The following is a 544,719-nucleotide window of genomic DNA, read 5'->3' on the forward strand; positions in this document are numbered from 1 at the left end:
CCACTTTTTTCCCGTAACATCTTTCCGACAGTGGCTTGGGCTTTAAAATTAACTTTACACCATGATTTGTCATAGTCTACAACGTCAGAATATTGTATTGTTTCGACACTAGACTTCTTGCTCGTAGGTAGATACTGCTTAATATTAAATCTACATATTGTCGATGAGTGAACAACCGATCTTCTCTTTTAATTTTAAGAAAACAGATTTGGGCCCTATTCGCTCATAAAATATCGGTCTATATGTGTTTGATCAAAACTCGAGGTGGGCCCTATTTTCAATTGAATTTCAGAACAAGATAATAATAATAATAAATGTATCATAATATGTTCATTAAATATTATTATTATTCAATATATTATGTATATTTGTATATATATATATTTTATGTATATTATATAATTTATATATACTATATTATTATTATTATCCCAATACCCAAATTATATTTGCAGATTTACAAGACATTTACAAAAGTAATAATAATAATAAACAATATTTTTTTTATACACATTGGTAAATTTTAAAATGGTAAATAAAAAAAAAAAAAAATGAAAATAATAATATTATAATATTAATAAATTAAAAAAAACCTATTTTATAATATGTTTTCGTAACGACGATGATAATAATTAAAAAATAATGCGTTTTCTTTGGTATTTACAAAAATTATTATTTTTATTATTATAATATATTATGTCATTTTGCCCGTAAGGCAAAATAGAAAAGAAAAAGATCTTGTTAGTCAACGTTTGGAAATGGGATTTAAATTTTTCTTGTAATACAATATTGTTTTCTTCTTTACATAATAATATTATGATATATTATAATAAAAAATTTAATGTATTTTTTTTTGTACACTACAATCTCAATCTCGTACGTATTTCGATAAGACTATATATTTTCTTTTTTTTTTTAAAAAGCGTCAAACAATATTTTATCGGACATAAAACTTATGGTTTAATGTAGTTAACGTGATACCGTTAACGCGCTTTGTTCGTCGATCGAGTGTATAGTGTACAAGATAGATAAAAAAAAATAAAACAATCAACTAAAATTAGTAAAATTACATTTAATAATATTACTTATATTATAATTATATAAGAATAATATATTATAATATATGTATATTTTTATTTTGTCTTTTAAAGTTAAAAAAAAAAAATAATAATAATAATGAATAACAAGAAACATGTTTTGGGTAACAAAAACATTAAGAAGAGAGAAAAATTATGCAATAAGTAAATCTAATAATGTGGTTAAGGCGATTAATATGAAAATACGCACTCGCTGTCGATCATGTCAAACATCGTAACAGCGATAATTCCATATATATCTACATAATAATATAATATATTATACATAATATTAAGTACTGCAGTATTAAATACAAAATATTTATATAAATATATTTGATGTGATTAATATAATGTATATATATATAAATATATATGTATATAATACTAATAATATTAAACATATTTAAAAAAATAATATAATATAATAACAAAAAAAATTGTGCGCCCATTAAAATCGTTTGGCGTTTTAAATATTTCGAACAATATATATATTATATAATATAATATAAAAAAAAAAAAAAAAAAATGATCAAGCGTTTATGATGATGATGATAACAAATAAAATGTGTTTTTTTATGAAAAATATACTTGGGACTAGTCGTTTAAATAACTGGTTCACCGGTGAAAATTGTTTTTTTTTTTTTTTTTTTTTTAACAGTTAATAACAATTATTGCCATTTTGTTTGTGTGTGTGTACATTATTTTCTTCTTTTTCAAAAATCCTGGTCGGTGTCCATTACTTCATGCGGTTCACTATGAGGTCCGGAACGACCAACAGGGACTTTTGATACGGCGACTCGGCTATCTTGCCGGCCAACCGCGTTGCTTCCAGGCAATGTTTTTTGGCAAGGAACCGCGTCTGCTCCAGACCCTGTGACTTGTGCACCAGCTCGAAAGCGCGTTCGGCGTCGCCCGGCTCTTGGAACCGCCTCATGATCATGGCGTTCAGCTCTGGATACTGTCAAGTGTCATGAAAAACACACAAAAAACACACAATAATTATTAGGACGGCTAAAAAAGCGACATATGCATGGTACAAGTGTTGATAAACAACAAGTGCGATTTATTGATTTAGCCAACCCTAACACTAACCTAACATATCTCCTACCCCCAGTTATGGAATCATCAGACTGTTCTCCCTTCAGACAAGCCCGATTGGACTTGCTACTCGACGACCTCCTCCTAACTGATTTTACCTACGCGGTAAGAATTAATAATATTTGCTGTGATCTTCACTTTAAGGATGTTGTTCTAATCAAAGGCCAAAAGCAACAAAATTCTGAAACATGTTGCATGTTATTTCATGAAAAGCGATCAAATGAAATTAAAAGTGGCCGAAATACATTTGGAGGGACACATTGTCTCGCGAGACGAGAAGATTTGTATGTTTCGGCGTTCTATAAAATATCGTTGGGTTAATCGAAACCTAGTTTATGACTCGAGTGATTTTTTTGAACTTTTTTAATTATTATTTTTATTTTTGTGAGAAATTTTGAGAAAAAAAATCTAACTTGGCATGCTTAACCCGACTTGTATGAATAAAAAAACAAATATATAATAAAAAATATTTATATATTTTTTTATTTATTTACGATACAAGAGTGTTTGCCATTTCGAAATGTTGATACCTTCAGTTGGGCTTTATCTAGAAGTAAATATGTGATTTATGGAATGTATTCTTATCACTTCTTCCTGATCATATCAGCAGTATCAACTGATTTCTCCTTATCGATAAACAGCATGTTATCAGTCGACTTCTATCATTTTTATCACTGTCATATCTGTTATCATCAGATTTCATCAATATTTTCGTGGCGCAACAACGTTTGGGCACATTTTTTTGTGTTACTCCCAGCCCCCCCAAAAAAAAAGAATAATCGTTTCATTAAATCTTAAGAAATCCTCAGTACGACTGAAACCTGCGATCATCAATAATGCACTTGCACGGGGAACAAAACGGTGTTTACCTTTTCGCATGCGAACAATACAGGAGCGGTGGCCAGGCCTAACTTCAGATCGGCGGCCGTCGGTTTGCCCATTGCGTCTTTGCTGGAAACAAAGTCCAACAGATCGTCGACCAGCTGGAACGCAAGTCCTATGTTGCGACCGTACTCGAATGACACATCCACTAATTTGTCGTCGGCACCGGCTAACATTGCTTCCTGCAAACAACATTTATGTTGATTAGTTTAAAGATTAGATTAGGTGGGTTGACAAAGTCCTACACCCGTCCACTTCCACGAGATGCTAGCAGGAAACGGCCCTTAAACGGGTCGCGAACGACTGGGAAGGTGACTTAGAGCCGGTTAGTGGGGGGGGGGGGGGGGGTAGGTACAAAACGTGGTTAGAATTAGACTCACGAGTAGGTGGAGAAGCAAAAGAAAATAATAAAAATAAGGAAGACAAACCATCCAAGTAAGTGTGGAGGAAGTAATGCAAAGACAGTTCCCTCCACGGGTGGGACGATTAAAAACTTAGGTTAAGTTTGTGCAAAAACATAAGGATCACATGCAACAGATACTTGACGAATTAAATTCCATATTTTACTACTACGCTGCACACGCAGTGTTGTGATAGTGAAAAAAAGTAGGTATAGTGTAATTTGTTTGTTTGTCCCATTTTAAGCGGCTCTTCGAGGTGCAACCAGACGTGAAACAAAAATAGAAATCACGTTCACAAAAGAGAAGCAAAAATCAGCACACAATTAACGTAACGATGCCAAAACCAAATAACAACACGAAATAGCCACGTTATTAAAAAAAAAAAAAAAGCGAACAGACTCAAATGACTCGCGCTATGATCTACGTTTAATCCGAGCCGAGTCGGCGTTTAATATAGAAATTACATTAATTAAGGCCAAGTGCCACTGCACCTGCGGCGGGTATCCGTAATCGGTCGTCAAGCCTAGGTGGATCCTCCATGCGATACTAATTAAATGTTTTTTTACTAATTAATTTCATTTAATCCGCCACACACGAAAACGATGCACCTAAATTAATGGTCGTTTTTTAGACGGCACGAACAATATGTCGATAATATTATTACATGTAGTAATATATACTTTCTCTCGCGTGAAAACGTTTATATATATATATATGTACGCCGTTTAAAATAAAATTGTACGATTCGATTGGGACTCGATGACGAAATAATCATAAAAAAAATTCGTACAAAAAAATATGGTCGAGTATATACAGGGAAAAAAATGATTTATGAGTTACCAAAATACATGTCTTATGGTGGAGGGGGAGGGGAGATTTTAGGCGCTGAAACCGAAAATTTGCCTTCAACATTTTTCTAGCACTTCTTGTTAACTGTAACGTGAGCCACACACTGGACGAGGAAGAGTTAACAGGGTGAAGTCAGTGATTTAACACAATATTTTTTTGATAAATCCTCCAAAATTACAAAAAATTAAGTACCTTACAGGTACCATTGCTGATCTATAAAGAGTTGCTACTCGAAGAAACCGGTCCAGTGGACTTAGAAGATATTAGAAGTGACAAAAAAAAAAAAATTGAAAATGCATCATTGTAAAAACAACACCTTCTCAGCTATGCATCGAAGCTAAAACATTGATATTTTGAATAACTGTTTAAAATGTACTTAAAATAGACCTAGTTTTTTTTTTCTATTTATTTTTGCTGCATATAGAACAAATTAAATGTAAAATCGTACACACATATATATATATATATATATTATATTTAGTGGAAAAAATTCTACTTACGGCTTTTACAGAGTTGGCTATGAGACTGGCTGTCTTACGGTACGTTTTCGTTAGGTAATGGGCAAACCTTTCGTTCTCGGTTTCTTTGGAACCGAGCTGCATAAACTCGCCTTGCACCAAATCCGTGATGATCTGTCGACGACGACGATTATTATATTTTTAGTACGCTCTATTGATTTCGACAAAATGCAACAACTTACTTGGCTAAGGGTGATGGTCACGTCGTTGTGGCTGAGTCTGGCGATCATCATGGACGTGACGGCTAATATGTAATCGCCGGCCATGGCTACCTGAATAATAGAAGAAAAAAAACCCACACAATTAATAATATTGTATTCGAATCGACGTTTAAATAGTCAACGGTAAACAAATACAATTCTTGGCGTTTCTTCCTCGTTGTCACAGGTTATAATTATTATGTGTTTTGTTTGATTTAGCAATTGTCGCTGTACATTACAAGCACCAAACGGTAACCTTAGAAAAATAATTATGTGTTAATAATGTTATTAATTTCAGACGACGGCCATTGGAACGTTTTTGGCGCTGTTTGTCCGGACGGGCGGTCGTTCGGGGGTTTGTCAAAGTCACACAAATCAAATATGTACACAAGAAGGTTATACATCTTGTTATTGTAAAGGAATTTTCGTTTAGAAACGCACCGTTTCTTCAAAGTAATTATTGCCGCCTGAGTAATTTGCGGATGTCCGATAGTTCTCTATCTTATGACACACGTGTTATTGCACACCGTTTTGTTATTTACTTATAATGTGGTTTTTTTGCACCACGTTTAATTGCTAAGGAAACATCAACAGCGGTAAAATAAAAAAGAAACTCAATTGCAAAAAATTCAAGAATAGCCACAAACGCTTTGTCTAGTTCTTCAGCGATGGCATTTACAAGACTCTAATGGGTTACTTTATTTACGGACTCGAGGGTTTCGACAAAAGTAATAGACTTCTTAGGAGAGTTTTTATTTGCAAGCGAGAACGAAGCTTGGAATAGCTTAATGGACTAAATGACCGACAAACGAGAACAAATTCCCGTTTTTTGTATTTTTCCATAAAAATCTTGTAGATTGAGTAATCGAAAATGTATAAACGCTTGAGTACAGATTGAGGGGGTTTCTCCGGTTACTGTGAACATTTGGACTGTGAATAATAAACAAAAAAGAATTCTCATTGCTGTGTAATAAGTATACACTATTGTTTAATCTCTAAATTAAAATTGTTTGTTTTCTGAAGGAAGAAACGACAACACTGACGATGGTCGTTGAGTTTTAATTGTACTAAATTTGACGGTTAAAGTTTTTGCTTTTCAAATGAACTTTTTCAGCAATTATCGTTGACTGCTATCGAATTATTTCTCTGTTGATATTGTTCGCACAACTCATGTGCGTTCTCCAAAAGAGAAGCAGCAGACTTAAGACACACACAGCATATGTCATTCGGCGTTTGGTACATAATATCATAATGTTAGTAGCAATAACGGCAGTAATACCAGTTTACCGAAATGTAATAGCTACATAGAAATTGATATATAATTAGAACAATTTAAAAAAACTAAAATTTGGAACTAGTTCCACGTTTAACAATGGAATTAGCGACTGAAACGAGTTTTCTTTTTTTTTTTTTCGAGGAACTTTCCCAACATTGGACAATTATAATTTTGTAATTGTCCTATACGATCAATAATAATAATAATCGTAAATGCATTCTGGTAAGTTATTTACCTTAGACCATCTTCTAGACCAGCTAGGTTAGCTAGCTTGTGTTTACTAGTCGACGGATTAGTCTTTGAAACGTCACCGGGCCGTTTCACAACCGGCGGCTTTGACGGGGCCAAGAACAGGCAGGAGAGAAGAGTTAACATAGCATTATTATAATGAGAAGGCGTGCGCGTCAAAACGGGATAGAATTTCGTCAATGGCCGAGGAATTGGCCGTACTGGCACACAACAACAGATCGATTATTATATTATATTATTATTAACGACCTTATGGTATGCGAAGACGTTACGAACGGTCGGATTTCGATAATAGACTTTCACTGGTCATTATAATATGTCCGAATATAATTACTATGTATTACAGTATCGTATAACATGCGTTTTTATCAATATTATACAGTTATTTATTTATTTATTTTTTTTTTTTAAGGAGTGGACCAAAAAAACAAAAAAACTAAAACCGAGATGATCGTCGGGGCAATACGAGTTGCCTAACCGATGCGCCCGGTTACGCTTGCCGGTGTCCCTTGACCGAATAAAAAAATATCCGACGGAAATAATATAATAATTAGCAACCGTCGGCGATTTTGCATACAGTTTATGCAAACGTGTATAGCAGTCGAAAGATTCGAACACACTTAAACGTCACACGAGGTCTAATAGGCACGCGAGAAATTTGGGGAAAAGAAACATTTATTGTGCTGAGGCCGCATACCTCTTAGTGGTAAGGTCACAATGAGAGTTCACTAGTATGCGCCACCCTCGACAAAACTGGAATTACCAGGCGGTGAAAAGATAAAGAAACACAAACAGAATTACATAGAAGCGGCGAGCGGCTGTCCGGAGACTTTAACGAACCTACGCGGCGGGTCTATTAATAATACGTTATCCGAATCCATAGTAAAAATAACATTAAAAATCAGGCGATAATTTATTCAAACGAGTTTCAAACAAAACATATACCTTTACATTAACATCCTCGTTCGTCGACGATTAGGTAACGCCGCGACGATTTCATTATCTCGGTCGTTTTTCATGTAGTTGTATAATAAATTCGGTTGTCTTAATATTTTTTTTTTACCCAACACCCGGCACACGGTTCGAAGGTAGCAATTATAGATTTTATTTTCTAAACGATCGTCCGGTCGAATCGAATAGTTTACGGATTGAGCTGATTTGAAATTGAGAAATAAAAAGTATTTTTTGTACATATTTTTGGGCCCAGGAAGAAATACCGGGTACATTTTGTCCGACTTTGAAAAGAAGATTAACCCCCTTTGGATATGGCTTGTGATGTTGACGGATCAAAGAAAAATATCTTATTATTTCATAGGTATTGTCGACCGTGCTCTGCGTACTTGACTCGTCCCTTATACACACGTTTGGTGAATCGGTTCTCGTCTAATATATTTTTAAAATACATATATCTAATAATAATGGATCTGTGAACTTTGTTACTGGACGGCCTCCAAACTGACATGAACAGCGGCATCGGTGTACAGTGTAACACTACTAGCTCGGCCACAAAGTAATAACACTATGATGTGTACTGTATTTGGTTTTACACTTTCACGGTGCAAACGAATATATAAACAGTGGTACGGGCATCGTTTGAGGAGTTGTGTGTTTCTTATAAGGTCATAAGAAGTCACACACGACCGGCGGTATAGCGTACACTGCGCCGACCTCTACCTAGAATTCGCAAATCGGGACGTTTTCTTTTTCAAAAGATCATTACCGCGGTAGTAGCGTTATTTTTTTTTTTTTTTGCGAAGGTTGTACTTAGCTGTAAAACATAATATACCTATACTTTATGGACTCGGCGCGCCGAAAACGGGTCGGCGGCAAACGTGAACGGATAAATATATATATAAATAATATTCTTAACAACAATATGTCTTCAGGGTAAATCGGCCCTCGGCTCACGGCGAACATCCGTCATCCGGCTGACCCGATTATGATGATGATGATGATGATGATGATGATGATGCTGATAGATATATATAAATTAACACTTATATTCTATTAAACGTGTCTCGATCGCGGTTTCCGACGGGTTTTCGATATGTGCGGGGCGTTTGCCAACGCAGATAATCGATTTGTCCACCGGAGGAGCTTTGTGTCTGACACAGTTTCGTATAAAAAAAAAAATTAAATAAAAAAACCTTGGATATCCTCAGTCGCCACACACACACGCCAATGATAGACGGCGGCGTTTGGTTCACTTTCGCCGCGTGCTACGACCAAGTCGTCGTCGCCATATACATTATAATATGTATATACAACATAAGTATAATGTGTACAAGACCTCTGCGTAGAGCCGTCATGACTGTAATATAGTTTCGCAAACGGACATCGGCATCATCCGTGAATATTGTGTGGTGCAGAGACTTGGGTACAAATCATATACAGACGGACAGACGGACCGGAGAAGAGACTGTTTGTGCGTTGCGCAACGGCTTAAAACGTTTTGTAAACACGAACTTCACTTTACACGACAAAGTGTACGCTTACGTGTGCTTATAAATAAATGTATAATAATATATAGGTATGCACACACATGGGTGGTACACGGGAATAATAATTAATGGGCGGCATAATATTATTACGTCGTCGGCCCCGGTCCAAGGTCGGACGGATTTTCGAAGATAGAAGAAAGAAGAATCCTTAAAATAATAACTCGCCGGGCCCGAGGGGGAGGTGCGTTGGCCGGGATAATAATATTTTATTGATAATAATAATAATGCCGATTACATCACACGCCAGCGCGGACCGCATTCCGCGGTAGGTGGTATATATGATCACTTTTACATAGAATTACCTATAGTGGTGGTACGCGCTCGTTCGGAGAGAGAGAGATTCGAGAATGGTCGAAACTAGAAAGGTGTGTCCGGGGCAGCAAAAGGATGACCGGCTCAAGTAGTCGAAGACCTCAGTAGCAGCAGCCTCGTGCCCGGTCAAGGACACGGCGGCGGTAGTCGAGGGAGTCGCACCAGCGCGTGGTCGAACGTTCACCCGGGCGCGGGGTCGGCCGGAGGCGAACGACCGGCGAAGAGCGCACACGATCGTGAACCCCCCCAAAACAAATATTCTTTCTAAAATCAAACATTACCAGAGAGAGAGAGAGAGAGAGGTATAAACACATAGAACCATCTCGGCCGAGGTCGAGGGAGGGTCTTCCTCCGTCCTGATCTGACGCTGAAGGATTTTTTAGTCTCAGGGGTATAAATCATGGGGAATCAGAGTTAACCAATCTAAATCCACTCAAACCACAATCTCTTTCCGTCTAAACCCTTACCCTGCAATATCATTAAACGGAATCAATAAAATCCACCACGGACAACGCTGTGTAGTACTTAAGAATGACACTTAACCTCAGATACCGGCAACCGTTTCATCTCCACGATAACCAACCGAGACAGTCACAAAAATCCACTCATTCCGAATCTCCACAACAAATACATCCCTCCACATCATGTACCTACTTTTTGTTAAAATTGCAACAGATCGTATAAATATTTATACATATATATATTTAAATAATGTTTTTGTCTTTCGGTCAGAGTTCATCCGAGACGTTTGCGTAGGCAAAGCAACAACTCGTTTTAAAAATCGTTTAACAACAAAACAAACCCATCGACGCCCATAATATTTTGTTATTACGAAACAGATACGACCGACTTTACTTGGCTGGCTATACACACGTTTTCACTTTTTGAAGTCGTCTAAACGTTTCCGTCAACCGACGGTAATTACATTATAATATTATCTGATCACAAATCAAACAAAACCGCACAGGTACGGCACACGGTAAGGTTTATGAAAAAAAAAAACAATCAATTATCTTAGGAAAGTATAGGTTTCTACATATTTATTATTATACTCGACAATATTTCCATAGTGATATAATCAATACCCGGTATTGGTTCAGCCCACACGCGCCTGTCGTCTTCTTCTGCGTTGCCACTCTAGTCTAAAGATATCTCAAATTGTTATTTAATAAGAAACTGAAAGGAAAACCATAAATAGTGACCGAGCAGCAGACCTAATGGATCCAATGGACGACTCGAGCCGTGGAGGTCTATGGACTATGGGCATACAATATGGATAATATTATTGTAAATTTCATTATACATTAGAGAATTTCTACATCTCGTTGTTGGATTGTTAGGGATGCAGGGGGACGTTGCAAGGCTGCTTCGTGGTAAGTTTCATATTTTTTGCAATCGGTGAAATTTGTTCCCGTTCAGGATTTTGCTCGAATTTCACATAGAAAATACGAATAATTTTTTTTTTTTTTAATTTTCAGATGATTGGGTTTCGATTGCGGGCCCGGTGTGATTTTTGACCGTAAAACTAGAATATAAATAAAATAATATGTAACCCGCGCCGGCCGTACACGGTCGGAGATTGTATCGCTATCCTTGAACTTATCCGAGCCACTATGTCGTTGCCCACGGTTGGAGATTTGGGAAACTGACCGCTTGTAGTGAAACCCGAGCTCGTTGAAAATTACCCCGTGGAAGGTGGGCGCATACACCGCGGTTGTCGCAACAGTAAAACTAATAATCATGTTTGACACGCGATCGAACACAAGACCTTGGGACGTCTTCGGTATTTGTTTTGAAATTAAAAAGAATCTACAATCGAACGTACGACAAGCGAGCGAGTATAGCTTATAGAAACGATGAAAAACGACAGCGACCAAGTGGACAACTTCAGAAGTTCTCTTATGTTGTATAAATAGTGTGGTTTCACATGGGAATTTCTTCTAAAAAACCGCTACGGTTGTGAAACGAACGACTTGATCCATATTATCCAAATTAGATTATTATAATGTAAATTTTACATTTTTCAATGTATTTCTTAGGCATATTTTATTCTATAGGGCCGAGGAATAACTAGGTATAACGTGACGGTTTTACATTACACATACAAACACTCACACGACCAGTGTGTTTATTAAAAAATAAATACCATTATTGTTATTGTGACGACGGCGGCGGCGGCGGCGGCGATAGAGTTTCGTCACCGAATAATAATTTCATAACGTCGAAAATTGCATTATCCCAATTTTTTTTATTCGGTTAGTCGTGACCGTATATATTGTAAGCATGAGGAGTGAAGCGTAAAAAAAAAAAAAAAGCTCCAAAGAGACCGTGCAATGATTTATGAAGTTCTTTTATGACCGTTGACAGCGTACAGCAGCGGTCGGTAGGCGCGAACGGTTCGACACTATATAAAGTAAAATACAACAACAGTGTAATAATATAATAATAATGGTAATATTTCGCAATAGTAAACGAGAAAAAAAAAACCTTCGCCATTTCGAAATTCGCAAAATACAAAACGCTTTGGTCGAAAACAATAACTCGTCGCGATCAGGTTTAAAAAGTCAAAAGTAAAACCACAGATTTGACAAAACCAGACGGTGCACTCCTTATTAAAAGCAATATAATTGCGGTAAATGTCAACAAACCAAACGCCTAGAAACTATTGTTTCAAAACCGAGCATAGTTGATTTTATTGATTGTTATCACTTATCACGATTATACAAATCGTTTGATAACATAATATAGTAAAATTGTTTGTACAATAATTTAATTACTAGAAGTCTAGTCATACCAAATTGAGGAAGGTTTCAGTTATTAGTAAACACCGTCTGATTTTATCTAATCTGTGGGGTAGAGAACACAAGTAGAAGGGGGAGGGGTGCGAATCTAACATTTTTACATAATTTTTTTTTTTAGAATGTCCTTTTTCAATTTTAGCCCCCCGGCCTCGAGACGGGTCCCCGCAACCTATCATTAAACATTTTTGACGACTTTCTATTCGACCATCGGTATAATATTATATACCTATTAATTATAGCAGATCCTCGGTACAGGTGTAGGTTCTCGGATCCGCTTGCTTTCCGACCCAAGTATTACATACAGTACACAAACTGTATCCTATAGGTAACGCTAAAAAGGTATATTATATTTTATGCTGTAGACATAAGGTTTATATTAGGACAGACAGTTTATTGTTAACTTTAAGTTTTAAGAATTCTAAAATGCCAGCGATGGAGCAAAAAGATAAATGGAAATTAAGACTAGGAAATTTATGATATATTACTGATTACTATGATTTTAAGGTACATTTCTAGTTGAGTTTATTTTAAAGATAATAGAAATCTTAAATGCATCAATATGCAGTTGATGTATCAATCGCGCTATAAATATATATATATTTTTTTAATTCTATTTCAGTACTTCAACAATTAGTACATTTTTAAGGGTTTAAATCTCCAACTAAAAATTGTATACGATTTGTATAGATTAATTAATAATTTGAATTTCAAAATTCTGTTAGTACATTTTCCAGACACTTGACCTAACATAGCCCTGCTATTCTTTGTTTTCCCACTTGGGTGATTTTTTTATGTTTTCGAGTAGTTTCAAACAATAGGGATTGTATTATTATTGTTTTATAGACTTTGAGATTAATGAATACCATAACCTTTTGCAAATCACTTATAAAAAAATTTCTAGGACCCAAGTTCAGACAAGTAATGAGTAATAGTATACACACATTATATTATAATAAAAAAAATCTCGAGTTCTTATTACATTACACAGATTATGGCGTTAGTGGAAGTTGTTTCGCTAACGAAATGATAGTTTTTTTTTTTTTTTTTTATATCGTTTATCGTTTAAAATTCGACCGTCGTCCTTGAACTATTCCCTCGGGACTTAATTACACGGATTTTGGCTGTACATAGGTGTGTGTGTGTGTGTATTATATCAGACAGGTATGAGACATTCGTGCATCAAAGCTGTATGAGACATGGGTGAAAAATGTGTGTTTATCGGCGATAATAAAAAAAAAGACAGACGAATTTTTTTTTATTCAATACCCATAAGCGACATTGTGTGCTAAAATCTACCGAGGCCAATGTTCTCCTCGAGGGGGTCCAAGTCTGGGTATAACTACAGACCGCAGACACACCGTCGCCGCCAGCCGAAATAAACGGTATTTTATATAATATTGTATTATACGGTCCATATAAACGCAGCAAAAGTAACGGCGAGGGCTGAAACGGTATTTCAGCCAAATCGTATAATGGTAAAAAAAATTTCACTAAAAATTCCATGTAACCATTCTAACCTTACCCCGTGTACGAAATGATCAACGTTTACCAGAGAACTTTTGTCTGTGGTTTCTTTTTTTTTAACTTTGGGTACACACACGATATATGGACAGAATAACGTATCGACTAGACTAGAAAGTCGATTCATCTTGCGCTAATATAATAATTATATTGCCGGTGAAAGCAATGTGCGTTTGTTATTTCGAGGTAGGAACATTTTTTTTAAAAAATTGTATTTATTATACTTTGCAGGTGTGCCTTGGGTTGAAACTCAGGCGTGTCGTTTCGGAGGGTTTCTTCGATCGTGTTTCCGCCGAAGATCAAACGCGAACCACATGTTTGCATACGTTAGTAATACTAACTTAGTATAGTATAAATTTATGTTATATTTTATATTATGGCGATAGTAATTATTACAATAATATTAACAAAAATTACGTTTAAAAAGAAAAATAAACCAAAAATTACTTTAAATGGCCAATTGTGTTTAACAAGTATTTTTTTCTTTTATACTAATAAAAAAGAAAAACACAGAAACGAACGGAAAAAAAAAACGGTCAAGTTTCATTTAAATTTCAACAAAATTATAGTTATGTTTTTTCACACAAAAAAATGAATTTTGTTCTAAAAGTTAAAATGATGGTTTTTATGAAAAGTTTAAAAAAATAAGATCCACAAACAGCCGACTCGAACCTGATTTTTTCAAAAATACGGGGAATGAAGAAAGGAGCTAGTTTATTTCTTCAAGCCTGGAACGAAAAGCAAACTCCTTTTTTTTTTATAAAATGATCATAAACATGGATCAGCTTCTTTTTAAATGAGATTTCTAAACTCTTAACTTCGGTTTTTGTAACTGTGTTTTTACTTACTGTCCAATAACTTACAAAACTCATTGTTAACAATTTAAGACATATCGTTCAACCCCTATGCATTATTACACTAGTGGACAAACATTTTTGTATATATTATACACCTTTTAATGGAACTTTTAAAGCACTTTCTTGGGGCAACTGGCCAATACGTTAGGTTAGGTATTATTTTTGCGCAATTCCAGTAGTGCTGATGTTATTGTCATTCATAATAAATTCCCTCATACGTGACATCCAATTACCGCGATTCCGTTCATCTATCTGGTGGCGTAGGTACTTCATAATATAATAATAATATGCATAATGCATATTTTAAACGACACGCCGATGGTGGTAGTAATGACTCCACGAATACAAGCAAAAAAAAGTGCGTTCTCAAAAAACAGCTATACGAGTTTTTTTTTTAAATTTAAACAATGTCCGGTGAGTTCTATGAGGACGAACCACGGTCGGTTTGCCTAAGGTAAATTTTGTCGTTTCCATTGTGTTCGAAGACCATGTCAAACATTGTTCTTGTACACGACCGGCTAATGGAATCTAATTGTCAGAGAAATCGGGACACGGAAAAAACCAACCGAAACAAGATATTACTATTATTATTATTATTATTATTATTATTAAGCACTACTGCAATGGATGTACACTTAGCTTTAAGTTCATGTGTTTACACGCGACGCTGATATAACAGGTAAACAACATGCGGCAATGAAATTTTACAGTACGTGTTGTCGGTAAAAAAAAAAAAAATCCCCCCAAAAATGATGTAATAAAAAGTTGTTACAAAATAATAAAATATTCGATTATATTTGGAAATATAATCGAATGTTGTATTACGTTTAATAACACTAGTAATAAATTATTATTAGGTATATTGTCGCGATACAGTGGAACCACAGATTTAATATTAGCATGTCAAACAGAAGTGGATTTCGAATCACGGTCAAATCAAGATTCCAGATGATGTTCATTACTTTCGATTAGGTGTCAAGCTGGTTAACAACCGGTGAAGTGTGCGCGTTGTATAAATAAATAATTATATATTCATAATAACACCAACCGGAGAAGGTGTCGCCGAGTTGTTTGATTTACTTGCAGACCGTTTATCGATGTTAAACGATTTTTTATTGCGCGCAAGTGACTATTATTTAACACCCGCTTATTATAATATGATTTTTATTCAGCGACCTATTAAGTATGTAATGTGGATTATTTTTTTTTTTAAGGGAACTCTAATAAATCAGGTGGCTGGTTGTTTTATAATGACATCTATACCCCGTTTCTTCTAGATACCGAGAAAATATATAGGTAGTGTTCAATCGGAACGTTTTATGTGGTTTTTATAACATAATTATTTCAGTAGTTTTCACAAACACAAACTTAATATATGAAGAAGACATAATATATTTTATTACCGTTATTATTATGTTTAACTTATTGATTTACTATCATTGTTGGCTTGTGCCTCGCGGATTAACGATTAATATATTTTTATAGCTTCACGCTTATAATAACAAACGTCATTTTGTGTTGTTTACACTTTATGTGTCTTTGCCGCCGCGATTCGCGTGAAAGGCCTTCCGGAACAAACGTCTAACTGTGAAACATACGCGCTTCATATATTATACTTTGACTGTCTAAACGTATGTACAATACATATATTATATATATATGTATATACATATATTTATATATATATATGTATATACACAAATATAAGTCCATTTACCACACGTAGCCGTCGAACTTTCTCTATCGCCACACACTTGGCGCACGCCATACATAGGATCAATAAAAATAATAATAAATAATGACAATAATAATCGCATGATTGCACTTTGATGGACGAAGAGGAATTCAGTTAGTTCTAGATTAAGTCATAATGTACAGTTCAGTGTCGAGAAGAAACGGATTTCCAGAATTTTTAACGGGTACCAAGTCTGGACCGGGTTCCTTTTGAAACTTACATACCAAGAAATTTGAAATAATTCCTTTTTTTTGTCAAAGGACCTGAACGAAAACTATAGTTATCGTAACAAGTAATACACACACGTTTTAGCTTCGATGCAAAGGTGAATACAGATATTGATATTACAATGTTTTTCTGACCCAACGTTAAATACCTGAATATCCATTTGAGTAACGGTAGAATTCATATTCAGTTGACAATAGTTTTATGAAACAAATCACAAAATACTGATATGAGTCATCGTCGACCGATATGATATGTTTTTGTTATAGTTAAGAGATGTTTCTAATTCGAACAATGAAAATACCTAGATTTAAGTTTTGGAAAAACATATTTGAATTCTTCAAGACATTTAAAAAGTGTCGATTGTGATTTTTGGGACAATTTTAAAATTATTTTATACTTATGAATAATTTCTAAGTGAAAAATTGCAGTTTTTAAAGTTTTCAATTATTTTTACAATAATAATAAAAACAAAAACTAAAAATTTACTTAAACGAAATGAAGAGGCTAAATTCCTAATTTAGTTATGAGAAATCAAAAGAGGACTAGTTTTTTTTTTTAAAGAAACTGGGGTATCTGGAAATCTTTTTCCATCTTTTGTTTTTAAACTTAGAATTAGAATTTGTAACTTTTTTAGAAGAACTGGGATCTGGAACCAGTATATATTTATAAAAAAAACTAACTAGGATCTGGAACTAATTCCTATTTTAAATGAGGGGCGAGGATCTGGAATTAGTTCCCATGTCAAATAAAAAACGAGGATATGGAATAATAAGTATACCAATTTTTGTAGATGAACTTTTAAACAGCAATAGTCAATATAGAGGTCAGCGATATGGGTGCGGTGGGCAACCATTAGGGTGGGGAACGTTGATAATTTTTTTTCTCTTTAGCGGAGGGTTGTAACGAAATTCGAGAGATGACGAACGTCCAAAGATGACGCAATGACAGCGACGATTAGATACAAACTGCATGCACGTATTGCTCTACACGCCATCGGTATAACAACAAGTGCGGTACCCCATTTACCTACATTCTAGAAAGAGGCTGGTCGACCTTGCCCTTTATCATAGACTTCTACCGCCACCGCCACTGTCGCCTTCGCGCTCGCCACACGAGCACGCCTAATAGCACACTCGACGGTTCGAGACCCGACCGGTTGACATTTGGATAGGTAAATGTAAGTAGGTATGTATTATTTTTTACCACATAGACCGCGCGGTCGGCCGCGGTCGTCGTCGTTTATTTTTTTTTAAAGACGAAGAGAATACCATACGGGCACGCGTTTGTGTGGTGTGTGTGTGTGTGTGTGTAATAAGTGTGTTTGTATGTGTGTGTATACACAACTTTCTTATAATACAGAGACCGCTTTCGAACCGTTTGAGTTCCCGAGTGAAATTGATCGATACCCGCGTGGTATGCCAACAAGGCATCTGCCACCGCGCCGTAATAAGTGGGTCTCCGCCCGTTGTGAAAGTAAACCCACGGTGCCAAACCTTCTTCATTCATCGTCGCCGTCAACGTCTTCTTCTTCGACGGTTAGAAGCCACCACTTTAATAATAACACCGGCGTACATTTTTTTCGTTTTGTTTATCTATACATCCGATTCCGAATAATTCGATTCCGGAAAAATACGGAACGAACAATCCCGCCGCAGAGGGGGGGGGGAGGACCGGTTGTTAAATTGACACAGGAATTCGTCCGGAAAAAAATTTTGGAAAAAAAAAATATAACCAAACACTCGACATCGTTTTAAACGCAAAATAAAACCACCATAGAACCGGTTGTTCGACTCGATGCACAATAGGCAGCTAATTAGGAACCGATACAACGATCACTTCTACTCAATGTTGTTCTTTTACCGGGAACATTCCTGGAAACGGGAACGTTGTAGTAGTTGTTATCCCGTATAGATCTTGTTCATCTCGAGTGATGTCCAATTCTACCTTATTGGAACTTGCCATACTTAGGCAATTAATATTAATTGCTATACCATAGCGTTTAATATTTTGTGTTTTTCAATGGTTTTGATTTCAAATACATTAATCCGGCAGGTTTTTAAGCAGGCTTGACAGATTTTATTTTGTTTTTAATCCATCAAATGTTTGATCGTTAATCAAAAATATGTGTTTTCGCAGATACTCGAAAAATTTAAAACTGGGTCCGTTTTTTTGCGGGAAAGTACAAACTATCCGACAATAATAAATCAGACAACATAAACCAATTTTTTTCTGATGATAGTTATAGTATTCAGGGCTAAACGTTTGTTGACCTTTTTTTAAGAACTCTAGAATAGGAGATTTAAAATTAAATTTGATTTTGAAGCATTTTGATTTTTTTTTTAATAATTTTTTTAAATGGTCAACTCTGAATTTGTTTGCTAGCAACTGTATTGCATGCGTACGTTCAGTACAGATTTTGAATACAAATTTTTCGGTCAAGCGTCTCGAATTGTTGATTTTAACATATTGGGAGAGTCGTTGTGTGCGTCTTAATGATCGAAATTAGCATATTTGACTTATTCTGGTAGCAAGCAATCATCACCGTTTTGGCTAAGCGACATATATTGATTTATAATAGTTGAAATCGGCTACCAAGACTTTTAGGATTTTTTTGTTTTGTTGTTTTTTTAAAAGAAATCGGTTTGTCGGCGCCAATTAAATTAACATAATATTATACGGATAATGCGGCTGCGCTAGAATTTATTTTGTACAAGTTTGAAAACGTTGTAATTACCAGTTTTTGTCAATGTTAGGTAATAAAACAATGACGACTTTAGGTCATAATTTGATTCGTACCAATAATAGGGCTCGTTCACCGTCTTACATTTTCAACACACTCAATTCTGATTGACCTTAATCACTGGCAGTCTTGCCGTGTTCTGTGCGACATTTAAAGCAGACCTAAATCCTAGTGATATCCCTAGAGTCTCGTTTGTAGATATCCTGCAAGACTTGTTATTAGGACAGTCTTAATTGATTTCCTTCAGCATTTGATATGAATGTCAACGCCCTCGAAAGTAACCGATTAATCAAATAATCGCTGATAATGATCACCTAATAGAGATAATATAATAATCGACAAACGATTACTAGACGTGTAAACACGAAATAGAAAGGTTTTTTGCCTTCAATTTTTGAATTACACATACTTGAAAAAAGGGGAATAATTGGAAATCATTATTTAATTTACTGTCAAACAATATAACACTAATTTGTAGTTGGGTATCTATATATATATATATCTCCTATAATATTATCGGACATAAAACTCGAAGGCTGAACAAACGAAAACGATTGTATCTACCATTCTAGAAGAGCACACAATGACATAGTGGTGGTGCCAAAAAACCATTTCGAGTGCATGGCAGAGGTTAATAATGATAATAATTTTACGCGTCGAAAAAGTGTAGGCATATTGTTTTTTATTGCCATGCTATTTGGCCTGTTAATGAGATGGCTATATTATTATTATTATTATATTGCGCTTTTAAACGTCGACATTAAGTATTTTGACGGTGCAGTTTTAATGAATAACAACAACAGCGGGTTTCACAACAATCCTATATTGCCACCTGTCTTGTGTGTCCCTTGTCCGGTCCGGTCCGGTTAATTACTAATAAATCTCGCTGTTAAGTCGTCGGTCGAAAACAAGAACGGTTCAGGAAGTATGTAGAGCGCGTGGCTACCGGTAATTGGCCGGCGTTTATAATGTATAATAGAATGTGTGTGTGTTTTTTATGGGTAGCATGTTCGACCCAAGTCCGATTAAACGACGTATTAAAGTCGTCTGACATACTTATGTAATAGAACGTACCTTTTTGTGGCTCCAGAGCGCGTTCACACTTGGCTTGCCCCGCCGAAAGTCTGACTGATCAATGACGTCATCGTGTATCAGTGACGCTGAATGAATCATTTCCGCAATCATGGCGACTTCTCTTTGTTTTTTAGTCAAATTACTGCAAAACACACGCGAGAGTTCCATTATTAGTAGGCACGACCTTTGATTTATAAGTATAACAATATTTTAAAATCAACGGTACGGCCAAAGGCGCATCGCAACCCAACTCCGGCGTGAAGTGGTTGAAAAACGATTGGGATATTATATCCATATTTAAAAACCTGTTATGTTGAATGAAAAATAATCTAAAGCCCAATTTTCTATCTAGAGCTATTTTTGTTTTATAAATAACATGATACAAATAGTAAGAAAAATAGGAAAGTAAGCTTAATCACATCAATTTTAAAGATTAAAGGATGTCCCATCCCCTCTTATTAAATTTAATCCCATTGAACAATAGTTCTTATTACGTCGTAATGATGTCGTTTGATAGTTCGAATCGATATTCGATTGCGTTGGACGATTAAGAATACATACTATACCTGATTATAAAAATATAATTTGTTTACGTTTTTTGTATCATAATTTTTTATTTGATTAAATTAAAACGACTGCTATACAACGGACATGTCGACGGAGTTGTAACCGTAAGTGGATTTTAACTTACATGCGTGCTAAGAAAGTATTGATTATTTTGTTTAACGATTTTTTTGAATTGCCGTATTTAAATTATTGATATGTACACTAATCGTGTAATTGCATAAAAATTAATTTTTAATTTGTAAACTAGTATATATATATATATATACTTTTTTTTTAACGAAAATATGAGCAATTTTTTTTGAAAACCATTGAAACCTACGAAATTGAACTTAGATTGTAGATGCACTCAGTACGACCGTGTCAAGGACAACGAGTACCTTATTTACCCTGAATGTTTCTCAATATTTCAACGGTATAGTACAATATAATAGATATTTTATGAAAAAAAAATATAAATAATTACTATCCATTGGCCATTAGGTTTATTGGCATAATATAATGATCTTGTTTTTAGTTTAATTTGATCAGACGTTCAATTGCACAATGTATAATCATTCGAATGAATACAATTATTTTTTCCCGATAAATTTGACTTTACACGAGAGCAAAGCAGATTTTGCTATTAATTTAATAATTAACCAGGTGATAACAGATTAAACTGGTAACTTTTCCGTGTAAGGAGTTACCAGACTAGGTTATACGATCTTGATTATACCTGAGGAAAGTGGCCTGATCACATGATAAACTTTTAAAAAAAATTTAAACTAGCTCAATACTTTTGTTTAAATATTTTTCCAAAAATCTGTTAATTCTATACTAACCGAAAAAATTATGTTTAAAAATGTCGAAATACGCCGTTGTCATGTTACGTTACCCAGCAGCTGTTTTAAAAGTTGAAAACAGTTAAATAAAAATAATGAAAAGATAGTAAAACCTAGACCTAAATGCAGTTAAGACGCATGTAGGTTACATGAACTGCAACCTGTTTGGGTATCCTTGATCTCTTCCTGCGTAGGTACAACATGTCAACCAGTTTTGTTACCATCCGTATAAACACAAAACGACTTGCTCTACTTTTTCGATCAAATTTCACTATCACGGTTAACCAGTATTGTGTATAGATATAGTGATGTGATATTCGAAAAGAAAATGCCAGTTCTATATACATAACGTTTAACCTTGAAATGCAATAGTTGTTATGATTTTCTGGGAGGATGACCAGTTTTTAAATAGTGAAGTAATTTTTTTCTTTAACTAACTTACTTATTGTTTGTATGGTAGTTTATGGCATGTGCCATCAGAATGGCCACCATCGGCCTCAGGGCTTTGCCTTGCCCATCGAAGTAATACGTGGCTATCGTCCGTAGCTCATCTTGATTGGTGTTCAGTTCGAGTTCCTGAAAATGAGAAAAAATGCATAAGTATTTTTCTACTATCGCTTTTACCGAAAATAGGATAGCTTTGATAACTATATAGTGTGGTCGATAGAAAATGTGCATATGACCACAAACCTAAAATGTACTATTACTAATGCGCTAGTATTATTTAATATATGTTTTTGTGTATAAATAGATACAATCGAGCTGTGGCATTTATTGATAAGAATATTTTATCAAAATACACCTATTATTACTTCTCAGAATAATTATAATTATAGTTTTATAAATTGTTTAGCTATGTAATTTCAGTATGTTATTAGTTATTACATAACCCAGAATAAATTTAATTGACTTGAATTAAAAGTGCCTTTAAACATATTTTCAAATAATAACTGATAACACAGTTCATTCACACAACCGCGGTTAATACCAAAGTTCGACCGCCGCTGCTATCACATTGAACAAATAAAACAATATTGTTTTTTTAAATCGTCATAAATTAAGATACTATTTAAATCGAATGATAAATTATGCTAAGCCTACAATGGTGTACCATTTAAATAACTTTATTAGATAAATTAATTGCTGGTTAATTGAAGGTATAGATTTGTATGAAATTTTACAGGACATCAAAATGATAATTAAATTGAATTACGGTTTGAATGACGTGTTCTTATGGGCGATATTGATTATTATTACAACATAGTGTAAACCCTTCATTGCGTCCAGGCTAGAAATATTAGCCGCTGTCATTAACAAGTCTAATGAGACATATCCACTTAAATATGGTCGTCGTTGTTTTTTCTTTGACGCAATTGTATTTGCACATTAGACAATCATTTAGTAACGTTTAATGAGTATTTGCCGTAATGGCGTACGCGTGTGCATACTATACTAAAACCCCGCAGAATAATAGTAAATAAATAATAATTATTGTAAAACGATATGAACAACGTACGCGCGGAATGTATGAAAATCAATAATCACGGATAGTAACCGAATTGTTGTACATTAACAGCCACGACCGGTAAATAAGTGGTGAAAGTAATTGTACACAAAATCGAATTACCGAGCTGTGCCTTGCCCATAAAAATTCTTAGGCTTTTAATAACTCTGCCCGTACGCAATTATTCGAACAATGATTATTAAAAAAACATTAAACCGAAATATTATTGTTGTGAAACGTTTGCGACGAACAAATGAAAAAAGATCAATTACACTGAACCAAACATAAATCATTTGAACAACAATTATTAAATAATACTTTGACCAAAAGTAAACAAACTAAAGCTTATTACGTCAATTTCTTATTGAAAACACAGTGTTTGTAAGTTTATAATTTTATACGCTTAAATCTAACCAACGCTAACCCAACTTAAGTGTTATAAACACTTTACATTTGTCGCAATATTAATAATTAATACATTTATAGTTTATACGTCACTAAATGTACTAAGAAGTAAGAATAATTACTGACAATTCAAATAAACATCAACCAGTTTGTGGGTTATAATTGAGCCTAGTAAAATATACATCGTGTACTAAAACGGAGCAAAAGCTAATAAAATAGTTATCAAACGTTTCTATAAATAATAATTTATTTGAATACATTTATATTTAAATTAAAACGTTATATCATTTATTATGGTTTTAATTCGCTATTTAGTTAATTTTTTCCCAATTCTAAGTATATATTATGTAACTAACAGAATCGTTAATCTATCCGCTATTTAAACAATGATTGTTTTTTAGGTAAAGCTCTATAGGGGATTCAGTTAAGTATATTGGGTAACGGATGAGTGGGTGTTTTTTTCAAGGGGATTAAGAAGCAAACGTTTTTTTAGAAGTTCTATATAGGCAAGATTTAAGAAAAAACTGTTTTTAAAAACGTCGACCGTGACAATTTATTTACAGATTAATTTGCGTAAGCTTCAAGGTATTATTTTTAACTACAATTTGTTCAATGAATAAACATCATTTAGTGGTATTTAAGACCTAAAAGCCTGACATAGGACATATTCATGTCGGTAAATACTTTAGTCAAGGGACCGCAGTGCATGAACCTCACCTTTTTCAAGGCGTTCGTTTAACGAGCCATAAGGTCCATCCCGAAAAATATGGGCAAATCACTGACCTGTCTGATGTCTGTGTACACATCTCTGAGGTCATCTTCCAACAATCTGTATGGATCGATAGCGGACAGTGAATCTGTGTTTGCGTCTTGCATCGTAGAAAACCGCCGACAGTGATTCCTCTGGTGATCCGATCTGATTCGGTTCCATTGTTTCTAAAAAAAAAAAAATGACTTATTAATGTCAAGTTCGTAATGTAGAATTTACTTTTTATGTTTACTAGTCAAACAATTAATTATGACCAATTGAATACAATTATAGGCAGAGTCACAGATCACTAGGAGCTATTACAGCTAATTGATACAAAATATCTAAAAAAAAACCGCTTAAATGCCAAGAAGTATTACACGGTAAAACAATATCACATTAGACAATAAATGGCAATATATAATTATGTTTAAAATTAGATTTTTAACAGTAAATAACACGATTAAAATATTTTTAAGTTTTAAATTCCACAAAAACTTAGAATAAAATGATTTTAGTGTTAAGTTTTACTTAGTAAAATTTCACAAGTTTTTAATTTAATTTAATTTATTTATTTAAAGTTGGTCATTTTACTATATATATACCTTTTTTTGGTGTAACTAATACACATTAATAAAACGTATCATCAGACCGCGACAGTAGTACAACCATTCATTTTTTTTTTCATTTAAAATATTTCATAAAATAATAATTTCATAAAAAGTAAAAACCCTACTCAAAAAAATATTTTTTTGGAATGGGGTTAGAAGTGTTTGGGATCTCGACTGGTATTGGTGTTTCACAATTTATAATAATATACTTTTTATAGTCTAAAAGTACCACATACCATAATGACATTGATCAATTTACATCGAAAAAAAAGATGACAAACAAAATTTCATGTAGTTGACTTTGTTGAATTTTCAGTTAAACATTTAATTTAGTCGACATAACATGATTTTTGGTAGGCCTTTCTTATACAATCATTTTTTTCACCTGTCAACTATTGTTTGAATATAATTTTTTTTTTTTTACTAATAAGTCCAAAGATGACAGACAAGTCAAACTATTCAAGTGGGAGTAACCGCAAGTTGTGTAAATAGTGTAAATATAATATCCAACTCAAGTTTTAATAATTTTTTAAGTACAAAGATTTGAATATATTTATAGTAAAATGAAAACAAAGTATAAACTACGGTTGGATTGTAATTTTTTTTTTATTTTCGATGGCCATATGACCGGTTTTCTATAAAACGCACAACCATACACTCTGTGCTGTGTGTGTGTGTGTGTGTGTATACCTACACTTTCCATCCTGCAGGCATTTGGCCCCCTCGTCACTGGCCCAGGTATGTGGGACACGACCGAGATACATATTATTAATCGCATCAAATTTTCGTTGCACCCAGGGGGCTTAGAGGGTCCTACGAACCGACCGTACATTTACTATTGTTGTCATCAGCTGAGACTGTATACATTAAAAAAATAATAACAATATTCTCTCTTTTTATTAATAATACACACACACAAACTTTTTTTATAGAGCTCTTTGCAAAATTATACACACAACAATATTATTGTAGAACTGCTTATTATCGTTTACTATCATCGTAGTTCCCCGTGCCGTTTATTATTTTTTTTTCAATTTTTCAAAAGAGAGTAAGTATTTATATTATTTAAAGGAACGGAGGCCTCCTCTACACGAAGGGGGCCTCGTGAAGTATATTTGAATACTTCCCAGAAGTGTTTTAAGTACCTGATAACTAAGAACATAATATTTAATAGCATAACTTATAAATTAACATTGAACACATTATTAAATAATCAAGACCATAATAAATGTTTTTTAATGATTAAATCTAGTTCATAGATTTGTTCATACTATTTTCAAATAATATACCAAAATATGTCTTCTGGTACAGAAAATTGATATTAAGTAGAATGATGGTACCATTCAATTTTATGTCTTGTTTAACGCGTTAAAAAAAGCGATTAAGTTTTCCACAATTATTTATCCCAGTTAATGTTGGTGATATCAGGCCAAATTTAATTTAGATTTTAGTATATTTAAAAAAACATTTCTAATTTATTATACTACATACATATTAGAGTTATACTTGACACATTACACGATATTATTGTCAGGGTCGGCAGTGTTTTTTTTTTATTGCACAATACTTTCATTCTAGATCGTTATTATTTCAGTTGAGCTTAACTTTTAACAACCGTAAAACCCGTTGAAATTCCATACTTACATTTTAAAATCAAAGAAATGTTGTCCTTTAATGGACACCTTCTACAATGACTGTAGAAATTGTCTGGGTACTCGTTATCAAAAAAATGACATAAATCCACCAAAGAAATATACTATGGTAGTACGAAAAATTCAATAATAATCTAGGTCGATAAAAAAAAACAATTTAATTAGGTACCAGACGTACAAGGTGTACATATATACCTATATATATATATAATATATATGTACTACAAGACTCATTGCACATCAAGTTAAACATGAATGCGTGTACATATATATACATGAAATGGGTACGGTTTTACGACCAATTTTTTTTTTTGTCGACTGTAAATATTAATTGACATCCATATACGTTTTCAATAACACACGATGGAAATTAATAGTTCTCCAATCTCAATTACATTTTGTACACTTTGGGTAATTTTTTTTTTTTTACGATATTTTGCTGCGACCTGTTTTTGCGCTAGTGTTAATTCCAAGCTAGATAAACGTTTGAGCGTCGGTCGAGAGCAGAAGGTAAAACTCCTTTCCCCCCAAACTGTCTTTAATGTATACGCACAAGATGAGCGTTTTGACTTTGAGAATTTTATTCGCCACAAAAATCAAAAAATTAAGGACGCGTGCGATTAAAATATAGTATAAGTGTTAAAAATTACACGGCATTTATATGGTCATATACCTAATCAATAACAGAAACAGTTTGTGCAGTATTTAACTGTGCTATAAATTTTAAGTTTACTATAATTTAAGTCGAGGAGTTATATTAGCTAAAAACAAGGTCAATGTAGAAAGTTATTTGCAAATAAATTGCGCGCAAGAAAACTATCGAACTCGAACACTTATTGTTTAACAATACAAAAGTCGCAATGTAGATAATATATATAACTAATTTTTGCCTATTTTTTGCATTTCTGGAAAACAGGGTCATCGCGGTAAAAAATCTCTTTTGTTGAAGCTTATAATGTCTGTTCTGATGTGTGTAATAATACGTATTATACATGTAATTATGTAAGTAGTAATAGCAATCGACAAATGCAATATTGAGGCCAAGATATATAATATTGGCAACGTACCGAAGACGATCCCGCTTTGGACGGTTCTAGAGGAGAGAGAGAAAGATAGTATGAGATACTTAGATCGAATTGGACTTTTGTAGAATATAATATTGTTGTGTGGCGGCCTTCGTTGTGATTGAACGGAAAATAATCATCTTGTCGTCTGTTCCTTATTAGGTAAAAAACGCCGTTTGTCTGATAAAAAATATATTCTATGTAATATTACGTTATACGTTACAACAAAGCCGTTGTAACGTATTGAAGTACTTGGTGCTCTTTATTTTTCATCTGTGGCAAGTCGAAGTACTTCTGAACAGTATTTAAAGGTCGGTAAATATTTAAATCATGCATTTGAACAATTTCAAAAAGTATTTTTTTTTTTAACAGTTGTTTTCGCTAAAAATTGACGTTAATTGTTGACAGCACAGATTGCATTATTTGCAGTCATGTGAGGATTTTTTCCCGAAAGCCCCGAACTATGTGCACGGAACGAAATGCAATTAAATGAGAGAGAGAGAGAGAGACTGGAAACATTTTCCGAATGGAATTTTCTTCTCCGCGTTTGTTTGTTTCGCGCTTTCTAACGCCAACAAGAGCAGTGCACACGCCAATCGGTGCATGTCCTACACGAAAACCGGTATACTATAAAATAGTCTATAATGACGCTTGCCACAAGGCCACGAGCAACGAAGTTCAACCGCTCCGATACGTTGCGCAACGTGCACTTTTCACGGATTTCCAGTTATTTCTTTCCAGCATCTTATTATTTTAATTTTTTTTTTTTTTTTTTACGAGACAACCGACAGCGCATTGTCCACACAACAATCTTGACGGGCCAGTGAAATTGTTTTTTTCTTTTACATACAAACGTTTAAAAATTACTACAACACAAGTCGCACATCAGTGTTTGGCAAAAACAATAGTGCGACCAAAGTTATTTCGACGAAAACACTATAAGCGACACTCCGAATGTGCCTCGATTCGCCTTGAGATATTCAACGACAGGCTAACGACCTGTCTCGATCAAGATAACTATGAACATTTAATGACAGCCCCGAACAGGCTCCGTAAGGCCAGAGAGATGGTTTTCACAAACTTTATAATAACTCGAATGTTTAATCTACAGTCAAGTTGTGTAATACGTGAAGACAAAAATGACCCTGTAATAATATCGATTTTGTTTACATATTATATACTTAAGCGTTAGTAACTCAAACACCAAGGATCTACAAAGTAACGGGATATTTACAAAGTTACTGAAATTTTGTAACTTTGTAGCCAGTTAATTCTCAAGTATACCCAGGAATCCGAGGTGATCGATTGCTACAGAGTTTATTATAAAATGTATACAATTACAACAAAAACCAAAATTTCTCGCTGATTTTTAATTACAAGAAAAATAAATATAAACTTATTAAAAATTAATCAGTCAAGTTATAAATAGGAACAAAGTAATGTTTCTGATTTTTGTGTACCTTTATGATTAGTTTCTGTACAGCTTAGTCGGGGATTAAGTCGTCCGTTCAACAAGAAATATACACAAAACTTTATTTATTTGATGACAAAGTAGCGCAACTAAAAAAATGTTTTACAGCTTTAGAACTTGTTGGCAACAGGCCTAATTTTTAAAAAGGTTGTTCTACAAACTCTTAACGAATATAGCATAAACGTACACCTTGGATAATAATGCAGTTTGACATCAATAGCAGTTTAACGTCCAGAGACAACTTTTGAACGTGCACAGAGGTGTACTCTGCTAGTAATGTGTATTGTACAACGTTAAAATAGTTTTAATTTTAAAATAGTTTACTTTTTTTTTTTGCTCTTTACACTATCGCTTAACTACCAACGACGGCTGTAAGAAGTGTGTCGCACATCGGTTTCGCGGTAAAATGTAACGGTTTAAATGTGTTTGCTATGTTCAATAAAAAAAAAAATCTTCATTTTTTTTTTACTATTCACCGACGAATTTGGTCATCGCCGGTAGTCGTTAAAAGTAAAATAAATCATATTTATACTAAATACAGAATACAGGTATAAAATATTATGATTAATTAATTTTATCGCGCGAAAATCGTTAATTATAAACCTACATCTCGCCTAAACCATAATATTATGAGAACAACCTTCGCCCAAGTGATATGTATATGAACAATAAAAATGAAATTAAAACGACATTGGGTATAACATTATTATTTATTATGCAAGCTCAGACGTATATATTTTACATGGGCCCGTTAATCGTGCATACTGCACCTCGGAATTTCTAAGTAGAGTAAACACAAATTAGCAAGAGAAATTCCCAGCGCGTGTATATACGTTATTATCGCATTAGTCATTTTAGATCCGGAATGATTTTTATTTAAATGACAATTTTTGGTTTTTTTTTAGGCGTTATACCGCCAGTAGGAATAATCGTTATTATGTATTGTGTATTAGTAGCAGTGTTGTAATAATCCACTGTAGTACTATGTACATACAACAAATGATAATATATTTTTTTTAATGCTTTCAAACGATCAAGTGAAAATATTCGAGCCATAACATGTTTTGTAAACGTTTTTTCATTGAAATAGAATATAAATTGTGTTACGATATTCACATAAAAAAATAATTATTCAAACATTGTAATGTAGTTAAAAATAGTTTCGTAATATTTAAATAACATAATTTTTTTAAATTCGAGTTTAAATAAGTAGTCAGCAAGGTCTTTGTATAGAAGTAAACCGATACTCCGGTCGGATACCGATATCCTAGCAAATGTTTGTCATCATTCCAATGTGAAAGCTGTTAACCGATTATGGATGTACATTGTACATATAATATGATTTAACGTGCATGCTTCGGGTAATAAAATTGATGTTGCCCATTGTGACAATTCAATCGACTGACCGTAAAATGCGCTTATCCATTTATAAATATTAACAATAGTAATTAGGTACACACTTTAAACATTTAACAAAGTCATACAGTTCTCAGCTGGACGTAGGTATTACAGCGAACTTTCAAAATCTTGGCAAATAATTATTTCTAAGGCCTAGGTCAGTGTTTTTATTTTTAGTTTTTACACATGTGTAAATCCCATTAAACGAAACCTGTTGACGAGTCAAAAGTGAAACTGTTACATGGTTTTTGAAACAAGCAAAAATCAATTATTGACGTTATGTCAAGTTATAGGTAATAAAATTATCCACCCGTAATAGTATATATATTGAACAAAAAATGTTTTTCTAATTATAGCATTATATGTATATTGGACAAAATATGTATGCATATTGCATACTAGAAAATCAGCATTCCGAACCGCGTTTAGAAAGACCAAATGAAATGCATAATAAGATCGAATTGCAATATTTCACATAAAAATCATTAATAGACTAAAAACAATTTCAAAATTGTGCCACGATCGATTCCTTTATAAATGTAAGTAATGAAGTACCTATCCAAATGTTTTTTTCGAAGTAGAAACCTATGTTTTTGTACAAAAATAAAGCCTGTATGCGTTGTAGAAGTTGAAAACAAAATTAAATATCCAAATAGATCTCTCTTTCTTATGTTTATATACATATATTTAATTAAACATTTAAGCTTACTGTAAAGTTTTTGTGAAAATTGTCTGTACAATGCGCCTTAATAAACGCCCTTTAATAATAATATAGTTTATTGAATTATTTTTTTTAATTTTGAAAATAAAAACGGTCGTTGCTCCTGGACTTTTATTTTTTTACACGTAGGTACAAGTATAATTTTTATTGAAATACAATACATATATACATATATATATATATATAATATATATATTAGTAAAAACGATGCGCAGAAGAACGTAAAGGGGGCAATACCGATGAAAAGAAACGCAACCGGTATTTTTTTTTCCGTTTGGCCTCGATTCGCACTTACGGTCGCTGGACGATACGACACATTCCTAAGCGTTCTTCCGACGATGTCCACTGGGTTACAAGACTCCAAGACAACGGATGTCTTGGGGGGGACGTATCCTAGGCGAAAGGAATGATAGAGAAAGAGAGAGAGATGGAGAAGGACGTGTCGAAGATAAATAATAATAATAATAGTAATAATAGTAGTAGTAGAAATCTTTGCCAGCCGTATCGGTTTAGGAAACGGTTTGTCGGGGAACCTTATCGGTTTTGGAAGACCCAAAACGGCTACGAGATACCGATCGGACATTCGGTAGAAAGTTATCAAAAAACACACGCAGTAAAGTCTTAAACCCCCAAGGAAATGGCCCGGTCGATTGACCGCTATTTCGTAGACATGTGCTCAATTAACTGAGCGATTAAAATATTATATTATATTATTATTATTACCTCTTACGGTAATAACGCTCATTAAAGTGTGTGGTAGATGTTATTAAATTTTTATCGCCGACGATCCGTCGGTAATTTCTTTTACGGCGATACGCCATATCCGCATCTCGGATAACTGTGCGATTTTCAATATTATTATTATTATTATAATTATTATGATGAACATTCGAATATATTATTATGGCGAAAATAATAGCACTCGCAAAAAAATCTTTGGGTAGGCAAAAAAATCGTCAGTGCTCGATCATGAATTATTCAACGTAGCTGCAGTCGATGTGCGATGATATATTACACAGCTACCGTAAGGGCTACCGGTGTACATACATACTAATTGTATTATGTTGTGTCACTTGGTACGGAATGGCCGGACACACTGTCTCTCGATTGTCATTCACAAAGCGTTATGAAATACGGCAATTTACCCTTCCCCTTCCTTCAGACCGCATGCCGAGATCGTGCACTTAGATACGTTGGAAAATATCCCACGGACCACGGAGACTTTAACGCCGTTGCTATACCTATACTCACAAGGCAATTTGAAAATATGTTTTGTTGTTAAGGCTTAGCGAATAATTGACGTCACCGGTGAATGAACGCTTAAAAAAAAATACACCATTTATTACTAGTTAGTCAGAAACCAGAACTACAATCTGAACAATCAAAATCCATAACTTGATAAACGTTAGGGCGATTATTTTTGGACGTTTTTAACTTTTTTTAATTACCGGGAGAATTCGATAACGCAGATTGGATACACTGGCGTGGCAATAAGTAAACCGTTATTATTCTTTAGTATTCAAATATTAAGTGTTCATTCGCCGGTGGACTTGCTTATAATAATATATTATTTTGTTTGTTGCTTTGAATATAATATACAGTAAAATATACTGTTTGCTTAATGGTGTTTTTTTTTTTTTTTGCAAACTGATAAAATCAGAGTATTGGGGACGCAACATTAATTGTTAATTAGCATACATATTGGTTTTACAATATCAAATAAAAACTGAACGCGTGTAAGCATATCATATATTATTATGCGAAATTGAGTTACAATAAAGCTAACACCCTTTTTTTTCACCGATAATAAAATTGTTATTGTTTTGCGTTACATAATATATATTATAATATACACCGGTGAAATAATCATTGCACACATCATTAGGCGATTTATTATTAGACTCAAAACATATGGCAATGAACACGGCGTAAACGCATCGCGGGATTGCAATTAATTTCACTTCACATACCTCTTGCCAGCGAAAGATTATATGGTTTTTATATTTAAAATGTCAGTGGTTGCATAGCTGCTGTATATAATATGAGTATGCGATCAAACCAAAACAATGAAGACCTTACCCGCACACATTCTTTAACGAGGAATCCGGTGGCAGACTGGCCAGGTATTAATGAAAAAAAAAAATACATTTGTTCACAAATACAATTAACAGCTAGAGAATGGCGCTTTCTTAAATAACACTTTTATTTAACAACATACATCCATTGTCAACATCAAAGCAACAACGTTTTGGATTAAAAATAGATTTTCGTGATTTAACAGCCATACAAAAAATGTAGAGTTGCCAATTCCGGAAATTTACGAGAACGTTGGCAATTTTCAAATTAAAAAAAAATATTTTTTCTAGTAAATTTGATGATTTTATGTTTATTTTATAGCAGACTTGATTCTTACGACGTTTGTTTTATTCTTCCTACTCTGAAGTGGTGAAAATAATATGCAATCATCTTTAGTGCATCGAAAATAAAACAAGGTACGGAAATTAGTAAGGTCAAATAAGTAGTAAGTAGTAAGTAATAAAAACAAAATATTGCTGAATTAAAATGAGTTATAATAGTAATAATAATAATACTTTAACTATGGTTTAAATAATGTATACTAAGGTTATAAAAGAGACTAATCAGAGATTTATTTTTAAATTTTAACTTCAATGGAATACTGAGATGGTATTGGTTGTTATACAATGGTAATTAAAAGGCCTAAGCACGATTTAATTACGATGGTACACATTAGATTTACCTTCAATCCGATTTTTGAACCCAAGTCAAACTTGTGAAACTTGGTTAGGTTAGGGCCGTTTTTTAATCTGTAGACTGAATGCGCGCAGAATCAGCGTTTTGAGTAAATCAAAGGTAGTACATTTGATTTCCGGACAATGGCGATAATAATAATAACAACAACAACAACCGTAAAGAGCGATCACAATAATAATAATATGAAACGTTAGGCCCGAATAGTGAATAGGGTGTTGAACCTTGCTTTCCCGCTGGGCTTCGATACTATATTATGTAGACCGCCTCTGGACAAATCCGGAACAAAACTACGGTCGAGACAAACGAAATTAAAACAATCAATGGTTTTATGTCGACTCGTTATTCGCTTTTAACAGGATTTTAACACCTGCGCTATTAAAAAATACTAATAATAATCGCACCGTATTGATATTGAAAATGAATTCTCGTCACGGCGGCTGTTGCTGCTGCTGCTGTTTAGCAACAATTATCGGACGTTACGATATTAAACGTTTGAAAATAGAAAAAAAATTGCGTGTGAAGTCACCGATTACGGGCAAACGAATTTGGATGACCTCCAGGTAAAAAAAAAAAAAACAAATAAATAAAACTTTCATTGTACGTCCTACGACGGTGTAATAATTTAATATTAATCAAGAGATATGTGTGTGTGATAGAACTCATCGACACGGTTGCGACTTGCGGTCAACACTCGAGGCGCGTCTAAGCGGTCATATTAATGTGTTGTGTGTATATAATTTTGTATTATAAAAGTAAATATCTTGGGAGATCGGACACTGTTATCCGGAACGGACGACGGCACGAATTTTCAACAGGCCGTGAACAGTCTGCCAGGGTTATGGCTTTCACCGGGCAACAGGCGTATATTATAGAAATTACTAAAATTAATACAGCAAAACAAAATTAGCCGGCAAACCCTGTCGGTCTGGTAGCAAAAATCAGAATAATTAACATACCGAAATCATATTTCACGAATCGCAAGCGGAACTGTGGGCCCGTTTACATTTCATTATTGTCGAAAAACATTGTTACTGTAGCACACATCTTGTACCTATTGTAAGAGATAATAATTTTTAAAAAAAACTGGTTTATTAAATACAAACGCATGAGCCAGTAAGAAGTTAGGAAAGCGGGGTCAAGGCAGAGTTCATCAATCACTGCTGAACGACGCTTCGGGATAGTGTAGTAATCCAAGACAACGTAGGTTGGCTGGGCAGTGGAGTTAGGACAACATTTTTGTTAAAGGCTGGTGCAAAACAAGGGCATGCATACTTAGAGGGTACATTTTTTGGGGAAGGGAAGAAGTACCAATCACTGTAATTAAATACACAAAAAAAATAGCTTCACAGCTGATTTAGTTTTGGCAACTATAATAATATACAGTGAGTTATATTAGTATTGTTTTACGCATCATCTAAAATAATATATCACCTAACCGTATTATTTAAACAACTTACTCGGAAAACCATGTCCGTTATGATCTTAAGGAAAATAAAAACTAACAAAATTCCTTAAATGTTGGATCCATAGTACAGAGTATCTACATTGTACAACTAAATTTTTAACTCTAGTTTGGTGTAGGAACCAAAATGTACATACATTTTAATGGACCAACAAATATATTGATCGATTTGTGTATGATCTTTCACAGCTAAAATCCGAATTTACATAATATCCTTCAGTTTAAATTAAAATTATTAGTCTTTAAAACCTAAGTTTTAAATTCAGATGATATATTTTTTTTAAATCAAGAGTTGTCAAGAAAAACCCAGCTGATTTTTTGTTTTGTTTAAGCTCTGTAAATATTTTGTATTTACCAAAAACATAGGTTTATGCAAACTCGAAAAGAGTAACTAGATTGGACAAAAAATCTGGAGTTGTTACCAACTATCTTAAAAACCAAGTTTAGAAGTTTTGTTGAAGTACAAAACAACTTGTACAAAAAACTTAGGCTTCTTGAACATTAAAAGCAAATTACAAAAACACAAAAATATAATGTAAGAACAGGTTTGATTCTTGTTCCAAAATCGTGTTACACAGTATGCATTGTACGGGCCTAGTTAAATACACATAATTTATGTAACAACAACAGTTGCCTCCGAGTTTAAGTAGTAAGTATATAGTCTCTATATTATGATACTTAATAAAAACGGCGCGGCCGAATACAACGATAGCGGACATCCTGGACCGGTTTTCCCCCGACGTCGTACTTCACTTGCGCTTTCACCCAATCTCGCATGTAGAAAAAAGCACTATTTATGTACAGATTTTAATAATAATATGGAAGCACCACTAAACTCAAGGTCAGTTACTATGATATTCGTCGTTCTTCCTGTGCGGTCCATCGTTTGAAAACGAAGTCGACAGTCATTAAGAACCTGTTGGAACGCCGTTAAAAAAAAAAAAGGCCAAAACGTTTTTATATTATTTGAACTTAAATTATCGAGTAAATACCAAACGTTTGCTAAGCTCAGAGAAAAAGAATCCCGCTGTGTTTTTTGCCAGCTCTAATGACAAGTCCATCAATCATCTCTACATCTGTACAACAGACATTGCACACAGGAACATCCGGTCCCAGCAACGTTTTGCCGTACTTTAAACCGTCGCAGTCCCTTTCAAGGTATGTAATATAAACAATTGTGTATACATACACTAAATGTATATCGATTCGTGTTAAATAATATCGTTTAATTACCGTGAAAGTCGATAATGGTTACCCCGAGGACATGCCCGAAACAACAAAAATCAATTGCCCGATGATTCAGTCCATATAGTGTATAATTAAGGAAGAAATAAACGGGCAACACTTTCTAAATACTTAATAAATCCGAAAAACCTCTCTCGTCTATCGCGCGTTACGACTCGGTAGACGATATTAGGCACCTAATAGTATAATATATTATATATATACATAAAAGTAGTACTTAATATTTACATGACCATTATGTAGCCATACCTTAGTGTGGGCAATTTGTGTTTAATTTATTCAATTGATTTCGTGTTGAAAACACAATGTTTATAAGTTTATAATTTTAAAAACTTAAACCTTAACTTGGCGAGGGCAAATTTCTAAATATTAAAAATAACAAAATTAATCATACTTTTTAGGTTGGTCGTGAAAAGTTAGCCTTTAAAATATGCATTGTCGAGTTAAGAGATATGCCTAACCAAACCAACCCTGTTCTAACCTAAGTCAGCGTAATTGTTTTAAAGACTATAAATCTGTCACACAATTTTCTTAAAAAAAAAATAATGACATTTCATTCTTCTCCGAATATTGTCTATTTCTGCTAAATAAAGCTTAAAACATTTAATAATTTGAAGTAAGCCTTTCCATTTTTTTTTTCATTTTTCACAAAGCTACTTTTTCAACAAAATTATTTTTTATTATCAAATACTGCTATGTTGTAAAATTGTATATTTTGATTATATTAATTGTACAAAATAGTTTCTTTTAAAACTCTAAAAAAATAAACGATAATATATGTATACCTAATGTTCAATATATTATTAAACAACTATAATCATTTCTATTGTTTAATACTTATGGCTAGTTAATCATGAATTTAGTAGATTTTCTTGAGAAAAAAAGTTTGAAATGGCTTTTTTTATTAATCATCATGTCAGTAAGAACATCGGTCATATTATATAACTTAGGGAAAATATACTTATGTAGTAATTTACATAGAAAGTGTAAGATGCAACTAAAGTTTTTCAACGCAAACAAATTAAATGTACATTTTGTATGAACCCCTCAGGAGCATATTCTAGCTGTTTTCGTTAACCAAGATCAGAGAATTTGCTTTCTACAACAGAGCGATTATTATTGTATTAACTGTCTAAATTTGAAAATAATAATTAGGTTAAGTATATTATTGAAAAGTGGGATGAATTATTCAAAAAGTATTCACACCTCAAAATATGCACGAAAACATGAATATATTTCAATACAACCATTATCATTATAATTAATACACAATTAGCGATTGTGAAACGATTATGTTGTGCTTTAACAATAATAATATATATATATATATACATCCTCCAGCGACTGGACATTAAGTGCTATAATAATACAATAATAGCCTCGAGTGATTACATTTTATTTTATCGATATTAATGAAACTTATAAGACCTTCATCATTATAGCAACACCGATGACCGAGGAACCGGCAAATCTATCGCAATTCTTATACGTTTATTATAATTATCTAATGGTAATTAACACAAATTATTCGGTAAACTTTATTGGGTAATAAGATAGCAGAATTAGGTAGACCTAACCTAACCCAAGAATCGTTTAACACGGTCATGAACTCGTATATCCATTCAAAGTGAGGGCAATTCGTACCAAGACTATCCTTCTAATCGAGTTAAGATGATTTTATTTCGGTTGGCCGAAAACAATACCTAAGCGTTGTACTTATTTTAGTACTACCAATTAGATACAATTGGTTGGTAAAAAGAAAGTAAAAACTATCTAAACAAAATACACGACAGAGAGCCGAGTAAAAAGTAAAAACACTAGTAGTGATATAAATCTAAATTACGCGTAGGTTTAGATTTGAGCTGTACGATACTCTACTTACTTATCTTAGTGTTATTCTTTGAAATTAGCCCATGGGATTATTATAATTTATCAACCGGCAACTCGTTAACAAGTCTAATTACAAGAGTAAATTAATTGTAACAGAAAGTGCATATGAGTCAAGGACAGCGCACGGCGAAACGTAATTGAAAAAAAAAACACATAATCTTGACTCATGACGAAGTGAACGAACCGATTAAATCAATACACATAAATTATTATTTATAGACATACAAATTTAAATATTGTATACATAATGTTATATTAGACGATTGCTAATTTTCACGGTTTTGCCACTCTTTTGTTTTTTTTATCGAATGAATGCTTCTTAATATAAGAACAACAGACTTTAAAAAACTAACTAAAACTAATCTGTTTCAGAGATGACCAAAAATAAATCCAAATAGACCAAGGGGTTCTTGTTTAAACTCAGGCGAAGTTGGCCAGGTGGGCTTTTTTTGTCAACTCTGAACAGCTAAAGTATCGAGCCGAGTCAGTAAGAATTTCCACCGAAATTGTCTTGTCAAACGAGGATTTTTTTTAGTTTTTGACGATTTTATTTGTTTATTGTTATTTTTTTTTTTTATTACTCTAATGGAATTTTCAACCGTCGTCTCGGACCGTTCGGACACAGTTCGGTTTCTTCAATGTGTGAGAAGCGCTGCGGTGAGAAGGCGGAGAAGTAATGGGGAGGAGCAGGTAGGGGAGGGCGAGAGATCAGGTTGCCGACCTTGATTAACGGTCTAGGCGGCGACGACGACCGACAGTGTTTTTTTTTCTCTCTCTATACATATATACATATATATATAAACTTACATACAGGTAAATATATATATTTTTTTATTATTTAATTTAGTAGGCCAGTAACGCCATGCGTACATTATAACTGGTTCGGACGGACGATGCCTCTTTTCGACCGCCGTCATCAGCCGGCACCGCCGCCGTCGATAGATAATACCTGATGCACGTATAGTCGGCTTCATGTTCGTCTAGAAACTATAGAAAGTTGTACCGCCAAAAACAACGTAAACGTCACAAGGACACGACCGACCCGCGAAACGACTTGTTGACACCAGAAATGGTCTACAACCCCCCCCCCCTCCATGGGTTATATTATATTAAAACTTAGGCTATTGTGTTGAAAAATAAAATAAAAGTGCTTCGATTTGGCAATAATCCGGAACTTTTCTTTCTATCAACAAAAAAAAGGCCCCACCTGATTCTTTTTTTTTAGTATATACATTGACCCGATAAACCCGATATTTTTTTTTTTTTTTGGTACTTACCAAACTCATACTTGGTAATGACTGTTTTTTTTTCACTGACGTTGCTGTTGCTTTTAGACCGACAGACTTTTACTACTAACATTAAGAATCATTGGATTAATATTTACCGTACAAAGTGTATTTGTATTTTATATAACGACTCGGGTTCGTTAAGTGCATTTTTGTACGTGTAATGAGTAAATTAAAAATACTTGTCGTAATCAACAAATGACGCAGTAAAACTGTCTTAGAGTTTTGATATAATAACTCTGGCACGGTTTGAGACCATTTTTTTTTTACTTAAATATAAACCTTAAGATATGATGCAACAGCCGACATGACACTACCAAGTTTTCATAGTAGAAAATCTCTATTTTAAACTCACTAATCACAATTTTCCTCAATTACCCTCAGATATGAGAGAAAAAAGCCATCAACATATTTTTTTGTATACAATTTAACCAGGTTAGCAATAACCTGAATATTTTTTTCGAAAAACCTCGACTAAGTTTTTTTTGGGTTCATCAAATGGGCATAAACTTTACACTTACATTTCGGTACGAAAAATAAATATCTTATATAAATAAAAAACAAATTTTTTTTTTCAATAACATTTTTCCGCATTTCAATTATGTAATAAAAATGTATTTATTTATTATTAAAATATCTGCTAACCTGAATTTTCGTACTTAAAGAAATATTTTCATATTTTTAAAGATGACTTATAGGTTTTTTAAATAAGGAAACATCTCAAGGTTTATATTTTGGTAAAAAAAATGTTTCTCAAATCGTTCTTAAAGAGTTTTACAGTTATTCGCCCATTAAAAGTATTAAATTATGCATCATACACAGAATTGTACATGTACGTTCATGTATGTATTGTAAGCAAATTAGTTGTTAACATTTTTTTTAAATAAAACATTTTTTTCTATTTCATTGTTTTAATTGAAAAATATTAACGTATTTCACAACATTAAACAAAGCACATACAAATTGCTGGTTAGTTTTATGGACTTTGTTTTAAGTTGCATTTACATATTTACTCAGTTTGTATGCAATTAACTCACCTTACCATAAACTATTATAATATAGTTGTTTAATCAGAGATAAAGAAACTAATGTATTTAAGCTGAATTGAACTGAAAAACGATCAATGAACGAGTACCAAACCACCGTCTAAATGTTTTTTAATCGATCGTCAAATTAATGTCTTTGGCAAAAATGTTTAAGGTCATTAATATTATATTATATCGAAACAATTAAACAAATATTTTATCGCGAATTAAAAAAAAACAAATTAGATAAACGCCAGTATATTAGGTTGCGTAACTATATATCAGTTAAATAATTTAGATTTTCTTATTATAATGTACAATAATTATAACAATATTTGATTATTGGCAAGGAAATAATGCATAAAAACAATAAACGATCGTGTTAGTTAAAATTTAACCCGACTATTATGGTAAATAATTAATTTTCTTTTTTAATTTTAATTACACAATTATTATAAACTACAAAGTACAATAATTATGTTGAACTTTTTAATCGAGTTACATAAACAATAATATAGGTACTACCGTTGGTTTTTATTTATCTGGTTAAATTCACACAAATATTAATGTTAATAATATATTTATTTAAAAAAATAATATAACAAAATATTAACTTTTGTATCGTTATGTCTAATCAAGTTAAATTATCCAACATGTTGTAAATTTATTTTTCTATGAATTTGTCTAGTGCCTGTTGTATAGACACAAGCGAGTACCGATGATTTATGAATTATACGTAAACTATGTACTAGTGCACCTTATGTGGGTTTATAAGTAAATTGAGATGTTGGTATAATGTCAAGTGTTAATAAAAATTAATATTTTATTTATTAAACAAAAAAGAAAAAAAAACTTTTATTCAAACAAAACAAGAAAAATCTATCAAAGGTCAGAGCCGTAAGCCATCGGATAAAATTCCGGTGAATAAAGTTTATGTTTTTCAAAAAACCTATACTTTAGCATATTAATAATTAGTTGATTTTACAACAATTTTACTTGAACAGCATGTAACTGTAAAAAATTAAGTTTGAGAAATTTTAATCATATCGACTTGAACAAAGTCATCTAGTTTACTGAATTTAATCAATTCTACGTTACAGATTCGTCGCGTATAAACTTAGTTTGTTGTTATTCGTAGAATGAGTCCGTTAGGCCCTAGACTTTTATATGGCCTTAACTTGGAGCATTGTATCTTTAGATACTATAAATATGTAAGATAAAACAATTTTTTTAAGGTAATTTTAGATTATTTTTCTAGTTTCAATATTTGCCCTTGCCAAGTTCAGGGTTAAACAATAATAATATTTTATTATTTTAAAGTGGATTTCTTTGTAGACTGTTAAGTGTGGTAAAAAAATGTTTAGGTATGTCGTATCGGTCAAACGGTACAACGACTTTTGGTTAATTTTGCCCGTAGAATGCCACCAGTCGGGCAAGCGTACCGCGTCGGACTTTGGGAAACTTGCCAAATTATATTTAAACACACCTGACGGGCTTGGCAAAGTTATTGAAAGGACCTTGAGGGAACCTTGCCGTCCCATTGTGGCGGGTACGTACCACCAGCTCCGATGAAGCCCGCCTAACCCTAAATGGTACTGACCTGGTAACATTGTAGTGTCCTGTCCAACCGCTGTCCAACGGACGTGGACGGCGACGAGGATGCGGCGTCGTGATGTCTGCTCCTGGACAACTTGCACACGAGCTTGTCGATACTGGCGCGAACGCACAACCGGGCACCGGACGTTATACGCGAAGCCATAGCACTGGACTGGACGTGTTCAACAACATCGGCGACCGCACCGTTTGCAACCTGCTGGTCAGCCCCACACACGGACACTGTTCGACCGGCAACTGTTGTCGCCACTCATAACGGCACAATCGACGGCGGGCTAAGACGACGGCCCAATCTCTCGGATCGCTTTTTTCACTTTTCCCTACCGTTTTCTTATCGGCGACCCGCTCAGCTGCTGCAGCTGCTGGCCGGCAACCGAGATAACGGGTCCAGTGCCGGCAACCCGCCGGCGCTTGTTGGTCACACTGGCCGACACATCACGTCGTCAAGGCTAGTGTGGGCGCGCGCGCGACGTTATCAGCTGCTGCCGCTGCTGCGGCGGCGGCGGCGGCGTAACAGCTGATACGCGGCTTTATCATAATAATAGTAATCGGTGATAACAAAAGAAAAACAATAATAACTACTGTAGTCATACTGCATACACACAAGACAAAAAGTTAATGCGATTAAACGCAACGTCAAAAATAAATTTGTGCCGTTATCGTCTGTTGTGCGTCCGAAGGCTTTTGTTCGACTTTTAGAAAAATTGCATAATACCATGTTCTGATCGGTATGGAACGACAGAGGCCTAGGAATCGCGCACCGTCCAAAGTTAAACGGTCGACCAAGGTAAGTTCGACCAATCGGTTGTTTTTGCGTTTTAGTTTATTGATATTGTTGAATTCGACCGCGTAGTGCACACTGATATAATTTACCTTGTAGAAGACTTAAAACAAAAGCAAATTATTCCAACTAATAAAACGGCGATTCTTAATTTATTTTTTTTACCGAATTATTTTGTAGGACAAAAAAGTTGATCATAGAATTTTTTTTTTATAGTCTATCCGTTGTTCAAAACTATTGTTTTGAATGACTTCTACTCTTTAATTGGGACTTACATTATTAAAACAAGTCGAAAGGTCACTAAGTAAATTCATTATGCATTTTTTCATTTTTTTCCCCTTAATCTCTTTATTTTGTTTTGTATAAATTACTTAAAATATTTTAAATTGATAATCTATTAGGCTCATTTGATACCTATTGAGAATCCACATTAGTACTTTTATTCAGATGTATTGTTTATGTAATTTCTTTCGATAATAGTTTGATACTAATTTGGTTTTTTTGTTTCAAACGTATTGAAATTAATTCTGTTAATAATATGTTTGTGAAATTGTGTTAACATTGTATTGTGTTGAATAATAAAATCAAGACTATTATCGTTATGGTACTTACTATTGTAGTATTTACTTGCTAATATATTAATGATCTCTGAATATTAATTTTCTATTATAGTCATCATAACTATAATTAAATATTATTACCACTTACCATTGTCTAACGTTAATATACATTTATAAAATTGAATATAAAACATCACCCAATCTTTCAAAGGAAACTAAAAAAAAAACGCTGTAGCTATATTTTAAATTTGTAGTGTATCGTTAACTATATAATTAAAATTGACTGGAACAGTACAATTAAAAATGACCCACAAAAATAAAATATTTTATTTTATTCATCACGGACACTATCCAAATTATAATGAAAAATTAATTTTAACTCATTAGTTGTATGTATTTGGTGTATGTTTTTAAAGGATTTTGCTCCACATATTAATCTACCTTCAGTTTTAAAAAACTATTAATTTTAAGTATTTTTTTTCAATTTATTTATTTTTAAATTATTTAATTTATAGAAATTTAAGTTAATTAATTATGATAAATTATAGTTTATTTATTAGAAATAAACGCCCAAAAAGGACGCAGTATAAGTTTGTTAATTTTATAACATATCAAACCGACCAATTTTTTTCTAAAAAAAAGATTTTTTTTTTAATAATTTATATATTTTGTTAAAATATTAAAAATTAGTTTTAGTGTGAGAATCTAGATTCTATTTTTGGTTTTCATTTCATCCTCTAAGTCTTAGAATTACATTTAATAAAATAGAAACATTTTTTGCAATATTTTTTTACAGGCAGTTGCTAGACAATAGAATAGGACTTCTAGCTTATTTGTTTTTGTATGATTTCCACGCTACTAATCCTTTGTAATACCTTGTACATGTGTTCGAGGATAAGCCAATTAATTTACTAAGTAATACATGAAATCGAAATAAGCCTGCACTAAAATATTTACTATACAAGGCAAGCCAGATTTTTCTGGTTACACATTAAATCATTCACTTTAGATGAATTTTAAAAACTACAAACTAGACAATTTTCAAAGAACGACATTTCAAGTAGATTTTTGAGTTATACTAAAAAATAAGCATGGCCAGTAAAATCCAAAATCCTATGGTAAATACAATGAAAATTAATCATTCAATAGAAAAGTAAAATCACACTATACAATAAGTCTAAATAGAAAGTTTGAACATTTCCAAACAAAACATTGCATTTATTCCAAAAAAATATAACAAGGAATTATCGATCACTTGATCCAATATTACAGCTGTTGTCTTTTATGTTCTGGTGTAAGATTTAGCATTGGGAGTACAAAGTTGATGAGAATCAGGAATGGGATGGGAAAGTGATAAGGTAGAAACAAAATTCTCTGTACGGCTAATAAGGAATTAATGATAACGTATGATTGATAAGAAACATAAAGTCAGCTGTTCATTAGACATGTTCGTAATCCAATGTCTGCTCCGAGGAAAAGATTTAAGAAACGCTCTTAGATTTTATTTTCTTAGTGAAAGCAGTTTGTGGAATATTATGACCAATTTAAAGCTTACAGTGTTTTCAGTAATCCCAGTCCCCTCAATCTCAATTTCTACTCATAACCCCCCCCCTCCACCCACATTAATATATGTATATCATTCAGAACAATAAAATTCCTATAAACCATATTATAAAAACAATAGGTACCTGCTATAAATTGCCCATTAACCGTTTAATCGTGTTTAGTGTGAACATTTTTTCCCTCTTATAGCGTTTACAAATTAATCCGTTGTTATAAACATTACCCAACTGTAATGGAGCTGTTAATTTTTTTTTTCTATTGAATTATTTGTCGCTTTGGAGTGGTGTTATCAATTCTTTGCAGGTGTGTGTGTGTGTTCGGTCGTTGCGCAACAACTAGAAAATAATAAATATTATTATTGAACCCACCGAACCCCGTACACTATAATAAATTACATTGATCTAGGTCGTGGGTTGCAATATTAGGATATTGCACACATTATGAAGACGTGTCCATCGCGCTTGTATATAATTCTCTATTCTGTAGGTAATATTTATTAGCAATAAAAAAAAAAACATTATTAATAAACTCCTAGTCGACGGACGAAGACGCGATAATAATAATATAATGTATTCATCTAACAAGCGCGACCAACAAAAAAACCTAATCAATTTTTTTTTTATGTACTCGAAAAAACCGTTTATTGTAATTTCAACACTGGCAGTCATGTAATTTAATCATTTTTATAATTTTATTACTGTTTAATAGTAATTTTGAACATAAGACCGGGGGGGAATTAAAAATGTTGTTTAGTCAAATGCCAACTATACTATACAGATTTCAGTGCAAATATTAAACTAGGCAAACCGGTATAATATGCGCACTATTATCAATAATGAACTTGCGCCAAAAGATTGTGAAAACATGTTATATTATGTCTCATACACAAACCTGTCCTTCAATTCACAATAAATGTGAATTGAAGGACATTTTTAACGGATAGAAACCCCTTTTTTTCATTTATTCTAAACGTGGAGCTGGAAAATATTAATACTGTAAGCACCAGTATGACTTAATGTTCGAATATTATTGAAATGACGATTTTTACAAGAGAGCAGCCTTTTAACATTTGATCACAGTACTTGACGCATTATCCTAATATGATATACATTTTACTAACCGCGTTAATGCAAGACTACCCTAATATTCATACTCTCTCAGATTATGTAGTAACCTCATTTGAGCCAAAAATTACTGGCACTTTTTAGTTTTTTTAAATTAAGCCATTGCTGTGTTTTAAATTAATTTTAGTTTTAACCGAAGCTGAGAAGCTTTTTAAAATTTAATTTATCTTTACCCACGATAACTTCTTACTTGCTCGACAGATTTATTTTTGTAGCAAGTTTTGTGGATATTTGATTTTTGTCATCTCATCTAACCTAACAGTTACACATAAAAATTATGTTGCATATTTAAAAAAAAAAAATCTGTAGTCAATCGTTTTTACCTGGAACACGTTTTTTGAGAGAAATTAAACTGGTAACAAACATCACGGCTGCCTTAATACCAAACCTCACCTAACCAAAATAGGTTTGCAGGCTACAGTCTAGATCACAGGCTTAAAGTTCACGATCCGATGTTATTTCCATCGAGGGAAAGAATGCACCTATTTTACGGACTTTTTGGTTTGTTGTCTTTGTCCGATACAGGTAAAAGTCGAACAACCCGAACCGGTCGACGACGACTTGCTGACGACATCGGTGGACGACGTGGCCAACGCTTTGTACGAGGCCTTCAACGACATCTGCGAGAGCAATGATCGCGTTGCCGAAGAAACGGACGGCGTCGTCGTGGATAGATCCTGCCAGGGCGGCGATGATCAGATCTCTGTGGATCGACAACCGCCCGTTGCTCTTGGCTCCTCGGCCGACCGCGGGTCCATCGTGTTGCCTTCGTCCATACCCTGTTCGGTGGGCTCGCTGCCCACGCCCTGTGCGCCGGCCCTCGACGATTTCCGGTCAAGGTCTGCCGGACCCAGTGGGGAGGTTCCGAATTTCGAACCGCTGGACCCGTTAACCGACGAACAGCTGGCCGCCTACTACCGGAACTCGCTGTTGTCCGACCTGCACGGCTACACCGAAGACTTTAACCGCGCCGAATTAAACAACTTACACGCTTGCGTGCACCCGTTGTACGCGCTGCTCGAAGACTACGGGCGGGCCAGGCTCAAGTTGGAAACCGCCAAAACGGAAATCGACGAGTCCAGGACCTCCTACGAGACGCACGTCAATCACATATGGACGCTGGAACCGGCCAGGTACACCGAGTACGGAAAGTGCAAGGTAACACTATTTATCATGTCCTAGTCGAGGGCGGATCGACAGGTTTTCTTGGACCTGGAACGGCGGTTATTTGGGAGGGAGTAAACTGGTAAAAAGCAGAAGAGGCGGGGAAGGGATGCGGATAGGAAGAGAAGGGACGGAGAGGGTAAGGGGTTTAGACGTGATCCGACGCCGGAAAATCGCACATTTTGCACACAAACGATGACGCGATACTCATTGGCTTTGTTATGGTATTTTTTTTTTTAGGACGGCTATCCCGTGTCGGCCACCAAAGAGTATCAAATATCTAGGTTTAATCAAAAGGCTCTCGACAACCTACTGGAGTCGCTGCAAAGGTTAAGAACGCTAGTCAACGGCTACTACGGAGTGCTTTACGACTGTCAAATGATCAAAGAGGAGGTAAATGGCCGTCTGGACAACACTATCGAGGGGCGCGTAGTAATTTTTATGCACGATCGTTTTCAGATTGACTATTACTTGCATTTGTTGTGTCGACCGTTTTCCACTATATCGGCAGACACTCCAGTTGGGCTGTTTTTCAACTCTGATGTACGCAGTCCGGACGGTAAGAACCTTCAGCCGTGCATCGAAAACCTCAAAGCCGCCGTATCCGTCTTGTTCGTATACCAAAGAAAACCGATCAGAGACCAAGTGTTCGTGCAAGACACTAGACAACTGTTGCGAAAAGTCATTGGCGTCTTGCTCAGAGTGGCCTCGTGGAAAGACCACGTGTTTATTTTAAATCACATTTTGAGGTAAGCGCCTCAAGTTCAGTGCACGGGTGAACCAAATCCATCACAGCCGATTTCTAGTAATTAGCTCCTAAATTGTTTTTCGCATAATCTACTCTGTGGCACAGCGCAGTGTACCCGTTGTCGTTTTCCGGCATTGAGAAGGACTTGGTCCGCTGTGGCACTGAAAGATATTACTTTTATGCCTGTTTTGCTGGGGAAATCTCACAACGTGAAAACAAATGCACTCCAAATGTCACGAATTTAACGTGTTCATAATATATACATTGTAGTATTATGTTAACGTTAAAACAAGACTAATCGAATTGCTACTTTTGCCCGGCTAGGTGTCCGTCCGGTGTCGGCAAATGGGCCAGCGATTTCGTTCAAATACCGTTGACCGATGCAAACTACTTGGACGGCAATTTTCATTTAGACTGCATGATAACGTCGTTGGCTGTCGTCTTGTTGCCCGTCCGGTGTCGAGAAAATTTCCTCGAACAAGTCAGTGTGTATTTTCGATGTTGTTTTTCAAAGCAAGCACGTTAAAATTTTGGTTTTTTTTTTAATTGGTTTAGGTTTACAAGAGCGAAGAAGTCAACGAAGCCATCTGGGTGGTAGTGGACAGCGAAGGCGAAGACGAGTGTTCGGAAGACGGCCGGCATTGTCTTCGCGAAAGTGATATCGTCGCCCTACTCAGTCAAATACCGTTTTCGGCTCTTTTCAAGAAGGTAAGTGGTGTGTGTGTGTGCGTGTGTGCGTGTGTGAGTGTTTTTGCATTTTATTTTTGTTGTTTACAGATGATTTCCACACACGTTGCCGGCGACCAAGGGTTTCGCATAAACCAATGGGATGAACCCGACCTGTTGAGACTGATAGCCGTCGGCAGTGTTCTGATTAAACTGTTCCAAACCGGGCTGAAAACGTATTGCTCGAAGTCGGTAGAGTACAAGCAGTTTTCCAAAAGACTCGGACACCTGTTGCAGGACGTCGTTAACTACGTTACCGACACATTGGAAGAGTATACGTAAGTAGTAGTTGGCAACATTTTCAACCCAAAATTGTTTTTACCCAAAACATTTATACCTGAAAAATGTCCACTAACCTAACCCAACTGGCCTCACCAGAAATCAAAATACTCAGTGTGTTCCACTTAAAATAATTAGATCATGTCTGGTAAAAATACTGCTATAAGAATGTTTAATTTTCAATTTAGATGTCATAAATACGTGTCGGCGAGGGTGCAAACGGAATATGACGCCTTTTTGGACCGTGCCGTCAAATGTTTGTACGGAAACGTCGACAGGACTACGTGGCAATACTTGGTGATGTTACCTTTCAGTCACATGTCTTCGCAAACTTCTAAAGATTTATTTCAATACCTTCTACACATCAAATCAGGTATAACTATTATAATATAGTATTTATAATTTTTTTTTCGTTTAACGGCTTAGCGTTTTTCTCAGATCCCAGCGAGTGTTCGCTAGAAGAACTCACCGATTGCGTCGCTAACTCATCCGATGACGAGTGCTATTATCTTCTGACAACGCTCAACAACATGGCTTTGAGCAGAGACATGAAAGACATTGAATTCATTAGCTCGGTCACTACTAGTCTATTCAAAGTAAACGACGTTCGATATATTTGCGACACATTTTTACGATAAAATTTATTAATTGTAATTGTTCTTAGATCGGATTTGTAAACAACTCGACCAAAGAGAAATGTCAAAAGACTTGTCGGGCTCTGCTCTCGAATCTTACCGATAAGCATCCGTTTCTAATTTCTGATATCTTGAGCGTACTTAAAAAACATATTGATGAAGTCGGTTCAGTACGTAGACGCTTAATGATATTGATATAATAGTCGGAGTGAAAATATGATTTTTTTAATTTTCTAGGGATCGATGTATCTTTTTAAAGAACTACCGTTGACGAGATGGAGGCTAACTGCCGACGATTTATTGTATGTTGAAAATTTGATATTAAACAATCCTATTGCGTCGACACAAAATACATTAAGTCGTCATATACTCACAAAGTTGTTCTCAGAATGTAACGAGACTGATATAAAGTAACTTATTTGACTAAAAGTGTTAAAACATTTATCTTTTTAAAAGTCAAACTTTTTGTAATATTATATTCTAGTGATTTGATGTTGACTAAAGACATGCACGGACGTATCGCTATCATTGTTGTCAAAGCCGTTTTGAAACATGCACCCATCACAGTCGACGAAACTTCTGCACAGTATTTAGTTCACAGTATAAAACAAGTAAATTGCAACTTGCGTAAAAAAATGTATCGAAGTTCGTTTTAAATGTTTTTAAACACTATTTCAGCTGGTTCAAATCAAATCCAACGAACAAGCGTTTCGAATTTGGGCATGGAAATTGTTGTATTCTTTAAAGCTACACTTGATGGACTTACCGAGCTTGATCGTTCGAGGATCACTGCAAGACATAAGTCATTACTTACTATCGGTCGTCGATATTGAAACAATTGACAGTGTAAGTAAAAAGAAAAAGGTACTTTATTTGTGTCAAATGTAACTTAAGTACTGTTGTCGTCGTAGGACTTAAAGTGTCTGCAGGCGGACGATCCAATTGCGCTGTATACAGCCGTACACGTAACTACAGCTGGTCATTGTGTACCAGTGATATTACACAAAGGGTTAGATTATTGTTATAAGTTGCTGCAGTACAAACACTATACGGCGTCGATAGCGTGCTTGAATGCAATGGTTCCGTTCTTCTTTGAGCAAAACGAATGTCTGCTGGAATCGAAAAAGTAACTCGACGAAACAATGATGATGTTTCAATAGGGTACAGTTATAATTTTTTATTAGGTTTTTGGTAATAGTCGCCGGTATACTGGCCGATAATCAGAGTAACGCCAAACGAGCTATGAATATTTTGACCGTCCAAGGACCTTCCGAAGTGATCGTACAGTTCAACAACATGATCCAGTATCAGATATCCAACTATATGCGATACGGCCTGATGAGTTCACATCCCGTGTTGGAATTATGGACCAAAGTCGTGTGTTCTATTTGGAAGACAGCCGAATCCGATACGTGCGTTTACGTATTGGACACTATTTTTAAGAACGTTGTACATTCTCAATCGTTGCAATGGGCTCGTGAACTTCTGGCCGATCTCATAAACGTAAGCCTTTTGAATTTTCACTGGTAACAAATAAACAAAATTAACACGTCTTTTGTTTATTTTTCCACGATTAGCAATTCAGCGACTTCAAGGATAACGCCACAGCTATTGGTTCGATATTCAATTTCATGTTTCATAGTCCAGAAAAAAGACCTCTGTTGCTGCCAAAGTATCCGACAGTGTTGTCGAACTGTCCTTACTACGCCGTGTTGGCGTTGGAAGCTGAAGAATGGTGTGTTCAAAGCAGGAATGATGTGTGGAAACGTTTGTTGACCAAACTACAGTCACAACAAGGAAAAGCGAACATCGACGACGCGCTCAAGGTAGGTAATTGACAGTCGGTTAAAATTATGCAGTTTCAAATCTTCTCCTCGATTGTTGCAGAGAGTTTGTGCCGAATTAAAGTTACCGTATTTTTCGTCGGGCCATCTGTCGTTGTACCGATGGATGCAGTATGGCCTAGAGGTACCTTGCAGCCATCCTACGGCGTTTATTTACTGGCAGAATTTCTTTCGGTTGTACTTACAACGCATTCCCGGGTAAGCCGCCATATATTTCCTTTGTGATAATTGTTAAAATAAAATGTTTGTCATTTAGCTCTCAACATCACGGCAGCGTCGGCCGTAAGTTTTTCGAAGGGATCGTCAATTCGTCGTACTTAAGCAAAATCAACAACAAACTGAAAGAATGCGCTGCGTTGCATCGGCAAAAACTGCTGAGCGAACCCAATTCCGATATAGATTCGCGCTCGGCCAGGTTTGCTTGTTTTAATTAAGTGTATAATTTTGTTGTTACTCAAATTTTTTTGTTTATTGTGTTTTTAGATTTTTCGAAGCGTGCATTCTCTGGCTGACCGACGTCCGTCTGCTCGAACCCACCTTGTTCATACCGTCTTTGGACTCGATATACGAACCCAGTGAATTAACACATATCATAAACGGCTCAAATGTAATAACTTAACTGTTATAATATTATTTTTTTATGTTATCTTAACTCCTCAGAATACATTGTGTGTATATATTTTATTGTCTCGAAGGAATGGCTGCCACAGTTGATTAATAAAACGGCGATCGAAGAATCCAAAATAGAGTGTTCGAAAAATTGGATCGAGCTGATGGGCAAACACGTCCAAAGTGCTCCGAGGATACAACGGAGAAACACGATTGAGAAAGATCCTATAACAAGAATCGTCAATCGATTGAAAACCTATGATCCCCCGTCGCCTAGTCCGGAGTTTACTCTGCGGCTGTCCGACGTCCATTTGATAACCAGCGACATACTCTACCACAATGATCGTTTACTCAACGTTTTACGAAATAATATCAAACAAATAGTGGAGTTCATCGAGTAAGATTTGTCGAAAACAAATAAATCTGTTATATAGCTTGTGTCAACTAACATATTTTGCACGGTTATTCTAGCAACGTGTACAGAGTGCATACGGTCCGGCACGACACGTTGGACAATTGTTACGCAGACGGTATCAAAGTGTTGTACAACCAAGTAGACTCCGTTATACGGGTGCAAGCGGTTTGCGATTCCAAATTTAAAAGGGCCAATAAAATGACTGGCGTAAAATGTGCTGGAGCGGCTGAAATTTCGTTTCAAGTATGCGAACGTCAATCGCTATGATTTTACCCACTAACTGTTATATATTGTTTTTTCCAACAGATTCGTGAAACCAAATTGAATACGGACGTGCAAGATGTTATTGCCGAAAACAGATCGGAACTGGATCAGCTGATTAGTAAGACTCTAGAACTTTCGTTGCCGTCGTCTTTGACCTGTGCGTGTACCAACCTAAACCTAACTACTCAGTAAGTGTTGTTCGGACCCATTTAGATTTCTATGAATACTAGTAATTTTCTATGTCGTCTACAGGTTGTTAATCAGCGAGATCAGTACCCTATTGAAAGTAGGAGACGTCGCTTTGGTCGCTGAACTTCGGTCTTCGGGAGTCAAATTTTTTTACATGCTCTTGTCGGAATATACGATTTTAAAAACTTGCCCGACGATTGAGAAGTTTGCGTTTGTCATTTTACAAACTGTTGGCAAAGTACGCTTACAAACTTTTAATGTATTTTTTAATATTATTTTAATATTATTATTTTTTTTTTCAGGTTTTTATTATGAACAACGAAAACGAATGTCTTCACATCATGAACAAAGCTTTGAGCTGTCCTGAAATGTCGAACATAGTAGTGCCGCTTTTTTGCCCGTCGTCCACGTCAACAAAAACATTTATATCGGCTTATACAAATATTGTACAACACTGCAACGCCCAGTACGAACCAATCGCCAAAGAATTGCTCACAAAGGTGAGTTCATAGATTGATTAATAGTGCTACTGGCTTTGTAGTTATTGTATTGATATTTTTACTAAACGGTTTAAGTTGGTTAAATTAATTTTAAAAATACACTATTTATTTAATGTTTCAAGTTTGACGTCGCCGCCTGTCTGTCCACCAAGCAACCGCTTCTCCAAGAACGTTCCGTTTTAATCGATCATTGTCTGAGCGCTTTGATAATGGTTAAGCAACAAACACGGACAGATTATACGATGGCTGTTCATGAAGTTAGTCTAATAATATTATTTAATTAGCCTAATTATTACATTCAGAGTTGAGCAACTTTAATTCAAGTTATTTTTTTCATAATTTGTTTCAAATAATTTTTTTATTAATATAAGAATAAACATAATTTAGTTGAAAAAATTTTTTGTTGTTATAAGGATGACTTAATTTTTTTTTCCTAATAAAATACTATCTAATCAATTATTTAAAAAATTGTTGATAAATAAATATTTATATAATTGTTCAATTTTTTTTTTTTCAATTCACCCAAAAACATATTTTTGTATACATATATATATAAAAAAAAAATGGGAACTCGACTCAACTAATTTCTAATAGAATATTTTCTTAGCTCTTTAGCGAACACTTGTGCCGAATAATGGATCACGACTTTCCAGAGCATTACGGCGAAATATTGCTCAAGCTCTTGGAACATTCCAAAGAAGGTCGTATTTACACTCAAGTGTGGTTTTATATTCTCAATACGGTGTTGGCCCAGGCCGTGCCTACAACGCAAACCAACTCGAAGAGAACGATTTTACTGCCGAACATGTCCGTCGTGCAATTGAGAGACGTCGCCAGACGTTACGCCACCGACCAACGATCATTGAGCTCGCAACAAGTAAGTTGGTGGTGAAATTAAAAAGAAATTTTAATATTTACGCTATAAAATAATTTCTAGCTACAAGAGACTCTGCATTTGTTGACTACTCATTTTTCCAATGAAAGACTCAAAGCGGCTACCGGCGAACTCTACTCCCAGTACAACACATACATCGAGCCGTTGGTGTGCCTGTACGCAATGGTCGGTCACGCTTTGATCGTGGGCACGTTGCAAACCTACCGCGGAATGTTGGCCAACCAGAGTATGTGTAAAATACAAATATTATGTTAATGTGTTGTCGACTGAAATATAACTGTGTGTTTTTGTCTGTCCATTAGTTTGCGAATTCTTGGTGCCGGCCCTCGTTAGCATGTTTGGTCCTTGGCTGGAACCATGGTACGAGGGATGGAATGCCGACAACAGATTGTTAAAATTGCCGTGGTTAGCGACCGATACGTCTGCAGCGGCATTGATGACCGACGTTCTCGTTGAGTGCATTATGTTCGTTCTGGACACTATGCCGGGTAAATAGCTATCGAGAGTCAATCGTAATTTGACTATTAAATAAAAATAAAAATAAATTTTTTCTTTTGTAATATGTAGCTTGCGAAAATGTTTTGAGTTTCGTCTGTCAGTGGTACGTGAAAATGTACGCTCACATGCAAACCACGGATTATGTCTTCGATACAATACATTCCGGTCTTGCGAAACTGTCGTGGCAACGTTTCATACCCACTCCCGTCGACATGGATTTAATCATGAAGGTACTGACGATTTGATTTTCACACTTGTGTTAAATATTTATTAGTTTTTACTTTTGATAAAGGTAATGGACCAGTTTTTACCACAGTCGCAGAGTTTTTTGGCCAATGTTATTTTAGAAGTCCCGTGGCCGTACGTACCCAACATTGATTTACGGGTTTTGTTATCGATGTTCATCAAACTTTCGAATCAACCCAACATGAGAAAGGTAATTCAATAGTGTTAATAGCATATTTTGTGATAACAATTTGTACGACTGGAGGAAGTGTGGTCATTAAAAAAAAAAAGTTAGTAGGAAGAAACTTGATGGTTTGTTATTATTTCAGGACAGTAAAATCAGACCGCTCTTGTTGGAAGCTCAAAAATTATCTTGGCACCAAATCGATGGAGAGACTTATGAAAATATTCTCAGCTGGTTCACGTCAAAATACGATCCGTTGACCGTTCTCCAACTGACCAATGAGGAATGGTGCGGAACCGATTCAGCGGTACTCGAGTAAGTCGTGGGAAAATCACACAATACTTTTGTAAAAATTAACGCGAAATTTTTCATCTATTAGCTTGCTCAAGTCGGCGGCCGGTTACCACAACGCTGATCACAACTTGCCGTACACCGAACCTATGTCGTACAAGAGACGCATATTTATTCGTGCTATGGTAAGAATGTTTGTGTCAATGTCTTCTCGATACCGATCCATGCTGGGCAGCCATTACAAACACATCAAGTGCTCGTTCAACCGTTTGTTGGACGAAACTGAAATGGCGACCAAACACTGCGAAGAAGCCAAGTTGCTGGTCGCAGAGTTGTTGGCTTTGGTCAATCAACCAACTGGCTCGGTGCTTTCGTCGTTGATGCTGCAAACGATTCAAGAATGGATCGCTCCAAGAAAAGCCGACAGTGCTGTGATGAAAGGTATGTTGATGGCCACGTGGTCGAACGTCGCCGACCAGCAACACAAAGGCGACATACTGGAAGCCTGTTTGACGGCGTGGTTTAGGAATTCTGGTAAGTCCGCTTTTGTATGAGCCATTTGTCTTGACAAACTCTAATGTTTTCCGAATACAAACACAGGAAACGAAGACCAGTTCAAATGGGACAGTGCGATGGCATTAGTGCAACCGGCAGTCCGATTGCACTATCAGGGTTTGGCCGAATCGTTAATGTCTTCTGGCAATATACTCACTCTTTACGTGCTGGCTTCGAAAGAATCACAAAACCGATCACTGTACCCGGACTTACTAAGCACTTTGGTACAGTGTTTGGAGTCGGTCAAACCCAGGTAAGTGTGTTAGAGCTGTTCCTGAAACAATATTATAACTAAGAACATTAACATCAGTACATTTGTCTTCTTTCAACTTACGTTTCCTATAAATATGGAATCTTTTTATTTTTTTCTCCAGTAACTTGTGTGAAAACAAACTGCCTCTGTTGTGGTCGTTGGCCTTGCAGTTGAGCACCATCGAGGACGACTACACTGCCGACCATTTGATCAGAATCGCTAATGCCGCGACTCAGTTGGCGCTGCACAAACAGAGTTGGAGTTTATTCGACGCCATTCGATTGCAAAAACAAACAAACATCACTCCCAAGTGAGCAGAGTCACAGTTTTCAATTGTACATTTTAGTATGGATTACAAAAATTTGGCCCTATCACAGGTGCAGAGTGTTGTGTCGTGCTTTGGCGGCTTTCATTCACGCTCAGTTGCCGGAAAACAAAACCAGTCGCAGACAGTTCATACGGCACCACGAAAACGCTCCCGGCGGATTCTCCAGCAACGACAAGTAAGGATAATATTATCGATATGACTCAAAGACAGTTTAAGTGAAAGTTTAACCTAACCTATTGTCATGTTGTTTACAGCGATTTCGTGTCGTCAATGGAATGTCTGAAGGCGACGGCTGCGTTGGAAGCTCTGAAACAAGACCGACAGTTTGCCGACTGCAATGTCGCTATCGACGTGGCGATCAAAGACATCAAAGGGCCGCACAGCTGCATGAAGAACGGCCAACAGTTTGTAATCAAATTGGCCAAGTGCTTGTACACCGATAATTTTATTCATCGTCTGGCCCCTGTGTGATATCTCTTGACTCAGGTCCTATAATTCGGCTGTGATAAAATATTATATACTGTAATTGATATTGGATTTGTTTTTTTTTTTTTTTGTACTATTAATTTACTTTTCACATTAACTTTTTATTTGCCGCTTTCATATAATATTATGGTTATTTGTTATTCGTTTATATTTGTAATATTATTTTACACACACACACACACTATTTTGTTATAACGTTACGATATTTCGGTAAACCGATATTTTTTTAATATTACATAACTAATTATATTGTGATCGATAATGTACCTACTGACTTTTTTTTTCCACCTTTTTAAAAAATATAAAAGGCGCTTAGGTTTAGCTTTTTTTTTTAGGTTTTACTTCTTTAAGTTACAATAAAAAACCGGTTGGATAAAAATATAACAAAAAAAAAAAAACAATTATTATTCATAAGGATAAAACGGACACTATACATAAGCAATAAGGCCGAGTTAAATGGCTTATTTACGGTTACCACGACCCTGGAATTACTCCACACTATTATAAACGAGTTAATTGTGACAGGCCTAGACTAGAAAAGAATAAAAGTAATAAACGTGTTTCAAACAAATAATTGACGTTATTATGGTCTTATTAAAAAAAAAAAAAAATTTTCTGCAGCCCACTAACAATAATCTTATTTAATGAATACAAAATAAATTAGTTATTCTTATCGCTTTCTGAAATTCGATTAAAACTATATAGTAAACGGACAGGAATATATTGTGTCTTCACCTAATAAAAAAAACCTAATATTATTATGTTATATACTTAATGCAGCCGAGCAAATACAAGGCAAGGTCGTGAAAACCAATAACGCGCAGTAACTTAAATTTAATATTTTTTTATTATATAAGCAGCAATGTTAGGCAGTTTGTTTAAGAACATACGTCAAGCTGATACATATGTAATGTACCAATTTGTTTATACTGTAAATTCAATTTGAACTTTTTTTCACATATTTTTAATTTAGATATATGTCTACAAATTTGATCTCAAACATATTATATATAATACACACACACACTCAACACATAATAATATATATATATGTATAACTTTATGATTAGAAAAACATTTTTTTTATTATAATTTTCCCAGTCTTATTATTTACTTAAGCACACAACAAAACTGTATTGCTGATTGTAAATAACTAGGTAATTAAAATGTATATTATAGTATCCATTAGTAGGTATGAATGATAATGGATATTTTATGGAAACGGCAGATATTAATAATGATCCTTATAACATTATCAGCTATATTATTAATGAATTGGTTTTAAACTTTAACAGTACATTTAGTGCGTTGTGAGTCTTATATTAATTAATCATCAGAAAATAATTACTCATTTTGAAGTTATTCGCCGGCAATAGAAAATAAATTAGATTTTTCAAATAAATATACTAAAAGATATTATACGTTAAATGGACTCTTTAATTGGCTAAAGTTAAATTGTCATCTTTCAATAATTTATATACGAACATAAAATAGAACCTGAAACACAATTTGTTTTTAAATCAAAAAAATTACTTTGTGTATAGAAATGAATTTATTATTATATTATTAGTTTACGCGTTAGTAAGTCTCGACACCATTTACATTATTAGCATAATGTAAGCAATATTTTTTTATAAATACTAAACAAAAAACAAATTAAGTTATCTATGAAATATATATATATATATATTGTTTTTAATTTAATATTCATATCATAGTTAAATTAGATAAATTAGATAAATAATAATATAAGTATAAAACAGTAAAATTGAAAACATTGAAGACAAAATTACAAAATGTACCACAAAATTACACTAACGGGTATTAAAAAACAAGTCCTAACGGATAGAACTCCAACAATTTACTCTAAGATACGCTAACTTACTAAAATGTACTCTAAGATTACTTATAAATTACAATAATAACACTAACGGGTATTGAAAAATAAGTCCTAACGGATAGAACTCCAACAATTTACTCTAAGATACGCTAATTTACTATAATTTATTCTAATTTAGACCATCCATGGACGTTTACGTTTCTTCGAAGAAGACTTTACTTCTTCGCTTGTCTGAAATAATAGAATAAAAATGAATTTTGGCTTTTATAGTTTGTAACGCGATTGCGACGGGGATGATACGTACCAAAGCCGAAGACGGTGACGGTTTTCTGCCAACAGACTTGTCGTCGTCGGACGACTTCATGGCACCGGGACGACCTCGTTTAACGTCTCCCGCGACGAAATCGGTCAGCTTTCTTTTGACTGTCGTCTTAACTTTTTCGATTGATCCGGCGAAGGCGACAAAGTGCTGTTCCGGTGCACTAACCGTCGTGTCGCAGTTGTCCAACGAGACTGACAAGTTCTTCTCGGTGTCATCGCCCGAAACGGTGCTCTTCTTCTCGGCGACGGACGGTCGGACCAGTTTCGTCTGGACGGTCTGGAGGTCGCATATCTGCAGGGCTCACGAGCGAAGGGCGGGTTGGTTCCCTGTGCCGGGGCCTCAACCGCTTAAGGCGAAGACCGGCTGGGGGTTGCCCCGTCGGCTATTGGGCCCCCCCCCCTACCCACGGTTTGTTATCGGTGTTTGCCCTCACCTAGACGATTGTCTTACCGGACTGACGGGCTCGTCTACCCGGGGTGACTCTTAGTCTCACCTCTCGCCCTCGGCCTACTAGCGTTGGGTAACCCGTTGCCGGTAGCCCATGGGTTCATCGAGATGACAAAGCCCTTCCACCGACGTCAAGGTGGTCACCCGAGGAAGGGGTAGGTTTGACGCGTATTAAATGGAATTAGACAATTGTATGTATTTACGTTTGAATATTTTCATACTTTGTACTCATCAGATACTATGTAAATAATAATAATTGTATAAACGAACATTAAAACATATTAACGGCCGCGGTTTTCAAAAATCTGTCGTATCAGTAAGCATACTACTCTTGTGTTAAAGGGGGATGGAGTGTCTTAAGTTTGACCACAAGGAGGTTGACACTAACAACTGTTTGTTATATTACTTGTCTATATAAAATATACTTTTAACCATTTTTTTTTTTTGAACATGCAAAAGTATAATAGGGAGGTGGGGGGGGGGTCCTACGTTGTACTTGACGAATACTGTACGAACAATAATACTATAAACGTACTTACCCATTGCTCGACAAACGCTATTTCGACTTCTGGAAAACCAAAAAAAAAAATGCTTATAGAAAACTCTATACTTTCTTACGACAAAAATTGTTTTGGTTAAATCTAAAATAAAATAAACGATCATTGTTTATTAATTGACCGGGCAATTTTGTTTTTATCCGTAGCTAAGTGACTTATCAATCGTGTATGCCGAACAACAAATATTGTTATAACGGCCGGTACATTATAATTTTTTTTTAGACAAGCATAATAGCATAATATATAATAATCAAACGACTACACAAAACTATAAGACTTTTTTACAAAAAAAAAAAAATATATATATATAATAAATTCAAACGAAATAAATATTGTTGTTATAATTTAAAAATCAAACGAATAGGTGATAAATGTTACCTAGAAGGTTCAAATTGTTAAATATTATTTCATAGCTAAACAGCTAATCGTTTATTTATCCTGTATACAAATTAAATAGATAGCACTTTTTTTTAAAAATGATAATTCATGTTAATGTGGGATCACATTTCCAAAATTTTCTACTGTCGGTTAAATTTTGGATAAAAGATTCTTGCCCGGTTGCACCAAACTTTTCGTTATCTATTGGTAAATTATTTACCACCGCAATAAACTAACTTTTGTTAAACTTTATCTTTTGTTAAACTTTATCTTTTGTTAAATTAACGTGTGATAAATTTACGAGTGTTGCTCAATCGTCGTTTTATATTCAGGTTATTACCAGTTTATCGATTATCGAATAAATGGTATCAGCAGTAGGAGTTAATATACTATCATCATACAGGGATCAATGATAAACTGATGGTAAACCATCATTAATTTCTGTTGTTTTAAAAAAACAACATTTTATTGATAACAAAATTTAACTATACATATATTTTTACACAACGATAAATGACCCTGTAATTTAATGTAATTTTAGTATATGTTTTATTTGTATAAATTTATAAAAAAAAACATTTAAATAATAATAATAATTGAAATATATTTGATTGTTATTAGGTAATTAATAATAAAGCAATCAGTTTTAACGGACTAATAACAGAAAACTGTTTCACTAATAAGTAATAACTAATAACTATTACCTAGCAAAGCGGTTTTAATTTCAATAAATCTAGTATTTCGGTATCCATTGAAAAACAGATAGTTGGACGGAAATGACCTCATAAAATTTTCGACAAACTTTTTACTGCCGTTAGTGTCGGAGGAAAATACATTTTAAAGAATAATCATTAACTAAAAACAAAATGAAACCCTTTTCGCTTACATACAGGGTGACACACAGCTGAGGATTCAAATAAAAAAGCCAAAAAAAATGTACACAATTACTACTGTACATACAGTTGATAATATTTTACCATCGGGTAAAACTATTTGTATTTGATGTGTTTTAAATTCGTACCGACTCATTAACTTTTATATTGATTTCACACCAAACCTCAAAAAAAAACGTCGGAATATCATGACATATACGACGTAACATAAAATAGTTTAACAGTAAAAATTGGTTTTAATTTTTGTAGGATTACGGTTAAAACTGTGAAGTATGAATTAATATTAAACGAATACACAAGATAGTTGTATGTTGTCTGAATAATTTCCTAATGTATACTAAATAATAATATACTATTGGAATAACATACCTGTATTGGAATTGGTCGACAACTGATTTTCAAACAATCTGACAGCAACCCTTTCGACTTCTGGAAATTTCTGTCATCCTAATCTTTGTGATCACTGTTCCAATTAGATGGTCACAGCAAAAAAAAAAAAAATGTAAGAAAACTTTAAACTTTGTTACGAAAAAAAATCTTTCAGTTGACATAAAATTAAAATGGTTATTGTTTACAATTTATTTATATCGACTAGGCAATTTTGTTTATTCCGTCACTAAGAGTCACTTACTTGACAACGTTATAAAACAATAATTATCTCGTTAAATTATCAACAAACATTGGCCACTGTCGGAGAAGAATGTAAGACAAATCAATAATTTAAGATACGTTTTTACAATAGTATTGAAAAATGTATTTCATACTTGAGTGAATTATATCATTAACACTGCACTGCGTATAAGTGCGTTTTGCTTACAATGATGTGCTTAAAATAGTATTTTTAGAATTAGGCCGGTTAAGATTAGGGTCGGTCGGTCGGTCGTCTGTCTATTGCAAAAATTTGTTGCCGTGTTGGGTTTATCTTAGTCAAAAATTGTCATTTAGCCGATCGTTCTTGATTTAATGTAGTTTTAAAAAAATATAAAAACACGTTCTAAATGTGTATCGACTTTGTAGCTTTTGTATTGATTAAATTATTGAATAAAAGTGTTTTTATTTGTTGTAAGCTTACTGTTAAACATGGTATGAATTAATATGAAAAGTGTATAAGAAATCTGTATGTTGTTTTATACTAAATAATAAATACCTAATTAATTGGATAACATTAATATAAACATACCTGTAATGGAATTGGTCGACAAATGCTTTTACAACAGCGCCGCGCCGTTCAAAAATTCTCCGTCCAGTAAACACAATCGGCACAATCCTTTTGAGTTTCCATCACTGTTGTCTGTTATCCATTAAAAAAAAAACACAAATAAGAAACAATAAAAAAAAAATTGCTAAAGAAATAATTGAGTTTCGTCAGGAAGAGAATTTTTCGAGTTGATGCAAACGTCAAAAATGTAGTTAGGTAATGATTATTGTTTATTTATCGACTTGGCGACTTAGCTTTTGTCCGTCGCCAAGCACACTATTAGTCGCATATAACGACCAAATATTAGTATGTTATTGGTAAGTTATAATTTATCTTTAGCCAGTGCAAATAATCAAACGTTTACAACCATATTGAATAGAAATTTTAATTTTAATTAAAAACAAAAAACCAACTGGAAAAAAAACGCTAAAACTAAAAAAATGTTGCTCGTTACACTTGAATTTCTTTAAAATATTATGTAAGAACGTTGCAGTCATCGGTATCTTCATTATTAAATAAAATAATAATAAAAACCCTTAAGGGTCTTTATTATTATTTTATTACATATAACCCATAAGTGCTTAAGTTTTTTCTAGGTCTTCATTATTGCTTGTTTTTTGTGAAAAACTTGTATACTTTAAAAAATGTTTAACAGAAGATACGCAAATTAGAGCAGCCGACGACTGCAATGTTTGATTTCGATAATATTCTAACAATAGTGTTGGGAATCCAAAAATTCGTATTTTCACAAAATAAAAACCCCTATTTAAGCCACTTAAATATCGTACAAGTATTAATTTATTACGATAGATAGCTGTGTACTTTAGTTAAATAACTATAAATTATTATAAAATAATATTGTAAAAGTTGTATGTATTTCCGTTTTAATATTTGCCTACTTTATGCTAAGTAATAAATAATATTTAAATACTAATAATATAAACATACCTGTGTATTGAAATTGGTCGAGAAATGCTTTTCCAAATGTCGCCACTCAGTTTTCCAAAATGCTGTCGTCTCAATGAAAGCAATCCTGTTTGATCACTGTTATCCATTTAAAAAGTCACAAAAAATAAACAAGTAAAATTAATTTCTAAAGATATCATTGTGTTTAACCGGGAAAAGTAAAATACTTAATATTGTTTATTTATTTATCGACTTGGCGATAATGCTTCTAACCGTTGTTATTACAACTACACATTATGTGTAACGACCAAGAATTAATATATCATTAGTACGTTATAATTATTTTTAGCCAATACAAATAATTCAACGTAATAACTATATTAAATACAATTTCAATGAAAATTTAAAAAAAAAATGTCAACTGTAAAAAAACACTCAAATTTCTTTAAAAAAAAAAAAATGAAAAAATAATACCAAAATTGAATGTTGCAATTGTCAACGGCTTCATTATTGCCTATTCTTTTTAAAAATGTCTCTTCTTTCTCTAATTTCTCTTATGTTTACTTTTAAAAATGTTAAACAGCAGTCACGAATTAGAGAAGCCCACAACTGCAACATTCAATGTAATATAAGTGTATTTACCAAGATTCGTGTTTCTCGAGTTCTTTTTTATACCTGGCATATTTTAAATTTTATTTTAATTTTTACTCTACGCTTTTTCAAAAACAACCGAAAAATACAACCTGATATAGTTTTTAATTGAAATGAATTATAAGTGTTTTCCACAGTCCTATATAATAGACGAACTTGGACAAAGCAAAAATATTCCTATAAGAATTTAGTTTTTATTTAAACAAAATTGGTCGAATGGTCTAGATAAAACTTGATGATAAACGGTCGAAAAAAAGTTTAGTAGTTACACATTTGCTATTGTTGGTGAAACACAACAATCACAAATAGTGTAATACTAAAAAGAGAATATTAGATAGTCGTGTAAACTTATGTTTGAATTTTTCTTTTCGGTACTAAATAAATACTGCACAGATAATAATCATTAAAAATATATACTGGAATTATTCGACTGCAGCCCTTTACGAAAATTCTGTCGTCTTAGTTAAACATAATACTTTTATTTATTTGAGAAGCCACAGTAAACACGAAATAAAAATACATTTCTAAAGAAATCACTGAACTTTAAAAAAAAAAAAAATTGTTTGAGTTGACAAAAAAGTAGGTAATGATTATAGTTTATATTTTGTTGTCCCAGGTGATTCACAATCTTCAACTTATTAACCGTGTACGACGAACAAAATATATTGTTATAACTAAGGCCGTTACATTATAATTATGTTTAGCCAATACAATTTTGTCGATGAGTTGAAGCCAATTTGGTGGTACAAGAAACCAATTTAGACCTGAAAACCGGATAACATAACGCCTACATAGAATGATCGCATTTGAATTCTATAAACTTATTTGATCTCGTAGATCTTTTTTCCGGGTAATTTGTGAAAGTCTATTTTTGAATCATTATAAATCCAATTCCTCCTCAACTATCGCACAGAAGCTAAAATGTTGCAGTAGATGTGTTGAACTATGTCTGTGCACAATTAAACACATCAATGTAAAACTAACGAAGCCAAAAAACGCGTCGATTAAAATAAATGTAAAAAATTATATTAAAAAGAATAATCTGTAAAAGTTTTAAAAACGAATACATATACAATTTGTTATGAACTAAATATATACAATTTATTCATTTTGAACAATATACTGTTTCGTGTTCTCTAAAAAACTACAACTAGTCTCGACGTCCAAATCACTCTTAAGGTGTACGACCATTTTTCGCCCATTTAACGGCTAATTAGAATTTGGACCCCAAAATTTGTACATATTATCTAAAAATATTACATCTAATAACCTTGGGAAAGTTATGCACATAGTTTTCATTTTAATATCTCGATATTGAAACATGTCTTATCGGTCATAAAAATCATTTTTTTTTAATAACATGTTGCGAATATAACAATTTCGATGTAATTTTATGGATATTAAGAATATACATGAACATTTTTAAGTTGTTTTTTAATTACAATTTGAAAAACATGTCCACAACGATTTATGCTGCTCACGATCATTTCCAGTTTTGATGGAAAATAACAATAAGTGTACGCTAACGACTTGTCGTCCACTGAGACTGGCTGACCACCTCGACGGTATTGATTAATGATGATTGTCGTGACAGTACACGTGCAAACGTTTAGAGGAATGAAAAATGCATTTTATTAAAACGGCAAAGAAATCCTAATATTGCGTTTTTTTGTAAATGCCTGGTCGAGGTCGGCTGTGCTTGTTAACATTTTTTTTACAAAGACACGCTGTTATATTTTGACAATATAATTAAATAATACGATTAAATTGAAAAAAACTATAGACAATCTAATCAAATACTTAGGATTAAAACCCTTTAGTGTATTTTAATGACACCGCCAAGTGACCCCGGTGTGTCAATTTTTTTATAATTTAGTAAAGAAACAAACAACATTTTTTAACATTGAAAAAACATCAACGTTTTTCATCTCATTTTATTTGTTCAAACGAATATGCGTGAAGTCATAGTAGAACTTTAAAACCATACTGTTAGAATTTATTTAGCAGCAACAAATAAAATTGGTCGCATTTCTTATATTTTCTTAGATGTTTATGTTAATATAATAATTCATGCCTACATTTTAGCTATTCGCCTTACGGTATTATATTATTATTGAACACATTTTTTTAAGTAGTGACGTTTAGCAGTACCGAGCTATCTGTTTTATGACGACCAAGTGTAAGAAAAGTATTCCATAAGTATTTCATTTAAATTTTACTTTAATGTACTCATAAAAATAAAGCGTTTTGGAGCCAAACTGTACACTATTTCACATGGTTTTCCTAAGCACTTTTAACCATCAGCATTCAGGGTTTTTCAACCATATAGCAACTGATTTTTTTTTTTTTTTACATTTGTGTTTGTACAGCACCATTGACGCAGGCGCAAGTCAAATAAGATTGTTTGCAGAAGCGTATAACAATGAACTAATGCCGTTGAACTTTTATTGTGTTAACGTTTAAGATATACCCTCAAATGGAAAAGATGCTTCTCAAGATTTCCTTAGTGTTGGCGATAACAGTTTGTTCTCGGACCGTCGCTTTGGGCAATTTTTTCAATTTTAAGAACGACGACACGGACTTGCATACCGCGTTGGAGAAAGCGTTCACTTGGCTGAGCTCGTTGGACCTCGGGTACGTAGCTAAGCGGCCTACGGCAGACTTCAATTACACCACGTCAACGGTGGACTTGGCAAAGGTGGTGAAAACCATCTTCGTGGATTTAACTTGCAGCTACGTGTTCAGTGCTCAGCTGCACATGCATCTTACCGAGGTGTTCGTAGCGAGTCCGAGCAGACTAGATGAACTGACGGAAGCCCAAGTCAACGATCTTGTATTCACCGAAGAAGCAGCGACCATGATGGCGGTGGTTTACGATTATGGCGACCGGGAAGATGACGAGATAACTAGTTTGATGCACATATTCCACATGTATACCGAACGGATGGCCGATGTTCTGGTCAAAGCACGCACACGAGACCGGTCCGGAAAGCAAAGCCACCAAGGTGCGATGATTGACATTCACAAAGCCGTCGAAGAGGTGCTCAGCGATTTCATCGCGATCAACAATTGTCAGACGTACTCCGTGCAAACCGGTAGAACCATATGTGTTCGGTCTGCGAAAAAGGTCAAGGAAACCTTGGCAAAGGGACCGTCGGCCGCAAGAGAGGCGTTGGTCAAAAATAAGACCCGGTTCTGGCGGCAAACCGATCACAACGCGGCCCAGAATTTGATCGCCGAAAACCCAGATCGCTTTGGCAGAGACCGTCTGCTCATCGACCGTCTGCTGGACAACAGACAGGCGATTAAAAGTCTGAAAACGGCGTTCGGCGTACAGCTAGACTGGGATTCCGTAGTGATGCACTTAGAGTCTTCTTACAATGTTGCCAAGATAGACAACAACATGTTGCACGAGAGCATCGATGCGCTCACAACGTTTCAACAGGAATTCGTGGATTTGTTGAAAGCGATTGCCATTCGGCTTGTTATCGAACACTTGCTGCACGTCAAAGACACGTGGACGACGATGCCATTCTATTCTAGGATCGTGTTTTTGATGTACCATTGCGGATATTGTAACAGGAAAATAGCGGATCATCTGACGGAGTTGGCCGTTCACTTGGATCTTATGGACGATCGACAATTGCGTCCTGCAATAGATTTGATGAGGAGATTTTCGGGTAGTTTCATTACGGTCACTCAAATCGACGGCCACGTTGACGACTTATTTAAGTCGTTGAAAAACATCCCGTCGGCTAAGAGTGGAGATTTCGAATTGGACGGGACATTGACGGTGGACGAGACTAGCAACAATCGATTGATAAAACCGGTAGACGAAGTCGTTGAAAAGTACAATTTGAAAGTGTCCTCCGAAGTTATTTTGTATTCAGTACGAAAAAGCGTATTCAGCGCTGAAGCGTTTGCAAAATTTGTCAAGGAAATCACAAAAAACGTTGATTTTAAGATGATCAAACTGTTTGGTATGATAAACGAGTCTATGGAGTATATGCGGTTAAAAGAATTGGAAACTGATCACTCAGATGACACCCAAAAAGTCGAAAGTGTACTAAATTAATAATTCCCACGTTTAAATTATAACCATTATTAATTTTTTTAACAATAAATGATATAGTGTTAATAACTATTTGTGATGGATTTATTTTAAACAGAGGTTTGGGTAAAATGACATACGCTATTTGTATAAGTAATCATTATACCTATATTTTGTTAAAGAAATTAATTACATAAGTAACTTCTAGTATGTAATACTTAAACGGTTTTTAATAATATCCACTCTTATGGTTATAAGTTTTTGTTTAAAAAATCTTAACTAATTATAATAATAAAACGAAGTATAAAAAAATAATATGTAAGTAACATTGACTTACCTACTCTTAATTTGAGTAATCATAATGTTTAGAGAAAACTTTTAATACTATTTTCGTTAACCCAACGTGTTGTTTTTTTTTTAGATAATTTTAATGCAAAAATAATACTCGCAAGTAGATAAAATAATAATATTTTTTATTAGCACATACATAATAATAATAGCTTTTTAAAATTATTACACAACAAAAGAACTAACATTTATGAAATAAATGTATTAAAATTTAAGTCTAAGATTTCATTGTACAACACACAGTATAAAGTAAAATTTGAATTTCTTAAAATAAAAACACAATTAGACACAATAATATTATAAAACATTGATACAGGAAACAGAAAATGAATATCGGTTAAACTAGGGATCTATTAATTTATTGTACTTTGATTTTTTTGGATGTCGTTTAAGTGGAAAGTTTCCAATTCTTTTAAACGCACATACTCGGTGGATTCGTTTATCTTAACGAACAGTTTGACCAGCTTAAAATCCACGTACTTGGTGATTTCTTCGACAAAATTTGCAAACGCTTCTGCGCTCAATACGGTTTCTCGTGCTGAATGGACAAAAACTTCTGTAAATCGATTGTTGCTGGTCTCGTCTGCCGTCATTGTGCCGTCGAATTCGATATCTTTACTCCTAGCCGACGGTATGTCTTTCAACGACTCAACTAAGTCGTTTACGTGGCCATCGATTTGAGTGACCGTTATGAAATTTCCAAAAAAACTCCTCATCAAATCGATGGCAGGACGCAATTGTCGATCGTCGATAAGATCCAAATGAACGGCCAACTCTGTCAGACAATCCGCTATTTTCCTGTTGCAATATCCGCAATCGTACACCAAAAAAACGATTTTCGAATAGACCGGCATCGACATCAACGTTTCTTTGACGTGCAGCAAGTGTTCGATAACAAGCCGAATGGCAATCGCTTTCATCAAATCTACAAATTCATGTTGAAACGTTGTGAGCGCATCGATGCTCTCGTGCAACATGTTGTTGTCTATCTTGGCAACATTGTAAGAAGACTCTAAGTGCATCACTACGGAATCCCAGTCTAGCTGTACGCCGAACGCCGTTTTCAGACTTTTAATTTCCTGTCTATTGTCCAGCAGACGGTCGATGAGCAGACGGTCTCTGACAAACCTATCTCGGTTTTCGGCGATCAAATTCTGGGCCGCGTTGTGATCGGTCTGCTGCCAGAACCTGGTCTTATTTTTGACCACCGCCTCTCTTGCGGCCGACGGTCCCTTTAACCAGGTTTCCTTGACCTTTTTAGCAGACCAAATGCTTAAACCGCTCAGAGTCTGACAATTGTTGATCGCGATGAAATCACCGAGCATCTCTTCGACGGCTTTGTGAATGTTAATCATCGTACCTTGGTAGCTTTGCTTGCTGTGTCTGTCTCGGCGTGCTTTGTGCAAAAACTTGGCCGCCCGTTCGGTATACATGTGGAATATTTGCATCAACCTTGTTCTGCTATCGTCCATGCGCTTCCCATAATCGTAAACCACCGCCAACATAGTCGCTGCTTCTTCGGTGAACACGAGATCGTTGACTTCGGCTTCTGTGAATTCATCAAGTCTGCTCGGACGCGCTACGAACGTCGTGGTCAGATGCATGTGCAGTTGAGCGCTTAACACATAGCTACAAGTTAAATCCTCGAAGAGTCTTGTTATTGCCTTTACCAAATCGACATTTGACTTCGTGTCCACGTCCGTCGTATCTCGTTTCACTGTGTACCCGAAATCCATTGAGCTCAGCCAAGTACACACTTTCCCCAATGCAGTATGCGACTCCGTGTCAAAACCTAAAAAATTGCTAAAAGCGGCTGCCCGAAAGCAAACGGTCATGGCCAGCGCAAAGGAAACCCCGAGAAGCATATCTTGAATATTTTGGAATATCTTGGGCTTATAGCTAAAACGTTAACGCAATGAAAGTTCGAACATTTACTAGTTTAGGAATATCGCTGACTCGTATTACCACAAAAACGACTATCTGTTTTCCGCATGTTTTTGTGAACAATTGTGACCTTATGTAAATAGTACTATTTAAACACATAGTCATAATAACGATCAAACACACGTGTCAATACTGCACAAACATTTTCCGAAGAAATCTATGTCAAAAGCAAATCGTTTGTGTTGTTAAAAATTATAGTTTTTAGTAGCAATAGAGTTGAAAAACCTGAAATGCTGATGGCTTGGAATACCGTGTTAAATTGTATAGCTTACCTTTGGAACACTTTATTTTATATAACGTTAAGTCTTTTATGCGTGCGATTAGCTTAAGTCGAATAGCTAAAATGTATATGGAAAACTTGAATTATTATTAATATAATAATCTAGGAAAACAAAAGGAATGCAAGATGCTGTATTTATTGCCGCTAAATAAATTCTAACAGTTTGGTTTCAAGGCGGTTTCTACTTGGACGTCACACATGTTCGATTGAACTAATATAAACAACATTTTAAACGTCGATGGTTTCTTCTTGCTGTAAGTATCTTACACAAAGTCGTGGTAATCTTAAGAGATACATGTTTCCATTGGTAGTGATTACAATATTATTTGCGCTTACTTTAAAATACAAATTCTGGTCTTATTTTGGTGTCATCGCCTAGTTTTTTTTTTTTTTTTTCAATAATCGTTGCTCGATAGCAAGTAAAATAATATCATGTCATGTTCCCACAGAAAGACGGCTTCTAAGCAACAAAAACAAATTTGATTCAAATCCGGTTGCACATTGTCGTTTACCAGAATGTATCTGTTCAACGTTTCCACATTTCCGTTGCTGTTAATCGCTTGCTTTCGGGTCACGGCCATTGGCGAAGAAGACTCGCCGGCCAAAGAAAACGACACGACCGCTTCGGGTGGATCTCGGTTGGTCTACTCTTACGATTGGGTGCAATCGTTGGACCGAGGGTACTTTTCCAAACCGATCAAGGTGGACCAACGGAAATCGCATTCCAGCGTGGCCGAGCTCGTGCGAAAATCCTACAAAGAGCTGACTTGTAGCTACGCGTTCAGCGTCCTCTTGCACATGTACCTGACAAGAGTATTCATCGTGAACCCGAGCCAACTGCTAAGACTGACCAAATTCGAAGTGGACGGTGTTCTGTTCAAAGACGAAGCGGCAGCCATACTGACCATCGTTCACAATCACTACGACGACGACGTTGGCAAAAAAGACATGATGGAGCTCATGTGGATGTTCCAGTTGTACGCCGAAAAGACGGCGGCGTTCGTTTGGTTGCACGTCATCAAAGGTAAGACTGTCGGCGGAGACTCGTTGCTAAGCACTTGCGAGATCTTGGTAGAATTTTTCGAGGTGTTTTTGGAGACCAACTCGTGCGTGGCATACGACCCCAAGACCCATCATCCGACCGACGTCAGACAATATTCCAATATAGAAATCGCCATGGCCCAAGGTGAGACCAGCTCGCGTCTGGCGGCGGTGGACAACAAGATTCGGTTCAAAGATCAAACGGCTCATAACTTGAAACTCGGGCTGAACCTCGAGGGGAGCAACCGATTTTTCGGGATCGGTACACTCGTGACTGAACTGCTGGGCAACGGGGTGATTTTGAACACCCTCAAAGTGGCGTTTGGCTCGCAGCTGAACTGGAATCTCATAGTGGGAGAAATAAAACTCAACTACCTGCTCGGTCAGGACGTCGAGGTCCACTTGCACGTGCGCATCAAAGCCCTGGTGGCGGTCCTGAAAGACTTCATCGACTTGCTGAAAGCTATCGTCATACGAACGGTCATCGGGTACATGTTGTACGTCAAAGACATAATTAACCAGCAGTCTTACCTGTCGATAGGCGTGTTCATGCTGCGAAATTGCAGTCATTACAACGCGAAAATGGCCGAACACTTGACAGAGTTTGCGCGGCGTTTCCATCTCACCGACGACCGGTACTTGCGTCCCGTGATCGAATCGATGACCAAACCGACGAGGAATTTTTACAGTAACAGTCATATCGACGGCTGTATAAACGACATGTTCGAGTCGCTGAGAAGAATGTCCTCTGGCGTTAAACAATTCGGCAAACCGATGGAAGTCAACGAAGACAGAAAAAGTCTAACCATAAACGAGGTTATTAAAATGGCCAAAGCCCACGGTTTAAATTATTCATCCGACGAAGACAACCGTTACGCTATACGAGAAAGCCTTTTGAGCGCCGAAGTGTTTGTCGGATTCGTGAAAACGATTACAAATAAAACAGATTTCAAGGTGATCAAATCTTTCGTTCAGCTAGAAGCGTCTGAGAGCTATAAACGTTTAAAAGAGTTAGAAAATATCGAGTTGAACGACCTGGATCAGCTGGTTAATCTGAAGTTTTAATCTACTTATTTACAACATGAACGAGTGAGCGGCATTTATGTTGTCCAAAAGCTATCAGGGCCACGTAGTTAGTTATTCGTAATTAGATTAGGTTAAGTCAGTTTTAATTTATACAAATTCTACCATGTATTTTCACATGATTAATCTTACACATTCCTTCTTGTAGCTGTTGTATATATAGACCATAAGCCATACCCGAGTTACTTCATTTGGCCAAATTATAAATAGTTTACACCTTTTTCGTTATTCCGCTTTTTTTTTTATTGTAGTTTTAACGTTTAAATTATGCAAATTCAAGATATATCCAGCGTGGGACTAAAAGTTGACCAATTATTTTAAAAATCTGTAGTCGAGATATGGTTAATTATGATTAAACGAGAACAGTAGAATAGTATATATCAGATTACCAGTATAAAATCCAAAAGTTTTAAAAAAATATGATTTAGCTCGAATCAATACCGTGTAACGCGTGTGACGGAACAGTTTGACATAATTTTTGTATGTTTAAAAAGCCGAGCAAACAGACCCCTTTTGTGCACATTGTAAAATATAATACAAACGACTTTCTGTAAATATTAAGCACTAAAAACTAAACACGTAGCGGTTATAGACTAGCTGTTGTTGCTTTCGAAAGTACTTCTTAAGTAAAAAATCGCATACCTTTGTTGTCGATTACCGTTTGTAAAAAATTCGGTGCCGTTACGGGAATTGATGATTATTTGATGGAAGACAACGACGCCGTGAAAAAAAGGACCGACACGTTGGTTTGGTTGCAGAGCTTCGACCGGGGATATGTTGCCAAGCCGAAGATCAACGTGGACACCATAAGATCTATGTCGCTGGACGATCTGGATCGCCATGTGCAAGAAGCCTACGTCAAACTGCAATGTAGTTACGTGTATTTCGCTTTACTATACTTGCACATCATCGATGTGTACATCTTTAATCCAAAGAATCTGCTGGACCCCGACGAGAAAGAATTGAACAGCATACTATTCGCAGAGGAATCGGCGACCATGTTGGCCTGGTGCACGTCATCCCAGACGACCAGCGGAATACTGTTAGGTCCGTGATGTGGTTGTTCCACGTGTTCGCCGAGAAGACAGCGCACTTCCTGGAGTCAGACCACGGGTGCTATCAAGACGTGAATACCGCCAACAAGTCGGTGATATGGCCGTACAAAGTCATCAAGGGTGTTCTCGAAGAGTCTACCGGTACCATGCGGTGCCAAGGGTACGACCAGACGACCGGTGAACCGGACAACTTTGACTACGTGTACCGGATCAGAAACCTATTGATCAGTAACAGGAGAAGTGCGAGGTCGGAGATGACCAGCAACAGAACAAGATTCTGGATCCAGACCCGGAGGAACATGCAAGTGGGTTTCGTGCCAAGCGGTGGCCATCACTTCGACGTTGACAATCTGCTCGTGAGCATCGCGCCGGAGAGGTTAGAAGAGTTGACGATTACTCTGAGAAACAAGTTCGGAGTCCAACTCGAATGGCAGTCCGTGACGGCCATGTTGGAGTATTACTACAGTCGAGCCAAGACCGCAATCGTAAGGGCGTCCATGCAAGGATACATCCGGGCAGTTAGAACGTTCCAGTGGCAATTCATAAGCGTGCTGAAAGCCATAGCCATGAGAATCGTCATCGTGCATCTGTTACAAGTCAAGCACTCCATGACGGCCATGTCAGGCGACGTTCTGCCCCCATACATACCGGTCTATATGAAACAACACAAACGAGTAGCAGACGGCTTACAGGCGTTCGTAGATTGTGTCTATCTCTTCAATGATCAACACTTGGAGACGGCAATCGATTGGATGAACAATCTCTCGGTGCATTTCGAAAATTACCGGCAAACCGTCATGCTCGTAAAAGATAATATACTGAAATATTTAAAGGTTATGTCGCCACCGCCGGACGATGGCTTTGGCGTACAATTCGACGTGCCCCATAACGGACGGCTTAGACATCTACAATCTGCAATCTCATATGCATCTGTTAGCCATATCAAATCACAAAGAAAAAATTGCGGTCATGGAATTCTACGTCGAGTTTGTAAGAACAATCGCCGATTTCGAAGTAATCCATTGGTTTGGGCAGCTATTAACGACCGGCCAGTTTAGACGATTCGAAGAGTTGGAAAAATCCGAAGGAACGGAAATGGTCACATTGTGGTAGCCGACATTTTTTTATTTTTAAAATATATTTATTTTATGTGTATACAACAGTTAAATATGCTTATGAAATTGTTATAATATATATTATTTAGTTCTATATTAATGGATTTGGTACATTTGTGTTAGATTAATAGGTTAGGCAAGACGGCACAAGTAGTATGGTGGACTGAAAGAGCAACGACAATTAATCAAAGCGGTATGACCAGATGGAATACCAGTGGAAGTATGAAACTTTATAGGGGATCTAAACATAAGCTGATTGAAAGTACTTTTAAAGGGTAAAATGGCAGACCAGTGAAGGAACAGTTTAGAGTTGAAGTGCCTATATTTAAAGGCAAATCAGGTATACAAGAACTGTATAAAATTGTACAGGAATTAAATTGATGAATCATACTATTGTATCCTTGTAAAATGTACCGTCCAATAGTTGGTGATTGTTGTGTTTGAATAGGTTTTTATGGTTTATTTGTTAAAACAAAAAATACAGTGTTTCATTAAACGTGCGAAAAACAAATTGACGTCATTGTTGACAATATTATGAAACGGTTATATTTTATTTGAAAAACAACCTACACAAAACTAGTGAACTAATACAGGGCGCAAAAAAAATGTCTTGCTCCTGGACGCTTTAGTCTCTAGTTACACCATTGGTATACATTTTAATTTACTTGATTGTACTTAATGTATTGTGAATTTTGAACACTAGCAAGTCATTGCTACACCTTTAGTATATCAAAGAGCAGTTTGTTTTCCAATTTATTTTTACATGGACAATTTTGAGATATTGTGTTCTACTATATTATGACACTGTGCAGTTGTTTTTGTTTTGTGTGTTTGAATAACTGAGCAAACGATACTGCGGTTTATCCACTCGTAGACCAATACACGATAGAAGTACTCCCGTTGAATTTAGGCACGACTGCCAAATTATTAATAAAACTATAAGATTAGGTTAGGCTGTCGTACGACATTGTGCAACATACACAACCAGTTGAATACTGATTTCTTATGCGAAATGTCGCTTTTCGCTGTGTATTGTAGTGTTTTACTTTTGATTGCCGTTAGCATAGGGTTTATGGCCGTGTCGGGTGACGACGACACCACCGCAAAGAATGACAGAATCAACACCGTGGTCGGGTTGCAAAGCCTGGACTGGGGTGATTTCACTAGTAAACCGCAAATAGATACAAAAGCGTTGAGGTCTATGCAGTTGTGCGCTCTGGACGATCTAGTGGAGAAAGCCTACGCCGGACTGCAATGCAGCTACTTGTACTTCGCCATGTCGCATATGCATATCGTTGAAACTTACATGTCCGACCCAATGAATCTGACCAAACTTTTTGACGAAGAAACGGCCAGCATTGTATGCACCGACGAGTCCGCGGCCATATTGGCTCTGGTGCACGGTCAAGACGGCCAAGACGTCCGGTGGAAAGACATCCGGTCGGTAATGTGGATATTCCACGCGTTCGCCGAGAGGACTGCCAGCTATTTGCGGTCGTTTCGGATCAAGTCCCACGTGTTCAACGAGCGGTCCGTAGTGTACGCTTACAACTCGGTCAGGGTTCTGCTGGCAGAATTTTCCTCGGCCAGCGGATGCAAAGCGTACGACCCGGTGAACGGCACACTCGAAGACTACGCGGACAGGTTGAGAAGCATTGTGATCGGCGGCAGAAGAAGCGCCAGACAAGAGGCGCTGGACAACAAGAAAAGATTCTGGAAACAAACCGACCGCAACGCTGCGTCGGGCTGGGTGCCACGGGATACCGGCCGTTTTACATTGGACCGTTTACTCGTGGACAATCTGCTGTACAACGCCGGGGCAATGGACGATCTGCTTGCGTTCGGACTCGAACAGCTCAATTGGCAACCTATAGTGACGTGGGTGAGAAGTTTGCACGACCGGGCCGTTAACGGCACAATCTACCTGACCGAACACGTCCGAGCGCTCGGACGATTCCAACGCGAGTGCGTCCGTATGCTGGCAAGTGTAGCCATACAAGTGGTGGTCAAAGAAATGTTGCACCTGGAGTTGACAATGTCGGAGATGTGGATAGCGACGTGGACCGTGTACGCCTATAACGATTGCAACGGTGTCGGCAAAGAAATAGCCAATCAGTTGGCCCTGTTCGCCGAACACCTGCTGCTACTGGTCGACGATCCGGTGTTTAGCCGGGTAATAGGTTCCACCGACAGGCGGGCGTTGTGTCTGTCTTGCGTGATCCACAACCGCGTGTATAACTTGCTGATGTACCTACACGAGATGTACCCGCTCGTTGACTTGGGCGTGGATTTTCGCAAGCCAACGGAACGCATTACAAGAGAATACATTACACAGTCGACAAACGCTATTTTGGAAATAGCCAGGCGAAACCAATTAAAATGTGATATAACCGGAAATAACGACAGCCCCGTGCTCGTACAAGTGTTCGTGGAGTACATAATAAAAATCACCGGTGCCGTCGATTTCGACATACTCTACTCGTTTGGGCAACTACCGGCTTCTAGTGTTTTCGGAAGATTTGCAGAAATAGAAAAAGAAGAAATAAACAAACAGCTGCTACGTTTGGGCGCTTCGCTTAGTCCAATGTTCGACCGAGGAGCTGATTTTCTTTAATGCAATGTATACCCAACGAGAATTAAAAATAATAAAATCATTTTATCACTTAATAATGGTTTAATTAACTCTGTCATCAACTTATACCATTCGAAATTGAGAACTTCTTATCTTACTTCCTAATACACTATTCCCTAGGCTGATGCGCACTTAGGTGACGTTTTTTAGATTTTACAGAATTGAATACATTAGCACTGATCAATGTATGTTTAAACTCAATCGTGCCTGACGAAAATTATGTTTACCACCGTGTTTTTGGGATGGCCTAAGGCACTCTATAGGATTCTTACTATGGAAGTTCAACCCATATTGTATTAATTTTGCACTGTTATTGAGTAAAGCATATTAAGACAATTACAGTGGTGGAACAAAACACGTCATTTGATTGGTGGTAAAATAGTAGTGCAGACATAATATTTATAAAACATGCTGTAAGGAATTTAATTCTCAACAATTTATCGACAAACAAAGATGATTAATTATACAAATAAGAAACAAAGGTTTTCGTCTGAACGTGTGTAGCCGGCGAGTAGAATACAGTTGTTTTTCTGCTACGAAAAGGTGCATTGCTTTATGATTGTACTCGATTTGTGCCATTATACTATGGACACACTGATGTGTCACGCGGCAGCTTTCATTCTGTTGATATCTATTGGCTCCAAAACGGTAGCAGCTGTCGATCGAGCCGAACACGTGGACAAGTTGGTCGAAACCTTTGAACTGGCACAATCGTTCAACAAGGAATATGTTTACAGGCAGCTGCTTTTGCGGCCGGTGACTTCGGACGCGACCCAGGAAGTCCTGGAACAACTCGTGGGCGAGTCTTACAAAGATTTGTGTTGCAGCTATGCGTTTAGCATCGTTTTGCATTTGCGTTATACCAAGGCTTATTTGGACCGACCGGACAACTTGAAAATGATGACAACGGCGCAAGTGAAGAACATTTTGTTCACCAAAGAATCAGCAATCGTGTTGGCCATCATGCACGACCACGGCGAAAGGAACCGTTGGAGAGGCCTCGTGGATATCGTGTGGATATTCAGAGTGTACACAGACAAGATGGCCGAATTCGTAAGACGGTACCGAGACGGGGACGTGGCCGTTAACAAATCGCCAGTGCTGCGGTCACACGAGGCCGTGGAAAATCTGTTCATGAGGTTTGTCAATTCCAACGGATGCAAGGCTCACGATCCGGCCACCAACCAACCCGTCGACATAGGTCAAGTGTACAACGCCGGTGTAGTCGAGCCGTTCGGGATGGCAAACGCCGTTCTGGCCAAAAAGAACAAGTATAAATTCCGGTTGCAGACGTTTCAGAACGGGAAAAAAGGATTGACGGCCAGGCAACGGCATCGATTCACCGAGCTGGCTTTGCGTCTCGATGACATGGTTGCCGGCAACCGAGCTGCGGTGGCGGATACCTTGCAAACGGCCTTTGGACTGCAAATGCCTTTGGTCAAATGTCTTCAAGATTCGCACCGCAAAAGCTCGGCATCTTATGGCCGTCTGGCCGAACACATTGAAGATCTAGCCACGTTCCATAACGCCGTACTGAGCGCGTTGAAAGTAGTCTTCACGCGGATCGTCGCCAAACACCTGATGCACATCAGGCCGGTGGTCGACGCTGGTGGTTTTGTGCACAAGTACTTGGCGGTCTATTGTGAGTGTTACAACGCCAAAATGCTCCAACACCTTAAGGAGTTTGCCCGTTGCACGGGTTTGTCCGCGGATCGGCATCTCCGAGACTTGGCCGATATGCTCGACAAAGATGTCTCGCGTTTCAGCCAAACACAACAGATCGACGATCATTTGGCGCGCATCTTGGAATTTCAAAAAGAAACGGCGGCCGGTTGCTGCAAGGGGAGTGTAGTACAAGTGCAATCCACGCCCATCGTGGTCAACGACCAGCTCATCAAGCAGTCCATAGCAGCCGTCGAAAAGGTCGCCAGGGATTTCGAACTGAACGCTTCCAACCACCGTACGATTTTGCATTCGTTCAGAGAGAGTCTACTCGCTGCAGAAGTATTCGTCAAGTTTGTCAAAAAAGTCACGGACAAGGTCGATTTCGGAGTGATCGGTTCGTTCGGTTTGGTCAACAAAACCAAAGCCTTCCAACTGCTCACCGTGTTAGAACTATGATTAGGCACCCAACATAGTCTTGTAGTGCTTGCAAAAATATCTACATAATAAATCACATTATAACGTTATGATATTAGTTTAAACGCGTTCAATAGTTCAATCTTATATTCGTTTTGATTTATCCGTCTACCTGCCAACGCATGTTATTGCCAAATAAATAAAAATTTAATATATTTAAATAAAAAATAGTATCCATAATTCTTGTATTGTTGAACTTACGTTTGTTAACCCCCGATCTAATTCCGGGGCGGATCTAAATAAATAAAAAACGAGGAGGGGATTAGAAAAAAACGCACTTAAAATGCATAATATTATAAGCTATAGTCATAGAGTCAACGTTTACTTAGTATAAACAATACATACATTTATAATTTCGCTTAAACAGCTATTATAAGACCATATGGGTTGAACTTTTCCGACAACTATTTTTCTTTTTTTAAAACTATGTATCCGAACTAAGAAATAGATAATCTATACGCGTGTACATTGAATTGTGGGCCATCTACATTTTTTTTTTTTATTCATTCGCTTATTGTCTTTTTCCATATTTTTAAATGTTAGTATATGATAGCACACACGCGACACTTATGTGTAAACAACACGAATGCAGAGTTCTGTTTGTTTGTGGCGAACGCCTAGTCTAAGTGTCGGTTGTCTGTTTCCTTTTGGACAGTTTTCGCTGTTTAAAAAAAAAAAACACAACAAAACTGTGTTCGACGTCGACTAGGCGGCAATAACAAAATAAATAAAACGGATTTTGTAGACTTCTATTGTTTGCCTTAAACAACAATACATTGCAGTATAAAGAAAATAGACAAAACGCGTTTATAATAGTAGTTTGTGCGCGGTTTGCACTGTGACGATGGTTGGGCGGCAAATATATGTTCTGTTGTTGTTGTTGTTGTCCGCTGTCAGTTTTCGAGTGACGGCGGTCGTGTGGCGTACCGACGACGACGACAAAGCTGGGCTTTTGGAAACTGTAAGCTGGCTGCAGATATTCGACCGCGGGTACGCTTACCACGAGCGTTCGAACAAAGAAGACACGAGATCCGCGCGAAGCCTGACCGAGCTCGTGCGGCGGTCGTACAAAGAGCTCCACTGCGGCTACGCGTTTTTCGCCCTGTTGCACATGCGCTACACCGAGTACTATCTGACGAACCCCGAAAAACTGTCCACGCTGAGCGACCGGCAAGTGGAAGCCGGCGTGGTGTTCACCAAAGAATCGGCCACCATGTTGGCCGTCATGCACCGGGACAACGACGACGGCGAATGGGACGGCATCGCGGAAATCGTGTGGCTGTTCCACGTGTACGCCGAGATGGTGGCCGAGTTCGTGCGCAAATATCGGGTCGACGCGAACAAGCCGGACGAATGCGCGGTGGTCGACGCTCACGGTGCCGTCGACATGCTTCTGGCCGATTTCGTCAGGTCCAACGATTGCAGAGCGTTGGACCCGGCCACCGGGCTGCCCACGAACATCAGCAGCAGCAGCTTGTATAAAACGGCCAAGAGGAAAGACATCAAGACCGCAAACGCGGAACCTGACCTGCGCGGACCGCGGCGGGCTTTGGAAAACCGCCAGAGGTTCTGGCAGCAGTACCAACACAACGCCGCAAACGATCTTACCGGCGACGACCCGGAACGGTTCTCCGTCGAAAAACTGCGCTTGAACCACGTGATGGACGACCAACCGTTGTTGGACGGTTTGCGGACGGCTTTCGGCGCGCAGCTGGACTGGGACCCGATCTTGGACAGCCTGGAACGCTCGTACCGGGACAGCCGGAGTCCGCGCGGCCGTCTGACCGGCGTCGTCGGCGCGCTGACAAAGTTCCAAAACGATTTCGTCGACTTGCTCAAGGCGATCGCGTTGCGGATGGCCGCCCAGCACTTGTTGTACATGGAGCGCGCGGCCTCCAAACACAAGCCGTTGACGATTTCCGCGTACAACCGGCGGATGGCCAGTCTGTTGGCCGTCCTGGCCGAACACATTGACCTAAACGACGACGGCCATTTGAAACGGGTCGTCGACATGATGACGGACACGCCCGGCCGGGCGGAAGAGCGCGTGCAAGAAATACTCAGCTTTTTGCAACAAGTGTCGACGCGTATGGGCAACGGCGTGCGGCTCGCCGTCGACGTTGCGGTCGACGAACCACTCGACCAGAAGTCGACGAACGCGATCGAACGTGTGGTCAGAGATTGCAGACTCGTCAAGTACTACCCGATGAAGTGGATTTCCGTGCCGAACAGCTTGTTGTGCGCCGAAGTGTTCGTCAGCTTTGTCCAGAAAATTACCTACGAGGTCGATTTCCAAGTGATCAACTGGTTCGGTCTGCTCAAGGAGTCCAAAGTTTTCGACCATTTTACACGAATAGAATATTGGTTTATTTCTTTTCCGAAATACTTACTTTTCGAATAAGATTAAAAAAAAAAGGTTTTTTAATTGCATTTATATCGTGTGTCTGAGAAAACACAGATACAGTTTTTAGAGTAATTTTAAGAAAAATGTCTATTCTAGTTTAAATTCTTTTGCTTAGCACCCTTCATAAGTAACGGTTCTAATATAGATTTTCCGATTATATAAATCACTATACAGGCGGGCGACTGTCCGTTGAAAAAAACATTTGACTTTAATTATTTTATTCGTTATTCGTTAAATAAATTTAAAAGACATTATCGAATAATATACTTGTGTTAACTTTTCAATAAATACAAAACACTATTTCCAATTTAAAATGCTATTGAGATGTTAAAACAAAACAATAAATGTGTAATTATCCAATCATACGTTGTACTTTTAATGAATTGTAAAAACCAAAAAATAATATGCTAAGAAAATTAATAAATATTTGAGTTTTCAACAATAAATAAACCCTACTAAAAAATTAATCTTCAATTCGACGTTTAAAAAACCGAATAAAACTTGCAATTTAAACCCAAACACGATATTTGTACTTGTTTTCAAGTGTCGATTTAATTTTCAAGGGTGATCCTTTTATCATAATATATTTAATTAAAATCGAGAAATTTAATCAAAAGAGTTGTTTTTAATGATTAACTTTCATAATAAAAAAAACCAACCATCTTCTATTTTATTTTATTGTGTAGGTAACACTTAATTATTTAATACCACATAAAAAAGTCTCAATTATTTATTTTACAAACAAGCATACCTTTGTCAACCTTATTTTTTACTGTCAATAATTTTAAGAATAAAATATAGTCGTAAACAAGTGTACAATTTCAAATAATTTATTCACACGAAGAAGTCTAAGAAAAATATTTGTTATCAAAACAAAAACAAAAATCACCTCTTAAAACAGAAGTGCCAACTCAAAATACAAACGCCTGAAACAATATTAAATTTTGTTTTAGTTTCGGTGATTTAAAGCAAAAATCATCATTAACCAGACACTGTTGTTTTATTAAATACATATTATTTTTAAGTTGCATTAATGTTATTTTCATATTTAACCTAACCAAATCTAACATATTATTTTAATTCGAAGCTATCAACTGAAACTCATCTAATTTATAACAAAACCTTTCTCAGATGTTCATCTATGCGCAATATTCGTATTCATAAAATCAAAATAAATGTAATTTTATTTCGCACCTCGTTTAGACGCCCACTCGAGATTAAACAAATAATTATTCAACAGCAGCTGTTGGCCGCGTTTATACAACACAACTAGAACACAGCACGCTTTGAAGACATGCAAATTTGGCATACATAATGACAATTATTGTAGAACTTTTACCGTTTAAGTTCAATCGGTGTGACGCACACAACATTGGCTTTGGTTTGAAAAATAATATATTCCAAATAAGTCGGCGCAAATAACGCTATATTATTCGTAATCGCGTTTGACTGAAATTGTCGACTGTGTTTTAGCTTCCATCCATAACAGTCCACATCTAAATCCACATTCAAACAAGGTTTGAGTCACTTTTTGGGATTTTCCGTTATTCGCGGCCAGCAACAATTTGTCGACAAACGAAGGTGATTAATAAATTAACGTTTTCTTCTCTAACGCGTGTAAAGACAGCGTGTACAACAATTATATACTCTAAAACAGTTGTTTTGAAAACGCGCGTTGCTTTATGATTATGGTAATACTCATGTACAGCACACAGGTTTTCATTGTGTTGTTATCTGTTGGCGAACGCCGTTCTGGCCAGAGAGAACAAGTGGAAATTCCACGATTTGACACGGATTCGAGAGTTCGCCGAGAATTGGTCTGGAGAAAATGAAAAATCCCAAAAAGTCAACTCGAACATTTCGAATGTGTATTTTAAAGACTACTATTGTGGACTTTCAAACTTGAAATTTGTTTACGTTATTTTGTCATAGGTTTTTTAAATAAAAAAAAAATGTGTACATTAAAAAATATATATATTGGTTTAAATCGTGCTTGGTTTGATGTGTGAAGGGTTAAACTGTGCTGATTTTCTATTGCTGTTTTTTTTTTTTTTTTGCTGTGTCTGGACATATCATAAAATTATTAACAACAGTCGTCTGCTCATTACAGACTAGTCGTATGATAATTACAATGTTGACGTTTCAAACTGAAATCAAATCTTTTTTTTACAGAATTCGCCATCAAAATATTATATGTATTTGTATAAAGGGTAAATAAAAAAAACTGGAGATAATTTATAATGCCATTATATTTTGATACAGGTACAATTAATCATACGTTTCAATACTTTTCAAAATGCTTCACCTGGCTATTGCGCCACTTTGGTATTTTTTTTTAATTGATATTACATTGCAACAACTATGTATTAATTACGATTAACATAATATTGTAATAATTATATGGTATTTATAAATAAACTATTTATGTGGCCTCTTTTTTTTCAATAGTTTAATTTAATGACAAATGAAATATTAATATAATATTGATATATTTTTCGATCGATATAAAATAATATATATATGTATATATATATAACTGGTAAGCGTACATAATATATCGCGGTTAATATTATAATATTTGGATTTTTCTTCTTCTTTTTTTTTTTTTTATACAGAATAAAAATTTAAAAAATAATCATACCAAGTTAAAAGCAGTCTTATTTTGTTTAATTAAAACAAACAAAAAATAACAAAAAATAAAATCTTAGTAGAAATTATAAAATACAATATTATTTAAAAACTATAAAACCAAACGAATGAAAAACATTTATATACAATACGATAAAATATTATACTATCCTAAGAATTATATAATAAAACAAAGCAAAATATTAGTCGAGCGTATTCTTTACTTAAAATTTACTAAGTGCATACTAAATTAACGACTTTCAAGGGTACGACGTAAGTGAACTATCGGCGAATAATAATAATACACACGACGACCGTTCGGTAGCAGCACGAACGATCGACGTAAAAAAACACTGAGGCCTTATATATTCCCATCGGTTACTTTTGTTTACGATTTGAACATACAAGGCCTCAGCGGCTAATAATAAATCCGGTAACAAAAAAAAAAAAGCCTTACAAAATAACGGTACAAGATATTTTGTGGAAAAAAAAAAACCTTCCTTTTTTAGAAATTACTAGCTATATTATTATTATCACTATTATTATTATTATTATCATTGTTATTATTATTATCATTATTATTATTATTATTATTATTATTGTTATAACTGTTCTTTTTCAAACAAGTTTAAAGTAAAAATCGTTGCGTTGGCCTATTTGGAAATGACCCGACTTCGAATAGCGAGCACGAGCAGACGCTAATTTAAAAAAAAAAGTAACACATTACACATTATGATATGAACGATTAGTAGTTAACTGTAAAATAAAAATGACTTTTTTTATTATTATTATTATTATTTAACAAACAAACAACAAAACACACGGCAAAATTATAATTTTTTTTTTAAAAGAAAAAAAGCACCCAATTCCATTTAAACAACAAGTTCCTATCTTCTTTTTTTAAGCGCAATTTTGAATTCTTATAATAAAAAAAAAATGAAACAAAAATTGGCCAAACAAAATCGTTAAAAAAAAATAATAAATGAAATCAAGCCAAAACTCAACGATTGCACTTAAACCCTTTTTTTTTTTTTAATGTACAAACGGCGACGCGTCACATCGTCAGTCGAACATAACAGTCCGTACGTGTATAAAATGTACATAAATAAACATAAATTACGAAAGAAAAAAAAATGAGACCATTACATACAATACACATAAAGAAAAAAAGAGAACAGAGAGAATGAAAAATGTTAAAATTTCCAGATTTCGGTCAAGTTTCACTTAGAAACGGCCAGCACGGACGATCTGGGCACTAATCCCTTACGCGCGCCGCGACAACACAGTATCCACTTGTCGTCGACGTCGAGCACCAGCTGCAGCTTCTCGCCCTCATTGAACGACAGATGGCCGTTGTCGGCCGAAAGACGATGCGACAGAGTTCGCACGTATCGTACGGGCTCCTTGGGTTTTCGCTGCGGTAAACTGCTGGGCCGCACGGCTTTGGTCGCAGACGTCGTCGGCGGTTTTTTGGATCTGAAATAGGTCATAGCAAATATAATATAGTGCCAAAAGATCAAAATTTCAGTTTTAACGGTATTATTTTCAAAAGAATCATCTTACTTGGTGTTGGAAGTGGCAGATTCTATTCTACTTGTCAACGGCGAAGTCGGCGACTCGACTCTATGAGTGGCCGTCGTCGGGCGTCTACTACTACCGAAGAGATCCTGGATCGGTTGAACAGGTGAAAGGACTAGCCGAGGTATGCGAGATTTTGAAATTCTCCTACAAGGTAAAACGACAAATATAACAATATAATTATAATAGGTAACGATTAGATTTAAAGGTCCGGTTGTAGGGCGTACGATGTTACGATTGAGTTGTACCTTGATGACTTGGACGAGTCGCTCTGGGGAGAATCAAAATCGGGAGTGTCCACGGTTAGGTCTTTGGTGCTCAACAACTCCCACTTCATCTGCAGTCTTCTAAAACGATTTCCTTGCACCGGCTTCTCCGTATCTGCGTTGTTCTCGACCTCCACCCTATCGCGTTCCGACAACAAGTAAATACATTATAACATTTCAATGCAAACCGATTCAAGAAACTAATAATATTTTTTCAGTAACCAACCGTGTTCTTTCGTCTATGTTTTCAAGACGTTCAAACGCCGTAGCCAGTTTCGATCCCATCGGTACGCCGCTCCAACGTTTGCTAGCCGTGCTGGCAACATCGACAGTTTTGGACGAGTCCACGTACGACCGAGGCCTCGACGCTTCGTTTTCCAAAGTTCTGGCAGTCTTCTTCAACAACCAAGAGGTTCGGTTCTATGGTAAACATGAAAAATATTTTATCCTCCGGCCTACTATATGGAATGTGAATCGAAAAATAATTACATTTATGTTTGATAGGCTCTCGTGAAGTTTACGGCACTCGTAGAGCGGATCAAAGTCGGGCTTGTGTTTGGCCAAAGGTTTGGAGGCCGCGACGAGACGGTCGACTAGATCTCTGTGCAAAGTGCAGCCGAAATTGGCACGGACAAACAGAGCGTTACGGGTGTAGTATTTTTGCCAGACAGACTCCCTAGTTCTCATGTAGCTTAGCCATGCGTCCAATCCGCCAACGCTATAACGATAAAAAAAAATTCATTATTATCGCTGTTATTCGGGTATATTTGTAAAAGTGGCTTTACTTACTTCATTAAGCCGAAGATAAACGCGTTGAACTTCATTACACCTTCGTTGAGCGCAAGTTCATTGTTGATCTTCATGGTAAGTTCGTTGAGGGCTGTAGACAGTACACCTGCAAAGAAAAATCAGTTGATTGATTAACATGTTCGACAAGTCTAAATATAATTAATATTGTAGTATAATATTGTTTTTTAACAAAAATCTAATTTAATGTGTTCTTTTTAACTTTACTAAATTGGACAATATTTGACGTTAAATTAATGTGTGTGTAAGTTGTTGAATATGTTTGCCGTGAAATATGTATCATCAAAATTATAATTTATATAATATTATAAGTACATTTACGTGTATTAAGTATATTAGTATTTTGTATACTATAGTTATAATTTGTATTCGAAGTCCATGTCTTTGCCCGTTAGTTAATTTTGTACCAAAAATATAACATTGTTTTTAAATTTATACGTTGTTGGGTATTATATTGAAGAGGTGAGAAACGTAGAAAAAAAAAAGGGATTTTTTCAAAAACAACTTATTCATCATGTAAGTAGTATGAAAGCGTTTTAACAAGGGCGCGCCATGTTATTATTATTTTAAATTTAAGGACAACCCGACGGGTTGGTCATAATAATAGCTGCTGCTGTCGCGAGTGGATATTTCGTGGCGAATTTCGTGCAATTATCGAATGTTCACTTCACAAAACTTTATCTGCCAAGTATAATAATTGTGGTGTCAAACAAGCCGATATATTAAGTACAATGTGGTGCCACGGGCAATAAATCAAAGCGACAGAACGCCCTGGACAGTCGGTAATAAATCAACAGATAAAGGAATTCAATCAGACGGAAATAGACACAAATCACAAATCCCAACCGGAAAATAATACTCACACACACACACACGATTAGTACCGTTGCCATTATCGTTAATGAGAGTATAATAATATACAATTGAAAATATTATATATTTTTATTCAAAACGCTTTCGTAGAGAGAGGGGAGTGGGCAAAAATACTATGACACTCGTTCGTTGGAGAGCTGCACCACAGCGGACAAGGACTTAGGACCGGACTCAAGTCGCAGGGGTGCGTAAACGTGGTGGCGTCAACCACCTGAAACGGGTGTTGTACTTAACCTGGCAGATGACCGATAACCGCCCGTAAGTTTATGACCACTTAATTATAACTACTGTGTTTATAACTACTACTCGGTTGTGCATCGTTTATTACTTTTCATAATGTTTGGCCGCCCGCAACCAAACGCGGCCACATGGCCATTATTGTAATAGATTCGGTTACCCAAGAACAGGCGCCGCCGCCGCCATCGGTCAGGGAATTTTGGAATTTTTGAGAGCGAAAATTATTTGATTATTTTTTTTTTTTTTGTCAAACAACCTAACTTAATATAATCAGACCTAACCCAACCCAACCTAGCCTAACCCAAACCAAACCTAAACTAACCTTTGCAAACCTAACTAAAACACTCGAATTATTGATTTAAAAATAAAACGCTAACGTTTGGTCAAAGAAAATTGTTATGACAAAAATTCATATACCTACTACTAAGTTTTTTTCAAGACACCTGTTATGGATTAACTAACTTCAAAGGTATGTACACAATTTTAATCGTTCGTTTTGCCCATGTAAAGGTTTTAAGTAATGTGTTGTTGGCCAAATTCGTCGCCAATCGCTTTAGAAAATAGTTACAATTTTTCGTATTTATACATTTCTTTTTCATAAAATAGCTTTTGTCCTTTTACGATTAAATAAAAAAATCGTTCTTCATTATAATACTCTGACTTGAGTAACAGACATTATCAAAAAAGATACATATTATATCTAACTTTTCAATAAATAGAAAATATTGTTTCCAGTTTTAAATGTCAGTATCACGTTATACTTTTTAAGTACAGCAAAAACAAAAACAATTAAAAAATATATATATATTCCAATTTTTTAAAATAAATGAATCTTACTAGGAATACAATATGACTAATAAACTTAATAAAACTTCTCGATTGATATCCACACGATTTGTTTTTAATATTTTCAAGTTAATTAAGTTTTTAAATATGATCTTTTAATCATATAGGTATTAAATTAAAATCGAGGCATTAATTTGAAAGAGGGGTTTTAATGATTAATTAAAAAATACATATATATATATATTGAAGTAGAAAAAATATTTTAACAGTCACCACTTTTCTAAGCAATATATTAGTAACATTTTTTTTTGTTTTATTTAATCGTTTAAAACCTTATCAAAAACGTAAAATTAAATAAAACGTAAAATTCCTCAATTTATTTATTTTAAAAAACAAGTATACATTTGCCAACAATAATCTTATTTTTCACAGGCAATATTTTGAATAAAAAAAATATAGCTGTAAAGCACGTGTAAACTTTCAAACTATTCACACAAAGAACACCCCTTAAAATAGTGCCAACTCAAACTAAAGTATGAAAAAATGGTTGAAATCTAAAAAATTACAAATTATGTTCAAAATCAAACTTTACCTTTTTCATGTCATATACAAAACAAAATTATATTTTTTGTCACCTAAATTTGTTTTAGTTTTGGCTATTTAAAACAAAAATTAGTAGTCAGTTTTTTTTTAATTTTATTTTTAAGTTTCATTAATATTATTTTATAAATTGATCATCTATCATGACTTGTAATTTTAATCTTGTACCCTCACATAACACCTGACAAATTTTTTGAAATATTGTATTAAGTTTAAATAAAAATAAGCAAATATAATTTTATTTAGGCACCGTTTCAAATAGTTTATTTTATTTGATATTTTTGTCAGTTTTTATTTGATTTTAAAAATTTTAAATGTACTGAAATACAAAATTATTCGTTATTTAAATCAGTAAAAACTATAAATATTTTGATTTGCAATTTCATTCGATTATTGTATTTTATTTAATTCTTGAAAAAGAATAAATTTTTATTTGTATTATTTTTTTGAATTTAGATATTTAAAAAAATTATTAGATCTGTCACCTTAGATGCATAAAACTACATACACAGTAATAACTTATCTATTTAATGATTTTTTTTCATATTTATTTCGCCTTGCACATCACAAAATGGACAGGTATGTCGGCGACTTGTGATCAATGTTTATTTAAAATAATATTAGAAAAATAAAACATAACTGTTTCGAATATATTTCGTTTGCTTCAATGCAGAGCTGAAATGGTGTTGGCTTTACAACATTAGGAAATTAAATTTTGTTCCAGAGACACCGATCAGCCGCTGACAAACGAGAGCAACGGCAGCCGTGGCCGCCGAGACGAGGAGGCGATAGCCGGTAGCTCGACCGGCGGTAGCGGTGGCGAAGGAGGAACAGGAGGAACAGGCGGCAGTTGTGGCCGCCGAGACGAGGAGGCAACAGCCGGTAGCTCGACCGGCGGTGGCGGTGGCGAAGGAGGAGGAGGCGGCGTCGTCGTTCGGGAGTTCGAGTGTAGCAAGTGTGCGCGAAAGTTCCCGACCAAAGCGTTCCTGATCGAGCACATGGAACCCCACAGGAAGAAATGTCAGCTGTGCTGCAAGCGGTTCGTCCACGTCAGCAACCTGGTCAACCACGTGCGCGTGCACACGGGCGAAAAGCCGTACAGATGCGACGTGTGCCACAAAGCGTTCGCCCAACGGGGCAACCTGCGGACGCACGCCCGCGTCCACTCGGGCGACGCGCCTTACGCTTGCGACGTGTGCGGCCGCCGGTTCACGCAAGCCGGCAACCTAAACGCACACCGCAGCACGCACAGCCCTAACAAACCGTACGTTTGCGACACGTGTCCCGAGTCCTTTTGTCAGCTCTACCAACTGGTCAGACACCAAAAGAAACATCGATAGGAAGTTTATTTTTTTTATTTTTACACTTAAGACAATTATTTTTCTTTTTTTTTTTGTTTCAACGAAAAGTAACGTTTGTTTGATTTATATAAAACGATTTTTTTTTGTACGGAATTTTCGAATGATTTGTACACTATATTTTGTGTTCAAGGCGAATTTTGAAAAAAAAAAATGCAAACTTAAAAAAATAGCCAAAGAGCACAGTGTGTCAAAGATAGAAGTTAAATAACAAAGATAAGTTATTATAACAAATAAAAAGACTGTCGATATTATGTTTTAATAAAAAAAAAATAAAAAGAATGTATTTTTTTTTTTTTTTTAAGTAGAACAGTTTTTCTAGACCGGTTCAATTTAGTGATTTTTCATGAACAAAACCAAACAAATTGAATTAAAAATGTGATTATGAAATTTTCATTACGTATAGCCAGCACGTTTACTTGAACAACTGGGAAACTGTATTTGTGTCTCAAATATTTTAATTATTTTATGGTATAAAACTATTGATCAATTTCCAACACAGAAAATATTTATTGCCAAGATGACTCAAAACCTATCCATCACCTGAGCAAATAGATAAACTTGACTCAAGCAGCAAGCTGCTAGTCGAGGTACTTATCGACCTAGGAATGATTTTATCTAAATTTAGTAGAAATATACGTGGTAAACTTTATTACAACGAATACAATATCAAATGACCTTATCTTCGACTCTATTATACTAATAATTGACGGCAAACACTGCCAAACGCGATATGACAAATCAAATAATTTGACACTTTATAAGTGTAGTATTTTATATTACCTATAAATCGGAGGAGAAAAATTAAAAACAAACGTGGTAAATAAAAATAAATTCCCCAAAATTCAAAACAAATTTAGCGGTTACTGTTACTTCATAAATGACTTTTCAACAGACCCAGCATTGTTTTTTTAAAAACAAAAATATAAGTAGATAATAGTTTTAATTATTTAAATAATTACTACAAATTATTATTTGTGTAATAATTAGAAAATTATTAACTCAAAATTAATTCATTCAAATTAAAAATATTTGTAAATACAAATTTAAATAAAAACTCAAACCGATATGTTTAGATAATTTTTTAGATTTTTTTTTTTTTTTTGTTATAATCAAAATTATAATATCGAAAAAATGATTGTACGAAATTTGACAAACATTAAAAAATGAAATAACAACTAATTTAACGGGCTAAATAAAATTCATTATTAGCAAACTTCTCTGTTCAACTAAATGTTGCCATTTATTTTGAACCTAACTAATGAAAATGTTATTAATTAATTTTCGTACAACATTTTACGTTTCTGTAAAAAGTTGTAGGCAACAAATTTTGGCTTAATGTTAAAGTTTAATGAAAAATTGCCTATACAATGCGCCTTAATATAAATGCTAGTGTAGCTGTAAAGGCCCCGTGATCTGTTTTTAGCAATGACCTAAATAAATGTTATTGCCAAGAAAAAAATCTAGTTTTGTGTTAAACAAATAAAACAGCAATAATCATTTCATTTTTAGATTGCAGTAAATAATAACAGCATTTACAAGTTTACCATTTAGCGCTTTTGTGTATCTTGTAACTTAAAAAAAACGAAAAAAATACTTTGAAGCTCTAAATTACTTTAAAAAAAAAGTTTTTTAAGACAAGAAATTATAAATAAAAATAAGTTCTAAGAAGGTCAACGTTTTTGTAATAGCATGTACTTAAAAACTATTTGTAGGCAAACTATTCAATTTTTTTTTTTAAACAAAAGCAGTTTAAAACAATAAAAAACATCTTCTTTTTAAAATTAGAAATCACGAAAAAAATATTTTGAATTGTTTGCTTAACAATTGAACTGGTCTCAATTTTTTTTTAAATAGACAACAGTTTACCAATGCATAGTTGACGTTGTAAAAATGTGATTTAATTGTTTAAAAATTCGAATGAAATATTTATAATAACTAAACTATATGAATAATGAAAAATATTACAAAACTGTCGACCTGATTATTAATATCTTTCAAATTTAACCTAACCCGATAAGTTTCTTTTTAATAACTGATTCTGGCCTACCTCAATTATTAATTAGAGCTTGAAAAACTTACCTTGTTGAGAAGAAGATTCGATGACGTGCCAAACAGAATTGTGCACTGCTCCAAATGATGTTTCCAACATGGGCTTTAGGTTCTCGCTGAACAAGGCATAGAGCGCTGGACAAAGAACGTCCAGGACAACCGAATGCAAGTCCTCTGTATAATCGTTGTCGAGGCAAAACGCAATTTTTTCGGCTGCGAAACAACAGTTCCTGACCAAGTCTAAACAAAAGTACAATATAATGATTAAAATTTGCTTTGAAATTTATTTCTCGGCATATTGTCCAAAAACCAACCTTTTTTGTGTGAAATAGAATCGGTGAGTTTATTTACTTCACACTCTTCAAATTTTTCAACATCCATTCCTCGTTTGGCCTACAAACATAAATTGTAAAAATTATATTTAACAAATAGAACACTGTTTAAATAAGGTCTAGTAAAAGTGGAAATAATAACACGACGACTACAAAAAATATATTTTACCTGAATCGTAGTTTGGTTAGGCGAATTCGGTGGCGTGTGGTGTCCGGCACGGTTCAAGTACTTGTTGACTTGTGCTTTAAGGCTGGCGCGAGATTGCTTGGTCTGTCGCAGTAACGAATCCAGTCTCTTGGCTTCATCGCTACACGGGTTTGGACTATCGCAATTACTACCGGAACATTCAACGCCTTCGTCTTCTGAAGTGCCGACATCAGAACCCGCCTATCAGAAAAAAAATCCATTACTTAACCTGTATGTCGTAAACAAACAAACCAAATATTATTTCTTACGATAGGAGGCATATTAGGAATGATTGTCAACTGTGAAGGCAGCGAACGCCTTTTGTTTTGTCGTTCTTGCAAGGTTTCCGATTTCATGTCGTACATGCTAAACCTAAATGGAAAAAAAACGTGGTTACATTTGGACGTTCATTGTAAACAATATATAAAATATCTTTCTTTGCTGAAATAACCTTTTTGGTACTTCGCTAATGGGTCTTCTTAATTCATTTTTAATAGGAATTTTCGAATTCACTCGACCCGCCGGCGGCGGTTTCTGATGTTGACTAGAATCGTCATACTGATAAATATACATATTGTCTTTGTTGCCACAAACTTTTGGTTCTATTTGACAAAAAGATGGTTCTTCGTGATGCAAATTTATGCGTTTGAATCTTTCTTTTAGTTCCGGAGTCTTTGACAGGGCCATTGTCACATTACGCGGTAATAACATGGCTAACGAGTCCCAATCGTTAACGTGCTCGAATCCTTTGGCACAAAGCGATTTTAAATCAAACGAATTCTCCGCCGACGACAATTCTTCTTGTAAAGGCGTGGACAATAATTTCTTCGACTCGACTTCGGGAGATGGCAATGGCGAAAACTTTTGAGGCATAAGAAACACGTTGTTAATATCCAGTGCAGCTTTTGGATTTTGTAAGAATGAAAGATCCGGCAATGTGTAACTCGGGAACATCACGTACACGGGACTGTTAGCGCACTAAAATTGAGATAAAAAAAATTATGTATTTAGTAAACATTAAACAATAATATCATTTCAAATAAAAAAAAAAAAAATTAAGATTTGTTCATCGCAACATAAGTGTTTAAGGAGTAGATATAGTTTATTAAAAATCCTTTCATGTGTACCAAAAAGGACAACTAGCATTTTCGACACTTAAGAGCGTAGCTGCAAAAATATAGGTAAGAGTATTTAACTGTAAAATAAACAGCTCTATTTTATTTTTTTTTTAAATTACTTAAAACAAACAATATTATATTACAATATATCATATAATTTTACACTAACGTAATTCAACATTGAAAGTTCTATGAAAAACATTATCTCCAAATTTTTTTCTAAAAAAAAAAATTAAAAGCGTTGCCCCTATTATTTTTTAAAAAACCTTCTGCAAACCACTTCTCAAAAACCCTTTTTTTTTACTATACTACTTTACCTTAGTGTCTGAATTTGTATTCGTCCCACTATCCATGGATGAAGTCTGCATGCTCCTGTTCATACTGGAACCTTTCCACAGCCGTTTGTTTGGCATTATCGACGAGTTGTTATTGCTTATTTGTTTGGCACTCTCTGACTTTTCGTTGTCAGGCATAAGACTATCGTCGAGAATGTTTTTCGTCAGTTCACTCGATTCTGTAGCTTCATTTTCACTTATCACTAGGCTGCCGTCTGACTGACGATTCTTCTTTTGACTAATGAACATCTTTACCAAACTGAACTTGGCACTAGTGCTTTGATCTTTAGCGCCGGATGCGTCAAACAGCTTTGCCGCTCTGCAGTCTATAAATAATTTTATTAGAATGTTTAATAACTTGCTAAAGACATAATAGTAAGTATTGTTATTAGCGACTCAACAAATTATGGTTCAAACCGAAATAAATTCAAATAATTTAGATTGGAAATCAAACTGAGAAAAATATACAAATTATGTTATTAAATTTGATAATTTGTTGCTCGCTCAGTTTTTACATCTCAATAAAGAAGTATATTATTAAATGTAATGTACAATCGTTGCCAGTTGATAGTATTTACACAATTAGAATGGACACTGATAACAAATTACACGGGCAGCATATGTGAATCATTTCGGCCATTTTGTTTATAGGCAATCAGTGTATTTATATATATGCATGTGAATTTTTTATATATTCATTTATAAACATTGATAATAACGTCTTCAAACCGAAATGATTCTCTGTTATCGGTCCGCTGCCCAGAAGTGTCCAGGGCCTGGTATTTAGCAGTATGTGTATCATGCTCTTTTTTTTTTTTTTTAATAATAAAATCTGTACAAAAAAATTTAATTAATACAGTTTTAAGTAAAAATGTGTTATGTGCAAACCAAATTACAAACAATTGGGCATTTTTTGAAAAATATTTTATTTAAATAAAAGTTAGTAAATTAATTATTATAAACAACAAATGATTGAAACAAAAAGAGTTCAAATAATTAAATCCAGTGAATATATTAAAAAATTATTTAAAACACAGTCGAATAAAAATATATTTTTATAAAACAAGAAATTAATTTTTTTTTTGAAGATAAAAATGATAATTATGTAAAAATAATTTATCAATTGATGGGCTAAAGAATAACACATTTTAAATAAGTTATTTTTTTTTGTTATTTAAATTAAAGAAAATTCCCAGATTTGATTAAAAAATATTTATTTTTCGCCGAGATCTTAATTCATACAATTAAGTTCTCGTTTGAATAAGTCATATTGCCGCCTTTAAAATTCTCAGATACTTGTTGCGGCAATATTTGCAACACAGCCTTATTAAAGTAAATGGCAAAAAACTTAAGTTACATAAAAGTTTTTCGGATTTTTGAAGTAGTTTCAATTCAAAAATATAACAAGGTCTGTCCGAGATCGGTTTGTTGTAACGCTAATAATTATAAAATATAATTTTTTTAATTACCGTTTCCTCCCTCGGATTGTGTAGACTTGACAAGATAGTTATAGTGACTATTCTTTTGCTTTAGCCACAATAACTTTAGTGGTATGAGATCGGGTAAACTTTGGGTTTTTTCATTAACACTCGAAGACAAACTGGACTGCGGCTGACAAAAAAAAAAAGAAAGAAATTAATAACTGTTTTAAATAAGACTATTTCAATGACAATTGAAAATTAGTACTTCTTTAGGTCGTTGGGAACTGTTGTTGGTTTCGGAAGTAGTACATTTCTTCAACTTATTCCATGTGGTGAACGTAGTGTCTGAAAACATTGGAACGTTAGCCGGTACGCTACCATCACTCGACCACGCTTCTCCTGAACCAGTATTACGACTCTCGCCCGTGCTCATGGCTTCGCTGTTTTGAAAATCTTCCGAATTACCCAAAGCCGGCTCTTCAAACGCAATCGTATAGTTATGCTTGTTGTTGGCTTTGCACGTAATCAGCATGTCGTCGCTACAGTCCAAAGAATCGGTACTGAACGTTATGAAAGGATTTGATGACTGTTCTTTGACGGGCGAGAACAATTGTTTAGTTTTACAAAAAGAATCGGTAGATATGTTCTGCAAACACACCACATAAGTAAATACGCCATCCTAAATATTAATAAATAATTAACATACTTGTAAATCTTGTCCACACATAGACGGCAAAGTACTGAGTATGTTGTGGATATCTTCGGTTTTGAGGTTTTCCATATCGATATGAGCCAAATTAACATCTAAATCTCTTGCCACGTCTTCATAGCAAGGGACGTTATAACTTTCCGATATAGATGACAATATACTATGGTGGTGATTAAAGTTATCCGAATCACGATACCTATACCACAAACGAGAATATAATATCGATAATTGCAATTGATATTAAAGCCACCAGTCGACTTACCTGTAATCAGCAAACCATTGGTAATCCGAGTAGTCCTGGAAGAAATCTACATTATCCTGAGACGAAGTGTTACTTCTATACGAACTCAATGTGGCGTCCAACACTTCTAAATTATTAGAATTGCAGTCGCCTTGATTGGCTGCAAACACCTCAACCATTGCAGATTTTTGGAGGACACAGCCGTAAGTGGCAGAAGACAAGTTCAAAATTGAATCTGGAAAAAAATCACAGATGCATAAATTTTAGTGTTATAAAGTGTTTATTATGTTACTTATATTAAATTTTAGGGATCGGTATCTGCGCGGACGTATATACCTACATACAACTAACGGCTGGCAATAGTATATGTGTTTAATTTTAGTTTAAAAAACAGACGTTTGCCAGTTGCCAAGCATCCAACTAAGTGACAGAATTATATAGGACTAGTGTCTGATACACTTGATACTATCGATTTGATAATAATACTACATTTCGATGAAAAGCAGGTATGCACTAGATACAACTTTTTTATACATACTAACTATATACTTTTTTATACAATTAGCAATTCATCTTTTTTTTTTTTTTCAAGAGCCCTCACCTGTCTTAATTTGTAGTTTTATCGACGCAACAATAAGCCAACAATCAATAAATTAAATGAATGTTATATAAACAACTAATAAAGTAGATTAGATAACACGGAATGCAACTAATTAATTTACGATTAAATTAATAATCGCACTATTTACACAGCAAAATATAACATGTATTTTTTTTATTATTATTATTCTGACAGAAATAAGACATTGAAGTACAACAAAATTATGTTACATTTAATCTATAACAACTGTTACACTTACAATCTATGCAAGATTTAAATATAATAATTAGTAAATAATGTATTATTTATCGACGAAAAATAGACAATATTTTATTTACAAACATTTTTGTTTCAGTCAACATATTATATATATATTTTTTTTTTAATGTCTTTATTAACGAAAAATTCAAAGCGATATCCATGCACATAAAATAGTAGTTAATTTTTTTTTATTATTTATTTATTCAAACTAACACAGTAAATATAACCCTAGAGAATCACAAAGTAGTTTTAGATGTTAAATTTTAGAAATTTATGAAGTATCATGTGTGACACTAAGAGAAGTACGCCAAATGTTTGTATTGTCGTATTTATCGCATATTATATATAATTTTCAAAAGCGCCTCCCCGTTATCGCCATTCGACCTCGCCGTTTGTTATTGATTGTAATTTTTTCTATAATAACGTAATACTATTACAACGGGTGTACTAAGAGAATTGAAACTGTGCGGACATTAGTCACGGTGTTATTGTCGACGTTGAATGCAACAGCAGCCTTGAGCCATATAAAAATACTAACGCCAGTGACCTCCCTACCGGCCAAAAGCCGTGGCTGGAAAGCCGAATGTCGCAAAAGTCAGACCTACGGCATAGGCTTTTTGCAGGGTTACGGGAATTGTCGGAGCTAAAGTACGCTAACACTATACGAACCATTCGGATTGCGGACCCAAACTCGTCGGTCGGTCTGACGGGTGCCGTACGATGGGCGTTCGGTTAACGACGCGTATAAGCTCACTGGACTTATACAGCGCCGACCAAAGCTCCGTGGCGGCGGCGTTCGGCGGGTTCGACAGGCGCTGGCCGGTATGTCGTTTTGGGCGGGTTCGACACCGACAGCACGGTACGACGGCGGCAAACAATACACGATAAATTTATGTAGATAAATAAACGATATTAAATGCGAACGCGTGTACCCGTGTGTGTGTGTGCAAGTTTTTCTAACGCGTTAATTTGATAGGAAAAAAACTAACGGTTCACAATTGGGGAAAAAACAATACACCGACGTCGTGATATTATATAATAATAATTAATATCGTATCGTGCGTTGGAAAAAAAAAAACCAAGAGAAAGATAAGAATAATATCCGTTTTCTCCAGGTTTTTATCAGCGACGTCCGGACGGGCACACGCGAAAATAGAAACTAAACCGTAGCCGCTGGTAGCAAACATATGGTTATACGAGCAAAACAATCCCCGCACGACGTCCACGCCGGTCGCCCGACAATATGGCGACACGCGTCTTGTATCCCACCGCGAAATCCGTGTCGCCACTCTTTTCGGGGGTTTTTTTTTTACCTATACACACGATATTGTATTTTTTCAATTTTTTTTTTATTTCCCCATTATCTAACGGTGATTATTGTCATTTACGGTAGGTGCTCGAACGAGCAAGTTCATTAATTAAAAAATCGTGTTTTTTATTTTTCATTACACATAATATATCAGCTACATACATATTTTATCGTCATCATCGTAGGTACCACACGGTGGCAATCGATAATGCATTATTTTTATGTATACGCACCGAACGTAGAACAATAACAATACCTACCCACATTTTACATATTTTATTATTATTATTATACCTGTGCGCGCGTATACAGGGCGGTGCGTGGGTGATTATTGTCAATAAAAAAAGTATGCGCTCTGAGACTTTACATTTTAAAATAAGAACAGCGGTCCGAAAAATAATACTGTATAAATGGGACAAAATACAGGCAACATTAGACCTAAACTATTAGGCAATTTAATCGTGCCGACTGATTAATTAAACCGATTAATTTATATGTGTTTCTGGTCTCATAACTTTTAAAGTTAATTGATTTATGCGGCGAAAGTTTGATAAAATAATTACTGTTGTAAATGTCACTTTTCAGTGTGTCTATTGGACGGATTTGAACGTTTAATCGGAGGCTAAAGGCGGCTTTAGATTAAATTATAAGAAAATTAGTCAGATTTAGAAGAAAAAATGAAAATATAAACTCTTATGATATAAGGTAACATAAACAAAAATACAATTTTTCATAGAAATTGAACGGAAACAAGTAAAAAATATTGGAGTTTTAATTATCGTTTATGTATGTAATTATATAGTATTGTTTGAGTAGAACATTTTGTTAGAGTTGGTCAATATTCTACCAGACTTAACCGACGTGTAAGTCCTTGAAATAACAAAAGAATCCGCAATTCCAATAGTTTAAATTTCTCATTTGGTTGAAACCATATCTAATCATTATTAGACCTTATTACACAAATTTTAATATTTTGTTCACAATGTCAATACTCGATTGATTAGCGTAACGTTTTAGTTTGCAAATTCATGACTGAATATTAACCATTTGTTGATATTACCTATGATAATTTTTAGTCCGAATTTCTAGGTTATAAAAAACCCATTCAAATATTCTTAAAAATAAGGAAAATAAGTTGTTTATGCAAAAATAAAAATAAGCACCATAAAATATGTGAAGATAGAACCTAAAAAAAAAATTTGACCCCACGGTTATCACTCTGTATACGAATAAAAACTCTAAATGGGTACAATGGTACACCTTTATGACACTAATTCTTTGTGGTATTACCTACTTTATTTTTCATTTACTCCTATTGTTTCTTTTGAATAATGAACACATGGCGTGCAAAAGGCAAGACATAATATGAATCCACAGAAAACACTTTTGAGATTAAACGACAAAGCTAGATTGACGATGTGAGATGGGACGCTCAGTGTCCTCTCTGTATGACATTAAGTAGTAAATAGTCTTCTCTTCTTTTGTTATTATTTTTTTTTAATACCTATTTTTTTTAGTATTACCATAAGTTACTTTAGTGTTATATGACGTCACACTTAATCTATATCTTCAGCTCACAAAATCCCTCATCCTCGGGGATGGACAGTGTTTCAATTGAAGTATATAAAAATACATTTGCAAATAAAGTAGCTGTCATTCCAAAATTGTGTTACTAGTGTTTAAAAATTAACTATTAATTTTGTTGATAGGAAAATAGTAAATTGTATAATTTTTTGGTCGTATTGTATAATGATTTTAATTTAATTTTTTATTGTACTTATTATTTTATTTCAATAAAAAAATTAATGCTGTTGAGTTATAACTGAAAATATGAAGTTATTTTTACAGTAGTTTATCATTATCAAAAAAACAAAAAAATTAATTATGGGTAATACGTGAAAAAGTGCACGAAAAGAGTCATATTAGTTCTAATATAATATTATTTTGAAAATAAATACTGAACATTTAAGACACAATAGAAAAATTAGTAAAATTATTTGTGTTAATTTTACATGGATTAACTGTAAGTCTAACTCGTAGATAAATAATTTGTTTATTATATTTAAATACTTGGTTAGTTGTATGTACATACATACATGTTATTTTCTAGATCAAATGTGTATTATCATATTTTAACAATAATATCAAACACCCAAAGATCCATGAAAATATTCACAATAAATTTAGGATTAATAGAAATGATTTACACATTTTTAGGATTCATGAATCATAAGTAGGACTAACGAATGTTTTGGAAATATTTTATAGGCTGTATACAAAAATGAAAAAAATATAACAAAAGCAAACTTCTATAAATATGATAAACAAACAACATAGCAAACAGACGTGTAACATGGTATTAAGATAAAAAAAACACAATACACCTATACAATTAGTGCTGGCGTGTACACTGTACAGTAACTGGGTTAACCGTTGATTTTGGACAGGTCACTGTTATGATAGTTAAACACAATACGTTTTTATTGTATTTTCATTGCCGTTAACTCGTTACTAGGCCGACGACGGTAAAACGTTCAACATAATTTTATGAATAATTTGAATAACATTTTTTTTCTCAAATTTTCTATCTTCATAGAAAATTTACATCAAACAGTTACTTTTTATTGTAAAAAACATATTCCCTACTTTCAGAAATATATGGTACCAGCCTCACTATCTGGTAATCGGATCAAGGCAAACATTTTAAAAAGTCTGTCTTTGTGATACAAATCCGATACACAAAAGTTGTATAAAAAAAAGGATGTAAATCTTTCAGTCTTCATATCATTACGATATACTCTATATAATATATAGCTTTTAACTATAAAATGTTAATGCACAATATTAATAAAACGCATAAAATGTTGATATATTATCCTACGAATAAAATATATATTATTATGTTTTGCATAAGTAATGACTACAAACAAGAGCTGTTTTTTTTCCATTATTCATTGTAATATTATGGTAACGATCGATTTAAAAGACAAGTGTGTTTGACTTATAAAGTATGTTTAAAAATAAGATAATCATAAAAAGCCAGAGTGTAATCTAACGGATGACAGTAGAGTCAATCTTTATGAGCCATCTTGCATCTCGATCGCTTGCATATGTTTCACACTTGCTTGTTTTTTATTTTAATACCTACGTCGCGCTTATAGTACTTTGGATTTGAGTTGACTTTGGGCCAAAACAATAATTTAAACGAACATAATAGAAAAGTGCCATCATTTTTTAAATGGTTTTGACACGCATGTGTGCGTCTCTTTTGTAGCATCCGAGATTAATGTTATGGATATTTCACAATTGAAACTATGAGTGTGAATTAGTTTTGTTAAATAAAATTCAAAAAATATTACCCTAGCGTTGTTAGAAATAACTGGTTTAAGTAAATTTTAAATATTACATCTCACTATCATTTATATATATATTTTTTCTTTGAACTGTCACCGAGAATAAACTTCTCCCAGTTGACCATAAATACTGTGTAATGTAATCATAGTTAGGGAAGGATTATCGAAAGAGTTTTTATTTAAATGATTATTAATTTGAAATAAATAATAAAATCGAATAAAAATAATAAGTTCAACTGAAAAATAGATTATTAGAAGAACTCACTACTAATATTATTTCAATAATTTTATTGTTGTTGACTTCAAATAAAACATTTATTATTTAAATTAATGTGGTACCTATTCGATTTGTTTCAGTTACTATCCGTTCTTTAATTCAATTTTGCTGAACTCTGATTGTTTTATAACTAAAAAATAAAACATTTCACAATATTATTTCTATTGTACTTAACTTAATATTTATACAAATAAAAAAGTTTCTTTAATAGTTTAACTCAATGCAGATTAGCTCATTTTAACATATTAACAGAAATAACTAAATTAAAAAATACAGCAGCTGTTATTCTTGTTTTATTGAACTTATTTTATTTCCCTCCTCTGCACTCAACTACACATTTTTTAAATGCACTCTTCTGAATAGCTGTGTGGGATATGAATACAGAGTGCAATCATATCTAAAGGTCACCAATGAGTGTTTGTATTATGACTAATTACTGCATATGAGCAAACCGTCTCGTTTATTCTTTATTTTTTTAACGGTTAAAAAAACGCCCAGACATAATATCGTATGTATGTTGTAACTAGTGCATAGCTATTTTATGTGCGGTTGATAGAACTTGTTCATGGTTGACGACTAATACAAGATCACCCGAACGACGTGCCAAATAATAGTATAAGTATTTAAAAAGAATGCGAAATTGTATTTACTGGGAAAAGAACAATTAGGTCTTATATTTTATCCCCCTTGTTATTTAATTGTTAAAACATGCAATAACATATTATGAGCTGTGCACTATGACTCACCATCAGTTCATTCCCTCTGTCAAAAAATAGTATGGTATAAGACCATGGTGCCACTTGACACTACCATTTCGAATGGTACCCAAACGTTGATGGGGTGAAATAATAATATATATATATATATATATACACATATAGAGAACTAAAAATGTGTTTGTAGACAATATGATTTTATTTATATGTTTTTCCGAAATCCGGTTTAGACGTAGTCTGTGATATTTATATCACAGCTGTTGTCTTAAGATTTTAATAATAAATAAACCGTCGACACGACAATCCGGAAGTCAAATTTGTATTCTCGATACAATGTAAATAGGAATGCTATAATTGTATTTATTGTTTAAAAAAAACAGGAGCGTTACTTACTACTTGCAACTGAATATTTTTTAAAATTATTTTTAGAACCAATTAAAATTAAATTATTGTATGATGAATCCGAGTTGTGATTTTCACTAAAGAAAGACAAAGAAGGACAGAAAGGTGATGCTGGACATTTTGGCACCCCGCGTTAATAAATTATACTACGCTATTTTGATTTATACGACCGGGAAATAATAAACATTAAACAAGCACAAAGAAATAGTTTTTTGTCCTTCTTAAGAGTTTGAATCCCTTGGGAAAAGTTACTGTGAACTAATTTTGCCGGTGGTTATTTTTACAATTCTAAACATATTTATATTCCGAGTAGATACAAACTTTGTACCTGAAACTTGTAGAAAAGTACTTATATCGAAATTTTCAGATACATTATATGTAATGTATTATTCATGAAGATTCTAGAGTAGTATTTCGAAAAATATATTTATTTATACCTACAGGTTTATCAATGTTGACACGTTTACACTTCATCAGGCGGCCTAATGTGTATTTATGTTTTTAAATTTCCTATCGTCAAAATTTGTAATTTATTTTAATTTATTTTTCGTAAAATAAAAATTAAACAACCTCAAATATTATTATATGATATTCCTTAAACATTACTATAATGGAAATTTCAATCAAAAGTATAATGAGTTTAAGGCCTATGCAAGTTTCATTAAATTGTTATAAAACCCAGAAACGACCTAAACACCATATAAAAATTCAGAACTTTAATGGTTTGACTTTATTAACAAAAATGTCTGCATCGACGCGCTTTTTCCGTTTCAGTCATTTATTTCTGTGAGAAAAATAAAATAGAAAATTTCAAAAATGTTCAATAATAAATAACTAGTAATTACAAAACACATCTCCGATGGAGTATAGCCCCATCTAATGTCAATATAAAGTGTATTAATAACTGCACGTTATTACGATTTATGGGTAGGTATCTAATTATTAACTTAAGCACCAACATACGATAATAATATGTTGTTTGGGTTCATTCTATTATATTGTAAATTGTATGATTGTAGTCAAGAGGAGTGTATATTAGATAATAACCGCAATTACTAACCAGTAACCTGTCAAGCCGTTAATTTAGAACCTACCTACATATTATTATATGATATATTATATTTCTTCGTATCGTTCATCTGTAATGTGTGAAAACACCACAGATGCACTTAACGAAAATAAAATAAAAATAATTCAATTTAATACTTTTTTATTACACAAAGTCTTGTATGGAACAGTGTTTTCTTTGTTATTATTTTTAACTTTTCTCAGAGTGTACAGTACTAATGTAATAATAATAACGTTCACAGTAGGGGACGAACACCAAGCCGTTTATAAAAGGAGGGTTATAATATTAACTATAAAATAAAGCCATAATATTATGCTTATTATACAATTTAACAGTAACTTCGTTTATATAAATGAGCACTTGCCAATAATTGTAGAATTAGTTAAATAGGAAAGTATTAAATAAGCTTAATGATTTTACACATTATATTTTATGTTTTAATTTTCCTTTCCTTATATTAAGTAGGAATTCTCTAGAAATGCTATTGTCGTACATTAGTTATGTTTTTTTTTTCAATTAAAGTGTAAGTATAGGAAGAAAATAATAAGAAACGCATCTCTTGTCTTACCTAGTACCTCAATTTGTAAATACTAGCATTAAAAAATAATATCGACTATCGTTTATTATTATTAGTTTCCTTTTAAATAACTAATAAAAGTGACATGTACAAACACAGAAAAACTTTAAGTGGATGAACTGAGTTTGTATAAGCTCGGCGTCCGTTTTACAACACACTTAGGGTTATTGCGTTTCTAACGTCACACCATATTTTATTTTGTGAACAAACATATCTTATAGCGTATGAAGGTCTCGTGAGATTTCCTCTAAACTTATATTAAATTCACAGGTACATGTTCTACTTGATGTATTTATTTGTGTTCTATTGTGTTACAGTTTAATCTCTTAAATTCATCTATAATTTAAAGTAAAAAATGTGACTTCGTGCAACATCATTATCTAATAGTTAATATTTTTAAAGACGGTATGTGTAACATGTTTTGTTTAAAATTTGCTTAAATGCTGTTTTTATGTATGTTCAACAGTATATTAAAATGTATAATAAAGTAGTCAAGTAAAGACTACATCTAGCAATACTGTTAACATACAAAAATAATTGTAGAATACGATCCTTGTTCATTGTTTTTTTTTTATAACCGGAAGTTCTTCGCCCATTCATACAGTCGACCAATCCTTCGAATTAATACAACCTTGTCGTTTCATATCCCCTTCAACTCTTATTCCCTTATGAACTAATAAAAAATATTTTATTTTTTCAATTGACAATGCAGAATGCTGCCATTCAATATTAAAACTAGAATAATTTAATACTTCATACAATTTGTAGGTTTCTTTGTTGGTTTAGACACTATTATCTAGATTAAGCAGTGTTTTAATTGAATTACTTATTCAAATATATAAATTAGGTAAATTATTTTATTATAATTTATAATAAGTTACTTTATGGAATGTATATGTATATATTTCATGACTATTAAATTAATAATTACAAAATAACTAAATTATATTACAATTAATAAACCATCAAAATATTATATCATAAAATAGAAGCCAGCATACCGTGGAACAGTAAGTAAATAGATGAGAAAATAGGAATTCAATTTTTATAAATAAAGCTTAAATACAGAATAAAAAAAAACAATATTTATATATTATATAAATCCAAGAACGGCATTCTTAAAAGGCAAACAAAGAAAAAGTTTGAACCTCGTTTTATTAAATTGAGGTAAAATTAGCATTAAGAGGAACGGAAATCGTTATTTATTAAGGGGCAAATGATAGGCCATGTTGACAAAAATAATTGATATAGTAACAGTTTAAAGTATGCCGACTAATTTTAATGGATAAAGATATTAAGTTTTTCTAGTTATAACATTTTTAAAATTATTTTTCTCCGAGTTTGATAAAAAAAATGGCTTTCGTAGAAGTAATTTTCTGCCGTTTATATAGGAGGGATTTCAATTTTTATTTTCTTTATAAAAAGCTATTTTCTACTATTTTCTCAATGGTGGCTAAAAGGCTGATTATTTATTTTTTAGAAAAAACTATAAAACAGTAAAAATATAAACTTTTAAAATACAAATTAAAAAACAGAAATAAAAAAATCGGCCATTTAGCCCCCATAGAGTAGATGTTAAACTTTATACCTAACAAAGCAACATTTAAGTAATATCAATGAATACTTAAAATGTTTAACAATGAATGCAGTGAAAGTACCAACATTTTTAAATACTTTTATACCTAATTAAACCACGTATACCTTGGAACCTAATTAATGACTACGGTAAATCTTTGTAACTACACTTAGTTTGTCCGTTTCTGATTATACTATTGTCTGTTGTACAATAAAATAGCCATTCAGTGGCCAATATAGTTAAGGCTACCAGTTGGAAAGGTTATCGATATTATATAGTGCATTGACATTGTTTTACTTTAGGACGCCGCCATATTAGTACCGCGTTGTGAATAATAATATGTAAACACCGTTTGTGTTAACCATCGACTGCCGTCGTCATCGTTTCTTATCAAAAGGGTCACGCCCGTCATTCGATTTAATAACAACAACGATGTACCGCAATTTCATGTTGCACGGCAATTTCCCCCTACCGACAATATAATTTAAATATAATATATTATTATATTTTAATTCCCACATCCTCGTCCGCCCGGTCGTGCATTCGAACCGGGCCCCATCAGGGTACGTTTAACAGGATTACAATATAATATGCGTCTTTTCCTTTGCGATAAAAATATATAAAACATAATATTTCAATCCTAACCGTACCTTTGGCGATTCGCTTGTTTTTCCTTTTGGACTTTTTGGACGGTTTGACGTCGCCTCCAAGGCCGACCGGCGACACACCGTCGCCGTTGCCGTTGAATATCTTTTTCGACGACAAGTAAATCGCTCGTTTCACCAGATAGTACAGTCCGAAAAATATCATAATCCAAAAAGGGTCGGTAACCAAAATTAAAAAAAAAAAAAACTAAAAATCATAAAAAAAAAGCACTACTCGGGCCGGATCGCCACAGACTTGGGCTGTTCGTTCATAGTATAACACTGACGGCCAATGGACCGCTATCGCGGATTCTGTGTGTGTGTGTGTATTTTGATTTTAGATAACAAAGCGATAACGGACACCGAAATTAATAGTAATAATAATAATTATTATTATTGTGATAATCGGCTAGTCGACGCGCGCACTATACTGTAGTTCGAATCGTGTGTCGGTGCGAAAATCATGTTTTTATTATATTCTGCAATATGTGAATATTAGAAAAAGGAGCGAGTACGATTTTTAATGTTTTTTTTTTTTTAAAAAAAACCGCGGTCTTCGTTCGTGGCTGGAGAAAAAACACTATACGTCAGAGCACGGGTACGGCGTAGATGTGTTGTGCGAGAGATGCTGGTCGGATGCCAAACGGGCAGATGTGACAGAGCGCAGAGGGCTTAGGCCCTGCCGCCATTGGTCGTCTTATTAATAGCTGCTATATACTAGCGTTGTTGTCCCGTCCACGAAACCAACGGGATTGTGTATAATTATATGATTTTTGATTTTTTTTTCTTTCACCGTTCTTTGTTTGATTATTTTTATAATAGCCCGGCTGTGCGGACGGCCGAGACGAGGAACCGAACACATATGTGTGTGGATTTTGGACCTCCCAAAAACTCCTAGGGTCCGCCGTGTCGAAAGACGTCGTTTTAATGGAGAAAAGTAAAAAAACAAGAAGCCTGGATAAAATCCGACTCGAATTTTTAATTTTCCGTATGTTTTTCTTGGCTTCGCTTCCATGCAGTTAACTATTACCTATGCTATACCGATATTGGCGGCGACATAGAACAACAGCAAAAGAAAAAAAAATTAAATAAACAGGAAACTCCGATATCCGACGGGATTAGGAGAACCAACTCAATTTCCTCCCTTTCAAGAGACATATGAATCATTCATATGTTTTACGGAACCCACCCGACCACACCTACAAACGTATCGTCCCTCCTTATCTCTTACTATAGGTCAACAATGAGACGGATTTTGATCTTGGTGAAAAAAGTCACACAAATTTTGAACCACGCCCTAGCCTTAAAGACATATTATTCATGTTCATTAAAAACCTTTTAAATTAAGAATAATTTAATTTACTAACAAATTCAAACTGGTCGATAACAAGTTTCAAAATCGTCTTTTAATCTAAAATAACATAAACAATTAACAAAAATGTTTTCATTAAGAAATCTTAAAAATTGTCATTATTGTAAAAGATATTTTTTAGTATTTCGCGTTAAATTGAGTATTGACCAAGTATTATAAGGTGCTAAAAAAATTACAAATGGAATAGTATATAAATATAATGCGACATAATTTCAATACACTTTTAATTTGATGCACTTCAAGTACTTACAAACTTGAGCAATATTCATAAAGACAGATAAAATTGGACATGAACTCATCCAAGAGCCACTTTTAATAATCCAACTAATTTTAGTCTAAATTAATATTAAGTTTTTCTCGCTACATAATTTTTAAAGCTCCTGCTTTCCGAGTGATGGCGACATTTTGATAATAAAATAACTATTGTAGTATTGAATGGATATAATTTCATAGAAACCTTACTCTGTGGAAGCTAATAATGACTATTTTTTTATATTATAGTTTAAAATTAGTGAATAAATAATAACCATCATACAGTTCTATTTAAGCGTAAATGTATTTTCAACAGTATATTGTATTTGACTTTCTAGCGCTCGTTAATAATTAAACATCTCAAATTCATACTCTGAAAATAAGGACAATACGAAAAGCGCGATAAACTGTCAGTTGTACATGTGTTAACAACATACTGTGATTATAAAAATAATAATAAAATGAGCTGCCAAGTGTTGGATATTTTTAACCATCTTTCCGTACTTTGGCGCGAAATAAGAGCGGGAAATTGAAGAAGTAAAAAAAAATAGAACCCTTCAAGAAAACATAAACAAAATTTGAATTAATAATAAACACCGTCAACGGATATGATTTGAAGATATTTGGACAGAGAAAAACATTATGAGCACTGACGATTCCAACTATCATTTTACAAAAAAAACCAATACAAATATGATGAACTTTTCACAAAATACTAAATTATTTATTTAATACAACTTTTTTTGGTAACTATTAAACAATATGTGTTTAGTGTACTTTACAAGAGTTGAGCAAAATCGTATAGAAATGATCTTGTATTAAAATACATTTTTATTCGTTAATCAAGTAGAAGTTATCCAAGTACAATTATTTACTCGGAATCACTTATTTGATATTTATTTAAAATAATTGTGGTGTTTGAAAAATATTTTTTTTAAAAATGCAATGGGGATTATGAGAGTAGATGATAAAATATTAATAATTTTTAATGGTCACAACGTTTATTTTTGTTTAATACAAGTTATGAATAGATATCGATATCGATCATACTTATTCAACTATAAAAATATAAAATTGAAAACAAAATATTAAACATTCACAATTGCTGAATTTATAACCCGTCAAGTTCATTTGAGCCAGATCTCACGTTACAAGTGATTACTAGTCAGGGATGAAAACGAATCGGACGGGTTATAAATACTTATAATATTATGCAAAATAATACTAAACTTATAATTTATATCTGTACCAAATAGAGAGCAAAAATTGTCTTAACCAAAAACTAAAACAAATACCACTTTATTTGAATGATTTTAATAATTAATAACAAATAAATAATTAATTATTTTCTCTTAAAATTGGGTAAATGAATAAAATCGTATTTACTAAGTTATTTATATACAATTTTATTGACATAAAGTATGTCTTATTGCTAGAGAATTTTTTTGTTTCACTTCAAGGAAATGGTGATGGGTAGGGAAGAGCACGGAAGGGAGGAGTCTGGAGAGAAGGTAATGAGAAGAGGATGGGGTTCTTATGGTGATAAGAAGATATTGATAATAATTGGATAACTTATAATGGGGATATTAATAAGCGAATCAGCTGCTAAGATACAAGCGGTTAGAATTATCTGGATTTGATAAGAAACAATCAGTTGGATAATGCCAAAAGCCATATAATTCATGATTTAATGTTTTTCCAAAAAGGGAAATATTTTTATTTTAGAATGATGATGATGATGATGATGGAAAATTCAATGATCAAAATTGAGATAAACCGTTATATCTATAATCTACGTCTCAAAGCACGAAATCAATTAAATAATTTACGATTAGTTCTTTGACCAATTCTATTCGGCGGACGTTAATGTCAAGCAGTCAGATTGGTGCATATTAACCCTTGGCAAATGCAGTTTGACAATAGCAGTACAGAAATGTTGGCACTGATTTTGCTTTCGTCGTTGAACCTTAAAAAAAAACGTATACTTGGCAACAGATGGTGGAAAAAAACAAACATGGCCGTTTGCATATTGCTCGTACTATGTTAAGACTACTCGGAAATCGTCCAGAACTTAACTCGTATCACTTTTGTATCGCACAATTTGCAAACTTTAACAACACTGCATGTATGTATGTAATATTATATAGTTTAAACGGAGAAAGTCGTTGTGAAAAAATCATGTTTATTATATGTGATTCCTTATGTGTACTTACTACTTTTTAAACAGGAAGTTTTTTTTTTTACACTAACCATAATAAAGAAATCATTGTCAGAGTTTGTTGGACTGCATTACTCGCTAGATTGCAATTTTTAATGGACAGGTAACAGGTTGCACGCCAGATGATAGTATATAATATTTTAGAAAACTACAATAGCTATATTGCTTGTGATTAATTTCCAGGAAATCGTCTCATTAGTTAAGTCTTAATTTTCAGGCAAAAAAAGTAGTATTTATCAAGACGTCAAAGAGCTTTATTATTTTAATATAGAAATATTTGTTTTAAAAAACCAAAAACAAACTAAAAAAAAAATATATATAATTACAAATTACTTTTCAACAAAAAAAATTGTCTTAGATAATTTAAAATTTATTTAATCCTACTTTGATCCTAATTATTTTTATAATTTATGTATAACTGTTGTTATTATTTAATATTGTCACGATCATTTCTATACTATTATGTTTTCATTAAAATGAATACAATTATTTTTAAGATAATTGATTGCAAACATACACTTGAATATATTTCTGATCTTGAATACTTTGGTAACCCCTAATTATTATATATAATGATATCTACCTTAAAGATGACTTAAAAAGTATTTTTTACTAAGCCAAAATTCAAGTTGATTGAGTACATCGATAGAATAACAAGACACAATTGCAAATATTATAATATTATGTGTTGCTCACATACAATTACATACAGTGTAATAAATAATAATAATATTAACAAAAACTACATTATAATATAAGTATAATTTTTTTTTAAATAAAAACTTGTACATACATTAACACCGCCACATATGTTTATCACAAAATAAAATGAATAATACACCTATCTGGACTGTTGTATTAATGTGCAAAAGTAATAATATTTTTTATTTTGTAATAATTTCACGTCATATGTTATGTTTACAACTTTTCGTTTTAAATTCTAATGTCTGAGTACACACTATAGTACTAGACTATATTCTATGGCCGAAAGTTTTCTTTAAATATTTTTAGAGCGTTTTTCTCGGTTTTGAAGGGAAAGGGTGAACTTTTATATTTTTTTGGCCCGATAAAGTCTCTTTAGAATCCATACACGTCTTACTACCTGAAGCACACCATTGTATAGACATTAACATTTAAATTTTACCGCTATTCCGGGTGAACACTGTATGTTGTAGACTTGGTTGTTATTGTTGACAATCGCCCAGCATAATTTATTGGTTTTTTTTTTCACCTCTTAATAACTGTTAATGTTTATAGTCGGCCAACAACAAGCGAGGAGACAAACACAAAATCGATAGGCGTTATTTGAAATCCATTAGTCGATTTCGAAAAGGAAGAAAACGCTCATATGCACGTGATAATGCACACCGTGTAAAGTGAGTGTATTAAGTCACAATTCAATTATTGCTTCTCGACGTTCACAAAGCCTACACGCGGCGAGAACGGCTTGTGTATAATATAATTTATACATTAAACACACACACATAATATAAGTACCATAGTGTTTTCGAGTGCATCGCGTTGTGTTAACGGGCCAGTTTGATGAAAACCATACAAGTTTTTTACCATTTTTGGTCGAGAAGAGGTCCCAGAGGGGGGACCACTCGCTTAATGCATCGATCCAAGTACATTTATAATCTTCGTTTTTAATGTTATTGTAAAAACGATTGAAAAACATTTTAAAAATTGCAATTTTTTGTCCAAAAATAATTGGTTAACTAAAAATAATTTTGAAATTGTGCCACGATCAATGTTTTTTTAAGCGTTATGAACAACTCGAATGTTTAGTGGAACTTAAAATCGGAGAACGTATTCTTGGGAACGCCATGTTTAAAGTAGAAACATAATATATTACTTTGTAATTGACAATTGTACACAAATAGAGTGTGTAGGTGTTAAAAAAAGTTTTAAAAAAAATATTCCTATCAAAATAGATACGTTTTTTGTTGTGTTACTATACGAGTTTACAATATATTTTTGCTTAACGTTATGATGTTTTATAGAAAAATTGCTTGTACAATGTGCCTTAATATTTAATAAATGCTAGTCTAGAGGCCCCTTAAATATGGGTTCAATAGTTAAAACTTAAAAGTATAATACTATGTACAAAGCAGCGTTCAAACTTCAAACGTGCATTGAAAACGTTAGAAAGTATTGGGTTTTTTTTAACATGATAATGATTTTAAGGAGGGGGGTGTCATCTGAGGCAAATTTTTGAGACATTTTTCGAGTCATGCTATATTTATTTATTTGTTTATTCGATTTGTGTACTCAATTGATTTACTCGATCTGTTACTTTACTCACTTATTTACTCATTTACTCAGTTTTTTATTTAACTAAACCTAAACGCGCTTCTGCTTTTCTGGGTTTAACACAGTCAATTGTCACAAATTTATGTGGCTTTAGTTTGAATTTGAAGTGAAAAAAACACGAAATTTCAACAACCCTCGTCGACGGCGGGTTAAAACGAAACTTAGCATAAAAAAAAAAAATTAAAATTAAAATTTCCCACTCACTAGGGTTGTCCGTGATGTCGTTATCGTGGCCTTCCATCGGTAGGTACCTCTATTGGGCGAATCGCACTAGACCGACGAGGGTGTTTCCAAAGGGTCGTCCGGCGTGACTCATTTTTTTCGATTGCGAACCCACGGCGGCACCACCACCGCCCTCGTCTTTCGAACAACAACACCGACAATCATTACGATTAGCACTCATACTTTACCTAGTGCAATGTGTACAAGAAACAAAAAACGACACTTAATGCTCGCCCGGTACACGGCGGTCGTTAATTACGGTACGGTTCGATATTTACTATTGAAAAATGTAACATAATCGTATTATAATAACAATAATAATATAAGACGGCGCTTACCGTGTAACCACTGCGTTGGGTTATGTCGTCTTCGGTCGGCGCGAGGTTGTTAGTCATAGGCACACGCGCCCCCCGATCGATAGCGGCCCACTCGGTGCGATGTGCGCGCTGACTTTTTCGGCTGGTGCAACTGGTATGTACATACTATTGTTGTACTATTATTTTACTATAAAAATAACAGTATGAATGGTGCTGTGCAGCACAGCAACAATCCCGAAAAAAGGAGAAAAATTAAATTTCAATACCAATCGATGAAAAATATTGTCTTATTGCACAAACACAAAATCAAAACGTTTTGGTTGTGGCGGTATTTATCATCAATGTTTCAAAATCTAACTGAAATCAGAATCATATGCATTTACACCCGACTACCATAATCTACGAGAAGAAATTGAACTTATTCGGAACACGGCCAGTAGAATTTTGGCTTTTAAAGAAAAGCTAACTTAAAACGTACGTTGAAGAAATGTCTAATACCTAATGTTAATTTTTTAAAAGTTCGATACGACAAGAAGAGAAAAAAAAATAGTATATTTTCTAACGATACTGCCATACTGGTATAATAGAAACTAATAAATCACAATTCCTGAATCAATTAAAATATGTTACAAACATGAGATAAACCATCGTTTCAGTAATTTCAGAGTTTTTTAAAAATCCGTAGGCAGTTTCTCTTAAAAATTGATTAGAAATTAATAGAATACCCGATTGACTTACAGCGAAATATTACATTAAAAGATATTTTTAATGGAAAAAAAAATGTAATCGACTTAAGGCAAACGTTTAAACAGTTTTTGAAAAAATCAAAGAGTTAACATAAAAAAAAATTATCTTTAGAAATATTAGGCTGGTTAGGTTAATAAGTGTCAATATTTATTGGGTACTTTTTTAGGGGCATAATTTATGATATAAAAACATTATTCTAACCTATGAATTCAACTGGAAATGACTGAAAAGAGTCGTGAGTATGGCGAGGAAACTATTTGAATTCAAATTTGTTTTTTTTCTAACCCAAATAATACGAGTTGTACCATTGCGTTTGAGTTAGACTTGTGTACATATTAGGTATAGTGTTTTGTAAATACCCACGTAAAGAAAAAACCTGTTTATTAGATAACTGGAAATAAAATTAAGGTAAACACAACAGCTCCACGCACAAGTCGCAAGTCAAAGGAAATAATGCAAACAAGTAAAATATGTTTATACTCGTTTTGGATCTTTTTGAACAGATGTTGTGTTTGATGTTTTCATTTTTGGACTGAAATATAAACGCGCATAATATAATTTTATTATCTCGGCATGCCACTTAGAAATTTTAAGTGGTTACTTCCCTTTTGGAAATACCGTGCCAACATTCAATTACCGACTGCGAAATGGGTATAAAATATAATTACTGTAAAGACACTTATTGAACTTCATTCGATTAATAATCGTTTATTAGACCACCTCATCTCGCCCAAAGCTAATATACTTATTTACATATAATGGCATTTGGTACAGTTACTTAAAGTACTTATTTTTAATGTTTATTGTTTTTACTCATGAAAAGCTCACAGACAACAAGTGTGTGCCAGTCATGTTACAAGAATTACAAGTAGTACAAAAATTGTTTGCGTAATTTGTATATGAATCAGAGCTAGCAAAAACCTGACCCAAAATCACAACCTAAAAAAACTTCCCCGAAAATATTCAAGTAGGTAAAACATAGCCTGTTTTTTTCTCTCAAAATTTGATATCATTAAATTATTATTTTTTAAACATATTTGTATACTGCAATATAATTATTAACGTCATCGATTATGGATAGTAAATCTTTAAAACAACACAGTAGGCAAAGATATGGTCTGTAGAAATTATAATTCATTATAATATATGAATAAAAGTGATCAAAACAAATAAAAATTTAAAAAAACGCTTTGGATCAAATTGTAATAAAATATTTTACACAGTTTAGTCTAATTTTCAGAAGTTCAACTCAAGAACTGTCGAAATTGATTGTTGAAGATCATATTATGTTTTGTACAACGCAAAACATTTATAGAGCATACTGCACAGCCAGTAAACAGTAGACACTATATTATGGTGTATTATTTTTAATTTTGATTTAAGTATTTGTATGCTTTTTAGTTATTAATATTATTATTGATTGTATATTAATTATACAGTTTCACCAGTTTCAAACCCATTATAAAACATGATTCTTATAAATATTTTTGTAATAAAAGTTTATTTTTCTTCTTAAAGAATATTCAAGACACAGAAGGGTGTTATGTGTTTAAAAAAAAAATATCTTAAACAAGTATGTAAGTAATAAAACTCCGTACCGTCTTGGTCTTTCGTATTAAACTACAATCCTTCCAGACCCTTCTTTTGGAAATTTTGGAAGAAGTCGACGGTCTAGTACCATTTCATTCCTTTATACTCTTGGAATATATCACTATTATCATCATCACCGATATCTAACCCGTTTGTCGGTTTGTCTGAATTTAAATTGTAAATTATTATTCGTTTACACATTATTCTCTTGGTGGTCGACCAAGAGAGGGGAGGATTTTATTTTTATTGCCGTCGTTTGGGCCGGATGGAATTTGCCATTACTGATCGACCGCTGGATATTATGCATAAATATGCGCTGTTTATATACGGTATGTATAGGGTGTATCAGTTATCACCGCAAATATCTGACAGACCAGCAATTCAAACTGATGTCAATCGTTTATACCATCGCTTGATGCACACTGTATATAGGGCCTAACCTATACGTGCATACGACTTGGATGGTTATTATCACATTATTATTTTATAGAAATGGGTTCCATATCGATTATAGGCGATTGCAATAGTACACATTTGTTTCGACTATTAAGTACATTTTTTTTTTTACTATTACAAATATTTTTTGGCTGTACCCAATGTAACTTGTTTAACATGAATACGTATTTCGACTGGGGTTTAACTTATTATCGACCAGTCAAAATGTTTAACAAATTATAAAAAAAAAAAAATGTTATCAAATATGTACATTATTATCTAAAAAACTTAAATCCATTAGGCTTTAACATATAAGGGATGGGGTTATATTTTTTTAAATATATTACATTTGTCCCAACTAATATCTATAAAAGTATAAAAAAAGTCTAACATATTTTAAGTTATTAACAAGGCCACAATTAACCCGGTACAAACGACCCTACCATTTTGTATCAAAATACAAATCAATTTTTGTTTTAAATACATTTTTATTTGACTGTTAAAAATATTCTGTTATTTTAATTTATTATTAAAATAAACAACTAACTATTTAGAATTGAAATTGAAAATGTATTTTAACCATTGTTTGATATTTTGTTATTTAAATACAAATGTACCTGTTTGAAAATATTTTTTGGATATTTGTTCAAAATAAAAATATTTAATTATTTAAATAAAAGATCATTTTGTATTTTTATTTAAATAAAATATTATTTAATTAATGGCCAGGTCGGATACAATCGAATTTGGTTTGTAGTAGGACAACAATATGAGATTTTCTGCTAACATTACATGTAACATTACCTATCAAAAATTTTCCTATAGAAGATTTTTTTTTTTTACTTTTCGGTACAAATGTTTTAATTTGTATTCCTGTGAGAATATCAAGCACAAGCACAAACAGGCGTTTAGGCGGAATGACTATTTATAAGCCTAATAAGTTTAAATCTACATAACTATACAAGTGATGCAGTAGCAAAGATTAGCCAATTTGTTGGGTTAACTAAGATTTAACCGGTTCAGAATTAAATATTAGGATTAGAGTAATAATGTTATTCGATAATATAATACTCACTATTCGTTGTACAGTCACGAACGGCATTCAAAAGCCCCATTCAAAAACGTACCAACAAAAGTTCTTGAATGGATAATACAAAGACCACAAAAGTAATGTGTTATTATGGTTTTACATCATTTTTTATTTTATGCACTATAAAAATTTGCGTTATGACTTCTGTAAAATCCAATATTATCATTTTTTTTTTTTACACAAAATAATTTATAATATTGCTAAGATAGGACAAATCGCACAGCGAATTTAAAAGCAAACTAAAACAATCCATTCCGCAGCATATTATAATGCGTTAACTTGTGAATCTAAAAATAACCGTCAAAGTGATATTTTTACAAATGATGCAATTTTTTGCAAGTGGGCGACTTAAACGATTACCACGAAATATTTGCCGGGCCATTGCAATAATAATACATTTTTGATCAACTATAATACAATGTAATGTTTTCTTAAACAATACCTACACATTGTGCGTTGCCAACAATCTGGCAGTTTATTGTATTTTATAAGTAAGTACCCGAGTAAAAAAATCTTATAACGTTATTTCATCATGTGAATAACAATAACATTGTCGCATTATATTATTATTAATATTTTTGATGATCAACCAAATGGTTTCTTATAATCTATGTAGATTTTTATGGGTTTACGCTTGACTGCATGGCAACAAATTAAAACAGCTTTTATTACCGACTAATAAAATAAATTGCACGTTACACCTAATAACTGCAATACACTCATACAAAATGAGCACAATATACATATGAAGTAAAATAGTAAGTAACTTGTTTGTTTTTCTCTTAAAGTACTGTGTGTGTACAGTGTATACGTTTTTTTTAACAAATATATTACCGAAAAAGATGTGCGAAAATCGTCGAATAACAATATTATTGTTTACAATGGAGACCCGAATGATTTAACTGATCGTCGAGGATTTTGCTATGATATCGAAGCATTATGGTTTACACAGAACATTGATTTGTTCGGCTTTCGCCAAAACAAAAAAAAAAAATCCGTCACGTCATTTTCAAACGACCGTATAAAAGCGTATTATGGTTTATATTTTGTCGGCAGCGTTCAATGTTAAATAATAGGAAAACGAGTGTAATAGCGGCTTCTGGCGGTCATTATTCGAACTATCCCTTGTACAAATATATAAACCCCTAAAAACTTAAATACAACGCCTTACCTGACCAGTCAAAACTAAGAGTTATCTAGTCAAAACAAATTTTTTTTTAACTTAACTTAACTTAATTATGTTTTAACACGATAATGTATTTTGGCTTAGTTTCGTCACATAAACCGTGCAATGAACATTTTGATTCACAAAAAAATTGGTACTTTCTTATCTTTGATAACAGATATTCAAAGGAGATTAATGATAAGGAATAACTCATAAGAGAATATTGATAACCGTTTAATTGTTGAAAAACAATTATTGTAAATTTTACTAAATACAGTGTTCAATTTTCAAGTATAAAAAATTGTACTATAACATACCATTTATTGTTATAAATAGGTGATATACGGTATTGATTAAATTTATACTTTTCTACACACATTACTTATTTGTCATGCATATATGTTTCGGTATTATAACAATAGAATATACTACTTTGAGTAATTTGTATTGTTTGACTTAATAAATTATTCAAAAGAAGACTTTTGATTTAACCTATACAAATATTGAAATTTTAAATTTATGACCATGCCTAAATTATGGTTCTTATTGCTTATTATTAGTTCTATATTAGGTACTGTATAATAGTGTTATTTTATTGAAGTATGGAATTACATTATATTATGGGTTGTTTTGTAAAGGGTTTATTGATTTAAAAGTATGATTTATAGGTAAAATATGTATGGACGAAAAAAGAGTTTCATTTAAAATAATATTATTGCGTGTACTTTTAAAATGTTAATGTGCTCGTTAGTTGCATATTTTAAGGTTTTTTAGTGTACACAAATCCGGACTTTGCTTATGGCTAATCGACGATCGCCAAAGTCTGTCTAATTGTTATTAAATGTAAAATCTTGACAAATTGATTCTCTGTCCTTGATAACCATTTGCATTTATCACAGTAAAAATCCCAATTTTTTTTTTTTAGAAATGACCCTATGATATTATATTAGAATGATGTGGTTATACAGTTACCGAAAAACAATATTTTTTTCATAAATTCCTCAAGTTTCACACAGTGACACAGAAACCAAATTAAATGCATAAATAGTAAATGGCTAAAAAAAGTTATAATACCTCATTTTTTATCCATTATTATAATCTGGTGTTAGAAAAAAAAGTGCTGCACCCATTACAATATAAAAGAGTATAATATATTATTCATCTATTCTCCTAATCGAAGTAGGCAGTAATGACCTTAATGTTTAATGTCGTTTAATTAAAAAAAAAAAATTATTTATTATAAGTAATAACTAATAAGACTTTTACAATAATATTATTTGTAACATTCTACAGTTCACAATGTGTATAAAAAAAGTTACGACGGTGCTATTCAAAATTTATTTTGTCAAGATATTTTATTAATATCTCAATTAATTGTCATCGGTGGACGATAGACTAGTATCTCGAACTCGTCAATGGCCACCTCTTCGCCGTTGTACGGTATATACAGTGCACTGTGGCTGGGTTGAATCTAAAAAAATAAAATAAGACAATAGGTTACATAATGAAATTATCGTTTACTCGTTGGCTGTGACTTGTGACAGTATAACTATGAAACTACACATCTATGCTTTTTCAAGAAACCATAAAAAAATCTTCAATCAGGCCTTGAAGGAAAGAACATTATTACGCACATGTTTTATACGATTTTCTGTCTCATCATCTGTTATCAGCTTTATTATCTTTTCAATAATTTATTATCAGCTATTCATGAAATATATATCTTCTCCCCACCTCTTCCACGCTTATCACTATGCCATTCTCACCGCCCAAAATCCTCCTCTCAAAAATTGGATGTATTATGGTTATTGTTTCAAAAAAAAAAAAAAGTGAAATTTTAATGTACAATCAATTATTACAATAAATGATGGACTTCTCTTTGGTCCATCATTTAACCTACAAACGAAATGATCGAAACCTCAATTATGACTATTTAGAAATATGTGCATTCCTTTTTTATTTTTGGGCGGCCCGACAGCACTCGGTAATGGAAATTTTACTTTTTTTCTACACCGCTTTTACAAAATATCTTCACAAACACAAATCACAATGTTCAATGTAACTATTTTTTATAAAAAAAACTATTACTTTTCCCGGAGTCAAAGTGCCATCGTGAAGTGCTCGTCCCATGTAAAGTTTTTCGCCTTCTAACGTGGAGCCGATAACGATAGCATTTGGAGGGATGTTGTTACCCTGTGTTGTCTGCCATGCAACGCTCGCATTGCATAAAACCTACAAAATTAAACCACAACAATGTAATGTTATACAATTATCGTTTATTATAAAAAAAAAAATTATAGCCTATAGAATCTACTACCCACATACTACTACCACTTGTTTAATCGTAGTTTTGGGAATTCAATTCTGAAAACTATTATACTAAAAGATCCAGAGTGTCATTGATTTTATCAATTTCAGTTTTAATTATTTCCTAAAAACTGTCTCCCTCCCCTCTCCTTAATTCAGCCCCCTTGTATACTGGATTCCTTTTAATCAATAGAGCTTTAGGCGTCTGCCCTTGCGATGGAAATTATGATTATTGCATGGAACGTTTGCAGACTGCTGTCAATAAATGTATCATAAACTAGAACAGTACAGGACGTATAGACAGTATGGTTACTCTAGTTTCGGGATACGTTTTAGACACACAAGACCTTAACGGAGTGTAATTTATCCGACCTCGTAGTGACTCATGGCGTGCTCGGTGCCTCCCCAGCAAACGTAGGCCGTTTCGTGGTTTGGATTTATTTTGGCGGGCAACAAGTCGCCCTCGTGGAAAGCGCGGCCGGCGTACAAGCGGCCACCGTCTTTGTCCATGCCCACGTGAACGGCTCCTCTGGGCAGTGGATCGCCGGCGTTGCAAGGTACCCACGTTATGGAGAGGTTGTGGTCCACTGGCGACCAACCATATCCACCTGAAAAAGTCAATCATTTCCAATAAAAATCCATCTATAGACCTATAAAAAAGACCTATATTGATGGTAGAGAGAGAGATCAACATTGTGTTTTTCTAAACATAAAATCCATAGTGTTGACAATTATTTTTATAACACATTTTTTTATTTATAGTACAAATAGGTATAGGTCATCTTAAAACATTGACATTACCATCAATTAGGCTGTATTATATTGATCAGATTTTATGCGTGTGACTCGGTTGTGGTTAGAATGAAGTTTTATAGATTTAAAACCAAGAAATATAAAAAATAAAAATGTAATGTGACATATTGAATTTTAAATTAAACGTACAACTCGAGGTGTACAAATTAATTGAAAACAATTCGGATTTTAGGCCGAGGTTTTGTTAATTAGGGACATTCCTAATCAGAGTACATCCTATTAAAAATTTAAAATAATATCACCAATTTTTTTACTTAAACTTACTATGGTCTCTCTAAAATTGTTTTTTTTTCTTTTTTTTACAGATTTGATATCTATTGCCATATTTGCCACAAGCTTAGCCGCACTGTTTATCTGTATTAATTCCTATAACTTATTATTTATTATCTCTACTTTTTGAATTATTATTGTTTTTGTTACAATTTTTAATATCATTAAAATGTATTTTGCAATAATATTTTTATATAAAATTTTATATTTATCTATATATCTACAATAATGTGTGTACCTGTTTATAAATGAAATAATTCTTTGTATCCTTTGTAATACCTTTATTTACTTACTGTATGATATTTTAATTATACCGTAAGTATTTTTTTTTTTTTGGCCCATAAAATGCATATATTTTGTTGTAAATTGTTTATTACTTGAGTACTACTGGTTGAATGTAAATGTGTATGTATATATGAAATATCATATGTACCTATATGTTAAAATGTATTTATCCATGTATAATGTATGTAACCATTAGTAATTAAATTTGTACATGAAGTGTAATATTTATCTAGGGTTTATACATGTATAATGTGTGCAATGTGTAATCTATTTGTCACGAAAAATGACAAGTGACATTAAGTAAGTGCATGTTAAAAATCAAAAATTCAAAGCTCGAGACATTTTAACTTTGTAATTATATGGTACGTTGAACTTTAATTAAATACATTCATCTGCAGTTGAAATGCAACTTGAGTCTAAAACATTAAATGCAGAAAGCAAATATGTCTACCAACTCAAAAAGCACGTCATAATAATTTTTTCCCACCCTGTATGTATAAGTTAGAATCAGTCTAGTTAATATACTTGACGACGGTTTTGTAAAGTTTAAACGTAGATTGTTTTTTATTGACAAAGGAAGTAACAGAAGACGTTGGAAGGAATACGAGAACGCCATCTACGTTTAAAAAAAAGCGATACATACAAAAATGTTAAGTACATTAAATTTAATTTAATACCAAAATAATTCTTCGTTTTGCCTCAGGAGAGACTCTTGACGAATATAGATGTATATATAGGTATTTAAAAAAAAAATTATCGATAAAATATGTTATAAGTATAATTTAAAAAAAATATTTTATAATATATACCGTTATTCAAGCAACAAAAATATATAAACGCTAAACATGAGTGCAATATTATACCGGTAATAAATATTGCCTATTGGTAAATACCTACCTTAATCCGTGACTTTTTAATTTTTTTGTTTTTTTTTTTTTTAAGAAAACAATTTAATGTATTGTTTATATTAATTATTGTACACGTTTCAGGTTTGAGTTACAAATGTCAGTTTCATTATAATATTTTAGCACAATAACAACGCCGTAAGACCGTCGAAGAAAACAATATTGTAATTTTCAATTTAAACATACATAATATTATGTACTATCATATTTATAGTTATTATTATGATATTACAGAACGTTTCATTAACAGAATTGACTAACGGTTATGTATATAATAGACAAATAATAGGTACACTAATTTTATTTTCCAATAACAATTTCCTTTTAAAACGTACATACAAATATAACATATTTTGATTTAAAAAAAATTCTTCTGTTAGTTATCGGCGCAATTTTTACGAATTTAAATTAGTATTATTAAATTGGTCATGGCCAATAGAATTGAAATATTAAAACCCAGGCCTTTCACTGACTGTTTTTATACTTAAATTGTTTGTCGTTCGTATATTATATCTAGCGACCACCGAATTGCGCCAAGATACTCTTAGTCGTTATAATATTTTTAGTTTTTAGATAGAAACAAAACATTAAAAAAAAAACGATCCGTATTTACTTACCGATCATACTGTTGAAGATAATTACACTTCACTGTATTCGATGTGCGACCGAACTTTGAGAGTTAAAATCGACAATTGGCCTATATTAACGAAAACTTTCTGTGTAGGTACATACACTGCGGCCTTTTGTTCTCGAGTGTCTAATGTGTTTAAACCTGTATGAATAACACATTTTTAACGCACTAGCAAATAATATTGCACACGAAACGGAGATTTCAATTGTTTTACAAAGATAAATTCGTAATCTTGAGTGCATGCTATATAATATAATAATATAATGCTAATTAGATTAGATACGTTCTCTTTTTTCATACACACTGCACACACACACAGTCTCAAGAAACGTCATACATATTGTCATTACCTACTTATGAGTACAATTATTCGAGCACTAACCCAATGTGTCATTTTAAGGTGCAGCAGGACAAGACTAGTGTCCTGAGAATTTGTGATTATGAATTTTTAAAAGCTATTAAAATATTACTTGTATTATTTTAAACGAAAACGTGGGGCACCTGCAGTGTAGAGAGTAGCTGTCGTTGAGAAACCTCACACAGCAGTTCATTTCATTTGCAGTGCAATACAATAATTGATAGTGACATAGATGAACTATTCATGCATCAATTATCTATTACTTCATAGTTACAGTTCATACAATGCCAGCAGTCATTGTCCAGAGGTCATAGGAAAAACTTAAAAAAATTCAACGATAGTAGAATAATTTCTTACTACTTCTATAAAGGATGGACAACTTAAAGCGATTTGCTAGTTTTCTCACAAATAATTTCCAACTCTTTTGGTTAGATATTTACAGAGATCTATTCTAATTTCAAAAATTTGAACTGAAACTTAAATATATATTTTACTAACTTTTAAAATTTATCGAGTTATAGCTAAAACAAATTTCTTGAAATGTTGTTTTCCGAAATGTCCAAAACTGTATTATCTGTTTTTAAAATCGAACATAATTTAGTTTGTCTTTCAAATTTAAATATATATTTTTTAAATTATGTATACTTATGCTAGTAAAAGCAGAAATTACTAATGCTTGACACGACAAAATAAAAATACAAATTTTTCTTAAATGTGTTTTTATGATTTACATATCTATTGAAAATATTAGAAAAAATTAGGTGATGTTTTGACCAGTGTCTTAAGTTTAAAAATCGCACATGCGAAGTGAACAAAAATCATGTAGACGAATTTTGAAAAACATGTCATTTTATGTGAGATTTATTGGAGCTCTGAGTAGTTAAGCCTAGAGCTACGGTGACTAATTAGTAATTTTACATCATTAGTTTTGAAAATGAAAACAAATAGTATGGACAATAAAATACATTTTGGTCAAAAACTATAATATAGTTCGTGTTAATTATTATAATTTTAGTTTATTTTTTGTAAGAATCTGGTTAGGATCGAGTTAGTTTTATATTGGAAAACAACTCCATCCTTAAATTCTGTTCTCTAATAGACATGGCATTCGGTGCAGTCACAGTTTTATTTTAACTACCCGTAATTACATAGCCTAAAATGCCCATTTCCACGTTAATCAAATTTGAATATCAGCTTAATATACTTTTTTAAGAACTCTGATAGGTACCTTATTACGAATTATTAATAAACATTTAACATGATAAATAACGTATCATAACAAATAATTTAACAGGGAAATTTCGAAAGCAAATTGTACGATAAACAAATTAATGAACGTGTATACTTTATTTTAGCTAAAACTTACAGCAATTTTAAATTATGTCTATACTATTTGTTTTAAATCTAAATAGTTATTATTCATATTTATAGTTAATGCCACATTGATGTCGCAGTGCACTGATTTCATAAATGCACTTTGCTTCTATCGATATTCATATTGTGCTATACATGTGCTCTTTCGGGCAACGCCCGTGGCTTCTTGGACATATTAATACCTGAGGGGTACGGTCGACCAAACGACCCGAAATCAGGCCAAAAACCGTAATAGGCATGCACGTATTATATATATACATATATACATGGAATTACTAAACTTTCAAGACGTTTAGGTATAATTGAATTTAAAGTCGCCGTAACGAATTTACATAACGCCGGAGTCGTGCGAGTAAAACCCTACAACACACCTGAACCTTGGCACCGGAATTAAGAATAATCTCTTTAAGTCGCTACCGGTGTACACGATATACCTACCCTCCAAGACATATTATGTATTATTACTAGAAGACGGTCGCCGCATCCGTGGGGTTTCGTTTCTAGGCTGCTAAATAATTTAAATACGGCCAATGGGGCGGGCGCCACTCACACGCAGTGGCCTCTTGCTCGGACGAGCCGCAGTCTTCGGATATCCTTCCGTCTTCCGGCAGTTACATTGGTCTCGAATGGTCGCATTTGCCACCGGAACACTTGCGGACGCCGTACGCGGTCAACATTCCATGGACTCTGCCGTTTAACTCGTACCCCGACAACGTCCCTTCCCGTCACCTCCCCTCCTGAAAACAAACCCCGAAAATCGACATTTTTATGTACTACACACGCAGCGTGTAGATTTATTTCGAATTAAAAAAATCTACTAGAGAAAATAAAAAATGTTAAAAACCATTGGACCGCATTTCGAACGACAAGAAAGCGTTTGGGGAGGTGTGCCCGACGGCGGATACGGAAACGAGACCGTGGTCGACAGGGTACCGGCGGACATGTTCCATTTGGTCGACCCATCGTGGTAAGTCCAAAAAAAAAAAGCATTTCAATAATACCTACTCGGTTATGTCTCCTTGGCATAGACATATAATATAAGTCGCACCATCCCTGCTGTCTTGACGTACCCAGGCGTCTCATTGTTGCCTGACCGTCTTCGAATCGGTCATAATCTCATCCTGCCTTTTTCTTTCTCGATTCCTCCCGCGACACAGGACATTTGACTTTTCCAATATTCTATTTTCATTGTCCCGCTATTTTTTTTAAACAGAAATACTCCTTTTTACTTTCTCTCCAGTCTCCATTATGGGTATGAACACAGAACAACTGAAATCCATCAGATATCCTCAACTGTCGTTCTATTCCCATCGCTTATCCTCCATCGTTGGATTTATTTTGGTCTTATCTATTTAACTAAGAATATATATTTTAAAAGTGATATTTTTTTTTAAGTTGATTTTACCTTTGAGCTAATGTTATTGTTGTGTTATAATAGTGTTCAATAAAGGCTAATTAAAATGTAAAAAAAAATAACATTAAATATCTAATATTTAGCTCCGATGCGTAACCGAAAAGGTATGTTTTTTTTTATCTATATACAGGGTGGTCCATCTATTTATGTATTTATCTATCTATGTAAGACGCTCATTTTCTTAAAAAAAATGAATATTTTGAAAATTATTTTTTTCGTTTACATTTAGTGTACATATATTATTTTTCAAAACTATAACAATAACATTTTTACCTTCATCCTCTATACGTAAAAGTATGGACTTTGTTTTTTAAATAGGGACATATGTTTTTAATTCTATAAACATGTAGACAACAAATTTAGGGTTTGGATTTTTAATTTTCATTAATCTCTTCGTTTGCTATGACATTGTAAAGATTTGAATTTAAGATCAATATTCGTTCGGTTTTTACAACAGTAGCACAACAGTTTCCCATTAAATAACAATACTGACCCCCGTCAATAACACTGCGTCACCGTCACTGTGTTTTAAAAGCTAGATAATTGTCTATCATTATCTCAAAACATTTCATTGTGTCTGGTTATTGGTGTTCTCGTCGCCTATAGGAGAACAACATAAATACGAATTTATGGGCTACTGGAATTTGGCAAACCGAAGACATGTGATAATTACAAAAGGACATGTAATATCTTTAAGTAAAGGGAATACATTATTTTCAAAATATTCATATTTTCTGAGAAAACGAATGTCTTCATCTTACATCAAATACGTCACTCTGTATTCTGAACCGCTTAACCGATTTCTTCGTTTATAGCGCTCTTATAGATCAAAAATCGTACCAAAAACGCACTTAATTGGGCCAAAAATTTAAAAAATTCACTTCTTCCATTCCGAAATTATAAAAGACACTCGAGAAAATGTACATACTATCACATTTTAAAATTAGGGCGCGCTATAAACGTTTTAAAAACAGTCGAATTAGTTCCAATTATGTATGGAATATTCTTTATATAAATTACTATCAATATACTTTGACAAACCAAAAAAAAATATATATATATAACCCTTTCCCCTGAAGAGGTGTAAACTATTTCTTTATTTTTTTAAAAATATACACCAATGCATTTAAGGTTAAGGACTTGAGGTTTGAAAATTAGACTTAATAGGTCTGTATTTTTTTTCATTGAGGAAAAACCAACAAAAAAAGGGAAAATCTCACTTTTACCGTATTTAAGTCGCTCGAACGAATCAATTATTTAAATTATATATTTGGTTACGATACACCAATGTGTAAAAATGGTAATAAATTATTATTATAGAAACACAATCGTAGGGCACGTTTTTTTATCCGTTTTTCATAATTGTGTGTAGTTTTTTTTTTTTACAATTTTTTGAAGTCGCCAATCGATCAGTCAGAACGTCCAACTCATCGTACAATAAATTGTTTGTACACATTAATAGTTACTACCATCTACAGTTGCACATCGAAGCGTTTATTTTGAGACTTCTGACCCAACTGTGCTGGCTGGTATTATTTATTCGACCTATTTTTTTTTTTTTTTTAAGGTACCAGTTTCCTCCTATGGAATCGATATGGTATACATGGCTAGGCCTAACGGTGTTTTTTTTGGGAATTTTATCGATGGTCGGCAACGGTCTCGTAGTATACATATTCACGTGTACAAAAAGCCTAAGAACACCGTCCAACCTGCTCATCGTCAACTTGGCGTTCTCCGACTTTTGCATGATGTTTACGATGAGTCCGACCATGGCTTGGAATTGTTTCAACGAAAAATGGATGTTTGGTAAGACAACAATAGTAATAACAACAAGTAAAGCCCGGATTTTTGTGTGTGCTTATAAAATGTAAAAATATGATGTTTTTTTATACAGTTCGAGTTTAGAAAAATAGGTATTGGGCACGCATTTGAATTTGTTTACCTTAAAAATTTACGGTTTTATAAAAACAATTGATGAATTTGTTTTTTTTGTAGAAATTATTAATTTTCTCTTCGTCTAATAACCGTTTACAAATTATTAAATTGTGTTGACTAGTTTTTGTTCGATCATCGATGACTATGGACAATTGTCCTGGAAGAAATATATATATATATATATATATATATAAATACAAAAATATAGTATATACGTTTAAATTTGTTTTTATAGTTTTTTTTTTTAATAGCTTTCTTATTGGCAGAATAAAATAAATGTTTCCAAAACATATTGTATAAAATATTCTACGTAATTGTCCATGTATATATTTGTTGGTCAAGAAATAAAAACAAAAGAATCCGGTCAAACGCGCAATTCACCTCGGCTACCTCCTGTTTAAGTTTAATACAGCTTATGGTTAAAAAATGTAATATCATAATTTTTAAAGGCCTATTCGCTTGTGAACTATACGGGATGTTAGGGTCGCTGTTTGGATGCACTTCCATTTGGACGATGGTGTTTATAGCTTTGGACCGTTACAATGTTATAGTAAAGGTAAAAAAAAAAAAAAAAAATAGATTTTATTTCAATGTAATTAGATATTTAACAATAATAATTCAATAAACTTTTAATAAAAAAAAATATATATATGTATATATACATTTTAAGGGATTGTCCGCAAAACCGATGACAATCAAACTGGCTCTTTTGAAAATATTGTTCATATACTTACACGCGCTCGTCTGGACTTTGGCGCCGATGTTCGGATGGAGCCGGTGAGGACAAACGGGTGCGGTTGAATTGTTAAAACAATATAAATATTAAAAAAAATTATATTTTTCCAATACAGGTATATACCGGAAGCGAATATGACGGCGTGCGGTACAGATTATTATACGTTGGCGTGGCACAGCCGCAGCTATATTGTTGTGTACGGAGGGTTTGTCTATCTGCTGCCGTTGCTCGTTATCATATACGCTTATTATTTTATCGTCAAGGCGAGTGTAGAGAAATCTGGAATTGACAAAAAAACATATTACAAAATATCAGGGTGGTCTCTATTTCGGGCTTAAGACAAATTTCGAACGGGCACACCCCTTGAATCGGTTCGAAACGGATATAAAAAAATAAAACAAATATTGGCCACCGAAAATCGCAGGTCTTCATTTTGTTATTGACGCCTATCAGCAAATCGCATTTTAGTCTATACTTGTATCATTCCGTTTAAAATTAAAACAGAACACACGTACACTATGAATTTTAAATGACAGCCTTTATAGATTGAAAATGTCCATACACGGCCATTCAAAAACATTAGTAAAAAAAAATATGTTTAATTAATGCGCGGTATGTACCTAATGTTATTTGCAGGATTTATAAAAAACTCGTACCAATTTTTATTCGGTTTATACTAGTTACTACTATATTAGTATAGGCGAAGAAACAATTACAACTATGACAATATATCTTGTATGCGAAGAGAAAAAATTGTGGGTGAAAAAAATAGTTTAAGAAAAGAAATATTTTTCCCCATCATAATCTTCTTGAAGAACTGCGATTATCATCGTATTGTCTTGAACATCAATCATCTCGACTGATAAAGAACATTTAAACAAACAAGTTTGGAGTGCATCATTCATGGCCCGCTTAAGACCTGAAATTTTTGGTAGCCCTTTTTTCTATCCGTTTCGAGAACACCAGTGATATTGGTTTGTACCCATTGAAATCCATTTAAACGCAACACAAGGACCTAATGTACCTAATGTACAACGGGTGTCTCAAAAGAACCGAGGGCAGCGCTCGTATTCCGAACTGCACTTTCTGGCGCATAAAGAAAAGTATGGTTGTAGTTGTAATTCTTTAGCAAACAATAGAGAGCTCTGCGAACTCGTTTGGTAGATAATTCACAGAGTAATGTATTTTTCTTGACAACCTCCTAATCTACAAAAAGTTGTTCGAATATCGAGTACGGATTTCAAACTCTCGGCAAGTTTACCAGTGCATCGAAACGCCTAATGCGACACTCGTCGCTGGTGACGCAGTACCGTTCTCCCGCGAGACACACTGCCCGTTTTCCATGCGCTAGACAGTGCGGTTCGATAACAAGAGCAGGACAGTGTTCTGGGACACCCTTAAATATTACAACGGACAAATGGCATTTTCACAGGCGGTAGCGTCGCACGAGAAAGCGATGAGAGAACAAGCGAAAAAAATGAACGTGACATCGTTGAGATCGGGCGATCAAAGCTCTACCAGCGCAGAGTTCAAGTTGGCCAAAGTCGCCCTGATGACGATATCGCTGTGGTTCATGGCGTGGACCCCGTACATGGTGATTAATTTTGCCGGCATATTCCAGTTGGCCACAATCAACCCGTTGTTTTCGATTTGGGGATCGGTTTTCGCCAAAGCCAATGCCGTATACAACCCGATAGTTTACGCAATAAGGTACGTGTGTATAGGCGAAATTTGGAGGGGGGGGGGGGAGGCAGGGGCTCGGGTGTGAGTTCGGTAGTTTACATGAAATTTGTATTATTATTTAAAAAAAATCCCCAAAGTTCTCCAAAAGCATTGCGTACGCCGTAGAAGGGGTGAAAAACGTTATTATTATTTCGCTTTTTTGGCCGCAGTTTTTAGACTTAAGGTCTGAAAATTACACCGTATGCTGCAGGTCTATCTAGTGTTGCCTTGTAACGTATGCAATTTTTTTATTATTTTTTTTTATATAAAAATCTGTAATAAATTGTTACAAACACAATCGTTTCTATGAAAATGTATATTGTTAATATTTTTTACATGGGTTCGAATTAAGTTCCGGGCAAACATCACATTTTACTCGATAACTGAAAAATACAATTTTTAAAAACAAATTAAATATGTCTTTCAGAATAACACAATCATTTAAACAATATAAATATTAAAATAGATCTTTTTAACAGTTAATCTCTCTGGAACTTTTCCGAAACAAATAGATATTTTCATTTGTTCCAGATTTTTTATTTTTTAGTATTCGAGTAAAATGTGATTTTTTTTAATGGTACTTAATCTGGACCGTTATGTGAATTTAAAATGGAAATTTCCAATCCTTTTGTATATTTTTGATGGTATTTCATTGTTATTTAATTAAATTGTTGTTTTTTAGAAATAGGTAATAGTAATTTTGAAGTCTTATTTTTAATTATTATTTTTTTTTAAATTAAATAACGTTAAGTAGCAGTTTTTTTACAGAGTTTTAATCGTTTATTTAAAATCTCCAGTAGATTGGGTTATTATTTTTTTTCATTTTTTAGTTTAGAAAATACGTTAGATTTGACCAAAAGAAATAAATTACATTTATATTTGTTTTGTTAACCATCTACAATTGAAAAAAAAGCGACAAACAAAATTTAAAATTTAGTTAACTTAACTAAATACATATTATTTTAGATTTAAAATTCAGTTTAACCACCTTAAATTTAGTTAGCTCGACTTAAATTGTTAGGTAGTGACAGTTATTATTTATTAAGGCGCATTGTTTAGGCAATTTTTTAATAAAATATAATGCTAAATGCTAACCTAAAATTTGTAAACTTATGTATTGACACAGCAATGAGATTTCAGGCCTGTTAAGTTTTTGTTGTAATTGATACAACCTTTTTTTTTGTAGGTACAAACAAATTTTTTTCATAAATAGTTAAAGTAAAAAATTATAGTCACACTTTTTGTTATTTAAAAAAAACCCAAACATTTATACTTAAAAGATTTTACCATCTAAATTTTTGCATAAGGTGATTTTATCCATTTGAGCAATAATAATTCATGAAGGCCTGTGAACTACTTGACCTCATTTTTCTTGTTTTTTTTTTAAACTAGAAACCGCGCTAGTTTTTATAAGGGGCAATGTATATTTATATTATTTTCTAAATAAGATTTTATTTTTTTTCCCCAGTCATCCCAAATACAGACAAGCCTTGAACAAGAAATTCCCGTGTCTCGTTTGCGGCAAAGTAGAAGACGACAAAAGCGATTCTAAATCGATCGCTTCAGCTCAGACATCAGTTTCGGAAGACAAAGTTTGAAACAAAAACCGACCAAATGAAAAAAAAAAAACTGAGATCTATGAAAATTAAATTATATAAAATATACATACATATATATAAATATATATTTAACTGTATAATGTATACCTTTATTTCAATTTTCTACGTATTTTCCTAATCCATTGCGTCTGGTTTTGTTTCAAGGCGGCCTCTAGCGTTTCTTTGATTCTAACTAAATTCGATGGATTTGTTTGTAAAAACAACGATTCGTAATTTGAATTTGTTTTCATTAAATCCAGTTGCAACGTAATGACGGGAACTGTTTGTTGCAAAAACGATCTAGACGCCACCTGAATGTAATAACAATATATTTATTATTGTTAATGAGTCACTAATATAACATAGTATATTATTATAATAAACATTATGTTTTTATTATTATTTTTTTTATGTGGACCCACAATATCTTTCAAACTGTTAAACTGAATACCTCATGTGGCAATTCTAAAGATCAGAAATCGTACCAGAAAAATACTTTATTGGGCCAAAATTTTAAAAAGTTCACCCCTTCCTCTTTAAAACGAAGATTAATTCCCCAAAAAATGTATATAGTTTTCAACTCAAAATTATGGTGCTCCAACCAATGACAAACCAAAAAAAATGTCTTAAACCCTTTTTCTCCTCTGCACCACTATGCTCTAATTTTACTGTACTGGCTAAGACTTTAAAAATTGCCTAATAAATTTTTTGAATAGCTTTTAAATTATTAAAATGATAAGATATAATAGTTGAACAAATAATAATAATTATTGGAATAGGTAGAGCCTAATACACCGTTCTGTCCGTTAGTACAGTTTGGGACACAATTAACGTGTTGGTAATTCTAGCATAACGTTTTTGATGACCTGGAATGTAATTTAGTTTAAACATACAATTATATTTCATTCCCGAGAAATGGTTGTTACTTAGTATTAGCGTTTTGTAACTTAAATGCGTACTAAAGAAATAGAATTTAATAACAATTCCGATAACATTGTTTTGAGTAAATAAAACAAATTACGAACTTACATCAGTTTCGAACCTCCATTCAAGTTCTTTGAAATGTGGAAAATCAAATGCGCTCGAAGTGAGAATATCTAATACGTGAGGTTTTACACTTTCGATAAATAATATTATCATTTCTAATTTGGCTGCATCGAATCCGTACTCCATCAACGATTCTTTTATCTCCTCGTCGCTCAGCTAAAAAACAATTTAGCAGCGTAAGTAAATAATAAGATTCATATTAAAATATATGCAAAGACCACTTACTTTGCGTTTACAACTTTGTACACACATAAGACATATGCTTTTAACTATCGAAACTACTTGTTCTTCTTGAATGTCTAACTTTTCTATAAAACAATAATTAATACATCTTAAACAATAGATTTCATTTGTTAATTTATCTGTGCTTTTTTTTAATGTACAGATAAATCTCTTTCGCCTTCTTTAATATTTTACCCCGAGTAAATTTCTAAAATCCTAATACGTTTTCTCACCTTCCATCCTATTCATTATTCCTTTATAGTCAGTTTAAAATAATAAAATGCCTATTCGAAACGATATAATTATTCAAATAAATTTTTATTTGAATAGTTTATTGTTTTTTTTTAATCGAATAATATTTTATTGGAAAAATATGTTTTTACTTAAGTTATAAAAATCATAAAAAAATATTCCAAACTTTGTTGTACCAAGTACAACTGATTAATTTGGCCTGTCTCGTAATATATGTAAACCTAAAGAAAATTCCAAATAGAGAAATTTGCAGTCTTATTCAGTAAAATATACGTCATGCAAAGCAGTTTGACGGGACCACTTGTTCCGTCTTAAGAAGTTTTACGGTTTGTTCCGTATCCATCTTGAACACGCTTAGTTGTGTAAATAAATAAATAAAAAAATTGACCACAATATCATCGATTTAGGCACACACAATAATTTCAATGTAGGTTGATTATATTACCAGTGGCTTTGTGGTATATTGTTGGATTTGGGCCTTTGTCCATAAATTCTTTGGCGAGTCTTAAAAAGTCCTTAACAACTGAAAATATAAAAATACTATTTCAAAAAAAGATTTTATACTTATGAATAAGAAGATCTAATGTAGAAGATAGAAATATAAGTAAAAGACATTATAATCAATTTATTTAAGAGGTTCAACATAATATTTAACTACCAATCTCGTATTATGACTTATTAGTAATATACATGTACTTTAAAATAATAATACTGTACTTAAAATTGCTATAAAAATAAAATTTATAGTAAGAACAATAACATGTTCACAAAAAAAAAATTGTATTAATCGGATAACACTATTGCCTAACACTTCGGTCATGAGGTACAACAACTCACCGTTTTCCGGTTGTCTAGCCAACAGTTGAAAACTACTTCTGAACACTTCTTTCGCTGAAGTCATTATATTGAATGACGAATTTGTAAAAATTACAAATTAAACTTTACAAAGATAATTCAAAATTTAATAATAATTTAAAAAAAAAAAACACTTATCGTGTTTTATTAATTTCAACAGTACTTTAATTAAACGATATAGGCAAAATACTTATAGAGTAATGTTACAACTTATTTCTTATTATAACTTAAAAGTTATTCTCTATATCCATGAATCGTAGGTATGATATAAAAACGTAGCCTGTGGGAATTGGCCATTGGGATTTAATTATTCAAAATACGAATCATTGCATAACCGATAACGATAACAAGACGGGACAACATATTATTATCATTACGGCTAACGGTGATAACGTCATGTTATCGTGAGCTGCCAAAGTGGTTTACTGCGCTAGGGACCGGTCCGGTTTGCAAGACCGAACCGAATTCAAGGCCGCGGCCGCGGCCATAAGACATATGTTTACATTGGTATTACATAAGATCAGCTGTAAAAGCGCATGCGCCTTATCACGGCATTGGTGTTATCATGTTACATTATGTGCACTGCAGTTGTTTATTGCTATATGGTGTGTACACCGTAGAATGATATAGCGAACTGCAAAGCTATTGTGCTTTAGTAATTAGTACTTTGGCTACTACGTCGGTCGCCATACTACGTCTAGTAATGTAAAAACTAGTGAAGTCTATGGTGTCCATTAAAAGTTGATTGCAAATAAACGTATTGCACCGATGCGTAATAATAATACAAACTAATTACAATACCTATTAAACGATTATCGGCTATAACTTCTTGGAAAATCGTCGTTTATTCTCATTTTATGTTTACAAGACAAAAACATCACTTACGTTTCGAGTACGACAATACTTATTGTAGAGAGTATACGGAGAAAACATTTTAAAAGTGATTTTGTTTAAAACGTTTAAATCGAAATATGGCGTGTTTATTGTTTTCGAACAATATGAATAAAGAATAGAAGTAAGAAAAACGGATATAGTACCTACCTGCGTTGAAGATGGCCGAATGCGAATTGAGACAGAGAATAAAAGCAGAAGATGGGGAGGAAACGAAAAAAGCCAACGATGAAGTTAAGGTATCGGAACAGGAACTAGATAAAAATAATCAGGAAATGGTAAATATTGAAAGAACATTGCTAATTTCGTTAAGTTATTGTTTTTAAATAAAAAAAATAATCTACAGACTAAGTATGTCCTGCTTAATATAAATTACTAGTTTTTAGTTGTATACATTTTAGATATACTTCTTTGGATTCCGAGTCATCATGGTTTTTTAATGAGACAAACCATAAATGAGCGTATGAAACAAGTTTTTTTTGTCAATGTTCAAGTTTAAAACTTAGAGCTTAACATATATACTATATGTATTCAAAATGAAGTGAGTCATTTTTAAAGTGACTTGTCTCTTCATTCATTGTTTTGGTTTCTCGCACAGCATGTCCGAACCTTTGGTCTTTGGTCTCTAATATAACTAGTTCTAGCTTCTACGCCATAAGATAAATCCATTGTCAAAACTAGAACACATAACCTTTTTAATACTTAGTTGTCATAGGCATAGCTCTAATCGTACAGTCGCTTCGTGGCCATATGTTATCATGGATCATATTAGAGCTGTTTTTTTAGAGAATAATTTTTATTTTAAAAATTCAAGTAATGCGGAAATATGCCCTGTCTACGTTTTATATGTTAACTTGTTCAAATAGTTTGTTTATTAAATTTATTTATGGTTATATTACATTCTGTGCTTCTAAAAAATTATTAATTACCCAAAAAAAAAAAATCAATCAATTTTCATGGTACATTTTATGAGTTTTTTAGATTGTAATTGGAAAAATAAAATTCTGTATGCCTATTTTATAAGTACGTTTTTCAGGTCGATGATAGCACTCAGTCATATGTTTTAACAAATAACATGCCACCCATGGTTAGACGTTACAGGCCTGTACGTAAAATTTATAGTGCATATGTAAACTTACGGAAACTAAAAGGTCCTAAACATTGGTACGCAGGTTCAAATTATTTTGGTAATCAAGCTCTAACCAATAGTCGATCACATAGTAATCGTAGGTCTAAAGTAAGTCATCCAGTAGAACTTCATTCGCAAGGTCTTGGACGTAGCATGAATAAATGTAAAATGAGCTAAAATACATGGTGATGGGAATCTATTATAAATATAACAATATATTTCTTTTCTTATATTATTTTACAAAATAACGGCATGTGCATACGTTTTTATAAGTTAATTGGGTATATTATACCGGACTTGCTTTTAAAGAAAATTACTTAATTTTTTTTTAATTTAATCATAGCCTAAATTTCATTGCAGAACAATGTCAATATTAACTTGCTAGCAAATTAACAGTGTAATATATTATATTTATATATTTTGAATCGCTTAACTAAATTAAAAGAATTGAATGAATAGCTTATAAAATATATTTTAATAATAACGTTGAACTGAAAAATGAACAGGAGGGCAAGATAGAAAATACATTAAAGAATACCAATGAAAAAAAGAAGAACACCTAACCTAACCTATCAATTCCATTTAAATTCAAATTAATTACTTGCAAATTTATCACTACCCCAAAACCATATTTTAAGATAAATATTGCTCCAAACGAGTAATCCTTTGAGGGGATAAAGTCGAGGACTACGAGGAACTTCGATATTGGAAAACATTGGCAACTTTGGGTAACAGAAAATGAGTTTGGCAACTTTGGGTAACACAAATTTGAGTTAACCGATTGTTAGTTTTAGCAAGTTTTTTTTTTTTTTTAAATTAGGAAAAACAATGCTTAAAAGTGTTATCAACAGAAATATAAAAATATTAATATTCCACATTATATTATTAACCATAAAAAAAAAATCCTAACAATAAAAAAACCATTATTTAAAAAAAAAAAAGTTAACAATAAGAGAACTAAGTTGTTAAATATTTGTTTTTATTCAAATTTTAGTCAACAAGTTCAAAAAAAAAAAATATATGTTTGTTGGCTTTTAAACAATAGAAATAAACAATGTTTTAAAACTTAAAAATGTTCAACAGATGTTTTATACAAAACATAATGTTTAAACACGTAGTTATGTTGAACACAATTTTTTTCCAAATTTGTCTTGTAAAAAAAAATTAACAAAATATTGTATTAAAAAATATTGTTATAGTTTTCTAAGAGAATTACGTACCAACTATAATTAGTAGGAATTATTTATATGTATGTTTATTTTTGTGTATAGTCATCATTACATATTTATTTATAAATTTATAAAAAGCTTTCTAATTAACGTACAATACATTTGCTTATTAATAACCTTCAGACTTTGTTACCGTTTTTTATGCAACTCGACAAATATATAAATAACCTATTATAATGGTTTTGATATTTATATGTTGTAATTTATGTATTATTCATTTTTTTTTTTTTTCTAGAAAGAGGATATAGATTCTGAAGATGATAAAAACATAGATCTCTCGGCAAAGATACCGTCGGGTACCAATAAAATGCCACATATTCTAGAGACGCTACTCAGCGGAATTTCGGACAGGCAAGAATTTTATCCGGTCTAAATTTTTGTTGTATAAATTAATTTTTATACATTAATAAACAGGTGGAGAAATTGGATAATTCGTGGCATTTTCGGTTGGTTGATGATTGGCCTGTTTTGCCTTTTATGTTATGGCGGACCATTAGCCCTAATGATAGCCGTAAGTATTGCCGTAACGTCTTACCTAACATATTGTGTGTGATATGTTTTTTTATTCTATTACATAACAACCTTCTAAATCAGTTCTACGTCCTTTCAGGGCTTCCATCCGACCCATTAAAATAAAAATCTATCAAGGTTAAAAAACAGTTGAAAATAAATTTAAAAGTTTTATTTAGAATCGTATATTTTATTTTAAAAAAAAATGGTAATAATAATAGAAATGAATTTAATGCTAATTGTAAAATTGTTTTACATTTATAATTTTTCCTGCCATGGGAATATTTCAACATTAATCCATCAGAGACCTTGAGAGATTTATTTTATATTACATTTTTGCTTATGTCTAGGACGCATTCTTGTTCCCAATCATGGCTATTTTCTTTATTTTATTGTTATGAAGTTCCCCTACTTTTATTTCCAAGAATTGTTATGTAATAACTGAAAAATTGTAGGTTTTAACTATTCATTATGAAGTCATTAACGTCAACCGCTAAACAAATTAATAACAAGCAAGGCATTAAATGGTGTATTTCAATGATAGTTCAATTATCATTATCAATACAATTAAATTCAGTAACTTTTTGCTGAAATATTCTAAAACACTGAACATGAGGTAAAACTATAATAAAAATCAAAAGGTTAATGGCCTTTCTTACCAATTTAGCTTGAAAATTAAGTACATTTTTTGTACTTATCAAAATCATAAAAGAAACTTGCCAATGTCCATTTATGTAACAGACAATTGTTTACGTGATGTTTTGGTATAATCTTAAAAACTAAGCAATCATAATAACACAATTAAAAAATTTGAAACTTGCAAACCTCCTCCTGATTTAATATTGTTCTAATAAAAAAATTCCAGTAAAAAAAAAACCTTTTATGACCAACACACCAAATTCAAAAATAATATGAACTTAAATGATTTTTTCCCCAGGTTTTAGTTGTCCAAGTAAAATGTTTCGAAGAAATCATAAATATCGGATACTCCGTCTATCGTATTCATGGCCTTCCATGGTTTCGTTCGTTGTCGTGGTACTTCCTAATAGCTTCAAATTATTTTTTTTACGGGGAAAGTCTAGTCGACATATTTTCTGTAGTCGTAAACAGGACTGTAAGTACTACAAAAAAAAAAAATTAAAACTTGGTGCAAAACAATAACAATCGACTAATAACATGTTTCGTTTAGGAAAATATGAAAATGCTAATTAACTATCATCGTTTCGTCTCGTTCAGCCTGTACATCGCTGGTCTCGTGTGGTTTGTGTTGTCGTTAGTCCGAAAATATTACATGAAACAGTTTTCTCTGTTTGCTTGGACTCACGTCGCACTTATGATAGTCGTGTCGCAAAGCTACTTTATCATTCGGAATATTTTCGAAGGCCTCATTTGGTACGTACACGGTCAATATTTCACTTGTATAATTTTGATTAATGTTTTAATGTTAAACAAATTCCAGGTTTATCGTGCCGGTGTCGATGATTATACTCAACGATATTTGGGCTTACGTGTTTGGATTCTTCTTTGGACGCACTCCGCTCATACAAGTTTCGCCAAAAAAGACGTGGGAAGGATTTGTCGGGGGTGGTGTGGCAACTGTCATTTGCGGTATTGTAGTAAGTGTAATTTTTTCTTTCTCTTGCTAGTTGTACCGTAACATTCTATGATTTTTAAATATATGCATTATATGTTTCACTTTTCTAAACATGTTTTGTACCTTCACAGATGTCGTATTTCCTTTGCCAATACCCGTACTTTGTTTGTCCAGTCGAGTACAGCGATAAATTGGGCAGAATGGTTATCGATTGTGCGCCGTCACCATTGTTTACCCTTCATGAATATATTTTACCGGATATATTCACACGAACTTTGAGTATTGTGAGTTATATATTTCTCTTTATATAAATACTTGTATTTAAACTAAACACAATTACGTATGCATATAAAATGTCAAATTAAAAAAAAATTTCAATTCATATTTCTTCTTCAATTTTAAAAATATTAAACTTTTTTTTTTACCCACTGAAAACTTTAAAAACAAAACCAAAATTCCATAGTTTTATATGATACATATACTGCATTGTTTATTGAAATTCACCCAAAACAAAATTATTAATTGGAAAATGTATTTTAAACACGTCATTTGAAATAAAAAAAATTACAAAAAAAAAATTCTAACACCAAATTTCTTGCCACGGTACTAATAAATGTTAACATTAACTAATGTTTATTTTTTAATCAACAACAATACTTTTACAGTTTGGGTTGGCCAACAAAGTCACCATCTATCCGTTTATGTTCCACGCGTTTTGGATGTCGCTGTTCAGTTCCATCATCGGACCATTTGGCGGATTTTTCGCCAGCGGTTTTAAACGTGCATTTAAAATCAAGGTAATTTTCGAAAATAATTTTTTCCTTCTATCTTTTCTTGTTATTTATTACTTTTGCACGTTTAGGACTTTGGCGACGTTATTCCGGGACATGGCGGCATAATGGATCGTTTCGACTGTCAATACTTGATGGCCACATTTGTCAACGTCTATATCTACAGTTTTGTGAGCACGCCGACCTTGCAAAAAACAATTCAACAGGTATTTGTTTGCAGGCGTCTTTTTCATCGTTATCGTTGTTTTTTTTTTGATGGTGTAAAATAAAAAATATTATCGATCCAGGTGATCGCGTTAAGACCCGAAGAGCAGATGCAGTTGTTCAACTTTCTGAGAGGGTCGTTGGAAAATCGAGGTTTATTGAACGTGCAGTAAACGTACTACAAGCGGACATCACATTGCGGTAGTCAATCTTCACATTCCTTTTATTTATTTATTTTTTTTAACACTAAACAAAGTCATTGAACGCGATAATTTTCAAATGAAATATTTATTTATTTGTGTCTTGACCTATAGTATTCGGTGTTACAAAATATTTTACCAATTTTTGTTTTTTTTTATATATATATATATATACATACATATATGTATATTTATTTATATTTTCTCACAATTTATTAAATCTTTTGTTTTGGACATGTACAACGTTATGTGTCGAATTCACGATACATATTGTTAACTTCTCGTAAGACTTTATGTCCCGTTTTCTGTATTATTAACTATGTAAGATCCCCGATCTTTTGTCGCGTCTGCAATTAGTACAGATTCAATTATAATTATTAAGTTAACTGCAAAATCATCCTAAATTTATTTTCGCTTAACGTGTTGTTTGCTCTTAACAATTCTATTTTGTGTAAGTCATATTTAATCAAATAATATGTTTTTTTGACGTTAAAACATCAAACAAAAATATTAAAACATAAATTTATTTTGAATTTATAAAAAAAAAAAAAAATGTATTTATTAAAAACTGTGTAATAGTTGTTTGTCTTAAAAAAATTACATATTCAGGTTTGTCGTAGGTATTGTTTGGCTAACGTTAATTTAATAATTATTTATATAAGTAATTTTAGTAAATTATTATTGTTTTTTTTTTCTTGCGAGACTTACTTAAGACACTATTTAATACTGTTGATTTAATTAATATTACAATATCATATTACTGACTTATTAAATAGTTGACGAGTTTTGATCAATTTGTATTACGATCCGTTTTGTGTGGTGAAATTATGACGTTTGTATAGACTTACAGAATAAAGGTGTTGTTTATTCCTATTTTATGTTTATTTATTTTTTCAATTATAATTTATTTTCATTCTCTCCTTGTTTTTGTATTTGTTTTGTTATTTTAGTTACCGTGGCGACACTAATAATTTTATCAGTCGCTTCCAAGTGTTGTGTTATGTTATGTCTTTCTGTTGGTTAACGTTGACATACGGCTGCGAGATATGGACAACGATATTATCGTACAGGATCTGGAATTGCGTTCCCTCATCGGTTTCGACGGCAACCCGTCCAACGGTCTTATCCTGCATCCGGACGGCGTTCACTTGATCTACCCGCTCGGCACCAACATAACGGCGTACGACTGGTCGACGAAAAAGCAGAGGTTCTTCGAGGGCCACACCAACGTGATATCGGCCGTGGCCGTATCCAAGTCGGGCAGACTGATCGGCTCGGGCCAAGTCAACTACATGGGTTTCAGGTCGCCCATAATCGTGTGGGACTTCCAAAGCGGCCAAGTGGTCACCAAGTACGAATCGCACAAAGTGCGCGTTGAAGCCGTGGCGTTCTCTTGTTGCGAACAGTATTTGATATCGTTGGGCGGCCTCGACGACGGATCCGTCATTGTGTACGACGTCGACAAGAAGGAAGTGCTGTGCGGCTCGTCGTCGGTCAAGTCGACGGCGGGCTACACGACGGTGCTTCGTTCCGTTCATTTGCGCGGCGAATGCTTCATAGTGGCCGGCGACAACATGCTGCGCCTTTGGACGTTGAACAAAGAACAAAGGAACGTACAAGGGCTCGACGCGTCGTTTGCCAAAATCAAACGGAAAATACTTTGCGCCGAAATCGACTACATGGACGAATACGCTTACTGCGGCACCAGCACAGGTGATTTATTTATTGTTTTGGAAAGTGTTTACCGTTTTGGGTAAACTCGTTTTTATATTACCTATGTTAAATATTTGAAAACTATTGTTATTTACAACCGACATTTTGGCACAGGTGACATAATGAAGATCAAGTTGAACTTATCGCCGGACACCAACGTGACCGCACCGGCCGGTTCGCCGGCTCTGGTCGGCTGTTTCGCCAAGTATCCGACCAACGTGGGCAAAAAAAAGGCCGGCCGCGCCCCCGCCGTCGAGTTGTACAGCAACGGCGTGACGGCCCTTTATCTGATCATGGACGGCACCGTGGTCGTGGGAGCTGGTGACGGCACCGTGGAGTTGGTCAAACAAAAGCCCAGAGCCGGTGTGAAAAACGACAAATCGGAAAACCGCCTGGCCACGCCCACGCACCCGCTGTTGGTCGCGTTGAAATCCACAAACGTCGACTCCACCGTGACCAGCATACAGCTGATGAAAAACCTCATCCTCGTCGGCACCATTGGCTGCGAGCTGTTCACCGTCAGAACGGACGACTTCCAAGTGACCTGTTTGTTCACGTGCCACACATCTGTCGTGTACGACTTGGCGTTCCCGCACCGGTACAGCAAAGTGTTCGCCACGGCCAGCAAAAACGACGTGCGCGTGTGGTCGGTGGACACGCTCCAAGAACTGTTGCGCATCACCGTGCAGAATTTCACGTGTTCCGGCGTGCTGTTCTCGTACGACGGGTCGCAGATCGTCACCTCGTGGAACGACGGCAACATCCGGGTGTTCACGCCGGAAACCGGACGTCTGTTGTACGCCATCAACAACTGTCACAACAAAGGCGTCTCGGCCATAGCCATGGCCAAGGACGGCAAGAAGCTGTTGAGCGGCGGCGGCGAGGGCCAGGTCCGCGTGTGGTCGATCGACAACACCAGCGGCACGCTGCTGGCCGTCCTCAAAGAACACAAAGGACCGGTCAGCTCGATCGACGTACACGAGCTGGGCCACGAAGCCGTCACGGCCAGCGCGGACGGCACTTGCGTGGTCTGGGATATCGTGCGTTTCACCCGGCTGTCCATCATGTTCTCGTCGACCATTTTCACCAGCGCCAAGTACCATCCCAACGGCGCCCAACTGCTGACGTGCGGCACCAACAGGTACATCGGATTTTGGGAAGCGCTGGACGGGTCGCTGATTCGCGAAATCGAAGGCTCGTCGGCGTCCGCTCTCAATTCGCTGGACGTCACCCCGAATGGTCAGTGCTGTGTCGTTTACCCGTTTAGGTTATTATTCTTCTTATCATCTCCCTGTCCTGACCTAACCTAACCGTTTCCTCCAACCGTTGCGCTATGATTTATAACTCCCGACGCTCCTCATTCACATACCTACGGTGCTTTGCTATTTATGTGTCCTTTGTAAGTTCATCCGTTACTTACTCGATGATAAACTTTATCGACATTTCAGTTTTTTTTTTTTTTAATATTACGGTTTGTTTGCTTGTAGGCAGATACATCGTCACCGGCAGTTCCGACCAAATGGTCAAGGTGTGGTTGTACAACGAAGGCGTGCCGACCCACGTCGGCGTCGGTCACGCCGGCGTGGTCACCAACGTAAAGGTCAGTCCCGACGGTAAGTCCATAGTGAGCACGAGCGCCGACGGCGGCATATTCCTGTGGCGTTTTCCGCACGCCGATACGACGGACGCGTCGTCCCCGAGCCGGAACAGCGTAAGCGGCAGCACGTGCAGCAGCCTACGGGAACAGCAAGCCGACCGTTCCAGGCAATTGTCGCTGAAGAAAACGATGCCGGCCAAAAAGGAGAACATCAACACAATATCGAAAACGCAAAAAGTCAAAACGGACAGCAGGCTAGGTGCAGAGTGCGGAGACAACGTTATGTCCACAGCACAACAATTGGCCAACACGGCGGTCAAGTGTCTGTGCACCGGAACCTGTTCTTGCGACAACACCGGAAAGAAATGTAAATAATTTCCGGTCAAATGACAAAAGCGGCATATAATTTTTTACATTTAACATTTCTTACAATTTAAATAATCAAAAATAAATGCAAAAAGTTTTCTTTAAAAAGTCTCTCGGGCTCCACGGCCAAGAATATCAGGATATAATAATAATAATAAATTACATTTTATTTGAACAATTACAATTTTAGGCCAGTCAATAAGTATAACATTTTGGCAAATGGCCGAACTAATGTCCATCTAAATTTGTTTTTCAAAAGCCTTATTGACATGAGCATTTTGGAACGAAGTTCCTTATCGCGGGTTGGCGAGGGGACCTAGCCGAGAAAAAATGTTACGAAAACGCGTTATGAAAACTATATGTGGTGCGGTCGAGCGTGATCGGTTCCCAGGAGTGAGTGGTACCGGGTTCAAATCCGGCTACCCTCTCAACACTTTTTACATTTTTTTACAACTTTATTTTCAACTTTTATGGTAATTTATATTGCAATAAGTCTAAAAACGTATAAAATATTTATATTTTATTACTACAAAATACGTTTTTACCCTTAAAAGTACTTGATAACTGGCTGATAACTTGCACTGGCTCTTTATCTCTCTTCCTTTTTCTCACTATCTACTGTGATGCTTGAAACGGTGACTCTCTGACAAATACATTTATGAATATAGTTATTTATTGCATCAGTAATCAAAATTAAAGAGAGGGGTGGGTAGAGAGAATGAGAGCTTGGCACGTTAATGATTTTTTCTTATTCCTCACTTCAAATTCATTCTCACGTGTTACTGCTTACAAATTTCTTATTCCTAATTAAAATTCTTTCACCCGTTTTACTACAAGACGTTCGGAACTTGATAAAGAACATTATAATATATTTATATTTTTATTAAAGAATACAATTTTCTTTTCGAAACGTTTAATTTGTCTCTGAACAGTGATCCTACACAATCTACGACAAAATATAGTACAATCATTGATGCTGTTTTTCCAGATATTTGAACAAAATTGAGTCAAAAATATACGTATCATATTTTAGTCATCATAAATCAATAATTTCTATGATAGAATGCGAGATTTAGTAATATATAATAATATACATATGATAAAAAGATTTTATATCAATCACTTTTTACAAATTAATCGAATGCAACCATATGATATCTGAACTTTGTTCCTACCGAGGATCCCGTGACCCACTCAGTTTTTTTTTTAAAGCTCCGGAAAGCGCAATTTTTTTAACTTTGTTATTAACTTATAGTTTCAGTAAGAAATCAATTGTAACTTTGGCATATTTAAAAAAAAATTATATTTTTTAATCTTTTTTTTTTTCCTGATAATTTTGTTTATAACTGATAAAACAAACTTATTATTCTTAACGTTTTAAAAAACAAGGCGTTGGTGAGTAGGCAAACTCTCTTACGCTTGTGTATATTTGAGCGTATATGGCATCTTTTAGAATGGTAGTGTATATTTAACAAATAATCGTACAATTCCAATTAGTTTTTTTTTTTAATTTTCATATAGTATACTTATTTTGTGTTCACGTAACAGGTTGTGTACTAAATTTAAAGTTTGTAAACACATATTAGTCTTCAAAATCCACATTTATAGGGTTTTGAGTAATTTTTTTTATAATATAAAAAATGTTAACAGATTTATTTTTCACAGGTCGTGTTGTAAGTATATCTTAGACCTATCTTTAGACTAATTTTCAGCCATTAAATCCTAAAATTGTGCCAAAAAAATTCCAACTTCTCCGAGAGGAATGCATTTAAATATATGTGTAATTTTAATTTAATCGGATTTAATTAAAAATGTATTTAAAATTAATAATTGGATAATCGTTCAAAAAAAAAAAAAATCGTACTAATTATTTAAGTTTTTTTTTTAAATTACATTATTGTTTTAATATTTATTCAAAAAAGAAATCATTTAAATAATGCCCAGGTTCGGCCCATAATATAAATTAAGATATGAAACTGCTAATCAGGAATTTTTCTAAAGAAGGCTACCTATAAGTAACATACTTGGTTCGCTATCAAAAAAATTCAGGCAATTGTTAGTCGGCATATTATAATAACGGTTAAGTTGAAAAATTCCGTCCAAGATAATTTAGTATTTATTAATTGTAATAAGTATAATACAATTTTTTTGAATAAGACTGTTTATTATGTTTTTAAAAAATTTCATATAAAAAATACATTTTTATTATCAATAGTAATAAATTATAAATTTTATCATTTACGAATTTAGACTCTGCGAAATTGTAATAATATTAATATAACATGTACCTATTATAATAGTTTAATAATAAATACTATTTTAATTTAAGAAGAAAAAATCAATCAATAGTGTATATTTTACACGCTACCCACACAAAAAAAAATATATATATATATAAAAAAATAGTATAAATAAGTATTTTTGAAAAGTTTTCAAACTTTAAAGATTAGCCTTTATGTACTTGGCTCGTTTCAACAAATCTTTGACATTGTCTCCCAATTCCTGGTCTATCTGAGTGAAATGGAAAACGGCTTTTTCCTAAACGATGGAAATAAAATAATCGATCAGAAGTCTATATTTAACTAGTAAATTTAGGAAAATATTGAAATACTTGTATAAAGTCTGCGGCGTTTTTTACATTGTCGGCTAAATTTTCTGCTAATCTCTTTTGTTCAGCTTTGGACATGACTTTTCTGTAAAGTTGGCCGGCTTGACTGTAATTATCGTCATTACTCAAATCGTACCTGTTGAAACAATATAATTTGTTTAAATATTTGTATAATAAAAAAAAAATGGTACAAATTGGGACAAAAATAATATTTTCCATCGTTTGAAAAGCAAACATTGAGTTTTTAGTCAAACGTCAACGACTTATGTATTACTTTTAACATTTCAAAAATATTTAAATACAAATTGAACAAACGTTTAAAAAATGTAATTAAAATTGCCATTGTGTAATTAGAAATGTTTTATAATATTTTGACATTTTTAAAACGACAATCAGCAAATAGCAATCGGTTCATACTTATCGACATCGCCAGAGACGGGATAAGGTGACAAATAAGCATGAGGCTGTTGTTCTGGACCGGAAAAACTATTCGGGTAATAATTTGGAGCCGATCCTTGGTTGTCGAAAGCTTGTGGCCCGTCGCGTTGATAATTAGTAACTTTCGATTGATATGGACAATTTATGGGCAATTGTAGATAATTTGCGCCCAAACGATGACGGTGCGTGTCACTGTACGAGAACAGACGACCCTATAACAAAATATATTTTTCCTTGATAAAAAAAAAAGTGAATTATAAGATTAATTCAATTTTAACCTGGAGAAGTTTGTCTGGACTCGGTTCAATGCCGGGCACCAAATGTGCCGGGCTGAAAGCAATTTGTTCGACTTCAGCGAAATAGTTGGTGGGGTTACGATTCAACACGAGTTTGCCGACTTGTATCAACGGATAGTCGGTGTGCGACCAGACTTTGGTTATGTCGAAAGGATTGAACGAACAAGTGGCTGCTTGTTCAAAAGTCATAACTTGAATGTAAAGAGTCCACGAGGGGAAATCACCGTTGGCTATGTGATTATACAAATCGCGGTTCGAGTAGTCAGGATCGTCGGCGGCTAGATCCCGAGCTACCTTCACGTCTAGATTTTTGATTCCTTGGTCAGTCTACAGTAAATATTGGCAATTAATATAATTGTAATGATGCAAGTTGACAAAAAAACAACTATGTTGGTATTATTTTTAACAATTTACTTTGAAATGAAATTTGACGTAAACGGCCGTGTTGTTTGCATTGACCATTTTAAATGTGTGTGACCCGTAACCGTTCATGTGACGATACCCATCCGGAATGCCTCGGTCCGAAAACAAAATCATGACTTGATGCATCGACTCGGGACGCAGGGTCAAAAAATCCCAAAACATATTAGGATCCTAGAAATTAATATATATATATATAAATTATTACAATTCATATGCCAGCCATAGCTTAATACAATAATATAATATGTTTGTGTTCAAATTAAACCTTTAAATGTGTGGTTGGATTTCTCTTTTGAGTGTGAATAAAACTCGGGAATAGTACTGGATCTCTTATGAAGAATACCGGAGTGTTGTTGCCGACTAAATCCCATATTCCATCATCGGTGTAAAATTTACAAGCAAAACCTCTCGGATCTCTGAAAAATATTAAATATTAGTTTTACACTAAATTAAATTAAATGAGCACATGATTATAAAAGTTTCCATATTTTAGGTATTAATCTTATTTATGATAATCAATTTTACAAATAAATACAATTTTATTTTTTTAACATTTAAATTACAATAAAATGTATAATAATATTTTTAAGTCATTATCCAACACAATTATATATTGATTTAATGAAAATTGAAATAAAACTAAAAAGAAAAAAACACTTAAATAAAGTAAATTAATAAAAAAATATTTGTATATTTATTTACTAACTTTATCAAATGTGGTTACATAGTTTTTTTAGCTTTTTTCATTGTAGTAAAACCCATGTGGTTTTATAAATGCGATTTGTATAACGTAAACATTTTTTAAACAATATTTAAGTAACTCATTGTTTGTTACAGTTAAATAATAATAATGAGACCAGACAAAGCTGTATTAGATCAGAAAAAAAATAATTTGACAGCTCAAATAAAAATATATTTTATATTAGTAAATTATTATTAGCTACGATGCAAAACCGAGAAAAGGTAATAATTTTCCAATGTTTTTTTTTTTTTTTTGTAATCTCACTGAAAGAGAATGGTCAGGTCTGTTTTTCATGTTGCCAAAACCTAAACCCTCATTAAATAGTTGTATACATACCTTACTGTGTCAGCCGACCCCGACTCGCCGCCGACAGTTGAAAATCGTACAGCTACAGAAGTTTGTTTGCCGATACTGGAAAAAACTGAAGCTTTGCAATACTGGCTGATATCGTGTGTCACTTCGAAGTAACCTTGTGCACCTAAAAAGAAAATTTTATGTAATTTAATAATAATACTAGTCTGTTTTGTTTAAGTAGCACAAATACAAAATCCAAAATCATACTATACAAGTATCTAGTTAGAAAATTTAAAAAATGCAACATTTGCCACACTTACTTCCTCCTTTGGCGTGGACAACACGTTCAGGAATGCGTTCCCGGTCGAAATGAGCGATTGAATCCAAATAAGTAAAATCTTGCAATAAGAGTGGACCACCTGGACCGGCCTGAAGCGTGTTGGTAATATCGTCGACTGGTGCGCCGTTTCCGGTTCTCAAAACTCCTACCGACTGGAAAAAAAAATAATTTAAATATTTTTATTAGAACAGTTATATTATATTAATTATTAACACTGGTTATAGCTTGCTATAAGTTGTAACTAAAACAAAAATTATAGGTGATTTCTATTTTTAAATTGTGGTAGCGGTATTACATATTTAGTTGGGAAACAATACCAACGCAAAGTAAAATTTGGGTATAAATTAAGCGTGCTATTATTATTTAATAAGCATATCTTTATATATAAATAGTTTATTTATAGGAAAGAAAAATGTTCACTTATCAAAAATAATTGGTTGTAATGAAAGTATAAATGAACTTATAAATATTGTTGAAAAATTAATTAAATACATTTTTTTAAATAATAATTACTTGAATTGGTCTTTAAGTAACATTCAGGTGTGATGAAAACTTTAATGTATATTTTAGAATGGGAAAATATCATAATATTTTGTCTAAATTATTGTAATTATAATTTATAGTTTTCATAATATATGGGTAACCTTTAATGGTATAAACGTATTATAATTAATTCATTTTTTTCAGAATGAATTCAATAATAATAATTTTTTAATTAAGTAAGTCATTTTTTTTTTAATTTAAGTTCATTAAGTATAATATACTGTGGTATTTACTTTTAAAAACATTAGCTTTGACTATTGGCTTAAATCTAATAGTAAATTTAGTTAAATATTTGTGATTATAAAAAATGTCCTATAAAACAAATTTGTGAAATATAGACATTAGATATCCAATTATAAAATATCGCATCGTTGCAAAAAAAACTTTTAAACTTTTAACAGTTATACATATATTGATGATTTATGCTTAAGCTGTACGTATTGCGTCAAGTTTTAACCATATGATAATTATAATAAATGGTTCATATTATTTTTAAAAAAAATTAACAATATCTGGTCCAAAATTATAACAGTATCCAGTTTTTAAAAAATTGTAGTTTTTAATTATTGTGATAACTGTAATAAACTTAATATTTATTTGGCGATTCTTGCATGTAACCTTCAGAAACAAAATAATGCCAAAATCAACCAAGAGTCAAGATCCTAAAGTGTATTTATATTATTAGGTACTTGGTACTAAATTAGATAAAGAAGGTTAAGAAAACCCCAAAACTGATCTATACAAAAATATTTTATCTACAAATAATAAAATAATTTCCTATTACGATAAAAAAAAAATAGTTTTATTTAAATAAAATAATAGAACAAATATTTGGAACGATAAAAAATTATTTTTAAAAATCACAAAATTATAAAAGAGAAGGTGTAAATTGTAATTAATGGCTTGACCTTTAACCACATGTTTTACTTGTGTACTTGTGTTGACCGAAAACAAATTTAATATTCATTAACTACGTTAAAACTCAATAAGGACGAATAATAATGGCCTTGGTACAAATAAGTTAATGGTACCTATATAGCTGATATAGGAGAGTGGGGGGGGGACAAACGTTTTCAAAGTTTCATTAATATTCCTTACGGTGAAAGGTGTCTACAATACAAATCGAACGAACAATAAGCAAGCCTGGTTGAGAAAATTACCAAACACTACTATACAATATTACAATTATTAAAAAAAAAACTTCTACTGCATTTCTAAAATAACTTGCTTTGGTCTCTATTCCGTTTTGCATTAGGAGCACCACTTAGAGCTATGAATAATTTTGATTTTTGACCATGAATACCAAAAACCGTTTAACAATGGTTCAATCAATAAGTGGGTAACATAATATTACAAAGGACGTCACACGGCTGTAGTCTGTAAATACAGTTAACCATTGACTGTCATAGGTTACAACACATCATGTTACCTACAACCTAACCGCTGCGCTGCTACAGCCAACCAACAGAGTCTTCACTTTTGTGGTGCCTACAGCTTTCTACTTAATATATAATTAAAAAACAAAAACTTACTAAATATTTCCATGTTTTTATTTTGCATAAGTATAAGGTTCATTTTTTTATTAATTATAATTTTGGATAATTTTTTTAAATGATATTGTGTTCGAATTTTTAATACTACATCATTTACTAAGTATTGTACAAATTTTCATTATTGTTAATTTGATTAGAATATAGTATATGTATTATTTATGTATAGTATCATACTTGAGCATTATAGTATTGTAAAAATAATATACTTTATAATATACCAATTTCGCGAACAAATACTTAACATTTTTCGATAATTCATAAAAATGTTTACAGTCTCGAAGAAAACAAATAGGTACATAATGTTATTTCTAAAAATTCAACACAAGAAAATTATATTAATGGAATTCACCAACCTTCCTTAGGAAATAGCAAGTTGATATTAAACTTGTAAGATTTTGAAGATGTCTTGAGTCATAAATTCAAATTGGACCATTTAATAATTATTTCAAAATAATATTTGATATTATATCAACATGCACGTTTTAAATTTTCTACTGCATAATTATTATGTCTTAATACACCTTTATTCTCAAAAATAAAGCTTGCTGCCTGCTGTTACTGTAGTTTAAGTTTTCCACTTTCTTCTTAGTAGAGTTGCTTAAAATTACCCATCGTTAGGTACTTAAACGTGATTTAAACAACAAAAACAAGCGTTCTCAATACAAAACTATGATAATTTTCATAATTATGCATGCAACGTCCAATGGGTTGATAACTAAATATATAAATTAAATTTGTAATAAATACAAAAATTGTTGTATTAATATCATCTATGATATCACTATGTTGTGGACTTTAAGTGTGTTAATTTCGACGATCAAAGATGTGGAGAGTATTTACAATTGATATTGTTTATTTGTCTATTGTTTAATTGATTACATTTGTAATCAACGATATAATTATTACATATTGTGATTTTGCAATTGTGTGTGACCAATAATTATTATGTGCAATTATGAACGAGACATTAAAGGTACACCATATATAGATATACCATATATAATATAATACCTGACGACTCTTGTTATTTTTATAAAACTCGGGCATTTGTAAACAAGGCAAAAACAACAGTGTTATTTTACGTCCATAATTCCAATTACGAGGTGGCTTCAAAATAAAACAACATAATAATATAACTGTTATTGAAATTATGAAATTATCATATTTTTTAAATAAATATTCTTCACGTTGACTTGTGTGGTGGACTTGTGTAATTAATTATGAATTCCCACGACCGTGAACATATAAATAATAGGACGGTTAATATAATTAATAAGAAAAAAAAAGATTAAAAACGTTTCACAATGTTGTGTCATTAATAAAACCAACAATTATATTGTTAACGGTGTCAATAATTGTTTAATAACTAATAAAATATTATCTTGATTATTATATAACGCTCGGAACTGTCGTTTGCTATTATCAAATTGTTGTTCACCAAAAGTATATTATATGTACAACTAGAATAATTAAAGTAAATACTAAATACATCGCGTAACTATAGTTTGGTAACAACAACATGAGTCATGACGATAATTAAGACAAGAAATTGTATTAAAAAAAAAAATGATATTTTTATTTATAATATAATATAATATGTAAGTGAAATTAAATAGTTAATAATTACACCATATAACGCGATTTTGAATGAACCAAAATACATCCGAATTGTTAAACCACAGATTTTTTAGCTCAATCCGAAATCTATAGCCCCTGAATTGTTCTAGCACTGATAAGTTGTAAAAAACACAGTTATTTTTTTGACGTGTTTTGTATGTTTGTATGATGTTTTAATATTTATAACATATAACATATTGTATTATATTTTCTTTGTTGAATTTAGAACTGGTTTCAGAATTAAAGAAGAATTTTCAATAAACATAAAGGGAATTAGAAATTATTTTGGTTTTGTAGGTTGTATAAAACTCTTAAGGCGATTTCAAAAAGATATTGACGTGCTGGAGAAATTCTGAGGTCAGATTCGGTTTTAGCGAAATAAATTCAAAGCCAAATAAAACAAATATATTTGGTTCATGTTCCAAAAAAGAGGTCAAATTCTGTTGTACAGTGTTATTATTAAGACCTATATCTTTTCGTTGTATACTATACATACCGAATACACGCATATGGTTTGCAACGTTTTTAAAAAACGTGTCTAGCCAGCCATTCTAAGATTTACTTAAGTAGTATAATGATGGTTTTTTTTTGTTCAATCCTAAGGTCAAAAAATATCGTAGGCGCACTATCTTAGAAGTTTGATCTGCACATATCAAGGTTTGTCCCTGATCCTAAACGCTTTCTAAACAACTGATACTACTTAATACTTTGACGTAAAGGTTCATCCCACGCACAGAAAAATAATATCTACACAAATACATAAAATACGACTGCAAAAAAGGGATTAGTCCAATTAAGTTTGGTAATCAACCAAAGAATTTTAGTCATTTTAGTCTTCAGAACTTAATGTATTCACATTGGGGAACTTTTAAAAAATATTATAAGCAAACATAAGTCCAAGAAATAATCATGATTTACTTATGGCAATTATTGTTCGATTTGAATGTATCAAGAGAGGAGTTATCTTGATTTTAACAGGTTAACCGCTATAGAGAACTTAAAAATGTTTGGCCATACATGCCCATATTGAACAATTATGTTAAACATTATCTTGAGTCCAGCAAGAAAAACAACCTTGAACCTATCACTGTTAAACATGTATCTTATCAGATTCGTATTATACCAATATAATATATTTGAAAAAGACAATTTTTTATTGGTTCTCAGTTTAAAAAACACACAAAATCCTATGACTAATGTTAAACTTTAAAAAAACCATTCATGTTTAACTGCGGATCGTAAAAACATACATACCTTGCAATTTATTTTTTTAACGTGTGATAACGGCTTTTACAAGATTTTAAAAGTAAGTAGGTATGCATTTATTATTTACTAAGTGATGTATATATATATATATATATATATATATATAACTACTACATATATTGCCTTGACTTGTTCAGTCATAGTCATTTTAGTAACAAATATTTACTGCCGATTGTTGTCAGTTTCCTTTAGTCATAAAAATTGATTTTTGGTTATACTTTAACCATAGACTATGTCAAAAAGACTTGAGTGTGATCACAGAATCGGCTTAATTATTATTATTATTAACAGCAATAAAATAATACAAGTATAATAGAAACTTGAAATTATATAGTTTACAACAAATTGGGAAACTCAGGGATTTATTATACTCAGGGAAAAGGACAATTAATGTAAATGTAAATTTAAACTTAACTTATTTTTTATCACTTTTGACATTTTTTATCAGCTTTCAAAAAAAAAAAAAAATCTTTAGTATTGCCAATTGTTTTTCTGAAACATTCCTTTTGTTTTGATCGAAAATGATTGTTTTTAAATTTTTAGTTAAATCATAAACATAAATCAGATTAACGGGCCTTTTCCATAGCTATTATAATCAATATTCAAGGACAAAGCATGTATTAATTTCGACAGTCGAACATCGTAATATTTGTAATAAAACAATAATAAATATCATGTTTCGTTTCATTGATTGATAGTGTTTTTGGTTTCAACTACGTGCCTAACGTTGTCTTTTAATAATACAAAATAACCTAATTCACAAGACACAAAAGTTACTAGACAAAAATAGGTACTAGGCACGTGTTAGTACGAGATTCAAATATAAATAATGATACAATATAATAGCATAATAGTAAATTGTAAATAACATTTAAAAAAAATCCTCTAGCCGCACTTAACAAAATAATATATCATAAAAACAAACATAAGTTAGGTCGAGTTTATTTATCATTTTTAAGAACATTAAAAAATAGTACCAGCTATCGTAAAAGGCGTAAAAATGTACACTTATAAAATATAATTAAAAATTATTATACTTCAGCGAATAATTAAAACTTACCAGTTTTCAAAATAAATGAAGCCCGTACAATGTTACGCAGTTCAAAAACTTTTATTATTATTATATTTTTTTTATAAAAATAATTTAATCAGAGTTGTTCATTATTTGAATATTTTTTTACCTAAATAAAGTGATCAATAAAAAATTATCTTTTATTTAATAATTTATTATTTGATTACCTAACACACATTTATAAAAAATAAAAATCTTATTTTAATTTATTATTTAGGAAATGTATTTAAATAAATTTACATTTGTAAACATCTAAGATAATATTTTATCTATAGAGATACGAATAAAGTTAAGGTATAAATAACTTATTAATAAATACTTTATTCATCGCATCAAATGATCGATAATTTATCAGGTATCTTATTAAAAATTTGCCTAAATTCGAACACAATTATATTTGTAAATTTCTACTATCTAAAATACTACTACACTTTTGTCTGACTTGAATCATTCTTACGGTTTGGTAAGCAGTTCAAAAGAATGGCGTAACCACAACTTTTTCAATTGTAAAAAAAAAGGTTTATTGATTATTTCTATAATATTGTAGACAAAATCGATTTAATTAATAGAACGAAACAATGCGAAAATTATGTGTACTCTTAAATTCAAATGATGAATCAATAACGAGACTACCTAACATACTGTAGTAGGTATTATTTTCCCCTGGAGCTATAGGTCAACATAACCGGATTAGCTGGAAATAAACTTGAACGTTATTTATGAATCCAGACTCAAGGATTCAGTAATTACTTTGAATCGCTTTATATAGTAAGTACTAAGTACATTTGGTTAATAAAACATTTTAATAATCAATGATTGCGCAACAATTTAGGTACTTACCTTAAGTATTTATTTTAATAATAAAAAAAATTGGAGATGATAAAAAAAAATTATTAAAGAATTTACGTAATCGACAATAAATAGTCTCAAATAATTTCTAACAAATAATACAAACAAAATATTAGAAAACTAATAACGCTGTTATGATATTATGTTTTCTTCGTTTTAAAAACTAAGATGATAATAATAATTATTGATATTATTCAATAGATAATTCTATCAATAGAATACTATCAATGTTTTATTAAACAGCTATTTTTTTTTTGTACAGTAAAAATACGTCATTGTATGTGATTATCATTTAACAATTAAAAATACTAATCAAAAGCGGCTTTCACGTTCCTTACATATTAAATACAATGACTTATCAACAAAGAAAGTGCATCATATCGAAATTATAAATAAATCATTAAACACGTTAAACGTGTAATCGTTATTGTATTAAAATACAATAATTTATATTTTTAATATCCAAACTGACTTGATGCGAAAAAAATTATTTATACCAACAATAATACACACCACCAATCTCCTGTCGCTTATAGCGTTTAATAATATTATGTTTCTAGCTTATAAACTATACTCAATATTTATTTTTTAATTCTTTCTTTTTGGGTTTCAATTTGATTTTTACATGTCACTTTAACCCGATAATGGTCCATGACCAAAAAATGTAGTTAATAATTATTATGAGATGAATATAATATTTTATATATTAATTTTAAACTATATACTCTCAGCGTTTTTATACACGAGCGTATAAATTATATTTATAAGATCTTTTATTTTGTTCTATAGTGTCCGTTATAATTTGTATTAAAAATTGTGTTAACCTTAACATTAAATAATTATTATAGTTAATTTTTTTTTTTTTTTGTAGGTATGTAAACGCAATATTTAATTGAAATTAACGACTAATAATCAAAATGCAATTATAATCTTCTTACCTGAACGGTCTTTTTGTAATCTTCTAGCTGCCTGTCAGCAGGATCTTTGTCGTTGTTTGCCATTTCGACTACCTATAAATTAATTCGTTAATGTAAGTATAATATTATAAACAATTAATCGTGAAGCGTTGCCACAAATTGCGTACGTTATGTATGTATATTGTATACGTTGATCGGTATTATTGTTTTCTATCAGACACGAGTATCGACCAACGACATTAGTGATTGAATGTTAACAAGTAACTACTCTTAACTCAGTAAATACCGGATTGACGAGCTCAAAGAACTCGTTCGTGCCGCTGCTACTCGGTAAACCAAAGTGCTGTGATAACATATTATCAGCACAACGCAATGAAAGCGACGGCCGACTACTGATAACAATAAAATTACCACAGCCGGCGCCGGGCGCTGTAGTCAAACAAGGTTTGCCCGCGTTTTAACCTACCATACAAAATGTTGTCAAGTCATACCTTGTTAATGAAATATAATATTATGATTATTATAACGCTCTATGAGTAAAAATAAAACAAACCTATTTTACATTCTCTTATTCTCATCCGACATGAAACAACCAAATATTATAAAAAATATAGCTTTATGAAATAATACAATTTTTTTTTTAATAATTATTGTTTTTTAACCATTTGAACTGTCGATAAAACTTTCTAAAAGTAAAAGAGTTATCTTTTTTATACGCTTTTCTTTAACTCGCTAACACGTACGTACGTTGTACGGATATTTCTCAAATCTTGCAAAATAAATTTAACCCACTTCCCAATATCACAGAAGGCTGAAATTTAACACATCTCTTTTTGGATGACAATGCAATGTTCCGACCCGGACATTCAGGTCGCAAATGCTAAGGGGTCAAATATGAGGGTCATTTCACAAAAATTTCAAGTTTTTTCAAATCTTCCAAAATTAATTTAGTAATCTATTCATCAATTATTAAATACCTTTAATAGGACTAAAGAGTAAAAAATAAAAAATAATTTTTTTTTTTTAAAACATGCTTCTCTAAAAAATAGTAAAAAAGTGAACTGAAAAGTAAAAAATAATTTTACTACAAGAACAATTTACCAATCAATTGTGGCACATTTTATTTAAAATATCAATTACTTTCAAAACAACCGAAAATTAACTACAACTTTCAATAATGTTAAACATCTTTAATTTTTTACTAAAAGAAAAGCGTGGGCCCTATTCAACAAAGTCCAAATTCATTGAGTTAAGTATTATAAAATGTATGTGTCACACACTAATATTGGACCAAATTTAAATTACAAAAAAACTTACAATATAAAATATTATCTGTAATGTTATCTGATAAATTTATTAGGGACTTTGTTGAATAGGGTCCACGCTTCTTTTTTTTAGTCAAAAATTAAAGGTGATTAACGTAATTAAAATTATAAATGAGTTGGCAATAAGTAATTTTTTAGTTTAAGCTTAGAAAGTATTTTGTGCTATCCAAAAAATATTTGTTTGTTGGGTTTGTTTATAGATTTGCAATGAAATTACGCCCATGTTGGATTGAACTCAATTGTTTAGTATGCATGCATTTTTTCGGGATTAATTATTTATTATTGTATTATATGAAAATGACATATCATGTTAAAAAAAATCATAATATTTTAAGGGGCCTCTACACTAGCATTTATTAAAGCGCATTGTATAGGCAATTTTTCACTTAAATTTTACATTAAGCTAAAATTGTTCAACATAATATATATTACCTACCATACGAAAAAATAATTTATTTTTATTATATAATAATCTCATAACTATACTTACCATCTAGGGATTGGGTCGTGACTATACTTATTAAGGGGCAAAATACAGGTAACTTTTGTCAAGTTATTGTCAATTTGTTTTATTCTTGGGTTTAATATTTACGTGTACTACTTTTTCTATGAATTATAGCCATAATTGGTGAACAGACTCGTATGACATGAGTAGGATAACTTCCTATAACTTGTTTTTTTTAATTGACTACAGTTTTATATCAAATTCCTGATTTTTTAAAAACATTTGTACAGTTTTATCAACTAAACTTTTTCGTTGGCAACTAAATTTAAATCCGAGATCTATAAGCAAATTGTAGGAAGTCTTTCTCATTAAAACTAAAATTATAAAAATCCGCTTAATTATCGAGTCATGCGTTAAAACAGCGCATACAATCCCCTTAAAACAAAATATCGTAATGTAATGATAACAGCAGTAAATAACCATCAACCAAGTCTAATGCAAATGTATAACATATTATATTATTATATTGTTTTCTAGACATTTCGGTAGATTATAAAGGAAAGAAACCCGAGAAGATAGAAAAAAACAATAGTAATAAAAAATTAAATCGTGACTACCGGATTGCCTATACAAAACTCCTTAAAAACAGACTGCATGCATTCCCCTTAATAAAATATGTAACTCCAATATTATAGGGCAATATTAAAAAAAAGTGGTTTTAATCAATTTCGACCATGCCAATTTATTTCCAGGACAATTCGTAAAAGCTTCTGATTATACCTAATTTTAAACTTAAACAATTTTTTCTATGAGTAAAATACATTTTGGTCTTACGTTTTTTGTGGCTGTATAAGCCGTTAGTGTTTCATACTAGGATGAGAAAATATTTTTGAGGTTTATAGATTGCTAATCATTATTTTCTAATGAAAGGTGGTTTAGTACTGTAGTAAGGACGGAGAAGAGTGGATAGATTAAATATTCAAGCTAACCTACCCTTAAAAATTCACCTCTTATAAAAATTATAGTAGGCATATGCTACAATTTCTGAAAAAATAGTTGGACTTGGGTAGTCAGCCCCCCTTCCCTATTCGAGCACTGGCTATAGATAGCCCTTTGCCTGAAAGAGACATAGATATTTCTATGAAAAAATTACTGCTTTTCTCTCTTCCCCATTTCGGAACGTCACCCCTTATTTTTCTAATGCAGACATGGCTATTTTTTCATTATCTATGGCTTGAACAGAGTAGAACCCAGGTGGAACCGTTCTGTCCGTTTTATTAGTAATTTTACGATTATAGCTGTAGTCCAAAGTGTTGTGATTATGTTAGGCAATTAGGTTACGTAAAATCAACGTCGACTGTTTGCGACAACGACGTAGCGAAAATTAGACACAAAATTATATGAATGTGTAAAAGAAACACTTTAAACGTACCTAAAATTGAAAACACGTGTTGTGTGTGAAATCAAAACCTGTTTTAGATCATTTTTAATTTCAGAAAGTGGATAATAACTTTATAAGTGGGCAAATTATAAAGATACCTACGGCCGGTAAGTGCAGCATGTGACATGAACAGCTAACTGCTTTAGATTTTTTAACAATGGTAATAACAGTACTTAAAAATGTTTAGGCTGTAGTTTATAATAGTTACATGCAAACGTCAACTTTTATTCTGGCCTAAATTCGGTTGTATAGACTATAGCGTGACAAAGTTATGACTTGAAAAATAAGCAATTTTTTTTTCTTAAATTGAAGTAATGTAAAAACTAAAATTACAAATAAAATTAAAACAGCATTTGTATTTTGGATAGGAGAAGGTTCGATTATGGACTATGATAAGAAGAGTGGATATTTTCAATATTCAATTTTCAACCCATTTAAGTGAGTATATTCCTCATGGTTAGAATAAATCGGGCCAAAGAAGTATATGTTAAAAGATACCATTAAAAAAACACTCATTATTATTGTTAAACCAATAACTTTTCCAACCTCTATGTGACTTTATGCTGTGTCGGTTTAAATCATGAAGTTAAGATTTTTTTAATAGCAATTATTGTTTATTGAAGCAATGTTTGTACCGTTAGAAATTAAACATAATAATAGTAAATCAACATTTATCGACCGACCACCACTTATTAATTAACCATATGTAATTTGGGTATCTAAATAAATAAGACAATAATTTATAAAACTTACCGAAGCTAAAATGCCAGTGACGAAAAACAGGAAAATTTTACGGGCCATCATTTTGGTGGTAAAATTATAAATAAACTCTTACAAAAATGTTGTTTCTCGTCCTTTGAGTGTTAACAGGAAATGTCACACGTAATGATTATTTGCCTATTTCGATACAGATGTTATGATTTGTAAACTTGTCAAAAATAAAATAGGACAGTTACACATGTGTGAAAATACATTGTTAGTACCTGGTAAATGTTGTTTTTTTAATTAACAATATACAATATCGATGTTATTAAATATCGATTATTATAATAGTCAATTGAAATGTGGGTGTTTATGTTATAGTAATTAGAGTTAATAATGAAATATTATATTCTACGCGAAGAATAACTAGTAAAAGTCAGCAAATATCATTTCGTCGCATGAACCTCCAGAAATGGAACTACATTCCGCATTCGATAATTCTTGTCCGTTAACAAACCCCACCATAAAAAAATTTGGCTTACTTGAGGAGGGGAAGCATATCCTTTTTTAAAAATGTGAACATAATGTGTAAACCTAGGAATTGGCGTGTCTCCGCAATTTACTTAATTTTATAAGCCGAGATATAATTATTACAACAAAATCACAAGTCTTATAATTCGTCGTACCTGGTATGTTGTAACAGACCTTAGAAATTAAAAATTATTGATCTGAAAAATACATGTACTCACGTATGTATCCGTGGTATTGAAGCCAAAGTGTGTTTATCAATATAGGTATAATGTAAATATTTTTGTATGAAAAAAAATATGTATATAATATATAAAAATATTTAAAATCGCAACAAGCAAATGACAACTGGTTAAGGAATTTCAATTTTTTTTTTTTTTTGGTATACTTTTTTGTGATTATAAAGGGTGGCACAATGGAAAGAGCGATTTTCCAATGTATTTAAATGAGGAAATAGCTCATTTCTTTGACCTATAACAGGTCATATACTACATTTCTAGTTTTTAAACCAATAATTGTCTTCAAAATCCACATCCCTTTTTGGGTTTTTTATAATAAAAAAGTTTTGATTACAGATTTTTTTTTTACACAGGTTATAACTTAAAGGTTCGTGTTAGACCTATTTTCAGGGAGCAGGGGGTTGTCGAAATTTGGGTTTGGGGCCATATGTGGACAGAGGCATGCCTAATCAATGTTTTTTTACAAACTTCGAAATGATTCGATGATTTTAGCGAAGATATAGCAAATCAAAGTTGACGGTAGAAAAACTCGTCATTTTTTTTTTGCCGGTTTTGAGGATGAAGGAGCTCACTTTTTTATTTTTGACCTACCATAGTACCATCTGCATACGATTTAGAATCTATAGAGGTCCTACACAAGTAATTCGGTCCGAGGAAAAAAATGATTATAGTTTAAAAATACTGTGCATGCGCATGGCTTGCATTAAAAATAAAGCTATCATGATAGCTTCCTCGCCATCATACATTTCTATTTAAGGACCACAAACAACCTTAATATTGTTAAGAAACAAATATAAACCAGTAAGGTATGGTAATTTTTTTTAAACAAAAACACTTGTGTTTATTTAATTTTTGGTTATAAGATTTTAAGGTTTAGATTAGTAGAGTAATCATATGTAGTTACTTGAACGTTTAGCGAGAACCATCCTTTGCGATTTTTAAAAACTTCTTTGTTGGGACCACCTGGGTTTTGTATCTTTACACGGGTACAGTCAATACAAGCACCAACTCCAAGCATTCCAACAACATTATAGAATTTTTGTTTAATTATATCCCACTCGTTTTCTGTTCGAGGAAATTTAACATATTCTCTCATTTTAATGGCTATCTGATGAGATATTCTTTTTATTGTTCTGGACACCGTACTTTGATGAATCTCTCTTTGGTCACCGCCAACAGACTGTCATAAAGAAGATCAAAAATACATGATACCTAAAAACTAAACAATAAAAGCCAGTACAGTGGGGTCGGGGCATAGTGGGAAAGGGGAGGTCACAGGGTTACAGGAATTATTATACATAAAAGTGTTAAAACTTAAAATTAAAAAAAAAAAAAATTAATTAAAATCTAAAACCGGTAAAATAATATGAAAGTGAACTGCTCACCAAGTGAGTTGCCAATTAGACACAGCTTACTATTCAGTACATTGTTTATAGTTGTTTTTTAAAATACATATTAATTAATTTTAAGCGGGTAAAAGTAAACGAAAATTCATACCTTACCACGATCACTCTAAATAGATGCCCATAAAAATATTGGAATAATTTGATAATATTTTTTTAAGATTTAACGTGTTTATGTTAAAATATACAAAATTTGCGAAAAAAACTGGTTTCCGACAATAAAAAAAATGTAGTCCCAATGTTTTCCTTCGTTCAACATGTTAGGAACAAATAAGTTCTAACAGACAATTTTTCAACTAAAAAGTCCTAAAATTACGGCTAAAAAACAAAAAAAACCTGCAACCCCCGTGGGGCGAGGGGCATATCAAATGAAAATATCTGATAAAATACTCTTTTAATTATTTTGGACACCGTACGGCGTACTTTGTTAAATTTTTAAATTGTTAATAATACAATAATTGACAAATATATAAGTACTATGGGCCCCATAAATTGACTGTGAATACGGCTATAAATAAATAAGACAATAATTTATAAAACTTACCAAAGCTAAAATGCCAATGACAAAAAACAGGAAAATTTTACCGGCCATCATTTTGTTGGTAAAATTTTAAATAAACTTGTACAAAAATGTTTTATTTTACTCGACCTTTGAATGTCAACAAGAAATAGTTACACCTAATGAGTATTTGCCTACTTCGATACAGATGTTGAGATACGTACATTTGTCAAAGTAAAATTGGACAGTTACACATGTGTGAAAATATATTATTAGTACAACGAAAATGTTGTTTTTTAATTTACAATATACAGTTGTTTTTTTTAAATATTGATTATTATAATAGTCAGCTGAATTGTGGGTGTATATGTTATAATTAGAGTTTTAATAATAGTAAAATATTTTTGTCCAATCACAAATCCCACCATAAATGAATAGGAAACATTTACGTATGTTTTGGTAAATTATTTTACTTTTATTACTTTACCGATAAATTAAATTTAAAACGATACGGTCCTTGTAGCATACACTGTGCCGAATTTGGATTTTATGCAAGAACAAAATAAATAACAATACGCCAAACTATTAATAGACCACATAAATCAAGCATACAAATTATAACAGAAATGTATACTTAAGGTGCAGTAAAATTTGTTCCAAATATACCGATTACCTTAAGCCGTACCTATAGATGTTATCAGTAATTCCTTACCATTGTATACCTAATCAGAAATCTGTACAAGTCCTTTAAACGTTTAAGATTAGTGATAAATGAATTTCCAAGGAAAATATTATAAAAATTTTAGAACTAAACAAACCGGATTGCCTGTATACTTACACAAGGGAAAAATGACAAATTATGCGTATTTTTTTGAAAAATGTATGCATTTTATGTTCATAATGTATATTTTTAAAATAGTTTAGCTAACAATAATTAATATACTTAATAAAAACAATTTTTTTTTTATTCTTAAGAGGACATCATACATTCATACCCCCATTTATTAAGGATTTGGTTATAGGCAATTTTATTGTAAAATCTTATTTTAATGGTTAAGCTGTGATGTGTAACCATTATTTATTAGTTCAATAATTAGGACTAGACAGCGATATAAAAAAACGTTTTCATCTAAACATAGCTACGCTACGAGTATTCTTTATTGACTAAATAATATTCGAAGGAAATAAATGTTTACATATTTCGAATAAGGAGAACTTTACTAGGTTCTTTAGTCGGCTTTTTTTATATTATTAACCAAACATTCACAACTTACATTTTAATTCTGACATTTTTTGCATGTGGTCGTGACGTATTCAAGACCAAACAGCTAGACAAAATGTCGATTACTTAGGCTGGTCCAAATTCAATTCTGTAAGCATATGCTAGTTCTTTAATAATTAGTCTAGGTAAAGTAAGAAACAGATGTTTGATTTTATGCTTTTTTTATGTAAAAAAATTGAGGATTGATATTCAAAAAATTTCAAATATAATTTTTTTAATTACAAGAAGTTGACATTTTTTAATGAAAATCGGCAAGTAAACTAACTAAAATGCTTGAATCTATTTACAGAATTAAAATTGGAACATCTTATGTACTTGAAATTTTGTCTAGCTTTTTGGTCTAAAATAAACCAAAATGGCTTTTACTCTTAGAAACAATTATTTAAATTAAAAATAATATCTTGAAACTAATAAAAATTAACCGGTAAATTAATTGACACGGTAGTAATTTATTAAAACCTCTTTTTCTTAAATATTGCCTATACAATAACACTCCCTAAAAACAGTGCAAACAATCCCTTAAAACAAAATATATAATAACATCAGTAAACAGTCACCAACTAAGTCTAATGGAAATGTATAACATATTATTATACTGTTTTCTACACATATCGGTAGATTATATAGTAAATAACCCCGAGAAGTTAGAAAAAAAACAATAATAATAAATATTAAATAATTAAATCCTGACTACCTGATTCGGTTAGAGTTTGGACATTTATGAATTTACTTGAGTTATGGCAGTTGATAAAAAAGTAGCTGTGATTACGGCGTAACGCTAATGGTGCCCCAAAATGCCCGCTTGTCCTGCGCGGGTGTTTCATTGCCGATCGTTATGAACTTTTTATAATAAATAATTAAAAATTTAAAAAAACATGTAAATTTAGAGAATATTCGGTGTCGGTTTACACTAGCGTCGTCGTCGATCGGTTAAATTTAAAATTGTCAAAAATAAATAAAACTTTCTACCATAAAATATACCAACCCGCCGACTGTACACTTTGGGAACCCTGTAAATGTTCGGCCGACACGAGTGTATGCTGTGTAATGTATTATGGATTATTCTGAATTGAGGAGTATTCACGATTCAGTACTTCGTAGTTCGTATATTGTACCTTTAATGAAACGTTGTTCGATAGTCACGTCCTAAACTCTATTCTGGTGTATAAATATTTTCAATTCGGTGCAGTTTACAATTATTAGTATTATCGAATATCGCTTGTAATTTATTATACAAAATCATCGGTACCCGTCGAGAATTTTATCTGTATTCATAGGTATGTAGGTTTGTATATAAATAATATACCTTTGTATTATTATAATAAATATTTTGTAAGTATTTGTGATAAACCCATTACTAAGCGTTCTGCATTTGCAATGGGCAAATATTGTTGTTCCGAACGAGCAGTTTTCGATTCAGAAGTTTATTTTTTCTAGGAGTTTATACAAGTGGGTTTTTTTTGCACACAAACAATTAGGTATATCCGTTTTATTTTGTTGTTTTTCTAAATAATATTTTTATATAATTGATTTTGTTTGGAGAAAACTTTAATTTTTGTTTTGAAATACTTCTATTAGATGTAAAAAAAAATTGGCATGGATATGATGTTTAACAGCCCTCGCTGAAATGTCGAAACGAAACAAAATTAATTATATCAAACCTCAAGAACCATCTTTCATAAGAAAATTAAAGGAAGAAATTAATTTTAAGGAAGGACCAACAGTCGATACCAAAGTAAGATTTAAAAAAAAAAAAAAAAAACCTACCTATTTACTTGTGTATATTTTGGCAAACTAAATAATATGTATTTAATAAGTTAGGCAGTGAGTTAAGTGATACAATAATTAAATATGGTTCGCCTACTCATCGTTTTCTGCTCCAATCAAAATATTTGATCATGAACTTATTCTTTTTAACCGCTGTAACGGTCATATTTAGCCGCCTGTTACCATTTGCTTCAAAATATGCATTAATTATTATTAAATATTAATATAGGGCGAGTGGTAACAGGATGCTGATGTACCCGTTACACTAGTAATTGATCAGTTGTTATTTTTTTTTAGTTTAAATGGCATTATTTTTACAAAAAATATTATAAAATAATCAACTATGGTTTGAGAATCAATTATAGCAAATACACTGTCACATTATTGAGATTTACAAATTTTAGGATGGGGATGGTAAAAGGGTTAACATGGCGGCTTTCCTACTTACTAAATCGACGCCCTGTTTAAAAAATCACATGTTTTGATTTGTCTTTTAGTTTGGCAACTGAAACGTGGTATTTTTTGTAAGGAGCGTCGAGGTGTAATTTACAACATGGTTACGGCCAGTTTCTTTTTCTAGAGTTATCTGCTAGAAAAAAAAACAGTCCTCCATCTAATTTTTGTCCTAATCTTGCACAGTAAGTATTAAAATATAAGTTGTTGCGTGAGTATGTTGTTTGAGACGTTGCCCAAACATTGATAACAAATTGAGAGCTTTTGTTATAAATAATTTTGCCTTTTATTAATGATGTATTCGGAATAGCGATGCTATAACTCGTATATTTAAAAAAAAATTGTAAGCGCTATAGACATGATGTAATAATTAATAATTACTCTTTATGCACACGTGTCTATAGTTTACATTGTTTGTAGTAATAAAATATAGTTGATGTAAATAATAAAAAATGTTCGATGGTATGTAATAATTATAATTTTACAGAAAAGAGCATTTCCAAATTCTGAAGAAGACGAGTCTTACGAAGATGATAATCCTACAGTAGTAGTACTAGGAGATGGAGATTTAACCGCTGAACAAGCATTAAAAGAAAAAGTAGAAAAAGAAAAAGGCAAGTTTATTATAGGTGTATTAAATTATTATCAGCTATGGCTCCGAAATTTTCACCTTTTCACCTTAAAATAATATTAAACAACTATGCATTCAATTTCAGAAGAAAATACCAAACCAGCTGATTTGACAAAGCGTGTAATTTTTAAACGACCAGCCAAAAGCACTCCGCAGTCTGAAGAAAAACATAGAGTGAATAAAAAAACTAAACGATCTGAAAAACTTGTCTTGTCATTTGATGACGAAGAAGAAGATTCTTAATATATGGTAATACATTCAGATAAATATTGTATATACATTTTTTTTATTGAATTTAGCTGCCGTTTAAGGGCTATTTGCTACCATTGGACTGATTGTTAGTCTGACCTGAGGAAGGTTAGGTGGTGACTCCTAAAATTATATTTATTATAAAAAATAATTTGCTTCTCTTAAACCGTACAATACCAAGGTGATATTAGCTTTGAGATAATATTCATAAATAAGGTACTAACGCCGTTTCAGTTTTCTAACAGGCAGCCTGATATACCTAAACTTAAAATGTTTTATTGTCTTCACCAACACAATATTTGTTTTTTATCATATTTATCTATTTTTTTTTTTAATTTCACCTCATTTACAAGAAAAAAAAATGGTACTTTTCTGGCATCGCGGATTTCTTTACCTCCCAAATGCAGTCCTTAATAAAAAGTGAAATGCAACTTAATATTTTTTTGAATTGATAAAAATCAAATCCTGAAGTTTGCTGTTTTACATAAATGTTTTATGTTTAGAAAAATAATAAAAGTCAAGAAAATGTAATTGTGCCAAAATACTTATCAAATTTCCACAAAAATTTAAGTTAACTTTATGCACTTTTAGTTTTTCTTGACTTTGAAGGGGACAAAGGTAACTTATTTTTAACTTGCAGCCTTTTGAAATTTCTTTTGTTGCTAATAAAAAGTTTATATAAGTCCTGACATGTTTTTTTTTTAAATAATCTTTTTTAATAACACAAGATGAGGCAGTTTGAGGCATAATATTGTTTTTATGGTGAGATTTTTATTTACCAATATTCAAAATTTGTTTTAGCAGATTAAAAGTTTTTTTACCCCTAGACAAATACTATTTCCCGACCTATCACCATAAATAACTTTTGTAAAAACTGTGAAAAAATCTTTTAAAAAAAGAGACCCCTTCCAATGATTATTACTGAGCCCTCCGTTTGAGACAAATGCGTAAACCCGTAAACAACTATTTGTACATTTTTTCTTTCGTCAAAAATCAAACTTGATATTGATGACTTGACAAACTCTTTTTTTATCTATCGCAACCAATTATTGTACCTTCTACCTCATTGTTTCTTTTGTATGTGAAAATTTGCCCACATATTTGCCCCCCCCCCCTCAGCTCAGTCTTTTTTGTTATAGACAGTACCTCCATGAACGTAATTTTTTTCCAAAGTTCTCATTTCAAAATTTTCTTTACGTGTATTATTATTAAAATACAACTATATTTGTTGTTGCTATTTGTTTTTTGAACTCTCATTAAACATTTCAAAACATCAATGTTATTTGTTAAGTACTTTTTTTTTGTTGTGTACTGAACGTTAATTTGTTTTTTTTGGCAACTACCATTTTTTGGCAGAGTTCCTTTTTTTTCATAGTAAATTTCTGCAATAAAATCTTTTTATTTATTTACTTTAATGTACAATTTGTTTACTAAATGACAATTCAGTAGAATCATTGTTTTGATCAGTGTAATGCAAACAATTGTTTTGGGGTGCTTAAGAGAAATTTATTTGATAATTTTATTACGTTGTAATAAAATGTTCTCAGATTCGACTTGAAGTTAATATAAAATAGATTAAACCAAAATGGTTATAAGTCATTGATAGAAGAGGAAAATAATAAGTGAATAAAGACATTTAACTACTGCTGTAAATGGAAGTAAAGAAAAAAATATGTTCCTAAAACAAATTTTAACGAGACAGAAGTTTTTTAAAACAGAGAAGGAATATAATGGTACACAATAGCTTGAGGACTTCAACATAATAATACCCAAAATGACCCAGGAGACTCTACTACTGATTAAGTCAAATTTTAATCCACAAAACCAAATAATAAAAGTCTCATTTCGATTATATAACAGACTATAAGATAAAATAGCATTTATTTATTAACATCTTTTAAAATCAGCATAGACTCTACAACATGCATATATGCTAAAATTGTATGTAATATTGTAGCAGTCATGGCTTGTGTGCGTACCTACTTTAAATTTACCACCACTAAATGAGAAACAGTTTAAAATTATATCATTATAACATATAATCATATATTTTTTGTACTGGACTTTATGAAGTAAAAGTATTTTACGTAAGGTGGTGTATAATAAAGTTATGAGACCAGTTTTTAATTCTTGTCAAATACTAATTTATTGAAATTAATTATTTCCAAACTAATTTACCTAACCTAATCTAAACCCATAAATAAATAAATGTTTTTTTTAATTTATATATACCTTAAAATATTTGTCTCTTGACTTGCGATATTATTTTTGATACTTAATTTTCTATCACGGTCAGTCAAAGGAATTGACTAATTTTGTGTTATTATAGTTATAACTAATATTAAACTCATACATTAACCGCTCACCTTATAAGGAGGTATAAACAAATTAACAACAAATACTATTCTATTTATTTAGAAATATTTGTAAAATAAAAATATTATTACATCATATAACATCGATAACACTATAAATACATTTATTATTACTAAATTTATATATATACTAGAAAAACTAAAAAGTACAAAAGTTACATTAAACATATTTTGGGAATAAAATAGTTTAATTAGAGAAAAAAATCAATGTATAGTTAATATTATACATTTTTTTAAATTTTAATTGAATTTCATTTAAAGTATTTCATATGGTACAATTATTTCCTAGTAATTTTTATTGACTAAATTTGGTTTTAGCATTATGCCTAGAAATAATCTTTAAGAACGTTTTATTTGTATTAAAATGTGCTTCTTTCATATACTTTTATTTCAAATAGAGTATATTCTCAACTTGAAATAATATTGGTATAAACGTTTTTGTTTGTAGTGAAATTCTATTTGTATTTTGTGTGTATTCTAATGATGAATATACATAGACAATTTTCTGGCATAAAATGAATTCAAAAAAATTGTTTAAATTTGTATTGGAAAATATATATTTTAAATATAGTGCATATTGTAAACAACACAATTAAATATTAGTAAGTTGATGCCTAATTATAATTGGTCAGTTAATTATGAAAAAGCTCCAATTTTCCATTGCTAATGCGGTACATTTAATAATTAAATTGTTAAGTTTTAATAGTTTTTTTAGACATTTTTTTTATAGGTAGTTGATTTATTTTAAGGACATTATTCGATGTTGAAAGGAGATTTCTGTCAATAGTAATAATGTTGTACTAAAAATGGTAAAATTTTGGTTTAATGTCAGAAGAAGTCTACTTAAAGTGTACCAAAACTAGATTTTTTTTTCTTCGCCTGTAAAATGTATACATTGCCTAAACTCCCATTTTAAAATGTAGGGATTCATTTTTGAACTACGGAAATTATACATTATAATATTATACAGTGCATATGTTATTATTATTAATATTATTATTTCGGCATACAAAACGTTCATAGATAGCTGGGATTTAAGTTAATATACATTGGTGGTTAGGTAGGTACCTAATTATAAAAATCGATTAAATTATAATTCCGTTCCTGTTCTCCCTTAGTAAATAATTAATTTTTCCGAGACCCTAAGCGTCGTTTAAGTAGAATTGGTTTTTCGGAGTAGAGGAAAAAATTCGTCCCCCCGCGCCCTCTTGTCCCACACAGCCTTCCCTGCCTGTTTATTCCAGAGAGTAGCACAAAAATATATTCACCCCCCACCTAACAATTTCTGGGCGCGCCATCGCTTTTCTACGCATACATAAAATACATCGGCCAAGCACCATACATAAACCAGGTTGGCCAACCTAAGCGCGCAACTTGAGAGAGAACATAGACTTCTCCCTTCTCCCCTCCTCTTCATCGTCTGCCGCCGCCGTTTACTATATAGTTATATACATACAACATTTTCTATACGGTTTATAGACGCACGCTCGACATTAATAATTATTATGCGACGCCGTTTAATAATAACAATAAAATAATTATTATTTAACAATGTTTATTATCGTTGTTGACGGTTGGGAACATTTGTCCCGAAATGCGGTCTCTTGGATATCAGCATTCTTTTCTCCGACAATGGGGGTCGATTGATTTTTACTTAATTTTTTTCAAATTATTCTCGTCCACCTCCATCCCTATTTTTTCATTTTCGTCGACCACCGAAAAAGCCCCCAACCTTTCCTGTCCTTCTCTGTCTGTTCTCATTAGGCGGGCTTTTTTTTTCGGATCTAAATTTTTCGAACATCTCATCTCTCCTCAGGCCGCCGATTCGGGAGGAGGCTTTCCTCGACGGGAGTTTGGCCACCGCCGCCGCCACTTCCTTTTTCCTGCACACTGCCGGCGGCTACGTCATAGAAATTTTTGATCACGTGACCGGCAGCGCCATCTTGCTTGATTTTGGTATTTTTGTTGGCTCCCTGTTGGTGTGTTGTGCTCAGCCCGGCGCTCAACTCGGCGGCGGCGGACAGCACACATATAAGCCATAGCCGCCGATCTAAAAAGGCTTTCCCCCGTTTGCGTGACGTGTGGCTTTGTATGCGTGTAGTGCGTTTAACGTCTTGCCCGTTTGGAGGAGAGTGGACGAATCGCCGCATATCATTGTTTTTTTTTTTCTTAAATTTTTCTCACCGTTTGTTTTGTGAGATAACGTGTTAACTCGTAGAAAATTTGTTTTCAATTGAAAAAGGAAAAATGTAAATTATTCGAGTGTGAAACTTAAATATTTTTCGTTCGTCGTTTCGTGAGAAATCGGTGTCCGCGCGCGTTTTTTTTTTTTTTTTTATCTGATCCTCTACTCGCGTTTGTGTTGTCGGGAAAGAAAATCGTCGTTTGTTTGTTTGCTTGTTTACGGGTCCGTCGCCGTCGGTTGTCGTGTGGCGTAAACAACTCTTGAACGCGGCACAGCTACCCCTACATATTTTTTTTACCTCTCCTCCATCATCATCGTCGATCGATCGACAATCGGCCGCTAAAACGTGAGTTTTGTGCATCGACGATCATTTTTTGTATTTTCTTAGTTTCTTTACCTTTTGTCTCGTCCGACGCGTTTTAGAGCTGTCACTGTACAATATCAAATAATATAATAATAACAAATAATTGGGCTGATAGTGATAATACGACGTCGGCCGTTGTGTGCGGTGTCGAGCCGCGGTCGACCGTTTCTGCGGCCGTTCCGTTGATATAATACACTATTGGTGGATATATTACACACTTGTAGGTTAGGTTTACGCTGACATTAAAATGATTACAGTTTTCATTTTGTCGAATAATATACCTATATATTATTAATATTTATTATTATATGTGTGTACTCTGGATGTAATAATTGCAATAATGTATTGGTATTTTGTCGGAACGGCGGCAGCAATCCAATCGTGTAATAAAACTAATAATATTCTTCTTATTCTTATCATCGGCCCAACGTTTTTATTCTGGCGGAATTTTATTAACGATATTATATACATTTTATTTTATTATTATTATTATTATCATTATCATTATTATTACTATTAAACGATAGTCGAATGTCACCGCCGATGTTGTGACTTGTGTGTTATATGATGTTTACCTATATTTTATTTATTAATAATTTAACGTTTTATTATTGTCGCCGTGTACGAAGTCAAACGATTTACTTTTTTTTCTCTTAGTATTTGTTTTCGTTCAATTTCATATAGTATTGTAATATGTACATAATATAAATTTAGGTCACTGATAATATCAGTTTGGTCAAGATAGTTTTTTTTGTAAGTAGGACGTTATCGCATAATCTTGAAGCATTTTTTTATTATTCTCAATTATACTTCCTATTTTTTGAAATCTTATTCATTGCGAGTTCCTACTTTCACAAATTTAAATAATCGGATATTAGTGTGTATGACTTGTTTATGATTCAATACTAATATGTACTTACTTCTTATATTATATCATCCGGAATGAGTTCTGACTGAGGCAGAGTGTAGGTCTAATACGCTCACAGTTAACCCGTTCTTTATAATATTGTAACTATAACCCACAAATTAATAGAAGTACTATAGAAACTAATTACTATAAGTGTAGGAATTTCTTCCTTAAAACTATTATCGTCAAAATCTACGAAAATTAAAACAATGATATATGGGTACGATTATTATAAAGAAAATTGTTGCAATTTCAATGAAAACATAAAAAAATATTATATATTTACAAGGAACTAATTTTCATTTAAGTTCTTCGAAAAAAGGAATTCTTTTTAGCTTCATAAACTATAAATTCTAAAAGAAACCGTCTCGATATTTTTATAACGCTGTTTTTTTTTGACACTGGTACATTATATAATTAACAATGTCTCGTATAGCTAATTAGTTGTCATAATGTTGGTTGTTGTATGTGTATTATTTGTCACAACTGTTGAATTTATATTAGGTTTTTAAGTTTATTGATGTACAATCAATTACGTAAAGTTAAACAGTAAAAAAATCAAAGAGTAACTTAAGTGTTAAGTCCCAATTTAATTTTAACATACCCAATTACATGATTCAAATATATTACCATAGAGGTAGCAATATTAGAAACTTTCTAGTTTTTGTTATTTAATATTTTTAAAATTATTTTTTGTTTCAGCTATATTCAAAGTCATCTACTAAATATTACTTTATATAAATATATATAATTATGGCCGATGCTGAAGTCGAAAAGATAAAAGAAACGGATATAAGTAAGAATTTCATTTTAATAGGTTTTACATTATTTTATTTTCATTATTTTTGAGGTGTAGCTGAGAATATATTGTTTTTATAATGATTTGTTTTTATTTTTGTGTTTGGATACACAATGTCTTCTAAACCACTAAACCGATTTCTTCATGTAGCAGCTTCTATTCAATAAAAGCTTAGATTTACGTAAAAGGCACTTTATTGGACCAATGTAATTTTCCCTTCCTTTTTTATTCTTTCCTAATGAAAAAAAAAATTGACTACAGTTTTTAAAAAGTTTTGTGTGTTATAGCAGCGTTCTAGATCTATTTTCAATCTAATATTCACACCATAACTGCTCAAAAAATAAAGAAAAAGTTTCCACCCCTTCTAAGAGACGATATTTATTCTCATGATATTTTTCTATATGATTCTATGATATTTATTTGTTTTGTTAGTATTTATTGATAGTACTATGTCTAAAGAATATTCTGTACACATTTGAAATAATTTAACTATTTTTAATAAAGTTATAGAGCGCCTTAATTAAGTTGAAAAATAAGTACATTTTTTAAGTGTTTTTTACAATTTTAAAGGAGAAAACAACACCAAAAGGTAAACATTTTACAGTTTTTGCCCAATAAAGTACCTCGCAAGTACTAACTCTGATATATTGACCTGCTACATACAGAAATCGGTTCAGCAATTTAAAAGATATCATGTGTCCAGACAAAAATAATAAAAACATCATTGTATACCTTTTCAGCGCCGCGTTGAAGCTAAATAAATTTAACTGTAAAAGAATATACTTTATAATATTATAAATAATATAATACATACCTATTTATTATTTATTTTGTTTTAGGTGTTAAGATAAATGGAGATATATGTGAAAATTTAATACCTAATAAAATAGAAACTAATGAAAACAAACATGTAACTAATAAAAATTCATCAAATCACAGTAATAATGGTGATGATGATCACGACAACCAAGAAAATCATAAAGGTAACAGTGATGATGATGGTGATGAAGAAGACGAAGATGATGATAAAAATAATAGCAAAGACTGTAGATCAGACAGTAGCAATTTAGAATTTGAAAATGGCAATAATGCTAGTTCAAGTGAGACTGCAACACAAGCTCTTAATGGTATTAAAGAAACGGCTGAAATCCACAATCGCAAAGAACAAAAAGAAACTAATAGATGTACAGAACAAACCAATAATAAAGATGAAGAACAAATAGAAGATGACAATGATGAAGATGAAGAAGAAGAAGAGGATGATGATGATAATAATATTAATGATCAAAACAATACTGAAAACCGATCGGACGAAATCAAAAAATCACTGGAAGACTCTAAAATAAATCTAGATAAATCCGTCACCATCGTTAAGGTAGCGGATCCCAACCGATCTCCCGATGGTAAGAAGAAAGTAAAAAGCTTGCCAGATATTACATTAACACCTCGCAGGAGTTCTCGAAATTTAAACCGATCGAAAAATTATTCCGAAAAAGAAGAAGAGAAGAAAGACATAGTAACAATAGACGATAGTGTCAAAGTATCGTCATTGAAATTGCCGGTGGCTACCACTAAACCGATTGTCGTTAACGATACCAAGAAACTTGTGGAAATTGCTGCTGGTACTAAGCAAAAGAATAATAAAAAAGAACCGACGTTAGTGATAATTGATACTAATATGCTGTCGGGAAGAAGTAATTTACCCATATCAGTGTCAGTGCAATCTAGTACTCCACACAATTCTATTAACGTCTCTCAAACGAGTAGGGCGATACAAAATTCTTTTAATCGTGTTCAACAACAACCCCAAACCACAATCAAACCTTTCATTCTTGCTACTACCCAAGCAGCGCCCGTTATTACGCCGCCACCAGCTCTTCCCAAAGCAGCCCCTGTAATATTACCAACACTTACAGACGATATGTATGTCGTCGAAGCTCCGTCATTTATAGTGCCTTATGTTTATGAAAAACCTCCTAAAAACCCTCTTAAAGAGTTTGTCGAAAAGATAGAAGATAATCTTAAGGATAAGGAAGTAGACCTAGACCAAGTAAAAGATAAGAAAGAAGACGGTAAAGTAATCAATGAAGAGCAATCCGATGACATTGATGGGAAAAGAAAAAATGAAAAAAATGAGTCTTCAGAAAATAAAAAGATGAAAAAGATAATAAGGACGATAAAATTGTGGAAGATGAAAAAATGGAAGTTGATGAACCCGAAAGTAATGACGACATTGTAAATACTGAAAAGAATAAAAATGATAAAGCCGATGATTCAAAGGAAAAAAACATTGAAGACGAAATAATGGACGTAGACGAGTTAGACTCCAATAAAAAAGAAGAAGCCGCCAATAAGAGTTCATCGTTAGAAACTACAGATTTAAAAAAAAGTGATAGTATTACTGATCTGACTATTGACGTAGATGAGAAAAAACCAACTGATGTTAAAGAAAAACCAAAGACTCTTCAGCAAAGTGCCAACTATTTTGAAAATCCTTTGGGAAAGTTCTTTATGCAAATTGGCGTTAACCTCGTTCAAGAACACGTACAGCTTGATTTGTTGCGAACTCAGAGACGAAAAAGAGATAGGGAAGGTGATAACTGCTCTGAAGATGTACACATGGCTATTAGTTCGCTGATCAAGACGTTAGAATTCAGCAAAGAGAACAATGATCCATTTCAGTTTGGCATGAAGAAATGTGAACTTTGTAATTTTAAATCGGAATCAAGTCTTGTCATGGCTCATCATTTAGAAACTCCACACATGACAGCCAATTATTGTTATAGATGTAATTTTTGTACCTTCCAAGTACGAAATCCACACGAGATATTGCAGCACATGGACACGCATAACATAAGGGGACGTCTAGAAAGAGGTCCTGCTCTACATCAATGCCCAAGTTGCCCATTCGAAGACAGTTACAAGGGCAAACTTACCAGGCATTTGATTTCGTGTTCTAAAAAGTATCGCCCAGAAATCAACCAGGTAATTTTTTTTGTAACCGATTATGTTAGTTCGGCATTTTTATTTCTTAATAAAATTGTTAATGTATTATTTGTTTAAAGGCGCCACCATTGGATTGGGAACCTCCTGCGAAAATACCGAGAGTGTTGCGAAACAAACCTTCCATGAGTCCTGGAAACGCTGTTTATCAAGCAGCGATGTCTGGGTTTAAACAATTTCCTAACCCTAATATGTTACAACTGCAACAACAACAGTACAACAAAATGGTTCTTGCATCTGGCGTACGTGCTCGTGGCCGTACTGTCTTACCTGGCCAAAGATTCCCAGGAATGGTATCTTCGTTCCCATCTACATTACCCAATCAAACTGCTGGAGGTAAATATTGCTTAGATATGTAGTTAATTAAGACGAGTAGCATACTAGTGGGTAAGGGAACGGCAGTGTGTTAGTTTTAGTTTTCTAAAAACAAGAAAAACTAAGAGACCAACACTTAAATATTTTTTAGTTTGAAATTTTTTGATTTAATATATTAAGAAGAAAAAATAACCGCTTTAAGATATAACTTCTAAAATATTATAATTAAATAAAGTTTTAAAAATTAACAACCTTTAACCACCTAACCAACTATAACTTTTAATAAATGACAAAGTAATGTTGAACACTATTTTTTTTCCCCAAATATAAACCTTCATTATTATGTTATAAACCAGTGGTTTTCAACCGGTGTGCCGCGGTACATTGGTGCGCCATGAGCGTCTTCGAGGTGTGTCGCGTTAAATCTTAAAAGTTGTATAAGTGTGTAGTATTTCCTCGTATTATGGAGCTTATTGGCAGTCAACGACAAAAAAAATAATGGAAAAACTGAAAATAAAATGTACAATTTTTTATATTATTTTAAAATGGTAATTTTTCTTCAATCCTATTTTTCTGAAGTATACCAGACGTCTGGACCGGTTGGTTTTATATTGTTTTGATTAGTTCTTTTTTATCTCAACCGCAGTGGTTCTAATGTTTATACTTAGTTTTTTTTTTTTTTTTTGTCTTCGTTTGTGTGCGAATATATAGTGCACGGGACACAACTATAGTTATATTATATTATTATATTCATCGCGTAATATTTAGTTTATTTTATATAACAGTATATGCGTTTTTTTTAAAATTAATTACTTATTTTTATTCAATAATAATTATTATTATGGATAAATGTATACCTCGTTCTGCTAACAACACTTAAGTGAGTCATGAGTGAACCAACAAAATATATTATCAGACGTCAGTATCATGAAAATTATTTAAACATAGGATTTTCTTGGTCTGGTGATGAACATGATCCTCGTTTAAAACTATTCATCATTGCATTCATTTATTTTACAATCATTAACTCTTAAGTCTAATATTCTAGATTCTAGAATCAGTATGGTATTAGAAACAAATAATCAAATCTATGGTTTGATGTGCCACAAGAATTTTGTAGAAGATTAAGTGTGCCATGTTGTTGAAAAGGTTGAAAACCATTGTTGTAAACCAAAATATGATTTGTAGCAACTGTTTAATATATTTATTATTAAATTTATGTAAACCTATAGTGCAACCCAGGATTAATGTTTTTTTCTTTTATTATGTAGGTATTTAAAAAGTGTAAGACCTTTTTTTTTGTGTTTCAGGTATTTTGTTAAGAAATACAAGTATTAAACCGATTAACCAATCGATGATTGTCCCTACGCCGTATTCAATTAGTAACCACACATATCAGGTGATACACAAAAATATGTTATTTAGTTTTTCTTCAACTTATGGTTTTTATTTCATTATTTAGCAAACTTTGAGTAGTTCCAAGTCTGTTCAACAACCAAGCATATCGATAACGCCTTTGCCAAGATCGTTCCCATTAAACAATATGCAATCGACGCCTGTGTCTACCATATCGAAAATTAGGTCTCAACAATCAAGTCAGTCGTCTTCAACAAACAGTGGAAATAAACCAACGTTTGTTATATGTGAAATTTGCGACGGTTACATAAAAGATCTAGAACAACTACGCAATCATATGCAGTGGATACACAAAGTGAAAATACATCCAAAAATGATTTACAATCGACCACCACTGAATTGTCAAAAGTGTCAGTTCCGATTCTTTACTGACCAAGGGCTAGAAAGACATCTGCTCGGATCACACGGTTTGGTTACGTCCAGTATGCAAGAGGCGGCTAACAAGGGAAAAGACAGTGGGAGGTAAATGACCAGTTTGTTAAATTGCGCCAATTTTCATGGCTAATAATTGTTTTTAATATATATTTTTAGATGTCCAGTTTGTGGTAGAGTGTATCAATGGAAATTATTGAACCACGTCAGCCGCGATCACGCTATGTCTTTAAAGCCTGCGCATTTATCTTACAAGTGTACAGTTTGTACGGCCACGTTTGGCATGTACAAACAATTCGAAAATCATGTTTACTCCGCGCACAGCAATGTCGCTAAAAACTCTAATAAAAAACCACACGGTAATCAATCTGCGTCGTCTGCATCCATGTCATCGCCCGTGGCTTCGACGTCATCATCTGCATCTGCGTCTTCTACATCGGCTTCTACACCAAAGGTATTTTTTAATATTTAAAATAACGTAATTCACAAAAAATAAAATAACTACAGTGGTAAAGTATACTAAAGTGTATTGAAATTTTTCAGCCATTAAAAATAAATGATGAGATCACTATTATACCTCAGCCACCCAAGCCACAAAATCTGTCTGTTAAAAATAATAATAGTAAACCAACTACATCAAGTGGAAAACCAAATACTAGTGTTACAACAAAAACCAAAGTAAGTAATCGATTGTTAAAATGGACCATTAAAAAAAAAAAAAAGACTTCTTTCCAACCATCTTAACTACTCTCATTTACTTTCGAAAATACATATTTTTATCCATTTTGGGCCTATATATGTATATATAAATATATTTTTTATAGTCACAATAAAAAAATTTTTTTTTTTTTGTTATCACTGTTGTTTTTGTTAACTAATAATAATTTTTTTTTATATTTGATTTATTTCAGGTGTAAACAAAGATGTATACACACGGTATATTGTACAAAGATTTTTTTATTTCGAAGAACTCTGGAGACATAATCAGGGTTACTGTTCTCCCCGGTTTTTAATTCGCTTGGGAAATTTTTTATTATGTTATTATTCTGTCGGGCAATAAAAAAACAAAAAAATGTGTACAAACATTTAATTCTACGCGAATTAAAATTCAAAACAATTTGCCCTGTACACATTTTTTTTTTCGGTATAATAAACATTATTATTATTGACTTGAAAACTGTATTATCTGTTTAACCCACGATGAAAGCGTGTACTATAAGTTTTAATATATTTTACTTGAACATAGATAAAAATATTTACAATTTGTTATAAATATTATTACTAACTAGAGATATAATTTTATTGGTAATGTTATTCTCCCAGAATATTATGTATGTCCATGACTGTAAATAAGTTGTTTATTTAGTGGAGGCGTATCTATAATAATTTTTGTATTCCCAACTATTGATTACACACACGTTTATTATAAGTTGTCCCTTCCCTTTTTATTTATTTAATTATATATCATTATTATTATTATTATATATATTTTTTTTTACTTTGCCCAAAGCACATGTACTGTTTATGTAAATTACAACACGTATTAAATATACCTACACTTAATTATAATGTTTAAATTAAGTATTAGTATAAATCATTGTATATAACTTGCCTGTTTGGCTTATCTGTACAATATTACACAATGTACATTCGAATATAGAATAAAATATCTATATTTCTTAACTGATACTATTACGAGTTAGTTAAGTGTTCTTATTTTCAACTCTGTAGTGTTCATCATCGACATCAATGACTTGTATCGTAGCTAAAGAGAGAGAGAGAATCCAAAACATCCAGTGTATACATAAAAAATAGAATAATAATAACTGCATTGAGGGGAGCGTCTGTTTTTTTTTCTTTCATTAAAAAAATGTATGCATAATGCGTCTGATTTGGACCACTCGGTACATCATTTTATACACATTTTCTCTACAATTATTGGTTAATTAGTGTAAACTTGATTGGAAATAAAACAATTTTTGTAATGCATAATTACTTACAGGAAAGGTATTTTTAATAATAATGTGAAACGTTACAAACCAAATTTTTACATTCATTTGTTGTTTATCTGTTTTCAAGACTTATAGGAGCGTTCATTTCTTGTCGGAACGATAATACCTGTAAATATAGTTGGATACACATTTAGAAATTATAAGTAGGTAATTTACATGAACAAATTAATAAACTTTATTATTAAAACGTGATGTGATGAGTTTGAACATTATACTAGACCATACAAAGTTAATAATGCATTTAATTATTTATTTATTATTACAAAACGGGCTGCGGCCCAAAGGACACATATATAATACAGAAATTTAACATATTTTCATATTATTGTCTGAATCTGACAATCATTTTACACATAAAAACCAAAAAATAGTAAAAAAGACAAACAGTAAGTAATTCTCACTGGATTTTTATCGGATAGGTTAGGAATTTGGTCCGCACAGTATAACTGTCAAAAATATTATTTTAAAACATTTTTTTTTTGTTTTTAACTGATGTTAGATTCAAGAAACAACCAATTTTGTTTTAAACTAGAGAATTGTTCAAATGTATTTATAAGTGTTAAATTATGATAATTAGGTCTACTATTTTTTTTTTTTTTTGAGCTATTTATAATGGTTGTTACAGAATGCTCATTAAGAGTAATTTTCACAAATTATACATTTATGGCACAATTAAAAAATTATAACACTTAAGTTCTCACATATATAGCTGTTAAAAACAGGATTTGGACTGTTACCATTGATATTAAAATATTATACGACTTTGAACGACGAACATATTGTTGATCATAAAAATTCCTAGTCCTGATTTAAAATATCTAAATTTATACTACGACTTTAAAATTAAAATTGTTTATAAAATGAACATGTTAATAATTATTCATAATAAATATATTAAATAAAATAAAAGAATAACAACAACAATATAAACGGCGATGTACATATATATTTAGCGATTTTCAAAAAGTAGCTTGAAATATTAATGTAAACATTTAAAACAAATATATCGAAACTTGTGAAATACTTGAAAATTTCAATTCGAATTTATCCAATTTCAAAGATATTAAACAAAAGTTGTTAGTATCGTGAATCGCTTATCATAATTTTATTTAGGCGATATTATCATGTTATCACATAAAAGGTTTGGATTTTTGTTTATACTCGATCAGTTTCTTGTTATATTAATAATAGTTTGTGGTTTTTTATTAATTTGTCTTTTTTTTTCAAATAATAATGAAGAAAATGCACCAGTGATAGATTTATCGCAATAGATTTTTTTAATTTGAGTTTTTTGACTACCTAGCAAAGTTTGAAAACATGGCTTTGAGTACAAGTCAACCGACTCAGAACAACGTTCAAGCGTCGCCGGGTACCGGTTGGCCTAAAAGCACTGCAACTATTAAACCATCTATTTGTCCATCGCTAAATAGACATATTAATTTGTAAGTACTTCCAACTCGAATCCCCCAAATTTTTAGGTTGCATAGCTAACTGCTTATTTTTGAGTATAGCAGCAGAGTTAGCAACGAGACCCGAGATTTTTTGTCTCGAAAATTATGATGATTTTTTTTTACAGAATAATGCAAAATATTCGTGTTTGATTGTTTATATTTATCGGAAAAATAATTTTCATATAATTTCGGGAATTGACTTTTTAATACACATTTTTGATTTTTACCTGTAAAAATTAAATTGATTTTTTTTTATGGCGATTATAAATCTAACCTCGGAAATTCTCTGCGGATTCTTGCTAAAGCCACTTAGACATTTACAGAATTTTACATTTAATTTGAATAATCACTTTAAATATTTAGTATATTGCTTGTATTTTGATAATAATATTCATCGCAATATTTACAATTTCTCTACATTTTTTTTTTTACAATTTGACGAGTATTGGCACATTTATGATATGTAATAGATTTGTATATAAATTACACTTAAAACATTTACAAAAATCTGTTGACAATAAGTTAAACCTTCTTCTTATAATGCTTAAAAATAGACACTATGTAGGAGAATTGTTGTTTTTTTTAAGTTGTAGAATGTCTAAGGTAATATTACGAATTTTGTTTTTCAGATATCCCTTGTCAAATTATAAGTTTGGCACAAAAGAACCTCTGTTTGAAAAAGATCCGTCTGTACCGGCTCGATTCCAGCGAATGCGTGATGAATTTGAAAAAATCGGCATGCGTCGCAGTGTTGAAGGAGTTCTTATTGTACACAAACACGGCTTGCCTCATGTTTTACTATTGCAATTGGGGACTACATTTTTCAAATTGTAAGAATATTTTCTAATAAAAAGTACCGTAACTTTTGTGCAAAAAGAGTAATAATTAAGATATTACACGTGGGTTTGATAATTTCAAATGAAATAAATTGAAAAGAAAATCGAGTAAATAAAAATAAACATGACTTAACCACTAAAAGAGAAGGCCATTGTTGTATAGACGTTTAAATGTAAACTAAAAATGTATTCCGAGGATCGGTAGGCCGTTAATTAAAAAAAAGAAATAGAAGAATTGAACTACATACACCAAAATAAATCAAAGACATACGATCCTCGAGGAAAAAATCCACTAGACGTTATCATGTCAAATGTGCTTTTTATATTTTGTATTTAAGGGTGCACACTAATTTTTTGAACATTTTCTTTGTATCCTTTTCAACTCTTTGTTTAATACAGGATGATAATTTCATTGTGAACCACTCAGTATCTCATTGGGTGTAATAAGAAATTACATTTTTTCTTATAGTGTTTCTATACAATGTGCTCTCAATATTTTTTGGTTTTACCCCCCTTCCAAAACTAATTATTTTTGTATACATTTTTGAAACTTGAATGGTAACATATATATTTTATTAACTTATTAAATTGGGAATATTTTACTAAAAATGTCTTCTTGTAGATAACCAATTTTGAACAACTATTTATAAAGTTATAAGAGTTTAAAAGTTAGGACGGGAGGAGAAGTGCGATTGGAAAGTGCACAAATAAAATATCTATCTTAATTCTTACCATTTAAGTTTCAAAAGATGATATTAAAATAGTTAGGGAAAGGGGTAGGAACATAAAAATTTATGGTAAATAGAGATCATATTATATAGAAAAGAAACAATTATTAATTAAACCCAATGAGAATATTGAGTGGTTCACAATAAAACGATCACTTTGTATACGAATCAATTTCCAATCGAGTGTACTTGTAGACGTTATCATTTATTTAGTATAATTTTTACAGTAAAAATATACCCCATTCTACTCGAGTATAACTAAATTAAAAAAAATATGTAAACATTTTTCATGTGATCCATGGCTAAAATAAGGTGAATTTTTTCACCTAAAAAAAAAATTATCAACGGAGAAAAAAAAAAATCATTTGACATTATAACTACATTTAAACCAAACTTCTTAATGTAATGTAAAGAAAAATAGGATAGAGGTTTGTGATGGACTTGTGTGGAGAAAGATATTGTAAAAAAAAACTTAATAATATCATCATTATTTTCCTATTGTCGTAAATTTGTACATAATTTTTACTAACATTGTATTAATAGACCTGGCGGAGAATTAAATCCCAGCGAGGACGAAGTTGAAGGGCTTAAACGACTATTAACTGAAGTAATGGTTTTTTTTTTTAATTTTTCTAAAGATGTTGTTATTATTAATAAACTGGTATATTTGTAGACTTTAGGAAGACAAGATGGCATACAGCCTGAATGGACAGTCGAAGACACCATAGGGAATTGGTGGCGGCCTAATTTTGAGCCTCCCACATATCCGTACATACCACCCCACATAACTAAGCCTAAAGAGCACAAAAGACTTTTTCTAGTTCAATTACCCGACAAAGGTAAGAGTATAATCCGATTCAAAATTAAAATTATAAAACTAGGTGTACTTAGGTATAACACTCTGAACAGGTGTCTGTGTTAGGAGTAATGACAATTATTTTATTTTTTACTCGTGTGGAATATATTATTTTTTGCAATATGACGGGGTTTTTTTGCCATGATCCTATGAAACGGAATTTAACTAACTTGTCGTGTATTCTGTCAAATTTGAGTGATAATATGTTAAATTACATTATATTATTTTATATTCACAGTTCACAGTTTACGATGGCAACATGGTTTGCTGGTTCAAAATGGATCATCCTGGTTGATCATAAAATATCCGCTTACAAGACTTGTATATTTAATTTTTTTTAATACAACATATTTATAGGTTCCATTTAATTTGATCGATAGACGATTTTCATGATAAGGTTTCCTCTATGACTTGTTTTTTATCGACGCAGTTCAGTATAATATTTGCTACTGTAAATTTCTGTCATGGATAAACTGTTATTTTTTAACATATCAAGAATGTTTTGCTATACAATCACTTAACCTAGTATTTTTTTGTGTTCAAAATGTATCAATATTTTTATTGTTATGTTATAATTTATTCTCACTGCTGCTCATTTACTGGATGATTTAGATCAATTCAAATGTGATTTTTAACAAAATAGGTAGTTTAAAAAAAATCAATAGCAATATTGTTAAACAATTATTGTTTGATTTAAGTTTGTTTTTTTTTTTACTTCTATTTCATTCGTTTTGTTGCACATACGGTTTAAAACATTATTTCAATACATTTGCTTCGTGCTGAAATAATTTTTATTCAATTACAAATAGAAAAAATAATGTATTTAATTAATTAATCAAATACATTTTCATGTAGAATATTTAAAAAATAACAATATTATTTGTAATCAATAAAAATAAATATATTTTAATGAAATATAGTTTTAAATAATAAACTATTTCAAATAATTCCTTGTTTAAAACAGTATTTAGAAAGTTATTTTAATTGAAAAATTATTTGATGCATTAAAAAATATGTAGTATAAAATTATATCGACGGTGGAAAGTAAAAAAAGGCATAAATGCTAATTTCTACAATTTTTTAAGTCGTTTTAGTTTTTTTTATTGATCACCAGTTACTTAAAGTTCAAAATTGAATTTATTTTGTACCCCTCAACTATTTTGAAAAATACACTAGCGTAACATGATTTGGATGGCTACTGTCTATGTTGTAGCTTTCGCCCATTTTTCCTTTGCGCCGTCGAAATGTACAGTAGCTCTTACGGCAGTTAATTATCTTATTGTATGCTTGTCAAAAGTTTATGTTCAATATCTAATTTTTTTTTTAAACTTGTACCTTGCAGTTATGTATATATTAAAATACCAATACCATTAAGTGTACCAGTATTCTTATTATTTCGCTTCAAGCAATTCCTTGTAAATAAATAATGTATTATAAATTATGTGTCGTTAAAAATATAAAAATAATAACAATTATAAATTAATTTTTTATACCTAATGAAACAATAAAAAAATAAAATTAAAATAGTGGCTATTGTCTTAAAAAATTGTCTTACAGTAATTGGAACATTTATTATTGTATTAAACAATTTTTAAATTTTAGTATAACAATATTAGGTTGTTTTACGATAATTTATATTGTTTGTATTATGTTTTTGTATGAAATTAAAGTGTTTGTATATTATTAGGTTTTTTTTCTATAATCATAAGTAACACGTTGAATTTTTCTTTAGCATTGTTTGCTGTGCCGAAAAATTACAAATTGGTAGCGGCCCCTTTGTTCGAGCTGTTCGACAACTCTCAAGGATATGGTTCTATTATTTCTTCATTGCCTCAAGCTCTCGGAAGGTAATGGTTTTTGTATAATGTTAAAATAATGTACCTACTTGTAATTTTCATTGACTGTTTTTTGTTTTTAGGTTTAATTTCATCTATATGTAATAAAGAAATTAGTTATAAGATAATTTTATAAAGTTTGCTGCCCATTAAACGAAAAAGAAGAAATAATTTTAAAAACTATTTTTCCGTTCATTCTTAAATGTAACATACAATGTGTTACATTTGATTTAATATTAGTATGTTTTGAAATTTGTTCAATCGTAATATTAATAATAGTTAATACAGCGTGTTGAGTTTTTTTTGTTAAATTAAAAGAATCTTCAATGTCGTGGATTTTAATTAATTATCTAGTTTATACATTAAGTAACTTTCAGTGTGTCTAATTGAAATTCCCATATTTTATATTTATATTGTATTATCGTTGGTCAATATATTTCTCAAACTGAGTACACTTTTTTTTACTCGAAGCCGCCAGTATGTGTAGTATAGTTAGTAGATAATAGGTATAAAATTATGTTTTTAATAATCACTTGTCAATGAAGCTGTTTATAATATTGAATAAAATGTATTTAAATTACCCATAGTAATTTTGTAACGTACGTTTCTATTTTATGGTCGCCAATATTGTAATAGTTTTTTTTTTATTTAGAAATTTTAATTCTTTTTTTTTTGTTGTCCGAAGAATAGACAAAAAACCGCCTCTCTACGACGTCAACTTTACAATACATGATTATTAACGGTGTTTGTTGTGCATCCAGCACCACATATTATTAAGGAGTAAATAGTAATGATCCCATCTCATTTGGGAAGACCACATTGATTTATATAAATATGCATTTTGACAAATGTAGAAATTATTAAGTTATTAATGTAATGTTGTAATGTTCCAACATTATATATTATAATTTTATTTATTCAATATAATGTTATATCTTAGAATTATCTATCTAAATTAGTAAAGACATTAACCAAACTTAATGAAATGTAGTGTCGGCCGGGGCGCTATGTTTTAAGCAATATGCAAAAATAGCCATACTAACCAATTTACTACTTGATATTTATTCAGTCACAACTCCAGTATATATTTATTTACAAGTATGGAAAATTATAGCTGCTCTACAAAAAAAAAGGAGAAATGATAATGATGTTTCGATCTTGTATGAAAAATGTCAACATTTTTGTTAAAAAAAAAATCCTAAAAGATTACATGTAAACGTTTATAGTAAACCGTACAGAAACGCCCTCAATTAAAGTGTGCCCTGGGGCAGCTACTTAGATCTATTATTTTATCAAATGTTTGAGAGCAACCCACACTAAAACAAGTATACACTAAAACAATATTAACAGCTAAATCGTAAAAACTTGCTTGATATTTATTTTTGTACAAAAAAAAAAACAAATAATAAACTATACATAGTCAATTTACATTCATTATACATTTATTGTATAGAAAACGACAAATAGTAATAAATAAGGAGCGTAATGTGTATTTATATAAAATACTATTATAAAAAGATTATTAAAAACTATTATTTATCAACTAATTAACGTTCTAATATTCTCAACAATCTATTTGTTATCACTTTTCTTTTTTTCTAATATAGATCTTAAAGACTTTAAGGTTTCAGCTTCAGACGAGTCATCACCAAAAGTTGTACTACCTGTAAACAATTTTTACATTATTATATATATTCTGGGGTGAAAAATATAAATAAATTCTTATACGAGTTAAATTATTAATTGGTTAGCAAACAAGCAGTTAAGCCTACAGTAAATTAGTACACCAGTCTTCATCATAATAATAAGCACACCAATTACAAATCATTAATTAATATTTTAACTCGTATAAAAATGTATTTATATTTTTTACCCCAAAATAGCTTTCTTTATTTTTGATAACAATCCTTCATCAGCGTTTGGGGTCGATTGAGTTTGTTCAGCAGAAGGCCCTAAAAACAAAAAGTTCAATTTTAAATTCTGAGCGGAACATGGAATGTGTTATTTCGCTATGACTGCAATGAGGGGTAACTAACAGCCCGATTAGCACATTATTCGTACACTGTAAATTGACCAATCTCGGGTAATTTTTGTTAGGCTAACGTCCACTGACACACCTATTCTTATTGTACATCAAAGCCATCACACCACTGTATAGTTGGCAATTTCAATATTTATTTCTATTATTACCCTTATTATATTGTTCTTAGCTAATTAACCAATAGTTTTGCATTCCCTATTTTAATTACATTATTTGTAATTTACTCAATTCGTAAGCTATGCAATACGGGTGGGTGGGATAGGTAAATTAGTGATACGTGCTTTTGTCGCACGTGAATGCCGTCGTTGTGTGTGGCTTTTAGGCTGTGTTTCATTAGTCTGATTATTTTTTTGAATACTATAACAAAACACTATGTTCCGCTCAGAACACTTTTTTGAACTTAACTGGTTACCTATTGCTTTCAAGTGTGATTAATAGAGGGATTCGAACATCCCATTTAACCTGACTGTCAAATTTTTTTCATAAAAGATTTTATTTAATACGATTAAGAATTTTTAATTGAATACAATGTTTATGAAATAGCAAGAACCATTAATATTAGAAACGTGTCTTAATTGAATTTAGGATTAATTATAATTCCAAGTTGTATTAATGAGTTGTTCAAAAACATGCATTGCGGAAAAAAGAAACACCTAAAATCATATGATCAAAAATTAAATTTCCATAAACTGGAAAATGGTTTGAATACTACAAATATTGTTGGTGTTGATTGTCGTTTTTTGCAAACTAAAGTAAAACCAAATTTTGAGGTCGAAATTTCTTATACAATTTAATTATCGTCTATATTCTGCTGTTTAACAAAGAGCATTGAGCGGGTCTTCAATTGTAAGGGATTTCAAATGGTTATTTCTGTCCCTGTCCCACTCACACGCAATAAAGACATATATATTCTGATCTGTATTCCAACATATGTGCCTATCGATCTAGTGATGTCATAAGGGACCTGAAAATACATTTGAGTTCCTCAGCGTCTCTTCTAGAAAATAACTCCATCTGTTTTCACTTTGTCCAAAATAAGTCAATGCCCAGAAGAGATCTTGAGGAATTAAATCCGTTTTTAGACTACTTAACACAACACTAAATTGATCGGTTTGTTGAGAAAAACATTAAACATACGTTATACATAAGTCAGTCGAAACACATACCGTCTTTTTTGTAATTTATGCCTCGTATCGTTCCCGGTGTGTTTTGTTCTAGTTCCGCATAAGCTTTAACCAAGGCTTTTTGTTTAGCTGTTAAAGATTTGGGTATGTCTATTTGAATATTTATGTAATGGTCTCCACGCAGGTTAGTGGTCACTTTTTTCAATCCTTGCTCTTTTAACCTTATTTTAGTGTGCGAACTAGTACCAGGTGATATCTTAAAAGGGAAAAAGAAACAATGAACAAATGAAAGCATAAATTGCATATTTTTTTAATATTATATAATTTTACCTGTACAGTATGATCGTCGTAGATGCCTCTAATCCTTATAGAGCCGCCTAACAATGCTTGCGATATGGATATTTTAGCGTCTGTATGAATATCAGAACCATCTCTTCTAAAATAATCGGATTTATCAACTTTGAAAGTTATAAATACTTCACTCTTATTCACTAAGACTCTAATCGTTTGCCCATCTTCAATTCCTAAACATACAAAGTACTTTATTGAATAAATAAATTAAAAAAAATGTAGAATGTGACTAGCCAAGTTTGTTAGCTAACCCGCCATATTTCCTCCACTCGGTCAAACCTCATTGACGATATATTACTTAGTAACGACCTCATAGATTTTACTTTTAATCTAATGTGGTTTGATACTTTTGATTTGACTAATAAACAATAACGATAAAAAATTTGTTTAATTCGAAATGACTCACCTGCAGGTACAGGGACCGTTACGTTTTTATGCTGTACAGTACTTCCTTTACCATGACATTCAATACATGGATTTTTATTTATTACACGAGTTCCCTGACATGCTCTGCACGTCGATTTCATTATAAATGGACCTACATGGTTAATCGTTAAATATTAGGACTTAATAACAATACATTTATTCTATAAACTATAATATAATCAAAAGTGTCTTGTATACTATACCTCTAGATACAGTTTCCATTCCTGTTCCATTACAAACTGAACATGTTATCGTCTTATAGCCAAGTTCAGAACGTGATCCTCGACATTTTGGACAAATATCAACCACATTTAAGTTAATATCTTTATTTAACCCTCTAGCAGCTTGTTCGAATGATAATTTTACAATAACCTTAAAATAGTATCATTAAGTTTTAAAATTAATTTTAATTCTTATAGAGAAGAAACTAATTGACTGTTCTTACTTCTTCTGCAGCTCCAAATCCATAAGCCGAGTCAGAAAAATCATCTTGAAAAAATTGAGAGTTTCCAAAACCAGTCTGATTGAAAATCTTACGGAAAAGTTCTTCAGCATCAACATTAGATTTATAACTCCATGAATTTTGGTAATTTTCATTTCCCATTCCTCCAGTTCCTCCCATATTCATATTACTAGTCGATCCCCACGTATCATACTCTTTTCTTCGACTTTCATCTCCCAAAACCTATAAATATCATTTAACATATTGTATTTAAAAATATTATTATTATTATGAAAAAAAACCATTATTGTCAAATCTATGACTAACCTCATACGCTTCAGAGACTTCTTGAAACTTTTTGCTTGCACTAGGGTCACCCTTGTTGGTATCTGGATGAAATTTTTTCGCTAACTGATAATAGGCCTTTTTAATGTCTTTTTGAGATGCATTTTTCGCAATTCCCAAAATGTTATAAAAGTCTTTCTTGTTATTTAATTTATTAGTCGTATGTATAAATTTAGTGTCCGATGAAAAAATTGGATGTATGACTGTGAAACATAAAAAAAATGTATTACCAATATTAAAAAAATTCTACCTGCAAAAATTGAATTACAAATTCCAATGGTTCGTGATATATTTACGTGGTGTTTTTTATTATTATATATAATATATGCTTTGACATTTTTTCACATGTCACGTCCTAATATAATTTATAGTATTATTAATATTTTATTGTATTTAAACTTTTGATTTTTTTTTTTTAGTGAAATACACTGGAATGATGCTTTAAGTACGCAAGATGGCTGCTGTGGGTTATAATTTGTTTATTTTAAACAACACATTTTATTATTATTTTCTCTCATATGAGAATTAATTTATTTTGTTTTTCCTAGTTCCACCAATTTACTCTTCACCAGAACAACATACCGAGCCAATGATGTTTACACACCAAAAACGATGACCGGTAAAGTAAAATTAACTGTTCTAACATTTTAACGATAAGATCGAGAGAAGGCAATGTACAATTTTTGTTTAATAACAATATTAGTAATTACCACGCTTTGTTGTCGACTCCTTTGTTGTTAACACCGAATATTTTAAGAATGTGCCCACATTGTTGGGCATGTGAGAGCTACTCAGTTTTATTAAGTTAATTAATCTCATACTACCGTTGTACGCACATGAAGACATATTTACAAAGTGTCGGCACTCGGCTATCGCCTATCACCTGGTCACCGCGAGTGCGAGGCACGACAACCGCTTTTCGTATGAGTAGGGGAAACGTAACCAGTGCCACCACGCAAAAAAAAAACATGAATAATTTGGTGGCAATAGAAATTATTGAAAAGTCACTTAAAGGTGCGAGAATTAAAGTAAATTACTAATAATTAAACAAATGACAATTAAATGAAATTAATAATACTTAAAAAATGTTTTTTTCACCTACCTGTATATCTTGTTTTTTAGTTAACATATTTTTTATTATGTTCATAATGTAATAATACATGTAGCGTTAGCTTTTGTGTTAAGAGGGCGTCGCATCGCCCATTTTTAAGGAGTAAAGTATAGGCAATTTTTTACAAAATCATAATTTTAAGGTTAAACTGTGATGTGTAATTATTAGTTCAATAACTAGGACTCTATTTTGGTAGTTAATTTATTTTTCGGACTATCGCAGCATCCTTGAAAGCGATTTAAAAATGTTTTTTCATCTCAACTTGTTTATGCAGACTGAAAATAACTCGCTTAATTTTGGATTTAGAGTAAAAGCACCCGTTATAAAATTAAAAGAGAACAATATTTCGGAGGGTTTTTTTCACTATTCTAAGTATAACGCTCAATACATAGTTTAGAAATAACGACTATTTTAACATTTTTAAATGACTGTAACTTTCCGAAAAATTAATTTTTTTTAAAAAAACGCACCGTCTTGCCCTCCGGAATATTGTTTTCTTTTAATTTTATAATGGGTGCTTTTACTCTAAAACCAAAATTAAGCGAGTTATTTTCAGTCTGCTTAAACATGTTTTTACCACTGAAAATCACCGGTGCGACGCCCTCTTGACAGAAAATTTAACTAGAATAGCCAAACGTCTATTTGAAAAATAAAATAATTAGTCATTGCAAATGTTTTCTCTTTACGGATCTTTGAAATCTATTAGATAATATATATAAATTTATATACATGAAATGTTCACAAAACACCAACATAAAATAATACCCAGAGGTTTTAATAACGTTGTTTGATAAGTTTAAACTAAGCACATTATATTTTTAACTTAATTTTTGCTCGAAAGAAACAGAAAATGATTAAAAATTATACATATTTATCCATCTGATATAAGACTTATACATTTTTCCTATACTTGTAAGTACACGTTTTACTATATTTTTCAATACTTTGAAAATGTTCACCTTCATTCCTTATACGAACATAAAAGTTTTAATTCAATAAAATGTATGTAGACGAACAATTTTAATACAATGTAGCGATTGAATTTTCAACAATCTATTCGTTTACTATGACTTTGTAATGATGTTGTTGATCGGTTATGTGTGGTTTGGTGGAATTATCGAATTTACGGCGTTTCGTACAGGCAAACCGCAACGCCGGAATGTTTAAAGGTCGATATAAGGCACGGCGCGGCGTTGTTTCTATACACCAGTACGGAAAACGACCGTGCTATGACTTATAAAATGAACGAATAAACTGACAAGGGAAAAAAAGAGTGTATACAACGGAGTTTTGCTAATTCTTATTCGAATAAAACGTTTTTCGAATAAATTTTTACAATTTATTTAAATAGAAAAATCATTAGAATTATTATTTTGAAAATTATTCGAATAATTGTTTTACAATTTATTCGAATAAAAAATTGCCTTTTACAAATAATGGTTTTTTGTATTTTCTAAATGTAATATAATATATTAAATTTATACGAAATAAAGTCTGAAAGTATAATTACATGAAAAGAAAACCCTTGGGCTTTTTCTGATGAATGATGCTTCGAAGAATTCAAATGTTTTTTCAAAACTTTAACCTGAGCATTTGCGTTTCTTAAAGTTTTTTAACTATCCGAGCTTTGTGTCGGAAAGTTTAAATAATAGTAGATTATTAAAAATGGTAGTAAATAACTGTTTGAGAAATATGTACACACGACTAATCTCTAAAACTCCTTAAAAACCGACCGCATAGAATTCCCTTGATATACATTTTTTTTTTTAAATCTCTTCTGCACAGCTGTAAACCTATAAAAAATTAAAAGCGGCCAAATTCTTCATATAATACCGTGTTTTATAATAACTCATGGTATTATTTTATAATACTGGAGCAAAACAACGCCTCTAACCTTATTTTTTTATTAACTATAGTTTATCAAGACACCGCCACCTTCTTCAATACCGTTAGTAGAGGGAATCTACAGTGAATACCAGTTTTCTTCAAGTAACATTAAAAAGGTGAGGAAGCTGACAGGATACGAGTATGTTACGATTTGACTAACGGGAAATTGTATGGGACTACGGAAAATGAAAGTCTCTAACAGACACCAAAAATCCAACAGGTACCTAAAAAATAATTAAAGATGATAGCAGATTACTGTCTAGATACATTTTAAAGTATGCATGTGTTTTAAATAAACTCGAACCTTTACCTGCCCCCCCCCCCCCAAACTTATCACGATCTACGCCATGTAATAAGAGTATATTTTTGTTTTTAGCGGGCTTAAATCGCTCAAAATTCTAACAAAAATGTGTTTTTCAAAATAAATGTTCCCTAGAAAAAATTAATTTTACTTCCACGTAGTTTCAAAAAAATGCATTATGAAAAAGTATAAAATGGCTTTAATCAACTTGAAACATTAAAGTGGGGATTAAAAAAGCTAATACATAGATAAATTTAAAGCGTTTTTATTTCTGAAATGTATTATTTATCCGTTTTTAATATTATAAAATAAACAGTTTTATTGTGAGCTTTGAAAAATTAAATTATCATAATCTTAGAATTTGGTTCATCATACAACATTCATATTTTTTTTCTTATCTTTTGTATATTCATGTATATACCGTATAAGGTGTCTGTCTGCGATAAACAACAATATATTATACAATTTCAAGGTATAATAAAATTAAAAATAGGAATAATATAATGTAATTAAAAACTACTATTGATCTCTTAAACCAGTCACTTTTCACATAGTAAACAAATACATGGTGTTAGATGGTCGGTAATAAAATACAAAAAATCCTAATAAAACATATTAAGACTTCTATGACGTCAGGTCGTATTGATTAGAGATGTAAAACTTTATAAATAGATTTGATGATTAATCTATTTCATAGTATTAGCTTCAGGCAATTAAGTTAGTTTTAATAGTAAAATACAAAACACCGAGTATACACTTCGCAAACATACTAGTTTAGAATATTCTATAAACTAATAACTATTATATTATATAATATTTATGTATACAAAAATGTTGTATGTTATTCTAACATTAAAAAACTTAAATAATTAATTATATTATAGTGGAAAACACAATTTTAAACCTAAATATTAAGGTTTACATTCATAATGATACGTGTCTAACGATCTCAGATCTCTCCAAGTAGGCGGATAAGCGTTAAGTAGTCGATTGCCGCACGCTTTGCAAACTGAATTGAATAAAGTCATATAGCTATTCAGCCATGTCTGGAAAAAAAAAAATATTATTATTATCTCAGCCATCATACTTTGTTACTTAATAATTAATTACCATGAATGACCTAACAGACAGATCAGGCAATGTAGGGGAGGAAAAATGCAACATCGCAGCATTGGCATGATCTGTTATCTTACGAAAAACATGATATCTTGATTCTTTCCAAAGTTCTTGTTGAAGGTTGTTTGGATTTATTGGCTCGTTGAAACCTTTAACGATAACCCACTCGATCATGACTCCTTTGAAAGCTATAATCGCTTGTAAAACTCTACTTAAGCCAACCTAAAATAATAAAACAATTAAATACTTTATTTAATTAATTTTATAAGCTACATGTACATCAATAAAAATAAAAATTTGATTAATTTAAAAGTGAAAACCTAGAAAAAACTTTAAGCAACGCTTGTAGCTATATATTATACAATTATATATAATAAAAAATTAAATAAACCCTTGACCAGACTGAGCAGTCTGTTGTATGCACTAATAATGATGATGATAACATTGCTGCCAAAATACATTTATGCTATGGAGTATTATTTTTGTGGTTGAGGGTTTATTTAAATATTGTATTGCTTTAAAAGTGAAAACTGTAATCCATAATAGTATTATAGTGGAAGATAAATAATATTATTATTTGTTTTACCAATAATACAACATTGGATGCACATGGTCGAGTAATCGTAATATTCATGTCTGGAAACATCCGATCAATATTGGTCAATAATCCATCTACGGCTCTATAAATGAATAAACACATTTTTAATAATACATTGTATAAGCCTTTGAAATTAAAAACTTACCCACAAAAATTACACTTAAATGATATTTTTAGTATGAAGATTTTATTTTCAGAGCTTATAGGAAAAGTTTTATAGTGACATATTTTTGTAAAACTCATGAAATTAACCAAAATATGTAAAAAAATGTTTTCTTTATCAAAAAATTATTCTTTTAAATTAATTTAGAATTTGTCCATGGTTATGAAAAATAGCCAATTCAAAAAGGCAGCGATGTTTTTACTACAACTGCTAGTTTGTTAACTAAATAACTGGCAGTTTTAGCCTCCGAGAAGTATAGATACGAACCCCTATTTTGAATTGTGAACTTGTTTGATTGCTGTTGGAGTGACTACAAGTTATAAAGTTTGTTTTATATGTAATAAAAGTCCCTTTCAGCCCTAATTCACGTCTGATAGGAAAATAGTAAATACAGACTATAAAAGAGAAGAAAATTATAGCAATATTTACTGTGGTGATATATTGTGTACGCTGGACTGTTGTCTCTTTTTTTTATTAGTGCTCGAGTTGTAGTACGATTTTTTCAATGAATTTTGACTTAAAATTTGGACCGCATTTGAACTAAACTTATGAACCTAAAAAAAAGTACATATTTTATCAGAATTGTTATTTACAAACATTTATACAGGGTGATCTTTTTAGTGATTTTACTTAATCTTATAAGATTTAATCAGTTATTCATTTTTTTTTTTTTTTTTAGTTTTTATAAACAACGCAGTATACTTAATAGTTTATACTATAATAATATTTTATACATAAAACACACTATATAAATATAATAAATAAGTTGGTCACTCAACAACAAACACTGATTTTCCATTCTCAAAAAAAAACATTCACACTTTTGTGGCCCTCCATTTCTTATTTTACCTTCTATATACACTTTTTTAATTACATTCTCAGAACCAATACTTTAAAACACAAGGTATAACATAATATACTGCACATTAATTAAAAATAATATGTTACTTTGTCCAGCCATTTATGGGAAGAAACCAATGGAGTATATAAAGCTTGACGATCTGAAGTGCTTTCTTGTGTTAAAAAAGCTGTATTGTAAAGAAGCATCGCACCAGGAGGACTGGAAAGGGAGCCAACAACTTGTTCTAGATCTCTGCAAAAATTGAACAACACTTACTTAAAAAAAAAAGTCAGTTTAACCATTTAACTGTCTTAAAATGTCATTGTATTTGAACTAGTCAATAAAACATACAAATCCTGTGAAAATTACTGTTTTACAACCTAAAGCATTGCTCTCACTAGTGAGTCGGATCCCAAACTGCAAAATGAATATGTTATAGCTAAATGGTGCAGAAACATACACGGCATTAGATGGATTTGCCATGCAGCATTCATTATTTGTTTTGCAGTTTAGGGTTTGGTTTGCTAATGTGGACAAGGTTTAATAAACAGTTCATATCACAACACTCACCTCATATGACTTCCGAGCTTTCCCACCATGTCGTTCATAGAACATATATAACGGTTGTCTTTGGGTTCGGTTTGGACTCCATCTTCTTTTACTCCTTCGCCAATCTCAATGATGAGTTGCATTAGTTCTAATCTTAACATTCTAACCGTGTTTAACGCTACTTGCATTGGATTTAAATCCATTTTAAAACTGTTAAAAAAAAAAAAACAGTTCTATACAAACAATTATCACTCGCAAATAAATTTCACCAAGTCCAAAACTAGTATGGCTATAAAATTTGAAATTAAATAAAAATATAACAAATACGAAACGGTTTATTGTTTAAATTTTGTACGACATAAGATTAATCATCTAAATTGTGTTTTGTTTTTTTTAGTATGAAAACATAGAAATTACAATTACAATTACATTGTAATTACAGAAAATAAATAGAAGTCATATAAATTTTGAGATTTGAGAGCCTTATCACTTAAATAAACAATAAACAACCACACTGATAAGAGATAACTATAGACTGATAAGAATTATCGCTTATTTTTTTTTCGTATGGCACTTGCCACTTACCTATTCTGATTTCTAGCTTCTGTGCATCATTGCATATTAGTTATTCCACAATTTTACATATTTTATATATTATGTTATTTAGTATTAGACACTGTTTCTGTCTAGTCCTTAAAGTTAGAAGATGATCATCTATAAACCCATTCTACCAACTGGTTTCAGTAAAACACTAATCTGGGCCGGTCTGAAATCAACTTTTGAGTTGTCAATTACAAATAATATATGTCTATATGGTTTTTGAAACACTTAAAATTGTCTTCTAGTTTAAAAATTCTTTATAATTCATAATATACATCAAAATGGATTTTTTTTATCTTTTCAAACTTTAATATAAAAACAGACAACTAAATTGAATTATATTGTTAATTTTAAAATAATTGTACAAAAAAAACAACGTAACTCATGACAATAATGAAAAATATAGTTAGGTACATTTGATCAAATGTAATAATAACAATTACATTTTTGAAATGCTAAAAATTGTAATGAAATGTTTTAAATAAAAATGTATTATAATATTTTAATTATTAGTTTATAATTTAGTGATAGTATAGTAAATAAGTCACTGTTTTATTTTTTATTTTCAAGCTAATTGTTTTCGTCTTAGTCCTTGCCTTATCCACTTAGAAATGGGTCCAGCTTAGGCTCACACGCTAGCCAATTGTTCTCCTCATTTCTCTATCTAGTACACACGCTTATCTCAATTAATTCTGTTACTGCCTTAGGTACTAAATACCAAACTAACTTGCTCTCCTAACTGCCAACATTTTATAATATCCTCATTCCTATAACTATATAACCTCCAAACTGTACACATCCATCACGATGATATTCAATTTTTAAGCCAACTGTAATTTTAAAAACTTATTTAAAGTAATCACAATGGATTTCCTTAAAACTATAAGAAATACATAATATAATTGTACATAATACACTTTATTAGAAGAAAAAAAAATATTTTAATTTCCAACTAAGTTATAAACCAGCAAAGAATTGATGCATTACTACATAATGTTATAAACACAAAAAAGATTACATATTATACGCAACACACAATATATTAAACAATAGATTCTAAAAGTGAAATTTCACTTTTGATTTAAGGCCAAGACGGACGTTCACCAGGTTTCACCATACCGCCATACAAAGCGCTTCTATCTCTAAACAGTGTCATACGTTCGTTTTCTTGGTCATCTAAAAATTTCCCAAACCAAATGCCAAATGATATTGGAACAGCGGCGGCAAAATAATGCCAGGTCAATCCAAATAATGCGTGTTTAGGTGCCATATTAATCTAAACGATCGTACAAAAGAATTATAACACACGAAACTCTTGTCAAACTTCGTTATACCTACATATTATTTTGTATACTAAGAAGTGTTCGTTTGGTTCTGAAGTTTTTTCCACTTCAATGTACGCGTGTAGTCTGCGTAAATAGCCCAAGATGCACCCACAGGCAATATCACTGAGATGAAGTTACGTTTGATGTGATACCACGCACGGTAAAATGCCATTTACCTGTAATTGTCGATTAATACTATTGAGATTAAATAATTATAAAAATATTATTATAATTTATTGGTATCTCTCACTCACCGAATTTCGATAATATCGTAAGAAAATTACATTACATGTCGTAATCGTAGGTAAATGTCCACTACTCGGATATCATATTGTTAATATTTTGTGTGCTCCCTGTTGACCTTGCGAATTTTGATAAGCCGCCGGTAACAGAACAGCGGTCGTGGTCACCAATGGTATCTCTACCGGTAAATAAAGTATATTAAGCAAGCAACAAAAGCACAACACTGAAAACTGTATTTAGATTTTAGCATCAGCCAATAGCCATTAATGATTAACACAACTCACAAGCAAAATATACTTTAAATTTATAGTATTTGATTTGAAAAGTGACCAACTAGATTAAATTTGCTTTTAGTATGTTCAGTGATATTAATGTGGACAACTGCTGGTCGGATCACAGCAAGGTTTACAAATTATAATAATAATTATTATTATAATCTATAATTTATTTATTTATTTTCTCTTTTATTTATAATCTATTTTCCTTGAGACCACGGAAAAATTTTAATTTACAACTAACAAAATTAATGTAATAAAAGTGATATTATAAACATTGTAATTTGTTTTAATTTCACAGGTTATTGGTTACAATACTTATGGCGGGTTGCATATAGGTTCATGAAAAGGTTCAATGAATCAATCGATATTTGTGATGCTAACAAAGATATTTCAGCGGCCATTCAAATGGTCCATTTATTTAATTATTTTTTGTGGCTATTTGTCATGCCTTAACCATAAGGCATACAAAGATATGAAAATTGAAAACAATAACAAAAGTTTACCTAGTTAATAAAATAAAGTAATAATAATTGTTAATAGATAATGGCAATTTACTTAACCTAACCAATGTTATTATAAAACATGGTATTATTTGAAGAACTTGGCAACTTTTTTATTTTTCACAGGGTTGCAGCTGTGCAGAAGAGATTTAAAAAAAAATATTTTAAGAAAAAAAGAGGTTTTAATAAATTTCGACCATGACAATTAATTTACCGGTTAACTTGTATAAGCTTCGAGTTATTATTTTTAATTATAATAATTGTTTCTATGAGTAAAAGCCGTTTTGGTTTATTTCAGACCAAAAAGCTAGACAAAATGTCGACTACATAGGATGGTCCAATTTCAATTCTGTAAATAGATTCAAGCTTTTTAGCTAATTTACTGTATTGTAGGAAGCCGATTTTCATTTAAAAATTTCAGTTTCTTGTAATTAAATAAATTAAATTTGCAATTTTTTCAGTATCAATTAAAAACACAATTTTTTTACATAAAAAAAAAAAACAAAAATCTTTAAAGAATATTTAAATAAGAGTCCTTTTTTTTTGACATAAAATGATGACAATAAATCCAGATAGCCACGGGACAAGTCATTTGTTTACCTTTTGCAGACACTAATTTTTCAAACTACAACAGTTTAGCGTTTCTCCTTTGTAATCATAAATGGATCTTAAAATATTAAATAATGATCTTTTCTAAAAAAATCCGTTACTCAAGTCTCAACTAAATACTAATGTCATTCTAATTTCTATGACTCAAGTCCGGGTTGTCGCTCCACTCGGTACTTGATAGGAGGTTATGATATGGACCTTCACCGAGGTTAGACATAGTCCATATATAATCTATTGTTATCTATAAACCCCGGACCTTGAAAGCCTGTTAGTGATAACAATATTACTTTATTTGATGTACCTACCTATCATAAAATTATTAGTTTTGTATTACTTTTGAATTCAACATAAAAATAGTGTAAGATTGAATTTAGGTTTTAATAAGTGTAGTAAAATATAGTAAAAACACTTTGGCCCTACTATTTGTGCCACTTGTAAGATAGTGTGTTTGTTTGGGTTGTGCGTGTTAAGGACAATTGGATTTTTTAGTTTCATACAAGTAAGTTCCTTTGTTTTATATCTCAACGTACTTCTTTACCCTAAAACGTAAATGTTTAGTTTACAGCCTCAAAATATGTGCTTTTTTATTGGAAACCGAGAAAGCACAGCCTACATACATAAAAAATTATAAAATGTAAAAATTCAGTAATCAAAACTTAGCTTTGCCAGGCAGGGAGTAAATTATTTCAGTTGTACAATGTATAAGTATAATTGATAATTAAAATTTAGGTTCAAGTTTTCATATTAATCTTAACTCTACAGCTTCTCTACTTTTCAGCCTTAACAAAATACCTGATGACCTCAAACCCTAATTTTTTTTTAGTTAGGTCTCAATAATTACTAAATAATGCAATAATATTAAATGAAAAACTAGGAAATACATAAGTTAAGTGTTAAATTTGTCTCGGAGGACAAATCGAAGGAGGTTCTTAAAACACCAGTTTATATTGTGGAACACACTGCGTACAATCAAGATGTTTAACAGCCAAAATGATTTGTTAGTTTAAACAATTAATAAATCAGAAATAATTTACTATACAAATTTTTAGGGCCAAAAATGAATAAAATCGTCTTCTTCTCTATCAAAATCGATATAAGCACAGTTAAATTTGACCTGTATTTCAACATTCAAATTCAATATGTTTCTTCAACCATTGACCTACCACCTAAGAAAATACTACTATGTTTATTTGTGTGTGTATAAATCGTGACTCAGGCGACATACTTTTCTGAGAAATTGAATAAAACAATAAAACATCTGTTACAAATTTAAGATCAAGACTTTATTTAATTAGCAACATGGCAAATTTTGATAAAGATATTAGAGACAAGTTGTAGTGAGATGAGTTTTCCAGCAAATTTTCAGAGGCTTTTGACTTTAATACTGAGATAAAAGATCTGAAAACTAGATGAAATGTAAAATTTATTAGAGTGAACCTGTTATAAATGAAATTAAGAACCCAGTTTGACTGAAGTTATTATTGAGAAAACATTGTCATTAGATTATTACTCTTATTTTTTATTTGAAAGCTTATGCAAAATAGTCACTTTCAAGAAGTTAATTAATAAAGAAGTATTTCCGTTTTAAAATTTACCTGATTATTGTTTTCATATATGTATTTTAATTTTTCAGATAAACTATACAATTCAAAATGATACGTGTCGAAGAGAGCCGCATAAAGTCTTACTTGACTATGGTAGGATGAGTAATTATTTTTAAGCATACATTAACTATTGTTATTGTTAATGATGTGCAATAACTGATAAATAAAATACTACTACGTACTAACTACTGTTGTTAATTTGATTTCAGTATAAATTCCCAGAACAAACAAAAAAGGAAATTATAAAAACACTTAACTATTACCACGGCCTTGTTTGTAATTATGAAACATTTTGTAAGTATAATTTTTTTTCCATGATATTAGCCAGCATTGTTTTATATTCAGCTTAAATGTACAAAAAATAATATTTCAGTATGATGTCTCAACGATTGTTATTATATTTGTTTTTGTTTTTCAGTGTTTTCCAACAGAATTGAGAAAAAATTAGTTAATTTGAGTGGCACTATACCAGTAACGTTTAAAGGTAAGTTGCAATTGATTTTATAAACTAGTTTATAATATTTTATATATTTTTTTTTCATTAAAAGGCACTACTTACCACATTCCTATTTGTATTTGGCTTATGGATACGCATCCGAATAATGCTCCAATTTGTTATGTTAAACCTACGGTGGATATGCGAATAAAAATGTCAATGAATGTGGATCACAATGGAAAAATTTACTTACCATATTTGCACAACTGGACTCCGGTAAATATACAACTTTGCACAATACATTTCTTACCTGACATAAAACGCCATACTTTTACTATTAGTTGTCAATACAAAATTTACGTTAATGTGATACATTGTTTTTGTCAGGCTACGTCCAATCTTCTCGAGTTGATCGGCAAAATGGCGGTTACGTTTTCAGAAACACCGCCTGTATATTCACTGCCACGAACCGATCAACCTGTCAACCCGGTTGCTTATCCGACTCAAATGCGTAAGTAAAAAAAAAGCGTAATTATTTAATTTGGTTTACAGATTTTTGATACATTAGATTTATACTTGTTTATTATGTCGGGTTTTAATCGTACAAAATTGAATAGGATTCTTATAAATTGTGTTGTATGTATTTTCAAAAATATAAATGGCAATTTTTTTTATTTAAAAAAGTTTGACTTCTAAATTTTGATGCTATTTACTATTGTAAAAGTAATGGTGTAGCAATGTAACTAAACTTGAGGTACTTTTAAGTAATTTTATTACTTTCTTTAGTAATTTAAATATATTTTTTATAACTAATGTTACTAATTACTTTTAGCTAATTGACAATACTTGTATGTGTATGTGTGATTTTTTCGAATCGAAAAATGTTCACTAGTTATACATAATTTTTAATTTTAACGAGTGAAAACGACGGGGAATGTCATATAAATGAACCTCTTGTACTATTTTTGAGAAAAAGAAATATTAGGTATGATTGTAAAATAGTTCTTTTTTTTCAAATCAAAAATTACTTAAAACTAAAAATCAAAATTAATTTACAAAATACAATTTTTGCAATATAATTGTAGTGAAATTTTGTTACAAAAGAAAAAAGATTATTTCCCTCGACACTGGTAAGTAATTCAAAAGAAGTATAGCTTATTTTAGTCTTATTTGTACTAAAAAAATGTGTCAAAAATTAGTTAATTATAAAAAAAACACAAATAATAGTAATTTAATATTTTAAGTGTCCTTTATAAACAAAAAACATTTGAAAATTTAAATATTAAAACTAAAAGTTAAGTGTTTTTTTAGCTTAGAAAACCGAGATCAACAGTAAGTTTAAGCACTCGTTTTTTATTTATAAATAGAAATATCGTTAACGGTTTACGAAGTTTGATTTGGAGAGTATGAAAACACGGTAATAGGCAATTTGTTTTTTATTTCTAGTATGTTTGGGTTTTCAGATATCGGTTAATTTGGGATTAAACCCTCCTATCACTTATGTTATATAAATAACACAATAATATTAAGAACTATGTAAACAGTACATAATGTTGTCCTATCGGATTAGTTTATATTTAGTAAAAAAAATGTTATATATATATATATATTTTTTTTTTTTCTTCTAGCATACGGTGGAGGTAATTCGAATATGATGTTACCCTATCCAACGCAGCCCAGTTCAGCCTCATCGAATATTCCCACAACGTACCATAGCAGTTCCACGACACCTTACCCATTATATAACAATCAATTTCCCACACCTTCGTATCCATCAAGTTCAGCTGGAGGAAGCACTAATTTTACACCTTACTCGCCTCCATATCCTACGCAAAATGTTCCGTATTCACAGCAAGCAGCGTCCATCAAACCAGAATATCCTCCATATCCGACGGCTACAGGCGGATCTACACCAAACACTTCATCAGGGGTATGTTAACGACGCAACATACAGTTGAATTTTCTTTCTATTAATAAAAAAAAAGTGCTATATTATCAAGTGATGGGCACATATGAATAATTCCGAATTAGTTGTTAGTCTGGGTGACTAATTTAGTTACCATCTTTTACCTATTAGTTGATTTATGTATATCAAATAAATTATTCAACTGAATATGACTAATATAACTATTATATTAAAAAAAAAACTACATTTTAAAATGATTTAACTAAAAAAGTTATTAAGAGTAAAATATAATTTTGTGTACGTTTTCACAAAAATGTTTTTAAAAAATGTTCATAAATTACTATAACAACAATATTATATTATAGGCAATATATATTGCCTTGTTTTTTTTTTTAATGTGGTAAAAAAAATTGTTTGATTACATTATTAAATAACTAATAAGTAGGTAGTATCAATTTTCGTAAACAAATATTTTTAAGAACTTATAAAATTAATCGTTTATCAACGATCAACTTTTTTTTAACAAATTTGGACACTTAATAAAATTAGACGGCTAATACATATTTTCCATATCAGTCAATCGAGCCGAAAAAATATTCTAATAATTAGTATGTTCTGCCCAACGTTAATGTCAACTGTATGTAATGTTTTTTTTGTTTTATTTTTAATAGTTGAATAGTAAAAAATAATAACTTTTATGTACAGTTAAGTGATGGCGGTACAATAACAGAAGAACATATTAAAGCGTCATTGATATCTGCCATTGAAGATAAAGTGCGAAGACGTTACAATGAACAAATGGGTCAGAACAAAGCTGAGTTAGATATATTGTTGCAGTCTCAGCGAGAACTGACGTTAGGAAAAAATAAATTGGATTCAATATTGACAAGCCTCAACAAAGAGAAAGTAAATAATGTTCATGACAATAATTATAATAAACTGTAGATAACTTTTATTCATGACATTTTGTTAATTTTTTAGGCCGAGCTAGAACAAAACATTCAGGTGCTGCGCGACAAAGAGACTGAACTGGAAATGGCCATTTCTAAACTATCCAAAGAAGATAACATTGATATAGACGACGCTGTTGCGACAACAGCACCATTATATAAACAGTAATTATTTTGTAAACACTTCTTTTGTATCTTAAGTTTGTTCTAAGAATCGTTGTATTGTCGTTTCAGAATATTGAACGCATTTGCTGAAGAAGCGGCTACCGAAGATGCTATTTATTATATGGGAGAAGCTTTAAGAAGAGGAGTAATAGACTTGGAAGTATTTTTAAAACAAGTACGAGCGCTTTCGCGTAAACAATTTATGTTACGAGCATTGATGCAGCGATGCAGACATAAGGCTGGTCTAGTTGCTTGACTCCCATCATAATATTACGTACACCCATAAAAAAACATGTATTCGATAAAATAAAAATAGATTACTCATATTATCTATGTTTTCAATTTAAAATTTATTTTATATTCCTTTAAATATATTATATTATAATAACATGTAAAATATAAAAAAAATATAAATATTTCTAAGTATATTTAGACATATGAGATATGCTTGTTAATATTTGTTGATAATAAATATTTTTTTTATATTTAGCAATAAATAACTTAAAAAATGTCCAATTGATGAATATAGAAAAAAATATGAATTTCATACCTTGCGTCCTTAAGAGGACGTTCCAACACCTATTTATTACGGAGTTCTGTATAGGCAATTTTTGCAAAATCCTTATTAAAGCTTAAACTGTAATTAAACATCTAGATATTATAATCTATAAAAAATATTTCTTATTTTAATTGAATTATTTATAAAAATGCATAATCATTTATTAGGAATGTGTGCTTATGAGCTTATATTATATAAATATGTTATAATAACATGTTTTATCTGAAAAAATATAGATATATCTAAGTATAAATAGACAAATTAAATATGTTGACTAATATTTTTAAAAATACACCTTTTTTTAAACCTTATAACAACATAAATTATAATTTATAGCATGTATTGTTAATTTTTATTAGATATTTTTTTTAAAATAATTAAGTAAGTCTTTTAGAAATAAACTCCAGGACTTTACCGAATTAGGTGATTTTTGTTTAGTTATGTTAAAGACAATACATGGTTCTTTTAGACTTTTTGAATTGACCTAATATTTATCTAAAACTACTATTATTATTATCGTTGTACATACATTTTCTTAAATTGAAAAAAACAATTGTAACAAAAGTAATGATTATTTATTTAGCATTTTATTACAACAATATTGTTCGTGTATAATATTGAAAACTTTGTAGTTTTCATTTTAAATGTTGCATACAATTTTTTGTAGAAGGTAATTATTTATAATTCAAAAAAACTTAGCCGGTAAACAAAAACTTGTTTTCAAACATAAATCCCAACCCATAGTAGAAGGAACAATAAACCACAGCCAGTAAATATGGCGGCAACAAACGATATGGAAAGTTCTTTCTTTAAGCTTCTCGTGAATTTTGTACTGGTCACTTCGTAGACAAAAAACCATGCCGTCAGAAATACACCGATGCTTAATAACAGTATTGTAAGGTGCGGGTATGAAGTTGGACTTATTGGTGCCATGTATTGTTTATATAGCAGAGATGAAGACATTGTTGTGCTAAAACAAAAAAAAACAAATAGTAATTATAGCTAAGCCCATTTTTGCGTAAATACCAATAATATATGCTTGACTTAAAAAAAAAAAGAAACCTGCTCGGTTTTTATAACCAATTGTCCAAAATGTGATTTTAGGATATTTTGTTAATAAATTAACCTTATTAACCTAAATCATTTAAAACTATATTCTAGCGCACCAATCTGTCGAATATTTATCCATGAAAAGAATTGTTTATTTATGAAAGGTGTTCAGTAACAGTTTTGTGTAAATGTGTTTTGTAATAAAAATGTGTTTAAATAGATTCAACGCTAATCGCTTAAAAATACTTTAATTTTCTTATCAATATGATACATTTTTGTTCTTTTAACGGTTAAATAAAAAAATATTGTTTAGCATAATGTAATATAAAAAGTAATGAAAAATATAGCAATTCAAAATTACTATTAATTTAATTATTTCAAATTTCTTTTGTAGAGAGAAGGTAGATCATTTTTATACTAAATAATTAAATTTAAGATAGAAAGTTAATTTTTTGTACTTGGAAATTTTTTTAAAAATTAACTATTAAAATTGACAATAAAATAATGAAAAATGTATGATTAATATTTTTTTTTAATGAAAAAAACAAAATTACAAAATAAATAAAGAGTTAAACATCATGTTTTTACTATAAAAAATAAATATACATCACTATAAACATATATCGTAAAATAAAAATTAATAAAAATTGGTGAATATTTAATTTATAATAATATAAAATAGTCAAAATTAAAAAAATAGTACAGTGCATTCAAATAATAATAATAAAAAAATACACTTATCATTACAATAAATTCTTATCATTTAAAATATCGACTAAAATTTGTTTATCATGAAGAACGTCGTCCACTTCATTTTTATCCCAAAGCATGATTACTTTAGAAAGTCTATTAACGTTTTGTCCTTGAATTTTTATAATCCCTCTAGTTTCTATTAACGAACACATGGTTATAAAATCGCTCAAGTCCCTGGCTTGAATGTTTCTTCGGGTACAGATTTTCTTGAAAACGTCAAATACCCTTCCAACAGTAATTGGTTGACTTTTTTTACTCGAAGATAATATCAACAGTAAAGCGCAAACTACTAATTCTTGTTGTAACGGAAGTTTCTCAGTATTCTCGTCATTATTGTCCAGCGCACTAGACGTTGAATATACATTGTTCAATACTGCCATGACATCTCCTAGCACTATTTTTTTCTCTATTTTTTCATCTGCTAATTCAATAACTCGTCTTGTGACGTCTAATGCGTAACGTACGTCACCTCGAAAAGATGCAATTTTGGCGGCCAACAGTTGAATGGCATTGGCTGGAAACATGTCGGAAATTCCAGACTTTTCTAGTCTGTGTGAAATGATATTGGCCAACTCGGATTTTGTATAAGGTGGAAAATTGAGCAATTCTGGTTGTAGAGAAATTTTAGACTTGAGCATGGGCAATAGTCGATCGGTAAGATCTAAAGAATTTGCAATACCAATAACGACAATATTGGAGTTGGTAATGGTCGGCCATTCAAATATTTGATACAATATGGTTTGATTTTTTGTTGACAGTTGGTCGATTTCGTCTAGGACTAGTAAGACGGACTTATGTTTGCTCTTCAAGTATTTCTCAATAGCTACTTTGCATTCTCTTTGTGCCGTACTACCGGCAAGTTTCAGTAGTTCAGCAATTTTAATATATACTCGATTTGCTGATTTGATCATACCGCAATTCACGTAGACGATATTGAAATTTTTGGTGACCACGTCGCTGTTGAACAGCGAATGCAACGATACCGTCTTGCCAGTACCAGGCGGTCCAGACACATACATGGAGGCAGGAACGTGGTCGTCGATGTGTTTGGTCAGAAAAGATCGCAAACGTTCGATTTGTTCCTCTCGGCCGGGCAACGAGTCCGTATAACCGTTGTGCAAGTTCGACAAAGCCGTGCCGAAATGTGATTTTTGATTATCGCGTGCCATTTTGGATGAAGCAAGAAAAATTTATGGTCTCTCGAGCAACACCATATACAGTAAAACCGACGCCACTGTTAATAAAATATATTATATAATGAATTTTATGAATAATAACGAATTATCGAATATACAAACTGGTCGTTCTTTACAATATTATAGAAAATAGATAATATATATATTTGGAAATACCGGTTTACAAACGATTATGGTCGATAGGTACGGTGTTTGTGTGAGTGTGGACTGGTCCTATTTACTCAATTTATCTCATTAAAAAAAATTAAGAAAACCGACGGTCGGTGTGAAAAAGCGATAACGAATTGTTATAATGGTAAAAAAGAACCGGCCGAAACAAAATTAACGGTGATTTTTGGGAACTCGAGTAAACTAAAAAGTACATATAATAATGCAAAATTGAATTATCGCTGTTTGCGGTTTACCTCGTTTGTTTTGGTTCCTTTGAGTTCAGTCCCGGCTTTTTCTTTGCGGCTGTTGTCGACGTCGAGTTCGGCGGCAATTTTTTTTTGTATTGTGTAAATTCATTTGTGATAGGTATACTTTTTTCTGTAAACGTCAAGTGATCTGAAGTTAGCGACGGTACGGAACAGTTGTAAACGCAACTTACGTACGATTGCATGAACCTAGTGCCGGTTGTCGTATTCATAACACGAAAACAATAATTAATATTGAAAAACTGAACTGAACTGAAATTCATACACACACAACACATTATCGCTAGACGGGTCACAGCGCTGGTGAGTGGCGAGGGAAACGGTTAACTGTATATTATAATATATTAATATATTATATTTAATATATTTTAATATCAAATCAATTGCTATAAAAAATTAAAAAACCACCGCGACGTTACGGTTAAGTGTGAGTTTGTGTGTGTGACGTTTCGGTTTTTTGTTGGATTCAAATTTGGATCGTGAAACGTCAATTTGAAACCACTCGTTTGACGGACGTTGGCTTGGCCTACATAACGGAAATATTATGGTGACATCCACTTTGGCTTTGTGAAAAATCAGCATATACGTGCAATTGTTGTCAACAAGAGATGAATACGATAGGTTAACCGAGTAACGGTTGGTCAACCGGTTTGCACGACGGCCATGAGCAACGGTTTCCGGTGTGATGAATGAGGACGAGATAGCCGACAAAGTGTACGAGGAGAGAGAGCGCATAGTGGACTTGTACAAAAACGGACCGAGTGACGGTACAATTGTAGACCCCGTTGACGATCCGGCCATCAACGATTACCATAAACTCGACAGATTTGGCTTCATATGGTAAGTGGTTTTGGTCTTGCCAGCTATTATAACATGTACCTATAGTTTGATTTTTTTTTTTTACAGTGATGAATCCAAACTCAAAAAGGAGGATCCACAGGAGATCAAAATTGAACGGTTAAGAGAAGTCAAATGGTTAAAAATGATAAATAATTGGGACAGCGTCCCTCAGGAAAAGCTCAAACGACGTGTTTACAAAGGCATTCCAAATGCGCTGCGCGGTAAAGTCTGGGCAAAATTACTTCAGGTCGATCAACTCACCGACGACCAAAAAAATAAGTATAAAGTGGGTACATATTATTATAGATAAATAATTGTATTTATCTATGTGACTGTCAACATGTATTTAAAGTTTTTATTGTTATTATTAATAGCATATGTGTGAATTGGCGTGGGAGCATTCGCCAGACGTGAGACAAATAGATCTGGACGTCAACCGGACGTACCGCGAACACATCAATTTCCGTAAACGATACAATCTCAAACAACAAGAACTGTTTAATATACTCTCTGCATATAGTATTTATAATTTGGATATTGGGTATACTCAGGGCATGTCGCAAATAGCGGCTTTGCTGTTGATGTATTTAAGCGAAGACGAAGCTTTCTGGGCATTGTCTCATCTTATTTCAAATTCTAAGTACAATATGCATGGTACGTAGAAGAATTGTTATCTTATCAAATAATCATTTAATAATTAAAATAAAAAAATAATGCATCAACATGAATAAGTAACTATGTTAACGATATTCAAGTTTTTTATATTTAATATTCAGGGTTTTTTATTCCTGGTTTTCCAAAATTGATACGATTTCAAGAGCATCATGACAAGATAATGAATAAGCTACTGCCAAAATTAAAAAAACACTTAGACAGAAATGGAGTTGAAACTGGTTTATACACATTGAAATGGTTCTTCCAGTGCTTTTTAGATAGAGTAAGTACGTTAAAAGTGGCTAGTGACTTTTAAATCTATGAAATAAGCACTTAATTATAAAATATGCTCCAAAACCAAAGCTGGATGAAATTTAAAAAAGCCAATAAAACATTAGTCAACAGATAATTTGACGAAAAGTAGATAATTTTTTATGGGCGGATAATATTATTGTTAACTAAACAAATAAAAGATGGTTTGTTTATTATTTATAAATAAAAAATTATCTTAAATCGTTTTTCATTAATCTTAAATAATTAAAAAATTGCACCTAATAATTAATATTATTTAAAAATTCAAACAAAAACTAAATAAAACATTGTAAATAATAAATAACTTATTTATTTATTTGGGTTGAAGAATAATGTACATAAATCAAATAAAAACAAATTTAAACAAATAATTTATCATGAATAATCAAATAATAAATGATAACTTTTTTTTCTTTAATATGTGCACAAATAATGCCCAGCATTGCTAGAGAAACATAAGAATATGTACAAAAAAATTATACTTTCTGTAAAATAATCTTTCTAAAAGAACATACTTAGTACTGTAAGCTGTCATAGTCAAGAGTGATTTTCGAACTGGCAAAGAAATAATAACTTGTAGCTTTTTATTATTTTGAAAAAAAAAAAATATTCATGATCAATAAAAATATGAACTAAACATTTTATACTAACACTAGTAAAAAATTCAAAAAAAATTTGTCATGCCAACAATAAACAAATTGTCAATATAAAAAAAATGTATGATATAAATACTTTTCAAGTTGACAATTTGTAAGTTATTTTTTTAGAGTTGTTTTGTCTTAACCAAAAAAAAAACCCGACTTAAAAATAATAAGTGAAATATAATCTCATAATTAGTTTATCTGTAATCTTTATAAGAAAATTAAGAAATGTAGGCAAATGGGATAAGTCTTAAATAGCAAAGGTGAAATTAATATGTTCAAATTAAGTTTCAACATTATTGTGTTTTATTAATTTTTAGATACCGTTCAAATTAACATTAAGAGTGTGGGATGTATTTTTGTTAGAAGGAGATAAAATATTGTCGGCTATGGCGTTTTGTCTATTGAAATTACATCGAAGTCAATTGTATACCTTAGGAATGGATGACATACTTCATTTTTTACAAGTAGGTTTAAAAAAATAGCGAAATAGGAATGTACATGATGAGGAAAACCTAACTTACGACAATTGGCGAGAAAACCATTTAAAAATGTTTTGTGCTTTCAAGGTAAAATTGGAACAAAATTATCAATACTCTCCTGATTTTACCATGGAAAAACTACAGGAATGTTTGGTTGAACTAAAAAAAAGTAAGCTCGACACCGCTGGTCAGCCTTCTCAAAATGAACAGCTGAAACGTGAGCTTGGAGTATTCAACCCTAAAGATATTCCTGTCAGAAAAGTAAGTTGAGGCTGTTTACAGTATAAATAATAAAATAGTATGTGTATAAGAATTAATAAATTATCCTACGTTTATTTTTCGCAAACGTAATATATATATATATATATATATATATATATATATATATATAGTGATGTTAATAATTAGATTATATAGTGTTGTTAATAATTAAATTATATTTGTTCTTATTATTATTACGTTAAATACAAACAATATCGGTAAATAAAAAAAATATATATTCATTTTTTAATTAATTTGTGTGATCTATTTTAGCCCCAAACTAATGGTGTGGACAAAACGAGACAGACTACCCATGCCGATCGAGTTCCTAGTTCACCCGAACAGGATTTGCAATATCAAGGTGAGTGGACTAGATTGTGAACACTTGCCTCATGATTAATTTAATTTGATGTCTATGAAAACTAGTCTTGAAAACTTGATTTTTGAAACGCTTATCTTTAGTAAACACTACTAGGACTACTATAGTTGAATTTAAACAACTGCCATAAGCCAATTTTTTAATTGAATATTAATTTCTTTATACAACTTTACATAGCGTCATAATGTGATTTATTATTTATTTGTTATGTATTTATATAAATTATAATTACTATACTAATATACATTTTTTTTTTTAAAAAAAAAGTGTGATTGCTTTTTTGTTACAATATTTATATATATTTTTTGTTATTATACTTGAACATTTTATACATTATAAAAAATAAAAATTGAATGCTGGTGCTGTTCTGTTAACATAGAATTGAAAAACACTTGATATTTTTTTTATAAAACCTCACTACACTATTTTAATAAAAAATAAATTTAAGTTGTTACCTGTTAAGATTTTTATCTGAATTAAAAACTTTTTATAAGTTTTTTTTTATGAAATTAGGCTTAACTGGACACAATTGCACGCCGTAGAATTGCTTTCTAACTTATTAATCGTGTTGTTGGTAAATCAATAACGGAATGAAAATTACCAGATTTATTCCATTATTCTTAAAGAACTAACTATTAATGATTATATTAATTTAAAATATTAAGCATGAAGTAAGAACATTTTAGGGGAAAAAATGTGTTTTTGTTATCTACAACTTTAAAGCTCTTTAGATTTAAAAAAATAGTTTCTATATGTCAAAGTGATTTTAATAAGACCATAAATAACAATGTCAAGAATAACAATATAAAGACAAGTTCAGCTAAATAAAACTGACAATTTGTTTAATTGTAAAAAACTCAAATTACTTATTTTCAAATTTTTTAATTCATATTTTGTATCTTTTTGATATGCTTTATCTAATGAGCCTAGAATCAATTTTCTATACTTTTTAGTTTAAGAGAAAATTAAATATTAAATTATAACAATTTCTTTAAAGTCTAATAAAAAAAATTGTATGTTTTGTATACATATTTATAATCCATCCAGTTCGTCTTGTGTTCGTCCACACTTAAGACTAAATATATCCCAACAAATCATTTGCAGACCTTCGTTTGCTTTCACTTCTCAAGTGATGAGTATGACCGTTCAATTGCATCCGCTGGCTCACACTTCTAATGTTAGGGGTTTGCCGATATCTAACTCTTTACGTGAAATCTAATGGACTAGCTCATATTATATTATTATACCTATAAACCGATCAAAGCAACAAAACGTTTAAACATTTGCCTTATCGTTCAGTTGGTACAAGTATAATTGAACTTTGGAATTACGATTATTTGGTTTTACCGATCGGTTAAGGGTTATGGTTTATTGCCGTTGACTTGAGAATAAAAAGATTGCATGTAAAAAAAAACTAAAAATTTGTTCTCTGAGTATAATAACTTTGGCTTTTCTATTTTTTTAAGGTGAGTTGAAAAAGTAAACAAATTATTTATATATAATTATTGCACTTTTTGCTTTAAATTGTGTTTTAAAAACATCGAGTAGTTGTTTTATTGTGTAAAATTTAAATATATACATCGATTTTGTAGGTTCGATTATTAATGAAAAAATCAGTTTGGACGACGAGAGTTCCATTATCGGAGACAGTTCTAGACGCTCGTTGTTGGACACCAGTGTCGCTTCGGCCGCTACCACGACCGTTTCTCCGCAAAGCATTCAAAACGAAGACGAGGGATCAGACGTGACGTGCACGAGTCCACAACCCGATGTGCTTCGTATTTACGTACCGTACGATACTCCGACGAAAAAATCACCGACTTCGCCCATTACAAATAAAATAACCATTCAAGTAATGGACGAGATGTCTACACCCAGCATTTAGACAAAACTGTATGTGCTTGAGGCAGCGTCTACTAGTGGTTTCTTTTTTTTTCTATTAGTAGCACATTATTTTATGGCTGTGATAAATGTGGTTGGTGCCTATCTCACTTTTTAGTTTTTTTTATGGTACTTCCCACACATTTTATTATAAGAGTAACATATTTTTTGTACATAACCTTTACCCGCATTCGTTCAACATTCCTTTTTAAATTTGTATTTATTTATCTTTTTTTTTTTTTTTTTTGTGGGTATTATTTCTGTTTATTTTTATTTCTTAAATTGAGCTAAATGACAAGTAGAATTTACAAACATCCAAACATGTTTTGTCTCGGAGTTAACAATATTAGTATTATCCTTAAACATCTCCAATACATTTCCAAAATATCTCGTCAATTATCAGGGCAATAATTTTAGCCTTTTTTTTCTCCATTAAAAATGCTAGTTGTAAATGTAAATAAGATTTTCAGACTTTTAAATTTTTTTTTTTTTTTTTATTTAGTCTGCATACAATATTATTTTGGCCTGTTGGTTTAAATTATGACATTTGATCGCAAAAAAAAAAAACATTTTCATATAAAAAAAAATATATATAATGACTGTTAAACACCTTATGTAGAATGAATCAATAAAAGTTATTTTTAAAAACATTACACTTATACTCCATTTTACTAAATATTTTTAATTATTTAAATTTCGAATTTTAAGTCCTAATCATCAATAAACATATTTATACTCACTTCTTTTATTGACTGTAACTATAATTTATGTGCATTCCAGTAACATTCATCTTGGGGTGTTTTTTTTTTTTGTAGCAAACTATTAACGATATTTAATTTACGCTTTGCAAATATTGATTATATGTATGTGATAATAAATTATTCAGTAAAAGGTTTTATTAAACATAAGTCCTTTTTTTTTTTTTAAGAAGTACAGTAAAATTACAATAGTAGAAGCTTATTTTTTTAACCATGAAATGTAGAATAAGTAACATTTTTTTTAATTTATCAAATACCTCAGTTACTCAGACCAAGTAACAATTTAATTGATATAAAACGTAATTTACGTTTACTTGTACTCTAATAATTACACGTCATTTACACTTAGAGAAATTATACTCCTGTTACATTAGTTTACGATAAGTTCCTATTATTGTTAAAATATCCAGTTAATAAGTAGCGATGAAGTGAAGAACTTCTGAGCCAAATAGAGAAAAAGGTATACTTTAGTCAAGCTAAACTTGTTTGATATATATTTTTTTATTTGCATAAGCGTATTTAAATATATTAATTTTTTAGTAAGCCATTAGCTAGCGAACAAACTTCTATTAAGTCGTTGTCACTTTTTTTTTATGTTACTGCCATTATTATTTGTAACAAACGCTCTCTAAAAATATTTAAAATTTATGAATTTCTTTTTTATATTAGTGTTTTAGTTATTGATTTTTTACACAAGAACAATTAACCATAAAAAACAATTGAAATGTATTTTTTATTTTACCGATTGTAATTATATAGTTTATAAAAAAAGCTTAGTAATATTGTTTTAAAAATATATACATGTTCGTTAAAGTATTGAATTGAATTGTTTTTTTGTTTTTTAATTTAGTAAATGGAACAATTACGAAAATAATGTTTAAAATATATGAATTTTTTGTTCATTTATGTTTAAAAATTTTCTTGTTTGACAATATTCTCCTTACGCCGTAAACGTATTTTTTTTTTTTATAAAAGAAAAATTAATTTTACCATACTAGTGTACGTTTACAATTATTTAGTTTTTCTTTTATAAAAATATTGATTTTATTAGCTGACACGATAAGATACTTTGTAGACTAAACATAATTCTTGGCGGTAAAATAATTTTACCAAGTTGTAAATTGTAATTTATCGGGAAATCTATTAAACATGTATACATAATTATGTGGTTTGTTAGTTATTAATTGGAGTTTTAGCTCTGTATTATTTATTACGATTATGTTTTGAATAGTAATTAAATGTATTAAAATGAAATTTGATGTTGTGTGTAATATGTTATATTATATTATTGATGACGTCTCGTGTCAGTGTCGAATAAATTGATATTCAGATTCGTCACAAAGCTACTCGAAAAGGATCAACGATATTGTTGCAAAGATAAATTATTGTCTTATCTAGATGGATCTTCGTCTCGATACTTATCAGGTTTACCTTATCTGTCTTATATTGTAATATAGTATAATATTATATACGAGTAGATATCAATATTCTTCTGTTGTATAGACACTTAAACTACTGTAATTCGCATCCAAACGAAATCCCAGAAAAACCCAATAACTTCATTACAAGGTGTTAAAATATAATATGTAATACCTAATTGTAATCATAGGCAAACTTTAATTACTACAGTTATTTTAATACAACTTTTGTATTAAATAATTTTACCTTTATTCTAATAACTATTTAAGTTCTGCGTTCAAAACAAAAAAATGTTTTTAAATTTTGTAATTATTTTATTTATATTTAACCTCAGTAAACATATTAATTGAGGACACTAAGAACCAATAAGGTATAAGACATTTGTTTTATAATCTTTAGAAAAAATGATTTTTAAATTTACACTAGGTATTTAAATTTAAATTTTCTTAATTATTATTTTTAAACTATATTTACCGTTCATATTAACGGTTGCTATGATATATTTTAAGCTACATAAAAATTTGTTGAAAACATTTTTCAGAGGAATATGTAATAGCTAAAACGGTATTGTACTATAGTATAATGTATAATATATTATACTACTTATACAATTAGCACTCAAATAACATTTAAAACAACTTGTTCTGTTTTACTACATCTTACCAAAGCTGTTGAATGAGCTGTACCAAACATTGTTTTAGGATTTATCATTAGTGCTAAAATAATTAAATTAACTGTCAAATTAGCAAATAGATAAATTAAAATAGAGCAGTGGATATTATAGTGTACTTATATACAATATAGCAAAGCTTGTGGGCGATGTTCATTGGTTGTGTTCGAAATATTTTAAAACAATGCATAAATAATTATTTATTAGATAAAAAAGGTCCCATTGGCAAATATTACACGGTAAAAAACTCATTTTTAAAAAAATGTCACTTGTGTCTTTTTGGTTTTCATCACTTCGTTTATGTATAATTATTTTATGTGACGAGGACCAAAAGGATAATTTTTTTAGCAGTGCAAAAAAAACTGGAGCTTTTTTGCACACTACGACGAAGCATTATCTGTAAAGGAAAAAAAAAAGCGAGTAGAAATTACAAAAGTCCAAAGTTCGTCCATTTTCTCCCCTCCCGCCGCCATTAACCTTTAGCCATAATCGATACCCTAACGCTTCGAGGCTTAATATTGATACACCAAGAAAGTCATTTGGAAAAATGGAAAACACCGTTAGTGACCACCATACGACAGTTGAGTAGGCGAACGACAAGCATTTCCTGTTGCCAAACAACTAGGAAGTGTAGTACACAAAGTTTAGATTCTCCAAATATGACAGCGACAATGACACGATGATGACATTGTGACCATTGGCGCAGTTAGAGGGCAAGTTAGGTTCAGACTTCAGGCTATTTAAATACTCTTATAGTGCCCTCGGAATTTCGGTAAAAAAACGTTACTTGGAAGCTATGCTTTATAATGGGTTGCTTTCGGGTTTTTGAGAGCCTGAAAGAATTTTGGAAGGATTCGAACTTTCCTACCCACTCCTCTTTTAATTGAGCCAATGATTAACAAAGAAAATAGGTATTAAAAAAAAATATTTCTACTAAATCCCAATTTCTATACAAATATCGTATTATCTTGAAGACGATATAATTTTAAAAATTCGTCTAAACACTGACATTGTCTAATTGATGGGGACGTGAAAAGGTATTGAGTTACAGTGTTGTGTATTTTGTTTTTGGGGCCTTGTACACGTTTCCAAGTATTACACACATAACATAATTTCACAATTCTTCAAATTATAGGTTTTATACTGTCTTAAATCTCAAGTAAGTATCTTTTATAATATAACAATAGTATCTTTCTGCTTTCATTGCGTTTTTTTATAATATTTAAAAGTGAAGTTTTGATGAAAAATTGCCTATACAACGCGCCTTAATAGTTGCTAGTGTACCTCAATGTATTTATTAAAACGTTTTTTATTTTTATTTTGAACTAGCCGAGGTAGACCATCTTTGCTTTGTTATTTTCTTAATATACCGGTACACACCATCTACACCCACCCCGGCCAAACTCTTTTACTATCAATGGGGTACGTACAATCTATACATACACACAACCACCGGGGGGGGGGGGGTAGCAGTGGAAAAAAATCGAGTGTGTAGGTTTCTTTTTATTAATATATATTAGTTATACATGAAATATGATTTATAACATTTCGACTTGGGTACACACAGTACACTAAAATGACCGCATGGTTGTTTTATGTTCAAATTTGAGGTCATGATATTCCTTTTGTAAGATTGCTGACGTACGGTTTTCAGGTTCTTTGTGTTTACTCGTATTTTCAAATTCGAAAACGATCAACGCAGCCATTAAAAAAAAAAAAAAAAAAAATGTACATTAGTTTTACCATAAAACCATAATGTGTACCTGTGCGGGATGCAACTATGAGTGGCAAAAAAATATTATTAAAAAGATAATCGATCTTCGTTTGAGTACGCTTTTTGCTGAATCACTGCGTATTCGGTCATGTTAATATTTTATAATTTACACTTACATTGCTCAACATAAAAACTCGGATAATAATAATAATAACACTAATACATTGAATTTGAAAATAAATAACAAATGTTTCCATTTTTAATGGGCTGTCTGTCGAATTGCATCCTGTCGACTTCAACCAGGAAAACCCAAGTAATAACCATTGTGAATAACGTGCCGGTGCAACATCAGTGGTGTGATCAGCCATCATTAATTATATTGTTTCCAATTGGGGGGGGGGGGGGGGAAAGGGGGAAATTTAAAAATCTACAACTTAAACTAAACCACAACACGATTTAATTAAACACATATTTTATTGTCCGTTTAAATAATTTATAGTAATATTTGAAAGTTTATGGTTTCGCAGACGGAGGTGTTTATTATTGAAAGTGATTAAATTATATGCAGTCATCGTGTAACCTTTTGAGTATAGAATTTTGAAGTCGATCGATTGGTCGACGTTTGGGTTCAAATCAAGCCAATTTTTGGCACTACATTTACAAATTGCAATATAGTATAACTATAGTATGTGTTGCGTGTATAAGCCTCAATGCATAGAATAGATAATTATTTGGTATACACACTATATAATATACACTCGCGACCACAATATGAAGTATGAAGTAATAGAATTACCCATTACAATATAATACACAGTAAGTACTGCAGGGTAAGTATGTAATATGTTTCCTTTGCCTGGTGTTATAGTTTAGACATAGGTATATTGTTTTCCATGTCGTCCATATAGTACCTATAATATCGCCTATTATATACTGGGCCACTTAGTGAGCTAATTTTTTTTTTCGTTATTGCAATGCACAAAAAGTACAATGTGTATTATTATGTACAGGTGTATACTGGTAAAGATATGATTAAGCGTAACGAATCTATTAAAGAGTAAAAATATTACATTGTATAATATACCTATACCCGCTAGGCATTCATAATATGTTAGGTAATTTCATATTGTCCTATATATAAACCAATCGTCGCATTGTCAAGTATACCTACTCGGTTTCCTTTACGGGATTTAGCCCTATGCAAAGGAAATAAAAAAATAATGCACTTTACGGTAACTTATTTTGAAACAATTGCAACATACTCGACAAGGGCGTCCACCTTAAAAAAAACCAGGGGAGGCCGGATGGTAGGATAGAAAATATACAAACACACACACAATTATACATGCATATGTATACTACTATCAAACTATGATAATTTTGACTAATGGACACATTTCATTTTTCAAATATTATGTCTATCTATCCTCCCTCCTCCTCTATACATATCTATAATCATTATTAAACATAATTCTACAAAAGAGTCATTACCTTAGAGACTCCAGGGAAGGGTTGCCTCTCTCTCTCTCTATCTCCCCCAAAGACACTCGTCGCTGATATACCCTTCTAAGTTAACAAAATTATAAGTCAAATGATCCTGAGAAAGCCACACACCTGTTACCACAAATCGGATTATTTACTTATTTTATAAAACGACGTACTTTTTTTTTAAGAGCAAATGCAAATAATATGTATAACAATATAAACAAATAATAAGGATAAGATAAATCATTAATTAAAATATAACATATTTAAGAAATGTCATTCGTTTAGTAACTTTTCACTGTTCACAGTTCATGTTATTAAAGTATTATTTTTATTTTTAAAAGTTATCACATGTAAGTTTCACTAGAACTTGTTTCTGTGAATTTCAAATAGGTAACATGATTTTTTAACTCTTTCATAAAAGTTCTTCTTGTAGCTTATGAAGAACATTTGCAGAGCTGTTAAAATACAACTCTTATTGTTCAGGTTCTTTTATAACTACCTATTTAAAAATGGAATTATCTGAAAAAAGTTCCAGAACTCTTGTTGTTACATCACCCTGTGGTGATAATCTAGTTGGTATTACTATTAAAATCGTCCTATTAATCGAAAAATAGGCGTTTCAAAAATGTCTATACAAAGATATGATATAATTATAAACAAAGATATATTCGATGTCAGAAAAAGTTCTGACAATAAATGTATTCAATCATTGTTTTGGTCATATTTAAATGTCGATAGTAACGATTAATGGTTCATTTGACATTTCTAAGCCAAACTGTCGAGAACGGTCATCAGATGTTTGTCCACAAACCTAACCTGAATGAATATGGACTTGAACAGTTTTTTTTTTTTTTTTTAAGAATACTTTAATACTTTGCTTCGCAAAGCTATGATAGTGCGATCCTAATTGCGTGCAATGGAAATATAGATGGATAATTTGATTTCGTTCAATTGTTATGTTACGACGTTATTGCATTACCATACATATTACTATGGCTAATTATGGCTTCTGTATTTGTAATCGTTAACTATCGATATTTTATTAAAAAATGCGAGTAATTATGTGCCTACTGTATTGTAGGCACATAGGTGACTAGAGTACATGCTCCATTGATTAAGAATATAAATTATTATTTCTTATAGCACCTGTACCTACTAAACTTACACAACCGTTTGGTGTTATAGTTTTGTGTATTGTCATTTTAACACCATTATTTACCACAGGTACAGGGCATTATGATTTTCCGTTTGAGTAGGAGACGTATATCGACACAAAGTAATATCTAATATCATATATAACTATCACTGTTGGGCAGTCATCAGTTCAGTCGGTCGTCGATGCGGAAGCCGTCGGTAAAAAAAAAATCACAAAAAATACCATTTTTGCTTCTCTGGTAAATAATACGAACATACTTTACGCTTAATCGCACCAACAACAATAATAATAATAGTTTGTCATGGATTCCGAGACACTTCAGATTGCAAAAGAAGAGCTCCGAGAGGACGAGGTTACCCGCGAAAATGCTTTAACCCAAATAAGATTGTGGTTGAGACAAAACAAAAAAATTATCAACTCGCGTACGGGTAAGTGATCTTAAAATATATATATATATCATTTATATTATGGACCGGGCACGGTAACAAGATTTTTACTTATTATAGTTATTATAAGAAGTTAAACAACTGAGCTCTAAAAGGCCTAGCGACTGCGACGATAAAAGTGCATGTATCGAGGCGCATTCAAATGTTCACTAAAACTTAATATTGAGCTAAAATGTCTATACTCATACATACATATATACTAACACAGGAAAGAGGGATCTATTTTTGTATTTAATGTTTGTTCAACTTCCATAACGCACACAGGCTAGGTATCTATTTTTGTGCAAGAACATACCGAATTTCTATTGCCAATAATCCAAGTTCTCATATTTTTATGCGATTTAAAATTTCAATTCTGATAAAAGTTTTGAATTCCTCGTCATCTCTTCTGTGGTTTGACGTATCGACTATGTCTTCTTACCTATCGTTTGTTTTTATTAAAAATAGTTTTTTAAACTATTCTAAAATTTTGGAAATCTTATATGTTACTATCTATACAATCTTTTGGTGTGAAAAAAAAAAACCAATTATATTCTATAAAAAAACCGAACGATATTATAGCACCGACGAACTATTACATCTTCGTGTAAGATAACCAGAGCATTCTAAATAAAATTATGCTACGTTTAAAAACAGTGCATCGAAAATATCACAAAATAGGTGTTAACATTCTAAAGCAACAAATAAAAAAATTAATAAATAGTCGCCCTGTAGTCTGTGTGTTTTAATTCTAGACGAAAACTTCTTGTTGAGGTTTCTCAGAGCTAAGAAGTTTAGTCTACCCTTGGCCCAGGAAGCACTTGAACGGTACTTGTTACTGCGACAAACTTTCGGTCAGCGACTGTTCTACAAACTGGACGTCAAATGTCCCAGACTGGAAAAACTGTTGTCGTTGGGGTGAATATAATAATAATTGTAATATATTATGTATTGTATTTAAAAATAACAAAAAAAAAATATATATTTTATGAATTTCAGGTACATATTTGTAGTGCCCAAGCGGGATAAAAACGGCCGCCGTATAATCATAACAAGACCCGGTAAGTGAAAACCAGCCGACCTGGGTTTAGTTAGGTACGTTTTCATACTATAATTCTTTCATAACGATTTCGAGCCCATTAAAAGTGCAGCTCTATTGACCCTATTAATTAAAAAAAAAAAAAAATCACATAGTACATTCGTTTTTAGACTAAAATCGCCGCCGGTTTATAATATTCCCCCAAAAGGAGCAGGCTTTGTTGTGTGTGAAAAGATAGTTTGCATAATTATTGTTATATACATTTTGGTTATGATTCGAGCAAAAAACTGTTTTGATGGAGTAAAAAACAAAATTTATGCAATAGTCATTAATGATGTTTTCTCGTCATACCCTTATTTCTTAAGCAGTTAGGTATAGGCAATTGTTTTGCAAAGTCATAATTTAAAGGTTGAACCTTAGGTGTTGTTTAATTATTAGTTCAGTAATTAGGACCGTAGACATTATATGTTTTTTAACATATAATTAGACAAAGTAAAGAGATCTAAAAAAACTTCATCTGGGTTCACCGTCAGCTTTTATTTTTGCTATTATTAATCCAACATTTACAATTTATACTTTAATTCCGGCCTTTTTTTTTTTACTTTTTCAATAGGTACCTAACCGATTTCACCAACTATGTTAAAAATGTAAGGGTAGTTTAACGATTCTGTTACTATAGCCTACCTAAAAGTGTATGTACAACAGATGCAAACGGCCATAAGTATTTGTGTTTAAGATTTAACTTGAGTTTTCCAAAAATACCGACGAAAGAACTCATTTAAAGTTCCTCCTCTTCTCTAAAAACCGGTGTCAAAATTGTTTTTCTTTGACCATTTCGCTTTGTGCCGTTTTAACGATATTTTTTTTTTAAAGGCTATGACGTCCTCTTAACCGTCCTATATATTGTCGTATTATTGTTTTCTCCGTAAATTTGTAAACTTTTTTTTTTTGACACTTTGATCTAAGTACTTGTAATTAATAAACCGTGAGCCGTATTACCTCTTAACTTGTCCGTTGTGTTTTTACAAGGCGTTTTCGACCCTTCCAAATGGACCAACGAAGACATGTGCCGAATGCACGGAATGACATATGAAACGCTGATGGAAGACCAAATAAATCAAGTCCGTGGCTTTGTACATTACACTGATGCCGCGGGCATGAGTTTGCAACAGATGACACTGTTCACGCCACGAGAAGCGATCAGAATCGTTAAAAACGGAGAGGTAACCATATTATTATTACATTTGTTGGCCAAAAAATAAAAACAATATATAATTTTTTTTTTGATAAATTTTTTATTTACTCGAGAACGTTAAACATTTTATTTTATAACCAAAGCAACCACTTCTTAGAACGTTAAGCGAATATAATATACAAAATATATAGGTAATACAATATATACACATACATCAATATATTTATCTTTATGAGTATTTTTTTTCAGAGCGCTGTCAAATTTTGGAACTTTCGACTGGTTTTGGATAGTTACTTACTTTTATAGTTTAATATTAGAGTTGTACATGGGGGGAGGAAGGGTAGAGTACTAAATTTTAAACTTTAAAAAGTAACTATCAAAAACCGGTTATTGTCCAGTCAACATTATCAGCAAATTATTCTCAATTTAAAAAGTCAGTTAACTATAAAATACATTACCGTTTAAATTTCAAAAGTTGATAGAGCTCTGAAAAATAATAAAATAGATAAATAATAATTTTATAAAAATGAGTGGTTTACGTTAAATTAATCACCCTCTATATCACGGCGTTGTTTACCAGTATGTTTTTTTTTTGGAACTTTTTTTAGTATCAGTCTCGCAAACAGGTTTTGAATAAGTAAAAAAAAAGCGGCTAATTAATTTTGAGATTTTTATTTGTTGAAGCAAAACGATTTTAACGTTTTTTTTTTCATGTTGTCAAAAACGAATTTCAAGTCAGAGTTTGAAATTGTTTACAAACTCTTCGTTAACTTGATTTTCAAAAAAAATATATAACGATAGCGGCTAATATCTCAAATGAATTTTATAACAATGAGAAGAACTTTAATTTGTATTTAAATGTATATTTATTTTATTTAAAAATATATATATCGACTTCATTTAGAATTTTTGGAAAATAAATTCGAAATCAATTAAAAAAAAAAAAAAATACATTTTTTAAGATTTTTATTTCAATATCTTCATTTGATAGGAAATTGTTAAAAATGTCCTATTATATACACATATACATATATACATTTTTTTTCACTAATTTAAAACTGATTAACATACACCTCATAATATATAATAAACCACCCTTAGATACACCAATAATTATACAAAAGTGGTTTATTATATATTATGAGGTGTATGTAAGATGTGGTAAGATATACCAATTATATATATATATATATATATATATATATATATATATATATATCACGCCTATATATTTGAATACAATTAAAATATAACTATTTGCTTTCTAGAGAACTCTCCCAATGCGACATAAAGAAATTTATGGCGTTAACGTGCCCACAACGCTAAAGTATGCATTGGATTTCGGTATGTCGTTGGTATCTGAAAAAATTCGGAGTCGAGTAAAAGTAATTAAAAAACGTTACAATATAATATTTATCACGCTTAATTTTAGAGGATGTTATGAGCACAATCTTTCAGCTTTTAATTAGATGTATTAATATTCATTAATGTTGTATTACAAACAAGAAAATGTATCTATTTTTAAGTAACGTTTCTTCGTTGCTGTTTTTAATCGACTCTAAAGAACCATTCTTAAAAAACAAAAAAAACGTACAGTAATTTGTTTTATTTTTTGTCGAAATTTCACCTTGAGAAAATATTTTGGAGGCTTGTTGTAATACGATAAGCCAACGATGGTGTATAACATCCTCATTAAAAAAAAAACAACCAATAAGTTTTACACGGCGCTTAACAAGTCTGTTACCCTATGACAGATATTCAGTACAATTGAAGAGAGTCATTCGTACGTGGACAAGACATTGCTTCCAAAGGAATACGGTGGAGAAACGGAAATGTCAACGATGATAGGTAATTACGATATTTTTGGTTATAAAAATTTTGCTCTAATAATATATTACATCCACACGAGTGTAGATTTGTGGAGAGAAGAATTGCTGGAAAAACGGGAACAGATTCTGAAAAATGAAAAAATGTCTGTCGAGGAGGATCTGTTCAGCGAGGGTGCACGACAAGGTCGAGTGTCCGCATTGAACAACAACAGTCCCCAGTTTATGGTCGGTAGTTTTCGCAAACTTGCAGTGGATTAGTTTTTATTAAAACTTTTAAACTACCTAAATAAATATATACATAATAAGATCTGAATTCGCAACGTTAAAAATGTTACCTTAACGAAAAATAAGTATCTGAAAATAAAAATATTTATATCAGTAAAAACACTAGTTATAGGTCTGTGAAATTATATAATAATATATATGATGGCTAATTTGAAAACGCAAAATAAATAAATAATAATAATAAAAAAATGTTCAACATTTTTTTATTGTTATGTCTTCAATTATATGAATATTATTATTTTATATACAACTACTATTGTTATCGAGTTTAAATTAAATTTGTATAACTTCAAAAATAATTTGAATTAACGACAATTTTTTTTTTAGTATGAACATTTTTCTTTGTTATTAATAAACAAACGAGTTTTTATTAAATTTCAATTCAATGATAATGTAACTATTTCTTATTTTTGTAATAGTCAATAACAATTACGTCCAAATTGCAAAACAAACTAATGTGTTTGTTGTATTTTTAAACAAATAAGTAAAAGTGTAAATTAATAAAAGTTACATACCCGACATCCAGGTATGACAGTTTTGAGCAAATTAATTTTACCTGTGAAAAAAAAAATGTATACACAATATATATTATGTTATTATGTATAAATAGTAATCCTCAGCAGTTACATTTATGATTTGTTTAATGAAAAGAAAATGTTATTCTGTTGTTAAATTTACTGACACAAATATAACTGTTTAATAAATGTCCTTATACAAAAATAAAATGTATAGTTTATTAGTGACGAAAACTGTTTTTCAATATAAGACAACGACTAACACGTTAAATTTGTTGTTAATGAAAACTAACAATTTTTATTTTATATAATATATTATATACTTTTTAATAATATTAAAAATATTTCTAATAATTTAGTTATTATTAATAATTTTATATTTTGTTCTACCAAAAACTGAAACCTATCAATTATAAATGTATTTTTTAAGTAAAAAAATATGTTATATGCTAAATGAAAATGTATTTTCAATGATTATTTGTTATTAAAATAAATGTTAATGAATTTTATTAATATAATAAATACAATTTAATTTATTTTTGAATTAATTGAAATAACAAATATAAAATTATTGCACCGTTGAAATCGTCAAAACGTTTTAGTTTAAGTCTGTAAATACCAAAGGTGTTAAATTACATCAGTGGTGTTCACAAATTCTACTCAAATAGTTTTACACGTTTTTACTAAATCAATACTAACCTTTTAACTTAATGGTATAAACGACGGCAATTCCAGCAGAGGAGCATGTCGTCTTGGCACTATATGATATCTTTCTGCTACGTTTAATTCAGTTACTTTTGGAATTGTCGTTTCAAAATATCTAGGTTCGTTTAACTCGGCTGTGTCTTTACTCGTTGTGGTGTTTAGAACATGAGGGTACAGACATTTCTGACCGTGCGGACACTTGTTCTTTGTCGCAAACGACGGACATAGATTCAAGTGCTTTTTAGGACACTTAAAAAAGAAAAAAAGTATGATGAAAACATTTGATTTTTTTTTATCGAAAATTGATAACAAATACGTATGCTATGTTATTGTTAGAAGTAAATATTTGTTTAAACGTTTTCCGAGACGTACTTTTATGCCGAGAGCGCAATAACCGTGTAAAAACTTCTTGCAAATAGGCGTGTCTGGATTTCTATATTCGTGTATGTACTGACAGTTGAGTTGAACACACACTCCGCTTAAATAATAGTTGCAAAACGGAATTTTTTCTTTCACTATGTTATGCGATAGGGTACAGTTTTTGTCTACACATTCAGCCGACAAATATCTAAAACGATAAAAACATTTTTGTCTCATTCTCTTTTTTTAATTACTTAAAACGTTTTATGAACGATAGTCTAACTTTGAGCATAACATTATGAATTTTTTGTAGTGTCTCTTGTCGCATTTTCCTTCATTTAACAATGGACATGTACCAAAACGATTGAAAACCAAACATAATTGTTTTGTCAACGTTCTTTTAATCGATCTGTAATCATATAAAAATAAAATGTACATACATACAATATAATAAAACATAACAATTAAACAATTTTTTTATCAGAAATATTTTAGCTTACCTGTGTTGATCTAGAGTTTTATTATTGTTAATAAGTTTAAATTTATTCTTATCTTTATTTTCTGTATTGAAACTTAGTCGAGGTTTACAACTGGCGTTGGTAGGCGTCAATTGGCACTTCAAACTCGAGCTTTTAATTTTACTCGCATTACTGTTAGGAGTATTGATTTTAGATCTATAAAAATCAAAAGATGAATGTATGATAAATATAAGCAATACTAGCTTTGAAAGATACACTGAAGTGTACAAACCTTAATTTTGGATTGACATACGAATACATGGAATGCGAGTTCTTCTTATTTTTGATTGTTTCAAAGTTTGTATTTTTTAAAGGTAAAGTATTTTTAACGGTTTGTTCGTAATTTAATATAGTTTTATTTTTTGTATTACTTTTTAATTGTAACTTTCTCATCAAAGCGAATCTGTGAGATAAGTGTTTTAGCTTGTATTTATTTGTTTTTGACTGAACCGAACCAATTATCGATTGTCTGATTATTTTATTTTTTCCAAACAAAATTAGTTTGTCCGTCTTCGGGGATTCAACTCTATTAAAATCGTTGACTAGCGATTTGTTAGGCTTGGTCCATTTTAATTTATTACTACTCATACATATTGATTTGGTCGCCGCTGTTGAATTTATTATTTTATTCCACTTGGTTTTGTTGTACGATTTCAACAGTGTATTGCCAAGTTGCTTACGAATACATTTTCTGTTGTCCAAAGAAAATTGGTTGTTCAGCTTGTATTTGCTTTTGATTAATGATTGCCGTATTAACTTTGTTTTACCAATCTTAACAAGTGCTGGCGAGCTAAACAATTTGCCAGGCAACTTTTTCGGTACAGTTTTTTTAACAGACTTTTTAACTGATTGTAATAAGTTTAAAGAATTTTCAGGTACAGTCGAACTGTTATCACAATATTTATTTTGAAATTTTCTATTAACATGAACATTTTTTGATTGGCAATTGGTTTTTTCACTAGTTTTCACATTAGTGGGAGTGTTTTTGTCGAGTGTATAGTTAAAGGAATCCAAATGTTCATTTGCATTTTTTATATAATTATCAACATTGAACAATGTCTGGGAAATATTTGAAAACAAGTGACAATTGTCTAATAATGTTGATTTGTTGCTATTTAAATTGCTTGCCTTTATAACCTTGTTAATTTCAATTGAATAATCCTTTAAACTTTTCCAAACATCATCGCTTAAACAAAACTGGTTTTTATCGGCAACTGTTTTTGTGGATGTCATATTTCCTAAGTTTGGTTTCACATATATGTTGGACATGTGTTTTTTTTGAGCAAATAATTCATTTGTTGATTTATTTTGTTGAGTAGATAACTCTTTAGTTTTCATAGCATGTTGGTTATTCGACAAATTAGTACCATTTATTTTTGTCGGGACAAATGCGTTAATTTTAAAATTATTTACTTTACGATACTTGAATTTGGACGTAATCACATTTGTATTCATTATGTTTTCTTTTGAGTGACATTTATTCTTCTGCAAAGCCACTTCATCCTCATCGAGTTGTTCTAAATCAAACGAATAAAATATAACATAATAATATCAATATTAGTATATTGTTTTAATAAAGTAAAAACTTTTTTTTCACATTGAAACAACCTTATAATATTCTATAATTTAAAAAGCCTTGCCCACAATAGTCAGCCAAATCTCGAACTGCAACACGAACACGATTAAGTTAAACGTTGCGAGGTAATCTATGTAATGTCAGAATTATGACAAATTTTTGGGCTCGCTAATGTGGGCGATGCTTAATATTTAAACAATACTTCTCCAAGATCTAATTAAATATCGATTCTACATTGTACGTACTCTGTAATGCGATCAGACGTTCAAGCAAAAGAGTTTCTTCTTTTTCCATATTATCTCTATTGTAATGATTATTTGCCGCCATCGCTAAGTTAAATTAAATAAAAATATTATAAGACGACAACATCATTAGGTGCAAGAAACAGATTATTGTAAAAATAATTACATACTATCATCGATTAACTTTCATATACCATAATATTATGCACAGGACAACTCGGAGAATAAAATAAAAGTATGTCAATATGTTAAATAGTGACCATTATAAATCTATGGTAATGACGTAAAACGTGAATCAGTGAATGTAGTTTTTGTAAATAAATAAAAATATCATGGGACTTTGTGCGTTGTTATCATGTCAAGGTCCTGGTAGTGTCTACTGATAAGTTATAAGTGATAACGTTGCATAACCTAAATAAAAATAAAGAGACAACAGCTGAACGTGTTACCATTAACCAGGCCCCGTACACTGATAACAATTAACACGAGGAAGATACTTATCACACAAAATCGCGGCGGCCATCTTCTTAAGGTAGTAGGTACACCACATAGACCTATAAAGATTCTTTATAGGTCTATGGTACACCAGTATAATGCTACATCTAAACATTATTATTTATTGTGTATAGATATATCATACCTATAATACTAACTAAATAGTACGTTGTAAAATAGCATAGTAGACCTAGAAAGAAATGTTCTTTGTGGTCTATGTAAAAATAGCTGTCACATATTTGTTTACAATAAAAGTGACCCTTCTGCTTTCATCTATTCCGTGGCAGTGTTTTGGACACAACATGGCGACGTTATTAGTTTTCACTTCGTCATTATGTTTTATACAAGCTGATGATGATAGTAAAATAAATGAATAGTATAATCTGAAATTACCACAAGTCGACTATGTAAAATACTAAAAACAAATAATTTTGTTGCATTTGCAACACATTACATAGTACACGTATTATATTATTTATATCAAAATAATAAGTCCTAAGGGGCTGTGACACTTATGCCATCGGCCATCGTCGAGGGAATCGCCTTATCAACCCCTTATCACCGTGTTTTCTGTGATATACAATTTTTTTAATGGACAAAATACCTATATAGCTTCATTTGCTTGTCTGATTAGTATTTACTAATTATTGTATTAAAATTTTTAATATTTATGGTAACTATAAATAAAATTTAAATTCTATATGTACATATTACTCATTTAATTCGTACTTTTGTTTCTCGATTTATGAAATCAAAATTTTACTGTAAAAAAAAGAAAATGTAATTATATTATTTTTTTAACAATTTTTTCAGATTGATGAACAAAACGTTTAAATTTTTGTTTTCTTCATAATTCGAGTGGAAATGGTAGCTAAAATCAAAAGTGACACAACAGATAGAATTTCTATAAAGCGGTAAGTAATATATTTCAATATGTGTTCACTAAGATTCCATATGGAGTACGATTATTTATAAAATACATATATTATATAAGTTGTATTATAAATTCAACCAAATGGGACCATATAACATTAATTTATGATTCGGTGATTTTCTGGGGTATTCTTATTTGACACAAATATGAACATTTTTGAAAATGTATAACATTATCTAATATGTTAAGTTATAGAACTTTAAACAGTATGTATTGATTGTAAGTCTTGAAATTGTATATAATAAATATAATTAGGACATTTTGTAATTTCTGAACTGCTTGAATTGTTTGACTTTGACAAAGTTTATTTTAATTTTTATAATTGCGCTTAATTGAAACAAGTTATATCTTCACACGTTTTGTAATTTTGGGGCGATAGTTTAAAACTAATGTAATTGTTTGTCAAACATGATTGGAATTTGACAAAATATGATCATTTAACATTAATTGTTATTACATTAAAGGTATTTTATTAATCATTATCTATATAAGCTTCGTCTTATTTCTTTAAATAATAGCTTCTCACAATTATTTTGTTATACATCATACAATAAAAAAAAAATATAATGACAATATCTTATTTAACGCTTCATTATGATAAAAAATGTATTAAAATAATGCCCAACTCTTTTTCTGTTTGAATAAAAGAGAAATTGTAATTTAAATAGTATAATATATCGACTTAACTGCAAAGTTTGGCTTTTTATTTAAATAATTCAGATTTTCTGTGTAGAATACCATTTTTTTTCTTTAAAATAATTGATTGACTGTTATTTCACTCTAGTTTTTCTACTAATTTGATTTTATTATTTATAAAATAATTACTAAGTTTAATACTGAAAGAAAAAAACAAGCATTATGATTAGTCACTTAAGCTTATCCTCGTGTCTGTTCTAGTAGAGATACTTGTGAAGTTCATTGGTTAATGACTCGTATTGGTATTATACTATTTGTTGTGTAATACAATCTTAGTGGTTTATCTAAGGTTTCACGTCAAGGGGAACAGTAATTGATAAGTATTTGATTTGGTCTTTATTTTGTGTACATTGCAACATGATAAATTATGTTATTTCATTATGTGTAGGTGACAAGAACAATGGTTAGGTAAATATGTTGAATTATAAAGTTTTGAGTGATGTACAGTAAACAGGCTTTACGTAAATGTAAAATAATTCGGAATAAAAATTAAGCACGGTTTATATGTGTAGTCTATAAAAAAAAAAAACATAGAATTGTTATATCTCGATTTTTGAAAATGAAGGATTTTGCAAAAATCGCATTTGGTATGTGTCGTAATTATTGTATAAGCGTTATAATTGATGACATTTTAATACATGACTGAATCATATTCGACTACACAAAATCATTGAAACTATTTCATGTATAATTTATACTCATCTTTTTTTTTTTTTTTGTTTCATTTCATATTTAGAAGTATGGTTCTCGAAAAACATGGAAAACTTACCATTAACGAGTAATGATTTTCCTATAAAAGCTACATCGTCTTATCAAGCTGTAACACGGGTAAAATAATAACAAACTTTATCGCTTTCGCTTTATTACTGTTGCCTTTGTGTGAATTGTAAAAAGAAAAATGTTTATTCAATTAATTAAAATTGGAGTTAAAAAATATGTTTAGTAAATGCCACTGTATTTGACATAATTATTTAATGTGATGTATTTTTTTTAAAAATTTAAGAAAAAAAAAAATTACAATAAGTTTTGTGTGACAATTAGGTTGCCGTATTGCATGAATAAGTATAATTATGAGGATATGATAATACTTTTTAATTTTTTCATGTAAATATGTATGTATATATCTTCGGTGGGCAACATTTATAAGAAGCGATTCAAACGTTTTGAAACAAAACCATTTTTAAATAATTCAAAATAATTTGAAATTTTTAAAGATTAAAATTTTCGAAGTCCACAAATTTATTGAATTTTTTTTATTCTTGTACATTTTACGATGCTCATTTAATTTGCTTTTAGTTTTAGAATTTTGCTTATCAATACCTACCTACTTTGGGATAGTTTGGGTGATAGTTTGGTTTTTTTATAAGTAGTTAGCCAAGTGCCTATTCGAAACCAAATTGAAAATTCTATTTTACAATGACAGTAAGTGCTACCACAGTAGCTTAATCTCACTTAGTTAAAATTAAATGTTTATATTATGTTTGCAATTATGTTCACTGTACGTTTTATAATTTTACAGGTAAAAAGGTCAGGCGAAAGAAATGTGGGTGTAAGCTCTGATGACGACATGATAGATATCACAACCTCAGGAACAATGACTGAACGTTCATTAAATCGACAATCCCCATCACATTCACCGGGTAATAAATTATGTTTTCTATTGGTTTTTAATAAATAACTATTGTAATGTTTTCGTTCAGAGTATTTCTTACCGGAAGAAAAAGCTTTAAGGCATAATTTTTAATTCCATTTATTTAATGAATAACTAATTGATGCAAACCTGAGCAAATTTTGTTCAAATGAAAATGTAAAAAAAAAAATGTATTTAATGTTTGGGTTTTTTATTTCAAACACATTTTTATTCTTAATAAATATTTTAATTTATCAACATTGCACAAGATTGCTTTTCAAAACAACAGATGACACTGTGTAGAATATGTAAATTTTGATAACTATTGTATTGAAAAAAAAAAAATAACGATCAATATCATATTACTCTACAAGGTGTCTTCCTTTTACCAAAAGTGCCATAAATGTGTTGATAATGTATGACAAAATTATGAGTTTTCTCAAATTTTAAGGTATTGATGTCATTTTTGGCGGAACAGTAAATTATGGTGAGTGAGACGATATTGTGTTAGAATTGCGATTCAATTTGTTTTTCCCCAGTAGTTAGTAAGCATAGTAGAACTAACGTCTAACTAAAACTAATAAAGTTCTGAAATTTTTTTTTAGCTAGTTGAGTAGATAATTAAGTTTTTGATGTATCATTATTCAATTTTATTTTTTAATATTACTTTTATGTTTTGATATACTATAATATTAGAATTTCAAATAATACATCAATTATTTTTTTTTTCTAAGCCTTAGTGAGGCTTACTTTAAGTGTACATCTTTTTTTGTGTGTATGTGTTGTTTTTTTTCTATAACACATGTCTTTAGCTTAAAACTGCTTTATCGTTTTGTATAGCGCAATCAAACTGATAGTTTTGTTTCAAATGATCAGAAGCTGTCGCAAAATTAGCTATTGAAAATATTATTTAAAATCAAAATAAAATATTAAATAGTTGCGTGTTTTTTTCTTTGAAATGTTTGCAATATTTGGGCTTGAGTATTTTTTTTTTTTTAAATAAAAAATACTAGATTTTAAAATTTTTTAATTTTATTTCTAGGTTCAGGTGACAATGAAGATATACCCGGCATCGGCCAATATGAGGACTTCCACACAATAGATTGGCAACGTGATGTAGCTCGAGATAGATTGCGTCATCGATACATATTAAAACACAAAAACAACTCTATTATAGATGTGGTAAGCCCAAAGCCGACATCTTTTTAAACTCTTTACGATAAGTTATTAGTAATAAGTATAATAAGTAATCATAATCATTTTAGATAAAAGCGGCCCACGATGCGTGGTCTGGTTGGCTTTGCGTGCTATTAGTCGGCCTCGCGACTGGTACCGTCGCCGCAATTATCGATATTGGTACGTCGTGGATGTCAGACTTGAAATTCGGCGTATGTCCTCAAGCCTTTTGGTTGAACATGGAACAGTGTTGTTGGTCGTCAAACGAAACATCGTTTGAGTTTGATAAAGGAAACTGTTCTCAAGTATGGTTCAAGTATTTAAATATAATGATTAGACCTGTTATTAAAAAAGCTTTGGACTAATTTCAAAGATCACAGCATTTAACCAAAAAAAACGTATAACATTATATTAAAAAAGTCAATTAGTTAATTTCACAACTTTGTATGAAAATTATCTCTTTTTTTAATTATAAAAAAAAATTATTATTACATATCTACTTTGAAGTACGCTGTTTAATTTTGAAGTACCCAAGAATTTTTTTTAAATTTCTTATCTTTTTTATTAGTGAACATCAGTTTGACAGAATAAATATAAAATATATAACACTTGTTTTTGAATTATAACAAGGTTAAAAAGATTTATAAATAATTTAAAAAAAATTATTTGAAATTTTCAGTAACAAATTTTTGGTTCTTTAATTGTGTTGAGTTTATCATAAAATTATTATTTTTATTATCTTTTTTATTTTTTCCACAAATCTGTAGATTTATATTTAGGTGAATTTTATAATGGTTATTTTTTTTAGTCCGAGAAGTTATTGAACATTATTATTATTACTCAGTTTTTTTTTAACTGGCATAAACTTTTTATAGTTTCAAAATGTATTCTTAAAGTATACCAATTTTTTAACTTTTCAAACCAGTCCTTTGAGATTTTTTGAGTTCTTAGTTTTAAACAGGTTAACTACTAATTGAAAAGTTTTGTTTCGAGGTCTAACAAATATTATTTTTACTATTGGATACACCTTTCTCAACACTAACTACACTTTACTTGAACAGAATAAAAACTGGCCAAAAATGTACTGTTGACTGTGTTAATTAAATCTGAGAAAGTAGGTGTAGTAACATTTATTTTCAGTTGGTTGAAATGTTGAGACCTTTAAAATTTGCCCAACCCCCAAATATAGTTGAAAAACAACAGGTTTATAATATGTTTTAGTATAAACAATTTAAATCATTTCTTATTTATAATGTTTTTTTTTAACTGAGTAATTTTGTATTGATTTTTTTAATTTTATTTTTCAGTGGTTTTACTGGTCCGAATTGATGACCTCATCGAAGTACGGAACTTTCGCCTACATAGTATCATATTTTTTCTATGTAATTTGGGCTCTTTTATTTGCTGCCCTCGCCGCTGGACTAGTTAGAATGTTTGCACCGTACGCATGCGGTTCTGGTATACCAGAGGTATGGTTCAAATTTTTAGAACAAAATTATTTTTTTAACTGGAACGTTATTACTGAAATTTCGATCAAATTGTTTTAGTCTTAGTTTTTGGAATTAAGAACATTGAAACGTCATTTTAGTACAAACGAAGAAATACAAAAAAACTATTTGTCATATTAAAATAAAATTCTTTAATTTATAAACATATTTTTTTAAATTATTTAATTATTCACTAAACAAAATTCAAAATGAATATTGAAAGTAATTAAGTAAATGAAAATTGTTTATTTTAATTATTCTTATTTAAAAATAAAAACTTGAATTTGATCGACTAATTTCAGTTAATAAATAAAGAACAAAGAGTAAAGTGTTCTCTCTAATAAAAATCGAATAAATTGAACCATAAATAGAAGAACATAATTTGTTCCTTAGTAGTAACGTCAAAAAATGAACTAGATTAAAATAATTCAAATGAAAACAGAACAAAGTTCCTTTTTAAATAGAACCTTTCCAACATCCAAGTCGGTATAATGTGTAAATTAATTTAGCACTGTGATTTTATAGATAAAAACTATTTTGAGTGGTTTCATCATAAGAGGATATCTTGGAAAATGGACGTTGCTGATAAAATCTGTCGGAATCATGATGTGCGTTTCTGCCGGACTGAGTTTAGGGAAAGAAGGGCCTATGGTGCATATAGCGTCGTGTATTGGTATGCTCGTAAAAAAAAAATACTAATGTAATAATTTGTAATCAATACATATTTTAACCGTCGCTTATGTTATTTGTTTAGGTAACATTCTTTCTTATTTGTTTCCGAAATACGGACGCAATGAAGCAAAAAAGAGAGAAATATTATCTGCAGCGGCTGCGGCCGGCGTTTCAGTTGCTTTTGGAGCTCCAATTGGAGGAGTTCTTTTTAGTTTAGAAGAGGTAAAATTGCCACACCGACAACTTGAATTTAAATTGATAATATTTTTTGTTTTTGTTAATATTTAGGTCAGTTATTATTTCCCTCTAAAAACGTTATGGCGATCGTTCTTTTGTGCTCTCGTCGCCGCATTCGTTCTCAGTTCAATTAATCCGTTCGGCAACGCACATTCCGTTATGTTTTATGTCGAATACCACAGGCCGTGGATGTTTTTCGAACTCGTTCCATTTATCGGTCTGGGAATTGTCGGGGTGAGTATTTAAAAAGTTTTATGTTCACTAAATAAGCTTGTACAAACATAATTTTTAATACAGGGAGTTATTGCTACTATATTTATCAAATGCAACATCAGATGGTGTCGTTATCGTAAAACGTCAATTCTCGGACAGTATCCAGTCATTGAAGTACTAGTGCTCACAGCTATAACGGCTGTACTGTCTTACCCCAATCCGTACACGCGTATGAGTATGAGCCAACTGATTTATCTCCTATTTAGCCAATGCGATGTATCTAATAATGATCAACTGTGGTAAGTTTTATCCCTTCGTGTAGATCGCAAGCAGCAGACGTGGGCGTTATTTAAATGAAAAAATCCAAATAACTTTTAATAATTAATAATAATAGTTTGTTGCGCACCTAATGAAAATGTATTGTTTGTCATTTGTTATTCAAATAAATACTGCCCAGGTGTGCTTGATAAAGCGATAATATTAAATTTTTTTAATAAAAAATTAACTCCCATTTAGCGATTACACTAACGACAAGGCGAATGTCGCAGGCCCAGGCGTTTATACAGCCATGATACTCCTTTCTATGGCGTTTTTCTTGAAACTAGCCCTTACGATATTCACTTTTGGCATAAAGGTAGTGTATATTTTCTATTTGCACATTATTCGTTATCGTATTATAATATTGTAGTCGATTTGCAGGTGCCTTGCGGATTGTTCATTCCGAGTTTATTTTTGGGAGGAATCGCCGGACGAATTGTTGGTATCCTGATGCAACAATTGGCTGCTAAGCATCCTCATTTGTGGTTTTTCGACAACAGCTGTGGATTGCCAGGCCAAGAGGATTGTATCACGCCGGGATTGTACGCCATGGTGGGCGCTGCGGCAGTATTGGGAGGCGTCACCAGAATGACAGGTATTTTTGTTTTGAGAAAATTATGATATTTTGTGACTTTAGAAGTGATTTGAATATCCAGTATCCACCATTTGTCTCATTTTCAGGCTTCAAGCCCTTAAAGTACACCTACAAAGTAAATTAAAGGAAAAGTTCCCCCCCCCCCTAATTTGTTTGGTTTGTCAATGTTGACCTTATATTTCCTTAAATGCATTGTTTATTGTAATTTAAATTAATATATAATATGTGGTATTTTTTTACTTTCAGTATCGTTGGTAGTTATAATGTTTGAGCTGACAGGCGGCGTGCGGTATATAGTTCCGATGATGGCGGCTGTAATGGCTAGCAAGTGGGTTGGTGACGCGTTGGGAAAAGAAGGCATGTACGATGCGCATATTCAACTGAACGGCTACCCGTTTTTGGACAGCAAAGAAGAAATTGTTCACACGGCCATCGCTGCAGACGTCATGCAGCCACGGTTAGTTAAACTGTTTTGACATTAAATTAGTTAAATAAAAATATCGGTCATGATTTTACATTTTTTTTTGTTATAATCGTTAATAAAGGCGTGCCGAACATCTTAACGTCCTCACTCAATCTTCGATGTCATTAGAAGATACGGAAACGTTACTGAAAGAAACCGAGCACAATGGATTTCCTGTGGTCGTGTCGAGAGAATCTCAATATCTCGTCGGCTATGTATTACGTAGAGACTTACAATTGGCAATTGGTAAAAAAAAACAATTGATTTATAAATTGCTATTTTTTTTTTGGAATGTTTTAAATAATTGTAATAAAAAAAAAATGCACACAATTTTTGTAGAAAACGCAAAAAGAACAACAGACGGGTGCCTGCCGGAATCGTTGGTCATATTCACCGACGTTACGCAACAAATTTTACCGCCACCTCTCAAGCTGAAGAAAATATTGGATATGGCTCCGATCACGATCACCGACCAAACGCCAATGGAGACCGTAATCGACATGTTTAGGAAACTGGGTCTTCGACAAACGCTGGTCACGCATAACGGGTTAGCTAGCAGCAGCTGAACATATTTTATTATAGTCTCAATTAAAAAAAATTAACAAATAAAAACGCATTAATTATTTCTTTCACAGGCGACTTTTAGGCGTAATAACCAAAAAAGACATTTTGCGCTACATCAAACACATGGACAACGAAGATCCCAGTTCTGTTCTGTTCAATTGAGGAATCGCTCTATCATAAGAGAATGTTTTTTTCGATTCATTATTTAGCTCAATTTTACTATAGTTTTGTTGTTATTTCGGTTCGACGGTTGGTTGTTTTTTTTTTTAGTAACTGCAGCTGTACTAATCGTCGAGCTCTTTCTACTTGTACGAAATCAAACAACGAGTATAATTTAAATAGCTAGTCAAGTAATTTATGTATATATATATATATTTTTTATTTATATATATATATGTATTTTTTTCTGGTGGCGTTTTTTTTTTCGATAGCAAAAAGTGCAGTCGTCGCATTTTTAGTGTTACGTCTTATATTCTCCAAAACAAATTCTTATAAATTGTCGATTAGATTGAACTTAAATGCTTCAGTTATAATTAAAAATGAAAAAAGACGAAGTGATGGAACCAGTTTGTATTTATACGATGTTTTATAACTTATCGATCAATGCCATTTTGTCGTAGCGATGCAAAAATAATTATGCTACTGTAATAACAAAATGTATGTAAATTTGTTCTAGAACATTTTATTTTTATCCGTAGTTATTATACTTTTTTGTTAAAACAAAAAAATAATCTTATGTTCTCCTTTTCATTTTTGTGAATTGATGGAAATATTTTAGTAATTTGTTTTTCTTTTTTTTTAACCATAAATATATTATTTAAACTTTTGTTTGTAAATAATTATTCCATAGTTATATAATATTATAGCTCGAGTATGTATAATTGATTACCGAAAAAACATAAATCTGTCTATTATTATTACTATTACGTGTCTTCAATCTTCATTAACTGATGTGTTTGTATTTTAATTTTATATTTATTTTTTGTTATCGGTATTTTTTTTTTCCATAATTTTATTATCGTTTTGAATACATATTTAAAAATAACGCGTGAACAAAAAAAATAAAAATAAACTATAGCTATGTTTGTTTTTGAACAAGATGTTAGTCGAAATAATAATGCAAAATTAAAAAAAAAAAATTATGTTATATATTTTAAGTTTTTGAATGATTTTTCAAAAAACCATTATGTTTATATCGTAATTAACTATCAAACTATATATTATCTTACCAATACAAACTATATGCGTATTATTTAATGTTTTTTTTTTTTTTTAATTTTGTTTTTTAATTGTTTTACCTATTTGTTATGTTTACAAAGGCACGTAAACCAAATGACCAGGAGGATTCGGCGGCCTCTGCGTGGGATGTTGTTCGTACAGCGTAATGCCGTTGGCCCGATAAAATGTGGTGTTGATCACTTGTTTCCTGCCGTGCTCGGGGCCCATGAGTTTGTTTTGTTTTTTCGTTTCCCATCCGTACTTGTAGTTGCCGGTCGGACACAGCCTGTACTTTTCTTCTGGCAAAAGCTGATCTCTGATCTTCAAATAACGGTACCGCCCTTCGCCGTTGCTGCTTATGCCTAGAGTTCATAGGTATACTTGGACTATTCTACGGTTTCGTTATTCGAGTTATCGCGTAATAATAATAATACGATTTTCAAGTACAACGTGTAAAACATGTTACCGTTGTACAGTTCCGCTCTGACTTCCGGCGGAACCGGATACATGACTGGCAGGTTTGCTACTTGGGCCACGTTCAGGTTGTTCTTGGCCGTTTTCAATTTTCCCTCCATTTCCTTTTGGCACGAGGCCAGTTTTCGGTATATTTCTTTGCTGGTCCGTCGCATTTCCAACACTTCTTCGTACAAGTCCGCCGTCTTGGTCGGTACCGCCGACGTGGGTTTTTCCGGATTTTTGAACACCTTTTCATAGTTGTTTACGAACCAATTCATTCGCATCAGTTTGATCTTGTTCTCCACTTCTTGCATGTGCATCTTGTGTCTCATCTCGGCCACCGACATTCTTTTGTTAAATTTCTGTTAATTTTGTGTTTAATTAAAAAAATTAATAAAGTTTGTATCGTTGTAATTTTTTAGAAATCGCTCTTCGAGTAGATTGTTTTTTCGAAAGAAACGGTTGTCACAGCGACAATCGTACATTTAGCAGCCGATAATTACTACTATATTGTCAATGACGGCGTTCGAGGTAGGCAATATCGTTGCATCAATGAATGTTGGGTATTATTATTTTCAGGGGCAGGCGGGCTCCATCAGACCGGACCGTGGCCATGCGTTATTCAATGGGTCTAGGCCCAAGCCAGAGATGATTATACAACATATATATATATATATATATTCTGTTTATCTGTGGCAGAATATATAGTTATAGGTTGTTATGCTTAAATAGCAGATGACAAGTTTGTGCATTCGGTTGGTTTGATTTTTTTATTTCAACAAAAATTTCCAGGTTAACAAATACAATAGCTGTGTATTTGTTTGTGCGATAATTAGGGGTTGGTTTTATGTGAATAAAACAAATATACAATACCTATCTTTATTTCAAAAAAAAAAATATTGTAACAATCCACACCTTCCATCTCGCCGAGTCATTGTACCCGTTCTATTCCACTTGAGAAAATATTACCTACCGTTGCCTATTTGTTTCTGGCTTTGAACATATAATAACATTCTCGGTACGGTACGCATGTGTTTAATTGTACAATTGTGAATTCAATTATAGAAAATCAGATTAAAACGTGTACCCATGTATATATTATAACATGCATTTCCATCATTTATCACTCCCCGTCGATTTTTTAAGTGAAATAAAACCACGGGTGGGTTAAACGCTTCTCTTTTTTTTTTTTTAAAACATTTAATCTTAAAAATGTTTCGATTCGATGTGATGATATCATTTTGTTGTTTTCACCAACAGAGTGCAAAATAATTAAGTGCTAATCGACTATTAATTTTTATTTTCACACGAGTTGCGGTCGGTGAAAAATTACTTTCGGATAAGTCTATAAAATAACTATAAAAACTTATTAGTCTGTAATAAAACTTAGTGTTAAAATATGTCAAACTAAAAACATTAAAATTTTTTTTTAAAAAAATACCCACTATTTCCACCCTCTGGTTGCTCCTGACTGAATTACTCATTAAAATGTTTGGCTATTAATGTGATTATTATTTATATAATATCAACAATCACCAACTATTGTGATCTAACCGCCGAGTAATTTGTAATTTATTCCTTGGCAATTTTCAATCAACAATTAAACACAGTAAATAAATTACTGTTTCACAGTTAATTACAATTTGCTGTTGAATAATATATTTCTAATTTGTTCATCCCATCAAACCACTCAGAAAAGCTTTCTAATCAAATTAAACGTCGAAACTTATCGGCGATTTAATTGAATTTTTCATAGCTCCAACCTTTTAATCTGAATCGTTTCCCATCATAAGCCATACATTAGTCACCCATTCGTTAATCATTACAAACATTTAAATAACTACATGTTGAAATATTAAGTCGTTTAGTAATTTTTGCAAAAGCAGTCTGCACCACACAATGTATTGAATTGTATTTTTTTGTTCACTTATTTAAATATTGTCAATTATATTTTATCCAGTTTGGTATAAACAGGGTGGTTTTTTTTTACCACGGGGTCCATCAATATCTCATGGGGTTTAATAAACAATTTTTTTTTCACGACTTTGATAATCCATTAGCGCTTAAATCACTTTACTGCGCCTTTGTTCGGTCAGTTTTAGATTGTAATTCAACAACTTGTGGTCTCCTTATGCTTCCGGTCTAATTCAGTCTCTCTCGAGGCCATTGAAAATGGCTTCTTGAGACTTGTAAGCTTTAAATGTAATATTCAACGTCTGCCTCACTCATCGTACGAACCTTTGTTTTTCATGTTTGAAACTTGACACCTTACGAGTCACGTGGGTAGTAAATCAGGATATCTGTTTTATGTGTACAAATCGGCGAATGGCCATATTTACTGTCCAGATTTATTATCTAAATTATCTTTTTCAGTTGCTTGTCATTTGACAAGGCAGGCCGACACTTTTTTTTTATGTGTCGTTCCGGCGGACGTCATACGGTAAAAATTCTCCTCTAATTAGAACCATGTGAACAACTTTAACATTGATATTGTTCTTCTTGTGTGTGTGTGTGTGTGTCGCAAAGGAAGAAAGCGGTCGAGGACCTTAGCTATACTATATGATGTCCTATAGCTATATATATATAGGTACTGTTATGGAGACGGTCAGAGATACGTCAACGTGGAAAATCGACGGTTTTCCTTTCAACGATTTGCCAGCGTGCATAAATCAAGCGCACGTTATACGAGGTTATTACAATGGGGAAAAAATAAAAAAAAATAATAATTCATATCGGTTGGGTAAATTTATGTAACCGCGTATAGCGCAATGTATATTATATTATTCGAAAAATGTTCAATCGCATAACGTTTGTCAAAAAATTAACTACCTACCAAAAAAAAAAAAAAAAACAACAAACTATTTGACACCTCACGAGGCGGACGTTTTGTAGGTATTTTTTATAATCATTTTTTTTTTTTTATTATCATATTATTATATTATACGTACAAACGCGATGAAAGTATCAAATGTTATTATAATTACATATTATTATTATCATCATCGTATAGTTATGAACGCTGCCACCGCATATTTTATAATCACCTCGGTTAAACTACTTAGAGAAATTATGATTTTTTTTTTCTTTGATATAGGAAAAGAAAAAAAAAACGAAATTCTCTATTTTACTTATGCCATTTCACTTAATACTATCGACGTGACTATCGATTATTGACGATGGTAAAATATAAAATACAACCGGAGGGTCAAGTCGGTTCTTGACCACTTTCTTTCAAGCCAATGACTTTTTTTTTTAACGGCCACCCAAGCACTTATTATTACAACAATAACAGAATCCATAAGGTTCTGCGTTACATTTTAATGATATAATATCTCAATGGATCTTGTCGTTGTCGGAAAAGTCACAGGTCTAAGTAATAAAACTTCCATTTCAGGCGAATAGGATGTTTTTTTGAGTATACATTTGAAATGTTAAATTAAAAGGTAAAGGTAATTATTTACCCCCGAAAATGCATGCAAAAAATAATATTTTATTTTATTCGTTTCGGGGTAGTGTTTCTTTATCACGTACAATTGTGTAAAAAAAAAAAAACAATATGGAGCCAAAATACATTATGAATTATAGTATTTTAAAAAAAGGACAATGCGAAGAAAAATCGTTTAAATTGCATACTTTATTGCATTTAAATACACATAATTTTGTATATATTATTTTTAAAAAAAATGTTAAGCGCATATTTTTAGGTTTTTTTCAGCGCATAAAGGCTCTTTCTTCTCGAGTTTCTTAGCGCATACAAATGACAGTGAATTCGGTTGGCTTTCTCCCTGCACTAGAGAATCTGGTCGATGGAAACTGTTGATGTTCATCCTATTTTATTTTCATTACAAGTATGGCATAAAAATGTGTGGTGTCTTGACTGTGAGACCCTGTCCGTACTCAACTGGGGAGGAATTCGTATATGCCTTGCACTGTTCGAACACATAGCTATAGGTATAAATAAATCGGTCTGACAACTAGAAAGCCGAAAATAACAGTGGGTATAATTTTTCATTCCGACCAACTGTGTGTAATGAATCAATATCAAGTCTGAGCGCATTAACGTCTGAGAAAAAAAAGAAGATTGTGATTAAGATCGTGCGGTAGGCACGGCGAACATTAATTTTTTTTTTTTATCAAGTATACTTGGACAGATTTACTAGATTATTGTTTTTAATATTATAAGCTCATTTCACAACAAAACCTCCGATTGAGTAAATTATCCGTTAAGGCAATATCGCGATGACGAAATAATACAATTTGGAGAATTTTAATACAGTCAGTTTTTTAGTTTACGTTACCAAATTGTAGTACACAAAAACTGATGACCCCGTTGCGAAGAAAAAAAAAACCATAGAATTGTGTATTTTCAATACCATAATAAACATAATATTATTATTGTAATCTGTTTAATGAAATTCTCCACTTACAACACACATCCAATTATAACAAGCGGTTAGTTTAATTATTATATTTCATAAACTACATTTAAGTATATTTTTTAAAAATAAAAATATAAAATCCCATAGTTTATCATTTATTGATAAACGCTACACAAAACTCAATACTACAGAAGTGTGTAAATATGGTGGAAAAGTATTTAAAAATATAGTGTACAAGTAAACTACTGAACGACCGCTTGATGTGAACATACTGTTATTAATGAAATGTTATTCTATGTTTACACTAAATTTATGAAATTATCTAAATGAATTATTATTTAGATTTTTGATGAAAAATACAGTCGAGTAGGTACAAAACATACACTGTAATGGATGTGATTATATCTGTTTCGTTATTAATAACATTACAATATGAGTTTTTTTATTCGATGAAAAACTGTGGCACGTCCTAGGTATATGAAATCATTTCTACTGCAATGTTGAGTTAAGTTATTCGCATTTTTTTTTTATCGTTATCAAAGTAATTTATAACGACGGTCGTTAACTCGGTGTATTTTAATCTATCATAGGTTAGGTAGCGTTTACCATTATTTTTCTGGTCTATTATTATTGTATGGATTCAAACATTCTTTTCTGCAACGACTTCTCTGGTTGTTTTTTGGCTACTAAAAAAAAAAAAAACAAGGAATTAATTGTTTTCTGGTAATTTCTCAATGTAACTTTTCATTCGGGCAACACAGATTTTGTATTGATATTATGGAAAACGATATTTTTATTTCAGCGTGTTCATTCAAAACTTGTTAGCTATCTAAAGTTACAAAAATGGTCTGATCAAAAGTATTGAGTCAGTGTGTATACATTTATCCTTTATGGTTGTTATTGTTGTAACGTTTCATTATAATAAACAATGGTCGGTATCGTTTTATTTTTATCATTAGCTTTTTTTTTTATTACTACTTCACAATGTTTACATCGTTGTTAGTATTATGACTCAAAGTGATAAAATCATTTTCGATAAAAATGATTTTATTATGACGAAAATGTGTTGTAATATGCGATATTGAGTTATTAATTATTTTACTTGGTTTCTTAAAAAAAAATAAAAAACAATAGAGTTAAAATCTAAAAAAAAAAAACTGTATAAGTTATTATTTTATTGATGCACGTTTGGTCTAATTTTTAGACTTAAAGTTAGTTAATTAATAAATAACAGACACGTAAAAGTACAACTAAAATAATGTATCACCAAATGAAAATATATTTTAAACCACTCGCTATTATAATTTATTTGTTGTTTACATAAAAAAATTTGTTCAGATTTGCTTATAAATCATTTTTTTTTTGTGTGTTATATTATATTATGCATAAGGGATGAACTTATTTGACTTTTGGCCTTTAGTCAACCCTTTAACTGGTTACCATCATCTGTCCAACACCACCCAGAAGTTAAAAAATAAAAATATTCCATTTAATTAGTATTGGAAAGTATTAGGTTAGAGTTAGTATTAGATTTCACAATCGTTTCGTTATATAGTATTCGAAATCGTACAATCTGTTCAAATACAATTATTGATCATTTAATTATTATGTGTTGAACATCTATAATTTTATTTATTAATTAATGACCATCGCTATAGTGTACCTACAGACAAGAAAGTAAAAATGTAATAGATTTCTATCATCTCATACACGATAGATAGCATGTCGATTAATACTTTCGCGAATTTTGTTTTTTTTTTTATAATTAATTACCACTTAACTCAATCAATTATACTAACATGCATACGAAAAATGTTTCACACGGATTGTCAGATGACTGATTAATCCATTACGTATTAAGTTAAGCGATATAATGCAATCTAGACCTAAGGCGCTAGTATTTATCAACTTAACGTCTTATATTCAACTTCTGTGATTCGAATAAGCAAATTAATAATATATTATACAGCCGTTTGATTTTTAAAAGTTACTCTATAAAACTATCCTATAAAATTTATATTTTTATATGTATTAAATATCGGTAGTTGCCATTGTAAAGGCTAAAGTGTGTTTGAATTGTATTGCACTTCACTTTCTATTAGGTTAGGTTAGTTGCCACTGTTACCAATAGGCAGATCAACAACATTGTAATGGACGAATATTTTTCGGATACCTGTTTTACTATTTTATTCATTCATGTATGTTGTAGCCTCTATCAATATCAACCTTCAGTTTGGTTTATAAGATTTGTACACCTAAAACTACAAGTATTAAGGTAAAGTGTCCACTCCTTCTAGGGCGAAAGGGCTTATGACTTTTTTCTTCTTCATTTTGTCAACGTTTGTCTGAAGAGTATTAAGTTATTTTTTTTTTGCAGGTGTTCGCCTGGATTTTTTTATTCGACGGCGAAGGGTTGGGACTTTTTTTTTTAAATTGTCTCGTCTAATAATAAGTAGCCTTAGGGCAGAAATCGGTTCGACGGTTTGAAAAAAATCGTTGGCTTGAACACAAAACAAAAAAAAAAAAATAAAAAAAACTCATCATCTCAAAAACAATACCTCGCCAGCTACTACTTACTCGCCGCGTCGAAACCAAAACGGAAAAAAACGAAATTTCTTTGGTTCGCTCTGACATGTATACGTATATTATAATCTATAGTTTTGGTTGTTGTTGTTGTTATTATGTAAGTATACCCAAGATGAGACGTGAGTAGCTGCGTATAGGTGCACTGCCATTATCGAGGTATATCATATTATATACGGCGGCTGCGCGCATTCCGAACACCGCGCGATCGATGCCTAAACCGAAGGCCGAAGGACGTTGCTCTTGCCGTCATCCGACCACCGCCGTCTTGGCCCGCGCATCTCTGCCGAAGAAGCCCGTTGGGTGCGCATCGCACCAGACGATCCGAGGCAGACGACGTGTGTGTTGTGTGCATGATGGTATAATAATTGTCATATACTGTATACTATTATAATAGCCTGTACGTGTCTTTGGAAACCGATTTTTTTTGTTACGATTAACGTTTTTTTTTTTTAAATAACAAACCGTGTCCAAGACGTAGTGGGTACAACGCTGGCCGTGGTCAACGGTCTTCACGGATTTTATATTATGATAAAAACGTCTTGGAAAAAAATTGAAAAACCTTCGTCGATTCACTTTTCGCGCCAAAAAGCGGGGGAAAAATTCCCATTTTTTGGGTGGCTGTCCCCGCTGCGGTATACAGGGTGCGCATGTAATGGACACTGATTTTGCTTAGAACATTTTTACCTTCGTCGCTTGTACGTAAAAGAACAAGTATGGATCAGGTTTTTTTTTTTCAAACAAGAATCTAAACATCCAGAATCGATGATCAATATTCGTTCGGTATTTACAACGGTAGCACTTTTATTTGCCATTAAATTAAAATATGTTGATCCCCATCGATAATATACTGTCACCGCGTTGGAATAGGTAGATAGCGGACCTTGTCTGTCATTATCTCAAAACATTTCATTGTGTCTGGACAATGCGAACATAAGTATACATTTTATGGGCTACTGGAAATTGGAAAACCGAAGACATAGGATAATCATAAGGGGAAATGCTATATATTTGTGCAAAGGCATACCGAAACGAATAGGTTGATGAAAACTAAAACCAGCCAAAAAACTCTCAGTATTTCTTTACATAATTGAAATCCGACTACAATACAATCAACATTTTGTTCGGATTTTTGGTTTAAAATGTAAAAAAAAAAACGGGCTGCTTTCCATCCCCTCGAGTTGAAATGTATGTTGGTATTTTTTTTTAGATTTTGAAGGTTAGGTAAAAATTTAAGAAAATTACTAATGATAATAATCCACTTTTTTAGTTTTTCCCGATAGATAAATTGAAATTCCATCCAAGTATGTATGTTTAAGGACTTTAAATATCCCACGTTTTTTTTCAATCTGTGTTTTTTAATCTCGTTCCATTGCAATAATTTGTACGTCATATTAAAGTGACTATTTTTCTAATCGACATTTTGGAAAACACACACAAAGTTCTCTCGGAAATCTTGTCTTCTATCATTTTTATTAGACGTGTTTTATCTGTCTAAAATCACTTAGAAAGGTACTATTATCTGTTTTGTGTAAACATGTTTCTGCCACAGAATAACCAGAATGGAACAGTTATTAGTCCTGGCCTAGGCCTAGGCCAAAGTCACAGGTATATTATATTAGTTATTAAAACAGGAAGTGATAAATCACTTTCAAATAAACGCTTCCATGTGAATCCGTAATGGCAGAATTACAAATACCGATAAAGCCATATTGTAATGACATAACGTGCTAAAAAAGTATTTTTCGCATGAGGGTAGATACGATTAGGGTTGTTTATAGTAATGTATTGTCGTTGTTACCCATACATGGTAATTAACAATACTATAATGAAAATATTTCCAATACTTGGCAGTCACTGCCAAGTCACGGCACACGCCATAGCAACCTAGAAAATTACTACTAAGTAAAAGTGTAATTTTCCCATTTTATCTTTGATGTTATTTGATTTTGTATGGTTTTTCATTAAAGTATCCTCTTATCTATGTCGCGATGGGTTTCCCTTCTGGTTGCTCTGTGATTGTACCGTTGAAAATCATCGATGAGAGTACAACAATAAAAACCGTGTAATTGTTATAAATAACTATGTCACCAAACAATATATTGGTTAGCAAGCTGTTTTTAAATTTTACTTACTTTTGTTTGTTTGATAAACTTAACGCATTGAAGCTTAAAAAAAATCTTAGATTGTTAGTGCTCGGGGTTGCCTTTTTATAGTTAGATTTGCGACTCTTCATACGCCATATTTTCTTAGATTTATCTTAAGATTTTTTTTAAGGAGTATGTCGTATGTGTATACTTTTGTAGTGGTTATTTAATATAATTTCCAATTATCTGCTATTATTTTGTAAGCTTTCAGTCACAAAACACGGGTTTAATATAGACGGACATTGGACAACGCCATTATGTGGATTTTACGTTTCTTTAATTGGATTTCATCATTTTTTAGTGTAATTATAGTGATATCTTTTTAAATTGATGTTATCAAATTGACAAAATATGACTTGTGTGGGTGCTTTCGTTATCAAGCAATGGATGCTAAGATTTAGAATTTTAAATAAATAGAAAACTTAAAATGTTTTTTTTTCCCCAAAAGTTGGAAGGTGCCATCAACATCTGTCATACTACCATAGATTTTGTTTCAGCACATAGATCTTAATTTTCCAAAAATGTAAATAAAATTATCAATTATATTGTCATTTACTCAAGTTTTAAAAGAAAACCTACATTTATAAACAATTAAGGCTATGGTCCATAGCCAATAAAGTGATAAGTTTATCATTTAAAAAATAATTATATTTTATAAAAACATATGCAGTTGACATTCAACAAAATATACAAATCAAAGTGGTACCTCATGTACAATATAATATAAACTAATATGAAAAGTTTGAAAATAATGAAAAATAAAATAAAATCATTGTTGGTAACGACAGTGGGTGACATTAATTGTCACCTATTCGGCTTGCGCTGGTACCATCGTTTCCAAGTTGTTGGACATAAGTTCATTGTCTGGTTGATTCTACTTTCCTCTCTTTAAATTCAGAAGTTATGTGTGTCTTTAGTAATCTAATTGACTAATATTATAGTATTATTAAAATGTAATAATATTTAGTGAGACAAAGCAGGTAAGCAATTTTTTAGTGTACTAATAAACGAATTTAAATTTACAAAAAAATATATATGTTTGTTTATCATTAAAATAAACTTCCAATACTATTTCAGGTATAATGTTATTTAAGTCGTCGTCTGTGTCTGTGTCAATCTCTTGGCCTGTGTCTATGTCAATCTCTTCGTCCGTGTCTATGTCGCTAAAAAGAACTGTACATAAAAAACAATTGTATTATTAACACTAGCTGTTGTTAAACTCGACTAGTCAGCTACTATTTTGTCAAGCGTTAGTACTTGTATGTGAATCGTTCTGGAAATAGCTCTTCTTCGTCGTAGGTCCAAAAGTCTTCATTTATGTCTTTTGTGTGGTCAAATAAGCATTTCGGAGGGTCCCTTTCTAACGGTGCCATTTTGGCTAAAAAGTGACAATATTTTCTAACTTAGTCCTATGATAATACTGTGTTTAAAAAATAAGCTCCGAACGCATGTCGCGTGACTTTGATTTGAGACAACTCTAAGAATACTATATAAACATATTGGAAAACATATTTTATCTTTTAATAAAAAATGTACAATTCTTAGAAGTTAAAATTACTAGTCATTTAGTTTATTAAATTGGTTTTGGTAAGTTAAAATTATCAGCATTTCTTTTTCAAAATTCCTTCAGTAATAAATATTAATGAAACCCTTAAGGTTCTATGACCACTGTTAGAGTTTTATTAAATAAGTACATCCTATAAAACCAACCCTTCGTACGAACACAACCAATCATATAATATATTATGTGTATCATAATTTAAAACAATTACCTAGTAAACGTAACGAGATGTGAAAAAAAAGTATGTAGACACTATTGTATTAATTGAGAATAGTATTTTATCTTTAGTTTATAACATCGTCTTATATATAAGAACTTACCTGTGATTGGGAAATGCCGTATGAAAAATGTCAAAAAAATTAATAAATATATATATAAAAAAAACAATGAAATAAACAAAAAACAATTAAAACAAAATAAAAACGTGTGAAAAGTTAAACAAAAATAATAAATAGAATGTAGAAAAACTGAAAATAATTATGCAAAAAAAGTGTAAATAACAAGAATAAGTAAGTATAAGTTTGATGTAATTATCGAAATGAGCTTTTTGATGTTAACAGGGGTTGGTTAGAATAATTCAGAGTGTTCATCCGGGCTGTCAAGATCAAAATGCGAAGAATATCGTGTTGTTTACTAGGTCCAAGACAAAAATTGCCTTGACGACCAAACGGCAAAATTATTATTAAAAACTAAAATGTTATTTTAGCTAAAAAGCGACAATATTTTACTTAGTCCTAAGATATAATTAAAACACTGTGTGAATTTTATTAAGATCGGTAGGCCTATCAGTTACTATTTGAGAACACTGAAATAATACTTCTATAATCGACCGCCTAATATTATAAATTATTCTATGCGAAAATGTACGAAAAAATGTATAGATTTTGTGGTAGGTATAAAAATGTCGAAAAGAAATGATCATACGTAGAAATAGTTAAAATTTTGTCTAAAATCTATATTTACTTACAATAAGACCGAAAAAATACACTGCAAATAACACGTTTGATTTTATCGTAGTCACCTACAACACATAGGCGCAATTTCAATTTTTAACTTGGGGGGGGGGGGCTGGAATTTTTTTTTAAATATAATATATAAAAGTAATTATATAGTTTTGTATTTCAAAATCGTATGCATAACCCAATTTTTTTAGCTAAGCCCACCCTTGCCCCCCCCCCCCCGTATTTGCGCCTATGGATGAGACGTCATCGATGACTGTTGTCGTTCCGAAGCGGAGGGAGGGGTGGGAGGACGTTCGAAGGTGGCTGGCGGCCGCCTCGAAGACATCGCGGTGCGGCGCGGTTTCTGGCCCCTGAGTGAACGTACCTCGGTGGGACGCATGCGCACTGGCTACCGTCTTGACAGAAACCGCCGTCGACGGTGCACTGCAGTGGTAATGTATTTTTTTTTTTTAATATTATATTATATTTTTCGAGTAGGGAACGACAAGTAAAAGGATACAACAATAACATTGTACGCCACCGCCACGGCCGCCGCCGGTATAGGGAAAAAGCACGGCAGTCTGGTCTCGACCGTATACCCGCGTGCCCGTGTTAGAAAACAAACCCGACCTTATACGGTACCCGCGAGTGATAACGACGACGTTGTTTGAAAAGAATAGAAAAATATTGTTTTTTTTAATTTATCAGTGTCGACGCGAGTGTGATTTCCGAGTGTGGACCCGGGGATTTATCGTACAACCGGTGGATTTTCCGTTATCCCGTAAACGTCTTCGGTATCATATTCGATACCAGTTCGCCATTGCACAATACAGGTGAGTGTTTACATACATTAGCCAGGCCAGGTGTGTGCCAGTGTGTTTTAATCAAAGTCGTCGCTTCTCGAAAACGCCCTGGACATTTTTAGCCGTTACAATGTTTCCAAGTCGCCGACGAATTGGCACACAATCGGTTGGCTTCCTATTAATTGTAACTTAACCACTCTGTCAAACCCCTATTGTACCGAAGACCAGGAAATGTGCATGGCATTTCATGGAACAAAACACACGACTCACCCTGAAAAAAAATCAAAACGCTCGTGTTGGAGTTGCAGATGGTTTCGATTTAATTAGTTAGCAAACACACTGTTTGTTAAAGTCTCCTAGAATACAACAGACAATACAACACATTCGTGATCGGCTATAATGTTGTTACAATCAATGGCAGCTATTGAATTTCACAAATATTAGATAAGAAAAAAAAAATTACCACGATCCAGTTGAGGCACTTTGAAGATAGTATACATTTCAGTGTTATGTACTTATAGTTTTGATAAATTACTAAAATGTACAAAATTATATTACACCTAGAATTCAGCTTATTATAAAAATATCACCATTAATAGTGCTTTTCAACGTTAAAATAACGGTTTAGGGTATTTAAAAAATAATAATAATAAAGGGTGGTTTGTTGACTATTCATTTGTCTATCTATGTTATTCAAACAGTTGTTGTTTATTCAAATGCATACCAATAATGATTGGGTTATGTTTTACTACGTTTGATTATGCTGGCTCTATTAAATGTGTCTTTAATTAATTAATTAATTTTTGAGTTTTGTCTTTTTATAGACCTTTATTTTTGATACCTTAGCTTCGAAAACCAATGTAAAACGAATCGTCTATTCTTTGCACTTCATCGAAATTAAAAATCAAAATAAACTGCTTTGTCGTTTACCTTAAAATTTAGCTGGGACAATACTGTTTGTACTTAGGTTATTTAATTGAAAATGATTTTCTTGTAATCGTTTGCACTGTTGTCATCTCTAATAATTGATAAAATCTCTCCGTTTTGTTTATTAATTATCAATTGTAATTGATAGGATGATTTGCGTGTAAATGTGTTTTTTTTTTTCATGGCTTTAGAACAGGAAATACAACAATAGAGAGCGTGAACAGGTAAATTCTGTCTAATGGGCTCGAACGATATTCGTATAATCGTGGTGTACCTTTGCAGGAGTTTAACATTGTTATAATTAAGTAAGGTACGCGGCGTTCGGACGTTTACAGTGTTTGACATGAATAGCAGTAGAAAAAGCTTGGACGAATCACGAATAAAAAAAAAAAAAAACATTGAACCCAATTGATAGTTGATCGAATAGATTTTACCTGAATATTATGCCAAAGTCGGCTTGTTGTAATTAAATGTGTGTGTGTGTGTGTAAAATCGAAGAACGTGTGTCGGTCGTTTGTAATTTCGTTTATGTAAATCGCTTTGGAATCAAAATCTGGTTTTCTATAAACGCGGTAATAACGTTCCCATAGACTTTCTATATCGACCGGTATTCCACGAGCAGATACACGAGCGGAACGCCATTGATAAAGTATTTTTCACATAAACTTGAGGCATTCTTAAAGAATCCCGGCCAAAACCCAAAGACGGACGGCCACGTGTAATCGACCCCTCGCGGACGGTTTTATTTTACCCGCGCACTGGAAATACAATTAAATCGTCGAGTAACACCCGTGTAAACGCGAGTGGCCAATCGCATAATAGTAAAATACGAAGACCGGAAAAAAAAAAAATAATAAAAAACAATGTTCGGTAGCCACACAATAAACTGTTAAATTGTTTCTGTCAGTCATTTTTTTTTTTTGTTGCCCTCCTCCCCTCGTTGAGACCATGTCCAATATAGTGTCGACATGTATTTTTTTCAAGAGAAAAATAACTGTTTTCGTCCGTGTACGAATAATGCACCTTTATAAGGTAATAATAATAATAATAATGATTGTCTTTTTTTTGCGTTCGGGTTGAGACACTGTTACAGTCACGTGTGTAGTGCTGCGTCCCACGAACGTGTACGAATTCCGCACGTTCCGTGGCCGTTGCCTTAAGGAAAACCTCGACGACGTTACTTACAAGAGTTAAGACGACAAAAAAAAAAAATATTGTAAAATAACGTACGTTGCCAATATACCTAACCTGCCGTGTACAGAAACGAATTGAGTCGGTCTTCCATAATACAGCGGTTTTGCCATTAATAATTACGCGGTTGTTTTAACCGTATTATGGGGTAGACTATACATATATATATATATATATATATATATATAGAATATATTATATAGTGTACTACTATTATGCTCCCGGTAAGGTCGTGACGAAGATCCGCGCAGACAACTCTACAAGAACTCACGGACCATATAACCGAGAGCCAGTGATTTCCGATTTAGTACACTGCTTTTGTTGCTATTCTACTGGAATTCCTGTGACGGCAATCCTGATTCGACTACACGACGGCATGCCAACAATGATAGTGTAGAGAGATTCACATTAGTATAACAAATCACAGGAAATCATTTTTGTTCACACTTGGGATCGCCCTAATGAAGAAATCCTCGGCGAGCAAGTGACAGTGCTGTTGAACACATCCAACCGAAAATCCAGACTCACAATTAGCACCCTCAAAAATTCAAACCCTAATTACTGATTTGTACGCATAAAATTTCAATAATACTTTAAATACACATACTCTGTTCAGTTTTTTTATTTTAGAACATTTTTGTTCTCGGTTATATTTTTTTATATCCAATGGTTTGGAGATAACAATTATGTTTAGTCAGGTACACATAATTTTAGCATCCCCTAAAATGTAGGTCTGTTTGTCACAGATGTTTCTATGGTATTTCCCTCCCCTCCTTCCTCATATCCCGACCTTACCTATTTCATCAAAATCTTACCCGAATCTAATCTAATCAAGGGTAATTCCAGATAGCCCTAAAACATAGTTCTCACTTTATATTCTCACCGGTTTGAGTTACAATTTTAGTAACATATTTTCTATTGTTTTTGGATTACTAATTGACAGTGCTTCTGCTGTGTACATTGAAATTTCTGCCGGTGATTCATATTTTAGTACCAGATTGTTTTTTTTTTTAACTATTGATAGTACTACATTTGTATGTATCGAGCATGTCTTTGAGATGGTCTCTGTATATTAAGGGGCTTGTATTAATTATCTTTCTCGGGTGTCGTCAGTTCTATATTTACATATATTGAGCTTAAGGTATCGAAACGGAATATCTAACTGATCTTCTGTGTGAATAATCCAAATGTGTGGGCCGTTGCTAATATTATATTCGGACATAATAGCAATGATAACAATGGTTTGGGCCAAAGCGTGTGGTTATTCGACGAAAACGTTTATGGAACAGCTGTTATCAACAATAACGATTGTTTATTATTATTATTATTGGGCGGTATTTTTCATATACTAGTAGGTGCATTGTGTTTCCTAATAATATTGTAAATCGAGGGAGATTGATGAAATTTACTTTCGCCACTAATCCATAACGCCAATGGAAATGCACGAGCTCGGCCAAAACCCGACGTTGAAGGATAATAATAATAATAATAATAATAATAATATGCTTAACAAACATATTTCTGCTTCAATGAACGTTTTTTATGTGGGTATAGTTTTTTTTTTTTGGGACTTTGAGAAAATCGTGACTTGTGTGTAAATTAAATTAACCAACTCCACCCCGCGAGTGTTTATTTTCAATTGAACCGAAAACGCTGCACCTACCACCGTGTTCGCAAATTAATATTGTCTTTTCTCTAATATCGTTTTGAACAAATAATATTATTACAACGACAACGCGCTGAGAATTCCGTAAATAATGTCCTACTAGCGTCGGTGTCATCACATTTGGCTTTACCTTTTTTTTTTCTATTACTCGGCGAAGGCTGGCGGTTTAATTGCTGCCATATGTTAACCTTGTCCGGGATGGCACTACACCGATTTGAAGATAATATAGATCTTATGAAAAAATTGTAATATCATACACCGCGGCAGTGCGGCGACTGGACATTATTATTCATACTATCATCGATATTAATTGAAGGCAGGTGTGCTCGCGTTCAGGTCGCTTACATGTCAAAAGATAATAAATGTTGCCCAATAATAGCCGATAATAATTATGTGCATAATATATTTGAAGTAATATTTGTTATAACGCGTTCGCGATTTGTGCAATGTCTAAAACAGTTGCCAACAGTGGTGCCAAGTTGTGGTAGAAAATATCTAAATGACCATATGGTTTAGGAAGCAAGAAAGTTTTCCCACGACTGGGAATTTAATAAAAGCGAAAAACAAACGTTGTTGAACATTTCTGGTTCTTACGCAATCGGTCTATGGCGAAACTATTCGGTAAATATGTTTTTAACTGTTGCCCATTACGACTTGTGTTATAATTTTTATGATTTATTATCAGGAGGTAGTGCATATTTTTAGGTTGAGTCTCCCAGTGGCTTATTGAACTGAGTAAATTGTGTTAAAATCGTCGCTCGGTTTACTTGCGGAATTTGCTAGTATATTTTTATATCAAGCACGTTATTATGTCAATGATTTTTTCCCTTATAATTTATCGAACGATCGGCAACGTAGCGCGTAATCGGCCGTGTTCGGAAACAATGGGCGGCGAGTGTGACCGTCGATTTTTTAATAATATAATAAATACGGATTAGCCATTCTATTGTTGGAAACGACAGCGGTCAATAGACATTTATAATAAGAGATAGGTGTAAAACACGTAGGAATGATAGGCATACCCGCATAGCTGTGTATTTCATACCCTTGAACGCGATTTTAGCATAGTTATTTTTAACAGTAAAATAGCTAATTTGTTTATTATAAAACCAACGGCGTGACCCGTTTCTTTTTCCAAGTTTTCCAAACGGTTTGCGGCACTTGCGCGGTAAGTCGTTGTGTTCGACAATTGATTCTTGATTTTTTCCTGTGGCACATTCTTTATGACACATCGACGATACGTCTTGTGTTGGTCACGTTTAACGGTAAACGCAGGAAGTCGCGGATGTAATAATAAGTGAAGACAGCCACGATGAGCGGGCACTAGCAGCGACCGTTGACCGGGGCGATATTGCACGGCCTACGACGATCCAGTTCCATCGCCGGAGAGACATATAACCGGTTGTCTGAGGTTTGCAAATTGAACGTACCTAATCATACCAGTCGGTCGACAGTAGTAGATGTATCAAAGGCCATAGTTATCACACGCAGAGAGAGAGAGAGAGAAAAGACAAACGCATTTATCGACTAACAGAGGACGATCGGTTCTATGGATTTGATGACGCTGTTTAAATTAATTTTTCTCATAGCATTAGGATAGCGTGGCAAATTGTGCACTAGAGTCCGCTCTAGTGGATGATCTTGGTCGATATGACCGCAAATGGCAGGAAATGGAACTATATTTTACTAAAAAAATTCACTGGTAGATAACTTGTTTTAAACTACTATTTTTAAGTAGTTATAAGATTTTAAAAGTTGGGACGGGAGAGGAAGTAGAAAAAAAAATTCAATTATTAATTAAACCCAGTGAGACGTTGAGTGGCCCACGATAAAAGAATCACCCTGTATATAAACATCCTACAGAGTGACAAAAAAAAAAGACAACACTATAACTAGTGTAAAATTATTAAATTTTCTAGAAACGCTATTTAATACCGGAATTTATCTATTTTTCGTTTACACTGTTGCGTTAATTGTCGGGGGAAAAAAAATAACTAACGTTTAATTTTTCATTTTTAACTAGTACATGACGGCGTATAATATTACACGGCCAGCCGGTACAGCTTGGTACAATGATACTATCATAAAAAAAAACGTAGTACGGTCTTCTTGCAACCTGTCTGTTAACCGGCTGTTATATAATATATAATAAAAAACGCATTTTACATTCTAGGTCCGTAATTTGTTAACGTAACTAACGTTACATCGGATCGGAGACATATCATTCGGTGTGCTAATGTAAACGACGCTTTTATGAGTCTAGAATGTTTATCGAATACTTTAAGGTTGCTTACAAAGTCATCACTGAGACTTAAACGTGTTAATGACATAATCGAAATAAATAAATATGTAATAAACATGATATAAGACGTGTATAATATGATGAGGAATTTGTACTTTAAACGTAAGACTCTTATATTTTACTCTTAACATAATTGCAATTTTTTTTCCAGAGATACTAGTTTAAATTGGAAAGTCTTAGCAAATTCTTAGCGTTTTAATTTTTTTTCCAGAAGGTCTACCGACTTTCAAAGCTTGGAACGTTTATTGTGTGTTACTATACAAACCGGTACATTTCAGTGATTAAAGTCTCGTTTTTGGCGAGTGTGTTGATCAATTACTTTTCGTCTCGGGCTCGCGGTGACTTAAACGTCCGGTAACGTCGTATGCTACTATAGGTTAGGTCTCGTGTACAATAAGATAATACATAAATAACATTGTGCTACGCCGAGAAACGTACCTAACTGTAACCGGAATCCGGACCGTTGTGTATTACAACAACAGCGACAATAATAATATTATTAATCCACCGCGGCCATGCGGGAAAAGGATAGGTTCCTTTGCATTTATAAATATTATTATTATTATTATTTTATTGTGTTCCTATCGCAGCGGGAATCGTGTACTACTTTGCGCCTACTTTGATATTATAATATTATGCACTATTATGTTGACGACGGCGATGTTGGGGAAAAACAAAACGACAAATGTCTTATTAGCGCGCCCGAAAGAGGAGGAACCGTATAAAACGCCTCGGGCCTCGTATAGCTTTCGCGTTATATTATAAAAAAAAAAATATATTAGATATACATAATATTGAATCCCACATGCTATACGGGCCAGTTGTGTATAAACACAACTACATGTATTGCGAAAACTTTAAACCGTCGTGTCCTAGAAAAACACTGTCGTCGGCGTCCGATGACAACACACGCGGTCCCAAGTCCACATTCCTCAGCACACACTTGGGTATATTCATACATAGTATAGCTGATACTCATCTGGCTGCCATCACACGCCCATGGGCTAGACTCGGCGCGGTCAATCTTGGCGGCTGTAGGTACGGCTACACTATGTGTGTCGGTTTTTTTTATATTCTGCATACAATATACAATATATACATATAGGTACGGTTTTATCTAAACATAATATAATTTAATCCAACGATTGGGTCACCGCGGCCCGGGTGTTACGCCATAGCACTTATAGTATGGGTACCTACATATTATGCTATAGCTTCGGGGCGAATTAATGTAACGGACGGGTCTTCTTAACTAGTATGATTTCAAGTCGCAGGACCGTCTTCCGTGTACGCCACGTTATGACTTATGGCCGGCAGAATATTTTTGCAAAACATCTCTAACGATAATATAATATAATTAATAACAAAAAAAAGTGTGGCCGGGACAACGTTGTCACTGGTCTCGAGGAGTTATTATAACTGAAAATGATGAAATCACTTTCAAGTAAACGCTTCGATTGTTGATTGTCTGTCTATAATAATGAAACTCTATTTTTCAATATTTGAAATCTTTAGATTGTATAAGTATTGGATATAGATAAAAACTACTGTAAAAGAAAAATGTGCTTGAAATTATTGTATTGCACTTAATTTTTTGTTAGGTTGTGTTAGGTTTGGGTTAGGTTAGTCGCCTATGATACCAATAGACAATAGCAACAATATAGTGTAATCATTTTTTAGATACCTGTCAACTGTTGATTCATTTACACATAGCAACCTGGACATTTTAATACGGCGTCAATGTAATTTTCTCTCGTTTTTTTTCGGTTTAAAAAGCTGTTACGAGAGCTATGTTATAGCCTCATTCTAGATCTACCACCAGTCTAATTTTCAGACATTAAGCCCTAAAACCACACCTAGAGAAGTAAAATTAGGAAAAAAGTTTCCACTCTTCGAAGCTATATCTATATATCTGGGCCATGACATATCTAGTATCATACCACGGTTTTTAATTTTGACACGCTATATCTTGACAAAAAAAAAAATAGTTTAATTACAAAAAAAAATTGGATATTTCTAAAGGAATGCAGATAGGTCGGTTAATGGACTCCAATTCCATTTGTAAAAACCATGACTGTCGGTTCCGTTGCTGTTGTTCATCGCTAAAACCGGAATTTAATTGTTCCGACGATATTGGTATATTAATTTGTTCGAACTTCTTTTTTTTTTAAACAGTAAGAGAAACTTATTATTTAGACGTCGAAGACAGACGGTTTCCAGGAGACGCTTTGCCGTCAGACTTGTTTTGCGAATGGGAGTGTCTTCGTTTTCACTCGGTATTTCGTTTTCTATCTTCCACAAAGACGCTTGTGCAGATTTGATCTATACGGGTCTCTGTGTGTAGAACAGCAGCTGTACAACGCGAATGTTATGCAAAACGGGCGGTCGCATAATAAACAATAATAATAGTATAGTAGTGTGTTCGTGTTCGGTGGAGTGATGACATGGCCGAACTGATTAACATCGAGATTTTGGAAATCGCGCACCGGCGAAACCGTGGTGTTATTAACGCACATGTCTATACACACAACGTCGGTGCTCAGGCGCTGAAAAATCTTGGGAGATGAAAAGAAGAACACCGAGCGTGTCTTTTAATTACATGTTTGGGCGAGCACGTCCGGCCGTCGATACCGCCGCAAGGTTGTCAACCCTTTGACTTTGTCGGAGTTTATTCAACGGTGTGTATAGGTAACAATGTACATGTCCGATTTTCGAAATCCGAGCAAACGACTTGTGTTAGGCCTCGACGCGACAGTACTAGTATCTTCGGCGTACGATTTCTGACGGACTGTATGTATAAACGAACAAACTGGCACAGTGCGTGTAAAAAGTCATCGTGGGCCACAGATACAAACCTCCTGAGTCATCGAAGCTACACATCACTCGTTTGTCCGTAAACCCGTAGAGTACTACTCGAGTGTCCCAAATTGCACCTTGAGCAATTGGTTTAAACCGTCAAGTATGTCTGCAAGGTCAACAATCACAATCGTAGTGCGATAAATGACAATTGATTCGATGGCGACTAAATCATACGGGCTCTACGTTTTCGTTAACATTGTTAATTAGAAATAAAAAGAGTAATAAGGAGCCAAATTAACTGTCTGTTTTCTAACCTATCCTAATCTAATCAGACAAATCTATTGTTATCCTTAATGTGTGTGTGTTTATTTGAATAAAATTCAGACATTTCAATCAAAAATTTGGGTTGACTTTAGACGTTGATCATTAAAGTAGTACTACTTAGGTTGTGATACTTGGGTACTCGGCTGTGTCATCAAATATAGTACATCTACTGGACAAATCGAAAACGGCGACCAGTACAAAAGTGTGCGTGCGACATAATTTTTTCAATAAATCTCGATTAAAGTCACTTTATTATGACATCCGGCTTTTTTTTTTTTTTTAACGAATTGAATATGTTTAAAATCGTCGACATCCGGTCCATATTCTATTTTCGTAACAGCCCAACGCTGTTGAATAATAATAATATACAAAATTTGATCATATTATTATTGTAGTGGTGCGACCACGACTACACGACCGGCCAATTGAGATTTGTCAATGTTTATGTTGTCACGACAGATTCGTTTCAGTTAATTCAATTATCGAACGTGGCCGTTTGAATTGAAAAGAAGGCGATTATTTAGTTGTTTTGTCCGACTGCTGTGCCACCAGTACTATACTGTGTGTGTGTGTGTACTTATAAAATATCACATCACCCCACAGCTGTTTAAAAAAAAAAAAAAATACTCAAGGCGAAATCGGTGTTTTCTCAATTAATTTATAAAAAAATAACAATACCTCTGTAGCTCCGGGCAAAAATTAAAAACCAAGACTTATCCGACTTTTCCGGTAAATCTAATTTGTGAAGAGAGAGATAAAGTGAAAAGAGTGGATTTTTAGTTTTTAAAAAGTTCAAAGTACCGATGCTCATATGCGCTGATAAAAGCTTCTACTAATAAAATGTTTAATTGTATTATTGAAAAAAAAATATTCGTTAAATACCGAAACATTTTTAATATATTCAACAAACTAATGTCAACATAATATTAAATCAAAGAATTAATTATTAGTACTATTGCTCACTATTTCTTTGGTAATTAATTCATAGGTGAGTAACTTTTAAAACAGCATATCTTAAAATTAATTGGTAAATATTAAAAAAAATATATATATTTAATCGCACATTTATGCGGACAAAATATTATCTGATCAACAAAAAAATGCTTCAATATGCAAAGTTTGTATTTTTTTTTCTAAGTATTCCGTAATCGATGAATTGTCCACATTCTTTACCCCCCGTTGAGATGTATAGTGCCAATAAATATAAAATAATATAAAAAACTTGAAAATCCGCTCTCTACTCATGACGAACATGGACAAACGCCGGTCCAACAAAATTAATTAGCTCGGCCTATTTACTTTAACGGATAAACGGATACTTTTCTTTGGTAAAAGTCAAGGCGACAATGTCCAAGGATAGTCGTGTTAAGGATGCTGGTAGAAAACCGGGCCGGCCTAATGCGTTGTTTTGGAATCGTGTAGTGTTTTTCCAGCGGATAAACGTCGATAAATCTGTAATTTACTTACAAGGGCACGTACATAGAGATGTACAATAATGACATTTGGTTTGTGACCAACGACCTCCCAACACCGTCGAAGCTTGCCGCTATGCCTATTACCTATATGAAACACATGAAGTGTTCAATGCAATAATACTGCAGCTGGCTAACTGTTATTTGTGTCAGCGATATTAGAAAAACAATTTTGATTGCCAATTTCGAATAATTATTATTCACACCGTTTTATTCCAGTAAACCTTATACGGTTAAAATTTAATGTATGATAGTGCCCAAGTCTTTTGACTCAAAAACGTACAAACGACTAACTCGCGACCAAAGAAAGTGGCCAACGCCGATTATTTGATCTTATCAACAGGAATTTTATACATTCTTAATGTCCTTGAGTGGTAACGAATATTCTTTTCAAACTACTTTGATTTTGGCTTAAACTGTGTTATTATGTTATTTTTTTTATATTTACATTGCAACTGCCGACTATTACAGCTATAACTAACTGTTACAACTAAGTCTTGATGGAAAATATATATATTACAAAAAAAAAACTACAAAATCGCTATTATTCTAAGATATGTCTAGTGTCTGTATACATGTGGTATTATGTAAAATGACATTTTTTTTTTACGAATTTCTTTATTATTGTTTTTTCAGGTGGTCCAACGAAATGGACTCGAGCATAGCCTAAGTGCTCTAGAGAAAGTTCGACATGAACTCACTCGCATGGCCACTCGTGTTGGCCGTGGTCGGCTGCTTGGTGTGCAGGACCGCGAGTCACGTAGCCCTGACGTTCCCTCCGGCTCGGTCTTATGACCTGGACTTCCTGGATACGGGCAGGACCGCCGGCCCCTGTGGCATGCCCAAAGGTAAGAGACAAATACAAACACCACCACTACTGTGGAGGTGGAAAATAACAGCTATTCTCTATACACACACACACACACGTTTTTATTTTTAATTAATAAAACATACAAACCGAACGCCTTTCATACGACGTACGATACGATAATAATGTCAGACTGTTTTCGGTTTTTTTTTTTTTTTGAATAATATCTTATTGATATAACATAATACGGCGACAAATAATAACAGCTGTATTAATAATAATTGATCGACAAAGTTCAATCGCCGCCGTTGTGTTTTAATGCGATTCTATTCAGAGTGCGTCTCACGTTTATTCGTCACAAATCGACACGTCCAACAACAATGAAGGGCCCCGCGTCCATTGTGCGTTGTGTTTAATATAATTTTTTTGTATGTATGTATTTTTTTTTATCAAATATTAATATCTTCGCGAGTGATATTATTATTGTGTTGAAAAGTCATCAACGCACAACGGACGCGGTTGGCCCACTGATGCAAAACAACTAATTTGGTTTCATAACTCTGTAGCCGCATGCACACAAAAGGGCTATTCTATAGACATAAGCAGATGAGGTTTTTTTATTTTTTTTTTTTCGGTATCCCGAGGGGGCAATCGATCGATAGAGGCCTATCCAAGGACGTTGGACTCGCCACCATAATAATAACATAATAAATATTATGAGCCGTTGAACGATAATGGTAATAACAATATAGTATGTGTATATAAAAAAAAAAAACAAAATAATAGGAGTAAATAATAATAATAACAATACATTTAGATTAATCAATTCACATATCGTACGCGCGTACAGGTGGTTAATAATAATTTATTCATTGTACATTTTAATATCAGAAATACGTGCCTCTATTCGTGATGTGCTTTTTTTTGTACATAATATTTTAGAATTATTAACATTTTACCGTAAGAAAACAAAAAAAAAAAAACATTTATTAAACAAGCTACGAAATGTATTATCTTAAATTACAGCACTATCAATCGCCATCGACAATATCATCGTAACACCTTAACTAGTGTATTTCCTATTAGCAAATGTACTTCAAAGTTATATACAGTATAAATAAAATGCAAAAGCTGTACAATAAAATCCAACCGACTTTAAATTAAAAGGTATAAAAAGATCACTGGTAAAAATGTCAACATATTATACACTTGTTTGAAATACGGTAGTTTACAGCGTTATTATTATTACCTCACACCACATCACATGTCTAACATTTCCAGTTATTTCCAACAGCCACTATAGGTTATCGATAATATTATTAACCGGGCAGGTTTAATTTGAACTAATTAGAATAGAAATGCGTTGTTACCTAATATGATCATAGCAAATCCAAGACGGTGTAATTTTTTTCTAAACTAGGTAACGTTTTTTCAAAAGTATATAACTCTAGGCCCTGATAATATTATTGTTGGCCGTTAAACAAGTTGAATTTCATACCTGATGTTATGATAATAATTGTTAATGTGTACTAGCCCACGGTGTGTGTTGGTATACAGTGTAAGCTGTGTCTGTATAACGAAAACGTCAAAAGGGGAGGCACGGGCATTGCAAACTCCTACACGGCCACACGGTGCAGCAATCAATGTACCACTATTGTAAAATACACAAAACAGTATTTTTTTATTTATCCAACGAGTGATTACGACGATTCCAAACGCGGATAGGTTAAAAAAAAAAAAAGGGTCACTTGCGCCAGACTTGAATGATAATGTTAATCGAGCATACGTACCGCCGCAATGGTACATTACAATAGTAATAATAATAATATTATTATTTCGTGTTGCAACGGAGGGCAAAATATAATATTATAAGCGAAAAATATACAATAATTTCTACTACAGTCGTTGCACAATGTGTATGGTATAATAACACTAATATTATGTACGCCATTAGTCGATTACACCCGAACGGTGGTGGCCCACCTGTAGATGAAAAAAAAAATATATGATAATATTCCGACACCTATCCGTACATACCAGCTATGCACACACACACACACACCACAAGAGGAATACACGCTATACATGTACATATGTACATTGTATACCTGTAATTTGTACACCGAAGAAACGTATACAATAATACTGGAGTAGACAGAGACGGTCGCCTCTATACAGGAATCCCGTCTGGCCACTTCTCCTGCCTCTTTTGTGACGAACGAACACACATCCAGGGTCGTTTCATAAAAAAATGTGTTATTTTATTTTTCTCCGGGAACCGACGGACGATCCATAAGGAATTTTCATCGTTCCCAGTACCGGTAGGAAACGGACTAGCCTGCGTGGTTGGTTACATAACATATTAATAATAACATACAATAGACATCGCTGTTGTACGTACCCATATCAAACGCGCCTCGCCGCGCCATCCAAAGACGGTATTAATGTAATATATATTTTTATTGTTATATTATGCCGTACCTCGAGTACTATAAAGCGGCTTTACCAGTGTAGAAAGTCTAAGTTGTACCTACACGTGTCGACGTTATTAGATGTTTTCTAATGTATGTTTTATGGTCATTTGCTTGTTGTACCCGAATGGACTTATCTTTAAAAAAATATACATGTCTTGAATTGCCTCCGAAATTATGATCCACTCGACCTGTCGTCTTCCTTGTCTGGTTTGGGTAGCCAAAAGTTTTCCGAACCGCCACCCGCTAAGTTGTAAACTACTGACAAAAATCAACAAATTCTCCTTTTGCGTTGAATAAAAATGTATCCTACTAATTCTACATTAATTCAGAGAACAATTCCGAAGTCAGCAAACAAAATAGTATAAAAAATCATATTTGAAAAAACATTTCGAAACATACAAAATACACTGCAAATACTATAAAAAAAATACTTTTTTTTACAACTTGGGCGATTTAAAAAATAACAATGGACTCAATAGAAAAATGCTGAGTCAGATTTTGATTCAGCGAAAAAAAGCAACGTATAATGTATCAATGTATTCAAAATCTTGTCGTTCAGTGAAGTAGTTAAAACTATACTCGATTGACTATATACAATTTTGTATTATTTAACGATAAAACATGTTATTTAATACTTGGGGGGAAAAAAATCATTTTAAAGGGTAATATTATCAAATGACAAACGATGACTATAGTTACCTGTTAAAAGCAGAACGATGTAATGAAAATAATGACTGGTCGATAATCAGTTTTGGTTTATGGTATTTAAAGTTTAGGCGAGCAAGGAGCGGTCGAGTGGTTGTAAATAACATTACAGTCTACCCCGCACCCATTACATACTTAACCTATTCTACACTTAAATACCTACAACTCGAGAAGAACTTATCCAAAACCGGTTATCCAGTTGTCGATATTTGTAACATTGAATCATTGTGCTTTTCACCCCTTACTGGTATCCTTTAAAAATAACATTTTTATTCGAATATATATATTGTGATAATTTTTGGTCATTAAAATACAAAAAAAAAAAAAAGGATTTTGTCTGAAACTTTCTAGCTGAAAAGAAAAATAATTGTAGTAATTTGCCGACAATCCGATCTCTGGCCGTTTGCCATAAGATTATTTTTTATTTCAAACGAAAACAACCTTGAACGAAAGAATGCGAAAAATCGTACGAAATCGAAAGTAGGCATGCGTTTACCTCGTTGGGAGGGGCCATCAGTTCGTGGTGTCATACTAGTGTGTGTACATACGTTTAGATCATAATACGAACCCAAAGTATACGTTTTCTACTTTGTACAAACAGAAATAACTGAAGGGTGCGGGGAAATCCAGGAATCCAGGACAGTCCCTTTTTTTTAATCTTATAAAAACATGCTTGAATAATGCTGAAAAAACATTAAAAAATACTTAAAAACTTTTAAAAAATGTGCAGATTTTGAATGTACGTAAAAACTAGAAGAATAAAATTAAAATTTTGAAAACATAATATAAAATACAATACATACACGTACTATATGTGTATAATAGTAGTAAAAATCCAAAAAAGTACTTTTTTTAAATTTAGCCCTTCATCTATTTTTCAAACCCTCATCTGCCATCACCATCAATACAGAATTTTTTTTTCATGACCTGATTATTCTACTAGTTTTTTTTTTAACCCCCTATTTACTAGAAACAATTTTTTTTGAAATTGTTTTTTCATTACTAGGTCAACTTGCTAGGTGACTATGTATTTAAAACTGTATGGCACTTCATTTTCTGTTAGGTTAGGTTGGGTTAGTTGCCATTGTTACCAATGGGTGAATCGATAATAATAATATATTGAAATTATTTTTTTCTGCTAACATTCATTCACACACATAGCAACCGGGGAATTTCATACAAAACAAGTGTGTTGTTCTCACATTATTTTTGGTATTTCCTTAAAAAAAAAAAAGTTTGACTACTCATTTTGAGGAAATTGTATACGTTACAGCCAAACTGTAGATCTAACCTCAGTCTTATAAGTTTCAGACCTTAAGGCCTGAAATTTCACCCGAAGAAGCGAAATAAATAATAATAATATTTTATTGAATTTGTTATTTACTCGTACTGTAAATTTAATAGTGTTGATTTGTATTGTAAAATTAAAATTGTCTCATCTCGTATTTGTTTATTGAATACAGTATGCTGTGTCTTTTGGCAACCCGCGTGGCGGGCAGCTCACTTTGAATTGAAATAAAAATTTAATAAAAGCTGTTTCACTCTACTACTTTTAAAGAAGTCATCGCGTTGTGTAGGAACAATACCTCCTCATAGGAGATAAAAATATACTTATATGTAGAAAAAAAATAGTTTTATCATTCTTACTCGTTCTTCTTATTCTCTCTGTGTTTGTTAATTATACGAAATATACATACACAGTAATTACTGTAGTATTATTTTATCATTCCGCGATGGTTTGCTGGTAGTGTTATTGTTATGCCCGTTTGTTGCGTGTGCAACGTCGATGACCCGACGGAGAAGCCCAAGTGCAAAAACCACAGAATCTGCGCCCGAGAGAGTTTTCCCATAAGCGTTCGATCGTGAGCAGCGAAAGGTACGCCGTCATCTTAACATTGTCTTGGGTTGCATCCCGAACGGTGGTCGTCAAGTAGAAATAATAATAATATAATATTATAATCGTCCGACCGTTTGTGTCGACGGAACAAAATATATAATGCACTTTTTACATTCGAGTGAAGATACCTAGCGTTTAAACGAGACGGAAGAAGCGTCGGAGGATCGTCTATTAGAAAATTCAAAAGACAATAACGTGGGAACGTTTATTTTCAGTACCGTTAGCTAAAGTAGGTACACAATATAGCTTCGGTGTTGTGATAGGTTTTTTTCAATTAACGGAGGCGTCCATTTTCAAAATCGGCTGTAAACAATTTTTCACATTTTAAACAATTTTAGTTTTTCATTATTGAGATTATGTTATAGCTGCGGTTTTGTTTTCTAGCTGTTTAGTTGGTGTGAAATTTACATAATATAGGTGGTCTTCAAACACACTTTTATCATAATTATAATTGTGATTTTGAAGCCAATCGCAATTTTTCCAACACACAATTCATACCTATCAGTTATGGGACAGTTTGATGTTGAATATTTTTACACACAGCAATACAGTTTTTTAGCTGGTTTTGTAAATGGAAGCCTGAAATATTATATGCCTCTTCGACCTTGCTGTTGGTGAATCCGGTATCGTTTGCATTCCACCATACGTCCCGTGTGTACTAAACGTGTCGATAAATATATGTAAAATATATTATATCTTATTATTAACAATAACAACATGTGTTCCAAATACCTAACCATATTGCACGTTTGAGTTTTACTACGGGTCGCACCTCTTTTTTAAAATTCTTTTTATTTCTAATTGTGATTCACCGTGAGCGCCATAAATATGCAATGCCTAGTAAATGTGAAAGTTTATAATCGTTTTGGGTCTGTATACTACTACTACTACTACTACTACTACTACTCCTCTTGCACCGTTGTAAGATTACCGACCGAAACGTCAAGTGCACATATATTATATTTTATGTACTTACTACATATCAAACTACTTGACGGGCACTTGTGGTTTTGCGTTTTTTCCCCTTAATTATATATATTTGTATTTTTTCAACTACCTGGTTTACTGTGGCTGGATTAATGGATGGTAATGATATTATACACTGCGATGGTATATCATATAGTTTCGCGGACCACCGGTCATTTCGGTTAAGTCCTTAGCTACTACCGTATAATTTAGAGCAAATTCCCAGTTTGAAATAAATCTTTTTTTAATACCTTTTACGGAAACAACAGCTTACAAGAAAATTAAACAAATAGCAACAACCGTTAGCCTAGAATCATAATAAGCTATGTGAAAACAATATATACAGAGCGTGTAATTTCTACTTGCAGTCTGATTTTCAAGACTACGCGTAAGCCCTTTAAGTCCTTAGTAAAAGCCAATTGATGTAAATGGTTTTGGCGACAAGGAGCAAAAATGTGTTAAGATGCGAACAGACAGACAGAGGCTGGATTTCATCAATGTAAGATAATAATTGGCACGGTGTGGTGCAATCAGAAATGATTGACAAATTGACACGGTCAACCATTACCGGTGCACAGGCTATATATACTTGGACCGTAATTGTTTATGCCCGGATGAGTGACCTCCGTGCCTTCCAGTCTATAATTGAACACATATTCATAACACTATCCTCGAAGGGGAAGTAATTTATACTCTTATGACGTGATGTCGCACGCTGTGGAATCCTCTGCAATAATTGTCCTCTGAAAACTTTTACCAGCTAACGCACCTGGTCACCTGTCGCGGGTCATAAACGGTATGGCTGTGGTTTGTGCAATGATTTAAGACGATTTCGGTTTTAACGACCCAAACCGATCTCCGCCACCTAATTACGGCGGACCAGTCACGTGTACCGCCAATATGCAATACCATTGTTATTACTATGATACCTACCTAATTTAATTTGTTGCCCGCAAACGCAGCGGACGATTTAATAAGCGTTCGGGCAGCGTTTCAATAACATAATTATAAACGTCCGCTTTCGTTTCTGCGGCACAGGAGTCAACAGTCCATACGAGGAGAGAAACCCGACCGACGACCGTTTAAACCTAACCACCGCACCGGTATATCGTGTTACCGACTGTGTAACCGATATCGTTATGCGACAAATAGCTGTTGTACAGATAATAATAATAATAATTCAAAACGCCCGGTTTATCCCTCTTGTTGAGATATTTTCTGGATTAAGATGTGTGTGTGTGTACACGTGCCCGCATTCCCCATTTATCATACTAATTGTGTGTTCAACTGTGGTTCCATCACACCGCTTCGGTTATACTTTCTCGTTTACCGAATAGGTACAAGTATGGAACGGCCGAGCTGTGCTGGAGAAATTGTTTGACGGGATAGCCCTGCGCAAACGATCCGTACAAATATCGTTTGTCACAAGTCGTAATTAGGTTCGATTATTATTCAAAAGCCCGACTGGTTGTTGTTCAGTCCACATTATGTATGGTACTGCACTCAGAGTTCTTCATTAATTGTGCGTGTTCACCTTGTCATTCCTACTTATTATTCGTTTGACTTGCACGTTAGCATAGCATTCCTAAACTCGCCACTTAAACAGAATACAAAGTTAATCTATTACAATAATAATTGACAGAGTAGGCGGACTAATAAAGAACGACTAAATGCGTTTGTAGGCTTTGCGCTTATAACGTTTAGCGTTAGAAAATGATTAGACATTAATAAATTCACTGGAGTCTCGCTCCTAGGCGTTTTTTTTTAATGGAAATCCAAGTCTGGTTAAGTGTTTAGTTTGGGATAGGTTTGATTTTATTTTACTATTAGCGTAGGCTGACCGTTGTTGTCTGCTTAAAACAAGAACGAGTTTTGGATTGCTTAATACATGTTACTGATACAAGTTTTGTTAGTGATTTTTCTCAGAGACTTTTGTTACTATAAAGTATAATATACTGTATACGTGGCATAATCATATTAATTAGAACGGAAAAAGCTAAATTTATTTGAGAAAGCGAACGTGCACACCACTGGTTTAGGCAAGTAAAAAAAAAAAAAAAAAACAGAAACTCATCGTTGTGTACTAAAGGTTTGAAAATTGGAGAGCCAGAGATGAGCTGATAGTGTGTCGGCCAATCGAATCAGACTTGTGTATAAATAAGAGAACCTGTTGCAGGAATTTCCAGGGATTCGAGTATAGGAGTAGGAGGAGTACTTAACGCGAAATCGAGAAAGTGAGAAGCATTTTCGATTTCACGTGTGTCGGCATAATTGTTAATATGTACTCGGAGGGAGTTCCACGCCGCGGCACACCTCCCCTCGAAAGGCTCGTTAACGACGATGGCATGTGTAAAATATCTTTGTAAGACTTTCGGTCGGATCCTTCGGGCGTCGGAAGTGGTCGCTCGCACCTCCCATGCTAGTTATATACCGTGTATATTATATATTTTGTGCTGTGGTATTCGCGCCACGGGGCAGTGTTGTTTCAAGGGCTTTGGACCGGCCACGCCAACGATGGATTTCGAATTTGAATAATAGTAATGTAATAATAATAATACCTACTAATGGTCGCGTTCCAATCGCTTTCACGGCTGCCGGCGAGAAGATTCCCACGACGACAAGCGCTCGTGACCACGCCGGCACGTGGGGCTTAAGCGATGGGTTTTCTCTCTCTCTGTCTCTCACTCTTATGTCCACATTTAAACACACACACACATGATGAGTTTTCGCAATCTGTACCGTGTATGGGGGATACATAAATTATAGATACGCGTTTTAATAATAATAGGAAATAGTTTGCCTACGAAAAGCAGATGGGTAGGTCGGCACAATGGGAAAAATTTGTAAACGCCGGTCGCATTGTTTGTTTGAGTCGTTATACATTATTATTACTGTTGTTGTTGTTATGCGGTTATTATCGTGTATTGTGTTCGACGTCGTCATGACTTATAAACGAGGAATGATAAAAAAAAAAAGCTCCCCCGCCTTACTACTGTGCACAAACTCCTCTCCTGCCGAGCAGACGACCACCGCGCGGCGCAACGTCTAAAGAAAGTGGCGTTATAGATTAAATTGGTCTGACGGTGAAAGTCGCCGACCGTGTGTACATATAGTATGTGTTTCTCGAGAATAGCCCAAGACAACGAGACGAGCAGCAGACCACGGGAGACGGTATGTGATGTTTGAAGAGCATAGACGCATCTTTAAAAAAAAAAAAAAAAAATATTTCTTATATCATAAGACTTTAACACTCGACGTGCGTTCAAGTCTCCCGACGGGAAAACCGCATTTTTCTTAATTATCATCCGTGTTTAAACTGGCGTTTTCCTTGAAAATTACAATAATGATTTACACAGCGTTAACGCGACCAATAACGTGAACATTATATTGTTATTAATTTTGAGTTGCTGCAAGAGAAAGTTTTGTGAAATAACATACACGTTGTTATGGGGAAAAAAACTTTAAAGCTCATTTGTCAAACGTTGAGATTGTCTCTTTTAGACCCGAGGTATACATTTGTATTGTTTTAAACGTCTAGAGTCAATAAAAACATTGGCTTAGCTCACCGTAAGTTTAGCTGAATACCATCATAACGTTGTATATACTGTGTACCTATTCAACTTGAATCCTAAGAAGATATTTTAACCAGTGGTTATGAACAATTTAGTCCAGTGATGAAATAATAAAGGACTCGAGTGTCATTGGCGATTTTTTATCCGAGTTAAAGTCCTGTATTTATTTAATATCTTTATGGCTAAGATTTTTATAGTCGGAAATATATTATGGTATATTGTACGTTTTATCGTTATGAGGAACAAACCAAATGGTCATTGATAGTATTGCAGTGTTAATGGTCGAAAAACAATGAACACCTTTAAAAAAAACTTAAGGTTATACGTTTGCATTACATTTGGATAATGCGATAATAACAAGAGCAGTGCTCGTTCTTCCGCGTCCTAACGAAACCCAGGGCCAATTCAAAGAACGCGATTCGTGACGGTCAAGTAAAAAATTAAAATTCCGGCGTTATTGAAGTTGATTTTATGCATTTTTTTTTCTATAATAATCACCAAAAAAACAAAAACAATCGTAGAAAAATGTATAGTTTCGAGTGTGTATTATTTATTCGAGCAGACAAATATTATATATGCTTAAGCTCGGTACCGCTTATTAATATTAAATTATTTAATAGTATGTATAAATAATAATCTAACTATAAATATTAAATTAATTATATAATATTGAGTTAATATATAATCGAATTATCAATAATCTGGACGGTGTGTTTGAGTATAATAAAAAAATGTATAAACCGAATAGGGAAATAGAAAATAAAATCGAATGCTTAATATGCAAATTCGTAGCCTCGATTATTCGAGAAATACATTTTTTATAATACCATATTTATTTATGTATATGAATAGAAAGTTGCCGCATTGATTTAGTACTTAGATACTCGTGTCGTAGCCCAATACAATCGGTTAGACCTTGGATAAATATTATAAAGATTTTACCAATAATATTTATGTTATGCACACTTATGCTTGCTAAATCATTCAAACGAAAGACGGACCGTCTGCTTTCGCTGAATTCGTTACCATGTGTTTACTGTCCTCGGTATAGGCTTTAAAATCGTATGTTGTAATGAATTACAAGTACACAGGTACTTAACACGGGATGTATAACGATAATAGGATGTAATATCCGCAAAGGGCTGATATTTTTTAAATTGTATTGGTTTTGAGATTCGAATCGGAAACATATATATATATATATATATATATATATATTGTATAACGGACGGTTTGAGTGTATTCTGTATAATAGTTGGGAACTTGAGAGTATTAAAATCGAAATGGTTACAATGCCAACTGGAAAATAGCTATATATTAATATCATTGTATATTGAAGTGAAATGTCGGTTAATGAAAACAGTATTACTATATCATACTGTTCGTTTAGGTTATATCGCTGATGTGTATTGATAATAATAACAGTTTTATTATTATGTACACTCTGAGTAGTGTGAGTCTAAGAAAACGCGGTATCACGTTCAAATTGATTTACCTTTTGTCATATTAATACCTACTAGATTTGTATTACAGGTAGAGGTAACCGCGTACCTATCTGTATGCCCAACAGTAATAATAATTATTATTTACCACGCGAACCGCACAATAGACGATGATTGTGTAGAAGTAGTAAACTTATGGTCTTGTCTTGTGCAATAATGGATTTTTTTGGCGCGCCGCACTGATATAATAATATGTCAGCTGTCGAATTACTTGACGATGAAATGGTCGAAAAAAAAAAACCAGACATTTTCTCAATATTGTAATAAATTATTATCGGTGGGGTTTTCAGGGGATAGGCGATGGGGGAGATTTCCCTACTCCTTATTGACTCTAAAGTTAAAAAATACACATTTGGCCGACGATTTCTCATTAGGAAATTAACCGAGTTTTAGGTATTTCCATGATTCATACAATAACCATAAAAATAATAATAAGGTCTATTAATAATCATTTCATAATAATGAAATTAGTGGTCGTGGCCTGTGGACAAGTAATTTTCTAAAAGTTGACTGGTACCTATTAAAATTTGTTAATTATTATTGTTTCTTAATGTTAATGTAACAGTTTAAAATAAAAAGTTAAAATCGATATTATAATCAAAGAAAATGTAAAGCGAGGAGTCAAGCTAAGACAATTGTCAGTTTCACATACTTTACTAATACCTAACTATCTTCGGTAAGCAATCATGAGTAACGTCTAATTTTAGGAAAAATTAGATTTAAAATGTTTTTGAATTAGAAAAATAAACGGTATAAAACAATTAAAATCTCATTTTCGGATCTGATCGGTTTCTGATCTATAAAGCAGCTGCACGAAGGATAATAGGTTCAAAAATAAATAAAATCACATTGTAAATACTAAAAAAGCTAAAACGCAACCGGCGTTACCGACACCACCGTCCGTCTGTTCTTGGTGAAATGAAGATTCATCGGCCTATTGTCTGTCGGCGACGGTGTGGTAATAAAATTTCCATCTCCGGCGGCCGTAGTCGTTTAGAATCCGACCGGCCTATATTGCACCTAAAACGCCTCTTCCATCCTCAGACCTTGAAAAGATAACGATGCCCACGTGAATAGCAAGATTTTCCACAGATCTGTTGACGGTTGCAATATATTATAATATACAGATGTGCGTTATAAATAATAATATTATAATGTTGTGTAACAGCGACGACGGTCTAGAAATCCGATCCATATAATATGTGTGTGTGTGTAAATGAGTATTTACCTAGTGCTTTAACCGGACGTTACGAGTACATATATTGTTATAAATTATAAAATATATATATATATATAATATGTGTAATGCGGCAAAACCGGTGGTAGCTGTAAAACTTTGTCGTGTAAGTGTAACCTACACCAGTTGTAGAACAGAAAAACTGCATTGAACACTATGCACGTATGAACTATATTATTATGTGGATTGTATGACCCATAAAATTGATGTATTTATTTTATTATAACTCTGGCGATTTCGTAGACGTGACCGCGAAGATGTATTTCATCCTCCAGACGCCTCTTGGCTTAAACTTGCTACGTGGAATGCATAAAGAGATGTACTTTTTAAATATGTGCAAACAACCTCATTGCATTAATGAAGCTATGACAGTCAAAAAGCTGTCAATTTGACAGTTTATTTCCTTTAAAAAAAACGAGTTTGTAATATTTTATTATTATTTGTCATCGAACGTACCTCATATATTTATAACCTGTACTGTTTTGTACAATTTTTACATTGTTCTCTTGTAAAATTCTCTACGAACCAACAGTGTCCTTTTGATTTACACACCATTCCACCTTCTCGATACTAGTGCGTTGTTAAATTCAGTTTGTATATATTTTTACAGCTACACGCTCGGTCATAGTAATTAACGAAAATGACTACCGTAGGGAAAGTGTTGGTGATTATTTAACTTTTCACTATGTCATCAGTCGTACGCACATTGCTTAAACTCCGATCGGTAATATACAATATAATAAAATGACTATGTATTATGAAAGGCAACGTGTAGTTTGAGTAGTGTGTTCTGTACAAGTCTTGATCAATTTCTAAAATGCCTAAATTATAGAATATCTACAAATATCTATATGCATTCCAGTTAACATGACCATAAATCGATTCTGCGGATCATAGTTGCAACTATTGAAACTTTTAAAATAAACTTTTTTCCAAAACAAATATTTCTTCGTCGTTTTGTCCAAAGTCTAGATTTATTTTTGTTTTAAGTTTGCGGTTTAAAAATTCAGAAATGTAACGTGCTCACATGCTAGTGGATGTCATCATATTGTTTTTTTTTAAATATATTTCAATATGATAGACGTTTTTTCCCCCAGGCTTAGTATCACTGGCTTGTTATTGATAGTTTTATTTGTTTTTAATTTGCATGCTTATAACGCAAGGTAGTCAGTGTAAATGTGGATGGACCTGTAAAACGACCAAAGACTATACTGTTTTACCCGCCAGGCATATAAAACTATATTGTAATAACCTGTTCGGAGGAAAAGTTGACTCTGTCAGTGATAGTGTTGCGATTTTGTGCAGCGTTATGCTGCTTTCTCGGTTGTCAGTTTTCGATCGGTCCACAGCTCTGATATTGTCGAAACGCCATAAACATGTACGTTACAAACATATAGGTTTGGTGTGAAATAAAAACCGCGCCGGGTCTAAAACAATACCGATTTTTTGTAAGATTATCATTGTACCATATTATTGTGTTATACAACCCACCTGATATCGCATAATATAAAATAATATGGACTAAGGCACGGCGGCGACTGTTGCGCAACCGTACCCTAAAAGATTGACACTATTCACTTGACATTTCTTTAGATAATACTTTGTTTTGAAAATTCACTGCAAGCGCACGCACATACAATAGACCGGCGGTGACTTAAACGATCGCACGTTTTGGTGGGCGACCGGAATAAAAGGTCGGCGCTAATGTTTTAACTTTGAGTGTGCCGTGTGTGGTAAGAGGGCCGTCCGCCGTTGTATTACTATTATCTAGTCGTACATTTAGCGTACAAAAAAAAAAAAAAAATTAACACAACAGTAATAATAATAATAATATATGATTACACTAATTTATAGACGGTCGGGCACGCGACGACCTATAAAAAAAAACGACAGCGGCATTCCTCAATCCGACGTGTGGCGAATATAATATATATATATATATATAGCTAAGGTGGCAGTATGTTATGTCTTTTTAGCACACTCGTTCGTGTTGTTTTCGGGGCCGACTTTGGCCGAAATCCCGATTAGAATATAAAGTTCCCTGACCGCAGCACTACGGTTAGGCGTGTAAACGATTACAAACGCCCAAATATGTTGTACCTACACATCCTATTGCTGCACTTTAAACTTTCGAAATCTCAAACAATGTCGTACATTGTCATTCAAACCACGGAAAGGACGGATGACATTCAACCTTGATGTTTTAACGACCCAAATAGCGAGAATCCAACCGGATATTTTACATATGACTACCGGATAACGATCATCGGAGACGTGTCAGCGCCAATTTTGTACTCCAATTCCACGTTTGGCGCATGATGAATAATGTGAAAGCATATCCTTGATGTGATTTGCCACGACAGTACAATACACAGCGTGCGAGTTTTTGGCGGTAAATTATTATAGGAAAACGGTATTTTCAAAATAGCACTTGAACTTTTTCCAATATCCCGGAACGCAATGTGGCTGTGTGGCTCTTCTTATTTATAACTCAACTAAGATATAACTATTCGTTTACAATCGTCTCATCTGATCTTGTTTAACTGTACAACACTTCATTATAATCATATACTAAACAACTAATTTTGATGATTTATCTTTTTCGCTAACAATTGTTCTCCTTTGCCTTTTGCAGGTACCATCAAGACTTCGTTGATGGCCGGTTCGTCGTTCAACGTCACGTGGCATCTGGCCTATCCACACCGGGTGAGTGCTATAGACGAATATTTTTTTTTTTTTTTTCATTATACACATGAAATAACATAAAAGGTGTACACACCGTGTAAAGTAATACAATTAATCTAGAGATCACGACCTAGCCATAGTCGAGACCTATACGAATACCATTATGTCATTATGCACATTGCACACACGGTCGTGGTCCACAATCGACGGCAGAGCGTGTGAGCGAAAATCCGTGACGGCCGTTTACACACGAATAATATATTTTTTTAAGTACCTACTACCACCTATGAGGTAATATTAACATCAGATGCTGCGGTTCCCAAACGCGACAGTTAGTGTATTATTATGACATGACCGTTGTGGTTTTTGTGCGAATTATCTTTTAGGGAAGCGACACGCACGACTAGATCTCCTTACACACACACTGTTCGTCCCTCGTCGACAGGTCAGGACTTGGGTAGGTAATGTGTACCAGAAATAAATTCCTCGAGTATGCACCCTCGGTAAGTAGTTTAAGTTTGAATATAACTGTCGCTCGGCTGTGCTACTCGAGCGTCCACGCAGCGACGGTAATTAATTAATTGGGAGCGTTTACGTAAGTCCGATTTGCCATACTACAGACACACGGAGAAAGCGACGACAATGTTTGTGGACAAAAGGCCTGACCCGGCCGAACCTCTTTGATGGATCGATCGTATCGGAATTAAACGAAAAATCATTCGGCATTGTCATCAGGCGCCGCGTTTTCCGGGGTAGAAAGCTCACGTCATACCGCCGCCACGTATAAGGCTTGATTAATAATTATTCTGACCGTTGTTTGTGCGTAGGCAGGCACTCAAACGATAGCTGTACCCGTTGGCCGTTTAAGGAATAATTGGTTACAATATTTTGCTCGAAGGTCGTAAGGTCTGAGCCGGAAACTCGACGCCACTTGTTTGTGATAAATCGCCTAGACGCCTATAGCTCACAAAAGACAACCAGGTTTCAAATAAAAATATATTTTTGGTTGAAAAAAAAAAAAATGGAACATTTTATCAATTTAACGAAAATATCCAGGTTTATAAGAGCGGGAAACGATAGTATCGAAAAACATACGGTTAAAGTACAACAGAATGTGTTAATAACACTTATTATTGTTCAATATTTGTGAACAACAACAAAAACTAATCCGACCAAAACAAACAATGAACGACGATGTCCAAGAAAACATTACCTGGATATTTTTTTCAAAACGTTTAAGGATTCTATCAAAATTAGCATTTACTAAGGCGCACCGTGTAAGAAATCACAGGTTCAAGTCCATGAATAATACACATATGTTTACCGTGAACGTGTTAATAGAACCTTCGGGACATAATAATTACAAACGTTCAATATTCCTGCACATAAGGTCTCAGAGAGGAGTCTATTTCATAACTGTACGGGCTAGACGTTAAAAATTATCAGTTACCTGCGGTAGATTGTTTGCTTGTCAAAAATCCTGTGTTTTTTTTCCATCGTGCACGATAGAGGGAATACCCGGTATGCTTCGGTATTGTAAAAAAATATTAGATGGATTCCTTAAGCCGACCAAACTTGACCGGAGGAGGAAAATCCGGACACACTGTTGACTCACGTGCGCGTTCCGCGTTAATTCCGAAATCAAAATGTATTTGTTGTGAAACTCCGCGTTAAGTATAAGTAAGTGTCGTGTTTTCCATCCCAAAAAAAAAAAAAAAAAACTATGCAATACTTCTCACCGCACGTACACGATATTGTGGCAATAGTGTTAGTTGTACGCGCATTTTCTGCACTACATTGTGTGTATTGCATTTATATTGGATAATCGCCATCTTAGACCGCTTACTACATACATTGTTGTTATTACTATTATTCACTTAAATAACGCGTCAATCAATTTAGATTAGAAGTGGTTAAGAAAATTCCGGGATAAACCGGCGTACGCAAAACATGTTTAAAAATATATTATGCGCATATTGTAATGTGGTCAGAGAAGATAAGGTAAAAATGAGCTAGCTATAGTACGGATCTAATGACAGAGTAAATAGATTCGGCTGGTATGGTAATCAAAACAAGTGGATGTGAATAGAAAGAGGAGTGGAAGCCCACAAATACGTTTAGAGACAATTCACATGGATTGTGTAGGAACAGTTGTTGTGTGGAAAACCGTATTGAGTGAAGGTTTAAGATTAGGTAGGTAGATCCCTAATCAACTTTGGTCGTATTCATTAACAGCTGTTCTGGTTTGATCACAACTTTTGATTATTTTAACAGTCGCCTTAGTGTTGTGCTAATAGAATAACAAATAGTATTTCAACGAATACCAAACAAATTTAGGCAGACCCGCACTAGGAGGGTATCAGCCCACTATTGTAGATCAGCATGCGTTCCGAAATGTGTACTTTAGGAAAGCTACAGGGTTGGGGAGCACTTTGAATTTCGTTGATCCCATAATAGTTTATACAAATACTCTAAATTTTTTTTTAATCTAAAAATTTGAATTTGAATTTCTGATTACAATTTCTTTGTTTACTCTTTTTGCCGTGGACATAGACATGCAATAGTCAGGAATCAAGTTTCAAGATTGAGTAATCTTCCCTTCAAGCCTCTCGCTTTTTCATCACAACATGTGAAACCGAATTGAGTAGCTTATGTTATTGGTACGATAAAGACGAAGGTCACTGCAATTATCGTACGTGCCGTTAATTATTATCATGTTCGATAAGCAGTTATTGTCTATACGCATTACGGTATTTTTCATTTGGAGCTGGCGCAAGAACGACCAATTAAAAAATAAAAACGACAACAAACGCACACAGAGTATAATCTTGGAGAAAATGTATATAGGGTTTTTTTTATGAAAATAATTGACAGTGGTCGCGTTCAACGGGTAAAAGCGGAATTTGCGATGCGTATAGTCTGTTTGTAAACACATAAATCCCGCACATAGGTAGATACAATATATGTATGTATATATATATATATATATATGTATATAAGCTATAAGCCATTGCGCACGTGAGTATGTCTGTGGCGGTTTGAATCGAGTCGGTCAGACTTTCTTGGCCGACGAGGCACGTTGCAAATTTGTCGGTTCCAGAATGGTCTGGAAATAAAAAATACTAGATTACAATTTCAGAGAAAGTAAAAAAAAAATGAACATTGTCGTCATCGCCGCGGAAGGAAAACGGTAAATTAGTATAGATTTTGTTTCCCTTCAGTATAATATCGTATTACACTCGGCGTAAACGTATGTGTAATGATGTCTCCGGGCGACGAAAGTGAGGTGTAGGTACAATTTATAATATTATTATTATCATCGAAACGGGAAGAAACCGTTGGGAATATAATTTAACGTTGTATGCGCGAATTTCGGGTTTTTCATAGAATATTTCCGAGTGAAATGCCAAATAATAAGACATAATATAAGTAAAAAGTTTTTTGAAAATTATCTTTTTGACTATTATTTACACAACAATAATATGAGCTAATTTTATAAGAAAATATTTGTTGCCCGTTTTCCTTGTCACTCCTCAATATACACGGTGTAATATATATATTTATTATTTTTGGTGTGGGACGCAGAGGGTTAGAAATGAAATCTAAGTAGAAAATTGCTATTATCTCCGCTGCGCACATAAACATTGAACTATGAGCAGTGTACTGCGATTTATGTAGAAAATGGAAACCTCACCCAATCGGTCCTGATCTTACCTAAACCTAACTAGTAGCTCATCGACTGTCTCTTACCAGCATCCGTAATCAGCTGTTTCTTATCACTAGATTTTTATCAATAATTTGTTATCTGCTTTCTCTTATCAGCATCCGTAATCAGCTATTTCTTATCACTTTTGGAAATATCTAACCCCCTCCAACTAACTCATCCGTAATCCTTTGCTCATCTATAGAGTCATTTATTCCGTGGCGTGACACGTGACGTGACGTTAATTATGGAATGGCCCCCAGCCCAAAAAAGTATCCATATTCTTATTATCCTATTGCTGACATAACATTATGGCGTAAATTTTGATATGTGTAAGTATTGGCTGCAGGCGACTCTCGCATGATGAACGCCTGACCCTTTTTTCTAAATTTGCGATCGAGTCGTTGAAGTCATCGGTCGTAACACTGTTGCACGGATCATAATATTATTATGTCACGCGGGCCTCAATGCGAGGTCGAACAACTGTAAAATATTTGTTGTCAATGCACAACGCTCGTACGTCGATCGAATGCATATTTATTATATTTAGCGTGAAGGTTACCTAAGTGAAGAAGATCAAGATAAAGAAAATATGAACTTTCGCAGTTTCCATCTCGGTTTTCAGATTTTTTACAACCAGACCAATTGCCAGGAATCGGAATTGAAGGACATTTTTCAGAAGATTTTAACATTAACGTTCAGGGTATATTTGACTTGACACTATTTAATAACATTATTCAAACTGCGTCGACTCTTGGGTATAATGTCCTGTGTTAATTTTCAATAATTTCTTAGCTCAGCTCTATCACAATTGCACCAATGATTTGTGTACTCTGTGTAGTTATTGGTTTTTTGAGTGTTTAACGATTATTATAATAACATCGTGATTTATGTTTTCAGGGCGGAATCAAACTCCAAGTATTGGACAACTACCAGAGGCCAGTGTTGGATTTGACCCCAGTCACGAAAGATACTGAGTTCTTGAGGACAGACGCGACGTAAGTGATATGATTGCTAACAATTAATATAGTGTATTGAGAAATAGGCTTTATTAAAATTTGTACAGGGTAATTTTTAACTTAAAATCATTGCTACATAAGGTAATATAACAGTGATGAGAATGGTAGTCGATTATTGACTTGCGCTATAGGGACTCGCTGCAAAACCTATTCCGTTATGTAATTCCAAAAGGATTTTGGATGTTGTTGTTTTTTGCGATGTAGGGCTGGTACAAGTCAATAAATCTTGATAAACATACCTGGTTTCCTCGTGAACTTCACGTCAATAACTCCCATGATAGATAGCGTAATATATCATCATGATCTACAAATACAACACATTACTATATGTATATTCACCTCCTACAATGGGCGTTGTTGCGACTTATTCACATTCTCGACATCTTAGTTATTGTGTAATAATGAATAATTAGTCATCCGGGAACAACGTTTATTCACGGTGTTTACAAACTATGATCTCTGTCGGCAAACACGCAGCCGGCATCTGCTAACTAGTCAGACTACTACTACCGGTCGTACATATCCAAGGTCGTACTTAAGCAAAAAAAAAAAAAAATGGTTCATTTTTAAAATATGTTGTATTGTAAAGACGAGGTGGTAGCAACAGTATTATTGTATATTGCAATCTTTAAAAAAAGAAAAATAGGAAACTATTGATTTAATTGCTTAATTATAAATATAATAAGTATTTTTGATGTTCTCAATATGAACAAAAAAAAATTAGAATATTAAAAAATCATCATAGTATGTACTGTACCTCTATGTTTAGTTTCAAGTAATGATAACTCATTTTTATCGTTCTACTTGTAGCGTTTGTCTGGAGGTCTATTTTTTTTTTTGTACTCTTTGAATAATTAGAAGATCAGATTGGCTTTGCCGCCGACGCTGATCGGATGAGTCGACAGTGTTGGCCAAGAAACAATTTATTAGTTTTCTATCCGAAAACTGCGTTATTCGATTTTGGGATTGATCCGAAACGGAACATGTACGTGATCTCACGGTATAAATAATTATCCTTACGGTTCTTTGTCAACACGATAAACACATACCACGTGGGCTATACGGTTTTTTATTTTCTCAAGACGTCTTGGCACATCAGTGTTTTTGCCACAGACGTCTTATGATAATAATTAATATTTGTACGATTATTATTATTATTATACAACCCGTGAATTTCGAATATACATAATAATAACGTGTATTTAAAGTGCGTTTAAGATGGTCATAATAATTACATGTGTGTGTGTGTGTGTAAAAGCGGTCGTTGTCGAGAGCTTGTTTAGAAAGTAGACGTTCCGCACCGACGTCGATCTCTTCTGCTCGTTTGATACGAGAGTTAGTAATAATGATAAGACGGACAAAAAAAAAAAAAAAAATTAAATTAACGCCAAGACAGTGGGAATTCGTATCCTCCGGCTGTTTTGCACACGAGCCCGTTTCGTTCGTATTATGAAATCGAGGTGTATATTTTATTAAAATAATATCATCAATGGGAAAACTTGTGCGAACAAACCCCATTTATGGTACACGATTAAAATCCAATAAATGGCACGCTGTCAATCGAATCAATATTGAAAAATGAACACACGATGCAACTCGAGAACAAACAACAACTTCTCAAGTAAAACAAAATGGGTCAAGTGAGGAGGCAGTCGTTAACAAAGTACACAAGTTTCGAAAACGTTCTAAACATTTGTATTTTGTTGTTTTATCATTTAACTACATATCCGAGGGCTACAATTTAATGGCTACGGTTGTAATAGTCATTTAAAATTAAGTATTCAAGTAGAATTACAGTAATGGATTCATCGAGTAAAATTTGAATGTATAGCAAATGTGTATACTTACATTTTAAAGCGACAAATCAAACTAAGACCGATAAAATTGTATATGACAGTGTGAAAACAATGTGAGATTTTAAAAACGACAATTAATCAACATAATCTCTAAGTATTATCAAAACCAAAACATATGGTTACCACCAAAAAATACATCTTAACTGTCATTATCACTAATAACTCTGATTTCCTTGAATGTTTTTATTTGCCCCTATTCATTAATTATTACCCCACTGTATTTTTCAACAGAATTTAACTCGTCTACTTACGAAACAATTTTTATCAAAAAATCCTGCGCCACACTTCCCACACAATACCAAAAAGTATTCATGTTTTCGAAAATAAAATGTCTTGAATTCGTTTATAAATTTAGTTTTGCGAGGAGATTAAGTATATCAAAATTATTATTTACTAAATGCTGGTAAAATATTGTAAAACTCTATTATAGATCGAATTACACATGACTTATTGAGATTTGATTATAATATCATCCCTTATCAATTATCACATTTCGTGATAACCAATGAGAACGTTGGAATCAAGGTAACCGCTTTGGTAACCCAACTAACATTTTGTTAACATTATGTTAGGAATGTATTTAATAATAGTTGGTGAAACTGGCTGAATACATTTTAAATCGCATAACCATTCGTATACAGCTACTAGTCGATTGGGTGTGAATTAAAACGAAAATTCGGATCAAAACAAAAACTCAAAGTTCTAGTTTTGAACAAAATTAATTATAATATTTTTTTACGAAATAAAAATGAAACGTCGAATGCTAAAAAAACTATATCACGTTTCCATAAGAAGTAAATATTTTTATCTTAAAAAAAAATCGACTAATAACCGTTATTATACACTCAGATATAACATTTTTTTTTTTACTTTTACTTTTTGTGATTTTTTAATAATATAGGCGACAAGTTGTTTATTTTTTTATGGTTCATTACACTAACTGAACGGTTGTGATGTAAAAATGTACCGCGTGTATCGCACAGCAGTCGCCACACGGTTAGCTGTTCTACTACAACAACTGCGATTGCAGCGCAATAGTGAAATTTAATTTTTATACTGTTATGATTCACAAGCGCTGCGTAGATCGTAAGTCTTTATAAATTATTCAACTCACGGGGCACTCGAAGAATTTTTTTTTCGAGCCCCTGGCTCGCAATCGATTAGAGAAAGAAAATTTAGCGACCGAATAAAATGATAAGAGAAATGTTTGTGATAAGAAAAGCGATCTATGAAGATGAATCAGCTGATAACATATTTGATAAGAAATGGCGAGAGTCAGGACACAGAGTAGATTATTAAATCGGAGAAGACACTTAAGGTAATAAAACATTTTCAGATGGAGACCATCTTCTCGTTTATCCTATATTTATACACACTCAATGTAGGTATAGAAATATAACTACTATATTGATTGATAAATGAGAAGATGGCCGCTACGTTTTGAAATGTAGATACAAAAAGTGTCAGTAAAAACTATGTTACATTTTGAGAGTATCCACCCTCTGGTCAGGTGCTGTATATTGATCAGAAAATCAACTGATAAGAGCTTTGAGCCGTCCAATAAGATTAAAACTTTTTTTCTTATTGAATAAAGCGCCAAAAGAAATAGGTATGAAATGTCAACAAAATATCGTTACAATACCAAACTTTAAAAAGCTTTCCGTCAGACATGGAGCGAATTAATCGACTTATATGTTTCTGTATTTATTATCACAGCCGACTATCGTTATCATCAGAATAATAAACATGAACTTTGGACTAGCGCAGTTTTTTTTATTGTAACTGCACTGCAACCATCGACAATATTATGTGATCGAGTTGTGTCCATATTGAAATCAATGTTTGTATTGTATATTATTATAATAATAATAATAATTACTATTCTATCGGTAAAGGTACATGGCCTGTGCGTAGGTATCATAATACGCCTCGCCTCCTTCAAATTGTAGGCATAGCATGGCATAACATTGTCACACTTTACAATGCTGTACAATATAATAAATCGCATGGTGTTTTTTTTTCTCACCAGTCATATTTTTTTAATCTTTTGATTGACACGATTTTTTTACGGCCGAGTAGTTAGAAAAAAAAAATATACACACAGTACAAAATAAACCAAAAAGTAATATACGGTCCGCACGTTATCACATACCGATTGACATTGCACATACAAAACGAGTACTTTCTTTGTCGCAATATATTTTTGTACACACACACACACTCACCTAATACGTTATAATACCTTTGATTTATATTATTACATTTACAATTATAAATTAAAAACGGGAGGAACGCGATAATCACAACGTTTTTTTTTTGGGGGGGGGGGGGTCAAACGTGTTCGTTACCCTGTGTGCATGTACATAGTCTTTTCTCACACTGCGGTATCCATAGACAGTGCAAGACGGCCGAGTAAAAGATGTCAAGGCGAAATGGGCGCATTAAAAAAAAAAAAAAAAAAATGTATAAGTAGATAATATAGTTGTAATAATATTAATAACCTTAAAGCAACACGGTCGTTGTGCATACAACACTATGGGAAACTACTGTGCTGGCCAAACCGTGCGATAAACAACGATATTGCTTTCACATTGGCCTGGTATGACCGTGGTACCAACGCGGTTTACACCGCGGAGGCGATCAATGGAAACTCTAGAATACCTACTTCCTTTTAATCCTGTTTATATCGGCGATTTACAACGATTTATTTAAATCTCGTTTAGCATAATACTTAAAAAAAAAAAAAAAATCGTGTAACTAATGTCGAGACTGTAAAAAAGTACCTGCTAATAGTGGCCCACCTCTAAATCAGTTTAATTTATAATAAAACTGTTTACGATTAATTTGCATACTTTCGTTTAGGTAGAAATTATATTAATTACGGATAGGCCAACGTTTAGAAACTCCGCATTCGCGAACCCAGAAACAATATCTAATGTCGATGAAGGTGGTAATAATGTTTGCGGTTTTTAGCTGGCAATTGTTTGGTATAGTTGATTGAGTTACGCTCGAAAAAGTCGAGTAATTGGTTAACAGCGGCCGTTATACAAATTGTTGGTGCTAATTTTTAGAGTTCAGGAGTTGAAATTAAAAATAAATAAACCAGATAGTACATAAATTAAAATTGTATAACACAACGATATTTTGGCCAGAAATGTTATGTCATAAGTAATTTTTAAATATACAATTTTATTTCCAGCAGTTTTGGCACGATTGTTTTGATCTATTGCCTTTTTAAACATGTTTTTTTATCGAAGGAGATTGTATAATTTGGACGAAATTAACTTTCATCATTTTAATAATAATCGTACCCAACTTTAATCTTGCTTGTGCTGAAATCAAGGTAAATCATGGAATAAATGCGCTCGTATTATAAACTAATAATATTGTCGATTCGTTTTAATACCTTTAAAACCGTTGTTAGCCAATCGTTCGCCGTACACGAAACATTAATAATAATATGATTTTGGTGCTTAAAATGTGGTTTTAACGAGCTGGATTTGACTAATTGCGCAGGTCAACCTGCGATGGATGGTTAAACGGATAAAGAACTACTATCATTTTCCACTCTATCAGTGTGCTATTATGACAGGCGATTTATATGTATTATTTTAACGGCATTGACACGTGTAATGAAAAAAAAAAAAACGCATTATAATTTTCGACAGTTGTAAAACGATACCTTCGTGGATTCAACTAAGAACAGTCGAACATAATAACGACAATAAAAATTCACCTTGGACGCCGCTTCCACGCGGGTCAATCACAGAGTGGGTACAAAATATGTTTCGAATCACCGCCGGAATCGTGTCAATGTTGTTTTAAATAAATAGTAATTTTTTTCTCTCAAAATAATCAGCGATTAAAAAAAAAAAAAAATATACACTACTAACTGTTACCAAAAAAATTGTTTTTTTTTTTTCAAAAAAAAATTTGTTTTATAATAATTGCTCGACAGCATATGAACGGCGGCGGTAGGTTCTCACGGCATGTATAATAGATATTATGAAAAAATTCAAGCGAAGCACCCGTCGGGTATTGTATACGGTTTTCTGTGCACGATGACAGTTAATGCACTTTGTCACGAACGCCCTTGTTCCATATTTTCGACAACAATGTTCACTGTCGTCTAATAGATATATAATAATGTATAACGCGCCAAGCTTAATCGCCCGAAAATATTATGTACAGTCTATGTCTGTGCGATTTTGCAACCACGTGTTGTCGTTCCAAAGCCGGTCAAAAGTTTCGGTGTGACACGACAATTTTTTTGTTTCTTTTTACACACCCGCCGTTGTTGTCCAATCGCAATTATTCGCCTTACCAAGCCGACTGCGGTGAATGGTTTTTTTTAAGTGCAACACCAACGGCGGTTGTCTTTCCCGACTGTACAATTATGGTGCAGTGTTAGAGATGCATATTAGAGACGCACAAACTTAGGGCCCTGGTACTGCGGTATCGGTTAGGTTTTAATTAACCCAGCCGTTTTCCATTTTCCGAGAGAACCGTTCCGTCTTTTGTTCAACGAACGGTTTATTTAAACGGCAATAGATATATTATAATTATAGTCAATTCGGTATCGGCCGCAGGAAGTCGATGACATTTACCAGCATAGATTTTCTCACAGCAAAAACAGTTGTACTGTGTTGTGAGGTGTTTCGCTAAGAACTTGCCACTTTGTGTAATACCAGTTTTATTTAAAACACATCCGTACCGTTGAACCTATATGTACACGTATTAACGAAACAGTTATCCCTTTTCTAGTGTTTAAAAATACAAAATTTATTATAATAATAATAATAATAAAATATAAATAATATATCCACGCATTCCGGTCGTGTTTCCAACGAGAAAACACACTTCAAGCTGTATTATACGCTAACAGGCGCTTTACGATTAATTTTCGATCACGTCGATTACATTATATTTTATTTGGCGGATTAGCGCGGTCGTTGCATAAACGTCCCTCGGTGAATAAAGAAAAGCGAAAAAAAAGTAACAAACCAGTAGCTGTCGATTTCTAATAAACAATATATTTGCATATCAATGGTGGTCAACGGTCCTTCTGTCGACGGCTGTACGTACCGTTCACAGCATATCCTCCGATCAAATAGATTTCCCATTAGAGTTTTCCGTTGTGTGTATTTAATTGCGCGTGTCGATTAATTTCTATGTTATTTAATTGTTACATAACCCGACACACCGGCGATTGTACATGCAGACTTCGACAAAGTAATACGTCATGTGCATCTGTGTGGCAACCGACATGACGTACGTCTCTTCAATGTAGGAATTATATTATTCTGTGTATCCTATAGTTGTTTAACGACTTGTACGCGACCCGTGCGAACGGTTTTATAGGTTGTATGGAAACGAATTTCGATGCCACTGGCTTTCTGCACGTCACGCAATACTTAAAACGATCGTTTAAGTGTTCATCCAGAGTGATAGAATCCTCCCACCGTTATGATTAAAACCGCTAACTAAAAAAAAAAACTGCCCGGAATGTCTTAAGCACGAGAATCGATGGCATGATTGTACATGGTTGTACCGAAAATGGGGAACAAGGTTGACATGTCCTAAACGGTAGGAAATATAGGTTCGTTGGGAAAAATTTAATTAAATAACGAATAAAATCAAAAAACAAATCGAACAAAGTATTAATTGAAGTGATAAGTAACTTTTATACCATGAAAACAATAGTTACTACGTATTTTTTTTAGCGATGACCATAATTATGTACATTAGTTTTGTTCGGAAATTATTAAGACAAATCATTCAGGTAGCATGAACAAACATAATGTCATCAAAAACTTGTTTCTAAAAAAAAAACGTCACTTGTACTCTTCGTCGCTTCGCGTCACTTCAATTGAAATAAAAAGATAATATTTTATTCGAATAAAAATATGTGTTCGAGTTGACACTGAAAATACTCTACGTCCGTTCGACATAATATGAAACCAATTTTGTCAAGTGCTTATTTCAAAACTAGAGGTACTGAACACGCCCAAGCCCCTATAAATTGCGTTTACGCTGAAATAAGCATTCGTTGAAATAAAAAGAATTAAAAATATACCTATAGCTTAGTTTAGGGGTAATGTGAAAACGCATAATTGGCGAAACTGACCGTTTCTTAACGGTTTTGGTAAATATCCAAGACTAGTCGGGTAGGCCACCCCTAATAAATGGGAACAAAAAGTCGCAAGAAGAACATGACCGTCTTTAGTAGATTTTGCCGGTACGATTAGTTGCACAGAAAGTTTGACAGCATTCGTTACATCATAAGTTATTAGTTGTAGTCAACTTCGGGTGTTGTTATTATTCGTTTTGCAACGTCGTCCCTATCGCCGCACAGCGCATTTCCATTAGTTATTATAAGTGGCAATTTGTAGCGAAACCATCATTTACATTTCCATCGTCTCCGGTATTATAATATTGCCCAACTGCTGCGCGTAATGATGATGTTAGTCAATAATAATAACAGTACAATTATTTATTATCAACGTTTTTTTTTCTTTCTTTTGCACAGGGCCCAATCGTACACCGTGCAGTTGCCCGGCGATTTCGTTTGCGAAGATTGCACCATCAGGCTGCTGCGCGAGGCCTTGGAATGGGGAAACAGCTACAAGTTTTGGTCTTGTGCGGACGTCGACATCAAAAACAGTGAGTTATTATAGTTATTGAAAACGGTTAGATTTATGCATTGCCAATGGGTTTGTTATGTCACACGACCGCGGCCATAGTTGTGCGGTTAAGAAGATTCCATCGGCATGACCTTCCGACAGTCGTGCGGAATAGTCTGCGGGGAATCTACAAATCACACGTGTCGTAAACGACTTGTAAAATGGCTGTTGGAATATTCTCGGATGGCGGTTTTCAAAATATGAAGTCCTATGCTAGGGGTTGGAGAACGTGAGCTCACATCATCATCAAGAAGCCCGTATGAGTACCTAAAAAGATGTTAAAATTTGTTTGGTAGACACTTTGTAAAGCGACTTCGCTTTTAGGTAATTGTTTCTGTAAAATTGCGAACGATGTGAACGTACCTTTGGTAATATTCTAATCCAAAAAGTTCTCGTGAGGCGATTGCCACAGGTAACATCAGCTGTGCAATTCGTTGTGTTTTCACGCCTATAATAGTTTCCACTAAAATGCTAATTAGTTATTGTTATTGTTGTTCATTCGATTTCATAACCTTAGCCGAGTAGTTGCAACAGTATTATAATTAATATCGCGTACACAAGCACGTTGGTCATGTGTGTGTGTGTGTGTGATACTAGCAAAATAAAATAGGATATTTCCAACCGACATCCATGCAATTGTTTTCGGCGCAATGCTATCATCTGTTGTTGTTTTCAGAGAAAGCCTACCGGGAGGACTGCAGCGGCAAAGGACGTTACCTGTTGTCGAAATGCCGGTGCGACAGGTTGTACTACGGATCCAGGTGTCAGTACAAAGACGAATGCTTGGAAGACAGCGACTGCGGTGATCAAGGGAGATGCATAGACGTTCACGCCACTTCAGCCCCGAAAAAGCAGTGCTATTGCGAACCCGGTTGGTTCGGTCCGGCTTGCACCAAACGTGAGTACAATTCGGCTATGACAAGACCTGGTCGTACGGACTTGGTCCGTTGCAAAGATACGGTCCTCGGTAGTTGAGGGGTTCGACTAAATCCGATCGAACCTGTCGAAAAACTCCTCTCTTGTATGGTTGGCTATTCTTCCCTTCCGGGACAGGTGATAAATTTGTGAGATAAATCCCCCGTTTAGGCATTAGACGTTTTCGCTAGGTTTCTTCGACCGAATGCAAGACGTATACAGACGCGCGTTTCTAATGGGCGACCCGCACACGACATGTCGTATTATGTCGATACGAGCATGTAATATCATAATATTATTATTACCTTCGAGAAATGCGCGTTGTTATTATTATTATCATATTTGCGCAACATGTAAATTGTGTCCATTGTTGTACGTTTTCGGAGGCAACGTAAAGACGATTTACTCGATGCCTATCGGTATTGCTATTGCACGCACGTTTTCTGTTTGCTCGGTGAAAGCAAAAATAATTTTCAATGGCCAATAAAACGGTCGATTGTATAATAATAATAATATGTTGAAAATAAAAAATCAAAAAATCACCAATAATTTCCATACTCAAACGAAATCCGTATGATTGCATTTGCAGGGTCGGCTCTGAAATCGAACGACATCGATTTGAGCAACCATCGGTTCAGAGAGCTGTCGAAGGACTTCCACATGTATTGGAAAGTGTTCAAAGAAGAGGGCGAAATCGAGGTGGTGCTCAGAGCTAACGGCACTAGTTACTTGGGTTTGGGATGGCGTCCAAAAGATTTGACGGCGGATTGTAAGAACTTCCCGGAGTTGGCAGATTTGCCGGGCGCGAAAGCAGTGGCTGCGGCACCTAAGCCGGAACCGGAACCCAAGAGTGAACCGGAACCCAAGAGCGAGCCGGAACCCAAAAGTGAGCCGGAACCCAAAAGCGAACCGGAACCCAAAACTGAACCGGAACCCAAGACCGCTCCGGAACCCAAGAGCGAACCAGAACCCAAAAGTGAACCGGAACCCAAGACCGAGCCGGAACCCAAGACCGAGCCGGAACCCAAGAGCGAGCCGGAACCCAAGAGCGAGCCGGAACCCAAGAGCGAGCCGGAACCCAAGAGCGAGCCGGAACCCAAGAGCGAGCCGGAACCCAAGAGCGAGCCGGAACCGAAGAGCAAACCAGAACCGAAAACAGGAACTACACCTAAAACTACTCCGGAGCCCAGCAGTAAGCCTGAACCGGAACCGGAGCCCAGTGTGGAACCATCTCCTGAACCGACTAAACCGTCTTCGACCACGACGACTACGGTTGCCAGTTCTACAAGACCAAAACCGTCGTTTTTCCGTACCAGAGGTCGATCGCCTAAACCGAAAACTACCGAAGAAGCAACCACAGTAGCATCTTCCGTCACACCTCTGAGGCACACCAACGCGAGACCGGGTATGTAGGAGTTTACTAAAATTGTGTTTTTAAATTTACTCGTACTTGTGTTTCATGTTGTCGTGTGTATCGTTTATTTTCAGCGTTCGCACAGTTGAGAAACAAGAGATCCACTCCTAATGGTAAGTTTTTACCTTTTTTTTTTTTTATTAACACCGCCCACACTACTAATTTCAATCGTTTAGAGCCTCGACCTGAAACCGAGCCGGAACCGAAATCCGAACCCGAACCCGAATCGAAACCCAGCGAACACGAAGGCCACGATCGTCATGATCATTCTTCCTCGCATCACGATCATCACGATCATCATCATCACCATCATCATGATCACCAGCACGGCGAAGCGCCTTCAAAGAAAGGTAAACGCGCTTTGTATATTTCGTGCATTCGGTCATTTAGACCATTTTGACTACGATTGGGGACGAGCCGTCACGTATTATTCATCTACCGCACCAGCGATTCTGATAAAATATTTCCGTTTTTAGACATCAAGCTTAACGCGTACACGCCAAAGGGAGATTTCAACGGGATGGACTGCACCGACTTGGTCATCGGAACCGCTCGCGGATCAGCTAGCAGAGTGTGGGATTATTACACAAGGGACAGGTACGCGTGGACGGTTTAATGGTTGATTCTCGTTTTGAACACGCACGTTATAATATTGTAAACACCGCGTTGTTCGTGATATTAGGTCCACGCCTCGTGTCGACAGTTATTGGGGCGGAAAGAACGACCTTACAGCCGCTGTCGGATTCGAAAAAGACGGCGTTACGACAATCGCGTTCAGAAAGAAACTGAAAGGTCGGTATTCGACCAAACGCTGAACAAACGTGTAGTACTGTGCTATTTATTTTATTTTGGAATGCTAATCAATTCCCCCTTTTTGTTTCCCGTCACAGCCACCGAACTCACCGACCATTCGATCGTCGACGACTTGATGCACGTCATTTGGGCCAAAGGCCAAGAACACAAACACTATCAACACTCGCCCAAGTCGGGATTGGAAAAAGACGTTGCTCTGGTCAAGGACTTCTACAAACAGGACGATCTTAAGTACCACGGCCACGGATCACAACGTGGAGTGATTTCCATCAACTTTTTCGGTAAGCATATGGCATATTAGCATATGGCCCAAATAATTTACAAACCGACTTACTTAGATTTTAATAATACTTATAAGCAAACTGTTTAATTTTTGTATACAAAATAATAAACTAATTTAAAACGGTGAAATTTTAGAATTTTGAAAACGAGTGTTGTATTTGATACTCTGTTTTATTTTAATAAAAAAAAATATATATATATAATATCAAAATTTAAAAAACTTAATTAAATAATTATTATTCAATAATTCGATTGTAGTCAGTCAAACAATGCTCAACCGTGTTAAAAAAATGGCAAAAATTATTGATATAATATTTTATTAAAAAAAGTAATTATGATTTAATTTCACTCGTGGAATTTCTCCGTTACAATATCATAGTTTTGAGTTTCTAGAGATAGTGAAAAGATAAAAAAAAAATATGTTTTCAAAAGGGTACAAGTGGTTTTCATTAAATTTTAAAGGACAGCAAAATAAAACTAATACTTTTAGTGTGTTTTTTTACGGGTCAGGCATGTTCCATAATATTTTCATAATTGACGACGAATAGTGAAATAAATAAGTACAGATTAAAAAAAAATATTTCGTTGGATATGAAAAACTTGTTTATGAAAAAAAATCCCATTGCTGTTCTGGTTTTCACCATTTCAAGTAAAATCGTTTACTGCCAACGATAAATGATTATTATGTAATAACATCAAACGTTTTTCGATAGTCACGGATGTTAATTATTGTTTATTACTCATCTATGACTATAATGACGTTATTATTTTAATAATACGAAATAACACGTATGTAACCGGTTTTGCATCGGCTGAATCGTCTCAAACAATACACTATTGTAGTAGTAGTGACGTTATGTGCCCCATCCTCGTACTACAGTAATGCAATTTTGTTATTGTCGTGTGATACGTAACTTATTTTACAACACTACCTTGTACGATTGTCCGCAACCAAGTTGTTCTCGGTTGGAAAGTTCTTCTACTCGCGGTGGTGGTTAACTTTTGGACTATGATAAAATGTTAGGTCTTTTGTTTTTTTTGTTTACACTTTCACCGTGCCGTCATTGTTACATTGTTATCACACTTTCGACGTTTGTCTCGCCCAGATGAACCCGAACAACAGCAACAGGCGGTCAGCGTGCTACAGGGCGCCGCGAATGACGCGGACGGCGGAGACCCTATGGCCCGCGGCAAGTCGCCCGACCAACAAACCGCGGTCACGTCGACCCCGGCGCCCAGCAACTGCTACGGCCAGTGGTCCACGCCCAAAGGCTGTGACGTCGCCGCCGGCCAGTGCGAATACCACGCCGTCTGGACGTACTCGTCGAGAACCGATTACATACGGTTCACCATATCGACCACCCACACGACCACCTGGACCGGAATAGGATTTTCGGACGACCACAAAATGGTAAGCGCAAGACGTTTCCGCCGTCCACACGATTCACCCGACAGAAAACGTACAATATGGATAATCGACACGAATGATAAGAGATAAGAGATAATGAATTGTGATAAGAGATAAGCAGTAGCGATGAGAAGAGGTCACATCGGCCTATGCGTACATGTATTAAACCGACTAGATAGCCGATTCGGCGTTAACGTCTCACGAGAGCCATACGTTTGGTAGCCATCTACAAAGAGGACAAATCGTACTCAATTATTCCATAAATGGTATTGTGATAACAGCCAAACAGTGATATTGAGTGTTATTGATTATCGTTGTTTTGATGTTGTTATCTGTTATCACTTCATATGGCATAATGAATACAATTTCGCCCGTTTAGTATATGGCTGCCGAATTTCAGATATTATACTCATCGAGTCGGTTATCTAGTTGTAGTGTTGACCCGGTCCAATATCCAAGGTAATTTAGGTAACCAATAGGCAATAGTAGGTACCGGGTACGGCAAAGGTAGAAATGTCAAGAGAAATAACGACCAGAAGAAAATATGATATTGAAAGTGCTTAAAATGAGGACTTGGTTTTCTTAAGCATATTGAAATTATCATGTTTTGTCCTCGATTTCCGTCTCGACCCTTTTTCGACACCCTTTTGAACACATTACTTTTGAATATAAGACATGTTCCCTGTGTAATTATCTCGAGGCCAGCGAACTTAACACTATTACACTCGGTCTGGCAAAACCGAGTTAAATTTGAAATTGTACTATGTTATTACTCGACAGTAGTGGTATGGGCAGACAAACACAATAATTATTATAAACATACCGCGAGGTCGGAACGATTTGGATCACGAATCTGTACAGTTTTTTGAACAGCCCATGGCCTCGTGGTCGTGTTAGACCTATTTTTGTGATCCGTTCGCGTTTCGCAATCGACAGTTTGGCTATTGCTGTGATTTTGTTAATAAACGCATAAGGCATACGTATTGTCTTTAGCGCATTTTCGTTTGACATTCACTCTTATTGATCCTATTGGTTATCTAAATTAGTACCCATTAAAAATAGCAACCCAAGACCTACCCAGTACTGCACAGTGCTCCGTGATCACTATGTTAAGTGTAGTGTTAATGTTTAATACTTACAGAGTCAGACCGACGCCGTGATCGGATGGGTGGACAAGGCCGGCCGGCCGTTCCTGATGGACACTTGGATCAACGGGTACACGGCACCGTTACTGGACGCTTCTCAGGACTTGAGCAACATCACCGGTAACACGGTGGACGGGGTTTCCACTTTGAGTTTCATGAGGAAGAGATCTACCGGCGACACCAAAGTAATTTGAAATTTATTATTTCGGACACTGATCGACGAACGTATGTCCATTTATAATATCGTATCGTTCTTTTCGTAGGACATGATGTTCTCCGACGACAGGTGCCTGTACTTGACGTTCATCGTGAAAGGCGGCGGTTACAATTCGGTAAACAAGAAGATCAAGAAGCACGAAACGGTTCCGGTATTCTCCAACGATAGAATATGTATACGGTCTTGTGGAGCAGGTAAGCATCCGCCGCCTTCTGTACACCAAACAAAACGTTCGTGTTTTGCGGTTTAATTTAAAAAAAATTGTAATTCCGTGTGTTCTTTCAGAAGAAGACTGGGAATCGGCCATGACCACGACCGCCCCGAAGGCGGCATTTAACGTGGCCGTCAAGCTGGTAAAACTGGGCGAAAACTTTGTTGTACCCACCGCGGGCAGTGCGGACTTCGACGCCCTGGCCAATACCGTGACGACCGGGTTCAAAAAGTCCCTTACCAAGTTGCCGGAATTCTATAAGATCAGCGTAAATGAGTTCTCGCAGTAAGTCGACAGGTTTTATTTAATACCGTTCTTCTTTTTTCGTTCAGACATTCGCTTAATGTGCTACACTCTCGAAAACAGTCTGTTGTTGTTTTTTCCCCCGCGAAAAATATAGGCTACTCTAAATGTAAAGATGTTTTACGATTTTCAACAAATCGCATCGAGGTTAAATTTTATAAACGACGAATCAGAACTCTTTTATTCTTATCACTACCATATTTGTTATCAGCTGATAACATATACGGTTACTGATAACAAGCTGATAGTATACGATGGCGTTTGACTGATAACTTCAAAACTTTTTTGACCGATTTTTCTTGTTTTCTACGCAGAGAAAACGATAACGTAGTGGCCAAAATGAACGTGGAGTTGGACGAGAGCGGTGGCGGATCTCGCGGACGCGCTTTGAGCACTGAAGAAGGCGCCGAACAGCTGGAACGTGTGCTCAGAGATACCGTCAACAGCGGTCGAGTGGGCGCCTTGTCTTTGGACCCCAAGTACTTCGTTTTCGAAGCTGCTCCACGTGAGTACCGCCAAAAAACACCACGACCTTAAACCGGTCCGGTTAAGGATGTTGGTCGACAAATTTCGGAGAGGTGTCAAACCAATTTGATATTTTTCAGTTTCTAACACCATACCGTTGGAGGACAATCCCAACGACGGTCTCTTGCTGTCCTCGACGAAACTGTGGATCGTCATCGGCTGCATTTCGGCTTTGGTGTTCATCGCCATCGTGCAAGCCGGTTGCACCATTTACAAAACGGCCAGGAGACCTAGGCCCAACCATAAGGTGACTATATAAGATAAGATAACCGCGACAATTGTCGAGCAACTAGTTACACACCTAGACGCAAACAACGTTGTAGTTTTTTCGAATAACGACGGCTTCCGTAGAGCTTTGTAGCTTTCAATCGTTATTTTATCGTTAAGCTTTTTTTTGTGTGTTATGTTCGTCATGGCGAGCTTGTAATCTTATGCCTAACTGTATTGTAGCTGGTCTATTCGGTCCCGACCGGAGTTCAGGCCGGGTACCGGCCGCCTGTCGACCCCTACATGTACAACACCGGCCACTGGGCGCCTATCCGAGCAGAGCGTACCACCACCACACATCGTTACTAAACAAAATCAAAAAAAAAAAATATATATATATATATTTATATATACATAATATATTGTATCAAAAAAAAAAAAAAAAATTTAAAAAAAAACACATACCGATAAAAATCAAAAATATAACGCATATAGTAATAATATTACCTGGTGAGTTCGATCAATACTTCTTCTTCTTCTTTGTCACTGTCGCTAAATACGAATACGTTTCTGTGATCTTAGCTATACTTCTTACAAACTTTTTTGTTTCATTTAATGCTGCATTCGAATATTAATAACCGATAGTTTTTCCTATATATTATATAGTATACATGATGAATGCAAAAATATTGCCCCCCCGCCGATTAAAAATTAAAAAAAATTAATTTTATTTGTTAATCTCGCTTCCTTAACACTTGGCTACATGGAATTTTCGTTAACGAGCTGGGTTGATATTACACTTGAAGACATAAAAAAAAAAACATACACCTCACTTAATTTTTCGTGCGCATTTTTTTTTTTTACTATTTTCATAATATCATTTCCACATCAATTTTTCAAGCTTTCGCCATTTTATACATTTACAACGCATGTCATCTAACAATTAAACGCATATATTGAAATATATTTCCTGGTGGTGGTTGCATTGTTATTATGCATTGACTAAACGGACTGTGCTGTTTTTTTGTATTGTAAAATTGATTTAAAATGTTTGTGCTTTGCACGATATTAGAATTTTGAAAAAACAATAATATCAGAGCACAGTTGGTTTGCAGAGTGTTAACCGGATAACCGGCATAACTTGAAAAAATATTTCAGGACTTTGAATCCCTTTGAGATTTATGCTTTCCAAATTCTTCGCTTATCAGCTACAATGGCTGCAACTTAAACGTCAATTTTTTTTTTGCATATTATTATATTATGTAGTTTAATCAACCCACCCTCCCCCGTTCATCTTTTAGACGAGCAGTTTATGTGTGGTGGGGTCGAAAAACATAAATATCACTGTTTTGATTTGTAAGAGCCTTTCGTTATAGAAGATATCAATGAACGGTTTATTTTTTGCTTTACATACTTATGATTGGGTAACCATTGATATAGTAAAATTGAAAAACAAATAGGTGTCTATCATTGCTGTTGGCATCGCCTCAGGGTTGGTTCAACAACGGTGTAGCTTACAATTTAAATATCACATGAATTTTTCATTTTAAGCTCATAAACGAAACACGTAGCAATACATTGTTGATTTATATCGTTACTGTTCGATTGTATCAATGTTTTTTTTTTTGTATCAAATTATTCTTGACACATGTCGACCATCTATTTTTTTTTTTTTTAACAAATAGTTTGAAAGTCCTCTATTCGTTTTCAAAGTCTTGCCGTTTATTCGGGACCAAAATCTCTTTGTGCATAACATACTTGGCTTATGATCTATCTGCGGTTTTTTTTTATATTTTTTTAATACTTTGTACCCATGTAATAGTTTTTTTTTTTCTCTACAATTCCAATCTCAGGAACACGGAGGCAATTCCGCCTGGAAGGATTACTCGGCTGGAGGCGGAGGCGGCGTCGGCGGCGCCAACACCAATTACGCGTTCGACCAGTACGACGGCGACGAAAAGGTGTCGCCCAGCTCGCTCAGTCACACGTCCACCATTCCGTTGACTACCAAACTGGTGACGCACGGTGGCGGCGGCGGCGGCGGCGGCAACGGCAACGGTAACCATTACGCCGAGTCGAGATCCTTGCACAGGCCCGCGCAGGCCAACGGGCGGCACATGCACGGCCGCCCGCCGCCGCCGCCCAGCTCGCACCACGACCGCGCGGCCGGCACGTATTCGCTGCCCAGGCCGGTGCAACAGCCGCCGCAGCACAACGGCTATTACACGCACAGGCCGCCCAACAGGACTGCCGGTGGCGGCGGCGGCGGCGGGCCACGGACAGCAGTCCGACCAGCTGCAGCCCGACTTCTACTTCATGCCGTCGCAGAGGAAGTACTCCGGCGAAGTTGTCAGGGTGTACGTGGACTATAATACCAACCCTAGAAAATAAACAATAATAATTATATAATTAAATCCAAATAATATTATATATATATATATAGTATATAATAATATTATCGTTCGTTTATAAGCAAACGAAAATATTATAATACCTATATATATTTTTGTTTGTACATAAGTAGATTTTTTCTTATAATTTATATAGACATTTATTTTCATAAGAGACTCTATAAAAAAACAGCTACTTAAAAAACTTGACATTTTTATACAGAAAACGAAACACCCAACCTAGAGCTGCTTCTTACACTTCTTAGCCTGGGCCTGGAGTCCGAAATTAAATTGTACATTTTCCTTTCAAAAAAAAAAAAAGAAAAAAAATTGTCATGTATGATTGATGGGTTTTTTTTTTAATTTTTTGGGATTTTTCAAAATCTTTTCTTCTACATATCTTGTCAAATACTGTTTCATTAGCTTTTTTTTATTTTACATATACATATATTTTTTTGTATATTGTAAAAATTGGGCGGGACAGAAAATGCACATTTTGTTTTCAATCGTTTTTAAAACTATGGTAATTCAATGTGGTTTTGGAGGAGAAGACATATGGAATCAGGCCTGGTTCGCCTGGGCTCGGGTCCGTTTTTTCTCCATCTAGTTTCTTCTATATTCTTCTGTACATTGACGTTTTTTTGTTGTTCATTCGGTAATATAAAAACTTGATACGCGGTTTGTGCCATTGTTTAAAAAAAAAAAAAACACACGGATTGCCAAAGTCCGGGTTTGTGTTTTCCGTCCAGGAATTCTGTTAAAGGGTTGCAAAAACGAAAGACGTTTAAGTAATATACACACACACACACATATATATATATATATACAATATAATATATACATTTTTGTTTGTATTATGATTTTTCGTACAAAAACTTTAATATTATTTTGTAATAACAATTTTTTTTTTTTTTGTAATTATTATTCGTTTAGCCACTAAATCGACTGTATTATTATTATTATTTTTTATTTGATTTAGATTATGTAAAAATGCAATCTAGTATATAAAACGACCATCATCGTTATTCCAGTAGTATTATTAATATGTAAATATCAATGTTCATGTTAGTTGCGCGCACACTCGACGGCGATGGTAATAATAATATGAGTTTGTCGTTATTTATTTTAGAAAAATATCCCGTTTTGTTTATAATTATATATTATATATATATATATATTTTTTTTTTTTGGTTTATAGTGGCAGTTTTTTTAAACATTAACAAAACCTAGAAACCAAAATCTATGCCTAGAGTTGTTTAGAACATGATATAATATAATAATAGCGTCGTAGGTAATTGTAAGAATTCGGTTAAGTATGTTAGTAAACTATTTGCTCATTTAGAAGGACAAAAAAAAAAAAAGTGGTACTTAAGTATATTTTGCGTACAACGCTTTTCGCTTTTTGCTAAAGAATCATTTTTATTTAATCATAATTTTTCGCACGTATAAATCAGTGTAATAATTCGATTATTATTATTAATATTCATAAAACGTGCAAATGAACTATAGAAAAATATATAGTAAAAAATAAATACGTTACAAAACTATGTTGTATCGCAAAACATAATAAACTACTGGTTTTACTGGTATTGTAGTAATAATAATTATTCATTTGTTAACGTCCAATCAAATACGTTTGTAATAATATAAACATGTATACTTAAAACATATATTTTGTATCGCGTCGAATTTTTTATATTAATAATTATTATACGATTATTATTATTATTATTATTATTTTTAATTGTAATTTGTTATTTTGTGTAAACAAGTAGTGGCATTAAAAGTAAAATTTTGAAACAACAAGCGTGAACTCGTTTTTCAAATCTACATGCATAATATGTGTACTCTTTGTGCTGTGTCTGATAAATACAAAATAGCGACTCGGCTTAGAGACATTTATTTCTAAAGACAAATTCGATAGTGAACAAACACGGGTATGACGTTTTCATGTTTGCACAGGTGACACGGGCGACATTTTTTGTACCCAAATAAGACTGCTCGGTGTTCATTTCAGTAAGGTATAAGTACGAATCTGACTTAGACCGAAAATATAAGTAGTTAAACTGTGGGAAAAAAAAACAGTTTTGCAACACACGGATTGAAATTGAAAACCTGCAAGTAAGTACACAAAACGTGTTAAAAGAAAGAAAAAAAATACTGTGCAGACACACATTTGGATACAAAACATATCTGTCTGGGTCGGACTAGGTGTGTTTTGCATTGAAATAATTAACATTGAGCCGTTTCGTTTTAGACATCCATCTCAAATGACTAACAATAAGCTACCAGTGTTGTGTCTGTTTGTGTCGACTATTTGCATCGTTATGAATGATATAAAATGCGTAACGCGAGAAGGTACATTTGCCAATTTTGTTTACAAGTTTTTTAACCAATAACAATAATGTTGTGATATTATATGTATTACCATTTATACTTACCAGCGATTATTCTTTATAACGCTTTTAATGCAATTTACCCACATGAAGTTTGTCAACAGTTGTAATTGATATTACTTGTGGTGTGATTTTATATGCTACACAATTATGATATCAATTAAATGATTCCAGATTGCGCTGAACGCGTTTTTCGTACCAGTGAGTTTGTATTGAACTATTTTTTTTCCCTCACATGACCTTATAAGATTGATAAAATAATTTTTTTCGTCTTTCAATCCGTTCAATTTCTTCCTTTTCGCATTCATAACATATTCTAACCGAGACTGTAACTGGAAGCTTATGACCGTTTGTTAAATGAAATAAAATCTGTAATTTTTCAACGTTATTTTCTTTTAAAATTAATTTTTACTTCCTTCCACCTTATTGTATACTTTGTGCAGGCATTAGCCGCCTTATATCATATAACATTTTAAAATGTGTGTGGATCAAAGCTATTATTGTTTTCAATCATAATAGCCTGACAGACCTATAGGTACGCTTCGAGCTCACTGTATGGCGTGTTTTTGTTAATTATGTAAAATTCTTTTTGTGTTTAGACCATCTGATTTCGATTTTAAACAATGGTGAGTGAGTGTTTGTATAGTAAAACAATACGGTATAGTAATATAATTAAATACGAAAATAGAACATAGTCATACAAAGTCCAAATTCATTGACTTGAGTAATATGAAATGTATGTGTCACACGCTAAAATTGAACCAAATTTAAATTACAAAATAACTTACAATATAAAACATTATATGAAAAATGTATCAGGGACTTTGTTTTCAATAGGACCCACGCTGTTCTTTCTGGTCAAAAAATTAAAGATGTACAACGTTATTAAAAATTGTAGTTTAAGGTTCATCAGCCAAAGAAATCGTTCATACCGATTTTGTTTTTGTACGTTGATTTCAGATCAAAAACACGAGCTGGTAAAATATCTCATAGACGAATTGGAATATGGTATTTATTATTTGAATATTATTATTTTTTTTGTTTTTTACCAAAATCATGCAAAATAATCAATGCTTTTTGCGCCGTCGCAAACAAAAAGAATACATTTAATGGTCCCACGTGAATACTTGTGTACTAGTATTTTTTTAATAACAAATTTTTTAAAATTTTATTTCAGAGGAAATTATGGAATTTATTCACCCGCCAAGTAAACTATAATTAAAATTATATCGTTAATTTTATCGGGAAGTGGTTTTTTTTTTTTGGTTAGGTAATTGTGAGTCGTGGTTAGTCAAATTGTATGCAAATCATGTGTTTGTGTGTTTTGTAAATTGATTTTCTTCTAACTGATAAATTTGTAACAAAGCAAATTTTTGCTAAAACTAAAAATGTAGGTACATTAAAGTTTTGTTTTTGAATTTAATACTTCAATAAACGTGGCTTACATTGAACGGCAAAATACACAGGAGATGCGGCACCTCTTTAAGTATAACATTTTTTTTTAGATACTGAGTTGCTGCCAGGCAGAGATGTAGACGGTAATTTTTTTTAATAATAACTATATTAAGGAAGGATTTATTTTGTGGTTTTTAGCTTTAGAAACGCTAACAACTAAAATATATATAATAATTGAAAACCGGTTATCGGTGTCCAGTAATTATTTTTGCTCAAATGAGTTAGATTATTTTTAGCTTAATATTTACAGTGATAATAAATAGATAGGCGGTGAAATTTCAACGAATTTTTAATAAAATATAATGTTTTGATTCTAGATTCAATATATAGTATAATAATCGAAAATGAAATTAAAATACAACAGAAATTAATGCGGATCATAGGCAAGTTTTAATGTATTGTGTCAAATAGAAAACGGTAGTCAAGATTTGTATATAATGTTTTTAGACTTTTAAGCCACTAATATTATTTTATTGTTGATAAGTTTATTTTATAAACATTAAAATTAAATTACGGATTTTTTTTTAGTAGCTAAAACTTACAAGATAGCAAGCTATTTTTATCTCCCACCACTACTAACAACAATGTATACATTTGTTGTAAAATTAATTATTTTTTATACAGGGTCGGACCAATTTAATTACAATTTTAATGGTAAGTATAACATGTTATATTTTGCAATAAACAAATTACAATATAAAAACAAATAATACAGTAACTCGTTCAATCTTCAAATAACCAAAGAAAATGATAACAATAAAATTATTATTTTACTTAAAGTTTACTTACATTTGAGTTTTATATTTTGTTATTTTTTTATCCAGGATATTTTTTCCGATTACTATAATAGAAATTGTTGTCTATAATTTACAAAGTATAGCCCATAATATTAAAATTAAATTAAACATATTATTTAATATTTATTATCGTGATACCTATGCACGATATTATATAGTTCCAGGTTCCTATGACACAGAGATAACGACAAGAAGACGGCATTTAAGTTTAGCCTTCCTCAATATTCTCACAGAAAATATGAGTAAGCGTTTTTGTAAAACATTATATTGCTATATATTTTAAATGCTTAGAACAACACCATAATTGTGTACATTAGGTACATCGTTAACACCGAACCTTGGTACATACCAAGGTTCGCGTAATCTGTATGGAGGTTAACTAAAAATAACTTGAAAAAAAAACTTTTGAACAAACAGTACATTGTTATTTTCAAAATAAAATAGTCACAGTGTACTATTAAAGCCTAACGGCTAAAATTATAAAACATGGACCATGCTTTAGTCTGCTGGCTCTTGAACGATGATTATTTCCGATCTATAATCTCCTTGCGATAAACAATGATAGTATAGTCTTAATTTTATGTTTTTTAGTAGTTGGTTTTTTAATATTTGGCCTTAATATTTGGTTTATTGGCAACATTGACCCGGTCAGTTATTTTAGATAAACTTAACCATTCCTTCAATAATTGTGCTCGTTATTGAAAACAGTAAATATATTTCAACAAAATATACAGCTGTCACTCTGTTATCTAATAAGAGATAAGAGATTAGAGATAAGAGATTCCGATGAGGGATGGGGGTGAAGGAGGGTGGGAATGGGGTCGGAGCGGGGTTGGGGATGGTTTGCTCTGGCACATAACCAAAAAAAGGCGTTACACTGTTATCTGATAAGAGATTAGAGATAAGAGATATGTTGTGTATTCACAACGATCAAATTATAACTGAACAATAAATTCAATGTAATTTAACGGGTCACATTTCCAATGAATCGTTTGAGGCCAGATATTATGAAAACGCTAAAATATTAGCCAGAAACTCGATATGTTAAACTATCCACCTTAAATACAAGATTGTTAATATGCTATTTCATTGTCTATAATTCCACCGCTACTCTAAATTTTATTCGGTACTCCAAAGAGACACGAAAATGCTGAACTTTTTTTAGTTTTTTTATACTATTATTTTTTATCACAAGTTCGTTAGACAATTTTTTTTTTTTTTTTACCATTTAATTAAGTAGTGTCGTTATTGTCACAGAAAATGTTCAAATGTGCGTGAATAACGAAAAGTATAAATGCGTATTGGTCGGCTTAATCAGTCGCACGGCCGATTATCGGTTGAGAAATAAACCAGTGTGCAATGATAGCGGTACTTGCATCGTGACTTCGACAGAATGGATTACGGAACCGAACGTTTTATTTGACGACTTGACACCAGTGAAGAAGTCATACAGGGATCGTCTTTATGACACCAGTCAAGGATATTATGAGACATTATTGTACGACGAAGAGCGGCAACGATTTCACGTACCTTGGATATTAGAATATTGAATACCGGCCAAGAGGGATTGGAAGAATAAACAGCTCTTATTTGCATGTTTTATTAACTAAATGCTTCAATGTCAATAAAAGTATGTCAATCAATAATGTCATTGTACAGTTATATCATAATCTATTAAAATGCCTTGTTTGTCAACGAGAATTTCCTACTATCACTTGTCAGGCTGAAATCCTCCTAAAAGTTCTGTTTATTCTGGTGGGCGTAGAGAGTTAAAAAGTTAACCAATGGTTATTTTTACGGTACAGTCTAAGTTTTATGAGGTACAATTAAACATACAATTATTATATAGTGAAATCTTCCGTGTCTAAGTACAAATCAGACTTTTAGTTCCTGATTGTGTACCTAAATTTAGCTTTATGTCGAATTAGTTCTATTCTTTTACGTTTTTTTTTTGTCTAATTTGACTGGATATTAATAATAATTTTATTATTCACAATTTGTAGAATAATATAATGTTGTAAAGCGCGTTAAACAGATACGGCAGCTACAATAGTAAACTTGCTGGGAATTATTAAAATTCTAATTTTATACATTTATGTGATCCTAACCAATCCGATAAACTATCAAATCAATTAATTTGGGATCGTTTAATAATTCAAACGTCTGGTCGTTGTTTTGGGTTAAGCGTATTAAGTACAAATTCAGTACTAGCATTAAGTACTTTATGTTATCCATTGTTGATTTTGCTAGAAATAATTAGTCACATTTAATCAATACATCATGTAATAACATTATAATAATGTACTTTGTTCAAATTTTATTATTTCAATATCATTGTCAATTTTAATATTTTGTAACCTTTGAAACATTTTATTTAGACCTAAATTATCAACAAAAAAATACTATTATTATATATTTCATTTATTTAAGTGTTTTTCGTTCCGAAATTTTGGCATAGTCAAAACATAAATAGGCAAAATTATAAATGTAAACATTACACGGATGATTATAAAACTTATGACTAATAATGGAACATAGTCTGAGCTGTGCGTTGAAGTAATGTATAATCTCTATCAATCATATTATAAAAAAAATAAATAAATAAATAATCGACCAGCTGTGTAAATAAATGCACAATAAATATTCGGTGGAACATAAACCCATCCATAAGTCGCGAGAAGGAAATTTAGTTTCAAAAGCTGATCAAGTCGGTTATTGCCTAAGAAATTCTATCCGGTCAACAATTTTAGTAAGTCAAACTCTAAAAACTACAATAGAGTAGTGAAAAAAGTCAATGGTAAAGATTTTTTGTTTATTACCTATTTATTTGCAGATAAAAATGAAATTTTTCTGTTTTTTAATATCATTTGTCTTTGTAATTGTTTCGGCATTTGATGAAGGTAATTATTTCATTTTCACAATTACCAATTTTAAGATGGTCATAAATTTAAAGAAAAAAAAAATCAATACTATACTTTTTCCACAGCGGATTATAAGAAGGAAGTTTATATCACAAGTCAGTAACATAATTTTTGAATTTTAAAAAAGTGATTTTTAAGTTTTTTGAAATTCACTATTTTTATACATGTTTTTTTAATTATATAATATTACAGATGTAGCTATCGGGAGTGCTTGGAATTGTAAGATGTATAAAAAATTATTATGATAAATGTAAATGTTTTGTTATGTGTACCTTATAAGTTATTTGTAAATTAAACACTATAGTTTCTATCGATAGTGAAAAGTGCACCAGGTATGTAGAACCAGTGTACAGAGCACATTAATATTTAAAGTAGTGATTTATAATAACCAATCGAGGGAGTACCATATTGAGTTAAATGTCTACTGCTTAAATATTAAATCATGGTTTAATATTATTTTAAAGATTTATAAACGGTACCTAATTTGATTTTATTTCAATCTTTTAGTATAGCCCAAATGTTTATTTGTTTATTCTAGATGGATTGGAGCATGTAATTGAAACAATGGTTAATGATAACGATTCTTACAAGTGTTTCGGTAGTCATAATTATAATAATAATAACAATAATAATAGTAAAAAAAGATAAAAGTAGAAAAAACGTTTGAAAATATTATTAAAAAAAAATTGCAACTAAAATTTATCTTTATACATTTGTTAAGTGTATTATAAAATATATTAAATTGTTCTCCGAAATTTAAATGGAATCTTTATGAATGTTTAGCTCAGACATCTTTGTCTGATTTCTATAATTTTTTCTCATTGCCTCAACTGCTTCAATTCAGCCATAATATTTTCACAAAGATTCCCTATTCTATATTTTAATATAGTTTTTTCTACGTTGACCTTCTTCGTCTTTTATTTATAATTATTATATAATGTAATAATTTATATTAACAAATTAAATTCAATAATACTAATAGTTCGTGTAATGTAAATTTCAGCCAAAATTAATTTCATGATCGCTTTACCGGGTAATGTTTTTTGTTGCATTTTATGAAAATATGTCCAACATTTCATTCCTATAGTGTGTTCCAAAGAGATTCCCATCGTATTAAAATATACAGTGGATATAGTAGTATATCTACCTTGAGCTTCGTCTTCTTGTTTATAGAAGAGTAGAAGATTGAATGCAATGTTATTAATTTTTGTACTGTTAACTTCAGACCACCCAGAAATTGTCAACGAAATACCGGGTAAACATTTTCATTGCTCATTATGGTAGTGTTTCCACTCAGTTGTTTGATACTGTTTATGAACACAAGTTTTTTTATTTAAATTTCAGAAGATTTAGACCTTGACGAATTGAGAAGTAACTACATTGTTATGTTAATATACTCAGAGAACAATCATATGTATCTATTAACAAATACCAATATGACGTATTCGGTATTGGTTTTAATAAAAAAAAAAAAATATGTGGATATATTAAAATATATTTTGTTTTAAATTTTAGAATCCATGCATTACCAGTTTATGATGCGATTAGAAATAAAACACACATTAAGTAAATATAAAATTAAAAAAATGATAGTTATGTAATTGTAGTTCTAAAGAAAAACTATAAAAATAGATTTATAGCTTAAAGTCATAACTATAATATGTATTACGCTTAAGTTTTTGATGATCTTTCGAAATATAATTTAAACCGTTTATTCAAACGTTACTATGAGAAACAATTCAACATTAACAAAATAGTGTTTTACTACATTAATTAATGGGTCTAATTAATCTCAGTTTTAGTACGACTGTTTTATAATAAAAAATATATACACCTGGTTTTATTGACTGCACAATGATGTTTTGATGTTCCATGTATTTATTTCAGGAAATGAGTATCCTGAAGTTGATAAAGACAAAGGTATTTTTTTGATTGTAGTAAACAGCCTTTAATGCTTGATTTATAGATGAAATTTGCTTCACTTTATTTATTTAATTTTTCATATCAAACAATAGTTTAAAAAATTATTATATCAAATTTAAAATAAACTTTTTGTTGAGACCAGAGCAAGAGAGTGAGACTTGTTAACCATTTGGGGTGATAGTTTAACAATGTTTATGTGTAATTCATTCTTTGGGTTTATATGTATAGAAAGAATCCACCCATTGAGTAGGAACACTATAACTGGTTGTACAAAACATTTGTTATTTCACAGATCTTTGAAATGTAATGCAGTTATGCATCGCTGAGCAACTAAAATATTTTTTATTATTTCTTTTTAACACGGTCATTTAATAAAATTATTTTCGTAGATTTTAGAAGCCTAAATTTAACCACTCTTGCAGAAGAACGAAGACGTCGTGTTGTCCCATCTTTAAAAAATATATTCAGACGTGTATTTGGTAAATAGGAATAACTTTCTACAATATATGGACAGGTTGCAACTAGTTTTATCTTTTAACACTTTTAACACTAACACAAAATATTAGCATGGCTGTACAATATGGACGCCATACATATTCTATTATTTTGTTATGACTTTATTCTAAGATATAATATAGTTGTGCCCTGCACATCTATATTTTTAATTTTGGCAAATTAAAAAAATATTTTTTTTAAAATGTTTAGATGGATCTCTGGATCATGTCCGTGGTGATGTCTCTTTAATGCGGATGTGTCGTTTGATAGGACTGTACATAAGTACAACAATTCCCACAAACTACATTAAACGTCTCAACATTGAACCCTTTACTAGTACTTGTATCCTATGGGATGGAATTATGTTCAAAAGATACAGAAAAATTAATGACGTATGGTGGCAAATAGACTTGGTTAACACCAACGGTAGAGTACAGCTACTCGAAGAACAGTTAAGATGATTTTTACCAGGAATCAATGGTATAATAATTACTTCTCCAAAATACTATAATACTATTGTTATTTTATTTAAATAATTATTTTAATATTGCACTAATAGTTTTCAATTAATTAAATTTATTTCACAATAAACAGCGCTTTACTCGCGATTACGGTTAACATTCTACCTTGTTGTCGATGATAATAGATGATATAAATTTTAAGGACAGATCTGCTTTCTCACTTTTGTTATTGGGCCTAAAATATGTACATAAGACAATTTAAACTACTGATAGAAAATAAAGAGAAATTTGAATATACACGTGTAAGTATAAAACATTAGTCGATTTCTTTGGAAAGACTCTAAGACTTATTCAAACTGGATTAAGATAAAATTTTTATCTGTAAAAGTTACAATGAACAGCTCAAGTCTTCTACTAACAAAAATGTGGTTTAAAAACAATGCAAATAAAATACATATAACATACATTTTTTGCTGTATAAATTGTAAACATATGGTTTTGTGTTTGGTGTTTTGGTATATCATGACAATTAAGTTTAAACTTTAAAGTGCATTTTGTACTTATAACCCTAGTAGTCGATTCTATCGAAGTTCAAAATAAAATAAAATTGTCAACTATAATGAATATTATAATTGTACTAATATAAATAAAACATTAATTGTTTGTTTTTCACATGGACAATTGACATCGAAAATTTTCCAATTTCAAGGAAATACATTTAAGTGAGCAGAACATTTGGTAAAAGTGTGGTGATGAAGAAATTATTCTAACAATTATATGATTCTAAAAATTCGAAAATTTACTAAAATATCAATTTCTTAGGGTTGGTTAAAAAAATAAAAATGTACGTTATTCAAATTTTAGTATTCCAATATTAAGCTGTTGCAAATTTTTAATATTTGTAACCTTTGAAACATGTTTTGTAGCCCAAAATTGTATCACGAAATTTCCAACAAAAAAATACCTTAAATATATTTTATTTATTTAAGTGTTTTCAACAAATTTTGGCATAGTGAAAACGTAAATAGGCCCAATTATAAATTAAATTTCAATTGCAATTCTCTACTGTAAACATTAGATACATGGATGATTGTTATGACTAATAAGAACATAGTCTAAACACTGCGTTGAAGTAATGCATGATCTCCATAAATCCTATTATATAAAAAAAAACAAATTAATTAATTAACCAGCTGTAAAAATAAACGAACATAGGTAAACTGCAAATTCTGATTTTACGGTCGAATTTAAAAGCTCATCCATAAGTCGCAAGAAGAACATTTAGTTTCAAAAGCTGATCAAGTCGTTTATTGTCTAAGAAATTCTATCAGCTCAACAGTTTTGGTAAGTCCAACTCTAACTACAATACAGTAGTGAAAAAAGTCAATTTTTGCAACCGTTTTCAAAATAACTTACTAAAGTAGCGTCTTGGTGTATACAAACCTAAAGTGAAAACAAAAATATTTCGTCAAAAAAAGTAACTTTTAGCAAAATGGTAAAGATTTTAGGTTTGTTATTATTTGCAGATAAAAATGAAACTTCTCTGGTTTTTAATATCGTTTGCCTTTGTAAATGTTTTGGCATTTAATGAAGGTAATTATCTTATTTTCACAATTACCAACTTTAAGAGTTATAAATAAAAAAAAAAAAATCAATATTCCACTTTTTACCTTATCGAGGGAGTAGCATTAGGTTAAATGTCTACTGTTTAAATATTTAAGTATGGTTGAATATTATTCTAAAGATTTAAAAATGGTACCCAATTTGATTTTTTCTTAATCTTTTAGTATAGCCCAAATCTTTGTTTGCTTATTCTAGATGGATTGCAGCGTGTAATTGAAAAAATGGTGAACGATGATGATCCAAATGAAGATAACGAGTGTTTCGGTAGTTAATAATAATAATAATAATAATAAAAATAAGATAAAAATAGAAAAAAACGTTTGAAAATATTATTAAAAAAAAATTGAAACTAAAATTTATCTTTATACATTTGTTAAGTGTAGTATAAAATATATTAAATTGTTCTCCGAAATTTAAATGGAATCTTTATGAATGTTTAGCTCAGACATCTTTGTCTGATTTCTATAATTTTTTCTCATTGCCTCAACTGCTTTAATTCAGCTATAATATTTTCACAAAGATTCCCTATTCTATATTTTAATATAGTTTTTTCTACGTTGACCTTCTTCGTCTTTTTATTTATAATTATTATATAATGTAATAATTTATATTAACAAATTAAATTCAATTATACTAATAATTCATGTAATGTAAATTTCAGCCAAAATTAATTTTATGATCGCTTTACCGGGTAATGTTTTTTGTTGCATTTTATGAAAATATGTCCAACATTTCATTCCTATAGTGTGTTCCAAAGAGATTCCCATCGTATTAAAATATACAGTGGATATAGTATTATATCTACCTTGAGCTTCGTCTTCTTGTTTATAGAAGAGTAGAAGATTGAATGCAATGTTATTAATTTTTGTACTGTTAATTTCAGACCACCCAGAAATTGTCAACGAAATACCGGGTAAACATTTTCATTGCTCATTATGGAAGTGTTTCCATTCAGTTGTTTGATACTGTTTATGAACACAAGTTGTTTGTTTTAATTTCAGAAGATTTAGACCTTGACGAATTGAGAAGTAACTACATTTTTATATTTCATATTTAGTATACTTAACGCATATTCATTATTTTAAAATACTTGTGTGAATAATCGTATGTATCTATTGACAAATAACAATATGGCATATTGGTGTTGATTATAAAAAACATGTGGATACATTACAATATATTTTGTTTTAAATTTTAGAATCCATGCATTACCAGTTTATGATGCGAGTAGAAATAAAACACACATTAAGTAAGTATAAAATTAAAAAAATGATAGTTATGTAATTGCAGTTCTAAAGAAAAACTATAAAAAATAGATTTATAGCTTAAAGTCATAACTATAATATGTATTACGTGTTTTACATTAATTAATGGGTCTAATTAATCTCAGTTTTAGTACGACTGTTTTATAATAAAAAATATATACACCTGGTTTTATTGACTGCACAATGATGTTTTGATGTTCCATGTATTTATTTCAGGAAATGATTATCCTGAAGTTGATAAAGACAAAGGTAATTTTTTTTATTGTATTAAATAGCCTTTAATGCTTGATTTATAGATGAAATTTGCTTCACTTTATTTATTTAATTTTTCATATCAAACAATAGTTTAAAAAATTATTATATCAAATTTAAAATAATTTTTTTGTTGAGGCCAGAGCAAGAGAGTGAGACTTGTTAACCATTTGGGGTGATAGTTTAACAATGTTTATGTGTAATGCATTCTTTGGGTTTATATGTATAGAAAGAATCCATTCATTGAGTATTAAACACTATAACTGGTTGTACAAAACATTTGTTATTTCACAGATTATTGAAATGTAATGCAATTATGTATCGCTGAGCAACTAAAATATTTTTTATTAATTCTTTTTAACACGGTCGTTTTATAATTATTTTTGTAGATTTAGGAGACATACCTTTAACCCGTCTTGCAGAACTAAGAAGATGTGATATTCTTTCATCTTTAAAAAATTTAATCGAACGTTTATCTGGTAAATATTGATATGCAGTCGTATATATACTAAGGCCACTGAGAGAACGCTACTGGGCGGCGACCAAAACTAGTCCATTCCGCCGCTGCCGATGTCACGGTCAGTGGTTGTTTGTATACAGCGTGAACTGTAGTGTTTACTTTATTTTACGTTTTGGCATACATACACCAATTTTTTGTTTTTTGCGAGTCTTAGCTCACCATTGTTTTTAGTGTTTTACTATTTTAGTACTTAGACTACTAGGACAACATGGACCACGTCGAGATTTCTCTTTCAAAAAAAAAAAAAATCCTCGTGGAAAAGTAAGTATTTGTAGGACTATTTTTCCATTGCGAACTCTTAATGTTTAAATATATATTATTTTCTTTAGTTTGTTGGGACTGGTCAAAAGCGGATTATCATCAATCTGTACAAAGACAAACTCAAGCAACAACTTGAAAACCCAGACAGCCCCCGATTGACTTACAGACAAATGCTTGTCGAAATTTCCAAGGCAAGTGGTATTGGACAACGTACAATACAAACAACATTGGCCGAGTATAAAAAACAAGGTACAGTTTCATCGCCAAACAAGAAAAAATTAAGACTTACGATACTTGACAAAGTGGACGATTTTGATAAAATGTAAAGGTAAGCGACTTTTTGTATTGCACATCGGATCAACTGACGGCTTTGCACCTGGGGGGGCCTTTTGTGCTTCGAATCCAAAACCAACTCGTCAGACTACCACGATGAAATGAATGGCGCTACGTTTTTTGAACGGTTTGAAAAAACTTTGCCATTACTCAAAGAAAATGCCGTAATTGTAATGGACAATGCTTCATATCATTCCGTTAAAAAAGATCCAATTCCAGCGATGTCTGGGAGGAAACAAGATATTATAAATTGGCTAGAAAGTAAAGGTGAGATCGTTACCCGGCCAACAACAAAAGCGCTGTTGTTAGAAAAAGTTCAGACATTGAAATCGCAATACGACCAATACGTAATAGATGAGTACGCCAAAGACAACAACAAAACTGTATTAAGATTGCCTCCATACCACTGCGAGCTGAACCCAATCGAGCTCGCGTGGTCATCTATCAAAAGCTATGTCCGGACGCATAAACAACACCTTCAAATTAATTCTAAAATGGGAAAAAGTCTAGTTTAGTCTAATTTAATTTTTAAAATAATCTTAGAAAATAATGTATTCTCGTTGAGTGAGCATAGCTCATGAGAGATAAACAAAAAAAAAGGATCAGCTGTGCACTGATTTTGTTTTGTATTTTAATTTGTTTTTCGGTATTATTTAAACACATTTATGTTGGAAAGAATGAATAAATAAATATATTACATACGTATTATATTTTGTTGTTATTGTATACCTACCATGTGCGAAAGTCGCCAATAATAACTTGTCGCCAATTATAACATGTTGCAAGCTAATTTTATTGATGTATCGGGAAGAGAGTATGAACAAGAATAATTATCGGTTAGGTTAGGGTACAAAATTATTTATAGGGGTTACCATTAGAAAATCGAAAGTTTGTGTTGAGTTTTCAGGAAGGGGGGAGATACAAAAAAAAATGTATTTTATAATAAGTTAGTATTTCGTACATAAACAATTAATTAAAACATTTCGTTGTAATAATCTTAGTATTTTTTAAAAACTTTGCCCTACGGTTTTAATGTAATGAATAATTGCTAATCAAATTATTGTAGACTATAACTATAGAAAACGAAATGCGAAGTAAAAGTCTACAGAAACTGTACACCTGTTATATATGTGTAAATAGTTAAAATGCGAATGCTAAGGTAGATTCATTTGTTTGAGTTTACAATAGCAATATTCCGGATAATAATATTCGTTTACCGATCGATTATGGTCTTAACGATGAAGTATAACAGTTTTAGGTATTCAAAGTAATAATTTTCTTTTTATTATTTTTTACCTTTGTATATTAATATCACAGATTCATTAAAACCAGATAGTGCAAATGACGATTTTTGATAGGGATTCAACTTAATGCAATAGGGACAAAAATATCGGTGCCGAAAATATTGTACACACTATTTACAACAATAACATAAACTGATAAGAACTACTGATAACAATTAGTCGATGGTGATAACAATACAGATGCTCGATAACATTTGTTTGACCACGCAGTAAAAAAAAGAATGGTCCGGATTTATTTTGTCTGTGTCAATATTGGAAACTTACAACTCGCAAGCTTCTTTATATTTCGTGCCGCTTGTCACACGTGTGTGTGTGCGTGCGTGTGCGTGTGCGTGTGCGTGGTGGTATGAGCAGTCGGCGCTGTGTTTGTTTTGCCGTGTACATTGGCAAAATTCTCTAGCAGTGTGTTTCGACGATTTCAACGGCCATGTATTCGAAAAACGTGTTCGCGATATTGATTTTAATCGGTAACGGATGGCTGCAAATAGTTTCCGACCACGAAGAAGACGGCCGAATGAAATTGGCCGATATCCTTCACGGATTGGGCAACGTGCAACCCGTGTTCGGACGATCGGAAAGCGTTTCGTTGGAAGACATACAACTGATGCCGGTCGAACGCCTAACCGAACTGGTCCGACAGAGGTACGACGACTTGACGTGCAGCTATCTGCTCAGCGGCCGGATTTACATGCGGCTCGTCGAACGACTGTTGGTCGACGTGCGGCAGCTGAGGTCGGTGCCGAGGGGTGAAGATTTGTCGTTCACAAACGAAACGGCTCGCATGCTGGCCACCGTGCACAACGCGGACGCGCTCGGGGGCGCGGCCGCGAGAAACGTCATGTGGATATTTTATGTGCACGCCGAGACGCTGTGGGAACACTTGAAATCGGTAATCTCGGGGGCCGACGACGGCGACGAAGACCGAGACGCCGTTTTGGCCGACCTCAAGTGTGTCAAGATTCTTTTCAAGAAGTCCTTGGCGTCCGGCGACTGTAGGCCGTTCGTCGAGAAAAACCGCGTCGGCCGTCTGCTGGAAAACGTTTTGTCGAAAACAAAGACAACCGACACGTTGCTGGACGAGTTCACCGCCACCAAGGCGCAGGTCACGCGGCGACTCGACGGCAACGCCGAGTGCGGCATCAGCGCGGCAGGTCACCAATGGTTTTCCATGAGAAATCTGAGCCTCGACCGAGTGATGGTGCGCCGTCGTGTGGTCGCGGACTTGACCGACAGATTCCAGGTGCACGTCGAGTGGAGACCGATTTTGGACGGTCTGAGAAGTCAATACTGCATAGGGCTCATGCCGACCGGCAACTCGTTGAGCCACCGAATACGTTCGCTGGCCACGTTCCAACACAGGTTCGTTCAGCTGGTCAAAGTCATACTCGTACGGTTGTGTCTGAAGCGCGTCACCTGCGAGCACGGCGCACTGTTGGTGGACAGATACCAAATAGCGTCGCGTAACGATTTCCAATTATTCGATCTCATAACCGACTTCATGGGCTATCTACAATTGGACGACGACGGCGATTTAATACGTCTGAGGGCGATTTTTCAGAAAACACGTTTCCAGTACAGAAATATTGATTACACTGCCACAGTCGAAAGTATATTGGACGACATTTCGCCGAAACTTTACCATAGCAAACTGTCCGATCCCATGCCGAACTTACCGTATCGACGGTTATGTCCGCTAAGTCGTTTGCCAATCATAAAACGTATTACTAACGATATCAGAACGTACGTTGAATACGTCAAACAAGTGTTGCGCGACGTAAATTTCAACGTGATCCACACGTTTATCGGTATTATGCGTACAGAGGAATTCGGCGATTTAATCAGCATTGAAGACTATTATATATTTTGTAAAAAAAGTTAGTGCCACTAAAATAATACACATAAGTGTACAACGACGTATAGTACAATTGAAAACGAGTTTATTTAAAAAAAAAAAATTATATTTAGTTATTATAAAATGCATGATACAATGTAGATAATATTAAGTAATTGGTTTTTATTAAATTACGTTATTTAAGATCGTTGCGATTGTTTTCAAATTTCAAGTATTTTTCGTCATTTTGTTTTCGATAAAAAAAACTACTGTTCTTACGTTTGAAATGGTAAAATATAAAATTTGCTTAAAAAATACAATGTTGGATAATTTGTTTTTTTTTTTTTTTATGTGCAAATAAAATATCCACTTTGAGTGTAGTGCGCTGTTTGAATGATGCAACAAATATTTTCTCTCGCGTGAAACAAAATAATTGCTAATTCTATTCGGAAAAGGTATTGAAGTTCATAATAATAATAATCGATTAATAAAAGTGAACCTACCTGGCAAGGTCATGCCGACCGTATCGGACTTTTTAAAACGGCCTATAAGCCTTATCGAGTCTTAATGGTTACTCAAAATTGGAACAACAACAATAAATTTCAATTCTGTGATTATATGACGTAACAAAATAATAATATAAGTTATAAGGTTCATATTTATTATTTTTAACTTGAAGGTATTAGTGGCAGTGCTACTGGTGATCATTTTGATTTGAATGTTAGTCAGCCATCAGTGAGCAGGTGTCTTCATGCTGTAACTGATGCTATTGACAATAAACTCTTCAGAAAACGGGTAGTATTTTCTATGACGATTTTGAAGAGAAATAAAGCTCGTGAAGAATTTCGGAATGCACCACAGCCGTTTGAAGGCGCCATTGGAGCAATTTATTGTACCTTCATAAATATTCTTGCCCCTAAAGTTCATGAAGAAGCTTATGTTAACCATCACGGAAATAACTCATTGAACGTACAAGCAGCGAGTGTAAAAGTGTTGATATTTTTTAATATTCTAAAAAATTAATGTTTTAGATAGTTAGCCCAAAATGTAGCCAACAGTTAGGCGTGTCTTATAAAATTGACTTATTTGCCATCCGAAAATTATGCATTCAACGACTGTTAAGCGCCAAGTCGCTTCAAATAGCATCGCATGTACCACAGAAAATTAATACTTTACAGCAGTTTGGTTGCCCAATAAAAAACCCACTCTAAAAAAATTCAACAACTAAGTTTTTATCAAACCCTAGTGCCTGACTATTCATACATCTAATATATGAACAACCAAAAAAAAAAAAAAAATGAAAAAGGCGCCTTGATTGAAATCTTGACAAAACTTGACTACAGTCAAACATGTTTTGTATTACCATTAGCGTTCTTAAAGGGTGTTCAAACATTTTTGAAAATAAAACATTTTCAAGGATAACTTGTTTTTTACATTCCTTCTTGGATCGTAGCTGTCAATTTGCGTTACAACGATTTATATGCCTAATCAATGGTGTAATTTCAGTTTTTGAAAGTAAGTGGAGATGACAAATAAACAATAACACTAGCAGCCTATGGCCGCCGTACTATTAACAAGGGGTAGGTGCTTAAAGGAAAAATATGGGGTTCGGTTAGCCTATAATTTATTCGGGTTAGTGCCGAGATTAGTATAAAACCATAACCTAACCAAACCGCGAGTATAAATCTATTTATTTTCCAAATAATACTAAATAAAATTATTCCTTGCAATTGAAATTCCAAAAAAAGTGGGGGTTGGTCGATCTGTCGCAATAAATGTTAGGCTAGAAAACATTTTTCTTTCCACAGACATCTGAAAAATGTATGGTAGAATTTATACTGCACTTATTTTATAAGTGCACTTTTTTATTTTATAGGGGGAATTTAACATAGAAGAAAGAGGCCACTCGGGTTTATCTAAATCATTTTCCTTGTATCTTAATGAACACAGTATTCTTTATAAAAAGCCAAATCATCTTTAATAATATACAAATAATTAATATTGCCACTCAGAATTGTTTTTTTTTTTAGAATAAGGGTTGGATTAGGGATATCTTAGTATACAGATACAACTACAAATATAATAGAAATCATATCAAAATAGGATCGTTATATGTATGTTATATTTAAGTCTTTAGCAAATTGGCTTTTTTATCCGTATATTTTTTTTTTTGTAGATTCGTCCTAGTAATGTAAATGTCATACAACTGTTCAGTGTGTGGGCGATATAAAATACATTTATTTATGTTATGATTGAAAAAACCTGTGTAGGAAGTAAAACTTTTGTTCGACTTACTCGTTACTTGATGTGAAACCAAAAAGTTATTTTTATAATATTCAAGGCGATTACACTAAACAGACGATTAGCTGAGAATTTACATTTAAAAAAAAAATACTATAACGACCTAAAAGTAGGAATCAGTATACGACATATGACAATAAGTAGTGCACGCGCTACTATTTTTTCTGACAAGCAACGTACAAATAACACGTGATCTAACATGTTAGGTCGGCGGGCGCGATTATATGATTTTTCAATTTAACTCTAAATAAAATTACCTGAGTGACTTGTTACAATCGAATCTCACTTGTCATATCACACGTCATGTTACTAATCACGTTACTTTGGTGGGCGCCGTCCATTAACTTTTAACATTACTATTGTAACGATTATCAAATTTTTTTTTTTTTTTTTTTAATGACCCTCAACTTTACTGTATTTTGTGTTTCTTGCTTAGCTTTTGCACCATTTATGAGTTCACTTGATACTAATACCATCGACGTTTCTGTTATTGAACATCATGCTTAAATCCAATTTTGAATTTTATTTCAATAATAATAATAATAATTTTAATTTATTTACTTAATCCCAGTTCAAATAAAAATGTCTATTGACAAGACGTATCAAAACTATCTTGCCACCGAAAAACTTTCAAACTTCAATGAAGTAAAACCAAATAAAGGTTCAAAAATGCATGTGGAAATTACATGGAAATCGAAATAGATTATAAATAGTTTTTTTTTGTCCAGAAACACTGAGGTAAGATAAAAAATAACTATAGAAAAATATATATTGTATGGTTTTTGTCAGTACACACGTTAGATCTTAAAAACGAATGAAAAGTGCCAAAACGGTTGGCCAGTTAATAATGAAATGACGTTTATATTGACAATCAGGTCTTGGTAACGTGGACCCGGTACTGTTACCATATGATTATTTATTATATTAATATTTGGTTGTTGTAATTTTGAATTTATTCTTCTGTAACAAACCCCAAATAGCTGTCAATGAACGATTTTACCTGAAAAAAAATTAGGAAAGTCTTGAAACTTTCCTTACTTTGGTTTATTATTTTTTTCATTTTTAAGGAGATACTGCATTATTTTCTAATATTTTTGTGTATCAAAATCAAAATAAACTCTACAAAATGCAGTATCTCCATAGAGATATTTTTTAGTATAATTATTTAGTAGAATGATAAACACATAATGGTTACAGTTAGTACCGAGGTATTTGATAAATCACAATAAATGCTTTGGTACATATTGCCGTGTCTGACTAGTACCACGACCATTTCTAGATCAAATATAGTGTACATACTGCAAAGCCGTTTTAGCTAAGATTACTTGGTAAATATGCAGTACATGCATTGAGAAATTTGACTATCTCCATTGTATATACTGCTTTATTCCCTAGGACATGCTACATAAATGTACATGTTGTGTTTTCCCTATTATTTGACAATATTTTGGTCGATGCGACATTTTATAATGCATTTCTGATCGAGATAAAATGATAAAATTCCTAAGCATAAAAAATACGCAGAATTATCCAAGTATCCATGCATATAATTTTTGTAACCTACTGTACATAGCGACAAATATTCAACATACCTTTTTAATAATTTTCTTTTACAATATATAAGATTTTTGGTTAATAAAGTTCTATTCGAAATAAACTAGTAAATGATTTTAATTAATAATTATTATCACAAAACATTTTTATATACTAAACAATACTTCATATACATTTAAACTATTTTAATTAATGATTTGTATAAACTAAATTCTACGTTTTGGATGTTTAGGTATTTTAAGTTTACTTATCTTCTAAGCAGTCTTCATCCGAATCACATTGTTCAATGTAGCATGTTTTACACTTTAAACCCTGTTTTCGACAGCTGCACGCTGGTCGACAAGTTTTCATGCACGCACGTGATTTTTTTTCCAAAATGCAGTTTGGAGCTGGCTTATTTTTGGAAAATATTATGGTTGCAACCCATTTGTAGCGATTTGCCACTCCCAATCTTTGGCAATTTTTTCGTTACCGTTCCACATTTGAACCTGATGGTATGCCCGGTATACCGTATAAATGCTGTCTTAAAGCCTCTTTTGAAGGAGGCAATCTTGCCAAATTAAAATTTTGTTTGGCTGTACTTTGGTCAAAAGAAAACAAATCGGTAGTTATTGATTTCTGTTCGTTTATCTGGTGCACCATATAATTTTAATACATGTTTTTCACCGGCTCTGAAAATATTGTCTAGTAAGGAATCACTACGCAAGTGTTTTGATCTAATGTTGAGCATTTATTTGATGCAAAGTTTAATACAGTATTTATAGTGTCATATTTGCTCGGAGGTAAATTTACAAACGGAAGAGGAATTATGCGTGTTTGTGAAAACTAATTATTATTCTTTGTAATGTTTGTCATAAACGCAGTCCAACCTTGTATAGAAGTCCTCAATAAGTTCAATTAACGAAAATTGACGTTCCTCACTCTCTTCAGTATTTTTAAAAATTATGTCCATAATGAGATATGGAGATATCAGATATGGAGTCACAGAAAAAAGCCAAGAATCATGTTTTTTTGGAAATTTTGTCAGCTATATTTTTGAACAGAAGTATTTTTGCCGTAAAATAAACACTTTTGATGATAATTGAAAAAAAAAACTGTAAGACCATACTTAAAAAACAAAATGGCACACTTCCGGTCTTCGGAGGGGTGGCGAATTTTTTTCAGTCATTCTGGAGATCATAAAGAAAATTTCTGACAAGTTTCAAAACTTTCCGATTTTATTCCAGATAACACCTGGTTTTGACCCCATTGGCTGGACTAATGGTTGTATTAATTAATACTTATTGTTACTAATATAATTATTATTCTTTATTTTGCGTAATAACTTTTTGTCAGAACCATTATCATTGTTTATAACTGTATTTATTAAAATTGTATTACAACTGTATCATAACTGTTATTTTTATTAAAAACAATGCACAATCGTGTATTGAATCTCCTCGATAATGACATCATACTTACACATGCCATTCCAGATGTAAACAATAGCCGAAAGGGCGAGCTCAATTGAAACAGTCCACTTTATCAACCTATCGAAATGTATCATAATTGACCAGGAGTAGGGCCTCAGAGGGGGTTATTATAAAAAGACTTTTCCTTCACATTAATTGTCCATTCTTAACATAAACATAATATGGCTTGCTAGAAGTCTCCGGCTATTGTATTGTCCATATCTTACTCTCTTCTCTAGTAAATTAAATTTAACTTATACATTGAGTTTACCATACGGTCTAAATTTTATTTTACAATGATTTATAACTTGGTACATGTTGCGATAGCAATTTCACATATAAATAAATGACCCATCAACTATAAAAATATTTAATACAGCATATTGTGGATTTTCACGACACAATGTACATTACACCTACAAGTCGTGGGTACACGAGAGAAAATAATAAGAGACATAGATAACTGATTTGGCGACGGTCAGCAACGCCTCTAGTGCTTCCAAAGCCCCTCGCTAAGTCATTAATTATTGTGCCCACGCCGTGTAAGACAACCCAAGTCACAGAGCCGTGACAAAATTGATATCACATTGAAAAAAAAATGGTAAGAACAAATCATGTATTTTTGTGTTTTGCGCATAAGGTTAGGATTTTTGATAACTAAAAAGGGTGTCATAAAAATTCATGGTCAAAAACATACTTACAAAAGTAGCGCAACTAGAAATACCCCTTTGGGGGGGGGGGGGTCCAAAATTATAATACAAAAAATGTAATCATAAATAATCATGTAAATAATAAATTTAATTTATTTTAATTTTATTGTATAAATAATAAAATGTAAAATATGAAATAAAATTATAAAATAAAGTCTAAACGACGCTTCAAAGTCGCTAAATGATTTATTACATAATAATATGAATATATGTTTATATTGAATATATATAATATATATATATATATAATATATATATATATATATATAATCGCATCACCTGATAGACGAGACCACTAATAAGTAATAACCAGCAGACACAATGAAATGGTTTAAGATAACGATTTACCTATAATTATCTACCTATTCAAACACAGTGAATATTAGTGTTATCGACGAGGTCAATATTATTACCTATATAACATTAATTATTTTTTTAAAATACAATATGGATAATACACAGATTATACGAAAGAGCATTTTCATGTCTCGTTGAAGTACCGAATAAATTTAGAGTAGTGGTGGAATTATGGATAATGAAATAGTATATTAACAAGCTAGTATTTTAAGGTGGCTAGTAAACATATCAAGTTTCTGGCTAATATTTTAGTGTTTTCATAATATCTGGCCTTAAACAATTCATTGGAAATATGACCTGTTAAATTACATTGAATTTATTGTTCAGTTATAATTTGATCGTTGTGAATACAACATATATCTTATCTCTAATCTCTTATCAGATGACAGCGTAACGCTTTTTTCGATTATGTGCCAGAGCTAATTCCCAAACCCATTACCGCCACTGACTTACAATATATTTTCAAATATAATCACTTATACATAGTCTTGAGTAAGAAAAAGTAACTGCAAGATTTCCATAAAAAAAAAAATCTATAGATTGTTTGCGCTTACTATTTACAGGTATTTTTTTAGGGAATTTTGCGGTTACGTTTCTTACTCAGGACTGTATTTTTATTTTTTATTTCAAAGTACCTATTCCGAATAAGAATATTTATTGTAAATACTGTACAAATATTTTACTATAATATAAAGAAACTCTTTTGGTTATAAAATATATATTAAATAGACACTAAAGACTAGTTTTTGCTGCAATGAGATACTTCAAAATTACACATAGATACCGCTAAAGATATACTCGTAATAAACAGAGCTCGATAACGTTGCATATTATTATAATATACCATACGATTGCCTTAAAAACAAACCTTTTCCATTTTCTTTAGAATCGCTACCAATGTGTGTTAAATTGCCTAAGCGTTAATTACCAGGCGTATCAGTAAAGGTCGTTTACTCGGTCGTCTTCGGTCTTCGGTTAGGTTCTTGATCGTTTACAGGATTTTTCTTCGTTGAACGATTAACACAAAAATGGTATTACCATTTCAAAGTCTTAACGAAACAGGTACTTAACACATAATTACTAACCGGTAACCATCCGGGGTATTTTAAATTCTTGATAATTTTATATAATAAGGCGGTTAATTAAAAAAACACTACAGCTGCACACATATCATATTATTACTACATGTAATAAGAAAAAAATTAACAAACAAAATACTAGACTAGTTATAACCACTTACATAGGTATAAGGTAGACAATAGGCATATAATATTATTATATTTTTATTGGTTGAATTAAAATGTCAAATCGCATAAATTGTCACTCCTTAATTAAATGTCTTTGTGATTGTACACTTTTAAAGTGTTAAACAAACGGCGTCTTAAAAGTTGGTGAAAACAGTAACGTTTCTTGTTTATGGTTCTCGGTGGGGCTTATTTCAAATGTGGCTGGGTGTAATGTGAAATTTTTGTTGAAAACTTTTACTGATGTACATTATAACAAGATAGATTGTTAAGATTGTATACACGCTCGAAGGCGGGATTTTTCCGGTAAATTTTAAACACATTTATATTTGTAAGTTAGTTTCAAAATATACCAAGTTCTCGTATTCTTTCGAGCTCGGAATACGGATGAACGACCGAATGGCGATGAAGTTTATTCCAGACAGCATTTGCTTGACGTGCACCATGAATTTGGTCAAAATGCTTACCGAATCTTGGATCACTATGCTGATGGGTCCGTCCGATGAGTTAAGGTGATGTCCCAGAGGCATCGGCCCGGCAAGTCCGTCGTTTTTAATCAGTCCCGACGAAATACCGGCGAGCACGCGCCGTACACTTTGGGCATTGTCTTGGACCGCGAACAGAAAAATCCATTTGTTGAAAACTTTCTTCAGCGAATCCAAGTGGCCGTCGCCGCGTAGCTGGAAATACTCTTCAAACTCGGCAATGCGGTCCAGCACATTGTCGTTGTATTTTTTCCCGTATGTGTATCTGCGTGCAAACTCCACGCGGCCCAAGTGCGTGACGTACTTCAGGGACAATCGGACGAACGCGACTTTCATCATTTCAACGAACGCGGCCTGGTACGAGGACAACGACCGTATCCGCCGGCTTAGCGGTTCGCCGCTTGTCCGCGTCGCGTTTCCCAACAGACCTTTCAACAGGGCCATCACCGGATGCCAATCGACGTGCACCGGGAAAGTGCGGAAAAACGTGTCCATCGCGCTCGCGTTCAACACCACCCCGTTCATGGTCAACGCCTTCAACGACAACCGTTGCCAGCCTTCGTCGCTGATGGCGTGCGCCGCGTTTCTCGCCAACCGGCCGGAGATCAACGACTTTTGGAACGTTATCGCCCTCAAACGGTTTTCCAGCCGCGCAATGTCGCATCCCAGTTTCGGGTCCAAACGGTTTTGCCGGTTGAACGCGTCGCACTCGCTGACCCCGGCCCATCTCCGCAACACCTTGCCCACGGACCGGTGCGCGGTCAACGTGAGTTTCGCGTCTCGGCCGACATCGCCGGCGGCCGCCGCCGTCGCGAACAGCTTGCCCAACACCTCGGCGTGCACGTAAAATATGAACATCAGGTTCCTGGTGCCGGTGTCGCCGATGGCGTCCACGTTGAACATGGTCGCCAGCATTCGAGACGTCTCCCGGGTAAACGCCAGCGCCGCCGGGTCGACGCCCACGAGAGCGTTGAGCTTTTTGCGCGTCAACAGCGCATCCACCGACGCCATGTACATCCGGGCGGTGAACTTGTAGCTGCACAGCAGCGTGTCGTACACGGTCCGGATGTGCGACTTGACCCGGTCGACGTCCAATGCGTTTCTGATTTCGGTCTCGGCAACGGGCCGGGGCATTCCGAACATGTCCAGCATCTGTAGCTCGCACAAAAGATCGGCCAAGTACGGTTTTTCATCGCATTCCTTCGACCGAGGAGGAGTGTTGGCACCGGAAACACCGCCCCAACTGCCGCTGCGGTACGATATTGCCACGAAGGCGATGGACGTCAAAACGATTTTCGGAAACATTTTGAACGTGTATCGAATTTCAAAAAAAAAAAAAATCCACCAGCGCCAAAGCGCAACAAGCGATTACTGTGAAAAACTTCCACGCACTTACGCCGTTGGAGACGATCGATACGTCTTACGCGTTGTCCTATTGCGTTAGTCGAAAAACAAATAATCATTAAATAATATTTCAAATACAGCCGTTCCGTGCAGCGGTTCGACGCACCACTACTATTAGTACAACTTGATTTATTTGCCAGCGTTCTCGATTTACGACCAAACACAAAATGATGCTCGCATAAAGTCAGAACTAAAAATATTCAAATATTATAAAAATGTTACTAACGGTTTCTATGTATAGTTATGTTATGGTACTTAATTAACTGATTTCGAGGATTGAAAACGTTACAAAGTCGAATTACATTTTTGTTCACAATGATGTGCATAATAATTATTATTTTCTGGAATTTGTCCATCTTTCATATTTTTTTAGATAGAATTACAATGACCGAAGCATTGCACGAATTTAAAGTTTAACTAACGAACTAATTGTAAGTAGCCTGTATGTATATTTGTATAGAAGTCTACAGCTATTCGTTAACATATATATATATATATTGATGGCGAAAATTGTTTTTTATTTAAAATATAATCGCTGTAAAAAATAACGAAACACTAAAACGTCATTTGACGGAACATTACTCAAACATTACTCAAACAGTACATGAACATTTGTTTTTTAAATAAAGGCAAATAGATGATGCAATTGTATGCAAATACATAGATGATGTATGTAGATTTGAAATAATTGTATGTTTTATTATTTATTGATGAAGTTGCAAAATTTGATATAAATGCATACATATACACAAAAGCTTTACATATATTTTAACGACGTCAATACATTACTGCATTTTTTTAGTGCCATAAATAAAATGACGTTTTTTTTTGTTTGTTTTGGGTTATTCTTTAAGAATCATATCCGACAAAAAGAGAAATAAGAAAAGGTATGTATGATATTAATTAATGAATGGACAACGAGACTAAATATTCTGCTGTTGAGGTTTTGTTTGAAAATTAAGTCTACAAAATTTTTTTTTTTTGTGTTTAAAAACAAAATTCGTAGGATGTCCCATTATGAAACAGAAACTTCATACAAATGATGTAAGAGGGCCACACAGATTGAAGAAAATCCACTCTATTCTAGTCAAAATAAATGCCTTAACTGTTTTATTATAATTTAACTTATCGAATTATACAATATTAGGCGTTATATTGGTAGTTTTTTTCTTTAGTGTGGTGCTTAAAATTCAACTTTTTATAGCACCTTGGTAATTTAACTATCTGCACTTTGTAATTAAATAAAAAAAAAACTAGGATAGAATATCTACTATGTACGTTGAATAACAGTTTAATGTTAATATATTGTGCTATACAATTTTTCAATATTGAAACTACTGAACAATAAAATAAAATGTACACATAGTTGTTTAAATACTTGTACTCGAAAACTTGAAAGCGCATTACAATATTTAAACGGGCAAACCGCTTTTTTTATAATTCTAAGCAAACTACAATTTTTTTTTTAAAGTGATCAACTCAATATCTCATAGAATTTAATCAATTATTGAATTTTTTTTCCCGTAGTATTTCTATACAATGTAATTTTTCACAAACTTTTGTGTTTCCAACACCCCCCCCCCCCTCCACAAATCAGTTATCTTTATATAAACTTTTGACCTCGTATAGCGTACTTACTTATTAACATTTCTATGGGAGCATACTTATTTTGCATGTCTGTTACAATAAAATACGTGTTTCCACATTTGCTTAGCCTATATTGGCCATGGTCGTAATGAATATTTTAGTTTTTTTTCTTTTTTATAATTTTTTTTTTTTATATAGGTATTATAGGTCACCAAACAAAATCATTAAAAATCAGTATTTTATGTAAAACATTCCAGCTTTCTGATAATTCATTTATAAATCCAAAATTAATAATTGAAAACATGTTTATAAAAATTCATCAATAGAATAATAATTGTATAATGGTACGAGTATCCGTTATAAACTTTAAGTGCTTATATATTATATTCTATGATTTATTTAATTAAATAATATATATATATATATATATATATATATATATATATATATATATATATCTAATACTATTCCATAAAAAAACAATGTGTACACAGGGACGGCGCCAAGGGGGGCGAGGGGGGCGGTCGCCCCTCATACAAATGCTTGCCCTTCTCTCGCCCCCCCCCAGATATTTTGCTAAATAGTATAATTTTAAATATTTGATTATTATTCCTAAAACCCAGATTTTGAATATCTGTATTTTTATTTACACAAATTTAGTTATTGCGGAAATTGTGAAAACAATTGGTGTTTTGATTTAAACCTGTTTATCTATACAAATTTAGTTATTAGTTATGACATTGCCACCAAATGTGGCCGTTTTTTTATCAATATATTTTGAGTGTTTTTGCAATCGGTTATCAATAATCCGTCGCCCATATAATTATGTATTTTGGTGTATATATGTATATATATATATAATTATAATATTTACGTTTGTGTGTATGTTTTCCAAAAATTCAGTGTTTATTGACGGATTGTTTTGGTTTAATAGAATGTAGGTATAACACGATAACTATAATCTCCACTGACTGGTTGTTGGGCGTTTTATAAGCCTTCATTTTTACTTCGACTTTCATAGAGTACAATAAGAGCTATATGATGGCCGACAGGTAAAAATAACGCTTATTTAAAAAAGTTGCCTTACTTAAATTGTACACTAGTATATATTGTCCCTTAATCTGTAATAAATTCATATTTTATACTATTTCACTGATGAATCATTATAATTGTTTTTTATTGACAGAAGTAGGTAAAATTATTGTAGTTGCCCCTCCAAAAAATTCACTTGACCTTTCCCGCCCCCCCTGGGAAAAAAATTCTGCCGCCGTGCCTGCAGTGTACATATGTAAATTTTGTATTATAATTTTTATAACAATACAAAGACAAAGGCATTCCTATAGGTTTTATATAACTTTATTTTAAAACTTTGAAAAATATATTTGATTCAACTATAATTGGCCACGGCAGTCCAATGGTCATTAGAAAAACCGTAATCGTAGACCGACGATGTACTGCTAGAACTAAATAAAAAAATAATTTCTTGGTTTTATAGTTTAACTTAATTTAGTTTTGTTTTAAAAAAAAAAAAATAGAATACGAAGAATATATCATAATTGAAATATATCGTGAGTAAAACTCTTTAATTTATAAATTGTAATTATATAGAAAAATTAGATTGTAAATGAAGAGTGAATTTGTCAAACGTTCCAAGTGCTAAAGTATAAAAATTGAACTTTATATTTTGATTTGTATTTTATTCACTAGCGGAAACGCTTACATATTTTTAAATTTAAATATGATTGTTTTTTTTTATAAATAACTATTCCTTAATTGAAAATTTACAACATTTTTTCCGGTAATGGATAGAATACAATTTATAAAGTTCAATTTTTATACTTTGGCACTTAGAACGTTTGACAAATTCATTTTTCAAATATTTATGTTAGATAAATACATTTTTAGTGGTCGGCTTTGAATGAGGGGGGGGGGTGGCTTAGATTGAGAGTGAAAAACCGTCTATACGAAAAATAAGAATATAGAAATTACGGACACCAGGTAATACATATAAGAAATGGAGACCACCAAAAATCAAAATGTTGTTTAAAATACGCTATTGGTCTATATGATTTATTGCAACTGAAAATTGACTGTTGATTAATTCACACATAGCAACTTAAAAATTTCCAATTTTGGTCTGAGGAGGGGAGGGGGCCCCACACTAATTTTGGTCTGGGGTGTAAACATTGTATTACAATGTTTCGGTTTTTCGGAAAGGTATTTGAATATTTTTCCGATTTTTTTTACAGTGTGCAATAACCCCCCCCCCTCCCCGTTCCCTAAACCATTTTTTAAATCACAATTTTTACAATTTATAATTTACTACACTTGCTACCTTTTTCAAACAAGCGACTTAGCGACTGGCTTATTCAGCTAGGTCTCTATAAAATAATGAACATAAAATAGCGAATATTTAATAACAGTATCGCTGTGCAAGTAAAATATAATATTTGTGTGTCATTGAGAATTGATTGTTAAAAATTGGGTTGTCTGTTTTTACTTCAGGTAATAATATAATTGCGGTGTCACCGTCGACGTTATCGCTGTCTCTCGACGTAATAATTATTGTAAAAATTCAAAAAACATCCCTTGGCACTTCAAATAGTACTCGTACGCTTTTGGCGGTAGAAAATCGTTTATAACACCATATGAAAGATCAGAACTTTTTCTACGTGCCTATAGAGAGTTTTTTTCGATAACTTTATTTACAATGGTTCTATGAACGTTTGAAAAAAGTAAAAATTCTTACTGAAATAACTATAAGTAAACAATTTTTTTTTTTGGAAATATGGCTCTATACGCACATAGCAGACATTCCAGGCTTTCTTTAGGTATCCTTAGATTTATTCTACGATTAATAGTTTCTGAGTACTATTTGAAGTCCGAAGCGGTGTTTTAGTACTCGAAATATTTGACTGCGACGTCCTCTTAAGAAGTTAAAAAAACATATAAAATACCATTTAAGTATAAAAAGTTGATATAGTAACGACTAATTTGGGAGATGGTTAAAAACATTAAAGTTCGTTCGAAATTTAGATCACATTCTATAAAAAACATTACGGAAAAAAAAAATGCAATAACTGATCAAACCCTTTAAGATATTCTGTGGATCACTTTAAAAAGTAACCTTGTATTATTATAGGAGTACTAAATTTTTACAAAAACATTTCAACACAATCGGCTTATACATATAGTACAATTGAAACAACAAGATTAAAACAAACAAATTTGAAAAAAAGTTCACGATAAACAATAACTACTATGTCGAACAAGGCCTAACAAAATCAAGATAAGCGTTATTGTTACTTAGGTAATACAATTATTAACGTGGTACTTAACATTAATGATTATAATATATACTTTGATAACGTGTAATGTTATCAAACAAATTATTTCTTATATAATTATAATATTAAATATTATCTTCATAATCGAACGGTCGAGTCTATTCTCAAGCAAGTACATGCTGTACAAACAAGAGTATTAAAATAACAAAGCTGTTGCTCAGTGTTTCTGGTCCGGATTTCGGCTATTTATGGGTCGACGACGTGGAACAGGTGTACAAACGGATTAATGAACGAATTGATTACTTTAAAATCGACGGTGACAAACGTCGATTCGACGAAAGCAACGAACACGAGCCAACCGACGGTCGTTTGGCCAGGTCAACTTCACCCAGTAAAGCAAAACGCTGACCGCGTAACTGCCTTTGCAGTTTTTCCGCCAGTTCCGTCCAGCTTGCGTCGTCCGGATCGTCGACCCGATTCTGCCGACATTATTACCAGAACGACGGTGCCGCCCGAAACCGTTGCTGTCGAGCCACGTCATGATTGGGTTTTTTTTGCATACGGAATCCACAATTTTGGGTTTGTTCGTCCCTGGATAATGTTGCGTGCTCATTCGCGGCAAAAGCGGTGCCAAATAAGATTCTCTCAGCACGTTGTTGTAGACGACGGCCACGGTGCACAATGTAATAACTGTTGTTTATCAATTAAACAGGCATCTGTCCTTAAGAAAAAAGTACAAAACATTGATATAGTTAATACCTATACAGACAATGTAGCAAATACCAAGTTATACTTAATAATAAACTATAGCAAAGCCATAACACAACTATATTTTTACAAAGTATAATACTTAAATACAACCTATTTATTAACGCGAGACGTAGTGTTTACAAATTAGCATCGAAGCGTTTGTTTGAAAGTGATTTTATCACTTTCAGTTGTAATAATTTCTGTAAACCTGTCACTCTCCGTCTCAACTATGCTTCGACCCCACTGTTCTGGTAACATTTTTGATAACATTCTTCTTGATAACATTTTTAAAAAACGTAAATGGTCCTCAACATATTATTCTGAGCATAAAAAAAATAACTTCGCAGAAACCAAACATGCAAACCTAACCTTACATGTTTTGTTCCGTGGTAATAAATGTATGAATTATTTTAACGTCTATGTCTGCCGCCATATTGCAACAATTAATTCCGATGCTTTTCGTACAAATCCAATTATTAAGTCATCCGACTTACTATAATATTATTATAAGTATTCATATTTATAAAATATGAATACAAAGTACTTTTATCGTGAACCACTCAATATCTCATAGAGTTTAATAACAAATTTAATTTATTTGTCCATAGTGTCTTTACACAACGAGATACCAATTTTTCACAATTTTTGTTTGTTTTTACCCCCTTCCCAGCTTAGTTTTTTTGATGGCAGTCGATCGCCAGTTTCGAATAAACAATTTTAAACGTTATAAGAGTTTAAAAATTAGGACGGGAGGGGAAGGATGAGAAGTGGGCGCAGATAAAAATAATTCTACTATCCACATTTCCTCCTATAAAAAGTTGCTATCGAAAAAAAAAATAAATAAATAAGTTGATGGGGGAGGGTACGAACAAAAAAAATTTGTAAACAATTTGTGATCACATTGTACCAAAAAAACACTATGAAAACAAAACTTAATTTATTATTGAACCCTATGTGTGTATTATATAACATTATAATGTTATATAATTCGAATTTTAACCAGTTGGCTACCGCGAGGGTACTCGGGTTGTCTCACCTAGTCAATTGTCCTGTACCGTGTGGGAACTATTATAAATAGTCTATTGTGGTACAGAACAATAGACTAGGTGAAAGAACCGGAAGTACCCTCCATGAGTCATGATGGTACACCAAAAGAGTATTATGAAAAAATGGCTCGGTAGCCAACGTGTCAATAAAAATACAAAATAACTAGAACTGACCATTAGTTTCTTAGACCCGCGATTCGTTATTAATTAACTGGGTAAATAATGCTATCTTTTTAATCTTGGCGGAAAACCGGTTTATTTCACACAACTCCCAGTCGCGTTCAGTTATGGCTCGTCGACGACGTTATCGAAAAACTTGACCATATAAAGTACTTACAATATTTTTATTAATTTCAATTCTCATGTCGACGTCGACGGACAGTAAAATAACCCGCAGCATAATATTTTCTATAGCAGAGAACTAAGATTCAGGTAGTGACGGATATTTTATTCTAATAATATTCAATTATAATTTTACACATTTTTGTAAACGTACGCCTAGTTTTCACAAACGATTTTTATCAGTATAAACTGACTATATATTTTTATTAAGTATTTATTATTTATTCTATTAAAAGATGACAAGCCCCATACCTTAGCTAAATCTAAATGATTTCGCGTGGGGTCCATGCCAGTTAAGAGAGCTGTTATCTTTATAATATTAATTAAGTGTTTATAAAAGAACTTTTTCGTAGTAAAAAATGAACACAAGATAAACAACCAACGATTTTACTCTGTAATACAACCATAATAAAAGCAAGCGTTTTTAAATGTTAAAAAAAAAATAATAATATATAATACCTAAAGCTTGTACTTACTAACTTACTAAGATCGATCTAAAGGGGGATGTCCATAAAAATATTACTATGATTTGATCAATTTTTTTTTAAGATTAAACGTGATTGTTTTAAAACATATAAAATCTACGAACAACACAGTTTTCCGCAAGTTAAACTATTGCTAGTGACATAATAATCTGTAGAGATTAATAGGGGTGCACTGTCGTTTAAATATGGCCGCTAGAATTTTAACAAATAACGGCTAATTATTTAACAGCAACGATATTCAGTGCAAAAACTGAAAACAATTATTTTGTAAATAAGGTCATGTCCGAATTTTTAAGATTTTTCACATCATTAACATTTTGTAAAAACTGAATAAACACTTGAAACACATGAAAAATAAACAATTTTTTTGGCATCGGTCAGGTTAAGAAGGTCATGTCTGATTTTTAAAGAGTTTTACTTAGTAAACATTTTGTATACCCATATATTTAATGCGAAAGCGTCGTTATTAATAAAACATGATTTCGGGTAATGACTTAATTTTTATAATTAGTCACGTTTTGTTTTTTCTGATTGTGTCGACTAATTATTATACTTTACCTTGCTATTGCGGTAGGTTCTCTTGTAAAGGAACTTACTTATAAAAAACGGATATGGAAGTTGGCTTCAAAAAGAAATTAACCCAAAACTTATAATTTTCATATGCGGCTTGAAATATACCTAAAATTTTTAAAAAAAATCCCCCTTACCACCTAAATAGGGAGATTATTAAAGAAAATATTTCAGATTAGAATTCAGCGACCTCAAAAACATATAATTCGATAGACAACCTAACATTTGTACAAATTAAAAAAAAATCCCCCCAAATTAGGGCGATATAATTAGCAAAGCCAATTGAAATTTAAAATAATTAATATACTATTTTAAATGAGATTCCCGTTTATTATTATTTTAAATGTCTGTATATTATAATTGTTCAACACGATTATCAATGAGAGAAAACCAACTTGAGTCGATAAAGTTAAAAAAATATATGTGACTCAATTTTAGTACGGTTTATGTTTAGATATTCCTCTTGAATTTCAAGATGACATTTTAAAAATTAAAAAATAAAATTAGTATAATAGGGTACATACAACTTATTTTGGTCAATTTTCTGTATGATATTATTTTATCAAATTGTAGCCCGTAATAAAACTATAATTGCAATTTATTAACAGCTCTAATAGTATAATAATATTCATAAATATACACATGGTAAAATTGTCATGGTACTAGGGAGTGGACCATTGTGTTCTACTAAACTATACTGTACAATTCTGTGAAGTTTTCCAATCATGTATCACTTGATCGTTTACCCACACTTGTTTTCATTAAAATAATGCAAACAGTCATGGCTGTAGCTAGATGACGATCAGACGGACTCGTCTAAAATATTATTTTTCACTTTGATTGATAGTGTTCGTTTCGAAATGGCGCCAAACCCGTTGTTGTTCAACAAGACGGTCGATTTGGAGTTCAAAAACATCACATACAAAGTAAACTGCTGGCAGGACACTTTTAAAATTGGTAAGCGTCATAATTTCGCTGGCTGTACAACAATATTTGTCCAAAGAATTGGAGTAATATTATTTTTTTTTCAGAGCAAAAAACTATTCTCAATGGCGTGAGCGGAAAGTTTAGCCAAAGTCAACTATGTGCGATCATTGGCTGTTCGGGCTCCGGCAAGACTTCCTTGTTGAACATTTTATCCGGTTACAAGTCAGTTGATATTTCATGTATAATTTTTCTTGTTACATTTTTTGAAAATTATATTAGTTGTATACATCTGCCAAATTATGTTTACCGATAAGTTTGGACGTACATTGCGCCAGCACGGCCTTTTAAGAAATCTTTAATTTTCCACGTGCCATTAATTACTAGCATGTAGTTCCCATAAATTTGCAAGTCTATTTTCAGAATTCGCCTGATAATAATTTAGCTAGAACAACAAAAATTGATACCTAGATTGAAAACTAGCCATGTGATTTAATACAATGAAAATATCAAATTTTTATACTGTACAACGTTGGTACCTAAATATTTATGCAACTCAACCAAAGTTAGGTGTAATATTATGTTTATAATAATATGTGATCTGATTTGTTTGCGTTTGCTATTAAAATACAAATAACTCTGCAAATTGTAATAGTTAGGCAAAAATAGACGGATAAAGTTTAAAGTAGTTAATCCCAACTTATATATCAATTCATAACGACCTTAATCTTCTTCTAATGTAAAAAAACTGTTATCTTATTAGATATATCAACATTTTCACAACCGTCTCATAAATCGTCCAAACCATTTTATTAAATATCTGTCTTCCCACATGATAACCCTAGTTAATAAATGTATATATTTCAGAGCGAGTGGTTACACCGGCACGATATTGGCGAACAATAAACCTCAAAAATTGAATTCGTTCAAAAAACAATCATGTTATATAATGCAAGAAGATCAACTGCACGAACGGCTCACTGTCAGAGAAGCAATGCGGTTCGCTGTAAAACTAAAATTCTCCGTTTTGACGTTGGACAAATCGAAACAAAAAATGGTATTAGGATACACAATTATATATTTTTATTATTTGTTTTGCATATACCTACCACCCACGCTGCAATAGATTCCAGAAGTTGTCGTGCCGCATGTACGCCAACTCATTTTAAACTGTGAGCAGCACATGGAACAAATATTCATTTTTTGGAAATAGTATGGACTTGAACTCCATTATAAACTCCAGCCATGTTGAAACCATTATCAAAGCCTTCTCCCCTGCAATCCTTGATGTTTAATCTATCTTCTATCAATTTATTTGATATTTCACCAGCTAGTCCTGCTCCAGTTTTCTCGTGCCTTATGCTAAAGTCAACGAACGATTCATCTGTTGTCCCATCTCCATCAACGACAATTTGTACATATCTTATTGTTTCAGTTTACACTGCTCTTGGTGAGAAGCGTCTGGATAATGGGAAAATATTTAGATTTTTTTATTCTATTTAATATGTTTTCATGTTTAACTTGTTGCCTATAAGTGTAACTAGTTCATTTTGAATAACACCAGAAAAATAACTTTAATTTTACTGTAATCTACTTATATCTTTGACATTATTTACATGTTCGGCTGATAAAGGATCATAATGACTTATTAATTCGATTAGGCCGAGAAAAATTCCACAATAGATAAGAAATTATTAATAGTCTTATCATCTTTTAATCGTTTTTCATTACCTACCAATCTACATAACATAGGTATTAGGATACACAATTATATATTTTTATTATTTGTTTTGCATATACATACCGCCCACGCTGCAATAGAATTCAGAAGTTTTTGTGTAGCTATAAAATTATCCAACGTCTAGTCACTGAGTTTAATTATTAATGATTTAATTAAATTGTTTGTAGTGTTTAACTATAAGTTATTGATCTCAATTTTTCACAGATAAGTGAGTGGTCCGTGATAAAAAAAATCACCCCGTACGTATATTATATTATTTTACATTTTTAGATGGACTCGATTTTGAATAATTTAAATTTGCACGGTTCGTGCGATACCCTGTCGGCCAATTTGTCTGGCGGTCAACGCAGAAAGTTATCGTTCGCCTTGGAGTTAATCCACGACCCGAGAATAATGTTCTTCGACGAACCCACTAGGTAAGGTGTACAAAACAATCGTTTTCCCGCGAGTATTATAGTAACTGGTACAAGTGCACGTTACGGGATTGACAATAATTTTGAAAATGTCAATTACTCTGAAAACATAGACGCTTGGCGATTGTTAATATCACCACGTTGGCTGCCAAGCCATTTTTCATAATACTCTCTTTTGGTATACCACGAGCGCATGTGTTTGATGCAACGCTAACGCAATCTACTTGAAATTGTACCAAATACCGCTAAAAGCGTCTTGAATACAAGAGGTTGTCTGCCTGTGATAACTGTGGGAGTGTTGGGTTCTCTCAAAAAAAAAAAAAAAAGAAAGAAATTCCATATTAATTATCCAATATGACTTTGCTAAATTTGCAACAACTCGTTATTCGATTAACCCCTCTAAATGAAAAATTCTGGCGCCCATTACAAACGTGGTCTTTCGTTCTCCGCCACTCTGTATAGTGTATGACTAATAACCAACTCTATATTGGTCGCTTTTTCCCGTTCAAGTGGTCTGGACAGAAGTTCCGAATATGGACATAAGTCCTACACCCCGGCTAAAGGTACAGCAACCCGAGAGCGCTGGAACCCGCCTACCAACGCCATCTTCCCAGTGGTTTTTCACCTGGCTACCCAATGGCTTGGAGACGGTCTGGTCTCGTCCGCCGACCTTGGGTGGGGCCCCGGCGCTATCCACACCGGCGCGATGATTTGGTTCACCGCAACCGTCTGTGATTGTCCTCCCACAGACAGAGTGACTGATCACCCGGGGGTCAAATGCCTCACCCGTGAGACTTCGTCTCACGCCACGTACCCGGTACGCCTGCAGACCCATGGGTCGTGCATCACACCTCACCCACTATCCGACCACGCACCGCCACGGCCGCTCGCACAAACACTTGGAAGGCCCGAAACGCCCCCTCGCTTCGCACAAGGGCACGTGGCTCACATGGCCACGGCATGCGAAGCGGTGCGGGTAGGCCATGAACGCCCCGTGTTCGGTAAGGAACTGCGAGACGTCATGGCCCACCTCCAGCCAACTACGCCTCAACCGATCTTCCACCTCCGGTAAGAAGTTATACAGAGGCCTACCCTTTACTGACTCCGTCCAGCGGGTCTGCCGACTTCTCACCGCCTCCAATTCCAGCTCCCTCACTTCCTCTACCGAGCCATTCCTCCTCCTCCCGCAGCGAGCCATTCGACCGCGCTGAAACATCGGCGCGGACGAGCTTACTACACTCAGCACGTGATCTCGGTAGCTCCACCTATCGACCAATTCTACCCCCAAGTAGCGCATGGCAGTCACTTCCTTCAGTCTGGAAGCCCGCATCCTAACGTCGCTTTTTCCCGTTCAAGTGGTCTGGACAGCGGGTCGGCCAAACAGGTGCTTCTGACCCTGAAGGAGTTCACCGAGTCCGGTCGCACGATAATCAGCACTATACACCAGGCTTCTGCCGTGCAGCTGCAAATGTTCGACGTCTTGTACGTGCTCTCCCCGTCTGGGCAATGCGTGTACCACGGACTCGCGTCGGCCTTGCCGGGCTTCCTGGCCGGCCACGGGCTGCGGTGCCCGGCTTTCCACAACATCGCAGACTACAGTGCGTGCAAACATAGGCCCACGCGCACTGTTCGCATAAGATTTAATCGGTTTTTTTTTTTGTCGTTCCAGTCATCGAAGTCAGCGTCGGAGAGCATGGCGATCGAGCTCACAGTCTGACGACAAGCGTCGACAACGGCAAATCGTCACGGTGGATGGCGATGACGGACGGCGAACAGCTGGGCCCCTCGGTCGGAGATCAGAAGACGTCTGGTCAGTTGATAATAAAAAAAAAAAAAAATTCCAGTTCAACGACAAAGTCACTTTAAAACAAACACTCCGATGCGAATCTCTAAGGGGGTAGAAATAAAAAAGCTGAAATTGTATCTCTCTCTCTCTCTCTCTCTCTATGGTTTTAGTCCGTAGATTGGTTTGCAGCCATCTCTCATTATTCTCTCTTATCTGCTTTCCTTTTCGTTTCTACATATGAGTCACATCCTTGGTCCTTCAGTTATTTGTTGAATGTATTCTAATCTTGGTCGTCCTCTACGGTTCTTTCCTTCTACTCGTCCTTCTATAATCAGTTTTAACAATCCTTCGTGTCACATTATATGGCCTATCCACTCGTTTTGTCTTCTAACTATTTGTTTCCATAGTAATTTTCCTTTTGATATTCTTTCCAGTACTTCTTCGTTGGTTACTCTGTCCATCCAACTTATCCATAACATTCTTCTAATATACCACATTTCATGCGCCTCGAGTCTTCTTCGTTCTTTCATTGTTATTGTCCAGGTTTCACACCCATATATATTTTTTCTTGTTTTTAGACTAATGTTTCTTGATGTTAATATAGTTTTGTTTTTGACGGTAGAAATAAAAAAGCTAAAATCGATACGAGCATTGTAAAAGCCATAATATTGTACGTAAAGACTTATACTTTGAGTGTTAGACCGGATTCGATATCAATAATATATTTTTTCAAATACCTGTTGAATTTCCAACGGTCAAAGTGCGATATTACACTTTTTTTTTTATGGGTTTTCCTTTATTAAACAAAAAGACTTTGACTGACAGATTTTTAAGATAATCGTTTATGTTATAGCCCCACTTTAGACTAACGTTCATTTTAATTTTAAGTTCTAGAAGTAAGAAGCGGCGAAACCCTAGATATTGTTTTTAGGCCGACGGTCGTTCACCACGCTATGTATGAAGAATTCGGTCGGGTGGTTTAGCAGATTTTTGGTGGATTTAGACAGAAATAAAATGTAAATAAAAACAACACAATATTCTATCATCATTCTAAAAAACAATACTTTCTCAGCTACGCTAAAATCAACTAGTATTATAATATTATGCTAGATGGTGTAAAATACGCCGTACAACGGAGGTGATCATTATTGTTTTTTTTTTTTTTTTACAGAAAACCTATATTTTGCGTTATTAAATAATAAAGTCGGTGACCGGACGTTGCACAGCTCGGCGATTGCGCCAGAACAGAAACGCCAAAGTTTCGTTCAGTTCATCACGATATTGCATAGATCAATGATTCAAAAAAAGAGAGAAAAAGTATGTATTTGACAATGTATTATTACTCCGACGGTTGTCGATATAGACCGCAAAGGAAAATGTTCGCTGTATACAACCTAACCGTGTTAAAAAAACACATTTTTTGACACCAAACACAAGTTTTGGTTTCAGTTTTCGCTGTTGTTCACGTCTGTTAATACTAACTGAATAATATAGTCGTTTTGCCACTTCTTTCGCCAGGGATACACGGAGGTCTGTGTTATTTTATGATACCGAATTGTCTTTTAGTTTTATATTACAAGACTGCTGATCAACATCCTGCACGGGGCCATGTACGGGTACATATACTACGGAATCGGTAACGACGCCGCGTACGTACAAGACAATTTGAAACTGTTGTTTTTCACCATAATGTGCGTTGCATTCACGTCCAGTTCCACAATGATATCGAGCTGTAAGACATCAAACGGTATTTCACATAACGGTTAACTAATCGACACGGTTTTTTGTGGTTACAGTTCCATTGGAAATGCGAGTACTCACAAAAGAACACTTCAACCAATGGTATTCGCTGCCGACGTTTTACATGGGCTACACGATTGTCGACCTGCCCATCGAGGTAACGCCATTCGAGTTGTAACTATCTTTTGTAAAAAATGTCTTCTTGTTCTTCTTCGTCTTAGCCTCACACTCCCAACTACATGGGGCCGGCCACCCTAGTCATACACCTATCCATATAGCTCGATCTTCTACATCTCGTTCGATCAGCCCAGCTATTCATACATCACTCTCTATTCCTCTCTCTCCTTCTACATTCATCTTCATAACAACTCTCATGACCAAACTATCTCAACCTATTCTCTCTCATTTTCCCCACAGTTGATGCAACTAACAAGTAAATACACAAGGGGGAGTCTACCTCATGTATTCATTTCCTATTCTGTCCTCCCTAGTCACTCCACTCATCCATCTTAGTATTATCATCGCTGCTACACTCAGTTCAGTTTTCTTGTCTACTGTCCAACATTCCGACCCATAAAACATTGCTGGCCTCACTCAATGTCCTACACAATTTACCTTTCAATCTTACAGGCATCCTCCAGTCACACAAAACACCTGACGCTCCGCTCCACTTCATCTATCAACAATGTAACCTATTTTTCGTACTTAAACACATTCACATCTTTTAAAGAAAATGTCTTAAATTCTACTCAAACGATTTCGTTTAAAACAGAAATTGATGTTTCAGGTTTCGTGTACATTTTTGCACTGTACCATCGTTTATTACTTCACCGGGCAGCCACTCGAATGGTCGCGGTTCGGTTACGTCACACTTATGATACTCATGGTCGGACTCATGGCACAGACTGCCGGCATGTTTTTTGGCACCCTGTTCAGGGATTTGAGAGTAAGTTTCTAAACGTAGCCCCCTCTTTTTGGCGGTTTTTGAACGTGCACATGTTAAAGTCTAAAATTCGAGTGGACATTTTCGTGTCATCGTCACGAAATCTGTTACGTTTGTTATGTAACAAATTTATTGAAAATTTAGACTTTGGGTCGACCCGAGAAATTTGTGATTACAAAAAAAAAAAAATGTTAATAATTATAAACAGTATGATAATCTGGAAATAAAAATATAACGAATTATTTGAATAAACCCTTAACCACTAGAATGACGCTCAATATAGTTAGCACAGCAACTTACTATACTTAGCTACTTCCTCACCATATAGTTACTTACTCGTGTTTATATGCAGTGCGCTACACTTCTATCGATGGTCACACTCATGTCGTGGGTGTTGTTTGCCGGTGTATTTTTAAGGATTCCCGATACTCCGCCATCGTGGCGATGGTTGTATGATATTTCATTTTTCAAGCACGCGTTGGAAGGAGTGCTGCACAGCGTTTATGGATCGGATCGACCCGATTTACAATGTTCTGAAGTAAGTTCATAATAGAACACCCGCCGAAATGGCCAATGGGCAACGTCGAGTTCAGCTATCGAATAGTAGACTTCTGAGCGAGTATAATATTTTGCGGTCGTTTCTTTCGCAGGTCCATTGTTACAGCACTTCGCCAACGAGAGTGTTAAAAGAGGTCGGCATGCCAGTCGATAAGTATTGGATCAACATATTAGTAATTTCGACAATTTATTTGGTCCTCAAGTTATTAGTTTACCAAACGGTAAAAAGAAAGCTGATTGTTCATTGGTAGTGTTGATTCCACGAGTGATATAAAAACCTGTAAAATGTAAATCTAATTGAAGTATTGCACTTGGACAATAGTATTAATGTTTTATCAACATATATTAAACAAAATTATGGTATTATGGAAATTTTGTAATGTTAAAAAAAATCAAACATCTATGTTAAAAGATAAAAATGTATTTTTATAATATTTTATAACTTTTTTTTATTATTGTTAAATTTAAATTCATTATGAGGATTTTGTTATGTGTGTACAATTTGTATAAATTAAAAAGAAATTGCCCCTAAGTTGTAATAATTTCTGTAAACCTGAGACTCTCCGTCTCAACTATACTTCGACCTCACTGTTTTGGCTTTTTTCTTGATTAGGTACATTTTTAAAAAACCGTAAATGGTCCTCAACAAATGCTGAGCATAAAAATATAACTTCGCAGAAACCTAATAAAAAATCAACAATTTTACAACGCTTTAAAATATATTAATTAAATTCCATATAATTTACTTGTTAATATCTATAGCCGTTCTCTATAATAATAACGATCCAAAATGTACTTTAAAATAAGACATAATTAATATTTAAAATGTATAATTATATTAAACACTTGAAATAACATGCTTAAATAAAATGCTTTTTAATTATTATACATATTATCTATATATAATAATAAAACTATAAAATAATTATCATTTCGCGGTCTTGAAAACTAATTACGGTTCTATAGTAGATTTTATCAAAAATAGTTCTATCTTATAAAAAAAGGTTTGTTAGGGAATAATGCACAGTTTTCAATTAAAATTATTTAAACTGGCATATTAATTAGGAGTTAGGAAGATACAGAAAAACTATAAGTTCTCTGTACCCCGATAATCTGATTAGTTGGATAACCCTGACACGTAGATAACCCCATTTGATCGTCATTGAACAAATAGAAGGAACAATTGTTGAAATTATTTTACCAACGGTACAATAGTATATTTTTGAAGTTTCTAGTCAAAAGATTCTATCTGTTGTACAAACGCTATTCGTTTTCCATCAAAACTATGTGTCTTTACATTGTATGTCGCCAACAGAGAGTTCTATCACCAATACCATTTATCACATACATGCTATATACCAGAAACTAGTCTCCCGTCGGTTTATGAAACGCATGCGGCAACAATTGATTGGTTGTCTTCAAGTTTTGGCGATAATATTGATATCATAATCGCGGGTCACTATAACTTTCGTGGCACAACCTTTTCAGGTAACAACACTGGTTTAGCAGTTGTCGCTCCCAGTCTGTTTCGATAATATCATTCATGATTGTGTTTTCCGTTGACCCGTGTTCGAGTCCTTTAGTTACACAGTAGATAGACCACGCCCTCCCTTGAACAACCCATCAAATCCAACGCAAGTTAATCGGAATTTCAATAGAAAAAACTTTGACGACACATCAGTTGAATTAAATACAATTTAATCGGTGCAATTTATTTTCCCGCGAAAACAATATTACTGCCGATTTTCGAATTCGATAACGAATATTTAAACTCCGCGCTGTGTGTCTGGGTCACAGGTAAACAAACGTTAATAGATAATTGAGGTGGTAATATGCTTATAATTATTGTTTTTATTTCGTTATCGTCCGCGTGCACTCTTTGCCCGAATAGGCGCTATTAATTAAACGATTAAATAATTAAAAAAAAAAAAAATTAAAATTAAATATACTTTAATTAGAGTCGATACACGAGAACTATTAGTCTCTAAAGCCAACAATCGACTAGATAAATATTGTTAATCTTGGCGGAAAACCGGTTTTTTTCACACAACTCCCAGTCGCGTTCAGTTATCGCTCGTCGACGACGTTCTCGAAAACCGCATATTTAACAATCATTTTATTCATTTCAATTCTTTTGCCGACCTCAACAGACAGTATAATATCCCGCAGCATAATATTTTCTACAGCAGAGAGCTGTCTGTAGTGTGTAAAATCAATGATATTAATCTGTAGCATAATCAATTAATAAAAGCGAGCTTTTTTTTTTAAACGAAGTCAAATTAATTGGTGCTCTCGAACAGATAACCGTCAAACTTTGTGTCATCAACTTGAAATTGCTCGTAGAACATCAAACTAAGATTCAGGTAGTGATGGAATTATATTAATAATGTATTATACGCACGTTTTTGTAAATGTTTGCCTAATCTGCACAAACGTTTTTTATCAGAATAAACTGACTATGTTTTAAGTATAATTATAATATAGGTAGTTTCCTTTATAACATAACTTTTTCGTAGCAAAAAATTAACACAAGATTAACAATCAATGATTTTACTCTGCAATACAACCAGAATAAAAGCAAGAATTTTTTAATGTTTAAAAAAATACTTATAAATAACCCCTAAAACTTTTACTTAAGTACTCAAAAACATACTACGATCAATCTAAAGGGGGATGTTCATAAAAATATTGCTATGATTTGATCAATTTTTTTTAAAGATTTAACGCGATTATTTAAAAATATATAAAATCTACGAAAAACATCATTTTCCGCGAATTAAACTATTGTCCCGAATGGTTTTCTTCTGTTTAATATGTTTTCAACTAAAATATCCTAAAACAAGTGTCAATGTATGTACTATAATATAATACAAATCTAATCAAATATTTAATACGGCGTTATCAAATTTCGCGAGTTTTCAGAGTTTGATAACATGATTTTAATTTTTTTTGTTAATAAATAAATATAAATACTAATCAAAAGCCGATTACCAACAACTAATACGATATGTTTATTTTTTTTACTATTTGCCTAATTAATAATTAATTGTTAATACTTAAGCTACTAAAAGTTTTTAATTGTTTTAGTAATTAATAAATATAGATACTAAATAATCAAAGACTGATTACAAACAAGTAATTTGATGTACAAATTAATAAATATAGTATATTATAATTATGCTCAGTTAGGAAATACAGTTTGAAGGAAAATTATGTAAGCACCATCTTATCATATTATCCATGTTTAATTATAATATATATTTACTGCCCTTCCTCCTTTTTTTTCTCTTAAAAATTCCATTATAAAACAATCCTTATTAGTTATGTATTTTTCACGAAATTCAACTCTACAAAAAAAGCGTATTAAAGCTTACTTGCCAAACCGACATTAAAATATACAATAGGGTGTACTTAAACGAGAAAAAAATTCAGCTACCAATACCTGCAATTCAAATGATGGTGTTAGGCAGCTTAAGATTGAATAATTGCTATAATTGAGGAGCGCAATAGTTGCCTAACCAACAAATAAAAATATGAATTTAAAGTTAAAATGAACTTAATTAAATTTATTTTTTTTCAAATTAGAAAAAAAAAATTTGGAAAAAAATCGAATTACTAATTAATACTTTTGAGTAATTAAATAATCAATTTTAAATTCAATTCGATTTATTTAGTTATATTTTAATAAAACAAATTTTGAATTAGTTAATATTATAAGTTTACCAATTTTAAATATATGTTCTAATTTTTTCGCTAGACCACCTATTGTGCATAACACCCCATATAATCTATTTTCAGTAAGTGTACTTTATAAGATAAGGTGCCTCTGCTATAATAATATATACCTTATACTAAAATAAATTGATTATTTTGAAATATTGCCTTATCGTATTGGAGTTATACTTATTTCACCGGTTTATTACGACTTTCTACATTGGTAGATATTAAACGCATAATACAAACTTTTCTAAAAAAATATGGAAATTGGCTTCAAAAAAAAATTAACCCCAAAAACATATAATTTTATGTGCAACTTAAAATATATCAAAAATTAAAAAAAAATTCCCGCCTAAAGGGTGGGGGGGGGATATAATTATCAAAGTCAATTGAAATTTATAATATACTATTTTTAATGAGATTCCCGTTTATTATTGTTTTAAATTTCTGTAAATTATAACTGTTTTATCCAATTATCAATAAAACAAAAAAACGAACTTGACTCGAGTTAAAAAAATATAGACGACATTTTAGTGCGGTTCATGTTTAGATGTTCATTTTAAATTTCAAGATGACATTTTTAAAATGACAAAATATAATTAGTATAGTAGGGTATTTATAACATATTTTAGCCAATTTTGTATACAACATTTTTTTTTTATCCAATTGTAGCCCGTAACATGAACAATGGAGTATTAAAACTATAATTGCTCTTCATAATAGTTCTAATAGTATACAAATATTCGGTGATAATATTCCCATAGGCCATAATAATAAGGCACATGCGTTCCTTGGGTCCTTGGCAACGCAAAAATACACACATGGTGAAATTCTCAGTGACGGGTCAATAAAAAAAAAAAATAGGTAGTAGGGAGTGGACCGTTGTGTTCAGCGTTTGCGTTCCACTAGACTATATTGAACAATTATTCTGTGGAAGTTCACGGTCGTGTATCAGTTGATCATTTACTACCATATTATTATAGCTATGACCGTTAAATGAAATAACTACTGCTTAAAGTTCGGATTTGTTATTTGTCACATTTTCCATTTCTGTCGAAAGAACATAACACAATATCTATTATTTGATCTAAAACCAAACTTTGTGACATCAACTTGGATTTGCACATAAAACATCGAACATAAATTCAGGTAGTGATGGATTTATACATTAATAATATTATATTATTATACTCACATCTTTGTAAGTGTATGCCTAGTTTTTACAAAACATTTTCATCAGAACTGACTATATTTTTAATAGTATTTATATTTTATTCTATTAAAAGACGACAACTCCCATACCAAATTGAAATCTTAATGATTTCTTGTGGGGCCCATGGCAGTTAAGAGAGTTATGTAATTTAAATAATTATATCTAAGTGTACTCATAAGCCCAATACGAAATAATTTAGATTAATCACTTGGCATGGGTGTTGTCATCTTTATATTAACTAAATATTAATGATAAAACATTTTTACACAGCAAAAATGAACACCAGAGAAACAGTAATAATAATCCTTTATGTTAATGTGTGAAATTGCTTGTTACATAGTCCACTGATTTCATTTGGTAATTAGTGATAAAAAGTTATCTACATAGTTAAGATCTATACAAACAACATTGTAGTTATAACCCAATTTTAAACTGAAATATTTGTACAATCAACACAATATTTGCATTTAATTATGTTTTTGTATGCTAATTCTAAAAAATGTGTAAAACATAATATAAAGGATTTCCTTTGTCCGTGACTATTCCTCAAGTCAAAAATGTATTATACAATAACTAAATTAAAAAAAAACCGTATTTTCAAAAATATCTAATGGTGATATATTTTATAGGCCACAGTAATGATGTTTTTTTTTTTAACAGTTCAAAATAAAAATAATTTTTTTTTAAAAATTTACATTAATTTTGTAAACTTTTATTTAATTTAAAAATCTCAGATAGCTAAATTGTAGGCCTGATATTTTTTTGAATTTGTATAGTGTAATTATAATTGATTCCCATTAGACATTCATGCCGTCCTAAAAATAATTTGTAATTTAGTTATTTATTTTTATAATCTTAATTTGAACGTGTAGTTCACTATTTTTTCCATACATCAATTTATTAAATTTCAAATCATTATTACTCGATTTTTTTTGTTGATATATTTCTACAAAAATAGAACATTTTCGGCTGGGAACAATTGATGGAACGATGACTTTGATAACCTTCAATATTCACCATGATTACATATTAACTATGTAACATTATGTTATTTAGCTATTATTTTTCGTTCCAGTCATGCGATACTTAATGACTGTAATATGAATTGTATGACATTAATCAACCGTTTGCTAACGTATTTTTTTTATTTACGTTCATTTAGGAAGCAAAAATAATTATTACATAGGTACATTCTACAAAAAAAAAAAAAAAATATATATATATATATTTGTTCATAATTTGTAGAATGCAATGTTTATTACTAGGAATAACTATATTGGTAGGGCCAAACGAAATGTTTTTTAGTTTAAGTTTTACTGATGCAGTGGAACGTGATGCTTTTCAAACCGAATAACCATTTGTACGTTTAAATGTTTTTACTTTTAACTAAGTCAGTTCGTGTTCATAAATATTGTACATTACTTTTATATTTTTTAAATATTCGACTATAGACAAAGGCTGTAGCCTAAATTTTTAGCTACTATTCCTAAACACCATCAGCTACGGTAGAGTTTCTTTGTTTTAATTGATAATATATTGTAATAATTTTCTATTTGTTCACTTTTGCTCCTGACCTATATTCAATAATGTTTCTTTTTTAACTGTAAATCTTATCTAAAACGTTACATAATTGGTCATCCGTTATTATTTAGTCAATTAATTTATAATTATTTGATTACATTAATAATATAATTATTTGAATAATTTTTCTCCTTAGCCATGGCCGTAGCTAGATAACGTTCAGACCACCGACTCGCTGAACATATCATCATCGACTTCGATTCGAAGTGTTCGTTTCGAAATGACGTCAAAACCTTTGATGTCCGGCAAGACGGTTGATTTGGAGTTCAAAAATATCACATACAAAGTAAACTGTTGGCCGGACACTTTTAAAATAAGTAAGCGTCATAATTTCGTTGGCTGTACAATATTTGTTCAAAGGATTGGAGTAATATTATTTTTTCTTTCAGAGCAAAAAACCATTCTCAATGGTGTGAGCGGGAAGTTTAGCCCTAGTCAACTGTGTGCGATCATTGGCTGTTCGGGCTCCGGCAAGACTTCCTTGTTGAACATTTTATCCGGTTACAAGTCAGTTGAGATTTCATGTATAATTTTTCTTGTTACATTTTTTGAAAATTATATTAGTTTTATACATCTGCCAAATTGCGTTTACCGATTAGTTTAGACGTACATTGCGCCAGCACCGCCTTTTAAGAAATCTTTAATTTTCCACGTGCCGTTAATTACTAGCATGTAATTCCCATGAATTTGCAAGCCTAGTTCAGAATTCGCCCGATAACAGTTTAGCTAGAACAACAAAAATACCATAGTTTGGTACTGTTTACATTAATAATTATGTAAATAATTATCATTGTGCAAATAAATTCACAATAATGTATTGTACACAATTCAAGTACATCTATTGGCTACTATCAGCTCTATGCGTAGTCTTAAAAGTACATCTGTACAGGTTCAATCGGTCATATACCATGGCATATATAGTATGTAGTTGAATTTTAGATTTCTTAATTATATTATTGGGTATATTATGTTATCATACGATTTACTTACTTTGTTTCTACTGAAAATGTTTCTAAAGTATTGCCCAATGAAAGTATAAAGTGCGTCACGTGAACTAGTTTCTGGTTTTTTTTTTGTCTATATAGCAATAGATTTTATACAATAAAAATATCAAATTTTTTATACTGTTGTACAATATAGATAAACAATTATGCAAATTGATTAAGGTTAGGTATAATCTTTAATCTGATTTGTTTGCTATTAAAATACAAATAACTCTGCAAATTGTAATAATTAGGCAAAACTAGACGGATAGAGTTTATCTATAAGTAGTTAACCCCAACTTATACATATCAATTCATAACGACCTTTACCTTCTTACTGTAAAACAAACTGCTATCCTATTAGATATATAAACAATGTTGGTACATATTTATGTAATTCAACTAAAGTTAGATATAATATTATGTTTATAACAACATCTGATTTGATTTGTTTGCGTTTGCTATTAATCCTTCACTGCACAATGTTCCATACATGGAACAATTGTATTTATTGTTTATATCTGCTCATGCTATACATCTTTGTATGCACAATGTTCCATAATGTTCCAAATTCTTTAATTAGCGTTTTCCATGAAACCAAAACTCAAAAAAAAAAATTATTACAATTATTTTAAGTAGTATTCAGTACATTTATAGCATATGGTTAAAAAACAATTCATGCAGCGAAGGGTTAAAATACAAATAACACTGCAAATTATAATAATTAGGCAAAAATAGACGGATAAAGTTTAAAGTAGTTAATCCCAACTTATATATCAATTCATAACGACCTTCACCTTCTTCTACTGTAAAACAAACTGCTATCCTGTTAGATATATCAAACACTTTCACGACCGTCTCATAAATCGTCCAAACCCTCTTATTAAAAATCTGTCTTCCCACATGATAACCCTAGTTAATAAATGTATATATTTCAGAGCGAGTGGTTACACCGGCACGATATTGGCGAACAATAAACCTCAAAAATTGAATTCGTTCAAAAAACAATCATGTTATATAATGCAAGAAGATCAACTGCACGAACGGCTCACTGTCAGAGAAGCAATGCGGTTCGCTGTAAAACTAAAATTCTCCGTTTTGACGTTGGACAAATCGAAACAAAAAATGGTATTAGGATACACAATTATATATTTTTATTACTTGTTTTGCATATACCTACCACCCACGCTGCAATAGATTCCAGAAGTTGTTGTGCCGCATGTACGCCAACTCATTTTAAACTGTGAGCAGCACATGGAACAAATATTCATTTTTTGGAAATAGTATGGACTTGAACTCCATTATAAACTCCAGCCATGTTGAAACCATTATCAAAGCCTTCTCCCCTGCAATCCTTGATGTTTAATCTATCTTCTATCAATTTATTTGATATTTCACCAGCTAGTCCTGCTCCAGTTTTCTCGTGCCTTATGCTAAAGTCAACGAACGATTCCTCTGTTGTCCCTTCTCCATCAACGACAATTTGTGCATATCTTATTGTTTCAGTTTACACTGCTCTTGGTGACAAGCGTCTGGATAATGGGAAAATATTTAGATTTCTTTATTCTATTTAATATGTTTTCATGTTTAACTTGTTGCCTATAAGTGTAACTAGTTCATTTTGAATAATACCAGAAAAATAACTTTAATTTTACTGTAATCTACTTATATCTTTGACATTATTTACATGTTCGGCTGATAAAGGATCATAATGACTTATTAATTCGATTAGGCCGAGAAAAATTCCACAATAGATAACAAATTATTAATAGCCTTATCATCTTTTAATCGTTTTTCATTACCTTCCAATCTACATAACATGTTTGATGGAAATCGCTTAGTTCACGAAATTCAAGGATTTAAGTGTTGCCAATCGCTAAAACTGTTGTCAAAAAATGGGGAATTTCGATTATGATCTTTATTTTTTTTAAGCAAACAAGGAAAACAAAATAGAGCATCTTTACTAATACTATACACTAACTACTGTCTTCTCACATTTTCATCATTCGGTAGAGATTTAAAAAACCATTTACCATCAAAACGCATCCCGTCTGCATTTAATGGAAAGCAATGATACGGTTTCTGTTCAACAATATAAGTTCGAATGTTATCTGTCAAGAGTGGTCAACATCAAAACACTTTTTGTATTTATTTAACAAATTTTTATCTTTCTAAATAATTTGTTGTTCAATATTCTCTTCTAGGTTCAGTGAATTTTTTGACGTTGATCCCAATTGTATTTCAACTTTTTTTTTAGTTTCAAATCATAAGTATTTTGTTATTGTTCTGTTTGTTCTACAAGTGCAGCACAAGCGACTTCTTCATAATTTTCATTGTTAACTTTTTGAGTTAACCAATTTGTCATATTTGTTGGCAATTTTTCGTTTTTATTTTTTGTTCCTTTCATTTTCAAACCATGCACCAGAATGGTTTTTTTTTTAAGCCATTATGTTTTTATTTTACCTATCCTATTAAAAAAAGGTTAAATTATGAATATGCTGAAAACGATAGTAGTAATACTAGATATTCAATACATTTATTTGATACTTTTTAATTTTTTTAAATAAAACATTTTGAATTTTATACCGTATACAATTTGTATAATAACCTAATACGGTATGAGTATAATATGGAACGCCTACTACAAATTTTAATGCACGTATAAAATTAAAAACATTTTACTACATCACTACTTATTGGCTATAATAATACTTATGAAACACTGTAACTAATGTAGACTATAATATAGAAGGTTTAAAGCTGTAGGTACTTAGTTAATTGAAATCTTACGCTTACTAGTAAACATCGTCTTGGGTACCTTTAAATATTTAATATTTCTCAAAATGCAATTACACAGTCACACAAAACACTACAAACAGTTACAGTTGTAATAAAACCGACGTTGTCATTGTACACGTTGTTTTGAGCATACAGAAGAAAGTAAACGTTAATGTTAAACGGACTACACGATCATCAATAGACGAAACCACGAATAAACTGATAAACTGAAAAGAGAAACGACTAACAATACATTATAATTGAAACGATAAAAACAATACCTAATCAATTAAGCGGGTACTTCACGAATAACAGGTCACGTATAGGTACAGTTATGCTATCAACACATATATACATAGATAACAATCAATGATAACATAAATACGGCCCTGTTTGCGATGAAGTTGTCTGCACTCTTTGTATAGGAAACTGGATAAATAGATTGTATATAGTATTTACAGTGTGATATGTTATCGTGGCGTGAGATATTGAGTATATCTCACTGGATTTAATTAATAATTACATTTTTTTTATAGTGCTTTTATTCTCTACCAATCTAAAAATAGTTAACGAAATCTATGCGTTAACAAGTTTCGAAAGTCGATATAAAAATAATCAGTTTGGAAGGGTGGTAGGAATATGAAAATTGAGATCACATTATAGGAAAAAAAAAAATTAAACCCAGTGAGATATTGAGTGGTCCGTGATAAAAAAAAATCACCCCGTACGTATATTATATTATTTTACATTTTTAGATGGACTCGATTTTGAATAATTTAAATTTGCACGGTTCGTGCGATACCCTGTCGGCCAATTTGTCTGGCGGTCAACGCAGAAAGTTATCGTTCGCCTTGGAGTTAATCCACGACCCGAGAATAATGTTCTTCGACGAACCCACTAGGTAAGGTGTACAAAACAATCGTTTTCCCGCGAGTATTATAGTAACTGGTACAAGTGCGCGTTACGGGATTGACAATAATTTTGAAAATGTCAAGTACTCTGAAAACATAGACGCTTGGCGATTGTTAATATTAACACGTTGGCTGCCAAGCCATTTTTCATAGTACTCTCTTTTGGTATACCACGAGCGCATGTGTTTGATGCGACGCTAACGCAACCTACTTGAAATTGTACCAAATACCGCTGAAAGCGTCTTGAATACAAGAGGTTGTCTGCCTGTGATAACTGTGGGAGTCTGCTGGGTTCTCTCAAAAAAAAAAAAAAAAGAAAGAAATTCCATATTAATTATCCAATATGACTTTGCTAAATTTGCAACAACTCGTTATTCGATTAACCCCTCTAAATGAAAAATTCTGGCGCCCATCACAAACGTGGTCTTTCGTTCTCCGCCACTCTGTATAGTGTATTGACTAATAACCAACTCTATATTGGTCGCTATTTTTCCCGTTCAAGTGGTCTGGACAGCGGGTCGGCCAAACAGGTGCTTCTGACCCTGAAGGATTTCACCGAGTCCGGTCGCACGATAATCAGCACTATACACCAGGCTTCTGCCGTGCAGCTGCAAACGTTCGACGTCTTGTACGTGCTCTCCCCGTCTGGGCAATGCGTGTACCACGGACTCGCGTCGGCCTTGCCGGGCTTCCTGGCCGACCACGGGCTGCGGTGCCCGGCTTTCCACAACATCGCAGACTACAGTGCGTGCAAACATAGGCCGACGCGCACTGTTCGCATAAGATTTAATCGGTTTTTTTTTTGTCGTTCCAGTCATCGAAGTCAGCGTCGGAGAGTATGGCGATCAAGCTGATCGTCTGACGACGAGCGTCGACAACGGCAAATCGTCACGGTGGATGGCGATGACGGACGGCAAACAGCTAGGCCTCTCGGTCGGAGATCAGAAGACGTCAGGTCGGTTGATAAAAAAAAAAAAAATCCCAGTTCAACGACAAAGTCACTTTAAAACAAACACTCCGATGCGAATCTCTAAGGGGGTAGAAATAAAAAAGCTGAAATTGATATCTCTCTCTCTCTCTCTCTCTATGGTTTCAGTCCGTAGATTGGTTTGCAGCCATCTCTCATTATTCCCTCTTATCTGCTTTCCTTTTCGTTTCTACATATGAGTCACATCCTTGGTCCTTCAATTATTTGTTGAATGTATTCTAATCTTGGTCTTCCTCTACGGTTCTTTCCTTCTACTCGTCCTTCTATAATCAGTTTTAACAATCCTTCGTGTCACATTATATGGCCTATCCACTCGTTTTGTCTTCTAACTATTTGTTTCCATAGTAATTTTCCTTTTGATATTCTTTCCAGTACTTCTTCGTTGGTTACTCTGTCCATCCAACTTATCCATAACATTCTTCTAATATACCACATTTCATACGCCTCGAGTCTTCTTCGTCCTTTCATTGTAATTGTCCAGGTTTCACACTCATATATATTTTTTCTTGTTTTTAGACTAATGTTTCTTGATGTTAATATAGTTTTGTTGCTAAAGACTATTTTGGCTTGACAGATACATTTTATTATTTAACTTGTATTTCTTCCATCATAGCTGATTGCACTTCCCAAAATTGATATAAGCATTGTAAAAGTCGTATTACTAAGAGTATTAGGCAGGATTTGTTATCAATAATATATTTTTACAAACACCTGTTGACTGTTAAAAAGAAATAAAGAATAAGTTTTTATCCGTTCTAGAGGAAAATGTTTATAATATGTGTATGAATACCTATTTCATACAAATTTGCAACTAGCTCGACTGGTTTTAAAAAAGTGCAGTAATTTAAAGTTAAAAAATATGTAATTTGTTTGGGTATTCTTCACGATTCTGAAGGGCTAGGGGTGAAATCTGTGCGCCAACCAAGTACTTTTTCGGTGTTCGATGTTTGATTTAAAGAGTTACTATAAATGAAAAAATCAGTTTGGTGGCTTAGCAGATATCGTAGACAGAAATACATTTTAAAAAACAACACAATATTCTATCATTACTCTAAAACAATACCTTCTCAGTTAAGCTAAAATTAACTAGTATTATATTATAATCACGCTAGATAGTGTACAATATACCGTACGACGGAGGTGATTATTATTATTTGTTTTTTTTTTTTATCAGAAAACCTATTTGCGTTATCAAATAATAATGTTGCTGGCCGGACGTTCCACAATTCGACGATTGCCAAAGCACAGAAACGCCAAAGTTTCGTTCAGTTTATCACGATATTGCATAGATCAATGATTCAAACGAGGAGAGAAAAAGTAGGTACTTAACAATGTATTATTGCACTAAACACTCGCCGGACACATTTAACGGAAAAACATTTAATCATAGATATGTTATCTGATATCATTTGTATTTTGTTTCCTATCTCTTATCTCTAACTGAAATGGCGACATGAAATTCCTTGTATCCAGCCCAATAAGACAATATCCATGTTAAAAAGTAAAAGATGATTTAAGGAAAAAAACAAAAATCCTCATTAACGCGCTAACAAATTTACATAGTATGATAGTTTTGGCATTTATTTTTAAACGTTGGATGTTGATATGTACCAAAGTTGCCCACCTATTCTTTAAAATAGAACGTGTAAGAAATATTCAACCGCATCCGTACGAAGGATAGTCTTATCTATATTGTAATACTGGCGTTTATTATTTTGATGATATCGAATTGTCTTTTAGTTTTATATTACAAGACTGCTGATCAACATCTTGCACGGGGCCATGTACGGGTACATATACTACGGAATCGGTAACGACGCCGCGTACGTACAAGACAATTTGAAACTGTTGTTTTTCACCATAGTGTGCGTTGCATTCACGTCCAGTTCCACAATGATATCGAGCTGTAAGACATCAAACGGTATTTCACATAACGGTTAACTAATCGACACGGTTTTTTGTGGTTACAGTTCCATTGGAAATGCGAGTACTCACAAAAGAACACTTCAACCAATGGTATTCGCTGCCGACGTTTTACATGGGCTACACGATTGTCGACCTGCCCATCGAGGTAACGCCATTCGAGTTGTAACTATCTTTTGTAAAAAATGTCTTCTTGTTCTTCTTCATCTTAGCCTCACACTCCCAACTACATGGGGCCGGCCACCCTAGTCATACACCTATCCATACAGCTCGATCTCCTACATCTCGTTCGATCAGCCCAGCTGTTCATATATCACTCTCTATTCCTCTCTCTCATTCATCTTCATAACAACTCTCGTGACCAAACTATCTCAACCTATTCTCTCTCATTTTCCCCACAGTTGATGCAATTAACAAGTAAATACATAAGGGGGAGTTTACCTCATGTATTCATTTCCTATTCTGTCCTCCCTAGTCACTCCACTCATCCATCTTAGTATTATCATCGCTGCTACACTCAGTTCAGTTTTCTTGTCTACTGTCCAACATTCCGACCCATGAAACATTGCTGACCTCACTAAATGTCCTATACAATTTACCTTTCAATCTTACATTCAGGCATCCTCCAGTCACACAAAACACCTGACGCTCCGCTCCACTTCATCTATCAACAATGTAACCTATTTTTCGTACTTAAACACATTCACATCTTTTAAAGAAAATGTCTTAAATTCTACTTAAACGATTTCGTTTAAATCAGAAATTGATGTTTCAGGTTTCGTGTACATTTTTGCACTGTACCATCGTTTATTACTTCACCGGGCAGCCACTCGAATGGTCGCGGTTCGGTTACGTCACACTTATGATACTCATGGTCGGACTCATGGCACAGACTGCCGGCATGTTTTATGGCACCCTGTTCAGGGATTTGAGAGTAAGTTTTTTAAACGTAGACACCATCTTAGACCACCCCCTCATTTTGGCGGTTTTTGAACGTGGACATGTTAAAGTCTAAAATTCCAGCGGACATTTTCGTGTCATCGTCACGAAATCTGTTACGTTTGTTATGTAACAAATTTATTGAAAATTTAGACTTTGGGTCGACCCGAGAAATTTGTGATTACAAAATAAAAAAGTTACAGTGTATACAGATAAAAAAAAAACACACATCAGAGTAAAACCAATACCTTCTCGCTTTGCATCGAAGCTAAAATGTTAATAATTATAAACAGTATAATAATCTGGAAATAAAAATATAACGAATTATTTGAATAAACCCTTAACCACTAGAATGACGCTCAATATAGTTAGTACAGCAACTTACTATACTTAGCTACTTCCTCACCATATAGATACTTACTCTGTTTATATGCAGTGCGCTACACTTCTATCGATGGTCACATTCATGTCGTGGGTTATATTTGCCGGTGTGCTTATAAGGATTCCCGATACTCCGCCATCGTGGCGATGGTTGTACGATATTTCATTTTTCAAGCACGCGTTGGAAGGAGTGCTGCACAGCGTTTATGGATCGGATCGACCCGATTTACAATGTTCTGAAGTAAGTTCATAATAGAACACCCGCCGAAATGGCCAATGGGCAACGTCGAGTTCAGCTATCGAATAGTAGACTTCTGAGCGAGTATAATATTTTGCGGTCGTTTCTTTCGCAGGTCCATTGTTACAGCACTTCGCCAACGAGAGTGTTAAAAGAGGTCGGCATGCCAGTCGATAAGTATTGGATCAACATATTAGTAATTTCGACAATTTATTTGGTCCTCAAGTTATTAGTTTACCAAACGGTAAAAAGAAAGCTGATTGTTCATTGGTAGTGTTGATTCGGTTGGTTTCCGGCGAGTGTTATAAAATTCTGTAAAATGTAAGATATCTAATTTAAGTAAACAAGTAATGTTATCGAAAATATGAATTATTTTACTTGGATAATAGTATTACTATTTTATCAAATTATATTAAACAAAATGTGTATTAACGGTTATTGTGAAGTGCTAAAAAAAAATCAAACCAAACATCTATGTTAAAATATAAAAATGTATTTTTATAATGTAATATAATTATTTTTATGATTGTTAAATTTAAATTCATAATGAAGAATTTTATTATGTGTTTACAATTTTTTAAACTACCTAGATCAAAGTCAAAAATGTATACTAATGTTGCTGTATGTTAATTTTAATAAATTTAATTATCAATTTAATAGTTTGTAGTAATTCATTTTAACATGATAATGTTTTTAGGATCAGGTTTGATATTTTTGGGTCATGCTAAATGCGTAGCTATGTATTATTACACGTGTACAAAATAAAAACATATAATAATAATATACAATACAATAATCTCTATTTATTTAAACGAGACAATATTGCCTTGAGTTTTAGACAATAATTATAATAGTATAAAATAACCTCGTTTATTTACATGTTTACTCGACTTATGTCAAAGATTAAAAACGTTATCATGTTATTTATATTTACAACTTTAGGTTAAAATCTCGCTTTTTTTTTTTTATTCGAACTTATCAATGATAAATTATTTTATTCATCATAAATACGTTTCATTGTTTGTCCACAATATTGTTATTGTTTCTATAATAATATATTTTATAACTGTTTTAAATGATTAAAATGATACACACGTCGCCGAACTGTCTGGTTTCGTTGACTAATATTCACAGTCAATTATTGTTATTTATTTCTCAAATATAGACTATAAATAATATGTAATAAAGTCAATTATATATATTCATAGTTCATAATAATTTAGTTTGGTCTAGGGTTGTGAATAATGTAAGTAACCTATTGATATTTCCTAGAACGGCTATTAATACTGTTCTCTGTGGTTTTATGTCGATAGCCATCTTGACCTTGCTTGTGTGAACAGTACAAATGATAATGTGTCTAATAATTATTAGTGTTGTAGTATCTAAAAATTGACCGCAATTTGTTATTTAAAAACAAACGTCGCTGTTTCACTAAACGTTAATGTAATACATTACTTAATTTCTAAACTATGACAAGCTATATTATTACTAGAAGGACGTGGTGGATTGTTAATCATCTAATTATGATTTAGCGGTCGTTGATAAGTAGCTTTTACCTCTGCCCTCTTGCCATAATGGGATTGAATGCAAACGGGGTTTAAGTAGTATATAAATATCAACCATGTTCATTTTTTAACAGTTTAATGAGTAAACGCCATTTTGGTGATATTTCAAAGCTAAAAGACTGACTAAATTACGCCTACTTAAAACGGACGGATTTAAATTCTGTAATATACCATTTAGCCGATAAATTTGGTTTTTAAATCTTATCACTTACCTCTTATCACGTATATCGTATTTCTTATCATTTATCTAATACATCTTATCTCTAATATTTTATCTCTAACTGATGGTGAAAGGGTAACGCAAAAACAGCGACATGGAATTGAATGTATCCAACTCAATAACATATCCATGTTAAAGTACAAATAATTTATATTAAATTTAATTAAAAACTCATATTATCTTAACTGCTTGTCTGATACATTTGTTGAGCCGTAGAAGTACTTCCGAGAGTTTCGCTATGGATTTAACAAGAATTATTGTCATATATTTCATTGTGAAATACACAAATTGGCGGAACTCGATTTTGTATACAGACAAACATGAGGCTTAGTGATTTAAAAGGAAATGTAGTAGACATCAATTCAACTGGGGTTACATGGCAAGTATATATATATATATATATACAGTCGCTTACAATATATTATTCAATGCAAAAAAAAAGAAAAACAATCCTAAGCTAACGTTCGAGGAAGTAAATAAATTGTGTTGGGTAAACCAAACACACAGTATGTTGGCCGCAATTGCACACAGCTGAAACATTCGGCACCGCCAAGTATGTAATATTCGCATTATATGTAGACACACGGTAGTAGAGCTATTCGTTATGCACTCATAAAGACTATTGAATATTATTTTTCTTTAAAAAAAAAAAACGACATCCGAAATTGGTCTTCGATAATGAAATTTGGAAACATACGACGAATATTTTTATTCGTTGAACGCTTTGTGCCTAAGGGCCTATCGGACGACTCCAGCAAGACGAACCTATTATTTACCTATTTAGAAAATTTAATCAAAAAACATTTCAAAGCGACGGCCCTCCAGTATTTTTAGATTTACAAACATTGTATACAGGTAAATGGACTTTCAGGCTGATTAACGCGAATGTATAAAATAGTCAAGTAATACATTTATTTATAGAACTTTCAGAAAATGGTTTGCTGCCGCCTTTCCGTAATTACCGTGTAGTAACATGGACCTACAATATTAAGAAACATGCGGCTATGTTAGATATTTGATAATTTGTACGGAATTTCAGATGTTTTTGCTGAAAATCAAAATTTTCCGTACACAGTTTAAAATCCTTATAATGTAACGCTGTTTCGCAAAATCTGGTTTATAAATCACAACGATATTTATTGTTGCCGACCTAAAGCAAAACCACATGTTTTTGTTGTTGTAGAAATGGCATTTTACTTTTTAGCAGAAATCTATAATATTACACGTGCAATAAGCATTTCAACTGACTTTTTTGTTTGTACACCAAATTTCCAAATATTACAGCTATAAAAGATAGTTTGTTGTGTACACAGATGTTGGACGAGGTCTTTTTTTAAGAGAGCGAACAATGTACGTGGAAAATGATAAGAAAGTGAACAATTATTACGTTTTGTTAAACGTATTATCCGTCAAACGGCGTTTGTAAAAACGGTTATTGATATCAGTTGAATTATATTACTGAAATGTGCACAATTTCGTGGCCCACTATGAATTTAACGACACTGATCATCACGGTTTGCTTGGTGTCGGGTACGTTTGCTTTTGTTAACGAACAGGAAGAGGAGGAATACTATCTTGAAAGAGTACAACGAATGGTCGATCTCGATTTTGGACATGGAAACGTTTATGACGTGCCAACCGGCAAGTTCCAGTACATGACACTCGGTGAGTTGAAAGTTACCTCGGTGGACCTGTACACGACGTTGGAGTGCAGTTACATGTTGAATATATACGTTCACCTGAGTGTGTTCAAATCGTTTTTGCTATTGGCACCCAGGCCGAATGTGACCGCCAACCAAGCACGGATGTATGCTTTTGTAAACGAAACGCAACGAATGCTGACCGCAATGCACGACGTGGAAAAATACAGCACTGCCAAGTACATCATGTGGATGTATCTAGTCCATACTGAGAAAATGGCGAATATCATGAGGTATCCCGAAAAGAAATACAGTCCAGGCCAAAAGGACATGATAGCGGCTGTACTTGAGTCCATCGCAAATCTCCTTGCTCGATTCCTCCGAGACCCGGTGTGTAGACACTTCGACTTTGATAGGAAATTGTTAATCGATTGGCCAGTAATTAACCATGCCAGTAGTGATTATCGTGAATGGACAAAGCTACTAACGAATGCCCGGAAAACTACACTTGAGCAATTGGATTACAACCACAGCAAAGGTGTGAATTCGACAGATGACAGTGTGTATTCGTTGGACGTGTTGCATTTAAAAGGTGTGTTAGACCAATCCGACAAGTTAAACCATTTGCTTAAAACATATTTCACGGTTAGCGATTGGAGTGAAGTAGATTCTCTGTATCGAGAGTCGTCGATTCCACCGGAAAACGTAGATTGGAATTTATCGGAAATCAACTCGGTCAGTTTTAAAGTACTTCAAATGCTAATTCAAACCGACCATCACTCGTCATTGTCACGGCAAATACGGTGCATGGTAGAGTCCCATTCGAACTTCGTCTTATTAATAAAAATGATCCCGTTACAACTGATTAACAAGTATCTGGTAATAGTGATCAATGCAATGTCCAATCACTCGTTTAGGCATATCGCACCAATACTGGATATTAACAAGAAGATAGCAGACCAGCTATCGGCCTTCGTCGACTGTTTGCATTTAAGTCACGACAACGACTTAACAGAGGTAATTCAGTTGTTTCTTAGTTGTCCGTGTCTAAGGGAAGTGAGCAAATTTCAAAAATTATTAAACAAAAACATCGAATTTTTTTTAGAGCAACTTTTTAACGGGCCAATAATGCAAGATATAAAGCATAATGGCTTCAAAACAACACAAGCGGACAGCAATTCTGCCGGGAATACCAACTCGATGGGACAAACTGAAAATGTGACGACCGAAAAGTTACACGGTTTGGTAAATGATCTTGAAGAAATCATTGTGTACATAAAAGATAACATAACCAATTTCGTCAATTTCAAGGGGATTCATTCATTTATCGATATTGCATTCTCAGAGGAGTTATCTAGATTACAGAAACTGGAAGAATATTGCTTATCGCAGTTAAATACAACGCTTTAAACGCATATAATAATATGATAACAATTATACGTTCATTAAATTTGTTAACTGATAAATACAATTTTTTTTTTGGAAATATCACTACAATTTTTAACGTGTAAAATATTTTTTTATAAACGACTACTACCCATGTTTTCATTTATGTAAACAATGGAAATAGAAACGCACATCAAATCGCACAAGTGTCTTTTTAAAGTAAGAAACCTGTGTTTTCGAGTTAACGCTTAAGCGAGAATCCGATAAAAAACAATACTCTAGTATAAAATCGTATTTTTTAATTTTTGTTTACTGTTTACTCTTGTACACAGGGTCACAAAAATATGTTGTTTCAAAATGAAGCACATGCACCAATATGCGAAATTATACAAATACCTTACTTTCTAACATTGAAAATAATTTATACATGTATACAAAGTCTTATCATTAATGACTTACCCTGTATATATATATATACAAACCCTGAGATTTAGATGGCTTATTGATTGGTATTGACCTAAAACGGAACCTTTTACATAACCTTTTACCTCTTCAGTTGACGATCTAAGCAGTTAACTCGAAGCTCAAGGAGCAACCTATGGATTATTTTTAATATGCATGTTGGACTTAAATGTTTTTTTTTTTTCAATTATGCACTTAGTACATTTTTAAGACTCGCGGTTGTAACTAGTGGCGTATAAAGCTTACGAACCCAAGAGCCTTCAAGACTGATTATAGCTGTAGTTAAGTTTTAACAATTGGTTTTGTTTAGTTTTCCAAATATTTTGTCTAGAATAGACCTTATAATGTTAAATACGATTATCTTAAAACTCTGTAGTGGAACTATTTCGTTAAGGAAAAACTAAACTAAAGTAGAAAATTACACTTTGACGGTTGTAAGATTGTAGGTTGCAATGAGTGAGAGTGAATCAACGGGTGTCTAAATTATATTTGCATTATATCGTTGATTACAATATATGGGTACAACAATGGTAAACAAATTATTGCAGAAAAACTGTCAACCCTCATCGTAACCACCTTAATAGAAAAAAAAACAATATTAAGTACATTGTATCATTATTTTGTCATTACGATACTATTATAGATACTGATTTATCATCACATTCAGTCAGCTCGGTCATCTCAAGTCCAGCCCCCATTTTACTGGCTTATTGCTTTATGAATATCCGTCGATAACCATAGTACTTAATACACGTAGTCATTGTCTGTAATAGTTGGCGCAAGGTTTTTTTTTAAATTCAAATTTACCATTTTTTTCACGAAATAATAAACGCAGTAGCTGTGAAATTTATAAAATATCTAAGTGCGCAAATCGTATGTAAATAGTACATCTGGTTCGATAAAATATTCGACTTCGTTGAGTTTTTATAACCTTCGAATCTTCAACATAAAAAGTAATACTAAGAAGTCCACGAAAAAGAAGAAAAAAAAAATTCAAACATTGACAATTTTGTTGACGTATTTATCTGTGTTAGAATTTAACACTTGATTCGTGAATATTATTTGATAGAGTTTAAAAAAATGTACTGAAACATTTATGTGCACAAGTGCCGCAAATGTACCTACGTTTTCGAAAATATTTTCGATTTACCTTTATAAAAAAAAATGTTATCAACAAAATTGCACATAAAAAACCCAAACATCTACAACCCCTCCCCTCTCTTAGCAGAGAGATTGAAAGTTATTTGGTTAGGTTAGGTTTGGCGTAACTTTAGAACTGGTCTACATGCGACAACGGGTCACTTGACCAAAGAAACGGCCAGGGACGCTCAATAGTAGAATGACGTCTAGTGGAAACCGACAGTACCAACCTATTTTTTGGCTTTTTGTTTCGTATAGTTGGTACACCATGAGCGGGGTTTTTGAAATCAATGATCCGTAAAAAGTTTACTACTTTTGAGACCCATCAAAGTATCTTCTGCATACGCTGTCGAATTTATAGAGGTGCTACACGAGTAGTTCGGTCCACAGCTGTAAAATATTTTCAACTGACGCAATCTTTACTAGTTAAGACAGAAACTTTTAAGTTTTTATTATACTAATAAAACTCAAGCAGCAACCTATAATTTATTTTAAATATGCAAGTAAAAAATTTTTTTTGGTAAAAGAGTCCATGAGTGGTTTAAATATGACGTTCATAACATCAATCAGAAAATTGCTTTTAAGAACATGCTTTTATTTATACGACAATATATTTCCAAAATGTAAATTTAACAAATAATATACCTACATATACAACTATAAGCTCTCAAATAAGTTACCGTTTCGTTTATAATTAAGTACAGCGTGAGAATAAGTTAAATTTCTAATGCTACTTATGAATTTTTCTCCTTTGACGTCGATCGTGCTGTTCTTTTCGTTTTCGCCAAAGTAATAAATTAGACACTCAAACTCAATCTCCGAGTAGCAAAATTGTTGCCAGAATTCAGTGGAGCTATGTTCGATTTCCGAAATGTAGTTTTCGATGTCTGGGGTCCAACTCATCACGTCTCGGTCTTCCCTTGCGGTTCTATCGTTGTAAAAGTTTTTGAAACGTTTCAGCGAGTCGAAAACACCATTTTTGTACACGGTGTCCGGAGATAATTTTTGGAAATACGATAACGCGTTGATCATGCGCAACACTGGTAGATCGGCCTCTTTTAATATTCGGAGAAATTTTTCCACACAGACCAAATCATTGGATTGCTGACAACTAGTCCACATGTTCGCGACGTGATCACAACACTCCTTCAATATCAAACTGTACTTACAGCTCAAAATGTGATGCGCTCTTTTGAGTTTGGCGTACACGTTGTCTTTGGTAACTATAACAGTGTCGTATGGGCCGCCAGCTGGCTCGAGGAAATCTTCAACGCCCGTCCGATAGGGACTACCGCGTTCATTGATTTCTAGTGGTTTTAACGAGGTCCAAAAATAGCTATTTCCTAGGAGTCGGTTCATTTTCTCCGCCCGATCGACAGTGTTCGGATCGTATGTTATTATACGAGTAGTGTCTGATTCAGGATCGTATTCAAAGCCGGAAGAATTGTCGTGGTATTCCGTAAAATCTTTGAAGATTCTTGCCAATTCTTCTTTAATACTATACACAACCCAACGTATTTTACGTCCTGTGTTGCGTTCGATGATCCGCCTAATATTATCCGAAGGTTTTGTAAAACCTAGTACAAGTATATAATCGCAAACAGGCCAGCAAAATCGATTGTAGGACGCAAACAACCGATTGAACGTGACCTGCGCGTGTGTTTCGATGGCCTTGCATTCGGTGTGGACGGTTTCCCGGATAGTCTGGTCGTCGCCGTCGGGCGATCTGACGACTGTCCTTTGCCGGTAGAAATTCCGCATGGATTCCAAAATTTCAAACACTTCTTTTTCGAGATGCGTTTCGGAGGACGCCAATTTTTGTACGGCCGAAAGGGAGCCGATCATGCGCGACACCAACGGGTGTTTATGCTGAATTACCTGCTGGTAATCCTTAAGGCATTTGAATGATTTCGAAGTCCTTTCCATTAGCCTGCACTGAGGCCCTATGCCATTTTCGTAGTCGCACACGTCCATCAGCACTTTGGCGTACAAACAGCTCAAGAACTGATGGGCTACTTGGATTTTGTCGTCCACGTTTCCTTCGACCACCGTTGTCGCCAGCAATTGTTCTACTCGCAATTGTCTTCCAGGTTGGTCCGCCCGTCGTCGGTCTATAATGCGAATAGGGTAGTCCGGGTGGCCCATCTTTTGTTGCCATCCAGAACACGTCAACAACTCGTGCATCGTAGCCACGCGGTTTGCAACACAACAAAACACGATACAACTCAGTACATATGAAAGGTGTATGGCCGAGAAATTGATTAACATCTTCATTTTCAATGCGGACTAACAGACGATACATCCGGTTTTTTTATGTATACATATATAATGGGTAAAAAATAAGAAACTGACAAGTGACAATATCGCGCTCCTACGTGGTGCGTATCTTATAAGACGATATTCGCCTCGTGTCGACGTTAAAGCATTTTCGCACGGAACAGGTGGTGACGTTTTCTCGGTCGGCGTTTTATTTACATAACGCGTCATACATTTTTTAAATAATGTTAACTTTATTTAGTTGATCGTGTCGACTTCCTTGATATTATCAACCCAACATTCACAATTTATAATTAAACTCTGGTATTTGTTTACTTAGTTCCTTGAATTAAAGGAACAATGAACAAAATGATCAAAATTTAAACTTCTCCTTTTTTGGGGTTTATCGTTATTACAGATTTTTGAGAAAGATGTATATGTTGTAGTATCATTTTAGGCCTACCGTAATAACTTATGTAAAACCTTCTCGATTTTTATCATACAATAATATTTTATGTTTTTATTATATTTTTTTCTCATCGGTTTAAAATGTAAAGAGTTCAGACCATACTTTATACACGCAGTCATTTTGTGTAACAGTTGGCGTAAGGTTTTTTTTAATTCAAATTTACTATTTGTTTTACGGACTATTAAAGGTAGTAGCTGTGAAATTTATAAAATATCTACGTGCGCAAATCGTATGTAAATAGTATATCTGGTTCCATAATTAATCAACTTGAATTTTTTACTAAGAAGTGGACAAAAAAAAAAAGAGAAATTCGAACATTGACAATTTTTTATACAAGGTGATTTTTGTATAATGGGCCACTCAGAAACAATATAATGAAAATATTTTCATAACCAGTTGACTGTTGATTCACTCACACAGAGCAACCAGGAAAATGACTTCAGTCAAAGTATAATGATCCCTTTTTTGAGGGGTTTTTCCTTATTTTTTTTGATAAAATTGTAAATGTTATATTTTCATTCTAAACCTTTATGACTTACGTAACACGTTTTCCCTCTTTCGTTAAAAATTTAACTCGAATCTCGAGTAGCAACCTATGTATTATTTTAAATGTGCACGTTTAGTTATTTTTTTAAATACATCAGTAGTGAATTAAAAAGTTTATAACAACATTAAACAAATAGGATTATGCATTTATTTCAATCAAAATATAATTCCAAAATGTAAACATAAAAGTTATTGTATTACAAATTTGTTTGTATCTGTATACAAATTTATACGCTCTGAAATACATTAGGAATTTGTTTGTACTCAAATACAGCGTAACGGTATGTTAAATTGAGAATTTTTTCTTTGAACGCGTCTCCTTTGACTTCGATCGTGCCGTTCTTTACGTCGTCGGTAACGTAATAAGTATCAAAAGCATACAAATTCTCGGAGAAGCAAAACTGTTGATAAAACTCGCGCGAGGTGTGTACGATTTCGAGAATATCCGTTTCGATTGCCCGACACAAACTCCTCGCGTCTTGGTCGTCCTGTGCAGTTCTTTGTTTGTACAAGCTTCTGAAACGATTCAGCAAGTCGAAAACATCTTTGTTATACACGGTGTCTGGAGACAATTTGTGGAAATACGATAACGCGTCGATCATACGCACCATCGACGAATCGGACTCGTTTAGTATTTGCAGAAATTTATTCGAACAGACCGAATCCTCGGACTGCTGACAATTAGTCCACATGCTCGCAACGTGATCACAACACTCTTTCAATATCGAAGCGTATTTACAGCTTAAAAACTGATGCGCTCGTTTGAGTTTGCCGTACACGTTGTCTTTGGTGACTATAGTAAAGCCGCCGCCGTCGTGGTGCGCGGCGGGCCTGAGTAAATCGCCAACGTTAATCCGATAGGGACTACCGCGTTCATTGATTTCCAGTGATTCCAGCTGGTTCCATTTGTGATTTTCTAGGATTTGATTCATTTTGTCCACCCGCACCTCGGTGTTCGGATCGTACGTTATTATCCGAGTGGTATCCGATTCGGGATTGTATTCGAAGCCGGAATAATGGTCGTGAAATTCCGTAAACTCCTTGAAGATTTTCGCTAATTTTAACTTTATCTTCTTCACAACGTAAGAGTGGTCGTTTTCGTGATATTCGACCAGCCAACTGATACGGTCATAAACTCTTGAACAGCCGTAATAACTTAGATAGTCGCAAACGGGCCAGCATAATTTATTGTAGAACGCAAACAACCGGGTAGACATGTCCTGCGCGTGTTGTTCGATGTGTTTGCACTGGTCGTCGACGGTTTTCTTGGCAGCGTGTTCGTCGTGGTCGATCGGTCCGACGACGGTCTTTCGCTGGTAATATTCAGGCGCATTTACTAAAACTTCGTGCACTCCTATTTCGAGTCGCGAGCACGTCAAATTTTGTAGTGACCAAAGGGCGCCGGTCATGCGCGAAACCAACCGGTGTTTATACCGGATCACCTGCACAAAATCTTCTAGACACTCGAACGATTCCGCGGCCGGTTCCATGCTCCTGCACTGAGACCCTATGCCCTTCTCGTAAGCGTACAAGTCCATCAGCACTCTGGCGTACGAACAGCTCAAGAACTGATGGGCTACTTGGATTTTGTCGTCCACGTTTTCAACGGTCACGGGCGACGCCAGCAAATGCTCTATTCGTAATTGACGACCGCGTTTGTCTGTCTGCCGTTGATCTAGAATTCGGAGAGGAGAGTCCGGGGTGTGTATCACGCGCCATCCGTGACGCGACAACAGCTCTTGCATGGTTCCCACGCGGTTTGCATCGCAACATGACACGATACAACCCAACAACGCACACGAGATGTATATAGCCGAGAAATCGAATAAAAACTTCATTTTCGATGCGGAATTAACGTTTTTTATTTTTTTTATTTTATGTATACGTGTGTAGTGATAAAAAGATAGAAATTGACAAGTGACAATGTCGCTCCTCCGTAGCGCGTGTCGAACAGAACTACATTTTGTCGCGTGTCGTCGTTAAAGTAATTTCGCACGGGATGGGCGATAACGTTTTCTATGAATAAATCAATAACGTGTTGAAACGGTAAAACGTCAATAAACGAAATAATACCGTTGAACCAGATCGGTAAAATTTTTTACCGATACAGGCACAACCGCGACTGATGTTTGGCAATTAACAAATGTCACTCAGTATGCGTTCGGTTAGACTTTTTCTATGTGCAACAATATTCAGTATAAAAAGCCAGCACAGCGGGTTGGAGCATTGTGGTACTCGTTTTTATGATGTATACAGCACTGTTTTAAAGCAGACGAGTATTCTTAGACGCAGGTATTCCAACAAAAACAGTATTGTACGAGATATATAATTAGTAATATAAAGAAATCAGTGCCTATCTAAAAAGTTCATCCCTACTCTACTCCAAAATCGAGAAAAACGCCCTAAAAATGTATAAAGTGTATATCTTAAAACTACAGCGTGATCAGATTAGGTTAGGCGTGACTTTGGGATTTAAGAGCTGTAAATTATTCTGCACATAGGTCTAACATGTACCATATAACATGTGAAAATGATATCTAAACCTTATCGTTGTAGTGTACCTTAAATAGGCTGTCTACATTTTTGTTTTTAGCATGAAACATTCTTTATCTTTGGCCTCAAAAATGAAACAATATAACGACACAAAATAGCAACATGAAATAGCGTTACGGAAGTAGCGCACCTACTTTAAACGTATAATAACATATAAGATGCCATCGAAATAATAACGAGTCATCGTCGTCTTGCAAATGTTTTGGCCAGAACGTATAATTAAGACTATACTATCATCATAAATCCCAAGGAGATAATAGATCAGAAATAATCACTAATCAGGAGCCAGCAGGCTAAAACATGTTTCATATGTGAACATATTATTCATACGTGGTTATTTATATTTAAAAAAAAGAATATCTAATTAAATAATTAACCATTAAAAACCATTAATATTTCTGCGACCCTGTGTTCAAAAGTAAACAAAAATTTTAAAATATTATTTTTTATTGAAGTATGGTTTGTCGGATTCTTACCGAGGCGTCAACTCGAAATATTTTGTATTTTAAAAAAACACTGATGTGCGTTTCGATTTCCACTGTTTACATAAATGAAAAAATAGTAATCGTTTATGTACAATTTTTATACGCGTTCAAAAATCTGAATACATTATTTAGATACCAATATCAAGCTTGGGTTAAAAAAAAATTATCAAAAATCAACCAATATGTGAATCATTTAGGTGTAATTTTTTCACCTTTGGCTCTTACCAAAGGAGAAAAAATATTTTATTGACTTGTGATTTTGGAATCTCTTATAGCAGCCTGTATATTAATTTAGATATGCGTGCTAAAGTTTTTTTTTTTTAGTAAAATGGAATTTTATTAATATTTTAAAAACTTAATAACACAACCAAGGTGTGGCCACTTGATTACATTTACTTATTGTAGATAATTAGTATTTTTTTTGTTGTGAATTGAAATTGAATCGTTGCGTGATAAAACACATTGAACGTGTAGAAAGATTATTTTATAACGCGTACAGAATTCTTTAACTAGAGACCCAAATTTAGGTTTCTAATTGATAATGTGTTAGTTTTTATTTTTTACTTTGAATTTTCATTGTATCGGTTAGTATTGCTATTGGATTGGCTTGAGTATGAATCACATGAAAACAATTCAGGGCACAAAAATTAAACTTTTTAAATAGAAAAGCATTTTGTTTTCAAAATATGTGGGCTATTACTCATTTGTTGTTCACTTCGATACGAAACTAGGAATATAGGACGCTGCGAAAACAATGAAAAATAACTGAGTGTTTTTTTATAGTCTTTTGTATGCTAACGCGTTTCATAGGACAATAAATTTGAGTACGTTATTTAGTATTCATTTTTATTATTTATTGATCTTTATTAAAACATCGACAACATAGGTCATTAGTTAAACATTATTGATAACATATTATTAGTTAGTTTATTCAGTATTTTGTAGTATTTCAATAGTATCATTATTCATCATTCAGTATTTTCATACTTATGAGACATTATTTCATTTCGATACGAATTTAAGGTAAACTTGACGCAAAACAAAATATTACCAACTGTGTGTTGTATTTTATACACTCATTGTTTATTATAATATACTAGCGCATTTCATACAATGAAAATTCAAAGTAAAAAATAAAACCGTGAAAAATAATTCGATTAATTAGAAATAAATTAGATTTATAAACTTAGAAACTAAATTATTATAAAATAAATATTATAAATAAGACAATATTAACAATGGAATACTAAATTATTATAAATAAAGTGGAAATAACTTACTTAAATAGATTATGAGTATCAAGACTATTGTCATGGGATGTAAAAATATTTATTGGTTAGTTAATCATTTAGCTCTGGGAAAACTGATGAAGATAAAATAAATGATTACAACGAGTGTTGTGGTTAGGAACTTTAAAGTTGAATAGGCTTAATAGAAAAGAGTCATCAATTTCATTATTTAACAGTTTAAAGAGAAAAGAGTTATACGCAGTAATTCTACGTGTTTGTAGAGAATCCATTTTTAAGATTCTTAGGATGTTTTCATAACCAGTGTGGAGAGGTATAGCTATATTACATTTGTAGCAAATAAAGCGAAGGACTTTATTTTGAATTTTTCAAGTTGGCGATCTGAAAATCGGACTAGGGAAGTATAGAGGCATTTTTAGGTGTACGGATCGTTGAATTCTGAGCAATTACGTTTAATCATACCAAATAAAGATAGAGCTTTGTTTTGGATTGTTAGTACCCATGTGGTTGTTGAATAGTAATTTTGAATCAAATAATATATCTAAATCATCGACTAGAAATGAACAAAGTAGATTTATATTAGATATACAGTAATTTAAATTAATTGGTTTGCGTTTTTTTGTGAAAGAGATAACTTATCATTTGTTAATATTTAGAGATAGATCATTAAAGGTTCACCATTCATTAAAAATGTTTAAATCCGTTTGTAGCAGTATATAATCCTAAACAGATATAATGGATTTAAAGATTTTTGCGTCATCGGCGAATTAAATAATATTAGAGTGAATGATAGCAGAGACGGCATCATTTATGAATAAGTTAAACACAAGCTCTAAGAGATGATCACCTTGGGAATTCCAGAAGTAACAGGTATAGGAGAAGATATAAAGTTTTTAAATTTAACATATTGGGTTCTTTGAGTTATAAAAGAATCAATCCGGGATAAAAAGGGATGAGCGAGACCAATCTTGGTAAGTTTATGGATTAGCAAATCGTAGTTAACCCTATCAAAGGCTTTCTCAAAGTCGGTATAGATGACATCTGTTCGATGATGATTTTTAAAAGAGTCTGATATATGGTATTCAAACGTTATTCGATTGGTAACAGATGAATTATGAGATCTAAAACCGTGTTCTTGGGGTACTGGGATATTCTTGGAGAGGGGGTAATTTTAGAGGTAATAATTTATGAGAATAGAAATTATTGAGAGTGGGCGATAATTTGAGACTATGGATCTATTGCCTATTTTGAAGATGGGATATACGTAAGTAGATTTCCACAGTGAAGGAAAGGATCCTTTTTTTAAAGAGGTATTGAAGATATATGTAATGAAAGGAACGAGTTGCCTTTAGACCAGTCTTATGAAATTTCCGAATACGATACAGAGGGGAGATATAAGTATGATTACCTATAAGAAATATTTAAAGCAGGGTGGTAATTGTCGATGGGAACGATGGAATCATTGTTTAAAGTTATTAAATGAGTTGAAGAGTAAGATCCAGCATATAGCCATTGCGATTTGGTATTGTGTCAATTTGGCAAAAATGAAGAAGAATCTTCAAAGAAAATTGTTTAAGTTGGAAAGGTTGAAATCGCCGAAAAGCAGAAAATCGTCATTAGGGAGAGAAGAAGTTAAATAATCAAGAATATTAAGACGATCCATGTAAGAGGAAGAGGCAGAATTAAGAGGGTACAATTAAACCAAACAAAACTCTTAGGAATTGACAGCTATGTCAAGAACCGAAGAAATATATTCGTTTTTAATAGCTAAAAAACAACACCACCTCTGGTTAATGAGTTTGATGAAGATGGCCCATCACATCTAAAAACTGGGTAATTTGACAAGCCAAACTCAGAAGAATTTATGTTATTATTTAGCCAAGTTTCTGTAAAAACTAAGACACTAAAATTAAAAAAAGGTTTGTTGGTTTTTAGTAGATTGAGTTTAGTGTTTAAGCCTCGATATATAGTCGTCGTATTTTGTTTTATATTTTTACTTTGTCACGGTGTAACATATTGACATCTATTAAGTATAATAAAAATAAACCTCCACGGACACCTACCCGAAATTATTGTACTTACTTAAGACCTCAGTAAAATATAATTATACTGAAAAAAAGTGGCTTATCGTGTATATCTGAAATATTATACAGGTTGCTATAAAAGATTCCAAAACCATTCCTCCCTAAATCCTCTTACCGAAGGGGGAAAAATTACAATGACCTTAAAATGACATTGTATGATAAAAACCAAAAATATTTCACATAGGTGTTTACAGTGTGTTGAACGTGTAAAAAAATTGTATAAAAACTATTACTATTTATTCATTTATGTAAACAGTGGAAATCGAAGAGCACATCAGTGTTTTTCTTAAGTAAAAAAATTGTGTTTTCGAGTTAACGCCTAGGAAAGAATACGATAAACAATACTTTAGTAAAAAAAAAAACATATTTTTGAATTTTTGTTTGCTTTTGAACTCAGGGTCACGAAAATATCTTGTTTCATAGTGAAACACACGCGCTGATGTGAAAACTGAAAATATAAAATAAAACCTAACACATTATCCATTGGAATCCTAAATTTGGGCCTCTGGTTAAAGAGTTCTATACACGTTAGAAAATAATCGTTCTACTCGTAGAGCATTTTCCAAAAACAAATACAAACATTTTTGGGGACGGAGAGGTCACAGGTTTACAGATTTTATTATAACTGAAAGTGATAAAATCACTTTTAAATAAACGCTTCGATGCGAATATGTGGATAGTATGTTCGAACCAGTTATAGCGGTTTAGAAGATATCGTGGGACCGTAGTCTTGTGCAGGGTGAATACGATAAGGGTTGATCGTCTGTCAATAAAAATGTACTGTCAAAGTTACCCATATATCGTAATTAACAATATAATGAAAATATTTTCATTACCTGTTGACTGTTGATTCACTCACACTGAGCAACCTAGAAACTGGCTACGGCCAAAGTGTAAATTTTCCCTATTTTTGGTGTTTTTCCTTAATAAAAAAAAAAAATGTTGACTACAGATTTTTGAGAAAATTGTATATGCTATAGTTTCATTTTAGATCTACCTTCGGTCTAATTTTCAGATCTAAATCTCTAAAACTGCTTGAAAAAGTGAAATAAAGAAAAAAGTTCTTACCCTTCTAGGGGAAAAGGTTTTTGATATTTTTTTGGTTTTTTAATGTTTAATGATAGTACTATGTTTGAAGAACAATTCATATAAATTTGGAACTTTTTCGACTATTATTAAAAAAGTTATACAGCATTGTAGTTTTAAGTTGAAAAATTTGTACATTTTTTTAGGTATTTTTCTCAATTTTGATGGGGAAGGGGTGACTTTTTTTTCATTTTTGGTCTTGTAAAATACCTTCCAGGTATGATTTCTGATCTCCAAAGTTGCTACACGAAGAAATCGGTTTAGCGGTTTACGAGATATCCGTGGGTCCAGACACAAAAATAAAAACCCATCATTGTAAAAATAATACCTTCTCAGTTTCAAACAACAATGTGCTAAACTTAAAATATTATACTGACTTCTGATATTTCATTATAATCTTTGATATTTTAACATACAAATGTATAATATAAAACACTAGTGACTAGTGTTATTAACTGGTGCATCGAAAACAAAATAAAAACAAAAAGTATGATAAATTCGTACAAAATTGTATTGTTTATTCGACCTACCTAAAAAAAACTTAAAAATTAGTACGAAAAAAAAAACAACACATTGGGCCATGGGGGGTCGAGGCATGAGTGCAACCAGTTTGGAATAAAATGTGTATTGAAATTCTTAATTTGAGTAAATTATCATAGTTGTCTGATAATAGCTGTTTATGCCGAATGGATTATTTCATTTTAATCACACTTGTTGTCACAATAAGTCACACGGTGGAATCAAATTCATTGTATTGCGACCAAGTAATACTTGATATCACATTCCAGTAAAATAATTATAAAGGAACTTTTCCATTCTAATAATCTGGGAAAACCCAAACATAAAATTTGATAATATTTTATCTAATTATCTTGCGAAATATTTTTCTTAACATTGTCTTTGTCTGTGATCATTCGCATAAGGAGTGTGCATAATAAAATAATAGTATGTTTGTTTTACGGGCTAGGCAGAAATGGTAAGAAAAACAGAACACGATTTTGCACAAATCGTCCAATAATATGTGTTTTTTTTGAAAAAATCGTCAACTATTTGTTAACACCTTGAAATATTCGCAAAAACAACCACACTTCATTCTCTTCGTATGTATACTCAAATCGTGTATTCGAGAGTTGTTTTTTTGGGTTAAACTATCATATTGGAATAAAAAAACAACCACATAGGCGCCCGCCAGCGAAGAAAGGTACAAACATTATATATTTCTATTATGTAAACACACTAAAATCACAAAAAGTGTTTTTTTTTTTAAAAAATTCGACTTGTGAAGAGACTTCTAAATCTCGCTATAAAAAGGCAAACTGGGTACAGACTGTAATAGTGTATTTTTTTGTTGAGTTTCTATATGTTAGATTTATTTAACGCCAAAGAAGTAAGTAACGTTTATAATTATTCTTCGTAAGACGATACTATTTTTTTATCAAGGGTTCTTAAAAACACCTTAGTTTTTAATTTTTACTTTTTGTTATTTTCCAAAATGCTATCAACTTACGATAGTATTGTATACATTTTATTGAGGTTTTAAATAAAAAATAATTTACCGAGCATTTTGACTGAACGATAACCATTTTTGAAAAAAAAAAATAATCGAATTATTAAATTAAAAATATCTGAACATTTGATAAATAAAGAATAATACACTCAATTTCATTTTAAATAATTGCATTTCCGCACCGTTTCTGTTTAGAAACCACGTTTCTATGGTACTTGACTGTTTTACTTTTTTAAATTTATTTTAAAATTTTTTTTTACATTTTTTCGTTTTAATTCAAGATTTTATCCATCGTAGAGCTATTTAATTGTTAAAAGTAATTATTTAAAACTGGTTGTCGACCATTCATTATTTTCATCGAATTGTTCTTAATAAAATAAGATTTAAAAAAATTATAATGATCAAATAAATAAAAAAATTATTAGAAAAAATAAAACAGTTAAGAATTATACAAATTAAGAACCCTACGTGATTAAGTGCTTGCGAGTAAAAATTAATTTAAAAAAAAACTTTTAAAAATAATCACTAAAACAAAAATTTATTTGTCTATTTATCGTGGGACTATTTAAAGTATAAAAGTTTATATTAGCAATAATATATTATATATAATACACACTAATGTGTCTGTAAATGACAAAACTATAACAATTGCGCGTTTTTTATTGTTTTAGGTATTTACGATGAAATCAAACATCAGTCTTGTGTTATTTGCAATGTTTTTGTGCATTGTTAATGTAAGTAAATATAAATTGGCAACGAAATTTAAACTATTTCATCGTAAAATTTGAATTTGATCCAATCCGCAAAATAGTAATTCTTGTTATTTATATAAAAAAGTATTTTAACATATTTTATACTTATTAATCTCAACATTTCTCTAAATAAGTATCTTACCTTTAATGCGATATGATACATTTATTGTTTTTTAATATTGTTGAACTATTTGTACTCTTTTTTTTTTTTTTTTACAATCGAAACATACATAATACAAATTTGTTTTAATAACACAACTAATTTACATAATGTATGTGATATAATATTAGTGACAAGGTCTTTTATCGTACTAGTTGTATAGTAATAATATAGTACTACTAATATGTGTGTCTTTCAGATTTCCTGCACTCCCGAAGTAGCTTTAACAAACCTTCGCGCTCGTATAGAGCAGTGTTCATTTGAAAGTTTATATCCGGAAGAGGTGGCAAACGACCGTGAGTATTAAAAACAATAGTTTGGTTTATCCATTTTGTTCAATAAGCAAGAAGAAAAAAGTTACAGTCAACTTAACCATTTATAGGGCAGAGGGAATTTATTTCCCTCTGCCCTATAAAGGGTTAAAGCCCGATGGCTGAAATTTAAAGACATATGGAACATGCTTTAGCCTGCTGGCTCCCGAATAGTGATTATTTGTGATCCATAATCTCCTTGCGATTTATGATGATAGTATAACTTAATTATATGTACTAGCCAAAATGTTCGCATGACGACGACGATTCTTTATAATAAACGTTTACAGTAGACGCGCTACTTTCGTGACGTTTTCGAGCTGGTAGGCCAAGGCTAAAGCATGTTTCATGCTGAAAAGATCCGATTGTTATTCCATAGAGACCACTGATTTTTTAAGAGGGCATTTGAATCGCTTTTTGATAAAAAGGCATCATATGTTACATTTTTTACAACTTTCAATTAGTATAAACGTGAATTACATATTCTTACAGTATCGAAATTTGGTGTAAATGCCCAATACCATTAATGCAACTCATAATGCACATAAAAAAAATTATTTACAAAGTTACCACATTTTGAAAGTTATGCAGTTTTTTTATCATTTCCCACAAGTTCACCTGTTGAAACGTGTGCCCTTTTAACAAAAAACGATTCATTTAGGATACCTATATTTTTTTAATTCTCAGTTGCACTTAAAAGAACCTGACCGAGAAAATATCCGTAAAGGTATTTTTTAGAGATCAACAAATCTCGTGGATTTTTGTTAATATTAACAGTGTGTTATACCAAGACATTTAAATGTATGATAATCTTTTCAAAAGCATATTTTAGTCAAATTTTTTATTAAAACCAAGTTATTCTTACGTTGTAATTTTGAACTGAATTAAACATGCGGATATTTTTAATGGGAAATTTAATTCATGCATGTTTATTTCATCTCACAAAAAAACGATACCCTGAAATCTTAAATGAAACCTTGCTCCTTTTATTTAACCGTTTACTTATGAATTACTTAGTACTAATATATATATATATATATACACACATGTTATTATATCAAAATGTTATTTGCTTACAGCAAACGTAATAGCGGAGTTAACCGATAGATTTGAACGAGTGGTTAAAGCTGCAAGCGATGTAATAGTAAGCGGAAACGAGACCGATGGATATAACAAATTATTCAATTATATGAAAGCTGGATCCATCGATCACCCCGCAATGAGAGTTGACTATACAATAAAAGAGGTTTTTAATGGCCAACGGGAAATTGCTGAACAATTACTCGAATGCTTGGTCGAAATGTTTGTATCAGATGTGAAAAATTAATAATAATCCTTAAATTGTAAACTATATTATTATGATTGCATTTATAATATATACTTTGGGAATAAACTATATATTTTGAATTGTTGTTAATTTTTTAATTTTAATGTTGTGTTATTCTTTTAGCTATATAGATGGGGGGGGGGTCATCAGCAAATTGCTGGTTATTTAAATTTTGCATAATATGCGATTACAGTTCTGTGGTCACGAGTAAGAAATTGATGCTTGATAACTTCATAACAACATTTATGATACGTGGTTTAACGATTTAAAAAAAAAAATATCATCTTTAAACTTATTTTAATTTGAAAAAATACGTTTATTGTTTGTTAAAACAAAATGAATAACACCTAATACAAAAATTATCTTATTTTAAAGTGTTATTTTTTTGACCTAAATAAACATTGATTACTTATTAAAGTTTTAAAATCATATTTATACAAGTGTGGTTTAACCGTTAACAATGGTGGCCGTCTGGTCTAGATGGTCTCCCGTATCATCCTAAACTAACCAATCTGAGCGTTTACTGTAGATTAAGGTTGTCCTTTATGTTGGTTTGGTTGTAATCAATAACATAACCATAAACTATTAAAATGAAAACGATAACTACTATAAGGCTGATAAGCCTGCTTGTTTACTGTATGTGTTAAGATGTTTTTGTGTTTCTATGTTCTTAAAAAAAACCCGAATACAAGAACGTACCAGAATTGCCTATGCAAAACGCCGTATTATTTAAATTCTAAAAAAATGTATTTTCATACAATACAGTATGAACATATTGTAGTATACAGTATGCAGTATGAATTTATCGATTCAAACTGCAAAAAAAAATTTTTACCAACTGTGTGTTGTTTTTATACAACGAAAATTCCAATTATAAAATAAAACGTAACAAAGAACAGTGACCAATGTCAGTGGGTGATTAAAACCAACCTTGGTCGTTTTTTTATAATTTTATTTTAACGCAAGCTCAATATGGGTGTCTGAAAAATGTTTACAGTCTTTTTAAAGGTGTACAAAAGTCGTACATTAACGATGACTATTTTTTCATTTATGTAAACAGTGGAAATTGGAACGCACATCAAATCACACAAATGTTTTTTCTAAAGTAAAACAGTTCTGATTTCGAGTTAACGCTTCGGTAAGGATCCGATAGACAATACTTAAACAAAAAATCATATTATTTAATGTTTGTTTACTTTTGAACTGAGGGTCACAAAAATAAATCGCTATCAATATTGTCATAAATATTATCATCATGTAGCTTAATCGGCCATTAAGGCTCAATGATGCAATCACGAGATGGTTTCTTGACTAATTCACCTTACTCACTCGGACAACTCCACCTCCTAATATAATAATACAGCTGCCAAATAGTTCGGTAGGATGTTATCAACGTAACGTTATCACACGACTACCGACGGCACATGAACAGACACTTCACACTTACTTTTTTTTGTTAAATTATACCATAATGTCGATTATAAAGAACTACCGAATAAACATAAAAGTAAAATTAATGAAGGAATTTTGTTGTCTAGGTTCAAAAGGTACTGTATAAAACAGTATTGATATACCAAAAAAAATGCATAAATAAAAGTAGGAAACTTAAGTAGGTAATTGTTTGATAACAAACATTGGCATAATTGCACAATTATTGTTTACATAAAATGTATTACTTCAGATCAAAATTTTAAAACAATATTACACCCGACTGTGAATTATAATCTAATTTTGTTGAGAGTACAGCTACACAGTTCATCGTTTAACGGAGAACAAGATAATTTGTACTAAACATATTAACAGAGAACAATAACGATCTAAATATTTTTTTCATTATTTAGCCTATTAGCTCCAGCGGTGTTTACACTATAAGTATCAACCGTGGTTTGGCGATAAGGGTTTTTCAGCATATTCTTTTTTTAATTTCATTAAAACGGAAAATAAGAAGTTGATTATTGCAGTTATAAGTAGTTAGAAACCTTATATTTAATATACATATAAAATAAACACTGAGAAAACAAAATATCTCTTCCGGTATTTCTATTTTTGTTAGTTGTTTAACAAAATATTACAATCAGATTACAACAAATACTTGCAGTAATTTTAATTTATATATTATTATTTAATGATTATTACCTGTAGGAAGTGACACTGATGAGTGGTTGCTTTCTTCAAAACTTTATTCACGGAATTTCTTTCTACACTTATCCTATATGCTTATTGTACAGATTGTAAATAACTTATTTCAGTTAAAAAATATACATAAATTACTGACGTAATGCTGAGCCCGACAAAAAAAAGCTATATATAATATAATATCTATCTTTCACACATTTTTTTAAAAACACCAGTTGTTAAATAAAAAGTTAATAACATAAATCGGAAAAATAAATGATGTATTTATTTAAATAACAATTTATTTCCAAATGTAAATGTAAATATTAAAATCATTATTATTATAATCTCGTTCGTATATATTAATAAGCTTTGAAATACATTACGAAATCATGTTAAATACAGCGTAACGTTCTGTTAAATCGAGAATTCTTTTTTTGAACATTTCTCCTTTGACTTCAATTGTGCGGTACTTTCCGTTGGTAGAATCGTAATAAGTATCAAACTCAAACTTCGAATAGCAAAATTGTTGGTAAAACTCGCTCAGTGTTTGAGCGATTTCCGAAATATCTTTTTCGATTTCCGGAGACCAACTCACAACGTCTCGGTCGTCTCGTGTGGTTCTGTCGTCGTAGAAGCTTTTAAAATGTTTCAGCAAGTCGAAAACGCCTTTTTTATACACGGTATCTGGAGACAATTTGTGGAAAAAGTCCAACGCGTCGATCATACGCAACATCGACGGATCGGACTCGTTTAATATTTGCAGGAATTTATCCATACAGACTGGTTCCTTGGATTTCCGACAGTTAGACCACATGCTCGCAACGTGATCACAACACTCTTTCAATATCGAAGCGTATTTACAGCTTAAAAACTGATGCGCTCTTTTGAGTTTTGCGTACACGTTATCTTTGGTGACTATAATAACACCGTCGGGTCCTCCGGCGGGCCTGAGTAAATCGTCAATATCTATCCGATAGGGACTGCCGCTTTCTTTGACTTCCAATAATCTTAACGTGTCCCATTTGCGATTTTTTAGGAGTTGGTTCATTTTTTCCACCCGTTCCGCAGTATTCGGATCGTATGGTATTATACGAGTGGTATTCGATTCGGGATCGTGTTCAAAGCCGGAATCAGCGTCGTGAGATTCCGTAAACTGTTTGATGACTCTTATTAGTTCTTCTTTATAGACAACGGTAGCACTGCCGTTGTCGGAACGATTAGCGAACCACCTAACAACGCCGGTAATTTCTGAATAGCCGTAACGACGTAGACAATAGGAAACTGGCCAGCAAAATCTGTTGTAGAACGCAAACAGCCGAGTGAACATGCCGTACGCATGCTGTTCGACGTCTTTGCATTGGGCGTCGGTGGTTTCCCGTGTAGTCTGTTCTTCGTCATTAATCGGTCTGACGACGGTCTTTTGTTGGTAATACTTCGGCATAGCACTCAAAATGTCGAAGATACCTTTTTCGAGTTGCGTTCGGGAGGATGCCAAATCTTGTAGGGACAAAAGGGCGCCGGTCATGCGCGAAACCAACCGGTGTTTATACCGGATTACCTGCAGATAATCCTCTAGACATTTGAACGATTCCACAGCCGGTTTCTTGCTCCTGCACTGAGGCCCTATGCCGTTCTCGTATTCGCACAATTCCATCAGCACTCTAGCGTACGAACAGCTCAAGAACTGATGGGCAACTTGGATTTTGTCGGCCACGTTTGAGTCAATCACCGGTGGCTCCAGCAAATGATTGTTCACCGTCAAATGTCTTCCGGGTTGGTCTGGCCGTCGTCGATCTATAATGCGGAGAGGGCAGAATCCGGTGTGTATCCTGCGCCATCCGTAAGACGAAAGCAGGTCGTGCATGGTTTCCACGCGGTTTGCAACGCAAGATGAAACGATGTAACCGAACACATACGAGATGCATATGGCCGAAAAATCTAATAAAAACTTCATATTCGATGTGGATTAGCCGTTTTTTTAATGTATACGTGTATAGTGGTAAAAAGATAGAAATTGACGAGTGGCAATGTCGCTCCTACGTAGCGCGTATCGAATAGAACGACATTCGTCGTGTGTCATCGTGAAGTAATTTTGCACGGGACAGGTGGTATCGTTTTCTTGTATTTACATACTTTTTTATGTTTTATACAGAGTGATTTTTTATCTTGAACCACTCAATAACCAACTGGATTTCATTTTTTTTTTCATATTGTTTTTATATAATGTGATATTAATTGTCCACAAATTTTGATGTACTCACCCCCTTATAGTAACGAATATATTTTAAATGGTTAATAACTAGCTTTAAACCACTATTTTTAATGTTAGAAGAGTTTATAAGTTGGAATGGGAGGGTAGTGCGGTTGAATAGTGCACGCAGATAAAAACAATAGAAAATTCCACTATATACTACTGTTCTGCCCTAAACTTAAGTTGGTATCAAAAAAGTTAGGTTGGGAAAAAAAATTGTGATCTCATTGTATAAACTAATAATAATAATGGAAAAAAAATGTCTTATTAAATCCTATGAGTTATGTGTGGTTCCCCGATAAAATGATCACCTTGTATTATTTTATCTTTGGGTCGACATATTTTTCTGTTATTGTAACTATTGAAGCGTACCTACATTTCCTATATCAATAACGTGTTAAAATGGTGAAATGTCAATACTCGAATAATACTGTTGAACCGGATCGGTAAAATTTTTCATCGGTAAAGGCATAAACAACTTTAAGGGCAATGTCAGTTAGTAGGCATTCGGTTAGACTTTTTCTATGTGCAGTAATATTTAGTATTAAATACTAGCGCACAGTGGGGTCGGGGCATAGTGGTACTCGTTTTTATTAAACTAACTATTTTAAAAGCGACGAGTATTCTAAGTTAAAGGTATTTTAACAAAAACGGTATTATACAAGATATATAAATCAATAAAAGTTTTTTTTGTGGATCCAAGTAGGAAAACGAATGATACGAATTTTGATTATATTCTATTACATTAAATGTCCATCTTAAATATTTTGATAAATTATGGATAATTAGGGACACGGCTATAGCAAAATGATACAATCAGCATAACAAAAACAACTGCATTGATTTCAATGATAACCGGTCATATACTAAATTTTAAGTCCACAATAGTCTTAAAAAACCACATTTAAAGGATTTAAGTAACTTTTTGGATTTATTTTTCATAAAAAAAAATGATTAAATGTTTTTTTTATAATTTTAGTAAATTCTACACTTTTGAATATATCATTGATCGTTCGTTTATTCAAAAGTGATTTTTATCCCACAAGGAGACAGTGTTCACTTTATTTTTTTTTTTGTAATTCGAGTTTAACTATTCAAGGGCTGAAAAAACCGGTTAGAGTTTGCACTTTTATAACACTGATACTATATACAGGGTGATCCGCTTATCGTGAACCACTCAATATTTCATAGGGTTTAATAAGAAATTAAAAAAATTGTTTTCATATTTTAAATTGAGAATAATGTATTAAAAACTGGTTGATAATCAGTTTCGGATAACTATTTTTGAAATTATTGAAGATTAAAGTTAAGGGCAGGAGGAAAGATGGAGTATTGTATTATTTTTATTTGTGCGCATTTCCCAACCGCACTTCTCCTCCCAACCTAACTTTAAAACTATTATGCTTGGCAATATCACTTCTAGGTGTCTTGTAGGTGTCATAAATATTCATCATAAAATATTTAATATGGATATAAAAAATGAGGAAATAGAGAGAAAATGTTTGAGAATTACACGAAAAAATTGGAAGAGGGTATAAAAAAAGTTGGTGAGACTTTGAAAAGAGTAGGGGAAGTACAGTAAATAAGATCTAGTTTCGGTTCCAATAGTCAGACCTAAACCCTAAAAATTTAACTAAATGAAAAAAAAGTGTCCACACGTTCTAAAGGCTTAAAATATTTGAAGGGCTACTGTATTAACTGCTCAACAAAAGCCAGTAGAATAGTCATGGCTACATAAGTACTCCTCTTTTAAGAAGTTAATACAAACCACAGCATTTTGTTTACGTTACAAAACCAAACTAAAAAGGTATTACATATTATACTTTAACAGCTTGCGTACGAGCCCACAACACCACGGGATACATTTTTATGTATCTAAGGTGGCTAGTAAACATATAAAGTTTCTTCCTAATATTTTATTGTTTTTATAATATCTGCCTAAAACAATTCATAGAGAATTTGCCCTTTAAATTATTGAATTTATTATTCATTTCTATTTTAAACGTTATGAATACAACATTTATGCCCCCACCCCGTTCCCATCCCCAACCTTAAGCCCATCCCTCATTTCTTACCCCTGTATCTCCCCCCTATCCATCACCCCTATATCTTACTCCCTCTCTCCTATATCCTATCACATAAATGTAACATCCTCATCCCCATTTCTATCCCCATTCCCATTTCCATCCCCATTCCCACCCTTATAAGAAGGATATCAAAGTAAAAAACATATCTCTTATCTCTCTTATCTTACCAGATAAATCAGCTGATTTTTCGTTATGATAACCGGTGTCGATTTTCCGCATAAAAATGTCAATAAATCAAAACATTACTATAGCCGAATATCGACATGCTTCAAAGGTTGTTATCAAAGTAGTACAAAGTGAACAATATGGCAACGAAATTATAACAACGAAAATTTAAAAACTAATAAAACGCGTGATTGGAGCGACGATTTTAACTTTTGAAGAATTGCAATGGCTGTTCGTACGGGTCGAGGCATGTCTAAACTCCAGCCCACTAACGTCAATCTCTTCCGATGCAAGTAACCCATTCACCCATCTTAACACCTGGTCACTTACTAATCGGTGCACTTGTCACAGCTCCACCAGACATCAATTATTTATCAAATACTACAATCCACCACGCGAAAAATCGGTGGGAACATTTACAATTGATGATGCACCATTTCTGGAAAACTTCTGGAAAACCGATTACCATGTAAGCCATTATGGTTAGGGGAGACAACAGACACACGGGCCAATGCCAGGGGCACCGATGCCCAGTTAGATGACATACTATTTATGTAAGTGTAGATGCAGCTTAGCTATCCGTCCCGTCTTCGGGTACACTAAATTAACCATATCGACTGTAAATTTAAATATAAAAGTTGTTGTTATTATAATTTCGTTCGTATATAATATAATATATAGATTTATAAGCTTTGAAATACATTAAGAATTTATATCGATTGCATAACAATCTATTAAATTGTGAATTCTTTTTTTGAAAAAATTTACTCTAACGTCGATCGTGCTGTTCTTTTCGTCGTATTCGGTAAAGTCATAAGTTTCCAACTCAAAGCCATTCAAAGAGTAGCAAAATTGTTGCCAAAATTCAGTCGAGTTTTGTCCAATTTCTGACATATCTTTTTCGATTTCTAGAGATAAACTCATCACATCTCGATCGGTCCGTGCAGTTCTGTCGTCGTAGAACTTTTTAAAACAGGGCTGAGTAAATCGTCAACGTTCGTCCGATAGGGACTGTCGCGTTCTTTGATTTGCAGGGGATTCAACGAGCCCCAATAATCGCTATTTCCTAAGAGTTGATTCGTTTTTTCTACCCGTTCAATAGTGTTCGGATCGTATGTTATAATGTACGAGTGGTGTTCGATTCGGGATCGTGTTCAAAACCGGAATAATTGTCGTAAGATTCCGTAAACCGTCGGATAATTTGATTTAACTCTTCTTCGATACAATACACAACGTATAGAAACTTCATTTTAGATGCAGATTAAGAAATGGGTTTACCTTTTTTTTTTTTGTAGTGGACGTTTAAGTATACGAGAAATTAGAAATTGACTCTTGTTGCAATGTGACTCCTGCAATGGCACTTGTATAATTGATCGGTATTCGTCGTATGTCGACGTTAAAGCAACTTTGCACGGGACGGGTGGTGGTGTTTCTCGGTCGGCGTTTCGTTTACACAGCCTGACTTGTTTACTTTTGAACTCACTGTTACTTTTCAAATACATGCATCGATGTGCGAAATCATAGGTACACTTGGACTATATTGGAAAGTTTCTGAAAAATAAAAATAACAGAGCCTTTAACAAATTATTATTCCATCCGACCGCCTACATTTAGTTTAGATAAAACAAACTTGGCGGGAAGTTAATAAATAAATGATCGTTGGTTACGGTTTCTACAAAACTCAACGCAGAAAAACCGGTGGTAGATTTTTCTAAGGACATATTTCACATAGTACATTTTAATATCGAGTACACATTGGCAAATTGAAAATCTAAATTTGAGACACTGGTGAAAAAGTTCTGTACTAGTTAGACAATAAATTTTGTTCTTAAAATTTTTTTAAAAATTCTGTTTTCAATTTAACGTCTCGGCAAGAATTCGATAAATAATACTTAAGTAAAAAAAAAACATATTTTTTTATGTTTGTTTACTTTTGAACTCGGTGTCACAATAAGATGCTGTTTCAAAATGAAACACAAGAACGCGCAAAACAAAATTTAAAAGTTTCCACTTTCTAATTTCCGTGTTGTATTCAATACAATCCTTAAAATTTGCCAAATATGTATAGCAAAGTATTACAATCAGGTTACATTAAATACTTGCAGTAATTTCAATGATATATTACATACATAAGTCATTATAATAATACTACAATTCAAACATTGTCCTGGCAACATTAACTACATGGTGTGTATGCGGAAAACGGATCCCGTTATTAATAAGACGGTCAGGGACGTTCAATAGCAGCCTTTTTTTTTTTTTTTAACACTGTTTGCCGTGTTTTTAAAATTTGGCTTTGAGGTCACGTTTGGATTTAGAACCAATGATCCATAAAAAATTGACTACATTTCACTCACCAAAGTATCATCTGGATACTATTTCGGATCTATAGAGTTACTACACAAATAATTCGGTCCACAGGAAAAAAAACGAACTTCAAGGATGAAAAATATTTTAACCGTCAAAATACAAATATCGATTAAAGCATTGTACCTGATGACGTATATTTGCTTAAAAAATTGATTTATAGGATTAAGGTTAATAACTAGTAGAGTAAATCGTCTTTAAAAATGTATTGCCATAGATTGTAGTTAACAATGTATTGAAAATAATTTCCTATTGTATGTTAATTCTCATACACATAACAACCTGGAAATTGACTACAAAGTGTAATGTTCCCTTTTTTTTTAGGGTTTTTCCTTATTACATATTTTTGAGAACATTGTAAATGTTATATTTTTATTTTAGGTCTACCGTTATAACTTACATAAAACCTTTTCGGTTTTTATCATACTATAATATTTTATCATATTGTATTTTTCCATCTTCGGTTTACAATACAAGGAGTTAGCATAAATCTCAAGCAGTAACCCATAAATAATTTTAAGATGCATGTTAAACTAATATATTTTAAAGACATAAACAGAGAAATAATAAGTTTATAACATCAATCGGAAAAATAAATATTATGCATTTAATTAAAGAACAATTTATTTCCAAATGTAAATGTAAATATAAAAATTATACCACTACAATTTCTTTCATACATAATTATAAGCTTTGAAATAGGTAGGTTGCTAATTCATGTTGAATACAGTATAACGATCTGTCAAATCGAGAATTCTATCTTTGAAAATTTCTCCTTTGACGTCGATTGTGCGGTACTCTCCGTAAGAGGTATCGTAATAAGTATCAAACTTAAACTGCGAGTAGCAAAATTGTTGGTAAAATTGGCGCGAGGTTTGTGCGATTTCCGAAATATCTTTTTTGATTCCCGGAGACCAACTCACCACGTCTCGGTCGTCCCGTGAGGTTCTGTCTTTGTAGAACTTTATGAAACGATTCAGTAAGTCGAAAACGTCTTTGTTATACACGGTATCTGGAGACAATTTGTGGAAATACGATAACGCGTGGATCATTCGCAACATCAACGGATCGGACTCGTTTAATATTTCCAAGAATTTATCCAAACAGACTGGTTCCTTAGATTTCTGACAGTTAGACCACATGCTCGCGACGTGATCACAACACTCTTTCAATATCGAAGCATACTTACAGCTCATAAAGTAGTGTGTTCTTTTGAGTTTGGTGTACACGTTATCTTTGGTGACTATAATAACACCGTCGAGGCCTTCGGCAGGCCTGATTAAATCGTCAAAATTTATCCGATAGGGACTGCCGCGTTCTTTGATTTCCAGTAATCTTAACGTAAAAATTTTGTGATGTTTTAGGAGTTGATTCATTTTGTCTACCCGTTCGGTAGTATTCGGATCGTTTCTTATCATACGAGTCGTATTCGATTCGAGATCGTATTCAAAGCCGGAATAATTGTCGTGAGATTCCGTAAACTGTTTGATGATTGTTACTAATTCTTCTTTAATCTTATTTACAACGGTAGTACTGTTGTTCCGGGAACTTGTGGTGAACAACCTAATAAAGCCAGTAACTACTGAATAGCCGAATCGACTCAGATAATGGCAAACGGGCCAGCAAAGTCTATTGTAGAACGCAAACAACCGAGTGGACATGCCATGCGCGTACTGTTCGACCTCTTTGCATTGGGTGTCGGTGGTTTCCCGTGTAGTCTGTTCGTCGTCATTAATCGGTCTGACGACGGTCTTTTGCTGGTAATATTCAGGCGAATCTACTAAAACTTTATAAACTCCTTTTTCCAGTTTCGTTTGGGAGGACGCCAAATTTTGTAGGGACAAAAGGGCGCCGGTCATGCGTGAAACCAACCGGTGTTTATACCGGATTACCTGCAGATAATCCTCTAGACATTTGAACGATTCCGCAGCCGGCTTCTTACTCCTGCACTGAGGCCCCATGCCTTTCTCGTAGTCGAACAAGTCCATCAGCACTCTGGCGTACGAACAGCTCAAGAACTGATGGGCAACTTGGATTTTGCCGTCCACGTTTGAGGCAATCACCGGTGGCTCCAGCAAATGATTGTTCACGGTCAATAGCCTGTCGGGTTGACCCAGCCGTTGTTGATCTACAATGCAGAGAGGGCCGTCCGGGGTGTATAACGCGCGCCATCCGTAAGACGAAAGCAGGTCGTGCATGGTTTCCACGCGGTTTGCAACGCAAGATGAAACGATGAAACCCAACACATACGAGATGCATATGGCCGAGAAATCTAATAAAAACTTCATATTCGATGTGGATTAGCCGTTTTTTGGTGGTATAGTATGTGGTATAGTACGTGTATAGTGGTAAAAAGATAGAAATTGACGAGTGACAATGTCGCTCCTACGTAGCGCGTATCGAATAGAACAACATTCGTCGTGTGTCATCGTGAAGTAATTTCGCACGGGACAGGTGGTATCGTTTTCTTGTATTTACATACTTTTTTATGTTTTATACAGAGTGATTTTTTATCTTGAACCACTCAATAACCAACTGGATTTCATTTTTTTTTTTCATATTGTTTTTATATAATGTGATATTAATTGTCCACAAATTTTGATGTACTCACCTCCCTTATAGTAACGAATATATTTTAAATGGTTAATAACTAGCTTTAAACCACTATTTTTAATGTTAGAAGAGTTTATAAGTTGGAATGGGAGGGTAGTGCGGTTGAATAGTGCACGCAGATAAAAACAATAGAAAATTCCACTATATACTACTGTTCTGCCCTAAACTTAAGTTTAGGGCAAGTTTAGGTATCAAAAAAGTTAGGTTGGGAAAAAAAATTGTGATCTCATTGTATAAACTAATAATAATAATGGAAAAAAAATGTCTTATTAAATCCTATGAGTTATGTGTGGTTCCCCGATAAAATGATCACCTTGTATTATTTTATCTTTGGGTCGACATATTTTTCTGTTATTGTAACTATTGAAGCGTACCTACATTTCCTATATCAATAACGTGTTAAAATGGTAAAACGTCAATGCTCGAATAACACTGTTGAACCGGATCGGTAAAATTTTTCATCGGTAAAGGCATAAACAACTTTAAGGGCAATGTCAGTTAGTAAGCATTCGGTTAGACTTTTTCTATGTGCAGTAATATTTAGTATTAAATACTAGCGCACAGTGGGGTCGGGGCATAGTGGTACTCGTTTTTATTAAACTAACTGTTTTAAAAGCGACGAGTATTCTAAGTTAAAGGTATTTTAACAAAAACGGTATTATACAAAATATATAAATCAATAAAAGTTTTTTTTGTGGATCGAAGTAGGAAAACGAATGATACGAATGTATATACAGGGCACTTATCGTAAACCACTCAATATCTCATTGGGTTTAACTTTCTTATTCTAAATGATCTCAATTTTTCACTATTTTTGTATACCCCCTCCCAGATCGATATTATAGATATCTGTTGGAACTTTTAACATTAAAACCGTATTATACTTCATTAATATTTAATGGCATTTGTTTATGGTCATTTACTCTATTAGTCGTTGGCTGATTTCAGGTAAGCGTTGAACAAATATCCGGCGGTGGATTTTTCCAAGAACATATTTCACATAATACTAATATAATAGTAGTATAATATTGAACGGTATTATAGGTACAAACAGGTCTGGTCGAGACTGGATGTACAACAACTTTGGTCCTTTCCAATAATGTATAATGGAGTCGGTTGAGCACGTCACCACGCGGTAACCAGAAATAACAAATAGGAAATGCTAATTGTCCAATTGTCTGGGTGGGAATCTATAGTCCGACTTCCGAGTATTCTCGTTCAAGTATTGAATTATATCCCGCCAAGTATATAATATTGTCATGATGTTTATATCATCGAATCCATTACTCACGGGTCCTGGGCAAATTGAATTCTCACACCAAAACAAAAAAAAAGTCGTTTCAAAAAGATCAAGACGCTCTTCGTACCTACTCAACGTAAAACGCTATTTACGATTTGATCAAACTTCTATAATACGGGGTTTTAATTATATAAAACATAATATAATATTAGTATTTTCTTTATGACCAAATATATCTGTAGGTATTTTAGTTTTATTGGTAAATTATTTTATCTTCTACTAAAACTATATAAGATAACTTATTTACAATATATATTATACAAGGGGAATATTGCCAGATAAACTTATCTATATAAATATATATATTATTATTAAGTTATGAAAATATGTTTGTTGTAAATGTAATTTATGGGCTTAACATAAAATGACCAATTATAATTCTTCTTTATAATAACGATTACGATACAATTTTTAGTAAGTCAATGTCGATTTTTTTTAGACCACAGGGGATCGCTATTAAGCAGATTTTGGTTTTTTGTTGAGTCCAGCTATAAGAAAACTGACCAAACATCCCTACCTAGCTAGGACTCACATGTGAAATATAGTTTGTGGTATCGTCCTGGGTTGTAATTTTCCTATCGTTTAGCTATAGTGCGGGATTAATTGGTTTGGATAATTTAAATAAAATAAAAATATTTAACGACTATATGAAAAAAAAAAAAGAGCTACGATAGTTTTATTATTTTTTATACCTTTCTCTCGTTATGTCTTAAGTTTATTAAAACAAAAAAATCCAACATAGACACGATGTTTACTTATGCTTAGCAAGTGTGATTTCAGGTTTAAGTCAACTCCACGATATATATATATATATATATAATTCTATTATAATACTCTAGGTACAGGTCTTATGATGTATCAAAAAATGACAAAAACATTACAAATAGAATAAAAAACTTACAAAATATTGTAGAAGAGTTTCAATGACGACGTATTATTCAAAATGTTTGTTTAAATATTTCCAAAATAATCCACCAAAGTTAATTTTTAAACATAATTTATCTTAAAACATCACACAAATATTTTGTAAAATATATAACAATTTAAATATGTAATAATAAAATTAAATATTATTCTTGAGTAAAACATTTTGAAAATATCAATGTTCCGATTTTGCCTTTTGGATAAATATTATTAGATTTTAGAAATGTACAAAATATACTCATTTGGTTTATTTAAATAGATTAAAATCAATCAAAATAAACAACCTGAGCCGTAGGGCTACCGGTGTAAGCTGTTGACTAGGACTCTGATTTCCTTAGTAACAATTCTGACCACGAGATCGGATCCGCTATGACCCACAGGTTAATTTTTGCATTTTTTTACAATTTTTTTTTTACATTTTTTTTTAATAGTAAACAATAAAAAGCCAGTACAGTGGTGTCGGGGCATAGTATAGGATATGATTTTACGGAAATAGTGTTGCCTAACGCAAACAATTTCACAAAAATACTATATAATATACCTAGTCTATATGAATATGATCTAATATCAAACGGTATGTATGTACAAATCTCTTTTAAAAAATTAAAACTGATTGTTAATACATTCCCGTACCGTGCCATTAGATGTTTCACGTCAAAATGTCTAGCCGACCGTTATTTTTAACGGGATAAAACCTTAGACTCAAACTATACACCGTTGACCATCATTAAAAAAGAAACACATTTTATTTGAAGTGATTGCCGTATACAGTTAGTAGAGTTTTAAATAAAAAATGAATTCAAGAGAAATAGTTGTAATCGTTCACCCCTTAATATTGTACGTCTACTTCGCAGGAGGAAAAAAGGAATAATAATAATGACCGTGTCACTAATGGATACGTGTACGTTCTACAAAACGATTACGGTAAAATGCCTTAATATATTTTCAAGAGTACTCATAAGAGAAAAATATATATATTCATACCCACTTGTGCCGCTCTTTGATACCGTCCCTCACTCGAGGCAAAATTGTGTTAAGCTGATAAGTGTGACAACGTGGCAGAAATATTGCTAGTCTACTAAAGCGAACAAAAACGGTATTTCGCACGTTAGTTTTCCAATATAATAAATAAACAGCTGCGTTTTGAATATGATTTTTTTGGACGTCGCTTTTAAAAAAAATCTATAATTTCCCTCACCTGATTTGGATTAACTCTCACAATTAATGCGACTGCGGCACTGCGCTTAACCAAAGCTAAGTCTTCTTAGAGTGATTGTAAATTTAAACACTTCTTAACACACCTACACATGTTAATGCTAGTATTGAGATAATAAAGTATGTATTTTAGTGGTATATATAGGTGTGTAATTCGAACGCATATAAAATGTGAAATTGGAGTAATAAATAATAATATAGATTTAAACAATTATTATGATCGAATCGACGGCGACAATCGCAGTTGACGAGAACGCATGAAACGTTAATAAAACTTTTGTTGTTAACTAAAAAGTAGTCAAACTCAATTAAAAAGTTAAATTTACTGTCGAAACTGTAAAACCGACGACGGCTTTAATAGCAGTGTTAACTTCACTACGTTTTGACTATTTCACTTGATTTTATGACGATGTACTCGATTAATATGGTCGGTAAACCCTTCAGAGTATCAAACATTTCCGGAGTTGATCTTTTTTATAGCTTCTAATAAAACCACAGAAAAAAAAGGACTCTGTAAGTTATTTCCGAATACCCATGCAGTATAAGTGTACAACGATTTGAATTTGATAAAAGCCTGTCTTACATCCTATAATCGCTTGATTTTCAATTTTTTCCTAAAATGTAGGAGATAAAAGTTCATTAAAAAGAGTTTGTCAAGTAGATAAAACAAATTATTTAAAAAAATGTATTAAAGTATTTTACAATTAAAAATTTTTTTAGTTTTAGCTGAGTTTTTTGTTTAGGGTCTTATCAGAATTACCTTGGTAAGTAAAAGTTCAGTACGAATTTAACATAAATAAGAAGTGACTTTACCAACTGTGTGTTGTATTTATACAACGAAATTCCTAATAGTAAAAAATAAAACCTCAAAAATTACAATGACCAATGTCATTGTTTGATGAAAACCAAAAATGAATCGCATTGGTCGTTTTTTTATAATTTAATTTTAATGCAAGCTCAATATAGGTATCTAAAAAATGTTTAGATTTTTAAAAATATAAAAAAATTGTACTTAAACGTTGACTATATTTTCATTTACGCAAACAGTGAAAATCGAAACGCATATTCAATCACACAAATGTTTTTCTTAAGTAAAAAAATTATGTTTTCGAGTAACCGACAAACATTTAATAAATGTTTGTTTACATTTTTTCAGCTCTTATGAAGCATCTTATCATTTTTATAATATGTTGTAAAAAGTGCAAATAACTAATTGTAATATCTTAACAACAACCATAGAAACCACATATAATAAGCCAATACAATATTTTCATAACTGTTGATTTACCCACACAAAATAACCTGGAAATTGACTACGGTCAAAGTGTAATATTCCATTTTTTTTTAGGGTTTTTTCTTATTAAAGATTTTTGAGAAAACTGTAAATGTTAATTTATTTTACTCTAATTTTCTCTTCTTTCTTTATATATAAAACATTTATGAAAACTGTGTAAACAATAAAAAATGTTAATTGGACTTCTGTTTCTTTTTTGAATACAACATACCAAACAAAAACTACAGTCGTTTTGGTATTTGTGGTCATACTGGCCACAGGCTAACAACGGCAACAATTATATTTTAGGTCTACCGTTATAACTTACATAAAACCTTTTCGGTTTTTATCATACTATAATATTATATCATATTGTATTTTTCCATATTCGGTTTACAATACAAGGAGTTAGCATAAATCTCAAGCAGTAACCCATAAATAATTTTAAGATGCATGTTAAACTAATATATTTTAAAGACATAAACAGAGAAATAATAAGTTTATAACATCAATCGGAAAAATAAATATTATGCATTTAATTAAAGAACAATTTATTTCCAAATGTAAATATAAAAATTATACCACTACAATTTCTTTCATACATATTCATAAGCTTTGAAATAGGTAGGTTACTAATTCATGTTGAATACAGTATAACGATCTGTCAAATCGAGAATTCTATCTTTGAAAATTTTTCCTTTGACTTCAATTGTGCGGTACTTTCCGTTGGTAGAATCGTAATAAGTATCAAACTTAAACTGCGAGTAGCAAAATTGTTGGTAAAACTCGCTCGATGTTTGTGCGATTTCCGAAATATCTTTTTCGATTTCCGGAGACCAACTCACCACGTCTCGGTCGTCCCGTGAGGTTCTCTCTTTGTAGAACTTTATGAAACGATTCAGTAAGTCGAAAACGTCTTTGTTATACACGGTATCTGGAGACAATTTGTGGAAATACGATAACGCGTGGATCATTCGCAACATCAACGGATCGGACTCGTTTAATATTTCCAAGAATTTATCCAAACAGACTGGTTTCTTGGATTTCTGACAGTTAGACCACATGCTCGCGACGTGATCACAACACTCTTTCAATATCGAAGCATACTTACAGCTCAAAAAGTGGTGTGTTCTTTTGAGTTTGGTGTACACGTTATCTTTGGTGACTATAATAACACCGTCGAGGCCTTCGGCAGGCCTGATTAAACCGTCAAAATTTATCCGATAGAGACTGCCGCGTTCTTTGATTTCCAGTAATCTTAATGTAAAAATTGTGTGATGTTTTAGGAGTTGATTCATTTTGTCTACCCGTTCGGTAGTATTCGGATCGTTTCTTATCACACGAGTCGTATTCGATTCGAAATCGTATTCAAAACCGGAATAATTGTCGTGAGATTCCGTAGACCGTTTGATGATTGTTACTAATTCTTCTTTAATCTTATTTACAACGGTAGTACTGTTGTTCTGGGAACTTGTAGCGAAATACCCAACAAGGCCAGTAACTTCTGTTATGTTGAACTGACGTAGATAATTGGATACGGGCCAGCAAAGTCTATTGTAGAACGCAAACAACCGAGTGGACATGCCATGCGCGTACTGTTCGACCTCTTTGCATTGGGTGTCGGTGGTTTCCCGTGTAGTCTGTTCTTCGTCATTAATCGGTCTGACGACGATCGTTTGCTGGTAATATTCAGGCGAATCTACTAAAACTTTATAAACTCCTTCTTGGAGTTGCGTTTGGGAGGACGCCAAATTTTGTAGGGACAAAAGGGCGCCGGTCATGCGCGAAACCAACCGGTGTTTATACCGGATTACCTGCAGATAATCCTCTAGACATTTGAACGATTCCGCAGCCGGCTTCTTACTCCTGCACTGAGGCCCCATGCCTTTCTCGTAGTCGAACAAGTCCATCAGCACTCTGGCGTACGAACAGCTCAAGAACTGATGGGCAACTTGGATTTTGCCGTCCACGTTTGAGGCAATCACCGGTGGCTCCAGCAAATGATTGTTCACGGTCAATAGCCTGTCGGGTTGACCCAGCCGTTGTTGATCTACAATGCAGAGAGGGCCGTCCGGGGTGTATAACGCGCGCCATCCGTAAGACGAAAGCAGGTCGTGCATGGTTTCCACGCGGTTTGCAACGCAAGATGAAACGACGAAACCCAACACATACGAGATGCATATGGCCGAGAAATCTAATAAAAACTTCATATTCGATGTGGATTAGCCGTTTTTTTAATGTATACGTGTATAGTGGTAAAAAGATAGAAATTGACGAGTGGCAATGTCGCTCCTACGTAGCGCGTATCGAACAGAACAACATTCGTCGTGTGTCGTCGTTAAAATAATTTCGCATGGGCAGGTGGTATTTTTTTCTTGAGCGCCGTTTTATTTACATAATTTTTTTATTTTTTATACAGGGTGGTTTTTTATCGTGAACCACTCAATAACTAACTGGATTTAATTTTTTTTTCTTATTGTTTTTATATAATGTGGTCTTAATCGTCCACAAATTTCGATGTACTCACCTCCCTTATAGTAACGAATATATTTTATCAACTTTATAAATAAAAAAAATAAAAAATTTCAAATCGGTTAATTACTAGTTTTAACCACTATTTTTAATGTTAGAAGAGTTTATAAGTGAGAATGGCAGGGTAGTGCACGCAGATAAAAACAATACAAAAGTCCACCTACTTTTCTGCTCTAAACTTAAGTTGCTATCAAAAAAGTTTGTGGGAAAAACGAAAGTTGTGAAAAAGTGAAATCACATAGTATAAAATAATAATAATGGAAAAAAAATGCCTTATGAAATCTTATGAGTTATGTGTAGTTCCCCGATAAAATGATCACCTTGTATTATTTTATCTTTGGGTCGACATATTTTTCTGTTATTGTAACTATTGAAGCGTACTTACGCTTTTGATTTAAAAATTGTTTTTTAACAATTATTGTGTGCTAAATTCCAAGTATGTAAAATTGTTGATGCGGTTGTGTATTGATTTAGAGAAGTGTTTTGTGTGAGTTATTACTCATTTGTTGTTCACATCGATACGAAACTAGAAAAATAAGACACTGAAATCACAAAAAATTTGAGTACATAGACCGTTATGAAATAGTTTTATACTGATATTTTATTTCATATCGATACGATTTAAGGTAAGTAACGAGCTGGGTGTTGTTTTTACATATTACTGTTACCCTGAGTCCAAAGTAAACAAATATTTTAAAATATGATTTTTAGTAAAGTATTGTTCATCGGATTCTTACCAAAGCGTTAACTCGAAAACAGATTTTTTTACACGTTTAAAAGAGTGTAAAAATTATTTAGGTAACCATATTGAATTTGCGTTACAAGAAAATTATAAAAAAACGACCAATGTGAATCATTGATGGTTTTCATCATACAATGACATTGTTCATTGTAATTTGTTAGGTTTTATTTTATAGATGGAATTCTTGTTGTATGAAAACAACAAACAGTAGGATTGACCGGATTGACTTTTAGACTTACTCTTATGTTAGTAATAGAGATAGCAAGTTAAAATTTAACTTTAAATGATTTAACTAATCTACCACAAAAATATTTATCCTTATTTAAAAATATATGTTCTAAACGAATGGCAAATATATAATATTATAGTATTTTTATAAAAAATAAGATTAAAAAAATACTTCAGTCTACTGGAATAATGTTAAATTTTTAAAAATAACTTTGATAGTTTTAACAGCTTGATACTTTTTAAATGTAATAATATTCATGTAAAAATGTACATTTGTTGAAAAACAATTGTAAAAATATTATTATTATTATGTAAAATGTTATATTATTTTGTAAAAATGTATTTATCTATGTATAACATGAATAAAAACCTAAAAAATGTATTTTTAAATACTAAATTCGAAAAGAACTCGACAAGGTACTTCATTATAATATTACAACACTACTATTTGTAACTTTTCTATAATGCTAATAAGTTATTCGGTTTGTCTGAGAGTGAAAATCTCTCACCGATTGGCGAACTGCATCAAAGTTTAAAAAGGTTGACTGGGTATGGTAAAATCAATACCTTTTTAGTTTCCGTCTTAAGCTATACCTAATATGTGTTAAATATTTAAAAAAATCACAATATTCAATAATACTAATAATAACAATAATGAATAGTAATAAGTAATAATAATAAATTTCATTGATTTTTAAAATGTATTATTTTAGTTAAATGGGTTCATATTCGATTTATAGGTTGACTTTCACGCAATGTGAAACTCACAGACATCTCACATCAGCAGTGAAACATTATTTGAAATTAAAATGTTTATGTTTTTATTTAAATAACTACATATTTCCAAAATACTGAAATGGAAATCATTAATGTTAAGAATTTGTATTTGCATAATATATAGATTTATATGCTCTGAAATACATTACGAATTGTTTTATACCTAAACAAAGCGTGAGAGTATGTTAAATTAGGAATTCTTTTATTGAAAATTTCTCCTCTGACGTCGATGGTGCCGTTTTTCAAACCGTCGGAAACCGTATAAGTATCAAACTCATTCTTATTCTCCGAGTAGCAATATTGTTGACAAAACACAGACGAGTTTTGTGCGATTTCCGAAATATCTTTTTCGATTTCCCGCGACCAACTCACCACGTCTCGGTCGGTCCTGTCGGTGCTGAAGTATAAGTGTAGAAGTATACGGCTGAAAAATCGAATAAAACGTTCATTTTCGACGCGAATCAATACACGATTTTACCGGGGTAGTTTTTTTTTTTTTTGTTATGTTTACTCGTGTAACGGTAAGAAATTAGAAATCGACAAACGGCAATAATGTTGCGTCGCCTACGTGTCTAAGAAAACGTATTTGTCGTGTAGTCGGTTTTTTTAGCAATTTCGCGCGGGACGGTTGGTAACGTTTTCTCGAGCGTCGTTTTATTTACTTAACGCCATTTGTGTAAGTTGTACAACTACGGCAAAAAAAAAAATTAACAATTTTTAACTCTAATGTAGAATAATCAAATTGTGTTACACTAATGGTTCCTATTAGTTCAGTAATTATTAGGACTCTTTTATTTTTTTTAGACTCCACCAAACCGATTTATTCGTGGTAGCAACTCTGTATACCAGAAATCGTACCTGTAAAGTACTTTATTGGACCAAAAATTGATAAAGTTCATAAAAATGTACATATTTTTCAACTTAAAATACGGCGCTTCATAACTTTTTTAATTAATTAGTTCCGAAGTTGTATAGAATATTCTCAAGTTATAGTACTACCGACAAACGTGGAAAATCCAAACAAATATTATAAACCCTTTCTCCTAATTTGAATTTGTCATGAAGTTTACTTGAGATTGGTCAGAGTATTTTTTAAAATTTTTAATTTTAACCAATTCCAAATTTTGTTTTTAAATTTGAAATTTTATCAAATGTTCAAATGTGTCTTATGCGTAGAGGGAATAAGATATCAAAAAAGTACGCTGAACGATCTCAAGTTAACTTTATGACAAATTCAAATCTGTTTTCAGATTACTTATCGGATCACTGGTTCAGCCTGTGCGATGGACAAAAAGTGTACTATTATATTAACCAAAATGGATTTTACTCGTAGACAAAATGATTTAAATTAAAATAATACAACTGTAATCGTATCCACGTTTGGAAGTAAATATATATATTTTTTTTATAGCAACTTTTGAAATTTAAATGGTAACGCGTAAATAGGATGTCCACAAAGATAAGATGAATGAAATAACTTTTGATCTAGTGAATATTTTTTAAACTAATTTATACTCTTTTGCACTATAAGTACCATATTTTTTATTGCACTTAACTTTCGTACTTTTTTAATTTTTTTTTTTTTTGTTACATTTTTTTTCAAGATAGCCATACCTTCAGGATAATTTTTTCACCAATTCTTAAAAATATTCACTAGAACAAAAGTTCTTTTATTTGTCTTATCTTTGTGGGACGCCCTGTATTTCATTAACTTATTATTTAGAGTAATGTACTAAACATTTTGACTGGTTCATAACCATTTTTAAACAACTATTTTTAAGTTATAAGAGCTTAAAAGTTAGGATGGGAGGGCAAGTGCGGTTGGAAAGTGCGCTCAGATAAAAATACAGCTACACTCCACCTTTCCTTGTACCCTAAACTTGAAACTTCAAGAACTCAAAAAATAGGCATCTAAAACGGGTTATCGACCGTCAACTTTTTTAATACACGGATAAATGAATAAATTGATTAATTCAATTTTTATACTTTCTTATTATATTGTATTATATATTTATATTAAGTACAGATAACAATTTTATAAACAGCATCCTGAAAAATATACGTTATATTATTAAAATTATATTTTGAAACAACTGTAGTCTATGTAATAGAACTATAATCCTATAGTTTAAGACTTAAGTGGTATCTCACAAACTTCGAACGCCGTTTGGTATGCTCTTTTGTACGTACACGTGCAATTTAAATTAATAAAAATAGCAAGCCTTAGTGACAGCTCCCCCTTCCCCCATTTTGGGTTAATCAGTCATCAAACACATATTCGCCATGCTATGTGCCAAAATATATAAGTAATCAACGCATAGGTATCATTTTTTTGTGTATACAAGTGTCTGACGATCTATAACGTTTTAAAATGTAACGAGTTAAGTTCAAATTATTCAACAAAAAAAAAAACGGCCGTACCTAGTTTTATACTAAAGTTTGATTTTATCCATTTTTTAAAAAATGCATAAAATACAAATTTTAGTTGTATGTATTATTCATTGTGTTTTAGCACAAAAAACTTCTGCAAACGCGCCACCCAGTGAGGAATTTGTAAGTAATATTCAATTACAATACTAAAGTGATTTAATAGTAGCGCAACACAGTTATATATAAATGTATAATATAATACCTTATAACTTCAAAAATACTTATCCAAAACTGGTTATCTATCAGTTAAAATTTGTAGTACATAATTTTCAATTAAAAAACTTAACGAAATCTATGCGTTGCCATTTAAGTTTCAAAAGCTGCTATCAAAAAAAGTTGATTCAAGAACAATAATTATATTAAGAGGAGGTAAGAAGTAGAAACATTTGTGGAAATTGAAATCGTATTACATAAAAACTCTTTGAAAACAAATTCTCTGTTTTTACATTTAGCCGTATACTGTTTATAAACGAATATCCTAATGAATGATTAGAACCGCGTCTAATTAAAATGAATTTTAAGTAACACTATTAATAATAGTGTTATGCCAAAGGATATTTGTTATTTAAGTAAAACATGTCCAGTCTTAGATTATATTTAATATTAATAAGAAAATATTTAAGAGGGAAATTGAACTATTTGTACTTTTAATGAAATTAGAGAAGAGTATTTTTAAATAATAAACAATAAAAACTGACACTGCTGACTGTAATGTACTATTAAGGCAATGCTAAATGAAAAGATCTCTTGAATCATCATAGTGATACCTTCACTATGAATTAAGTTTTAATTAATTAATTAATATCTATACGGTTGAAATTCGGGATAGGTACTTAAAAATTGTAAAAAAAAACTGTTTAAATTTAAACACTAATAAAAATGTTAATAATATTTCAGAAAACAGCAGAGTGGGAAAAGGTCCTTGATAAGAACCCCAGAGCTAAAGAACGAGGTTTCATTACTCCACGAATGTTTAAAGATCATACTGGTATAAAATACATGGGTAAGCTATTAACATTTATTAACAAACTTCATGCACAAAAAAACGAGGGTTATGACTTTGCCTAACCTAACATTGTGTTATAAATATAATATTAGTAATTAATATGTTGTGCAAAACGTGTCGATGCTTTTAAAAATTTTAAAATAACTACGCTTTTGTCATTTATATCGTTTGTAATTGCACAATGCAAAATACCTAAATGTAAATCGCATTAATTGTAAGCAGCAAAGGGTTACAAATTTTAGTTGTAATCATTGAGATTTTTTCCACGGTTTTTCAGGACGGCGGCTTCAACTTGATTATGCAGAATTTTGTGAAGCATACTGGGGAGCGAATGCGGGTGTAGACTCTGTGGAAACCTCTGTGGGAGACAAGCAAGTAAAAAGCAAAGAAAATGGGCCCAGAATAATCAGAATAATCCCAAACACAGCGATTAGGAATGATTAATATTGTACAAACAGTTTATTTTAATGTTAATTTACATATTATGTAAATGACATATTTAAAAAATGATGTCAATAATATGTTGTAGGCTAAATTTTTTATATAACTCTGATTTAAATGTTTGAAATATGTGTTTACTTTATTATAATATAATATAATATGTATACGACTCGAGTACTTTAAATTATAAACACAATTTTAGCATCCCGTTAAACATCTTATGTTATGTTTTCAAACAGAACTATACACGAAATAAGACTGGGCACAAAATAAGTGTCCGAGACATTATTATATGATTTACACATGTATATGAATAAGATAAATTATCTTAGATAAGTAATGACAGAAGACAAATTCACATTAACTTCGGCCAAAATATTAAGACAAGGAGAATATTATTATAATAATATGGCTATGTACTTAAGAGGGCGTCGCACCGCCCATGTTTAAGGCGTAAAGTATAGGCAATTTTTTACATAATTTTAATTTTAAGGTTAAACTGTGATGTGTAATTATTAGTTCAATAACTAGAACTCTATTCAAAGAAATAAAATCTACTTGAACCCTAAACCATAAAAATTATACACTTCTAGCTCAGTCTGTTGTTAGCGCTGAAGATGACAACATCGTTGTCGTAACATGTGTACGCAAGAAGTGTATAATTTTTATGGTTTAGGGTTCAAGTAGATTTTATATCTTTACTATATATTTAACCATAAGTTTGCTTAACAGTTTTTTCTTATATATTAGACCAAAAGAAGTTCATAAAAAATTTTGCCTCAAAATGCCCCATTTATAAATATGATAACTTCGGTTAAAAAGGTTTTAAGTTGACAGGGCAAAAAAATTATCATAAACCTAAAGAAAATCATATTATTGTCTTACGGAGAATCATTTTAATTTTTACTTACTTTTGACAGTCTTAACGCGTAGAAACTCAAAAAAATACTAATACACGTCATGTTTTTTTACATCACGTACAAAAACAGCTCTCTCTCCCCTCCCCTTAGAGTAGTGATTACTCTTAAAAAGTAACATTATTTTTCTTAAGCGTGGGGCTAATAGAAAAAAATGTATTCAAATATACTCTCTGTTAAATAATATATTTTATTTAGTACAATTTTTGTTTTTTTTTACTATGCACAATGCTGCTTATCATTTTCTTGATTTCTCAATTATTTTGAATTTCTTCTTTTATTAGCAACACCGTATATTATAACCGGTATTTTTCTACGCCCTCTCAATTCGCAATGTGAAGCATATAAAGATATTTTATCAACGCGAAGGTTTGAATTGAAAATCTATTCATTTTCTGTTAAAACGAAACTATTTTTTGTGTTTTTTGCTGTGGTTTGTCGTTCTTATTTGTACAAATGTTTCAAATACGTGAAAATTTCACTGAAAAAACACTAATTTTTTTTATATAAAAGTCGATAAACTACCATTTGTTTGTATAACGGTATGTTTATTGTTGTTTTCAAATTTCCATAGTATTTTGACATGCTTTTCTTTAGCTCGCTAACCTTGCAAAACTAATTTAACCCACTTGCCGATGTCATAGAGTGCTTAAACTTGGCACAGACACTTATCTCGGATCACAATACAATATCCTGTAATCATATTAGGATTCGGACATCTAGGTCGTCCTACACAGGGTCAAATGTAGGGGGTCATTTCACTGAAATTTCATGTTTTTTTAAACCTTCTAAAATGAATTTAGTAATCTATTTACTAATTATTAAGTACCTTTAATAGGACTGAAAAGTAAAAAATGAAATTTATTTATTTATTAAAAGAAACTTTTTTAAAAACATGCTTTTCTAAAAAATAGTAAGTTGCTAAACTACTCGTACAATGCGACACTCATTCGTCTACATATGTAATTATAGTTTTAATGTGAAACGGACAATAATTACCAAACAGTTTTTGTAAAAACGAGTCTACCAACATAAAATGTCGATACTTCTAACGGAATCTATTCAGCACAATATTATGTTCTGTGCACCATCTTTTTTAGAGACTTCCAAATTAACGACGACATAGCCAGTGTAATCATACTTTTTTTTGTTATTGGCCAACTGTATTCGATTTGTATGATGATTGATGTACAACACTCGATTTAGAACAAGGAAATTGCAAATTAACTATTGTACATTAGCAGAGACAATTATGTCTAGACCTTAGTAAAATGATTCGAATACTTTAAATTATTTTTTTTTTTTTTTATCTGAAAATATATTTACAATCTATACAGTGAGTACATTAAGCAAATTTGATGAAAGATATTATACACATGACAATGAAAAATTAACAGTTATGGGAAGACACTCAGCAGCGTCACCCGGCTAGGAAGCAGAAAAAAAATTATTTTTCATTATATTATTATTTATTGTAGTTTCTTTAAATTATAAACACAATTTTAGCATCCCACTAAATATATGATATAACATTATAGAATATGTTAGTTATATGATTTTAAACAGAACAAAACGCAAATGACAAAAGACATATTCACATTAACTTCTGCCAAAAAATTAAGACAATGAGAATATTATTATAATAATATGGCTATGTTCTTAAGCGTAAAATTATTGTTATTGTTGTTTCGAAAAAATGTCAACTTATATAGATATTTTTTATAGGAGTCCTACATTTTGAATAATTTTGAACAATATTGTTTTAAGTCAAATGAGTACACATATTATTTTATAGTTTTAGCATTGATTATAAATATTATAATATATTTTATAATCAATGGTTTTAGTATTTAAATTGAAATAAGATTGTGTTTAATGTTATGTATGTTTACTTGAATAATTCAATGTACAAATAACGCATTTAAATTAAATATCATTATTTAGAATAATACACAAATATTAAATCATCAAAAAAATTCAATAATAAATAATGATTTAATGTGTGTAGAAATATAATAATGAATCGCAAGATAATATTATTTAATTATCAAAGGGAAAAAAATTGAATATACCTGGTTGTTATAAATACGACACATTTCAAAACAATTAAGTTGATTATACGTTCCGTCATCGTTCGCTTCATCTTTAAATCGAGAGTAGATCTCGTTGCTGTAACACATGTAAAAATCCTTAGCTATTTTGTATTTAACATTTTAATTGCTTATCATAAATTAATAACTTGGTAACACATCTGTTGTATTAATCAACTTTGTTTCAAACAGTGTCGCAGCAGATTGATGAAAATTAAAATATTCAAACCCAAACAGTTTTTTTAATTTTTGGTTTACACCAGATGGATTACCCTGTGTACTAGTATTTACTTTTGTAATGTAATATTAAACAAATATAAGTTCTTACTCCGGTGTAATTTTACCCTTCAATAAGCCTCCTATAAGGAACAAGAATTTTTATTATTATTATGACTATAATGTTTGTAATTAATATTATGTTTAATTAAATCCATTAATCTATATAAATATCGTTTTGTATTTATTTTTTTTCAACGAAAACAAAAAATATGTGCAGAATAATTGGGTTAAAATGATTTAAGGTTTAAGAAAGTTTGGCAAGTTTGGAAACAACGGCTGACAAGTGGCAATCTGTGTAGCTTGTATATTAATTCGGTAAAATTACTAACTTAAAGAAGGAATAAAGTCTTATAACATTAAAAAAAACATACTCCCAAGGACGTGATTATTTCCTGTAAAAAAAAAAAATGTAATTGTTATAATAAAAATAGTAAGTACAATGCTAATCTATTAACAATAAGACAATTTTATACCAAGAATCTTCACACAATTCGCTCCATCTAAAATAAATAATTATGACAAAAAAAGTGTAAAATCAAAATTTAAAGTTACATTACTTTGTTAGTAATATTTTTTGAAACTCAATTTCGAAAATATTAAATTTAAGAAAGAGATATTGTTTGTTATATTTTTGAACAAATAAAATGCATCAAAACAGTGTCATTCCATGCCAAATCACCTGATGTGCGTGCGAGTGGATTTTTGAAATGCTTCAAACTTACATATCCCATGCAGATAGTTCCATAAAACCAGAAATGTGAAGAAAAAAAAAAATTTTTATTTTTTTTTTTGGAGTTAGGCGATGCTAAATTCCGAAAATTTGTTGGGTACACATCTTAATCACGATCACGATCACGTTACTTAATGACTAAAAATGATATCGAAATGGAACTTTTACTGAACAATTTAAATTTAAGTGTTTTTTTTCATAATATACTTGAACAATTTTTTTTAAAAATTTTTAAGTACTTAAAAATTGAAAAACAAATTCAAACATGTATGAATTTCATTAAATTTTTTTATTAACTTAAAGACAAAATTTCAAAACTTTTTTTTTTATTCTGATAGATCATACTACACTTGTTTGATTCATAACTTTTTTTTAACAATTTTTTTTTTATGAATAGGTAACCTCAAAGTTTGGAATTTTACTAAAAAGTGATATATTTAAGAACCTATAACTTTTTATGACATGAACCAAAAGTTCTGAATTTTTTTCAGGACGTTCTCATATGTACATATGTAGAACATTTGGTAAAAGTTTTGTAATGGAGACTTATTTACTTAGCATGGAATGACCCAACATGAAGAGGTTTTATATACTTTTGGTTGTGTAATATTTACACAGTGCTAAGTTATAGTTAATTTGTAAAATATTTACGTATAAACACGTCATAATACAAAGCAATGTCACCATCTTTTAGTTCAAGTTTACAGTCGGTAGTATCTGTAAAATGAATTTCATAAATTAGTTTTAATCGAAAGTCTCGTCTTACTACTATGTTAACTGATAATATAAAATAAAAAAATTGTATAAATAACGCGTATTACCAAAAAATGTTGTTATCAGTAAACTTGAAACGAAAAGAATTTGAATGGATATCATCATAAAATATCAGATTTGTCTAGACCACTTCAGACTTGGATACCTAAACGATAAAATGTCTTTAGTGAGTTTATATGTACCAACATAACTTACAAAAAACGCCGAGTCTCAAAATTGATAATTTAAGTAGGCTATGTATTTAGACGTTTACACTTGTATATTTTTAAATCGATTTAAACTCCGCTTTATAGGTATAGATTTTCCATTTTTTCATTTAAAACAGTATGCTATTACATTCTAAGAAGTGCGTACGAACCATACGTGTTTAATCCAACAAAAATTACAATTTTAGGAGGATGACAATCTATTTTTTTTTGCGTTAACAAAATATTTATGACATGTGTCGTTTTTGGATAAATGATATTACACTTTTATTATATTAAAAAAATCCAGCATTATGGAACATTTTAATTATCTGTAACAATACCATATACCTGGGTGGTCAACTTAAAGTGATCCAGTATGATTAAAGCTAATATAATAAAACTATACAATATAAGTTATGTTATGTTATTATAATGTAAATTTGATAAGTTTTATAAAGATTCAGTTTTAGTTTTAAGTACATTTCTTTCCTTAAAATAAATAGTTTCAACAAAAATCATGGTGTAAATTATTGAATTGAAAACGTCAGAAATCAAAACTTTAGTCAATACACGAAAATCAAAAAGTGGCACTTGTAAAAAAAATGACGGACTAGTAAAAATAAAAATAGTCGACAATTTATATCATAGTGTGTATAGTGAAAAAATGTTACTCAAAAAATGAAAGAGACTGAAAATGATGTAACCCCTCTAAGGCCTCTAAAACAGAAATTTTTTTTTTAGGTCATTATTTTTTTTACGTCGAAACATTTAATTTTTGACTTATCGAAAAAATGAAAACGTGAGGCTTATTTGGGGGTCCCCCAGATGTCCAATCACCTATTACTTCAGCTATTAGCTTTCATGCTGGAGAACCCTGTATATTAGACCAAAAGAAGTTCATAAAACATTTTGACTCAGAATGTCCCATTTACAAATATGTTAACTTCGGTTAAAAAAGTTTTATGTTGACAGGGAAGCAAATTCACATAAACATAAAGAAAATCATATTACTGTCTGAAGTAGAACAGTTTTAATTTTTACTTACTTTTGACAGTCTTAACGCATAGAAACTCAAAAGAACACTAGTACACGTCGTGTTTTCTTACATTGCGTACAAAAACGGCCCTCCCTCCCCTCCCCTTAGTTACGCTTATGGATTTGTAAAGAGAACATCTCCTTCGACATTGTTCTACCAAGTTTTTAACCGAATTTGGACTTTTGTTTCAGTATCTATTTACCTACACGACGTTAACCGTATTGAAATGTCAATATTTTCATAGTCTTCGGTAGGTAAAAACATTCGATATATGCTTGTGAATATCGCAAAAAATCGTTTGCATGGTATGTTATTTTCTGAATTCTCACCAGTAAATAATAATAATAATAATAATTTCAACCATAGTATCACTCCCACAGAGTCGAATAATAAAAATGATTAAAAAACATACATCAGCCTCAAATAACACACATTTTGTCCTACTATAAAAGGTCCACATCCAGAGCGGTAGTGAACATGATTATGTATTTTTTGGCAATCTATTGAAAATTACAAATTATTTCTATTTTCACGTATGTAGAAATTTGCTAACAATTAGTTCTCAAACATGTCCAAGGTAATTATTATCGTGTAGGCTGTAGTGATTACTCTTTAAAAGTAACATTATTTTTCTTAATCGTGAGGCTAATAGAAAACATTGTATTCAAATATACTCTCTGTTAAATAATATATTTTATTTATAACATTTTTGTTTTTTTTTAAACTATGTACCATGGTGCTTATTATTTTTTTTTAATTTCTTAATTTTGGATTTTTTATTTTATTTTCAAAACTGTATATTATAACCGGTATTTTTGTACAAATACGAAAATATTTCACTGAAAAACAACTTATTTTTTTTTTCACCTTCACGAGGAAAATTGATCTTACGACAAATAGTTGTATTAAAAGATATTTTAGTTAGTTATCCTATAAACTGTGGCGTTCAGGTTATGCAATTACTATAACACCAATAAACTAATACAGTATAAGTAGAGAGAAAATTCTAAAATGTACGCTTCCGCTTGCACTGATACAATATGCGTCTAGTTACTTAACTACAATGCGACCCACATTCGTTCACATATGCTTATTACCATTGAGTATATATTGACAATATATACTCAATGTTATTACTTATTAGTTATTAGAAATGCCGTAACAAAATAGTAGATTGTAAATAATATAACGTCATTTAAATTTATAAATACAAAACACTTTTAAATTCTCGAAAATAATAATATTATCCAAGAGATTAATAAAAATAAATTCTATTTCTTGATTATTTTGTAAATTTATATTTTTCAGTCTGAAGATCAAATTAACGGTATACAACAATACAGTGGCTAATACTAATTTATTTGTAATCCAAACACTACGATTACAATAATTATAATAATTAGTGTGGTGCAAATTCACATAATTTTGTCTGTACGAAAATGTTAATCAGATTTATTTTAATGTGTACTAAAAATGAACATTGTAGAAGTATAAAAAAAGCTTACACAACTACAATATTGGTTTATTTGTTATTTTGCAAAGCTAAAACTTTATTGTTTTTTCGGCCAACGAAATATAATTGAAAGAAATAAAAACTAAAATAGTTTAATGTTAAGCCACACAAAAAAATGATAAAGTCCTTAGCTGGTATGAAACATAAACAAACAATTTTTTTTTAATACTTTAATTCACAAAATATTACACCCAAATAAAATGAAAATACACCAAATGAAATAATTAAAAAAATAACATTAGAGACAAAATTGAATGGAATTTTTGATATTTTCGACATTGAAATACAAATATTGTAATTAATAATTTACCGTGAACATTTTTTAAAAACATTTTCTATTGTTTTGTGAACCCGTTTATGCCTAAGGTTGTTTATTCTAGTTTGATATAATGTTGAACAATGTCGATATAAATGAACATGGTTGATATAGACACCAAAATGGTTACCAGTCTGGTGTCGTACTTATTGTTATTATATTATTATTGTTGTTATTATATTACTGAATGCGTTAAATGTATTAAATTGGTTGTGGTTCCAATGCTGTTTCCTGATTCATTAATGTGGCCAGCTCTTGTGAGAATTCGATTTCTTTGAACGAGTGTATCCCCTTGAAATTAACCAAATTGGCTATGTTTTCCCTTATGTATATAACGATCTCTTTGATGTTATCCACTAGACCGCGTAACTGTTCAGTGTGCACTATTGAGCTGGTACTCGCTGTAGAACTACTGTCCGGTTGTTTTGTTTGTACATCTTCAAATATCATTCGTTTTATTATCGGACCGTCGATCAGTACCTTTCCAGTTTGCTTGAGGTTGCCGTCTAATAATTTTTGAGCGTCACTCACTATCTTCAGACTCAGACGTTCGCGGTTGGAAATTTCAAAAAAGAACTGAACGGTCCCGTTTAGGCTTTTGTCGTGTCCTAAATCTAAACTGTCGGCAAGCGACTTTAGTTGGTTTGCTATTTCCCTGTTGAAATCCAGTATTGGCAATACTCGGTCTTCCACACACGACGAGTCAGCAGCGGCCATTGAATCCATTACTGTTAACAGATAACTGTTGATCAGTTGCAACGGGATCGTTTTTAATAGTCTGACGAAGTTTGAAAGGAACTTTATCATGTGGATGATTCGCTGGACCAAAGACGGAAAGCAGTCGGTTTGAATAGACATTTGAAGTTCTCGGAAACTGTCCGGACTGATCTTCAACAAGTTAAAATCTACGTTTTCAAGTGGAATCGCCATTCCTTGAGATCTGAACTTTAGCGCCCTCCAATTACCGTGCATGAGCAATTGTCTAACAACATAGTTCAGCTTGTCGTGTTGATCGAACACTCCTTTTAAATGCAAGGCATCCAACGAATACGCATTGCCGTCGTCCGCGGAACTCACGCCGTGTCTGTCGTTGAAATCTAATTGCTTAAGCACAATGTTTCGGGCCTCCGTCAGTGTCCTGGTCCATTCTCGGTAGCCCATAGCGTTACGGTTCAATACCGGCCAGTCGCTCAGCACTCGTTCTTTTTCGTAGTACAGATGTTCACACAACGGATTCAGAATGGACGCGGTAAGAAGATTCACGACGGACTGATGGACGACCATCGCCGTACCTTGTAGACTGTAGTCCTTTTCGGGATCCCTCATGGCGTCAGCCATTTTCTCCGTATAGACTAGATACGCCCACACGATGTACTTGGCGGTACTGTATTTGCCGAAGTCGTGTATTGTGGTCAGCATGCGCTGTGCTTCTTTTACAAAAGTGTAAATCTCGATTTCGTCGGCGGTCAGATTCGGCTTGGATTCCAACAGCATGTACGATCTAAAGATTTGCGAATGAACGTACAAGTTCAACGTGTAACTGCACTCCAACGTCGCGTGCAGCTTCGCCGAAGTGACTTTCAACTCGCCAACTGTCATGTATGGAAACCTGCCGGTTGGTATGTCATAAAGTTGTCCGTGTCCAAAGTCGAGACCGACCATTCGTTGTACTTTCCGAAGATAGCGTTGCTCCTCTTCCGTATCGTTGTCGAAGCCAAACGTACGCGAGACAAAGCAACACACGACGACAATTAGTAGTGTCGTTGAATTCATGGCGAAACACAATTTCATCGCGGGAATTGCTGTAAAACAGTTTAGCTGATATTGCTAACCGTTTGTTGAACCGTAGTGCTACGCGATGTCTTGTTGTTCCACGTGCATGGTTAGTGCTCTTAAAAAAAAAAAAGCTCTAATCCAACACCTGAGTACACAGTTCTGTACGGCTAACCGAACAATTGTGTATCCTACGTAAAACTATGTTACAAGACTTATTTATGCATTTTATGCAATTATATTAGTTATTGAAAAGAAATTTCCACTTTGAAGTTAATACAGGGTGGTAATCATCGTTTTATCCGCGAACAACCAAAATTGTTCATAGTGTTTTTATACAACGTGATACGCCAATTGTTCACAATTTTTTTTTTTTTTTTTTACCTGTTTCAGGCCTAAAGGCTGCAAAATTAGCTCTACTTGACCGATTTCAGTTCTGTTAAAATATTTAAGTGCATCGGCCTCTTTTCTAGGTTATGGTGGGAATCGATTTTTGACATTCCAGTTATATCAAATTTAAATTAATCGACTTAACTCAATAATCAGATGATTCAACAATAGGGTTTTTCTTATTTTAGGTCGCATATCCAATCAATGTTGTAGATGAAACATATATTTTTACAAGCAGTATTCGATTGTTATGTTATATTTCCTTATTGTTTCCCGTTTACCTATTTCTCTCTCAGACATTTTGAATTCTCAGAAACAATTCCTTTTTTTTTTTTTATCAAAATAAGTTATTTAGAAAGACTCTGTTTTTAAATAAGAACTATATTAATATAAAAATTAAAAAAACGCCAAGACTGTGTATAAAAATGGTACTAAAAGAGACTTCTACGAGTCCCAAACACATTGAGTTCACATCGAAGAATATGAATATGTAAAACACTTGTATTTGACAAACAACATTTAATAATATAATAATATTTTGTAGATATATTAGTTGTGTTATCTACATAGCAGCATTAATCATAAATAATACAGTGTAAAACTGCGAAAATATGTTTTTTTGTTATTATAGAATTCTTACAGTTGGTATTAATAGTTTTTGGTAAACGCGACAAGTACCTATCTACCATTACTTGTGTTTACATTGCCACTGACGTTGTGGATAATATTTTTATAAGCGTGAAAAAAAAATGAACATTTGGTGTAATAAAGAATTTCTATACATCATTTTTGTATGATCTTAAAATTTTAAACTTAAAATGTTCGCATCGTACTACTTGTCATTCCAATATACAAAATTTTCAAACAATTTTGGAAACTGGCATTTTTGAAGCCTTTATTGGTTTTTTTTTTAATTCGGGCTTGGCAGATTTATATATGTTTCAAAAAATATGCTTATATTATAGTTAAGCAGAAAAGGCCGCAAATTATGTAACTGCGTAATCATCATTCTATTTAATTATAAAAAATCATTGTTGCAGAATATTTTATGATTGTTTTAAACTTGTTTTTTTTTACTAATATTTTAATCTGTGACAGATAGTTTCTATTCTACTCAATGCAAAGTGATTTTCTACACTGGTTTCTGTTATTTTAGTTTGGTTTACCCTGTGTGAACATTTAACGGTATAATATTCGTTTTGCAACAACTTTGTACCTACTTCTTTTTTGTTTCGTTATTAATTTTACATACCTACACAGCTGCAATGGTGTTACCTATTATAGTTTAATTTATTTTGCATATAATTGTGCACACGTGTATTAAGCTGAGCTTGTTACCCCTAAGACCAGATGAAGCCTAAATGTATATACGAATTATATTAAGCATTACTGTATCCAAAATTGTATTTTATCACAAGCATTTACCACAAGTTACTAATTAAAAAAAAAACAATTCACATCAGATAAGTTATAATCGACTAAATTTTGATTTTACATTTATGTGTTCACTATAAAAATTCAACCTCAATTCTAATAAAACATACTATACAATTTAGCTCTAGATATAATACAATTATAACTGCATATTATAATTATATACATTATAGCTATGTGTAGGCTGTTCAAATTATGCATTTTTAATTTCAATTTTTTATGAACCTAATTTATTTTTTTGTCAATTGTTATAAAAATAATGGTCATTTTATCAACGTACAAACGCCAATCCACATAATGCAAATTTTGTATTATGCCGTAAGCGCCTAATTATAATATAAACTAAGCATTCGTTGAAATAAAAAAATTCAAAAGTCGTTTCGTTACAGATAATAAAGACAACATTTTGTTATATAGGGCGCCTAGAGCTATTTTAGTGTATACAAATTAAATATTTACATTTTGATGTAAAAATAACTTCACATATTTTGTTTGTTATGCGTCTGCTGTTACAGAATTAGCACTTACGTCAAATAGGCTTGGAGCAGTCGATATATTTTTTATTTATATATATATATATATTCGAAAAGCAAAAAAAAAATATATTAAAACATCTGAGTGCACAAATCCTATAAAATATGTCTGTACGATTCGTCAAAAAAAAAAAAAAAAAAATATCGATTCCGAACGTTTGTTTGTTTTTATTCACTATAAAACTGGAAGTTGTAGGGAGAGATTTTTATTTATTAATTTTGTCCTCGAGACACTAGTAAAATGTACAAGTTCGCTATTTTGTTAATACCGTGTTTCTTAGCTGCTATCAACCCTGTAGAGTGTGGTATTCCAAGATTTCCTACCGACGACGAGGTACTATTGTTTTAGATTTTTTCAAATAATAAATACTTGACTGTACAACTGTGATACATTCGTCTAAGTCATACTTTTAAAACTGTTTAAACTGTGGTTATTGTCTTCAACTAATAAGTTAAATATGTTTCAATAAATGAGTTTTTTTTCACTTTTTTAAACAATATTTAAAAAAAAAATGTTATCTATAAAAATGATCAGCATAAAAAAAAAATTCTTACCTAATTAAAATACACAAATATTAATGAAGCTACAGCCATTAATAGATTGATATTTGATAATCCAAAAAAAAAATCACTAAAACACACCTTAAATATATCTTAGAATATTCTAAGTTCAATTACTTATTAACAAAATATTATAGTCACACGATAAATTAATTTTTTATGGTCAAAAATATTTTTAAAAAATATAAAACTAGTTAAGTACTAAACTTTTTACATTTTCAAATTTTCCCGGAGCAACTAAACAACAATATAAAACACACACGTTTTCTATTTGCTTATTTATTATCGTTTTTTTAATACAAAAACGAATATAATTTAACAGAATATAACAAAACGCCGTTAAAAATATATTTCAAATAAATGTGTTTAATACTGTTGTTTTGTAGCTTCAGTCTAATTTGGATATAACTTTGTGAAAAAAAAAGTTTTATGAAATTTATCCCATTCTTTTATACTAGTATTTCATTATATTTATAATATAAAACATATTTTATAACAGCGAAAACAAATCTAAAAAATTAGCTTTTGATAAAAAAAAATATAATTTTTATTTTATCCAAAAACGATAGGTAGGTAAAATAGTTAATTAATTTAGTCTTGGTTGAAAAATGTATCACGGATAAATGGTTAATTTAATCACGATTAAATCTAAATGAACGAATAATGGATTAACAGTTAATTTCTAATTCTTCGAATGATATAATTGAAACAAATTTCAGGTACTAGAATCAACTTTCAGAGACTATCAAAACTATCTTGGAATTGGTTACAAAGATCTCTATCTGCAACAGTTTTTCGTGTTTGTGGGTGACGATGTAAAAAGTAGAAAGGCTTTGTTTGAATACTTTTATGAGAAGAACATTGGAATTGCATACCGAAGTAACCATCTATTATATTTAATTTATCATTAAATAATACATTTCGATGTATTCAAAAACAAAATGTTTACTTTTAGTAGTTCTAGTTACAGTAAAACTTCTTGGCATTTCCAGCTGTAATATTAACCTATATGATCTAGTTTATCATCAAGGCTGGACAATATGGACATATGAGGGATAATTTTTTTTTTAAAACTAGCGAAATATGAACACAAATTGATAAAATATATTTTTTTCCTAATGGGTTTAAAGCAACCTTTTTTTAATATTAATGGGCTATGTGGAGTGTGCAACTGCTTTTAATGTACAATAATTTGTTAAAAAATGTTTTGGTTTTTTATTTTTGTTTTAGACATTATAAATGTAGACCGATTTAAGACATTTTTGGCAGTAGTTTCCAAAGCACACGACAAGGACGTAGCTTTCTTCGCTAAAGAATGTTTAGAAAAAGTAAAACGTCCTCGTGAAACAACAATTAACGCGACACTATAATGTAAATTAAGAAGAATTATTACATTGTGAATTCCAATTATATTATATCTTGTAAAGACACATGCACAAAATATCACATTCGCACAACTATATATATATATTGTATTATGATCACGGTTATATTATTAAATAAATATATCTCCTACACACTGAGGTAGGGTTGAACATATAATTAACTTATAGTCCTGCACTGACTCATTTCACATGCCTTCCCTTTAAAATAAAGCGATGGAATGTACTTCAGTCCTATTCCTTGACCATTCCTAGTTCTTATCAAATGTACATATAGGCACAGAGTCCATACGCGACCACATTTCCTATTTCTTTTAATCTCAACTGTTCTCCATGCATGTTGCACACCTACCTATCTGTGTACAATAACAGTGGCTGAGAAAGGCTCAGAAAATGCCGTTTAAAGATGTTTAAATCGGATAGGATGCTGCGATAGTCCGAAAAACGAGTAATTCGACTACCGAAAAAGAATCCTAATTGCACATGCCAGTTTAACTTTTAAATTAAGATTTTGCAAAAAAATTTGTCTTTACCTAACCCAACTACTTAATACATAAATAGGGGTATGACGTCCTGTCGACAAACCCCCCCCCCCCCAATTTTCCTATGTAGGAAAAGTAGACATTGGGATTTATGCAATTCGGGAAAAGTGGTAGCAACCCGGTCGAGCACATGGCGGACGACCAGTATGAAGTTGCGCACGAACTGGGTTTGGTCTGATTGATAATGCGCGGTCGTCGATGCAGTTAATAATTAATGTCTATCACTCCAAGATGTTTTTGATCACCAATGGTTTTGTACAAGTCAAGTGAATAATACAGAAGCTGCATAGTGCATTCTCAAAAATAATAATCTGCAATCATACTATTAATTTTTTCAAAAAACTCAATAACAATCATCGTGCAGTACACACCCCCAAGTGTAAAATATTATTGTAAATCTTTAAGATTGTTTCTCGTCGACCATGCAAAACGGTCTTAGAGCGTGGACTTGTGCGACGATGCGCTTTTGACAGTAAGCCCTTGTTGAGATAGTATTTTTATTTTTATTTTTCATCATTGTATCTACCACCGAAACGATTAAAAGTGTATACCATGACAATAAGCGGCTTCACCGAAGTATTCACGACAAACATCACACATGTCGCGTTGGGAACCATTTGATAGGTAATAATATTCGTATTGTTCGTTCCGTTTGCGATATTAATCGTTCGTACTTTGATGTTGTGTTTTTGAAAAAGGTCCCAACAACGGCTTTGGCGCAACACATGTATTCAATAAATTTGATCATCAACCGCACTGCTGTCGATCAATGGGAACCTGTTTTTCATGTTTACGCTCTAAGAGTATCACCAGACGGTCGGCACAACGCAGCAGTGATAACAACATTGACAATGTTATGGAAAAACGAGTCGAAGGTAAAAAATTACATTTTAATGTTCTTCTCGTAGAAACCTTTACAATGTTTTCATGAAACTATTATATTTAGTTATACTAAAATTTAGTCTGCTTGTTTTCTAACTTGATTATATTGTGCGAATGACTCAAACTTTATGATTTTTAAAGTTCTACAGACAATTCAATTGTAATTATTATAACATCGGTGTTTACATAAGGTATAGGTTTAGGCTCTGTAAATTTAATACACCACAATCATAATAAAATTGTAAAAAAATAGGCCCAAACAATTTTGAAAAAATACCTACTTGCTATTTAAAAAAAAGTTAACTTTAAAAAGCACTAAAATGTTTGTAAAAATATTTAATGTACTCTCATTGACCGATTTCTGATATATAGAATGACCTTTTGTGCATGATCTGACAACCATTTTTTTAAAAAAAAACCATGTAATTAAATTATTAATATACCAAATCATTGTGATACATCTTGCAAGGATATAGTAAATAGAGTCCGAGATAAAAATTAAATACTCCAGCTTATTTGCCTTATCCAGGAGATATCACTTGGAGTAAATATTTAAATGATAATTATAAATATAAACATTTTTTTTCAACTGAATTCTTATCTTATGACTTATTATTAATTTGGGACTCGATTTACTTACACCCACCTTGTATGTCGTTGATTTAATTCACAATTGTCCCAATTCTAATATCGCACACTTAGGATTATTACTTCTTTTTTTATAATAAAATAATGTATCATTTCAACTTGAACGGAGATTGGAACCTTAATGGTTTTATCGGTTCTCTTTAGGGTCTGGTTGTTAAAAATGTATAAAATAATGGTTCTGAATCCAAATTTATCATAAGAAAAATATCTGTACCCTTCAATTACCGGTTCCAGTCCCAAAATTGGTTCTTTATGGTCCCTGCTTTAAATATCATCCTGACTCCAATAGGACAATTATTATTCATTTCGAAATTGACTGTTTTTCCATTAAACCACTAAACATCAGACATTTTTTTTTCTTTCTCGATGAGTAGTAGTTTTGACAATAATTGTGAACTAGGTCGATGTATGAAAAAAATCGACCAAAGAGTTCAAAAGTTCTTGTGGGTCCATAAAATAAATAAAGAAAAAATAATACAATGTCAAGAAAGAAAAATTCTTACTCTAAAGGTATGCCTAACTGTCGCTAGTTAAAAGTTAAACAATTTAGAAAATATGCACCCAAAGCTTAAACCGAAGTTAAAAAAAAAACTACTCGTTACAATATGTTTATGTAAATTTCATTTTAATGTAACTAATTATTGTTTTATTTTCTTTTTCAGCACTAAACACAACTGATATAGGTCCTCCTGTAATGTCCATGACCAATGGGACACATAATGTTCCTAACATTGGATTGGTTGGAAGTGATAACTGCGGTAGCTTTCGTTCCTCGTTTACCTGCACTTTGACATCTACACTCAGTAAGACAAACATGCGGCTAAATAGTTTTGCCGCCAAAAGCTTTCAGACCAGGGTACAAAAGTTGTTTGACGTGTACAAGGACGCTGACGACTTGATACTAATTGAAGGAATCGAAAGGCTGTGCAGCGATTTGCAAATGTCTCCCGAAGAATTCCGTATTCTCATATTGGCGTGGAAATGCGACGCCCATCAAATGTGTCGGTTCACGCGGGACGAGTTCACAAACGGCTGCTTTGCTCTCCAGGTGGATTCCATAGCGTCGATGAAGATCAAGTTGTCCGAAATGACCGGTGATCTCGATTATAAAACCGAGGAATTCAAAAGCCTGTACAGGTATACACTTTTTATTGCATTTAAAATAATTTTACTACGTATTCGGCTGCGCACTCGATGGATTATATCTAATTACTATCGTACATTTATTTTAAGGTTTACTTTTAAATTTGGTTTGGACAACGTCGTGGGCCAACGTATCTTACCGGTGGACACGGCCATCGCGTTATGGCAACTAGTTTTCCATGTGCACAAACCGGAGATACTACAACGTTGGCTGAACTTCTTAGAAAGTCAGGAAACCATTAGAGGCATCCCCAAGGACACGTGGAACATGTTTTTGAATTTCGCCGAGTCCGTATCGCCGAATGGCGATCTGTCCAACTATGACGATACAGAAGCCTGGCCGAGCATTTTCGATGATTTCGTCGAATACGAAAACGATCAAGCTAATCAAAACATCAGCGACAAAGGGGTTGGGAAAAAGAACAGCGGCGTACCTTAAAAAAAAAAAAAGAAAACGATATATATTTATATTTTATTATGTGCTAATAATTTTTAGGGTTCTAGTAGTATATTGTTTTGTTGTCAAAGTTACTTTATTTTTATCATCTGACAAATGTATCATATATAATAAATTCCTCGACTAATATTAATGTAAATTTCAACAAGTCTGTTTGATTAATCCTAAAAGTGAATTGTTATTGACGCGGTATTCTACAAACATATATAATATATACAGCCGTACCTCAGAGTAAAAGTGTATTAAGTCAAAAATTTCAATTTCCTCGTTATTTGGTTCACCTAGATTTAAATTTCGCACTCTATTCACTCTATTCTACCTTCTACCATTTTTTTGGACTCTTAGATGAGCTCATCCAAGTTCATCCATTTAAATCAATTATTAATTAGTAATTGATAATTAGTTGTAAATAAATTTTGTTTTTCTCTTCTGTAAAAATTTACATTTGTGACTTGCTCTGGGGTAAGGATATTTATATAAAAATCAATTTTGTTAAAATATTTTTTTATTGAAGTACTCTTTTTAATAATGCGGCGTTTAGAACAAAAACTCTGTAGACTATAAATTATAATTTCTGTTTTATATGGTTTAAAGTTAATGATTTAGACAGATGGGTGATTTCAATGTGTTCAAAAATTTAAACGTGTAAATAAAAAAAAATAAAAATATGTAAATTTCTTTTCGATTAGGATAGAAACAAATTTGAATCGTTTCAATACCACTTATGCAACACAATTTGAAATATTTTTTATGAACTTCAAAATTTTACTATCGGGAATAGAATATACAGCTCTCGATCAGGAGTGCTGAATATCTAATCGTTTAGAAAAAGACTGACTAAATGTTTTAGTCAATCAAAAACCTGTGATACTTTCACGCTTGAACTCTCGACAAGCGCATGAATCTTGTTAATATTGTGATTTTTTTTTTTTTTTTGCTTTAGGCAATAAGTTAATTTACATTTTAAAATACTACAGTGTTTGACTTATACTCGTGTAATATTTAAAAAAATCTATATTATATTATTGTATCCTTAACTAATGTACAAAAATAACAATATCAATAATGTAAATACTTATTAATTTATTAAAATAATCGTTCGGGGTCTTGTTAATTTAATTAAATATATAACTATTTCTACTATGTAACGGCTTATCATCCTTTGGAACTAACCATTTTGCCACACTAGTCTTGGACCTTGAGTCTAATTTCAGACCTCCTAAAAAAAAAAACAAGTAAAAATAAAAGAAATTGTTGGCTTGTATGGTTGTTCCTAAGTTAGATGGATCGTGTTTCGAATGTTTTTTTTTAATTATTATGTATATGAGTTACAAGAGGCAAAAAACAGTTAGTTATGTCCAAAATTTGCATAATAGAATCGTGATTAAGGGTTTTCTTAGCTTACGCATACATCTCCCTATATGTTTCTATTTATATTTACTAAAAAATAGTTTAAATAAATAATAAAAAAAAATTAAATAAATGATAATTTTATTACTTAATAAATAGTTCAGCATTTTATTATATTTTATTTTTTGCCAATTTTGGAAGAGAAATTTTCAAAAAACAGAATGAAAAGTTTAACATATTCTCACGCTGTATTTAAGTGCTCGTAACGCACTGTAGAGCTTGTTCGAAAATTGAAATAATGTTTTTTATATTGACACAGAAAATACATCATAATATTTATTTATGATTTATTTGCACAAAGTAGGTAAATCAGATTTTGTAACGTCGAGAGAACCTCAGTAAAGTTCTTATTATTTCGAATAAAGTTTAAAAATGTTTTAGCTATGTTTTGATGAAAAAAAAAGTTAACTGCTGTCGAGGATGTCTTGATAGTCTGGAAAAATAAATGAACTATAAAAAAAAAAAGTCGTAAATACTGAACTAATACCAATAATTATCCGTGTAGTATTATGTAAACTATTACGAATCACAGTTAAATATTCAAATTAGGTTATGGAAAAAAATTGCCTATACCCATCTCCTTAAAAAAATATAAGGTGTATAACGTTCTCATAAAAAAAAAATCCCGGTATACGTTATGACAACTGCAGTTGCCATCAACTACTACTATAGTATCCATCTGCTCCACACGACATTTTTTAATTTTATTACTCGCAGTAGGTGTGTATTGTACAAAAGTCGCGTTATGCAAATCAAACGCCTCCGGAGACGATAACGTCACCTGTTTTGTGCTAAATTACTGTGCAAAGTCGACGCATGACATAGTATACCGTTTTATTAGATACCTCTGAGTTACACGTAGGCACAGCATTGTCATTGCTTACGTACATTTAAAATAAAAAATACGGTAAATTCGCCTATTGATCCTGATCTAAAATGATTTTTTTATTCTACCTGTCGGCCATATACATTTGGCATGTGTCGGCTGGTGTTGCAAATCCTGTGGACACTATGAAAGAGCTGCTGTCGTGTTCCGGATGGCGCGTTCTGGCCAGTCCCAACCTCGGCCGTCTCGACATTATAGACCGACAACATATGGACGACCGAGCCGAATACCAATTAATCGTTAGCCAATTGATGCCAATCGACCATTTGCTGGCGACAACGGTGACCGAAGGAAACGCGGCCGACCAAATCCGGCTAGCCCATCAGTTCCTGAGCTGTTCGTACGCCAGAGTGCTGACGGACTTGTGCGACTACGAGCGAGGCGTAGGGCCTCAGTGCAGGAGAATGGCCACGGCTTCGAAAACGTTCGACTGTCTAGAGGATTATCTGCGGGTGATCCGGCTTAAGAACCCGGCGGTTTCGCGCATGACCGGCGCCCTTTCGTCGCTGTACGATTTGGGAAGGCGACAGTCACAAACGCAATTCCAAAACGAAGTGTTCCGAGTTTTGGCAGAGATGCGCGACCATTACCGGAACAACGCCGTCGTCAGACCGCCCGAAGGCGACGACCGGGCCAAACGGCGTGTCGCCGTGGCCGCAAGCAAAGCCGTCGAACAGCACGCTCGCAACATGTCCGACCGGTTGACCATGTTCTACAATAGCTTTTGCCGGCCCATTTCGGATCGGCAACTAAACGACGGCCGTTCGGAAGCCACGGACGAGGTGAGGAGGTTCTTCGAATTTTCCGGCCAAGACGACGCTTACGTTGTGAAAATGATAAAAACACAATTACACAGGGTCGTCGTGGGGTTCACGGTGTCGCACGACGCCGCCTCCGGGTTTGAATACGATCCCGAATCGAACATCACTCGTATAATAACATACGATCCGAACACCGAGGTGCGGGTGGACCGCATGAACCGACTGCTGTCGAATCGAGTCAACTGGACGTCGCTGAAACCGCTGGAAATAAAAGAAAACGGCAGTGCCTATCGCACGAACATCGACGACTTGCTCGGGCCCGCCAGTGGCCTCGACGGCGTTGTTGTAGTGACCAAAGAAAACGTGTACGCCAAACTCAAGCAAGCGCATCAGTTGCTCAGCTGTCAGTACGCCTCAATTTTGAAAGAGTGTTGCGATCACGTCACTGATATGTGGATTAATTGTCAGGAATCAAAGGATTCGGTCTTTTCGAGGAAATTCCTTAAAATATTAAACGAGGCCGATCCGTCGGTGATGCGCATGATTGATGCGTTGTCCTATTTTTACAAATTGTCTCCGGACACCGCGTACAACAAAGTCGTTTTCTACTCGCTGGAACGTTTCAGAAGCTATTACAAAGACAAAACTGTACAGGAAGACAAAGACGCGGCGAGTTTGCGGCAGGACGTTGAAACGAATATTCTCGAAATCGTACGAACATCCCAGAAGTTCTATCAACAATTTTGCTACTCGGCGAACGACTTCAATACTTATTACGTTCCCTCGGGATTCGACAACAGAACGATCGTCGACAAAGGACTATTTTATAAAAACAGAATTAATTTGCTAACACAACTTACCGCTGTATTTAAGCATAAATAGATATTCGCAATGTATTTCAGAGCTATTAAATCTGTACAGAGGACATCTGTATACATGACCGCAATATTGTAGTAATAATGATAGTTATTTAATTAAAAACACAATTATTTTATTGTTACGGTACCTAAATTTATCATTTTAGCTGATTTTCATCTTCAGCCATAAACTGACAAAATAACGTTCAAGTCGATCTAATAGTAAATGCAAAATTGGGGCATTCAGATTGGTAAATCAGATTTTGTAAAAAGTCTAAGCTGCTAAACTTTCTATAGATCAATTTAACGTAAGTAATAATATATTTTCTCTGAAAATGATTAATAATTTTAGTTTTTTTACTTACCGCAATAATATATCGCCTATAAAATTACTTTACATTCAATCTTTTTAACCATCAACAGTTTCCCATGGCATAGTGTATTTGAAAATAGATTAACTATTCATTAATCCCATTAATCTGTTAAGAGGACGCCATAAATACATTTTAAAAACCAGTATTATGGCTAAGCGCGTAGAATGTAGATCAAAGTGAAATGGTAATAGAAAAAAAATGAGAACTTATACTAGGTTCTCTCTTCGGTATTTTTAGGAAACTTAAATTTTACCACTTAGAAAAGTAAAAAATAATGTCAAAATTAAATTGTAAATGATAAATGTTGAGTTGACAATAACAAAGAAAGTCTCCGAGAGAAACTGAATAAAGTTCTCGTTATTTTGAATAAGTAAAAAACAATGTTTGCAATGTTTCGGTGAAAAAAAATTGTAAATATGTCAAGCATGCTGAAATAGTCTAAGAAATAAATAACCTACCAAAAAAGAGTTCTAATTACTGAACTAATAATTATTTGTGTAATATCGCACAATGTAATAAGGCAAGACTGTCACAACTCAAAATTTGGGGTTTTTTAGTCTACTGCTATAATTTTGATCTACAAAATCGTCTACCGCCTTAAGTCGTCTTAAGTCGTCACTTAACCGACACCTCTACAATATATTAGTGTCGATATTGAATTTCTTCATTTTTATAGTTAAAATTATGCTGCCACATTTTTATTTACTGCGTAGTTGGATGTTATTTTATTGTTAAGCATAAGAACCCAAGACTGCGTCATTTCGATTTAACGTAATGGTACATTTTTAACCGGAGGACACGTGTGAAAAAATAATAAACTGCCACATTTTGTGTTGTCACATTATTTAAATTTATCAAGCAAAACAAAAAACTGCCACATTTCTAATTTATTGTGGCGTGTAAAATATTTGGTTTGAAATGGTAACTGTTACAAAATGTGACTATTATTTTACTAATTGTATAATAATACGTCACAGATGAACCATCAAGTTAAGGTTTTGTAAACAATTGCCCGTACCTAACTCCTTAATAAAAAAAGAGGGTAACACGTCCTCGTAAAAAAAATTCACAATATTCGTTATGACAGTTCGTTGCTATTATCTCTCGTATCGCGATTACAAGCTCGGGGCTCGATACAACTTTTTGCCAGCTGTATGTCATACTGAAGTCGCGTTATGTAAATAAAACGCCTTCGCGGAGAAAACGTGTTCCGGATGGCTCGAGATGAACAACTCGTACTATCCTATCCGCATTATGGACCGACCGGAGAATGGCCACGGCTTCGAAAATATACGATCCGAACACTTCAGTAAGGGTTGACGAAACAAACCAACTCCTTGGAAATCACTACAAACGGAATTCGTCGAAACCGCTGGAAATCAAAGAACGCGGCAGTCCCTGACACTAGAATAGCCACTAAAGAAAACGCGTACACCAAACTTAAGCGAGCGCATCAGTTTTTGAGCTGCAAGTATGCTTTCAATAGCTGGAACGTTTCAGAGGCTTTTGCAAAGTCAGCATCGCACGGGACGACCGAAACGTGATGAGTTGGGCTCCGAAAATCGAAAAAGATATTGCGGAAATTGCACAATCCTCGGACGAGTCTTATCGACAATTTTGTTTTTCGACGTTTGGGTTTGATGCTAATTATGATTCCGGCAACGGAAAGGACGACACGATCGACGACAAAGGAGCATTTTTCAAAGGAAGAATTGAATTTGCTGTATTTGAGCATAAAGATATTCGTAATGTATTTCAGACCTTATAAATCTTTACACGTACGAACGAAATTGTAAAAATTATGATATTTATAATTGAATATTGAAAATATATTTTTATTTAAATAAAAGCATGATTAATTTAGCGTTTTAGCCGTTTTTCATTTCAAACCATACACTGATATCGAATAATGTTTGAAGTGATTTTATCCGAGAGGACTAGTACAGTAGAGTATAGGCATAATGGAATGGCGTTTATTCGAAAGTAATTTTATCACTTTCAGGTTTAAAAATTCCTGTAAACCTGTGACCTCCCCGTCCCCATTATACCCCGACCCCACTGTACTAACTTTTGTTTAATCACACTACTAAATTGATAAAGAGTATTATTGTTGTATCAAATGCCATATCCGTGTAATTACACTTTATTTCTTTGAACAAAAGTTACAATTAGTATTCCTTAATAAATAAATATAATAGTTGTTATTAACTAACTCATCCGATTTGTTTTTACGAGCTTGCGGCTTGATACAACATTTGTTTGCACATTTTGGTGTATATAGCACACAAGTCGCGGTGTGTAAATAAAGCGTCGACCCAAAAACAACATCACCATTTTATGTGGATTTACTTAAAAGTTAAAAAATATCGTTTTATTAGATACGCAAAACATAGGCGCGACATTGTCATTTGCCAGTTTTACATTTTTTACGATTGTACAAGTATATATAAAATAAAAAACAATAAACTCGTTTACTAATCTGCATCGAAAATGAAATTTTCATTTGATTTGTCGGCCATATACTTCTCGTATGTATTGGATTGGGCTGTGTTGTGTTGTGTTGCAAATTCCGTGGAGACAATGAGAGATCTGCTTTCGAGTTCCGGATGGCTTGAGATGAACGACCAGGACTACCCTCTTCGAATTATAGATCCGCGACGGTCGGACCAAACCGCATTATCCGTGGATCATTTGCTGGAGCCGTCGGTGACCAATAGAAACGTGGCCAATCAAATCCGACTAGCCCATCAGTACTTGAGCTGTTCGTACGCCAGAGTGCTGACGAACTTGTGCGACTACGAGAGAGCCATAGGGCCTCAGTGCAGGAAAATGGACACGGATTCGGAATCCTTCGAATGTCTAAAGAAGTACATACAGGTAATCCGGTATAAACACCCGATGGTTTGGCGCATGCTGGGCGCCCTTTCGTCCCTATACAAATTGTCACCCGCCCCAAAGGAAATACAAAATGATGTGTTTAACGATTTGGTAGAATTGGAATATTATTACCAGCATAAGACAATCGTCAAACGCACCGATGATGAAAGCAGGGCCATCGATCAGCACGCGAATGACATGGCCTATCGGTTTAACAAGTTTTACAGTAAATTTTGCCGGCCCATTTCATTTTATCAAACAGACTGTGACTGTTCAAAAGCTACTTACGACGTTAAGAGACTCTATGAAGATTACAAACACGACCAAGCTAGGGTCGTGGAAGAGATAGTAATAGAATTAGAAAAAATCATCAAAAAGTTTACGGAATCTCACGACGCTACATCTGGTTTTGAATACGATCCTGAATCCCGCACCACTCGTATAATAAGATACGATGCAAACACTCTTACACGGGTGGAGAAAATGAGCCAACTCCTAGAAAAAAGCCATTTTTGGGGCTCGTTCATAGGGCTGGAAATCATGGAACGCAGCAGTCCCTATCGGACATGCATTAACGATTTACTCAGGCCCGCCGGCGGCCCCGGCTCCACTGTAATAGTGACCAAAGAAAACGTGTACACCAAGCTCAAACGAGGGCATACATTTTTGAGCTGTAAATACGCTTCAATTTTGAACGAGTGTTGCAATCACGTCAAGAACATGTGGACTAATTGTCAGCAGCCAAATGATTCGAACTGTCTGGACAAATTTCTGCGAATATTAAACGATGCCGATTCGTCAGTGTATCGCATGACCGAAGCGTTGTCATATTTCCACAAATTGTCCCCGGAAACAATGTACAACAAAAGCGTTTTCCAATTGCTGTCACGTTTCAGAACCTTCTACTATTACAAAACCACAGAGATCGGCCGAAACGTGGGAAGCTGGACTCAGGCAATCGAAAAAGATATTTCGAAAATCGCACAAAACTCGTTCGACTTTTATAAAGAATTTTGTTATTGGGAGTGTGAGTTTGAGTTTGATACTTATGATTCCGAGAACCAAAATTACAGCACGATCGACGAAAAAGGAGAAATTTTTAAAGGGAGAATTCTCCAATTGACAAATTCGTTCGCTGTATGTGAATATACAGCGAGGAATATTTTTATTCCTAATGTATTTAAGACCTTATAAATCCATATAAATATACACCACCGAAATTGTAATAATAATGATTTTTTATTTACATTTTGGAAATATATTGTTATTAGAATAAAGCATCATTTTTTTTTTTTTTTTTGTAACGGTACTTACATTTAGCCAACAATTTAGCCGTTTTCCATTTTAAGCCATAAACTGATATAAAACAACGTCTAAACCATTCACTTTACTATACTATAAAGGTAAAACATATAAAATGTGTATTTCCAAATGTAACAGTGGTATCTCTATGAACAAAATCACATTAATTATCTTTTTTCACTGTGATTTTAAAATAATATCAGCTTTATGTATTTTGTCTATTATCATTAAGCTGGTCGTATGTAGGTGTACTAAGGGGGATGTTTGGCATTTTCGCCCCCCCCCCTCGTAGTCTTTACAATTTGATCTCTGAATAAGTAAATTTAACTTACATTCGTTGTATTTGCAATTTGAAACTGCCTAAACTATAAGCAATGACGTGGTGAAACGTATAACCAATGAGGTACTGGTCCATTTAAATTTGAGATTACAACCATCTTAATTAGGTGTAAGATCATTAAAATAACATTAGGTATGACCTGTACACGTCATTGGCAAGAAGAAATAACATGTCATAACAATAACAATTCGTAGGTATAATAAAAGCATCTACCATACTCGTAGATATCATATCCTATGTAATCAATGTATGTACTTTGTATGTTTAGACAGCTAGCGTAACTAGCAAAACTAGTAACATTCTATCTTGCTAAGAATATTATTGTAACATTTCCATGTTAATAATTAATATTCAATACCTATAATACCTAAGTCATACAAATTTGTAAGAATGTATAAAATGATAACCCAGTTATTTTTTTTAAATCAAATATGTTTTGTTCCTATAAACCTTTTTTCATTTACCATTTGTTCAATAATTTATTGAATCAATTGTTTGTTGGAACACGTCATGTATTTTGGAACAAACTTATTCGGAAAAAATTATCGTGGGCCAAATGTACATTGGAACAGTTACAATTTGGACAAACGTCCGTTGGCATAAATGATTAGCGGGAAAAAAGACAATTAGAACAAATTTACATTGGAACAAGCCATAATCTTTGATAATAATGTCCTTGGAATAATGGCTCATAGAATAAAAAGTTTGTGGAACAAATATAGGGTGAGAGAACCTAAATAAAGTTATCGTTACCTTAAAAAGTAAAAAAAATTACCTACGATTATTATTTAGTCAATAATAGAGAATATGATGCGTAACTATGTTTTGATGAAAAAAAAAAGTTAATTGCTTAAGTTAAATGGATGTTTTGATAGTCTGGAAAAATAAATTAACAACCAAAAAAAAAAAGTCCTAAATATTGAGCTAATAATAATTATCCGTGTAATATTATGTAAATTATTACACTTCACAATTTAATCTTCAAATTAAGATCTTGCAAAAAATTTCCTATACATAACACCTTAACAAAAATGGTGTATGACGTTTGCAAAAAAAAAACCCAATATACGTTAAAACAACAACTGTTGCCATCAAATATCGTATCTGAGTCACGCTTGCAACCTTGCCGCTCTATACCACATTTTTGTTTGTTTGTAGTACGTGTATATTGTACAAAAAACAAGTTGTTTAAACAAAACGCAAACCGAGGAAACATCGCCTCCCGTACCGTGCGAAATTACTTTAACGGCGACAAACGACAAATATTCATTAGATAAGCCACACGAATATTGCCATTTTCAAATTTGTAATATTTTACCTCAATATACTAGTACATAAAAAAAACCGGTAAATTCGTTTCCTAATCTGCATCTAAAATGAAGTATTTATTCGATTTCTCGGTCATATACATCTCGTATGTTTTGGTTTGTGTTGTTTTGTGTTGTGTTGCAAACCCCGTTGACACAATGAGAGATCTGCTGTCGAGTTCCGGTTGGCTCGTGATGGACACCCCGGACGACCGTCTCCGCATTATAGACCCACGAAGGATGGACCAAATCGAAATATCCGTGAGACATTTGGTGGAGCCACCGGTGACCGAAGGAAACATTGCCGAAAAAATCCGACTAGCCCATCAGTTCTTGAGCTGTTCATTCGCCAAAGTGCTGACCGAATTGTGTGACTACGAGAGAGGCATAGGGCCTCAGTGCAGGAAAATGGACACGGGTTCAGAATCTTTCGAATGTGTAGAGAATTATCTGCAGGTAATCCGATATAAACACACGTTGGTTTTACGAATGACTGGCGCCCTTTCGTCCTTATTCGATTTGTCGCCGTCCCGAACGGATATAAAAAATGATGTGTTTGAAATTTTAGTAGATTTGCAGAATTATTACCGGCATAAGACCGTCGTAAGACCTCCCAAAGACGACGACCAGACTACCCGGGAAATCGCCGACGCCGAAAGCACCGACGTCGATCAGCACGCAAACGACATGTCCAACCGGTTGAACGAGTTCTTCAGTAGGTTTTGCCGGCCCATTTCTTTTTATCAAAAAGACAAGGGCTGTTCATATGCTACGTATAACATTCGGCGGTTAGCCGAACATTACCACAACGACATTGCTAGAGTTTTGCATGAGATAAAAAGAACATTAAAAAGAATCTTCGAACAGTTTACGGAATCGCACGACAATAATTCTGGGTTTGAATACGATCCCGAATCGAACACCACTCGTATAATAACATACGATCCGAACACGGATACGGTACGGGTAGACAAAATGAATCAACTGCTGAAAAATCCCAAATGGAAATCGTTAGCACCATTGGAAATCAAAGAACGCGGCTGTCCCTATCGGACGGACATTGACGTTTTGCTCAGGCCCGCCAGAGGCCTCGACGGCGTTCTTATAGTCACCAAAGAAAACGTTTACGCCAAACTCAAACGAGCGCATCAGTTTTTAAGCTGTAAGTACGCTTCGATTTTGAAAGAGTGTTGCGATCACGTCACTGATATATGGATTAATTGTCAGGAATCGAAGGATTCGGTCTTTTCGAGGAAATTCCTTAAAATATTAAACGAGGCCGATCCGTCGGTGATGCGCATGATTGATGCGTTGTCCTATTTTTACAAATTGTCTCCGGAAACCGTGTACAACAAAGACGTTTTCGACTTGCTGAAACGTTTCAGGAGCTTCTACGATTACAGAACCACACGTATCGGCCGAACCGTGATGAGTTGGTCTCCAGAAATCGAAAAAGATATTTCGGAATTCGCACAATCCTCGCAAACATTTTATGAACAATTTTGCTACCCGCAGGATGAGTTTGATACTTACGTTTCTGACGATGAAAATAGCAACACGATCGACATCAAAGGAAAAATGTTCAAAAATAGAATTCTCGGTTTAACAAATTCTTACGCTGTATTTAGGTATAAACAAATTCGTAATGTATTTCAGGACTAATAAGTCCATGTATACAGAATGTCCCACAAAGACCTGACAAATGAAAATACCTTTATTCTAGTGAATATTTTTAAGATTTTTTTTTTTTAATTTAATTAATTCTCATTTAAGCTATAACCACGACGGTTTGTATACAAACAATATTTGTTTAAAATTTATATTTATACCTTAATAAAATTAAAACTAAGATAACATTTTTTTTTTTGGAAAACTGATGCTCGCAGCCGCTAAAAATAATTTGAAAAATTATTATACAAAAATACATTTATATTTTTGGACGTCAGTCTTAAGCCATAATCTGAAAAATGGCGTTTAAACCAAATGGATTGTATAAAGGGAAAACATAAAAAAATAATACTTTACCAAATTTAAAATTCATCCATTTTCACGGCAATACGGCGAAAAAATTTAATAGTCGATAAGAAAACTATAAACTTCATTTAGTAGAAATCTGAAATAAGAAAAAATAATAGAAAAGTTCCCAAAACGATGGCTAGCCAAAAACCAAAAATTGTGTAAAAAGCTTAATAAAATAATTTCATTAAATTACGTTTAATCGATAAACAATACGACTTGATATATTTAAAACTTGAATTAAAAACTTGATCACAGACCACCCTAAATACAAAAAATACAGCATGATATTCAATCATGATTGGTCATTTATTTACAAAAAGTAGGTAAAACAGATTTTGTGAAAGTCTGCTAAACTTTCTATAGATAAATTTAAAATAAAATATTTTCTCTGAAAACAATTAATACTTGGTTGTTTTTATTCAATATATTAAGTAAATTATTACACATTAAAGTTGAAATAGATAGTAGATAACAACTATTGTCATGAACTATCATATCCGAATCACGCTAATAAGCTTTTTGCTCGAATAGACATTTTTTTTTGGTTTGCAGTAGTTGCGTATCGAACACAAGTCGCGTTGTGTAAATGAAACGCCTATCTAGAAAACGTCATCTTTTTGAGCGAAATTACTTTAAAGATGACAAATATCGTTTTATTACTTACGGGACACGAAAACGCCACATTGCCTTTTGCCAATTTCTAAATTTTTTTACCATTGTACACGTATACATAAAAAAAAAAACACGGTGAATTCCTTTACTAAGCCGCATCGAAAATGAAGTTATTATTCGATTTGTCGACCATATACTTCTCGTATGTGTTAAGTTATGTTGTTTTGTGTTGTACTGCAAACCCCGCGGACACGATGAAAGGGCTGCTGACGTGTTCCGGATGGCTCAAGATGGACACCCCGGACCACCCTGTCCGCATTGTAGACCCACGTCGAACGGACCTAACCGAATTATCCGTGAACCAATGGCTGAAGGCGTCGGTGACCGACGAAAACGCGGCCGACCATATCCTAATAGCCCATCAGTTCTTGAGCTGTTCGTACGCCAGTGTGCTGACCGAATTGTACGACTACGAGGGAGGTATGGGGCCTCAGTGCAGGAGAATGGACACGGCTTCGGTAATGTTTGACTGTCTAGAGGATTACCTGCGTGTAATTAATTATAAACACGGGTTAGTTTCGCGCATGGCCGGGGCCCTTTCGTCACTGTACGATTTGTCGTCCTCCCAAACGGAAATCAAAAATCAAGTGCATGACGCTTTAGTTGAATCGCAAAATTATTACCTGCATAAGACCGTCGTCAGACCGACCGATCACGATGACCGGACTACCCGCGAAATCGCCGACTTCGAAAGCAAGGATGTCGAACAGCACGCGTACGACATGTCCAACCGGATGAACGAGTTCTACAGCAACTTTTGCCGGCCCATTATCGTTAATACACCAGACAGGGACTTTTCTAAAGCTACGTACAACGTTCGGAGGTTGGCCAGACGTTACGGCAGTGCTTACGTTGTTCATAAGATTAAAGAAGAATTGAAAACAATCATCAAGGCGTTTACGGAATCGCACGACCATACCTCTGGGTTTGAACACGATCCCGAATTTAACACGACTCGTATAATAACATACGATCCCAACACTAAGGCGCAAGTGGCTAAAATGAACCGACACCTAGTGAATCATAAAGCCAAATGGATCGAGTTAAAACCGCTGGTAATCATAGAACGCGGCTGTCCCTATCAGACGACCATTGACGACTTACTCCGGCCTGTCGGCGACGCAATTATAGTCACCAACGAAAACTTGTACGCCAAGCTTAAACGAGCCCATCAATTTTTAAGCTGTAAGTACGCTCGGATTTTGAAAGAGTGTTGTGAACACGTCGCTAGCATGTGGACGAATTGTCAGGAATCCAATGACTCTGGCTGTTTGGACAAATTTCTGCAAATATTAAACAATTCCGATTCGGCGGTGTTTCGCATGGTCGATGCGTTGTCATATTATCATAAATTGTCGCCACATACCGTGTACAACATAGGCGTTTTCGAGTTGCTGGAACGTTTCAGAGGCTTTTACCAAGATAGATTTGCACGAAACGACCGAAACGTGATGAGTTGGTCTCCGGTTATCGAAAATGATATTTCGGAAATTTCAAAATCCTCGGACAAGTTTTATCAACAGTTTTGCTACGCGGTGAGTGAGTTTGATACTTATGATATTTCTAAGCAATCGGGCAACACGATCGATGTCAAAGGAGAATTTTTCATAAGAAGAATTGGCTTAATAACACATTTTCATGCTTTATTTAAGGATAAAACGGATTCTTAATGTATTTCAGAGCTTAAAAATCTGTACACGTTTATATACATGACCGAAATTGTTATAATAATAATCTGTATATTTACATTTTAAAAATATATTGCTGTTTAAAAAAAACTCAATTATTTTATTGCTACGGTACCTATATTTATTTTTTTAGTAAAATAAAGTTTAAACCGATCTAATTGTAAAAGCAAAATTGGGATATTCAGATTGGTAAATTAGATTTTTTTAAAAATTTAAACAGTAAACTGTTAAACTTTTTATAAATCAATTTAACGTAGCCGTTATTTTTTGTTTGAAAATTATGAATATTTTGTAGTTTTTATTTTTACTCAAAGCCATAATATATCGTCTATAGAATTATTTTATTGTTTAGTCAATAATAGAGTATACACATACTCATCAATAATGATCATACTGATTCGATAACTATTAGTATCGAAAAGTAATTGTTCAAAATCAAAATTTTTGTTTATAATAAAGAACACCAAACAATGACTTTAACGCTATTAAAGTAGATTTTAAAGACTATTACGGATAACATCACTTTCAAATAAACCCATCGATGCCTTTCTGTGGACACACCTCACTTGAATACCTACTTTCTTAATGTGCTGGTCTATATCGTGCTTGATTTGGACTTACTATCCAAAGATTCGCATCGAAGCATTTATTGAAAAGTGATTTTACCACTTTTAGTTATAAATCATTTTTTGTAGACCTATTACCTCCTCATCCCACTTTGCCCCGACTCCACTGTACTGGAATTTTTACAGTATTATAAGCCGATGAGTTTATATTATTCTTGGACCAGAAGTGCTGGATCTTGGAAGTTTAATAATTCATAATAAATGTTAATTAAATAATGGGGTACATTTTAACATGTATATATAATCGCAGTCTATCTACTTATACGTGGTTTTTGGTAATTGATTTGTACTGCGCATATATTATTTCCTTCAACGGATAACAATATTACCTATCTAACTAGGCGTGTAGCCAACGCATTAATTTGCTATAGAAAAATATATACATTCCATATATTTGAAAATGTTTTTTCTATACAATATATATGGCGTCATATAAAAGCTGCAAAAATGTAATTCAGACAATGAGAAATACAAAATATAGCTTTAGCAGCAACGCCAAAAAAAAATATTATTCTGTAAAAGAATAGGTATTATTCATATTATATCTTTTAAGACTTCTAAGAAACACTTGTTTTTATATAGTTCAAAACGCCACAAAAAATATCATATACATTATCAGCGCTCACAACATACCGAGGTATTTTAAAACTCGTTTTGCTTAACTTGCTGAAGTATTGTTTGTACATATGTTTATGTTCGTGCGTATAAAACCTATGAATCGTGATGTACTTTGAAAAATTGCAAAATGGAAAATATTGCACAAAACAATAATCTCATAAATAATTATGAACAATTTGTTTCTTTAATTCTAAATTTTAAGTCGTTCTTAAATTAACTACATACATATACGTCGTTTTTGGTAGTTTATTTGTACTGCAGCGGATAACAATATTACCTAACTAACTAGGCGTATACCCAAGGTTTAATCCAAACAATTAATATTATCAAAGGGGATACGACTATATCTCGATTGTAATAAGGAATGAATGACTTGTTAGTAACTCACAAAATGTATTTTAATGTTTGATCAGACCATGGCTTAAATTGGCAACGAATTTTTTTATTATTTTATTTCTTTACAATATTCGAAGATTTTACAAAAGTAATTATCTTTTTTTTTTTGTAATTTTAATAGCTATATTAACATTGCAAACTTAAATGGTAACGTTTATATTTTGTTGGCAATTTCAATTCATGGGTGTTTTTGACTGAACGACAACTGGATTTTGGATAATTTTTTCTAGGGTTATTACATCATTTAAAGTTTAAACTAGAATATTTTTCCGCACTACGTCACCCACCTTAACTCCGAACACTAATAACAGCTATAATAGACAAAGATTTAATTTTAAAAAAAATTTAGTATATGCATAGTCATGTTTTTGATGAAAACAAATTTTAGTTGCCGTCAAGAGTGCCGTGAAAGTATCAATTAACTACAAAAAAAGAGTATTAAAAAACTATTAATTATTAGTGGAATATCGCAACTTTGGTGAAAGACTGTCACAACTCAAAATTTGGGATTTTTTAGTTAAGGCTTCAAGTCTACTGCTATAATTTTAATTCCACAAAACGGTCTACCGCTACCAAGTAGTAACCCAACCAACACAAATGAAACAAAATATTTAATACAAACACTTAACCTCAAAAAATAATTCTGCGTACCGCGTATTTTAGCAGCAATAGCGCTCACAACAAATGAGTGAACAGATTTATTTACAAGAAGTAGGTAAAACAGATTTTTTGAAAAGTCTGCTAAACTTTCTATATAGATAAATTTAAAGTAATATATTTTCTCTAAAAATAATTAATACTTTATAGTTGTTTGCAACGCGACGGCTGACCGAAGGTCTCGTTCTGACTACTACACCGCATCCCAGTAGGATTGGTTGCCTATCCACTGCCCCTTAAAGTGCAAGAGTGCAAGAGTGAGCGTGAGCGTTTGGTTGCCTATATCGGAACTGGCTCGGGAGTAACCCATTGGTTTTATTTTCAATTTGTGTACATTTACGCTGGTCCTAAGAATACATTTTTATTTTGTTCGTGTACAGTAGCTTTTATTCAATAAATTATGTAAATTATTACACATCACGATTGAAATAGATAGTAGATAACAACTATTGTCATAAACTATCATATCCGATTCACGCTAATAGGTTTTTTGGTCGAATAGACATTTTTTTTTGTTTGCAGTAGTTGTGTATCGAACACAAGTCGCGTTGTGTAAATGAAACGCCAACCTAGAAAACGTCACCTTTTTGAGCGAAATTACTGATGACAAATATCGTTTTATTTCTTACGCGAAACGAAAGCGCCACATTGCCTTTTGCCAATTTCTAAAAAAATTGTCCATAGTACACGTATACATAAAAAAAAACACGGTAAATTCCTTTACTAAGCCGCATCGAAAATGAAGTTATTATTCGATTTGTCGACCATATCTTTCTCGTATGTGTTAAGTTATGTTGTTTTGTGTTGTACTGCAAACCCCGCGGACACGATGAAAGGGCTGCTGACGTGTTCCGGATGGCTCAAGATGGACACCCCGGACCACCCTGTCCGCATTGTAGACCCACGTCGAACGGACCTAACCGAATTATCCGTGAACCAATGGCTGAAGGCGTCGGTGACCGACGAAAACGCGGCCGACCATATCCTAATAGCCCATCAGTTCTTGAGCTGTTCGTACGCCAGTGTGCTGACCGAATTGTACGACTACGAGGGAGGTATGGGGCCTCAGTGCAGGAGAATGGACACGGCTTCGGAAATGTTTGACTGTCTAGAGGATTACCTGCGTGTAATTAATTATAAACACGGGTTAGTTTCGCGCATGGCCGGGGCCCTTTCGTCACTGTACGATTTGTCGTCCTCCCAAACGGAAATCAAAAATCAAGTGCATGACGCTTTAGTTGAATCGCAAAATTATTACCTGCATAAGACCGTCGTCAGACCGACCGATCACGATGACCCGACTACCCGCGAAATCGCCGACTTCGAAATCGTTGACATCGAAAGCAAGGATGTCGAACAGCACGCGTACGACATGTCCAACCGGATGAACGAGTTCTACAGCAATTTTTGCCGGCCCATTATCGTTAATACACCAGACAGGGACTTTTCTAAAGCTACGTACAACGTTCGGAGGTTGGCCAGACGTTACGGTAGCGCTTACGTTGTTCATAAGATTAAAGAAGAATTGAAAACAATCATCAAGGCGTTTACGGAATCGCACGACCATACCTCTGGGTTTGAACACGATCCCGAATTTAACACGACTCGTATAATAACATACGATCCCAACACTAAGGCGCAAGTGGCTAAAATGAACCGACACCTTGTGAATCATAAAGCCAAATGGGTCGAGTTAAAACCGCTGGTAATCATAGAACGCGGCTGTCCCTATCAGACGACCATTGACGAATTACTCCGGCCTGTCGGCGACGCAATTATAGTCACCAACGAAAACTTGTACGCCAAGCTTAAACGAGCCCATCAATTTTTAAGCTGTAAGTACGCTCGGATTTTGAAAGAGTGTTGTGAACACGTCGCTAGCATGTGGACGAATTGTCAGGAATCCAATGACTCTGGCTGTTTGGACAAATTTCTGCAAATATTAAACAATTCCGATTCGGCGGTGTTTCGCATGGTCGATGCGTTGTCATATTATCATAAATTGTCTCCGCACACCGTGTACAAAATAGGCGTTTTCGAGTTGCTGGAACGTTTCAGAGGCTTTTACCAAGATAGATTTGCACGAAACGACCGAAACGTGATGAGTTGGTCTTCGGAAATCGAAAATGATAATTCAAAAATCGCAAAATCCTCGGACAAGTTTTATCAACAGTTTTGCTACGCGGTGAGTGAGTTTGATACTTATGATATTTCTAAGCAATCGGGCAACACGATCGATGTCAAAGGAGAATTTTTCATAAGAAGAATTGGCTTATTAACACATTTTCATGCTTTATTTAAGGATAAAACGGATTCTTAATGTATTTCAGTGCTTAAAAATCTGTACACGTTTATATACATGACCGAAATTGTTATAATAATAATCTGTATATTTACATTTTAAAAATATATTGCTGTTTAAAAAAAACTCAATTATTTTATTGCTACGGTACCTATATTTATTTTTTTAGTAAAATAAAGTTTAAACCGATCTAATTGTAAAAGCAAAATTGGGATATTCAGATTGGTAGATTTTTTTTTAACAGTAAACTGTTAAACTTTTTATAAATCAATTTAACGTAGCCGTTATTTTTTGTTTGAAAATTATGAATATTTTGTAGTTTTTATTTTTACTCACAGCCATAATATATCGTCTATAGAATTATTTTATTGTTTAGTCAATAATAGAGTATACACATACTCATCATAATGATCAACTGATTCGATAACTATTAGTATCGAAAAGTAATTGTTCAAAATCAAAATTTTTGTTTATAATAAAGAACACACAAACAATGACTTTAACGCTATTAAAGTAGATTTTAAAGACTATTACGGATAACATCACTTTCAAATAAACCCATCGATGCCTTTCTGTGGACACACCTCACTTGAATACCTACTTTCTTAATGTGCTGGTCTATATCGTGCTTGATTTGGACTTACTATCCAAAGATTCGCATCGAAGCATTTATTGAAAAGTGATTTTACTACTTTTAGTTATAAATCATTTTTTGTAGACCTATTACCTCCTCATCCCACTTTGCCCCGACTCCACTGTACTGGAATTTTTACAGTATTATAAGCCGATGAGTTTATATTATTCTTGGACCAGAAGTGCTGGATCTTGGAAGTTTAATAATTCATAATAAATGTTAATTAAATAATGGGGTACATTTTAACATGTATATATAATCGCAGTCTATCTACTTATACGTGGTTTTTGGTAATTGATTTGTACTGCGCATATATTATTTCCTTCAACGGATAACAATATTACCTATCTAACTAGGCGTGTAGCCAACGCATTAATTTGCTATAGAAAAATATATACATTCCATATATTTGAAAATGTTTTTTCTATACAATATATATGGCGTCATATAAAAGCTGCAAAAATGTAATTCAGACAATGAGAAATACAAAATATAGCTTTAGCAGCAACGCCAAAAAAAAATATTATTCTGTAAATGAATAGGTATTATTCATATTATATCTTTTAAAACTTCTAAGAAACACTTGTTTTTATATAGTTCAAAACGCCACAAAAAATATCATATACATTATCAGCGCTCACAACATACCGAGGTATTTTAAAACTCGTTTTGCTTAACTTGCTGAAGTATTGTTTGTACAAATGTTTATGTTCGTGCGTATAAAACCTATGAATCGTGATGTACTTTGAAAAATTGCAAAATGGAAAATATTGCACAAAACAATAATCTCATAAATAATTATGAACAATTTGTTTCTTTAATTCTAAATTTTAAGTCGTTCTTAAATTAACTACATACATATGCGTCGTTTTTGGTAGTTTATTTGTACTGCAGCGGATAACAATATTACCTAACTAACTAGGCGTATACCCAAGGTTTAATCCAAACAATTAATATTATCAAAGGGGATACGACTATATCTCGATTGTAATAAGAAATGAATGACTTGTTAGTAACTCACAAAATGTATTTTAATGTTTGATCAGACCATGGCTCAAATTGGCAACGAATTTTTTTATTATTTTATTTCTTTACAATATTCGAAGATTTTACAAAAGTTATTATCTTTTTTTTTTGTAATTTTAATAGCTATATTAACATTGCAAACTTAAATGGTAACGTTTATATTTTGTTGGCAATTTCAATTCATGGGTGTTTTTGACTGAACGACAACTGGATTTTGGATAATTTTTTTAGGGGGTTATTACATCATTTAAAGTTTAAACTAGAATATTTTTCCGCACTACGTCACCCACCTTAACTCCGAACACTAATAACAGCTATAATAGACAAAGATTTAATTTTAAAAAAAATTTAGTATATGCATAGTCATGTTTTTGATGAAAACAAATTTTAGTTGCCGTCAAGAGTGCCGTGAAAGTATCAATTAACTACAAAAAAAGAGTATTAAAAAACTATTAATTATTAGTGGAATATCGCACAATTGGTGAAAGACTGTCACAACTCAAAATTTGGGATTTTTTAGTTAAGGCTTCAAGTCTACTGCTATAATTTTAATTCCACAAACGGTCTACCGCTACCAAGTAGTAACCCAACCAACACAAATGAAACAAAATATTTAATACAAACGCTTAACCTCAAAAAATAATTCTCTAGCGTATACTTCGGCGTATTTTAGCAGCAATAGCGCTCACAACAAATGAGTGAACAGATTTATTTACAAGAAGTAGGTAAAACAGATTTTTTGAAAAGTCTGCTAAACTTTCTATATAGATAAATCTAAAGTAATATATTTTCTCTAAAAATAATTGATACTTAATAGTTGTTTGCAACGCGACGGCTGACCAAAGGTCTCGTTCTGACTACTACACCGCATCCCAGTAGGATTGGTTGCCTATCCACTGCCCCTAAAAGTGCAAGAGTGCAAGAGTGAGCGTGAGCGTTTGGTTGCCTATATCGGAACTGGCTCGGGAGTAACCCATTGGTTTTATTTTCAATTCGTGTACATTTACGCTGGTCCTAAGAATACATTTTTATTTTGTTCGTGTACAGTAGTTTTTATTCAATAAATTATGTAAATTATTACACATCACGATTGAAATAGATAGTAGATAACAACTATTGTCATAAACTATCATATCCGATTCACGCTAATAGGTTTTTTGGTCGAAAAGACATTTTTTTTTGTTTGCAGTAGTTGTGTATCGAACACAAGTCGCGTTGTGTAAATGAAACGCCAACCTAGAAAACGTCACCTTTTCGGGCGAAATTACTGATGACAAATATCGTTTTATTTCTTACGCGAAACGAAAGCGCCACATTGCCTTTTGCCAATTTCTAAAATTTGTTTCCATTGTACACGTATACATAAAAAAAAACACGGTAAATTCCTTTACTAAGCCGCATCGAAAATGAAGTTATTATTCGATTTGTCGACCATATCTTTCTCGTATGTGTTAAGTTATGTTGTTTTGTGTTGTACTGCAAACCCCGCGGACACGATGAAAGGGCTGCTGACGTGTTCCGGATGGCTCAAGATGGACACCCCGGACCACCCTGTCCGCATTGTAGACCCACGTCGAACGGACCTAACCGAATTATCCGCGAACCAATGGCTGAAGGCGTCGGTGACCGACGAAAACGCGGCCGACCATATCCTAATAGCCCATCAGTTCTTGAGCTGTTCGTACGCCAGTGTGCTGACCGAATTGTACGACTACGAGGGAGGTATGGGGCCTCAGTGCAGGAGAATGGACACGGCTTCGGTAATGTTTGACTGTCTAGAGGATTACCTGCGTGTAATTAATTATAAACACGGGTTAGTTTCGCGCATGGCCGGGGCCCTTTCGTCACTGTACGATTTGTCGTCCTCCCAAACGGAAATCAAAAATCAAGTGCATGACGCTTTAGTTGAATCGCAAAATTATTACCTGCATAAGACCGTCGTCAGACCGACCGATCACGATGACCGGACTACCCGCGAAATCGCCGACTTCGAAAGCAAGGATGTCGAACAGCACGCGTACGACATGTCCAACCGGATGAACGAGTTCTACAGCAATTTTTGCCGGCCCATTATCGTTAATCAACCAGACAGGAACGTTTCTCAAGCTACGTACAACGTTCGGAGGTTGACCGTAACGTCTGGCAGTGCTTACGTTGTTATAAGGATTAAACAGGAATTGAAAACAATCATCAAGGCGTTTACGGAATCGTACGACCATACCTCTGGGTTTGAACACGATCCCGAATTTAACACGACTCGTATAATAACATACGATCCCAACACTAAGGCGCAAGTGGCTAAAATGAACCGACACCTTGTGAATCATAAAGCCAAATGGGTCGAGTTAAAACCGCTGGTAATCATAGAACGCGGCTGTCCTTATCAGACGACCATTGACGAATTACTCCGGCCTGTCGGCGACCCAGACGACGCAATTATAGTCACCAACGAAAACTTGTACGCCAAGCTTAAACGAGCCCATCAATTTTTAAGCTGTAAGTACGCTCGGATTTTGAAAGAGTGTTGTGAACGCGTCGCCAGCATGTGGACGAATTGTCAGGATTCCAATGATTCTGGCTGTTTGGACAAATTTCTGCAAATATTAAACAATTCCGATTCGGCGGTGTTTCGCATGGTCAATGCGTTGTCATATTATCAACAATTGTCGCCGGAGACCGTGTACAACATGGGCGTTTTCGAGTTGCTGGAACGTTTCAGAGGCTTTTACCAAGATAGATTTGCACGAAACGACCGAAACGTGATGAGTTGGTCTTCGGAAATCATAAATAATAATTCAAAAATCGCACAATCCTCGGACAAGTTTTATCAACAGTTTTGCTACGCGGTGAGTGAGTTTGATAATTTTGATGTTTCTGAGCTATCGGGCAAGACGATCGACGTCAAAGGAAAATCATTCCAATTGAGAATTAGCTTACTGACACATTTTTATGCTCTATTTAAGGATAAAACGGATTCTTAATGTATTTCAGAGCTTAAAATCTGTATTTATATATATATGACCGAAATTGTAAAAATAATGATATTTATATTTACCTTTTGGAAATATATAGTTATCTAATTAAAAACACAACTATTTTATTGTTACGGAACCTTTTTTTTTTTTATCATTTTAGCTGTTTTTCATCTTCAGCCATAAACCGGCCAAATAACGTTTAAACCCATCTAATAGAAAAAGCCAAATTGGGACTTTCAGATTGGTAAATCAGATTTTGTAAAAAAATTAAACAGTAAACTGCAAACTTTTAACGTAAGTATGATTTTTATCAATTTAATTGTGCAAAATGGTCTAATCTAAAATATAATTTGTTCACTATCCCTCTTAAGTAAGCGTGCTGTTTGTCCTCACTTGATTATTTATGTGCTTATGTGATTATTTATTATTTTACCGTGCTTGATTTGTACTCACTATCCACAGATTCGCATCGAAGCGTTTATTTAAAAGTGATTTCACTACTTTCGGTTATAAATCATTTCTGATGTCTGAAAATGTTGTAAATCTCTTGATAAAATAACTCTATTCAATCTTAATTAGGTTTACAGGGCTATAATTATAACGTAATCCACTCAATATCTCAAAGAGTTCAAAGAAATGTAATTTTTTCCACTAGGATTCATCGTTTTGAATATAAAGTTTAGAGTATCATCACGCCATGCAGATACATCAAGTTGCAGGATGTATAAATATATAAGGATATATAAGTGTAGTCAAATGAATTGGTTAGGTATGCACTAGCTTACTGGCGAACCACGGGAATTGATTTGTGATAAATGTGTAATATTGGTAAATGTGGCCAGTAAATCGATTAAGGTCGGATATTATTATAAAACTACTAAAAAACGTTTGGTCAGAATATATAATTAAGACTATACTATCATCATATATCGCAAGGAGATTATAGATCGGAAATAATCATATGATTATATGTTCTGGCCAAACGTTTTTTAATAGTTTAATAATAGATGGCTTTAAACGCTTAATGGCAACATTTATCAATATTTAACGTTTGTTTTATTTTATTGTGTTATCAGGACATATCCATATATATTAATATATCTGCATGAAGTGTGGATGCTCTTAACTGAGTTTACTCAGTTACCAATTGACGATTTTTTATTTTTTATTACAGAGCACTGTACGTGTACCAGCCCCGCGTTTATTTCATAGTGTTTTTTTGTATAATATGATCTAAATTTTTACATTTTTTTTTTTTTTGTAATCACCCATACTGCACGACCATATTCCGGCTTTGAATACGATTCCGAATCGAATACTACTCATATAATTTGAGTACGAGTAGACAAAATGAACCAACTCCTAGAAAACCACAAATGGATCTTGTTGTAACGTATCCGATTCGGTTTTACAAGCTTGCGGATCAAAACCACATTTTTTTATGCATTTAGTGTACATAACACACAAGTCGCGTTTTGTAAACAAAGCGCCGACCCAAAATAACGTAACCATTTTGTGGGAAATAACTTTAAAGTTGAAAAATATCAGTTTATTAGATGGCGGCACGTAGGCGCGACTTTACCATTTGCCAATTCAAATTGTTTTGCTATTAAACACGTAGCCATAAAAAACGCTAAATTCGTTAACAAATCAGCATTGAAAATGAAATTTTTATTTGATGTGTCGGCCATATACTTCTCGTATGCATTGGGTTGGGCTGTGTTGTGTTGTGTTGCAAACCCCGTGGACACGATGAGAGGTCTGCTGTCGTTTTCCGGATGGCTCGAGATGAACCACCCGTACTACCCTCTCCGAATTATAGATCCCCAGCGGAAGGACCAAACCGAATTATGCGTGAATCATTTGCTGGAGCCGTTGGTGACCGATGAAAACGTGGCCGACCAAATCCGACTAGCCCATCAGTTCTTGAGCTGTTCGTACGCCAGAGTGCTGATCGAGTTGTTCGACTACGAGAGAGGCATAGGGCCTCAGTGCAGGAAAATGGATACGGCTTCAGAAATGTTTGACTGTCTAGAGGATTTCCTGCAGGTAATCTGGTATAAACACCCGTTGGTTACGCGCATGACTGGCGCCCTTTCGTCCCTATACGATTTATCGCCATCCCAAACGCAAATCCAAAATGGAGTGTTTAACGCTTTAGTAGATTGCCAGAATTATTACCAGCATAAGACCGTCGTCAGACCGACCGATCACGATGACCAGACTACCCGGGAAATCGCCGAAGTCGAAAGCACCGCTGTCGAACAGCACGCGTACGACATGTCCAGCCGTTTGAACGAGTTCTACAATCAATTTTGCGGGTCCATTATGATTGATCGACCAGACGTGGACTTTTTTAAAGCTACGATAAACGTTCGGAGGTTTGCCAAACGTTACAGCTGTGCTAAAGTTGTGCTGAATATTAAAGAAGAAATGAAGAAAATCATTAAGGAGTTTACGGAATCGCACGATCATACTTCCGGCTTTGAATACGATGCCCAATCGAACACCACTCGTATAATAACATACGATCCAGACACAACGGTGCGGGTGGCTAAAATGAACCAGCTACTAGTGGATCACAAAACCCAATGGAACTCGTTAAAACCGCTGGTAATCAAAGAAGGTCCCTATCAGACGAACATTAATGATTTACTCCAGACTGTGCGCAACACCAACGACACAATTATAGTCACCAATGAAAATGTGTACACCAAACTCAAACGAGGGCATCAATTTTTGAGCTGCAAGTACGCTCGGATTTTGAAAGAATGTTGTGCTCTCGTCGCTAGCATGTGGACGAATTGTCAGGATTCCAATGATCCTGGCTGTTTGGACAAATTTCTGCAAATATTAAACAATTTCGATTCGTCATTGTTTCGCATGATCGAAGCGTTGTCATATTTTCACAAATTGTCTCCGAATACCGTGTACAACAAAGGCGTTTTTGAATTGCTGGAACGTTTCCGAGGTTTTTACAAAGACAGAATCGCACGGGACGACCGTAACGTTATCGGTTGGTCTCTGGAAATCGAAAATGATATTTCGGAAATTTCAAAATCCTCGGACAAGTTTTATCAACAATTTTGCTACGAGGTAAATGAGAGTGTTACTTATGATGATTCTAAACAATCAGGCATGACGATCGACCGCAAAGGGGAATTATTCATAAGAAGAATTGCCTTATTAACATATTTGTTCGCTGTATTTAAAGATAAAAACAAAAATAATGTATTTCAGAACTTATAAATTTGTACAAATATATATATGACCGAAATTTATGTAATAATAAACTTTAGATTTTTATTTTGGAAATAAATTGTTATTTCAATAAAGATTTAATTTAAAAAATAATCAAGTAAATGCATTGTCATGTTTTGATGAAAACAAATTTTAGTTGCTGTCGAGGGTGCTGTTATAGTAGAAATCAACTACCAAAAGAGAGTGTTAGCTGCTGACCTAATAATAACTATAAGTGTATTATCGCTCCCTTGGTGCAAGACTGCTACATTCAAAATTTGGTATTTTTTTAGTTAAAACTTCAAGTCTACTGCTGTAATTTTAATTCTACAAAATGGTCTACCGCTACCAAGTCGTAACTCCACCAACACAAATGAAGCAAAATATTTAATACAAACACTTAACCACAAAAAATAATACACTTTAACATATACGTTCAGCGTATTTTAACAGCAATAGCGCTCACAACTGATGAGTCCAAGGACGAGCAGCAATTCTAAAATATAATTTTTTCACTATCCCACCTAAGTAAGCGTGCCGTCTGTCCTCACTTGATCATTTATGTTCATTGACTAACCTAGACTCACTTATCCACACACAATAAATTTATCATAAATAATAATAAAATAGCGTATCATTTTCGGGTGACGTTCTAATTCATAACAGTTACAACATCGACAGTACTAAAGTTGTGTACAAGATTAAGGAAGAATTGAAAATAATAATCAAAAAGTCATTAAATAGTTACCAAAGAAAAGGTGTACACGAAACTCAATTATTTTCGGTTGACCATTTCATACTCATCGGTTATTACTACTTTGTTAAATACACAATAGTATGTTGATAAAGAATAATATTCTTATTAATATTAGCAACATGTAGAATATCAAGCAGTTATAAACAGCTGTAGGTACATACCTACGCCACTGTCTATAATGTGAGGCTATACAAAGTTAGAACCCTCTTTTGCAGATTCATGTTGTTGCTGTTGGGTAACAATATGTGCTTTAAAATAATATTTTTACTCTTTTAAAAATAATGAACTATCATTTAAATTATAACCATATTCATTATGTAGACATATCATTATTGTTTTACAGAAATTTTGTTTGAGATTTCCCTATCAAACAGAGTATTTATTCAATTTAAAACAATTTCAACACTGTCTAAGGATGTTAAAGATAAAATATTTAACTTGATCAAAACTGCATGAACATACGTGCCAAATAATTAAATCATATTATCAGGTAATGTTACAACATATTGAACTAAATTAAATACCACCTAATAAAAAATCAAGAAAATGCTAAAATTAGTCAAATAACTTAAAGTAAATTATTAGACATCTATTTATGTGTACTATCAAATCTATTCAACGGGGGTGAACACGGCTCAATCTGGTATTTTAAATAATTACCAAAGTAAGTAATTAGTACACGTACAGTTGTAGGAAAACTACTTATGGTAAATCGAATAAATTGTTTTAAGTAGGTTATTGTAGTATGTATCAGGTCCTAATAAAAAAATCACTATATTCGTTATGACAACTGTTGGCCCGATACAACTATTTATTTGTATTCAGTGTACATAACACATACGTAAGTCGCCTTTTGTAAATAAAGCACCGACCCGAAAAATCGTAGCCATTTTATGCGAAATTACTTTAAAGTTGAAAAAAAAAAAACGTTTTATTAGATACGCGACACCAAAAGCGCCACATTGTCTTTTGCCAATTTCTAAGTTTTTACCATTGTACACGTATACATAAAATAAAAAACGGTAAATTCGTTTACTAATCCGCATCGAAAATGAAGTTCTTATTTTATTTTTCGACCATATTCTTCTCGTATGTACTAAGTTATGTTGTTTTGGGCTGTGTTACAAACCCCGTGGACACGATGAAAGGGCTGCTGTCGTTTACCGGATGGCTCAAGATGGACACCCCGGACCACCCTCTCCGCATTATAGACCCACGTCGAAAGAACCGAACCGAATTAACGGTGAATCAATTGCTGATAGCGTCGGTGACCGACGAAAACGTGTCCGACCAAATCCGACTAGCCCATCAGTTCTTGTGCTGTTCGTACGCCAGAGTGCTGACCGAATTGTTCGACTACGAGGTAGGCATGGGGCCTGAGTGCAGGAGAATGGACACGGCTTCAAAAATGTTTGAGTGTCTAGAGGATTACCTGCAGGTAATCTGGTATAAACACCACTTGGTTTCACGCATGACCGGCGCCCTTTCGTGCCTTTACGATTTGTCGCCCTCCCAAACGGAAATAAAAAATGAGTTGTTCGAAATTTTGGTAGACTCGCAGAATTATTACCAGCATAAGACCGTCGTCAGACCGACCGATCACGATGACCAGACTACCCGGGAAATCGCCGACTTTGAAAGCAAAGCCATCGAACAGCACGCCGACGACATGTCGAACCGGTGCAACGAGTTCCACAATAACCTATGCCTGCCCCTTACCATCGATCAACCAGACAGGGACTTTGATAAAGCCACGCTTCGAATTCGGAGGTGGACCAAACTTTATGGCAGTACTAGTGTCGTGCTTAAGATTAAAGAAGAAATGAAGAAAATCATTAAAGAGTTTACGGAATCGTACGACCGTACTTCCGGCTTTGACTACGATGCCCATTCGAACACCACTCGTATAATAACATACGGTCCAGACACAACGGTACGGGTGTCTAAAATGAACCAACTACTAGTGGATTACAAAACCCAATGGAACTCGTTAAAACCGCTGGTGATCAAAGAACGTCCCCTTCAGACAGACATTAACGATTTACTCACGACTGTCGGCGGCTCGGACGATACAATAATTATAGTGACCAATGAAAACTTGTACATCAAGCTCAAACGAGGGCATCAATTTTTAAGTTGTAAATACTCTCAGATTTTGAAAGAGTGTTGTGAACACGTCGCTAGCATGTGGACGAATTGTAAGGGATCCAATGACTCTGGCTGTTTGGACAAATTTCTGCAAATATTAAACAATTCCGATTCGGCGGTGTTTCGCATGATCGAAGCGTTGACATATTTTCACAAATTGTCTCCGGATACACTGTACAACATGGGCGTTTTCGAGTTGCTGGAACGTTTCCGAGGTTTTTACAAAGACAGAATCGCACGGGACGACCGAAACGTGAATAGTTGGTCATCGGAAATCGAAAAAGATATTTCGGAAATTGCACAATCCTCGGACGAGTTTTATCGACAATTTTGCTACGAGACGAATGAGCGTGTTACTCATGATGTTTCTAAACAATCAGGCAACGAGATCGACGACAAAGGACATTGTTTCTTAAGAAGAATTTACTTATTAACATTTGTTTTCGCAGTATTTAAGGATAAAAACAAAAAAAATGTATTTCAGAGCTTGTAAATCTGCACATTTGATCATTAGATTTACATTTTGGAAATATATTGTTATTTAAATAAAAACACAATTGTTTTCTTCCTATCGTATCTATATTTATTATATTAGCTGTTTTTCATCTTCAGTCATAAGCTGGCAAAATAACGTTTAAACCCATCTAATAGTAATAGCAAAATTGGCATACTCAGTTTGGGTAAATCAGATTATATAAAAAGTCTACACAATAAACTACTAAACTTTTTATAAATCAATTGAACGTAGCCATTATTCTTTCTTTGAAAATAATGAATACTTAGTAGTTTTTATTTTTACTCACTGCCATAATATATTGTCTATAGAATGATTTTATTATTTAGTCAATAATAGAGTATACATATGCTGATCAATACTGATTCGATAACTATTAGTATCGAAAAGTAATTGTTTAAAAATAAAATTATTGTTTATACTAAAAAAACACCAAATCGCGTGACTTTAACACTATTAAAGTAGATTTTAAAGACTATTACGGATAACATCACTTTCAAATAAACGCATCGATGCCTTTATGTGGACACAGAACCTTACTTGAATACATACTTTCTTAATGTGCTGGTCTATATCGTGCTTGATTTGGACTTACTATCCACAGATTCGCATCGAAGCATTTATTCAAAAGTGATTTTACCACTTTCAGTTATAAATCATTTCTGCAGACCTGTGACCTCCCCGCCCACTATTCCCCAACCCCACTTTACTGGCTTTTTTACAGTATTATAAGCCGATGAGTTTATACTATTCTTGGACCAGAAGTGCTGGATCTTGGAAGTTTAATAATTCATAATAAATGTCAATTAAATAATGGGGTACATTTTAACATGTATATATAAATCGCAGTCTATCTACTTATACGTGGTTTTTGGTAATTGATTTGTACTGCGCATATATTATTTCCTTCAGCGGATAACAATATTACCTATCTAACTAGGCGTGTAGCCAACGCATTAATTTGCTATAGAAAAATATATACATTCCATATATTTGAAAATGTTTTTTCTATACAATATATATGGCGTCATATACTAACATGTCACATTAAAGCTGCAAAAATGTAATTCAGACAATGAGAAATACAAAATATAGCTTTAGCAGCAACGCCAAAAAAAAATATTATTCTGTAAATGAATAGGTATTATTCATATTATATCTTTTAAAACTTCTAAGAAACACTTGTTTTTATATAGTTAAAATCGCCACAAAAAATATCATATACATTATCAGCGCTCACAACATACCGAGGTATTTTAAAACTTGTTTTGCTTAACTTGCTGAAGTATTGTTTGTACATATGTTTATGTGCGTATAAAACCTATGAATCGTGATGTACTTTGAAAAATTGCAAAATGGAAAATATTGCACAAAACAATAATCTCATAAATAATTATGAACAATTTGTTTCTTTAATTCTAAATTTTAAGTCGTTCTTAAATTAAAGGTACCGGGAAAGCACGATCTATTCGTTTATTCCAAAAAACTAATATTATCAAAGGGGATACGACTATATCTCGACTGTAATAAGAAATGAATAACTTGTTAGCAACTCACAAAATGTATTTTAATGTTTGACCAGACCATGGCTTAAATATACTAGGTTATGCTGACTTTATAACCACACTTGCATATCCCCACAAAATAGTATTATAAATTTACTATATCAGTAATTTAAAAAATTAATTAATTTGATTGGCTGACTCTTTTTTTTTAAATAATACTAATTTTTAGTTTTTCTTTTTAAAAACATTGAAAATTACTAAATTTAGAAACTTTTGTACCAAATGAATATAATATACAATATTTAGCAAATGTTATTCAAACTTTAAAGAAACAGAGCTTTTAAAGTACGTCGCAAATGGCAATGTTATTTGGAAAATAACAGCACATAAAAATCATGTTTTTAAAAAACACATAAGCCGGATAAAACATTTCGTTAGCAATCAACAATTTTGGTTCGCGTTGCATGAAATTATTGTACAATATTCCATATATTCCTGATATTTTTCAAACACAATAAGTCAAAATTTTAAATATATTATATAATTAAAACAATTTCAAGCACTGTCTAAGACTGTTATAAATAAAATATTTAACTTGATCAAAACTGCATGACCATACATGCCAAAGTAAGTAATTAGTACACGTACAGTTGTAGGAAAACTACTTATGGTAAATCGAATAAATTGTTTTAAGTAGGTTATTGAAATATTTATCAGGTCCTAATAAAAAAATCACTATATTCGTTATGACAACTGTTGGCCCGATACAACTATTTATTTGTATTCAGTGTACATAACACATACGTAAGTCGCCTTTTGTAAATAAAGCACCGACCCGAAAAATCGTAGCCATTTTATGCGAAATTACTTTAAAGTTGAAAAAAAAAAACGTTTTATTAGATACGCGACACCAAAAGCGCCACGTTGTCTTTTGCCAATTTCTAAGTTTTTACCATTGTACACGTATACATAAAATAAAAAACGGTAAATTCGTTTACTAATCCGCATCGAAAATGAATTTCTTATTCGATTTGTCGACCATCTACTTCTCGTATGTACTAAGTTATGTTGTTTTGGGCTGTGTTGCAAACCACGCGGATACGATGAACGGGCTGCTGTCGTTTTCCGGATGGCTCGAGATGGACACCCCGGACCACCCTCTCCGCATTGTAGACCCCCGTCGAACGGACCTAACCGAATTATCCGTGAACCAATGGCTGAAGGCGTCGGTGACCGACGAAAACGCGGCCGACCATATCCTAATAGCCCATCAGTTCTTGAGCTGTTCGTACGCCAGAGTGCTGACCGAATTGTTCGACTACGAGGTAGGCATGGGGCCTGTGTGCAGGAGAATGGACATGGCTTCAAAAATGTTTGACTGTCTAGAGGATTACCTGCAGGTAATCTGGTATAAACACCACTTGGTTTCGCGCATGGCCGGGGCCCTTTCGTCCCTGTACGATTTGTCACCGTCCCAAACGGAAATAAAAAATGAGGTGTTCGAAATTTTGGTAGACTCGCAGAATTATTACCAGCATAAGACCGTCGTCAGACCGACCGATCACGATGACCAGACTGCCCGGGAAATCGCCGACTTTGAAAGCAAAGACATCGGACAGCACGCCAACGACATGTCCGACCGGTGCAACGAGTTCTATGATCTATCTTGCTGGCCAAGTTCCGGTAATCTACTAGACAGGGACTTTTCCCAAGCTACGTTTAACATTTGGATGTTGGCCAAAGATCACGACAGTGCTAGTGTCGTGCTGATGATTAAAGAAGAATTGAAAAAAATCATTAAAGAGTTTACGGAATCGTACGACCGTACCTCCGGCTTTGACTACGATGCCCGTTCGAACACCACTCGAATAATAGCATACGGTCCAGACATTACGGTACGCGTGACTAAAATGAACCAGCTACTATTGAATCACAAAGCCCAATGGCAATCGTTAAAACCGCTGGTAATCAAAGAAGGCACCAGTCAGACGACCATTGACGATTTACTCAGAGCCGTCGGCGGCCCGGGCGGCATAATTATAGTGACCAACGAAAACTTGAACACCAAGCTCAAACGAGGGCATCAATTTTTAAGCTGCAAATTCGCTTGGATTTTGAAAGAGTGCAGTGATCACGTCGCTAGCATGTGGACGAATTGTCACGAATCCAAGGATTCGGTCTGTTTGGCTGAATTTCTGGAAATATTAAACGCTACCGATTCGGCGGTGTTTCGCATGGTCGAAGCGTTGTCTTATTTTCACAAATTGTCTCCGCACACCGGGTACAACAAATGCGTTTTCGATTTGCTGGGACGTTTCAGAGGCCTTTACAAAGACAGAATCACTGTGGACGATCGAGTTGATGTGATGAGTTGGTCTACGGAAATTGCACAATCGTCGGACATGTTTTATCAACAATTTTGCTACTCGTTTGACGAGTCTAATACGTGTGATGTTTCTGCAAAAGCGGGCAAAACAATCGACGTCAAAGGGAATTTATACAAAACAAGAATTTCCGTATTAACACATTCGTTCGCTGTATTTAAGGATAAAAACAAAAAAAATGTATTTCAGAGTTTATAAATCTGTACACATATATACATATATATATATATATATATATATATATATATATATGACCGAAATTGTAATAATAATGATTTTTAGATTTACATTTTGGAAATATATTATTGTTTAAACGAAAACACAATTATTTTATTGTTACGATACCTACGATTCATCATATTTAAACGCATCTAATAGTAATAGCAAAATTGGGACATACAAATTTGTAAATCAGATTTTTGAAAAATTCCAAACAGTAAACTGCTAAACTTTTTATACATAAAATTAATGCATGTGTTTTCCTCTGAAAATAATAAATACTTTGTAGTTTTTATTTATTTCTCGCTGCAATAATATATCGTTATTGATTGATTCCATTTTAAGGCATTAATAGAGTATATGCATACAGAACAATTATTCGTGCAATATCGCACCCTTGGCGCAAAACACCAAAACTCAAAATTTGGGATTTTTTAGTTAAGGCTTCGAGTTCATTGCTATAATTTTAATTCTACAAAATGATCTACCAACACATTCATAACTCAACCAACACAAATGAAACAAAATATTTTATACAAACACTTAACCACAAAATAAAATAATACACATTAACGTATACCTTCAGCGTATATTAGAAGCAATAGCGCTCACAACAGATGAGTTCGATTGCGGGCAGCAAATCCAAAATATTATTTTTTCACAAACCCTCCTAAGTAAGCGCGCTGTCCGTCCTTACTTGATTGTTTATGCATCACGTCCATTAAATTTAGCTATTTTAATTGTTAAATTAGGGTTTTGACATAGAAATATTGGATAATCAGAAAACCGTACTATTTAATGTTGCCACCAGAGATTTTCATTTTTTGGGATGTACCTAAACGTGTGCGTTTTTTTTTACGATAAATCTGAAAACCGAAATATCTCTTCCCGAGCAGAAAAAATGAAGAACAAATAAAAAGTTCGGGTATGGTTTGCCAGGTATCCAGGTATTCCAGGTAAATTTAAGAAAATATTATTGTATCAAAGAGTAATTTTTTAAAACCAAAAAAGTGACTTAAACGCTATAAATGTGGATTTTGAAGACTATTGCGGATAAAATTACCGCTTCAAAGCATTTCTGTGGACACAGGACCTCAATTGAATACCTATTTTATTACTGTTCTGTGCTATACCGTGCTTGATTTGGACTCACTATCCACAGATTTGCATCGAAGCGTTTTTTTAAAGGCGATTTTATCACACTTTTATTCATAAACCATTTCTACGCGGAGAGGTAATTTTCAACTTTAAAAAGAATCAAAACATACCTCAGAAACTCAATAGCAGACACTAGACTAAATGGTTTAGCAGCAATGAATGTTCACCGTGAAATTAAAGTTGATATAGATGACGTCATAAAATAGTTAACTCACTAATTGTGGGAACTACTAACGGACAACCCACTTGAAAAAAACCTGGTTGCGCCACTATTGTTAATGGTAAACATCGTACCTGTTATAATAATGCATGTCATTACGTTTTGCAAAACGAACTTGACGAACGGCTTTAACATTTTTTCGGTTTTTACGTTTCTTAACGTTTTATAAACCCAATAAAAATTGATGTGCAACAATACATTCGTGATTTTACCGACACATTAAGTGTTCAAACGTCATAATACCCTTTGACCACTGTTGATTTGGCCAGAACTTTGGCCTGGACCAATTCACCCAACAATGTACCAACTTGTGTACGGGTGTACTCGCCACGACCAAATGCAATCATAACGATGACGACGATAAGTGTGTCGTCTCCAAATTTTCGCCAAAACTCGGTGTTGTCCACTAACATCTGAGCGCATCTCTGCAATAACAAACTTATTATGTATTGTAATACTGACAGAAATTAGTTAACAATATGAAATTAATCTATAATAGCCCATAACTTCATTAGACCGTGCTGTTAGCAAAATATGATTTCCGATTAGCCAGTGCGTTTGGCCGATGGACGCATTAAAATAGGTAGTACACTATAGATCATCAAGAAGATTAACCTTAAAACACCCGTCTCTTAAATAGTAGTTGATAATTTTTTCCGTGACGTCTAATAATGGACTGCCTGGATCGTCCGGCGAAACTTGAATGAGTTGGTTTTCAAATTTTAGGTGGTTAAATGTACTTGCACTGTTCGACATTTTTAATTGAATTGTTTTAATAGAAAAATCATAAAAAAATATCTGACAATCATAAATTAACATATAACAAAAATAATAATTGATTACTTAAACAACGCCTGTATTTAAATAATAACGGATACTATATTGAAAACAAATTAGTACAAACATAGCTATTGTAAGATGTATTGTATTTTATATAACATTTTCTAGTTAATACCATCTAGAGATAGAGAGATACAGAAAGAGATAGAAGGCATCGCACACAATGAGAGTAAAACCGTATATTGGTTGTAACACCGAAAAAATGATTTACAAATGTTGAAACCAGATTTACAATTATTTAGAATTAATTTACAAAAATATACTGACACCAGTTTGGAGTCGCTGCGTTAAACTCGGGGAGCTCTGTGAATTTGGCCCCCCCGAAAAAGTATTTCAGTAAAACGTGTAGGAAAAATTATTTACAAAATTCTGAAAACCAATTTTCAATTATTTTCAATTATTTACAAAAGTTTGACACTGATTTGCAATCAGTGAAAATAGTAAAAAATTATAGGAATAATGTAGGGGGGGCCAACTTCATGTACATACTGCCGGCTTCGGTTAAAGGATATCCAAGGATATTTGCTGCGGTCGCGTCCCTACCACGCTCGTTTTGGAGGTCGTTAAATTATTATGTATGTATATATATATATATAGATTTATGCGAGTCGAAAACAAATAATTACCATCAGCTAATTAGTGTAATCGACTCATTGATGTTTGAACAATAACGGCAATTAATCCGTTCGCAAATGTGTACAAATGTTAACAGAACGCATTTCGTTCCGCATTAATTGATGAATGCCGTATAATAACGCGAATGATAATTTGTATTCTGTTCAAACGAAACAAGAACGTTTTCTAATCTAAGTAAAATATGAACTGCAATTTATGAGGAGAAGCAATAAGCATGGACAAATGTATAAATCTCACATGTATGCAGGAGGTGTATGCGTCAAGAGTAAAATAAAAATTATAATTACACACATCATATATCTCTTAATTGGTTTAACACTTATAAACACATTAAACGTTGATCAAAGCTATGTAATTGATTACGATTATTACTGTCGCCATTTGTTTTAAAAGTACTTAATATTTTTATTATTTATAACGGTTGACCGATAAAATGTATTTCTGTGTGAAGTGCAATACGTGATATTTCTACTTATGTCACGCTTGACTGATTAGTGCAAGCATTGTTGTGTATAATTATTTTTTATTTTTTTAATAGTAGTCTTATACGCATTAACTTGGCTTACAACGGTTTACAATTACCTACTATGTAGTTTAATATTAATCGTTTCAAAAGTTGTCGCCTTCGACGGTTAACGGCCGCCCTAGTCGGTTTGGCTTAGCGTTTATTAAGTATGATACCTATAGTTTAGCCCATAATTTTGGTTTGGTCGGTTAAACTATGCACTTTATATCATTAAACAATACCTACGGGTTAGGTTAAACGACCATTACAGTTACTTATTTAATTATAAATTAGATAATTTTGTTTTCGTCCGTCAAGCGACACATCCAAAATGGTAATATTTTATTGGACAACGATTTTACAAAGTATATGACGTATACTCTAATAAGGTGTAGGTAAATTTAATTCTTTTTCATATTCGATAACCAGTTTCGCGTAACTATTTTTGAAGTCATTGAAGTTTCAAGTTTAGGGCAGGAGGAAAGGCGGAGTGTAGTATTATTTTTATCTGAATTTCATAATTAAGATTAAGATATATTTACACGGAGCTTACGAGGATATATTTACACAGAGCTTACACAGGTAATACATAAGGTGTGCGTAATAAGGTATTACCGAGCGACAAGTGGTTGTTTTCGTTAGTATTGACATATATATATATATATATTTTTTTTTATTTTATCTATGATATTGCATAAGTGCATTCAAATTGTTCTCGCAGCGATCACGAAAACAACCTAACCTGACCTAACCTAACCGGTCATACTTGCGAACCGTCCTATATGGGGGGGGGGGACACTTTTACACAAAAGTACATGTCCGCATGAAATATTAATTTACTTAAAAATCCCGCGTCGCCACACGATTTCGACACGGCTCGCAAGACTCCCCCCCTCCCCCCGTTAAATGCCACTGGGTTTTTCCGATTATGGAGCTGATAGAGCTGGAAATTTGTACGTTTGGCGTGATCTCACGAAAATAAGGGGTTTACAAGCAGAACTTTGCGTCAAATAAAACCCACCGGCAAGTATCATTAAACATCTTTAAGAGTTCTCGTCCGTTCGGTCGCGCGATTTCAATGGAAAACGTACACAGACATCAAATCTCTTAATCCGGGCGTGTAGACTTAGCTAGTACTAGTACATAGTATAGTATGGCTTAGTATGGCGCAACACGATATTAATAGGTAATAGGTAACAACAATAGGTTATGACGATTTGCTTTATGACGCGTCAATGGTAGCCGTCTGAAGAGAGTAGAAAAAAAAAACGAAAAAAATCGCGACCACCGACAGAGCGGCGTCGTCTCCTCTTCGTTAATTATTTAAATGCGGCACGCTTATTCGGTATACCGACATTGTTGGTGACGTTTTTTGCATAGCCAAATAATAACCGCGTGTAATCATACGTATTATATACTATTTACACACACAAAACGCCGTATTAGGTAGGTGTGCGTTATTATAAATATTATAATGTAAACGCGACATGACCGCCGGCGCGGTGCAAATGTTCGAACACACTTTGGAGCATAACATACCAAACCGTTTACAGCTCAGCGTGTAACAGCGTACTGTACATAATAATATAATAATAATTAATAATATATTAAATGTTACATATTATTATCGTTGCCGTCGCATCCGATAATAACTGATAGTACATGCGTCCGCAGTGGAGGAATAGGTATCAAAAACAATAATTACTATTATTGTTACAGTTTGTCGGCCGCGGAGGTCGGGCGTTCGCGTCGTCCCCAGCCGTCGCCGTAACTGGCGCGCGCGCGCGCTCGCTACTACACAACAGGTGACACGCGGCGGCCTAAAAAAACACCATAATAGACACGTTATTAATTTAATAAACAACATTGTTGTTTTTGTTTCGCGCTGCCGTGCTTATCAGCTGCCGTACAGTAATATATAATCGGCGTACACCTAATATTGTAATACAATAATATTCTGCAATCGGTTTTTTTCTCTCTTTGTGTGTGTGTGTGTGTGTGTGTGAGCTTTGGCCGTAGGCGCCAGCCGCGGCGACAACGACCGCCAACACACCGCCAACAACAACGTCGGCCGGTCCACCTACCATGCCGTCATGTGCTCCAGACGGCGGCAGCAGCAGCTGTGGATCGCCCGTCGCCGCCCGCGGATTGGACCTGGTCACCACGGTCGCGGTGGTCCTCTACTTGGCCACCTATTTTGCATCGTCCGGATCCGTCCAAGCGTGAGTGATCTATGCGTTATTATTTATCGCCCCCTCCCCTCTCACATATGCCTTACGACCCCGACTGAATAGACCCCGGTAGTGCATATAGATAGGTTTGATCGGGGGATGCCCGCCAATAGGATTATACAAGTAATGAGCTAAAACTGACTTCCTACACGCTAATGTTGACTTATTTGAAATTCCAACGCCATTGTGACCGGCATCTAATCGACTAAAACGAAATTCAAAACAAAACCGATTTCGTTATAATAGTCCTGTCCGACACGTATCTACTTTGCGCCAAAATGGGTTTACTGTGTATAAAAACAACGTTAGTCGAGTGTTATAACCAAATGTTAAGGAAAAACTTAAAAATTCTCTCCCGAAACTCGTCGTTTTATACATGCAACGTTTTTAAATCAAGCAATCTATTTAAGCTTTCTAATAGGGTTCTATTTTTCCTAAATCATTTTTACACCGTTTCACAGAAAAGACAAATCCAAATCGTAAATGTATATTCAACACATTACGGTAGTGTCATTGATTATAAACACAATTATACCTACATTTTTTTTTTTTTTAAATCTGCTACAAAACCAATAGAAACAATAAAATAAATTCGATAAAAAAATAGGTTACTTTGATAGACAAATAAAGCAATAATTGTAGATTTTATAATCAACTTTTTAGCTCTGCGTCGAATCTAAAAAAAAGTCTGCTTTATTGAACGCTATTTTTTTTTATCACTTCAAATTCAAACGGGTGACAAAAAATATAGAACTGATAATTCAGAGTGTTCCACGTATGTATATTCTTTTCGTTATTACAGAACTATGCTCTTATTTAAGCATAACCCTAACTGGGTTAATTTGTAATATGTAATTTGAAAAACATGTTAATCAGCTGGTTATATCAGAGTTCCACCCAGTTCTCTTCCATGATAGTACTTAATTCATATTATGGTAGGTACTTATGTGGACTTATCAACCAACAATAGTTAATATTTTAGTCATTATTGTGTTCACTGTAGAACACAATTTAATCCTGCTACGTCACGTTAATACCTACTCGATTAAATAACATTTATGTATTTATTTGCAACTCAAAACCATAGCGTTTATTTGCATATTTTTTAGTTTTCTATTCAATGTGAAATATGTCAATGCATAAATTTTATTTTCGAGACTAAGATCCACATAGTTTAATCTGTGTAAACATCACACTATGAGTTTTGTAGGGTCAACATTTTTTAATTTCAAATGCATAATCAAATTCGAGTTCAGAGGCCACGGCAGGGCCATAACAAGGTCGTAAAAGGTCAAGAACTTTCAAAGTTATGGAATACAGCCTCAGATATAGCCTAGAAAAATGGTTTTTTTTTTCTAGGTTTGCACATAAGTCATTGTTACATGGTATTATTAAATTAGCATATTCAATAGGTAACCATCGCCGAAAAAATGCTAATTCTTTAATTGGATGGATGTATACGTGAAAAACGCTCATCAGCATATTGATGAGAACGGATTTTTTGTGTAGCCATAATTCCGTGGGAATTCTTGACCAAACTTACTGGGCACAGCTTTTGCATCCCGTTAAAATGCGTATCATTGCAATTTATTCCAAAGCAATATTCTACGAAACTTACCCGACTCTCCTGAGCTCTACAAACCATAGTGGCCCTTGGCTTCCAAAACGATTATTCTTCTCCACGGCGGAAGTACGGGTCTAATGCGGGTTTTGTATCTCAGTAGCCTTGGACAGAGCAGCTTTGACTCGAGGAGTGTGATGTTGGCAAAGTATGCGCGGATCTCCCACGAAATGCTAATAACCCAACCTAACTTCTTAACCTAAACTACCCGAGTTGGATTGATTTTTTATTATTTTTGCTCGTAGAACGTGCAGCGACAACAAGACAGCGGATGGCGACAGTCGGGTGGAAATGCTCATGTGGCTAACGGATCCATGCCGGTACGACCGTTTGACAAGACCAATGCCGGAAAACGAAAGCGGACCGACGCGGGTGTGGGCTAGAGTGTACGTGTATTTTCTAGGATCTGTAGAAGCCCAACAGTTGGTTAGTTGTCGCACGGTGTTTCCGATTGTCCATATTGTTTAACTCTATCATTACGTTCACTTACCGGGATGATTTCATCGTAACACTCCAGACATCATACGAGTATAGTGACCCCGGCCGAAAAGCGCTATTCCAATACAATAATAACAATACCTAGGGGCTTGTAAGGCGAGTTATTAACCCGGTCCCGTCTGTTCCTGGGTTACCCAATCGTTCTTTTTGTCATGTCCATCCTTAATAAATAGCATTCGATCGTAAAACGGTCAATAGAATATTCGTATCGGAGCAAACTTTTTCCACGTAACACGATCACGTTGTCACTTGTGTGTCTCATTTTTCAACTGCCATCCGTTTTACACTAGCTAGTTTTTAATTGACAATTGTACCTATCCACCCAATGTGTACTATTTGACCGTTTACTTGACGTAGCATTTCACTGCACACGTTCTGATACGATACCGGTGGCGTGACAGCCGTCTGGTGCATTCTTCGTCCAAGTCGGCCATCCAAGGAGAGAACAAACTCAAGGAGCGAGTGTGGACTCCGCACGTTTACATAGTCAACGAACACGACTCCAACATCATGGGCTCCGGTCGCCAAGACATCCTGGTGACGGTGCAACCGGACGGCACGGTTTTGTATTCGGCCAGGTATAGATATATAGCAGATTATCATATACACCGTTTGAATTGTGGCGTTTAACCCAGGGAGTTTTGTCAGGACGTATACGATAACGACGGCGGACGTTGTGGTTGCAGGTTGAAAGTGTCACTGCTGTGCATGATGAACTTGCAAAAGTTCCCGTTCGACGAGCAGACCTGTCCCCTGATACTGGAGAGTTGTGAGTAGCGCGCGCGCTGTCCCCGGTGGATGGGTTTCCGATTAGTTATCTGATATAGCTGATCGTATCGCTATTGTCTCGTGTCTTGTCTCCAGGGTCGTACAACAACACTCACTTGGAACTGCTGTGGGAGCACGTCTCGCCGGCCGTGGTCAACAGCAACTTGCGAATGACCGAATACAACTTGGTGTCGATTTGGACGAACGCCACGGTCAGCGAGTACGCGCTGATGCCGAGTTCGAGCGAGGAAAGCAGCGGCAACGATTCGGAATATTCGTCAATTGCCATCGAGCACGTGCACTACTACGGGAAATTCGGTACAGACTAATAAAAAATTTTTAAAAATCCAGTACAGTGGGATCAGGGCATAGCTGTTAGAGAGTGGATCGATTAGGGTTGATCGTCTGTCTGTCATGAGTAACGATATAATGAAAATATTTCCATTACCCTTTCACTGTCGATTCACTCACGCGTGGCAACCTGGAAATTGGGTGGCTTTTTTTACATTTTTGGCCCATTACAGTACCTTTTTTTTAATCACATTCGATTACAATGGTTTATTGTTGTATTTTTTGTACCATTCAAGCCGGCAACTACAGCCAGTTGAGAGTGTACTTTGAGCTGGAACGCGAAGTCGGCCATTACATAATGGACTACTACGTGCCGAGCATCTTGCTGGTAGTCGTGTCTTGGGTGTCGTTTTGGTTGGACCCGAACGCAGTCCCCGGTCGCACTACTCTAGGTGAGACGACACCCTTTACCAAAGTATACCTATGAGAATAGACTGTAATTTTTGTTTTTATCTCCATCGTGTCACCCACAGGAACCAGCACGATGTTGACGTTCATCACTCTGTCCAGGAACACGGGCAGTTCGCTGCCAAAGGTGTCCTACATCAAAGCCACCGAGATATGGTTCATCGTGTGCACCATGTTCATATTCGGCTCTCTGGTGGAGTTTGCGTTTGTCAACACGATCTGGCGGCGAAAGTAAGCAAAATATCAAAAGCAATTCCTTTTTTTTTACTTTCATGTTCGATAAAATACATGTGGCAATCCACTAAACCAATGTCGACCCGGCTGAAAAGTTATAATTGTTTTTTTCCTTGTATTGTGTGGCAATATATATTGTGGATGTTAACGTACAGTATTTTGATTTGGCGCTAGGAAGAACGTGGAATTGAAAAAAGTCAACAGCAAACATATTTTGAAATCGACTTTGACTCCTCAGATGCAACGGAAATCGTCGTCCGTCGATAGCGGAATCGACAAATTCGGATCTAACTTGGGCGTGAACGGACACAGCAAAGGAAGTAGAAGAGCAACCGTAGGTTTGGTTTATTTTACACCAAAAAGCCAGACAAATTTTCCACTACATAAGGTGGTCGAATTTCAATTCTGTAAAGAGATTTGAGTTCTTGTCATGTAGGAAGCCGATTTTAATTTAAAAATTTCAGTTTCTTGCATGTGCTGTTATAAAACTACTGCGCATCACTGAATCAGACCATCCCGAGTAATCAAAATTTTGTCAGTAAAACACTATTCAGTAAACACACTATAATGGCGATAATTTCTAAAATATAGGCCCTAGTGCTGGGGACTGTTTGAAAAGCAAGAGAATATTCCCAGGAAAGTCGCCATGCAGTTTTTGTATAAGTCGATTAGTGTGAATTCATTTGCCATGACCGATTGAAATTGAAATTTTAGGGGACGGTCAATTGTTTTACTAACACCCACATAGTTTCTAAACAGACTGCGCGCTTACCCCATTGGACTATATTCCAGGTGGTTATCGTCTTCTTCTTCTTGGCCTTTTCCACACACACACACACACACACACACACAAATGGGGTTTTCGGCCAGACATTACCGGAACGAATCGGATGAAGTTCTTGCGTTACAGAACACTAGAAAATCGCCTAAACATAAACGATTTAATTCCAATTAAAAACAGCGGTAACGACAGCTATATCGTGGTTTTTATTATTTTTTTTTTTTCATTTATTTCGCAGAGGAGAACCAGAAGTATGCTGTCCGTCGCAGACTCGAACGAATCGATTGTCTGTACTGACCCGCAGCCTTTGGAAGACGTCACGATTCGAGTGCCCAACATGAATGAAAACAGAAACGTGGGCGGAGGACTGTTCACGATGACACCGCAAGAGATAGCCCAATGGATAGACCGGCGAAGTCGCGTCGCTTTCCCGGTGACTTTTCTGGTGTTCAACTGTTTTTATTGGCTCTACGTTTGCGTGTAACGTCCCAACAGCGTTGCATCCTTGCATGGTCATAAAAACCGAAACGCTGTAACGATAGAATATCCATTAGAATTCAAACGGAGAGGGTCTACTCATCATGCGGTTCGGCGACAAATCTATTATCGTCGACAAACCCACAATAATTACCACAAATCGATTGCCATTAAACTTTGACAATAATACCATAATAATTACACCAATGTTGTTGACAATTACTTCTATTTTAGCTTTGGACGTTTGTCCCCCACGACCGGTACGCCAAGGGAACGTACAACGTCACACGGCACCAAAACCACCTTGTAAATACCCTATATATATATATATGTAATGTCTAGAAAGACTACCCATATAGTTGCCCACGAGACTTCGACAATAGCAGTGGCTAAAGCTCGTTTTTACTGTTGTATTCTACGTTAAGTTAAATTTGATTTATTATATTTCGAAACAATAAATGTATAAAGTGTTTTAAGTCGCGTGTGTATTAATGTAAATCAGAAAACTATTAAGAAATAAATTTAAAAAAGTTTTTTTTTTTTTTTTAATTTATTTTTGACGTTTTATATAAAAAAAATAAAACGAAATACTAAAACAAGGTAAACAATCATATTCATACTTCTTCGACATATTTAAAAGGTAGGCAGACACTTATAGTAGAATAACAGTATATTTTTATTAGTTAAAAAAAAAAAACAATACAATACAATTCGGATTGAAAAGTTGCATGTTCAAGTTGTCTTTCGACTACCGTCTGTCATGACGATACATAAATAACAAAACAAGTCTAAAGTTGATTACTACAACTATTGAGACATTTTTTTTAAAACCAAAGCACCACTTCAAAACCTAAGACAAAAAAACGTTTACATAAAATCAGCGCCTAATAATATTGTACAAATCTCAAAAAAAAAACATTTATCATTCATATTGACTTAAAATATATAAACTTCTCTCTCTTATCTAAACAATTGTATACTTAATTTATTTGTAATTCTCCCTATTATACTGTAACATATGTTTACCAAAATTGTACACCAATGACTCTGCAGTCGAGGCTTTTGAATAATAAAAAAAAATATATATATATATAATGCATAGTAACGGTTATAAAAAAATTTAAAGTAAAAATAAATAACGACACAACAATATTATAAATCAATATTTAATATCAATAACAAATCATTTGATGTCTCACCTTAAGTGTTTATTACCTATTAGGTAGCCTTAAAAGTTAAAATAAGTAGTTATAATACAGTGTTAGACATTTGTATAAAGTAATAAGTACATACTATGACAGTATGTCCTAATTTAAAAACATTAAATCCACCTATAAAAAAAACAGAGATGAGCAATATACTTTTGGTATTTGAACTATAATATAAAAAGTAGAGTATAATAGAATTATTGTATAGTTTGTATTTTAGTATGTTTAACACATACTAAAATACAAACTATACAATAATTAAAAACAAAGAACTTTTTTTAGAAAATCTAAATTGTCTGTTTCCAATTAGACTTGCGAAAAAGGCAATGTAAAATTATATAAACTAATTTTATTCAGAATTCGAATACATCTTAAATTGTCAATACTTATTGTAAACTAGTACTATTAAAAATTATTTACTAACATAATTTTGTGTACTGCGTAAAATGACATTGTCACCGTAAATTATAAATCACAGTAAAACTAACTTCATGTTTTCAGTTAACTCTGCCAAATGTATGATAGAAATTGTTTTCTTATCAAAAATAAAATTTATTAAAAATAACATATTATTTAGTATGCTACCCGATTGGTAATTGAAAATTTTGTTTTCAATATCAATATTTCTTTAATTTAAAACCGGAAGCTACCTTTACCCATTCATTGATTGTCGGTTTTCTTATTTAAAGATATTTTATCGTCATCACAACCAATTTTCAATGAAATTGAAATTTCTATTTGGTTAATTAAGTACTGTTCACACATTCTACATAGTCGAGTTTTTTAACACAACGAGGTTGTAACGAAGAAACCAGAATTTCTAGTTTCAATTCTGTCATTGCATAAGGTCTTGCTTACTAATTGTTTAAAAAATTGTTAACACAGTCTGACGGTTTTTTGCACTTTTTTTTTTTGATAATAATTTTTATTGTTGTTGGTAACTCATTGAAAAATCTCACAATACGTTAACAGTATATATTTTTACTTTTCTATAGTGGGTTTATAATCGTTTGCTATATTTTTTTCGAATATTTCTATAAGCTCGTTTTTTGATTTTTCGCTCTTCATTAATTTCTGTTCTTCTAAAAATAACAACAGCTGGTCAGATTCCTCCAAAAATTGACTTCTTATTGCAGAGGATTTCCTGAAGAGACAAATAAAATTTTTTTTTTTTTTTTAGTTTTACGCGACTACAATATTGTATATGACATTTAACGTTCAAAATAAGTTAGGAAAGCACTCACTTTGCGCCATAATAACGGATAATCGATCCTATCACCAATACCGCTAAGCAAACCCCAGCGATAGTGAAGTTTGATGCCAGCCAATGGTTAGCCGGGTTATTGTAATGTTCCTTCCATGTTACGCTGAAAAACATATCATCGAGAAATGCTTAATACTATTAAATGTACTTATAGACGAAGCATCAATCAACATTTAAAAGAGAATAGTGTGTATTTTAAATATTAACCGGGCATCCACTGAGTCGATACAGTGAAGAGACCCACTAGAAAGTAGATGTCTTTGATACAAATATGCTAGCTAATAACTTATAGAGTTTAAAAAATTAAAATTAAATTTGAGCAAGGTCGGAAATTGTAAGTCATTGATAAAAGAACCTTAGAAAAAAACGATCACAATATCATATTGGGTTTGCCCTTTGTAATGAAAGAAGTTACATTCGTCTACACCTTTTGAAATTTCGATTCTAATTCCATAAGAATCTTAAACATTTTACTACACGCCAACCTCAACCTATCAATTTCCAACAACCAACCTCGTTTGACGTTGTGGATAACGACTATAAATTGTCTGGCTGCTATTATAATTTACTAATGTTTCATTATACAGCCGCTGCTTGTCTTCGTTTATTAATACATTGTACGCTTCATTGATGCGAACAAATTGGTCGTTATATGACGCACCGTGAATATCAGGATGGTTCTAAAACGGAATTTATCTTTCAATCTCATAGATCAATGTATATGTAATGTAATATATATATTAAAAATAATAATATACCTGTTTTGACATTTTGATGAACGAATCGCGTATTTCTTTTTTGGTGCATCCCGGCTTGAGATTTAATACTTCATAATGTGTTCTACAATGTGTTTTAGACGAACTGTAATGCAAGCATAAATTACGGTATTATATAGAAACTAGCTATACTTCTTGTCTTTTTAATATTCATTTTTAACGACTACTTACAAGTGTTGAATCGATATGTTTGTAAAACTTAAACGACAAACTCTGATGGCACATTGTACAAACCCGACATTAATCATTCTTATTTCTGTATCTCATTGTCAGTTTGATAACAAATTATAATTAAACAATGTCATTTCTATGTTAACATAATTACTAATTTACGAATTACTTACTTATTCGTTTTTTAATATTAAAGTTTTTACGTTTTAGGTATTTATTTTCTTAACGTTTTGGATTTGTTGTGATAAAATAAAAGTGATAAGAGGCAACGTTATGATAACAATGTCACGTATGGCGGGAAAATGGCCACGGTTCAAAAAAATATTTGGACAAGCATGAGGTGTAGTAACCTTTTGTATTTATTATATTTGTTAGTAAACTATTTAGAATTATCACATAGTTTCAACTTTAATACTCAATAATTGACTTTTAATTATAAATGCTCTTGTCATAATCTAGTGAAGGCAATATAGATTATAGACCATACAAATATTGGACTTACATTTTAAACCATTCGTCGTAGCACTGTTCTTGGAAGTTCTCATACATTATAATATACTTGCACAAAGTATGCGTAAGCCTGTTGTGACCGGTATACTTACCATGGTATCATGTTTTCAAAATTAAAAGGGGGAAGAACCTAACCGTATCAAGTAAACATCTTGAGAAAATATAAATTAAAATATTATCTTTTTTTGTGTGAAACCATAGCTGTAGGTATCCTGGGTTTTAAATTCTATACAATATTAATACTGACTATTATTATATTTATAGTGTTTATTAAATATTCATCATAACATTACACAAGCAACAAATGTTTTCTTAAGCGTGATTGAAACTGTTTATTTTTATATACATTCAAATTTATTGACAACTTTTTTTATAAGAAGATATACAAAAATATAGTAATAATATTATTACTTTAAAAAAAAAAAGTTGTCCTCATAATTCCTGGCCCAAGTTATTGTGTTGGTGGTTGTATTTCAGGTTGTACTTCTGGTTGTGCTTCTGGTTTTATTTGATCGGAGAGTAAAGTACTGTTTAGAAAGCCTGTAACCTCCCAAATCCTACCTAAGACTGTATAGTATTTGATAACGTTTTCGTTTTTATCTACTAGGCAACACAATCCCGTTGCATTCAACTTGGTATTTACTATAAATGAAGTTGGCTCTTTAATACTTCTGAACACCCCTAATAAACAACACATGTCGGAAAATTTTCTAAAATTTCTATTTTTTCCATCTAAAAAAAAAAAATAATAATAATCAAATTTAGCTTATTGATAGCACTTTTCTTCATTTGCAAGACACGCCTACAAGAGCATATTAAAGTGAAAGACAAATAGTGCAATTTACAGACACTCTTCTCTCAGTAAAAAAATGTTTTTTTTAATGGGAAAGCCGAACATCATATTGTATATAATAACCCGTAGTTGGTTTCATAGTTAATTTTATTATAAACTTTTAAAAAAAAAAAACACGAGTATGTAATTGAAGTTCTACCTTGTTTAATGTAACTTTGTGATTGATTTTGTATAATAAGAAGGGACCCATTTGTCGGTGATGACTAAATGTAAGTACAAACTTTTACTCGAATTGTGACACAATAGGTAATTAGGTTAAGTTAATAAAATGATTTAAAATTAATTAAAATTAAAACCAAAAGAGTCCAACAAGCAAAACAAAAACAAGACATTCATATAATAAGAACTATCTTTCATAAAGTTCCTATTGAATGTAAGTTAAGAACAGAGTCTAATCAAATAGTATCTGAGCTCTATAGTTCTGTTGTTAAAATGAAAAAACTAAATTGTGTGTTACAGAGATAATAATGATTGTCTGTAAATTAATATTATTGTTATTTTTTGTATAATGATTATTATTTAAATACAATCATCGAGGAAGTCATTTGTTTTTAAAGTTAACAAAACTAGTACAGTTAAAATAAATTACATCTAACATGTTAGATGTAATTATATTATATATAAGTATAAAAAGGTAAAAAAAAAATTATCTGAATACTTACTTATTACGTCGAGGATTAACAATCGTATAGCTTCTAAAGTTATCTTTCTTCTTTCGTCTCCAAGAGCTCTTAGATTAGCGTCTCTAAATTTGTCTAAGAAATAAATAAATAATTAAACAATTAGTTGCTTGCCAAAGAGTTGCGTTACATTTTTAAAAAAAAACTTTAAATGTTAATATCTAAAAGGCACTTGATTTAGCCAAAATTTTAAAACGTTAACCGTTTTACTTAATCCCTTTTGCCTGGAAACTTTTTTTTTATTTTCCTTTTTTGAGCGTAGTAATGACACTCTAAAAGCTATAAAACAAAACTCTAGCAACCGGGAGCTCTCCGGGTATCTTGAAAAATAACCAGGCCCATATTAGCCGTATTAAGAACACCTGAAAACGACCCTTTAGCCTTTAGACTAAACTCCTTGGCGGGGCTCGTTGCCAACCGCATATTGTCCATCCAGCAATGATCGAATCCCAATTGAGAAAGCAGGTTTTAAACTAAAGCGCAGCTGCTGTGACCAAGTTCTGATCCTGGACACGTTTGTAGAAGGAGGCCTAACTCAAGGTATTAGTTCTCGTTGAACTTGTACAAATTCATAAATTTTTATTGTTACCTTCGTCTATCTGAGGTGCAGGGATATCTGTAACCGAAATAAATGGAATAGCAAATAAGGTTAAGTAAAAAACATATATATTTTTTATTTAGAAGTTGGAACTGTTACTTGTTCGCTCCAATATGTTTATTTGCACAACTCTCTGGTAGTATATCTTTTCTGAAATTTAAAACAAAATACATTTTTATGTACATCGTTTGTTGTGATAGAAATCAATATATTGCAACTCTGATGATTATTCACAATATAATAATTCACTACTAAATATTTACTATATGCTCTGTGCTTACTTGAACGTACGTAGTCTTCTATGTGACTGTTTTCGTCTTCTGAAATTAAAATAGAAACATTTCTATACATCTTGGTAGTCTATCTTATCTCTAAAGTTTAAACAAAATACATTTTAATGTTCGTCATTCAGTATGACAGAAATCATAGGTAATGTATAGATCTATGATTGTTCTCGATATATTATAGAATTATTTACTACTTACGTTGCTTTATGTAATCTTTCACGTCGTTGTCTTCGGCATCTGAAATTAAAATTAAAAACATTTCGTACTTAATGAACACCAAACAACTATGTAGAAATAATTCTATGATAATATGTTAAGAAAATTATTACCCGGTACTGCGAATATTAGTCCTAATTCCACTGAAAATAACACGAAATGAATGTATCATTTATTGACATTAGATTTATTTTTTTAGATTCCATTCAGAATTTAGAGTAAAATTTAAGATTTACATCACTGATAAATGTTTAATAATAATATTCATTGCAATTTATATCATATATATTCATCTACATAATAGATAAATCACATAAAGCTATGCATCTACATAAAGCACGCTCTATCATTGTTATTATTTTATTTACTACCTATATAATTAATATGATTACCAATCGTAAATAATCCAGAGTGAACAAAGTCTTGAATTAAATACGGCAAAGTAGCTAGAATAAAAAGAAATAATGGGTTTAGCTATAAAATAAATCTAGAAAGTACTTAAGCAATACTTGTGGTTAGTAAAAAAAAAAAATTATAATTTATATAAAAGCCTATGGAGTAAGGGTAAACCATGCTCCAAGCGGTTACCATTTCACTTAACATTTATCTTCTTGTCAGGTTAAATAATCACTGCCCATAGTGTGTTCTAATTGAACTATAGAAACTACTTCTATTGAAGTACATTGATATAAATTAAGTTATTTACATAAATAAATTGCCTATGTGTGTAACCTTGGTAATTTACACCTCATTCGTTTTTAATTTAAACAGATTATAAAAACAAAAATTTGTAATTTAAAATGTTATTTTCTCATCTCTGATTTCAGATATACATAATGTCAAAAATATTATAATATGTTACTATTTAAATATATTAAGTATATTTTACTTTTTGTTTCAGACATCTGTTGGGCTGTAAAAAAATATATACATAATTATAGTATAAATAAAAAAATCATTTTTTATTTAAAAAAAAACCGCTTACTGACTTGTTGTAATAACCTGCTTTGAATATTCATCTGTAAAAAAAGTTAAATATTGAGTTTTTTTTTTCATTTCTACTGTAAAATCTAAATAATCACCTAAAGCTACCAAAACATTCACCAAGGAACCAAATGATAGTAAAATATATAAAAATTTCATTTTTATCTGCAAAAATAACAATTAACTATTAATATGTATACATTATCTGCTAAGCTGAGCTGAATTTGTATTCTGTTTGTTAGCAATAGTCTCCTATTTGATTTGGACTTAGTTCTTAATTAAAATAGTTCAAATAGTCCTCTGTAACATACGTTTTTTATTTCAGGTTTTGAACCTTTCTTACACTTATACTTTATTTCTTTAAACAATTTTAGCTCTGACGAGAAGTCATTGGTTTTAAAATTATGTTTTTTTTATGTATACAAAAATATCAAATGTAGTTTATCATTTTAACAATATTTTTATTATTTTTGTTTTATACAATTGCAAGTTTTCTACTTGACAAGACTAAAAAGATAATATATTTGTATCCATTAAAAAAATAACCTTACGAAGTTTAGGTGTATATAGTTACGTTACCATTTTATTTTAAACGTTTGATGATTTTTACTTTTTATATTATATGATTATAAAACAAAATTTTAAATTACAGATTTTGTGAGAAAATATTTGCCAAATCTACTTTTAGTCTAATTTTAAGATCATAAGTGCAAAACAGAATTTTGATAAAAGTGTACCCGTGTATCTGTGTGTGCCGTATTTAAAAAATAGTCTACACGAGTTTAGAAACAATTCGAATTTATTTCAAAAACATTTTTACAAAAAATTTATTTCACCTACATTTTTTTCTTATACGTTTGACTCAATAAAAGAGCATAAACAGTAGATGCCGATTATTGGTACAATTTCAGTTTTTCAATAAAACTGACTTACCGGTTAAACATTTATTCATAATTTTAATTAGTAAAACTTAACAATGTGTATATACAAATTTACTTACTATTTCGGTTGCAAGCTGGTCAGTAGGTATTACTTAAAATAAATGATCAAAATGCCAGAGTTTATAAGCAAAACATTCAGTCAGCTTGTAAAACTTTCTTAAGTAATTTTCACTTGCAAATTTTGGACGGGCTTAACGTCGAACGAAACGGTAAAATGTAAACGTACATTGATGGCTGCCTATGTTATTTTATTTGCATAGCCGTTTTCTTTTTAACATGGTACCACATGTACATTTCAAGTTCAGATTATTTGTCCTCATTTATTGGTTTCAATAACGCTTGCAATATGATTGTACATACTATTCTATCGACAAAAAACTTCATAAACGTAGCAATATTATGTATGAAACACTATAATAATATATTTTCCTGTACACGGTTTTAAATTATCCCCACAAGTATTCTTATTATACTACTTTTTTTAAAAAAATAAAAGTATAACAAATTGTTATTGATAAGACATAATTGAACGATTGTTCAATTTTTTAATAGCCACTGCGACTATTGTCGTTATTAATTTATTAATTTGCATTTCAAATCTATTAAACTTTATATGGCCTATTTTAACTTAAATGCTATATGGATAGTATGCCCCTTATTTAGCATATTGCTATGGAAACAATATAAGTACTTTACCATATTGTTTTTAAAACCAGATATATTAATTATAATAAACAAGTCAATAATTTATCCGAAAATTTGTGTTCACATAGACAACTTAAGCAAAACACAGTTAAACGTTATAAAATCGTTTTAAGTAGTCGTCTCTTGAAAGTTGTAGAAAATTATAGAGAGGGATTATAACATATTAAATAGTTGTAAAAAATGTTAAGTAGTTTGAGCAAAATATTATTTACAGAAGTTACCAATGTCTTATTAGTTAAGTTTTCAACTAACCTGCAACTTCTGAACCTTAACTGAAAAACTCCCAAAAATTGTTTCTTTATTTCTAGAGAACAATTTTTTATAGAAGTAATTATTTGAATGTATGTACTTTTAATTATTTTTAACTAGGTTTTTATTCAACAACGAAGAAATGGCCGCCGAAATCAATGTCAAAAATAACTTGTTAAACAACGCCGAAAACGTTAAAGAACTTCAGACTAAATTAGCCAAGCTTATTGTAAGTAGCATCGATAAATTTAAAACAAAATGAATTGTAAATTAATATAGGTGTAAACTTTTTGTGTAAGCTACAAAAAAAAAAACAATTTAAACTTTCTACTAAAGCTAGTATCTAGTAAAGACATTTTAATAAGATTTTTTTATGCGCGTTATAGAGTTGAGATCTAAAAACTTGAAAATATTACAATACACCTAGAATAAAATATGATCATAAAGTATACACAAATGTGTCGTTAACAATTTTTTTTTTTATTTAGGAAAAATATTAAATTGCTAATAAAAAAAATCGTTTTGGCTTTATGTTGGATTTTCTACTATGTATGAGGTCAAGTATTTCAGTAATACAAATTGACAACAGCTGATATTCGCATTAAATCATATCATGCATTGTTTATGTTACTGATTTAAATATATTGTTTGAATGAGCCGCCCAACCTCTTGGCCAAAATTACTTGCAATTTAAAATGTTATGAAAGAAAGAACAAAAAAAAAACAACACCCTTTCAGAGTTCCACGTGGAAGCTAAAAAAAATTAATTTCTATTTGATTAATAAAATTCTGGCTTTTGAATATAAATTCCACGCCTTTGTCGATTACAGTGAAATTTAATGAAAAATTGTATGGGTTCACAAAATGGAATTTAATAAAACAAATTCACATTCAATCGGGCAAACAGCCCGCAAACTTTCCGGCAAACAGCATAATATACATACCGGTAAAAAAGCTGAAGAGAGTATTTTTGTTTTTTTTTTAGCACTATTTAATAACCAACTATTTGTCAGGGGTTGGTCGTTATATTATATTGATTGATTTGAGTTAGTCGAAGCTGAGCTTTAACAAAAGTACAACATAAGGACAATAACCGTGCATTGTTTTGAGTTAAAAATTAATAAAAGATATTTTTTTTTTAGCCTACGGCTGATATAATGTTATTCATTGTCTTTATAATATATATGAAAAACATTCAATTGTACTTATTTCATGTGTTTTTTTTTTTGGTAGTTATCGGTTTTTGAATTGGTAAATATATATTTACCATTTCGTTGTTTGTACAGACAGCCTTTTTATTGGCCGTTGTTTTTCACTTTTATTTTTTTCGAAACTCAGAATTATCGATTTTATCTCAGCGTGTGCCTTGGATTTAACGCATTTGACTTATGTTGGCCGTAAATCTGTTGATATCTTTATTTATTTATTTATTTTTTGTAACTGTATTATACACGCTTTTGCACTTTATTGTCTGACAAATAAAATACTAATTTTTCAATACCGGTACCGGGTACGTTTACAAAGCACTCACTCAATGTACAAGAAACGTCACGGTCCGCTGTATTTGAATAAGACACTTTCGAGTAGTTCGAGAACGTACCCACCTACTTAAAAAGTTCATTCCACCAAACAGTCATCGAATCTTTTTTACCGGATATTCTCGCCAATGGCAGTACTATAAACCATTTCATTTGTTGCCATAACACGTCTGTACAGTGGCTATATAGTTGCTATTTTATAATAATTATACATGTCAAATTGTTAGCTACAATAATAATATGTATTGACTTCTTTAAGGACGCTACGACTGAGAAGGGAACTTTTGACAGTAACACGCCGTACCCGTGGGGTTAAACGATTTTTTATCTTTAATCAGCCGCCAATGAATGAAACAAAAAAAAATGTTTGTTTTTTCGTCTAATAGCTTATAGATTTTAGATGTTGTACGTAATATACTAATGTCAACGAGCACAATAATGTATTCAGTCACGAACACGCTAATACTAATATTACAGTCGATAAATCCCGTTCAGTACAATAACACTACATAACAGCTGGTATTATTGTAATGAACGGGATTCGATAATACGTTTGCTGTCGATTGTGTAATTTAAACGGAGAGGAGGGTTTCAATGGAATTTTCAAATGACCCAGACAATGGGAAAATCGATCGAGCCCGTGGGCAAGGACTCGGCGGGTAGGTCATCCCCTATTGACAATAGCACACGCGATAGGAAAGGATAGAAAGTCCTATTGACGATCAACAGGTCGACGTCGGCTAAAGCAAAAAACACTTAGTTCCCTGTAAGAGCACTTTTAAAACGTGCGAATACTTTTAAGAACAACCAGGTTTAAATTTTACTAAACTCCACAAAAGCTCTCTATCGGGATTCGCTTCTGTCGCTATTGCTTTATGCTGGGAAATAATTTTTACTGCCCCGGATCGGCTGGTCGTTATCTTAAAGTCGTGCGCATCTACAAATCTTAAAACAGACCGCGTCAACCGCTTCACGACTCGATGGGTTAAAATATTATAAAAGTAATCTGCAACCCAAAACTGTAGTAGGCATAATAGCCATTTTTTTCCGACATGAAAACCGTTGGAAATTTTAGAAAATTGGCTTTACAACATTTTTGGACATCTCCAGATTCCTGTAGTCTTTTTTTTTTTGAAAGTCGACGGGTAACTCAATAAAGGTATTGATGGACATTCACCGTAAGTCTAACTGTTGGCATTCGAACGGCGCCGACTTCGAGTTTTACCCTGTACAAAGGCTCTCTGGATTTAGGCTAGGCTTCGCGGTCGGGCGCGCGGTCTCAGGTGTGTGTTTTACACGTGATCGATTGCGCGTAACGAGCCGCCAGCGCGTGGATCGAACGACCGCTGTCGTCCTTTGTTCTTTCCGGCGTAACGGCCGGAGGACGGATGGGTCGGATGGGAAGAGGCGCGGCAAGCGAGAGTCCCGCGCAAAGGGACGGACGGCCGCCGCCGCCGCCGTCAGGAGGATGCTGGGTCGCAATCAATCCCGGCCAAGGTCGTATCGGCCACCGCGCCAGCACAGACGCCCAGGCGTCGCCTTGACGACAAGGGTGCCCCGCAAACGCCAGCGTCCGAGCGCCAGACGCTCGTAGTACTACGACGCCGCTTATCATCGGCACACACGCGCGATACTATTAACAGTCGTCTGCTCACTCGCTCAATCTCTCGATCACCATTCTGCACCGTCGGCCTACGCACACGTTTAGATCGCTCGTTCGAGGTAACAAAAAAAAAAAAAAAAATACAAAAAAAAAATGTCCATAGAATGAAAATTATTTGTTTCAAAAAAAAAAAAATATATATATATATATTTTTTTTTTTTTTTGATAGTTTTTTTCCGACTACTTATGCAACATAATATAATATCTATAATTGTTAAAAAGTTTTGTTTGTTTTCTTATTAGTTACTCGCATGCGTGTGATTTTGTTTTGCAAGTCTCGACGCTTGGCTGTGAGAAGGTATTGTTTTCGCATATTGATGTGGTTTTCTTTTTTTTTTTTAACGGTGTCTTGATCAACTGATCTTGAACTGATTTCTTCAAATAGATCGGAAATCGTATACTCGAAAGGTACTCACTCTTTAGAAAGACCGACAAAATTTGATAAAGGTCACACCAAATAAATATTTGTTTTTTTTAATTAAATTATATACTTCGTAACAACAAGGTGGCATGATCGAATAACGTCTCGTGTACACTTATTGATAAATACTAACATGATAAATGTTTTTTAGGCTAAAGGGTCAAAAACATTTTTTGCGTCACGCTTTATTCGTTTACTCGATTTTTTTTCACTCATTTACTCAATTTATTAACATATTTACTAGATTTGTTTACTCGATTTATATTTAACAAAGCCTAAAAACATCATTTTGCTTTTACATTTCTAGCTTTAACTGAAAATCACACAAATCGTTTTCTTTTTTTCTTCGAGCCACAATTACTTACACGCGATTCAACTAACTTATAAAAATTAACAAGTATTTTTCCAATTAAAGTCAAACTTAGAAACTCTACCGGCCAGCGTGTGGCTCTAGCAGGTCGAGGCAAGGTGAGTTCACATTACTCTTCTCAAATTTGACCAAACGTCTTGCGTTTACTGTGCGGTTATCACTGATGTGAACAAATCTCAGAAGTAAAACATACACACATAGGTCATATTATGATACAGGTACACTATACTCAAAAGGCCAACAATGTCCGGATTTAAATAGGGTACTCGCACTACTAGGCGTACTAAGTAAGGCCGGTCGCAGCAAGTGACAGTATATTGTAGAAAATCAAAAATATAATTGCACATACACGGCCGTGTGTGCAAACGTCCGTTAAGACTGTTTAATGGCGTTCAATTGCCACCGTTATTGTATTATAATAAAAGGGGGCCCTTGTGTTGTTGGTAAGAGACGCGGTTAAGTGCGTGAGAGGTATTTTGTTAAACGGGACAAAGGCAGGCCGTCGTCAGCAGTGTTGGGAATTATCTAGATAATTTTATCTAGATAAATTATCTAGATAAAAAATTTTAACTAACATATTATCTAGATAAAAAAAAGTAAATCATCTTATTATCTTATTTAGATAAACAAATCGGTTATCTAAGGTAATTAATCTAGATAGAAATTGTAACTATTTTTTAAGTTATTTATTCGTGGGTTTTACAAAAACAGGTTTCGGGATCCGACGAAACGCATAATGTAGTCCTAGCTTAAAAATATTAATATACCTAGGTCCTAATGAATAGTGATTAGTGATATAAGAATATATTATTAATACATTGGGGTTGGCTTGTTAGACAAGTCCAATATTTTATGTAATCCAATGTATTTAGTCGATTATACAAAACGTTTTTTACCTATTTTTAATAAGTCGAAGTAGATAAGAGTTATATATGTATTATCGTATAATTTATTATTTATATTCGTAGTTCTCGACTACAGTGCTCAGTTTTTGTTTAATGTTGATCATTTTTTTCCCAGTACTCCCGAAATAATTACTAGAGCTATATAAAACGTGTTTATAAGAATTTTTACGATAATAATTTCAAGATTAACATTGACCAAAATCCCAACAAAAAAAATGGTCGAAAGTGCAGGTGTTTATTTGAGCAGAATGGTTATAAATTATATTTTACAAATATATATACATGTCAGCCGAGTCCTGTATCAGTAACTACATATAGGGTAAAGATACTATAAAAGTAAAATAGTAAATAGTAATACAAGTCCAATAAACAATGAGCTGTTTCCAAAAAGTTATTTGTATTTTCAATCAAAATAAAAAAACAAAACCTTGTAATAAACATTTTAAACATAATGTGGGCTCTCCGTAGTCCGTAGACCGTATGTGGCCAAAACGATAGTTAAGCCTCAAAAAAGAACAATATGCTTATAAATAGTTTCAACCGATAATGAAATGTCCCGTCACCGATTATCGAGTTTGATAAACTCGTATTTACTTTTTATACCTATTTATACTATTACTGTTGCCTACATAAAAGATGACATAGAGTACATGAAAATAATAAATGACAAATGAACAGAGTAGCCATAAATCACTAAATCGAATATAAGGAAAATTTGCTCTTTGACGTAACTGTCCATTTCTTAGTACCTACATCTTATCGGTTATTAAATTATTCTGTAATCTGTGAAAATACTTTGTTTCACTCATACATTTTCGTATAACATTTTATGAAGGTTAAAATTTAATTTATCTATTTTTCATCTAGATAAAATTGTATTTAAATTTATCTTTTAGCTAAATAAATGTTAAATGAATAATTTAATATCTTATCCAGATGATATACTACTCAATTATCCGTTATCTTATCTAGATAACTTTATAGTTATCTTTTCCCAACACTGGTGAGAGGTATTTTGTTAAACGGGACAAAGGCAGGCCGTCGTCAGGGTAAACTTAACACCGGGGCCAAACGCCAAACAGTGCTTCAATTATTATCATTATTTGGCCGACGTGGCGTGACTAACAGCTTGATTCGTCTTGGTGGGGCCGGTCGTAAGAAAAACTGCTAATTATTGACAAAAAAAAAAATATTTGAAAAACGCCTCTAAGTGACTATTGTGTATAGCCGCACTGTCTAAAGCGCGGTGTATCGTCGTCGCCAAGGATAATATGTGGTAATTATAATAGTATTATACATATATATATATATATATATATTGTTTCAATCGAATAGCTACACTTAACGCCCCTTAGGGTTTGCGCTTAAATGGGTCTATATTAAACTGAAATCCGAATTAGACAGCTAGTCGAACGGTCTGAACATAATTTAACGGTGTATTAAAACGTCCTAAATGAGAAAAAAATACTATGTATATATTCGGTTTTACGACCACCGACCCAAAGTTGAAAATACATTACATTATGTTTATTTTGATAGCCATCACCATAGTGATTTAAGCCATTTGCCGTTGTTCGTTATTTTTGACCCCTTTATTTTATTTCAACCGAGAACACCCTTATGGACATATCCGTTAAGCTTCGATTCAGCACTTAAGTCATATTCAAGTGAAAATATGTTAAAAAAAAATTAAGTTAAATGAATAAAAAAAAATCAATCAAACCATTAAACGACCAACTTTGAACTTTGGTTTTTGGTGGCATAGTAAAAGTTTTTCGTTTAAGGCATCCCACACAAGTTGTATTCGGTTTAACCGTAAGACAGTGTTTTTTTTTTTTTTTAAGGCGTAAATATTTTAAATCAGTACAATGCGTACCTGATTAAATAATAGAACAGACGTTTTGTGCCAAACATTTTCGGTGCTTGTGCTAACATTCATATTTTCTAACCTCCTACAATAGTATGATCTGAATTGTAATTATATTTCTTAAAACTATAGTCTTTCCGTTAGTCCAATGTAGTTTTTTTTTTGGGGGGGGGGCTGAGAGAGATTAAGTTGACTGTCTCGGCTGTGTGTGAAATACTTGCAAATGTTTTTGACGTGTACCCATTTGTTGCTTTGCTGTACTTTGAAATAAAATATAAGTCATATATATTTTTCGAAATAATTGGACGCTTTGTATTGCACTTTATATTTATTATTAAAGAAAAATAAAACTGTACCGGTATTATGTTTGTACACTTATGCTTGCAACCTAGATGGGCCCCTTCTGTTGAATAAATAATAATTCAACATAAAGTTTGTTTCATTTGTTCAAACTCTATTCGTATAATTTCAGTTTAACCTACAATCGTTTAATATAGTAAAAAAAAGAATATACAAATTCGTGTGAAGTAATTGTTTTGTTTTTTGTTTAAGCAACTTTAGCTCATCGTTTAACAAATAGGTACAATTTTTTTTTTGTTCTAAGGTGATATTGTTTTAATGTATTTAATATATAACACTTTTTTGGAAAATTTCTAATTACCAGCTTAAACTTTGCTCCTCTTAAAAATTTTCCATTTTTTAGTATTCATAAATCATTTTGAACGTTTTATAACATTTTTACATATATTTTATGATAATTCATTTATCGGATGTCTCACTATTATTAGGTATCATTCCAATTCCAAATAAAAAAACAAAATGTTAACGATAGTGCCTAAACAGCGGCATTTTCCACAATTGTTAAATAAACGCTATTGAATAATGTCGATTCGACTAGTAAAACAGATTTGACCTCGTTTAGATAGAATTCAGCTGTAAATTATAAAAATATCTCCATTTATACCGTCAGTTGCAAAATTACTATGGGAGTTATTTTTATTTTCATACTTTAAAAATTAGCAATGAAATCAATACCAAATAAGAATGGAACCGTATACAAAATTGTTTTAAATCAAATAATGTCTATTAAAAAATGTTGCGTTTTACTTGCAGGTCCATGAAAAAAAGAAACCAAGTGTTTATTGGACTCGACAGCCAATATTCTAATAATATACATTTTTAACGATTTTCTGATTTACATAATTGTATAAACTATAAACTGTTACAAAGAAAAAAAAACCAACTGTCCTGTAAATCCTGTTCCTAATCTTGTTGGGTACATTTAAGTATTCTTCTGTTAACACAACGAGTCTAAAAATGACATCCACGACGTTTAAACTGTCAAAACACAGTTATTAGTTTATATTAAAAAAAAGTTTAAAAAACCATATCGAATAGAATCGGTTATGAGCAATTTCGATTCGTTTTTGGCAAACACTCGTACAAATGACTTAACACTTTGACTTTTCCGTTGGTACTAAACTTAATATTGTACCTACTGCTATTTTATTTCTAGGAAGAACTAGACACGATGAGTGCAGCTGACCAAATGAAACAGGCTTACAGCATAGTGTCAATCGCCGAAAAAGATAAACCCATTGTGGCGGAATTTTTGAGAAAATTCTTCTTCCGAGACGAACCGCTGAATGTAGCTATTAAGTTGTTGGATGAGACCGAATCGACCAACAAATTGGAAAAATATTGTATCGATTATTTACATCACGGTAAATATATATATATATATATATGTACAGGGTGAAAGTTATGTAATAGGTGATTAGACATCTAGGGGACCCCCAAATAAGCCCCCCATTTTCATTTTTTCGATAAGTAAAAAATTGAAGGTTTCGACAGTTAAGTAAAAAAATAATGACTTACAAAACAAAAATTATTCCCTGTTATTCAGTGCAAAAAGCTCACCTTAAAAGAGGGGTCAAATCATTTTCAGTCCCTTTCGGCCCCTAACTTAAAAAATGATAAGAGAAAAATGATTAGAGACCATAAATAAATAATAAGTGATAAAAAATAAATGCTAAGACAGAATTGATAAAAGATAAAAAAAAGATATAATTGTTAAGAAATAAATTATGAGAGATTAGAGATATATGATAAGATATTAGTGATAAGAGATAAATGATTACACACTATAGGTAAGAAATAAATGATAAGAGAAGAGTTAGGGGCTGAAAAAGACTGAAATTGATGTGGCCCCTCTTTTAAGGTTAGATTTTTGCACTGAATAACATGGAATCATTTTTTTGTTTTTTTTTGTCATTATTTTTTTACTTATTGAAAAAATGAAAACGGGGGGCTTATTTGGGGGTCCCCTAGATGTCCAATCACCTATTACTTACCTTTCATGCTGGAACACCCTGTATATAATAAATTGTATGCGGTTTAATCACAAGTAATTGACTGTATTAATTCAACGTGTGTGTGTGTGTGTGTGTGTTTTAGGGTTTTCTTTTAAAGCAGTGTCTGCCGCAGGAGATCTGATAGGTGTTATCCTGAACAATGTGATGGAAAGAGAAGAAAACGAACAGAACGGCCAAGACGAAGAGGAGTCGTCGCCGAACTGTAAAAAGTTCAAAGACATTATCGTTTTGTTGGATAAAATCAAAAGAGAGGCGGACGTCTTTAAGCTCTACCCGCACGTGAAACGTATACTGGAAATAAAAATTGTCACTGTCAACGATGCGAACAGAGGTCAAGGCGTGTGCAAAGCTCTTATCGACAAAACCAAGTATGTCAATCAAAAGTGACCCACAAATAAAATACTCATTTTACCAATTAGTTGAATTAATATTTATAACAAACAAGTATTCGTCCAAGAACAAATGCTTTGCCTTCGGTAGACCGCAGTTAAATACTTACAAATAATGTCATGCCTACATGTTTTTGTGCAATAGAAGTGGATGTGGAATCTTAAGAAACATGTGTATAATTAATAACCAACTATTTAAACAAGAAATTGCGTGTCGCCATTTTTGCGTTACACTATCACGTGATAAGAGATAAGAGATCTGTGATAAAAGATACGTGATAAGAGAGAAGTGGTGTGATAAGTTATAAGTGATAACATATCCTTTTCTTCTGATTTTTATACCTATTTTTGGCTATATTTTGATTTTATTTTATAGAAATTAAATTGCTTATTAATATTGCTCGTTTATTAAACAGGTCTAGTTTTATTAACCCTTTTTATTTGAAACTTAAGAGATTTATCAAGAGACGCCTAATCTAACCGAAGAAATACCAAAATAATGTAAAAATAAAAGAAAATTGTCTGACAAACGTTTTCAAATACTTTCCTATCCAAGTTCTCTCGATCAAAAATTATTTTTAACAACTCCAAATTTACCTTTTCACGTATAAATGCCTACACTATCCAACTTAAAATAATCCAGCCTACCCGGCTTGGTGGAATTAAGCCACTGGGCTGACAGGTTTTAGCTGTAATTTATGATGACTTATTTTTTTGACACGCATAATGATATTATATACTTGATAAATGTGAAATTAATAACAATACCATTGCAGAGAACTGGCAAAAGAATTGGACTGTCAAATGATTTACGTGGAGTGCACAAGCCATTATTCTGCTAAGGCCGTTACAAGGCTTGGGTTTAAGTCCATTCATTCGCTGGAATACCAAAAACATTTGAATGGCCAGGGTGAAGTTGTGTTCGAAACTAACCTCCCTCACGACCGTGCCGAAGTATTTGTATTACCTATTCTATAAATTCTCATTTATCGTTACCTTATTTGTTACCCGTCGTTTTTTTTTTTTTTTTAAATATCTTAATATAATATTATATAAAATATTTATACATAAAAAAAATATATACTATAACATTTTATATGTAATTGTGAACTGACGATACCGAATCATATTATGCTAGATAAAAATCAAAGTACCTACTATAAGTTTATATATTTTTCTTAATTTTAAAATTTTTAATTGTTGACCACCGATGGAATTTATTTGTTGATTATTTAACTGTTGTTGATTTAATTTTAACATTATACTGAAAACAAATGATATATAATACATATATTATGTATACTATCTTAAATGTGTTCACCTACATTGTTTTGTACACAAAATAAATCAATCTGGAAAAAAAACTATATCAAACTGTTACGAAAACAGAATTGTATTAAATAATATAACTATATTAATATGTGTAATTATTTAATACATGAAGTTCCTAGATATCCAGTCTAGAGTAATCCTTGAGCACAATTGATCAAATTGTTTACAAATGTTGATAAAGTTATTGAAAAATATGCTAAATTTAACTCGAGAACATATTTACACTTGATGGGATTAATTTTTAACTTAACAATTAAGTCGATAATTAAAATGATTTAATGTATAGTAGTTGTAAAAACAAATAGTATTGTAGTAAAATAAAACTATTAAGAGTGCGTCAAGACATTATAGATATAAGGCATTTTTTTAGATATTCCAATTGAAAAATACAATACAAGTATAAATTTGTTGGTCACAGGTAAATAAGGTTTTTGTTTAATTGTTCGCATGACTTAAGCCAATTGGACCAAAAAATACAGCAAATACAAACTATCATAATCTGTAAAAAAAAAAGCTAAAATCGACTTAAGACCTTTTTACCTGGAACCAAAGAATGACTTCGGTTACTAAATTTACAAGACAATTACAAAATGTAATATTAGTTTTGACATAAATATGTCAACTCTAGGTTAATATCTTAGGTGATATCTATGAATATCTTAATTCTAATGGATTATGTGAATATTTTATAGATATTAGAATTAAGAGATAAGAGATAATAGATAGCAGATAGGTATAAGATATAAGAGTTTAGAGATATAAGATAAGAGATAGGAGATTAAAAGTAAGAGATTAGAGATAAGATATCCAGATGGGAGGGAGGATAGGAGTAGTCTAGAGATAAATGGGAGGGTAGGAAAAACATCCCCTCTCCTGATCCCTTATCGGTTGACCTCCCCCCCTATCCGTCCAAACGTGCTTGAAAGTTGAGTTTCAAATTGAATTAATACCTTTGCTAAAAAGTTTTTTCGACACGAATGTGTCTTATTTTCGACTTCCAGCCTCCAAGTATCAGTAAGACATATTCATTATCCAATGCGTATGCATCAAGGAAATAACTAATTTTTATTGTAACAGATATTTTGCTTATACTTTTGGCCATGTAGTCGTTTTAATAAAAACTAAATTTGATGTATAGATTATCACACGAAGAAAATATCCCGTAAAAACGCCACAGCAATATAAACTTTCTGTTGGGAATTTCAAACGTCTACGTTTAGTGTGTGTGGTATATTCTAGTGTGTTCCATAACCACAACAGTTGGTCACGTGTAAATGTATAAAACGAACAGTTTAATGCAATAATTATTATTCAGACTAAACCTAGTTTATTAATAATAAAATATGCGACTCGTAAACGATTGATGGACAAAATACATAATATGAATTTATGAGCAAGGTCGTTTTCGCATGACGATAACAGCTATATGATATACCGATTTGTCGCTATGGCAACGTCAAAATCTACCGAAACTAAGATGACCGAGATATTTCTCCGCATTAGTAGAGCCAAGATCGACAGATCGCATAATACTCTTTTGTTGGAAAAATTAAAAATTATCGGCCAACCGTTTGACTGCAAAGTTAAGGTAAATACTAAAAGTCATTATATATTTACTATTTACGCATGAGTTAAAAAAACAATAGTTTTGTCTAGCCAACGTTTAAAAATTTAAATAAAAATAACAAACTCTTATTGTATACAATACATAATTAATGTATCTATTTGTTGTTTAATCGTTACTCAAAACTGGTTCAAACCGTATAGCATATCAGTATTGTCACATTACTAACTATGATAATTATAATACAAATATACCGTTCATATTAGGTGAAAAAAAAATAATTAAGCTGGATCTTTCGGTGAAATAAATACTTACAAATAATTCGATAATGTCTATATATTAATTATTTTCTAATTTATATAATACTACTTTTGAACCGAAGAACTATGTCTATAATATATATTATAATATTAATAATCGGTATGAAATCCGTTAAGTCAAAGAGGGGTGTCGGTAAAAGGCGTAGTCATATACTCATTTGTCCAATCTGCAGAAAGTATAATAGGATGTGATGTGTAATAAGTTGAAATTTGTTCTGTATACTTTCATTGTGTTTAATATTATGTATATAGTTTAAATTAAAGTAAATTAAACTTATAAAATATATTTCCAAAAAATTTTTTTTAAAAACGCCTACATCAGAGAAATATCGAAAATTTGTCAAAAAATTAGTGTTGAGAATATACAAATAATAAAAATATACTGATGAAGTTAATTTAAAGTAGAGTCACTTGTGGTTTTATTGTACAATTATGAAGTTTTGTTTTAACTTTCAATACCTACGTTTATATGCTTCTGGCGCAATTAGAAAAAAATCTCATATCTATGTATAATTTATTATAACTTTATATTTTACAAAAAAATTATACTTTATATTTTATTGGCCTATTATAAATTATAGTGATAATTCAATTTTTTGGAGGTTTCCTAAAGTATCTAGTTTTTGTTAACTATGCAGTACACGTGTCCCAAAAGTCTTGTAGTATGCTATGTATTTAAAACTTGGTTAAAAAAATTATGTTAGCTGAAAAATAATTAAACAGGAAAAAGTTTCCACACAAAGCACAACAGGTAAACAGTTGGATATTTAAGTTTCTACACAAATATATGATACGTTATTCCCAATAACAAAAATTCAATAAAAAAAATTAAAATAAAAAAATAACAATTTAACGTTTTATTTGGGAGTTACTGACATACCTAATTATTTGTATACAAATTTCAATACAAAGATTAGGAAAAATTAGGCATTCAAACCGAATTGTTTTGGTAATAGTACAATAATATTACAAAAAAACCGACACAACCAAATTTTTCCTAATCCCTAATTGAAAACCTTCCAAAAAAACAAAGTTATAATGTATAAGGTGTTTTGTTTTAGGACTCGAATACAATGAGTAATATCGCCGAAGGCCCGTTTAGTATTGAAGCTATCACCAGCGAAGACCGGCAAGCGGTAATCGATTTTTTAAGACAATTTTTTTACCGCGATGAACCACTGATTATTGCACTTGACATGACGGTTGATGTCAAAGCAATGGCCAAATTGGAAGCTTACTGTAATTCGCTATTGGACAATGGTAATCGTCACTTCAGTAACTCGCATTTAATTCTGTACACTATATTTATGCATGTATAAACTCAGTTGATAAAAAACACTATTGCACATAAAACAAACTACCTCAGCCGTCCCTGTTTTCCACCAGAAAAAAAAAACAACACCTTAAACCGATTACATACAGAATCTGCTTACAACTTAAACGGTTTTTTCATACAGGACTAGCGTGCAAAGCTGTATCTGCAGACGGACGTTTAATTGGCGTTATCTTGAACGGTGTTAAATGTAAGTTGGACAAGCACGAAGACGATACCGAGGACGACACTAAGTTTCAGCATATTACTAAATTTCTCAACAAAGTCGACAAAGAAGCGAATTTCTTTTGTCAGTATCCAAACGTTTGCCGAGCACTCACTATCGATATTGTTGCAGTGGACCACAAGTACAGGGGAAAAGGAGTATGCAAATCACTAATGGACAAGGCTAGGTAATAACACTATATAAATCGTTTATGTAAAAAGTGTACATTTGCACGTTAACTGTATTCATCAAAACGCCATCTTTTTCGATATACTTGCATTTATTTTTCAGAGAGTTGGCATTAAAAAACCGATGTTCAATGATTTATGTGGAGTGCAGCAGTTATTTTTCCGCCAAAGCAGCGGAAAAACTAGGATTCCAATGTATTTACACGTTGTCCTACAAAGACTACTTAAACGACCAAGGACAACCAATTTTCAACCCTCCGCCGCCGCATACACAGTCTAAGGTGTATGTCCTACCATTAGACAACAACTGAACGCTTCTTCGGTTCTTCGTGAAAAATCATACAGCTAATCAGCTTACTATAGTTAAATTAAGCTTACAGTGGGAGTTGATATCGTCAATGAATTATTTGATAAGTTGTTTACAACATGTTTTGGCCAACACGTTACGTTATTCATATGTATTTCACGGTATGATAAAGTGTTTTTTTTTTTTATGGTATAGTTAAGTATAGCTTTTTTTCATTTTTAACCCTTATTTGTTCTTCAGTTTTAGTTCTCAACCTTTGTCGTTACTACTTTTCCCCACAATATCTGTTTGTGGCCAATTCATTTTACACCTCTATAATGTCCACATTCTTGTACACTAATCTCTTTAATTCATAGAACGAATGGAGCTTAACAACTTGTTCAATAAAATATATCTGTCATTTCACTTTTACACATCGCAAATTATTCTATTCTGCTATGCTTCCCACACTTACACGGTAAACTCATCTGGTGTTACCTCTTTTTTACATTCCACCTTTTTGTACTACCTCTCCCTAATTGCATTTACTGACTAAATAATTTCCTGTTTCAACTCACTTAGACTATAACATGTTTATGTCTTGCTAGCAAATACTGATTTCTGTTTTTCAACAAACCTCGCACATTCGTCAAGTGTTTGGTTTTATTTTCTCTGTTACTCTGTTTGTTTTACAGTTACCTTCGCTTTTTTGCATTACTGTAGGATATTAAATTATTATACGCTATATGTTTAGATATTATTAATATTATTATTATACATATATACATACTGTTACTGCCATATGTTATAATATTATTATCGTATTGTCATAATAATTGCTGTAATAATACAATAAATATATTATCAATAGAAAAATCATAATGAAAGTATTATTGCCTTATTTTTTAGTAGTGTCATTCGTGTATTGCTTGGCGCAATCTATTGGTATAAAACGTTTTATGAATTGTTGTAATGTTCGTTTTTAGAGTGCGCTTCGTGCAAACAGAGAGATACGTTTGGGTAATGTATTTTAAAAACTCCTTCGAAACAGACCGTATGCAATCTCCTCAACAGAACCCGGGCCGAGAAAAAGTAATTAAACACGGTAAGTGGGTACGTCACCGGTCGGTTCGAGCAAAACGTGCCCATCAGGCATTATTATTATCGTTATGAAACAAGTGGTTCGGTGTTATAAATTACAATCGTTAATAATTATTGCAACACAGTGCGCGGTCGGTCGGACCGACTTTAGCGTTCGTCAGATGTTATTGTGTACACTAATATGTTAATCGCACTTGAATGGGTGGGAATACAATTTCTATATTATCGAGTACACGGCAACAAAAACATATTAATTTTTTTTTAGTACTGTTTGACTTTTACCCGAACAGTTGTATGCGATACGCGTCGAACAAAGAACGGGTTTTTACACAGTTTACACAGTTTTTTACCACCCAATTCTCTCTACTGCTGCTGCTGCTGCTGCTGCTTCGACTGGTCTCGCTACAGCCCGTCTCCAAACGATACACACGCTGTATGGTAAAAATTTTACATCTGAGTTTCAGTCAGTATAACATAATATTATCAATAAAAAAAAAAATAATTGTGTACTAATTAAAAAAGTCTACATGGTTTTGTTCTCAAACCGCCCCACCTGCCTGACATAATAATCTTTAAAATAACATGTTTATCTCACAGAAGATTATTGCCATAACCGACACCAATAAATCAATATTATTATAATTCTCATCAACATCGCCATTGCTACTAATATATATTATTATTATTTACAAAATTAACAACATTGTCGAAAAATGTTGTTCATTTTGTAAATAATACATTTTACTCTGTATTTCACTCGTTAGTGTGACTAGTTTTCTGTTTTTTTTTTTTTTTTAATGTATAATCGGTTTACCGTTAACATATTATGTATTATGAGATTGGATTGACTTTCTGTATGACGATGACGGGTTAGTTGGTCTTTTAATTTTTAGATTTGGTCTCGCCGAATCAAGGCCTTTCGGTTAGGTTAGGTTAGGTCAGACTTGCAGTCTGTGGACCCACGCCACGAAAAATACATTTGGAAGATTTTTAATTTAAAATAGATTTCTGTCATCTGTTTAATTTAAAAAAAAAATGTTTTGTACCATTCAAAACTAGATTTACTACTCGTTATATTCGGGTAACTATTTTTTTTTTTCAAAATGTTTGCTAAACAAGCGTTATTTTTGCGCCACCTGTAATTATCTTTTATCTTGTTTGCGATTAAACGACACGGCAGATGCCAAAATAAAAAATACATCAGTTGTCATCCAAACGGGTTTGGCGTGGTAATTTTTTTTCAATATTATAATATAAGTTACAATTTGTTAATACACTAATCGTTATTTGTTTCCCACTCGAATCTTCTAGTTTTAATAAGTAGTTTCTTGAATTTATAACACTAGTATATGTGTGTTAAATTCCTTTTTTTTTATCTTGCATTTGTAATATTAAATTTAATTAATATTTAATATATAAATTGTTTTAGACCATAAAAAAAGGTTAAAAATAAAAAAAATCTTGCATTTTCATAATATTTATGTTTACTTCAAATTACAATATGTTTTATTTAAAATTAAAAACTGATTTTTGAAAATTTAGGAATATAATATGGACAATGTTGATGAATACATTAAAGTTTTTCAGTTCTTTACTTTTTTATCACATCAATCAATTATCTTTTAAATCATATATAGTGAAATTGTCCATAGTTCAATAATAAACATAAAACATTTTTTTTTTTAGGTTCTTATTTGGGTAATTTTTTTGCATTTTTGGCTCAATAGAGTAACTTTTAGTTACGATTTCTGATCTATAGAGTTGCTACAAGAAAAAAATCTGTCTTGTAGTTCAAAATATACAATGGTTCTAGACGCCAAATAATTAAAATAAAGAGTCCTTAATTATAAAAACAATATCTTCTCAACTCCGCGTCCTAGCTAAAAGAAACTGTATAATAAGGTGCACATTGTCTCAAGTGTGTAGACACGTCAGTCATTGATATTAGTCGTAACTGTAATGACATAAAATATATTATTTTGTTTTAGGATTTAACAACAATCAAATAAAATGAGCAATAGCGGCAATGATTGGTTTAGCATAGAAGCTATCACCAGCGAAGACCGGCAAGCGGTAATAGAATTTTTAAAGAAATTTTTTTACCGCGATGAACCACTGAATAATGCACTCGGATTGATGGATGATGCTAAAGCAATAGTCAAATTGGAAGCTTACTGTAATTCGCTATTGGACAGTGGTAAAAATTACTTCAATAACTCACATTTAATGTTATACACATTATTTATGCATGGAAATTGTCTTTCTTTTTTTAATCATCCATAAAAATACACTATTGCACATAAAACAAACTACCTCAACCGTCACTTTGTTCTTTTGAATTTTAAACTTATCTATCGCATCAGCGTTTACACTAAATTTTAAACCCTGTTTAACTTTAAAAAAAAAATACAGATTTACAGATAAATCAGTATGTTAAATCGTTTAAACTGGTATTTAGAAGATAATAATATTTACAGGTCATTATATGGGGCCACAAATACAAATATTGAAAATACTCATACATTTTAAAATTGACGTTTTCCAACAGTATACATTTGCCAGTACAAAATCTACTTATAACTTGAATCGTTGTTAAATACAGGACTAGCTTGCAAAGCTGTATCTAAAGACGGCCATTTGATTGGCGTTATCTTAAACGGAGTTAAATGTAAATTCGACAAGCACGAAGACGACACCGAAGACGACACGAAGTTTAAACTTATTATGACGTTTCTCAAAAAAGTCGACAATGAAGCGAATGTCTTTGGTCAGTATCCAAACGTGTGCAGAATACTTTATATCGATACTGTTTCAGTGGACGACAAGTACAGAGGCAAAGGAGTGTGCAAAGCACTAATTGACAAGACTAGGTAATAATACTACCCAGTGCAAAATAATATAGTAAAACAGTAATTCTAAACTAAGTATTTTACAACTTTTTAATCTCTAAATTACAGATGCTTGCATTTATTTTTCAGAGAGTTGGCATTCAAAAACCGATGTTCCATGGTTTATATAGAGTGTAGCAATTATTTTTCCGCCAAAGCAGCGGAAAAACTAGGATTCCAATGTATTTACACATTGTCCTACAAAGACTACTTAAACGACCAAGGACAACCAATTTTCAACCCTCCGCCGCCGCATACACACTCTAGGGTGTATGTCTTACCATTAGACAACGACTAAAAGCTTTAGTTTATTCTTGAGTATTCACTTTACAATACCTTAATCAGCTTAGTCGGTAAATTAAGTTCATAATACTACTCGTTAATTATTATTTTGTTAAAGGCATATTAGTCAAACCACCTCAACCAATCGCCTCACATTTTACTGCCTATGTTTTCCTGAACTACTTCTTATAATGTGCTGATTTCATTTCCAAATGCTATCTGACTTAGACTCCTCACTCATCCATCTACACGTTTTTTGTTTTAGCTACTTCTGTTTTTCTGACACTCAAAGTGCACGTTAAGTATTTATTTGACACTTTGTTCTACTCAACATATCTTCATACGAGCTGCTTTTTTAAATCTTTTAACTCCTCATTACTAATTTTTAAGTACTGTGTTTTAGACTTATCTACTTATTTTCAGACTATTTTCCTTCGATTTTTCCTTTAATTGCTCAAATTTAACTAATACAATTTCTGTGCTTTCATTTGCCAAAACTCTTGCCAGGAATTCTTCTATCCCATTACACACTCATATAACACGCTCTATTCTTTCTCTAAACCGGCTTGAATGTTGACCTTTCAGCTTTCTGAATATAAACCCTTATTGATTCTTTCTTGTTGGTTTTATACTTTTATCTACCTCACATTAGTAAAGTTCCTGAATTTATATTCTCTCGGAGCAAATCTCTACGCCACCTTTCCCCTCCCCCTTCTTTTGTTCCTAGTCTTCTATTCAGATCTACCTTTACTATCTTGTATTGCTGTATTAAATTACATTTATTATTTTTTTGTTTGGGGGGGTAATAGATATTCTTTGTTCTGTGTCATCAATATTTATTTATATATATATATATATATATATATATATATATATATAGTATTATTAGTTATATATTTGTATTAAAATATAAATTTGTAAGCGTTTGTTTTATTTTTAAATGTCATTTATTTATTACCTGGTGCAGTCTAGTGGTACTTGGTCCTAAAAAAACCAGAGCCATCAGATAACTGATAAACACTGTAGATATAGTTTTATAGAAATGGATATAATAGCCAATGCTTTCTTGATATTCGCAGCTGGTATCTACTGTGACTGTGAGCTTCTGTTTGTACGAATTAGCCTTAAAAAACACATTCAAGATGGTGTTCTTGGAGAAATCTTAACCGCGTAATTAAACAATAACGGTGAACATAACAATGGTTTCTCAGCAGAACTTCCATATCTCGAAATGGTTTTAGCAGGTTAGTGACATTATTCTACATCGAAATGAAATTTTCACTGAACAATTGTAATTTAAGTGTTCTACATCATAATATCATTCAACATTTTAAGTAGCCGAAAATTGAAAAACAAATTCGACATTTTATAAGTATAAAACGACCATGACCGGCGTCAGCCTTATAACTTTGTATTATTATTGTAAACGGTTTCGTATTATTAATTTTATAAAACTCGACTTCAATCAGTAATCATAAACTATGTACGTCGTTTAAGTCAAATTACTTTAATGTATGCTAGTTAACGTTGCTGTCTAGGTCAATCGTTCGTCTATTTTATTATAATGATTGTAACGCACAAATACGGAACTTGAGGAAGGGAAAAGGGTCAGTGTTTGCCAATTAGCGATGTTGCTTTATTAGAAGTCTGTCGGTTCGCGTATTACTCCAGTTGGAGGCAATTCAAAAGTAAGCAAGTTCTTACCAGTCTACTTTGTGTAAAACACTATTTATGCAACACAGCGTAAGTATTTTTTTTTTTTTTTGGAATTCTACTACTAAAAAATCATACCGCTAAAAATACAATTTTGCCAATTTTCGCAATTTTACCTTTATTTATAAAATTAATATTTGTGCGCCATTTCTTTTTACCTTTGATGTGGAGCAGCGATGCTATTTTTATCATACATTTTTAATTAGTGACGCCACTACTTCAATAATTTATCTAATCCATCTAAGTCAGTTATACGACGTTGAATTCTCTGGGAATTTTACCCCTTCCGCTTTCCATTGAGTATAGGAACTCCGAACAAGGGCATCCTGAGTGTCATTTAACATTTAACAATTTTAAAAAATTTGGTTTTCTTTACTAAACCTATTGAATTATTATTGAACAGATTAGACTATGATGACCACTCAAGTGTCAGTACAATTCAACCTCAGGCATTGATTTCCAGTAGTACAAAAGCATTTCCGATTTTAAATTAGCTAAACAAATTGTATAATAAGGTACACATTGTTTCAGGCGTTTAGCCATGTCCGTCGTTAATATTAGGCTAAACTGTACTGAAATAAAATATATTTTGTTTTACGACATATTAATAATCAAATAGAATGAGCAATACCGCGAATGATGGGTTTAGCATAGAAGCTATCACCAAAGAAGACCGGCAAGCGGTAATAGAATTTTTAGATAAGTTTTTTCACCGCGATGAACCACTGAATATTGCACTTGAATTGATGGATGATGTTAGAGCAAAAGCCAAATCGGATGCTTTCAATAATTCGGTATTGGACAATGGTAAACATTACTTCAATAACTCACATATTTTAATGTCATACATATTAATTATGCATAGGCATTTTTTTTTTTTTTTTAGTTTTGGCTCATATAAGAAAACCCATATTGCACATCAAACCAACTACCTCACTGTCCCCCTGTTCTTTTTAATTTAATTTCTACTATAGATCAACGTTTAGACTTCCATCTCACTAAATTTTAAACCCTGTTCAAGCTCATCCACCAGGAAAAATACAAACCTTAAACCGTAAACAAACATACAAATAGAAAAAATACTACCACGAAGTTGGTACTATAAACCTAATATCAGACTTAAACCATTAAATCATTATGTTAAAATAACTAATTAAACTGGTATTTAGAAGATAATAATGTTATATAAGGCATTATATGTGGCCACAAATACAAATAATGTAAATACTCACACATTTTATAATTGATGTTTTGTAAATGATGAACCGTCTATATTTGCCAGTACAAAATCTATTTATAACTTGAACCATTTTCAATTACAGGACTAGCGTGCAAAGCTGTATCTTCTGTCGGGCATTTAATTTTATTAAATTTGTAATTCGTATTTTTAATTCGAGATGACATATTTTCTAATGTGACATGGTCCGCTATCGCCACAATATCCGGCTAAGAATTGGTTGGATTTATTTTTAAAAACAATTATAATATCCTTATATTTACATGCTAAGAAACGCGCTGGTGTTAAAATATGTAGTATATAATATGTTTGTATAAAAAATATATACTTTTTTCGTAGCTTTTACAATAATTATCCTAATGAAATCCTAACCGGATGATTTCTTTATCGTTACTAAGTCATATTATACGTAAAAGTAGTTCATATTAAACAAAAAAATATGTATATAGTATATACACCAATATATGTACATTTTATTTTTTAACAATTATTTTTTATTTAAGTGGATTATATGCGGTCTGGTTTTAAGGAGTTTTGTATAAGCAATATTACAGATAAAAGAGGTTTTAATAAATGTAGACTGTGTCAATTTGTTTATCTTTTAAGTCGTGTAAGCTTCGAGGTATTATTTTTAATTTAAATAATTTTTTCTATAAGTAAGCGCCAATTTGTTTTTTTTAGACCAATTAGTGATCAATTCTGTTTCGAGGTCTTTGGTGAATATATTTATTGGTAAATTATGTTGGCATACTTAAATAGAGTTACTCATTGCAGTACTTAATTAGGCAAATACGTGACCCAGACGAATGCCTGCATATTTTATAGTTCTTGTAACTATACTAAGGGCCGGTATTTCAATATTTACTTCTGTAAAGCTTAAGTTAAGTATTAGAATTACTCAAAACTATCGTCGACAGTATAATATATTAATATGTAATGTATTCAGGTAATATGTGTTTAGATAATATACGAGTTTATCAGGTAGGACTACCGAAAATAATATCTAATTTAAACTTTGACATCATAAGGTCCATGACGTAACGTTATGATTTTCAGAAAACAAACATCCAAAACACACTCTATCTCAATTACGTTTTAGCAGACAAACAAAAATATCAAATTTTTTTATCACTATATTCTCTATTTTTTTGAGGATTGTTCTACCATTACTACTTTGTGTTACTACGGTTCAGTGTGTTTGAATATTATCTAGGTCAGTGTTTGCCGAGCGACGTTGCTTTATTAGTAGTCTGTCGGTTCACGTTACTACGGTTGGAGGCAGCGCAAAAGCGACCAAGTTCTTACCGGTGTACTTTGTGTAAAAAAACTTTTTTTGCAACACAAGGTAAGTATTTAATTTTTTTTATCGGATTTCTACTACTAAAAACAATTAACGACTAATAAGAAAAAATTATATAATAATGTAATAATATATAATTCAAATTGAAAAGGAATTGTTTTAAAATTGAACATTTAAGTGAATTATATTTTTGAATAGTACAAACACTATAGTGATCCGCTTTCTTCATATAAGCCCCTATAATCGTACTGTGATTGGCCACAATATAATTACTATGTTTAAACATAATTTATACAAATTTGGATGTTTAAAAACACACTGAATTTTTTATTCAAAAAGTAATTTTAAGTGAAAAATGAGTAAACTACTCTTTTGGAGGTTTTCTCGATTTTGAAGGGGACGAAGTAAACTTTTTATATTTTTGGGCCTATATAGTACCTTTCAGATACGATTTTTGATCTGTAGACTTCGGAAGAACTCGGTTCGGCGGTTTAAAAAATGTCTTGGGTTCAGATACCAAAAGACGTAAATTAAAAACTCATCATTGTAAAAAATAAAAAACAATACCTTCTCAGCTCCGAGTCCAAGCTAAAAAAAAAACTGTATAAAAAGGTACACATTGTCTGTTTCGACACGTCCGTCATTGATATTAGGCTAAACTGTACTGAAATAAAATATATTTTGTTTTAGGACATATTAATAATCAAATAGAATGAGCAATACCGCGAATGATGGGTTTAGCATAGAAGCTATCACCAACAAAGACCGGCAAGCGGTAATAGAATTTTTAGATAAGTATTTTCACCGCGATGAACCACTGTGTAATGCACTTGAATTGCTGGATGATATTAGAGCAAAAGCCAAATCGGATGCTATCAATAACTCGCTATTGGACAATGGTAAACAATACTTCAATAACTCACACTGAATGTTATACACATTACTTAGTTTTAGGCTCATATAAGAAAACCCATATTGCACATCAAACCAACTACCTCACTGTCCCCCTGTTCTTTTTAATTTAATTTCTACTACAGATCAACGTTTAGACTTCCATCTCACTAAATTTTAAACCCTGTTCAAGCTCATCCACCAGGAAAAATACGGACCTTAAACCGTAAACATACAAATAGAGAAAAGACTACCACGAAGTTGGTACTATGAACCTAAATATCAGACTTAAACCTTTAAATCAGTATGTTAAAATAACTAATTGAACTGGTATTTAGAAGATAATAATGTTATATAAGGCATTATATGTGGCCACAAATACAAATATTGTAAATACTCACACATTTTATAATTGATGTTTTGTAAATGATGAACCGTTTATATTTGCCAGTACAAAATCTATTTATAACATGAACCATTTTCAATAACAGGACTAGCGTGCAAAGCTGTATCTTCTGACGGACATTTAATTGGCGTTATCGCAAACAGTGTTAAATGTAAATTTGACAAGCACGGAGACGATGCTGAAGACGACACGAAGTTTCAGCATATTACTAAATTTCTCAACAAAATCGGCAAAGAAACCAATTTCTTTTATCAGTATCCAAACGTTTGCCGGGCACTCACTATCGATATTCTTTCAGTGGACGACAAGTACAGGGGCAAAGGAGTATGCAAATCACTAATGGACAAGGCTAGGTAATAACACTATATAAACAGTGTATGTAAAAAGTGTACATTTGCACGTCAATTGTATTCAAAACAACGCCATCGTTTTCGATTACATATATTTTGACATTAATAATGTTTTATACTTGGATTTATTTTTCAGAGAATTGGCATTAAAAAACCGATGTTCAATGATTTATGTAGGTTGCAGCAGTTATTTTTCCGCCAAAGCAGCGGAAAGACTAGGATTTCAATGCATTTACACAATGTCCTACGAAGACTACTTAAACGACAAAGGACAGCAAATGTTCAACCCTCCGACACCTCATACACATTTTAAGGTGTATGTCTTACCATTAGACAACGACTAAACATTAAACGCTTTAGTTTATTCTTAACTTACTGTTGTCGATTTTATGCTTTTATCTACCGCACATTTGTCCCCAATTTTATATTCTCTTATAAAATAATAATAATATAATATATATATATATATATATATACCTACTACAAATTATTGGAAAATACTATAATTATTATTTCATTATCATAACTATTACTGTATCAATTATAAATGTATTAAATTTGTAATTCGTATTTTCTATTCGAGATGACATCTTTTCCGAAATCACAACAAGTCCCCAAATTTATATTCTCTTGGAGCAAATCTATACGCTTCCTCCTCCGCCTTCTTGTGTCCCTTGCCTTCTCCACAGTTTTGCCTTTTGCTTTCTTGTATTATTGTTATAAATTACAACTCTTAATACCACTATTTGTTTTCTCTTTAGTAATAGATATTCTTTGTTCTACCTCATCAATATTTATATTATTAATTATTATATATTGTATCTAATATATATATATATATTATATACCTACTATAAATTATAGCAATATACTATAATTGTTATTGTATCATCTTAATTATTACTGTGTCAATAATAATATATGAAATTATCAATTCGTAAGCGTTTGTTTTATTTTTAACACGCTTATATTTAATGTCATTTATTTATTACCTGGTGCAGTCTAGTAGTATAATATGGTTTATAAATTGTTTTCATTTTCATTGTTAGAATGCGCTTCATGTGGACAATGAGAGCAAAATAATAAATACCTCAGAAATGCGTTTGATGTACGTGTCAATCTTTATTTTTAACACGCTTATATTAGCTTCACTTGTATGTATGTTTGTATGTTTGTATGTAACTAAAAGAGATAGGCAACCGAACGTACATGCGTGTATTCATTGTTGTTTACCTGAAGTTTTCAAGTAATAGAGACACGTATGTACTAGAATTAAAAAAACACGATTTTAAAGCACATCGAACTAAAAAGTGGAAAATAAATATAGTTTAAAAAAAACTAAAAAACACGCTTAAATAGTAAAATAAACTAAAAAGTAGAAAATAATTTTCAATATAGAAATCAATTAATAAAAAATAAATCAGTTCTTGAAAAGCGCCCCACACTTTTTTCACAATAATACTATTTATTTTTTATTAATTGATTTCTATATTGAAAATTATTTTCTACTTTTTAGTTTATTTTACTATTTAAGCGTGTTTTTTAGTTTTTTTATTCTCTCCATATTTTCACTATATCACTACATTAACTCGACCAAGCAGTTTTGTTCTTTAATTTTATTAAACTCAACTTCAATCAACAATCTAATTAAATTATGTATTCATTCAAGTACACCTAATCACTTCAATGTTTACTAGTTAACGTTGCTAGACTAGACTGAAGTCCATTCAACTAGATTATATCAGTAAATGACTTACACGAAAATTTCAAAGAAATTAAATTAAGCTTTACCAAAATCGACTTCATTACCTATCGACGTAGATCATATTGAACCATATCAAGATCAAATACTAGTTCATGTGAAAACTTACCGGTTTCTTATTTATGATACGCTCATCAACCATTGCGTTTTAAATCGTATAGCGTTATAGAAATTTCGTCACTTTTAAATCCAACTGAAACTCCTAAAAATTGGCTATACGTATATGTTTTTAACTTAACCAGCTAGTCTTTTTCAAAAAACTTCGATTCAGTAACACCTGGATTTTCTCGGTACTTCCCGAGGAAGTGGTATTTTATCATCACTAGTGTACTGGCTGTTTATTATTATTATATACCTATACGTATAATGTTTGTACCGCGTAAATACGGAACTTAAGGATGGTAAAAGGATCAGTGTTTTCCGGGAGATGTTGTTTTATTAGTAGTCGGTCCTGTTTTGACGTAGGTACAACAAAGGTTAGGCGAGGTTCACGTGACCGAAGCAAAGCGATAGCCTTCCCCTCTCAGTGTGGGCGATACCGAGATTGAAAATCAAAAAGGTTCACGAGTTCAAAAATTCGAGTTTCATAAAAAGACGCTGTATATTATAGTAAGAGGTATTATAGTAAGAGGATTTTTAGATAAGTTTTTTAACCGCGACGAACCAGTGAATAGTGAATTCGTTTTGATGGGTGATGTTAGAGCACAAGCCAAATCGGATGCTTTCACTAATTCGCTACTTGACAATGGTAAACATATTACTACAGTAACTCACGTTTATTGTTATAATATATTATTTATGCATGGACATTTTTTTTTTCAGCACAAACTCATATTTGCCTTGCCAGTACAAAATCCAGCTTTATTACTTGAATCGTTTTTAAACACAGGACTTATAGCGTGCAAAGCTGTATCTACAGACGGACGTTTAATTGGCGTTATCTCGAGCGGAGTTATATGTAAATTCGACAAGCGCGAAGTCGATGCCGAAGACGACACTAAGTTTAAACTTGCTATGATATTACTGAAAAAAGTCGAAGAAGAAGCGGATGTCTTTGGTCAGTATCCGAACGTTTGTCGAGCACTTAACGTCGATATTGTTTCAGTGGACGACAAGTACAGGGGCAAAGGAGTGGGCAAAGCGCTAATTGACAAGACTGGGTAATTACCAATGTACTGTTCAACGCCAAATAATATAGTAAAAAAACAATTATTATTCTAAACTAAGAATTTTACAATTTTTCAATCTACGAATTACACACGACTCACGAGTAACGGCCATAATACACATAACAAATACTTTACAATTAATTTCAATAGTAAATCAGTAGGGAACGCAATTAGCTTTCGGTCGTTTCTTATACTTACACTACATATATATTCATATACTTGGATTTATTTTTCAGAGAGTTGGCATTGAAAAACCAATGTTCGATAATTATTGGAGTGTGCAGCAGTTATTTTTCCGCCAGAGCGGCGGATTCCAATGCGTTTACAAATTGTCCTACAAAGACTACTTAAACGACAAAGGATAGCAAATTTTCAACCCTTCGCCACCTCATACACATGTTAAGGTGTACGTCTTACCATTAGACAACGGTTTTAAACGGTTTAGATTATTCATAACTTACTCTTGTTGAATTTATACTTTTATCCATCGCATATTTGTAAAGTCCCTGAATTTATATCCTCTTGATGCAAAATATCTATACGCCTCGTTCCTCCCTGTAATATATGTATATATATACTACAAATTATTGCAAAATAATATAATTATTATTGTATTATCATATAACTATCACCGTATCAATGATAAATGTATTACATTTTTAATTCGTAAGCGCTTGTCCGCCATCACCACAGTATCCGGCTAAGATCTAGTTGGGTATTATTCTTAAAATTAATAATAATAATAATATCTTTGTACCTATGCTTGCATAGAAAATATTATATACCTCCTTCATAGCGTTTATGGTAATAATTAAATCCTAACAGGATTATTTCTTTAATGTTAACAATTAAAATTATATGCAAAAATAGTTAAAACATAAAACAAACAAAAATGTATATATATATACAGGGTGATTTTTTTATCATGAACCACTCAATATCGCATAGGGTTTAATGAGAAATTAAAATATTTTTTTTTATATTGTTGTTATACAATGTGATCTCAATTTTTCACATTTTTTTTTGTTTTTACCCTCCTCCCAATATGAAAAAAATATTTTAATTTCTTATTAAACCCTATGAGATACTGAGTGGTACATGATAAAATAATCACCCTGTATATATATATTTATATTTTTTTAAAACAATTATTTTATTTCGTTACATTTTGCTGATAGAATTATATATAAAATACATGTATCTGTTAGTGAATTATATTAGCACACTTAACTATAGAGTTGAGCTTTCGGTGGTATTAGACACTTCAGCTATGAATAATATAAACTATCAAGTCCAAACCACAATATGTCCTTTAACATGGCTAGAACCTAAACGAGAGTTTATAATAGATATATATGTAAATGTAATATTGCAAAATGAACGGACAACTTTAAAAATTAACTGCTATTTTGAATTGATTTAAGAACAGGTAGCTCCGTTTTGTCAATTTATTTACAATTGTTTATAAGTTATAACGCATATTATATAAATATTTGTTTAAAACGTGAGCTACACAAAAAAGAGCAACTAATTCAATATTAATAAACCTCCAATCGATAATGCCCAAAAAGGCCACACTTTATTTCATTTTTGAACGTACAACATACCCACCTTCATATTTTTTAAAGATTAAAGAGAAATTTAGTTAAGAATACCAATTATTATTATTGCCCACATACCGGTAACCCGGTAAGTGGTATCGTGGTTCAGGTGTAGTAGAAACGATAACACTCGGTTGTACATATTGCAATCGCTCTGTAGTCGCTCTAAAGGTCATCTCATATATTTTTATTATTCGCCGCATTTCAGCAATAACAATATAGTAGGTAGGTACATCAGCAGCAAGTGGGCACGGACGCGCAGTGTGTGTACACGGTGTGGACGCGGATCAATAGTACACGGCGTTCAGGCGCAATGTGTGCGGGACAACAGAGCGGTGGTGGTGAGAAACAACACATTCCGCCCTTTCGTGCGCCCCGACAACACGCGCCATCCCTTCGGAATCGCTTTGCCGCCGTCACCTCTCGGCGCGTCAGTGCGTCCAACCCCCCGGAAAAAAAATCACCGTAGGCCCGCCCGCCCACCACGGATTATCGTAGCTTGACAATGGCGAAAACAGAAGAGTAGGTGACTTGGGTTAGGTCTTGGCTTATTTCATTTTCAGAAGATGAAGTGATGATGAAATATTACGCATTGCATTATTGATTTTCGATAAAAATATTGAAAACCCAGTTATAGAACAATGCATTTTACAAAAACTGGTCGAGATTATTGTCTTAGTGAAAATCTCCCAAGTCACAGTCAATGCGAGGTTTAGATGAACTTCAACGCACAAGACTGCGCAGTTTCACGGAAAAATGTATCTCCGGAGACGCGTTTTACAAGCATTTATTAAAAACCGGCGTGTAGCCGCTCTTTTGTAACAAATAACTAAATAACTATGCGAATAAAATCATTATTTTTTTTTTAACCAAGATTAATACATAATATAGTTGCTTTATTTCATTTGAACATACTATTATAATACTGTTGCCATGTACCTGGGATGGAAAGGTAAAAACACCAGCATTTTTCTTTGAAAAAGAGCTCTAAAGCCCTTTGCCACACCATTTTTCTCAATCGACACCTGTGACGATTAACGATACACCTGAGAGTGAGACGCACAGAGGCGGGGACGTGACGCGCAAAAAACCGTGCGGCGCGCCATAATTACCGTGCGCCCGAGACACTGACCGGCCGTTGTGCATATTGGCGCCCGCCGGTCCCGTTGGCCGCCGCCGCCGCCGTCTGCCGTGACAGTTTTGCGGTTGGCGGTCGTCGTTCAGTGCTGTCCGGACCGCGTGCCCGTCGCCCGTGTATTCCTTGTGGTCTTCGTCGCCGCTGCCGTCCGTGTGCGATTTACCCGGACGCGCTAATAATCGTGCTATTTAGGCGGCACAGCCTGTCCCCGCGGTGCGCCATCCCCGAGCCGCCGGAACTCTCCCGCCCGGAGCTATGCTGGATATGATGAACAAAATGGCCGAACTCAAGTTCGAAGCGCCGCTGGCGCAGTTCGAGGAGACGGAAGAGTGGACGAAAATGATGGACGACGAACCGTCGTCCGCGGCCAAAATGCACATCGGTGGTCAGCCGGCGGCCGCGCAGCAGTTGGACAACGTTCCCGGCAACAACAAGACCCAGGAACCCGTCGGCGGCGGCAAGTCCGGGTGTACGCAATGCGGCGTCAACAACAACGTCAACGTCGTGGAAGTGGCCGACGGCGACAACTTCGGCGAAACGTTCAGCGGCTCTCTGGAGGACCTGGTGCACACTTTCGACGACAAGATCACCAGATGCTTTTGCGATTACGAGGAATCCGTGGAAAAACTCGCGCCCGTCCAGATCCGCACTCAAGAGGAGATCATGAACGAATGCCAGTGAGTACACACCGCCGGTACCGTGTTCCGTTTTCCGTTTCCCGTCGCATGTCCACAATATTATTATCGAGTACATATTTTCAAACCGTGGCGGCGCGCAACGTGTGAGACCACATTACATTGGCAATTATTGCTTTAGCGTTGTGTACGTTGCGCTAGGGTTAGAAACACGCTCAGAGCACCCTCCACACGGAAATATTGATCGACCAACATTAGAGATGTGTACATTATTGTGCAAAACATTTTTTATCGATGCTTTTTTTTAAAAAATAGTATTATCTATTTCGTTATTACCCAACGCCATAGTAAACATATGTTTTTTTTACTAATACAACAATTTCGTTTGGGGGCAAAGGTTGAGCATAGCTGTTTTCGATAACCTTTGTCCACATTTTTTGTGCTTGGGCTTTTTCAAAATTTATCACGTTTAAACCTGCTGTTTATTAAACGGTTTACAATCGGCCTGGTGACATATATTAGTAGATAATAATAACAATAAAGATTGGTCAATTTAACCACTCGGTCGTTACAATATCCTCACAAGCGTTCAACAACAGCGAAATCTATCCTAAATAAATTTGAGTTTTATTGGGTTTAGCACACGGGCGCCCTTGGGGGGGGGGAGAGGCAAGATGGGACACTCGCCCCTCTGGAAAAAATCATTTTTTTTTTCACCGTATTTATCAAAAATGCATATTTTAGTTGTATGCGTATCAATGCCAGTATTATCTATTAATAGTGTGATATTTATATTTACACGTTAAAATAACAATACCTTTATTACATTTTGAGACATTTTTTTTTATTATTTTGCCCTCTTTCATCCTAAAATTTTTAGAGCCACTTCGCATGTTTAGGGTATTATTAATTTAAAAAAAATGACAATATAGCAAAAAAAAAAAAGGCATTTCCAACGGTGGTGGTCTCGAAAATCCTCGATTCGCCTACTCGACACATCGCGGTGTTATCATTCAATATAATATACATATTATTATTATTATTATAATACATTACTCGGTGGCTGTTCATTATGTTGGAATGACTAACAATGCGCTCGTTACGCCTCGGCACGCAAAAAAAAATCCGAATGAATCACCGCAACAATCGCCATTAAGATACTGTGTATGAATTTAGGTAGAAAAACACACAAAAAAAATTATTTTAGAAAAAGCCAGCACAGGTCTGAAAATGCGATACCTTCTCAGCTTTTTATACACATTTGGAAAAAGTCACGAATATAGGCGAACCGACGGTGGTTTATAACGATTATTGTACGTCTTTTATTTAATAATTGTGTGTGTGTGTGTGCGTGTAATTTATTGTGCAACGATGAGATAAGACTATATTGTGTTGGCAGTAGTAGCCCTTTGTCTGTTGTGCCCAACTATTGTGTTTCAGGAAATAGTCTAAACCACCCACGAGAAAAACCGCAGCTTTGACAGTAAAACAGTAGTCCGTTATCACGTGCAATGTATATTAACACAATTACCGCGTTTGATAGTAAAATAAATGTATAATATTATACAAATAAATAATAGCATAACATTAACGGTTGTACAGTACTCACTTTGCCGACAAAACAATAGGTTTGTGATTAGTAGATAACCACTTAAATACTTAAACATTTTCTTGTTGTTATTGGTTCAAAGTGATGTTCACATAAAATAGTCAAGAACACACACACACAGTTACAGCATGTTAAGTAGAGTTTCATTTTGCTCATTTTATCATTTCTAGTATTTTATTGGTGACATTTGTTGCCCTTTAAAGAGTTAAACTTTATAAATTAATAATCACGACGGTAAGAACTCGTGAAGAGTTGTAAAAAGCTAAAAAAGACTAATGAAAATATTATGATGTACAATTTAGTATACAACTGTAATCTTTACACAAAAACAAAACGTTTAGATGTATTATTGTTACAGTTCTTATTATATTACTGAAAACAGAATTTAGGTACACAATAACGAGGTAGCGTTACCTCGTTATTGTGTACCTAAATTCTGTTGTTCGGTTAATATCATCAATGCGTGTTTATCTGTTTTATCTCAAACGCACAACTCTGTTTTGTTATCGATTTTTTTTTTAATTCTATAACAATAATAATATAAATCGAAAGGAACACTGTGCACACTATTATTTCATTTAATCGTAATTGCTTAACCTTAGTGTGTGCACACGTTTAAGATTATTCATACAAATAGTTTTAATGTTTGGCAATTGAACATAATTTTACACAATGTATACTTGTAATTAATAAATCAAATTGAACAATATGACAAAATTAAAATCACATTTTTATTTAATTGTTGTTTGTTTCGCTTTGAAAATCAGAACATTTTTAATTTATTATTTGCACCTAAATTGTCGGTAACTGTTTTCAAATTTCAACCATTCAATTGGTTACAGTTACCGCGGTATCCGAAGTTGTAAATATAATAATATCAAGGACGATATAAAAGTTTTAGGTCCATCGATGGTTCGGCAAGTCGTGGACTTTGCCGCTCATATTATTTTCATAGTCAAACTTCAAAGGATTCGGACTTCCGTACTTATTATTGGAAACTATAATAATTAAAAACAACGCACGTATGTAAACCAATAGTATTCATTGAAATCAGATAGGCATGCACAGCATAATATGTGCAACTTACATTGATGTTGTGCGAAATATGACCCATAAACTAATATAATATTTTATACCGAGGTTGAAAAAAATAAAATTACATCAATACTTGAAAAATATTATCATTGAGCGGATTGAAAGAGTTCTGGTTAATTACCTAAACATTTTCAGGATAAAATATATAAATATTCTTTTGATTTAAACGTGTAACTTTTTATTTTGCGTTAATTAACAGATTTAATTGAAAGTGAGTGTTTTAACGTTCTAATTATGGCATTAAGATTTACACATCATCTTTTCATACTATGATTTAATGGCTTAATTTAGCTGAGTTATTCTCACTCCAAACATGTCACATAGGAAATGCAGATGTCCCCTTTTGAAGAAATGGATAGAATAAAAAAAAAAAAAAACTGTTTGAATACCACTCGAGGAGGATTATTAAAGTATAATGAAACTTTGTATTGTGTGAACGGAATAGTAATCTCGCATTTAAATCGTTACACGCGTATCATTCACATAAAAGAAACAGAATTGTTATATAAATTGACAAGAGCCGTCTTGAGAGAAAATTGTATTATAGTAGAACGCACTTTATTTATTATTACAATATTATTATTGTACCGTGTTGATGTGAGGATTTTGTGCGCATACAGCTTAGTGGATATTTCTTTGAACACATTAAGTTTATAAATACCATAGTATTAGACCGGAAATAAAATAAACAAGAATTTGAGGGATAACGTATGGAGTGTGACTATAATAATCATTTATAATGGTAATGTTATTATTATGTTGTGTGTTATGTAAGCGCCTCTGCCCGTTCTGTATACATAATATAATATCTAAGAATTGGCCGTTATCCAAAGTTCAAGGCCGACTCGAAGATTTCGATTTTGTAATGTTATACTCGCTCTAATTTTAACACATCCTTTTCGAAACTGACAAATCGTGTATCTTTTAAATTATCGCCGTGTAATCTATGTTGTTTTCACATTATTATTGTTGTAGCAGCTCAACAGCTAAAGTCGGTAATAGGTCGCCGTAACGATCCATTAAAACATATTTGTTCATATTAAAAAAAAAAAAAATGAATAATGCGTTAACAAAAAAACCTACTGGTAAACTTTAGCCATACCATAGTCTATAATAATAATAGTAATTATCTTTAATAAACCATGTTTGTACAACTATATTTTTTTTATGTTTTTCGAATTATATCAGTTGATATTTATTATTCATAGTATATGGTAAGCGCCAGACAATGTTTTTTTTTTATAATAAACTTCCACTATATTAACATTATATAGTCATTTGACTTGGTATACGTTTTACTTGACCTTATTTCTTTTTTGGTGCGAACAAAATTTTCTTTGACACGAAGCCAAGTATATTTATATTTTCCAGATTGTCACTGTAAAGTATACATCATAATATTTTGTATTTCATTACGTTAAAGACAAATATGTTCTTTTAATCAAAAAGGGATTTTTTAATTGACCGTCGTATATTTTTTGTAATTAAAAGTTTTAACGAATTTGCTGTCTACGATTTTAAATCACTTTTTGTCTTTTATCATTTTGTATAATGTTAATCATGTTGTACTTAAATTAAATTTTAAGCAAGAATGACAAAATGTTTAGTTGAATTAGTATATGAACAGATCAGTTGAATTACAAATCTACCAATTGTATATATTACTATAATAGGGCAACTATCTCTTCTAAGATGTGTTGGATGTGGGAATGTATATTAAAGACTGGTGTCGGTGGGCGGGAAGACGTTAATCATACTCTGAGTCATCTGTATACTTTTATAATAATATACTTTAATAAATCAATAGCCGTTGCTGACGTTCTTGAAAATATTTTGATTTTTTATTAACAATTTAAACAGTGTTAAGGCGTAGACGTTTCGCTTTTATCCGTCTTTCCCTAAACATTGGCCAATACCATACCCCTTGGGAGATTATTTTTCTAAAATTGATATTATATTGATTCACTGTTTATCTGACAACAGGAATCGAAAGTTGACAAACAAAACCCAAACTAAAAAGAAAAACACTATAGACTTTTTTATTTCGGAAAACGTTTGGTATTTACACAAAAATCGACTCAGAAATATGACTATAAAAGTGATTGACCTTAACTGTAAATAAACAACTGTACCTAAACGTATCTATAGATTAAAATTGGCTTATCATAATATTACAAAAAAAGTGACCTCCATGCTATTATTCTACAAGTAATATTGTATATTTATTTATAAACGATTAACTGATATTATCAATTATCATGTAATGTATAAAAAGTTGAAATCGCTGATATATAAATATATATTAAACCATGGCACTATTGACAACAAGTAGTATTATCTATATGTTTATATTTTATCGTTTCAAAACTCGAGTGTTTACCAATATTATATTGTGACTATACATACAAATAACACAGTGAAAGTTTAGCCGAAGGGTATACATGTGTAACTTTTTCAGACGTCCCAGCTAAGTAGGCGTTTAAGAAAAAAATGCAATCTTTGTTAAATATAAAACGTAGAGTCATGGCATTCAATAGAAGTTTTAATTTTATGATTTCTTAATTGTTATTGTACATAAATATATTTTAAATAATACCAAGTAAGTGCAGTTTTTACATTAAATTTGTACTTTTCTGATTTTAAAAATTTTAACGCGGAAATTATTATAATAGTCAATTTGATTGCTTCAAGCTTTTACTAATATTATTGACTAGGCAATTTTGTAATATTTATCCAGTACCTTTCCGACCATTTAAATTTAAATTACAATACCGTGAATTTACAAGGTTTTCTACGCCAATGAACTTGACTAACACGAAACATATGTATTATTCATTAAACTTTGGGACTCATAAAAAACACGTTCACTAATTAACAAACCTACCAGAACCGACGGCCGTTGTCATCGGTTAACATTTAAGTACAAGTATTGTTTTAGTATTGTTTTCACTGTACAATTTAATTTAAGATGGTGTAAACGGCCATCAAAAATCAATAGCCCTTCATTAAAGCAGCACACTAGTTGTAGACCGGTGACTGGAATTTGACGTTGCCCATAATAGCTGTTGACTTAATTTGATAAATTGAACATATTTTAATACCTATTGTTTCACATGAACCACATTTTTGCCTCTGGCAAAACGTTGCCGTTGATTATGAATTTGTCAAAACATTTGTTTTCCACACAATTTTTACCGTTCTCAACTGTTCGTGTCCCGAAGTAATTAAGTTTATTTTTTACCCCCCTTGTGGGCCATTTTTAGTGTAAACATTCATTACCATACAGCCATGTGCGCCAAAGCCCCACACTCATCATCATGCTTGTCGCTATACTAAATTAACTGTCTATTCCTCGGTATCCATTCGCCGTCTTAAGTTGTTTTTTTTTTTTTTGTCTATATATGAACATGTGAATGTTCCTCATCTGGCTGGTACACAACCGTAGAGAAAACCAGTTTTGTGCTGCCACTATAAATGACCCCTGACAGCAGAGAAGTACACCAGAACCTGTATTACCGATGAATTTCGTCCAACGTTAATACCTACTTGATATTCCAAACAATACAATATTATAGGTATTATTATCTTAATCCAGACGTTTTTATTATAATACCACAATCGACTAGGTCGTCATAATATTTGTGGGTTGTTGTTACTGCACGACGGTGGTTTTACCATAAATTATATCCGTTTTTTCATACTGAATATTCAATATTAACGTACAATTTCAAAAATTGTAGGTACTTATGTGTAATAATAATGTTTTACTCGTAGACTGTACATTTCATGTTTATCACACATGCCAACATTGTGTATCAACACTGTGTTAACAATATTCAAGAATAATCAACACTTGCCCTGACGAAGGGGTTCTATTAAAAATAATTGTTTATCAATCGTTTTAATAAACGATTCCTTCGAAATAAAACAAGCATTGAATTGAACCATAAAAAGATGTTCACGAGTTTTAACAAATAAACATGTCTGTATTGTTCAGTGCGTTTATTTTTTCAATAGACACACTCTGCAGTCTTACACTAGTATTCAATTACTGAAATCAAACGCTGAATCGTGACCACGTTTCATGTGGTTATTATAGTAAACGGACGAGCTTAAGAATTTATAGCTTACCTGTATTACAAAACGACAACCTGATGATTCTGTAAAAATAGTTTTTCATTCGTTCCCACGCCCAAAAACACGACTGACACTTGTTTTAATATACATTCATTCTCTTGTAAATAAAAAATTTCAAATCACATTTGACGAAAAACAAATAAGATTAATTAATCTTCTTTATCCTCCTATTATACATATATAAAACAGGTTGTTTTAATTGAACATGTCAGTAAAAAAAATGTATTATTTTTAACATATTTTAGATTATAGGCGTTAAATTGAGATGGCAAACCATCTATTGTCTATTTATTTTCCCGTTAGGATGACTACGTGTCTAATAAAAGCTTAATGATAATCGCAACTACTGACAAATGATACTATTATAATTATTAAAAAACTAATACTTATATTACAACGTATCTAATTCAGTTTTTCCAACAATCTTTAAGTGTATTTTTGATAATTACTCTTTGAAAAATATAAAAACAGTTATTGTATTCGTTAAACGTTTCACTTGTCGTCGTAGGCGCAAATGACGTGTCATGGACAAAGTAGTTAAGGTTGTCCTCCACAATATATATTAACATAAAGTTGATTGAACTGTCCCTTTTAGATTAACCGCAATTACATTTTAATTCTACAATTGCAAATTTAATAGGCTAAGGTCAAATTATTTATTGTTTCCTTGCGATCCAATGCAACACACTCATGTACATACTGTATATGCATATGTATAAATACAGAACCACTCTTTGTGTGCAATTGTTTAAAACTGTATGCCATTTATAAAACACACATTTTTAGATAAATACAATAGCGGTTAGCTTAATTATTTGTATTTTATCATCATAATTTTTATACAGCACCATATACCTATACCCTTCTTGTGCGTTTACGTTTTTTTTTTTTTTGTATTCAGCAAGAATTATTATTCTCCATGATAATGTAACGACGATTTGTGTGGTTTTTTTTTTTTTTTTAGGATGTGGTGGACAATAACTGGAAATTTTGGCAATATTCTACCGATCGATTGGTCAAAATCGTACGCGCGCAAAGTACATTTGCCGGTGTTAAATCTGAACAATAATCCTCAGGTAAAAGATATTGTGTGGAATTGTTTTTTTTTTTCAATAAAAATCAAACGAAACCATTTTTTTTTTTTCATCCACTTACACGTAGGACGACTCGTCAGACGATCTCAGCAGCGAAGACGAGGCCGTTGCCAACGATTTGGACATGCACAGCTTGATTTTGTCAGGGCCCAGCACAGATATCGAACCTCCCACGGCCGATGAAGTAATCCGAGAAATCGACGACATTATGGAGGTAACATCGGTCGCCACAAAACGTCGTTTTTACCAGCCCTGGTAAAGCCAAGACAGTTTTGAATAAACCCACGTTGTTGATTGATTTTGTAGGAAGGTACGTCGGACGAGTGCACGCCGGACTGCGAAGATCCCAAGGTCCCGCTTCATTCGCCTTTGCTCGAAGAAAGTGAGTGAACAAAATGTGGTGTATACATTAAATGGATGCGTTCTTACTCGATACCGGTAACCAATATCTGTTGTGTGTTGTTTGCAGAGTTGAAAACCCTGAACTTGCCTCAGCTCAACGAGGTCTACATGGAACTGGAAATGTTAATCAGAGACTATTCCGAGACGTTGATTGCAGAGTTGGCCCTCAGGGACGAATTGGAATTCGAAAAAGAGTTGAAAAATTCTTTCATATCGCTTTTGTTGGCCGTGCAAAACCGGAGGAGACAATATCACGTGGAGAAAAAGAGAAATTCTCGGACGGGAACGACGAATAATAAAAATCCAGTAAACGAACCTAAAGTAAGACACCAACTGTGTGTACACAAATAAACGAATTAGTAAACTGTAATTAATTTTAAAATTACTATTTAAAAGGTACAATTTGAGGTACAGATTAAATTCGAAAAACTCTTTAATTCTATAAACATTTTTCATTCAATTTTTGTATTTTTAATAACTTTTTCAGTAAATTGTTTTATTCAGATACACATCTGTAAATACAAATCTAAAATAATTACTAATTAGATTTTTATTTGGCTAGAAATACAAATACCATCAAATTATCCCAGTTGGAAAAACAATTTCAATGCTTTATAAATAATTGTATAATCATTTTTTGGCCATCTTAACTTGGATATGTTAGAAACGTGTTGTTAAAATATTTCATTAATGTTGTACATGTTTTGATAATTTTTACAACATTTTTGTAAGACATTAAATTCCAAGCAAAAAAATAATATTTTTATAACATTTAATAATTTTTTTGACATTATCTTGTAAACTAGGATTATAATATGTAGTAATGTAAATACTGGCATTGCCCGTTTATTATATTATTTTTAATCTACATTGACATTATGATGTACTTGAATTGTTCAAATTTAGTTCTAATTTTTTTTTTTTTTTTCACAGTATCTTACCACAGTCATACCATATCATTTGGACAATGGACCTTTAAGTAACCAAGCACTTCAAGTTCTGATAAAAAGTAAATATGAAATCGATTTTAAATTGCCTAATAGGTACGAATTTCCTTGTACGTATAAGTTTAACATAATTTGTCGTATTTTTAGTACTGAAAGCGATCAACGAAGATAGCCCCACTGTTCCTACTTTGCTAACGGACTACATACTCAAAGGTAATCATATTTTCACACACTTTAGAATTATGACGTACTGTGAGAAAATTGTTTTTTTTTTTTGTTAATTGTATTATGTTTTATTTTTCTAGTACTGTGTCCTACATAATTCTCTGTACCAGATCTGTTTTGTGACAAAGTCAACTGCACCTTGAACTCTACGTGATAAAACCTAATTTAAATTAAGCTTTTTAAGGCATAGTCATATATATATATATATATACTTCTTTTAAGTAGTAATATAATTTTATTTATAAGATCTACTCAAAGTAGTAATACTATGTAATTTTTAAAAAAAATTATATACACTTTATTTTTAATAGCATTGTCATTAGATAAAAAAAAAGCCCTATAAAAATACGTTATTTTTATTATAAATCGACTTTTGCCGATGAGCAATTAATTTCTAAGAATAAGTTTTTCTAGCCCCCTACTTATCATATTTTCGTTTAAGATTTTTTTGTACCTATTACGACCTTCTTTTATTGGTCTATGTTTTCTAGTTTTTAATATTATAACAAGAACATTTTCAAAATGGATAAAAAAAACTATTTTAATAATTCTGGTGCTTTACAAATTTTACATTCGGGGAAAACAAAAAATAAAAACCATAATAATTTGTTTATTATTATTTTAATTATTCAGTATACTCTTCCATACTTGTATAATTATAATGTATGTAAGCCCTTCAAGTTGCTTAGTCTATTCAATCCACTGTTGTGCTAAAGATAAATACTATCAATAATAATTATAAAGAAGATTAATATTCTTAGAAAGAAAGAGATAAATATTTTGTAAATTCAATGTTCTTGTTGGGCTGGGACCAAAGTGAATGTGATTTCAAAGAATGTATAACTGTGTTTTAATGTATATCGTTGAAAATAGTTCATTATGTATCTCATTGACAATATTAATAGTTAACCGGTTTCAAGAAACAAGTGTAATATTATTCATTCCTAACAATATATTGACCTAATATTATATTATATTATATAATAATAATAATATATAATTTATATGTATTCTTACAATGTACAATGTATTATTATTATTATTATTGCTTTTACACTGTGTATTGCATATTTTTAACGTTGAGTTATTGTAATAAGCTTTGATGCAGAGTTGAAAAGGAAAAAAATTGTCTAATAATATTTTAAAATGTATACCAATTCATTAACTGACGGCCTCGGCTACTAAGCTCTAAAATGCTTAAAATTTTGTTTTTATTATTATTATTACTTAAGACGCGTATGAAATGTTTCAACTATATTTATTAATATTTATGTTGTGTATTTTTTTTCTTCTTAAGTTTCATCTGACAATAACAGATGTAAATTACTATATTGTACTATAACAACACTGTCTAGTCATAATATTAGTTTGTATTTATAAGTAAAATTCAAAATATAATAGCTTGGTATTTACTATTTATCTATAATTGTATTATTTACATACAGTTTTATCCATCCAATTAAAATCGGACTGTCCTAAGTCTGTCTGGCTTTTTGGTCTAAAACATCTAAAAAGCAGATCGTTAAATTGCTTACAAACAATGTTTGTACACATTTTTCCAAAAATGTATTATTATATGAGAAAAAATATAACAAAACTTTTTTCATTTATTCGGATAAACTGGTTTTCTACGGTTATTTAAATATATTTGATAAACGGGTAGAACGTGTTTAATATATTTTTTATAAATAAAAATAAATAAATCGTCTTTTAATTAATCAAAAATAATAAGGTTGACCAGGATCTAATTTTTTTTTGGTAATTATAATTTATATCAAAGAAGATGATTTATTTTATACTGTTCCCAGTTTGACGATTTCTATAATATATTTTTTGGAAATAAAAGTGAAAAACCGTCGTGTCTGGGGCAGTTCATATAAACATTGAGCTTTTGCGCGAACGTAAATACCGTTGGGGAAAACCCGTTTGGACCAACGGCGTTAATACCGCAGTGCGTTCAGAGCCTTAGTACAAAAAAATCATAGTTATTCAAAATGGGGACATTACACCTTGATACATCTAACTTAGTCGGTAGGCCTCTAACATTTTGGTAATAACCAGTCAAATGTTTTACAATAGGTTTATACACATAATTTTTACTTAGATATACAATTATTATTAACACTATTACTACTGCTATAATTAAAATTAAAATTACCCCTATGGAAAACTGTTAGCGATTTTGAACGACCGCTGGAACCCCCGTTGACGTGTCATCGTTGCAACTGTTAACTTATTTATCCTCTTCATACATACTTAACTATTTTTTCTAGCTTTTTCATTAATAACAAAAAAAAACTTGTCGAATCTTGATATATATATTTTTAAATATCGGCTGAATTTTTTTGAGGGCCGTAGGCAATGCTTATTTTGCTTGTAGGTAAATCTGTGATAGAAATATAGAATTTTCGGCGTTTATATATATTTTATCACAACGAGTAAAGCCGGGATTCTACGTAGGATCTAGGTCTATTCACTTAACAAGTGTAAAAATAAATGCTCATGGATTGTGTCGGTACAAACCCAGGTTTTGTGATGCATTTATCAGTAAATCGTTTTACGACCGCAGAACAACAAAAAGATAATTAAAAAAAAAAACGACATGGGTTTATCGTTTATGGCATTTTATTCTGTGTACTTACAACGGTTGAATTGACCAATGTGTTTGTGTGTCAATGAGTCGCTACATGTCCACGGTCACAATAGGTACCTACCTATAATATATTTTATATCATTATTTTTGTTTAATTCTTTAGACTTTGAGTGTAATTTTATACGACTGACACACTGATAGTGCTGAGTAGTAAAAACTACTAATTAATTTAAAAGGTAAGTTAATTATCACTTTTTTTTTAGTGTAAAATAACCACTTATTTTGTCTTAAACAAATAGGTTTTTTAAAAATTGATAAAAGAAATTATTATTTTTATTTCGTTATAAGTTATAACTTATATTATCATAGTTGGTCATCGACAGTTCATCATCATGTTTTTTATTTACCTATTGGCTATTAATAATTCTATTCATGGCCAAAAAACAATCTAAAGTTCAATCTACTTTTAAAATTTTATTGTAAACTGTAATTTAAAAACGCATTTTTTAATATAATTATTTCTAAATATATGGCTATGTACGCTGAAAACCTTTAATATATATATATATATATTATATTATTTTGAATTACTTTGGCTTGGGTACAAATCATAAATTTCAGTGTAGTTTTATTTAATAAAACGGCGCTGTTAACTAATTTCTGGACACCTTTTTGCGGTGTTGAAAGCTTTTTTTTTTAACTTGTTCTAAATTAAAGCAGTGTTCTTTTTCGTAATATCCTTATAAACAAATTTTCAAATTTTTAAGTAGCTACAAATTGAAAAACAAAATCAAATTTTTATAAATTTCATTAAATTTGTATGCGACTTGAAGTCAAATTAAAAAAAAAATTGCTTAATTCTGACACCCCTATAATTACACTTTTTATTCATAGTTTTGTTTTTTTTTAAATGTTTTCAATGTTTGGTATTTTACTAAAAAGTGCAATATTTAACTTCTAGTAAAAATAAGTCTTCATTAACAAACTTTTACCAGATGTTTTATATACATATAAGTAAGTGCTATACTGCTATACAAATTTTAAAATTTTTAGTTTAAATCTTGGGGTTTAAGTAATGGGCTCTTGAATATAGCATTTTTTAGTCAAATTTAGCATAACTTTGATGTTACTTTCCATCATAAAAAAAAATGTTTAAATAGTTTTAAAAGTTATAAATCAAAAGAGTAGTTCGATGTGTAAGAATAAAAAAAACATTTTGAAATATTGAGTTAGTATACAAATAAAATGAAATTTATAACATTTTGAATTTGTTTTTTAAATTATTACAATTATTGATATATTATAAAATAAAAATACTTAATAAATATCTAAATCGAAGCACAAGGTAAAGCTAATAATTAATATGTAATTATAATATTTCATTCAAAATTAAAAAAAACAATTGTTTCTTAAACAGACAATCGAGATTAATTTGTATGAGTTATTATTATTATTAGTATTAAAAATATGAGTAAATAATTTCTATATAAATAGGTAGTCTGCCAATCAATAAAATAATATTCTGTGAATTGGGTCTAGATGGGCCAATTTTAAATTTTAGAAAATCATTTATAAATATTATCATTAAACGCTCTATCTAATCCAACAAAAACAATAGTTCTAAGTTTATTAATTGAAAATGTATAATGATTAAGAGCGTGTGAAAACGTATAGAACTTTATGCAAAATACATCTTAAACATTTTACCTTATGCAAAATTAAAATGTTTAAGCTAATTTGCCAAACATTTTGAAAAGTGACATTGGCCCTTCTTGAACCAAACCACAGAATCGCATTTTACTCTTCTAACTTAACCAAGACAAAACGTTAACTAAAACAATTATTATGACTGCAAAATAATTAACAAAATATTAAATAATAATAATTTTCAGACAGTTACACAACAAAATATAATTTTGACTATAATGCGTATTTACTACTATGGATTGATCAGTTGCCAGGTTGTTGAGTATTGGTTTTACATTTAAAAAAAAAATATATATTTAACCTGATGTCTCATAAATTATTTTTTACTTTCCTTAAGTGATAACATTTATTTTGCCTATTCGTTGACTTAAAAGTAAACACAAGTCTGTAATAAACAACATTGTTAATTGAAATTTCCTTTTTGCTTATACAAATTTAGTATTGCAGTAACTTTTTTTTCTTATTTATCATTACCAGTGACAATACGTTTGTATTTTATAGTTAGGAGAGCAAAATCTATAGTTTTGTTTTTATGATAAATATTTTTTTTAACTTTTGTTTTCAAAGATTTCTGTTATTTTTTAAATAAATATTTTTGTTCAATTTTTTTTTTTCAATGTTGTGTAAGCGTTAATTTGTCCTAATTATTTTGAAACATCCACGTTAAATGAAAATTCACCCACTTTTTTACAGTACCGGGTGATTCTTTTAACGCCCTGCTCTTTAAAAACTTTTAAACTAACTGCAATATTGTTGTGTTTCTTTTTGAACGATTTTTTGATACTATTTTACTGTATGAGACAAGACAATATTTGAGTTTTTATCTTTTTTAGTATTTTCTAGAGCTTTATCAACTTTTGAAACTTATATGGCAACGCTAACGTAGATATATATTTTTAACTTTTTTAATTAACAGAGCTCTAGCAAATGCTAAAAAAGATAAACATTTTAATATTGTTTCATATTATAGTAATGAAGTATAATCAAAAATGGTTTTATTTACTTATTATAGATTCGTTCATAACTCATTAGCAGGGCTCTGAACTTAATGAGCATTTGCTCATTTTGTTTTTGGATTTACATAAAATGTATTAAGTTTATGTCCCATTAAAACGTTTTCATGTGTACAATTTGGAAGTAATTTCCTTTGCTTTTATCGATGTTTTCTTCTTTTAAAAGTTTGGAACAAAATTACATTACTGTGCAAACTTTTTTTGCAATTTTTTTTTTTACCATCTTCTAAAAAATGTATAGTAACTTAAAATTTGCATATTTCCAAGTGTGCAACGATAGGCGGCTGTAGAGGGCGTCTTTGGAACTAGAGAAGTAAAAAATACTACAAGATGGTAAAAAAATGGCTAATGTAAAAAAGTTAGTTATTTCTACTTTTTTTGCTCATTTTTTACATTTGTAATTTATTACAATCCCTTACTAATTTCTTAGTAGCCCATGGTAGTTCTTAACCTTGTCCTATTAAGAATATCCTCAATTCCCGTCTAGTTCCAATTATCTCCTCTGTTATAATGTTTTTCCTGAGCGCTGGTTGCACCGTTTGGTTCACTTTTCAATTTCTAAATACATTTCTTTTTACTATACCTAATTTTCCACTATTTTGTATATTTCTTATTTATTTTATATCCTAATTTTTTATTCGTTAACTTTGTTATTACAATATGTAATTGCTGAGCTTTCATATTATTCTTAATAAAGGCTAATAAAAGTTTAAAAAATAATTATAAATTATAATTTATAACAATGACAAATATGTCATTAAAATAGTTTTAGTTCTGTCCGATTGCGATAGAACTAAAACTAAAACTAATTTAATCTCATAGGTATTTGTTTATTTTGCTGTTAACTACTTGGGATGACGGTCGTCGGTACTGTATTACAAATTGTATAATTTTGTTTTAAATAAGTTTTTTATTATAAATGTAAAAAATCTTTCCCGTTCATCATTTCATTTTATTGTTTTAAAAACACAAGCTTTTTTTTGTAAGGTATAAATTATTAAAAAGTAAATAAAATAATATTTATAAAGCTGCGTTATTAAAATTAAATATTTTAACTAATAAGTAATACATTTCTTATTCATATTATCGGTAGACTCTTGCAAACATTGTTGGGTTATATTTTTTATTACTCATACTGTGCACTTTGTGGTCAGGTCAGGTCAAGATTTATTTTAAACGTAACGGCGAGAATCGGGTACAATCTCACCTTATAACGTATTGAATAAATTGATGTACGTGTATTTCAATATTATAATAACGTACGTTTTGTACAGGCTAATGTTCAATGGAAATCCGACGTCGTGGTAAAAGGGAAAACAATGGCCAGCCAATGGAAACGCTGCAGCATGTCGACGGTGTTGAAGACGAGTCCTGGAAAAACCAAACATATTTTTCAACGTTAAAGACTACACTGGCGGCACTATGCGTATTGGTTTTACTTAACGGTTTTGTGTATTACATGGACAACCGTTTGCCAGAAGTCGAGCAATCCACCTCGGCCAACGGTTTCGACGCAAAACGCGCAATGTCCACGTTGGCCAAATTGTCGGATATAGGCGCCAGACCGGTGGGTAGCGATGAAAATGAGATTTTCGCCGTTAACGCGCTGACCGCGGAAATCGACAGTATCGCGCTGGACCAAGGCAACGCGAACGACGTTCAAGTGTTAAACCAACGGGTAAGCGGGTCGTATAGGAAAAAAAAGTTCGCCAACTGGTTGGATTATCGTAACCTGAAGAACGTCGTTGTGAAACTGAAACCCAAAGGCGGCGATAATATCGTCGAGGAGGCCGTGTTGTTGAATTGCCATTTCGACACGGTGCCCGCCACGGCCGGTGTCAGCGACGACGGTTTGCAGTGCGCCGTCATGATGGAACTCGTCCGGGTGTTGGCCAAGTGCAACGACTTGCGCAGGCCGATAATATTCCTGTTCAACGGCGGCGAAGAAATAGGCTTGCAAGCGTCGCACGGTTTCATCACCCAGCATCCGTGGTCAAAGCATGTAAAATATTTCATCAACCTCGAAGGTGCCGGGGCGGGCGGCAAGGAAATGATATTCCAGACGACCGAGTCGAATTCGTTTCTGGTGGACTTATATGCCCGCGCGGTGCCACGCCCGTACGGCAATGTAATAGGCGAAGAAATCTACCAGACGGAAGTGCTGCCGTCGGACACGGATTTCAGAATATTCAGATATTTCGGCAACTTGTCGGGTCTGGATTTGGCTCACTACAAAAACGGATATGTATACCACACCAAATACGACGACTTGAATCAAATCGAACCGGCGGTGCTGCAAAACACCGGAAATAACGTGTTGGCGCTGTGTAAAATATTCTCGTCGCACAACGGCACGACACAACCGAATGCTAAATATGTGTACTTCGATGTACTCGGCTTGTACATGTTCTCCTATACACAACAATCGGGAGTGCTGTACAATTGCACGGTTGCTGTGGTATCGTTCGTTTCTATAGTTTTGTCGTTGCGCCAATTGGCAAAAGGAATGAGTCCGAAGACGTACCGCTTATATTTGTTGACTGTCGTAGCAGGGCCGATTTGTACGTTTTTGCTTACCGTTTTATCCAGCGTCTTAGTGGCATATATTCTGGACGTGCTGGGACGTTCGATGAGCTGGTACAACAACAAGATCAATTTAATGGTCTATTTTGCAACTTCAACGTTAACCATATTGTTGCTTACGGTTTTATATCCTCGGAATAAAACGAGAACGCGCGCGGATTGGACTTTGTCGTTGTTCAACGGATATCAATTGTTTTGGACCATACTGTTGGTGATCACCACAATTTTGGGATTACGGTCTAGTTTCGCGTTGATGATAATAGTTTTGTTTCCAGCGGTGACCAATTGCATACTAGGTTTGTTGAGAATCCGCAAAAATCCTCACTTGTGGATGACTATTTATGTTGCATCGTTGCTTGTGCCCATAACGTATACGTTTTATATCACACAAATATTTTTATCATTTTCCATTCCAATTTCCGGACGGTTTGGATCAGATTTCAACATGGACTACATTATCGGCTTGCTCGTTTCAATATCGACTTTCGCCACTGTTGGATACATGTCGCCGGTAATCATGATGGTCAAAAAGCCTCGGTTGATCGTTTACGGTCTATGCGGTTTACTATTACTGTCGATAATCGTCATTGTGTCGCCATTGGGATTTCCTTACTCCGACGGCGTGATTATTAGTCCGAAGAACGAACGATTCAAACTGATGCACGTACAACAGACATTTTATAATTTCGAAAAACAGGTACGTCGTAACGGTTCCGGTTTTTTGGTGGAAAATTGGGATCGAAACTCCCGGTTTATATCGAAATACGTGCCAAAAATGACAGAAGCCGTTAACGTGGACTGCTCTAAAGAACTACTGTGTGGGCTGCCTCTCACCAAATCCTCACAACCGTCAAATAGTTGGATACCTTTTGCGCCATCGATGCCCTCCTTGAAAAGCAGTACACATGTTTCATTGAGCAACGAAAGTACTCGTAGCCGTCGAATGCAATTCAAACTCCTCGGACCGGAAATGATTAATGTGTACATCAGCCCCTATCCAGGTGTTAACCTGACAGCCTGGAGTTTCACCGATCAACCGGAAGTGTCCACTCAATGGGAAAATAATGACGTTTACGTGGTTAAGCATGCTAGTGGAACTAAAGATGAAGAATACAAATTTTGGTTGGAAATTCAAAGTGAATATGGTTTCAACGAAGCCACGGTCAATGTTACGGTATCCTTTGATTGGGTTGTATACAAAACTATGGCGCTTGACAACGAATTCAAAGAGTTCATAAATTCTTTTCCACCATGGTCCCATGTAACCTATTCTGTCTCCAGTGTTTACGCATTTGTTTATTGATTTAAAGTAAAATTATTGTAGATCTACCTATATAAGTACCTAATATTGCTCAATTTTAATTTTATAAATCGGTTGTACATTTTTGTATATTATATATATATATATAATTTTGTCATTCCTTATAAATATCTTCTTCTTGCCAGAAGAAGATATCTACAACAAATGAAAGTATATCTTTAAAGTTTATCATAAAAACCAAGTTGAAAACTGTAAACATGTAATTAATCATTATTTTTATTTATCAATACTTAATTGTTAATGTTATTAGTATCAACTAAAATATATGTATACCAATTATTCAAGATTAGGTCATTTTGTATACAATTTTATTGTTTTAATTTCAAGAAAACAATTATTGTTTCTTTAAAAAGTGAAAACAAAACGAAATGTTGTTAACAGTTATATAATTAATGTATACTAAAGTAAAATTTAATTTTTGCTATATTAATTAAAACAATGGATACGGATTTATACATTTTTATATGAAATTTTTACAATCGTGTTAATGTTTTTTTTATTGAATAGAAGTCTTAAACATTTTTGTGTTATTTTATTGCATGGATAATCATAAAAAACTTGCACTTAATTATTGTAAGCGTATTATTAAACGATCAAGAAAAATAATTTTTAGTTTTACTTAAAGAATATCTTTAGATATTTCTGACCTTTGGTGACGATTTATAATTTTAAATGGCTAAATACTTTTAATGTAGGTATGTACTATGTAAGTCGCTAAAATTTTGAAATTTGAATTACTCAATCAGATTACAATAATACTGTATAATATACACTTCTGCCAACTTAATTTTTAGAAATTATCACTAAATCAATTTATATCGCATAGAATAATATCATACTGCGAGTGCGAATTTGATAAAAAAAATTTAGAGATAAGAAAACCACGGTAAAATAAATTGGTATGTCGGAAACTTGTGATAACTACAAAATGGCTGCCTCTTTTTTCGGGTAGCTGTGTATTTCTTACGAAAGAAAACCGACTGCCATATTGTTAAATTGATAACACAAAATGCGGACATGCCTATTTATTTGATCACGACGAAATCCCAACTTGTCAAATGGCTTTAGCCGGTTCGCACACAAAATCACAATATTTTTTCAACAAAATGTAAATTAAAACGTATCATTAATAATAATTGATTTATAAAAAAAAAATGTCTACAAAATTAGTGCCAAAGTTGTTTAACTTGTTGAAAAATTCAAAATGTTCAACATGTTTTAAACGCCATGCTTCCAATAAAGTTCTATCTCAAGATTTAGATCCCTATAGTGAGTTCATAAATTTATTTATATTATAAAGTTGTTGTTATTAGAATGGTGTCTACTTTTTGCATACAGTGACACCTTACAGCAGTTCTCCAAACGATCAACAACGGCTGTACACGTGGGGTATGGCTGAACACGGCGCGTTAGGTGATTTGAGAATAAGGTCTAGAGAACGCAAAATTACATTCATATACCGACCAGTACGAATGAGATTCGCTTATTCTCATCAAGTAAGTACTTAAAAGTAATACTATGTATACAGGCTGTCCTAGAGAAAAACTTACTGTTACGTGTTTCAGATTAAAGATGTGGCTTGTGGATATGGCTTTACAGTGTACGCTGTAGAAAGTAAGGATCATAAACTTTTCGGATGTGGCCTTAACACGGACTCGCAAATAGGTAGCAAATAGATTTTATAAAAAAGTAATACCTGTGTCTATATTAATAATATTTGCTTTGTAATGAACTTGATTCTTAAAAACTCGCCTTGTAGGTTATCACGACCCACGCAGAGGCCACCCATTAGGAATGGTTTTAGCTAATGTGCCAATTCAAATACTATTTAAAAATTCAAACACGAGAATAAAAGCAGTCGCAGCTGGTCGTGCACACACACTGGTGTTAACCAATACTGAGGGTGTGTACGCACTAGGCAACAATTCCTACGGACAGTGTGGAAGAAATATTGTTGAAAATGAAGATTACAGTAAACTGAGAGAAGCAAACAATATTGTTTTACCTGAAGATATATCTAAGATAGTTTGCGGTCAAGATCACAGGTAATACCATCTGACCAGTGAAATCAGTAATTTGATTTTGAAATATATTAATGTTATGTATTGCTGCATTTTTCAAGTTTATTTTTGACTAAAACTGGAAAAGTTTACTCATGCGGTTGGAGTGCTGACGGTCAGACAGGATTGGGACATTATAAAAATGAATCTAGGCCGACTTTAGTTGAAGGTGACATCAAATGTGAAAATATTGTTAAAATAGTTTCTTCGGCTGACTGTGTTTTAGCATTAAATGGTAAAATTATAAAAAAAAATATTGTATTATGAAATAGTGCACAATTTTATAGTCTACAAAAAAACGTACATTATACATTTTAGATAAAGGTGAAGTGTTTGGTTGGGGAAATTCAGAATACGGTCAATTGTTTTTGAATAGCGATACATATCAAGTAAACACCCCTAGAGCATTATCTTTGAAAGACACAGTCGGCAAGGTCACTGATATTGGTGCATCTGGATCGGCGTGCATTGCACTAAATGGTAAACGATGTAGAATTTTTATTTTTACATTTTGTTTTTATTAAAATCTCAATTATTTGCGAATTACAGACGAAGGTACTGTTTTTGTTTGGGGCTTCGGTATTTTGGGTAAAGGTCCAGAATTCAAACAAAGTTCCGAACCCTCACCAATACCGCCAACATTGTTTGGTCGTAATCAGTTCAATCCTAACTCGACAGTCAAGTCTGTTTACGGAAGTTTATTTCACATGGCGGCAATAACAAACGAAGGAAATTTATATACGTGGGGTAAAAATAAATGGGGCCAACTCGGACTCGGACATGTCAAAGATCAGTATTTTCCTTTGAAAGTAATTAACTATTATGGCTGTGTAATCAGTAACACATTATATTCATGATAACCAAACGGAATAATGAAAAATATTTTATTTATAGGTATCGATAGGCGCCGTTGTTAAACGGGTGAGTTGTGGTGCTGATCATATGGCTGCACTATGTTTACCATACCAATAAATTGTTTAAAATGTAGATGTGTTTGTTTAAAAATATATTTTTATTGATATTTTCCATAACAATTAAATGTATTTATTTGTTTTATTCATTTTTTTTTCTATTTACTACCATGATTGATAGTGATTTTTCTTTCGATTCGTTAGAACAGTTAAATCCGATAAAGTCTAATTGTAATAACGTCACTGTGAAATGTGTTAAAGAGAAATTACCAAAAATCAGCCAAAATGAGAAGGAATGGTGCCAGGTTGAACAATTTTCGCTCAACGATCTCATGCCTGTACCGTTCTACTCTGGGCCTGTTTCGATAAATATTCTGAAGGATCTTAAATTGCTTGAAACTAAATGTTCAGACTCGTTAAGTAAAAAAACTCCTGAAAAACCTAGCAGACACAGATCGCTCGCTACTAAACCAAAAGTAAATCTGTTAACTAAACAATTATGTAATATTTGTGCACGGTAAAACTAAAGAAAAGTTGTGATTTGTTTTATCATCAATTTCTATAAAACCCATTCCCCTCTACACAAAACATTTTAGAGCATTATTTAATTTTTTCTGCAGAACAACATTAAAGAATTTAATTTGAAAAATATAAAAACGGTCAAATCGGTGGCAAGTTTTAAAACCGGCAATAATCAACAAGAAAACAGTAAAAACTCTAATAAAAAGAGTATATCTATCGAAGAAAGTAATTATAGGAAAAATGTAAGTACCTGACTACTAATAAAATATCTACAAAAAATATTTGTAGGAGTATTAAGACTGCAATAATTATAAATAGTAATAATTAATTTGTATCCCAATAAAATACCTTACTTGTATGATTTCTAACTTATAGACTAGCTACATGAAGACATCGGTTTCGATCAGAAGGGGTAAACTCTTAAAATATTTTTTTTAAATTTACATTGCACTAACTGATAGTCAACAAATCAGGAAGATAATAATTTTGACTTGATGTTTATTTAAATATATACCACAAAGGAATTCCTTTTTAAAACTTATCGTTGTACTTAAAAACAAAATCTACTTTCAATTTATGAAATAATAATTACCAAAATGTTTATTTGTGCGGTTATATTTGGCAAAGCCGCATTTTTACTGTTTAACTAATGGTTTAATGATAATATTTAAACTATGGCATTTTGCTATAGTCACTTTGTACTTCTCTTACTAATGTGATTATTATTCACAAAAATTACTTTTTTTCTAGGTAGGTACATTTTTTTAAATTTATATAAATAATTTGGTTTTTACATAGGTGCACTTAAGTATTTAATTTTTTCAATGTACCTATGTATGTATGTTTAGTTAGCAAGTTTGAAACGGCGTGAGCAGTACGGACAAAACGTCAATTTAAGAAACTGTTCAAAAAATTCTGAAAACAAACTAAAACAAGTTAGCCGCATACGTGTATACATAAAAGGTCGAGTTGTGCTTATCGAAGTAATAATATACTATTTATTATGTGGATTGTATTGCAGAAAAGAAACGCATACGCAGAACAAGTCTTACAGAAAATGTTATCAAGTTGTACAATACCAACAGCAGTCAAACGACACGGTTGTCATTCGAAATGTAAAGATAAATATGAATCGTATGTCCGATTAAAAAACAACGACAATGTCAAATTAGTCAAGAGCGATACGTATATTGTGTACAATAATGATTAATAGCCGCCAGTAGGTTAAGAGTAGTATAAAATTATGTCGGTCAGAATGGTATTTCGATTTTTTTTTTCTCAAGATTTTCGATAACAACATTGAACGCGTTGTCATTGTAATATCACGGAACAATTGTTGACCGTGGCAATATGTTTTTGTAAATCGAGTAGACGGTTTTTTTTTGTTAAAAATTTCAAATATATACAATATACATGTTATCATATCAAGACAACCGGCGGTACCTACATAATTATTGCGGGGGGGGGGGGGTTACCTATTTTGTCGATAACGGCAGCGAAATTAAACACGACGTTTATTTAAATCGTCACGATACAAACATGACTTTACTCAACGTTTTACTGCGGTTGTCTTTTACCACTAGGATTTTTTTCACCAACCCCTGACAGTGCAGTGCGTTCTTTTCCACATAAATCGAATTCACGTACAAGTCGGGCTCGTTGCTGTGGCGGGCTTTGTACAGTTTGTATTGGACGCGGTCCTCGTACTCGTAACCGCCGTTCATGCCGAACAAACACTTTAGGTAGTCCGCATAAGTCCGCTGGCAGAAAGTCATCTCGAACGAGTTGCTCATGAAAGACCCTTGTCTCCTGGGAATGTACACCTCGTAGCACAGCGCGTTCCGCAGTGCCCATTCGTTGTGCACGCTGCTGCAAGACCGTCCGACGGTGTCGTTGGGGATTTCGGTACTCGCTTCTGTTGCCATGGACCGCGAAAAGAAACAAAAATCAATTACCACAGCATTATCCTATTGGTGTAACATTGGTGTACATATTAATAATTGTATACCGACTCGCCGATCGCGTCCGTCACTCTCCGAGTGAAATATGTGTATAGAAATCGCGTAACACAATGATATTGTTATAGTGTGTTCGGCACTTGTCTTGACAACTGGCCCGCTTTTTGTAAACCAAAAACCGTCAAATCAGCTGTCCGAGCAAACATACTGGCCACGGTGTTTCGTGTTGTTCGTACCGCTCGTTTAATTTAAAACAAAATATAAAGCACAACATTACACGGCGTTATGTATAGGCAATTTTGATGCGTACAAGTACATTTCGAGCATGTTTCCGCCCGATGCGAACACTAGGCTATTTTTTTTAATCTGGATTTTCTCTCTAGGACGTCGGTCGTCGAGTTGTTTATAAAAAAAAAAAGCCCCTATAGCTTTTAAAACACAACGGGTTAATGGTTGGCTACTTAAACGTATTACAAAATATCTAGTTAGGTATGTTATTATATATTTTTTTTATGTCGATTTCAGAACAGGTCTCAGAACCAACATGGATTACTTAGTTTTTTTTTTTTATTCACAAAAAAATATGGAAAGGTCCAATTTACTGAACTGTATATTCGGTTGCCTATATCCAGGGGCATATGTACTGCACTACTGAAATAAAAATACAATTTAATATCAATGCAGGTTTACTTTAAACCATCGTGATACCTACTACTTGTATAAATGCTTATATTGTGTACAGTATTTTATAGGAAACTGTAGTAACCTATAGTAGTATCTAGTAACTAAGTTAGATCAGGTATCAGAATTATTTTAGTAAACCTGCATTGCTATTAAATTTAATTGGATTTTCTTACCGCATTAGTTAAGACCCAACACCAGCGTTCGTCATTTAATTTACAACGAAAAAGTTGCCAACCGATCTGTTTTTTTACCAACATTAGGGTGGCGCAAAAAAAAAAATATATATATATTTTTTTTTTCGCTCACCCCTAAAAATTAATCTTTATAGTAAATAAATAAGTTTATCAAAATTTGGGGTCATTCGGTAAAGTTTAACAGGTCGCTCAACGCGGTTTAATATAAATTTTAGGCATTTTTCATTAATTTGCACAATTAAGCTATTGTCCCTTAACAATATCTATATAATAAACTTGTAAATTTAGTAATATTGTAAAAATGCCAAAAGTATTAAAACAATTTAATGAATAAAAAAAAACTATATAAGTAGTAAGCACTTTAGCACAAACCATAATTGAAATAATGAAATTATTATTAGTTAAAAAATGTTCAATAATAATGTATCAAATGTCGATATCGATATTACTTACAGAGTAAATTCCAAATTTGATACATTATTATTTACTCGATTACTTTGTAAATAGTAAAAACACAAAATCAATAATATCTAATTAAATAAATATATAAACGACATAATAATAGTAATTATAATAATAACAGCATCTGCTTTGTTTTCATTGTATTCGTCACATCATCTTCGTGCCACCTAAAAATATAAAAATACAATAATATTAATAAAGACTAAAGATTAACATGAAATTGAATATTATTTAACCCAAATTATTGAGGCTGTTGAATAAAAAAAAATTGCTATTTTGTGGATTGTTAAACATTTTAAGTTTTACTTAAAAAAGTTTTTACTTTTTTAATATCTATATAAATGCCACATAAACGTTTTTATTAAACTATTACTTTTTCGTTTAAAATAGTTTTATATTTACAATAAAATTCAAATGAAACAACTTTTGTTCTATTGAATATTTTTAAGATTTTGTTTTTAAAAATAATTTATACTCATATAAGCACCACGGTTTTTATCGCACTTTGCTGTTACTTTTTTAAATACATTTTTTTTTTGTTTTTATTTTCAAGATAGCCATTTTTATTTAGAATAGTTTTTAAAAAAGAATTAGTGAACAAAAATTGTATTTTTATTCATACATTAAAAAGTTATACTCATTTGAATTTGATGAAAATTTGAATATTTACGTTATGTTCGATTTTGGTTAATTTCATGAAATTGACAAAAATAAGTCACTATGAAACTTTTCCTATAAGCTCTGAAAAAAAAAATCTTCATACTAAAAATATTATTTAAGTGTAATTTTTGTGGGTAAATTTTTAATTTCAAAGGCTTACACAAATGAAGACTGTGATGATGTAGAAACTTTCACTTTTGAAAGAGGTTGAAAATGTTGTTGTTTTATATATTTTCGTGTAATATTTTATGGCGTCGTGCAGAATGCAAATTCTAGTATTTGTGGATGTTCAAGAAAGAGAGCTTCGAAGTTGTTGGGTGTAATAATACACCTCTAATGGTGAGAGATAGAATGAACGAGTATGATATTTTTCGTAGAACAGATTCAATAGAACTCATTAACTCAGTTATACTTTTATTTAATCGTCATTTAAAAGGTATAGTGTGTTTTAATACCAGACCTCGAGTGTATTAAACTTT

At 32.7% G+C, this 544,719-nt stretch overlaps 41 protein-coding genes and 3 long non-coding RNA genes across 81 annotated transcripts; 32 read left to right on the forward strand and 12 right to left on the reverse strand.

Moving 5' to 3' along the window:
* Positions 1–901: 901 nt before the first annotated feature.
* LOC126841123 (all trans-polyprenyl-diphosphate synthase PDSS1) lies at positions 902–42,889 on the reverse strand. The gene is made up of 8 exons (XM_050577422.1): positions 42,564–42,889; positions 24,402–24,554; positions 22,152–22,285; positions 20,322–20,463; positions 5,010–5,099; positions 4,810–4,941; positions 3,047–3,241; positions 902–2,037 (listed from the first exon to the last, which is right to left on the reverse strand). The coding sequence occupies exons 1-8, from the start codon at positions 42,720–42,722 to the stop codon at positions 1,816–1,818; spliced, it is 1,227 nt and encodes a 408-aa protein (XP_050433379.1). The 5' UTR covers positions 42,723–42,889; the 3' UTR covers positions 902–1,815.
* Positions 42,890–43,140: 251 nt separating this feature from the next.
* LOC126840456 (ectopic P granules protein 5 homolog) lies at positions 43,141–57,914 on the forward strand. The gene is made up of 36 exons (XM_050576206.1): positions 43,141–43,364; positions 47,131–47,763; positions 48,010–48,162; positions 48,229–48,518; positions 48,842–48,998; positions 49,073–49,225; positions 49,295–49,521; positions 49,711–49,895; positions 49,961–50,118; positions 50,187–50,327; positions 50,395–50,567; positions 50,642–50,768; positions 50,836–51,003; positions 51,069–51,283; positions 51,342–51,660; positions 51,735–51,983; positions 52,045–52,199; positions 52,258–52,416; positions 52,485–52,608; positions 52,697–53,007; positions 53,082–53,268; positions 53,332–53,477; positions 53,542–53,716; positions 53,781–53,978; positions 54,101–54,235; positions 54,586–54,855; positions 54,916–55,099; positions 55,176–55,361; positions 55,441–55,601; positions 55,664–55,807; positions 55,926–56,095; positions 56,160–56,605; positions 56,672–56,879; positions 57,001–57,189; positions 57,257–57,382; positions 57,462–57,914. Exons 1-36 carry the CDS (start codon positions 43,308–43,310, stop codon positions 57,676–57,678), a joined length of 7,296 nt encoding a protein of 2,431 aa, XP_050432163.1. The 5' UTR covers positions 43,141–43,307; the 3' UTR covers positions 57,679–57,914.
* A 13,637-nt stretch (positions 57,915–71,551) lies between these two features.
* Positions 71,552–73,614, forward strand: LOC126840548 (uncharacterized). The gene is made up of 2 exons (XM_050576377.1): positions 71,552–71,762; positions 71,958–73,614. Exon 2 carries the CDS (start codon positions 72,025–72,027, stop codon positions 73,612–73,614), a length of 1,590 nt encoding a protein of 529 aa, XP_050432334.1. The 5' UTR covers positions 71,552–71,762; positions 71,958–72,024.
* An 11,594-nt stretch (positions 73,615–85,208) lies between these two features.
* On the reverse strand, positions 85,209–119,886 carry LOC126840973 (uncharacterized). 4 transcript variants are annotated; one of them, XM_050577085.1, is made up of 17 exons: positions 119,832–119,886; positions 98,527–98,740; positions 98,262–98,460; positions 97,821–98,201; positions 97,604–97,745; positions 96,117–96,460; positions 95,133–95,659; positions 94,951–95,053; positions 94,664–94,882; positions 94,477–94,555; positions 94,193–94,402; positions 88,239–88,344; positions 87,939–88,167; positions 87,676–87,869; positions 87,432–87,587; positions 87,169–87,330; positions 85,209–87,081 (listed from the first exon to the last, which is right to left on the reverse strand). In XM_050577085.1, exons 1-17 carry the CDS (start codon positions 119,869–119,871, stop codon positions 86,826–86,828), a joined length of 3,561 nt encoding a protein of 1,186 aa, XP_050433042.1. In that variant the 5' UTR covers positions 119,872–119,886; the 3' UTR covers positions 85,209–86,825. The 4 variants fall into 4 exon arrangements, with proteins under 4 accessions (XP_050433042.1, XP_050433043.1, XP_050433041.1 ...); XM_050577086.1 differs by lacking the exon at positions 119,832–119,886 and adding an exon at positions 115,650–116,013; XM_050577084.1 differs by lacking the exon at positions 119,832–119,886 and adding an exon at positions 109,297–109,850.
* Positions 112,522–124,524, forward strand: LOC126840982 (uncharacterized). Of its 2 annotated transcripts, none has more exons than XR_007686121.1 (3): positions 112,522–113,235; positions 114,390–114,508; positions 124,437–124,524. It is a non-coding gene; the product is annotated as an uncharacterized LOC126840982 (long non-coding RNA). The 2 variants fall into 2 exon arrangements; XR_007686122.1 differs by having other exon boundaries at positions 112,522–113,039.
* On the reverse strand, positions 122,199–126,378 carry LOC126840980 (natterin-3-like). Its single transcript, XM_050577100.1, has 4 exons — positions 126,209–126,378; positions 123,691–123,926; positions 123,100–123,243; positions 122,199–122,482 (listed from the first exon to the last, which is right to left on the reverse strand). Exons 1-4 carry the CDS (start codon positions 126,213–126,215, stop codon positions 122,378–122,380), a joined length of 492 nt encoding a protein of 163 aa, XP_050433057.1. The 5' UTR covers positions 126,216–126,378; the 3' UTR covers positions 122,199–122,377.
* A 2,121-nt stretch (positions 126,379–128,499) lies between these two features.
* Positions 128,500–135,699, forward strand: LOC126840978 (opsin-1-like). The gene is made up of 7 exons (XM_050577097.1): positions 128,500–128,921; positions 130,936–131,174; positions 131,753–131,859; positions 131,974–132,080; positions 132,155–132,302; positions 133,472–133,749; positions 135,230–135,699. The coding sequence occupies exons 1-7, from the start codon at positions 128,788–128,790 to the stop codon at positions 135,357–135,359; spliced, it is 1,143 nt and encodes a 380-aa protein (XP_050433054.1). The 5' UTR covers positions 128,500–128,787; the 3' UTR covers positions 135,360–135,699.
* Positions 131,953–138,038, reverse strand: LOC126840979 (COMM domain-containing protein 2-like). The gene is made up of 6 exons (XM_050577098.1): positions 137,718–138,038; positions 137,326–137,403; positions 136,632–136,714; positions 136,389–136,562; positions 135,468–135,670; positions 131,953–132,318 (listed from the first exon to the last, which is right to left on the reverse strand). The coding sequence occupies exons 1-5, from the start codon at positions 137,779–137,781 to the stop codon at positions 135,470–135,472; spliced, it is 600 nt and encodes a 199-aa protein (XP_050433055.1). The 5' UTR covers positions 137,782–138,038; the 3' UTR covers positions 131,953–132,318; positions 135,468–135,469.
* Positions 138,039–138,335: 297 nt separating this feature from the next.
* Positions 138,336–145,156, forward strand: LOC126840976 (phosphatidate cytidylyltransferase, photoreceptor-specific). 4 transcript variants are annotated; one of them, XM_050577092.1, is made up of 11 exons: positions 138,336–138,904; positions 139,663–139,863; positions 141,220–141,335; positions 141,399–141,495; positions 142,432–142,608; positions 142,684–142,886; positions 142,954–143,110; positions 143,220–143,372; positions 143,754–143,885; positions 143,951–144,085; positions 144,167–145,156. In XM_050577092.1, the coding sequence occupies exons 1-11, from the start codon at positions 138,788–138,790 to the stop codon at positions 144,254–144,256; spliced, it is 1,578 nt and encodes a 525-aa protein (XP_050433049.1). In that variant the 5' UTR covers positions 138,336–138,787; the 3' UTR covers positions 144,257–145,156. The 4 variants fall into 4 exon arrangements, with proteins under 4 accessions (XP_050433049.1, XP_050433050.1, XP_050433051.1 ...); XM_050577093.1 differs by having other exon boundaries at positions 138,336–138,865; XM_050577094.1 differs by lacking the exon at positions 139,663–139,863.
* A 29-nt stretch (positions 145,157–145,185) lies between these two features.
* Positions 145,186–149,794, forward strand: LOC126840975 (cilia- and flagella-associated protein 52). 2 transcript variants are annotated; one of them, XM_050577091.1, is made up of 3 exons: positions 145,186–145,996; positions 146,111–147,137; positions 147,484–147,720. In XM_050577091.1, exons 1-3 carry the CDS (start codon positions 145,330–145,332, stop codon positions 147,611–147,613), a joined length of 1,824 nt encoding a protein of 607 aa, XP_050433048.1. In that variant the 5' UTR covers positions 145,186–145,329; the 3' UTR covers positions 147,614–147,720. The 2 variants fall into 2 exon arrangements, with proteins under 2 accessions (XP_050433048.1, XP_050433046.1); XM_050577089.1 differs by having other exon boundaries at positions 145,212–145,996; positions 146,111–147,235; positions 147,484–149,794.
* A 405-nt stretch (positions 149,795–150,199) lies between these two features.
* LOC126840977 (catalase) lies at positions 150,200–161,250 on the reverse strand. The gene is made up of 10 exons (XM_050577096.1): positions 161,085–161,250; positions 160,939–161,010; positions 153,081–153,252; positions 152,803–152,944; positions 151,990–152,140; positions 151,716–151,895; positions 151,284–151,628; positions 150,985–151,217; positions 150,571–150,703; positions 150,200–150,497 (listed from the first exon to the last, which is right to left on the reverse strand). The coding sequence occupies exons 2-10, from the start codon at positions 160,999–161,001 to the stop codon at positions 150,399–150,401; spliced, it is 1,518 nt and encodes a 505-aa protein (XP_050433053.1). The 5' UTR covers positions 161,002–161,010; positions 161,085–161,250; the 3' UTR covers positions 150,200–150,398.
* Positions 161,251–171,064: 9,814 nt separating this feature from the next.
* On the forward strand, positions 171,065–171,614 carry LOC126840981 (uncharacterized). The gene is made up of 2 exons (XR_007686120.1): positions 171,065–171,186; positions 171,489–171,614. It is a non-coding gene; the product is annotated as an uncharacterized LOC126840981 (long non-coding RNA).
* Positions 171,615–176,267: 4,653 nt separating this feature from the next.
* On the forward strand, positions 176,268–185,472 carry LOC126840974 (MOG interacting and ectopic P-granules protein 1-like). Its single transcript, XM_050577088.1, is given in 10 exon segments — positions 176,268–176,787; positions 178,415–178,508; positions 179,351–180,658; positions 180,661–181,496; positions 181,577–181,850; positions 183,140–183,228; positions 183,292–183,707; positions 183,777–184,071; positions 184,161–184,295; positions 184,529–185,472. Coding segments are annotated over 9 exon segments (3,402 nt in total). The 5' UTR covers positions 176,268–176,787; positions 178,415–178,465; the 3' UTR covers positions 184,535–185,472.
* A 1,310-nt stretch (positions 185,473–186,782) lies between these two features.
* LOC126840500 (cleavage and polyadenylation specificity factor subunit 5-like) lies at positions 186,783–192,812 on the forward strand. Its single transcript, XM_050576287.1, has 6 exons — positions 186,783–187,071; positions 187,710–187,910; positions 189,188–189,251; positions 189,318–189,483; positions 191,233–191,347; positions 191,419–192,812. Exons 1-6 carry the CDS (start codon positions 186,947–186,949, stop codon positions 191,438–191,440), a joined length of 693 nt encoding a protein of 230 aa, XP_050432244.1. The 5' UTR covers positions 186,783–186,946; the 3' UTR covers positions 191,441–192,812.
* On the reverse strand, positions 192,760–196,947 carry LOC126840499 (protein tumorous imaginal discs, mitochondrial). 2 transcript variants are annotated; one of them, XM_050576286.1, is made up of 9 exons: positions 196,775–196,947; positions 196,047–196,267; positions 195,723–195,962; positions 195,481–195,649; positions 195,258–195,389; positions 194,831–195,024; positions 194,543–194,756; positions 193,209–193,287; positions 192,760–192,999 (listed from the first exon to the last, which is right to left on the reverse strand). In XM_050576286.1, the coding sequence occupies exons 1-9, from the start codon at positions 196,908–196,910 to the stop codon at positions 192,996–192,998; spliced, it is 1,389 nt and encodes a 462-aa protein (XP_050432243.1). In that variant the 5' UTR covers positions 196,911–196,947; the 3' UTR covers positions 192,760–192,995. The 2 variants fall into 2 exon arrangements, with proteins under 2 accessions (XP_050432243.1, XP_050432241.1); XM_050576284.1 differs by lacking the exon at positions 193,209–193,287.
* A 2,718-nt stretch (positions 196,948–199,665) lies between these two features.
* On the reverse strand, positions 199,666–203,079 carry LOC126840510 (mediator of RNA polymerase II transcription subunit 27). The gene is made up of 6 exons (XM_050576303.1): positions 202,652–203,079; positions 202,189–202,333; positions 201,670–201,794; positions 201,066–201,159; positions 200,474–200,701; positions 199,666–200,409 (listed from the first exon to the last, which is right to left on the reverse strand). Exons 1-6 carry the CDS (start codon positions 202,831–202,833, stop codon positions 200,275–200,277), a joined length of 909 nt encoding a protein of 302 aa, XP_050432260.1. The 5' UTR covers positions 202,834–203,079; the 3' UTR covers positions 199,666–200,274.
* A 3,386-nt stretch (positions 203,080–206,465) lies between these two features.
* On the forward strand, positions 206,466–211,661 carry LOC126840238 (tumor susceptibility gene 101 protein). The gene is made up of 10 exons (XM_050575858.1): positions 206,466–206,684; positions 207,819–207,882; positions 207,999–208,083; positions 208,208–208,273; positions 208,338–208,501; positions 208,613–208,736; positions 209,854–210,155; positions 210,837–211,037; positions 211,113–211,246; positions 211,316–211,661. The coding sequence occupies exons 2-10, from the start codon at positions 207,838–207,840 to the stop codon at positions 211,500–211,502; spliced, it is 1,308 nt and encodes a 435-aa protein (XP_050431815.1). The 5' UTR covers positions 206,466–206,684; positions 207,819–207,837; the 3' UTR covers positions 211,503–211,661.
* Positions 211,662–212,358: 697 nt separating this feature from the next.
* LOC126840241 (uncharacterized) lies at positions 212,359–215,447 on the reverse strand. Its single transcript, XM_050575860.1, has 2 exons — positions 215,209–215,447; positions 212,359–212,775 (listed from the first exon to the last, which is right to left on the reverse strand). Exons 1-2 carry the CDS (start codon positions 215,430–215,432, stop codon positions 212,526–212,528), a joined length of 474 nt encoding a protein of 157 aa, XP_050431817.1. The 5' UTR covers positions 215,433–215,447; the 3' UTR covers positions 212,359–212,525.
* LOC126840240 (cell division control protein 6 homolog) lies at positions 213,452–215,202 on the reverse strand. Its single transcript, XM_050575859.1, has 2 exons — positions 214,961–215,202; positions 213,452–214,842 (listed from the first exon to the last, which is right to left on the reverse strand). Exon 2 carries the CDS (start codon positions 214,775–214,777, stop codon positions 213,599–213,601), a length of 1,179 nt encoding a protein of 392 aa, XP_050431816.1. The 5' UTR covers positions 214,778–214,842; positions 214,961–215,202; the 3' UTR covers positions 213,452–213,598.
* A 20-nt stretch (positions 215,448–215,467) lies between the features above and the next one.
* On the forward strand, positions 215,468–221,304 carry LOC126840237 (USP6 N-terminal-like protein). The gene is made up of 8 exons (XM_050575857.1): positions 215,468–216,060; positions 216,127–216,346; positions 216,435–216,714; positions 216,837–216,997; positions 217,988–218,134; positions 218,237–218,410; positions 218,684–218,771; positions 220,382–221,304. The coding sequence occupies exons 1-8, from the start codon at positions 215,906–215,908 to the stop codon at positions 220,672–220,674; spliced, it is 1,518 nt and encodes a 505-aa protein (XP_050431814.1). The 5' UTR covers positions 215,468–215,905; the 3' UTR covers positions 220,675–221,304.
* A 6,690-nt stretch (positions 221,305–227,994) lies between these two features.
* Positions 227,995–233,420, forward strand: LOC126840522 (alpha-tocopherol transfer protein-like). Of its 2 annotated transcripts, XM_050576336.1 has the most exons (7): positions 228,004–228,303; positions 229,056–229,218; positions 229,300–229,361; positions 230,369–230,562; positions 231,803–231,919; positions 232,289–232,382; positions 232,449–233,420. In XM_050576336.1, exons 1-7 carry the CDS (start codon positions 228,177–228,179, stop codon positions 232,619–232,621), a joined length of 930 nt encoding a protein of 309 aa, XP_050432293.1. In that variant the 5' UTR covers positions 228,004–228,176; the 3' UTR covers positions 232,622–233,420. The 2 variants fall into 2 exon arrangements, with proteins under 2 accessions (XP_050432292.1, XP_050432293.1); XM_050576335.1 differs by having other exon boundaries at positions 227,995–228,303; positions 232,289–233,420.
* Positions 230,652–236,894, reverse strand: LOC126840521 (uncharacterized). 6 transcript variants are annotated; one of them, XR_007686069.1, is made up of 10 exons: positions 236,731–236,894; positions 236,568–236,651; positions 234,979–236,263; positions 234,729–234,902; positions 234,512–234,637; positions 234,241–234,436; positions 233,863–234,117; positions 233,164–233,204; positions 232,699–232,717; positions 231,518–232,645 (listed from the first exon to the last, which is right to left on the reverse strand). XR_007686069.1 is itself a non-coding variant. In XM_050576332.1 (9 exons), the coding sequence occupies exons 1-7, from the start codon at positions 236,738–236,740 to the stop codon at positions 233,866–233,868; spliced, it is 2,127 nt and encodes a 708-aa protein (XP_050432289.1). In that variant the 5' UTR covers positions 236,741–236,894; the 3' UTR covers positions 230,652–231,020; positions 233,164–233,204; positions 233,863–233,865. The 6 variants fall into 6 exon arrangements, 5 of the variants coding, with proteins under 5 accessions (XP_050432289.1, XP_050432288.1, XP_050432287.1 ...); XM_050576332.1 differs by lacking the exons at positions 231,518–232,645; positions 232,699–232,717 and adding an exon at positions 230,652–231,020; XM_050576331.1 differs by having other exon boundaries at positions 231,517–232,717.
* A 590-nt stretch (positions 236,895–237,484) lies between these two features.
* LOC126840802 (H(+)/Cl(-) exchange transporter 4) lies at positions 237,485–247,087 on the forward strand. Of its 5 annotated transcripts, XM_050576755.1 has the most exons (19): positions 237,488–237,732; positions 237,873–237,973; positions 239,426–239,517; positions 239,986–240,111; positions 240,209–240,329; positions 240,771–240,806; positions 241,362–241,501; positions 241,585–241,800; positions 242,803–242,964; positions 243,508–243,655; positions 243,737–243,876; positions 243,943–244,125; positions 244,189–244,403; positions 244,621–244,738; positions 244,804–245,017; positions 245,264–245,474; positions 245,563–245,726; positions 245,820–246,027; positions 246,116–247,085. In XM_050576755.1, exons 4-19 carry the CDS (start codon positions 240,106–240,108, stop codon positions 246,204–246,206), a joined length of 2,373 nt encoding a protein of 790 aa, XP_050432712.1. In that variant the 5' UTR covers positions 237,488–237,732; positions 237,873–237,973; positions 239,426–239,517; positions 239,986–240,105; the 3' UTR covers positions 246,207–247,085. The 5 variants fall into 5 exon arrangements, with proteins under 5 accessions (XP_050432711.1, XP_050432713.1, XP_050432712.1 ...); XM_050576754.1 differs by lacking the exon at positions 239,986–240,111 and having other exon boundaries at positions 237,485–237,732; positions 246,116–247,086; XM_050576756.1 differs by lacking the exons at positions 239,426–239,517; positions 239,986–240,111 and having other exon boundaries at positions 237,487–237,732.
* A 12,766-nt stretch (positions 247,088–259,853) lies between these two features.
* Positions 259,854–310,975, forward strand: LOC126841155 (uncharacterized). Its single transcript, XM_050577476.1, is given in 20 exon segments — positions 259,854–260,162; positions 271,450–271,661; positions 286,610–286,680; positions 291,263–291,360; positions 299,767–299,900; positions 300,597–300,818; positions 301,425–302,240; positions 302,324–302,362; positions 302,426–302,599; positions 302,726–302,846; positions 302,932–303,041; positions 303,140–303,343; positions 304,451–304,755; positions 305,894–306,082; positions 306,161–306,308; positions 306,400–306,610; positions 306,943–307,133; positions 307,234–307,400; positions 309,214–309,627; positions 309,629–310,975. Coding segments are annotated over 19 exon segments (3,894 nt in total). The 5' UTR covers positions 259,854–260,162; positions 271,450–271,504; the 3' UTR covers positions 309,752–310,975.
* A 272-nt stretch (positions 310,976–311,247) lies between these two features.
* On the forward strand, positions 311,248–316,254 carry LOC126841156 (uncharacterized). The gene is made up of 11 exons (XM_050577477.1): positions 311,248–311,871; positions 312,008–312,108; positions 312,321–312,347; positions 312,746–312,772; positions 313,107–313,154; positions 313,324–313,353; positions 313,652–313,684; positions 313,919–313,984; positions 314,226–314,255; positions 314,557–314,640; positions 315,656–316,254. The coding sequence occupies exons 2-11, from the start codon at positions 312,021–312,023 to the stop codon at positions 315,946–315,948; spliced, it is 726 nt and encodes a 241-aa protein (XP_050433434.1). The 5' UTR covers positions 311,248–311,871; positions 312,008–312,020; the 3' UTR covers positions 315,949–316,254.
* A 747-nt stretch (positions 316,255–317,001) lies between these two features.
* Positions 317,002–321,791, forward strand: LOC126840899 (uncharacterized). Of its 4 annotated transcripts, XR_007686108.1 has the most exons (14): positions 317,013–317,147; positions 317,232–317,298; positions 317,385–317,414; positions 317,512–317,538; positions 317,858–317,917; positions 318,323–318,352; positions 318,545–318,574; positions 318,664–318,690; positions 318,835–318,885; positions 319,207–319,239; positions 319,632–319,721; positions 319,948–320,217; positions 320,332–321,542; positions 321,725–321,791. XR_007686108.1 is itself a non-coding variant. In XM_050576895.1 (13 exons), exons 1-12 carry the CDS (start codon positions 317,028–317,030, stop codon positions 320,196–320,198), a joined length of 816 nt encoding a protein of 271 aa, XP_050432852.1. In that variant the 5' UTR covers positions 317,013–317,027; the 3' UTR covers positions 320,199–320,217; positions 320,332–321,657. The 4 variants fall into 4 exon arrangements, 3 of the variants coding, with proteins under 3 accessions (XP_050432854.1, XP_050432852.1, XP_050432851.1); XM_050576895.1 differs by lacking the exon at positions 321,725–321,791 and having other exon boundaries at positions 320,332–321,657; XM_050576897.1 differs by lacking the exons at positions 320,332–321,542; positions 321,725–321,791 and having other exon boundaries at positions 317,002–317,147; positions 319,665–319,721; positions 319,948–320,324.
* LOC126840900 (uncharacterized) lies at positions 318,351–324,148 on the forward strand. Of its 3 annotated transcripts, none has more exons than XM_050576898.1 (7): positions 321,873–322,088; positions 322,483–322,512; positions 322,705–322,734; positions 322,823–322,849; positions 323,020–323,070; positions 323,303–323,335; positions 323,728–324,148. In XM_050576898.1, exons 1-7 carry the CDS (start codon positions 322,043–322,045, stop codon positions 323,826–323,828), a joined length of 318 nt encoding a protein of 105 aa, XP_050432855.1. In that variant the 5' UTR covers positions 321,873–322,042; the 3' UTR covers positions 323,829–324,148. The 3 variants fall into 3 exon arrangements, with proteins under 3 accessions (XP_050432857.1, XP_050432855.1, XP_050432856.1); XM_050576899.1 differs by having other exon boundaries at positions 321,873–322,085; XM_050576900.1 differs by lacking the exons at positions 321,873–322,088; positions 322,483–322,512 and adding an exon at positions 318,351–318,466 and having other exon boundaries at positions 322,627–322,734.
* Positions 324,149–343,908: 19,760 nt separating this feature from the next.
* Positions 343,909–353,708, forward strand: LOC126840478 (ATP-binding cassette sub-family G member 4-like). Its single transcript, XM_050576242.1, has 13 exons — positions 343,909–344,195; positions 346,008–346,117; positions 346,192–346,309; positions 346,952–347,141; positions 348,096–348,241; positions 349,595–349,836; positions 349,908–350,048; positions 351,196–351,341; positions 351,591–351,756; positions 351,821–351,921; positions 352,552–352,710; positions 353,060–353,245; positions 353,358–353,708. Exons 2-13 carry the CDS (start codon positions 346,021–346,023, stop codon positions 353,514–353,516), a joined length of 1,851 nt encoding a protein of 616 aa, XP_050432199.1. The 5' UTR covers positions 343,909–344,195; positions 346,008–346,020; the 3' UTR covers positions 353,517–353,708.
* Positions 353,709–355,333: 1,625 nt separating this feature from the next.
* Positions 355,334–369,479, forward strand: LOC126840479 (ATP-binding cassette sub-family G member 4-like). 3 transcript variants are annotated; one of them, XM_050576243.1, is made up of 13 exons: positions 355,334–355,628; positions 359,913–360,093; positions 360,166–360,283; positions 361,698–361,887; positions 364,293–364,438; positions 364,951–365,192; positions 365,263–365,403; positions 366,611–366,753; positions 367,177–367,342; positions 367,407–367,507; positions 368,135–368,293; positions 368,735–368,920; positions 369,033–369,479. In XM_050576243.1, the coding sequence occupies exons 2-13, from the start codon at positions 359,997–359,999 to the stop codon at positions 369,189–369,191; spliced, it is 1,848 nt and encodes a 615-aa protein (XP_050432200.1). In that variant the 5' UTR covers positions 355,334–355,628; positions 359,913–359,996; the 3' UTR covers positions 369,192–369,479. The 3 variants fall into 3 exon arrangements, with proteins under 3 accessions (XP_050432200.1, XP_050432201.1, XP_050432202.1); XM_050576244.1 differs by lacking the exon at positions 355,334–355,628 and adding an exon at positions 357,869–358,131; XM_050576245.1 differs by lacking the exon at positions 355,334–355,628 and adding an exon at positions 359,682–359,700.
* A 43,612-nt stretch (positions 369,480–413,091) lies between these two features.
* LOC126841029 (uncharacterized) lies at positions 413,092–414,625 on the forward strand. The gene is made up of 3 exons (XM_050577234.1): positions 413,092–413,258; positions 414,033–414,138; positions 414,419–414,625. Exons 1-3 carry the CDS (start codon positions 413,169–413,171, stop codon positions 414,583–414,585), a joined length of 363 nt encoding a protein of 120 aa, XP_050433191.1. The 5' UTR covers positions 413,092–413,168; the 3' UTR covers positions 414,586–414,625.
* A 12,128-nt stretch (positions 414,626–426,753) lies between these two features.
* Positions 426,754–428,662, forward strand: LOC126840827 (uncharacterized). Its single transcript, XM_050576785.1, has 3 exons — positions 426,754–426,889; positions 427,836–427,995; positions 428,347–428,662. The coding sequence occupies exons 1-3, from the start codon at positions 426,797–426,799 to the stop codon at positions 428,484–428,486; spliced, it is 393 nt and encodes a 130-aa protein (XP_050432742.1). The 5' UTR covers positions 426,754–426,796; the 3' UTR covers positions 428,487–428,662.
* A 599-nt stretch (positions 428,663–429,261) lies between these two features.
* Positions 429,262–432,168, forward strand: LOC126840353 (DCN1-like protein 3). Its single transcript, XM_050576027.1, has 4 exons — positions 429,262–429,664; positions 429,739–429,915; positions 431,233–431,707; positions 431,804–432,168. Exons 2-4 carry the CDS (start codon positions 429,810–429,812, stop codon positions 432,150–432,152), a joined length of 930 nt encoding a protein of 309 aa, XP_050431984.1. The 5' UTR covers positions 429,262–429,664; positions 429,739–429,809; the 3' UTR covers positions 432,153–432,168.
* A 10,079-nt stretch (positions 432,169–442,247) lies between these two features.
* LOC126840742 (uncharacterized) lies at positions 442,248–444,073 on the forward strand. The gene is made up of 2 exons (XM_050576669.1): positions 442,248–442,740; positions 442,853–444,073. Exons 1-2 carry the CDS (start codon positions 442,719–442,721, stop codon positions 443,944–443,946), a joined length of 1,116 nt encoding a protein of 371 aa, XP_050432626.1. The 5' UTR covers positions 442,248–442,718; the 3' UTR covers positions 443,947–444,073.
* A 27,692-nt stretch (positions 444,074–471,765) lies between these two features.
* Positions 471,766–477,893, forward strand: LOC126840918 (pH-sensitive chloride channel 2-like). 2 transcript variants are annotated; one of them, XM_050576931.1, is made up of 9 exons: positions 471,766–472,245; positions 474,121–474,301; positions 474,731–474,951; positions 475,009–475,142; positions 475,238–475,459; positions 475,729–475,884; positions 475,966–476,131; positions 476,309–476,468; positions 477,154–477,893. In XM_050576931.1, exons 1-9 carry the CDS (start codon positions 472,109–472,111, stop codon positions 477,397–477,399), a joined length of 1,623 nt encoding a protein of 540 aa, XP_050432888.1. In that variant the 5' UTR covers positions 471,766–472,108; the 3' UTR covers positions 477,400–477,893. The 2 variants fall into 2 exon arrangements, with proteins under 2 accessions (XP_050432888.1, XP_050432889.1); XM_050576932.1 differs by having other exon boundaries at positions 471,767–472,245; positions 475,060–475,142.
* Positions 477,894–479,503: 1,610 nt separating this feature from the next.
* Positions 479,504–481,038, reverse strand: LOC126840566 (dnaJ-like protein 60). Its single transcript, XM_050576412.1, has 5 exons — positions 480,812–481,038; positions 480,623–480,725; positions 480,378–480,544; positions 479,845–479,967; positions 479,504–479,744 (listed from the first exon to the last, which is right to left on the reverse strand). The coding sequence occupies exons 1-5, from the start codon at positions 480,886–480,888 to the stop codon at positions 479,582–479,584; spliced, it is 633 nt and encodes a 210-aa protein (XP_050432369.1). The 5' UTR covers positions 480,889–481,038; the 3' UTR covers positions 479,504–479,581.
* Positions 481,039–481,643: 605 nt separating this feature from the next.
* Positions 481,644–512,759, reverse strand: LOC126841163 (uncharacterized). Its single transcript, XM_050577494.1, has 12 exons — positions 512,751–512,759; positions 485,038–485,104; positions 484,945–484,974; positions 484,845–484,868; positions 484,348–484,401; positions 484,069–484,098; positions 483,938–483,976; positions 483,734–483,772; positions 483,552–483,602; positions 483,444–483,470; positions 482,837–482,929; positions 481,644–482,053 (listed from the first exon to the last, which is right to left on the reverse strand). The coding sequence occupies exons 2-12, from the start codon at positions 485,096–485,098 to the stop codon at positions 481,773–481,775; spliced, it is 729 nt and encodes a 242-aa protein (XP_050433451.1). The 5' UTR covers positions 485,099–485,104; positions 512,751–512,759; the 3' UTR covers positions 481,644–481,772.
* Positions 486,961–497,667, forward strand: LOC126841162 (arylalkylamine N-acetyltransferase 1-like). Of its 4 annotated transcripts, XM_050577491.1 has the most exons (5): positions 491,159–491,297; positions 492,742–493,007; positions 495,115–495,322; positions 496,056–496,341; positions 497,139–497,634. In XM_050577491.1, the coding sequence occupies exons 3-5, from the start codon at positions 495,130–495,132 to the stop codon at positions 497,338–497,340; spliced, it is 681 nt and encodes a 226-aa protein (XP_050433448.1). In that variant the 5' UTR covers positions 491,159–491,297; positions 492,742–493,007; positions 495,115–495,129; the 3' UTR covers positions 497,341–497,634. The 4 variants fall into 4 exon arrangements, with proteins under 4 accessions (XP_050433446.1, XP_050433447.1, XP_050433448.1 ...); XM_050577489.1 differs by lacking the exons at positions 491,159–491,297; positions 492,742–493,007 and adding an exon at positions 486,961–487,063 and having other exon boundaries at positions 497,139–497,667; XM_050577490.1 differs by lacking the exons at positions 491,159–491,297; positions 492,742–493,007 and adding an exon at positions 489,953–490,094 and having other exon boundaries at positions 497,139–497,615.
* Positions 499,209–502,325, forward strand: LOC126841167 (arylalkylamine N-acetyltransferase 1-like). The gene is made up of 4 exons (XM_050577503.1): positions 499,209–499,282; positions 500,640–500,838; positions 501,036–501,303; positions 501,408–502,325. The coding sequence occupies exons 2-4, from the start codon at positions 500,652–500,654 to the stop codon at positions 501,613–501,615; spliced, it is 663 nt and encodes a 220-aa protein (XP_050433460.1). The 5' UTR covers positions 499,209–499,282; positions 500,640–500,651; the 3' UTR covers positions 501,616–502,325.
* On the forward strand, positions 502,742–506,956 carry LOC126841165 (arylalkylamine N-acetyltransferase 1-like). 4 transcript variants are annotated; one of them, XR_007686137.1, is made up of 5 exons: positions 502,961–503,124; positions 504,680–504,888; positions 505,294–505,561; positions 505,649–505,932; positions 506,941–506,955. XR_007686137.1 is itself a non-coding variant. In XM_050577495.1 (4 exons), exons 2-4 carry the CDS (start codon positions 504,702–504,704, stop codon positions 505,875–505,877), a joined length of 684 nt encoding a protein of 227 aa, XP_050433452.1. In that variant the 5' UTR covers positions 502,742–503,129; positions 504,680–504,701; the 3' UTR covers positions 505,878–506,711. The 4 variants fall into 4 exon arrangements, 2 of the variants coding, with proteins under 2 accessions (XP_050433452.1, XP_050433453.1); XR_007686138.1 differs by lacking the exon at positions 502,961–503,124 and adding an exon at positions 504,434–504,593 and having other exon boundaries at positions 506,941–506,956; XM_050577495.1 differs by lacking the exon at positions 506,941–506,955 and having other exon boundaries at positions 502,742–503,129; positions 505,649–506,711.
* On the forward strand, positions 507,085–512,322 carry LOC126841166 (arylalkylamine N-acetyltransferase 1-like). Of its 5 annotated transcripts, XM_050577498.1 has the most exons (5): positions 508,266–508,381; positions 508,897–510,156; positions 510,802–511,010; positions 511,494–511,761; positions 511,895–512,322. In XM_050577498.1, the coding sequence occupies exons 3-5, from the start codon at positions 510,824–510,826 to the stop codon at positions 512,100–512,102; spliced, it is 663 nt and encodes a 220-aa protein (XP_050433455.1). In that variant the 5' UTR covers positions 508,266–508,381; positions 508,897–510,156; positions 510,802–510,823; the 3' UTR covers positions 512,103–512,322. The 5 variants fall into 5 exon arrangements, with proteins under 5 accessions (XP_050433459.1, XP_050433457.1, XP_050433458.1 ...); XM_050577502.1 differs by lacking the exons at positions 508,266–508,381; positions 510,802–511,010 and adding an exon at positions 507,085–507,105 and having other exon boundaries at positions 510,025–510,156; XM_050577500.1 differs by lacking the exons at positions 508,266–508,381; positions 508,897–510,156 and adding an exon at positions 507,987–508,089.
* A 4,742-nt stretch (positions 512,760–517,501) lies between the features above and the next one.
* On the forward strand, positions 517,502–528,991 carry LOC126840803 (fasciculation and elongation protein zeta-2). Its single transcript, XM_050576757.1, has 8 exons — positions 517,502–518,105; positions 525,869–525,980; positions 526,066–526,212; positions 526,305–526,380; positions 526,468–526,721; positions 527,334–527,409; positions 527,495–527,560; positions 527,653–528,991. Exons 1-8 carry the CDS (start codon positions 517,684–517,686, stop codon positions 527,667–527,669), a joined length of 1,170 nt encoding a protein of 389 aa, XP_050432714.1. The 5' UTR covers positions 517,502–517,683; the 3' UTR covers positions 527,670–528,991.
* Positions 528,992–530,215: 1,224 nt separating this feature from the next.
* Positions 530,216–537,056, forward strand: LOC126840346 (endoplasmic reticulum metallopeptidase 1-like). The gene is made up of 2 exons (XM_050576014.1): positions 530,216–530,401; positions 534,160–537,056. Exon 2 carries the CDS (start codon positions 534,171–534,173, stop codon positions 536,769–536,771), a length of 2,601 nt encoding a protein of 866 aa, XP_050431971.1. The 5' UTR covers positions 530,216–530,401; positions 534,160–534,170; the 3' UTR covers positions 536,772–537,056.
* Positions 537,057–537,817: 761 nt separating this feature from the next.
* Positions 537,818–539,862, forward strand: LOC126840526 (RCC1-like G exchanging factor-like protein). The gene is made up of 8 exons (XM_050576342.1): positions 537,818–538,058; positions 538,128–538,285; positions 538,355–538,454; positions 538,549–538,834; positions 538,912–539,084; positions 539,168–539,329; positions 539,399–539,658; positions 539,744–539,862. Exons 1-8 carry the CDS (start codon positions 537,944–537,946, stop codon positions 539,819–539,821), a joined length of 1,332 nt encoding a protein of 443 aa, XP_050432299.1. The 5' UTR covers positions 537,818–537,943; the 3' UTR covers positions 539,822–539,862.
* A 571-nt stretch (positions 539,863–540,433) lies between these two features.
* Positions 540,434–541,604, forward strand: LOC126840994 (uncharacterized). The gene is made up of 3 exons (XR_007686125.1): positions 540,434–540,524; positions 541,131–541,217; positions 541,304–541,604. It is a non-coding gene; the product is annotated as an uncharacterized LOC126840994 (long non-coding RNA).
* Positions 541,605–544,719: the final 3,115 nt, after the last annotated feature.

The sequence above is a fragment of the Adelges cooleyi genome, unplaced genomic scaffold (genome assembly GCF_023614345.1).
Source record: "Adelges cooleyi isolate 19-005CV unplaced genomic scaffold, UGA_ACOO_1.1 ACOO_flye_CR_arks_rails_tigmint_CR_PRNA_376, whole genome shotgun sequence".
NCBI lineage: Eukaryota > Metazoa > Arthropoda > Insecta > Hemiptera > Adelgidae > Adelges > Adelges cooleyi.

Bases quoted from the DNA above. Each gene is read 5' to 3' on its own strand.
- LOC126841123 (XM_050577422.1), bottom strand. From the start codon at position 42,722: ATGGCTTCGCGTATAACGTCCGGTGCCCGGTTGTGCGTTCGCGCCAGT. The intron at 24,555-42,563 runs GTCAGTACCATT...TTTTTTTTTTAG, and splicing joins GGACACTACAATGTTACCAG to AAACAATGGAACCGAATCAG. The intron at 4,942-5,009 runs GTAAGTTGTTGC...CGTCGTCGACAG, and splicing joins TGACCATCACCCTTAGCCAA to ATCATCACGGATTTGGTGCA.
- LOC126840456 (XM_050576206.1), top strand. From the start codon at position 43,308: ATGGAACGACAGAGGCCTAGGAATCGCGCACCGTCCAAAGTTAAACGG. The intron at 53,269-53,331 runs GTATGCGAACGT...TTTTTCCAACAG, and splicing joins CGGCTGAAATTTCGTTTCAA to ATTCGTGAAACCAAATTGAA. The intron at 56,880-57,000 runs GTAAGTGTGTTA...TTTTTTCTCCAG, and splicing joins TTGGAGTCGGTCAAACCCAG to TAACTTGTGTGAAAACAAAC.
- LOC126840548 (XM_050576377.1), top strand. From the start codon at position 72,025: ATGTATCTGTTCAACGTTTCCACATTTCCGTTGCTGTTAATCGCTTGC.
- LOC126840973 (XM_050577084.1), bottom strand. From the start codon at position 109,456: ATGATATTTTTCGGACTGTACTATCTGGTGAAACGAGCGATTTACTTG. The intron at 98,461-98,526 runs GTAAGTCGACTG...TTTGTGGTATAG, and splicing joins CAATGGTTTGCTGATTACAG to GTATCGTGATTCGGATAACT. The intron at 94,403-94,476 runs GTTGGTTTTTGG...ACTTTTGTTTAG, and splicing joins TTCTATTTCACACAAAAAAG to ACTTGGTCAGGAACTGTTGT.
- LOC126840980 (XM_050577100.1), bottom strand. The intron at 123,244-123,690 runs GTCGGATAAATT...TTAATTTTGTAG, and splicing joins ACGCCATGAGTCACTACGAG to GTTTTATGCAATGCGAGCGT. The intron at 122,483-123,099 runs GTAATAGTTTTT...TTATTTTTTTAG, and splicing joins GCACTTTGACTCCGGGAAAA to ATTCAACCCAGCCACAGTGC.
- LOC126840978 (XM_050577097.1), top strand. From the start codon at position 128,788: ATGTTAAAAACCATTGGACCGCATTTCGAACGACAAGAAAGCGTTTGG. The intron at 128,922-130,935 runs GTAAGTCCAAAA...TTTTTTTTTAAG, and splicing joins CATTTGGTCGACCCATCGTG to GTACCAGTTTCCTCCTATGG. The intron at 131,860-131,973 runs GTAAAAAAAAAA...ATACATTTTAAG, and splicing joins GTTACAATGTTATAGTAAAG to GGATTGTCCGCAAAACCGAT.
- LOC126840979 (XM_050577098.1), bottom strand. From the start codon at position 137,781: ATGACTTCAGCGAAAGAAGTGTTCAGAAGTAGTTTTCAACTGTTGGCT. The intron at 137,404-137,717 runs GTGAGTTGTTGT...TTATATTTTCAG, and splicing joins GGCTAGACAACCGGAAAACG to TTGTTAAGGACTTTTTAAGA. The intron at 135,671-136,388 runs GTAAGTTCGTAA...TATTACATTCAG, and splicing joins AATGGAGGTTCGAAACTGAT to GTGGCGTCTAGATCGTTTTT.
- LOC126840976 (XM_050577092.1), top strand. From the start codon at position 138,788: ATGGCCGAATGCGAATTGAGACAGAGAATAAAAGCAGAAGATGGGGAG. The intron at 139,864-141,219 runs GTAAGTCATCCA...TTTTTTTTCTAG, and splicing joins ATAGTAATCGTAGGTCTAAA to AAAGAGGATATAGATTCTGA. The intron at 142,887-142,953 runs GTACGTACACGG...AACAAATTCCAG, and splicing joins ATTTTCGAAGGCCTCATTTG to GTTTATCGTGCCGGTGTCGA.
- LOC126840975 (XM_050577089.1), top strand. From the start codon at position 145,330: ATGGACAACGATATTATCGTACAGGATCTGGAATTGCGTTCCCTCATC. The intron at 145,997-146,110 runs GTGATTTATTTA...ATTTTGGCACAG, and splicing joins TTACTGCGGCACCAGCACAG to GTGACATAATGAAGATCAAG. The intron at 147,236-147,483 runs GTCAGTGCTGTG...GTTTGCTTGTAG, and splicing joins GCTGGACGTCACCCCGAATG to GCAGATACATCGTCACCGGC.
- LOC126840977 (XM_050577096.1), bottom strand. From the start codon at position 161,001: ATGGCAAACAACGACAAAGATCCTGCTGACAGGCAGCTAGAAGATTAC. The intron at 153,253-160,938 runs GTAAGAAGATTA...TTTTTTTTCCAG, and splicing joins ATTACAAAAAGACCGTTCAG to TCGGTAGGAGTTTTGAGAAC. The intron at 152,945-153,080 runs GTAAGTGTGGCA...TTTTCTTTTTAG, and splicing joins TGTCCACGCCAAAGGAGGAA to GTGCACAAGGTTACTTCGAA.
- LOC126840500 (XM_050576287.1), top strand. From the start codon at position 186,947: ATGGCTTTGAGTACAAGTCAACCGACTCAGAACAACGTTCAAGCGTCG. The intron at 189,484-191,232 runs GTAAGAGTATAA...ATTTTTCTTTAG, and splicing joins AGTTCAATTACCCGACAAAG to CATTGTTTGCTGTGCCGAAA. The intron at 191,348-191,418 runs GTAATGGTTTTT...TTTTGTTTTTAG, and splicing joins TTGCCTCAAGCTCTCGGAAG to GTTTAATTTCATCTATATGT.
- LOC126840499 (XM_050576284.1), bottom strand. From the start codon at position 196,910: ATGTCTTCATGTGCGTACAACGGTAGTATGAGATTAATTAACTTAATA. The intron at 196,268-196,774 runs GTAATTACTAAT...TATGTTTCACAG, and splicing joins GGAGTCGACAACAAAGCGTG to TCATACATCCAATTTTTTCA. The intron at 195,963-196,046 runs GTTAGTCATAGA...TGATATTTATAG, and splicing joins AAGTCTCTGAAGCGTATGAG to GTTTTGGGAGATGAAAGTCG.
- LOC126840510 (XM_050576303.1), bottom strand. From the start codon at position 202,833: ATGGATTTAAATCCAATGCAAGTAGCGTTAAACACGGTTAGAATGTTA. The intron at 201,795-202,188 runs GTAACATATTAT...ACTTTTTTTTAG, and splicing joins CCCATAAATGGCTGGACAAA to GTTCATAAGTTTAGTTCAAA. The intron at 200,410-200,473 runs GTAATTAATTAT...TTTTTTTTCCAG, and splicing joins TGTCTGTTAGGTCATTCATG to ACATGGCTGAATAGCTATAT.
- LOC126840238 (XM_050575858.1), top strand. From the start codon at position 207,838: ATGATACGTGTCGAAGAGAGCCGCATAAAGTCTTACTTGACTATG. The intron at 208,084-208,207 runs GTAAGTATAATT...TTTGTTTTTCAG, and splicing joins TTGTAATTATGAAACATTTT to TGTTTTCCAACAGAATTGAG. The intron at 211,038-211,112 runs GTAAATAATGTT...TTAATTTTTTAG, and splicing joins CAAGCCTCAACAAAGAGAAA to GCCGAGCTAGAACAAAACAT.
- LOC126840240 (XM_050575859.1), bottom strand. From the start codon at position 214,777: ATGGCACGCGATAATCAAAAATCACATTTCGGCACGGCTTTGTCGAAC.
- LOC126840241 (XM_050575860.1), bottom strand. From the start codon at position 215,432: ATGAATACGACAACCGGCACTAGGTTCATGCAATCGTACGTAAGTTGC. The intron at 212,776-215,208 runs GTAAACCGCAAA...TTTTTGTTTTAG, and splicing joins AAGGAACCAAAACAAACGAG to CACAACAATGTCTTCATCTC.
- LOC126840237 (XM_050575857.1), top strand. From the start codon at position 215,906: ATGAATGAGGACGAGATAGCCGACAAAGTGTACGAGGAGAGAGAGCGC. The intron at 216,061-216,126 runs GTAAGTGGTTTT...TTTTTTTTACAG, and splicing joins GACAGATTTGGCTTCATATG to TGATGAATCCAAACTCAAAA. The intron at 216,998-217,987 runs GTAAGTACGTTA...ATTAATTTTTAG, and splicing joins TCCAGTGCTTTTTAGATAGA to ATACCGTTCAAATTAACATT.
- LOC126840522 (XM_050576335.1), top strand. From the start codon at position 228,177: ATGGATTCCGAGACACTTCAGATTGCAAAAGAAGAGCTCCGAGAGGAC. The intron at 230,563-231,802 runs GTAACCATATTA...TTTGCTTTCTAG, and splicing joins GAATCGTTAAAAACGGAGAG to AGAACTCTCCCAATGCGACA. The intron at 231,920-232,288 runs GTAATTAAAAAA...ACCCTATGACAG, and splicing joins AAATTCGGAGTCGAGTAAAA to ATATTCAGTACAATTGAAGA.
- LOC126840521 (XM_050576332.1), bottom strand. The intron at 236,264-236,567 runs GTACGTACAATG...CGTTTGATTTAG, and splicing joins ACGTCTGATCGCATTACAGA to AACAACTCGATGAGGATGAA. The intron at 234,118-234,240 runs GTACGTCTCGGA...TTCTTTTTTAAG, and splicing joins ATTGCGCTCTCGGCATAAAA to TGTCCTAAAAAGCACTTGAA.
- LOC126840802 (XM_050576751.1), top strand. From the start codon at position 239,249: ATGAAGGATTTTGCAAAAATCGCATTTG. The intron at 241,502-241,584 runs GTAAGCCCAAAG...TAATCATTTTAG, and splicing joins ACAACTCTATTATAGATGTG to ATAAAAGCGGCCCACGATGC. The intron at 245,018-245,263 runs GTATTTTTGTTT...TTTTACTTTCAG, and splicing joins AGGCGTCACCAGAATGACAG to TATCGTTGGTAGTTATAATG.
- LOC126841156 (XM_050577477.1), top strand. From the start codon at position 312,021: ATGACTAACAATAAGCTACCAGTGTTGTGTCTGTTTGTGTCGACTATT. The intron at 312,773-313,106 runs GTGAGTGAGTGT...CGTTGATTTCAG, and splicing joins GATTTCGATTTTAAACAATG to ATCAAAAACACGAGCTGGTA. The intron at 313,985-314,225 runs GCAAGTTTTAAT...TTTTTTATACAG, and splicing joins GAAATTAATGCGGATCATAG to GGTCGGACCAATTTAATTAC.
- LOC126840899 (XM_050576895.1), top strand. From the start codon at position 317,028: ATGCACAATAAATATTCGGTGGAACATAAACCCATCCATAAGTCGCGA. The intron at 317,299-317,384 runs GTAATTATTTCA...CTTTTTCCACAG, and splicing joins TGTTTCGGCATTTGATGAAG to CGGATTATAAGAAGGAAGTT. The intron at 317,415-317,511 runs GTCAGTAACATA...ATAATATTACAG, and splicing joins GAAGGAAGTTTATATCACAA to ATGTAGCTATCGGGAGTGCT.
- LOC126840900 (XM_050576898.1), top strand. From the start codon at position 322,043: ATGGTGAACGATGATGATCCAAATGAAGATAACGAGTGTTTCGGTA. The intron at 322,089-322,482 runs GTTAATAATAAT...TGTAAATTTCAG, and splicing joins AGATAACGAGTGTTTCGGTA to CCAAAATTAATTTTATGATC. The intron at 322,513-322,704 runs GTAATGTTTTTT...TGTTAATTTCAG, and splicing joins TTTTATGATCGCTTTACCGG to ACCACCCAGAAATTGTCAAC.
- LOC126840478 (XM_050576242.1), top strand. From the start codon at position 346,021: ATGGCGCCAAACCCGTTGTTGTTCAACAAGACGGTCGATTTGGAGTTC. The intron at 346,118-346,191 runs GTAAGCGTCATA...TTTTTTTTTCAG, and splicing joins GCAGGACACTTTTAAAATTG to AGCAAAAAACTATTCTCAAT. The intron at 351,922-352,551 runs GTAACGCCATTC...TTGATGTTTCAG, and splicing joins TTGTCGACCTGCCCATCGAG to GTTTCGTGTACATTTTTGCA.
- LOC126840479 (XM_050576243.1), top strand. From the start codon at position 359,997: ATGACGTCAAAACCTTTGATGTCCGGCAAGACGGTTGATTTGGAGTTC. The intron at 360,284-361,697 runs GTCAGTTGAGAT...TATATATTTCAG, and splicing joins AACATTTTATCCGGTTACAA to AGCGAGTGGTTACACCGGCA. The intron at 368,921-369,032 runs GTAAGTTCATAA...TTTCTTTCGCAG, and splicing joins CCGATTTACAATGTTCTGAA to GTCCATTGTTACAGCACTTC.
- LOC126841029 (XM_050577234.1), top strand. From the start codon at position 413,169: ATGCATAAAATACAAATTTTAGTTGTATGTATTATTCATTGTGTTTTA. The intron at 413,259-414,032 runs GTAAGTAATATT...ATAATATTTCAG, and splicing joins CGCCACCCAGTGAGGAATTT to AAAACAGCAGAGTGGGAAAA. The intron at 414,139-414,418 runs GTAAGCTATTAA...ACGGTTTTTCAG, and splicing joins TACTGGTATAAAATACATGG to GACGGCGGCTTCAACTTGAT.
- LOC126840827 (XM_050576785.1), top strand. From the start codon at position 426,797: ATGTACAAGTTCGCTATTTTGTTAATACCGTGTTTCTTAGCTGCTATC. The intron at 426,890-427,835 runs GTACTATTGTTT...AACAAATTTCAG, and splicing joins GATTTCCTACCGACGACGAG to GTACTAGAATCAACTTTCAG. The intron at 427,996-428,346 runs GTAACCATCTAT...TTTTTGTTTTAG, and splicing joins CATTGGAATTGCATACCGAA to ACATTATAAATGTAGACCGA.
- LOC126840353 (XM_050576027.1), top strand. From the start codon at position 429,810: ATGGGAACCTGTTTTTCATGTTTACGCTCTAAGAGTATCACCAGACGG. The intron at 429,916-431,232 runs GTAAAAAATTAC...TTTCTTTTTCAG, and splicing joins TATGGAAAAACGAGTCGAAG to CACTAAACACAACTGATATA. The intron at 431,708-431,803 runs GTATACACTTTT...ATTTATTTTAAG, and splicing joins GAATTCAAAAGCCTGTACAG to GTTTACTTTTAAATTTGGTT.
- LOC126840742 (XM_050576669.1), top strand. From the start codon at position 442,719: ATGTGTAGAGAATTATCTGCAG. The intron at 442,741-442,852 runs GTAATCCGATAT...TTGAAATTTTAG, and splicing joins GTGTAGAGAATTATCTGCAG to TAGATTTGCAGAATTATTAC.
- LOC126840918 (XM_050576931.1), top strand. From the start codon at position 472,109: ATGCCGTCATGTGCTCCAGACGGCGGCAGCAGCAGCTGTGGATCGCCC. The intron at 474,302-474,730 runs GTTAGTTGTCGC...TACTTGACGTAG, and splicing joins CTGTAGAAGCCCAACAGTTG to CATTTCACTGCACACGTTCT. The intron at 474,952-475,008 runs GTATAGATATAT...CGTTTAACCCAG, and splicing joins ACGGTTTTGTATTCGGCCAG to GGAGTTTTGTCAGGACGTAT.
- LOC126840566 (XM_050576412.1), bottom strand. From the start codon at position 480,888: ATGATTAATGTCGGGTTTGTACAATGTGCCATCAGAGTTTGTCGTTTA. The intron at 480,726-480,811 runs GTAAGTAGTCGT...CTTGCATTACAG, and splicing joins AACATATCGATTCAACACTT to TTCGTCTAAAACACATTGTA. The intron at 480,545-480,622 runs GTATATTATTAT...ATTCCGTTTTAG, and splicing joins TCATCAAAATGTCAAAACAG to AACCATCCTGATATTCACGG.
- LOC126841163 (XM_050577494.1), bottom strand. From the start codon at position 485,098: ATGAAATTTTTATATATTTTACTATCATTTGGTTCCTTGGTGAATGTT. The intron at 482,930-483,443 runs GTAACAATAAAA...TTTATTTCTTAG, and splicing joins TGCACCTCAGATAGACGAAG to ACAAATTTAGAGACGCTAAT. The intron at 482,054-482,836 runs GTAAGTATTCAG...TTTTTTTTTTAG, and splicing joins GTTAATCCTCGACGTAATAA to ATGGAAAAAATAGAAATTTT.
- LOC126841162 (XM_050577489.1), top strand. From the start codon at position 486,977: ATGGCCGCCGAAATCAATGTCAAAAATAACTTGTTAAACAACGCCGAA. The intron at 495,323-496,055 runs GTAAATATATAT...TGTGTGTTTTAG, and splicing joins TATCGATTATTTACATCACG to GGTTTTCTTTTAAAGCAGTG. The intron at 496,342-497,138 runs GTATGTCAATCA...ATACCATTGCAG, and splicing joins GCTCTTATCGACAAAACCAA to AGAACTGGCAAAAGAATTGG.
- LOC126841167 (XM_050577503.1), top strand. From the start codon at position 500,652: ATGAGTAATATCGCCGAAGGCCCGTTTAGTATTGAAGCTATCACCAGC. The intron at 500,839-501,035 runs GTAATCGTCACT...TTTTTCATACAG, and splicing joins TAATTCGCTATTGGACAATG to GACTAGCGTGCAAAGCTGTA. The intron at 501,304-501,407 runs GTAATAACACTA...TTTATTTTTCAG, and splicing joins TCACTAATGGACAAGGCTAG to AGAGTTGGCATTAAAAAACC.
- LOC126841165 (XM_050577495.1), top strand. From the start codon at position 504,702: ATGAGCAATAGCGGCAATGATTGGTTTAGCATAGAAGCTATCACCAGC. The intron at 504,889-505,293 runs GTAAAAATTACT...TGTTAAATACAG, and splicing joins TAATTCGCTATTGGACAGTG to GACTAGCTTGCAAAGCTGTA. The intron at 505,562-505,648 runs GTAATAATACTA...TCTAAATTACAG, and splicing joins GCACTAATTGACAAGACTAG to ATGCTTGCATTTATTTTTCA.
- LOC126841166 (XM_050577500.1), top strand. From the start codon at position 510,824: ATGAGCAATACCGCGAATGATGGGTTTAGCATAGAAGCTATCACCAAC. The intron at 511,011-511,493 runs GTAAACAATACT...TTTCAATAACAG, and splicing joins TAACTCGCTATTGGACAATG to GACTAGCGTGCAAAGCTGTA. The intron at 511,762-511,894 runs GTAATAACACTA...TTTATTTTTCAG, and splicing joins TCACTAATGGACAAGGCTAG to AGAATTGGCATTAAAAAACC.
- LOC126840803 (XM_050576757.1), top strand. From the start codon at position 517,684: ATGCTGGATATGATGAACAAAATGGCCGAACTCAAGTTCGAAGCGCCG. The intron at 525,981-526,065 runs GTAAAAGATATT...ACTTACACGTAG, and splicing joins ATCTGAACAATAATCCTCAG to GACGACTCGTCAGACGATCT. The intron at 526,722-527,333 runs GTAAGACACCAA...TTTTTTTCACAG, and splicing joins ATCCAGTAAACGAACCTAAA to TATCTTACCACAGTCATACC.
- LOC126840346 (XM_050576014.1), top strand. From the start codon at position 534,171: ATGGAAATCCGACGTCGTGGTAAAAGGGAAAACAATGGCCAGCCAATG.
- LOC126840526 (XM_050576342.1), top strand. From the start codon at position 537,944: ATGTCTACAAAATTAGTGCCAAAGTTGTTTAACTTGTTGAAAAATTCA. The intron at 538,059-538,127 runs GTGAGTTCATAA...TTTTGCATACAG, and splicing joins TCAAGATTTAGATCCCTATA to TGACACCTTACAGCAGTTCT. The intron at 539,085-539,167 runs GTAAAATTATAA...TATACATTTTAG, and splicing joins CTGTGTTTTAGCATTAAATG to ATAAAGGTGAAGTGTTTGGT.